A 536,503-nucleotide genomic window follows, 5' to 3' on the forward strand; every position below is an offset into this window, starting at 1 on the left:
ATCTTTATCTACTACAGCTGTTTCATCCTGGCATTGCTTGGTCAGCCATGTTCTGCAGAAGTTCAACAGCTGCCAGAGCACGGTGAGCAGTTTGACTGAATGGGCGGTTCAGTCCAAGGCAGCCTTTCGGTTCTCATTCCCTTAGGGACTGAGAGGAAATAATAAGCAGGTTTTCAGGCCAAGCTAAACTAATGGCACTCATTGGGAAACTGACTGCTCATGGTCTGGATAGGTATATTTTAAACTGGGAAAAAAAAGCAGCTGAATGGCCAAGCCCAAAGAGTGGTGGTAAATGGCATCACATCTACTTGGCAGCCAGTCAGTAGTGGTGTCCCTCAGGACTCAGTGTTAGGGACAGTGTTGTTTAATATCCTCATTGATGATCTGCACCGGGGGTCATGTAATTTTGCAAACAACACCAGTTGGGTGGGAATGTTGATCTGCTGGAGGGTGGGAAGGCTCTGCAAAGGGATCTGGGCAGGCTGGATGGATGGGCAGCGGCCAATGGTATGATGTTCAACGAGGCAAAGTGCTGGGGCCTGCACTGACTGGAAATCCGCTTGGTGGAAAAAGAGCTGGGGTGCTGATTGACAGCTGCTGAACATGAGCCAGCTTGTGCCCAGAAAGCCAAGAAAGGCAATGACATCCTAGCCTGTATCATCAATAGCCTGGCCAGTAGGCCCAGGGAAACTATTGTCCCCTTGTACTGGGCACTGGTGAGGTGACACCTCAAATCCTGTGTTCAGCTCTGGGCCCCTCAGTGCAAGATAGACCCTGAGGTGCTGGAGCGGGTTCAAGAAAAGGGAAACAAAGGTGGTGAGGGGTCTAGAGAATGAGCCTTAGGAGGAACACAGAGGAGGGTGGGCAGTGCCCTCTTCCCCCTCAGCGTGGTGGAGGGCGGAGCGGGCGTTGCGCGCCTGAGATGTAAAAGCGCTGCGCGGCGCTGCTTTGCCCGCGGCGCGCCTTCGCCTGCCCCTGAGCCCGCGGGCGCCGGGCTCTCCCGTCGGCGCGGTGAGTGAGGGGCGCGGCGCGGCTGCTCGGCGGCGGGCGGAGCGGGCCGGTGGTGGCCGGGCGGGTGGTGGCCGCAGCGGCCCCGTGCGGGGCGTCCATTTTGTGATGGATCCGGGCGGGCGCGGAGGGCTCTCGGGGCCCGGCTGTCTTCTCTCCCGCCACAGCAGCCATCACTCCATTTTATCTCCTTGGTGGCACGCTTGCTTGCGGCCGCGCTCCGCGGCGGGTCTGTCCCCGAGCGCTGCTGGAGCCATCCCTCGTCCCCCGCCTTTCCACATCCCGCGCCGGCGGGGGGACTGTTCCAGCTCCTCTGCTGAGGGTGCGATCCCTCAGGATGCTGGGGCTGCCCTGCCGGCGGGAAGGGCCTTAGCCTGGTGCGGGGATGGGACCTGCTGCCTTTGGCGCCTCAGCGCTGCCTAGCACGTCCCTTGTGGTAAGCATTGCGGCCTCCAGCCACGCTTTCCCTCTTCCAGAGCAAGCAGTAAGTGAGGGCAGGGTTGGGAGGCGCCTATGCGTGCACGTTGCTCAGCTAACCCGCTTTCTTGCTTATCTTTGCTTTGCAACGTGCGCAGTGCCGCGGAGGTGAAGGCCCAGGTGTCAAGGAGAAACCCTGGGCTGCTTCCCTGGCCGTCTTTCCATGTCCCGGATATCTCCTGGGTGGCTGCTGCGCCGTGCTGTGCGTTGCTTTCCCTTAAAGAATGCAACGGTGGTTGAGAATTTACCAAAAATGCAGGTATTGTTTGTAGCGTGGGAGTCAGCCCCACACCCTGCAAGGTGCTGTGCTCTGCTGTTCCTGAACCTGCTCTGTGATGAGGACTGGGGCTTGTTTCCATGTTGTTTGTCAGCATTTTGCAGGCAGCTGGCCTGACTAACGGATGGATTCTTCTTTTTTGCATATGTACGTGTGAATGAGGCAGACAGGGTGGGGAGCCCACTAAAAAAACAAGTGGTATTTTACATGTAGCTAAGGCTGGACAGAAGGATTGGAACTACATACAGGCTATAAACATAGCAGTTGCAGCTCTAAAAAGTTCATAGGCTGCATATGGGGCAGGAAGGCTGAGGTGATCATGGTGCTGCAGCTGTATGAGTTAACTGTCTCTTGGCTGAGTCTGTTTGCTACCTGTGTGTGGCTCCTGTGGTCATTCACAACTGTTAATGTTCATGCTTGAGCAACAGCCTCATGGTGATGCCCAGCGTCAGGTGAACCGGTGAACACTGCCTGATCTATGGGCCCTGCTAAGCCTTGGGGGCAAGTGGGGAAGATGCGGTCACACACATAGGTGTACAGGAACCTCTGCGGTGGAACAGCTCTGCCTCTTGAAGCTGTTCAATCAGCGTGGCTTGGCTGTCTGCTGTCTCCAAGTCAGAGGGAAATAAAAGGAACACTTGGAGAGAACAGGTAGGAACTTATTGGTCAGATACTCTGTGCGCTTCTGTTGCCATCAGTGCTCAACTGAAATGCCTTTTAGACAGGATTTCCATATAATACAAAAGAGGACTGCACAGGCTGCATAGCTGCAAATGCTGACCCTGACACAAAAGAGGAGCAAGCTTGTTGATTGCCACAGCTCTCAGAATTTATTTTGCTGTCAAGTATTTTAAGTATTGCGCATTTTGAGTGATCTGAAGGGGACAGGCCTTGACTGTGCTCTACCGCATGCGTGCTTTAAGTAGTCAAATTAGCTTTGAAGTAAACCCATTTCCTGAGCAGAACTATGTTTTATGCTGGTTTGCTGGGATGCGTAAAGTTTGAATCTTGCTGCTTGTAGGCTTGTGCTTATCACGGAGGGGTTGTGTTCAGAAGGCACTCCTCATTTCAGGTGGGCTGTAATGGAATCCTGAGGCTTCTCATTCAGGCAGTGAGACCTTTGCTCTGTCAAGTTCCTCAACAGGTTGATGAGACTTCAGTGGCCTTTTAGAAATGTCATTTCCAGTTACGCTGCAGCTTCCGGAGAGTAGAAAACAAAGTGGTAACTTTAGTTCTCTTTGCTCTTATCTGTGATGCTGTAAACATCAGTGTGGAGTGGGGCAGGAAGAAAAGAGGGTGACTTTGTCTGCAGATGTGCCCAGTGGATGCTGGCTTAATCCTGGTGAGGTTTATTAGCTGGGCCACTGTGGTGCTGAAGGGGAAAGAGGGATGTTGCAGAGCCCCTTAGCCTCTAGTGAAGGATGAGCTAAGAAGTCCTGCTGGCTTAACTGAGCATGTGGAGAAGCTAGTGGCACTGGCCAGCAGAACTGGGAGGCTGGGTGGCATGCAGAGCTAGTTCAGTGGTTCTGGGTAGAGCTGGTTGGTGTCCAGTCAATACTGACTCGGAGTTAGTAACCCAGGGTGGATCATTTCTGCTATGTACGTTGGTGTGTTTGGCGGTATCCTAGGATTTTTTTTTCCATTACCTGTTACATCCTCATCCTAGGATATATCCTAGGGCCAAAGTCTTTGCAAATTTCTCATTTACTGGATGGTGGTGATTCATCTCGCCAAATGCAGTCATATCCAAGGTAGCCAGCCCCTGCTCCTGTTAAGGTCAATCAGGGGAGGAGTGGAGTTCCTGGAGTGTGATTCATCTCAGCCTTCCACTGACTATAAAAGGAGGATTAGCCTGGATGTCTAAGTCTGCGCTATAAATGTTGTCAGTGTCTCAATGGACCTGTGAGCTTCTCTGATTCCCCAGTGACTTTGGGAAGTGTTGTGGCTGTCGACAGTATTGTGGGGGTTTGTTCTGGTTTGAGCACTCCCTCCTTAGTGCTGTCATTGCAGTGTCCCTGGCTACTTAAACCCACTTGAAAAAAAAAAAGAAGTGGGAGAGAAAAAGGTACAACTGAATCTGTTGGTCAGACAAAACATGGGGGCTATCACCTACCCTATGACAGGATTCCTGACAACTGCCTGTGGCTCCTGGGCAGTTTGGGGGTGTCAGGGATCAGGAGCTGGGGCTCCCACTCTCCTGCTGCAGTTTGTAGAAATCAAGGCACTCCACTCGCTCTGGCAGCACTGCCTGGAGCTGCCTTCCTTCAGTGGGTCAGCAGCAGCTGTGCTTGCCAGGGTCCCTGACTGTGCTGGAGACCACCAAGGTGGTGGCTCATAAATCCTGTGAATGGTACCTCCAACAGAAGTGCCTTATTTCAGAGTTTACAAAATAAAGTACTTTTAAGAGATGCAGTTTTGAGTTTCTGGTATTCTTTTACTGTAGTGAAAAACAGTTCAGAAAACTGTATTTCACAGAGGTGCAGGTTTTGTGTGTTCAAGAGTTGCAGTAACTGCTGTAGAAAAAAATGTGCTACTAGCTTCTGTGCCAAGCAAGATCCCTTGTGAAATTTTCCTGTTCATCTTACCTGTTCCTCAGTGCCTCCCCTATCGTGTTCTGTCCCCTTTTATGAGAAATACATGACTGCTATATTTACTAAACTACTAAATTTATTACTGTCTACATAATATTTTGCTTAATATTTTCTTACACCTCTTCCTCCTGCCTTTTTCTGAGGTAAGGAATAACTCTTAGGTTCCCTTTTACCAGCTGTCTTTCCCGAGCTGTACAGATTTCACAGTTCACTCTTGCCTCATGTTTGTTGTTTGTGTCTTTCCTTGTAGATCTCATTGACCCATCTATATTTCAAACCACAAGGATGAGGATTTTAGTTAGTATCCTGTTTCTGAGGACTTGCAATTAATAACTGTTAGGATTTACTGAGTGAATATATGCTTGAAATTTAGTGGCTGTTTGACCACTATATTGAGCCATGTCTGAAAATTTACTATAAGCCACTCTGGAGTTAAAAAAAAAACAAAACAACCCAAAAGAAATTAAACAATGAGCTTTTTATTTTAGTGGGTTTGTCCCTGGTACTGATTCAGGCAGACAGTTAAAATCCTCTGTACCGTATCATTTATTTATTCCTGGAGCCTATTCTGTCAAATGAGAAGGTGTTCTCAAAATCAACATCCATGTGTGCTGTGACCCGTATTGTTATTCCTGGCTGTGCGTAAACCTAACTGTCTTATTTTGCCAGGTCTAACCCGAGTTAGCAGCTAGGTTGCCTTTGAAGTTTCAGCTGGCAAAGTAAAATAGTATGGTGTGTCTAGAAAATACTTGCTAATGAGTTAGCAGTGTTTGAGTGAGGTCATCTGAATGCTGCACAGACAGCTTAGTGCTCTGTGCAGAGGTGATGATGCCTGGGAGGTAGAAGGTAGTCCCAAGCATTTGGGGACACTCACCTCTGCAGCCAGTGCACTTGAAACAGTCAGAAGAACAGTGTCTACACTGGTGCTGCTCTATGTGTTTAGAGTGGACCACTTCAGTTCAGTGGTTTGATTAAACCAAAGGTGAATTTGCCTTCGCTGTGGGGTATTTGTGGGATGTAGTTTAGTGCCACGTTCCATCGCAATAAAAGAAGTACCATGCAAAATCACCTTTTAATTTTATGGGTGAAGCATACTGAGATCAGGGCTTTGGAGAACTTGCATACAAGGGATCTGCTTCCCCAAACTGCTTCTGCAGTGGGGTCGGGAGGTAGTAACTCTGTGGATGGTGGATGAATAGAAGGCTCTGCTGTGAAATCTGGAGTCAGTAAACAAAACCCATTCTGCAAAATAGGAGGGAAAAAAAAGTACAAGCTGTAAACAATAAAAAATCAGACTACCGGTAATGCTAGTAGTAGTTTATTTGGGAATGCCGATGTGGGAGATTTATTTGGACATGTATGTGGCAGGAGTAAACTTACTGTACAAAAGATTACTGTGATTTAATTAGTGAACTGTTTCCTTAAGCTGAGGAAAAGCTTTACTTCATCAGGTGAGTTATTGTTAAACTAATGGAAAAACTGTGCTGCTGAGGTTGGAGAACTAGGTTATTTTGCTGAAGTGACTCTCATAAAGCAAAGTAGATGTGATGTATCTTTAGAAGATATTCCAGAGGGGATTAGTTGGCTTGGGTAACCAGAATAGTCTTTCAGCCTTAGGTTGCTGATTAAACTTCACTCAGAGTTGCATACTGCCTGCCAGCTGTTTGATGACCCATATGAGATAATCCCAAGCAAAGGATGCTGCTGCATGCTGTGCTGCTTGTTTTTATCCTTACAAAAAGATTCACAAAACAGAGTGACCTGTAGCATATGTGTTGTGAAGATACTCATTCTTTGTTTTACTTTGCTGTGGCAGTCTGTGCATCAGACTGGTTTGTGTGCTTGGAGCTTCCGAAAGCTGAGAGCACATTGTAAAGAAAATCAAAACCAAAATCAACCCCTTCTCTTTCTTATTTCACCTACAGCAGCAACAGTGACTTCTTTGCAGGCTATTTTCAAGAAGAACCATGTAGCTGTTAAGAGATACAGACAATGAATGTATAGTGGTCACTGTGGAAAAAAAAGACATGTAAGCAGTGTATTGAATAAAGGCATGTGGATGCTGAAGAGAAAGGAAAGTGTTCAAAGCAGGTATTTAAAAGTGTATTCCAATTACTAGCTGAACTTTGCTGATACAGGTTTGAAGTGAAAAGGTGCTGGTACCATTGTATATCTGTCCATGCTGAATACAGGTGCATTAGGCAGGACCTTTCTGGCTGTGCAGTCTGCTGGAAGAAAAAAAGCAAAATGTTCTGGCAAGAAGAAAGTGCAACACCCAGAATTCAAGCAGCTGAATTATAGATTAGGGTGGAAGTACCACATCTTGGAGGAAAAAAACAGTAGGCATTTGTTGAGATTTTGGAAATGAGAAGCTCTGTGATATTAGAGCAAGAATTTGGCCTCTAGCATCTTTTCATTTCAGGAAAGGTACCAACATAAGCAATAGAATGAAAAACTTAACAGTTAAGCAATGGGAGAAAAGCGGAAGCAAAATGATCATGCTTTGCTCTGAAGGTACTAGGATCAGTGCTTGGGCAGTCTTGAAATCCAAACCTTTGTTCAGAAAGTGCTCTTATTTTTGAGAAAGACAAATGTAAAGAGGCGTCATTGCTTTTGTGAGGGAAGTGGATTTCTGAGTTACTAAAGCCCCAAAGACCATTCGGAGACTTTCACACCTTTCTACTAACTGTCTTCAGAAAGGCAGGTCAGAATTCATTGAGGTGCCTTTTGCTTCTGCTGGCTCAAGGTTCAGTCTGTCCTCTGTCTTGAGGGGTGGTCTGGTGGAGTTTTCATAGATGTCTGCTGGAGCCCTGCAGTAGCAAGGGGAGGTGGATGTCTCTGGAGGGTCATTCCTCCCATCTCTCCTCTGAAGGGGTAAATTTATACCTGGAGGTGCCTGTCTTTGCTCTGTTGGTTACAGAGCGAGGTGAGATGATACCCTAAACCCAAATGTCTGCTTTGGAGTTGGCTGAAGCAATCCTACCCCTCATAACCTGATTGGCACAAGAAGAAATACAAGGATATCCCCCAAGGAAACATGTAAGTGATGAAGCCACACTGGTGTGCTTTGGCTGCTCCAGATAAACCATCATAGATGTTGGAGTGCTTTTGAACCTCCTTTTCCCTTTGAAGGAAACACCTGGAGAGCAGAACAGCATGATGCAGGACACCATCAAAAGCACAAAAGCGGCTCTTTGCTTTTCATGCCGCTGTTCAGACTCTTGGGCAGAAATGTTAATTGCAATTTGTTTCAGTTATTTTCCTTTAAAACCACTAGCACTTTTTTCCAAGTCCTACTACAGTGGAGCTAAGCAGAATATTTACAACCAGTTCGTTAACTTCCTGCTGTCACTTAAAAAGTCTAGTAGCAGCAGAGCTTACTATACTTCGAAGTTTCTTGTTCTAGGTAAATGACATGGGGAGAGAAGGTACTATACATGCTCAGATAAGTATGTTGAAATGTATAATGCAATTGCTTTCAAGTCACTCTTCCCCAGGTCTGTAGCATTGCATGGGGTTGTTGTGACCCAAATGCAGGACCTGGCACTTCGCCTTGTTGAACCTCATACCACTGGCCACAGCCCATCCATCCTGCCTGTCCACATCTCTCTGTAGAGCCTTCCTATCCTTCAGCAGATCAACACTCCCATTCAACTTGGTGTTCACTTATTTACTGAGGGTGCACTCAATCCCCTCATACAGATCATCAGTGAAGATAATAAATAACACTGGCCCTAACACTGAGCCCTGAGGGACACCACTAGTGACTGGTCGCTAACTATATGTGATGCCATTTACCACCACTCTTTGGGCTCAGTGATCCAGCCAGTTTCCAACCCAGCAAAGAATATACCTAATCCAGGCAATGAAAAGAAAATTTCCCAAGAGAATGCTGTCGGAGACAGTGTCAAGTAATTAAGGTCAATGACCACAGCCTTTGCCTCATCAACCAGGCGGGTCACCATATCATAGGAGATCAGGTTGGTCAAGCAGGACCTGCCCTACATGAGTGGGCCTGATCCCTCCGTTTTCCTGCACATGCTTTACGACCTCAGTTAGGATCATCTGCTCCATGTCCTTCCCCAGCGCTGAGCTCAGACTGACAGGCCTGTAGTTTCCAGTGTCTTGTTTCCTGCCCTTTTTTTAGAGAGGTATCACGTTGGCCAACCTCCAATCCTCTGAGACCTGCCCACTAGACCAGGATGCTGACAGATAACAGAGCGGCTTAGTGACCTCCTCTGCCAGCTCCTTCACCGCTTGGGTGGAACCCATCTGGACCCATAGACTTGTATACGTCTAAGTGGAGCAAGAGGTCGCTAACCATTGCTTCCTTAATTATGGGGACTTCAACCAGCTCCCCATCTCTGCCATCCAGCTCAGGGAACTGAGTAGCCTGAGGATGGCTGGCATGACTTAAAAGACTGAGGCAAAGGCAGCATGAAGTATCCCAGCTTTTTCCTCATCCTCAGTCACTAGGTTTCCCCTGGTATCTGGTAGAGAGTGGAGGTTCTCCTTGGCCCTCCTTTTATTGCTAATATATTTGTAAAAGTATTTGTTATGATCTTTTATCTCTCTGTTCTATCACAGTTCCATCTCTGCCTTTGTCATCCTAACTTTCTCTCTATATAACCTAACAACATCCCGGTATTTTTCATGGGGTGGTGGCTCCTTCTTCCACAGGTGATAAATTCTCTTTTTCCCTGAGTTCCAGCACTATCTCTCTGTTCAGCCAGGCTGGTCTCTTCCCTGCAGGTCTGATTGTTGACACATAGGGACTGCCTGCTCCTGCACCTTCAGAATATAATTCTTGAAGAGCATCCAGCCTTCCTGGACCCCTTTGTCCCTCAGTAATGTTTCCCAAGGAATTCTACCAACCAGCATCCTAAACAGGCCAAAGTCAGCCCTCTGGAAGTCTACGGTGGGGGTTTTGCTGACCTTCGTGACTTCTCCAAGGATTAAAAAGGCTTGCTTCTGACCAGTCAGTCTCCTGCTCAGATTTCCTTATTCGTTTGGCTGTTCCACCTCTTCCCACAGCTCTGCCACCATGCGGAGCACATCATCAACCTGCTGACATCTTGCACAGCCACCACCTAACATCGCCGACAGGCTCTGGCACAGCCAGACGCCGGGACAGCTACATGTGTATGGGGGACCTCTGTGCGTGTCGCCACGTCCCCCCTGGCCAGCAGAGAGGCCTGCGGTTGCTTCCTGCCGCGAGGCTGCTATCCCGGAGCAGCGTCCGGCTGAGCGCGGGCTGCGCTCCTCGCTGCGCTCCTCGCTGCGGGGTGCGGGGTGCCGGGCCCTGCCCCTCACCTGCCCGCGCCCGCTCCCGCGCTCCCGGGCCGCGTTTACCGCTCGGGGCGGTGCCGTCCCTGCTGCGCCGCCCGCGTGAGTGCGCTGCGGCGTCAGCGGCGCTGCTGGTTCCTGGTCAGGGCGTGGGGAGGGCTCGGGGCGCCCGTGGTGGCTCTGGGGGCTCAGGAACCAGACTCCTGGGCGTTGCGGTCTCCCCACGCTGCGGTGCTGAAGGCGCCTCTCCGGAGATACCTTGGTAAATGCAGATGTCCATTTGAATGAGAATGTCCATCCCCCCCTTGGGGGTGGAAGTACCAAAATGAGCCCTCTGGAAAGGGCTTCCCAATGGGTTTGTTATCAGTGTGGTGATCAAAAAGTTGGCATCACCACTACATGCTTTTTCAGTGAGCTGACCTATTTTTAAACTAAAAATAGAGGGCAAGACCCGTTCTGTGTTGTTTGCCAGCATACCAGCATGGCATAAGCACAAGATTTTTGTTCTGCAACCTAATAGCTCTGATGGTACAGCTGTTTGGGTGATCCGTTTGTTGAAGACTGAAAGGATGCTGAGGGAAAATGACTGTCCAGAGGACATCACCCTTGAGAAGGGTACAGATGGCAGTAGAGGTTTCAAAGTGGATATTAGCATATATGGGACAATGTTGAATGAGGATTTCTGCTCTTGCTTCCTCTGAGGTCGTGCCTGGGAGTTCATGGGGCTTGCAGCAGGGTCAGGCTTGGGTTTTCTCCTGTCCTTGTTAGAAAAAGTCCTTGTTCTGTCCTTAATTCTGCAAGAAGAAGAAGAAAATTCTCAGAAGCAGCAAGGCCTTGAAATAGGTAAGGAGTGCTTTTTCAGAAGCTGAAACAAATTGTAGTTGTTTAGGAAGTGATAGTACTGCTTATGTAAAATGGTGCCCTGTCAGCTTATTTTTACACGTGGTGTTTTATGTTTAGCAGCACAGATGTTTGTTACAGTTTACGGTTTGCTGTTAACCAGATGCAAGATTGCTTATTTTCTTACGGGATTGTTTTGGAGAATGTCCCTTTTTAGAATGTTGTTAATCGGGAAGGAAATCTATCAACCTGATATAATAGGTATGTTAACCATTAGATAAGAGGAGGAAGAATATCTTATTTTATTTGAAAATACAATGCAGTCAAGGAACAAGAATTTGGACAGGGAACAAAAGTAACAAACATAAAATGCACTTTAAATAAAAGACAAGGACCAGTAGCAGTAGGTGGAATTTAGACCCTATTGAAGTTGGTGGGAGCTTTGCCATTGACTTCAGTGGGACAGGATTTCACCCAAGGATGTGGCCCCTGCCCCAGAGTACACCCTGCTAAGTTATCTAGGTGTGTCATTGCTTCCCGCTGGTCTCAAAGCCCTCGGCTCTGACTGAAACATGAAGGTGCCTCCTCTGCTCCTGAAGGTGCCCAAAGTCTTGGAGTGAAGCCATTTCCTACCCAGGGCCTGAGCAGCCAGGGCTTGCAGTGTTTCTCATCAGAGAAACTGGAGCTAAAGCAGGGGTGAGAGCTAGGTGTGTGCAGAGCAAAGCTAGTCTGTAATTCAGATCAGTGTTTCTAGCATTCAGATCAAGTTTCCTCAGCTTGAAGGTGGTTATGTACAATATGGTAGTGTTCCTGGAATAATTTATATTGTTTTATGTGGTCAGGACTGTGTTATGCTGCAGGAATACTGATTGTACATTCAAAAAAAGGCTCATCGTTTCAAGTATGGTTGGGAGTGGGAGTGAGAGGAACCAGCCCGGAACATATTTCCTTACTTCAAAGGCAAGAACGCCTGTTTCAGAAAGTGAGGTCACAGCCGGATCCAACTTCTAAGGAGGGAAAAATAATAATCTCTGTGAAAATCACCCTTTGATACAAGTGCAAAGATAACAAATGATACCTAGCAGAGGAAAGGTTTTGGGCAGAGGTGTAATGAATGGCCCCTATACTGCATCGTACTAAACCAAAAGATTGTTCTCCTGACAAAAAATCCCACCTGTCTTTTATTGAAGGTCTCTTTGCCAAGCTATGCTGAAAATAATTGAAAGGGAAAGGTTGATTTGGTACCTGCTGTTTCAAAAGCAACAAAAACATGTGAGAGATGTTTAGGATGAAGATCAGTCACCTGTGTGATGAAGGACAGTGCTGTGTATGAGCAATGCAGAACATGGCTGCAGTGCCCTGTCTTTTATCTGCATGTTGTTAGGAGGTATTTTATTCACAACACAGATGCTCAGACCTTCTGAGGATGCTTTTTGGGCAGGACGAAGTTGCTACCTAGATCTTGAGTGTGGCTCTCAACTGCAGGGAACCTTGATCCACCTCTACCTGGAGGCACTTCCTATACAAGGATAATGTCACACTGCACAGCCTGGCCTCTGCCTTTTGCTTCTGTTTCCCACAGAGCAGGCTGTCTGTGGCACTTTGTGATATATGGGGCAGTGGGTCACTTACGCACTGCAAGCAGGTGTATCATTAGTACTATCAGGCTCTTAAGGCTAGCCCCATTCCCATTGTGTGGGCATGATAGAAACCCACACATTGATCATAGAATGGTTTGGGTTGGAAAGGACATTAAGATCATGTAGTTCCAACCCCCCTGCCACAGGCAGGAACTCCTCACCCTAGACGATGTTGCCCAAGGTTCTGTAGAGCCTGGCCTTGAACACTGACAAGGATGGAGCATTTACCACATCTTTGAGCAGCCTATTCCAGTCCTCACCACCCTCACAGTAAAGAACTTCCTTATATCTAACCTGAGCTGCCCCCTTTAATTTTGAACCAATTACCCCTTGTCCTATCACTGCAGTCCCTGATGAAGAGTCCCTCTCCAGCATCCTTGTAGGCCTCCTTCAGATACTGAGAGGCTGCTGTGAGGTCTCCATGCAGCCTCCTCTTTTCCAGGCTGAACAGCCCCAACTTTCTCAGCCTGTCTTCATACAGGAGGTGCTCCAGCCCCCTGATCATCCTTGTGTCCCTCTTCTGGACTTGTTCCAACAGCTCCGTGTCCTTATGCTGAGGACACCAGAACTGCACACAGTAGTCTAAGTGGGGTTTCACAAGAGCAGAGCAGAGGGGCAGGATCACCTCCTTTGACCTGCTGGTCACACTCCTTTTGATGCAGCTCAGGACATGGTTGGTTTCTTGGCTGCGAGCACACACTGAAGCCAGCTCACGTTGAGTTTCTCATCAGCCAACATCTCCAAGTCCTTCTCCACAGGGCTGCTCTGAATCACTTCTTCTCCCTCACCTGGATTTTCCATGTAAAAAATGCTCAGCACCTAGTAGGATGAAACCCTGTATGCTCAGCAACACTGATGTCAACTCAGATGTGCAAACCCTGAGGAGCACAAAATAATGGATAAGTCACTGTGATCTGGGGAGGTCTGGACCTTATGCATGGTGAAATGTCTTAGGAAGATCTCTTCTCTGGTCTTCTGTGGTTGGTCCAGCTCAGCCCCAGTGGTCCATCTGGGCCTACCCAGGGACTCTGTGCAAAGGGCAGGCGAGCCCTGCTGATTGCACTGCATCCCTGCAGACCTCCCTGGATCTTGCTTCTTTCTGAGCTGGGGCATCTCTCTACCTCCTTTCCATTTTCTGTCTTCATTAATAGCCTCAGCTGGGACATCACTGTATTCTGTGTTGCTTCTAACTCCTCTGTTCAGGCCATTGAATGTCTAAACCCTGCTATGAATATTGACTTAGCAAGTAGTAAACTTTTTCACCAGTCTTGTGGCATTTCTTGATGTTTCTGTAGTGCAGAATAAACCCGTGTTTGTCCTGAAATCCAGAGTTTGGTCTGAGTTAAACTGGTCTTGACTTTCACACTAACTTTGGAAAATAAATCCAGTAACACATTTCCTGTGGGTATCCTGTTCATAGTTGGCTGCAGTTTATGGCGAGGACTTCTTTGTTTTGTTTTGGAGGGCTTTTTTTTGTCTTTTCTGTAGCATTTTTTCTTGGTGCACAGCACTGGGATCCTCCCCGTTTCCTGGAGCTCCAGACTGAATGTAAACCACCACCACCACCAGGCAGTGGTGGATGAGTTAGCCCAGTTACTGTGGTCTTTGTAGGACACAGATATTAGTGGAACCTCTGCATCACTCAGGTGGGAGTTAAGCAAAGCCTAGGGCTTGTATTGTCCTAGAAAGCACTGAAATTCATAGGAGATGCTCCAGTGCACTGCTCTCCACGTCACCTTATCCCAGTTCAAAGTTTAGGACTGCCTTGTCCCTGCTTTGGGGAGGGGGCAGGTGTCCAGTGAAAGCAATCCTGGCTGACAGGATTGGGTAGAGTTGAAGAAACAGGTTTGGGTAGAGTTGGAGAAACTGCGTGAGTAAACCGACATGAATTCACGTGGGTGAAGAGGTCTGTCCGCTTACTGAAGGGAGAAGATAGTTTCCCTTCTCTGTGTGTGCTGGGAGTTCCCATGGTTCATCAAATGAGATTTTATAAGATTGGCCTGAAACCTGCCTTTCTTCATTAGTCTAAATCCATGTCTCTCAGGAGAATGTTTGAGTGCTGTTGGTGGAGGAGAAAATTCCTGACACGGTGAGACTTGTAAATCCTCAGCCTTGTTCCTGCAGTTGTAATTACTTTCTCATAGTAGGGGAGTTAGCATAAGGCCAAGAGAAAAGGACTTAAGTTAGTGCTATGATTGGTGTCTTGGAAAGGTGAAGAGGATTTTTTATTTTGCAGTTAATGCTGTGGTGACAAAGTTGAAGCATTGGATTTAAGAGCTTACTCAATTAAGTTTCTTAACATGTATTTTCCCATCTTTACACTGGGTTTCAGCCAGAGCTGATGAAGTACCAGTCTCACTTGACCATACTATAAATTGCATTTAGTAATATTTTTGCCTAAACATTATTCTCAGCATGCTATTGATGTTAGAGTGTGCTGTATACTACTGGCCCATTATTGGTATACAAGGCACTATTCATTGGAGAGTGAAAGCCTTACTCCAACATTGCATCTAAATAAAAGAACCTTTATCCGTTTCCATAATTAATGAAGAAACGTTTTAAGGCCCTGCTGCCAAAGCTGGGCTAAATGCTGCAGTGTGAATATCAGGCTGGGTCTTCTTGGAGCTACAGGATGCAATCTGAGATGGAAGATGGCATCTAGTCCTACTCAAGTAGTGATTTTGGTGTCTGAAGCCAAATCTGGTTTGTAAAAGTATGGTAGGCTGCTGTCAGCACCAGCTCTGTTACTCTGGCTTCGGTTGCCTGTCATCTTTGGTTGGAGTATGGCTCTGTAGGGACATTCAAAGCTTTTTGATGCATGTCACAAGTGTTGGGCTAGCTCCACTGGAGGCCCATTCAAGATGAAGAACATATTTTTCTGTGTATGTGAATTAGGAGTGATCCAGCAGGTCCTATGGAAACATCCTACCTGTGGAGAGCATTGTATTATCCAATTGCCCAATTCTGAGTGAGTATGATGATACTGGGATGAAGGTGGGATGGCAGAGTGTGGGCTGAGGAAAATGGCTGCAGTTAGTGGGAGCAGCACATAGGAGGGTTAGGGACAGGTAATCAGAAAGAACCGGGGCAGGATCTGGTGATCCAGCAAAGTGAAACCCCTGTCATAGGAAGTGGTGCCCATTGACTGGAGAAGAGCCAAGAGATAAGTGAGTTTACTTATGAGAGATGGGCAGATTCACTTGACAGTTTTATTTGATAAGAGGCACAGGGAAGCTGGCAGACTGTTGTGGCTTTTTCTACTTTTAGGGTTAAAAGGAAGAGTGATAGCTCTCCTTTATCTTGAGTAAAACTCTTGATGCAGTGCCACACCCCAGGTTGTTTAAGATAAGGACTGGTAGGTGGTGTGGTTTAAGCCCAGCAGTAAAACAGAACCATGCAGTCACTCTGTCACTCCCCCTCTTCCCCCTGCCCCCCTGCTCCTGGAGGGATGGGGAGGAGAATCGAAAGAATGTAACTTTCATGGGTTGAGTTAAGAACAGTCCAGTAACTAAGGTATAACACAAACCACTACTGCTACCACCAGTAATAATAATGATAAGGGAAATAAGAAGACAAGAGAATAAAACTGCTTACCACCTGCTGACTGATACCCAGCCCGACCGAGCAGTGAGCTAGCCCTTCCGGTAACTGCCCCCAGTTTATATACCGGGCATGACGTGCTCTAGTATGGAATACCTCTTGGCTAGTTTGGGTCAGGTGTCCTGTCTCTGCTTCCTTCCGGCTTCCCCTTCTCCCTGGCAGAGCATGAGACTCAGTCCTTGGTCAGAGTAAACATTACTGAGCAACAACTAAAAACATGGTGTTATCAGCACTGTTCCCAGGCTGAAAGTCAAAACCACGGCACTGCAGCAGCTACTAAGAGGGAGAAAAATGACTGCTACTGCTGAACCCAGGACAGCAGGAAACTGCATGGGGCACAAAGGATGGAGAGAGGACTTGGAGAGGAAAACAGACATCAGTAAAGGACTGGGGCCCTTACCCATTGCTCTTGGGATGCTTTTGTTGCTTCTTCTGATGGTTCCTCTTGATGCAACAAGTACAAGGGTGCTAATGGGATATACTGCTGCTCAGAGGGTGGTTCAGAGAACAGCTGCACACAGGGCAAGGGACTGTCCATGTCTTTGGGGCTTAGATCCCTTTCCTTTGTAATACGAAGTCTAATGTTGTGACTCATCTCTAAAGATACATTGGTGTAATGACCCAAGTGGGGAAAGTCCATTCTTGGCACAGGATCATGTGTGTAAACGCTGCCTAACAAAGCATTTGGCTGGAGAGTAGCAGAGTGTTGGTGGAGCTTTCCAACAGTGGAGTTAAGGCACCTGGAAATCTTGAAGGAAAGGTGTTATGTTACGCCATAGCTGCCTGTGACAACTGGGGCTAGACTTGGCAGTGTAAAAGGAAAGAACTCCTGCTGTGCTCATGGATTCAGGTGAGGAGGAGCCCTCTAGATGCTCTCTAAAGGCAAGGACAGTTCTGAAGCGCCAAACTTAATTGTTTTCAGAAAGAGTAAGACAAAGCTTCTATACCTGTGCTGTGTGCAAGGACATAAATCTTAAAGGGGCAGACTCCCTAACAGCACTGATTCCACAGATGTCCTGGAGGAGATGACCCCACTGCTGGCTGTCCTGGTTTGACTGACTGTAGCTTTTAACAGGTGCTGTTACTGTCTGCATCTACCTGTGCAGATGGTCCAGTTTGTAGGCTTGATGAGTTACATAACAAAACCTTCCCTTGGTGTAGCACTGCAAGATACGTGTCTCATGGGAAGAGAGACTCCAGAAGGATTTCTTAAGGGATCCCTCCACACAGAGGGATTTGCTTTTCCTGCTGCTAATTGCATCATAAAGTCCCAAGCAGGTGAGCTGCATATGAACTGCATGTGTGCTGATGCCGGTGCACATTGTTGCTTGGCCATGCCAGCGGGTCCGTGCACAGGAATAGTGCAGTTCCTGAAGTGGGACCCTGCAGCGGTGCTGTTCTGGGTGGGACAGGGTTGTTCAGGGAGCCCTGCTGTGCTCTCCCTTCAGTTGTTGCTTGAGCCTTTGCTTGGTGTAACAGAGTTAAAACTCGATTCTGTGTGTCTGTTTTCCTGAATGATACCTGTTTCAGCCTGCATAGTTGGAGGCCACAGCAGCCTATGCTACTGCCTGTGGCTGCAGCTTGAGGAGGGGAAATGTCCTAGCAGGTCTGTTTGACGGCAGCTGGTGTCACTGACTGCAGTATGTGGTTGTGTTGTGTTCCAGGGACAGTAGTAGCACATGTGATGCCTTATTCTGGGATGTAATACTTCGTTCACCCTGAGACTTAAAAAATGTATGTCTCTTTTTAAAAGTACATCTCTCTCTTTCTACTTCTTTATACATTCCAGTCCAAGAGAGTTGCTCTGAAATCCAGAAGATGGGATTTGTGTTCTTGGCTTGCCCACTTGTCTGTGGACTGGGTGGTAGTGGAGCAGGGTAGGAGCTGGGGTGGAGTGCTGTGTCTTTCCTGGGATCGCACAGGCTTTGCAGTGTGACAGGGAGCAGGAAGCAGAAAACACTTTGGTTTTGTCTGTTTTAATTCTCTGTGCTAAGCCTAGGTGAAAAACCAAAGAAAACATTTTGCCATGTAAAAATGTGGAACTTGGGAAGCTTCATTTGTTGAAATGGAGCAGGGCTGTAGCAGTGTACCTGTGCAGTGATGCTGTTTTGTGGTGTTCTGGTCCAGGTAATGATGGCAGCATCTTTCTTGCAGGCCCAGACACAAAGATGGAGTGTCAGAAAATCATCAATTTTGGTAACCAGCTTCTTCGCCGGAAAAACGTGGACTGCACTCGAGAAGACAGTCGGCTCTCGCGATGCCTCAACACGTTTGACTTAGTGGCTCTGGGTGTAGGCAGCACTTTGGGTGCAGGTGTCTATGTACTGGCTGGAGCCGTGGCACGGGAAAATGCGGGACCTGCCATTGTTATCTCCTTCTTGATTGCTGCCTTGGCTTCAGTGCTGGCTGGACTCTGCTATGGAGAATTTGGTGCTCGGGTTCCTAAGACGGGATCAGCTTATCTGTACAGCTACGTGACCGTGGGCGAGCTGTGGGCCTTCGTCACAGGGTGGAATTTAATCCTCTCCTATGTTATTGGTAAGTACAATGGGTGTGCTGTGAGGCCTTAGCTTTTGTCCAGGATGGCAGCATAGTTTGTAAGATCAGCCTTCTTTGGGTGCCTGTGTTACTCTTATCCTGGTGTCTGCTATGTTGGAAAAATGTCAGATTCCCTTCACTCCCTCAAGGCTGTTGGTTACAGAGTGTTCGGGATAAAGAGCTTACAGTTACATAGAACTGGCATCCAAGGAACTGGCATCTGATGTAATATGTGCAGGAGCTCATTGTTCCTGTCCTAGGACATGAAATATTAGAGCCAGGACAAAAGAAAAAAAAAAACAAAACCCAAACCCAAACAGCACTAAAGAAATAGTCTGTCTACCGTAACTTGTGGAGTTTTTCAAGATAAAATTGATGGCTCTGATGTCCCACCTCTTTAAAAGAATTCACACTGTGCACTTTGTATGAACAGAAGAGTCTGTTCTGCAGCTTGTTTTCCCACTGTTGCAAAGCTGGATTAGGGTGGAGAGTGTTCCCAGCTTTGCTGCAGGCATTGCCTACCACTACTATAGAGGCTGTAGCTGTAGCTGAGCGCAGAGACTGTCTGACGTGATTGCCTGTGCTGGAGTTGAGACCTGAGCACCTGCCCGCAGGTGAGTGTGTCAGGACAAACTGTTCTAGATATAAGGTGGCCCCTGACTGCGTCCTCTGAGGAATTGCTCTGCAAACAAAACCAAACCAACCTCTTTTTTTAACTAGGTAGTTACATACAGTAGTAATTATATCCTGCAATTAGATGCTGTTATATATAGTGTAATGTATTAGACTTCGGGAGTAACCATAGCTACTTTCACGCAGAAGAGGGAGAAGTTGGCTATTACCCAAACCTACTTATTTTACACAGTGCTGTCACTGTCTGGTGGTAGCTCTTCGTTGTTACTATTTCAGTTCTCTGAAATGACTCTTCTGGCCCAGACAATGTCCCAGTCTTGGTCATCCTGAGACCCCAGGTTCAGTCCTCACCCTTGCAAGCTGTGCGTGGTTTGGTGCTCTCAGGAACCACAGCAAACAGCAGCCCTGGAGGGGTAAGTCTAAGCAGTTGCTGCAGGCAGTTGTACTGCTTGCTGGGATCATCACCACTGTCCTGCAGTGGGCTGACTTACACTCAGCTAACCTGTAAATTACATCTTTATCCCACTTGGAAGCTCTAGCTCTGGAGGCTGGAGCAGACCTGCTGGAGTGCAGAGCTTGTAGAGCTTGAGTGTTGTGATCCACACTCTGGTGCTCCAGTGTCGTGCTTCTGGAGGCCAGCTGGCTTCTGCAAGGTCCCTCTGCCTGAGCTGCAAGGACAGGCATCTGGGGTCCTGATCCAGAGTGCCCAGGGCTGCCAGGGCCTTTTGCCAGTGTGACAGTTGAACCTCTCTAGTGACAGAAATTACCAGGCCCGGGGGAAATTCAGGGTGCTGGGGGTGTAAGGAAAAGGTCAGTCTAGGCAGTAGCAAAGGCAAAGTTGGGGTTTACTAAGAAGCCAAACTGTAAGGATTCTTTTTATCTTGTCAGCTGAGCATGAGACCCATCACCTGTGTGTTTTACCACCAAGGCAGATGCCAGGCCTGAATACAGGCTGTGGGCTGGATCTGCAGAGGAAAGGTTGCTCCCAGCAGCTAGGAAGCACATGCAAGGTTGCTTTGGGGCCCCCCATGGCAAAAAGCCTTGCGAGGTGACCCCAGTTTGGAACGTGTGCCAACCACAAAGGGGGATCTGCATCCTTTCTGTCCTCTGGCAGGAACCTCGAGTGTGGCCAGAGCCTGGAGTGCGACGTTTGATGAGATCATAGGCCAGCACATTGAAGAGTTTTGCAAAAGATACATGAAGATGGATGCTCCTGGAGTGCTGGCAGAATACCCAGACATCTTTGCCGTGGTGATAATCACCATCCTAACAGGTAAAACCTCACAGGGGTCTGTGAGTCTTTGATCTTCCTCTGTCATTTCGTTGTTTGCTTTTGGACTTCGCATAGAGTCCTCATTTATTTTGAACAACACATTGAAGACTTTTTCTTTGGTACATGTTTTGGATTGACCTATATAGTTGCTGTGGAGTTAACACAAGGCATAGCCTGTTTACAAGGTTTTTAATTAGAAGGGAGCATTCTCAATATTTTTTGAGCCACTTTTAAAACCTTCAATCAAATTTTATATAAGGAAGAAAAGAAAAGATGACTTGTTATCCTCAGTCAGGTATGGAAGTTTAATCCTTCCCTCCACAAATCCTATTACACAAGAATTCATTTAAGGAACCTTATTCCCCATTTGATAATCTGCCAATTTGCAGAGCTAGGAAAGTAGGGGGGGGGGGATGGGACTCAGTAACCATCTCATACTACTCTTTTGGTTTGGGTTCTTTTTGAAATATGTATAGGCTTCAGTTTGCAGCATTGAATGCAAGATTCTAGAGAAATAAATGTGTGACAAACACACAGGTCCCCTTTTTTCCTCTAAAATGTGCCAAGGCTTTGGTCAGAATTTGAAAGTTTTGGAAAATTTTAAAATGAAAATCCTTCTGAACTAGTACCTCTGTTCCAACTGGATCTTGCAAAGCCGAATTTAGGCAAAGTTAAGAAATTATGCTTCTCATGTACCCCCTGTGGTTTCCAGAGCACAAAAGCTGCGGTGTCACCCCCACAAGGTTATCCCAGTATTTCCCACCCTGATCAAGATGAGCATCTCACAGGTGGGCTCACAGGAACAGGCTTCATAAGCATGGGACGCTTTGACATCTGGGTTTGCATTTGGATCTAGGACTATATCAAGGACTACTGAAGTCAATAGCAGCCCTCTGTTTTCAGGGCTACATCTGAATTGGAGAGATTTTCCTCTTTGTTCATTTGTATATAGTAGGAATTGCTTTGGTCTCAAGTTAGAATCTGGTCTTTCACCTCAGATACTATTTACAAAATTTAGGACTCCTCACTTTAGCACTACCTAGGCATAAAATTATACAGATTGACAGTGGCTTTATTCCTCTGCATTGTGGAAATTCCCTGGATTTTAATAAATGCAAACCGTTCTTTTCTACAAAAGCTGCTGAATAAGCTTTAGTCCCAGTAATAAGCACTACAAGTTTATTTCTGTTTGCACTGTCCTGAACTTCAGATTTGTACAAGGTGCTTTAAAAGTTTTCCTGGGCCAGGTACACAGTTCAGTCAAACTCTTCTCTGATGTGCCTGTCTCAGCTTATTTCCTATTTGAAAAGAAGGAAAGGTGAGTGCACAGGATGCTTCCCCTTGAAGTGCCTGCTGGAGTAGCAGTAAGGACACCCTATTGTGCTTCTCTTCTCCCTCAGGCCAGTGTGATTTTTTTTTTTTTACCTTCTTCCTCAGCCACCTTCTTAGATTTGGCTTAAAAGCTTGGGTTCTCAAAAATCAGACACCTGAAGAGCAAACACAAGTTACCAGAGCTGCTTGTTGTGAGAAGCCAACCTGTGCGTCAGTGAGTTGCTGGTTATCAAAGCCTGTAAACGTGCTTTTCTTCGCATGGATGCTCTTAAGATCACAAGCTGAAATCCTGCTCTTGCTGAACTCACTGACAAAGCTCCTGCTGATTGATTGGAGTGGGAGCAAGGTTCCCAAGATGCCACCTTCTGCTGTATCTTCAGCACTAGTAGTAGCTGTCCTCATGGCTTCAGTCCCTGCCCATAGTTTCCCCTGCTTCTAGGGAAAGTGAACATTGTTCATAACTTGTGCATTTGGCCAAGACCTTAACTATAATGTTCTTTCACGAAAAACCATCTGGGTTGCTTCCACCTGGTCTCTGGGTGGAGCTGAGGCTGTGGCTAGCTGGCACAGCATGGTGCCATGAGGTGACTAGCACTGGCACTGAAAGCACTGGAAACAGCTTAGCTGTTTGCAAAGCACTTTACCAGGGGGATGTGCTACATAGGCATGGTGGGTGGGAAGGTGTGTTAATCCCACAGTAGTAATGTCAGGGCTGAAGGCCTTGTCCTGCTTCTGAGTGAGTTAATCCTGACATACCTGAACTACTTGGCTTTGTGGAGAAATGAGGTGTGGTAAGCTGGGCAGAGCACAGCAGGAACAGCTCTGAGCTATCTCTTCAAGTCCCCAGTGCCTGCTGGTAGTGAAATACCTGACTGCTTATGCCATTTTTTCCCCAGGGCTTTTAATTTTTGGCGTGAAGGAATCTGCCCTGGTGAACAAAGTGTTCACCTGCATCAACATCCTTGTTCTTGGCTTCGTCATGGTCTCAGGCTTCGTGAAAGGGTCTATTAAAAACTGGCAGCTGACTGAACAGGACATTTACAACACCAGCCATGGCACTTACGGAGACAAGTAGGTTGGATCATTTGTTCTCAGCTCTGAAATTGATAGGTTTACAAATGCAACTTTATAGGGGAGTTTGTGGAGTGATTTAGAAAACTGGTGAATGGGATGCTCCCTCCTTTGCCAAATGCCTTGGAAGCAAAGCTGGCTTCAGTGGGTATGTTTGCTGAAAGCAATCTGTGCTGATGGGCTGAAATTGGGAGATAGGCTGTGTCAATGTGGGCCCTGCTGCAGGACTGACATTTCCAGCCTCATGACAAATACAGCATCCAAATTTGAGAGAAAAAGGTTTTTAGACAACTTCTTACCCAAGGCTACACCAGGCTTTCCTGGTGCCTCAGTGAAGCCATGACTGGGTGTAGCTCTGTAGTTTCTTTGGACACTGGGGGAGTATCCTTGAGGCATTGTTAGACCTTTTGGAGACCTTGTTCCAGATGCTCCAGTAAAATCATAATATCACAGAATCAAAGAATAGTTTGTGTTGGAAGAGGCCTTCAAAGATCATCTAGGCCAACCCCCCTGCAGTGAGCAGGGACATCTTCAACTAGATCAGGCTGCCCAGAACCACATCCAGTCTGGCCTTGAATGTCTCCAGGGTTGGCACATCCACCACCTCCCTGTGCAATCTGTGCCAGTGTTTCATCATCCTCCTTGTAAGGAATTTCTTCCTCATGTACAGCCTGAAGGGCAAGTTGCAGATTATTTTAATGAGTTGCAGAAATCATATCACAAATCCAATTTAATGGTATTTTGCTACTTGGCCAAAATCCTGTCTTCTTATAAGGATCCTTCAAGGGTTGCCAGAGATACAAGGCTGTTCATTTTTTTCTTGAGACTGTACAACACAGAATGAGGGCTTTTAAATATCTCCACATACATTAACTCAGTCCTGGCTCAGTATCTAAACCCTTTATCCTGGCCTGCAAGGAAGCACAGCTTAGCAAAAACTGAAGACATTTATAAATGTTGCATTGGTCAAATTTAGCTTGTGTGCAGGCTGCTTATTGAACCTCTCTGCAAAATTCAACCTGCTGAACAGGCTTCTATAGGACAGGTCTCTCTTTCTTCTCTGCTATTCCCATGCAAGGAGCAATTAGTGCAGTAGCTTCAAAGTGTAACAGTAGCTCTTTGACCTGCAGCACTTACTATTTTTGTGAAACCTGTCTGGGGCTTACTTTACTTTATCATTATTTCTGGAGTAATCCACATTTGGGTTGTGCTGCTTCTGCAAGTAACAGGTCAGTTTACATCTAAGTCTCAGTGGAGCTTCTATGGGAGAGTTCAGATGCTTACACCTGATAAGACTTGCAGATTTGGGATTTACGTTAGTTGCCTTAATTCACTTTATGAGGGCTTTTCCCTGAAAAAGTGACATAAGTACTTGAACTGGAGGGTACGTTATACATGACTCAGCACAGGCACATGGATCTGGGGTCCTGATCCAGAGTGCGCTGGGACCAATATGTGTTTGCCTGTTGACTTTATTGAACTTTGAGGCTCAGCAAAGCATCAGGGATGTAGGCTTCTCTCTTCCCTCAGTGTCACCAGCATGTGGTACAAACTTGGCACAGGGAATTCTGAGGTTAAGAGTGGAGAATTGTGCACATTCTAGACAGTCACAATACCCTGTGTTGATCTCTGATATTTACTTACCTACGCATTGTCTGGGTCCATCCTAGGTGAAAAGGGCATGGTTTACATGTTTCTCAGTCTTTAGCTTTCAGAATTGCATGTTGTGCTTTGTCAAAAGCTTATGTTTAAATGAGTGTATTACACACATGCAATGATATTAGGAGAGGAATTTTAATATGTATGCTGTTTTCTCCTTGTCTTAGCTATTTTTACCCAGCCCCCAAAATAGGTGGTAGGAACAAACCATGAAGCATTTTTATTCCATGCATCCCCCAGGCTGTTGCAGGCCAGTCCCAAGCTCAGCCCTGTGTAGGGCTGTAGTATTTTGCATGGTATTTGTATGCAAGCATATGAAAGGGAGAGTGTGTTCTTCTTAAGCTCGGCTTTACATTTTGTTATGAGATATATGAGTAGTTTTGTTACTCCCACCTAGACAGGATGACTTCTAACTCAGTGCCATGCCTTTTAGTCAAACACAGGAGGAAAAGCTCTACGGTGTTGGAGGGTTTATGCCCTATGGATTGAAAGGAGTCCTCTCAGGGGCAGCCACATGTTTTTATGCTTTCGTGGGATTTGACTGTATTGCCACTACAGGTAAGAGGGAAGGTGTCTTCATTCCAGTTTTGAACCTGGTTGGTGGTAGGTTGGCTTTCAGTAATGTTGCACAGCACAGGTAATGAGTAATTCAGGGTATTGCTTTCATCATCCCTCTGAACCTCAGCCCAAAATAGACTTTTGGCTCAGCTGTTCCTAATAGTCAAAGAGCTGAGTGTGTCCAAGTCCCTGGGTGCCTGAGTGTTGACTTTCAGCTGCTCTGGCAGGCAGCTAGACCATGTAATACACAAAATGAGCTTTCTCCCTCCTATGCCTGCAGGCTCCAATCTCATGGGTGGTTGTCGTGGTTTAAACCCAGTCAGGTAATTCGTTCGCTCACTTCCCCCCCCCCTTTCTTGCCCTCCCCCTGCTCTCGGAGGGACGGAGAGGAGAATCGAAAAGAATGCAACTCCCACGGGTTGAGATAAGAACAGTTTAGTAACTAAGGTATAACACAGATCACTACTGCTACCACCAATGATAATAATGATAAAGGAAATAACAAGGGAAGAGAATACAACACCTCAGCACCAGCCGACCGATCACTCGCCCCCCAGCCCGACCAAGCACCGACCGATACCTCCTCCAACCCTGCAGTCTCCCAGCCCTTCCGGCTAACTCCCAGTTACATCCTGGGCATGACGTGCTGTGGTATGGAATACCTCTTTGGCTAGCTTGGGTCAGGTGTCCTGTCTCTGCTTCCTCCCGGCTTCCCCTCCTCCCTGGCAGAGCATGAGCCTCACAAAGTCCTTGGCCAAACCAAAACATCTCTATCAGTTCTGTTCCCAGGACGAAAGTCAAAACACAGCACTGCACCAGCTACCAAGAAGAAGAAACATGACTGCTACTGCTGAACCCAGGACAGTGGTCACTGGTGACACTGACCAGAAACAGAAAACATTATCAGTTAGGAAAACAGGGAAGGCTCAGGTTCACATGCCTTCTGTAACTGGTGAAGTTTGAATCTCTAACTCCAAGTGGTGCTTTAATCGACAGGTTATTCTTGAGTAGGGTTTTTCAGTGCGTTCAGGTGGAGAAGCTCTGCTGGCTTGGAGTATTTAAAGAGCCAGAGAAAGAGGGAGCCTCTGCAGAGTCATCTGCAGCCTAAAGCTGTGCCTCAAAGTTAGGAGTTTTTATGTCCAAAGGCTCTCTTTCTGAGAGAGAAGTCATCAGCATTGTCTTATTTTTCCTGGCTAAGAAGAATCTCAGTTCCCTGCAGAAAGGAAGGATTATCCTTAATTTCCCATTTGTCATGAACTGACTTGCTTCGAAGCTGGAGCAGAGAGAGGAAGAGATTATCACAAAGACAGATAAAGCGGTGCTGCCTCTTACTCCAAGGAGCTTGAGAAGTGCTGATTCCATTACTCCAGCCAGCCCTAGAGCCTCTCCTTGGAGAAGAAACACATTCATTTTGCCTTTGACTTCTAGGTGTATGGGTCTCTGCTTAGTGGTTTTTCATCCCGAAAAGCCAAACCTGAGGAGTTCTTGCTTTCAGAGAAGGGCGGCTCTGTTGAACAGGGAAGACTCAATTAACCAGTGCCTGAATTTTGATATTTTTTAAAAAACATTCATCCCAGCCTAGTTGGCAAAAAATCTTCCTTAAAAAAGTAAAGGAAGTCCTTTTTTAAGAGGGTTTTTCAAGGATCTGTGTGATTTCCAGGTGCTGTGCAAAGTCTGCCTCTCTCTTGAACTGGACACCTATAGTGTTGTGTTCCCTGTTTAGCAGTTCTGGTGGAGATGCTGACTGAAATGGTCACCCATAGATTTGCCCTACAGTAATTTCCTGTCCCATCATTTGTGATCCTTGAATACTTGGGACTGCACTATCAGTGGAATAGCAGGATTAATTGGAGGTAAAAATAATCCTTTTTGGGGAAAGGACTGTTTTTAATCCAGATTGTTTCTGGGCCTGAGTTTACAAGGTCTCCACAAATACTTGTCAGAAGGAGTGACAGGAGCAGCAGAAGTAGGAGCAAACAGGCTGGTTTGCCTAGTGGTTGGGGCAGGCCATCAGCAGTGGCACAGTCAAAACAACACCTCGTTGCCTGTGAAGCCTTGAAAGCCCTGGTCAGCATGCCTTAGGCTGGGAAAAAGTTCTTGCTCATTGTTTAGTTGATGTTTATATTTCTTTCTTCTAGGTGAGGAGGTAAAAAACCCTCAGAAGGCCATTCCTATTGGCATTGTGGCATCTCTGCTCATCTGCTTTGTGGCTTATTTTGGCGTGTCAGCTGCCCTGACGCTCATGATGCCTTACTACCAGCTGGATACCAATAGCCCTTTACCCAATGCCTTTAAATATGTGGGTTGGGATGGAGCCAATTATGCTGTGGCTGTTGGTTCTTTGTGTGCGCTATCTACGAGGTGAGACTGCTGTTTCTTTGTGCATCTATCAAGGCAAACATGTATCTCCAGCTCCTTTAAAAAATGGGGCATGTCAGGGTTTTGCCTTCACTGTGCTCTGCTGCATCAAGAGAGCCAAAACCAGGGATGAAATTCGGACCTATTGACTTCAAAAGGACCAGGATTTCACCCTGTGATTTCAGAGTTGCACGTGACCAGTATCACTTCAGAAACTCCCACCTGAGAAGCAGACCCAGCAGGTGCATCTCTGGAATATAAATATGGATAGAGTGACTAAGTCATGGAGGCAACTCCACAGTGCAATCACGGTTTGTCTGCAAGACATCCTGGCCTGCTGAGTAGAGAGCAGGCTTGTGTCAGGTAGTGAAAGGTGCATCTTCTGGAGTGTATGGAGCTCACCACATCCAGTTTGTCTGCGGGACAGCTATCTGGATGGGTGGCAGGGCGGGCTGGAGGCAGATATGTCATGTTCTGCGCTCTGGAAGCTATTGTTTCAGATAAATTTAGACATATTCAGTTAGGTAAGCAGCTCACAGAGGCTCACAGAAGTTACAGCTTTTTTGCTACCTGAAAGCCAGGCTGTTTTCATTCCCCATGGCTTGTTTAAGTATCCAGATTCTTAGAGCTGCACCTCAGTTGCTAGCTATCAGTAACAGTGCAGGGGGAGCCCTTGAAGAAGAAGCTTAAGTGAAGGAAAGCCACCTGTTCTATATCTGTACTGCCATAAACTTGCTTTCATTTGTGTGCCTGTGCTCCTCAGGAGGTGATGATATAAGTAGATCATTTCCCCTTTCTTTGTCCTTAGTCTCCTTGGCTCCATGTTTCCAATGCCTCGAATAATTTATGCTATGGCAGAAGATGGACTTCTTTTTAAATTTTTGGCTAAAGTCAATGAGAAAAGAAAAACTCCAATAATTGCAACAGTGACTTCAGGAATCATTGCAGGTAATGTCCAAAGACTTGTGCAAATGTGTGGAAAGGGCACATAAGCTCTTCACAGGAGCAGTTTAGGTCCACCTGACTCTATCCCACTTATTAGTTGGATGTATTGCACAGCATGACATCCCAGAGAGTGTCCTGGGTTTCCAGGGCATGCACTGGAGGGGCTGGGTGAGCATGAATAGCTGTCCCTCTTTCTCAGAGCTTATTGTTGCCATCCCATCTCATGCCAAGAATTGCTGTTATCTGCTCCCTGGGTGCTCTGCTGGCCTTAAAAATAATTAACCCCCTGCAACATGGCAGTCGGGGTGCCCAGCATCCTTGTGGCTGCTGGCCTGGCATGGTTGAAGACACTGCACTGCCTGTGGGTAGCAGCTCGGCAGAAGATGCCAGAGCAGCCGGAGACAGGCAGATGGTCCCAGTGGCACTGGTATTTGTTAATCAGTTAGTCTCAGCTGGCAGCCGTTCTGTTCTTCCCTCTCCCAGCCCTCAGGAATATGGGAATTAAACCTCCCAGATGGCAAGGATGAGCAGCTTACCCTCTTCTTGCAGCTTCCTTACGATGCCTGCAAATGCAGGATTAGACATTGATACAAGAACTTGCCACCTTTGGAGGGGAGTGCTGCTAGACTGCCATCGTGAGCTCTGAGCTCGTATGACTGGTGGTGTCACCTCTGTGTCTGACTGTGCTGTCTGTCCTCTGCTCACTTGTTTCTCCTTCTGAAGGCCTTTATACAAAGTTCTGTACAACCGGGGGTTGCCTGCTAAAGGTGTGTAAGCGCCGTAAGGTAATCCTTGAGGGATGGTAGTCTATGCCTTTGTCTGGAAATTCCATAATAGTCATGGTACCTCAAGATTCCCTCCTTGATGCTTGTTCCCATTGCATGTACAAGCCTAGTTTTGCCCCAGCTGAGCTGAGACACTGGAGCAAGGTGCTGCCTGTCCTCTAGCTACTTCCAGGAGATAACTGTTGCATTAGGGGTGCTGCGGCTATGCCAGGGGACTCCAGCAACAAGTCTGTGGCTTAAACACCTGCTTATTGTTGGTAGTTGGGCAATCATACACATATGAGACAAACAGGCTGGCATTTATTGTAGCAAATGGTTCCTCTGGTTCCAGCTAGTGAGGCTGTGCTGCATCCCTGCAAGTCTCAGGGTGTTCATGTGCGAAGTTGTGCCTCTCCTCAGCTCAAGCTAAGCACGGAGCAGGAGTCACATGTGTGCTGTGTTGTCATTAATGCTCCTGTGGTGCACATATTCTGCTGTGTTAACTGATTTTTCTTCCCTCTCTCACCTTCCTCTCCTCTTACAGCTGTAATGGCCTTTCTCTTTGACTTGAAAGATCTTGTGGATCTCATGTCCATTGGGACCCTCCTGGCTTACTCCTTGGTGGCAGCCTGCGTGTTGGTACTAAGGTATGGATGTAGAAATCACCTCTCTTGTACCACACAGACAGAAATCCTCACAGCGATCAGATGCCTTCATGGTTTCCATAGGCCCAGTAAAACCAAGAACATTTATAGCTTCAAGCATGTGAAGAATTTGTTTCTTTAAGCTGATGAGAGATTGTGCTATTTGGATCTGCAAGGGGGTCATCTGAATGCTTAGTCCATGCTGCTCCTGCTGTGGTCAGCCCTGAATGCCAGTGGGTGGGCGTGAGATATGGGTGGTCCTGGATGCCTTCATTGTCACCACTCCTTCCCAATGGTGATACAGCTTTAGGTTGTCTTACTTTTGGAAGAGGATTCAAGATAAAGTCTAACAGCAGCAAAAAGGATGAGTATGTGTTTGCAGGATCATTACCCTAGTGAATGGCTTTTAGAAGTGCTGAGCTCTCACAGCTTCCCTAGCCTAAGCTGAAAATTGAGTATCTTCATTGCTTGGCATCTCACAGACGACTACTCTATGTAGTACTCTACCCATGATGACTGTACTTGAAGATCACGTTACTGAAAATGCCTTTATGTGTTCCATGACTCATTCAGAGTCAGGTGGAGGCTTTTTACAAGCTCACAGCAAATGCATTGAACTAAGAACTATCTTGCAGCAGGTGAAGGGCCAACACTGTACTGTAATACGGTTGCTGTGTGCTTGTGCTGTCCTCTCTGCCCCTTGAAAATCCTTGCTGAAAATTCCTTGTCCATCTTACTTTTCCTCTGACTTCCCAGCTCCCTCTTCTCCCTAGAGCTGGAAATGGCTTCTTAATTTGCTTTTGCAAGCTGCTGTGTAGTGTAGCATTTTCCCCATTGCAGATTAGCAGAGCTAACAGGCTGTCCTGTAGTGGCCTGGGCAGCTGATTTGGCTGCCCCATTGGCTGCCTAATGAAGTAGCAGCTGAGTTGTTTCCTTTTTTTACCCTGCTGTGGCTGGACCCAAGGATTTCACTGCATTTCCCAATTTACTGTGTTTCACAAATGCCCTCGTTGCAAACACATTCCCACAGAAGTGATTTTAAGGTGTCTTTCGAAATGGCCCTTTCCTTTAGTCATGCTTGTGCAGGAGATTCACGAGAAAACCTTCTATAAAAGAGAGCTGAGGCTGGAAGAGTGGGTTTTTTCTTTATGGTTCCACGTGTTTTTTTGTCAGGGCCCTGTTGAGTGAGGTGCTGTCTATTCTTTCTTCACCTCTTCCTTCCCTACGTGGCAGCAGATAAGCTAGCAGAAGACACTGGGATGGAGAAGGACGGGACACAAGGAATGTCACCACGATCAGCAGTTGCTGGGTGTGATAATCTGCTGAGCTGTTAGTTTAGCCGCCTCCATGCCAAAACACAAGAGCTGAACTGCCACAGATAACACAACAGCCTGGTTACAGCTGTCTGCCAGTCCCTCTGCTGCTTCCTTCTCTAGTCCTCACTATTACTTGATCGTGTTTTGGCCACACAGTCAATAGGGTTTGTGGAAGAGAACACTGTCCAGTTTAAAACACTGACTACAACCAAGCTGTAGGTGATAATAGCAGACCATGTTTGCTTACGTCATGACTGCGTTATTCTGAGAATTTCCCCCCTGAAACAGAAGGGTGTAGACCTTCTGTGGGCCTATTCTGGTATTAGAGTGATTTGAGGCATAGCCATGACTATCTGTAGTACCCTGTGCCAAACCAATATGCTCTTTGTTTCATTTCCCTTTTCCTAGGTATCAGCCAGAGCAGCCTAATTTGGCATACCAGATGGCTAGGACAACAGAGGAGACAGATAACAATGAGTCTGTGAGCACCACTGAGTCTCAGGCTGGATTTCTGCCAGAGGAGGAGGAGAAGTGTTCCCTCAAAGCCATATTGTGTCCCCCAAATTCGGACCCTTCCAAATTCTCTGGCTCGGTGGTGAACATCTCAACCTTCATCATTGGTAAGCACTGGGCAGTGCAGCTTGGGGGCAGTGAGCCAGCTGATAGATCCTTGTACTCACTGTGGCAGGAAAGCTCACTTCCTTGCCCTGGTTTTGATAAGCTCTTGTAACGGCCAAAATAACTGAATATCTACAGATTAAATTTATGACTTGAAAAGAAATCCAGAGATGAGGGGGGTGGGTATATAGGGAGAAGGGCATATCTCTTACAGTTAGTCTTTTCATATGTTGCTGTTTTGTTTGCTGAGCTTTCAGACTCTGCTTTCCTCACTTGTGGTTTTGGTTTTCTTGGTTTTGGGATTGGTTGTTTGTTTGTTGTTGTTTTTCTGTTTCTAAAAAAAAGAATCTGTATGCTTTGATGTCCGTTTACAGGTTTCCTTATTGTGGGTAGCTGTATCTTGACTGCTCTTGAGCCAAGTGTTCTGATAAAGACTATATGGATTATTGCTGCCATCCTTGTTCTTTTTGTCAGCTTTGTTATATGGAAACAGCCTGAAAGCAAAACCAAGCTCTCCTTTAAGGTGAGTGTCCTGGGAGGTGTAGCTAGAGGTGGGAGGTGATGGGAGGAGGAAGTACATGTTGACCTGTTTCACAAGAGAGGTCCTGGCCAAGTGGACATGCAGAGAATATAGGCATGATGTGCAGTGCTGTCCATAGAGCTGATGGTTTGAGCTCTCCAGCTATTTTGTCTGTAATTTTTTGTAGTCTGTGCTCCTTGCAAAAAAGGATGTCTTACCAGAGCCAAGCTAAGCCTCTGAGTGTGGTTTCCTCTTGGAGTCTAACCTCAAGAGGTTAGCATAGATGCTTTGCTGCAACATGCAAGTGTAGCAGAAGTAGCATTGTGGCAAGCCTAGTACCCAGCAGTGCCCTGTGAGCAGAAGCAGATTTGGCACAGAAAGATGGACTGAAGGGGTTAGCTGGGAGGTTGGAGGAGGCAATCAGGAGGGGAAGCCTTGGGTCAGATCAGAGGTGACAATAGAGGACTTGAAAAGAAACGTAAAATGGTGCTGAAGTCCAGAACAAGCTGGGAGGGTAGAATTTGGTGCAGAGATGTGTCCAGAAGGGAAGGGCAGGACAGTGCTTTTGAAAGCAGATGGTTATAGAATATGGAAGAGACAGAGATCAGAAGAAAAAGGGATGATTTGAAGGGCCATGTCAGATCATGGATACAGAGGGAAAGAGAAACCAAGAAGAAAGTTTTGTGTGAGTATCAAAGGGGTACTTGCTAAAAGGCTGTGAGAAAGTGCACTTTCATATCCTGTTTAGTCCCCAGGGAGATTAAGGGGTGTCCATTCTTTGTTGAACACTCTTAAGTATGAGGAACTCTGTCATTTTCCTGCCTTTCCAAGCACACCATCCTTTCTGTATTAAACACTGGGAAGTTTGGGGGCTTTTTTACTATTATAATCCTGCAAGTCATATTTTGTCGTTGATTTCAGGTTATTTCCCTAATTTATTTAGTTAGTTTTGTATTCTAATGCCATCCTCCAAACTGCTCTCATTTCGACTGCTCTTCAATTACAGTTTTTCAGTTAATTCTCTGATTTTAATCATTTAATCCAGCCAGCATTGCCCAGAGTAGTGTTTGCAGCTCATTTTGTGATTATGGTCCCAGAAGTAGAAACAGAAATGTCCAGGAGCAGAAAATTTAGGAACTGTCATCTAGACTATTTTCTGAACTCACTTCTAAGGAGATCTCTTTGCCTTACGCTCCAGGTATTTTACCTCCTTCTCTTCCCCTCAGCCACTACCCTCTTGGGGTGGGGGTGGGGGGGGTGGGAGGGAATGAGACCTGTCACTTCTAAATCTGTAGTAACTGTTTCATATCTCCTTGTGGTGCTTTAGACATTTACAACCTGACTGTCAAGGGACTTTTCTCTAAAGTCTCTCTGGGAATCCAAGGCTGCCTGGTTTATTTCCCAGTTGTTTTTGTGTATTTCTTTTTAATAGGTAATTTGTCTCCCTTCTCCACTCTGTAGAGACATTACAGGTCTACCAGGAGCTCTGAGATGCCTATTAATGGTTCAGAGAGCACTTCAGCAGTCTCTGGATATATAATTTACCCACTGAGGGAAATCTCACTTGTCCCTCCTGACGTGACAAAGCCTGGTTTAGAAAAATACTCTCTGCTTTCTAATTTGTGTGCCCATCCCCTTTCTCTAATGATGTGAACAGATACTCACCGTAAATGTTTCTTGCTCTTTTGCTGGGGGCTTTTTTTGTGATGCTTAAGAAAGCTACTGCAACACTTAAACCTCTTTCTTCTTGTAAAGCTCCTTTTTCCTTAGGAGTGAAGTTTACTTTTTTTTTCAGTTTCACCATGTTCACAAAGCTTTCTGTTGTTATAATTTGACTTTATTGTTTATTCTTCTTTGATTCTCAGATCACTAAAGCATTCCTAGTATAGCTGCAATATTTGCTGGTTTTCTTCTGCTCTGGGATTATTTGCATTACATTGCTTAATTACTGTGGCACCTGCTGGATGAAGTTCCTCAGACATTCTCCTTACCTTCTTCTCCTGGTCTTAAGTGGTGCCTGTCATGATGAAGTCCTTGGTTTTCCTCTTCTTTCCTTCCCCCCACAAATATTTAGCATTGCTGCTAAAATTTCCCTCTTGCCTCCTTCCAGACCACAAAACAAGGACATTCTTACAACAGGTGAACAGCGTTGTTCACGTCCCTCTCCCACGGCAGACTGATGTCCTCTGGTTTTGTCTAACCTTGCCTTTTCTCATATCTGGCAGATGAAGAGTTGGTAACAGTAATCACTTCCTGTTTACAATGGATCCAGTATTCTTGCCTGCCTATTATTCATCCCTGTGGATGTAATACCATCCCTCTTTTCTTTTTCAGGTACCTCTTTTGCCCCTTCTTCCTGTTGTGAGTATTTTTGTGAATGTTTACCTCATGATGCAGCTAGACCTTGGCACATGGATCCGGTTTGCAGTTTGGATGCTCATAGGTGAGTTAGAGAAAAAACTCTGTGTTCAACATTACTAGATTTTGTTAATCATAAATTCCTTGTAGCATTCTAGGGAGGGATTCTGCACTCTCACCATCCTTGGGCAAACTTGATGACTCAACTGAAGGCATTTAGGCAGCGTGCCTCAAGCTTGTTTTAAATTCAAGTGTCTTGAAGCCTTTGTGAGGATAAAAGGACAACCCATGAACCATCTTATGGGTCTTACTGCCAACAAGAAACCACAGAGCGTTTATTGTTGGCTGGCCTTGTACTGCAGTCCAGGTGGTGGGCTTTGTGCTTCTGGAGCTGAAGGAGCTGAGCTGCATCCCAGGATGCTCCCAGTAGACATGTGGAGAAGGCCTGAAACACCCAGGGTATTTACTATGATGGAAAAATCAGTGCTGGTGGGATGGATGCTGTAGGTACATAAATGGAGAAAGAAAGCTCTGGGCAGAATGGACTCACTGGAAAACATAAGAGATTTTTCTAATTGGGCCCCCTTTTGGAGCTGGGATAGATGGTCTTTTAAAGACTGGTGCCTGTGTTAATGGCTTTTTTCCCAAAGGGAGATAGTGGCTGTCCACTAGAAGCCAGCCATGAGGTTGACTGAAGTTGCCCCTGGTGCAGCCTGTATTGTAGTGAGTGTGGTTCTGTTACCTTGCAGAGCTAACGGTGCCCTCTCCCCTTGGCTTCCACAGGTTTTATCATCTACTTTACTTACGGAATATGGCACAGTGTGGAAGCCACCTATGCTGCCTCAGCAGATGCGGAGAGAAACACGGATGCTGGCTCAGAGAGCTGTAAATGACTGCATGTTTGGCTATGGGCAACTGGGGAATGGCTGCAGTGAAGGAAGCTTTGCAAGTGGGGGTCCTGAACCAGGTTATGTCTGGTTAATCAGTGATGCAGGAATAAGGAAGCATAATGCGGGACTCCCCAGCCCTGTTGCTGCAGCTTGCGCAGTCTGCTTAGTAGCCCAGTTAAAAGGGATCACAAGGAAAAAAGCCACACCTCTGGCATACTCCTGGGAGCACTCTCAGCTAATCTGGGGCTATGCTTCCCTTCCTCCTTCTTCTGCGTTTTATTTTTTTCCCAGTGTGTAGAAAGAAAACTGCTTCTGTGTGCCACTTAACCTTAAATGCTGCTATGAAACCAGGCCTCACCAAGGTCTTTCTTTCAGTAGCCCCAGGAATTACCTCCCCACAGATACTCTACCTGATTTTGCAGTGCTACTGTCAGGTTTAGAGCAGATCCGTCCTTCACCTGATGTGAGCTGTACCCCACGTGTACGCACAAGAAAAGGTTCTCTCCAAACACTGGCTTTCACCTGATTAAGAAAGCACCTGCAGGACTTGCATTCTTCAGAGTATCAGATCTCATAGTTTTTGTGTATTTAACTTTTTCTTAACTGCATACTCGTATGCTTTAAGGCACATTGCTGCTGTGAATTGCTGGGAGGGTTTTCAGTTGCTGCTTGTTGGGTGAATGGTCACTTGTCAGCATGCAGGGAGTGCCAACAGATGTTTCTGCTTATATGCTCAGCAGAGGGATTGCCAGCTTTCCGTATAAAACTATGTAGTGCAAGAACTTGAATGGCTTGAAAAGAGCGGGTGTCTCCAAAGAGCTCTCTTACTTCTTCGCCTCGGAAATCACCAGCGCTGTGGCTGCAGTGGTGGGGTGGCTAGTAGAAGGGAGCCCAGCTCTGGTAACAAGCACAACCCTGTTTTCCTCTCCTTGCAGCAGTTTTATGTGCTGGCCAGGTGGCATTAGCAAAGGATTTGACGGTGAGACTTTGATTTGGCATTGGCAGGTGGAGCATGTTTCCCTCCTGAGAAGGGGAAGCATGGGAGGATCCTCGGTGGCTTGAACTTCTTCCATGAGCAATACCTGGTGTCTGCCCCCTGCCCAGGGGAGGGCTGTGAGGGTGCGCAGGGGCTCCTTGGTCCTGGTAGAGTATGCAGCCTAGAAAACACTGCTAAGCTCTAGGGTACAACTTGCTGAGAAGAGCTTTCCCTTTGTGGCTGGAGATCATCTCCAGAGCTGAGCTGTTGGGAAAGGTGGGAAATGAGAGTTCAGACCAGGGTCTGTGTTTGGTTGACAATGCCTTGGTTTTGCTGTAAGATGAAACATTTCCTTAATTTTCTGCATCATGGCTTTCCCAAGCCAGATTCAGTACCCAAAAAAAAAGTTTTGTTAAAGCGTAAGTAAGATGGGCATTGCCCCTTGTTGTATCACTGATTTAAATTCAAACGAACAGGGGAGGGAGATTAAGGTTGGATATAAGGAAGAAATTCTTTACTGTGAGAGTGATGAGGCACTGGAATAGGCTGCTCAAGAAAGTTGTGGCTGCCCCATACCTGGCATTGTTCAAGGCCAGGCTGGACAGGGTGTCCCTGCCCGTGGCAGGGGGTTGGAACTAGATGATCTTACAGACCTTTCTAGTCCAAACCAGTCTGTGACTCTCAATTCACACTTCAGCTTGTATTGAAAAACAAATCATAGAATGGTTTAGGTTGGAAGGGACCTCTGAAGACTGTCTGTTCCAGCTTCCCTTCTATGGCCAGGAACATTTTGACTAGATCAGGTGGCTCAAAGCCCCATCCAACGTAACTTCAAACACTTTCAGTGATACATCATCCCAAATCACCTCTCCTAACCTGACTGGATGCTTTCCTAGGTGTCTGTCCTCCACACTGCTGTCTCTGAACACTGGACAGTCTTTAAATCTGTTTGTCAGCATGGCTGTTGCTGACAAAAGGCCAGGCTCTTGTCCCTGTTGTTCAGTTGGAGAACTGAAGAACAGATCCCTGCATGACTTAACTTCGTACAGCAGAAAGGGGAAACAGACCATCTCCTGGGTTACACGGCTGGACCGTGGTCTCTCACAGGTCTCCAAGAGACACTTGATACCCTGTCTACACTAAGGAGTTTTAATTTTAGGTTCCTTCTAGTATACTGGGGACCTCTTATTGCCAGGGTTGGAACTGGGGTGAGTGAAGGCATTGTGTTCACTGCCTTCCAGGATGCGTTTTGAGTGCAGTTTCCTCTACAAAATGAAGTCAGGGCCAGCTTCAGTCCCTGGGTCTTGACCATCTGCCAAGCCTTTGCTCCTCCAGCAAGTACAAAGTCTTACTCAAGCAGGGAGAGAATAATACAGAAATGAAAAGCCACTTGGTTGAAGTCTGTTTTATTTAAATACAGGCAAGGTCGATACAGTCCATAGCCTTCCAAAAAGCACTGAAGATGTGGTGGGAGGGAAAGAAGATGAAAACTCGGAGGGGAGCAAAGTTTCCTGTTTTACCAAAAATGCAAGGATATTTTTCCCTACCTTGGGTACAAACTTCTGAGCAATTAAGACATTCAGAAGTGACCATATGGGGGTGAATTCTGACTGGAAGTGTTGTCTCCAAAGAAAATGATTTAAGAATATGCAGATTTCTTGCTGTATGTAAACTTTTTCTTAATATTAATATTTTGTTGTTAATATTAACTTATTTTTGTTACCTGCCTAGGGGTCTGGTTTCGTATTTATATTCCATAACTTAATTTCAGCTTTTGTGGCATATAATAGCAGTATGTAGAAGGGAAAGACCTGATGGGGTCATTTTTCATCAGTTGCCTTTTCTCTGAGAAATTTAAAGACTTCTGTGTCAGCAGATACAGTATTTAAATGTGCTATTACCTGTATCAGACCCAAAGCTAATGGAGGTGAGGAGCCTTAGTCCCATCTCCCACTGTTCCATCTTGGTGTGTTCAACCCATCAGTTCCCTTGTGGTTGGTGCTGCCGTCTCTCTGGCTCTTTGTTGCTACTCACCAGATACAAGCACATAGAGGTAGCCTGCAGCCCTGCAGAGTGACAAGGAAGCGTAGGTGTCTCCCTGGCTCTCTTGTCTACCTGCTTCCCCTGTGTCCAGCTGTACCTGGGAATATCCTGGCCTCCTCTTCACATGACTTGACGTGGGAGGTGGACCAGTGAGGAAGCGGAGAATTAGATCTGCATACCCCTGCCCCATCCCCTCCTGGCTGCATCCATCCCTTGCTTGTATGTTTCATAAGCTGAAAGGCAAATTTGACTGCCTCCTTCTAGGACAACATCAAGGACTTTCTGAATGGGTGTGGTTTTATTATTGTATTTTTTTTTACCTCTCTGCTGATGTCTGTATGTAACATAGATCAAGCCAGGTGTCTCTTGAAGACACACAACTGCTGCTATAACCTTGCTGTTGTGGACAATATGCTTTCATTCGAGATTTTCTTTGTAAATAATGCAGTTATTTTTTTATAGGAATGTTTTGTGCAGATGCGGAGCATTTTGCTGTATGAAGGGGTGGGAATAGAGAAGCAATACGTTTGCTTGCCATGAGAATAGATCTGGTTTTGCCAAAGCTGAGAGACATAGTAAAAATGGCCTGCCTGATCTTTTGGAGGAGGCTCTGGCCTGAAGGACTGACCTTGTTTCAGTGTATTTAGTTGCTCCCAGTCTGCTTGGTAGAGAGGAGCCCTCCAGGTGAGCTGTTGGAAGGTCCTGCTGATGGCCAGCTCACAATGGATTGAGGCAGGCAGCACCTAGGCTGCAACTTCCAGTCAAACAGCAAATCTGGGTGTGTAGACAGCCAGCCTTTCTCCATGAAAACTGCTGCCAAAACAGCTTTTCCCCCATCCCTCCCAAATGAATTGTTTGTGCAAAAATTGGTAGCTTTTGCTTATTTGCTTACTGCTTTCTTTGGTCACTAAAAATCATTACTGTCTGGGTTTCAGCTTCAGTTTGACCTTTTGCCATCCATCAGGGTGGAGTTTGCTCCTGGTCCGTGCTGCGAGTGCCTGTGCTGGTTGTCAGTCAGATATCTGTCAGCAGGAGGGGGTACAGGGCTGACCCCTGCCCACCAACCCCATCTGAGCATGGCAGGGACCAGGGTGTGCTGCAGGCAAACTGCTGCAGTTTGGAGCCATTCGTGCTTGGTTGCAGTAGGGTAAGGGGGCTGCAGGGGACCATACTGGTGAAAGCACTGCCACGTGTTGCTGTTTATTGCCAGGTTTTAGAAGCGTAAAGTTTTAACTGGCAGTGCTTACTGTGAACACTCACCCTTCGTCTATCCCAAATGAAAACAAACTCCTATTCATAGTGTACAGAGGGTGCCTGTCACTGCATGCTGCCCCCATTCCTACTAAGTCAGAGACCAGAAAGCAATATGGTAGGATATTATGTTTATATTTGTAAAATATGCTGCTTTGGTGATTGCATTTTATATACTAATGAATTCCAGTGGGATTTCTTAAATTCTCTCTCTCCCCACCCCCAAAAGCCATGTACACTGAACATTGCTGTCATCTGCCCAAATGAATAAACGATGATGTGCAGGTCTGGCAGGCTTGAGGGGCTTGCTTTGGAGAGGAGGAGCAGGAGTGGTGCCAATTTTCATTTAGCAGGCTCCCCTGCAGTCTCTCCCCTGCATGCAGCTCAACACCCTCCCCTTTCAAAGGAAGCCTCTTGCCTCTGGGAGAAAAGCCTCTCTCTTTTTAAACCCTTGAACAACCTTATGACATCCACTGGGCCCAACTTTACAGGCAGGTTCTGTTTCTTCCTCATTAAAAAGTTGCACTTCTTTAAGGCTAGATATCTGTGTACACAGTGCATCATGAGTTACTCCTCATAGCCACCTCGCCTTTCCGCAGGTCCATCAGCCTGATTTGGGATGCCAGCATTCCAGCATCCCAGAATTGAGCTGAAAGCAAAGCTGCCTTGTCAGTGCTGCCGGTTGCTCTGCCTGCTGCTGCTCAGCTTGTGGTGTGTCACCCATTTCCCGCTCCAGCAGCAAAGCCTGCCCCATAGACTCCCCAGACTGCCTTACGCTGTGTTACAGTTGCAGTGGGGTCCTGTGGGGTGTCTGACACCCAGCTGGAAAACAGATGATCCTGGAACGTCTCTGCCAGCAAGAGCCAGACCTCGGTTTCTCTCAGGGTTTTTCTCCTGGCTCGCGCTCCAAGACGTGGGGTTCCTCTGAGGCCAGCGAGAGACGCCTCTTCCTCTCTATGCCATGTGGGGCTTTGGCTTCAGCAGAGTGACTCGTGGACTTGAGACAGCAGTGGGAAGCAAAGGGTTGGTTCTCTTGCAGCACAGTTGTGCCTTCCAGCAGTGCTGGGCACAGGGAGCAGGAGGAGCTGCTGTCAGCCCCGAGGTAGTGTGCTGGCAAACCTAGTGTGAGTTTGGGGCACATATGTCAGCAAAGGGGTTGTTACTGACTGAAGCCATGGAAGAGTCTGTATATATTTATTTTTTAATTATTAAGCAAAATGTAAATACCTTTCTGTTGTCTGATGGTCTATTTTCCTAATGATTTCTCAGAATTTCTTATGGGCATAATAAATAGTTTTAATGCTTGTTCTGCAAACAGGTCTGTTTTTTATTTTTTTTAATCTTTGTTTGGGTTGGAGGTTTTGGGTTTGTTTTGGTTTTTACCACGTTCATGTAGCGATTAAGGCCTTAAGTTTTACAATGTGAACCTTGCCCCAGAGCACAGCGCGGGTGTGCGGCTACTTTTTATCCTGGCAACACTGTAAATAACTTCTCCCCTGAATGATGCTTTTGGAATTCGGAAGTTCACTTGTAATTCTGTGGTACAGCATTAAAACATATTTCTCAGTATCCAGATAAGTGATGTCTATTGTTTGCCCTCCTTTGTAAGCCTGCCTGTTTTGCAGCTAGTTCCAACTTCTTGCTGGCTGACCCAGTCTCTGCAGGAGGGCACTTGCTCTGGAAGCTGCTCGTGTTAACTCTGCCCTGACTCAGATTTGCTGAGGCAGGTGGGACAATACGTGGTGTGGGGGACTTGCTGCAGGCTGGGGTGGATGCTCAGAGCTGAGCAGCTTGTTGCTGCTGACACTGAGGCGAGTCTCTTCTGTCTTCTGGTACCAATTCAGGTATTAGGTGGGACTTCCCAAACCTGCAGAGTTAGCCTAAAATTTACCCAGGTGGTGTGAACTTCGTTGGCATTGCAAAGGTCAGTTGTCTCGGGAACTTGGGGCTGTGTAATGAATGAAGAGTTCTGCTCTTTTCTATGGGGTTTTCCAGGATAGGATCTGCAGGACAACACTGACAACCAGGAAGAAGTCTTGTCTGCTCCCTGCCATCACCTCATCCTTCGTTTGCATCCTGCTTGTGTGCCCTGCTGTAAATGAGTTGGTGGCTCCAGGAGCCCTGCTTTCCTTCTGCCCTCAGTCTTTGTCCTTCCTATAGCTTCCTCTGTGCCAATTGAGCCAGGGGCCTGGTGAAAGACTTTCCAGGAGGATGTTACCAGGCACATTCCCGAGGTGGGGTGTGCCCTGACTCTTTAATCCTTGTGGCAAAGCCTGAGGAACTCTGTGCTCTCAGTGGAAGGGCAGGGCAAGGGGAGGGTGTGTTGCAACAGCAGCAGACTGGCACATTATGAGAGTACGTGTTTGCTGCCGTGTCTGAGCCATGGGCGGAAATGTTCTCCTTACCACATGCTGAAGCATGACACCTTAATAAAAACACTGCAGGGAACAACCCCTGGTCACCCAGGAGCCCCAGCTGCACAGGAAGCACCCTTAGAAAAGGAATTAATGGGATTTTTGATCTAATTTATAGCCTGTTATCCATAGTTGGGTAACTCAACCAAGCCCCCCTGCTGTCAGGAGGCTTATGTGGTTTTCTAGCTTCAATCTTTACTGTACTGGGGTAACCTTCGATGGGGTTTCACTTCTAATCCAGTTTCTGTGTGCACAGACATACAGGAAATGCTACAGGACATGCTGGTTCATATGCGTCAGCCCATATGTGTGCTGGCGCATGTATTTATTATCAGGAATATATTACACTTATCTGTACATCATAACTGAAATTATACAAACTCTTCCTGTCATCATTAGCCACATAGTAAATGGGACCACAAAACTCTTGCTGCATGGGAAACTGTACAGAGGCTCCTCAGCGTGTCCATGGGACACAACCACCATCAGTGCAGAGACATAAAATACCTGATTTTGCACTTGATAGTTTTCCTCCCCCTGCCTATCACCACCACAAGCCTTTGCCGCTGGGCATCACTTAGTCCTGTCCATGCCCTCAGCTATTTGAGGTGCCATTTGAATGGGACCAAATGGCACATTCCCACAGGAGAACAGAGCTATCCCAAAGCTCTCCATGCCCCCAGCTCATGCCAGCTCTCCTGCTATCGCACGGCTGTTACCCGCTCCTGGTGCCACTCTCTGGAGCTGCTCCAGAGCAGCAGCAGGCTGTTTTATTGCAGCCTTCTGCATCAAATAAAGATTAACCAACTCAAACAGCATCTTCTAAAGACATAGGGGCAATAAAATCCTTTTCTGCTTAGTGCTGGCTGCACTCTCCTGCCAAAGGCCACGCTACTCTGCCAAACGGGAAAGCTCCCACTGTGGCTAAGGCATTCGGGAAGTCTCCAGCCCTCCAAAACCAAAAGCTTCTCCTTGCTTGCCTTTGAGCAGGGATGGCCAGGAAGCAAGGATAGAGATCTGGCCCTCACACTGCTGGGAATGGCGTGGTCACTTTGCATGGTCACAGCTCCCCGGCAAGAGCAGGAGTTCCCAGCTTGGCCATGCACTCTGGGGAGTGCTCCCCTGGGAGTGGCTGCCCCACTCCACAGCTACTCTGGCACACAGAGGCAATGGGGGACATGGCAGAGGGAGAGCAGGAAAAAGGAATAACTTTTGGGGGGGAAAAAAGTCCATGTTTCTGGGCTTGTACGAGAAGGAACCACCCTTCACATCCCTGCAGGGATGGGTGGCTGCCTCCCTTCTGGTCAAGCAAAACTTCCTGCAGCTTTACCAGTGTTTGGGCAGGCCCTTGAGGCTGTGCCAAGGAAGAATCTAGGGAGAGGCAGGATTGGGAGGCAAAAGGTAGATGGGAAAATGATTGGTAATTATACCAAATGAAGGTGGAGCTGGGATTGGTCCCAGTTTTCCCAACGTAAAGGCCCCACTCCCAATTCACTGCTGGAAGCATCTCTTGCATATGAATTTAAACCGATAAAGCACCAGAAATAGAGGGAAAGAATGAATTGGCCAATAGTATGTTCTAGTGTGTTTAGCATGGGAAAGTTTAGAGTAGCATCATGGTAACAGTTCTGGTTGTATCAGCTCACCCAACTGCATCCTGGGCTGCATCGAAAGCAGTGTGGCCATCAGGTTGGGGGAGGTGATTCTACCTCTCTACTCCACTTTATTCCACTTGGAGTGCTGGAGTCCTCAGCCCAGGAAAGATACGGACCTGTTGGAGAGGGTCCAGAGGAGGGCCACAAAAGTGGTCAAAGGGCTGGAAAATCTTTTGCATGAAGAAAGGCTGAGAGTGTTTGGGTTGTTCAGCCTGGAGAGGACTCCAGGGAGACCTTATTGTGGCCTTTCAGTACTTAAAGGGGAATTAAAAGAAAGATTGAAAGAGATTTTACCAGTGCCTGTAGTGACAGGACAAGGTGCGGTGGTTTTAAATTTAAAGAGTGTAGATGTAGATTAGACATTAGGAACAAATTCTTCCCTGTGGGGGTGGTGAGGCGCTGGCACAGGTTGTCCAGAGAAGCTGTGGCTGACCCATCCCTGGCAGTGTTAAAGTCCAGGCTGGACGGGGCTTTGTGCAGCCTGGTCTAGTGGAAGATGTCCCTGCCTGTGGAAGGGGGTTGGAACTGGATGAGCTTTAATGTCCCTCCTAACCCACATCATTCTATGATCTTATGATCTCATTGTATCAGAATTGTATTGGCAGGATGAAACATAGCAATGCAGTATTGCAGATATCTGTGCATTTAGCAGGTATAAAAGTGATTAAAATTGTACTTGGCAAGAAGGGGCTTTATGTGCATGTGTGTGCTAGGTATCTATCTTACGTTCAGGTTGTACTTGCTGGACACACTTAAAATCTAGTAACGCATTTCAACAGTATTAGTGTGGCATGAGCTATTCTAACAAGATGCTCAGTTTACTCAGTATCACAGTATCATGCAAAAGCTGCTACAAAATATAGATTTCTCTAAAAACGAGAAAAAAAACATTTTTTTTTCAACACTTTGGAACAGGCCACAGACACTGACAGTGATTGAAGCTGTATCTAAGCTGCAGTCTGTGAATCCTGAGCACTCCGCAGGAATGCTGAAGCACAGCTCCTACACCAGCGTATGGCGGCGCTGTGCAATGCCACCCTGTGAGCACTCCCACACCACGGGGATTTGCTGCAGGGACCTTCTCCCGCTTTGGCCCTGGTGCTGGGAGCAGGAATACATGCAGGCTCTTGGTCCCAGGCTGGATAGAAACGCATCTCGCAGGTCCCTTTTGTTTTAATAGCTATGCTCAGGGATGTTTTTTGCTTGCTGGCAGCGCCCATGGGGGCCTGCATCCTGTCCCACCCCAGCCTCTCACTGGCCTTGCCACCCCATCGTGTGGGGGTCACCACAAGCATTTCTTTGCTTCTAGGTAGGAAGTTAAAGGTAGAAGTTAAAGGTACTTTAGCCACTCTTTGCCATAAATGTTCAAGGTGCTCTGTAGCTTTGGCTAAGCTTTAGCAATCTGAAATAACACATATGTGTGGAAGGAAAGTAATTCTGACCTTGTCTGTGCCCATATATTCCGCTATGCTGTGTTTGGTGTTTCAGCTGGGAGGAGGCTGGAGCCCCAGCAGGTGCCCATTATCTCATCCCCGTACTGGAAACCTCTTGCCCAGCAAAGGTTAAGGATGAACAACCTGTTTTTTCCTTCTTACTTACAGGACTTGAAATAAATCAAAATGGACAGGAACCTACAGCCAGAGGTTTTGATTGTATCCAAACCAGGACAAGGTAAACCAAGATAAGATCTAACTAGGATTTAAAGACACTAAAATTGAAACACGTTAACCGGTAACCTCTATCAAATTTGCTAAAAGCCTCATGTTTCTCACCTCTAGCATATCTCCACTAACAATATCAATGCTAAGATTTAAAAAGCGGCGAATGGTATGTGTATATTGTCTGGTGTTCAATGCAAAGGTGACGGTTTCAAAGGCAGTACTGTCTCAGAATTTCAGAGTCGCTGGTGTTCATGTTACATAGAGTACCACTTGGTGGTCGTTTGGAAGGCGCTTCTACTTCTGTGTAACTTTCTTCTAGGTTGGGTATAAATATTCCTGGGAGGCTGAACAGAAATGCATTTTGTTTAGATGCAAGTCTTAGGCACGAGTTAGAAAACTGCTGACTAATGAAAATATATCAGCACTTAGTAGTATCCAATAATATAAAAAATGCAATTCAGAACATCTGCAACTACATATATATGTGTGTGCGTCTATATATAGGTATAAAGGTACAGTACGTACATATATATAAACACAGACACATATACAGAAATATTCACAACTGGAATTGTATTTGTAACTAACCTGAAATATTGCAGCAAAAGTTCGTTCTGATGAACCATTAATAAAGTATTTTCCAACTCCTGGCTCTAACCACAGTTAAAACATTAACAACTCAAACATTTTGCTATCCTAACTTTCTGCTGTCCTAGCTTTTTGCTATCTTTTCTTGCTACCCTAATCAACACATCAGAACCAAGAGCTCCTATATTGGGACTATAAGAGTACCCTGCCTAGTGTAAAGCTATGCAGCTACTAAGCGTGCTTGCAGCCATGAGCCCTGGGCGCCTGCTGATGGTGATAGTTCCTTGGATGGTAACATTTAGCAGATCAGAAATGCATAAAAGGCAGGGAACCTCCGGCGCTGAGGGCTCAGTCATCGCCGCAAGGTTCTGACTTTTGCTGGAGAGGAGTTCCCTGATGAGCACCGATAAAAAGAAGTGGGTGATGAGGGGGGCAGTTTCACGGGGCTCACAGCTTCTCCTTCCTGCAGCTTCCAGAGGAGCTCTTCATTAGTCCTGCTCAGCTTTTTCTTCTCCTCTACTTCTTTCTCAACGTACTCTTGAAGATTAGCATTCTCCTCTGACAGTTGCCTGGAGAGGGAAGCAGGACAGCATGTAAGGCACACCACTGTAAAGATGGTGGCATTGATGCAGCCAGCACTACACAAGAGGCAAGGCCCTGAGCACCTCCTTCCATCCCATCCCATCCCATCCCATCCCATCCCATCCCATCCCATCCCATCCCATCCCATCCCATCTTATCCCATCCATCATCTGCCCCTAGGGCTGCAACTGAGCTGCCCAAGTTAGACAGAGTTGCCCCATGTCTTTTCGTTGCTGGGTGAGAAAGGCATCTCCACACGTGACAGCTGCCCCCCAGTGTCTGACTCTGCCTCCAGGGGTGCCTGTGTCTTTGCTTTACACCTCTTTCAGGCACCTCAGCTAACAAAGTATATATGGGGTGAGTCCCAACCTTCCTCCATGGCCTCATGCAACTGTCAGCATCATGCGGGGCATGCAAAGGTGCCGAGGGCTTTGTGCATTGACCACGTACTCCAGATACTTTAGAAATGGCCATTTTCCCATACAAACAACAAAATAAAAATTGGAAATTCCTAGAAGAAAAATTTAGCGTATTTGTTTCATTAATTATATACTCGAAAGTAGCAAAAATGCAAGAACAGGATTGTCCACTCAAGGACAGAGGGGGTGGGGAGGGTAACTAGAAGTTTAGGCTGAGATAAGGCACTCATGTGTATGCATCCTCCCTCAGCGCTGGCCTTCCCTGGGAGAACATGTGTTTGTGAGTAGGGTGGGAGCTGAAGAGAATCCGACCTGCTCCCATAATGGGAAACCAGGAATGCAGAACACACCAGCTCCATGCCAGTCCCATGTTCACACCCAGCTTTGGCTGCTGTCAGCTGGAGAGACTTCAGAGCTGGCCTCAGATACTTACCTGGGGATGTAGGTAAGCACAGTGGTTTTAGAGGTCCTCTTCCCATCAGTATTTGCTTGTGGCTGAGGTGGTTTTACTCCTCCAGGAGCTGCCATGCAATGAAGCTGACTGGGGCATTATCTCCCCTTGTTCAGCACATGGAGGAAAGAGGTGCCCAGCATGGGCTTCTGGCCTCTTTTTGCACAACCTATTCACTGGCACAGCAGTTTCTCTCCGGCAATGTGCCCATAAACCTCTATGCAGCCAAACCCACACCTGATGGACCCGAGAGCCCTGGGTCAGCCGGCACCTGTGCTCTATGCACATGCAACCCCTTGGCCTGCACTTCTGCTCCTGCACCAAGAAGACCACAGTCTTCACAGATCAACCCAGCATGGCCTGCCCCAGCCTGCAGATAAATAGCAAAGAAGCAGCACAAAGCAGCACACTCCTTAAATACTGCTTTGCCCCGGCTTCAGTGTCTGGTTACAGACACCTTTACCCTGTGGCATTTCACAACACAGACAGCCCACTGATGCTTGTAACACTGCCCAATTTTTTTCCAGAGCAGCATAGCAGCTAGAGTAGTCCCCAGAGGGGGATGATCCAGGGGTTTAGGCCTTCTTCTGTCTCATCAAAGATGAAAATCCAAAGTCCCAACTCTGTCGGACTCTCACCCTTGTTTCTCAACCCTTCCACCAAAGCTGTGCCATGAGCAAGACAGCATCTGTGGAGTGGCAAAGCAAGAGCAAAGAGGTGAGAGGCAGCAGTTCCATCCCTGACTCTTGTAACCAGCTGCTACTGCACGCAAAAGGAAAGGACTCTGCACCCTCCATGCTCCTCATTTTAGATGATGTCCTGATGCAGGATGCAGCTCAGCTTCAAGGCCTTCCCTCCGCTCTGTCAATGTTTGTGAGGCTATGGGTCCTTTAGCAGCTCCTTCTTCCTTGGTCCCAATGAACCCTCTATTCCTGACTGCCCATGACAGAGATGTGTTGTCCCCAGAATGCCCTAACCCTGGGGAGCTGGTGCATGGAGGTGTCCTATGGGCACCACAGCCTCAGTGAGTCTGCTCTCATGTAACCAGGTGACTGGTTTTAAAAGAAATGGGGCAGGGCGGGCACAGTGTGGGACCTGATCCAGATGTGTTCTGGGCATGTGTTGGAGACATCACCATCCCAGAGGATGTGTGTGGCAACACCTTTCTTCTGCAGCCTGTTACGCTTGGGCAGGAGGCAGGTCCTGATGTGATCCGCCTGGGGCAGCTCTGGGCATGTATCTAATGTGATTTACAGGCACTTAGGATGTTACAGGAATAAAACGGGGAGGCACCTAACCTCATCCCCAGCAACTGGGTGTGGATTTTGGATGCACACGTGGAATTCTGCCCAACTCCTTCTCTGGGTATAGCCTGAAGCCCATAGCAGATGTCATGGACTGCTGGTCCACTCTCATGGTATCAGCAGTCCCTGGGTGGGGATGGGGGGTGGGGGGCATTTCTGACTTTTTTTTAAAAAGATTTATAAAGAATTTCTGCTTTTTTAGCCTTGGGTCCTACAGAAATGAAGCTGAGGTGAGCACAAATAGTCTGTTCCTTTCGCACCCCCCTGCCAGTTTTGAACCATGAAGCACTGGCTGGTAGAATCCAGGGATTAAAGGACATAAGTTGGCAGCAGTTTTCAGAAAGCTGCTTGCCTGGTAGAAGAGGAAAATCCTATTCACAGTCCCTTTGAGAACTGGCTGTGGCATGAGCTCATGGTCTAACAGGCACAACAAAGTCCACATGGGAGCTCACCCTGAAGAAAGAGCTCCATAGGAAACTGCTTGCTACACATGGAATTGCTTTTTCTTTGCAGTGTCTAACAAGACTGTCAATAAGTTATACACAAAGCCCCACTACATCCTTTTCCAGCCAGCTTTCATGGAATCATAGAACCTTGGAATCATAGAACTTTAGAATCATAGACTGGCTTAGGTTAGAAGGGACCTTAAAGATCATCCCTGCCATGGGCAGGGACACCTTCCACTAGACCATGTTTCTCAAAGCCCTGTCCAACCTGGCTTTGAACACTGCCAGGGATGGGCACCCATCACTGGCACAGGGATGGGGTGCCAATGTCTTGCCACCCTCATGCTGAAGAATTTTTTGCTAATGTCTAATCAAAATCTCCCCTCTTTCAGCTTAAAGCCGTGTCCCTTGTCCCTATCACTACAGTCACAGAGAAAATAAAAGCACATGCCTTCCCTGCCTTTGTGATGCTCTCAGTGTGTGACTGGCTGGTAAAGCTCACATGGGTATTGGGAACAGGCTTGTCACTCCAGCACAGACCTCACAGCACAGTGAATGGCTCAACTCCCTCTTCAGCTAAAGGCACTGCTTGGACAAAAGGCAAGGGCAATCCACAGCCCATCAGTGTGTATCAGCTTTCTTTACAGTGCTGCTTCATGCTGCTTGCTAGAGGTTTGGTAGGATGCAATGGTATCGGTGTCCTCTGGAGTGTCTCACACAGTAGACTTTGCAGCACCAATGAACACTGCAATTTGTTGGCAGAGGCAGGCTGCAAGTTATTCCCATGATCTGCAGCTGAGTAGGGAGACATCTGAGCAGGCAAGAGCCATGCAGCCAAATGCCAGTGAGCCCATCATGCTTCATGTGGGCACGTCCCCCAGGGAGACCGGCTCTGGCACATGGATGGAGGAAGCTTGTCACGCTGCTCATTTTAGCCTTGTGCACATCACACTGGGAATTCACACTGTGTGACCTGACGTGATGTGAGCAGGCACAGGCAGAGCCAGCTTCACGCCACTCAGAGACACAGCTTGCACAGCCAGCAGTGCCGGCATCCTCCAGCAAAGCCTCTGCCGCCAGCTCAGCCAACCTGAGTCTGCTGCTGCTGCACCATGGGGACAGACATGAGCAGATGCAGCATCGCTGCTTACATACAGATGTACAGCACCTCTTCATCATTCAGTGTAAAAGCAAATGTGTTTTCACTATGTAAGTTTGTATCTTGAGATACATGTTCCAATTTTAGACCCAACCCATCTAGGGAAACCTTCATCCTCAGCACTGCAGGCTTATGATTAGACATGTTCCTCTCCCAGCCTCCCCAAAATCTAGGCAGCTATAACAAATGACAGCCATAAAACCGCAGAGGTCTGCAGGGGCACAGCAACACGATAGTGATGCTTGAGTTGCGTGCTCAACTCACTTTTTAAAGCCTCTCCCAAAAAGCCCAGAGGTCAGTAGGTGTCTGGGTTATTCTGACAGAGACCAGACACCATCCTGGTCATCTTCATCTCTAGAGTGCTGGAAAATACCATTCCTCAAACATCCCAGCCCAAAGGACAAAAAAATTCTGGTTGATTTGGGGAGAAAATCTAAGATGTTGGGAAATCAGATGAATTATTCAAGTGCTTGGGGAAGTCCCTGCAGGTACTCTGCGGAGCTCCTGTATCCAAAGCTGGTGCATGATCTATGTACAAGGTACTTCTCCCTTCCTTTATACCTGCCCTTAGCTATGATTGGAAATCAATCAGGGGTGCTTCCCTCAAACCTCCTCATTCCTCTGGGCCACCACTTCTGTCTGTGCTGCAGACACCGGCTTTGCTCTGGCTCCCATTCCTCCTCCCACTGCTGCTGGGCTGCCTCAGCCACACAGGCACCCAAACTGCAGATCAGCAGAAATTGCTCTAATCCGCACTACTCCACAGTGAGGGCAGCTCCTGCTGCACTACAGGCAGTGCCAGTACAACAGAAATGAGCAGTCAGGGTGGCTGCTGCTGCCAGGAAAACGCATGTTTTAATAACTCTGGCTTTTAAAGCCCTGGCTAATGCTGTCCCTGTAGCTGTTCCCCAGAGCTGTACCCAAACTGTTACTGTGGAAAATCACTGTCCTCTGAACTGACTTCCCAGGCTGACCTCAAGAATTTCTCCCCAGAGGTGTTCTTCAAAACCAGTATCTACATAGTTAGAGGCAAGAAGCAAAGCACTGCAGCCAGGTGCTGGCCATGGAGGGTGCTATTCACCCAGCCAGAGACAGGCAGCTGCAATGCAGAGATGCCAAGCACTGACCCAGACACCCTGGCTGCTATTACAGGCGTGGAGAGAGACTGCCACTTCTAGACCACAACTCACTCAGCCCAAAGCATCAAACTGGTCTGGGGAATCAAGACATTTAAATCCCTGTTTTCCTTCCCCAAGCACAGCAAGCCTGCAGACACCCACCTCAGACAGTGACATGTGCGTTACAGGTATTTAAATCAGGTGAGAGGAAATATAATCCTCACCCAATCCGAATGCTACTTTAAACAGTGCTGCCTTTTTAAAACATCTACATGCGAGACAATTATTAAAGGCTGAATCATTAATAAAGAAGACACTAGAAAGAAAAAAAAACTAAAATTAAATCAGAGATGAGATGCTGAGGCTTTAAAATGTCAGCTAAAAATTAAATTGCATTTGAAGCAAATAGCATTATTTCTGGCAACAATGACAGCTACGCAGCTTGTGTGCTAGGACAAGTTCAGCTCCAGCATCAATCCCTGGTTCCCCTTCCTCCTGGCTCTTACTGTGGTCTCTTGCCTTACAGCAGACTAAAATCTGTCCAGGACAGTGACTGTCCTACCCTTCTCCTTCTATACCACCTAACACAAGGAGCCTTGTCACCTTTGTCAAGTTGTGACAAGGGTGCAAACAGTGCAGATGAAAAAACACACCAAAGGATAACTCGGCCTGGGTGACAGTGGCATCATTAGGATGTCTCTTCTGAAACTGTCCCATTTCCCATCCTCGTTACCCACTGACTAACGGGTCTCAGGGCACTGATGCTGAGATTAGAAGCCACTGGCAACTTTTCTTTCAGCATAATAATCATGGGAGTACACAGATACGTGGCCTTCCTTACACTGAAGTAAGCAAACCCCAATATGAAGGAGATTTGATAAAACAAGCAGAACAGGACACCAATGCACTTTCAGGAAGAAATAAGTTTTTTCCCTTAGGAAATAAGTGTCAGCCTTGGGCAGCTAAGATCTGGAGTCTCCTTCCAAGCTCAGACAGATTGCAAATATCAGCACAAACCTTGTTATGACAGTATTTTGCTCAATCCTGGCTCTGAGTTCTTCATTCTGCTGTTGCAGCATGGTGATTCTTTCTTCCAGTTTTAGGTTTTTTTCCGCCTACAACAAAGGGAGGTTTGTTCAGTCTGCAGAAAGCCCAACACCTGATCTGAGAGAGTCTGTTCCTTATCGTTATTTGTCCCTAAAGCAAATTCTGTATTTGAGAAAAGATGAAGGTGGTCATCTTAACCGCAGCTGAGACTTACAGATCTGAGTCACACCACATCATACTGCAGAAGTGGGGTCATCAGCAGAGCATTCAGCAGGGGCAGAGCTGAACTACCTCTTACTGCTAACTGAGGAAGAGGAAGGTCTTAGTCTTGTGCAGTGCATATAAAACCTCTTCCTCAGTGGTTCCCCCACAGTTTTTATCCCTCAGGAGCCAGAGTTACCAGATGTTGCTCTTGGACAGAGAGCTGGTGGCGCTTGGGGATCATGGGGTTGGAAATGGCACTGTGGTGCAAGTGGTCATCCAGTGATGAAGGAGGAGTGCACAGTGGTATGATGTGCATCATCCAGCTCAGGTAATCTCATCAGACATAAATGTCTGGCATCCAACCTCTAGGATTATGATTCCCTAGTTTTGGGGAGGAAAGAGTTACCTACCAACACAGATTACACCCAGCAGCAACCTTAGACTGCTGCTGCACTCACATGAGGTGGGCTGCCCTTTGGAGACACTTCTCTCCACTACTGACAGTGTCGACTTTAATGACAGGCTTAAACTAGACATTTAACATTAAGTTACAATTAAGTGAAATGAATCCTATCCCAAGTGTAGGCAGATTTTACTTGGGACGTTTCAAGGACAGAGTTTGAGGATGTCAATAGCAGTGTATTAAGATGTCAGTAAGATGTTTGTAGGCAGGTACCACAGCCTGAGATGCCCTGTTTTCCCCAAGTTTTGAATTTGACGTACTTTATCACCTTAGCTCTTAATTTTCTATCAGTTTGAATTTTGCTGAATTCAACATTTTTGCAAGAAAACAAGATAGCACAGGGTAACCTTAGCTCTGTGTGAGCTCTGTTATTGAATTTCACAACCTTTTATAAAGAACCAAAATATTGTGCACTGGAGTTAGCAATAACTCACACTTTATGTCAGAGGCATCAGTTTTATGCAGTGGTTTCCAGCCTAGGTAGGTAACCATAAAGGGTACTCCCGATTCTCAGATATTCTGGCCTATCCCAATATGTTTTGTTAAACCAGAGCAAATACCGGGCTCCGTTTTGAAATGCTCTGAGAGCCATTTTTGCTCCCTGAATAGTTTTAAGAAGTAGTAGGTATGTCAGCATGTAGCGTGGAAGAAGATGTGCATCTCCTGCCCTTTCCACTGCAACCCTCACCCTATACCATGCCTCTCCTGCCACCTTCATTTCCAGCCTCCCCTTCGCAGACAAGGAGCCAAGCCTGACCCTCTATTTGAAACACTTTCCTGCTCCCATACAAGGCATCCCATCTTTCACAGCATCTGGAGATGTCCTAAATGTTCTGATACTTATAAAGGCGGATCTCAGAGTAGTCTCATAGACCTTAGAGCGGCCTTCCAGTATCTGAAGGAGACCTACAAGGATGCTGGAGAGGGACTCTTCATCAGGGACTGTAGTGATAAGACAAGGGGTAATGGGTTCAAACTTAAACAGGGGAAGTTCAGGTTAGATATAAGGAAGAAGCTCTTTACTGTGAGGGTGATGAGGCACTGGAATGGGTTGCCCAGGGAAGCTGTGAATGCTCCATCCCTGGAAGTGTTCAAGGCCAGGTTGGACAGAGCCTTGGGTGGCATGGTTTAGTGTGAGGTGTCCCTGACCATGGCAGCAGGGTTGGAACTTGTTGATCTTAAGGTCCTTGCCAACCCAAACCATTCTGTGATTCTATCTTTATACAGAAAGCCTTTGTGCCCCAGCAGCCTCTGTGTTACAAAGGACAGGAGCAGGACTGTGTCTTGTATGTGGTTAATTAGCGAAAGCAGCTCATTACCAGGAATTATGTAGGCTGTTGTCTGGTTTGTATTTTTTTCAGTAGAACACTATACAGCACGTTTTCAGACGCTGGCTCAGCTCTAGGGGCAGCGTGTTGGAAGGAGCACAGTGAACAAGCCTCAGTTGTAAAGAGGCATTTTTCTGTACAAGCACTTAAGCATTTGTTCAGCAAAATAAGCATCAGAGTTCTCAAATTTCCCTGCAAATGGAAACAAATCTTGCTGAATGCTGTGCTGAACCAGCTGCCCTGGCTCCCCAGCTGAGGCATTACCTCACCCTGCCACCACACTGTACACTTACTGTCACTGTAGGTTATGCCTTACAAAATGAACCTTCTCTCCAACAAAAATGGTAATTGATGGTGAACTGGGGAGTTCTTCATTAGGAAACGCCACAAGCAATGAGTGAGAAAACAGTGTAGACTGCAGAAAAGCATTAGTTTAGGGATGGAGAGACCTCTCCTAGCATAAGCCTTGCTAGGGACTGCTTGCTGAATATTGCTAATTCATACTTGTGCCTTGGAGCTCCCTAAATGCCTGCACAAGCAGCAGCAAGACACATGTGGCTCAGTCTTCCTCTACTTGCCCTTTCCAGCCCTAAATGGTTACCTGGCTCCTGTGGTGCAGGTTGGGGTACAAAATGAAGCCCTGGACTAACACAAAGTTCCACTTCTTGCATTCTTCCTACACCACTTCCCTCACTGGCTATATAACAGGCTGAGGATGTGTTGCATGAAAAAGCAATACAGATCAATGGATGTGTGGGAGAAATCCAGAGTGTCATTGGTGGGTGAACGGATGGGAAAAAGTCTCAATTTCTGAGTGAAAGCCTGAGACATGGCACAGGTATGTAGGTTGACAGTGGAATCACACAATATAGATCCATTTGTGAACCCTTTTGACTGTGTCTTGCCTCAACCTCATGTGTTTCCTCACCCTTTTAAAGTTCATCTGCTGTAAACAAACTTCTAGTTTATGATCTCTCTGTTGTCTCTTCCAGAGGAAAAATGATAACTCACCTGTTTTTCTAGGTCCATAATCATCTTCTCCTGTTGGTGAATCTGGTGGTTCTTCATTTCCAGAACATGTTTTAAGCTCTTCAGATCTTTCTCTAAATGCAGATATGGAGCTCGTACAATCTAGGAAATATACCAGGTGCTTTGATGTCAGTTAGCCATAAACACATCTTCATAAGACAAAGTTTCCTCAATGCACCCAGTGGTTTAGGAGTCTCAGTGATGTGAAAACCACCTAGACCTGGGCCTCTGCAGCCCATCAGGACCCTGACATTCTCTCCTAGACCATCCCTTTGGTTGGATAACCAACAGTACCTTTCTTTTGACCACCCTGATGGCTAGAAGGATGGGAAGCCAGGTTGTTCAGAAACCTCATTCCCATTCCTAGCTTGGGAACATAGCAGTTCTTGACAACTGTGTTTTATGATTGTGCAGGGATTTTGGCTTGGAAAAAGTACAAACATGAAACTGAGGAAACTAGACAAGGGGACTGGAGTTGTAAACTCCAGTGTTCTGTCTTGCCTGCCCCACAACATCGCAGTGCCTGTTAACAAAGATCAGATATAGCGGGAAAAAGTTCTTCTTTGGCTTGAGAACTTCAGATGCAGGGGATATTAGGGTTAAACCTGTGGGAAAAGAATGTACTCTGAGTTATACTCATGAAATACTGTCTTCTGACTTAAGCTGCTCTGGATTTTTCCCAGTGTAACTCACTCCAGTGAGCTGCTTGGTGGTGCTTGGCATTAACATCAGTGTGATACAGCGGAATTTGTCCTTTCATGTAAATTAAGTACTGCAGAGGAGGTGGAAAGGGACTGATGCTGCCTGTTTCCCACGGCCAAGCCTGGTTCAGACATTTTTGCTCCTTTCTTAAGGAGTTATTGAGCCCCTTCCTCACACCACTACTTTCATCCTATTCCTTCTGTTATCTTGATACAGCTGCCCATGGGGTTGTGCTGTGCACACATTGAAATGGCCAAGGTTTTTTTCAGGGTTATTTAATTTCAGATTAATTGCAGTGTTCACTTACACACTGTAAATAAACAGCAGTGCCCCAGCAGAGAGCAGTTGAATAAATACTTCAAATGGCAGGACTGTCCCTTGCAAATCCAGGAAAAAAAGAATAAAGGAAAAGAGGGAATGCAGAAGAAGATGGTTCAGGAGGCACACGCACACGTACCACTAAAAACAAAACCCCCAAAATCCTAAGTGTGCAAAGACATAAAAGTAAAGAGAAAGAGAGGAATAAGGGAAAGAAGATAGGCAGCAGTAAGGATACACTAGATGGAGTTAATGAAATGCTTTGGAAACAGAGCTAAAAATGCTATGTGAAAGAATAAAGAAAAACAAGTAAAATCAGAAAACCATGGACCTAGACTAAAGTTTCTGACTCCTCCTCAGAGCTCAGGATTTTGGGTCTTGTCTGGGGTCTGCTCCCCCAGTGCCTGGGATAAGGATCCCAGTGTTATCCACTGAGCCGTCTAATGTGAGTCATACTTAGAAATGCCTAACTTGATGACTGTATAGTTATAGTGGCCATCTACCTTCAGTTGTTCCTCTGTGTTTTTCTTCAGAGCCTCTTCAAATCGGTCTGCTTTGGCCTTAAGAGATTGGTTCTGGAAGGTGAGGGTGTCTATCTGGTCCTGCAGGAGAGACACACCAATGAACACCCCAGCCATGTTACCACCCCTCTTACATTCATACAAGTCAATCTGCTCTGTGAAACCACCAGGGCAACGGGACAAGGCTTAGGAAGCCCTGCAAGGTAGGGTTTTTTACATAAGGTCACTTGAACACAGAGTGGGCTTTGTGATAACCCAGTGCCTCAGGGAATCCTGAAATCCCTGCAATGCTTGAGGCTGGCTGACACTGCCTCACACTAGTTCATGAAATGTCTTTGACGCTAAATCACCCCATCACTTTGGGCTGGATGAGAAGGAGCATGTCCGTCCTTAAGAGAGCTGTCATTTGCATCACAGGCATGAGGGAGATCATTTGTACAGTCCCTAGAGTCTGAATGAGGTAGTAGATATCTTCTCCCTCCTTCTTTTCTCTTTCTAGCCTTAAAACAAGGTAAAAAACAAGGATTTAGTGGTGTAAGCTTTAAATGACTGTCATTTCATCTCAGAAACTATAAATAGGAACAACATGTTATTTTAAGCAATCTCATTTCTGTTACCATCAAAGGCATTCCTGCTACCTCTCTCTATAAAACACCTGTAAAAGCCACAGTTGCTGTGAAACCGGTGTTTTTATCTTTCATATATGAAATTGCTTGGTTGTAACATTACATCAGTGCTTATTGCAAAACTGCGGACATGCCTCAAACTGTCAGAGTAGATGAGGAAGGCAGTGACAGTTGCTGCGTGCAACAGTATGTGCTAGTCAGGGGTTTTAAAAGCTGTAATTCATCTCTGCCTACAAAATCAACCACAGCCTGCATTATTTGCTGTGACATCTTTGCTTGTTCAGACAAGATCTCTGAACTCAGTGTGAATCACAGGAGCACGCTTTTGCCCTCCACTCCTTGGGATTTCTTCATCTAGAGAGTGAGAACAGCACAGAAATACAAGGATTGAAAAAGCTGAGCTTGAGCGTGGTGTTAAACAGCTGGATGTGGGAGTTGTGATGTGCAGGACTGACCCCGGCTGGCCATAGCCTGGCTGTACAGTGCGACCAACCCTGGTCCATCCCTCATCAGGAACTGCATTGCCCTCCGGCAGGAATGAAAATGTGCCAACACCGTGGGACCAGCTTCCATGCATTCAGCCAGTGGGAAAGAGTTTAAAGCATAGGCACAGGGCCAGGCAGTGTTCCTTTCCGGTCAGCGCTTCTGAGCATGCCACAGGGTACCATACAGACAAGGTGATGCTCACAGCCACCTCAGGTGCTGAAGCCCTCCCCACCATGCAAGGAAGCGCTCAACTTCATGACTCATGCCAGGCCAGCAGGGTCAAAAGGACATTTCTTTGCTTTATCCAGCTGCCTTATTGTCCCTTCAGGTTTGCCCTCTCTTTTCTTTCAGATGGTGTTGTGTTGAACCAGCCAAGAGGGAGGATAAAACCTGAAGGAGCACCTTTTCTGCTAGATCCCAGTTTGGACAGGCAGAGGACAAGACAAGCTATAGCTGGTAAGACGCAACAGCCTGGTGTGCTGGCAGCCAGCAGTGGGGCTGGGGCTGCCCCCTTGGCTGCTCCACAGCATCACTGCAGGGGTGGGAATAACAAAACAGCTAACCTGGAGTGAGAGCCGCAGTTTTTCAAAGTTCTCCTCCAGTTGTGCCTTTTCCAGTTTGTGAGCAACACTGAGTTCTGGGGAAGAAACACAGACATAACATTGCTAAGTGAAGTCCAGCAAGCCAGGCTCTGGGAACACAGACATCATTAGCCATGTGCAATTCGGGATGCAGTTTTAGGGCATGGATGCTGAGTACAAAACTAGTAGCAAAATACTCTGAAACCTTAGGTAAATTGGTTTTGGGATCAGAATTTCCTGATCCTTCACTGGATCCTCTATTTCTACATGACCAGATTCTGATTTTTCAGAACTGCTCAGAATTCCCAGCTCCAGGGAGCTCTGATCCGGACAGGGTCAGTCTGACAATGGTTCATTTACCATTCAGAGTGAATATCCCCACATCAAAGATTTTGAAATTAGATATATTTAAAAGCTGGGGTTGCAATTTATTTGAGAAGATAGAGAGGGGTTCAGAGGCTCAGATGCAAAAATGCAAATGATTGTGCTTTTCCAGGAGCTGTGGCAGATGACCTGTGAGGTTTATTCCACTAGTGAGACTGACAGACCCAAAGACAAATAAGCCCCCTCTTTCTGTTACGTAATGAAAGGTTTCAATACTAGAACAACTCACTCTGGACTTAATAATAACCAAAAGTTTAATAACCAAAGTAAAATGTAATGTAATGTCTATGCCAATGGCATGAAACTGTCATTCAGTACCGTTCTTCCTTTTTAAACCTACCTTTTTAGTATATGAACACTCTTTTTTTTTGTGTCTTTACCCTCAACTCCATGGGGTTTTCCCCTCTAACCTTTGCTCACTAGCCACAATAACAGCAGTAATAATACTGATGCTCTAATGCCCTGTACAGCGCACTAGATAGCAGCTGCTGCAATGCCTTTTCCATGCACAGGAGGGCATTTCATACCCGCACCAAAAGTAGGGAACACAAACTTGACCACAGCCAAATTTTATCATCAGAAAACACTGACAGAAATGGACAGATAAGAATATCCTTTTTTGTGTGTGTGTTTATTTATTTTCAAAATTGTATATGTTAATTTAAAAATAGTAGGTTAGATACCATCTCTGCCTAGAGGAGAGGGGAATAGACTCTTCTCAGCTCACATTATGCTCTGGGCTGTGTCTGTAATCGACACAGTGCAAAGCTAAGCAATACGAGTCTGTTTGGGGAAAGCTGTGGGAAAACCTACTTAGAGCTATTTAAAAATTAGACTCTCATGCTTATATGTAAAAAGATAAAAAAAGAAAAAGAGGATTGTACAGATACTATTACATATCAGCTAAGGCGTGTGCAAGGACATATTTAGGTACTGAACTGTTAGGGAGGACACAGCTCTGCCAGAAGCATCAAATCCCAAGGAAAACCCATAAAACAAAATTCTTTATAACAGCGCTGAGGTGCTGATTTGCATCAGCGTGTGGCTTTGGTCTGCTCAGCACGGCCACATCTTTTGCTACTGAAAATTGTGAGCATTGTTTTTAGAAGCAGTATAGGCATTTAAGCACCAAAATTCAGAGATGCTCGGTGACCTTTGGCTTCCCAAGCACCAGTGAGCTCTGGCTTCCCAAGGATTAGGCTCTTGAGAGAATTCTCCATGTGAAGTGAGGTGGAATTTTATCTCTGTGTTCAGTGACTCATGGAGAAAGCCTTGTCTTTGGCCCAAAGACCCCTAAGATAGTCTCAGGTCCAAATCAGATGCTATACACATTGTACACAGCTCTCCCTAACGCCTAGGACAAACCTGGTGGTCCCCCCCCCACAACATGAAAGCTCTAGACCCACACAAATTTTCTGTATCCCCTGTTCTGGAGGAAGAAAATCCAGGCTTACATGACCTCACTACAGTGCTAATCCCAGCTCTGGAATAACTCTGTAGCCATGGAGTTGTCTTTGTCTTACCTTGGATTTTGCAGTCATTCTCATCCTGCAGCACTGTGATGGCAACTATGTGGTTATTTTCCAGCTGTAACATTGCAGCTTCATGTACAGCTGTGATATCTTCCACCTGCTCCAACCACAATGAATGGAGACATAGAGACAAGGTTAGACGTGTTGTGGCCTGCCAAGAAGCCACTGATAGAGAGCTCCAGTGAGCTGGAAACAGGAAAGGCATCTACTGAGAGTGACGCTTCCAGTACCTGAGACAGTTTTATTCGTTACGAAACAGGCATGTTGATGCCTTGAGCGGTAGTAAATAGTCAATGCTGATAGTGGTTTTGTTCTTTTAACTTAATGGTGATAAAAGAGATACATAACAAAGAAAAGGCAAAAAAGCCCTTAAGTGAAGAAGCCATTTGCAAAATGTTCAGAAATCTCAACATTCCGTTAATCTAAATTGATGGCCTGACTCCCTTTGATGGTCAGAGAAATGTGCACAGTACTGAGCTATCCTGGCTTTTGTCTTCACGGCACTTTGCTGCAATGATTTTTATTGTAAGGTTTTGAATTAACTTCCCTGGAAAGTGCCTATGAATGATTCACAGTTCTAAAATATTTATTTCTACAGAAACATTGAAATTATTATCAGTGGGCATGAAAAAGGAATTGCAATCTGTCACACTTCCTCTTGAAAAAGAGTATCCTACAAAGTCATCAATACCCGAATTCCTATGTATGTCCTCTTGAGCCATGTATTTTGAGTCCACATCAATAAACTGATGGAAGGTTATGACAGCACCTTTTTCAGTGCAGACACACAAGTTCTCCGGTCAGTGTGGAAGTAAGCAAGACAGCAGTGAAGCCACAAATCTTCCTCCCCAATCTCATACTGAGGCCAGAAAGAGGTCCCGCTGCCTCAAGCTGTGCAGTGCACCACACACCACATAGTACAGAGCCATCATGGGAGCAGGGATACAGCTGGAAGAAAGCTGTGGGCAGACTGTGTTCCTGTGCACCCAATGGGTTGGGACTCCTTCAGTACATTGTTAACAGACTTGGGTAAAGGCAAAGCAAGCTCCCTAATGATGGTGTTTTGATATGCATCATTAAAGACAATACAGTAAGAGGTGGTGATCAAGGTGCTGTCAGTGGTCCAGAGCAGTTTTGCATCAATTTGCTTTTTTGGGTTTTGTAATCACAGGGATCTTATTCCCTCCATTTAACACATTATCTGTGATAACTAGCAATGCAGAGGATCAAACTAATTTGCTTTTACAATGAAACAGCTGTTCATTGCAAATTAATGTGACTTTAAACAGTTTTTTTGCTCACTGTTATGTTAAATAATGGCAGAAAGTTACTGCAGCTGAGCATGTCTTGAATGGAATAAATGTTATTTCGATGCACTTAACTGTCAAATGCATGTGTTAGATTACCCAAAAGAAGCAAAATTTCCACGCATATTGGGAAAACCATGCTCTTAGAATGAAAGATAGGCCTTTAACATGGAATTTAAAACTATCTAAACTAATTTTCATAATAATGTGGGTGGTGAAGAACTGTTTGCAAAAAGAACTCAGTGGTGAAGAACTGTTTGCAAAACAACGAGGATTCAGCCTGCTGATAACATTGCAGGGAAAATAAATAAAGAGCAGAGAAAGTGGGGCTAGATGACTCAGTGGACTACTAATGGGATAGGGACTATCATTTCTCTTTTCCGAGAGCACAGTCCTTGAACATGCTGTCTGTGTGCTGAAACCTCATGAGTGTTGCCATGTTCTTTACCTTGCCCTTTCTTAAGTCTTTATTCATACACTAATTGCTTCTTAGCTGAGCAGCACCCCATAGGAATGATTTGCTCAACTCCAACATCTTCAGAAGGTGAAGGATTCTCCTTTCACTGCCACCATCATTGGCAGGTTATTTATCTAGAAAAACAATTAAATAGGTTCCAGATGGTCTGCAAGGATTTTTCTGTCTTCTGCGTGTTTCATATCCACATCCCAAACAACTCTGTTAATCTTGCAGTGTAACCTCCTGTCTGCAATTTTTCATAGCAAAGAGTCTACTGGGAAGCAGCTCCCTTGGATGCTAATTCCAACTTGTCACTAACTGAATCTATAGGCTTGATTAACTCAGTTAACCCATGTCATAGTTATTTCTGGCTATAAAAATGCTCATGAGTTAAGTGCCTCTTCTGTAATTCTGGCTGGGACCAGTGCCAGCTGAGCAGTGTCAAAGCTGAGCAACTCTGGTCCCTCAAGTAGGCTCGCTCATTTTGGCATGCTCTGAGCTGGGTGCATCTCTTCCTCTGAGCAGTAGAAGGGAGAACCAGTCATCGGTTCGGTACCTGTGTCTTCATGTTGGAATGTTCCATATATTTCATTAGCTGAACACAGTACTGGCATAGTCTACTCTTCAAAGGGAACAGGCAGAAACTGACCTGGTCCTGATGCTGCAATTTGACTTGCTCCAGCTGCAGCCTGTGCTGCTCCTGCAGACTCTCCCTCTTGGTGTTGTACTCCTCCTGCAGCCGCTGCTCTAGCACCTGCAGCTCCTCCTGCTGCTGCTTGTGAAGCTGCTTCACCTCTTCCTCAAAGCGCCTCTCCAGCTCCTCCTTCTTGCTCTGTAGTTCCTTCCATCTTGCTGTGTTGAGAGCTGTAGAGACAAGACCATACAGTCAGGCTCAGAAGTCCATGGGAGCAAATTGTGGCATCAGATCTATTTGTACAGCACTGATCAGAGCAGTTCTCTCTGACTCTGAGGCTCCTGTGAATCTCCAATAAGACACCAATAAGCTCTGGCTGTTGCTTTTTTCTCTGTCCCTTTTCCTCACACACACACAAACCCATGTTTGTTTGATTGCAAAACTGGGATCAGATGAAGCATAATAATAATATTAATTAGAGGAAGCAGAGAACTCTATGGACCCGCAGGCTGACTGGATGTCCCCTCCTGGCCAGCACAGTCTTGGACACACAAATCGAGGCTTTGGGGCTTTTACTTTGCCTTGGATATAAGAAACAGCATGTGAGACAATCACTTGACACAAAGCCTTTCAACTGGGATACAAGACTTTTCTTTCAAACTGTGATCATGACTAAGTCCCCACTTCCAGCCATGCGCCAGGAAGGCAGAAGCTGCCTGGGCTCTCAAGGCACATTCTGTGCACATGTTATGCAGGGGGTGTGATTGACCATTTGACCAGGAGAAGGAAATGTAACTCATATGTCCCATTTTCCAGCTGTTAGAAGCTGCTCACCCCATAAACCTGATTTTCACAGCAGCTCCACCTCTTGAATCCATTAATGCATGCTTGCTTAACTTTTTTTTTACATTCAAAACACTATCGTGTGTGCTTCATGGACTCAACGCAAATGAAAGGCTGGTACTGAAGGCAATCAGAAAAAGTGAAATTTTTCCTCTTGTGGACTAACACAGTGACCATGTGTCTGAATTCACAGAGTTATAGAAGTGCAACTCCAACACTTCCATCAAGCTGAGGATATTCAGTCTATTTCCCATTTGGTTCCCCACCAGTATCGTTCCCTGCGTCCCTAGACAGCAGTGTCGTGAACACTGTGTCCTCAGCCTTTTGCTTTGCTGAAGAACGTTGCAATCAATCCAGATATTGAAGACCTGAGGCAAGCCAGACTACATTTGGAGAGCAAGTTTGCCGATGCAAAGATCTAAAAGGTAAAACGTGATTAAAGTCATCACGACCATAACATTAAGAACAACACTGTCTTCTCAGAGATGTGTTTTTAAAGGCACTTCTAGACCTTTGTATTGATTTAGAGCCAGAGCTGATTTAGAAAAATGATCACCTTTTGAATATATCATCTGTGATAACCACTCATCCTTCCTTTGGCATGCACGGACCTGTATGGCATTGTAAATCAGCTGACTGGAAGCAGCTGCCTGCCTGGGTAGACAATTTTTGAACGTTTCAAAACCATATTTGTCCTATGACTATATATTTGCTCAGAATGGGGCAAACCCTGCGTGTGTTTTGCTGTCTTTTTCTACTGTGGTATCAGACTCTGCTCATTTTTTTTCGGGATAGCAACAGTTAATCAAAGTTACCTACTGCTGCGACCACAGATCATGTTAGGTTGCTGTGCTTTAAGCCTTAAACCACAACATAGGTACACCTGTGCAAGGTAGCTTGGGCACTCAAGCTAACCATCCCCTTCCCCATATTTTTCACCCTGTTTAGAGCTCTGCTTCCACACTTACTGGACACCAATATCCAGACAGATATCGCTACTGGGGTCCTGTTCTGATCCTGATGTTTCCTGGATCACTAAGATGGACTCTGTCTCTTTCAAGTTCTCTGCTCCTTACAGAGAAAAAATGAGCATGAACTAGTGAGCTTAGCACTGCACCAGCAGCACATAGGAAACTTTCCTACCTGTATCATACCCAGAATGAAACAGCAGAATTTACATGGTCATTAGCTGAAATGTCTTGTCTCCTGGCAGTTTGGATTAGAGCTCTAAACCTTTTCTCTTGCTTTTTGCATTTTGATTTTCTTTGGCATACCAAGTGATCCCAGAGCTGGAGGGCAAGGGGTAGTGCTTGATGCTCTGCATTCAGTAGAATTCATACTTACTCGAGCTTTAAATTGGAGCTGTAATGAACCCTGTCTCTCTCCAGCCTCTCTAATGAGGTTACCAAGCACACAGGGAGGGCTGGCAATGAAATGACATGCTCTAACCAAAAGAAAGTCCATCTGAAAGTCTTTCTGTAACCTGAAACAAAACTATTCACAAATCAACCCTAATGCAGGTGCAAAATGGAGGGAAGAGGAAAGCAGTGAAAGAGGGGCTGCAGGGCATGTTCACCAGGCACCCAAAAATGCTATTGGAGGCAGAAAACGAAGCCATTTGCCCAGGAAGTTTTCCCTATACCAGATATACCTGAATATATTGAATATACACCTCCAACATGAAGGAGTGACCCCTACCACAGTCTCCCAGAGCCATATGAGGCCAAGGACAGAAGTGGTGAGGAAAGACTGAATTTTTTCTTAGACAGGAGATGGACCTTTGGGCCTGGACCCACTGGGACAGGAATAGCAGAAGGCAGCACCCGTGCAGCCCTGTGGCTCTGTTACGCAGCTGGGGAGCAGCACTCAGCATGGGAAAGCCTAACTGGCCACAGGCGGTGTTTAAGCAGTTTAAGTGGCTTTAGAGGATGGTTCTGGCGAACCAGGCTGAGTCGCCTCCAGTTATACAAGTGTATTACTGACCTGGAACAAGACAAACAGAACACAACTGCTATCAGCTGTTTTCCAGAAGAGTTACACATGGGTTTTTATTTCTCTGTAGGTATTTCAGTTGCTGCTTAGAGGCTGGAAATGACTGACATAACATGGCATTTCCCAGGATGACAGCACGCTGGGTTAAATGAGAGCTGCTGACATTGCTTCCCTGCTGCCTGAGCACCAAGTGGCTTTTACAGTGTTCAATAGATCAGCGAACCCCATTTCAGGGCCATGCTAGGGAGGTGATGGAAAAGGAGATGTAACTACTAGACTGATTGTACCACACAAACGGGAGCAGGCTTCCCAGGGAAGTGGTGAAATCACTGTCCCTGGAAGTGTTAAAAAACCGTGTAGTTGAGGCACTTAGTGACATGGACTAGTGGTGGACTTGACAGTGCTGGGGTAATGGTTGGACCTGATGATCTTAAGGGTCTTTTTCAATATAGTCTATGATCCTAAACCCAGTCTGAGGCACAGCTCAGCATCCCCAGCCCTGGCACTTTGTGTTTCAGGGAGCAGTTCTCATGGGAAGCTGGAGGCTGATATCATGTACCCTTGCACAGAGACCGTCTGCTTCTGACATGAAGAGTGGGCTCTTTGCCATGCAGACTCTACTCTTCCTCCTGACCCCTGGCCACAGAGCCACAGACAAATCACAGCCACCTCACTCAGGGTAAAGGTCCTGACTGGGAAGCATATCCAGGGGGAGGTGGTACACAGGCTTTGGCTTTCAGACCATGAACACAGACAAATTTTAGACTTGACATCTGATGGTCTTCCATTCATGAAGTGCTTACACATCTGCATCCCTCCTCTCAACTCACTTCACATGCCATTTTTCTGGCAGCAAAGGAGCAGGTAATTCTGACATTTAATTTCCATCAGTTTGAAGGGAAACAGCTGGTGTTCAAAGCGTCTTTATTCCAGGAATCTCGGTGTTGAATGTTGCAGCTGAAAAGTGCTTATAATTATAATTTATAAAGATGGATGTCTTGAGCATGGAACAATTGCTTGTCATGTTTTCTGAGCCTTGGCATTTCTAGCAAAATACATGAGCAAATCTTATTGCATAAAATAACAAGTCCCTCAGCATTTATAGAGGCCACATTCCTCCTCAGGGCTGGGAAGGGAGAATCACTTTCCTATTTCACTGCACGCTGATTTCAGATAAAGTGCGATACTTCACAGCAGTGCTGGAGGTAAAGGTGGATAATGTTATCCAAACCTAAATGTTTTGCCTGCCTCCAGAAGGTGCAGGTCTCCCTAGGCTATTTTACCAGGATCCATCACTGCTATTGCTTAAATCGTGGGTTTATGTACCAAAAGAGATTTCATTAAAAATATGTTCTGACTTTTCTGAACAGTGGATTGTTTCTCACAGCTTCATTGCTTTGTACAGCAGAATCCTTCAGTTTCTGCTGAAGTTAATAAAGTCTGTGTGCTTTCAAAACCAGGCACATTCAGCACCTAAATCATAATTCTGAATTAGTTATTGCCTAAACAGCTAACTGTTGGGCACATGACCTGTATCAACCCTGGCTAGTCCAGCCTTGTTTTATTGATTCATTCATTTGAATCAGTGAGTCTCACATAGTGAAATTACACATAAGAAATCAGGAATTTCAGACCAACACCCATGCTGTTTAACTGGACTGCTTGTTTTGAAATAAATGAAAGACTACTTGGCAAATGACTGAGACAAGGCAGAGCTACAACTTCGTTGCAGTCAAAACATGCTCTGTAGGTTTTCCCTACACTTCTTCATAGAGTCATCTATGGTGGCTGTTGTCAGATAAATGTTTCATTCTTTATTTGCATAAAGCTTGTCAGAAGATGTACAATACTGTACAACATACAGATTCATCAGATAGAAAGACCAAAATAACTCTCGTGTAGCACAGGTAGGCTGCAAGTCTCCCATAGCACCCAAAGTCCCAGCTTGCACTGCTTTAGAGACAGCAAACACCGCACTGATGAGAACTGCTCTTATGCACATGATACATGTCATCTCACCTTGTCCACAGATTTAAAACACTGGCTATTTCACAAAATCAAATATTACAGTTTTCATCCAATGGAAAAGAAAGAGTCCAACAATTACTTACACTAAAACCCATAAACATTCACCTTCTGTATGTATGGATACTACCGGGATTTGTACTCCTGATTGGTGTTTTCACACCCTGCTGGAGTACAGTACCTGAGTGTGTTCATTTTTTTGTCCATCCCTACCGGGCATGTTGCAGCTCAGGGCTGTATTGAGAGGTCATCTTCAACAAGCAGGACAGATCACCAGCCACCCCTGTCGCTCCTAAACAGCTTCTGCTCAGCATCTCATTGTCTGACAAGAGTGGTGGCTTGCTCAGGAAGAAGTGGCCTGTGATGGCTCCTCACCAATGCACATGCCCACAGGACCACTGAGGAAAGGACTATCTCACACCATCTTTCCACACTCTGAGAAAGAAAGCACATACACTTCTATGGCTAATCTCCCTCCTGAAGCAGTACGGCTCAGATGGGACCTCACACTGCTTTTCTGGAGTATTTCCGGTTCTTACCAAAACCATTCCCATGTACTCCATCAGTTGTCAGTTTCATGCAGAGGAGTTACCTGTTGCTGTATGCACAAGAGCAATGACAAGAGTAGACACTGCATTGATGCCCTATTACTGGAACATTCTGCTCTGTGCCTCCTTAACAGGCAGTCACTTATATACCTGACAAAGTTCTCCAGCAAAACCACTGGTGATTTGTATTCACTTCAGCAGTACAAACTGAGAAAACATAGCCTGCTAGAAAGTGGTAGGGTGTTTAATGGAGAGCTTAAGATATGCCCTGCCTAAAGAATGCACCCATGGCAACAGCTTTGTTGTGAGAGCTGTGGAGATGCAGCGGATGGATGAAGGCAGGCATCAGGGAGTAACTGAAAATGCTGTTTTGCTATTGCTGCAGTATCTTTTGGCCATGGGGACAACAAAGCTCTCTATGAAGCAATGATCAGCCAAGAAAATTCAGAAGGGCACAGCAGGGAGCACAATCTGTTGGGCATCAGTTTTTCTGCAGTGGGTTATCATAGGTAAGGTGAAGATGAAGCACAGGGAGGTCTTGCAGTTCTGCCCACCTCACAAGGGTAACTCGGTTGGCCCCCCTTTGCCAGCCAAGTTACCCTCCCATAACACGACCCAGTGTGTGATCCAGCAACTGGGCTCTCACATGCAGGCAAAGCTGAGGAGTCCCCACTGTTCACAGCTCCAGTCATCACTGGTTTCAACACCTTTTCGTACTTAGGGTGCCCCCTGCCCCAGTGGTCCTTCAGGTGCCCTTCGCCCTCTCCATTTGCCCTGTGGTTGATGAACCCAATGTCACACCTGTTCTGGGGAGATCTAAGCCCAAAAGAATTCAGCCTGTTGGCTCAAGCCAGTACAAAATCACGTATTCTTCTCTCAATGTCTTTACACCCTGCCTGTCTCTCCTGTCTAGATCAGATATCAAACAGGAAAAGTGGTGCATGCAAATACACAGGGAATACACAGACTGTATGAGACATGTTGCTTTTGCTGTCTTTGAACCAGGAAAAGACCTTAGAGATATTAGTAAGAAAGTTCTGAGCTTGGTGTCCTACAGCTTGTAGCTGAACAGCAAAATATAAGTAAATGATGCATTCCCAGTCACTGGGCACCACAATGGTCCTAGGTTCCCACTTCTCATCACAGCATGCTTTCTCCTTGGTGGTGGTGGTATGTAGTTTGAGAACAGAAGCTATGGATATATGACGAACAGTTTGTCTAGTAAAAGTGATGCACAATGAGCTCCAGTGTATGCGGTGATGGACCCATCGCTACAAAAAAAGAGGTAAAATCACAGTTCTCTGCAAAGCCACAAACCCCCTTGCCACTGGGCTTCAGAATACACTTTGTCACACGTATGCAGGTTCCCCAGGATCAGGTCACAGGGAATAACTACTTCTGTTTAAAGTGAAAAAATCACTTTGTTGTTATTTTGCTTGTACTACTTACCAACTTCATCCCTGATCTTTTCAAGCTCGACTCCTAACTCCTTTATTTTCACAAGGGCATTTTCATTCTGTTTAAGGAAAAAGAGAGAGAAATATGTAGTCCCAGGGTTTATCCCAGATAAGCACTTTCACATGTTCATGTAGTAAATACGATTAGATTGATTCCTCAGATTTCTTTTTTTTTTGGGGGGGGGTGGTGGTGAAGGGATTATAATGAACTCATTCAGTTTTTAAATCAAGCTTAGGAACCACAACTCACTGGCTACAAATACCTTGTATCTCTATGAATATGTGTACACACACTCGTGCACAGGACAGCACAGAGTACTTCTACTTTTCTTAAAAGACATTTGTGTCCAATGGCTGGACTGTGCGTATAAGTGTTTTTATTAATTCTGTTAAAACACTTTATTTATGCCCACATTTAACCATCTCTAAGCACAGTAATATGCTCCCACAGCCAAATTTGGAAATCAGATTACTGTACTTATACCATTCTAGGCTTGGTGGGCATACCCATAGACACCGCTAGTAGCCTGACATTCATGCTTGTTTCCACATTTAATTCTGGTATTTCATTGTCCGTAAAGAACAAGAGCTTCTTTCCTCTGACTGTCTCGAAAGAAATCTGAATACTTAAGGAATTAAAACAAAAGAGCAGGCCAAAGGAAAAGTAAAGCATATTTACATTAACAGTGCTAAGGTGTTATTACTAAGATGCACGGACTTTGACAGCAAATATCCCATGAGTGCTGTGCAAACTGACAAAGAAAAGCCTCAGGAAGGTTTACTGGAGTTTGATTTAGTACAATAAACTCCAACATAACGGTTCAAATATAAGGGCATTTTAGATCTGAATGTACCTGAATCACATTAGGAGAAGGCAAAGGAACACATCCTGCTGGGAAGATCACTAATGATTACGGAAAGTAGAGCAGGCTACTATAAATATGTCCCCGGTTAGAAAAGGCCAAGAATCTTTAAAGAACACTACAGGAAAAAATATATTCAAGAGAAAAGGCAGAGTAGTAGCAAATGGAATTTAAAGGAGTCCTAGAAAGTAAGTCTTTCCTTAATAAGCAAGCAAGGCTAATAAAAATCTAGGGCACAGAAAGGATTAGCTCAGCAGCAGGATACATAGCAAATAGAATGGCCAATTAGTTCTGTCTTACCAAAATGAAAGTGGAAAAAAAGAGATTTCAGAGCTTAATGTTTCTGTTTATTTTTCCTGCATCTAATTTTTAACTCTGTGAAGAGAAATCACACAGCAGCTCTATTGGAAGCTGGAATTTAAATCAATCCTTTACACATTGCCCTTTTGGGATGATTTCTATCAGATCCATGGGACACACTTTCTGGAAAGTTTTGCTGTAAACAGAGTAACTAACTGAGCTGATTCGAGAGTCTTGGGTGCCTGAGGACACCCAGGTGATGTGGGCATCTTTTGTATGCAGTTATGGGAAGAAGCCAGGCACATGAGGCTGGGCACCTCCAAACAGCCAGCTCCATACACTGCTGAGTAATGCACAGGGAACTGTGTGCCAGGACTGCAGTCCCCAGTCCTTACCAATCAATCACATTAGGCTGAGAATAAAACGGAGTGTGTTCTTTGTTTGGGGTTTTTTAATTAGTAAAAAAGCTGTGAAAAAAACAAAAAGGCCTGGATAAATACTGCATGGAATGTTAAAAAAACATAGTCCTTCACTCAGACTCTCCGGCCAGCAGTCTTGCAGGGATAAAGTTTCTTCTTTTGGAGAATATTGCTGCATCTGCCCATACCATCTGCTAAAGTCACTGGAGTCATTTTAAGAAGTGTTCTTGACAGATTGCCAGGACTGGTGCCCTTGAAGGTGTGTGTGCAGGGCTATACTGGATAAGGGACTTGCCAACGGGAAGCACCCACTCAGATTACCAGCTCCCACTATTTGAAGCAAAAGCCTTTTAAAGCTCTGTACAGATCATTGCCAGCACCTACAGATAGGCAGAACTCAGTGGGGCTATTTTATTTACGTGAAGAAAATTAAAGCAAGTAAAAAAATGACATACTTGTAAAAAATAGTTAAAATTTTGATCCCCCATAAAAAATATTACAGATGCCTTTCTTTCAGCTTTTGTTTTATCTAAGGTTTGTCCTACCCTTGAGGACACATACTTGTTGGTGAGATCCTCTCCAAAAGAGTGGAGAATTTCCATGGTGCCGGTTTAAAAACACTATCCCATAACTTAAGCTCCAGTACGGACACCACTCTACCCGGCCAGCAGACTCTTGGCTGCCTCCCACCACTCTGGAGCCATATTTTCCAGAGCAGCCTCTCAGGTTATCTGGAGGAGCCCATGTTAACACAGCTCAGGTGCCTTGGCTGTCATTTGCTTCCCTTGCCAATACTTCTTGCATTGTGTACTGTTTTGGTTAGACCATTCTGACTGCTCTTTGGTCAGATGTGCAAGGGTTACCCTCAGCGCCAGGGTCTCAAGTAGTACATCTTTATCAGAGGTTTCTTTTAGAGAGCAACAGCACATGAGTCCTTACCTTCATCTTCTGCAAGAGAGGCAAGGGGACGTTTTGACTGATCATTGTCATTAGCCTCATGGTCTCCTGGGTGTGCAGTGATGTTACAAATCCCTAACATTTTCTGCTGCTATAACCTGTGTTGTCAGCATAACATGATAGGTTTGGACCGCACGTATTCCTGCATCCAGTGTAAACGTGACATTAATACAAAATGAAAAAGCCCCTCCTTGTTATCACCAACGTGGTTCTGCAGATAATCAGCACTTCACTGTCAGTGCAGCTGGGAACAGGGAATGCTGGTGCTTCGGAGCAAAACCGATCTGATGTGAGAATATAAAGCTATCAGGCCCAGTACTGAGATTCATATAGGTCCAAGGTCAAAACACCAAAGCAATTAGAAAATTCACAAGCAGGTAAGGAAAAATCCCCCAAAACAGATGTGTAAGAAACCTAATTAATGGGCTATCCCATTGAATTAATCAATCTTCATTAGTATTTATCTCAACAAAGTATTTGAGAGAGAAGACAATGTAAGCAGGATCCTTTGCTGCCCTTCCTGTTTTGTGTCTAACATGCTCAGCATATCAAAGGAGCTTTGTAGGTGTCCTTTACCAGGCTACCAGTTGGAGCTGAGCCATTGAGGGTAACTAAGGGCTAAATCCAGCCTAGGTTTAAAAAGGCTTAACAACCATACTAGTGAAAAACAGCCATTTCCAGTGGATGAAAAGGCCAGAATCACTATAAAGAGATTGTACAAATATCCAGCATTTCAGTTTGGCAGTTCAGTGGCAAGGGAATAAAAAAAAATGCTTCTATGTTTTTTGGGAATAATTTTTTCTGGCCAGAATGTGAAACGAAAACAGTGGGTTTTATATAAATCAAAATGTTGCATTTATTTTTTAGGTACTTTTAATAAATGATGGATTTCATTATTGCTTGGAAAACTGATAAGGTTTGCCATTGGCTGTATCCCAAGAAATGACTCTAATACTGAAGTAATTTTCATAAAATAAAATAAAGTTCATGATGGAGATGAAGGAAATCTTCCTCATAGCTGTACTCCACAACACAATGGTTAAGCCTTGTGTCTGGAATACGTCCCATCTCCTCAGACAGAAAGAAAAACAGAACAGGTAGAATAATATGCTCCTTCTGTGCTTAACCTCATGCTCTGTTGAACAGAAGACACAGTAGCGGCTCTTCTTCCTGTCATCAGCTTTATAACATATAGACCTCCCAATATTTCTCCCTTGAAAGGCTCAATGCCCAACTGCATTTCAGCAAGTGAAACAGATGCAGAAAATGGCACTTATGTATTCTCCATTCAACTGAAAACTCCCTGAGGATAGACTGAGGTATGACTTATATTGGTGCAACATCCAAGCAGCTCCAGAAAAACTGGCAGGTAGACGGCAGGCAGGCAGAGAGGTGGGAAGAAAGAAGGAATTCATCCAGTTAAACAGTGGTCAAAACTGGGTGGTGTCATTCAGAAAAGACAGGCAGGATTCACATATAACTGTGTGTGAGGACCTGGAAAAATAACTTGGTAAAAGATGCCATGATACAGTTCTGAGGATGGGCAAGATACTAGTGCTGTCCAAACAGGCAAAGACGGGAAGTAGTGATGAAGGCTTAGGGAAAGAGCCTGAACAGGGCTCTGAGCAACCTGATCCAGTTGAAGATGTCCTGCTTGTTGCAGGGGGGTTGGACTAGATGACCTTTGAAGGTCCCTTCCAACCCAAAGTATTCTATGATTCTATGCAAGGCTCTGCTTCAGTTTCTTGGAGCTTCAGTCAACAGCTAGATATCCTTGAGGAGACACTGACAGGGATACAGGTCAAGATTTTACTTGCAACCAGGAATAACTGTGGGATGGGAAGGCAGAGTTGAGGTTTGTCTTAGAGGATGTCTCCTCTGGGAATTGCAAACTACCTGAGAGATACTAAATCATTAGAAATGCTGATTAATTAAACCTCTGGGTACTTTTTAGCAATAGGTAAGTAATAGTAGATCTACTGCATAAATGGGTCAAACCAGGTGAGGAACAACATAGGACTTCATAGGACCCTCATAGGAATTCAACTGCAGCTAGGAAATAAATATGAGGAGTTTGGAGTTACCTCCCCGAAACGACATGTCTCTTGTCCCTGCCAACTTACATGCTTGCTTATATTTTGAGGTCCAAATATATGTACAGTATCTCCATGAACATTTCCTAGTTCTTTACAATATGCACTGGGCACGGATGCTCTGTGGCAATTGTTATTAAAACCTCTCCTTCAGACTAGCCTTTCTGTATCCAGTGCTTTCCGACTATTAAAGTACAAAGACTGACCTGCAAGTGGTGCTTAGTCACTGTTGTGCTTTATTCAGAGTTCCCTGGGGCAAGGACTTGATGCTATCATTGGAAAGAGAAACATATACATTGGGAATTCTCCTGTGCCTATAAATATTTCAGACAATACTTCTAGAAGGAATAACTGACTCACACTGCAGCTGATGGTCAAAATGATCTACAGTGTTCATTTAAGAAAAAAGTTTTTTAAGATTGCTGTTTCAATTGAGCTGGTTATCATGTAATTCTGCCTTATAGTACTCTTTAGGTTAAAGTTTAGAAGCACCCAGATATCCCCTGTGACTGTGCTTGAACAAGTTTTCTATTAAGCCCTACATTTTTCCTTAACCTGGTTAGCATCATATTTAAAGCTGCATTTGAACATGTTACGAGGTAAATGGGAGATACAATCAGCTTTTCATTAGACAAAGTGTACGAACATTTTAAAAAGCCAAACTAACAAAATATACTGCACAAGCATGTGTTTCTGTCAAGATATTTTCTATTAGGCAAATTAAATGCATATGTTCATTCTTTCCTTCTTCTGTACGTGCTTAAAATCCAGGCAAATTTCCAGAACAGCATGAAAAGCCATGTGTTAGACATGTCCCACAACTTCTTCAACACATGCTATTCTCCTGCTACCTGTAGCTATGTACTTACCTCTGCGCTGACGTTTGTTACACGACCCATTCTGATGCCTGGGAATTTGTTTTAGATTCATCCTGACACAAGAAAATACGTAGTTTTGCCCCGTTTCACTTCTAAACTGGAGGATCAATCCTCTGTCAGAAAGGAGGATCAGTACAGAGGCAAAACCTTCGGACACCTAGAGGTTGAGTAATCTCTCTTCAAACTTTAAAACTCTGTGTAAGTTTCCTTTGTAACTTGTACTCCACGTGGTTATTAATAATGCATGAAAAGCATAGCAAACCCGCATGCCGACTGTTACTACAGAAGATGCCAGGGGTTCTTTCTCGTTTCACAAAAATCCAGCCCTTTCATTCAGACTGCAGGAGACAATTATGTAAGGCACTGCAGTGCAAGTGAAAGCGGCATTAGTCTTGTCCCTGGTGAAGCAGGGTCCAGCACACTGTAAATAAAACGCGCATCACTCCCCTTTCCGCCACCCCGGGACGCGCTCACAGCACCGACGCCAGCGAGAAGCATCAGCATCTGGGGCTCGGCTCACTAACCCTTTCCCTAGGGGATAAAAAGAGGCAAAGTACCGTCTCGTCCTTGCACCGAGCGCGGTGAAAACACTTGGAGCAGCATTTGCCCATCCCGGCAGGACCGCCACCAGCCTCGCCCGGAGCCGGAGGGTAAGCCCCGGGCGATGCCGCTGCCAAAAGGGATGTGTCCCCCCTCCGTCCCCTTGGCTTCCTGCTGCCTCCCGGGCGCCGGGGTGCCGGGGCAGGGGAAGATAGAGGGGATCCCCGTATGCTGAAGCAGCTCAGAGAGTGCGGAGCAGCAGAGCAGTCACTGGTTTCGGCCCCCGCGGCGGGCTGTCCGCTCCGCTGCGCTCCGCTCCCTCCCCTCCTCCCTCCCTGCCTGCGCACCGATGCTCCGGCCTCTCCCGAAAAAGGGGGTCCGGTCGCTCTGGCTGGCAAACGCTCTCCCAGCGCAGGGCACGTCCGGCAGCGCCATCGCAGGGACGTGTCGGGGCGAGGGACGGCCGGGAAAAGCTTCGAAACTTTGCAGCGAAACCCCCAAACGCGCTGAAATCCGAGCGGGAGTCTGAGCTCTCCGCGGGAGGCGGCTCCGGCCGGTTCTCATCTTCATGCCGCACTCACAGCTATTGACCACTCTAGACTCCGTCTTCCTCAACCACTTGGGTGGTGCTTTTAACCCGAACATTTCTTGTCTCGCTGCTCGCCCGTACAGATCCCAAATGCACCCCAGCCAGGCAATGGATATTGCGGCCCCTGTGGCCCTGGAAGGAGGCTCTGCCGCTTCGGAACCCTCCCCGGCTGCCATGCAAGGTCTGCGCTGGACACAGCCGCTCCGTGGCTCTGCGCTGTCCCGCTGTCGCATCTCGGGGGCGAGCGCACCGTTGCGCGGCCCCGCGAAGGGTAACGGGCGCTGGCGCTGGTCAGGACGCGGGGACGGGACCGCGATGCGAGCCGTCTGCTGAGGTTTGCAGGTTGGGACCCTCCAACTTAGGACACCGGCTGCCGGTTCGTTTGCAGGCTGTCAGGGGTGGCCCCCAGCCAAGCCACTCGCTCTCATCTCTCCACAGACTTTCCCGAAGTCGCCTATTTAAATCCCAAGATCATTGCCCTCTGGACCTCAGTGACTACCGGCGATTACAAAAGCGCACACCTCTTCAATGTACCTAGAGACTTCAAGACTTGGGGATTTTTTTGGCCATGTGAATATACACCATATAACCTAACCCTGATCTTAATCCTAACTCTAACCTTAACCCTAGCCATAGCCATAACCCTCATCTTAACCTGCATATACACATACATGCGGTGTGAATGTCTATTCTCTACGAGCGTGCTCACTAGGAATACATTTCCTTCATTGGACCTGAAGTATGAAGCTGCGGCAGCCTGGGCTGTTGCTTCTGGCATGGTGTATTTCCCCCTAATAACTTACATTAAAGATAGTGCTGGAAAAAAGGCAAGCCAGTTTAATTACTTACACCTAAGGTGGTATTTGTGCTGCGAATGCCTACACTGGTTAAACCTGTAAAGTGTTATTTCCTGAAAGCCAAAGCATTAAAAAACATACAGTAAAACTACATTTCCCTTAATGCTGGGCAGCTCTGCCTTCTGGCAGGAAAGATGCAATGCTCAGATCATTGCTGCTCTGAATTGGCATTTTTTATTTAATTGCATTTTCTATGGTGACTGGTGATGCACAAAGTGCATGGGAAAATAGTAGGAACCAACAGGAAGCTCCAGCAAAACTTTGTTTTAAATCACATTTAAATGCTCGAGTAATTTCCCAGTTTGTGTCAGCTTCTTATTCTCTGCTCTCCCTCAGTCCTCCCAGGACTTTAAATAAACTTTCAGAATATCACAGACAGGTAACTGAAAACCCCCCAACCAACCAACCAACCAAACATCAAAACAAATCAAAGAACAACCCCAAACTAAACCAAATTAAAAGTCTCACTCAACATACATGTGTTCTAATATGTGTGTTCAAGATCTAACTTTTCTTTACAGTGTGTGACAATTTGGTTGGCTGCTGAACAGCTGCAGAGTGGAGTTAAAAAGAGACTTCCACCAATGGTGAAATCATTTCCTTCTCACTGTAGAAATGTCTCTTTTGCCACATAACCTGAAGTCCATGATTTGAATCTTTTACAGTCCAAAACCTGACTTAATGGCCATAGAAAAATAATTATTACTATATTCCTATTTGTAGAAAAAGATTGCCACAGCCATTTCTCTGAGCTGGCCATTAGAACTACAGTATTTAGCTCAACGTGTCTGACTATCATACAAGAAAAACAAAACCCTCTCATTACTCCTTTCGTTATGATGTTAAAGCAAAACACCATCTTCTTCAGTCACTCCAATAACAATGGTAGATTTGCTGTTTGTATGTGGTGATAAATCTAAGCTAGAGACTAGTCTGCAGCACTTTAGTACCACTTAAGCACTGAATTGGAAGGTAAATTTCTTAATCGGAACTTTAATTAAGCAGAAGTCCTGTGCTGTCCTTCTGGCAAGGGTGAATTAGGCCCCCAGAAGCTGAGTCTGCGTGGGATGTGGCACTGGTAAGGGATAAGGACAGTATGGGGGAGCTGCTGGTCTCTTTGGTCAGTTTAGGTCCTTTTAGAGAAAGTGAGCCCAAACTCATCAGTTTAAATTAGGCCTCTTCTTCCACACAATGTGTGTAGCACTAAGGTGAGAAAAGAGCCAAGCTGAGAAAGCAAAAGGAAAATGGAAACTATTTTAAAGAGCAGTTCCTCTGTCAAATACACAAAAAAAAGAAGATGAAGAAAGAATTCAGGAGAGTTCTCTGTGACAGGAGCATGCTCCAGGTTGGAGGTAGGTTACTACGTGGAGGACTTCTGACACTCACCTGAAGGCACCAATACCTATTGGATTATAAATATAGAAATGGAAATAAGCGTAACTGAGACAGAGTAAAAAGCTTAGCAAAGCAGACATGTCATGGGAGAAGATAACCCTTGTACCCAAATTCTGTGAGAACTGGCACCTTAAACAGTAGGTTCAGGTCAGTTTAAATTATCAACTCTTGCTTTAAAATGCTAGAGTCAACTGCCTGATTTCAGTGGTATGTGACACTTGGATCAAATACTGAAAGGAATAGTATATTAAAACAACGGAAAGTGCCAAACACAACAAGGCATCAATGACAGGTCCACGCTGTGCGGACTGCTGCCTTTGTACACCAAAAGCGTTGATATTTTTAGATGAGGGTAATATGTAACTCCCATTTACTGGGGACCAGTTCCATCATGCCAACCACAATATGATTCATTAGGCTGGGAAAGACGGGGAGTCACTGAAGAAGTGTTAATCAGGGAGGAATCATTTGGCTGAAGATGGCAAGATGTTGCAGCAAATGGAACTACTGGGTTCAGTGGAGATAATGAATGGAGCTGTTTGAAGGTCAGTCCTCGAGACAAATTGTGTTCACTTATGACCCTGGTCAAAAATCAGGGGAGTGCAAGAGATGCTGGATGCAGTGTTCATCAAGGGGAGAGTCAAAACACCATTCTTATCAAGCTAGATATTTAGGGCTATAGTAGTGGTCATGAGAAAAAACATAAAATACTTGGAAGTCCAAGGTCACAGTCATAGAGACAAATAACAGGAATTTCAAGTAGAAATTCCACCCATCAGCTGGAAATAACAGCGAAAGAAGAGCACTGATTGTTCAATCATAGGATAACTAAGAATTATGTCTATGGTACAGCTCTGAATAAAGCAAATACAACCTTAGGCTGTAGGAAAGACTAAAAGTGAAGCTTAAAGGCTTTATGGAAAGCTCCAGAGACCTCACCTGGAGCTTCATGGTTCTGGTCAAGTGTGTTTTGGGGACATCAGTTTTGACACAGGAAATATATAGCCTATACCACTGGAGGGATGCCATGTAAGTACATACCTGCTTCTACTTATGAAATCAGTAAAGTTGAAAAATGATAGCATTCTATAAATATATCAGTGAGGAGAACACACAGAGATGGACAAGTACTTCAAAGTCAAAAATGGTATTTACAAAACATAAAAGAGTGTGAACTTGGAAATACTTTATTCTTTCAGTCACAAGAGGTTCTGAAACAGTCCTCTGGTAGAAACAGGAAAAGATAAAAACTTTTAAGCTGAATTTTGATCATTTTAGGATTTGATTGTTACCAACAGGAAGGAACTGGATACGGTGATCCAGGATGAACTTTGCTAGCCTTACATTCCTATCCATGCAATGCTGCTTGTCCAAGCACTGTCACCAGTATGTTGCTACACATCTTGCTGATGGTCCACACCAAAATGCGAGTGTGTTTCTGCCAAACTGCTTTACATGGAGCTCTATCCAGCAAATCTCATTCACATTGCCCCTCAAGGCAGAAAGGAGAGGTCTGGTAAGACAGAGACCAGGGCCTGGGAAAACCTGTGCTGTTAGCTAAAAAACACCTTACATGTAAAGTGTACCTTTGTTTCCTTGGAAACAGAAAATACAGGTAAGCCCCACAAACAGAGGTGTTCCTTGTTATGTACAGGATTAGCAGCAGAAGAAGAACAATGGCTGTTAAAATTAGCTTTTTAAACATCAGAATAGTAGCATACAACAAATGACTTAAGGGGGAATGTTTCACAAGGTATTGAATTCTCTGACATTTATTGACTTCAGTGGAAATACAATGTAGTAAGCACCTCACAGGGTAAAACTTCTGGGTAATTAGAGCCCAAGGAGAACATCTATATTTTCTTAAATGTCCATGGGGAGTTGCTTAGTCTATAAACAACCTATTCTAATGGTAAAGAGGCAACATGGGCAGTAAATTTTCCTACAGTGACAGAATCAATCCCTTCTCCCATGATAGGCATAATACAATTCCTATTTGCTGTCCAAGAAATTCCAATATTTTGCATCTATCTGAACTAAACTGGGAGAGGTAGGGTTTAATTAACCACTTTTTATCATTTACTAAGGTCCCCCAGTGGAGCATTTTTTTTTAATTCCATACTGGTCTTTATGCATCAGTCCATAGACTCTGTTATGTAGAGGGTAAACAATAAATCAGGGCTCTAAACATATATTCTAGTGTATATAAAGCAGTTTCGAATTCTTTACCATTAGTATCTGATGTTTCCCCATTTTATGGAGGTTTGCTACCCTTCCTAGGAGAGATACAGTGTTTTCCTTGGATCAGAGTGCTGGTCTGCAAAGATTTGGCAAGTGTGAAGACTGAGATCCATGGGTGAAGACAGGAAAATGAAAAACAGAGCAAAAGTCTTCGGACAGCTCTGTGAGATAATGGTAGTAACAATGTACTATGTGTGTCACTGAGCAGGAGAATCCTTAAGTGAACTGCATATTATTAATCCTTTATGAAACACTGAAAATGCTTGCTGAGACGCATAGCATGCAAAGTATGTCAACCAAATACTTAAGCTGGATAGATAACAGTCTGAGGGCAAGAGCAGCAAAAGATAGTACAGGGAACTTCAAGGGACACAAATCTGTTTGCAAGAGGACTGCCAGCTCTGGGAATAAGGTGATAGGACAGTATCAGTGTTATGGTAACAAACACAGGAAACTAGGAGAAAGCTGAAAGAGACAGTCATTAGAAGTGAGGATGAAGAAGACTGAACACCACACCATAGGGATAGGGAGAGAGATAATGGGGAGAGAAGTCTGAGGTGGGGCATACCAGATGTTGAAACACTACTTCACCTGGTAAGAAATCAAAGCATGGATTCAAAGAAGAGATGAAACAGGGGGGAAAGGAAAAATTGTTCTGAAGAAGGTGTTTCAAAGGACAAAGGGCTATGCAGTGGAGAAGACAAGGAACAGGAGACTGCAGGAATGAGGAGATCAGGAAGGACTTGACATTCGGATTCAGATGACCTGATGCATAACTGAGACATTGCAACCTCTGTGATGTCTGAGCTCTAGAGCGTGACGGACAAGTCAGGCTATCGGCAGCTGCCGCCTCCTGGCATTCTCTGCAGTCAACAGCAAGAGGTGATTGTGACATTGGCATTAAGCACCTCAAAAGGATGATGTGAGGAGAAGCCTGGTTGGTGGCATTCAGCAAGAGCCGGGGTTTTGTCTAAGGCAGTGATGAGGTGGAGTGGAAAATGCTATTCCAGTAATGCATTTTGAACAGGAGGCTCAGAGTGATAGAATGGCGTGCCATGAATTATCATTCGTGACCAAGATGGGAGAAGAATCACATCCAGCACTGCCTATGGGATTACCACAACCTATTTCTTTGCACGTACTGTTTTCAAACACTGTTAACTGTACTTTGTGTGGCAGAACGTGCAGGTGGACTTCCTCAAAATTTTGATATCTACAAGAGAGGTTGAGTATATCTACAAGGTATCTACAAGAGAGGTCAGAATTGCAGACAGCTAGGGAGACTGAACTTCTTTTTCAGTGAGACAAGCATAGGTCTCAAAGTCTGCAATCCATTGACAAAGGTATTATTGGTACTGTTGAGTTTTCAGTTCTGAAAGAAAAGTAACTTGGAAACAGACTCAACTAGTCCTAAATTCTCTTTCCAAATTTTGCTTATTGGAAGTGCTACTCATGTATTTCTGTGAGCACTTGGAACCAAAAATGAATGTGGCTGTCAAAGGAGGTGATTTCATCCTCCCCTCTCCTTGTCACTTGTTTTGCCCTTGTTTCCTTCCTTATGGTCATTATGAGTGTTTGGGCAATAAGTTAAAACTAAACCAGGGAGAAAGTGGCAAATTCAAGGAGATACAACCTCCATAGTGCAGGGCCAGCTTCCCTGGGCCAAATGCAATTGTGGCAGCCTCCACACTCTGCTGCCAGCTGGGAGGAAAGTCCTGTCATGAGCCCCTGAACCCTTGAATCCTGTCAGACAAAAATCCACAGTGGCTCAAGGAAATAAGAAAAGTAAATCCATTCACTATTATGTTTCATCTTCCTTGCTGGAGGTGCCTTAAAATTTTCCCTGATGCAGCTCTGTTCTCCGCACTGGTCTTTAGACATACACATATAATACATTACTTTCCAGGTTGGGTCTTTTAGTTTTGTTCTTACCTAACATGAAAAAAAACCAAACCAGAAAATGTAACATAGCGATTTGGGGGTTTCTGAAGACACGAACAGTCAGTGACGTGTTTTAGCTCGATGATTCAGCTGGAGCTGAAGGTCATGCCAGAATGGCAATTTCTCCTAGATTTAGAGTAAGCTTTCACATTTTGTGTGCTACTCAGTACCATGAGGTTTTAATGATCCTCAGGCAACTTCCATGGAAGCAAACCCTTTTTAACATAGTTTGTGAATTATACAATTACACTATTGTCTATCTGGATGAATAGAATGTTTACTCTAGAATTTCACAAATTAACATGGACTACATGCTCTCTGTTTCTCAAGAGAGAAAGCCCAGCCAGCTGACTCCATGTTTAATTCAGTTCTCATATAAAAAGAATGTGAGGATCTAAACAGAATTTCTTCAGACTTTTGTTATTTCTGCTAGTGTAGCCTTACATTTATTTTTATGTCAGTAGCTTGTAAGGCTTTGGATTAAAATGCACCAGAGAACAACACCTTATTACCGTGTTTTCTAGTTCTTGATGTCTGGAAAGGTACAAAGTAAGCATTTGCAGCGAATTCCAAATTAAGTAGCTCTTGCTGGCAAGGAATTTGCATTTCCCTGTAAGAAACATCATTTATGCATCAAGATCAGAAGGAACTAAAACGAATGCATGTTTTCAGTGAACTCCTCACCTGCCCTCTACCCAGGAATACATCCCCTGCAGGGCTATTCCTAAATTCCAAACCTCTGAGTAGCTGGAAGCAGATGGCCATTTTCTTAAATCAACTTTGCAGAGAAATGTTTCCTTCTTCTCCCAACAAACAGGGAATCTCCTCTCATCCACTTCTGAGCTATTCTGGCCCAAAGCCAATGACAGCTTGAAGCTGCTGTATTTTGAGGCCAAGCAGAGCAAGGGACAGGTGCTGATATCCTGCTGCAGCAATGTCAGTGGCAAAAAGTTCCAGCAGCTTCACATGGACCAAGGTTTCTCCTATTGGGAAAATTCTTAGTGCTCTGATGAGAGAAATAGCACATAATCATATTGATGAGAATCCTATCAGTTGTGGATGTGGGATGTTTTTATGCAAAGAAAATCTAATGAAGATGAATTTTAGAACTAATTTTAAAAATTCATCATTTATACTGTGCATTTAAAGCTGGCTTTAAGAAGAAATAATAATGAACAGTTTTAAATCATTATATTACCTCCCCCCCTTCTGAAATGATTTCTCTAATGTGTGAGAAATGATTGTAGGAAGCAGTATTTGAATCAGATCTCAGGGGTGGGAGCAAGGTCAGGGAATTCCAGGAGATTGCAGCTGAAACCTGTTAGAGTTCGTTTCTGGAACCAGAGAGCTCAGATGTGAAGAGGAGGTATGTGAGAGGCAGGCTGTGTTTTTGATATCCGATTTAAAAGCATAGCTACATATTTTTGGATGGCTGTGAGGACACAGAAATGATAGCGAGTGTATATACTTTCCACTTGAAAGGATAGCAAATATAAACGTCAAAGTCAATGGAACACAATAATTACCATGTATGCATGTCTTTGAGTCATGGGCCATCTAATCCAGACCCTGCATCTAGCAGTGATTATTGCCTGAAACTTCTGAAGAAGGTGCAAGAAGCCCCACATTAGAGAGTTTGATGAAAAGCTGTTCTGCATGGCAACCTCATCTTAATATCTGAAAAAGGCTTCTTACTTTAAAATAGGTGTCTGCCTATTTAAGAACTCTTTACCAGCTGTCTAACAGCTACTGCATCACCAAATGTTACACGTCCAGATATTCTTGTTCCCAACAGATCTTTGTAGAACTCAAGGATAAAGGGATAATTCAATCAAATAGCATGATTTCTATATCATAAGACATTATACTTCATGCAGTTACTTTTCTGTAACTGTATTTGATGAAAGCATTGCCTCTACAAAGGCACATTTTGGTGAACTGCAGACATCAAGATGTGGAGCTGCTTCCTGTACTCACAGAGGTTCGTTCTAATAACTGATCACCTCTGCTGCTGAAAGTCTGTGCTTCCTTCATGTGTTGAAGGTGCAAAGCTTCTATCTTCAGTCAGTAGTTTCTGCTAAAACTTCCTCCACTGGAGGAAAAAGCCTCCTGTTACACAGCAGTATCTTCTTATGGTAATTCTTTTGTTCTGGACTCAAGCCACTTTGTCCCTTTTTACAAAGAAAATCAATTGTGCTCTGCAGTCTCTCACAGCAAAGGATCTGTACAGCCCTGACAGTTGCCTTACAGTCACTCATCTCTTCCATCCTCACTATTTAATTGTTTCCTGAAGGAGTGTGGGCACCAATGATAAATGTCATATCCTAGTATCAGTCTCCACAGTCCTGACTGTGCAGGTGTTATCACCCTCGTACTTGCTACTTTTCTGCTTATTCACACACAGATCCTGACAGTTTTTCGTAACTCGTGTTCACAGTAGGAGTGCACATTGATACGCTCTGATACCAGGAACTCTAATTACTGCTGAAGTTACTCCTTTTCAGCTGACTCCCAGACCACAGCTCTCGAGGCATGACCTGTATTCTGCATTTACTTTTATTCATTAACGTCTAGTTGCATTACAACACGTTCAGTTTCAGTGGGACCAGCTCACTTCATGATCCATATCACTCCATGCTATTGCCAGGTCCAGATACCCTGAGTCAGGCTTCCCATGTGGTTAGTATCAGCTAGTTATGGGATGGTGGGGATGAAAGGATGAAGTCTTGAGCTTTGCTTTGAACAGAGGCAAATCGGGATTGTACTAAAAGACAGCTCCAGGCAGACCTGGTTTCAGCCTGGCTTTGCTGCATCACCTATCATTCATCAAAAAATGAATCAGCAGGAATGTGAGCACATTGCTTTTATGTGCTTGAAAGTGTAGCCAGCTTGCAGCCCACAAATCAAATACATGGTTACCTAGCTGCAAAAATCTGTGACCACAATCCATATGGAATGCAATGGGGGTATGAAATTGCACCTACAAAACAGAAGATCAAACCAGATCTTCCCTAATAAAGTGCTCCTTTTCTCTCAGCATCTCTGTAGGAGAGGTTTTTGCAGATGTAGCACTCAGTCTTGAAAGGCTTACAGGTGGGAACTGTAGTCATGGTCTATCTATATTTTCAAGCCTTATTTTGCACTGGAGCAACCTCATGTGTGCCAGCAATTTTCATCAAGAGGAGAAGTTGCACTATGTTGCTGCAAAATCCCTCTTGTATATCAGCTCAGAATACATCTGATGATGCATCTACACAGAAGACTTGAGATATTTACACTCTCACCTCTGGGACTGCAGCAGTAATTTTGGAGAGACAGAGAGTTATATCAGCAGAACTTTCTAGCTTAGGAATATGCAGTGGTGAGGGAACACAGTAAATAACCTTCTGAAGTCTTTCTGCAAATGACATTTAAAAATGCCTTTGGGGCAGGAGAGAGAAGACAGAGCAGTTTTTTTAATGTGCCTAAAACTCAGTAACTTCTAGTACTTCATATTAACTAATGTAAGTGAAATACTGTTTTATGTGCAACAGAAGGTATGCCAAGACTATGAGACAGAAGTTCAAACATTACACTCTATGGCACCTACACAAATACCTGGCATGTATTCAATTGTTCCATGCTTATTTCTAAATTAATCCTTGTAATGTATTCAGCCATTGCTTTATGTTATGCTCCTCTGTAATGTGTTTGCTTTTAAAAATAGGAAGTTAATGAAAGATGAAAACACAAAAATCAGGCCAAAGATCTGGAAGCTTGTGCCAAAGCTTATGCCAAAATGGAGGTGATCTCTGTTTCTTTAGTCAGAGCAGAAACTCTGAAACTTTTTTCTTTGGCAAGATCCAAGACAAGAGGAAATGGCCTAAGGTTGTATCAAGGAGGGTTTAGACTGAGTATTAGGAAAAATTTCTTCCCAGAAAGGGCTGTCAAGCACTGGAACAGGTTGCTCAGGGAAGTGGTGGAGTCACTATTCCCGGAGGTGTTTAAAAGGCATGTAGATGTGGTTCTCAGGGACATTGAGTGGTGGACTTTTCAGTGCTAGGTGGAGCAGTTGGACTTGAAGGTCTTTTCCAACCTAAGCAATTCTATGATTCTACGATTCTGTGATTCTATTCAGTCTACTATATATATATTTGTCTATAAAGGTATCTGAGCTTTCCTTTACAACACTTAGTGATAGCCTCATTAGCTTAATGGACAAGATGTTGATATTTGTATTTGTGATAAACATATACAATTTCAGTTTTATTTCAGCCTCCTCACTTTAGGGTAGCATTCAATATGTATATAATTATACAACATGCTGTTTTTTAATGTCTCTCCGAACAGAATTCTCCATGCTATATATACCAAGGTCTCTTTTCTTAGTATACTAAGCAAGAAATAAAAAAAGAAAGAAATGTAGCTTGTTTTTTCCCCACAGATGAAATCAGAGTGAGATAATAAGCATAGCTGTGCAGCTTGTTTGCCTCGCAGGCACGCATCAGCCCGGTGGTGCTGCTGAGAACACATACTGCTGCTCAGTTCTGCAGCATCCCAGAAGCACCTGTTGCACTGCAGGGAACACTGGCCAAAGTCAGGTGGGATGAACTTGTGTGGGATGTGAAATATTTATAGCACCCCCTTGGCATAAATGAACATGAACGGGGGGAATATCCTTCTCTGCAGAAGGGAAGCTACTCACTGGGCTCTCTTCTACAGCTCATACAGAACTGTCTAAGCACACAGCAGCTACACACCTCCTGATGTGTGTGGTTTTGCTTCTTGCCTGCTCTCACTATTGCTCTCAGTGATACTGGCAGGACACTGCGTTGTCCGGTCCTTATCCGGTGGTGCCTGTCACTGCTACCCTGTCAGTGATCCCAGGTCCTGCGATGCTCCAGCCCTGCCCCACATACATTCACTGGAAATTCCCATGCAATATTTGAGACAGCAGAGCAGACTCAGACGTGCTTGTGTGTGTGCAGGTGTGTGTGTCTATGTACACAAACACTTGACTATCCAGATAAATCCACAATAAACTAGACATATGGTAATCTCTAAGACTCAGTCACTTTGACTCCCCAGTTTTAATTGGGCTATTGACTATTTAGATGTTAAGCACTCCAGGACACCACATTTATACCATCTGCAGAATGTCTAGCATTCTGTTGGGACAACTGTGGAATAACAGAAGTCTTAATGTCCTAAATTCTAATGAGATAGTTACATAGAGGTCAAATATTATGTAAAAGGAATATATTAAGTCAGCCAAGTGCTTTCTGTTTTTAATAAACCTAATTCAATACAGACAACATCTTTCTGTTCCTTGTTCTGTGTAATTCAATTAAACACAATGAGCTAATGCTACTTAAACAGATTTTATTGCACTGGCAAATAAGACGATACAAATTGATTTTTCAAGTAAAGAGCTCAGGACAGACTCCCAAAGAAAGGATGGGATCCTTCTTACCCAGACAGGCCAGGGCTCATCCACCCAGCTACTAACTACAGTTGCAGATTCTTTATTGCTCCCTTTTAGTGAAAACTTTTTCCAGCTTTGTCAAATTCCTTGGAAGTTATGTATAAAATTTCACATCTTAAATATTTCTGTTCTTTGATGGAAGCAGAATAATTCTTCAGTTTCTGGTGTTTTTAACACTTGCATATATGAACCTTGCACCTATTGTTCTGCAATGAATTGCAAAGTCTTTGTTCTGCTATATTCTTACTAGAAATCTTTGTACAGAACCTGTGGAGAGCAACCAATGAACCCATCACAGAAAACAAAGAAAAATAAAGATGACTGATGTGAGGAAATTGTTTTGCTCTGTCCCCTGCACAAGCAAGGGCCGCAATACCACCAGAGCCTATTACTCATCACTGCTTTCCACACAACTCCCAGTGTGCCACCAAATCTCTCAAACCCACCAGAAGCCATATACCCCATTTGGAGGCTACCATCATCAGAAAAGCAATCCCTAACCCTTATTCTGGTTTATCCAGTATTCTTTTATTTTTTCATTATTCATTCTATGATTATTTCTATTATTCTTTTATTCTGTATTTTTCCAAATGCAGTATAAAATCAAGTCTGTCAATCAAGCCAGTTGCTTACACAGAGATCAATAATATAAACAAAAAGAGAAAATAAATTCCCCTTAACCTGGTACTTGGCACACAGCCTAAATATATTTCTCTTCAAGGTCAACATGTAAATAAAGAGATCTTTAATTTTTAATAGACATTTAAAACCTCTTCAAGGGGAACATTAGAATGCCTGGGGCTATTTCTTATTTATCTTGAAATCTGAAATATTTATGTGGAGCTAACAAAATTCTTCTGCATCCAAGGGATACAAACCTACTGTAATCAGGGGGTTGTTTCAAAACAGAACCCTGTACCAACCTCAGCACTTCCCAGGGAACCATGTCCTTCCATCCCCCAAAACCAAAATTTGCACTGTTTTTCACAGCATTGTCTGATAGAAAGCTAATGAGGAGAGCGGGGGAAGCCAAGAGGTTCCCTGCACTTTCTACCTTGTGTCTTTCAGGGACTGAAGCAGAGCAGACCATGCTGTATGGTGCAGGGTATCTGCAGAAATCTAATGTTTGCTGCTGGTTTGGCTGCAAGGTTGGTGGGAGATCCTTCTGGTCTATCCGCACCTCAGGCTGCCCCAGGACACCTGTATTCACTGATGGAAAGTCCTACCTGGTGATGGGGTAGCAGCATTTGTGTCTTACCTAAACAGACATTGTTGAGTACAAGGTGCCTGAGGGTAGTGCTGTGCAATGGATGGCATTGTGACCTGCAGGGTGAAACACTGAATGTGCAGCCAGGTGCAGAAATCAAAAGCAGTGGCATGCCTCTAGAGCTGCCTAGCATGAGTTATTGCTCCAAAAGGAGAGGTGAAGAGGTCAGGCAGGACCGCTGGTCCCACCTCTCCCAGCACGACCTTTGCCAATGATTCTGCGACACAGCCTCATTTCAGCTACAGCTTGGGGCACTCCCAAGCCTGTGCTGCCTACAAGTTGCCACTCACTTGCCTCCCTGTCCCTCCTTGCTTCCAGGGTCATTGGGTTATTTCCATCAGGCTTAGTACAGCATTACCAGGCACCTACCTCCAAAGTGCTGGCAGTGATGTGCCACAGCCAGCCATACCAGGCAAAGCCAGGCAACGCCTGCACAAATGGGTCCAGACAAGGCATGCACTGCAAAGGAAACAAGCTATGGGGAGAGGATAAAAATCTCTACTGACATCTCAGAAGCAGAGTCCCTCAGACATTCCTTTTTATCACTTTTCCACTTTGCAGTCCCCCGTGGCCAACTGCTGGGTGAAGATATTCTGTATGTATATGTGTGTGTGTGTATATATATGTTTTGGGTTTGTTTTTTTTTTTTTTTCTTGTTCTACTTTTAACTCATACTCAACTGGAAATGTACAATTAGCATGTTTGGGGCATTTCCTCTGGACACAGCAGGAATAAACATCATTTTTACTAAGCAATTAGTTCTTCACCTGCCATTTTTCTAGCTATGCTCTCACCTGAATTTACTCAAACATCAGCCTCCAGTGTTTCCCCTTAAAACTCTTTTGCAAAGCCTTTGTGCCTGCTCTGCAGCCCCAGGATTCCAGGCAGGAAGAGGAGTTTGCTGCTGCTCCCTTCCTGCCCCTCCAAATGCCCTTGCTCCTGCTGCTCACTGCCTGCTTCCCCTGCGGGTGGGTTACTCACCCCCATTCCTTGCGCCGCAGGACAGGAGCTGAGAAAACCATTGTGTTAGAGACAGGGTTAGCCCGGCAAGTTCCCTTCTCCTGTTTATTGTTTTCCCGATTCTTCTCTCTTTCTCAGGCACGTGGCCCGAGGGCACAAGCCCAGAGAACAGAAAGCTGGGAGACCAGCAGGCACAGGAGTAGGGGCTGCATCTCAGAGACAGAGGTTATCTAATTGCCACGTTTGCAGTGAGGAAGGAACTTGTGCCAGTGGAAGGACGAGTTTTCAGAGGAAATCCTGCCATGAGACCTGTGCTATCCAGGAACACACAGCTAAAATGTGTGGAGTGGGAGGAGGCTGCTATCCTCCGCACTGACATCAGCGCTGATTTTCCTCACAGGCTGTTTTGTCCGCTCACCCCGGTAACAGAGTGCATCACAAATATGAATTTTCTTCCTCCACGGCGCTCCCAAGTGGTGGCAGTTCCCTGGTGTCCCCGGCTAACCGCTGGGCACAGAGGCACGGGGAAATTACAAACACCCCTTAGATCCAGCCCTAGATGAGGGGTGGGTTTTACTGACAGACCTCAAGGGTACAGTGCTGCGAGTGCCTGGCTGTGCAGTCAGAGCAACGGAACACTGAGCACTAAGAGGTGATGCATGAGCAGGAGCTGAGTGACACACTCTGGTACAGAGACGGAGAACTTGGAGGAAATGATCTCCCTACAGGCCATGTGTAGCATACTCTGGTAACATCCAGTTACCCAGAGGATGAGGATTGGAAAGATATTCAGCTGCTTCAAGATTTCTATTCCTACAGCACCTTACCTTCTCACTGCCTGTCTTTTAGCAACCACAGCAAATAAGCAGAGGGTCTGCAGAAATGCCTTCTTCCTTCAGTTCACAAACCCTGCTTTGTTCCTTGGGCAGACTGACCATGGTGGGTGTCCTTCAGGTCCCATAGCAGCTGCATGACAGAGCTTGCATGAAAAGGAGCACTTCCCGATTCTTACTGCTCTTTTACCATAACTAGTAGCCCCCGATTACAAATCTTGTGCATTTCTACTTTAAAAGCAGTTTAGAAAGCCCTAAATGATGGTAAAGCTTCTTTCTGTTTTTTTTTCTTCCAAGTAAACAAAGTGGTTTTTTGTCTTGCAATAAAATGGTTTTGATTCATATTCCTAAACTGCCATGGTTTGATAAGTCCAAAATGGATTTTTTCCAGGATACAGAATGAAAATATTGAGTTGTTCTCACTGCTCTGAGCTCCAGCAGGAGCAAAGAAAAGACTGAACTTGCTCAAGAAAGGGAATCTAGCCAAGCTGTAATAATGATGAGGGAGGGAAGAGCGGCATCTTTCTAAAGACTATTCTTGGGCTAAATTCTAACCCATTTTGCAAATGTTGGGAAAGTAGTACCCCCAAAAGCCAGAAGGTCAGTCTTTCTGATGTTTGCTGGCTTCTTACCACCAGGCACAAACAATAGATATATTTCTCCTACACTCATTCTCAGGCAGTTGTGAAAACAAACCATTTTCATCTCAGCCTGAGATATGCACTTGTATTGTTAGCCAAAATGACTGGTTTGTAGGTGATGGTGAGAAGTGCCAAGCAACTACAGCTGTTGCAGCCAGTTTTGCCTCTAACACAAGAGGTCATTATCATTTGGACAAGGTGGTTACATGACCCTGGGTGGCATTTTGTCCATTCCCAGGACAGAAACATTACTCTGACACAAGCACACACATATCTCAGTTATTTGAATGGGGGAAAAGGTTTTCCTTGTGTATCCTGGATTTTGCAGGACATTGCTATGTGCCTTTCCTTGTCTGGAAGATGTGTTTTGTATACCCACCCAAAAGTAACCCACACTCAGATGTGGAGACAGACAGGTTACTGGTGACGTCTTTCCCAACGTTGGTAGACACAAAGTGCTGGGATGACATCAAGTTCAGCAGTGTTGTTCCAGCTCTCATTCAGGGCATCCATGTGGTACCCCCATTCCAAGCTGATCTGACTGTGCTCATGTGCTGGGACCTGTCCTGAGGTTTTCACCCCTGTGGTGAAAACCACAGTGTGGGGCAAGTCTGGAGACCCCTCCATGCTCATGCAGAGTACAGGACAGACTACTCCAGCATAACCCTTGCTAACAGGACTCCACTTTTCAGCTGTTTGGGCAGGCTGGACCGGCAGAAAGCATTAGCCCGGTTTCCAGAGCCTGGCCAGAGTTTGGACACATCAGCCCTCAGCACAAACATTTCTGTTCTGAGTGTACTGTATTAAAGAGGATTTTTTTTTTTTTTCTTCCCTATTTATGTCCAGCAGGATTTACCCTCCAGAATTTGTCACTTTGGGCTGCTATCCTTTAGATGGCACTGTTACCACTTCCAAAAGGGACTGCCGCCCGCCACTTTGCTGAGCAGGGCTGAAACTGGGTCAGGGCTATCCCTGTTGCCGGCTAACGAGCCAGAGCGTCAGGAATGACCCAAGGCAGGGGGAGCCGTTAGTGATATTTGCTCTACAGAGTCTTCGTGGTATCATCTTCATGGCACCATTCCAGCTCCTACCAGCCGGTTGTTCACTTGGGAGTATCCCTCACAGCACAAAGATTTGTATCGACATGTTGAACATCCAACATTAAGGACAAACTCGGTCCGCTCCTCTTCAGAATAAGTTTGAAGTGGTTCCCAAATCCAACAGAAATAATGAGTGTATATCTGAGAGTCTTAACTAATCCATCTGTTAATGAAATAATAATTAAAAGCCACACTGTCCACAGGCACTGCAATCATTACTTTTAATAATCAGCTAAATGCTTATGTCAGAACCACTGCTTTAATACTGTTTTGTCCACTGCCTCAGTAATCACCTGCTTTGACTGCATAGGCTTTTCCCCCGAGATAGTGAATTGGTTTAGCTGGCATTTAACGGGTCTGTAGTAAGTACTGCTTCATGTTGTATACTCCTTGATGCCTATTACATGAATCTCACTATTAAGAGCATTTTAAAGTGACAGAGATGATTCCAGGATACCATTCCATAGTGGCCTGGACAGCCTGAAAACAAATCCAACAAAACTCAAAAAAAAAAAATTGTCATGTAACCTAAAAGTTGCTACAGCAAGTGCTTAAATTTGGAAAGAACTCAAACTGCTGGTGAGGGCCAACACCCTTTGCCACATATTGACCCTCTCCTTCTTCAGCTAAGCATGTCTGCTGGATCACTTGCATTGGTGCTTTCCTCAGCTTTGGAAGGAAAACATAAGCAGTGTGAGCAAGACAAGAGAGCTATGGGCATGGGGAGACTCCTACCTCTGTGTAAAACACTGGTCCTTGGGTTGATTTTAACACAGACCAAGCCTTGCTGTTTGGGAATGCATTTTCCAACAGAATTCAGCTCTAATTCAGACAAAAATCTATGTTTTGGGCATTATTTTTGTGTGGTGTAAGTATATATACACACTAAATTAGGCTATGGATGACTATCAGCCCAAAGAGGCTCCCTATCGCCATAGTAGGATTAGGCCCTCTGCTAAGCAGAGTATAACAGCCAGTTGGACAAATCCACCCCAAACTTGTCTGGAATAAAACCCCACCTTTTTCCTGAACAAGCATTATTCCCTCGCCAAACTGCGGCACTACTCAGACCTCAACCATTTTGCCTTCAGGCTTTTCAGGAACAAACACACACAATTGTATTATTTTTATAATGGGAAAAGATTACTTTTCCATGCTGCCGTAACTCAGGGCCAGCCAATGCAATTTTGCTCAAGCTTTCAAACAGTAATGCCATCTCAGAGAATGTCTACAGAATGTGTCTGTGAATGACACTCAAAAACTCAGAAGCTTGTGTTTATGTTGCAGGAAAAAAGACTGTCCAATTACTCAATTCCTTGAGTAGTCCCAGATCATCCCACTACATGCAGGCTCTCAACTTGAGCATTGAATTTAAAAGTGTAGCAGCTTTAGGCCTCCCTGGAGGCCTCAGTCAAAACAGGCAAGTACCTCAAGTGGAAATTCAGATCTCTGGTGCTGTAAATAGGGTGATGGAAGCACTCACCTGCCTCTATTCACTAAAAATGGAGCCTACAGCAGCCATACTCCTCATGTAGATACCACATCCTCCGTTCTCAGTGGGTAACTTCTGGGCTCTCACTGATTGTGCAGCTCATCACCCAGGGAAGCCAGAAGTGTCTTCACCTGGCAGAGGTCCACGTTACACAAGTGTCTTGCACTGCACTGAATGGTGATGTGCACATATATATACACTTCAGGGCAACCAGGCCAGCCCAGAAGGGACTGACACTCAGGCTGAGCACAGGTAAGCAAGTTCAGCAGTGGATCTCAGAAAAATCTACATCTAGTCCTGCTCAAGCCTGAAACTGCTTAAATTCCACTGGTGTATTATTTTTTACCTCCAGGCACTCAAGAGGAGTATGACTGCTGGCCTGGTAGTTGATAGGAGCTGGGAACATGAGGCACAGCTATGCCCAACCAAGACTTGGAGAGGACACTATTAAATAAAGTCCCCTGAGGTGTTCAGCTTAGGAGGCATTTTCAGGTCAGATCTAATATGCACCAACAGGATGAGATTCTCGTCTGCAGCAGCTGTTCTCATTTAAAACATACCCAGAGGAGACAGAAGAGATATGCCCAAGCTTCCAAAATTCCTCCAGCAAATTGTAACAAGGCATGAGATGAAAAATCTCTCCCCAGTGGACAATGCATAGACAAAGCTGAGCAGACACTGCTTTGCCCTTTTTTGTTTTCCTCTGCTTTAACCAAGGAGAGTCCACAGTCAGCTCAAAAAAAAAAAAAAAAAAGAAAAGAAAAATGCCCATCAAGCCCAGAAATGTCAAGAGTGAAGAAAAACAGAGGGGAAAATCCCCTGGGAATGTATTTAAAATACTTAGTATGTTTTAAAAATTCCCTGTTATTTTTCAGCTCAGTGAAGCTCCCCATGGCAACATCAGCTCCTGCACAGGGAAAAGCGTGAGCTACAGTCATTTGCTCAAAGTAACCTTTGTCACTAATATAAAAAAGCCCTAAAAGCTGAATAAAGTATTTCAAAATTTGCAAAGACTGTTTGAATCTGTGTTTTGGTTTTTGTTTTTCTTTCTCCCACTTAATACTGAAAGTTTACACTTCTCTCTTCCAGAAGTAGACCAACAGGCAATCAAAAATATCATCCAAAACTTGGGTCCTTCTGGTGGTGATTGTCTGCCTGTTTTAAAAAGTAGTTGGGACACCAGCTTAACCTGGGATGGTACAGAAAGCACAGGCATCAGGTCTTGTCCTCAGAGCTCAGCTAGATCACTAAACAGCTTTTGAAACTCGCAGTGCCTACAGATCCTTCATTTTATCTCTGGTTTAGTGAATAAATAAGCTTCTGTAATTATTAACCACATTTTATTTATGTTTTTGATATCTGATGGATGGAATCTCCTAAATGCTGAGATAATGTTATTCTAACCTCTTCAGGACTGACACCTCAGTAAAAGGGACAGTGCCTGATCCATGGTGAACAGGAAGATCAAGTAAGTACTGTGAGAAAGCAAATCGTTTCTTTCATCCAACACCTTTAGTTGACTAAATGCATGGATTGTTCTTGCGTTTGTTCACAAGTACCAATGTCTCAGTTACACTTTCCATTCCAACTGTAGCAGCCAGCGAGTGGGACTTCTAAGTTTTTGCATCTGCTTCATTCCTATAAACATCCTGAAACCCCTCTGTGCTTGTGACAAATGTTTCAGTGACCATTATTCCTCTTCCAAGTTCCTGACCTTTGATTTTCAAATATATGGCATCAAATTAGAATACAGTCCTCATAACACCTGTTGCAAAGAAATTACATTTTCTTTGTTCCAATAACAAAGTTTCAATGACTGTGGAATAAATTTGGGCAACTGACTGGTATAAAGGCAAAGAACCTTTGTAAAGTAGGTAAAGTGTCCCTTGCACTTACCTGCCTGAAAAAGTGCTGTGTTGTTATAGCAAAGACATCAAAGCCACAGCTGGCTCTTCTAAGTTCGTCTCGGATAATGCTTAACTGTCGGGACTGCTCATCACACTTCTCCTTCAACCTCTGAATGAACTGCTTTTCAGCATCTCGACTCTCTCCTGGTTTGGCGGAGAATCCATTCTTTGGGGTCGTTGGCCTTTGCTTGGGATGTCCTAGAGAGTAAAAAGAAAAGACCATCAAGGTCACTTACTTCATATGTATAGACATGACCTTTATGTATTTCTGAGGCTTTTGGGCTCAACCTTATAATAGAGAAGAAAGGTCTGTAACATTCACACAGATACATAATGACTTTCCAGAAAAGCAAGAGCACAGTAAAATATATTACTCTAGGGGCCAAAGATTAAAGCTTTGCAACAGTCATCTTGCCTCAGGATCTGAGCCTGAAGGTCTGCTAGGAGTTGAGAAGAGCTCTCCTAAGTGTCTTACTGACAGCTGAGACTGTTAGAGGAAGGCTTCATCTCACCTGTGTTAGAAATCTACAAGAATAGAGTTCTGCATCTTGATGTGTGATACTGCTCTTGAATGACAGTGAGAGAAATGGGCACTTCCAGGTTGATATTCACTTTATCCTATTGTAGATATGGAAAACAATTGGATGATATTTACACTCTCTATATGATTTCTTTGGCCACCTGAATGCCAAGCTTGGTGACTTGACAGAGGTGCCAGATTTTCTTTGCCTTTGCAGATTTCCTTTTGTCTCCAAATGGGACAATGTGGAGCTGCAGCTGTCCTTCTCTGAATGCAGAAACAGCATGGGACGCTTGCTATTGGGATATAGCTATTTTTTTTTTTTTTATCAACATTAGTGTAGTCTACCTTGCCAGTTCCCCTTTCTCTCCCCTGTACAACACTTCTAAAGTTGCAGTGCAAAACAGATACATATAGAAATGCTGCCAGGGACTAGGTAAGGCTGACTGATTACCCCACTGGCTCTGCATGGCTGCTCTCTCTGCACCATAGGTCACACAAGAATTGCTATATGGTGTGCCTGCAGAAATGGGTCCAGGCAGACTTTGGCTCCTCTGACATGCTCCAAGTTAGCTTGAAGCAAGTCTGATCCTGTATAAAGATGTGAAACCACTAGTGTAGCTTGTGTTTAGGATATCAGCTCAAATACAATCTCATATTTGCATATTCGCAATAACTAAAGTTTACTCATGGTAAGCCACCTCAGAGAAGTGAGGCTTTTATCCTGTGTTAAGTTCATATCCTGCTTCAGTCAATTGTCCATTTCTCTGGATATAATCAGCTATGAGGGTGAAGCAAGAAGGGGTAATGTTCTGGTAGTGTGTGGTTGCTCAAGCCACTGCCTGGACAATCTGTTTTGTCTGCACCTTCTTAGCTTTCTGTGAACTCTCCTATGCAAGCATGGTCAGCTGGGCAACACCTTTGCACAGCTTACTGATTCCTTTTGCTACCCTCAGTTCTGTTCAGCTGATGCTGTTTAGCTCATTCCCAAGTATGAGCAAAGAATCTCTGGTTCTTTTCCTCAGCTCCTCTCACTAGTCCAGGCTTTTAGCTCAGGAACTGGAAGAAGGATAAAATAGACCCGTGTTCCCATGTGTTGATAGAGATGGTGGATATTGGTCTGGATACAAATGAAAAATGAACGTTTCTGTGTTAGCAAAAAGGGTTGGGTATGCAAAAATCTGAAAAAAAAAAAGAAAAAGGCTATTTTTTTTTTTTTTTTGGTGTCATAATATACAGGTGCTGAAAAACAGTGCAGAAAGAATGTCTCCAACCAATTCTCAGCAATGAATGTAACAGGGGACAGTCTTCTGCCGTGGATACTACCTATTCCTTTCCCCAAAAAGATAGAAGAATCCTTCCACAGAGATGGATATGACAGTATGAGTTTGAGCCAATTTGTGATGTAGAGCATTGTTCCAGTGGTAATTTTGTCAGATAGACTTTTGATACCTTAGATCTTTATGACTGTGGCATGGGTGTGCAAATGGATCCTTAGGGCAATTTTACTAGTTCAGGCAGGGAAGCAGTATGGCTTTGCCAGAGCAATACACCAGGAGCATATTCCTACTTTTTCAGATCCCAAGCTTGTGTGAAGCCACTGGGAGTATATCTTCTAATTTGCTTGACTATGTTCTGGCTCCAGGCTAAGCTCCAGCAGAGCTTATGTCTCCAGGAATCTCATACTGCAACTGCAAATAGCCACAAGTGCAAAACAGCCTGTGAAACTTTGTGACCATGACTTGGGTTTACAAAGAGGAATGTCAGCTTTTGCAAAACTAACTTCATGATGTTGCAAGACCTAAATAATACTATATGGGATATTAGAGAGGACTTTCTCATTAAGAAAGTTCAACCAGCACAGCTATTGCCTCTATCCATTCTCGGGTCAGTTAAAGCCAGTACACCTTTTTGTGAAGGAACAATAGTTTCTTACTGATTCTTTCTTTCATGTAAAGGGGCTCTTAACTGTATAGTAGGTATTACCACAGAATAAGAAATTCAGTAAAGCAAGAGCCATGAATGTCTGTCTTTCTAGTATAGAAGTCTTGGGTTGTTAAGAAAGCATGGTGAGGTTACAACAGAAAGCATAGGGAGAAGGGGGTGTAGGCTCTTGAAATAAAGTTTTAATTAAAACAGAAACCTTTCAGGTTGCTTTTTCTTATATCTTTCTAGCTTTCCTGTTCACTGGAACATTTGAAGTGTACATCTCTATGCTGTCCTTCATAGTATTATAAGCTGTCCTTGTAAATTAAACTGTTCTATTCTCCTCAGGGATAAATCTGAATTTCTTGGTTCATTTGTGTCTGAAAAGCAGCTTACTAAGCTTATTCTGCCATTGATGTCTCTCCTCTGTTGCTCTGCACAAAACAGGGTATATATTAATGATGCTGGCCCTGATCCTGAATGTCCTTTTTTGCTGATGGTGGGACCAGAGGGGCAGACCTAGCACACACTGAAATTACTGAACACCTTTGATCCTCTTCAAAACTCCCAGGTCTTTTTTATCTACCAGAGTGTTTGAACTAAAGAGGCATAACAAGTGTATACCCCTAATTAACACTGTCCATGAGGATTTGGGTGGGAATGCAATTTATTTGCCTTTTAACTGTCCAATTTCTGACATTTTGGTAGAGAAAGTGAAATTATTTTGACAGGATTGATAAGAAGCAATCTGTAGAGTGACAGATGTCACCATCCTAAAATGGAGTGGAAGGAGAGCACCTGCATCTAGGTATTCCTGCTCCTATACACAGATTTCAGGAATGGTATTGAATGAATAGATAAAATTAAGACCCTTAGAAGACTCTGTATCTCTTGCAAGTCTTCAGGAAGACTGATCCAAATTCTAAAGATCAGATTCAAGGCTAATAAAAATTTGTTTGACAGTCAAAACCCAGAGCTGATTAAAAGGAACTGCATGTGAGGAGGCAAGTCACAGAGGGAAAGCAACCTGGAAACAGCACTCAGAAATTTGAGAACCACATGTAGCTGTGGTGGAGTTACCTGTGGACACATGCTCTCCTACCACAAAGTGTAAATGCTGCATGAGTTTGTGATCCTGATGGAGGAAACCCTATGCTACTGCCCCCTGGTCCCTGCTGCACTCACTCCTTGTCTGTTTAATAACTGCTTTGATTACTTTTTGAAATATTAAATGGGTGAAAAATTGTCTGTCTTTATCGCCTTCTTATTGCTGTTGTTATTTCAAAGAATGCTAAAGGCTACTCTAAAAAAATAAATGAAGATGAGATTTATTTTCCTATTTGAGCTTTACAGAGACAAACAATTTTAGGCTGCCAGAATTTCAGACAACCAAGCTTAAGAAATCCTAAATCAATCTGAATGAGAGAGGGTACGTACTCAACCTCTCATGACAAAGAGGAAACATTTGAGGCTTCATAAATTGGATATGCCAAAAATTTAAGCCATGAAAATCGTGAAGTCACCCATGGAAACGTGTGCCTCCTTAAGACAACACAAATACACAGTACGAATATGCCCGTTTCATTTTGCTTTCTAATTCTAGTGGAAGCATATCAGCTTTGCTGTTACATGCTGTTACAGCCACAATCAGTGCTGATGGTTAAATTGGACTCCCACCATTATAAACCCCGATGAGCTGCTGGTCTGGCACTCTACACAACAAATTTTAATTTGTATATTTCTTGGTGATCTCACCACATGCAAAATAGATAGAAAATAGTAAAATTCAGAGGACAGTACTAAGTTCATCTTTTTAATCTCGTATCTACATAAGGAGAAGAATTTTAAGTCCTGTTGGTCCTTGGAAAGATTAAATTTAACCTTCCATTTTCTTGATTTTGTTGTTTGTGAAGGAGAAGAACAGGGATTGGAATTAGCAAGCATGAAGAGACTCTTGAGGCAAGTCATAGAATCTAAAGAGCTGCTCTACATGTTTTATACTTCGCCATCAAATGAAGAAATACGAACTTTTACACACCATAATCAAATACCATAGAGCTGTAGAGATGACAGTTAAATTATTTGAGTCTGAAAAACTAGGTAACAGAACAGAAGAAAACTGCAAACACAATGAAATCAATGGGACAATGCCCACTCATTTAAAAAGCGTTTAGGTCAGCCAAAAGACAGCCTTACAGAAGCCTTTAGGTACCTTATACATTTGTTAATGTACACTTTGCAGACATAAATAGAAATAAGTTCTCTTCACTTGAGTAAATAAACAAATGTATTTGGAAATGCTAAAACCTTGTGTTTGTGCTCAGTATTGAGAAGCAAGTTGACAATGCCCCAATAGCATTCTGAATGTTATTTCTATAGATAATACTCTTTCCAGTTATACATATAAATAGCTCAGGGAATTTAGTGCCTCTGCCCAATAGTAAAAGATGATTCTGAGTAATATCCTATCACTCCAGGTAATTGTCTGAGGTTTCTTTTATTTCACTGTATCTATCTGTTCTCTTTTTCTATAAGAAATTTGTAAAGATGAAAAAAATGTTCCTGTGCCCTTAAATATGTAATAGCAACAAATCTTTGTTTTGAAGGGGAGATGATTGCACAGTTGTTACAAAGAAAACAAAAGTCTATTCAGCTCATGCATTGGTATGATAAAGCCTGCTGTACTCACAGTGAGCTTAATGAAACTTGGACACAATCAATCTTCACTTAACAATAGTAGGTCTCAGAGTTTACTATGTTAACAAGAGCTGCAAAGTCAACAAGTTTAAATCTTGCCTGAAACAGTGCTTTCAGGTTCATAAATACCTGGTGAATGGAGCTTGGTGGCTGTTACTGCTGATTTCTTAGGGGATGAAACAGCTGGTCTGTTAGCATCCTGATCTTTTTGTACTTCTTTCTTCAGACCTGTTTTAGAAAAAAAAAGAAGGTAGAAAGAAATCAGTTTTATAATTCTGTTTGCAATTGTACAGAACTATGTCACTAACGTACACACCAGAATGGCAAAATATAATTATTTCACCAATACACATCCTGGGCTTCGTGCAGAATGATTCTACCCAGTACTGTGTTGTATGCCAACCTGCCACTTCTGCAATCATGACTGCATGCATGTGGCTGAGCTGACATACACAGCACAAAAGAAGATCAGAAGGCCTTACACACTCACTTGGTTCTCCAGCCATCTGCAGAGTCACAAATGCCATTAAAGCACAAAGAGTTACACAGTAGTCCATTCTATCTGTTCTGAGCTCTGTGTTCCCTTTACCTTGATGTGCATCCTCATCCTGGGCTAGAGGAGAAGCTGAGTAGGACTGCACAAAGATGACTTATACAGGATCAAAATCTTCAGGGACACTTGCTGGATGACTGGCTTTCTGTTCTCTCCAAAGCCTCAGCTAGTCACAGTTGCAGTATTAGGCTTATTTTTGATGCATCATTCACCTTCACCTTGTCTGCATGAGGACTTGCAACCAGTGATCTGAGGACACAGCATTCGCCACTCGCCATAAGCCAAGCTTCATATTCTCTAGCACTGTCTCTTAGCATTCAGAGTGACTTCCAGCTTGAAGAGTACCTCTGTGAGGAGCACATACACACACACAAGCTCTGAGCCCAACTATCTGAGGGAGGATGGCACAGGAGACCATCTAAGAACCTCTTTGATTCCCTTTGGTCCATCTCAATTTTCTCTGCTGTTTGTAAATTTGACATGTTGAGGATACAGGTCCTATTTGTGATTAATACTTTTCACAGCGATGTGACTGAGGATATAAATTTCCTGTGTCTGCCACCTACTACACTGTATTTTACTGAAAAGCAGGACATAAAATAAGTTTATGGTGGCATTTCATTACTACGGAGCAAGTGAAAGCAACCTGAGATGGGAGCTCTGAGACAAAACCAGAGCTTGTTTAAGAAGGTATAATTTATAGAGTTACAAATTCAAGCATTACTTTTTCATGGCAATGAGGCCTTATTTTTAATGTGGTTTTCAAAATAAAAATATGATGTGCAAATGCCCCATATACCAAGCTCCTCCATGAATTTTGCTGTGCAAATGTTGAACAGACAATGGTAGGGAAAGTGAGTTTTCCTTATGCTTTCAGTGGTAACAAGAGGCATATAAATACTTTTGTTTTGAGGCATTTTCAGTGAGGAATACCTGGGGAATTAGTTCAGGCTGTTAGCCTTAAGCACAAAATGAGGAACAATTCTCCAGTTAGAGGTCAGTTAAAGAAAACAGAGCAAAGAAGCAAAGAATCCAGCAATCACCACCATTCTGCAGAGGGCAAGGGGAGGTCTGCAGAGAGCAGTGAGACTTGCATGCAGGTGCAGATGGTGCCACGTGGGAGAGGTGGCTGCATGGGGACATGAGCCCTGGGAAGTGGGACATCAGCAGAACAAAGGTGCAAGGACAGGAGAGTAGGACTAATAACAAGGGCAGAAAATGAGGATAACTGCCCTTCTTCAGTTTACAGGATTAGGAGGGCTCCTGAGGTCTGGTAGGGGCATCAATGCAGCAACTGGGGAAGCGAGGAAGGGTTGTGTAGCAAGGGAAAAGCCAATGCACAGTGCAGCCCTCCTGGGAAGGGGCTGGAGAGAATTGCATGTGGAGCTAGTGGTTATTCAGCTTCTCCTTCATATGTAGAAAGGTCCTGGTGGCCTCTTTGTGGCCTTCCTTAGCAGAGAGGGATTTAGGAAGCATGCAGCAGGCAAAAGAAAAGACAGTCCACAGGAACAAACTATTATCATTCTGCTAAGCTCATCACCCACAGGGATATCTTAAGGGAAGAGCCGTCCCTGGCATCAGACCTCAAATAAGAGCTTGTTCCGAATGTTTTTCTAAAAGGTGGGTTTATTCTTCTACTCTTTTGAAACAACGACTGCTGGTTGTTTAAAAGGGAAACATTCAGAGAACATGCTGATTTCAAGGGAAGTTCCTGTAGGGAAAATTAATTTTTAAATGAGAGGAGTTTGGGCTCTGAATTTGTCATTTCGCAGAATTCTAGAATTTTAAGTTTAAAAAGATCTGTAGGGGAGCACTGGCATGATGATCAGCATAATGCTGTACCACAGGGTATGCACAGCAGGAGATTATGTAGTTCAGTCTTTTCTACCTTGAGGTGTACTAGGAGTAACTCAAAGGTTATAATGTACATACAAAGTCTGATGCTCCACTGTAACTCAGGAAACAAGACAGACATTTCAGTTGCTATTACAACTGAATGTGTCAAATAATACTTTGACTGTCATATGCATTTTGTAATATTAAAAGGTGTTGTGCATGCACTCATAAAACCACAAAAAAATGTAAAATGAGATTATGAAAGGAAATTAGGCACCACAGGTGTATATTTCTTGAACCTGCAAACTGTTTTAATTTTGTTCTAAATTTGTCTTTTAAAAGGTACATTAACTCTAACCTGGAACAAAATTTACTTCAAATTCTTAGTGTTATTGCCCACAGGCTTGAAATGTGTAATTCCAGTTAGCTCTGTGCTAAATGCCCATACATCACTTTTTATACCTGCAGGCTGTGTAATCAAAGCTCTTAGCACTGAGCCTCTCCACACAAGGCTCCTGGCAGAGCAGGAAGAACTACTAACTTCCAGGCTTCCAGAAACAGCTTGCAAGATTCTGCCAATGCCTTCCTCTATTGGAGCTCATGGAGCAAGGAGAAGCCTTTCCAGTAGCCAAGAATAAAAGCCACAAACTACTAACTTTCATATGAATTTACATTCCATCTAAGGTTACAAATCTCCCAATGTTTCCTCTCTTTTAAAAACTGTACCTGTATATAGTAATGGATATTTCAGGCCATAAGATAGCTGTGAGCATCAGTAATTGCTCTTGTTTCTACTAGTGTGGTTACAGCAATTGCTTTAGAAAATGCATTCAAATGCACAGTTCTGTAAACAACACACATAGCCTGCTTCAAACCAAACAAAAGGAGAAAAGTCAAAATCAGTAGAAATACAAGGCAAAACACTCCAGACGTGTTAAATCCATCACCTGGAGAAACAGCAGACAAACGAAACCACTTCTTCATTCCCCCATCGTTGCTGAATGTTAGCCTAAGAACCAGAGCTAAAGATGCCTTATCTGAAACATCTTCTCAAGACCTGCTGCAGAATGAGCACTTGTATTTGCCTGTACCTTTCTGAGTCTTTAAAAGGCAGGACAGTGGGGTAGGCTTCGATTTAGTTTCACACTTCAGACTGAAAACATGCTAACAAATTACGCATTGGGTATTTTCTCCAAAACAAATCCCAATATGCTGTAGACATCATTAACAATTCAGTGGGACTGGCTGCATTCAGTTGGATTCCAGCTGTTCTCAAGCGTATTTTCCAAGTTAACTAATGCAGTCTGCAAGTTTAAATAAACCCAAGGAAGTGTTTTCAATCACTCACAAAGAACCACTTTGAGCTTTCTTCTGCCTTTCCCCTTGATACTCAACTAGTTGCACACATTGTTTGAGACAAGATGAGCAAAGCTGACAATATGTATTCTGTACAGTAAGAGCAGTCTAATTCTCTCCAGAGACTCTCCACTGCCTGTGATCTGTAAGACACTGAAAGACTTTGAATAAATAAGTAGATGTAGAAGAAAGACCACGTATTTGTTGAAGTAGAAACTGCTAACTCTTGTGCTTTTCCCTTTGTGCTTGTTTTAAATTCAAAGTCAATCTGATAAGAAAAAAAGAAGGACAAGGATTATTCCATTGACTCATCTGAAAGTGATTGCTCTCTTTCTGTGTTAAAAAGGAAGGTCTCTTTATCTGGTGTTAAAAAAAAACAAAACACTAAAGGCAAAAATAAACCTGACAAAACATTCTTTGGACTGAATAAAAAATCTCAGGGCAATTCAGAACATCCAACTTTAGATGCAGAGTTAAAACAACCTCTTCATGCCATTTCACATGTATCCCATGACATTTTATTGTTGCTTCCTCACACAGTTGTGCTACACCATGTTTTAGACTGGGTCCCAGGACAGAGTAGTTCTACACATCCCTATGTTCAGTACAGCAACAACCTGAGTGTAACCCACTGCATATTCACTATTCTTTTAATGAAAAACATTTACAAAGGGTAACAAAGTGGCTGGAGGATCTCCTCCCTTCATCCCTGCAAGAGCATTGGTTCTTGCTTTTCCTGTCTTAGCTGATCTTAGCTCATCCCTCCGCCTCTGAGGTTGTGTTGTCTGGATTTTGCGGAAGCTGATTAAAACAAGTACATTTTACCTTTTAAACTTGCTAGCGAGAGCTGTAATAACACCGACTTCATTTTTCATCTTGACTGATTGCATTTAACAGCCTTCCCTGTTACTTATAATCTACTGGTACATGTAAAAGCACAAGAATTGACTGGGTTAGATTTTTTGAACAATGTTTTTGATTGTCTTTAATTTAATGAGCCAAGTAGAAATAAACTGCACAAATGAATTCCTTATTGCTATTGTCATTGCTCTCAAATTAGGAAGTTTCTAACGGGGAAAACCAGTCACTTTTATATGAGGTAAATATTAAAGAAGAATAACAACCATGCTGAGATAAGTATGCTGTAACACGCACCCCTCAAACCCCACAACACAGAAAATACAAAATCCTTTAGCTCTCTGATTTCATAGACCATTGGGTGACCAGTCTACTCTGGTGGACAGAGCTGAGGTCTGAAACAAGCAACAACCTGATGCTCAGGAATTCGGAGGAGGACTGCAGGCACAAACAAGGAAGTCTAGAGGAGCCTTAGTACGCTGAAGGTGAACCAAAGTTTCAAGACAGGAGGGTTTAGAGATACCAAGCTGAATTTTCAGTTGGTTTCTATGTTGTGAGAGAAGGATGTGGCTAAACAAAAACAGAGATGAAACCATAGAGGAAGGTGTATTACTTGAACAGAATAAAATTATGCAGAGCTGATCAGATGTAAACCACTTCTCAAATCTTTAAATACAATGATTGAACCATACTTTCTTTTCACTTCCTGAACTGCATGCAAGTTCTGTTGACTTTGTGGGAGCCATGCACTCAGCTCCCCAGCACAGACCTATCTTTTAGCTAGACATTTCTGCTCATGAGTCACTCCTCCTGAATGTGCAAAAGAGTCCAGAGCACTAGAAAACACATCTCCCTTTGCCTCCTCTGAACAAAACCAGATCTCCCAATCTCCTCTCCTGACTTGTCCTGTCATGTGCCACACTTTCTTGGCCATCTTGGCGGCCCTCTACTACTCTAATTCCAGTATGTTACACTGTTCTTGTCCTAGGATTCCCCAAAATGAACAAAGTTGTGAGTAGCCACATGTGAATAAGGATAGGACCTTTGTTGCTGCAGGCCACACTTTCACTAGTGCAGCCCAGTATGCAGCTTGTCTGTCTTGTTACAAGCACACATTGTACACTTAAGTTCAACTTGCTGTCTAGGAAGTTGTTTTTTCAGAAGTGGATCTTAGCGGCACAGTTCCCAGTGGAGACCTGCTTTCACCTTTAAACAAAATGTAAAATAATAACAGATATGGTAAATATTACTTAGGTTATTACTGTATTTCTCAGGGCAAGTAATATGATTAAGTGAAATTAAAGGACCTGACTCGCTTTTTCTAGTCAAGTATGCTCTTTTTTTATTTTTTAAATGTTGACAGGCATGTAAACATGAAAGGGGTATAATAACAAACTAAAAAGGGCTGTGCAACACACTGAAACCTGATCAAGTGTAATCTTTTCATAGACCAATTGAAAGGCTACCAGTTCATGTCTTCAAAACAATCTGCGTGGCAACGATCTTCCACTGCTATTGTCCTATGACAGAATTTTTTTATCATCTGAATTACTGCACAGCAGCAGCTATAGGAGTCCGTTTTCATTAATCAAACATGTTCTATTCCCTGTAGTCCAATTTATTTGTCAGGCACTTTCCTGTGAAATACCAGGAGTATAATCTCTCTTGAGAAGTCGTCTCTTTTTTTTTATAATGAGAATTTACAGCACAAGTGATCTTCTCAGGTAACATCTATCACATGAAAGATTTAATGTGATTTTTATTGGTTATTTTCCACTCATTAATATAGATAGATATGTTCATTTGTGAACTAATTTACTATTCAGGCATGGTTAAAATTATGTGCATCTCCGAAATGCAAATATAATTCTTACATCACCTGATAATCCACTGTTTCACAAATATTATTAATATTGAAATCACTGCCATTCTTTTTGTAAAATACTTTTTCCTCCTTTTACTGCTGTAAGATATGCTGTATACAATACACAGCGTCCATACATTTTAGCTGTAACTGTGGAGTACACTAAGCACTTTAGTAACTGCAATGTCTTGCACAGGAGCTTGGACAGATGCAGTATGTGTTTATATGCACATATGAAACATCAAGCCCTATAGCAATTACCACTAGGTGATTGCTAGGAGTATTGTACATAGAATATCTATCATATAATTCTACAAATACACAGAATATACAGAAAGAATCATTGTGGTTTCCCTGCTTTTCAAAAGCTTTATTACATGGCTGATTTAAGCTCTGCAATTGGGCCAGCCTGGCCTTCTGACTTTGACTGAATGAGACTGGTGACTTCTTCAAATGCAAAATTCACCCCTAGGTTCATGTTATTGATTCACTTTTTCTTACGGGAAAATGTGTTCCACTTTCAAGATAGTGTATGTTTGCTCTGTAAGTCCTTTCTGCACAGGGTCTTACCCCCATGCACAAGGAGGGGTACGTGGTACAAAGATACATAGCTAAAAGCTTCCATCCATGGTGGAAACCACCTCTGTCTCCTTGGTCACAGCCTTTGTGCAGTCTCCTGCCCTGGGGCAAAAAAGGAACAGGAAACTGTGGTGGTTTAGTTCCTTCCAACCATGACTCCATGGTGAGACTGGGCCGCTGCTAGTTCATCTGTGTTAAAACTGGGCTGAGATGGAGGATAAACATGTGGCACACCAACCATCCGTTTGTAGATGTTTTCCTCATGATCCAGCTGCAAATAAGAGGTAAACAACAAGCAGCCTTACCAGGCTAAAGCCACTCTTTCCAAGAAGGGACTGTAAGATGAGTTACTTCTTCCCAGGCTACCCTGGCAACCTGGAGCTGGATATCTTAATACACATTAAAAAACTGGGCTGCTAACTAGGAACACGATGAAACATGATAAGGATAAATCCCAGTCCACCTAAGACTTTCTGAGATGTATTGCTGACACTGAGTCTTCCCTTAAACATTCCTTTATCAAGCACATAAACTGAAGGACTGGGAAGGTTGTTCTCTACATCCATGCAACAAAAACTTGCATCTGGATCTCTTTTAACTACATTCCCTGTGAGAACAAAGACTACCTTCAATACAAGGGCATCCAAAATGGTCACTGGATATAAAATAATCTGTATGATTCATGGAAGAACATCTTAAGTGATTTGTCTTTTCCATTGTTCCATCTTCCTACATCATGGTTGTTCTTCTCTTGTTCGGATTGTCTGTGCAAGCAATTATCATTATGCAATAGTTTGGAAGAATATTAGACTTTTATTCATTCCACTGTTTTCAAGGCATTTCAACCCTTCGGTCCAGAGCACTGGTGAAGGTGCTGCTGTTGCAGTGATGAGGTAGGCTGCCTTCCCAAGCATGACATTCATCATCTTTGTTACATGTCAGTGTCAGTGACCCAAGGAGTGTGTGTGTGGTGGATTAGTTTTTAGCATATCTTCAAACATATTTGAAACATTGATTTTACCTCTCTCCTACCCTATGATGTCCACCAATGACAGAGTTGCCCAGTACGGACTTGTAGCCTGTGCCAGTGATTGCTCTTTCCATTTTACAATGGCATTAAACACAGTCCTTTTACAGTGTCTGCACATGCAGACTTTTAACCTTTACATCCTCTATCTGCTGCAGGACATTCTTTTGGGGACTGGCCTTTTCAGCACACCCATGAACTTTTTCTGCCATTCTGACAAAATTGTAAAGGGTTTTTGTTAGATGCTTTTGTTTGCCTGTGATCAGAAAGCCCAAACCAATATGAACACTTTGCTGTCCTTTCTCCATTTGCTTCATTTGATCTGTAGCATCTTCCTCCCAATTTAATAGAGTTCAATTTTTAAAAAGATGGGTTTGTGCTTCATCATTTAAAAGATGTGCAAAACCGTCCAAAAGATACCAAACCAGAAGATTTTTATTCTATATGGCTCCCTATCATATTAGGATATACAGACAGCATTCATATATTATTGCAAGAGAGACAGTATCAGACTTGCTAAAACCCCTTGTCTTTATCACTGCTTTGATTTATTTCCGCTTTTGCTTCCAACAGATACTGAGCATAACGAGAAACCATAATTTTAAAAAAGTCATTTGACCACAGATACATCTACTGCTACTTTGGCTCATATAAAAATTAAATCAGAGCATTGGACTAACATAGTTTCTTTTGCTTCTGTTGGTTGTACGTATCAGCAACTTCCTAAACTTGCCTGTTCAGTATCTCCTTCTGACTGTTTGCATAGCAGAGCCAGGTACCCCTACTTTATACATTTAGTTTCCTTCCAGAATAAAGTAGGCAAGTTTTAGTTCACCTTACTGAGTCTCCCTATCAAGACTAGACTATAAGCTTAGTCAGGTGGTGGAAACGGTCTTCATACACTGCTACATCCAGTCTTTGCTGGTACAAACAGAGGTGCCTTGCTGGGAGGAGGCTGGGCAGGTGACTGGAGCCCCTCAGAATGGTAGAGAGTAATTTCAACTCTTTTCCAGTTCTGATGGATCTAACATGCTCTAGCAGCATCCCTCCTGTCTCTCTGCTACTCTGGCTTGCATAAGCAAGCATGTGAGTAAATCACATCCCTGGTGTGGAAAGTCCATGGTGGGCTGCTGGATTGAAACCTGACTCCTGTTTTGCACTTGGCTGTGGCAAAGATTAGGAAACATGAGCAGAGTCAGACTAACAGCCTTGCAATGAGAAGAACAAATCTGACTGCTCTCCAGTGTAAGCCTGAACACAGCACATCCTGCATCAGGCATACCTGTGTACCCATGCACCCACAGAGACAAGGACTGAACACAGCACTCTACAGCCTAGCGGGAAGAAAATCCAATTCAGAAGCTATACCGCTTTGTCTCCAACAGGCCTATAAACTCAGACACTGCATGACATTAACTGCACATTACAGCTCCTCACCTACAAGCTCACTTTTGGCAAACTTGAAGCATGGGCAAAGAGCTTTCCTTTGTGTGCACCCACAGAAGTAGACATGGTTCCTGGAGGGTTATACAAAGACAATAACAAATGCTCTGAAGTAAACTACACTGAAACTAAGTGATGAAACAGAAAACATCTCTTGACAACCTCAGGACAATGAGCAAATTAAGGTTATTTAACAGGAAGAAAGTTGGAGAACTTCTCACAATTCTTTATGGCCTTTTATTGTTCAGCTTTGTCCCCAGAGGAGTAAAATCCAGCAAAAATTAGTCTTTTATTTAAAAAACTAAATAATTTCCTAGATTAAAATTCCAAATTAAAAGTTCACTTTAGCTTTCTGCCAGCCTCAGTAATTATTTTTCCCTTCAGTACTTATGCCCTGATGTAATGGCAAACACTTTCTGGATGCCTACTGCCTGATCAGTATTGTTTTACATCAAGTTGTGATTTCTGCTCTTCTGTGTGTGTCTGAGATTTGGAGCATGTGGAAAATCAGAGGTGACAGCCTGAACCATTTGATTAGTCTTGCCTATGATAGATCTTGTGCTCCACATTAGCATGATTGCGTATCAACCACCATGGTTCCAGCTCATTTGAGTGCTCCAAAATGGAAATCTCCACGGCAAGGACTCGTTCCTGTGAGGCTGCACAAGTAGTAAAAGACCCAGATCTTCTTGCCTGTGACAAAAGAAGCCCAGCGGCCAGAGTTGCTCCTCTGCAGAAACTTAAAATAGCCCTTTGAAGCTTATCATGCCAATGCTACTAACTGGGGGAAAAAAAGGCTTTTGCTGGAGATGTCTAGGGGCAAATTTGATACTAATCAAATAGTGCTGTAGCCTGAAATGGCATAACTTAGCTAGGGACCAGAAGAGAAAAAAGGAAGCTCAAAAGGAAAGGGAAAAAAAAAATGAAAAAGAAAGAAACAAACAAAAAAGCATCACCTTTGATCAGTATTTTCTGTTCATAGATAGGGTCTGTTTCACAGAGTGAGTACAGATGATAGAAGTAAACAGTTTTCTGACAGTAAGAGACACTCACCCCTGTCTGTGTTGGACAAAAAAACACATCCTCCTCCCCCCTTGTCTTTCACTTAGCTGTACTACATAAGGAGAACAGTGTCAGCTTCATCTTCCCTGCCAGATTCTCTAAGGCACTGATTATAGCAGTAACTGCTTTTCTGCATATGGTAAGTTAACCAGGTGTGTTTGGTTTGTGTGGCAAGGTTTAGGTAGCAGGGGCTACTGTGGTGGCTTGTGTGAGAAGCTGCTGAAAGCTTCCCCCATGTCTGAGAGAGCCAATGCCAGCCAGCTCCAAAGACAGCTGGCCAAGGTTGAGCCCATCAGTGATGCTGGTAGGACCTCTGGGATGACATACTTAAGGGGGAAAACTGCTGTGCAGCAGCAGCTGGGAGAGAGTGAGAATATGAGACAAACAACACTGTACTTATAGCAACCAGCCAGCCTTGCTGGTTTTTCTCCCCCTGTCCAGCTGATTAGTGATAGAGAAGCTTGGAGTGCACCTGGTGTCCAGCCAAGGTCATCCCACCACACCAGGTTAAACTATCTTGAAACTGGGTGTCCAGAACTAGTAATGCATAAAGTCTTTGTCTCTTATTTTGTACTATTTTTTTCCTTCCCTGTTTCATTTTCAGTGTATGTTATCAAAGCCAGTAGGACATACACAGAGATGAAACACTCTGATGAATAAGAGCCAGACTGGATAAGAATGGTGACTTATGCAAAATTCTTTATTTTGAAATCTAAATGTTAGATCTAATCTGAACTTGATGGAATTTCTGTACTCTTACTGAAGCACTCTCTTTTTTAAATCCTTACTATTCTGTACAGGCATACGCATCTCTTTACTGAAGACCATGAAGAGGCCTATCCAAACTGTCTTTATAAACAAAAAACCACTGAATCAGAAAGTCTGATTTGTCTTTCTGCATAATGTTCCCTCTAAAAAGGCAGACATGAAGCTACAGTATTTTAGGGACAGAAGTAGAAAAGCATTTAAAAATCCTAAAGGAGAATCTTAGGAGAGAGGGGACAATAGAAATGGGAAACAATGAGGCAGTGGAAAAGCAAGGAAAAATTCATGAAAGTGGAACTAGAGGTTGTTTCTATGAGAAAATATGTAAAGCCATGAAAACTGCAGGAGTGAAGAAAGATTCAGGCACATTCAGGTTCTCACAGCTCCAAGGTTCCAGCTTACTAGCAGCAATAGAAAAGCTCTCTGAAAAACATGCTGGCTTTGAATAATTACTTTGTGTCAGACCACTTGTGGAACAAATCCAGGTACTGTTTAAGTCAAATTCACATTTCACCACTGTTACGCAAACACAGTGGAGTATGTTTCACTCACTGAAATACGTTACACCTCATGCACCCCATTTTCTTAGTGATCTATGAAGTGCTTTCTAGGAATATAAATTTTGAAACCACATTATTCCTTCCCCTCCACATGGAAAGATGCAATATTGACTTTGGCAGCCACATCAAGAGTTCAATGACCAGTTCAGGCATAGGCGTCTCTCCAGTAAGCTCCTCTAATTATGTTTTTAAAAATTACTGTTGTTTTTATATTATTGCTAATGTTCCTTCCCCTTGAGGGGCTTGAAGAATCTCGTGAGGCATAAGGAAGCAGGAATGAACACGGAGGCACATAGAGACTGTAGTCTGCGAGAGCTTGCTGTGGTTACAGCATACTTCTTGGGCCCTGAAGAACTTCCATGCTTTTCATGAGGACCCTAAGGGAACTCTGAGATCTTGGCTGATGGACATCCAGGGGCCACCCCAGTGCAGAAAGATAAGCCTGGGTCCATATTAGACAGAAAGGCAATGGAACAGACAGGAGCTAGAACAGGGTAGAGAACACTGTCCACTAGTTGTAAGGAAAGTGCTTGAAGCCAGCTGGGGTGAGGACACGACATCTGCTACCAGGCAAGAGTTTATCTACAGCCATGCTTTTAAACTTCTCATTATGACCACTAATCATATTGACCTTTCTTACAAGTCGCAATGATTGAACAGCCTTAACTCATCCATTACACCCAAACTAAAGTCTTTACATTGCCAGTGCTGAGTGTGTGATAGATGTTCAGTGTCACAGGCACTCTCATCTCTCCCCACTGAATGGGCAGGCAGATGGGCCAGTGTTAGCAGCCCTCAAGGGCAGGTAACATGAACTGCTCTTTACTCTCTCTAAAATGGTGAGTCCTACCCAAGAAGATACACCCCTACATCATTGACAAGGCAAGCTTGAGTTCATATACCATGTCCAAGTGCCAGGCTATGGAAGGGGCAGCTTGAAACAAGTGTGAGCAGGAGATAGTGGAGAGATGCACAGGTATTTCAACAGAAAATCCTGCATTTGGCAGAAAACTGTAAACTTTCTTGTGTGAGATGCTATGAATTATTGCCGGCTGATCTGAGACATAGCTGGATTGAGCTGAAGGAGGGCTTTGGCAAGGAAACAATTTGGAAACAAGACCTGGAGTATATTTTTTTTCATTTATTTGTCTCCTTTTCCCTCTCTGAGTGAAAACACCACAAATAGCTTAGATTTAGGGCACAGTATTCCCATCTTTGCAAGCATACCTAGCAATGAATCATCTGCTCAATGGAATGTTTTGGTCTCTAAAGCACTGCAATGTTTTCAAAAGCTGTTTGGTGAGAACCAGTAATATATACACTAAATCTCTGGCACGTGTAGTTAGGGACACTAAATGCCTTCACCTCCAGACAGTTCACAAAATGAGATTATAGCTGTGTTGTTGAATGTGTTTGAAAGCTAACACAGCAAAGGGAGCCTAAATCAGCACATGGGCAATGTGCCCAAGAGTAACATTTAAGCGAGTAAGCAGTAAAACAACATCATAATGAGTTTTCTGCATTTCTTGGCAGGTTGTGTTTCAAGTTTGAAGCACTTACCAGCAGGTGCTGTGGCAGTTTTTGGTGCTGGAAGTAAGCTCCTGCGTGGAGTGGCTGTGTTGCTCGATACCTGTGCTGTGCTCTTGCTGCTCCCCTTGGGAACATCTTTAGAAGGTGCAGGTGCCTTAGGAGTGGTTTGCTCTTCATTTCCAAAGATGGAACCTGCAGGAAACCAAAATTGCTCTAATTATAAATTCATAAAAAATGTATGTGAACTGTGGCATGCAACTGAGCTTGTATCAGCAATTATAATCTACAAAGCCATATTCTCTTTGTGGCTTGGGCTGAGTTACATGAACTTTCTGCATGGTTATGTAGAAATAATGAGTTCCTAGCAACTTAAACATTGAGTCTTGGCAGCTGTTGGAGTCTGTCTCTAGCAGAAGCTTAATACCTGCTTTTTTGCTCTAGCTCCATAAAGGTATCTGGCTGCAAGGCTCATAAGGAAACCAAGGAATTTCAAGTATCTGGGTGGACGAGTTGTTTTGGCTTTGCAGCTGCTACAGGAGTCGCCCTACACAGTTACCCTAACACTTGGAAGTTGCCGGTTGTTAAGTAATGGGCAATAGACTGGCTCAGTGGTGCAAGGAACCAAATTCTCCTACCCAGAAGGGATTTCCCACAAACAGCCCTCAGACAACACTCAGACATTCGAATAATAAAATGAAAAACAAACAAACAAAACATCTGCCTTAACTCTCACATCCACTTTAATCATAGTCTCATAATGAACCTCAGGTTGCCAAGGTTTCCAGTTTATATTGACTTCTTTCAAAACCTCTAATGGGTTTGGTTTTCTCCTGCATTTGCTATGGGGGAATAATGACATGTAGGCTCCTTGTAGATATAAAGAAACCAATCTTTTTTTTTTAGCGTTGGAAAAAGGCAAAGATGGACTGTCTTCTTTATCTATCGAGTAGGAAGCCTAAGAGGAGCAAAAGATTATAGCGTCTGGACTTGAACATTTGCAGAAGGATGAATATTTCGTTTGAAAAAAAATGAGTGGAGATAGTGTCAAGAAATACATAGGATTTTATTTTAAAAGGCTATAATTTTTATTCCCATTATTTTAAAAAGATACAATCCAATACTATTTAGGTATTGCCTGCAGGAAAATGATAACATTATTTTAATAATTGGCTTGTCCAAGTCTTCAGTATTTTAAGAGGTAGGCTTCTTAAATGTGCGCAAGTAAAGCAGAGATTTTATTTTGCCTTTCTTACCGAAAATCCATTAGAAAAAAGTGTAAGTTGGAAAAGAAAATCCTCTTTTCTGATAAAAGAAGAATGTACCTTTTGGCTCTGACAAAACAGTTCAAGTTTTGCTGTGTATTTAAGGCTGCTTGCATATAAGTTTTAATTTAAAGAACGTATCTGCGGTATACATGGACTTCTACAAACACATTTGACCTTTGTCAAGTGACATTAAAAATTTAAACAAAAGAGTGTACTGTACTCTACACAGCAACAGGAAAACCTGAAGCATTACTCACATTTACACTGCTCTGCATGTAACAACTCCCCATTGTTTTATATCCAAAGTATACAGATTTATTTTTTTTTCACCTGTGTTACAAACATTTAAGATTATGTTCTGAATTATCTGCTGACAAAACCCTGCTGACTTCAGTAAAGTCACATCAGCAGAAAATCCAGCCCCGCCTGACCCAGTCTCCTCTGCAGTGGTACAGGACACCTCTACCAGGTGCCAGGGAGAAGTTACAGCATGTGTGTTCACCTCAGCCTGTCTTCATTGTACTCCAGAAGTTACTCCTGAAGTGGTCTCAGATACGTGTTGGTTTGGGTAGCACTGTTTGTAGAAAATTCTTTTCTTTCCTCAGCTTAGAAGTTTAAATTGCAGGCACTAATCTTGATGAGCAAATTATTCCTATTTTTCACAGTTAAATGCCATTCAAGTGCTCTTTAAAGGAAACCCTTTATTCTCTATTGTGAAATCTATTACACGGAGAACGTTTCAACTCACAAATCTGACTAAATGGAAGCAATTTCTGCGTTGAAGAACAAGGTGTCCAGGGGAGTTACATAACCTCTTATTAAAAAAAGAAGATAAAAACCTTTTCTAGGTATTGAAGATGAAGTGCTGCCAGCTACGAACACTTTTGCTGTCTGAAACACAGGATAAGAGGTCTGCTTATAGAGAAATGAGTGTGTGTGTGTGTGTGTGTGTAAAGCTGACAAACACGGCCTCATCAAGTTTCCTGAATCAGAAACGCCTGGAGAGCTGGTCATGCACCCCATGCTGCGGCTGGACAAACCCCTTCAAAAACGAAGAAAAAAGGCCATTCAGCTTTTGATCTTTCAGTAAAAAATGGACTCGAGGGGACAAGGTGCATAGCTGTATGGGTGTGCGTGGCAAGGTGTCGAGGGCTGCAGGGGAGTCCTGCATCGGGAGAAAACACTGCCTCAGGGCAGAGCTGCCCTGCAGTGAGGAGTGAGCAATGAAGTGTGAGAAGCACCCCTGCAAGCGCCAGGGTCAGAGAAAGGAGGGGGAAGGAGGTGCTCCTGCAGTCCCCAGGGAAGACTGTGGTAAAGCAGGTATTTCCCTGCAGCTTGTGGAGAGGACAACGGTGGAGCAGATATTCACACTGCAGCCCATGGAGGACACCACATGAGAGCAAGCGGACATGTCCTGAAGGAAGCTGCAGCCTGTGGAAAGCCCTCTCAGGAGCAGGCTCCTAGCAGAAGCTATGGCCTCTGGAGAGGACCCCATGAAGGACAGACTGCAGCCTGTGGTAAAGACCGGGAGCAGGGAATAGTGTGAGAAGGAAGAAAAGTGTTGAAGAGGATCTATTATGAACTGACTGCAACTGCACTTCCCCATGTCCCCTGCATTGCTCAATGGAGGAGGTGGAAGAGCTGGGAAAGAAGTGAAGTTGAACCTGGGAAGAAGGGGTGGATGGGAAGCTGGTTTAGTTGTTTGGGTTTTTCCTCTGTTTCTCACCATTCAACTCTATTTTAATTGGAAATAAATAATTTTCACCAAGTTGAGTATGTTCTGGCTGTGACAGCAGCTGGTAAAGGATTTCCTTGTTTTTCTCTCTAGCCATGAGCTTTTTCACCTCATTTTCTTCCCCATCCTGCTAAGGAAGGGTAGTAAGAGCTGCTGGGTGGGGATCTGGCAGCTATCCATAATAATATCAGTATCTCCGGGATTTGCTGAGGTAAGTTAATATTTAACGTAAAAGACAGTATCTCCCACTTTCTTCTTCACTTGGAGATGGAGTTTAGAAAGAGACAGTGGGGTACAGCAACACATAATATACCCAAACCCCCAAATGTTTGCTGCTCCCATGGATATCACTAGGACAACATCTAGTTCCCCAGAAGCAGGGCAAGGTGATCTCCACCTTGCTACACATAGTGCTGTATTCCACTTTTCAAATTGCATTCAAAGAAGAAATTAAATTAAAGATCCAGGAAAATACATATTCCTCACGACTGAAGAGGAAAATAAAGGTTTTCAGTTACTTGGAGGAATTAATTTAGATTATTCATTAAATAAGATTATTCATCAGACGGTACTTGTTATCCATTACGAGATAATGCCTTCCACTCTTATCTGCAGCAGGTGAGTCAGTATCATCTGCCCTCCTAGAATACTCCTCATTTTTCAGTAAAAGCCTGTACCAAAACACCGATGTGCAGTGTGTGAACAGTTTCCAGGTGATTGTATTGTACCTCCTCCCTCCTACTCTTCTACTTTTGCATTCTGTCTAAAGGAGAGTCCTTGCTTGCCTTTGAGGCACCTGGTGAGTCATTTGGGTAAACACCCTGTATCTTTGCAGACTGTGCTCTATGAGCAGCAGCACTGCTGACTTTGCAGTGAAGTTTTTAACAGACTATTAACAATCTGCTGGAGCTAAAGGCCTTCAGCCTCACTTTTATAATCTTCTCACTATGAGCCCCAAGGAATCCTACTCTTCTACTTGTGAAAAAAAATACAAGGAAGAAGAAAGTTGTTTGAAGACTTGCAATTACTTTGGAGAGTCCCAGCTGCACCCACTCATCCCCTATGCTGTTCTGCCAGTAAAGACATGCAGTAGTCAGGGCTGGCAATGTATTGTAGGCTATGTTTTCAAAGAAAACCATGACCAAAATCCCACTAGCTCCCAAATGGCTCAAGCCATCCTTTCTCCATATCTTCTACCCTCCTCTTTACCCTCTGTCCCTGCCCTGCAGCAGCTGACTTCATGGGCTCCTTGCTCTCAGAAAAAGAAGGCTCTCTTCTATGTGTCACTAGGAGTTTGTGCCTTTTGTATGTGTCCTTTTTCTGGAATTATTTACATGATTTATAAAAAGGCCTGGAAATATGGTATGACATTATATATTACCGTAAAACCAGCAGGAGTATGGGTAGGGCAGTTCTGCATTTGACAAGAAATTAATTAAGCCATGTTGTCTGTCAGGTCTTGATCTGAGGGGAGGCAGCAGTAGGAAGGGCTGCTTTCTGGAGCCTCACAGCCACAGATTTCCATGCCTGCACTGAAGGGCAAGAAAATCTCCTTCTGTTGGAGAACTTGCTTCATTTCTAGAAAAAACAGCTTGTCTGGCAATGCCAAGGGGTCTCTGTCTTGCTGAGAAACAGGCCCCAAAAGAATATTAAAGCATGAGTGCAGCTGCTTCTGCAGCTCCCTGTCTCGTGGGCTGCAACATGAAGCCTATCGAAACGGACTGTTTCCAGCTCTTCAGAGTAGGTCAAGCGTTCACTGTGCTGGCAACAGTCTTGGAGCAGGCAGCTGCCCACCTCAGCTGTAATCACACCTGAGACACTGGAAACATGCTGGCATCATGAGTGATCACTGAAGCATAAACATTAAGCCAGGGTAATAGCAAGCCCTTTCCATCTTAAGGATCCTTAGACACTACTTGACATCAAGTTTAATGGCAGTGAAGGCATGTCTAGTTGTTGCAGCAGAGATCCCACTTCACATTTCTAAAGCACTTTCAAGTCACAAAACCCAACAGGCTTTAGGAATAATGAAGGAGTTGAGCCGCTTTCCAAACTCACACAGCAAAAGAATAGCAGAGACAGAGAGAGAAAGCAAGCAGGAAAGTCTGATGATGAATGACACTGGAATGACTCTTTTTCACCTGCAAAATATTGGGATGTATTATTCCTCTAAGTCTGATGAGGCTGTGCTTCTGTGCCTCAGTTTTCAAGCACAAATACAAACACAAAATGAAACTTAACACGATTGACATGGGTAATGATCTGATAAAGAAAACACCTAAACTCTTGCAAATAACTAGGTGATGTTCAAAGCAAAAAACCACAAGACACACTTTTCACTGAACTGGAGCATTTGTCCATCCTTCAGTTAATGTCCACTCTTTATTTCTGATTTTTACTTATAAAGTGGTAGTTTTTCTAGATTGATTACAAGATATGCAACTGTCAGCTGAGTTTTTTATTTCACAATTTTAAGGGTTACTGTTTTAAAGTCCAACGCTATATATTTCAATGTAACATTTCACAGTGTAATCATCAAGAGACACAACTGAATGTACAGCTCTGTAGCTTTAGCTGACCATGTGGTACAATGTGATCATTAGACCTGAGGGGTTACTATGCTATTATGATGTTATGATGGTAGACAAGATTACTAGCCAGCTAATTTGTTGGGGGTTTTTTGTCTTTGCTGGGAGCCAGTACCTGTTATTCCCTGATACAACAAGCTAAATATGGTACGTATCAAGGACAAACTGATGACAGGTTTCTTTTCTGTCCAAAACAAAATGAGGTTTAAGGATTGATGATCATACAGTTCTTAAACCTAGCTTAATTACCCTATAGTATTTTTTCCTATTGCATTTTTTTTTTGGCTCAGACAAAAGTGTTTGAGCAATAGTGCCCTGTAACATATCTATTTTAAAGGAGTTTTGGACATGCCCACATGCTTTTATAGAAGCTGATTTTTCATAAGTCTTAGCATTTTAAACTGTAACCTGAACTTTGTATTTTGAGCTTAGTAACTTCTACCAAATCAGGAGCCAATCTGAAGCACCTTTTAGCACAGTAGCCAGCTCGCTGAATTTGGAAGGCTTTGGGTCACTGCACTTCAGGCAATTACCTCTGAAACAGCCCTTTCACTGCTAGGGAGGGAGTTTGGTGCCATCAGTGATGATTAATGACAGCTATGTGATCAGTCATGACTTTTGTACACTACCACTTACGTCTGTAAGAGGTTGCCACATGTCTGCCCTCCTCCTTGTGCTCTCCAAACGTAAAGCCAAGCATCCTTCTCCTGTGACACCTGCTGTCAGATGGTTTTGGTCCCTCAGATCTGGCCATGCAGACAGTTGTTGGAGTACTGGAAGGATGGGAACCCTGCAAAGTTCGGCACCACAAGAGCTGCAAAAGCACCACTGTTCAGCGGTGCTAGCAGGCTCTTTCACCTCCAGCTGCCCATTACAGCTTCTGCAGCTGTAGGCTGGGTCCTGCACTTCTAGGTAATCCAGGCAAGCAAAATACAGAGGTAGAGGGAGGCATCACCTGTTCAGGCTGTGCTTTCCTAAGTCAGCTGGCAGTTGCACTTCCAGCATTGGCAGCAGTAGGGCATTCCAGTAAGGCAGCATTGGCAACCCTATTCAAGGCAGGATGCCGTTGCAGGTATGGCTTTTAGCTTAGGCTTGGTCTGTCAGGCTGTGCCTACATTGCTAAATAAAAGCTGGACAAGTGATGTAGGCTGGTTCATCCTGACACCACTCAGGCTAACTGTAGCAGCTTTTCTTGAGAGAGTGAAAGCAGTAAACCACAGTCATGGTGTGGAGAGCAGGGTGAGGCATCAGGAGACTGGGCTTAGTCTGGCTTCCAGGCTCTCCCCAGCTCATCAGCACAACTGGTGCTCCCAGCCCATGGCAAAGGAGCCCATTCAGCTTAGCTTCACCTGCAGCAAAGTGGATGTAAAAGAGGTGAAGATGTTTTGCCTCTGCCAAGCAGAATTGAAACTCCTTCCTTTACATGTTTTGGGATTTTTGAAATCTGAATTAATTTCTGTGGCACAGACCCATCTTCATTGTCCTTCATACATAATAGATAGTAGAAATAGACCCTTCTGCTGATGCACCTACTTGTATCAATGCTAACTTACTCATTTCACCTCACCATCTAGAATACACATTTTAGGACACATCTAAACAGTTTTCTTATTTGAGTGGAGTTACATGCTGCTCCTTACTGAGGTGTTACAACCCTCATTGGTCAAGAAGAAAATATAGCACAAAGTAAAACATCTGTATGTGTTAGTGGGAGTTGCAGACAACTTGCTGACAATGCCACACTTTGGAGTGATGCAACACATTGCATTTGAGCTCTTGTGAAAGTTTACATCTCTACCATGCAAGTTGAGCGTTTCATTATGTAATAAAATCCCACCATATGTTGGTGGTGGCTTTGCCTACCACTGGTGGATTGTACAGCTGCTTGGCTAGCTGAGCTTGTTTGTATAGCTGGCTAATTAAAGCCCCATAGGGTATAGAGTGAAGACAGGGTAGTATTTTGCTGATCAATCATGTTGTCAGGAAGGATAACATATGGTTATTGGAGTCTTGCCAAAGATATCCGAACTATGCAGACATTTTGAAATGGACCCAAGACATCACTGTGTATCCGCCTTCTGAAAGGGCCACCTCCTGACACCACTTGGACCCGTATTGTCCAAAGAGCATTCATGACCAAATCTGCACAGTTTTACTTTAGGTATTCAGCATTCATACACTCTCTTATGGAGGAGATAGATAAATGCAGGTCCAAGGACCACTTCTTCCCCTTATTGCCCAGCATAGTAGTTATCTGTACTGCAACAACTCCCAGGCACTACAGAGCTGTCAAAGTAAGACCGAACGTTAATGGCATTTTTGACAAAGACATATCTAGATTCCAGTGAACTCAGCTGCCAGAACGGCCCCTGGAATCACCAGTGGTTGCCCTACAACCAGAAGGAAGATACAGATAACATCCATTTTCTAACACCACTAAAGCATTAATGACACGTATCAAGATACTTGGGGGGAATTTTCCTCGTTAGGAAGATTTAGATGTTCCTGGGTAGTACTTCAGTTACAGCATTCACATTTCTAGAAACACCAGTGCTGTAACATGGTGTGTGCTCATGACCATCTGCTCTAATGGCACCATGCCTGCTTCTGAAGTGGCATGCCAGTTTTAACAGGGCACAGGCACCCATGAAAGATAGGATTTGAAGTGGCATCTGCTCTGCAAGAAGTTCCTCCTGATGGCAAGTGCCAAATTAGATCTACATGCGTTATTATAAGAAATGACATCTGTTGACACTTACAGCATTATATCATCCACAAATGCCTCTTTCCTGGAATTGCTGCTTCTAATTTGCTTGAGCACTGGCTTGGAGTGCCATATTGGGACACTTAAAGGAAAATAATCCTTAGTAAAAGTGTTAATGACGTTCCAATGGTATTAATGAATTTCCATCAGCTTTAGCAATCCATACTGGATGCCACAGCTCACCAGACTCGGAGGGGTTAAGCAGCGCCCTAACAACTTTCAGCACTTAAGGTCTGGTAGCATTCAGTCCTGCCCCTCCCTTCCAAGACACAATAAGGTGTGTGCTACAGTTTACGTGGAATTATACTAGATCAAAGAGCTAGTAAATGCATCTGCTTCCCTCCTTGGCATAATGATGACTTCAGAGCATGCAGTATGGGCTAAGGAGATGTCATACTGAAACCTCAAGGATGGAAGAGCCCTAGAGAATCTCCAGTTAGTCACTAATTAATCGCATTTTATGAGCTCAGGCACAGATCCTCAAAGCTGTTTAGAAATTTAACTCCTATTCATTTCACATTCAAATTCGACTCACACTACTTATTCTTAACCACTATCCCAGCCCTGAAGGAGTTTTAAACCAACAGATGTCTCCATTTCAGAGTATGAAGGATGGAAGAGGCTGAGCAGAACCTGCCATGAATGCTGAGCAGTGATTTGGTTGGAGGATAAAAGTGGTGAGAGGCACCAAAGCTGCACTGTGCTTCAGAGATGGGCAGGGAGGCATCTAAGCAGTTCAGAGCACCCATTTGGTGTGCTCAGATCATGTTCATCTTCTTGGACAACATGCTGTTCAAGAAAAACATTTGCCCACCTTTTATAGAATAGCTGAGGTCAGCATGGCTGACTGGGATATACCTGAGCTTCCTTCTCCCACACCCCTGGAGTACGTCCCACCCAGGAGGTCCAACCATCTGTCCTGCTGGAGTTGAGACACTGTGCAGTAGTGGACAAAGAAAGAGGCAGGCGTGCCCTTGTTACTCATGTCCATACACAGAGTCACTCCTGCATCTTTTGGAAAACGATACATAAAACACAATGTTTGCCAATCCCCATGCCTAGAACAGCAAGAGTTTCCACAGCGGGAATGTATTCCTGCCTCTTCCCCCTGTGAGTGTATCTATCTCCTGCAATGAAAAGTGCAAACAAGAGTTTCAGGGCCATTAAAGCTTTCCAATTTTTTTGATCTCTTTGAATTTTCCTACTGGAAATTTTCCTACTGGTGGTATAGCCTTTTGAGAAATGTCACACGTATTTCTGTATGAGAACCTGCTTTTCCCAGTTAACTTTCACGAACTCCTTTGTAAGTAATCCACAATGTGCTCTGTGCCGCTCTGTGCTGGCTCCCATCTAGATTTGCGTTTTGTGGCTATTTTAGACATCCTACAGAAAAAAAAAAAAATCTATATCAAAATAAAACTCTGATAAGAATTGATGTGTAGTCCAGAGTTTCAACAGTCAGAAAATGAGGAAAGCTTTCTATTTCCACATGCATTGCATATGCTGTCTTTTAAGGCTCCAAAAATAAGCTTGACCGGTTGAATTCTGCTGATTAAATGAGGTTTTCCTCACAAAATATCTAAATAGTTTGATCAAACCAGGTTCCAGGTTTTGTTTTAGTAAATACTGTCAGTTATGAGGAGCTTGGAAATAAAACTGCAATACAAAAACACCTGCAGAGAGAAACCCACAGGCAAAACAGGTGTCTTATAAATGGCATTATCAATGAAGAGTAAATATAAATTTTCAATTATGCAACCTGCTAAAAATTTCCCTCACCTCTTGCTTTCTATAAACAGGGCCTTCAGCGAATGCTTTTGATTAAAATTCAGTTATTTTGCAATAAGCTAATTTTACAATTAGTAATATTAACTGCTGTGACCCAGTGATCCGGTTAGATAAGTTTTACAAAGTGTTTTAGCTATGGTGGTGTTCCTAGGAACTGAAATAATTGAAACCAGTTGGCCCATAGTATTTTGCAGGGAACAGGTGTTTAGTTGCATTTATTTCACATAATGAAAGCTCTTAAATGTATATAAAATCAACATCCTGTTGAAACCCACAGAGCTTAAATAGAGGAGGTAGGTTTTTAAAAAGTGACAGTGCCTTTGTAGAACAAAGATCCTCAGGACTCTATTGAAATGTCTATTGTAAATGGCATATGCCACAGAGAGAAAGAATAAATCTTCAGAAGCAGTTTGGCTTACTCAGTGAATCGTGTTTTGAACTAATGAACCTGGGGGGGTAGGGACCACAACTGCAACACCCATATATCCATAACCAACAGGGTGGATGAGTACTGAACCCAGGACAGTTTCATTTTGATATAAAGAGGAATTTTTTTTATAGTAAAAACAATCAATCACTGGAAGAACATCCCCAGAGACATGCCAGAGTCCCCATTGCCGGAGATTTTGAAGCTGTGATTGCACAGGGTGCTAGATAATCTCATCTAGGCTCCCTTCCCACAGAAGGTTGGACTAGATGATCTTTCAAGGCTCCTTCCAACCTGGGCTAGTCTGTGATTCTATGAAAGGTGAATAATAAACAAAGAACCCCAATTTTCAATGCCAGGCTTAAAATAAAGCCTATACACCACTACTTGCTCAGACAGTTGTAATATAAGTAGTATTATAATACCGTTTATAGTCTAGATATATACTTCTTGCTGGGGATGTAAATGTGAAAGATGCCAGCCTTCTGACTCAGAAGATAGAAATCTTCACTTCAGAGAGCAAACACAACATGCACAGCCTAGCATGAAATTCTTCATCCAATCGCAGGACCCCAGGGCTCTTGCCACATGCCCTGGCACTTGCCACATGCCCTGACATCAGGGACTGTTCTCTGAGCAAGTGGCTTTCATGGGCAGGAGCCATCTTACACCATGTCAGCATGTTACATCTGCTACTTTTATACAGATACTACAGTTATCTGACACAGTTTGGTTGGACTGAACCCATGTTCCTCTAAGGCTGTTCCAGTTCCATCAAGAGTTCATGCAATGCTCCTTGGAGCTGGCTGTTTTAATGTAACTTACACGTATCTGTGTTTAAACATATCTGAATACAAAAAGCGTTGAAGCTTTGCCATGATCAATACTTAGTTAGCCATAAAACCCCCAATCAATGCTTTTTAAACCAACTGGAAGTCCTCCTGTGGTTTTAAGCAACCCACAGGAGAGCTGGGAACCCTGAGGGTCCCTGACTACAGAGCCCATGGCCAATATGTGAAGGACCCAGGTAATTTCAGATTAGGCAATAAAACAGAAAGTATTGTGGTTGTTAATTGTGATTCTTCACATCTTCTGTCACAGCTAAATTCATGAGGGCCTCCTGGGACCATTCAGTGCTTGCAGGCTGAGGTCTTTTAAGGTTTTGTGTATTTGGCTGGATTTTGCACTTAGATTGAGAAAGAAAGAGGTTACTTTGTTTTGCAAAAGTCTCTTATTTATAAGATTATGTTTCTAAATCCATAACTTCTGAAAAGCAAGGTCCTGATGCTACAAAGAGGCATAATTACCTGCACCCTTGCCATAGCTCTATTTTTAATTAGGACCTTTGAAGATAAATTCCTTGCCCATCTCTGACATGTGAAAACTGAAGTGCAGGATTAACCAGAAATATCCTATTAATTTCACCTCTGTATGAATCATCCCGTAGTTAAGACTTGTAAGGGACTACTTAAACGAAAGCTTTTTAATCATACATTTAGTATATGAGTTACTGAAATAGGAGAGCTTCTCATTTTGTACTATTTTAAATCCTAGAACATTCTTTTAAGACACCTGAAATTATTAACAGGAGGAAGAAGGGAGATGTGTATGTGGGTGTATGTGGGGAGTGGAGTGGGGGGGTGAATGAATGTGAAAGGGTTGTATTATTTTAAGGAGGCATAAAGTACATCTGTAAGTATGATCTGTAACGTTTTATACCAACACAAATAATGTGCTTTTGTATTTCAGGTACATTTAATTAACAGTGTGGGTATTGTATAAGTGCAGAAATATTTAACCAGAGTTGTTGACTACTGGAAAACTGTAATTCAAGTGATTTCTATAGTACTTCAGTTGCAGGAAAATTATTCCAAAGCTCCTGTGGTCTTGAAGAGGAGTTGAATAGCTCTTAGCACTGCTAACAATGGCAGAGGCCTCAGGAGAGTTGAAGTGCCAGATCTGCCTTGGAGAGTCTCCTATATTGCTTTGCTGGCTCTGCAGAGTTTTAGTCTCCTCCACTGTGGCACAATCTGACAGGACCACCACATGCCCTTGGTGTTTCTCTTACAATCCTGGGCCCTGAAGGCAGGTGGCTATGTGAAATTCTCAACTGCTATAACTGTAAAAGAAACTTCTACTCCTTTTTTTTTCCCCCCTCCTTCTTCAGCACAGAAAGATGCTTGAGATGCATCTCCAAGATCTTCCCTTTAAAGAAATATCCTGGGGCTTTTTGCAAGTGCCTGAGCACTGATACTGCATTACATTACTGTGATAACATGCAGGTTAAAGGTGCATTTACTCTGAGAAGTACTTAAAAGGCTCCTCCTTCTCTCAGTTAAACATGATAAACATGATAAACAAAGATCTCAGGCCATCTGAGTCCTAATCCCTGACATTTAAACATGTGGGTAGTAGAACAGCTCTGGAGCACTGATATTGAAGATAAAGAAGGGGGCTTTTAGAGGAGACAGAGCAGGTTTCCTACTGCGGAAAGGTCAATATTGATTAAAACTCTGTGTATTTTCTTTGTAAACTCTTTAGGATCATGGAGACAAGAATACCCACCAAACCTGTCTGTGTCTTTATACAAAATTCCTAAGTGCCATGGTTGTAGGAGGGAGTGGAAGATATTGCTGAGGCTTTTTACAGAAAAGGTATTACTTCTTTCTACATTAAGATTAGAAAATGTATATATGAGAACTGATTTCACTAGGACCTAGACAGAATACAAGCTTTTATTTTGTTACCTTTTACTTTATGTGTTGAAATCTCAGTAGTCAGTAGAGAGTAACACAAGTGAGCACAAATGATTTACATGCTGGTGGAGAAAAAGGGGAAAGAAAGAGTTGCTGTTCTCTACCTGAATTCTCCAAACAGCCTTCAAGGAAGAATAGTCCAGCCTATCCCAGATATACACTCCATATCCCCAACTCTGCTTGCAAGTGAGGGAAGGATGCAGTGTCACAAGGAAGTGTTGTTGGAAGAGTGAACTACAACTATTGACCAAAAATAAGACAGATCCTCTCCTCATCTTTTGTCACCTTCATCATCTTTTCTTTGTGACCTAAATGACAGTAGATCGCAAATTTGACATACCTGAAGACGCTGCAAGTTTCAGCTGCTGTCTTCTATTCAGATTCTTTCCCTACAAAGGGAGCAGAGAACCTGCAGTATGACCCTGTAGTCAGTGTCCTGTGGTCACCATTACAAGATATCTTCTGCAGATTCAGACCTCAGACTATTTGCTGTCAAGATTTTTCTTCACACCAAAATATGGAATTAAGTATGTGATGTCTTAGAAAGACAGTATTTTGTCTGTGTTAGAGACAAATCCTGGGCAGTCAGCCTAGCTTCTCCAGCACCATTTTGACATCGCTATTATATTAGCAAGACAGCTACGGAGATGGATTAATTGTAAATTGCTTGAAATTAAAGGTATTAGGTAAGTATTAGATACTGTTATAAAGAAAAAAGCTGTTCTGCAGATGAGGTGAGGTTTATCTGCTTTCATTTGTGCTTCATTTGTTAAAAGTCACCCCTAACCAAGCTTCCAGTGCCTGCAGTGCAATATCACAGTAGTCATTCATTAATGAACCCCACCTTTATCTTGACAGCTTCCATTTAAAACAGTGTGGCAACCACTGCTGTTTGCCTACAGAAGGTGAGGTGTGCTAAGTAATGAGTAATTCATGGGTGTAAATAGGAAGAGAATAAATTGTGCTTTAAAATATTTATAAAATGCCACGAGGGGTCTTACGAATTTTCAGGGCAAAACAACTAGCAAGTTATATTAACACTAAAAGTGGTTTAAAAATAAATTCTATTACATATATACACACATATATAGATATAAATCATACGCACACTCCTTTATTTAAAAGAATGGGAAATTTTGAAAATTAAAATTATTTGCATAAAGGATTTAAGAAGAAATATATGACACAAACCAGGAGTTTGGTCTGGATCTGGTAGAAATACTCCTCCATATATTTACCCCTTTAATAAACAATCCTGAGCTTACTCCAGTATTCTTTTAGCAGGAAGACAGGAAGAGAGATAATGTGGGAGCCCCCACAGTAGGCTTTCGGGTGGAGTTTGAAACCTGAGGCACCTGGCAGAGCACCAATGGAAGCTGCATTTGAGTAATCCATCTAGAACCCAAGCTGTGAAATCCCTGTTTCCTGACATGTATTTCCTGTATAGCCACATGCTGTTTCCCTTAAAGTGAAGCTGTTAATGGACATCTGGCGAGTGTGTGCATTAACATTACACATTTTGCACATTACAAAAGCAGATACTCAAACACTTGACATTTGATACGGTAAGCATGAACATTCGCATGTTACAGGTCCTTGCAAAGGGCTGGGTGTGAAAGTAACCAAGAATGACCTCCTTCTGCCAAGGCTGAGTTGACTTTGGGCTAATGGGTCTACTAGTTCTGCTAATTGGAGAGTTCACTTTCTTCATTCTTCTTTAAAAGCAAGAAGTAATCTGGAGTTATATTCTCTTGGAAACCTTGCAGTCCCATAGTGTGAGAAACTATTCTTGTCCAAATATGAGGTGGGCTCACGTTATTCACTATCTGCTGTTCAGGCTGCTGTAAAAGGACAGATTTTGTTGGTGCTGGTTTCAAACTGGATTGTGCCTCAATACTTGTGTCTCACAGCGTGCACTGAGAAGCCACTGTAGCTGGCACCCTTCCCTACATACAGCCTTACTGTCTGCTGGAGTTAATGAAAAATGAAAATATAGTGGAAAAGGGAGGAAAAGAAGACACATCCTTTGGGAATACTTCTGATACTCCATGTGATGGACAGTACTGCTTTATCTGTTCATGGCTTAGTGTGCACTTCATGCACAATAATTAGCTATAGTTTGTAGCAAAGAAGATGGCTGCTGTTGACCTGGGAGAGGGAGAAGTGATCTTGATCTGTGAAAGAAGGGTCATGTCTATGGAGAGGCAGGAAATGAAGAGTGACAATATGTCCTTGGAGACTCCTGAGGAAACAAACCAGCAGGGAGCAAGACTGCCAGGGCTTGCAGATGGCAATGTTCCCAGGCTGCCAGGGGCTGGCACAGCACAGGGAGTCACCAAAACCACTTGGACCAACCATGTGGAGGCAAGGGCCCATCTGCAAGGAAGTGAACAAGGTGATGTACTGGAACTAGATGATCTTAAGGTCTTTTCCAACCCTAACTGTTCTATGATTCTATGCATCTATTCATGCTTTGTTTAAACCTCTCTCAAATGGTTTTATTCCTAGCTGTGTTCTAACAAGCCTAATTTAAGGATCCAACACCCTTCAAATGGCCCATTCTGAAAAAGCTGCGGGCAACACACTGTCAAACCAATGGCCTTGCTGGGCACTGCCAAGTCCATCAGTGTGACCTGAATTCACCAAGCACCTGCCAAACCCAAGATGAAGAGTGAGCTAGTAGAATACAATGCATGGGTCACCATACCAATCTGAGATATTCTGTGTTTAATCTAATACTGTGAGCAAGCATTTAGAGGTTCAATACCCTGTGGTCAGCAACACAAATTTAGATATTTTTAATTTTTCATGACTAGGAATTATAAAGAATTTTGTGTGAGAACAAGAAGCAGTACTAGTCCTGCAGGACACACATAGAGATATTTTATATTTTAGAACATATGTCTACTAAGTAAAGTATAGCCAAGATTAGAAATCAAGATCCATTCCACCAGAATCCTCTGTTCAAAAATATTCAGTGGCTTGTCAGTAGCTGGGAAAAAAACCCAAACAGCTTCAACTTTTATAAGTGGTAAATTTTTCTTCTGGATTTACATGACACAGTTTTGTGAACTTCCTTTGGAGTTTGTTTTGGGTCTTGTTTTCTTATTTATACAATGAAAAGACAATGGAAAGCTTGAAAAACATACTGACTTTTTCAGATTAGACAACACACCAGATGTTGCTGGTTTCTCTGGAAGATTTGTGATTTTGTTCAAATTCATAATGAAATTTTAACTGCTACATCCCAGACAGGGTTTTTATCCACTTTGTATTCTTCAGAATTGAGGAAAAGAGAAAAGTTTTAGCAAAGGGTTCCCTTAAGCTTGGAAGCATAACAGATCTGCTGAAAAATATCTAAACGAAATTTATTTTGGGGGAGAGGGTTGTTCTTTATGAGTACTTCACCTGGTTCTTGTTACCAGAATGCAGGGAATTGTAACAAATCCTAGAAGTTTTGCTTTTTCGGTGATCTGGAATATCATTTCCATTTAACAATGTCAGCATCACCACCAAATTCTACCCATCTATTTATTTTTTCAGCAAGCTGTTTCATGAATGAGATTAATGAAATCTGGTCTCCTTTGAATTTGTGTGCTGTGTGCTTTTATACATCTCCACTGCAGTGATGACAGCACACTCAAGTTATTCCCACCACAATGCTTCCAGCTCCCCATCAGATACAGCATAGGCCCCTACCACAGTACACTTAGATACTCCTCTTGTTTGGAGCTTCAGTGTTCCACTACTGAAAAGGCTTCATAAACAACACAGAGGATCTTCATTGCTCTTCCGCATCCTCTAACTACTTACACAGGCTCTGGTGCTGTGGTAGGTTTTGTTACAGCAAGCCAAACAGGAACTGCACCACTGAGATCACAAGATAGGATATTTTTTTACTGGAAAGCTCTACTTTGAATCTTCAGTCTTTAGCAACCTGCTAATTCTTATGAAACCTGTAGATTTAGGATATGGAGAGGCTCCTGCCCTCCAAACAGTTCAAAATGCAGCAGAGATGGAGAAACTGCAATTTATTAATACAGGACTAATCCCACTGGGATATACAAATTTTGTTTCCTCTGGAAAGAATGTTTTTTAAAAAAAGAGAGAGAAAACCCAACACATAATCCATTATAATAACATTTTAAAATGGAACAACTCCCGGAACAGCAAGGATGGCTTTTGGGACCCAGGGGAAGGAGGAAAAGTCCTTCGCTGTCTCTGTCAAAATGACTGAAGCCTGGGTCTGGGCTTTCCAACTGGTGAGCTGTGCTATACACAGGGATACAGCTCTGTAATGCTATACAGCTACTCCAGTTCAAGCAGGAGTACAGTCTTAAATTAAGTTTGACAATCAATTCAGCTGTCATATGTTTGCTACTAAAAAAACCTATTTTTAAGAAATACCTTATTAACTCGAACACTACATGTACCCCTCAAAAGCTGAAACTCTGACTGGATTACTGAAGTGTGAGTGCTTTCAGGCTATTCTTAATACGTGTCTTATTAATTTAAACCTCATGATTGCCTTCAATGTGATTATGATTCCAAATCAACATCCACTGTATTTGCCAAAGTTGTTGTTAGACTCCTTATGCAGTGGAACAATCACTCTGGAAAGCCTGACTGTTTTTCAGAAGGTAAATACAAGTCTCCTACTTGGGTTACTTAAGCCTGAAGGCCTGGACTCCCCAGGGGCTCACTCCACAAAACCAGGACCACCCAGCATCCCACATTACATATAAACGAACACACTCTTGCATACAAAGAGCTTGTACAGTCATGATTTTCCTTTGTTACCCAGAAGCAGAAAACAGTCAATTAAGGGATGGGAAGATCTGCTGACAGGTTCTCCTTCCTGGGTCTTTCCAAAGTGCCCAGTGGCTGAAGAGCTTTTGGGTTCCCTAGTATTGGGGAAATCACCCCTGGGTTTACAGCATGGGAAGCTAACATCTCAGCTGTCAGCAGCCCGTATAGCAGTGGGTGGGTATCTACGGCACAAAGCATTACTGGGCTGCCCCAAGGGGTGGATAACCCCATGAGAATTGCTGTCAGCTAGCAAGGGATAAAGCCACAGGCTGGGTACTGTGGAGTGCTGCTTGGCCTTGGCTTAACTAAGCAATCACAGCAGCAGACTGGTTCATGAACGCTCTCCTTCCCACAGACCAGATCAGATCAGATAGTACGTCACCTATTAATTATATGAACGAGTACTACCAGACTACATTTAACACCAAGTCAGCATCTGACAACTGCTACTAACCTTCAAGATAAAAAATTACCTTTATTTATTGCTTTCTTTCTGTAAGCATTTAATTGCTTGCACGTCAAGCACCTTTGAAAATACAGCAGTCTATATAAGTCTTTAAAGTATTTACAGCAGGTTTCCTCTGGCAGGGCTTATGTACGATTCAGGATACCTTGAAATAGTTTGGAGTCACAATATGAAACAGAGATAGAAAATAGTCACAACTAGAAAGATACTTGATATCTAGCACCAACTATGACAATAGCAACTCTTAGAAAAATGTGTGTAGGTGTGTCTATGTCATAGTTTTAAATGGGAGCACTCAAAAGTGGCAAACACCTCACTAGCAAACAAAGAACTGTGAGAGCTCTTGAGTTTCTACAGCCAGGCACAATGAAGCCTGAAACTGATTGTGTTCCTTTTTTACTGCTCCAGTATGGGTGCAGGGCAGTAATGGATAACTGAATCTTTTTAGACCATCAAGCCCCAGCTTTGGGGAGGTCACTTAAAAACAAAACACCAGCTCTACTGTCAGACAACACATCCAGCTAACCCAGTTTTCTGTTTTTACTCATGATCAGCAGCGGAGACTGAGGAAAAAGCACAGAAATAGGCAAGAATAGAGTGAAACCTCCACTCCTCCCATGGCTTTTCCGACCTCGAAAATGCAGTGGTTTGAGGGCTTCTGGGTTCAAGGTGCTTTTTGTTTGAAAAGTAACTCTTGGTGTTTTTCTCATGTATGGACTTCTCTGGTCCTTGCTTGTGCCCATGTAAGGTTTTGGTGGCAGCAGTGCCACACTTAAGCCTCTAGTTGTTGTTCTTTTTTTGCTCCATACCCATATTTTTGCATTTCTGAAGATCTTGCCATTTCAGTGTACCATCAGCATGACTCTGAGGAGGCAAACACATGTGAGAGTGTTCAACAGAAGATTGCTGCAAGTGGAAGCAGTCCGGCAGCCACTGTGCAAGCCCACCCAGGCAATTCTGCTGCTGGAGCCACCATGCTCTGCCCTGACTGTCAGCTGCACGAGCTTGGTGCTGCTTCGCCTGCCACCATTTCTGCTTCTGCCCAGCCCCAGAGCTTGCCCTTCCCAGGCCTTGCTGCCTCCCCACCTTCCTGCTCCCCACCTTTCAGCACTGGATGTATTTTACTGACACTGAAGTTGGTCCAAATGCTTCAGTTTGGAGCATGGGATGCAGCTGGTTCCTCAGAAGGTAACAAGCTACTTTTGGAAAACAAATGGTGGAGCAATATCCCAAACAAGTAGCTAAACTGCAGGTAGACATTTCCAAAGATCTCTGCTAAAGTCAGGTGCACACATGATGCAGAAGTATTTGGTTTATACAGTCAACTTCTACTCACATGATAATCTTCTTGCACTGTTTCTTCTCCAGGATGCTTGGCTCTCAGTCAGTTGGAGCAAGTTTGATATAAAGACTAAGCCTTAATGACCAAGAAACCCTTTTGATAGAAGGTGGGTGGTCTCCCCCAACTTCCATTTTTCCTTTCTCTTCTCCATCTTTCTTGGTGTGAAAGCATATATATGTTGTGGAGGGGTACTGAGTGTAAGGGATGAGTAATTCTCTCTCCATACTGAGCCCTGTTCTGTGCTTTCAGTCACAGAGAAGAAAAACAGACCTTTGCATTGGAAATGGTCTGGGAACCAACCATCCTGAGCAGAACGACACAAATCATCTGGATACATGGAGCCCATTGCAAAGAAAGGTATTTCTTGCACATCACAAGTTCCTTATTGCATTGGTGCGCATCAATGTTCATCAGCAACTGACATCAAAATTGCAAGCCTCTGCCTCCAAGAAAATCTGTTTGTAAAGGCAATTAAATTCAGTCTCGGCCTTATATTCCTTTTTAATACATTCTTCATAACATTAATTGATTTTCATTTTTCAATAATGACGCATATTACGCGTTTGCAAATCGCTTTGTTCCCTGGAGAACCCGACGCCATCCATTAGCAATTTACGCCTATTGCCACTAGAGGTCAGCCACTATCCTGACAACGTAGGGTAAAGGGTTGTAAAACCCGCACTTACCCTCCGAGATTACATCTTCCCATAAACCAAATCAAGCCTAAAAAACAGCTTGAGATCTTAGTTTACCTGAGGTGGAGCTCAGCCTAGGAGCAAACACAGGATTATTTGTTTTCCTGCAGGGTAGTCAAATCCTGCTTTCTTTTACTGCTTTCGTCTGTCTGTGTATCCACAGTTCTGTGAAATTAATTATTGATAACATTGGGAAAATATTTAGATGAAAATTCAGTCTATCCAGTCTGCTTGCCTAGATAATGGGATAAGAAAAGAATAAATATGGCAGAAATACTAAGGGTAAACTGTTCCCAGCGAAGTTGAATTCAACATTTGATGAAGAGGGAGAGTCCTGCAAGTATGATGAAAATTGTTCTTTAGTTACAAGGTACAATGTAAATTCATAATTCTGTGAAGAAAGCGGGACACATTTAATGAATGATATCATCTGTCTGTTATGAACAATAGGGTTAAAAGGAAATCCTTTCTGTAGATAAAATCTCAAAACGTTCATCTGCTCAGTCTCTCTGATCCACTCATCTGGAAAATTATCGGCCTGACTGTGCTAGTTTTGGCTGGGGTAGTTACTTTTCTTCACAGTACCTGGTATGGGGCTGTGGTTTAGGTTTGTGCTGGAAACAGTGCTGATAATTCAGAGATGTTTTAGGTACTGCTGAGCAGTGCACACAGAGCCAAGGCCTTTTCTTCTCCTCACATCACCCCACCAGTGAGTGAGCTGGGGGTGCTCAAGGAACTGGGAGGGGACACAGCCAGGATAGATGATCCCAGCTGACCAAAGGGATATCCCAGACCATACAGTGTCATGCTCAGCATGTAAACCTGGGGAAAGAAGAAGGAAGTGAGGGGGGACCAAACATGTTCAGAGTGATGCCATTTGTGTTCCCAAGTAACCACTACTGATGGAGTGTTGCTGTCCTGGGGATGGATGAACACCTGCCTGCTAATGACTAAATGAATTCCTTGCTTTGCTTTGCTTGTATGAGCAGCTTCTGCTTTACCTATTAAAGTGTCTCACAATTTTCTCACTTTTATTCTTCCAAATCTGTCTTTCATCCCAGGAGAAGGGAGTGGGGGAGCAGCTCTGTGAGGCTCAGTTGCCAGCTGGAGTAAAACCACGGCACTGACCCAGCTTTGCTGATTTCTGCAGGGCTCCTTCTTTGTGTTCCAGCATGAAATGCTCCTGTGAGAACTGACACCACAGCCCAGTGCAACACAATGGAATGAAGGAAAAAGTGTGTTGCTATGGGTCAGTGACTGGCTTTTATTTTTGGAAATCAATACTGTCAAGAAGCTACATGTTTTGTTTTGCAGCTACACAGTGATCAAAGCCTTAGACTAGAAAAACAACATGTGTAGCGACACCATAAAATACAAATGTGAGCTATAATGTAGTTGGTGGGAAGTGCAGCAGTGCCTGGAGTGAGGTTGTGATGAGCACACTGAATCTTTTCTGCCTCATAGATCTGTAGCAGCTTCATTGCTGCCCTTGTCCATGCACAGGTCAGTGGCCAGTCAACATTTCCCTCCTCTTGTCCCACATCTCAGGAGAATCTGATCAAAATACTCAGAGACCTTCTCCACTTGTCACACCTAGCATCATGTTATAACTAAAAGGAGCATTTCCCTATGACCCTGGAAGCAGGAAAGAAAAGAAGAAAAGGAGAAAAAAATAAGTGACATCCACTGATTTCTCTCTCTTCAGCCCCTACTTGAATAAGGAAGAAGTGATGACACAAAAAAATCAGCCCTGACAGGAGCCAAGAGTCAGGAGACACAGTAATGATGTTGCCTCTATAATGACATGATGGGACTCGATATTAGGGCACCGGAACAACTTTTCCAGAGAAGCTGTGGATGCTCCATCCCTGGAAGTGTTCAAGGCCAGGTTGGATGTGGCTAGTGGAAGATGTCCCTGCCCATAGTAGGGCGTGGGGAGCTAGATGATCTTTAAGTTCCTTTCCAACCCAAACCATTCTGTGATTCTGTGATAAGTGAATAACCCTAAAGATGAAGCCAACTATTAGGGTGAACTGCCTTAAACATTGAAAGTCTATGTTATGATGTAAAGGGCCTTCTGGGGACAACAGTTGTCATACAGTCGTGTAGGAGAAATCCATAACCACAAACTCAGCTTCTTCACCAACATTTTGTCATGTGGGAAAACCCATTTTGGCAACTTCACTAGATACATCAATGTTGTCTTCAGTGGGGAGGAGAGAGACACTGAAGGTTTTATTTTTTTTTCTGGTTCTGCACATCAGAAAAATGAAGTTTAATGAAGACGAAGCACATGAATGAGAACAAAATGAAGCACCAGAGCGGCAAACACCATAGAATCATAGAATCAACTAGGTTGGAAAATCATCACTTCCTTTACCCCAGGACTCCCAAGTCCACCACTAAACTGTGCCGCTAAGGGCCTCATCTACACATCTTTTGAATGCTTCCAGGGACAGTGATGCCACCAGTTCCCTGGGAAGCCTGTTTCAATGCCCGATCACTTGTGTTCATTTTTCACACTTGCCACTGACCCTTTTTTGACCACAATTAACTCCCAAATTAATGGGATTAGTTTGCTCCAAAAATATGAATTTGAACCAGTGACTCTGCAATGTCCTCATAATCAGCAGAAAAGAAGGGACATCTGCAGAGTCTCTCTTCTAGGAAAACCTGAACAGCTTTCAGAAGGTGACTATTGTCTTTGCTCATTAGAAAAGAAGCCTATGGTGAGTACTGCAGGCTGAGGAAGTCTAACTTTCAGATATCTAATTAGGGTAGATAAATCCCAAGCCTTATCTGTTTGGGCCTTTAATTTCTCATTTGCAAAATAATACAATGGGCCATAATAATAGAAACAATGATGATGCTATTAATGCAGAGATGACAAAACTGAACAGTCTATTCAACTGCAAAATGCCTTATGATCCAGCAGTGCATGAAGTATTATATTTGATTTCATTGTTCTGCTAAGCAACAAAGAAACTAAAAGGTAGTCAAGTGCCAGTGAAAAGGAATGAACACTTGCTGCTGATACAGCTGTTTGAACCTGAGTTGACTAAACATCATTTACCACCAGAAGGCCCTCTTCCAACAGAAGACAATCTTAGCTTTCTAGCATATGCTTAGACATAAATGCCCTCAAAAGTTATTGATTTAAATGGGACTTCTCAGGTACTGATGCATACAATAAGTGTTGCCTTATGTGCTCTGCTGCACTGCAACCTGAGAGTAGGCATTCAAATTACTACACTTCCATGAGAATATAGGATATGTCACAGTGGGCCAGATTTATACTCCAGGTGGATTTATGTGCAACTATAATAATGCGCAATTTCAGGGTAGGAAAAATTAGGGTAACCCATTTATTCTGGACATTTTCCGACAATTTTATCATTGTAGATCTATTTACTTTTATTCATGCATGTGTACTATGGATTCAAAGAAAATGTCACATCTCCAGAAGATATTGGTGTAACATAACTTGATAGGAGAAATTTAGAGGAACTTACTGTCTCTAAAAATCATCTGTAATTTTCTGACCAAAGTCTGCTTGTTCCATGCAAGAAAGCTTCTGAAGCAGAAGTTTTAGCAAGCTTTCTAAGTCCCTGATGTTATCAAATGTAATTAGCAAGAGTTGAGCTTTACCCTAAAGAGAAAATCTTCCCTAAATCTGGAATATTTCATGGATTAATTCTTTTAAAGCATGGAGACATTAGATGAAATCACAGCATGCAGTTTCATTTAACAAGTCTCTTCTTCTGGCAATAAAACATTAAATAAGCAACCTGAAGCTATGAAAGTCTCAAAATTGAAGATCATGAAAGTAAGCGCAATGTACAGAACAGGCCACTTGTGACTGACCAGTTTGACTGGTATCTTAACTGGGAGATATAAAGTTGTTGATCAAAAGCACTACTGGGGGGGGGGGGGGGGGGGGCAGGGGGAAAAAGAGTAGAATGTAATGACCAACCAATTATTTCTATGTTTTTCTAAAGCATAATTTACTTTCCACTCATGAGGAAGATACATTGCATGATTAGATGTAAGAGATTAAACTAAATTAATTGGATATTATGGAATTAAGAAATAAACAAAAACTATACTTTTGCAACATCTGATTGATCAAGGGCATCTAATTTTTGAAAGATGAAATAAGCGATTTCCCTTCTTACCTTCTTAGAGTAGTCTCACTGTAATGAGTATGTATTTTCTGCTCCCAGACTGAGAAATGAATAAATACTAATAAAACACAAAGCTTCTATCTTGTCAGAAGAAATATTCTATATGCAAGATGAAACTACAGTTATCACAACTGTGATTACAGTTACAATATTTGCTACTTTTGTGAGCAAAGGAGAGGATGACTTTTTTCTCTGGATCTCTGTTTCTACAAAATAATGGACAAAAGTACAAAGGTTTCTCACAGCTGGGATATTTATTAAAAACCCTACTCCATGCAGTTCCTTTGGTGCCTAACAATATGTGAGCTCATGCTTTTGTCTTTCTCTCTGTCCAAACACTTAAAAGGGTAGCTCTTCCTCTACACAGATGTTTACTTTCAGGAAATTCCTAGGGATATAATAGCTCTTAACTCCCTGTCAAATTCATAATTCAAAGGAACTAGGAGAACTGCAGATACACACAACTGCCTGAGTTACAATTTCCATAGGAAGCCAGGCCAACAGGAATGTATGTGACCTCAGGTATTCTTTCTGTCCTCAGCATCTCTACCATCTCAGGTGCATGTCCTCTTTCCGTCCACGGAAACAGCAAGTGTCTCTCCTCTCCAGTGGCATGGAGAACTCATAAAAATGAGGAAAAAAATCATTAAATGAACTATGATATGAACTAAGATAACATTAGCCACACATAAAAATGAGCCAAAAATTCAGTATTTTGCTTTATATTTCATTAAGGTTGTTATACTCTAATAAACTATGGATTTTTTTTTTTAAATAGATGTAATTCAAGCTCATCATTTCTAAGTTATATGTGTTTATGATTAAGCACCAATTAAAACTATGATATTAGAAATACAAATTGCTGGAAGGGCCAGGACATTTAGAATGACCCTTTGGGTTGGTATGAGTGCATAGACATGCTTACATTGTACTAAATGCTACATAAGCAGCTAATGTTGCAGCATGGATGGGACGTAGGAAAGAAAATGTCAGGTCACTGAAAGCTGAATTCATGAATTGCATCATATCTTCTGAAACACAGGAACCTAAACAAATCTTTAAAAACTTACAGTGAAAGGCACTGATTTTGTGGAAAGAAAAAAAAAGCTGGATTTAATAAATTGGGCCATTGAATAAACAAATGAATGCTTCCAAAAAGGGGGCATTTTTTGCAAAGTGATGAAATTAATGATGGTATTCTGACTAGCATGAATATCAGGCAGTATGTATTCAATTTAACCAAAAAAATTAGCAACTTTCCTATCTTGAGGAGTAAATACTTCACTTTTAGAGAACTGCAAAAGAAGTGAGTGTGAATTATTTTAAAATAAGTAACATTTAAGAAGCAGTGTTTAAGGCAGACAACATGTAAACCATGCTCAGTGAAAAAAACACCATATTAGGAAACCCAAGATGACTTAAAGGTTAGTTGAGGCAATCACTCTTCATGCAATCAGAAATACATTGTTCTGAAAAAATTGCCATCAAATGCATTTGTTGTGAACTAGAACTGAAGAAGTTGGGGCTGTCCAGTCTGGAGAAGAGAAGTCTGTGTGGAGACCTCATAGCAGCCTTCCAGTATCTGAAGAGGACCTATAAGGATGATGGGGAGGGACTTTTCATTAGGGACTGTAGTGATAGAACAAGGGGTAATGGGTTCAAAGTTAAACAGGGGAAGTTTAGACTGGATATAAGGAAGAAGTTCTTTACTGTAATTGTGGTGAGGCACTGGAATGGGTTGCCCAGGGAAGTTGTGAATACTTCATCCCTGGCAGCATTGAAGGCAAAGAGGGACAGAGCCTTGGGTGACATGGTTTAGTGTGAGGTGTCCCTGCCCATGGAAGGGGGTTTGGAACTAGATGACCTTAAGGTCTTTTCCAACCCTAACTATTCTGTGATTCTATGAAAGTAGAGACTGTTCCAAACTTGCAGTTCAATATTAAACTTAAAACTGCCTCTGATGGAGCTTAAGACAGACATCTTGACTCAGAAGTCAGAAAGTCCAGTAAGGCAAACAATGAAAGTCCATGTCACATCTAGTTTTAAGACCAAACTAGGACAGAATGACAGAAATAAAATGACCAGGAGACACTGTTTTGCAGTTCAGTTCTTACTACAAGGACTCTAACATACCATTTTACTTGAACCCAGTTTGCTGAGAAAATCCTATGATGGAAAATTCAACACCAACTTCTGCAGGAACAGGTATTCGCTCTGCCATAGCCTTTAGGTCCTTATAGACTTAATTACACATTTTTTACTTGTTTATATTAGCCTTGTTTGATAGCTCTGAAGTCAGCGCTATTCTCTGCCTATCTTTTTAAAAAATACCCTAGAAAAATAACTCTCCATTCCAAAGAGCTATATTTTCAAAGGATTTTACAGGTGACCTTGAAGAGTCCTCTTTGGCATTGAAAGTTTTCCTCCCAAAACCCAAGAACAATGCAAGCCATACATTTCAAAGATACTATATTCTCTTTACTGCCTATTTTACTCCCTTTCTTTTCCTCCATTGTCCCAAGGAAATCTAACAGCTAAGACTTTTGTCGTTACCTGTTTCCCACTTCTGGCACCTACAGTATCTAATTTGTTTTTGGTTTGAATAATTTACACATCTGCACAGCCAGGATCTAAGAGTGAGGTGTTTATATAGGGTTGCAGGAGAAAAGAAGATGAGACATCCTCTTTGATCCAGCCACCTTTGTGTCTAGTGGCTCATTGCCATGACTCTTTTGCTCTTGTTTGATTTCTTAAATTGCATGCATGGTTCAAAGCAGTGACAATCTTTCCAGAGCACGAAGTCAAGAGCTCAGCGGCTTCCAAACTCTGTAAATATCTGTGCAGACATCATCAATATTTAGCAACCTAAACCTCAGAACAAGCAGGTTTCAGACAAAAGCTAATGTTGTGACAACAGAGAAACAAAGGAAACAAATCTCCTCTGAAGTTACTACCAGCACTCCTGAACCTAGCACTCATTCTCTGCCACAGTAATGCAGCTTCATGCAAGCAGCAGAAGGGGAACATAAAGCTATCAACCATTTAGTTCTCAAGGAGTCTGGAAAGCTCAGAGCAAAGATACCACAAAAGTGAGACTTCCAAAATGTTCTAAGGATATAACTCATTCAAGTCACCATCTGACAGCGTGCTCTTTTGCTGACTTGGCCCTGTGGTTCCCTCAGCTGTAGGCTACGGGGCTGTATGTGCATGTGAGCAGGCAAACCCCACACATTACTGCAAAAAAGTGCTGCTTAGACAACCCCAGAAAATCCCATTCTGACCCCTGGGGCTGAAGTGCAAGGTTGCAAATTGAATGCACCCACCTTTTCCCACCATCTGGTATGCCTTGCTGAGCAATGGATGCTGGTGGCAGGAGGGTGGCTGAGGGCCCTGCTGTGATGTGCCTGTGGCATGGTGACTGGAGAACATCTGCACTGCCGCAGTGCCACCACAGACTGCCCTAAGCGCATCAAGCACATGCAGTCTGCTTCTTGCAGGGGTGTTTGTGCTCCCCAGGTACTTGCAGGGAATGAGAAGAGTGGCTATGGCAGGATCCATGCCTCCTCTGCAGGGTAGCATGCTGCTGGGTGCTCCGAATGGACTTTCAGCATTTTCCTACCTGTGTTTTCTACCTTGTCCTCTTGAGTACACCCAGGCAGCCATCTCTGTGGCAGCACTGACTGTCTCACTGCTGCTGCCCATGACTAGCAGTTCGTGTCCCTTGGCCCTGGTAAGTACCCCTGCATTTTCCCTTTTGCCCAAGAGAAGAGCTCAGCTGTGACACCTTTGCTTGCACTGAGCAGCGCTGGTGAACTCAAGGAGTGAAGAAGTGTGGGAAGCAGTGCAGGAACAAATTCATCATTTGTTGCAGGCTCTGTTCAACTGAGGCTGCTGCCTTGAACTTGTCAATAGGCTAACAGGTTGGATCAATCTTCACAGTGCAATAACACTCCAGAATGTCATAAAACCTTCAGATACTGCATTTGGTTCATACCAGCACCGTACTCCTCAGTATGTCTGCTGTACATTTTTGTAATTAAAGCATGGGTGTTATTAGGAAGGCAACCTGCCTATGAAAAAGAATTTGAAAAAAAAAAGACAATAAAAAATACACAGCCAGAAAAGTAAATTTATCTATGAGCAAAGTCTTTGGAATTAAAATGAGGATCAAGTCGTAATCCTTCATTGAGCCAAGAACCTGTCCAACACACACATGTAAGGTGTATGTTTCCAAAGTGAGGTGTATTCCTCTTGAGGATACAACATCAAAAATTTGACTGCACTCTACTCCTAAAATTAGAAGACAATGATTCATCTTCTACTGAGGAAAGTTAGTCTAAGGCTTAGAAAATGTGTATTTTGTTTGATTAGTCTAGAATGGACTAAAAAGTCATTGCTCTGATGAGTGAGTGAACCAGAGCTGACTCCAGGCTGACAGATGTCCACACCTCAAAGGTAACACTCCTCCCTTCAACAGGTTCATTTCAAACAGTATTTAAGATGAAGGCACATGCAATGCAAAAGTTCTCTGTGACAGTAGAGTACTGAGGACAGTAAACAGCCTCCAGGCCTGCACTATGACTTTTTGGAGGACCTGAGCTGGCCAGGGCAATGTTGAGCAGGGAGGAAAGGGTTTCTTGTTCCTCCTGCTCTCCAAGTCCAACAAGGCTCCTCCCTGGCTCTCTGCGTACCCTCACCCACTTCCGCTGCCTGTCTCTTCCCTGCAGCATTTAAATGACTTGATTTTAACCCCTTTGGTAAACTCTGGAAGGCCTCAGAAATTCTATTTAAATTCACACGTTTAAGCAAAAAAAGATCAAAACCCTTGCAGAGGTGGAAAGTAAAATTAAACAGAATTTCACAACATACTCACTGGACCCATATGAACCAGTTGGGTTTGTACACTTTAAAATATATTTTAACAAATAAAAAGATAAATAAAAATAAAAGATAAATAGTGAACACTGCATTGACGAAAACGTAGAATGATCTGGGTATAAGGAAGATGGAGCATTTTACAGAGTAAAATAAATTATTTGCAAAAGAATTTTCTTAAAATAGAGATTTTTTGGTGATGCTGCTGCTGTTGGACGCTCTTGTATATACCATAACAGTAACACAGCTTTAGCTAGCACCCTTAGCCAAGGGTGTGAGTGATTTCTACATTTGTATTGCTCTTGTCATAATTTAAAATAAATCTGTAGGACTGGGTAAGGTAAATTTAAAGAAAGGTGAGAATACAGCATATTACTGAAGTGAAACACTGACACTGAATTTAAATTACGTCCAAAATGTCTCATCACATCAAGTAACAGGAAATTCATCCTATCAAAATTCCGTCAACTAAAAATCTTAGTAATTAGGCAAAGGCTATTAGCACACTATAAGAGAAAGGATATTGGTTTTATAAATACCATCTTTGCTTATGCTAACAATAATGCCAGTAGCTATATTTAGTACTGCTTCTGACATGTATTTAAATTTCAGGACATGATATACAGCAAGAAGTTGGCTCATTTCAGTTAGAGGTTATCCCCAACAATAAAACTTTCCCAATTATGGGGCATTTAAGCTGTCCCCAAATAGTGTACCTAAGGCCTACTGAGATTCCATTAATTGATACTTAAGGTAATATAATGTCTTGTTTTTCAGCTATAGTTTATATCAGACCCAAAAAATGCCTCATATGTCTGAAACCTTTCTTATTTTTTTTCCAATTCTATTAGTCTAATAAAATTACCTTTGCCTGTATTTTTCCTTTTTATATCCTCATACCAGCCCAGCTACAAAAACACAGCTATGCAGATATTTCAGCTTGCAAAAACACCAAATAATTTGTTTCTAAAACAATACTCACTGAAATTTTAAGAAACACCAATGTTTTTTAACATCTACATTTACAAAACATAGAATCATGCAAGTGAGAATGATTCTACATCCACTCATATCTGGCAAAGCTTAGGGAATACATGTTTAAATTTGGGAAATTATAAAGCCTTGGTGCAGCACTACGAACTCTTCAAGTCTGGATTTGTTTTACAGTAGTCTACTTATCTGAAGCAGAATATGCAGTTCCTGGGTGACGTTAAAGATAAGAGCACTTTGCTTTCTTGCAAACAGTAGGAAAGTCTTACAGGTGACTGGACTACGATGTCTGAGACTATGCAAGCCTTTCCTTGCCTCCTCAGTGCAAGCTGTGACCTGCTACCTCTCACTCCCCTTTCAGTTTCATTCTGTGTTGATTTCATACTCTAAACATGGGACCTGAACCGTAGCCACTGGCTTGGTGACCTGCATTCTTTTGTGGGTCCTGGCACCATTCTCCCATTCAGGAGTTTTCCTTTTTATACTGATCTCATCATTGTCAGGGTTGGGCTCAGTGTATCCTGCACAGGCATAGCTGGATGAACAGGTATCACCCAGGGGGTCTTCCAAAACACTTGTGTTCTTTTGTGATTTAACTGGGAAGGCTTAGCCACAGGATATTTCCAGGGTTTTCCTTTCTTCCTTTAAATTGCATTTCTTGCCTCAGCCTGCCAGACCACTGACTGAACAGCATTTGATAGCTTTCAGGACACAATGTGAAAACTTGTCATTTTCCAAGTTTTGAGACCAGAGAAGGGGAGGGATTCCCGCAGAGCCCAAAGAATGCTGAGGGTGAAGTTCTGGAAGTTGACACCACATAGGAACATTGGTGTAAAACTAAACAATGGTGCTTGGGCAGTAAATAAATAATGTAATTTTTCTTTCTGGATTGGATCAGATTCTTACTCCATCATTTTTTCATGCTGCATTTATATCATTTTGCACAACAAGTGAAAATAGATAATGGAGAATGAAGATCGTTTTACAAAATGATGTTAGCAGGGGCATTGCAACCCATAAGCACAATAATTATTGTCATTTTGTCAAAGATAATGTTATTTCTGTCTTAGCTTTGACAGTTATTTTTTTCTCACTGTAGCACATTTCTTTCTATTTACTCTCTTTACAATCTTGTGTTAGAAGACTCCATTTACATTAGTTTTCTGTACAGCTAAATACTCCAGTCATTCTGTGGAAAGATATTGAACCTCTCTTTATGAACCACAGTGATTGAACAGATCTATCTGCTTTTCCCAGGGCACAATGGATGTGCTCAGGGGAGGTCCCCATTAGTGACTGCCTTGGGATTCTCTCAAGAATGTATAATTTTTTAAAAACATCCTTCCCATATAAGCAATGCAATTAGAAAAAAAATACACATTTAATTCTGATATTGGTGCATTGCTGAGAAAGCCACATTTAGTTTTCTGAATTTAATATAAGAGAAGAAGATACCACTGTTTAACCACAGCAGTTCCCTAGTGATGACCCTTTAATATTTAAAGAACAAATTCAGTCTTCTTAGTCTTTACCAGGCTCTGAAAGCCTTCCAGGATTAGCTGTGTTATGTGGGCATAGGTCTGGCATGCCACAGTATTATTCAGAAATCTTTTCACGTCTTTATAGGTAGGACTTTAAGGGAGTGTTTGTTACATTGCCACAATTCTTCTATGTCTCCTTTCAATGTTTTTGCAGTTTTGCTAAAAAAGACCACAAAACAACACTGTAGCATTCTGTAGATGCATACAGTAAGGTTACTTACATTCACATGCAGCATGATGAGAATCAAATTAATCTCATGGAGGTTTTGAAACCTGGGAAGCACAAGTCTTACTCAAGCCTCACATAATGCAATGCTTATTGACATAAGTACCAGTTGTCAGAGCAGCACAAGGTTTGTCCCACCAGACGGATCTGCTCTAAGATTTCAAAGCATTTACTTAATTATCAATTCCAAATGAACTGCTTCTTGCAACTAAGCATACGTGGACTAGTGAATCCAAAGCCATGAGCAAGAGAGGGAATAATTGCCTAGCTCAGATTGCCATTGATTCAGCAATTAACTTATTTTTCAGTCAAATGCAATGCTTGCAAAGTGGATGAATAACAAAGCACACTTGATTGAATAAAATTCTCTGAAATTTAAATATGCTTCAGTCCATCAGAAAACAGTATTTCATTTTTTTCAGGCTTTTGATCATTTACAGTGAAATACAATGTAAGACCCATTATACCACTATGCTTTTAAAAATATTACCTGCTTAACTAAACCAAAACAGCATGATTGTTCTGAGTCTATTTCACTAGGGCTTCCAGAAAATAAAGACAATTTATTTTTTATATAAATAAATCCTATCAGTGATGCCCATGGCTTGGCTAAACTATTCAAGATGCTTCTTTCCTAATAATCTTTTCTGAAATAATCTTTCAGCTGGTGGCTCATGATGTGATTCAGGGGACGAATGTCAGTGGTAATTTTGTAAACGTGTGATGGCAGAGCAAAAGGTAAGATTGAAAGATTACACTGTCACGCAGCACTGCTGTTACTCCGAAGTTAATAAAGCACATCTGTGACTTCACTTAATATCAGTAACAGTCAGTGGATATTACTAGAGATTTTGAGCCACTTACTGCTCAATAAATTTCATATAACCACTCTGATTTTCACAGCACAATCTGTAGCTCAGAATAGAATTTGCAGATTATATGTTGTCCTATGGATTTTTGAAAGAGAAGTCACTGGTTTTATGTTGACACACAATGTTTGCCTTAAATTAGGTTAACGTGAGAAGCAGTCAGGGAGCATTAGAAATACAGCAAACACAGATCAGGCACTCATGCACTCCCCAAGGAGGTACACAGCCGGGTTGCAAGCTGGGAGCATGAACGGAAAGCCAGTGAGGGTGTGCAAACAAGACAAGATGCCAGATGGATAGATCACAGAAATATCCCCCACTGCAGGATATGCCCAACCAGAAAAAAGTGTCAAGTGCTGCCAATGCGAATGTACACTCCTCAGCTCAGAAAGAAATAAACTGTTGCTGCAGTGATGAAAGGGAGATGTCAGGAGTCATCATGAAGCTGGCATGCCACAATATTCCTCAGAAATCTTTCCACCTCACATAGCCACTCTTGTATAGTTTCTATGTAGGACTTAGGCTGCTTGTTACATTGCCACTATTGTTCCAGTTATCTTTTCATTAGTCTCACAGTACTAGGGAATAGCGGGTTATTATGGGCTGAATTCCGTCATTCTCAACTTGGTATGTTGCAGGAGGAGTTAATTTTTTGCATATTTTCAGTGAATGTATTTCTGATGGTGACACAACCTTCCAGAGCAGTATTTAATCAAAGCCACACCTCTTAACTGTGCTCCCTTTTTCTTCGCACCCATGACTTTTTCCCTCCATGATTTTTTCTCTTTCCCATTTTTTTCTGTTAGTAAGGAAGGTGTGTATTGGTAGATGGTGAATATTTCACGGATGGGTGATATGGATATATGCATGAAACGTCTTATAAATTACAAACGGCTGATATTTAAGTCAGTCTTATCTTTGATGGATTATGACTTTTTCTTTCTTTCCTCTCTCAAGCTGAAGAGATTAAACTCATTTTTCATAAAACCCCATGGAATCTAAAATAATTACAATTTTTACTAGTCATCCTTTAAATTTAAACCAGAACTTTGTGTCTTTTCAGGTCTGATCCTTGCATGTCCAAAATGCCACAGTCATTTTGTTACTGTGACTCCAAGTGACTTGTAGATGGCTCGTGCTGCTAATATGTAAATTATTACACTGAGAAATTACCAAAAGTCACATTTCTGTATCTCTTGAGACTGTGAAAAATATTCTGTTTGGAGCTTGTGGTTGAAAAACTATAAACCTGCTTGATTTTCAAGACTTGCTGAAAACTCTAACAAATACAATATAGATCATGGGTTAAATTCTTCAGATTTTTATTGTTCACTCCCCAACAGAATACAAGTCATAATTTCCAAAGACAATATATACATCCCTGAGGGATGACATTAATTCTTATGAAGGAAAATCCATGAGTGTCCACTGAGTTATGAAAATATATTGAGTAACCAAGATATATCCCTACAAATTATCAAGGGTAAGAAGGTATAGAGGTCACTTCTGTAGTTTCTCCTTGATCATTACCCCCAGCTGTATGAAACCCTTACTCTAAATTAGATTCCCACAGTGTCCCCTATGAACTGTCCAAACACTGCAAAAGAAATGTGTTTATATAAATAATCACAATTTGAAAAATTAATGCAACTTGAAAGATGGAAATTTTAACCAGTAAACAAGGCACTGAAGTCAAAATTAAGGTTTCTATAGCAACCTGAACTACCTTTTTTTATTCTGAACCGCTGAGGGAGAGGAGTCCTTCTGGAAGAAGGATGCAGCAATGCAAAGACTGAAAGCCAAGACACCAGGAATATGAGAGCTGTGCCCCATGCTTGAGCCCCCAGCACAATGGCATAGATTACAAGCTCCATGACATATAGACATGTAAAAATTAGAAGCTTCACATAAATATTACGGCATACTAAATAATTAAAGGTGAGAGATTTAGTTTATCACAGGGGTTTTGCTTGTTCCCTTCAATTCTTTCAGTTCAGAGCAATAATTCTTCCGGTTAGAAGATTAACTGCTTCAGTAGTTTAATTAAAGACAAGACAGGTTTACAGTTTTAGCGTTATGTGAAGTCTGATAGCGAACATCTCCATATATTGTACCACTGGGTTCACTTTGCTCTCTCTGTTTAAAACAGAAAAACATATCTATTTTTTTAAAAAATGACCGCAATTATTATTTTGTTTTAATGCATCAAATTTCTGCTTCCTTCCCTCACAGTTTCTTTAAAAGGGTATCATCAATAAACTCTCATTCCCTCTGCTGTTACCAGTAAGACATATGGAGCATTCCCTGAAAAACACCAGCAAGTGTAAGTCTCACAGGCAGCAATAACAAAACCAAACCCAAACATCCAGGGAAAAACAAGCCTGAAAGAGAAGAAGAGTAACACAAGAGGCCTGTGGGCAGTGTATATATTATTCCTAGTCATTGGGATGGAGTACTGGGTTTTGTTGCCTTTGACTTTTTCTTCTGAAATGCCTTAAAGGAGACTGGTCACTACGGGAATATAACACTCTGCTGCTTTGAAAATAGTGAAAATATAGTTCACAAAAATGTGATATTCATTCTAGCTTTAGCAGTTGGTTAAAAGAATTTCTGTTTTTTCAAGTGTTTATTCTCTGTGCTCCAAAACAAAGCTAAATGAAATATATGGTATCAGGGACTAATCAATTATTTACTACATAATCTTGAACAAACCCTGTCAAAATTTTCTGAGCACAGAAATAACTCATGTGTGATAAAATCAAACTGGGGTCCCTAAGATGTACAGGAAGGGAACATATAACAAGAGAAATGACATTTCCCGAGTAGGGATTTCAAACTCATCAGGTTTTACAGTACTCACAGTCCAGGAACTACTAGGAAAAGACGTTCTTTTAATAGCTGTGTTTTTTCAGCTCTCAGATGTTTCATTATGTTCTGAAATCTCTTTTCTGTCTTTCATGGGGAGAAAAACATCCCAGTTCAACACATGGGACTCCTTGTAGTGTCTGTACTGTTCTTGCATGGCAACAGCCTGGCTTTGAAAGCCTACTTGTCCCACATGCCATATGTAAACTATACCCAGAAAGAGAACCAGGTCCCCTGTGGGCTGTCCTTCTGAACTTAAAACCAGGGAGAAAAACAGACAAAAGCAATCTGTGTTGAACCACAAAGCAAGGCTATTGCAATAATGTGTTATAGGTGGCCTGTGTTTCAAGGCAGCAGATACAGTGGGTTACAAGGCAGGCAGGCCCCTTCAATCTGTGAAATGAGAGAAGCTGTCCTGCTCAAAGGCCAGCACAATCTGGGGAGGAAAACACATTTTCTCAACAACTATTTTCTACTTAGCACTGTAGTCATTTGAAGCTCTCCAGAGGATCTGGATGCTAGCGTGCAAATCTCATGTATCTGGGATTGATGGGCACGAGGTTATGAGACACCACTGTAGCCTAATTGTGTGTGTCTAGGCATGGTTATATCCGTACCAGGGGCAATCCACCGGAGGGACAGCCATCTCCCCCTGCATCCACCCCTCAACCACACTAGAAAAGTGTATACATAAGTCAAGATGGCAGTGCTACTGAGGATGAAATCCCCATTTTCAAAAATCTATCACTTACATAAGCTTTAATAACTCAGAATGTTTTCCCACCACTTTATTAGGTTTCTTTGTCTATTTCAAGTGTTCAGTGTTTTCCTTTATCGCAGCAGTGGTGTCTCCCTTAGCCCACAGGCTGGATTATGCGCACGGAATAAATCCAGGCTGAGCACTGAGAAACAGCTCTTTGCAGCCTGTTGTTCTGTGCAGAATCCTAAGGTTTTGCTGCAGATGCTGGGAAACACTTTTCTACTGGTACTCTGCAGGATGAGAAGGTTGACCAACACTACTGGGAGTCAATATGGCAGGGCATTAAAGAATGAGAAAGAACAGCAGTTTTATGGCTGAGGCAACTCACTGCCACACTACAGAGTGACCTAGCCCTGAGGACCACATCCCTAATCCCTACAGGAGAGCAGTACATCACCCAAACCAAAATGTTTCACAGGTAGTTGCAATTTGCATGTTCCCCCTCCTCTGAGCATCTGACTCAAGACCTTCTCATGTGATTTCTGGAAGGGCTCTCAGTCTCTGTGAAGAGGTCAGTGAGAAATGTCCTTCCAGAAAGTAATGAGAAGATGAGTCATAAAATAAAGTTCTCCTGCATTTGTATTTGGAGCTGACTACAGCTATTCGTTATGTACCCATAACAGGGTTGGAGAGCAGACAGTGAATAAGGGCTGAGGCCACACTTTACACAAGGAAACTGCCATTAAATGGTGAACAACTCTTTTGTCTTTGAAGCTTAAAGTTGTTTTTACTGATGGGGGGTGCAGGTGCTGTGCACAGCTATAAGTATTCTTTATCTGTAATTTGTGTGCTGATACACAGTCACACAACTGAAGAAGCAAGCATGTAGTCTGCATAAAAAATGAAGAAAGATATGCATCTTTTAAAAATTGCCTCTACTTCAAACTGTTTTCATCTCTTGAAATGAGATTTTCATTAAGAGATGGCAGCTGGATTAAATGTTGCGCCCTCAGTTTTTCTTCTGGAGTACCAAATATGAAGCATATTTAATGTGACGAAAATTTCACATCTTTATCAATATTTTATTAGTAGTGGAATGTGTCTTCCTCAATGCCTTTTGGCAATATTAATTTACTGTACCCTTCATAGTTAAAGGAAATCACCTGCTGTTTCTTTTCAATGCAAAGAGCAAAATGGAAGTCTTCAAATATTCATTATCAGATTCACTTGATAAAGGGCATCTTGTTTGTTTGATTCGCTTATTAGATTGCACTTTTCTTTGTTAGACAGAAAAAAGCAGCCAGCAACAACAACATGTCTAGTCAATTGTGAGAAAGGCTTTCATGTATTTTTTGTATGTACAGGAACAGAAAGATCTTGTTCCTTTCAGTGTTTTTCTCATTTAAGTACATTAATATTTTCAAAGGCAACAAGTAAAACCTTGATTTAATTGATTTGAAAGTGTTATGGTTAAAATACTAGTTTAATTTGGAAGATTAAAAAAGAAGATTGAGTGGGAGCTGCAGACCTAAAGAAGCAGTTTACTAAATATGTCTGATGTTGGAGATCCTGTTAGTGTGGCAGCAGGATCAACACGTATTTTGTGACCCTGCCTTGTGACCAGTTCATGCAATTTGGTAGAGGATATCACTGTAGTAATTACATATGGGTTCCCTGCCAGTGTAGTTATCCATGGTGTTGTGGGGCTCAGAGGAGCAGTGTTTCAGTGTGATGGATTGCGAGGGAAAATTGCCCATGCTAGAAAGCAAGCAGTCTGATAAAAAGAGGCAATCATACAATTGCTTCCTTGAGCACAACCACAGCTTTAGGGATGAGGTTCACAATTACAAAACACATTTAGTAACTGGAAAATAATCTTTCACACAGAACTGTTTCACCTTCATTCTCATCAGCCACTTTGTTTTGTTCGAATGACAAGTTCCTCAGAACTGAGGGATTAAGATATAAATAAATAATGCTATTTTACAAAACTAGTCTTTCTCTTTTGAGAATATCAGACATGATCCTGGAGGTCAGCCAGTCTTTGGTACCTGCAGCAGAAATAGGGTGTTAAACATGATCTGCCTTCTACAGTCACCCCAGAACTGACTGCTTCCCATGCATGGCAAGAAAAGCTTCCTAACAATGAGGAAACAGGTAATTCCCTTCTATTTTCAGCTCATTAGAGACATGCAGCTAAACCACAATAGTAAGTGTATTTTAATTTTCTAACACCACTTTCCTTAGAAAGACAATGAGTATTCTTTCACAACAACAGACTGCATGTAGTGAGCAATATCTTTTTTTCTTAGTACTTATTTATTGTGAGCTCAGCTTCCTTCTACTTTACAAAGGGACAGCCAATTTACAGCCAAGTTGCTGAATATTAACATGAATCTATTTTTCATCAGAAATATTTTGTTGAAGATAAACAATTATTTGTTTTCCTATTCCAATAGCTTATGAATGCCATGAAAGCATTGTGGTTTAGTTCAAAATCCCATGTGGACCAAGATATATTAAAGAAAGGTTAATTCTAAATTAAAACTTTTATGCAATTTTTAACTACAAAACCAAGACTTTAGGAAAAGGAATGCATTTGCAGAAAGTAACTGCAACAGCAGAGACAACAAATTGTTTAGGTTTGCAAAATGGAGAACATCACAGAAAAGTTTGCCAAGGAAATACTAACTCTATACTCCTGTGCAAACGGATTATGGCAAAATCTTTAATTAGCCACATCCTGGTTTTCCCCTGGTCTTTTCAGATCCCAGTTTCAGCAGCATGCCGGAAACAATCCTGGAGGGGTGGTGACTGAGCAGTGAGGATGACAAGCATAAATTGCTAAAGAGATATCCTTTTATACGCTGCTCACCTAAAAGTATTGTGCCTTGCTATACCTGGGTTCTTTCTGTTCACAGAACCACCTGTAGGCCACCAGCCAAAGGACCAGGAGTGCCTGTAAAGGCTTCTGGAAGAGCCAGCCTGTTAGCTCATGCTGGCAGGCACTGATGCTGGTGAGTTCATGGTTTAATGTTTCAGCCCTTAAAGTTGAGCCTGAAGGACATATCCACAGCCGGCAGAGAAAGAAAACTGGAATGTCCAAAGCTTATGGAGAAGTCTCAGAAATTTTCTTTCAGATTTTTCTTAGCTGGATTGATCGGAAATGGGCTATATGGAATACTGTGCAGAAAGACTGCTGCACAAATGCCTGGAGTTGGAAACCCTTAATCCAGCAATTCAGAGTTAAGAAAATATACATATAGATAATGCAGATTGTGAATTTATAGGAGTGTTTGCACAAGAAGAAGGCAATATCTCATTAGGGACTGGGAAACTTCACAAGAAATACAAGGAATAGCTGGAAGGGACAAGTTTAATATGCAAGTAATTTCTTTGGGAAGTAACTAGAGTCAGTTCAACAGAAATAATTAAAATGAAGATTAATGGCAAGAATAAACAAGGAAATACCCTAAGCAGATGCCAGATAATATATCTGTGATATGAATTAAGCCAGTCAGAGCTTTCTCTAAGAGCTCTACAAGCACAGCCAATGCTTGTTCATCATGTAAGCAAGCATTTAGGAAAGTCATTAGCAGGAAACTAACAGGAAGATTTGCTAAAACTCTCAGCCAAACAGGTAATTAATAATTGAGGGACAGTTGGGTATATGTATTTGTGTGTGCATGTGGGTTGTGTCTGTATGTGTGTACCCGATATACAGCAGATGAGACGTTTATGCATATAAATAAGCACCACAATTTGAATGTTACTAGAAAACAAGTTAGAACTAAAAGCCAATATGGAAAACTACTTTGAAAAGAAGTAGTAGAGAAAAAAGAACAAATTCTTCAGCAAATAGAGGTTCACAGAACTATGAAAACTGCTGAAATCAAGGAAATTTGGAAAACAATACATCACGGCCAATTAGACGTAACATGAAAATCTTCAGCCAGTACAAGTATTCATGTGTAATGCTTTTTTGTTGAATGGATTTCATTCCTTTGTGTATTTACTTCTTTTCTATAGTTAATGAAAAATTAGACACTAGTATTGATACATTAAGATGGAACAGATCAAAATATCTTCTCTGTAAATCAGGATTACGTCTATTCAAAAGAGGTACAGCAACAGTTTCCTAACCATTCTAGAGAATTTTTACTAAAAAGTCATAAAAAACAGCTTGGGGCAGCTCAAAGCATTGTCATATGGATGTAATTTCTTTTTTTTTTTCCTTTGGGCTATTTAAGATGTCCTGGGATATCATTTCATTTGTCCATGACTCCATATAGACACACATGTGTCTTAGCAAAATCAATGTGCACATAACAGCATACAATTTAGAGTCTTTATAGCTCTTCATCAGATTCATATTTGTGATCCAAATGATGTGCCACACATTTTCAGTATTTCTTATTGTAGATATGAAAAGTCATTTGATAATAACAATCAATCACAAACACAGTGAGTGGAAGAACTATTTCTATTTTCATAAAATCATAGACTGGTTTGGGCTGGAAGGGACCTTAAGGATCATCTAGTTCCAACCCCCTTGCCACGTGCAGGCACACCTTCCACTAGACCAGGCTCCTCAAAGCCCCTGGCTTTAAATACTTCCAGAGATGGAGCAGCCACAACTTCTTTGAGCAACCTCTGTCAGTGCCTCACCACCCTCAGAGTAAAGAACTTCTTCCTAATATCTAATCTAAATCTCCCCGCTTTCAGTTTAAAGCCATTCCCCCTTGTCCTGTCACTACATGCCCTTGTAAAAAGTCCCTCTCCAGATTTCTTGTAGGCCCTCTTTAAGCACTGAAAGCTGCTCTAAGGTCTACCCGGAGCCTTCACTTCTCCAGGCTGAACAAGCCCAACTTTCTCATTCTGTTTCATAGGAGAGGCGCTCCAGCCCCCTGATCATCCTTGTGGCCTCCTCTGGACATCCTTCTTAATACTGCTGATTCCAGAGCTGAATGCAGTACTGCAGGTGGGATCTCACAAGAGCTGTCACAATGGTTGAGAACAGCTAAAGGAGCCTTCTGATAAGACTGTCTAGAAGACCATCTATTCACACTGAATTGACAAAAAGAAACCTTAGGACTTCTAAAAGAAACTATGCTTAGAGTAAAACCACTTGGGAAGCATTAGGAAGTGCAAACCTGCTTTCTCTGTTTTATACAGTGTCTTTAGTAATCAAATGGTGATGTGATGGATATGACTGGTATGGCCAGTTACCATAATTACCATAACTATGAATGAGAAAGGAAGAGGCAAATGAGGAAATGCATGCTGAGGTTGCTGGAAAGATCTCCATCTATGTAGTTTTAAAATGTACCAGAGCACAGTGAGATCTCTGGTTGCGTGCTTCATGAAGGCTTCTTGGTGTGTGCAGACAACCCATTTAAGCACAAAAAGTGCCAAGAAATGGTGGCCTTGAAGGAATAACTCACCACTCCAATATTAAACATGTGTAAATTATTTAGCTCACCCTTTACACATATTTTCAGTTGAGGAAAAAGCAATGAAAAATCACCAGCAACTGGTTGGTCACTATTAAATTATTTATAGGTAATCCTAAAACCTGAATGTAATTGAAGAAGACGTAAGGAATATTCTTTGCTTTGCCTAATACTCCGTGTGTGTTGTGTTACAAGTACTGATATCATTGTGTGTCTCTAAATATTTCCATAATAAATTTGAGAAATGTAGGTACGACTCAGGTCTAAAATGATCTTCTTAGGCCACGTCCAGATACATAACCTTATTCTAGGAAGAAACACCTACCTTTTGACCCACATTTGTACTGGAAAAAGCAAGTATAACGCAGAGTTTCCAGACACTGCCTGATAATCCTTTACCTTAAATACAGTTGTGTTATGAACACAATTTTTCTTTATCTCAATGACTCATGGTGTGGGCTGAGGTGGGTGGAGGGAGAGCCTGGAGGCCCACCACCATCCTATCACATCCTGTTGCCCAGGGTGAAGAAGGGTAAGAAGTGAGCACAGCCTGCATTAGAGACCAGGGCAAGGGCTGCCGTCAGTGTAATGGTATGTTAAGACAAATACACAGAGGAGGTAGCCAGTGGCGCTGGCAGAAGAAGAGCACAAGCCACAGGGAGGGAAATGGACAGATGTGAAGTATGATTATTACCCAAATTAACAGCTGCTTTTTTTGCTGGCCTATCTATGCTAGATCCTGTAGTGAGTTCAAAAATATCTATCAGAGGAATTGTAGCTGTTTAGTAACATAAATTCTCTAAATCTTTGTATATACCATATATATAGATATTTATCTAAAAAATTCCAGGGCTAGAAACCAAATCCCCCCATTAGTACTCTGGCTTCATGTATAAAATGTTGGATCAAACCCTACTCTTTTTTTTCTTTTTTGTAACCCAGGAAGATTTAACACATTGTAACAATCTCTTTTGACTAATAATTTCATTTCCTATACAAAGTCACTGCTTATAAAGATTTTTAATTCCTTTTCAGTTCAGCCCACTCCCTGTGTGACCAGTTTTGTTGATCTTGACTATTAGTGCTCAAGCAGTTTCAGGCTGCAATTACATCGACTTGTGTCTTTGCCTCAGAAGATACGGATGTTGAACTTTGTCAATCTCCCTCCTTAAATTGTTTCCTGTCAACCTTCTTGTGTTTGCACTTGCACTGCTTTGAATTCTTTTTACTTTTACTTTTTAAGAGAGAGAGAGAGGGGAGGACAAGAACAGCAACTACCACCAAAAAGGAGCTCAGAATTGCAGGATCTGCTTTGCATGTTGCTTCAAAGATATTGTTTTAAAAAGGGATAGCTGTTGCCCTTATTGAACTCTGTAGTGATAACTTGCTCTTCAGTTGTGGAGAAGAGCAGTCCCTTCTTTTTCAAAGCCATAACATTATCAGTTTATGCATTTTTAACATCTCTGACCTTTACTCTCTTCTCTTATCTCCCATAGCCATGAGGCTTCCCCCAAGTCAGTCCTGCCCTTCTTGGAGAGATGGAAGGCACTGGAGTATTTAGCTTCATTAAGGGTCATCCAGCCTTGCCCCCACCGGAGAAGACAGTGAGAACAGGTCAGCTGTGGGTTCAGAGGGCAGGTCTCTAGTCTGAGGATGCTGAGTCCCAGAAGCTTTCAGTGGGAACCTGAAGAGAGATATTTCAGCAGTGGACAGTGCTGACCCCTTCTTCCAGCTGCCCTGGGAGTCACCAGGAGCCCCAGGAAATGCACAGTGATCCAGTGCAGCCTGGTGGTGCCGGTGGTTTATGTACCATGGGATGAACCTGAGTTGCAAGATAAGACTGAAAAACTGAAATGCTCGGAGGAAGACATTTCCTCCTCTGCTAGGAGAATTACCCAAACAGATTTTCTTCTTTCCTTACTTGAGCTTCCTTCTTTTATTCCTTGAGAATTTTTCTCAATGTTATGTTATTTTTCTCTCCTTATTTTCCCAGCTTTCCACTTTTTATCTTCAGGTCAACCTCTTGGCTTTCAGTCACACAGTTTATTTGTTTTGCCACCATCATGCACGTATTTCTCCAGCTTGGTAGCTAATCATCTCAGCATACTCTCTTCTTGCTGCTGTGACCCACATTTTGAGGTTCACAGCTAAGGTCTCATCACTAGAAGCAGGCAACTAATTGGGCTGCTCAAAACCACATCCAGCCTGGACTTGAATGTCTCCAGATGGTGCATCTACCACCTCTTTGGGTAACCTGTGCCAGTGTTCCATCACCCTCATTGTAAAAAATGTCTTCCTTATATGCAGTCTGAAAGTACCCTGTTTTAGTTTAAAACTGTTACCCCTTGTTCTATCACAACAGGCCCTGCTGAAAAGTTTGTCCACATCTTTCTGGTAGGCCCCTTTGTGGTAAGCATTCAGTAGCTCTAGTGGCAAAGTCAGGGTTTACACAGAAGAATCTCAAAGCCATTACATGCCATGAAAGGTGACTTTACAAGGCTGGGAAAACTGAGGTATTTGTTTAATTTTTCTATTAGGAGTACCCCTTCTGGCAGCAAAGTAAAACATAGGTTAATGTCTGAAGGATAACGGCTGATCTTCCCTATACACTTTGATTCCCTGCGGTTAGGTGCAGATTATTAAATTCAAAGATAAGTTAAAATCCTTGTAAAAATAGCTTTATATTTGCAAATAGAATAAATGAAAAATGGAAATGGGAAGGACTTGGTGAAGTCATGTGGTCCGTTTCCCCACGGAAAGACAGAATCAGCTGCATCTGCATCACTCCTCAGGACCTGCCGTGGATGGCAACATTCCCACAACCTCCTGCATGACCTTCCTTGCTTACAACATCCCATATTTAAAAAGAGGTTTTGTAATGTCTCAAGTGATCTGCAATTTTCACCTATTACTACTTGCTTTATCAGCTCTGAGCACTGAGAACAGAATATTACTTTTTTCAACACCTTCTTATGATTTGAAGACTTACTGTATCTGACCAGACTTTTCCTCCTTAAGCTGAAGAACCCTGTTCTTGTCAAACTACAGGAGTATTTCACTACAAGTAACGTTCTTTTTTCCTGCCTTTCTCCTTGTCGTAGTTTAAGCCCAGCTGGTAACTCAGAGCCATGCAGCCACTTGCTCACCCTACCTTTCTCTCCTCCTCTCCATCTGGGCGGGATGGGGAGGAGAGTTGAAAGAATGCAAACCCCACAGGTTGACATAAGAAGAGTCCAAATAACTAAAGTATAATATAAAACTAATACTACTATTAATGGTAAGGAAAATAACAAGGCGAGGGAATACGAAACTAAAAAGGGAAAGGGAAAAAAAAAATAACCACAAGTGATGCACAATACGATTGCTCACTACCCACCAACTTAATATCCAGCCCAACCTGAGCAGTGATCAGTCACTTCCAGGTGACTCCCCCCAGTTTATATACTGGGCATGATGTGCTGTGGTATGGAACACCCCTTTGGCTACTTTGGGTCAGGTGTCCTGTCTCTGCTTCCTTGTGACTTCTTGTGCCTCTCCTCACTGCAGAGCATGAGACTGAAAAGTCCTTCATCAGAATAAGCACTACTGAGCAACAACTAAAACATTGATGTGTTATCAGCATTGTTCTCAGAATAAAGCCCAGACACAGAACTGCACCAGCTACCAGGACAGAGAAAAATAACTGTTACAGCCAAACCCAGGACACTCCTCCACATTTTTCTGCAGAACACAACTTCTGCTATTCAAGCCATTACAGTAACCTTGTTGGGTTTTTTTCTCCTTCTGCCTACGTCCTTTTTTCCTTTTACCTTCTCTTTCAGTGAAAATAATACTGATGAAATAAAAACAAAATGACTCAAAAAGTCAAAAACCTAGAAGGAAAAGGCTGAAAATTTCTGCGAAAATGAATTCTTTCTTTTTTTTTTTTTTGAAAATGTGAGACTAGAATTATGTTCAGATAACAGCAGCAGTATTCTGCCATTTTAACACACAAGTTGGACATATGCAACAGCATCTTAAAAAATTCTTATGAATGTGCTACTATTTATACTCAATGCAAAAATATGACAGGGAATACAGCTACAATTATCATGACACATTTGTAATTCTGAAAAGAAAATTGTGTAAGTGTAGGCAGCTTCCATTATACTTGACCAAGTTGAGATGAATGAAAGCACTGGTGAAACAATCTTGGCTATTATAATATGTGCAAAAATCAAAGCAGGAGAATCTCTGTTCACTCACTGCTGCTGAGATGTTCCTATGATGCTTAAAAATATTCCAGCCTGACTATGTGTCTTGTACCTTAATACAACAATACAGCAGAATACAGGGACTGACTGGAGAATCTGTGTACTGAAATCCCTGTCCTGATACAGCAGCAGCCGTATCACATAGTTCTGTTCACAGGCTGAGCGACTCCCATGTTGTGGGGCTTTTTTAGCTGCTTCTACATAGAAATTCTTCCTGAGTCTCTCTCCTCGTCTAATACATTTAGAAATCAGAAGGTCATTAATAGACCTTCTGATTTCTAAATGTATTAAAACTTTAGGTCTAAATTTCTTTATAGCCATACGTACGCAGATGTTTTCATGCCAACACAGGCCTTTCTTTTAAGCTGTTCTTTTTTTTCACTTATATTCCCCTATGACAATATTTACACACAAGACTCTGTAATGCTAAACAAGCCAAATCTTTGAAGTGTCATCTTATAGTCAGGCTTTTCATTGCCCTGATCACTTTAGTAGCCCTTTTTCTGCATCTCAGGGGTGAAGCACACACTCATGCTTGAAGCCAGGGAAAAGAAAAACAAGCGCAGAGAGGACTGGTGGACACTTCTGTCCAGCCACCAACTCACATGCTCAGCTGTAACTGCAATGTTCTCTTACACTGTTTGCTAACAGTCCTCACACAGATGATGGTGAGATTAAGTAGACAGATTATAATGAAGAAACCATCACTGATCACTAAGTGGCCACCTGTATATACTTATAGGCTACATCTCCTCTGGGCTTTCACTTTGCCAAACTAAATATGACCAAGAAATTTCACCTTACTTACTATAACAGACTGTATTTACTGGGATTGTTTCTGATATTTTCAGAGCCATGTGCCTTTGATTATATTAATGGTCACAGAGTAGCAAATACAACCAGATCTTCCTGTGGAGTGTTTTTTAGCTGATGACCTTTTAGCTTGTAGTAAAAATTCCTCTAATTTGTTTCTGAGTGCAGGAACTTGTACTTTTGTACTATTGAATTTCACCCCTCTTCTATAACTAGAGACTTCAAGGTCATCTGATTCTCTTTGTATGATAACCAAATCTCTTCTTCATTGATGCAGGTTTCACACTTGAGATTGCCAGCAAATTTCATTAGCATAGTCCTACCAGGGTCAGAAATTAAAACACTAAATAAGATTAGCCTCCGGATCAGTTTTGGAGTTACTCTATTTATATCTTCACCTTAGCCTGACACTTCCCTTTTCAGTAGCACCTGATCTTGTCTTTCCTCTGGCTGGTTCCTCACCAATAATGCAATTCCTGTAATAATCCCACTTTCTCCAGATAAAGGAGCACTTTCCTCAGCGATACTGTATCAGAGGTGTACTGCAGTTCACGGACTTGGCATCTCCTGTGCCTATAGACCCTGTTGTCTTACCAAAGAGCCAAATGACCCCTTTGAAAGAAAGGGCCAGGAACTAGAACTTGACCCTCCTGGACATCCAACTGCACTCCTGTCAAGCAAACCACATAGTAAAATATCACCCCATCTTAGTCAATGTAGAAGCAAGAAAAGCAACTTCTCACAGATGTCAAAGAAAACAGCGCAGTGCCCCTAGCAGATGGCTGCAACTCGTCTTGCTCCCATCACAAGTCTGTGTGCAGGGACGAAGGTGAAAGCTGATCTTTGCTTGGGAGACAGAGCCTTGAACAGGACATGGGAATATAAATCCTACCCTTGCTTGCTGTACCTAAATGACTCCCTCAGGGATGTTTCTCTACTTACCCTTGCAAGAGACCCTGATCCCTTGATTCCTCTCTTTTTCTTCTTGGCAGTAAGACAGAACACTCTGCCACAACACACGTGCTCACTCATCCTGGCTTTTTCGTCTTTAATTCATTATTTTCTTTTTTCTTCTTTTTTTTTTTTTTCTTTTCTTGGCAGAGAAGATTAATTCAAACAAGAATCATTTGGGTACCGGCTGATGATAACTTTCTTTAAACAAGGAGCCAGACTAGAGGATCACAACTGTTCCTACAAGCTAACCTAAGTTATCTTAACCTAAATGAGGCTTGCTCAGGAAGCCTGGAGTGCCTTCACCTCCTAAATTACGCAATAAAGACCATATGGAAACTCATTTAAGAGGAAGGAAGTGCACTAACCTTCTGTCGTATTGCAATGCTTCCAAAGATCATCAAAAACCAGTACAAAGCCGTCATGACAGATATATGGAGCACTGTTTTCCCTTTATTGTTACCAACTGAAAGCAGTTTTTATCAATTACACACGTATCAAGCACAGTTTACACATTGGCTACAAGTTATTGCTGTGCTTATTGTTAGTATTATTGTCAGTATTTTGCTGTGCTGGAGCTGACAATATATTTGAGCAGAAATAAATATTTAAGCAGTGAGGGATAACAACTGCAGTTAGTGCATACAAGCAATTAAGAAAATTAAGCTTGCATTATGCTCATTGATATAATTTATTTACGTTTTACTTCTTTCCGTGTGAATGATGTGCACAGACTCCAACCCTGATGACACTGTAGAGTGACTGCAGTGTGTGCCAGAAGTACAGCATGAAGGCATGAACAGTTTCCACTGTGACGGCTAATAACCAAAGAAAACTACAGATGATTATAAATCAATAAAAACCCAACCTTATTGGATATTTTTGTGGGCCACAGAAAGATATAATGTCACCGCCAAGACATTTTATTTTTTAAATAAATGCTTTTAAGGTGTCAACTTAAAGATCTTCAATAGTTGATTTACTTGAAAACAGAAAACACTCTCAAATACAGGTAACATTTTACTGATGAGAGGTGGGGGAAGAGAGAATGGCAGCAGGTCTGTGAGTGTCTTGGATCACACACTGGAAATTTTAGCATATTTTGGTTTCTACGCTGGAAGCAGCTATTACATTATTTCCTCAAGGCTGAGGTAATTTAATGGCAAAGGAGTCTAAAACAATGTCAAATTAAGCATTTTTAAACAACCCTGAGTGTTTATGCATTGCACAAGTTTGATTTATCTTTTGCTGGTACAGTAAAGATTTAGCATCAAGACCAGAATTCATCCTTTACTTCTTCAGTTTAAAATATTTAATGTTTCCTAAACCAACATGGAGATTTGGGAGACAAAAATAAATGGAGCACACTACTTGCTGCTCTATTTTTGATAGCTCACTGATTTGGGTTTTTTCTAGCAGTACTGTTTAAAACGTGTGAAGGACTTCTCAAGGATAGAAATATGCAAACTACAACTGGGTCCTTCTTTTGTTATCACTAAATTGGTCTCCAATAATCTCAGAGGTAAAGAAAATGCAAGAGAAGCATACACACCAACACGCTGCATGAAAAAAAAATGAAACACGTTATGCAAAGTAAATTGTGCATGCCTCTCGTGATTAAAAGGATGCAGGAAAACATGTGGACCCAGTGAAGCTCATCTTCCAAAAGTGGAGACAATGAAGTGACTACAGGGGAACAAAACAAAGAAAAGACAGACATGTGTGCCCAGATTTCCCTCAAAATTAACAAATGCTACTATGACAGCAATTTCAGTGACAGCAGCAGTGGCTGCCAGCTCCCCAGTGCAGGCAGACCTTTGCCAGCAGACCAGCACCTGAGAACAAAAGCTGTAGCACTAAGCATGACATTGGCTTGATGGAGGAGAGCTCATTTCAATAATACTCCAGTTAAGGTCCCATGTTCTACCTCCAGGCTCTTGTGGAGCCTGTGCTGCAGCTGGGAGATGCGCCCAATCTGCATGCTCAAGAGAGATTTAATCTAGTATTGGTGCAGACATGATGGTATCTAGCTACCTTGACCATATCAAAGTGTGACAACCACACATCCAATGGTACTGTTGCTGGAATCACAAGCTAGTAATATGCCCTCCTTGAAAGAATATCCCAGTATGCTTGACCAGCAACTGGAAGTGAATGCAAAAATAGACATGACTTTATTTACTCCACAAGAGAGAGAAGGGTGGGATTTAGCTCCAGATGAGATATCTACACATAGGTATGGCAATACAGATGTCTGTGTGAGATGGGTATGCTTCCAATATATCGACAGCCTAGACAACATAGGTGGAGGTGTTTAGTGGGCTATCCATCTGAGTCTCTGAGACACCTACAGATGATCAGCTAAGCAGATTTTTAGACTGTCCCCAGCTGCTGTGTGTACGATCTATTTTAACTGGTTAGAGGACATGTTTTTGAATGACAGTGTACCTTGATATAGAAAGGATTTACTTTTTCTGTGATCCTCTGAATGTTGTTGTCCTGCACCAGGATTTGGGAGAGCAATATCTGGAGATGGAGCTCCCCCAGGGATGGGCAGATGCTGCCCTGAGATGTTACATAGAGAGGCCATTCTGTATAAATCTGAACTGAATCACCCTCCTGACTGTGTGAGAGGCATCCCAAACTTTCTGGGTGGATGACATCTCTCTCCAAAGAAGCAAGAAGATGGAGAGTTCTAGGAGTAGTACAGAGTTGTACAGGTAGAGAAGGCAGTGGTATTTTCTTAAAGATCCTTTCACTTCACCATTGGATAGACCTGGCCTAGGGACTATACCTGGGTCCTAGGCAGTGTCTTTATACAATAAAATGAAAGAGTACCAAGGAACAAACTCAAGCACTGGGTCCCTGATTGCCCTTAATGATTAGCTGAATTTACTGTATTTTTTGCTATTCTAGTGAGTTTTCTCCAATACAGACCTGCCATGGAGGGAGCTAGTCCCCAGTAGTAAGTTGCCAGCTCACACTACTTGACTTCTGAGACAGGAATCAGTGCCTACCCCCATTTTACTTACAATTCTGTCAAACTCCCAGACCCCTACAGCTGACTAAATCTACAGCTGGAGATGCTGGCTGCCCAGTGACCAAACACCAGGGCCTTGACCACAAAAATCACATCTGAGCAGCTCTTGAACCACGTGCATTTAAGAGCTAGCTGCAAGCCATGGTGTTGTTGAATCTATGAAAGATGAAGTAATTGGTTGCTTAAGCATGTTCAAATGCTGCATCATCCTTTCATTCACTGTAGTATATTATCAGCATTTTCTTTCTCCACTGAAAAAACACATGGATTGTCACTCTGAATTGTAAATTCTCCCATGAAAAGGGAAAGAAATGCATTACATACACTGTGATATATCACCCAGGCTGCATGGATTTCTCAATTACAGAGCAGTTCTAAAGAATTGCTAAGACAAAGTAAGAATGATATATCTGTGACATTCTGAGTTAAATCATCAAGAGCATGGAGAATAATTAAGGCTGAATAAGTATTTAAAGCTTTCAAAAGCTTTTCAGACCTTTTAAAATTTTCCTATCTCACTATAGATGCACAAGCACACAACCATAAAGTCTCAGGAGACTTTATGAAGGGATATGGAAGTTTTCCTAGTTCTGCTTTTATTAGGAATACCTACTATTAGCTTATTCATTTGCACAGAATATAACAGGTGCAGACGCAAAATACACAGCAGGGGGAAAGTGACAAGACAGATGCCTAAAGTAATTAATAGAAAAGCTCTGCAAGTATGAGGACATAGTTGCCTAATGTCATCTCCAGTAGCATCTCTGAAATGAAAGAACCTCACAGAACAATCTCTGCACATTTCCACTGGCGTATACAGTTGTGTTAGTAAAAATATTCAGGATCAACAGCATCAGCTGCGTCAGGCAGATGCAAAATGGTCATCACAGACACTTGAACTTCATTTTTTGTCGGCAAGGCATCACCAGCTAACATAATCAGTACAGTTGTATTTCTTTGATCTGACTTTGAACTATGCAGCTCCAAAACTTGGGTTTTTTTTTGCTTCACACAGAAGCTAGAGCTCAAGATGGGAAAACTCAGTATTTAGAATAGTGTTTGTCTCCACCACAGCAGAAAGATCACTCAGATGTGAAAGATTTTTGTCCCTGAAGGAGCACAGCAATTATTCACAGGCAGAAGGTGGTGTAAGCAGTGAGAATAAATCCCCCCGCCAACGCCCCCCCCCCCCCCCCCCGGGAAATATTGTGAGAATAAGTAAGTGAAGAATCCTTCCATTTCTTTCTGTCTAGTCTCGGTTCAAGACCTTCTTATGAAAACACTCATGTTTTTGTGTTAAAAGCATTTTTGATAACGAAAAGATACACCACTAATTTCACTTTACAGATGACAAACTGGAGCACAGAAAGTTTGTTTTTATAAAATGAGTCACCAGGTGCCTTGACTTTCAATGTATTGCAACCCAGTGCACCTCAGTGCTCCTACTTAATCACAGGAAGTTCATCAGGTAATAACGAGTCTTTCTGCATCAGCAGGAGGAAGGCCAGGTAAATAGGTAGCTATTTGATTGCTGTTCAGATGCAAAGGGGAAATTTAAATTAGTCAATGATGATAATAATAGATGTTGACCATGAATAAGCGGGAAAATGGAAGGTTTGAACTGAAAACATAATATTTGTCCTACTTGGACATTGACACCAGACTACATTAGATACCAGGAAGAAATTCTGTACTGTGAGGGTGGTGAGGCACCAGCACAGGTTGCTCAAAGAAGCTGTGGTTGCCCCATCCCTGGCAGTGTTCAAGGCCAGGTTGGACTGGGCTTTGAGGAACCTGGTCTAGTGGAAACTGTCCACACCCGTGACAGGGGGGCTGGAACTAGATGAGCTTTATGGTCTCTTCCAATCCAAGCCAGTTTATGATTCTACATTACACCTTTTATTAACACAGAGTTATACAGGACTATAGTATTTCTTAATCATGAACCAATTCTTGTCTTTGAGACTTGAGAGTAAAAAATAATAAAAGTAATAATAATAATATAATAATAATAAAACCAGGTGTTAATTAGCCTTACCCAATGACTCTTCTACACAGGTTTCAAGTTGGACTCACTTGCACTTTATGCTAATCTGAAACTTATGAAAAGCCCTCTTCCATACATCTGTAGGCTCATTAACTAAATAAGACTTTTTTTGTCACTGTCTTATCTTTGGAATTCATGGCTGTACATTTAACAAAATACAAGAAATTATGTTACTAATTTTAATGTAACTGGGTGAAGAAGAGATAAAAATATCTCTTCACAGATGTTCTCAAATAGCAGACATAAGAATGATTCCTTCTTTCAGTTAGCTTCCACTAGCTACTGACTCTGGAAACTAATAGGAGGCTGTACACAGCGGAAACATTTTTCAAGCCCCAGCAGTATTTCATAAGGATCCTTCTCATAGTTCTTTACTGCTAAAATAAGTTTTGAATTGTCTGGCAGGAAATCAGAAATTATTGTCCAGAGTTCTAGCAAAGGAGCAAATGGTGAGAGGCTACAGTCAGTTGTGGACTTCTTAGAAGAGGAGGTAGAAGGCTTCAGTGAGGCCACTTGAAAATGTTCTGAGCCACAGACTTTCACCACCTCCTTCATAAATAGCTATATCTCAGTCTTGGATATTTTAACTATTCTGAATGTCACCTTTGTTTTTTTCCTGTAATGAATGACACCTTTATTTTTTTCTATAATGTTGCTTACATCCCTTAGAGAAGTTAGATATGTCTTTGTGCTGTCCTGACACAGTACTTGTTCTTTTTTCTCATACTGTGACCAATGACTATTGTCCTTATGTGCTTTGATTTCACATCATCCAGCTACAAACACTTAGTTTAATTATCTGATGTACCACAAATTCACCTTCTCAGTCCTACTTTTTTCTGTCTGCTCCTCTGGACTCACAACTGGTAGGGGCTGCTGTGAGAAACGGCTGGAGGAAGCATGTGCAAGGGCTGCTTTCCTCTTGTGAATGGTCTTCAGGCTGAGGCTATCACCCTCCATCTCTACCTGAGCTATATGGCAGTGGCATCACAGCTACATCCATCCCTGTTCATGGATACAGATGGTTCAGATCAGGACACTGGCCAACAGGCTAACTTAAGGATTGACCCAGACCTGCCTCATCACTATGGGCTTTGCCTCATGGTCATTTAGCTGGCCCTCTGTGTGATTGTGTTTTCCAAATCTGATCCTGACCCTGACTCACTGATGTGTGTTCCTGCCTTGTGCTCTGGTCTGCCTCACCACCATGGACTTGTCTTTGAACCTTCCTAATTATAGTCACAGCACAGTAATGAGGAATGGTTGGAAATATGGGTAAGGATTATATGTCAAAACTTTATGAATTTCTACTTAATATTTTTACCTATATGCAGGCAGAGTACACTTTAAATGTAAACTATCAGCATAGTTTCTGCATAACTAAGCTGCTCAATTTGCTCAGCTCTAACATTAAGCTAATAGTTATAGCACTCCTGTGGTTTCCTACGATCACTACAGGAAGTCTAGGAAAACTGCAACATTTGGGGGGAAATTAATCTCTTCAGAAAAAGAAGATAAATGAAAATCATTGCAGTGGACATGGCAGCTTTTCAAAAACAATGCTTTAGTTATTAATCAACTTAAATACACACAGAGTTCTTTAATGGGTGCAAACTATATCTAGGAGGAGGTGGGAAAAAAGGGTACAGCTAGGAACTTAATTTTGTTTCATGGAACATCATTATGCTTCTATTATTTCTGTATCCCAGTACACAGGAGGAGTTATTGGGAAGCTATTTCATGATAATAGTTGCTTGGAAGCTGAGAGATGCTCTGATGAGGCTGCTGAGTGGAAAGCAACAGTAGAGCTCCTCTTAGATTAACATCTGAGCAATTCAAAACCAAGATGTGCCTCAGTCTTATGATCAGAAATCCTAATATAAAGCAATACTTTCAAAGTCCAACTTTCTCAGGTACTGTGAAATTCTATCATGGAGATCCATATATGTTTCCTATTCATTTTTCAACAGCTTGATCTTACTGGCATTACAAGCATGGCTTGCTAATTGTTAAAATGTTTTCAGTTATTGTGATTCAGTTCCTGGTATGGGAACAGTTAGAAATGTTTCAGAATTAATTTAAACAAATCCTAACAGCACTAATAAACCATTCCAAAGAATACCATAATTTATCATAAACAGTCCATTAGAACTTGCTCCAGTCAGAAATGAAAAATTACTTTTAGTCTATTAAGACACCAGGAAAACATTGAAACCTTGCTGCAATCTACCCCACAAAACACTGCACAAAGAAGGCTGGGACACCAGTACCAACTCAAAAGAATTTTATAGCTTTTTTTTTTCTTTTAAAAAAGAGGCCTTCCACATTCAAGTATTACAAGCAAGCATTGATCACTAATCCCCCTTCATTTGTTATTACAGAGAGGCTATCACAGATACATTTGCTGGGTACTCTTTCTTTGGCAGGTGCAAAATGCTTAGTCTATGAGCAAAGCAGGCAGCAATATTTCAGAGTGTGATTCTTCTTTCATGATTGTCAAGACATTTTTTGCTGTTAGATCTCAGTGGTAGCCGTTTGAGCAGCTGTGAGTATGAATTATGCTGAAGTGGCATATTCCAAAGCCAGCAAGGAATAATTTGTGGCTAAATCTCAAAAATGGTCCAGTAAACAAATTTCAAGAGCTAATTTCCTCAGAGATGAACATAGAGAGGAAAATGTATTACAGTGCTCACTTGAACATGTAACAGCAAAAAAGAACCTACTAAAGAAGTGGTTGAAACCATCTTAAGTATTGGTTTCTTTATGGCTTTTGAGGAAGACCAAGCAGGGGTTGGGAGTCAGCACTTTCTCCAAATTAATCTTTCTGAGCTGTGATGTTTAAAAGATTGCTAGGGACAGGATGTTTTTTTCTGGCTGAATGCCTCACTCATGAACAACATACACCCTAAGCAGCGGGGTGATTCACTTCACTAGCTATTTATTTCTACCAGGTGAGAGAGAATTAAGAAAATACAAAAATTTATCATAAAGCAGGTTTTTCAATTCTCTCAAATTTGGATTAGAAGATCTCCTTCTGCTGTGGAACAGCTGGGGAACCACTGTTCTGACAGCTCCATCTTTAGGATGCCAAGATTACCTCCTTTTTCATTTTGGAAATCCAAAAAGTGCCTTTGATGCCTTTCACGAAGCACTGCAAATTCACCCACAGTAGAACAGGTCACACCAACAGCTTTGAAAGCCAGCACAGAGCAAAAGCACCTGTATTAATCTGCCTTTCATACGACTGGCAATTAGTCTATCTGTGCTTCTACACCTCTTCCACCAAAATGGCAAATAATTTGATTTTCTAGTTCTAAAATATAGCTTCTAAAATAACCACATACACAGAGAGAAAATGTTATCTAGCCATTGTTGGGTATCCTCAGATAGATATCAAAGTTTCCTTTGATAGCACGTAAGCTGAATATGCACTCTCTTGATATTCTTTAATCACATCACAAAAGAAACAACTAAATGCTAGGTGACAAACTACAGATAGTCTTCAAAAAGAGCAAAGATGCAAAGACACAAAGACAGTATGGTTAGTGAGAGTATCAGGGACTTTTATTAACTGGATTTTCAGCAATGCATGGATATGCCACATGATTCATTTACAGAAATAATGGTGAGGACCACAAACACTGTGGTTTTGTCCTTTTAATATTTCTATTGTGAGGTACATATAGGAAACTCTTTGTTTTGCAATACACTTTTTCTGACTCTGCACTGTAAAATACAAGCACTCACCTATGATCATAAACGGAAATAGCAGCACAATTTCTGTCAGACTACATTGTCTGCAATACACCTGTAGAGCAACATGAAGGTGTAAAGTTACTAAGCCACACATTTACTAAGTTTTACCCATGTCTATTGGGAAAGTCATCCATGGAGGAATATTAATGGAAGTTTGTAATCCTATGGGAAAATACAAGATTTTTGAAAAGGAGAAAAGAAGTGATAAGGAAGAGTAAATAGTTACATTGCCAAGTTGAACATGGAGGAGTTCTCAATATCTCTTCAACTCAACAACTTTAGTTATAATCTTGAGAAAGAAGTAGTATGCAAGGTAGTGAATTTGCTGAGGACACAGAATTATTGAAGTTAAACAAAATGACTGAGAATGAAGAGGAATTCCAGAAGGATATAATCAAAGCAGATAATTGGGCAACATGACAGTAAATAAATTTTAATGAAAGTAGGTATGAGGCAATGCTTAGTAGGTAAAACTTTCACTTCAACCTTATATACTGATCAGCCAGCATATCTTGGGGATATACATGCTCAGTGACAATCATATTGTCTACCTTCTCAGTGTGATAAGAAAAAGTCATTGAAGTAACAGTTTTTCTGTGTGAGTACAGTTTATTTTTCTCTCCTCTCAGTGTCTGCTGTCAATTTGTTCAGTGTCTATGGCTCATGTGAAGCAGTAGTTCAGCTTTTCCGGAGAAGAGCAGGGAAGAATGAAACTCCTAACAATGCAAAAATTGTAAGAGACATCCCTTTTTTATTCAGTTTTCTAAAATGTGTGGAAAGAACAAGATTGTGGAGAATAAAGCACTAGCTGGTAGCGGTTAGTTGATTCCAAACTCATGTGAAAGAGAAAACGACTTATCAGCAAGGGAACTCATGCAACCTAGTGGCTTGTCTCTTCTGGCTGGACACTCTGGCATCTAAGAGGGCTAGTGTTTTTAATAAGGTTTCTGCTGACTGGGACATTCTTCCTGACATTCTCCCATGAGGATTTCCTGCTATTAAAGTTTATAAGTCCATTTTGCCGCCTTTCCTTCAATAAGAGCATCAGTAAAATCTTGCCTCCCAGACGTGGTAAATTCTCAAAACTTGTAGCATTTTCTGTTTGATGATTCTGTGGCTTTGATAAATTTGGTTGGTTCCTGCCAACAGCAGTGCCACTGGTTTTGGCAATGGGACACACAGAGGCAAGACAAAACATACTGCATGATCAGAGTAGACCCCTCCCAGGCCTAAACAACGCTGGTTCCTCAAGACTAGTCCAGAATGTTATCCACCAAAATGTGGGTCAGACCTGTCAGCAAGAACAGCCCTTTTCTGTGGGGAAATTGGCTACAGGTGTATCCCCCGGGCTACCTGTAATGGCAAGATTGACTGATTTCTTGAAGAATGATATGCAATAATGTCACCCTTGCTGGGGCCAGACATGGGCTGCCATATGTAAGGGCATGCATGACTGCAGTAGAGTAGGCAGTTCTATAGATAGTCCTTATGACAAAGGTAATAGATACCAGAAAACCTACTGGCTCATCCTGCTTTCACTCCCCAAACCCAACAATTTATTCACTGGTATATTGATTTCAGCTGTACAAAGTCCATGCTCCTACTTCAGCTGGATATGCTTCAGTTCAGGTACAGATGAGAAATCCTCCCTTTAGGAAACTGGAAGTGGCCTTTGGATGTGCATCATTAACTGTACCACCTCTGAAGCATCAGAAGCCATGCTCTGCTGCTCCCACACTGCAGAGAACAGCAGCTACAGCAAGTGACAGCACCTGAGTGTGCACTTTGTGTAGAGGAAAGTGGAGGGTATACGATAAGACCATCAGTTACTCTATTGAGAAGTGGAAAAACGCTGCCCACAAGGAACACCCCAAGAGGTATCATCAAACGAAAGGAGGTGAGGAGGAAACTATGCTGTGGCTCTGCCTGCCCCACAAGTGCCCTTTTGCTTGATTGATTTGCCGAGCCGGATGGGGTGCGGATCTGCATTCAGCACATCTGTTATCCTTTCCTGCAGTTTCCCCTCCAAGGACAACCAACCTATTATCAGCCCTACCAACAAAGGGCCTTGCAGGGGTCCAGTGTGTTCAGTGAGACGCTCCTAAGTTTTAGAAATACAACATAAAAATGTGCATTTACTCCAGACTTCCGTGGTGATTTGTGTGGCTCTGTGGGTGTTAGCTAGGCTGAAGTTCCTGGTGTGCTGGGAAAAAAAAAGTCTTATAGCAGAAAAGAGGTATTATCAGCTATTAACTATTTGATTCAACCAGAGCCCAACTGCATATTAAAAAAAAAGGGGGGGTGTGGGGTGGGGAGGGGAGAAGAAAGAAACCAACAAAATACTCGGCACTCAAACTATGAGACCTTAATGTAAAAGTCTTGCAGTTCTTTCTCAGGTAGAGCCTCAAACCAACTTCAGCAGTGAAAATAGCCTAAGAATACTGTTTCCCTGATTTCCTCTTGCCCCAGGATATACATCTTATAGAAGCTCTGTGGACTAGGAAGCTGTGATCAGTATAATCATGTTATTATACTGAAATTGTATGAATGGGAAATGGCATGATCAGGATTCATTTTGCTTAGAGAACATGATAATTCCTCAGTAGAGTAACCTATATACCTGAAGGCATTTGTAAAGAAAGGGTTACACAAGGAGGGTAAACACAACTCCACAGGAGCCAATAGGATTTTGACAAAAAGATATTGGAGAGAAATAGTAAAGCTTTCAAAACCTATTTTGTAACAATTATTACATTACTTACATTTTCTCAGCTGAAATTTCTTGCTGCCTGTGCAAGCTTTTTCAGCCATTCATGGAAGCAAAGACACCACATGAAAGACAGCAAATATCAGAATCAGAAGGATCTCATGCATAAAGAAACCATCCCAAGGAGCAGCAGAAATCATCATTTTAGTCCCTTATTTACTGTTTCCTAACTCAAAAACACTACACTGCTATCCAGCACCTCCGAACATTCTGTTACCTTTTTTGTTCTTGTTAAACATGCAGCTAGGAAATAAACTGCTTAGCAACCAACACAAACACTGCACCCAGAGAAAAGGAAGGTTACCTGACAAGCAAATTTGGCTAGAAGCCAGCTAAAATACCCTAAGGCCCCTCAGTCAAACATCTGTGTTTTCTGAATAAACCATAAATTAATAAGAAGAACAGCAGGGACAGACTAAGTCAACAGTGATCTGGGGGACATGCAGGTAAACAATTGCCCATGCATGGTGTTACTATGGCTTATAGACAGAATAAATGAGAAATAGTTGGCTCCTCATGCAAATTTTCCACTGTGTAATTTATGTAGCTGAAACATAGCTTGGCCTCCTGGCTCCCCCAAGCCACCAGAGCACTGTCACCACTGCAGCAGTGGTAGCTGCTGAGTGCCCTTACCTAGAAGGTACCAGGTTGGCCTGGCATTGCCAGATACACGTGGCATGTGCTAAATGAGATGAATAAATTCTGGCTTTCCCACTCCCATGGGTGTGTGTATAAACAAATGTCATTGCTCTTGGGGCGTTCTGAATAAAAACAATGCAACAGAAATGAAGGACTCAGTTTAGGCATCTTTTTACAGAGCCAGATAGAGGAAAAGGAGAAGAGACTCATAGTATTGATGAAGCTTCTTGTTACTTTGAACGCATCTATGTGCCACCTCAGCATACTCTCACACTGAGCTTGCAGCCTGTGCACAGGAGGAACATGTGCAACAGCGAACAGCTGTTCTAGCCGAGCATGTACATCCATCCCACTAAAGGATGTTGTTGAGCTCAGAGAGAAATCATGGCATTATGGATGTTTTCATAGAATCACAGAATGGTTTGGGTTAGAAAGGACCTTAAGTTCATCTAGTTCCAATCTCCCCCCTGCCATCGGCAGTGATGACTCACCCTAGACCATGTTGTCCAAGGCTCTGTCCAACCTAGCCTTGAACACTGTCAAGGATGGAGCATTTACCACTTCTCTGGGCAGCCCATTCCAGTGCCTCACCAACCTCACAGTAAAGAGCTTCTTCCTTATATCTAACCTAAACTTCCCCTGTTTAAGTTTAAACCCTTTACCCCTTTCCCTATCACTATAGTGCCTGATGAAAATTCACTCTCTGGTATCACTGTAGGCCTGCTTGAGATAAAGGTTGCTATGAGGTCTCCATGCAGCCTTCAAGCTGCATGTTCAGCCTCCAGGCTGAACAGCCCCAACTTTCTCAGCCTGTCTTCATATGGGAGGTGCTCCAGTCCCCTGATGATCCTCGTGGCCCTCCTCTGGACTTGATCCAACAGCTCCATGTCCATCTTATGTTGAGGACACCAGAACTGCACACAATACTCCAAGTGAGGTCTCACGAGAGCAAAGCAGCAGGATCGCCTCCTTCAGCCTGCTGGTCATGCTCCTTTTGATGCAGCCCTGGACACCATTGGTTTCTGGGCTGCGAGTGCACACTGAAGCTGGCTCATGTTAAGCTTCTCCTCGACCAACACCCCCAAGTCCTTCTCCGCAGGGCTGTTCTGAATCTCTTCTCTGCTCAACCTGTAGATGTGCCCAGGATTGACCTGACCCATGGGCAGGACCTTGCACTTGGTTTGGTTGAAGTTTATGAGGTTGGCATTGGTTCACCTCACAAGCATGTCAAGGTCCCTCTGGACAGCATCCCTGCCCTCCAGATTGTTGACTACAGAGCATAATTCAGTGTCATCAGCAAATTGCTGAGGGCGCATTCCATCCCACTGTAAAAGTTGCCGACAAAGATGTTGAACAGGATCAGTCCCAACACCGATCCCTGAGGGACACCACTCGCTACTGGTCTCCGACTGGACATTGAACTGTTGACCACAACTCTTTGTGTGAAGCCACCCTGTCAATTGTTTATCCACCATCCACCAAATTTATGTCTCTCCAGTTTAGAGACAACGATGTCATGCAGGACAGTGTCAAACATTTTGCACAAGTCCAGGTAGGCAATGTCAACTGCTTTGCTCCTATCCATCAGTTCCATGGCCCCATCACAGAAGGCCACCAAATTGGTCAGGAATGATTTCCCACCAGATCCATGCTCAGGACCTATGAGGACTTGGTCATTTTCTGTTGCCTGTCTTCTAGGGGAGGAGGCAACGGAAGAAAACATGTAGGAACACTTCACTGCAGCAGGGAGGGCTGTGAGGAGATCTGCCAGCTACTTCTCAGGCCAGGCAGCAATAACGTACTCTCAGGCTTTTAATCACTCTATGTTGGAAGACCTAAGAGATTATGTAGCACCAATCTGGGACATAAATACATGAAAACTCTCCTGAGAAATGACAAGATTCACACCCACATTGCAAAATAGAGCTAAAACTTTAGAAGTCTGGGATACCTCTGTTTTGAAAGTAATTGTCAGTAATGCAGCATACTCAGAATGAAAAAAAACCTTTTCGGTTCCATTCTGAGAGAAGTCCAATACAATAATGACTCTAATGAGGCAGAAAAATCTAGGAATTCACTGAGATAGGCTCCGATGGATCAACAGCATGTAAGGCAGATCATATACCCTATATGAATAAAAACATGCTGTAAAGGACAAATGACTCATGAAGAATTGGTTAAGCAGGATACATTGTGTGCAGGTACAGAATTAAGGGACTCTGCAACTACAAGCAAATATCTGGGGAGAGATCACAGCCCAGTATCATCATCTGTACGTGGGGAAAAAAAGAGGACAAAAAATAGCAGAGTTCAGGGTGGCAGAATTGTGATCCAGTTTCTGAATGTGTTAAAATAGAAAATGCTGTATTCCAGGAACAATTCATATTCATGGAAATAATCTTTTGTTAATCTGCACTTAACTACAGTGACTGTTTTCATAACATGAATAGCTTCATCTGTGATGTGACAGGTAGCACAAGAAATGAAAGATTCAGCCTTTAAGCCCACCCAGCTAATAAGGATAACTTTTGGAGAGAACTACACATCATCCATGATTACGAACAGAAAGTTAACAGTGACAGAGTGGAAAGCAGCCAGATCAAAAGCAACCAATGTCCGTAGTTCGTCTTCAAAGATAAGAGGTGGCATCAGAATTTAAGATGTGAATGGATCACAGCTGACTCAATACGGAGTAACAGTTCAGTAAATATATCTGTACTAGTTGCTTTCTTTGTACAAGATAAAAGAAAAAAGGAATCAAACCCCTCCAATTATAGAGACATCTTACTGGGCAAAAATGATTTTTTTTTCTGTTCAAAGCCAGCCAGAGACCAGCACCAGCAAAGCAAGTCTTTCACACTCTCCCACTAGGAAGAAGGCACAAAAGTTATTTTGGATACACTTCATTTTTCAAATTATCCTGGCAAAGATTTCACGGTCATTGCTTAAAGCAGACATGCAAACATTGATGTGAATTAACAGTGAATCCTACCCATTGTATCATAGAGGTGGAAGACAGCACTGGGGCAGACTGACATGGCTTTCCTGGGTTTGGTGTGTGTGGACCCCTGGCAGATGTAACATGACTGTGTAGGCTGCCACACTGCCAATTCTTTGGGAATAAATACGCCTCTGTTGTTTCAGGAGAGTTAATTGCTAAGCATTATTTCATACATAATAATTTCTTCCTCCCTTCCTGGAACAGAAATAATTCATAGGTAAGAGTATTACGAGCTCATACCGGGGGTCCTAGCTAGTGCTACATAATAAAGCATTCAGAGACTGCAAGTACCCTGAAATGTAGTTTAAATCATGTTAAGACCACCTCATTGTACCTCAAAGGAAGGAAAAGCATTTACTTTCTCCTGTATTATAGAGAAGATTTACATTTAAAGAAACTATTGTTTGAGTTCTAAACTTCCAGGCAATCTGCAGTCTGTTTCTTCACCACAGTAGCTGAAATCACTAAAAGTTTCAGCACACACATTTCCCAGTAACTGTGATACATTTAAAAGATGTTTTAAGGACAGAGCTCACCACTGCAGGGTGCAGTATGCAAGGCTATATACTCACCTCAGAGCTTCTGGCTGCAGAACACCATTTGGTTAGGTCACAGGCATTGCTCATTAGCACTTGCAAAGTCCTGGGTAAGTTTATAGAGTTGAAAAATTATTTGGATTAATAAAATCCAAATCAACTCCCTCACATGGCAGAGGCAGAGCAGAACACAAGTGGGTCACTAGATCTCTAGCGTGTAGATTCTTAAGTCATTATAAGACAATGTTTAAGAGATTAAGTAGCACTATCTAAGGATCAGTACTGATTTTAAATGCTGAGGTATTTATCAGGTTAAATATATATATATCTCAATTGTTTTCAGTGATTAAACACATACAAAAGCCTTCCCTAATGTAGCTTCAGTTAATGTTTAAAATGAGATAGTCTAACAAACGCATTTAGGACAATGAAAGAAAAAAAAAACATGTGTGGAAATGGGACCAAAGGCTTTATTCAGAATCCTTTGAAGAAATGCCTCCTTTGTTTTTTAATCAGCAGTGTGCGGGTACGAGTGCTGCATGTTCATAAAGCTGTATTGGTACGGCCTTTCTTGCAATAGGGTCCCTTTGGCATTGGATAGGTTAAACAATTGCTAGTATTAAATCAGCACACTGATTTCCACTGGTAAGAAAGTTCCTGCATCTTAAATTACAGATAAACTATTCCAATAGAGTGAAGGGGAAAATGAACAAATATACCCTTACAGAAAAGAAAAAAAAAAGACCCAAACCAACAAAAAGTAAACATCTGAACAACTTCAAGGATAAGATGTATAGATCAGCTGAATAATGATTGGAATATTTTTAAATCAGAGAGGTAGGTGTGTGTTTACTCAACCTAGCCAAGCTGACTGTTTCAGCAAACAGCATACAGCTAAGGAGAAGGCTGAATATTTTAATGTACTTACTACTGCACAATAATTGAGGAGAAATATATTTGCTGCAATTGCAGCTCATGCTGAGCAACTTATTCCTGCAACCTCATTTTAGAGCTACTTGTATTTTTACTTTATTGGGTTGGTAAAGTCAGCCTGACTGGAGCAAGCAGAATATGCCAGGTCTTCTTTATTAAAATGATCTGTTTTAATTCACTAATCCATCAGTAAAAGGCAACAAGCAAACTTACTCTGACTACAGCTTAAAGAGAACTTGGATGTACATGTCCATTTATGGGAAGTTTTGAAGGTGACAGGGAAGAAGATAAAGCACACTTTAAAGTGCCATGCCCTCAACCTGCGAGAGACCAGAGTTCAGATGGGTTAAAGCCGTAGCAAGAGGAGCCAGCATATAAATACAAGAGGCATAACTACATCTCACCCTTAGCAATAAAAAAAGGTCACTTCCGGGGGGTAGTATAGATTTTTTTAGTGATGCTACGAGGTAACTTTCACTAATGAAAGTCTTGCTTATAGTGCATTTGCCAAGGGAGACCAGAGTTCACAGGAGCTGGCCAGGAAGATCTGGTCTTGGGTCCTCTTCCTGGCTCTGCTGTTTCCCTCATGGGTAGCCTTGGGCCAGTCATGTGTGCTCTGAAAGGTTTAATTTCCCTGTCTTTGCAGAGGATTGGTGACTGGCTACCTTATGAGAAGTTCTACAAAGTGGGGTTTATATCAGCTCTCTATAACTAGTCCAGGTCTGGGAAACACAGGCAAAGTAGAAGTACAAAGATGAGGAATATAAAATATCAGAGGTCTTTGAAAGTATGACCTGGGAAAAAAGCTGAAACACTTGGATTGATTCATTTCTACAGAAGGGAAATGAGACATGACAACAATCTTCAAATATGTATTAGGCAGAAACAGTTCTCTGCAGGTGTATTGGGCAGAAACTATTCTCTCTTTCCTTTGCACTTAGAAGAAGAGAAAGGTATAAACTCCTGTGAGTGAAATACAGGTTGGACATCATGAATTATTTTCAAAAAGTAAAAAAGGAATAAGTTTCCTGGGCAAGGTCAACATCTTAAACAATTTATAAGCAACAGCAGACAAAAATCTGTCCCATATCATGCAAGCATAGCTGATCGTGCTTCAGGACAAGCACATCTCACGGTGCTGCCCTGTTTTCAATGACCCTGTATGTCAGATCCCCCTGAGAAAACTTTGGGAAATGTCTTTTATATATTCATTATAATTTCTTAGTTGTCTGTTACCAAATATAGTATTTTCTGGCTGCATTCAGACTGTATAGACTCTTATTTGGGACCAGAATATAATATGTATTAAGGCCACATTTCTAATTCTATTTTTTGTGGTCCATATGAAAGTGCCTTTAATGCCTATCTTTCCTCTTCGCTGTTCCTTGATTAGCTTGTTCTAATTTCCCTGCAGTTCACATGACACAGTTCTCTCTTTTCCCTACCCAGTACTAACAGCCAGACAGCTCAGCTTCTAGCTCTGTAAAAAAGTCACCCAAGGGATTAACTGAGCTCCAAGAAACTGCTTCATAAATTTAAATACTTTGATATGATAAATGCCAAAGCCAACTTTACAGAGATGAAGGACTATAAGTACTTCACTGCTGAGGCACTTGACACAAGTTCTCCCTCAGCTCAGGAAGTGTGGAGGGGACAAAGTTGCATCACATTAAGGCACAAATGCTCCTAAAACTTTCCCCAAGGAAGCAGAGCTTTCTTCCACTGAAAATAAGAACAAGTGGTTAAATTTTGAAGCATTTTGACACCACAGTCCTGAAGCATTACTGTGCTCCCCCCATCATGGTTTAGGGGAACCATCTCTTCAAGCACATTGTTCCCAGCGCTGGTGGTCATTTTCCCTATTGCACTTCCAGGAAGCTCATCTTTGGGTCTTTCAGACAAACTATCCTGGCACAGAGCAGGTCCAGTGGGCTGGAGGCACCTGTGCTTCAAATACCCCACATAAGCCTTCCAGTATGCACATGTGAGAAATGTGTCACATTCACGCTTTTCTCAGTTCTCCTGTCCACAAGACAGTGATAGCAACACTTGCATGACTCCCAACCATGCTTCTTTTCTTCCAAAAGAAAACCAACTGATTCACACAATATTCACCAACACCTTTCAATAAAAACTTCTTTAGAAGTATTAACATGTCAATCTGTACTCACGCACAATAGTTCACTGAACAGGATTTTCCACTGATTATCAAGGTTTCTATGTCTAGCTATATTATGTGACACAGCAAGTATGAAATCTGTCACCACACGCCATCACTTGAGCCGACAATAAGGTACAGGGCAATTTCTACAGAATCATCAGAGCTGGCACTAATGACACCTTGCCAAGAAACTTTCCACATTTCAGACAACTGGAGTTCTTTAGGCAGCAGCTGTAAATACATTACCCTTCAAGTGGCTACTAATCTATGGGGAAGGCAGAGCAAAAGTGAGATATTGGCAAATGTAGGCTGTTTATTATCTGCTATTGCTGGAGTTCCCCCTTGCAATCATAGTGGAAACACCTTGTTCCCAAGCCCCCTAAATAATACAGATTCCCAGCTGGTGCTGTAGCACAGACTGCTAAAGACTTCTCCTTCTAAGGTATATGACACCGAGCAGTCCCCATGAAGCCAATTAAGGAAATTATTCATGCTAATATGAGTGCAAGTGATCCTTAAACCCTTAATTACTCCCTGTACTTTTACTGTTTAATTCCTATGCACCACTCTGAGATCTTGCAGAGTTTGCCTTGACACCCTGTCCTGCCAACCACCATGCATGATGATTAGCTTAGGACTCCTGATGTGGCGTGAGTGCCAGGGCCATCCCAAGCTAAGCCATCTTTCAGCACCTGCAGGTTGCTTTGAAACTTTTGATACCCATTTATCCATTTCCTTTAAATTAGTACCAGAAAAACTGCTTAATCACCAGCACAACACTGCAGAGATAGAATGAAAATGTAAAACCCAAAGCCCTCCAGCCCTTACCAGATGAACAGCAATTTATATAAGGGGATTTGTTACTGTATCTTTGCTAAAATCTTGTCAGACTTCAATAGTTTGAAAACTGCTAAGCAGAATTTATATTGCTGAGCAACAAAAGTCCAGTGTCAACTGTGGCTTATTTATCTCCAGGTCTGCGAGATAATGCTAAAAAGAAGTTAAATTTAAAAAACGTTATTCTAAGTGTGACCAGAAAGCTGTAAATAACATACCATTTAAAATGCAGGAATATTCATTGCATAACATGGAACATAAAACACACTAAGTGCTGTACCAGCCTAGCTTACAGGGGTTTATTTTACTGCGTTACATATCTGCATCTCAGCTCTCACTCTCGAGGCATATTTGTATTAATATTATCAGGTCCAATACCAAGCCAAGGACAGGGATAGAGAAAGTTGAAAGCACTCATTTCAGAGCTGTGCTCCTGCTTACAGTGGACCCCCCAATTTCCAAGCACTGCAGCTGCACAAGACGCAAGGTCAGAAGGTACCAGAAGCCAGTGAACATGGCTTCTTGCCCCCCCTTCCCCCCCCTCAGTGACAGGCAGAGGAAGGGCATTGGTGGCGTCAGCAGCTTGTTAGTCACGGGCAGAATATATTCACACTCAGAGACCATGGGGTTAATTTGATTGAGCACGTTATCTGCAGCAATCAGTTCATTCAGCCCTAGCTGCCAACTTGAGATGCCAGCACACCTAGCCTGGCTCCAAGGTGAATCAGGGCATTATTTCAAGCAGTGGGAGGACCTTGTGATGGAGATGGAATCTGCAAAAAGTTCAGAAGGCCAAGTCTGGAGAAAGCCCTGACTTCACAATCCACAGAGTGGAAAACATTTAAAAGCTTAAGTGAAGCTTCCTTTGCCACAAAACCTCCCTCTGGTATACCTGTACAATGAGGTAAAATTTCATGCAAGCATGCAGTTGTTTCCCAGAAGCATTATCAATGCTGATTACATATACATTTCAGTAGTTAATTACAAACTGTAAATGAGCAGGATGAAGCTTTGTAGTGGAAGCACGTTATCACAGTTCTTATTTAGTGTCCATCTCCCAAATCACATGCATCACCAGGAGCGTACATGGTGCCATACAAGTGTTGGACAACACCAATAAGACAAGGAGTCCCTTGTCTGAAGACATAAGACAGAACAGATGTCAGCAAAACAGAGATAGTTTCAGGCATTTTGGAATGAAACACTGATTCAATGACCATGTTTTTTTAAAACTGTTAAGATGATAGGGAACATGGCGAATTTTAGTAGGATGATTACTCCAAATATATTGCCATATGGGAAGAGAAGAAGACATAACAGATGACTGCAGAGATCAGAGGAGCACTGCTGATGATCACAGAGAAAAAGTGGATGGAGAGGCTCTCTGCAGACAGGTATCAGAATATGAGAAGCATTAAGAAGTGAAGCTAGTGCCTAAATCGTTCTTCTGATACAAAAATATTTCTCACATGGAAACAATAATAGTAGTTAGGAAGCCAACTATTGTGTATTGCCCAAATCAGAAGCATGTAAATACAAACAAGAGGTGTTTACCCTCTATTACCACATGGCTTCTGTCACATCAAGCTGCCAGAGACAATTGTCCTTCCATGGGCCAAGGACCTGCTGTGTTTTGTCCTCACCCATACCAAGGCTGGGCATGATCTTGCTGCTTTGTTTCACTCTGCCCAGATAGCAGCGAAGTACCCCTGGTAAAAGGCAGAAACCAGCTTCCAACAGTTTGTGAGATACCACTTGGGGAAAGGTTTGCCATCTATTCAAACCAATTAAAAGTAGAAGAAAACCAAAATGACATGGCTACAAAGCTGTGGGCTCCATGAAAAAGCCAGTCTGCTTTAAAATATACCAATCTTCGAGGTTTTAGACTACTTTTACTGCTGTTTTTTGGTTTGTTGTTTTTTTTTACACAACAGCTGGCATGCCCTGAAGTGGGGAATACAGAATTAATCCTAGCTGCAAATTGTTCAACCCAACAGTCCATAGTTGGATCTTTCGACCACAACTGGTAGCAAGCTGGTATCATTTAGCAAGCTGCTCTGGGCTTCGTTCAATTAATCTGGATTTTTTAATCTTCAGATACTTTTGATAAGCACGGCAGATATATGACAGTTCAGGAGCGCACACATTCCCCAAAGCCATCACAACTGAGCTCCATTGCAGGATTGCTGGTAAGCCGTGCACACCTCGGTACATTTTTTAGAGCAGCTATCACTTTGTCAAAAAAGTGGGACTGACTTGTGCACAGAAGAGAGAGTTTCTTCACATCAGCTTTTTTCTTCTGCATTTTCATGCATCTTACTTTCAGGTTTCAGCTTTTTTAAACTACATCTTATCCATTTTTAGAACATACTATTAATGTGCTTGGAAGGCATACAGAGACCATGACGCTACCTCTTATTCTTCTTACTTTCCCACACAGCTCGACAGTGTACAGGCCTGTTCTGTATCTAAATTTACAAGCTGTGACAAGTGATAAATATCCTAATTCTAAAAAGCTATTGTGTACCTCTGAGACAATTAAAATTCCTTAGATACCTAGATGCAGTACATACTACATTTAGTCAACATTAGAACATGTCAGAGAAGGAACGTTTTATCCCAGGACACATCCAAGCATCTAAAAATAGGCCTTCAGCTTAAATAAAAGTATTGTAATAATGTTCATTGGGAAATCCCCTTTCTTCAGATTGCAAAAATAATATTAATTCCTAGATCATGTTGCGCTGGGCAGCAAGAACTGAGCAGAAGATTTTGTAAAAAGTGCTAAATAAATTATAGATTCCTTTTTTTTAGGGAGAAAAGTACTGATGAACAGTGCTGGATTTTTAATTCTTTCATCTAGCCCAAGAGAGTCATGCCACACACTTCAGGCGATAAACGGAGTTCTGGCCAGTCCTAATCCATACAGTCTTGTAGCAGGAGAAGATAATACAAGGGTTTCCCAATTTTGATCGTAAGATGTTTTGATCAAGACACATCATTTTATTTAAAACAAATCATTCCTCACTCAATTTTGCTTAGTTTTGTATGGAAGATATATATACCTTTCCAGGAATGGCTGGCAAGAAGGCAGCATAACTGCAATGTGTGATAGAAAGGAAATTGAAAACTGAAGAAATACAAACACTAAGCTACCACGGCACCTGAAATGAACACTATTTTTCAGATGCAAAGCAGTGCTAGGATACAACTCATTCCTTTTTTTTTACTATATTCCTTCTCTGCTTTTAGTGGTGAAGTAGAAGGGTGTCTCCCAATTCTTTGTCAATTAAAAGTTATTTTCTTTCTTTCTTTGTGGTAGTTTAATTAAGGAATATCATGGAATTTGTCTTCTTTGAGAAGGTTGCTTTAAAGAAGAAAACTAAAGGAGAAGACTGATGTCCTGTTCAGCTAGAGAAAGGTTCACGACATGCAAGAACTAACTGATCTAGGCTAGTTTTATGTTACCAAGGTCCACTGTGCAGAGTTAGTGCTGCTGATAGTTGTTGCTGGCATCAGTCCACCAGCTGGCGAGCATAGTCACCCTCTCCATTGCATCCTGGTTAGCAGTATCTACCTATTGCATCCTTGTTAGCAATGTTTACCTCTGTACAGAGAAAGACACACCATGCAACCCTAACACCCCAATTCAGACAGTGTATACTAAAATAACACAGTAACCTTACGACTGCTTGCTGAATCCACACACAGTGAGAGATGTGCCCCATTCTGAGACAGACCTCATCAATGCACAATCAGATGTAGAGGTTTGTATGGGAATGCTGCCAACTATCCTGGCAAGGTCATGTTCCTATTTGTGAACCAGAGCACTTTATTTTCCCATCCTAAATGTTCTTATATCTGCATAAGTATTTCTGACTTTGTAGCCTGCTATGGACACAGCAATGGTAACTTATACTGCGTGAAAACGTATCAGCAGTCCCTGAAGCAAGACATGGCATAAATTGAAGATTTACACCATGTAGTCCAGCTTAATTGACTCTTTACCACAAGGAACAGAGAGTCGAGGAGTGTTTGCAAAACGCAATTCAACCTGAACAGCAGCAGCTTTCTCCTCCAGCCATGCAAACCCCGCAGGTGAACCCTTAGAGCTGCCACATGGGAGGCATGCTACCATTTCTTAAGCTCGTGGCTAAGGGACTGAATGCTAGCTACTGATGGTGATATCGCTGAGGTCTAGTGTTACGATACCTTATGGTTTGTGATAACCCCCACCTGAGAGAAAAATAGTGTGCAATTGTTTCCATTTCATTCAGCTTAGTGTTCTTGGTTGGAAGGTCTCAGTTTGTCATTTTTCTGACATTGCTGACTTTATTTATTCCAGAGCTCAGATAGCTTTCTTTTAGCATTTAAATTAACTTTGGAAATCCCAAATTGAAAGCCTGTGGTCTCACACCTGTCACAAGACAAAGAACCACAATATTTTGAGCTGTTTACAGCTTCATGTAATCGTGCCCAGGACTCTAGAGCCTGTCAAGCAGCAGGCTGGAAGGAAAGGCTGTTTAAGCTGCAATTTTCAAGTTCTTCGATCACAGCTAACAGACTTGTGGCAACACTGAAAGCCACAAAAGATGCGGTTTCTTCTTTTTATTACAGATATTCTCAAGAGCACCCAGAAAACTTACATAAATGACCTCAATTTTAACCTGTTTGGACTGGATTAATGTGATGGAAAAAATGTCATGGGTGAGATTCCAGCCCAACCTCTACATGGGAAAAGTTTTCCCACTATAAATAGTGCCACGCTCTTCAGGCTGTAACACTTCTCTCACTATTAAATTAGAATTCACAACTCTCCTGCAGGATTCATAATGGGATCAAAGATTAGCAACTTCTTTGAAGTTTGTCTTCCTTTTCTCCACTGTTAATACATACCTGCACTAATCCGCCGTGGTTCTCCTAAAGTAATCAGTCACTCTCCCTCCCCAAAAGGGACAAGTATACAGGCTTTTTCCAAATCCCTGTTTATTTGTGTTCATTATCCACACTTCATTTTGCGAGCGCATAACATTTTGTTAATTGATTTTTCAGGTACTGTAAATAGGCCAGCTCTGTTTTCTGAAATCTTTCAGTCTAAATGTGATTTGCTGGTAATATTTACAGTACTTATAGCTTTGGCCTTGTTTATTGCTAGTAAGGCCCACAGCGGATTGAACTGTGTGCATGACAAATTCATAATATTTCACCTTTAACAACAGCTATTAATAATATGATTGCAATGAGATCTCTCAGTCTCCCTCTTTTAATTTGGTCGTTCTTGAAAGAGATCAAAGAAACACAACTTCAAGGTTATTTGCCTCTTGTTTAGGAAAACAAGCCAACAGCCTCACCTACCTTAAGCAGAAGTTACACAAGGGAAAACATAATTTCAAAAATGCTTTCAAAATTTAAAACTGTGATATTAGTATCTTTGTCTCTCTGTGACTCAGAATTGGCTCATAACTACCATAGTAAACTTCTGATATGCTGAAATTAATGTTTATTTTTGGAAAAGGCCTATGATCACAGAGTTTGTGATGATTTTTGTCATTGACAGTAATTGGTTCAATTGGGCACCTGCTTTTTCAAGCTGAAGTCCCTCACCGTGCTCACCAGCTCCAACCTCACAGGCAATACAAAATGCAGAATTGAGCCAGAAGCAGTATGCAGTGCTTTTGGGAGACAGACCTTTATGGATTTGAACACATCATGATTTCCACAAGCTTGAATTTCAGAAAGCACAAAAACTGCTGATGAATTCAATGAAATACCCCAGTGATGAGCCCCATAGCTGGATATCCAGAATTAACACTTTCTAAATATTGATTTGCAAACTGCAATGGAATGATAAGAGGGACATGCTGAAGAGGAGATTTTCTCAAAAGTCCTGCTGGTTGTACTTAATTAGTGGAGACTATGAAGATCGAAACTGCGATTTCATTAGAAGGGAAATTAGTCCAGAAGGGAGAAAGCAGGATGAAGAAAAAAAAAATAAAAAGAATAAGAAAAAAGAGAAAGAGAAATGGAAGAGCTCTCACTTCTTCAAAGCTTTATTTCTTAATTTTTCTTTGGGCTAAATTAAGAGATTAATCCATTCTGATGAATGCCCATAGGGTTCACTTTTAAAAGAGTCTTTCCTCCTTCATCAGGTAGAAGAGGCAGATTAGAGTATGAAAAGGAGACAATTTATAGTGAATTTTCTGTTCTTCAGATGATGGGTTTTAATTCAGATGTGACAGATGATAGGTTCCAGCTGCTGCTTGCCTTTTTATTTTCAATAGGACATTTTAAGTGATACTGTTCTGAGTGCTGCGTGTCCCCAGAAAGACATGTGCTGTGCTCTGGACTGATCGTGGCTTTACCCCAGACTTTAGAAGTTTTACTTCAACAGCAGCTCTCTTCTAACTCTGCCTGCAGAGGGGACCAGCCTCATGTTCTCCTCACATCCATATCCACTAGACTAGGTTGCTCCAAGCCCCATCCAACTTAGTCTTGAACACTTCCAGGGATGGGGAATTCACAGCTTCTCTGGGCAACCTGTGCCAGCACCTCGCCATCCTCACAGTGAAGAATTTCTTCATAATATCTAACCTGAATCTCCACTTCATCAGTTTAAAGCCATTCCCTTTGTCCTATCACTACATGCCTTTGTGAAAAATCCCTTTCCAGCTTTCTTGTAGGCCCTGTTTAAAGGGAAGGCTGCTCTAAAGTCTCCCCAGACCCTTCTCTTCTCCAGGCTGAACAACCCTAACTCTCAGCCTGTCTCCATAGGAGAAATGCTCCAGCACCCTGAACATTTTTGTGGCCCTCCTCCGGACTCACTCAAGCAGGTCCATGTCTCTTTTGCACTGGGGGCCCCAGAACTGAACACAAGTGCTGATAATATAGCCCAATATAGAAGTACTTAAGCAGGCTGCCACAGTATCTACATTATGAGGCTGGACACTGAACCAACATCTGCTCAGAGAGTCAAAGGAGAGACTAGTTTGGGCGCCTGTGATGAGATTAATATAATCTTGGGGTGATGCACTACCTTGTCCAGTGAAACTGGTGTCTGGCAGCCTGGTGTGCTAGTTGTTTGAACTGCATTTTATCCTCTGCAGATCAAGCAGTAAGAGTCACAATGACTAAATTAGGCACTCGTAATCAGTCAAATAATCCTGTGTGGAAATGAGCCAGGAAAGAGGATTTGTTGCTATCTGTTTCTTCCTTATTGCCCCATTACCCAGTACCTGTGCAAACATTTGTACTCTCCCACTCCATTTTTACTGATGGGAAAGTGAGGTGGATAATTTAAGTCACTTTTAAGAAGCCAGACAGAAATAAGTGCCAAAACCTGGAAGTGGGGCTGCCAGGTCTGAGGCAGGACAATTTTAGCACACAGAGTATCTCCCAGACTGGCCTTCTTACACCTAAACCCACAAATTTTATATGGCAGTTTGCAACAATAACAAATATGATGATTAAGTACTCTGTTGAAGTTAAGCTGGCACGAAAGTTTGGCAAAACTCTTTCAACTGTTCTTTGCTCAGAAAAAGCAGGCTTTGCAGAATTGAGAGTTTCATGAGTGTTTTCAGTTTTGACAAACTTCAGCCTAGTAAATTTACAACCCCTCAAAATGTTTCAGTTTGGCGCTTTCATATAAAAGTAGTTCTGCATTTGCAAACCATCTTGATCTTCTTGCCCCTACTTGCTCATTGCAGGGAGTTATACAGACCCTCCCACTGTGGTACTGCTTCCCTCTTCTGCGTGCTCCTGTTGGCAGAGGAAGAGGTAAATTTGTAGACAGTAAAAACATTATCTAAGCTATTAAAATATTATCGCATTTAAAATACTATCACAAACATCATATCTAAACCTAATGAAAGTAATGGACAAATTATACTTCAGCATTGTTTCAATGTCTGCAAACAGAGAGAAACCACTGTGCCTACAGCTCCAAGTCATTCTTTGAATGGTGCTTTTTTCCCAGCTGTAACAACTAGACTATGAAAAGAAAATGGTAAGATTCTGGAAAGCAGCTAAACTCTCTTTTCAACCCTTGCTTTTCCTGGCAGACAGTTTTGCCCCACAAAGCTGAATATCCTAACTCAATAGTTCTATTTTAGTTCTATTCAGTGATGGCATAAAGTGATTCTTCCATCAAGATACTAATACCAGAACAAGACCAGAAGGGGAAAAAAATTGGATATGCCATGTAGAAAAATGAACAGAAAATCAGTCATAGAAACAGGATTGGAATGTATTTTCATATAGGAAAATCTTTGTGTATAAGAACTATTGGTATTTCTGTCCACCACGTGGCAGTTTTGAATGTTCTACCTTTTTTTGAAGCAATTAGCCACCTATTTAAGGCCTCTGTGCTCACTTTAATTTCCCTATTTCTCCACCCACCAGAATCTGAAACTTTGACATCTTTGTTCATTGGAGTGGAAATTCAGAATTTAGCAAAGCCAGGCAATGCAAGGTCAATAAACAGGATGAAATAGACACATTGAAGAAGGAATAGTGGAAGTTTGTATAAAACATGCAATTTCATATTTTTATAATTTTAAACAAAACAATAGTTGTCATGAGATGTACTAAACGAAGTTTTATAATATTCATTGTTGTTTTCTTGCTTAGCCTGAAAAGGAATCTCTTCACCACTCAGAGCTGTAGGAAGATACTGAATAGCACTGTCTTTTAGTCTAGCACCTTGCCAGAGAAGAATTGCCTCTAACACCAGGCTATTATTCAATTTTAAGAATCTTAAGCAATAGGGATTTTATCACTTGAGATGGAAGATTATTTAACAGACTAGTAGACCTTATGACTACAAAGTATTTCCTGATATTTTATCTACATTCTTCCATTACCTAAACTCATAGCAGTTATTATACCTCAACTCATCCTATACAATCCATTCTTCCTCCAATCCTCCACACATCGAACTGTTTCATGGTGTTTAATGAATTATTTCCCATGTGATACTTACAGCATATTAGAGTCTATTCTGAAGTACACAAAACTCCATTAGGAGAACATTTAGCTGATCACTGGAAATGCAGGTACAAGCAAGTGGGAGAAATCTAAGGCCCTTAAACTAGCAAACTACTAAACGAGAAACTACAGTATAGACATCATGTTACTGCACTGCAGAATCACCAGATAATATTGAGAACGACATCCCACAAGAGTGGGCCTTTGTTGTATGACATGAGCCTCTTAGACAAATTTTACTGGGGCAAACACAGGAGCAGCTTCAATATAATGCATTTAAAAATCCAAGGAAAAATACGCAGTTGGGTATTTAGTTATAAGTTAGCAATCTAGAAGTTTTTCTTGATGTTTACACAACTGTTTCTCTCCACTCCAAATTGCACTGGTTTCAACCTTAACATGACTTTGCTAGTTGTTTGCTTTTTCTCATACTTAGCAGAGAATCCAAGTGTCTGAATTTTTCAATTCTAGTCAATTTAGAGTGTGAACAAATTCAGCAAATTTTTTGACATACAAACCTCCTTCTGTCTAAATAAAGAAAAATGGTTTAGAATACTATTAATTTTTAAACCTCAAAAGCAGTAGGCCAGAACTGGGGGCACACTTGAACTTTTCAGGTAATCTTGAAGGAAAGTGCTACTGGAAAAAAACTATCATCTGTGACATGGAATAAATCTGGGGAGAGCTGATAACAGGACCTGGAGCTGAGCCTCAGCCTGGGGTTGCCCAGATGTCAGGCCATGTGGCTTTCCCCCAGCAGAAGACCTCACATGGGCCTTGGTGCACTGTGGCATAGAGCTGCTCTGATGTGGGAAGCTGGGGGTGAGAGGTGTGAAAGTGTCACGGAGAGCTGCAGGCTCCCCAGTGAATGGAGACGAACATTAGCAGCAACAAAGGATGGACCCCATCCACTGGTGCACTGAGCTCTCACTGCTTCCACTTCTCTGAGTTTCATTCAAACAACTGCCCTTGTTCTCCCCATGGAACAAAGAGCTCACCCTGAACCATTTTAACCATTTCATTTTGAGCACAGCAGGACAGGCAGTGGTGAGCCGTGATGAGCTCTCCTGACCCATCCTAGGAGTGGTCTTTGGCTTCTGTCATTGTATCCCACTTCTTTCAACAAGGTGGGAAGCTGCCACTATCATGAAAGAGCTTCACAGACCTTTGCTCCCCTGTGTGCCAACCACAGGTTACACATGAGCATCAAAAAATGGATTTTAAATGGCCAAAACAGACTAGTGACCTAGTTTGTGGGTCAGTTCTCTGACACAGAAGCTGGTGGGATGCTGAGCAGTTTGGTTGCCAGAGCTGTTCCTCCAGCCTCATCACACAATCAGGCAGGACCCCATAGGAGCAGACCCCCTTACAACTGATCCTGATTAGCAGCTGGTGGAATGGCTGCCCCAGATGGTGTGTTATCAGTGAACAACAGCCTGGCTTATACCCATACTCCAGGGACAGGATTCCAGGAAAGACCAGAGGACAAGCAGGCAAGTTCTGCACAGCCTGCCCCGTCCCTACCATGGGAAAAGAGCATAGTCCCACCACTGAAAATCTATTTAATTGAGTCAATCAGAACACGTAAAGCTATTGCCAGAAAGACAGCTGAGGAGCATAGCACAGGCTCCTTGCCCATCCAACCTTACTGCTTTCAGAGAGGTCACAGGAAGGGGAGAAATCTGATGAAGAAAAAAGCTGCCACATCACAGCTCCATTAACAAATTTCTCCATAACATAAACAACATGTCTCCTTACTCTAAACAAGTGCAGTTTTACTCCCTAGACAGTATTCAATCAGTATTAGCATGCCAAAATGAGACAGCAGTTGGGATTTTTGAAAAGAAATGTAATCATCAGGGGTTTGGGAAGAGCTAGCACAACACCACATCTGGCAGGGGAGAGAAAAACAGTAACAGGATCTCACTAGGACCCCATCAAGAATTCCTGTTTTCCTTAAAACACTCTGTCGCTAAAATAAATCTCTGTTTTTCTTTCACACAGCCATAGTCACCTGCTTTTTATGGAAGATACAAGATCTTGAGGTGAGCCCCTCTATTTGCAATAGTAGCAGCCCCTCTATTTATAACCTATGCACATTTCTAAGATGTTTTCAATTAATTCTGCCTCCCTGACATGCAGAGATGCTGCTTAAATAGGAAATTGTGTTATCATACGTGTTTGAAGATTTCTAAAGCTTTTTTTTTTTTTTGCATTTTCTACCCTACTGAGCTACGAAATTAACAGTAAATTTTCACTCTTCCCTCTAGGAAGTCTGATTTAGTCAAAGATACAGTCTCAGGTGGTAACTACAGAATCAGCTATTTATTTAATTTAAATAAAACTATTCTTCCAGCATAAGTGAAGGGAAGAAATAATATGTCATGCCAAGATGCGTTTCTTCTACATCCATTCTTGGGGTTACTCTGTTCACGTTGAAGTGCACTGCTGATCTGTGTTAAATAAGCTGTAGTTGAAAAAACCAATTTGTGTTTCTTGGGTGTTGGGCAACTAATTTAACACTTGCTGGCACATAGACTAGAAATAGCAAAAGAGGATACAGTTTTACACTAATAACGTTTCTATGACAGTTAATTCAACAATAAGGAAACATCTGCCTTATCAAGAGTGATGAAGAGGAGCTGTGTTGCCTTTAACCCAAAGAAAGTGGGTCATGTTACGTGTCTTATCGTGTGATGACTTACCCGAGGGCTGATGCCTTAAACACAGGGCATGCTCTCACCCACTTGGCAGCACACCTTTGTCTCTCACCCACATACAGGAGGAAGCATTATCCATTTGTAATTAAAGACGAGCAAAAGACTTCTGGGCTGGACAGCTGTGTGTGTCACAGGATCCACCTCAGAGAGATGATCCTTGGGAAGTGCTCATTCTGTTGCTCCCCCATGGAAGTGGAGGGAAACTGCTTAGATGAGATATCTAACTTGCCCACAAAAGCAGAAATTATAGGTCCTACAGACTGAGCTTGTGTCTACACGAATTTGTACAAGCAGAACTCTTCCCCTGGGTAATTTTTGTATCTGTCAGAAACATGCACAAGTTGGTCACAACATTCTAATCCCAACATTAAAGATGGTTACTATGGTCAACAAAGTCAGCTGGAACAAAATATGTGCACCAAATACTTCCACATCCATGGATTCTGCAACTAAGGAATATCGTTTCAGATTTCATAGGCTTAATGTACAAATATAATATTAAAAAAAAAACAGAATATATAAATGAAATCAACTTCTTTTAAGACAAATGAAGAGTTAGATGTAACTTTCTGGAACTGAGATTATTAATGCTTCTCCAAAGAAGTTTTTTGAATAGATATCAATTGATTCAAATTCTACAATCTGAGGTAATTTCCTGTTAAAGAATTCTCAGTTGTATGAACCTGTATATTTCCACTGTGTTCAAGGATAGTGCTGTATCTACAGGTGCTATTTTTTTTTCAAATTCACCCTTGAAATTGGTAGACAACAACACTTCTTACAGAGATGTAGTTGAGGTCTAAGCAGAAATCAGGTAATTCTGTCCCTATCAAAGGTTATAAGTAACCAAACACACAAAAAAAATACAAGGATAAAAGGAAAAACTGTGCTTAAAAAGCACAAAGCAAAATAGGCTGACTACCCTCAAAATAAATTTATTAGGAAATAAACAGAAATGAGCGATCAGTCCAACCTGAAAGCAAAAGGCAAGTGCTTGTTTGGGATGACTGGCAAAGTTAGAAGTCCCTGGACACATTAGTCTTTGGCATTTCAGTTACGCAATCTAAAATGGGAAAGAGAAAACCCTTATAGTTTTTAACTATTTTCACTTCATTTATTTTAATTCATTTCAAATGAATACAAACACTGAAAGATTTAGGAGTTTGCAGCACCTTGGCTTCTCCGTTGTTTCATATCACCTGGTTCCCACTGTCTGCACCCCTCCTGGCCTGATCCCAGTTGCTCTGATCCTGAAAGAGTTTGGGTTGAACTCAGTCCTCACAGAAAAATGGTCATGAAAAGCCCTCAATTCCCATTCCTGCTCTGGGCCCAGGACATGCACACACTTTCCAGGAACTGCACAATCCAGTGGGTATTATTTTGTACTTGGTAAAATCAGCAGTCTTCACAGAAAATAGGATTTGAAATTACATTCGAGACATGGAATTCTTCCAAGTGTGTAGAAGATACAACAGCTACAATATCAGTTCTGATCCTTTTCACATCTCTGACATTATTTGATTAATTCTCTAAACTGACTTTATTACACCGCATATTAACAGGCAGAAGAAACACAGATGTGGAAGATTATGTTGCTCATTTTAGATTATCTTTGTCCTAAAGTGTTCTTCATGGCTGCAATATACCTACCAAACACAGTTTACTGCAATTATTTGCTTCAGCTTGTAAGAAGGGATATTCTAAGTAAAAATAAAATAGAAAAATGCCTCAGATTCACTCTTAATGCGGTTTTCTCTAGAACAGGGAAACCAGCCCCTTCTACATGCAATGTACATTCAGCACCTATTCATCTATTATTAATAATATTTTTAAAAATCACTCTAGGAAGTCAAGGTAGCAAACTTACAACTCAGTGGCACAGAAAAGATTAGTGAGAGCTGCACAGATTACATTAGTCCTAAATTATACACAAACTCCGGCCTGGACCATCCTGGAGTACATCTATTTAATATCCCTCCAGAAAGAAGGACTCTTTTTGAACTTACGGTTGGTTGTCCTGCTTTGATCACTCTGAGCACTGTCATTTGACTGGTTGCTGGAGACAGAGGATACGCTTGAGCTCCTGACAAAACCAAATGTGGCCAATTTAGCTGCTGGTAACCGTGAATAACCTGGAGGACGAAGTCCAGGCTGGCAGGGCTTGGGGAGATTTGATTTTGCAGCACTTGGACATGAGCCTTTCTTAAGATCAACTGAAAGAAGGAAAAAGAAAGAAATTCTTATTAAATAAACTGAACTGGGATACACTGATCATTACCTGCACCACCCAACTACATAGTCAGTAAAAAGACTGAATTCAAGTTTCAACAGCTGCTCAAACTCCAGTGATGTCTTATTCTCACTCCACTAAAAAGAAGTTCTGTGTAAAAATTACAGGTCATAATAATTCTTAAAACACGAAATGCATCAAAGACCCATGAGGAATGACTCAAACTTCCAGCAAAGTAACATAGTTCAAGTCTGCTAAGATTTTTTTTTAATGTTATCTTCTTTTATGCTGTATCACTTTCTAATTTTACATTTGTTATATGGCAATTAAAAGAAACTCGTACACACCCTACTCATGGCCTCCAATTTTGGAAACTATTGTAGAATGCCTACAGTCCACTTCAAGGACACAGGAGTTCTTTGTATTCCATCAAAGAAAACACTTCTTTGAAGTTTTTCTTTTAAATTTCCCTAAAAGAAAATGCCTTTTTTCTTGCACCGAGCCTGGAAACAAGGACATGACTGGTAAAGTTGTACTTTTTTAATATACCAGCAGCCATTTCCACTGATGGACTTCTCGCCTATGTGAATGACATCAACCAAGTCCCAGACAACTGCCAATAGCAGGCTTATGACAGATGAAGCTAGACAACAGTAGTAGTTCAGCTACGATGTCTCTGTGGTAACTGCTAACTAGTCATCTTTCTCCAGTTTGTGTCCTAACTTGCATCCTTGCTGCTCTTGGCTAGTCGAAATTTTCTAGGCAAATCTAAACACAGGCCCATAAATGCTCCAAATTGTCTTCATGGATCAAAGGTCCATGAACACAGCAGGATTGTTTTCAAGAAATCAAAGATTAGAGTTTCCTTTTAATTGGAATGTCTGGATACCAAATGGATCTGAACCTCATGTGTACATAAAATTTCTGTCTAGGTTTGACGATGTCAGATTCCTGTTCCTCTTGGAATACCAAGAAGCAAAATCATATCTTTAAAACAAACAAACAAAGTTCTCCAAAAGCTGGTGCCAAAGCGTTTAATCAGTCATCAGGTTTGGTGGGTTAGGAAGCAAGCCTGCAATAAAATAATCAACATATTCTGCCAGAAAAAGCCACAAAGTCACCCTTTTTCCATTCTTTTTCAGTGAGCCCTATTTGTGCATTAGCGTGACATATACTTCAAAGGAAGAAGTGAACATTCATAATATAAAGCAAAACTGGGAATTAACTGCACAGTAAGAATGCAATCTTCATATTATTACAGTATTTAATTCTTTTGTAAACTATGTAGGTCACAGCCTTATTAATTTTAATGAAGCATTACACTTTGAGGAGACTTTATAGAAAACAAGACTAACTCCTTTAAGCAGAAAAATGTTATGGTGATTTTGAAAGACAGATGTGTACCTCATCACAATAATAATACTAAGTTTTGTTCAACAAAACCAAGCCTTTTTTCTTGAAATAGAAATATGTGAAACATCAGACTAAGAATTTTGTTATTCTGTAAAACACATTCCTTTAAAAGACCCCTATCCTGAATCTGCTTTTATTTGGATGATGTGCAGATGAGTTCAGAAATACCTGTAGGCTCCAGGAGCAGGTGAAGAGCAGTGCAGGCACATTAGCATGGAGAACAGGTAAGCAGTGATGTTTACCATCAGTTTACTGCTAGGCTTGGGCAGCACTGCTTTGACAGTGGTCTGTTACAGCTATTTATTTTAAGGCTATCTGCAAAGTACCACAAGCCAGACATCTTATCTACTCAATGCTGGGGACATTCACACCACAACTAGATGATCCTACGGCAAGCCACTAAAGAGCCTGATCTCAATTCTACCAGCAGAGCTTGCAATTAGTGTGAATCATGTAATTGATTTTCATGCAGGAACAAGAAAAAGTGTCCAGTGAAAGGCTTTAAGAGTCCCAAACGATAAAAACGACATGCTAGTCATCTTCTAGACAGAACCTCTGTTTGAGAGGACTATTTCTGCATTGACAAGTGCTGCATGGCAGGACTCGGACTGTCTATGCCACTTCAACAGTATTTTGGATATCTTGCTTACCCAGCTGACTGTGCAGTCACACACTTGTTTGTGGCTGTGCATGGCCAAACATCATCTTTGTCAGATAACTATTGCGTACATAAGGGCAACTGCATGTGATAAAAGGCACACAACTTAGTCACAGTATGCAAAATATTACAGGTGCTGTTTCAGTGACAGGACCAAGACCAGGTAGCCTCCAGATTTGAAGCACGGAAAAGTATCCGTGCAAAGTGGCTGCAGGAACCTGCCCAGGTCAGTGGCAGCAGGGAGAAGGTATGGGATGGTCAGTTGCAGGTTTTATAGTTTCAAAAAAAGTACCAACAGGCTTGCACTATGCAAGCTGAGAGCTGAGATTGCTTTTTCCTAATAGTCTCTGAAAACTGATGTGGAAAGAGAAATCTTTCAATTTTACAGCAAAAGCTATAAATATCACAAATTTCCTGCAGCAGAATAGGGGAAATTCCACAGGGTCAGGGGGAAGGGGAGGGGAAAAAGTGATTAGAAATGGTTTTATTTAAAAAGCACTTGAGATGTGCTTGCCCCAGGGCAGTGAGGTTCACCTGGGACTCCCATGTCTCCAGCTCAAGCACAGGGATGCCCACACCTAGTTCCCAGGCTGCCAGTTCTCTGCACTGCCATAAAACTAACCACTACAGCTGTCACTGAAGAAGAATAATTTCCTTAAAACCAGAAGGATTCAGGTGACAAATTACCCAGCCATCTCTACCTATTCTTCAAGATCATTCTCCCAGACTGGGGCAGAGGATCCAGTGTTTTTTCTCACACTTCTCTGTCTGTTTCAGTTTATGACTTCAATTCAAATTGTCCCTGAACTAACAATATTTGGTATCTTGAACTCATCATCATCCTTAAATTATTTTTCATTTCTATTCTTTGTAATCCAGCTCTTCCGTACTATGAATGTCCTGGGGGCAGGACATTATCCTCATTAAGGATGCATTCAAATCCTTAAAACTAAGTAATTTTGTGTCTTCTTTCTCATTAAAATACATGAGACATCAGCCTATTGTACATATTTTCTAAGTATCATTGAGTTTTATGATGCACGTTCTTTCTTTGTTTCTGTTTCTTAGAAGTATAGAAGCACTCCTGCAAACAAGGTCTGGGAGTTCAAAACAAAAGTTAGTTTAATGAGCACTTTTCATTTTAATAAAAATCTGCTAAAATAAGCTTTAAAAATTTGCAAAAATTCATTCCAGTTGTCTCACTGCCTGAAGCTAATTATAGAATTAAGTATTGCTGTCTGCATGGCACACAAGTAATTTTCTATGACACTTCAAGCTGTTTCCATCTAGGAACATTAAAACATTTTGAGGCAGGGACTGATTGACACAAGCCAGATGTGCCTGGGGATCCTTAAGGAAAGACTGAGCTAGACTTCTTATGCATCCCCACCACACATGAATCACTCTCCATGCACAAGTATAAGGAACTTTCATGTGACTTCTTTGTGAAATCTGAAATTGAAAGAAAAGTTTTACACAGATATGTTCTTTTGAAAAGAAGAGTAGTGGTTCAAGACTTCACTTGAGATTCAGGGATCCTTGTCAAGCCTTTGTGCTCTTGTGGTGGGTTGTTGGTTTGTTGTTTTTTGACAAGCACGTCTTTTAAAACTTTAATCATTAGGTGTCATTTTCTCTCAGAAAGCTCACTTTGTTTTATAGGATGTTCTGAACATCATTATTCTCATTTCATATTCGGGAATCTGGGGCAAAGGAGTTACCTGCAAGGTCACTGAATTAATCAGAAATAATACAAGCAGAGTTAAATTCCTGCACAGTTAATCCACCTCAGAGTTAACCCAGTCATTGATATCTTTGCAGATTAAAAACAAAAACAAGCAACCTATTCTGTTGCTACTGCCTTTGTGGTTTCCCTGTCATAGGCATAATGACTTCTGTCTGAACAAGAACTGAAGAAAGGGGCTTTAAAAACAGAGGCTTTAATGATTTACACTCAAAGAGCTATGAGCTGGTTGTGCCCAGCTGCTCTGAGGATCTCTCACCCAAATGTCAAGCCTGGGACAGTTCAATTACAAAGGAAAAACAGTTGTCCCTGCTGAACATCAATTAATTTCTGATCAGCCAGTACACCGTCTACTGTAGGAAGCGCTCATCTCCTCTTGATTCAGATTTAAAAGCCCCAAAAAGCTGCTCTGTGCCTTCCTAACTCCCAGATAATGAAAGGTTGTTCAGCAGGTTCTCAGCGCCCCAAGAATTTGTCAGTTCACTTTTGTCCATGTTTGCTCAGAATGTGTCCTTGCTCACTTTGACATGCAGAGCAGCAGCATTCCACAGAAACTTCCAGCACAGGAATTGTCAGTGCCTGATCCACCCTTACTGCATTTTCTAGTGAAAGCCCAGAGCAGCAAGAACTCTTCTCTGTGCACCAAAGCCATGGCTCATCTGCTCATCTGCTGCTAATCAGCTGCTCAGAAGGGCTGCAGGTGCCCAGCCAGCAGTGGTGCTTGGCTTTTGCCAGGGAGGAGGCAGCATATGAAGCATTTGCCTGCTGTTGCATCCAGCATTCTTATGACTGGCAATTTGGCACAACAGTTATATAGACAACCCTTGTGATATGATGCATTTTGGTTCTCTGAAGACACAGTAATTGGGGCGAACAGAGAGGTGGTATATGGCTAAGTCTTGATACAGTGGCAATGCCCTTAGCAAAACTCTCATAAAGAAGTGTGTCTCTCCCTTTGAGCACTTAATTTTTCTTTACAAAATACAGATTGTTGTCCGAAAGAAAGCAGAGAATGCCAAATGAAAACACTGCAGGATACAGAATATTTTCCCCTCTGAATTCTCCCCCTGTCACTATTTCTTTAAACAATTAAGAAGTTTGTCGGCTCAAATCCAAGTAATTGAGACTGAAAACCTATAAAATAAGCACACAGCTGGAGTAGCAGTAAGGCAGTATTTCAGGAAGTAACCTCAAAACCCCTTTTCTATTATCAAATCTCATTTACTAGTTCAAGTTATTAGGTATTCCTGAGAATAAATGTGAAAGCAAAGCTTTCCTACCAAGAGAAAGCTGTAGACATATTGTAGTATTCATGATGAAATACATTATACATATACAAAGACACAAATAAATGTATATATCTGTGTGTGCCTGTGTAATCAGGAACATAGCTGTCCTGATTTATATGTGAATTGTATCTTCAGTAAGAGCTGGCTTGCTTAGAAATTAAATGAACTGCTAGACCCTCAGGACTGGCAAATTTAATACACAAAGAGGTGATAAGGAAACATCATTTCATTAACTCACTCTTTGAGAAAAAATACCATAAATACTACTGAAAAATGGAGAATTAAGTGAAGTTTTAATTATGAAATCTCTGTAATACTTTTCAAAATCAGACATTAATTCCATCACAATAATCAGCTAATTAATGCAAATCCTAACACGCTTGCTCCAAGAAGTCTTTATAACCAAGAAAACACATTCATCATTTATATGTTATAGGCACAGTATCCTTCAATGCTTGTTTTGAATTAAAGATTTCCCATAGACGGAACCGAGCCAATTTACATAAAATAAACTTTTGCAGACGCTGTTGCACCTTTAAATACATCATGATTCAATTACTTTCTATCTTACATACAGTGTAGAATGCTGTTTCATACAGGCAGACTGCTTGCCTGACCCGTATGAGGCAAAGCATCACCTAAGAAGCAGCACTGCTCAACAAGGAACTCACAGCAAAAGCCGGCACATGTGTACTGTGTCCTACAGATGGATTGCTGCTCTGGTCACATTTTAGGCATCACACTTGGACATAAGACTTGTGAGATCATTCATTATTATTTTACTTTCTAGTTGTGTCTTCAAACTAACGAAACCCTTAATGTACTTGTATCACTTGGAGTCCATCACGGCAGTTCAGGGATTTAATTATCAATTACTTTAGAGTCAGTTTTATGAGTATTAGTATTATACACAGGCCAAACCACTCAGCTTATCAGTGCTGTTTAAGCAGACTGCTACATTATGAATGGAATGGCAAAGGGGAATAAAATCCTCATTATGAGGCACTGCTTCTGTCCTCAATACTGTGCCATGGTGATTTCAGTTTAAAAGCCTTCCTGTGATACCTCACAGTTTGTCATGGGATGGCAACTGGCTAGATCCTTCTGCTCCCATTACCCCAGGGCAGGACTGAAATCACTAGGATTAGAAACTGGATTAAAAGCTCAGAAATAAGCTGCAAGAGTTGCTGACTGCTGTCTTGAAGGCAGAACTGGTATTCTTGAGAGAAAAATACCCCCTAGACCTGAGCTGCTTTTGCTGCAGTCAGCCAAGATCTCACACCCCACAAGACCCCTGGGCAAGGGTCTTACCAGCTCCCCTGCCAGTAAGCATATGTTTATGCATTTCATTTGCTCATATTTATAAATATGATTATTAATCAAAACTGTGCTTAATCCTGTTTCTCAAATATTACATCAAAACCAATAATGCAGATTTAAGTTTAATACCACAGCTAACTGCAAGTTGAGGAAAAGTGGTTGAAAATGGTGTTGGGTACCTTAAAACAATTGGCTGATGGTGCCTGCCCTACCCCGAGCCCCTCCAGTGAGCCTCACACCAGCTCTGGCATGCCAGGTGTTGCTTTCCTATCCAGACCCCCCCAGCAATCAGGGACCCATCTCTGGTCTGTATTTGTGCACCAGCCTGGACACAGCCACAGGAACCAGTTCTCTGCTGCCCTTCCACTCCTATACTAGTCTTCTCCTGTTTGCTGTCACTCCAGTCTCTTTCATGAGCAATTTATTCTACTTAGATGGAATTATTAAAGATGAAAGGACTGGTGGGCTGACCTGTGAAGTTATATGATGCTAAGAGAAAGAATAAGTCATTTGAGGTATGCAAGGAAAAAGGCTTTGGACAAGGAAAAAGTTTATAAGCCGATCTTGAATGGATAATTGGGAAATAAAAGGCCAAAATTAAAAGAATGTAAAAAGTCTAATATAAGGTAACAGAAATGCATGAAAGACAATAAAAGAACTCAACAAAGAGCAGTGAGAAGTACTTTGCAATGGAATAAGATGTTGCAGATAAAATAAACATATCCTTCATCTCACAAAGGAATTGTAAGGTAATATGCCAGAAGTGAAAACTATGTGTCCTGGGATGGACAATGAAAAACTAGAGAAATTAACAACCTTTCCAGAACAAGTCTTGGGTAACCTAAAATCAATAAAAGCAGTCAGAGCCCAAAGACCAGATGAGACACACTTCGGGATCCTGAAAGAGATGGCAGACAGATTATTGGACTACCATGAGTTATCTTTGATAGCATAATTGAAACAGTGATGTATTAATAAAGAAACAAACAAAATAACAGTTGTAAGAAGGAAATTATGGAGATTTGTGAATTAAATTTTATCTGCAAAGCAGACAAGGTCCAAGAAATAATCAGTGACAAGATCAAAAAACCACAACTTTTGATCAATAGGAAAAGCTTTAGGAAATCAATTTTTGTGGAACAGGAATTGCTCTAACAACCACTGCAATTTCCTCATGTATACTTCTCATGCACTGACATTTTTAAAGGAAGCATTACTGGCAATAAATAGAACTGATAGGCGGATGTTTAGATTTTAGAATGTCACGTAATGTAGGAAGACAGTAAATTGATACAAGACAAGTTCCAATTTGGGTTAAAAATGGCTACAAAAAAAGTCACATGTGCAGTCCTTGGTGATGCAGGATTATATAAATAATGGATGGATGGATTATGAATAAATAAAAATCAAGGCAACATTCATTTCCAAGGATGAGAAAAGACAGTGGATTTGATAATATATCCTGTTCATATGTTCTTCTCATATCTATCTCCCAGACTGGCTCCTGTTACACAATGGCTTACCCTACCTAATGGCTTATCCTGAACTTGCAGCCTCTTGCAGTTTCATTTCAACAGAAAATCTGATCCAATTGCTCTCTGCACCTGCATTCCTGTGTTCAATGCTACTGAACTCAATTCACCGAACTGAATTGGTATTTACTACCCAGGGTGCAATCTTGGAGTGTCTCAGAAGTCACATACAGCTGAGCTTGGTCAGCATCAATATAGATAAACTCCAGATGCAGGTCAAATAGCGAAGGATAGTGTCAAGAGACACTGTGTTACAGACAAGCTTGATTTTCTAATAAACCCCAAATCCTGGCAACCTGTATTACTGACTGATGCTGTCCTCTCAGGTAAGTCAAGATGCTCTGGCCCATTTCCATTCTGATTTTCTCTAAATTTTTTCTGATGCTTAGTATGGAGAAATGGACACTGGGGAAAAAGAGTAATGGTTTTCAAATACCTACAAAGGGGAGAAGGCCCCATGTCCACTCCAGAGGAGTGTAAAGAGGAAGTAAATTGCAACAATGGGGATTAAGCAAAACAGTAGGGAAAACTTTTAAATTGAAAGCAGGCAATGCATTGGAACAGCTTGCTTTCAAAGGCTGCAGGATCTCATATTGAAGACTTTTATAAATAGAGTTTCATGAGCAGGTTAAATAAACATCAATCAGAAGGAATCCTGTGCTGGGCAAGAGGAGGGACCGTATAATCCCAAGTCATTATTTAACTTTATCCCTTATGACTCTTTTAAAAAATCTCTGCACACTTATAGTCCACAGCTGCTGTGTTTCACTTTGGCAGTGACTGATTTTCAGTTGCCTCTGAACTTGCTGCCATTTAAATGTACATTGCTAAAACCTCCAAGCTTTTCCAGGCTAACAAGGAATGCCTTGTAGAAGTAATTATCTCTGTCTTGTGGCACCATACACTTCTCCTTCTGATTCTTCTCTTGCTTTCCCCCCCCCCCCCCCCCCCAGTTCTGCCCAGGGTCATGCTGAGCTGGAGAGCAACTGGAAGGAAAAAGATATTGGAAATGCCTCCAAAGAGGTGTATACCAGGGCTTCAGAGAATCAGGATCTCTGCTGGCAATTCTGAACACTGACCAGGCTTTCAGAGCACAACATGGTGGGGAATGGCATATTCAGATGGCAGAAAAGGTCCAATTAACTTCCACAGAGCAAAACAAAGATTTTCCAGGCATTGCAAAGAGGAGGAAGATAAAAAAAGAGTACAATGAAAATTATTACTGAAATTGATTCTTCTTTGGCAATGATCTGTTAAGCAATCTTTCTGCAAGTCCCAGACTCCCTAGTCAGCCTTGCTGCAGGATAAAAAGACACACCTCAACGACTGCTGTTGGAGCTTTGTCGTATCAGGTCAAGATGTCACTTACTTTGTGATATTTCTGTCTGAAAAAAAAAACCCGTATCTTATTGGTGGCTACAGTTAAAGGAAGGAAAGAAAGTTCATACTTTACCTGAAGCATCAGGATGATAGAGGCTGGGAGCACTCGTTATTTCTCCTTGCTGATGGAGACAGCTACCTGAGGATCTCTGACTTGCAATGAGAATCCTGCTCTTTGCAGATGGTAACCTGGACACTGCACCCAGTCCTAACTGTGGCTTGAGTATCATGGCAGATCGATAAAAACTTGGTGGGACCTCATAGTGTGTATATGGTGGAGGGCAAAATTCATCTTTTGCAGGCCTTTCCCCAACCTACAGAAAAATCATTAACACAGATATTTATGCAAGAAATCAATAAATCCAGAAAATACGGAGCTGAAAGTTGCTTATAAAGGCTAATTCTCCCTCCTTGTGAATCTGGGCTTCAGAGCACTGCAGACTGATCATCACTTTCAAAAAGTGATGGTGTTACCATATGAATCACTCTCCAAAAATACATACACACACACATTAGTCTCAATACAGAACTAAACCCAAATAAAGAATTGATGTCTTCCCCAAAAGAAAACAGACAAATGGAAGATCTTGAATTAGTGAAAATAAAGTTACTGTTAAGTCCTGAAAGGTGATATTATTTATAGAGGTAGGCACATCAAGAGAGTGTGTAAGTGAAATTTTTGTTAGAAGTTACTTAAAACACTCTGAGATACAATTTTGTGGAAACTCGCTTTTAATTTAGTTAAAAATAAAGCTGAAGGTATTTTGAGTTCATTTAATGAAAGAAATGGTATTGTCAAATCGTTTGTGTGAGAAAAAAGCCCCCGCTACATGTTCTTAATTCAAAATGTTCACTGTAACCTGTGTTCCTAAAGTTCCTGAAAAGAGACCTAGTTCTGGAAGTGGGCATGTTTTACATTTGAATATTCCAAATCAGAGGTATAAAACCCAGCTGTCCGTTTGAATTGGAGAAAAAAAGCAAATTTGCAGATGTGAAATATTTTGTGTTTATCACACATAGATGCTGCCTTGCTAAAATGAGAGACAAATCTCTCAGTATACTAACAGGTGCATACTGTGAGGACAGAAGTTAAGTACCAAGCTGAAAAATATCTCCATCAAACTGGCTGTTACCAGAGGATTTGTAGTCAGGGAATGACATGGCTCCCCAGTTCAGGCCTTGCATCTTTCTATACTCAAGCTGGGCTCTGATGCCCACCTCACTGTTCTGCTTCATGATTTAGGAGAAGGGTGCACAGCAATGTCAGTATTTTCATCTCTCTCACCTGCAAAGAACTGTTTACATTTCTGGGTAGAGCCCAGCTTCATCGTTGTCTAATAAAGAGCAATACCAACATATTGCGGACAAGACCCATGGATATTTTTTCAGTGCATCTGATTTAGGCCACAGGAAAAAAAAAAAAAACAAAACCAAAACAGCTTAGGAAATGGGAAATCTGAAATAAATTTGTTTTAAAGTTAATCAAAAAGTGCCATAGGCTATCTAGGAAGACATATAACTGAAAACTAATTAATTGTGTTGTAAGTTATGAAGCATATAATATGCCAGATCAATTTCTATTTACCAATTATAAGCATTTAGAATATGTCCTTAAATACTGGCTATAAAAGCTTTGATCCTTGTTGCTTCAAGAGCTTTAATCCTAATTTAGCAAATCTTCAATATGGTAAAAGAAAGAGGATTGGTCTTAAACTATTAAATATAGAATCTTTGAGGCTTTTGCACAGGCATTAAGAGGGCAGATTGATCAAATGCTGATTATTATGTTTTCACTCTGTATTTTCCTTTTGCTTGCAGTTCTATTTCCTGCCATTAGATCTTCCTGTTTCCTCTTTTGTTGTATTTCTATGACATATTTCTACAAGTTAGGATGCATTTTTTTTACTGTATAGATGATTCTCTAGGCTTGGATTGCAGGACATACTTAGCTTTTTATTTTCAACTTCTAGATATGACACTGTTTTACTGGATAAGATTCAGTTGTCTTTTTATTTATTTTATCTTTTCTAAAGTTATCTTTTCTATTTGTATTTTTTTTTCTTTATTTCAGCCAGATTCCCCTATACACTTCGGATCATTTCACATTTAACTGGCAGTGAACACAACAATGCTAAGTACTTCAGTATAAAGAATAGGGAAAATCTTTAATAGAGAAACCATGCCTTTTTGATAAGCTGGGTCAACTTATCCAAGCCTTTAGTCACCTCACTTTTTTCCTTTATTGACAGCATGCTAGGAGTAACACAGAAGGTCAACAAACATGCACACAAAAGGAATCACTCAATCACAAGCATAAAATGTATTCTCAAGCTGGGAGAACCAAGAAGGATTTAGAATAGAATCATTTAGGTTGGAAGATCATCAAGTCCAACTGTAATTTACCTAAATATCCCTCAAGAAATAAATGCTTTTTTTAGAAAAAAATCCTGCTTTGGGGGGGACATAAACATGTTACAAAGACAATATTTTTTTCTTTTCTATTTAACAGTGAATTTATGAAGTGTAAAATTCAACTGGTCTCAATAGAGTTGGATGCATTTGTTCATTATAAGGCCATTTTAAGGCTTTTTAGAAAGATATGGATTAATATGAGACCTGTTAACATCCTGTACTAGATTTTTTTTGTGAGGAAATTTAAATAAAAGGTCTGTTGCATCCTGTCAACTAAGAAGCAGCTCAGCTCAGAGTTTTACTGTGTGTCACTGTCTGTTCATTCCTGCTTTCTCCATTTAATGAATTTGTTAGACTGCAGCAAATGCTTGGAGCATACAGGAATTTCCACAGGCTGGTTAATCCCTAGCAGAGCTGGCAGCACAGCCAACAGGTAAGGATACCCAACACTTTCCTTAATGTTACTTTGTTTAAACAGCATCAAACATTAGTGCCTTAAGCAAGAATCATCTTGTCAAGCAGCTGCTTGAGGCAACTATCTGAGGAAAGAGTTGGCAACATTGGTTCAGGCCGTTCGGATAATGAGATTTGGTGAGGAATTGCTGGTTTGACTATAAAACAATTCCCCTTATCCCCTTTTTCCCTACAGGCCTTTTGTTTCAACAGGCTTTAATCCATGCTTTCCAGTGCAGACAGATGGGCAGCAGACACAAGGAGGTGGTTGAACAGGGCAGGCACAGACCTGGGGAGGCAGGTAGAAGAGCTGGTGATCAGCAGATCTGTTGATAGACCCCCCACCAGAACCAGGGCTCTTGGCAATGGCCCTAAAGTAGTGACCAAAGTGAACCAATGGCTACCCTCTGACAAGGCATGAGCCATATCCATAAGGGTAAACTCTCACCCTGCAGCCTAGGCTATGTTCCTGTCATTTAGCTATCTGAAGGGTCTGATTGACAGCAGGTATTTACACTCCCTATCATACTTATGTAAAGAGCTATAAAATAATACTTAAAGATCTCCAAAGCCCAAACTGGATGTGTGAAATAGGGCAATTTTTTTCTCTTATAAAGACAGTAGCCATCCTTCTCCACCATCTCCCTCTTTCCAAAGCTTCCAAGTCTTCTACTCTGTCCCTTCAAAAGGGTGATTTTGATCTATGTCAATACATCCTAATTGATTATTTTTGATTACACATCAGGCACCTGCCATGAACCTGTACTGTGCACAGCTGCGTTTCTAAGCATATGACCACTTCCGTAGATCAATCATTTTCTTTTCTTTTGATCCATGCTTGAGCCACATCAGCTCCCTTTGCATTTCTGTAACTAGCAGGAGGGTAAGGTAATTGCTTTCAGGGTGGCAGCCCAAAGGAGGAAATATCACCTTATGCTATCAGCTCCTGACACCTGCGCTAATGCAAAGTCATAACACAAACTGCAGTTTGATTGAGTTTTCCTTCCCAGCCTTTTCTCCAGGCAATACAGCTTCTCTGAAGTAGCAGCTTCTTGGTTTCAAACCTTCCCTTGTTGGAATACCCACCCAAAGTCATATTTCTTAGAGAAGTGGGGGTAAAAGGAGGATTATTGAGCAGATTCTCCTATAAACCATGCTGGGGCACATGAAAAACAATGAGGTGGTTGGTGACCGACAACTTGGCTTCACTAAGGGCAAATCATAGCTGACCAATTTGGTGGCCTTCTATGATGGGGCTACAAAACTGACGGATAGGGGTAAAGTAGTTGATCTCATCTAACTAGACCTCTGCAAAGCATTTGATACTGTCCTGCACGACATCCTTGTATATAAACTGGACAGACATCAAACTTGTTTGGCGAACTACCCAGAGGATAAAGAACTGGCTGGATAAGGGTAAACTCTCACCAGCAAAAGAGTTGTGCTCAATGGCTCAATGTCTGGCTGGAGACCAGTAGCGAGTAGAATCCCTCAGGGATCGGTGTTGGGACCGATCTTGTTCAACATCTTTGTCGCTGACATGAACAGTGGGATTGAGTGCACCCTCAGCAAGTTTGCAATGACACCAAGCTGTGTGGTTCGGTTGATACACTGGAGGGAAGGAATGCCATCCAGAGGGACCTTGACACGCTTGTGAGGTGGGCTGATGCCAACCTCATGAAGTTTAACCATGGCAAGTGCAAGGTCCTACACCTGGGTCAAAGCAATTCCAGGCACAGCTACAGGTTGGGCAGAGAAGAGATTCAGAGCAGCCCCGTGGAGAAGGACTTGGGGGTGTTGATTGATGAGAAAATGAACATGAGCTGGCTGCAGTGCACACCCGCAGTCCAGAAACCAGTCTTGTCCTGAGCCACATCAGAAGAGTATGACCAGCAGTCGAAGGAGGTGATCCTGCCCCTCTACTCTGCTCTCATGAGACCTCACTTGGAGTATTGTGTGCAGTTCTGGTGTCCTCAACATAAAAAGGACATGGAACTGTTGGAACAAGTCCAGAGGAGGACCACAAGGATGATCAGGGGACTGGAGCACCTCCCGTATGAAGACAGGCTGAGGAAGTTGGGGCTGTTCAGCCTGGAGAAGAGAAGGCTGCGTGGAGACCTCATAGCAGCCTTCTAGTATCTGAAGGGGGCCTACAAGGATGCTGGGGAGGGACTCTTCATCAGGGACTGTAGCGATAGGACAAGGGGTAACGGGTTCAAAATTAAATAGAAGTTCAGGATGGATATAAGGGTATATATACTGTGAGGGTGGTGAGGCACTGGAATGGGTTGCCCAGGGAAGCTGTGAATTTTCCATCCCTGACAGTGTTCAAGGGCAGGCTGGACAGAGCCTTGGGTGAGATGGTTTAGTGTGAGGTGTCCCTGCCCATGGCAGGGAGGGCTGGAACTGGATGATCTTAAGGTCCTTTCCAACCCAAACTATACTGTGATTCTATGACTCTATGGAAATGGTTTTGGATCTTCTCCAGCCTATAAGTGCCCTCCTTCTAACCTTAGTCTAGAGTAAATCATGCTTCAGATTTGCCACAACCTGTCTCCTTCTGATTATCTGAACCCAAACTGTATGAGACGTAGATACCTATGGTCTTTAGAGGATCATGTCAAACATGGTGAAACAGCTACACATTCTGGGTTATTTTTGCTTTAATTTCCATTGCCATACATTAAAGAGTAATAACCTATCAATCTTCCCTCAGCTTAGAAGACAACTGTAAAGATATACTACTAATGGCTGGCATACACAAGTTTACGACTTGCATAATTCTAACTCCAGACACAAAATATCAGGGTTAATGCTGGAAACTGAAGTTAGAGGGGAAAGGACAGCGAGGACTGTCCTTTTGGTGTTTGCAGTGAGATGCCGCTGTATGAAACCCTATAATCCATGACCATTTCAGTAAGTTCCTGTTAACATAAGGCCAATCTACACACACACAATATTTTAATTTGGGTGTTTGCCAACTTTTGATTGTTGACTTATCAAATTTGTTATTTCAATGTTATTTCTTGGATAAATAACTGTATGTAGAATGAGGCAGGCATTAAAATACCTTCAATAACACCACGAGACACACAGCAAAAAAAACATAGTAATTCTTTTTTTAAGACTTTTTAATCTTTTCCTGCATGAACAATACGATCTAACAAGAGCTCTGATAGTCCCTGGCTTTCAATACAGGAGGGAATTAGTTTATACCTCTAGTGCTCTGTCTGCAAAAACCTGCCAACTTTCCCATTAAGGAGCAAAAGTCTCTGTGGGCAAATTACATTAATTTCCCAAAGCTATTCTATGAGGGGAGGAAGGGCATAATCCATTTATGCATAAATTCAAACAGCATGTCTTTTCTTTTCTAGACATCCCTGTTTATACTACCAGCAGGTGACCAGTTTGCTGGAAAACACTGGAGGAATGCAGTGACACCTTCCAGTCACAGATCAGATATCACAACAGCATCAGTGCCAGAAATGGCTAAGTAAATTTATTTCTAATGATCACACATTGCATTGATTTAGAATTTCTTTCTTATTTGAGATATGAGAACTAACTTCTGACAGCAACAAGTAAGGAAATTACCACCACCTGGCATACAGAAGAGGCTCTCAAAGCTGCCTCCTTACCTCCTGCAGAAACTTCTCGCTCATCGGACTGAAGTGATGGCCTGGGGGCCTAATTCCTGACACCACCAATCCAGAACTGAAAAGTCTTGGCTTCTGGAGGTCAGGTTTAAATTTATCATACAGGATGCTGGCAGACTTTGTCTCCCCTCCATTGGATGCCTTCTGCTCTGTAGAGATGGGCATGCCACACGCAGGGCTACCAAAGGGCAGTCCTGCTGGTGCAAACAAAGGGTCAAGCTGCTCTATTGAACGAGGGTTTCTCCTAATGTATGTGATGATTTTAGGTCTCACAGGTTTGGGCCTGGGTATGGCAGGTTTTATCTCAATGCTTTCTTCCAGCTTTTCACTGCAGTCACTGTCCGCATCTGTCTTATCTGCAAGGGAGCCCTTGGAGTGGACCAGGATAGGTTTTGGGATGGCGCTGCTGCAAGCAGTCTTGATAGGCACTTTAGGGGATATGCTTAACAACTGTGTACTGTCAATGGGAGGTAGGACTGAGGAGGGTGACAGTTTGTCAACATGAAGTGCATAAAGGTCCTTCAAATTACTGTTTGATGGCATGGGCTGACTATTAACATCCAGCGCTGCCACTCGGTGCACAGGAGTTGGGACACATAAAAAGGCATCATCCTTTCCTGAAACATTACAGCTCTCTGGTGCTTCCTCTGGAGGACGTTTCTGTGCATTAGCTGTCTTTTTACTTGGAACTGGAAAGTTCAATGTTTCCACGTCACTGTCATGGTTGTCAGGTTGCTGGTGTGACACTGTCTCTGCACTACGTGCTCTGCGCTGATATGAGAGATTAGAAGCAGGCAGAGCAGCATCCTCAGTGCTTTCTTTGACTAGTGACAGTTTGTTCTCATCAACTTTCGAGGCTTTGCTGTCAGGTAGATTAGTATTATGTGTAAGAGATATCTGTTCACCAACTCTTTCAGTGCAACCTGCATCAGCTTCATGTAAATTTTCATTTTTTCTAGGTGTCAATTTGCCACTGGATTTACTACTGCAGGTGAGTGAGAATATTTTTTCCACTTCTTTGTCAGGATTTTCCTCACCATCCTGACTAGTTGCCCTGTTGTCACCATCATTGCTTCCTCTCCCTTCCCCACCAATGTTGACATCACTAAACAATTTGTCGTCGGGACTTGATAATGGATCCTCTACTTTATTACAGGTCTCTTGAAAATGGGATGCTTGAAATTTTGAAGCGTAAGACCCAGAGCATTTCTCTTCCTCCACTGATGTATTTTCGCCTTTTTGACATCCCAGGAACTCTACCAGCATAATTCTCTCAATCTTTTGTTGACATGTATTTTTATATTGCAGAGATGGTGCAGTCTTAAGCTCCATCTTTTTACTTTTATCACCCTGACTTAATTGTGCTTCTGATTTACTAGTAATTTCATTGGGCTTCACATCTGAATGTTGAGAATGAGAAGTATGCAGTGTGCTTTCAACGTTAACATTTGGTACATTTTCCGGTTTACTTAGTTTCTTGTTCCCTGAGGTAGATGGTTTGGAATAAAATACGATATTCTCCTCTGAGGTATTGTCAAGTGGATGAAACACCATCCCAACAAAATGACCTGTGGATGTTTTTTGTGATTTCTCTGTATTTCCTGTCAAATGGTGTGACGTGTCGATGGAGTCCAGTGATGCAGAAAGCAGGCGTTTACTCGACACACGGCCAACACAGTCTTTTGCGAATGCTTCAGACTGAGGAGAGAATTTATTTGGTCTTCCTAAAGAAAGCCTTTTTATTCTCTCCACCTCCACAGTCCTAGACATTTTACCCTTAGAAAAGTTCTGGGTGAGGTCAACATCACCTTTGGATATAACTTCTAGGTTGGCATCATTTGTGTTACTTTTTAAATTGGACAGACTTTGTCCTCGGCTAATCCTAGTATGCCTTGCTATGTCCTTAGCTTCTCTGGTCCTAAAGTCTTTCCCCATTTCCTTGCTTGTGGTGGAGGGCAGCTTACTTTCCTGTACAGCGGTGTGACAGGTTTGAGAGTCTTTGAAGGCCAGAAGTTTATTCTGCTCTGTATTCAGATGAGTAACTTTCTCTGATCCTCCAGACTGTATATTCCCACTCTCATCCATCAAATCGCATTTTGTGACAGCTCCTTCAGGGGTTCTAACTTTTGTCACAATTTGATTGGCATTGGTATCCCCCACACTCACTATGCTTTCATTATTATTTTTCATTTCACTGCGGTTGTCCTGAAGCTGAGCATAACATGACTTGTTTGGGATTAACGGAGCACTCATTTTGAAGCTTCAAGTGACTGCTACTTTAGCAGTCCTAATCAATAAGTAAGCTTTTTTTTTTCCTTATCAGGTTAACTGTTATGCATGCTTTGGTTATACATTTAAATTATAAACTGATCAGTAGAAAACTCCTTGGCAGAAAGCTTGGAGTCTCTTGTCAGAGTCACATTTTTGTGCCGCTCAGTTGTCTTTGATGCAGCCTCTGGACCTATGATGTGCAGTAGAGAGTTCAACGAAAGCGAAATAGATCTGTCAAGTTCCCTCTGAATGGGAGCCAGTTAATCCAGCCAACCTATGAGAAAAAAACCCAATGTTACACTGATGTCAGGAATCATGCTAGCTAAATCACAGTTAAAATCAACAGCACTCCCAAGTACATCCCCAAGATAGATCATTTTCAAATACTTTAGATTCTGTTTCAATCACAGCTTTGCTCCCAGCAAAAATTGTCATTGTAGCACAGAACTCTGACTTGAGAAGTCACACAGTTAAAACTAGTAAATGGTTGCTGCTTAGAAGAGTAGTTGATACTGCTTTTAAACCACATAGATTTACAATTGGGAACAGGCATAAGTAGCTAGGGTAGGGTGGGACGCAACATTGAGTGGTGTAACTGTATAGACAAGTCCACTGTATAGACAAGACCAACTGTATAGACAAGTCATAAGCAATAAAATTCCAGCTCCATTAGGGGGTTTTTAAGGCTTTCTCTCCTTGCCTTGTACAAACCACAGCCATATTTGTGCTGACACCCCATCACCTTTGACATTTCTTTGCCAGACCTATAGATGCCAAGAAAGCAAAAACTATGGCTGGAGGCCTGCAAAGGAAAACTGTTTTTCTGAGAGAGCTGCACATGTTCAAATATAGAGGATTACACACTGGACCCAATACAGTACAGCTCCTTTTGGCTCCTTCCCACCTATGGCTCTGAAAGGCCAGATTTTGTCCTCTCTTGCTTCCAACAAAGGGAATTGTCCACCTATGCCATGCCTAAATTCACTCTCTGAGATATTTCTTGTACAATGCTCCCACCTGTGCTGGGTTTCTAATCAGGGGCTCACAGGGGCACTAATTTAAGTCCTGATTGAGTCTACTGCTCAGTCTACAGCATCTGGGTGCAAGTCTGGACCCATGTTTCTAACACCCCTTATGAGCAGGTTCTCCCATCCCTTGCATTCAGTTCAGCTCTGCTCACACCTGGCTCTCAGCTCAAACCGGTTTCTTTATATGGCACACACACATGTTGGTTGAGTCTGGATTCAGGCTCCTGGCATAGTTTTCAGCTCTTCAGCAAACAATAACTAATTAAATTAATTTATGAAACAGAACAAAGTATATAGAATTTCACTTCAACACTACAGAATTGTGCTATTATAGATAGAGTTTGCAAAGCATTATAAAACAAGACCTTTTAACTATTTCTCTATTCTGTCCTTATTGCCAGAGAAAAAAAAGAGCTGAATACTTATTAAATATATACATTAAAAAGGTTTTTGGTTCATTTCTTATTGCTCCTTTCTCTTGTGTCTTCCCCCCAAAAACAAAATATTACGAGATTTTACATAGTCAACCTGAGAGCTGAACTCTACTTTTTGCTGAATATCTAAGTGCTATGGCAATATATATAAATAAATTGATAAATGACAATGGTCATGTACATTAAACCGTAAGTACCATGTCAGGCTGATGTATTTCAAATGTACAAGTAGACCAATAGATTAATTTGCCACTTATTTTCTCCTCTACATCTCTCACCTGGGTCTAGAGCAAAGTTAATTAAGGCATTTAAGGTTATGAACATGATGCTAAGAGGTTTCTGGTTTCTCTTCTTTACACTGACTGCCCCTAATATGATTAGTAGTAATGCAAATGAGGATAGTTTTGAAGAAAAAAAAAAACATTGTGGAAATACCCGTATCCTTTGAAAGCATCTTCATACACACTGTGTTGAGACAGACCATGCTTGTATGCTTCGGGGACCAGACCACATAATTTGGTTTAATGTTGCTGGTACAAGCTGATCAACATGAGAGTCAGGAAAGATCTGTCCCCTTTCAAGAACAGGGCACTGCACAACCTCAGGACACTGCCAGTTGATATTATCCTCTTCAAGCAGCCAATGCTGGCCAGAGACATAGACTTCAAATGCGTGATTATGACAATAAAATACTATCTAGGTATCTAGGTAGAGATTATTCTCAGACAGTGTTAGCATTGCTCCTGTGCTTTCTCCAGAGTCAGTGAGAAGGGATGGTCACATTGGAGAGGTGGTTCATCTTGTGCTAACAACTTTCAGGGTGGATCCTATGCACCTGACCTTCCAAGTTCATCTCTTCCGGTGACATGGAGTCTCAGATTAAGGATCTCATGGACTTGAACAATTGGTTACATCCTTACAAATAACATTCATACAATTACCAAAAGATTTTTTTTTTTCCACAGTGTTTAACTCTGTAATCTGTTTTACAATTGTCTTTACAATAAGCACACAGAATAATGATTCCATGTTTGAAATAATACAAGACTCCATTTTGCCATAAAACAGACAGCACAGGACTCCTGCTAAATTAGTGCAAAAATAAAATCAAACATGTCTGTCAATTAATACCTTATTAACCCTCTTTTCCCTGGTAAGGAATACAAGCTTTTGGGTTTGGTTCAATCAATATGATAAAGACATACTGTAATAGGCACATTTGGGAGTAAGATGCATGGTTTTGTGTTACATTTGGTACCTTAGAAGATTTGATCAGTCTTCTATTTAAATAGCTTCTATTTAAGAAGCTTTGGCTTGGATTTTCTGCAGGAGAGTTTATTTCATGTGTCGCTGTCCAGGCTCAACTTCACTATGCTCTTTGGAGTCAGTGAGATGAAAAGACACAGCTGTGCTTGGGTTCTGCTGGCTCTTCTCTATTTTTTTATTACTCATCTCACTTACTGATGTTGGCTGACATACACACATCTAAAGTCACTCCCTGATGTGCAGGAATGCTCTGAGGTGAGAGAAGTATGAACCTCCCTAACTCTCCAGATGCCCTCTTCAGTGCAGGACCTGGGGGTAAGAGAAGACTTGATCCCAGCATTGCAACGCCTCATCACTTAGCAACAATTCACTGGAGACCCTGCAGAAGAAATATGACTGCAAGTCTTAATGATTGAACTTGGTGTATGTACCAAGTTACCTTGATGTGGGTAAATATTTCTTCATACTTTGTAGTGTAAAAGTGCTCCCTCTGAACTGCTGAGAGTGGAAAATGAGGTCATAGCTCTCCATGTCCCAGCATCTTGGCAGGATGTAATAACTGTATTCATGAAAAAACATTGTAAAGTGACATGAACATCCTAGACAGTAGAATAAAATTATATCTACCAGGCTGTGGTTAGCTATGATCCCACAGGGAGAAGAAAAGTTCAAGGAGCCAGAAACATAACTAAATACTTTTAACTTTAGTAGTATCAGTTTCTGTCTCCTAAGAGCCTTTCTCCTCAACCTGAACCCATTTAATGATGATCTAGGAAAGCAGTCTACAAGAGTTTCTTCCCATCTGCTATTGCAGTTCCTCCACTACACTCTGGTCCATCCTAAGATGCATTTGGCCAGCAGATCCTTACCTGGAGACACCAGGGAGAAGGTGAAGTTGAACTGGACGATTTCTGCTGCAAAGCACACAGCACAGACTGCATCAGCAGAGCTCAAGTTTGTAAAACATAGCTGGCTGGGAAAAGAAAGCAACAGCCTGCTTCTAAATAGTAATGGCAGCTTTTCTTGGTTAAACAAGCAGTGTAAAGTACTGCTATCTTCAGTAGTCACCAAATAAAAAAAATAGTAAAGCATTACCATGTTATTGGCTGACCTATTTGCTTTCAATTTGCTATAAAAATGGAACAGTAATAATCATGAGAAATGCAAAGGAATTATCAAAGCACATGGAAAAATAAAACTGGAAATAAAGAAATAAAATCTGAAATGTGTTGAGAAGTTTGGCTCCTGTATAAACATTTCTGAATGCAGGATGTCACAGCTGCTTACCCATCCTGGTACTGAAAGTCTAAAACCAGAATATTTACAGCAAGATATGCTAAAACTATCTGGTGGTACTGGTAACACTGTGCACAGCTTAGTCTGATTGTTCTTTCAGTACAGAGGTAAATGCTCTCGACCCAGTGGGGTAGTGGGCTGTCCTGCCCAGGGATGAGGATCACACAGACATTCAGCTCCCTGTGGGGACTTGCAGACCAGCCGCTTTGTCATGACTCAGAGAGGAGTCATGGGGTGTGATGGGGTGTTTATTCTCCCAGAAGGTAGCTACGACTGCTTGATCACAACTCAGCTGAAAACATGAAGTGAGAAGCCTCCAGTCATTTCCCTTGAAGGCTATCCTGGTCATGAGCTCCAAGTTCACAAATCCCTGCAGCATCCAGGACAACGGCTGGGCACAGGCTCCAGATCTGCTGCCCTCCACACTAGCAGCACAGATTTGAACAGGACGAACATCTTTGACTGCATTACAGCACCCACAGATAAACTCCTGCAAAAACAGACCCCTTCTCCACAGGAAGGACACTCCTAGTCTGACAAACGAAGTGATGGAGGGAGATGGATGAGCATACACGAGGAATATACTTGTTTGAGGTGGGAAACAGATGCTGGTTTTACAGTTACTACAGAAAACTGGCATGAACAGCAGCCTCCTGAGATGCACAGTTGTCCTGAGAAATGCCGCTGGGGAGAACTGGCAAACCCACCACAGCCTTGCTGAGGCCTTCTCTGGGAGACGAGATACCACTGCTTCTAACGCCAGGACTACAGGCTGCCAAGAACTGAGCCCCACTGCTGAAACACTTACAGAACTGGAAGGGAAGGAGGTAGGAATATTTTCTTGAGAAGCCCAAATAATCACAAAGAACTACCTCTACCAGTGATGGAAGTGGAAAGCCGATACTAGGGTGTTAAAAAAAGAAGCCAATAAACCTCTTGGAGTGTGTAACATACTATTGGAATTAATTAAAACTGCTGGAGAAACGCTCACCCAGGCATGTGATAATTTTGTTAATGTGATTTGGAAGACTGAGAACTAAGATTTGGACACACTCCCCGATAGCTTCTACTCATAACAAAGCAGACCCAGCTGTTTGGGGAAATTACAGCATAATCTCATAATTGGCAGATCCTATGGAATTGTTGCTGTATGGCATGAAGAGAACAGTACTTCAGATAGACAACTTTCTGCCTGATGAGCAATTAAAACATAGACAGAGAAAAGAAATGGTAGAGAAAATGCTAAATTTTTAGACACTGGAAAATGTTAGGAAGGTGTTTCTTATTTGTAAAATTGAAAAAAAATCTGAAAACATTAGAGGCTTTTGCACAGTTTGATTTAGTAGCATTTCCAGAATCTTAGAGGATCTTTACAGTCAATAAATTTCATTTTTTCTATATTTCTCTCTATTTTTTATATATATTATATAAATTTATATATATTTCTAGTTATAGCTTTCATTATTTCTATTCTTTCATTATTACCTACTTTATATCTATATATAGTTATAAAAACTAGATATAAAATAGCTAATGTTTTATTATGCCAAAGAATTTTTTCAGTTATTTTATTTTTATTCAAAACCAACAAAGGTTTTAGTTTAGCCAAATTATTAATGAATTTATTTATTAATCTAACTTATTTTATCAAAACGATTATAAACAAAATGGATTTTAAACATTTGTCATATTTAGCTTAAAAATTTTCTAAATCAAACTTTCATTTCAAAGTTCCAAATAATATTTCAGATCAAACATACTTCATGTTGCCATTTAAAGCTTTTTAAATGGCAAGTCAGGTGACACGGAAAGGTTGCTGCTTCTACTCCACTTAGCATTTAATTTTCCTAAATAACAGAGAGATAAGAAGCTCAGTCAAGGACCCTGGTTCTTGCTTTCGTTAGGCCTATAAGGAGACATTCCTTTTTCACTTTTCTCCTTGGCACAAATTTCCCCTTTACTTTCAGTTGCTATGTCACATGAAGGACATGCACACGACAAATGTGCCAGGTAAGGCCATATACCCACATGGTGCTCACCAAGCTCCTGAGCTCATGAAAACCAAGCCACTGATCAAAGAGGTAGGAATGTAGCTGCAGGAGGACTGATGAGGATTCAACCCAGGTCCTTCCCATCACCAGAATCGACCAGAAAGCACCCGAATCAGAGTACAGCCTCCTCCTCTAGGTCCCTTATGCTTGCTCTCTTCACTTTCTTTTCCCAGGGATTTGGGGGTGAAGGCTGCAGTAATTTCCTTATACAACATCCCTGAGAGATCCCTGGGAAGCATCACAATTCCCTGTTTGATGGAAATCATAGCCTCATGCATCACTCCCAAAAGGAAAGCCAAAAGTGAAGGTGCTAAAGCAAGGTTGTCCCCTGATTTTCCCAAGGAATGAGAAGTGGCAGCATCTCTCTATGACCTGAAGCAGCAGGACTGAAAAATCAGGTACCAGCATGAGACCCTCGCCCTGGAATTTGCTATAGCTCCTGGCAGTATCATGATATGTAACTGGCTTAAAAGTACAACTTTCTTTGCTGAATAAAAGGAAAAAAAGAAACCTGAAAAGATGATCCATATTAGAAGCATTTATATAAATCCTTAATTGCTACATATGGCAACTGGAGGACATCAACACAGCAGGAAGAGCAAAGGGGTTGCACTGTTTTTCCTTTGACTAAATAACCCTTTTCAGCACCACAGTGTTTTATCTCGCTGTGCTGCATCTCACAGTAGGGTCTGTGGATGAGAAACATGGCATAGGAAACAGCTATGACCATGTGGAACTGCTGTTGTCTAAAGAAACCTCTCGCCACTTGGTTTCCCTGGGGGACAGAGCCATAACTTACCCCGTGATGGCAGTGGCAATGGCAATGTAAAGAGCAGAAATCTTTGCACACCTTCTTAATTTACCTCCCGTTACACTGCGGGGATTAGTACATCTCCATGCAAACAGATGAAAAACCTTCCCAGATAATGTATATAAATGATTTCCTTTTCATAAGAAGCTTTTAAATGTCTGGGGTTTGGGGTTATTTGTTTTTTTTTGGTGAAAACTGCAGTTTGTAATACAAATCTGCAGAGCTACCCTAATAATTTATTACCTGTTGAGGGCTGAATTCCCAAAGCACATTATGTGGAAAGGATCCCGCTGAATGCCATTTCAAAGAAGTACTGGATTTGGGATTAAAGATTCTCATTATCAAAACTGACAAATTATTTTAATTATTAAGATCAATCAAGTCTCTACAAAGCAGAAGCCTTAATAGTTGTTTCTCAAGACTTCTTTTTTAACATTTCCATTTGCTTTCAAATGTTCACTGTTGGATAAGACAGCACACTTTGACATAAACAATCCTATTAATCGGATCCTGCCTCAGAAGGCAGAAGTCTCACATCGTCTTAGCAATGGCAACAAGGAAGCTGATTTGATAAACATGGCAACTTATCTTGAACAAATACCTGGTTTTATTTGAATTCCAGATAAATACACCTGGCTAAACGTATAGGAACAGCTCATACTTTCTGAGGCACAATGCTGTTTAATTCAGGACTTCAAAGCAAAACAACAGCAGAACCTCAGAGAAAGCTGCTGTGAAGAGAAATGGTGAAGAGAGCATCCTGGCTGTTTAAGTAGTAAGAGCTGGTAAATGAAGCAAGGCAAGACCTCAGCCCAGGGTTCAGTCCACACAGATCTATAATGCCACAGCAGCAAGCAAAACACAAGCAGTATGAGAAAACCTTCACTCAAAAGCCCAAAAGAGGAAAATTTATCACTGATCAGCTCAAGGCACCATAGAGCAAATGGAAATGACAAGAAAGCAAGCAGTAAAGAAGTTTTCTTGGAGGACAGTATAGTGAAGGCAAAAACTGATTCCTCCCAAACAAGTGGAAACAAACAGAAGGGAAACGATGCCTCAAACCAAGTCCATGCTGCCACAGCTCAGCCCACCTGTTCTGTATGGACACGTACTCCAGGGCTGACCCCAAACACAGAGAATGGGGACAGCCCTCTGCACTCTTCCTTTTGCCCCTGGATGCTAGCAGGAACACCATGGATGCACCACTTCACCACTTGGCACTCTTGGGCACAGAGCCATTGATGGCTTGGCTTTGCAAGCGAAGATTTGGGAAAGGCTTTACCCCCGCTTAGTACAAGCATGATGACTAAAGGCAATGCAGGATAGGCAAATCTGGTTGGAAAAGGCTGCTTGGGCATTCAGCATGTTTCCAAACAGGACTGTCATCTCCTGGGACAATCTCGAGCGACCAATGTCCTGAACTGCTTGCATGCAAGGTTGGATCTGCAGCTTCCAGAGCAACTTGTCACCCTACAGTGCCATTAATGTAAATAGGACATACCAGTGAAGGTAAGAGAGGCACCATTAGGTCCTGTTCTACTCTGTCAGAACAGAGAGAGCAGCAAAGAGATCCTGCCCATCCTTTCTGAGCTCCTCCATCCTGCAGAGCCCAGACAGCATCTTACTATGTCCCTCTCTATCCAAAAACATTTATCCAACTGCAATTTGTCATAAAATCTACAACAGCTGGACAGTGGATGTGCTGGGCCCCAAAACACTGCTTAATTTATTTCTGTACAGCACAAAGTGCTGATTGTGAAATGTTTCCAAAATGATCATTGTCTTGTTGGTGTTTGTTTTTTTTTTTTGCTAAGACTGCTAGATCTTTCCTGCCTTCCAGAAAACATCTGGGAGACAGAAAAACAAATATATTTAGTTCTAACACTCAAACATGAAAAAAAATCATAAATTTGCTTCCTATTGAGCAAAACCCGGAAACTCAGAAGCTTTGTCTACTCCAGCAAATTTAACCACTGCTGATAAAGCAGTTCCAAGTGGTGCTGAACTCAGTTTAACTTCAAGTGTAGCCAAGGGTAAACTGTCTCTTTACATAATTTTCTGAATTCTACTAAATTCAACAGCAGGTAAATGTGTCCGTTCTTAACCAGATACCTAAATAGGAACGCAAGGCCCTAATTTTAGATTGCTAGATTTGCTCATTTCAGTTTGAACTACCATCAGTTCTGTAATGCTGTCAAACTTTAAAAAACATTACTGCAGTCAAACATTTAGAAGCTTTACTGCACATACACAGAGGAAACCCATCAGAAAAACCAAGGAATTCTGACCATTTGCCTTAACTCCAGTAAAAACCATCTTCTGCAACATGATCTACATTCCTAAAATATTTTTTCTTCTGATTTGAGACCTAAGAGAGAGGGAAGACACTGTCAGTTTGTTTTAAAAAAACAGTGGCAAGATGAAAACTGTGGTAAAATCCAGACTAGGCTCTGGACTAAATGACCGTGGTTACACCAGTTACAATGACCGACTGAAGGGCATAAATCTCAGCGTGATTTTATTCACAGTTCTACTTTCCTAGCAGGCTCTGTACAGTACATGAAGCAGGATTCCAAGTGTAATTCTGGCTGTTAGGAAGGCAGCAGAACATGTACAGTTATTCCACTCAAGACACTTTTACTGAGAATGCCATGCTGACTGCCATGCACCACATGTCTGTGATGGCTGGGGACTCACCAAGGACAAACTGACAAGGAAGCTCTCATTTAAAAGCACAGAAGACAGAATGCAAAATCTTATTATACAGAAAGGTCAAGCACAACAACTAATACATTACTTGCCCGCAGCTACTGATTCTGAAAGTGTACAACAAGTACTTCACAGCAACCGCTGCTCTGTACACAGTTACATTTGTTCTGCTTAAAAAATATTTGGATATAGTGCTCAAAACATTTGCAGCAGCTGCCTGTTGAAGATTGCATCCCTATTTTCATAAATTAACAGAAATCTGGTTCAGTTTTATCACGCTATCACCTTTCTATTTACCATACATTTTATCACTACACATTCCTTGCATGTATAAAGTGAGAAATACTTTTATTGGGAACTTCAGGAGGTTTTTACCTATTGTATTTTTCAACAGCAAATTTATATACAATAAAAAGATAGGATTTAAGAGCTTTATGAGCATATATTTTTATATATATTCTTTATTAGCACCCACAATAGTGCATCAGGCATCTTCTGTATATATCAGGTACAGATCAACTGGATGAAAACTAGCAAGCATCACCCCTTCAGCCCAAAGAGAAAGGGATGTTTCTTTCAAGTTGCGTGTCCCAAATTAGAGTAGTCCCACTTGCTGCTTACCCCAGCTGTACAGTTGTCTTCCTTCCTTCTGAAGCTGGGAAGAGGTTCAGGCTTCACAGCATGGCCTGAAGACCAGTTGGGCTTTCAGGCAAAACACAGAAAGTAACTCCAAAGAATAGGGCACTGCAAAGGAAGCACCTTCAAATTCCCTTCTTTCTTTCTCCAGTTTGACAGTGTCTGTAAAATGAAGGGAAAAGGATGTAGTCTCCTAAGGGACTCCTCAAGACTTTCCAGCTTTGCTGGTGGAGCTGGTTGGAGGACAAACCCTGGTGGAGGACAAGCTGAACATGAGTCAGCAGTGTGTCCTTGGAGCAGTGAAGGCTAACCATGTACTGGGCTGCATTGGCAGGAAAGTAGCCAGCAGGTTCAGGAAGGGATGCATTCCTCTGCTTGGCATGAATGAAGCATTTGAAACTGTCTCCAGGTGTGGGGTCTTATTATTCTAACACTGGAGAGGACCCAGAGAAGGCCACCAACATGACTACAAGATCTGGAGAACACGACGTACAAATCGTAGCTGAAGGATCTGGATTAGTTCAGCCTGGAAGAGAGGAGCATGGCGGAGATCTAGTAGCTGTTCTCAACTAACTATAAAGGTGATAGAGAAGATGGAGGCAGACTCATCTCATAGGTACCCAGCCAAATGAAAAGAAACAAAAAGAATAAGTTTTCAACATAAGGCAAAAAAAAAAAAAAGAAGTCATAATGAGAGGTCTGAAGCAGTGGTACAGGTCACACAGAGGGATTATATGATCTCCACCCCTGGACACATTCAAAATCTGGCTCAAAAAGGCCCTGAGCAACCTGACCTAATGGGGAAATTGGTCCATCTGTGAGCAGGTCTTGGACTAGGTGTCCTCCAGAAAGCATTCCTCACCAAACTATTCATCAAATTAGTATGACTGCAATAGCAACAGCTTCACAGCAAAAGAAATCAAGGACAATATAATGACACAGTGCTGGAAATGCCACTGAACAAGACAGAGTGCAGGCCTGAGAGCCTGAAATTACTATTTGTATCTCCAACACGGTGCATTTTACCTAAATTAGTACCCAGAAACCATAGTAGTCATCATTTGCTCAGTACTCCAAGAATGAAGCAAGAACCACCCATAATGTAAAACTACTTTGTTAAGAGCTCTGCTCTTGGGTTAGGAGCAAGGATAATGCTGGAGCTGCCATGGACATGGCAGAGACATGGTAGCTAACATTTACCAGTGAGTTATGGTAGTTCAGGTAAAAGTGGCAGGCACATGCCCTCAGCAAAGAGAAAGATTCAATTCATGCCACAATACTTTTTTTTACTCTGTTGAGGTGTAGGCTATCTCCGTCTGTCCTGGCCAGGGCATATAACAGTGTGGCCATGGTTAGATGACATAAAGAAAGGATACAAAAGGAATGGGAATCCTCTAGGAATCTACTCAGTGCAGGTAAATTAGTGCCACACTGTTAGTGAGCCAAAACTCAGAAGATCACTCAAACACACATCTGCTGTACCTATATATTAACCTAAGTATTTATTGTAAAAGCGCTTAGGAATGGCTATCAGTCCCAGAATTCTGCTAACACCTCTGGGAAGAGAACTGAAGGTAAAAACGTCTCCTTACTCTAAACGTCAGCCTTCCAGAACCTGGTATGTGAATGCTATGCTAAGATATTTCTTCAGAGAAAGTGTCAGAGAAGCAGGGTAAGAAATTCCTTCCATTTCGCATCTGTGACATCTTTCCCTGTGTATTATTCCTGATAGAAAATTATGGTGCCCATTTCCTTCAATATGTTAAATAAATCATTCTCCTAGTGACATACAGACAAGAGTAGGCTCAATTGGTTACATTAACCTGAGCACAGCAAGTAAAATTTTAGCCAAATTATGTAAAATCTTCTTTTATTTTACCTGATTCAACAGCATATCACTTTAGTTAAACCCTAGATTCTAATTCTATTAGAATCACAAATGCCATGTTATAAGGGAAATTAGATGTTGCTGGAAGGGAAGTCATTTCTAGGAGCAAAACAAGCAGAAAATCAAAAAGAACTGAAGAAATAAATCAGACCACTTCAATCTGTAAGAAGGAGAAAAGTTAATACTCCAACCGTATCTACCACTTGCAACATGTGTTTCTTAATCTGAATAAATATGTAACAATACAGTGAATAGTAGAACAATGACTAATACAGCAAGAGTACATAGCTGGAAATGGCCAGACTTTGTTGTAACCAGCAGCAGGACCAGTTACACCGTGTCTGCCCTTTTCCCCTTCACTTACTGTAATACCACTGAAACTACAGGACTGATATTCATGACAAAGAATTTCCCAATAACACCAATATAAAATCTACTTTCATGAGGTCAATGAGACTGCACCTTTTATTTTCCCAAAATAAAGTACTCTCAATGATTCAAAGTTGCAGGTTGGTTCTTTCACCCTCATGATCCATGGTGAGCCAGTAGCCAAGTAGTCAGTAATATTCACTCATTATGACCGACTGGAAAAATACTATAGACATTTGGAAGCAGTCATAAAAGCATTTGGCACTGGAAAACAATGGACACCAATTTACCTATGTGTTCTCAGAGAACTAGAGAAGGGACATATAGTCTATTCAGTATGTTATATTAACTGTATCTTTAAATACATTTTGAGTACTATTAGTATGCATAAAAACTGGTTTGAGTGTTAGCAGATTGTAATACAACTCCTGGAAATAGAAATGTTACACTAACAGGAAAAACAAAGGTTAGTTTTGCTAGAAACTGGAAAGATCTGTACCTCACATGCAGCTCTGAGCATACCAATGTTTGGAACCTCAGTAAGAAATGAGAGGACATCAAGAAAAAAGCAAGATTAATGCTTAACAGGATAGCAGTGTCCCATAATTAACTGCTACATACCAGTAAGGTACTTAATCAAACACTGAACTTAGATTTCATAAGGAGACATGGAACTATCATTGGATGTTTTTAAGAACATTTTAGACAACCTCCTCTTCAAAATGATGTGAGTCTAGACTGTCTTGCCTTGAAGAAGAGGAATGGATAACGTGACCTCCGTCCCAGTCTTATTTTCAAAGTCATCTACGAAACTTTGGGAAAAAACAATAAAAGTAAGCAATATACACAACATAGATAAATAATGACTATGGGAACCATAAACTCCTGTCCAGCAAATACTTTCATGCATGCTGAACTTTATTATCTTCAGTCATCTTACTGATGTCAAGGGGATGACTCAGAACAGTAAAATTATGCATATGCCAAACTGTTTGCACTATGTATGCAGTAACTCTCACTTCTGTACAGCATGAGGAAAGACAACTGTTCACACTTCTATGTTGCCTGCATGAGAGCTTCCAAAGCAAAATAATTAACATCTGGAAACATCTGGCTAGTGAAGAGCTTTGTTAGTTTTCACAAGAAACACTTGTAGGGTTTTGGACATAGAAAAGGTGATTGGGCAATGAATCAGTAAGCTTTGTAATGCTTTTGTACATTCACTTGGCGTGTATGGAGATGAAATAATAAGGATGATTTAGTATCAGAAGCTCCCACCGGTGAAGTCAGGATGTCTTGACACCAGATGTTTTAGAATACTGGCCCATTCTTACCATGGGCATCACCAGCAGAGATAGATGTCGTTATCCTACTCTGTTCAGCTCTTGTCAGGCCACACCTGGAAGACTGTGCTCTGTTTTTGTCTCCACTATACAAAAAATATGTGGACAGACTGCGGAGGGCCCAGAGAAGGGCCACAGAAATTATCACAGGGCTGGGAAGCTCTCTGTATGAGGAAAGACTGAAAGAACCAGGTTTGATTAGCTTTCAGAAGAGAAGGTTCAGGGAAAACCTTATCACCAGTATATAACGGGTGGCTAGAAAGAAGATGGAGACTCCCTTTACAAGGATTCACAGGGAAAAGACAAAGGGTAATGCATGCACTCCAGGGGAGATTCTGGCTGGGCACAAGAGGATAATTTTTCACAGTGAGAACAATCAGCCGTTGGAATGATTTTCCCAGGGCAGTGGTGGATTCTCCAGCATTGGACACTTTAAAGATTCAGCTGGACATGCTGCTAAGCCATCATTTCTAGACCATTCTTTCACCAGGAAAAGTTGATGATGATGATCCCTGAGGTCCCTTTCAACCTGGTATTCTATGATCTCTAAAGAGACCTTAATGTTGTCAGTCTTGAAGTGTCCTTGTGCAATATTACAGAATACATTTACATAGTTAACAAATGGATGGGTCAATGTGATGATTTGGGGCTATAAATCCAACTGTTTACACACTTTTTTCTGGGGTTCTTTTCCAGGATGGGATCTCTGAGAACTGTTCTCTTTTTTGCCAAAGCAAAGACAGTACATGTGATGGCAGAGTGCTAGGGATCTTGCTGGAATGCTTACACAAAAGGAGAGATAAAGACTGTTATGTCAGACCTGGTTTGTCTCTACCAGACTAATATGCATTATGTCAAATAACCACTTTAATAACCTTTATGTAATTGCTTAGAGGATTGAATCTGAAAAAAGAAATAGCAGTTAAATTGGCCTGTCTAACATACAGTACTCCTAAAGTAACATTATTAGTGGTAACAAAATGAAAATGAGAAAGGGAAAATTAAAGTTAAATGAACACTTCTCCGCTGTGACTCAATTCTGCACCATGAGGATTACTAGGGGCATTTTTAGTGCCTCAAAAGACAACAGGACCAAGCCTGGTGCTTTCATCATTAAAAACTGATTAAAAGAGAGCACTGAAAAATAAGCATTTGGAAACCATTGCCTTCACACTACAGAAAGGATTAGATATGGAAAAATTAGTGGCTTGTTCATTTAGCCTCATTGTTTACTTACAGTAACTCATATGAGGCAATAAGCAAACATAAATATCCAAAAGCACAGTGAAAGAAAGAAAATATGCACTTGCCAGGAGTAACACTAAAGAAGCAAGGTGCCTCTTGGGTATTCTACATTTCTGAAAATGAGTTATCTTTTCAGAAAGTTTCCACTGGTTAACTGACAATGATGGCAGTAAATACAAAACAAAAACTGCAAGAGTGCATATTTAATAACTCTGTGATTTGTCTTCTTTTACTTGGCAAACTGTCTAAATACATTGTGGCATTATATTGAACTATCTCACAAGGACTTAATCTGATTATGTATTATTGCTGGCCTTGAAAAATCATAAAGAAGACGTATTTATAAATAGCTTCTCTGTGTTCAGTTTATTACTATTTTATTCTTCCAAGGAAGCCTGTTGCCAAAAACTATACGCCAGTATCATTTGGTAAACTTTTTGTAGTGTTATCTGATCTTCAGAGACATTAAATCTGTACTGAAAATACATATTCAACAACTTACTAGAAGGTGGAATCTGTTGTCTATTACAAAAATACGTATACAGCTGATAAGACATCCTGTAACAGCTGTTGAGGAGCTATTTTCCCATAATTCACTCAATGCAAGCAACATAAATGCAGCTGACATTTTCCTAGTGAAAAACCTTGGAAAACCTGCTAAGAGAAGTCACTGCACACAATTGTTAGCCATGCTGCTATTTTGAAATACATTTTCCTGCCTTTACCTTCATCGCACCACATCTGCATCTTACAGTAGCTATGGGCTGCGTTTTAAAATGGGACTGCTTATGTAAGAATTTTAGCATGTGAATTTCTATACACCTGGTAATTTCAGAAGTAAGGAATAGTCATGTGAAACGTTTTATTCCCTTGTTTGCACACAACGTTACGTTTAAGCGGCTAAAATACATTTTCAGGAATGACGCCCTACATGGTAAATTTCAGCCTAGAGTTATTTTTTTTAATGAAAAGACAGAGATAGACCCTTCACTGTACAATGGCTGTGGGCATTGTCATAATGCAAAACCAGAATATTACAAGCTGTGGGGACACTCCTGAAGATCTTAAATCCTTGCAAAACCTATCCAAGGCCTTCATTACTTCCTCTGTTATATGTGTATACCTAATCGTGTTTCAACTTTCATCTTGTTTCCTTCCTCTCTCATAGTCTTGACATCTAATATTCTGTTCAAAGCACAAGCAAGCAGAAAAGGAGCAAAGCATCATCCAGAGGTAACAAGTGCCTTCAGCATCTATCCTCTTTTACACTGAGAAATACCATTCAGTTTCATTTTTTTGCAGGAGTGGGTAAAAAACCAGTGGTGTGAGTGCATAAGAATCAGATGGTGTCTCTGATCCAATCCATGCTTCCTGACGAGAAGCTCATACCCTTATCATAGACATGAAAGCAAAGATCATACAACTGCTGGCAGCAATTGAAATGTAATTGAAGTTTTCTGCACTGTGGTCTTACTGTACATACCTACATTTTTAGGATGTTCTTTATGGTTATATGCTTTATCAAGAACTTTTTCTGTTAAAACACAAGGCTCAGTTTAAATCAGCTTGCAAAACCAGTGATAAACCTCAGCATACAGATTTCAGAATTGACAGGTTACACGTGTTAGGGTGTATGTGATTTAGATTCTGTGAATTGATTTTAAGGATAAAGGGAATATTAGATCACAAAGTCCATAGCATTTGATCATACAGTTGAATCTCATCTATACAAAAACATCACGTGTTGATGCCAAGAATGTGGATAACTTACAGCATTTCAGTCCCTGGGAAACCAGGCAGAGACATGTAAAATGAAGGTATAATAATGCCTGAGGTCCATGCAAAGCAGAGAGTTGATGTGCTGCCTGCACAAGCAATGCTCCTGGCAGGCAATGGTGCTCCCTGACACAGTGAAAAATGATGAATTCTTTTGTCTTTGCTAATCTGACTTTGCTAATTTCTTCCTAGTCCAAAATCTGGTCAGGATTTGGAAGCCGAGCAGCTGAACAAAGACTCACCAGCCAAGTAATTAAGAAATATGACTGTTTGTACCTCCTGTCTGTTACTTGTGTCCCGTCTCCACCAGCATTTCACCTGATTGTTCTGAGAATGCAAAAAACCCATAAACTAAAGCAAGCCTGCATTCCTCCTTACCCACTCTCCATCAGATACAAATAAAACCAGAAGTCATTTGCTAAATTGCATGTTACAGCAAAAATACCACCAGATCAATGAAGTATATTAGCAGAGGTCCTACATCGGAATCACATCAAGGGATTTTAAATTCTAAGATATTATACTCCTCTACTTGTGTACTGCTACTTGGAAATAACCAAATATCTCTGTGCTCAGAGATCACTTGGAAATTACCTAATTTTATCTTGCTTCAACTTTAAATATTGCTGTGAGGATGGTAGAAGAAGCTACATGCGAGCAGTTTTGACTTAAACACAGCAGCTATAAGCCCTGGATAAGCAAGACAGGGCTCACTTGAAGTTCAAATCCTCCTTGTTCAGACCCTGTGTACTGGAGAGAATTTAATGAGTAGCCTACTAAGGATCTGTAGCCAAAAATGCATCCAAATCAAGCACTGACATAATTTCAAGTGACAGATGAATACATACAAAGCAGAGTCTCTTAAGAAGTTTTCTGGGGAGAAAATGCTACATTTATTAACCAGATAGCTTGCGAAACATAAACTGTCCTGCTTTAGCTGTAAGACTGCACTGCATTCCTGCTGGAAGTGCATGAGATCTCTGCAATAGCTCTTAGCACAAAAAAATGGTATCTTTGGATCAGGTTTTGCATATAAAAAGAAATTATCTGTGAAAATTATCCTACGTGAACTGTGTTCCTTTGTTTACACAGAATGTCCTGTTTAACTTTTTTATAACTAATGGTATTTCAATTTCATCATGGCAGACAAAGATACAGCAATTATAACTTTCTGTTGCAATTACTGCTATTTATGCAAAAGTTTGCCACCCCTTTGTTTTAGCTCTATTGTTTTATAAGTTACATCGGCAAGAATTTTTCCAAACAACAGAAATGTCACTTGACAACTAACTTTTGATAAAATACAATTATTTGTGTTCTCACAGCACATCTCTCATGGTGAAATTACATACTTCTAATAAAAAAAGAATATTAAGTCTTAAAAAAAAAGGAAGAAGAAAGTGGCGTGGTAGCATTTCCAGCCCACACCTAGACTAACAAAATAAACATGGTTGGCAATGTTCCTGGGCAGTGGGGCCAGCTGGCCTGGAATGGCCCACTGACCCATTTTCTTCCTTCCATACATTTTCATCCCCCAGAAGAAGATGGATACTTGTAACTGCATCCCTGAAAGTTCAAATTTTGGAGATACTCTAAGGAAATGTTTGGGAGACTATTGACCCTTGCTAGCCAAAGATGCACCAGCTGCCACTCTAAGAGGTTAACCAGGTGGAGATAAAGTCTGAGTGCTCAGGAAGGCTCCCCATTTAGTTTACCCGCATAGATGTGGCTGGAGAAAATATAAGAAAATGTAGCCAATAAAATTGTAACTTCATGGAACCCTGTGAAAAAACTCACTGTATTCCTGGGCTCCTAAACCAAATGAAATAAGCCCAAAATGCTGGAATCAACCATGAATAGTAACAGCCTGATCCTGCAATCTGAAATTCTTTCTCTCTTCCAGCCTCTTCACCCTGGAAAACAGTTTATGTAAGAAACACTCCAGTACATATATTTACATGGTATTTGTGGCTTCAGCTTTTAAAAAACAGATATTGCCAGTGGAATCCCCCAAGCGCAGCTGTGCGTCTTCTGCCCCATTTGTATTGTACTAAAGCCAGAGCCAAGCCTGGAGCACCCCATTACCTTCTGCATCAAAATGCCTTTTTCTACCCAACTGCCTGGAGCACTACGCAGCATAGGCTTTCATCCTCCAGATGCACCTAAGCCTTGCAGAAGTACCTGGCAAGAAATGTTCACAGCAAAACATCTGCTGCCCGGTTTTCACTCCTGGGGGGGTACTAAAGAAGGTGAATTTTTTGGTCAGAACAATTGTATCATCCCATTAATATTCTACATATTATTTGTGGGAAAGTTTCTGGCTTTGTATTTTCTAATTATGAAGAGAAAAAGGCAACAACGACAATAATTAGTATGTTTTAAAAAGATTAAGTCTGAAAACACATTTTCATGGATAGATTAAAAATTCTAAAGATCTTTTTTGTAATTTTTTACCTAATATAGCGAATAGTTTTTGACCAGCTGTTTTTTTTTGACATTTAGGACAAAAGGGTCTGAGTCAGCTGGCATGAAGCCATACCATGACCTACAAAGAAAGTGCAAAGCCTGTATTAATTAGCCACAATGGACATGAGGACAGTATCAAGAGTGCTGAGGAGTATTTAAACAGACAGCAGAAGGAAAGCTAAGGGAAAGCAGGAAGGCAGGAAACAGTTTATCAGTCTTAATGGGTAACAAGATTATCTGTAAAAAAAAAAAAAGAAAAAAAAAGAAAAAAAGAAAGTGCCGAGAAATCAGTTATTTGCAAGGAAAAGGAAAATAAAATCAGTAGTGAAAGAAATTGGAATAGGCTGAAAACCAGAAAGACAGCAGAGAAGTGTAATCATAAAAGAGGAGGAAATTGCACCCACTTGCAAATAACAGCTATAACAGCCCTGGCCTTTCTGAGGCAGAACTGTTACTCACAGGAAACCCTTCAGATTTTGGAAAAGTTGAAAAATAATGAGAGATAAGCACAAGGTAAGCAATCAAGACTGAAGAAGTAAGCATGGAGTCAGGTTAAATAACTCCCTATTACATCTTGCTTCCTGGTGTTTTGCTAAAAAGAACACTCAGGTCTAACTATATATCCCTTTCTCCTCTGAGGTAGATCTTGAGAAATTCCTCCTTCTCTTTGTTCTCTTGCAGACTTCTCTTGCTTTAGTTTATTTCCTTTGCAATGAGGCCCAGACTGTGACTCTTGCACGTACCTGGAAACCTAAGAAAAGAGCTGCCCAGCTCAGGGAGGTCCTCCAGCAGGCTGAGGAACCTCTGCCTGCCCTTCCACATAAATAAACAACCTTGGTGGTTTGCTCCACCAGCTCCCGCCAGCCTGGTCTAGCCCTGACCTCCTTGGCAAGGGGAATATTACGGTCAGCCAAGTCCCGGCTTAGCCCAATCCTTGTTTGATCAGTGGAAGATTATGCTAAGAGCTTTCCTATCTGAAAACGGCACATGAGCATTCAGGCTGGCTTCTGCCTTCCTTTTGTAATTACTTGATAGTCATCAGCAGCACACACACCTTCCACAGACACCTTCTAAGCAAAGGGTCCAAAGCTCTCCTGTCATCAGCATTTTCCATGTGCCTGGAAAAGGGATTGCTGGGTGAGAAATTGTGGCATGAAGCCATTATCCTTATCATATACTGTGGGGTATTTTTTGAGAAACACAAATGCAAGCAAAGTGATTAGCCATGGCTGTGCCCTACAGAAATAATACTGCTTCCTTCTGATAAGCAAAGTAACTGTTTTGAATGTGACTTCACCTTATTCTGTGCTGTTACACAAATCAGGGATGTTATCTTGGAGACAAGGACAATAATAAAAATAATCTATTCCCATGACTTTCATGGTATCAATGTTATCTTGCTTAAAACCAGAAAGTTTTCCAAGAAAAGTCTGATGTCACATCTGGCACCGGTGGGATTAGGCCACGTCCAGGTCTGTCTTCATTCCAGCACTTGCTTTCGGTGGAAGTCAGTAAGCTCATATCATTTCTGTCTTGCCCTTATGGATTAACAACAGAAGTAACAGCTAAAACCTCAATGTTCATCAGATGGAAATGAATTTTCTTCAGCTAAATTATCATAAAGCAACTGTGAGTTTGGGATGTGATGCAGCCAAACAGAAGGCAACTGCAGTCTTATAGAAACATTTTCAACACAGATTCACAAATACAGGTGTTTCTGTATAAAGCATTGGTGAGATAACAAGCAACCCAGCTGGCAAGCCACATTCAATGTAATATGCAGGTAATGGCATTTAAGGTGACTGAGGGAGATGAAAACCTGTTTTGGGAAAGGAGAAAAGAGAATGTGGCTTGTTTAGTCTAGCCAAACAAAAGCTGAGACAGACTGATCTTTCTCTCCAGGGGAGCATAAGGGGGTTAATCTAAAATTATACACTGTGAGAATGGTACCTGAGAAAAGCTATGTAAATTTAGGTCACAAAAGCAAGTACAACCTAGCAGATTGCACAGATGCATCCATTTGGGACCCCACCATCTTGTACAGCTCCCTTGAACAGTTAAATAAGGCTCAGATTTGGGTTCCATATCCACAAAGAATCAATCTACAGCTAAGTAAACACAGTTTTATGATCCTTCCCATCTTTCAGAAACAATTATTTGCTGCAAGAAGTTGCTATATTTTCTTTTCTGTCCTGTTTAGACACATAATTATGCACCCACACCCCCCAAATGAAATCAAAGCAACATACTTAAACACAGCACATTTGGAAAAAAACTTCTTACTTTTGTAAGGGGTTAGACCACAAAGCCACATGGTGAAGCACCTTGTACAAATGGGACTGCTCATGAAGTAAGTATGGCTGTGTAAACCTTTCGGTATGTAACATACGGGGCTTTTAGTAAAAGAGGGAGATAACACCTTAGTGTATATTGTCTGTGGAAGGCAACTGAATAGCATGCTTGGAAATATCCAGCATTAAAAAACCTCTAACCCCATTAATCTGAAGAGACCTTGGAGATCAGCCATGACACTAGCCAACGTGAAATAGAAGAATACCATATAATACATTACAAGTATTTCATTGAGAGGTATAGTCTAGTGAGAAGGTATTATTTGAAATGTTGTAACACAAAGCTAGGGTTTGGAGACACAAGAAGAGATTTGCTTAATTTTTAATTATACTGGGCTTGCTCACTTCTTGGCTCCACCTCAGTCTTTTTAAAAGGGGTAATTTGAAGATGTGCTAAGTAATTTATAAGAACAGATCCTTATTGCTGCTGCACCTTTTAATTCATTGTTGGGATTTGACTCACACAGTACAGGTGTCTTTCACCTGCTGGACTAGCATGGACCACTAAAGTTACCCAAAAAAAAAGCTGATTGAAGCATAAAACCAAATTCATCAAAACAGTATAGATGACTACTCCACCTCTTTTCAATTCATGGTGGGTCTCCCACAGACTTTTCTCTCCTTATTGCTCCTTGTTTGACCTGTGTGTTTAGTTTGCATGCTTTTCCAAGGCTCACTTAAAGGCTATAGTCTTTGGTCAAAGACTTAATAAAACTTCTTGTATACTCCTTGTACTTAACATAGCAAGGAATTCTTCTCAGTTGGATGCTCCATGAGGTAATGTAGCAAAAATAGCAGCTGGAAAGTTAAGACAGGGCACTCAGACCCCACATCCAGCCTACTCCTCTTGTACAGACGTAGCTCCAGCACACAGGGCACTTTCACACTGTGAGAGAGCAACAGATTTAAATCATCTCTGATGCTCAGGTTTATCCTGTCTAATGCTCTGTCATTCAGCTCTTCAGTAGGAAGACATTTCAAATTACGCAACTCAGTTTTATTTCAATTTTTTCCACCCTTTCATATTGCTTAAACCAACCCAAGTTGCTGTGACAACAGGCTGGTCCTGTATTGATAAGAAAAAAGGGAATCAGGAGCAAGGGATATATGGGAGAAAGAGCCCTAGTACTGTAATACAGAGAAGAGGCAGCAGGTAGATGTTTGTGTGAGAAAAGGGGTCTCCAGAGCACTGAGCAAAATGTGAGATGATAAAAGGAACTGTTGAAAATAGGGAGAATGGGGACCTTAAATTTAAACAACCATTGCTACTAAAGCTATTTCTTACTAGTTCACGCCCTACCTGCAATAACAGGTGACAACCTGTCATTTGCTTTTTTATTGGTGAAAGCAACTAGAATCAAGATTTAGAATTTCATTCACTGGTGATTCATCACTTACAACACACAGCAGCAGACTGGGATCAAGACTGAACTATCAATTCACAATCTTCCAACTAGCCCAGTCTGTTCCCTATACCAGTGCACAGATCCAACAGAAGCTGCAGTTTGCTGTAATTTGCTGTTGTTAAAAGCTGCATTTGTATTGTAAGGGCTACAGTGAGAGGCTGGACTCACCTTTCTGCAAGTATCTACAGCTGAACTAACGTCCTCAAGTTCCTTTTACAAATAATAGAGAAAATAAGGTATTTTCAGGTCACAGTTCATCTGACTCATTCTATGGGAGAATGAAGAGCTGATAGCTGCAGGAGATGATTGGATTCAAAAACATCTAAGGAACCTGAAGGTGGAACCTGATGAGATGCTTCCACAGGTCCTGAGGGAACGGGCAGATGAAGTGGCTAAGCCACTATTTATCATGTTCAAGAAGTCACGGCAGTCTGGTGAAGTTCCCACTAACTGCAAAGTGGAAACATAATCCCCATTTTTAGAAAGAGAAAAAAGGAAGAACTTGTGAACTACAGGCATGTCAGTCTCACCTTGATGCTTGGGCAAGATCATGGAGCAGATCCTCCTGGAAACTATGCCAAGGCACATGGACAATAAGGAGATGGACATGGCTACGCTAAGGGCAAACCACGCCTGACAAATTTGATGGCCTTCTATTGATGGGGTTATGGCATTGCTGGATAAGGGAAGAGAAACTGACACCATCTACCTGAAATTGTGCAAAACATCTGACACTATCCTGCATGACATCCTTGTCTCTAAACTGGAGAGGCATGGCTTTGATGTATGGACCACTCAGTGGATAAGGAATTGGCTGGATGATTACACTCAAAGAGTTGTGGCCATCAGCTCAATATCCAGGTGAAGATAAGTGATTGGTAGTGTTCCTCAGGGATCAGTATTGGGAGTGGCACATCTGGTCAACATGCTGGAGAGAAAGGATGCCATCCAAAGGGACCTTGACAGTCTTGAGAGGTGGACCCATGTGAACTTCATGACGTTCAACAAGGTGAAGTGTGAGGTCTTGCACTTGGGTCAAGGGCAAGCCCCTGTATCAGTACTGAGAAATGAAGGGGTTGAGAGCAGCCCTGAGGAGAAGAACTTGAGGATGTTGGTTGACAAGAAGTTCAATATGACTCATAAGTGTGCATTCACAGCCCAAAAAGCCAACTGTATGCTTGGCTGAATCAAAAGACGCATGACCAGCAAGCTGAGGGAGGCGACTCTCCCACTATACACTGTTCTTGTGAGACCCCACCTTCAGTACTGAACATAGACCTGTTGGAGAGAGTTCAGAAGAGGGCCATGAAGATGGTCAGTGGGCTGGAGCACCTCAGCTATGAAGACAGGCTGAGAGAGCTGGGCTTGTTCAGCCTGAAGAAGAGAAACCTCAAGGGAGACCTTATAGTAGCCTTCCTGTACCTGAAGAGAGCCTACAAGAAATCTGAAGAGGGACTTTTTACAAGGGCAGGTAGGGATAGAACAAGGGGGAATGGCTTTAAACTGGAAAAAAGGAAGATTTAGGTTAAATATTTAGAAGAAATTCTTTACTGTGAGGGTGGTGAGACACTGGAACAGGTTGCCCTGTGTCTGCCCCATCCCTGGGAGTGTTCAAGGCCAAGCTAGATTGGGCTTTGAGCAACCTGGTCTAGTCCCTGCCAATGGAGTGGATGGGTGGAACAAGATGATATTTAAGTTCCCTTCCTACCCAAACCATTCTATGATTCTAACTAGCTCAGACTGAGATGAGATGATTTTCTCTGCTGACCTGAATATGCCTGAGGGGTGGTTCAGACATAGACACCTACAATGTAATCTCTACATTTGACCAGAGCCTCTGACTTGAAGGTCTGAACTCTGGTCTCTGGACTTTAGCCAATTCTAGTGGTGGTCAAATCACTTCATCTCTGCAGAGCAGTGTTTCTTTCCAACAAACAAACTGCCTAACAGGCAAGCACTGAATTTAGACAAGTCATACAGGTGTACTCAACCTGCTGAAAGAAAGGCATTTCTTAATGGAAATTCAAGTTAGACTTGTGGCCTGAATCATCCTGACTCTTTTATATGGTTAAAGTCAGGTAAATCTTGGCTTGGTGCTTTGCAATCGTATTTCCTATAGTCAGAGTGGTGAACCCTATGGGCAAGACTCTGGAAAAGCCTTTGAAAAACACGTCTAACTCCTTCAAGGAAAAACACCACCTGGGCTTCTGGCAGCTGAAAGTAAAGTGCAGTCATATAGCCTGTTTTGTAAAAACACTTGTCTCCATGCTCTTCAAGAGTTTGTCTTGTGCTGTCTTCTGATCAGCTTCCTTATGTTACCTGCTCCAGAGTTAAAACCGCACAGAGGAACACAGACTTACTGCAAAACACTACTGGGAGCAGGGAGTTACTGCAAAAGGAGCAGAGCTACTTCTTTGGGTCATTACTAATAGTGATTTCAGTATCACTCTGTCTTTAAGATACAGGTCCCCTTACTGGAGTATAAAGCACCTCTTCAGCTGGAGTCAGGGTTAGGCAGACACTGCATTAAGAGCAAATTCTTGAGTTATGCTGTGCTAGAACTCAAAGAGGGTCATACAGATAAGGAAAATGCTTGCCAAATGCAAAGGTAACGAAACAGAAAGGATATAGGATTTATTTGGGCATTCATAAGAAGTTTCTAGGTTGGCTGCGGTAGTCTTTGTGACAAGAAATGGAAAGTGTATCCCTGAAGCAGTTTAATAATCTAAGCCACTGAGTTGTGTCTTCTCATCCTACCTGTTCCATTTTCAATGATCACTGATTATTTTTTTTCCCCTTGAAAAGTTCATGTACTAGCTTTGGGAGTTGGGTTGGGTGATATCTCTGAGCACAGTTTGCAAAGCCCAGAGGTTTCTCCCAAGCAAGAACACCCTTCTCCCTAAAGACTGCATCCCTGCTTCATTAACAAGGTACATCTTACTTCCCCATCATAAATCTTTTCCATTTTATCTCCATTTTATCTCACAACTGCCCTTGCACAAATTCCATCAAGATCTTCTTTCCAGTCTAAAATGCCTTTTATAGTTCCACACAGCCACCCTGAAACCACTTTTTTTTTTTTTTAATATAAACTCCGCCATGCTCTATAAAGTCTTTGATTTCTTTTTTTTCTCTCTGAAGGGATAACATGATGCTTCTTCCCTCGACAAGGTTTCTCCAAAGATTTGCATTTTACCAATGAATATAGGTCAGTGAATTTAGACCATATGTGTTGCTCCACTGGGCGATTGTTCCACTATACTGTAAAAAAGGCAGGACATCTGTTTTAACAACAGAAAAACCTAGAGAAGTTTGTCAGATCAGAATGGGTTTGTACATCTTAAATGTTAAAAGACCTTAAAGCCACAGAAAGTAACACAGAAGGTCAAAGAGGAGCTATGGGCACTTTAATTTGAAATTACTCTTAGTAAGAGCTCTATAGATAAATCAATGAAAGCAACAGTTCTTTGTTAGATGTGAAATTGCATCTGATTTCTATGTTGGGAAGAAAATTATTATCAATCAGAATCCAGTAAAGCCATGAAAGCAAAATTGGCTTGAACTTATTAAAACACTTTCTATTATTTTGAAACCAGAAATACGTCTATCATTATTTTAGTATTTCTGAGGGTTACATTGACTATGTTACTATCTTTGACCAAATTATTGTCATGTCTCCCTGTGTAGCATAAATATTTTTAATATGCATAGCAAATACTGTATTTTTCATTTTTACAACATAATAAATATTATACCTTAGTTACAGTGTATAAAATGTCACTATGTCACAGTGACTTAAAAAAAACCCAACAAACAAAACCAAACATGGAGAAGTCAAACAATGCATACAACTGTTAAACTCAGTTTAAACTGCAGTGCCCGAAGCAGTTAGACTGAGAGTACATCCCACTGAGCACGCTCAGCATACTTTTAGTAAGCAGATTTTGACAAGTTTTGAGAGGAGAATTGTGTTTAAAAGTTAGATTGTTTTAATGTCTGATATTAAAAATTACTTAATCCAGGCTCTTAAATCTGAAAATGGAAATATCTCTGGAAAGATGTGAAATAAATACTATGGTATAGCCTGTGATACCCACAGATGGCAATGTTGGGGCAGAATGCCAGCATACAGAATAGAGTGTTTGGCGAATCACAGGCAAAATAATTAATGGCATTTCTAGTAGCATAACACCCTGCAAACATACACACTGTCTCATGGAGTACTTGTCAGCAATACTAATCCAGAAAATAATTAGTCCTTGTAAAGTTCTTTCACAGTCTTTTACCAGATGGCCAGGCAAGATTGTCAGCTAAAATCCTGCTGTTTCAGCACTGGAGAAAATGCCAAGGAGTTATGCTTTATGCTACCCTGTGCAACTTCTGGGCATGCTACACTGTGCGCATTGTTTCATTCTCTCAGGTATCACATATGAGTACAACATGCTTCACAAACCATATCAGATCATTTCCTGAGCATCACCGCCAAACACTTCACAGCCCAACATTTGCAAGCCACCCTGCAGAAAGTTTTGCCTTCTGCCAAAACATGGTACTTCAGCAAATGGAATGAGATCAGAATTCATATATTTAGAAGCAAAATAAACGATAAAAGTGACAGCATACTTGCTTAAAAAATAGGAATATGTTAATAATAGCTCACAATTAGAGTGGTCATCCAGTTGTGTAGCAGCTCCAGTTTCTCTTTCATCTAACTTTCACTTTACCTCACTTCACTTCATTATTAAGCAAACATTTAAGGAACTTTCCAGTCTTATATTGGCTGTTCCCACAAATAGCCAATATTGGTTTACACATGCTGTATGATCAGCTACTGATTTTAATGGAAGCCTGGTAAGACAGAAGCATACAGCTGGGGTAGGTTTATCCAGCAAAAATGCACACCCTGGCCTAGAAATAACATGCAAACACTGGAATATGAAAACATACCTTAAGTTTTGGTTGTGTTTCCTGTATCCCAGATCTAGCTCAAAGGCTCTGGAATTCAGAGAAGAACAGCCTTTTCTTAGAAACTCAAGACCTGCTCAAAGACATGGAATACTGGATACAGCATTTGACAGCGTCTGTAAGGCTCGCAAGCAGCAGCACAGGGAATTCTGGAAAGTTAACACTTCTTCTTTGAACAAGGAGCAATGAGCCTGATTTGGCTGACGATGGGAAAAAGAAAACAAAATAGGGCTCTGAACAGCACTGGTGTGGCTGTAGCTGAGGCAGAATTTCCATTTCAAAGCCTGGTTTTCCATGGCCTACTTCTCTCTTATAAATACAAGCTGCAAGTTAAAACTTGGGCCAAAGAGGTCACCTGTCACATTTAGGAATTAAAGACTGAATCAAGTTACTAAAAAAAATTGGGAAATGAAAAAAAATACTATTGTTAGTGCAAAAATATTTATGAAAACAAAAAAAAAAAACAAAAAAACTTTTATTCTGGGAGGCTGTTGTGAAAGAGAAAACCTTGTCTGCCTGGTTTCCATTGGATGTCAATAGCATGCCACAGCTGCAAATTCCTGCAGAGGTGGTGATTATAAAGCCCTAGATGGATCTTTAGATGTATATGTCTTCAGTAGAAAATCATCCTGGGCCTGAACATGAAAAAAGAACTTAGACTTTGCAAGTTCAGTTTTGATGGACACTGAGTGCCTGGTACAAGAAAAAGATAATTTTCAGCTGTGCACTGGTCCAGTCTTAGCCACAGTGAGTGGGTTGATGTGTTGCCAGAATCTGACCTGAAGGACACAGTCTGGTCAGTCACTGACTGACTGACTGATACATCCAACCCTGCTTTGGGTAACAACCAAAGGCTTTCTAGGGAAAAGTAAGTCTTCAGAGAGGATTCAGCTATCTAGCCTTCAGTACAAATACAGAAGGTGTTGATTTGCCTGGGTGTTCTCTCAGAATCCTACGCTGTCCAACACAGTACTTTGGTCACTTAGGATTAGCCTGAACTCAACACTCCACCAGGAGCTGAGAACAAAGCAGCTGGGATTTTCCGTACTACTGCCTCCAGTCTGTTTGCAGGTCAGAGGTGCAGAAGCCTTCAAGACCAAACATAACCATGCTATTTATCTGTGAAAATAGGGAAGAAAACAAAAAAGGCACATGGTGTGGGAAGAAAGCCAAGTGTTTTCCCTCCTATGCAGCTCCTTGTATTGGCTTACCCATAATAACACCCAAGCACCTTCCAATAGTCCACTAAGTGATGTGGCTAACATCTGTTACGTATGGTTCATTCACTCCTCCTGTTTGATTAATCTATCAATATGTGGCAACTTTCCCACTTTATATGTGACCATGACCTTAGTTGTCCTTTGCACATTAATCAGTACACAGTTTGCATTTTGCAATGGTACAAAGCTTTTTTCATGAATAAAAACTAGCAAAGAGCACTCCCCACCACTTCACAGTCACTACTAAAACATAGTAATCACTAGTGAGCTTTGGGGAGCACTGAGATTGGGTCATGGGAGTGATCCTTTGAAGAGCCTGCACACTGTGGCTGACATGCACAGTAACCATTAGGGAAATTCAGGGGTTTATTTTCTCTGCAAGAGCAATGAACAATTCAGGCAACAAAGCAGTCAAAGAGGAGATAATTAAAGAAGACTTACTGCATAATTTATTTTGTGAAAATGAAGCTTAGGGTTTGGAGTTTCTTATTTAAGGAAAATGTCAACACTTCAATAGAAGAAGTTGTTTTCTGAAGATACAGAGATGTGAAAAACACTAAAATATTAAGATGTGTATTAGAAAAGAGTGATTACATTTTAGGATTGATAAAAAAGTCGTGACAGCTCTGCTGTATTTTACACACATTCTGTCCGAGACAAAAATGTGTTTGTACATTAACCTGACTTGCACTGTTTTCTACAACATGCAGAAATTTTAACAGCCTAATTTTAAAATCAGAAATGATTTGTCTAAAAAACTGTAATTCAGACACTGTTGTTGTTTTCCTTCCATACGCTCAGTATTGCTCTCAGCAAAGATTTAGATTGTATATGACCATGGCTAAACTGTCAGACAACATCAAATTTTCCAATGATTAGTCACTAAGAAAGAAAAAGTAATACCCTGATGTTATTCTGCAATACTGTGATAAAGCTGTACTACACGTCAGAAACATGCACGAGAAGCAGCACACTAAGCAATTATCTGGCAGATAATAGGGCTATGATTTCCAAAGATCCCTTCAGTGCTGGCCTTGCTGTTCTACCTGAAATATGTATGTTGCAAGGGCCTTGAGCAAAGATATAGGAAGAACATTGTTAAAAACATTCCCCACCAATTCTCTTCTGGAATAGTTTCAATTGTAAAAAATAATTGAAATAATTCTACTAGGTTCTATTGCTCATGTTAAGACATGAGAATGGCCACTGGAATGAGAATCTGCCTACAGTCCACCTGTGGCCATGAGGCAGTATAAGGCACCAATGGGTGTGAGGGTCTGGAAGAGATAGCAGTCCCCAGAAAAGTGTTTCTCCTCACAGTTTAGTTCCATTGCTAGAGACAGTGGCTGCTGGAGCAGCTGACATTTAACCACTTTGCCTAAAGAAGGGATATGATTTTAAAATGCATCAGCAGAGGGATCAATCTGACCTAAATTTCCATACTACACTGTAGACACTACACCTAAACTTTTGACTTTTAGGCATTTAAGATTTGCATTTACACTTTCGTCACAGGCCATGGGCAGAAAAAATCACTGTAAAAGTCTAAAATATGTCTCATGAATCACACTTTAGAAATACCAATGTCTGTGCACCAACTGAATGGAAATATAAGCAACTGCTTCCATATGTGCCTGCAATTAAGTATGACAAATGCCAGCCAGGATGTGATGGGCTTTATTAGCTAGCCTCACTAGTAACAGATTTAATGCTTACTGGAGCTGAAGGCCAGAAGAAAAGGAGGGGACTATACACATACATCACCCCTCAATGCCTAGTCATCAAGAGCTGACATATGTGTCAGTATCAGATCTTGTATCAGCCCAGCAGAAGACCTGCAAAGTCTGACCAAGCAATTAACAGAATACCAAGCTGGTAACAACAAGCTGCTGGCTGAAATGGAGCTGTTTTGGAGATGGAAGATAGGATAAGAAATTATTAGGGTAACATCAAAATAGTCTTAGTTCCAACCCAGCAGGTAGCAAAAAGTCAGCAAAAAAAAGGCAGCAGGGAGAGAAGCAAAAAGAGAGAGGAAAAGAAAGCTTCAGCCCCACCAGACACTTTTTCTCCGATTAAAGGCAGCCTTCCCAGGCCACCAGGCAGAACAGTCTTGGCTACATGAGCTCTTAACATTCCCCATGACACTGGGTAGGCAGAAACCCTACTGTCAGTATGGTGAGATCAGGACCACAGGACATTTTCAGTCCTTCACTACTCAGTCCTTCACTACCCCTTGGTGCTTGACCAGAGGACCAAGAGAGACTAGAGCTATATATCAGTTTTCAAAATGAGATACCACACCTCTGTCGTAAAGGGAGAGAATCTTTCATAGCACAACAGATGCAGATATGAGCTTGCACTGAATGATACTTTCAATGGAGTGGGAGAAACAAAGGCCACTTCAGGATTATAAGCAGAAGATAAATACATTTTGTCCAATTAGAAACTGTTTTTTCTCCTTTATATTCATAAATATCATGTTAATAGGGAAAGAAATGTAAGGCCATGGAATAAGGCATCTTCCCATCATGTTTAATTATGCATCTCTAAAATAAGGCTCCTTAGTTTTGTTAGCTGGGAGAATTATCACATGAATTATCATTGCTTTTCACTCTGAAAATAGCAAGTTACTAATTTCAACTGCAACTGACTATTAAAATGAAAATACAATAAAACCTGTAGTTCCTGTAAGGTACACTGATTCCTTCAGCTAAAGAGGCTTTTTTTTTTGTCTGGAACATGTAGCAGCAGTATCTGCAATAATTGTGGAATAAATTCAGAAGTGAATGGCAGAAAATGAATGGAAGACGCTAGTCGCAAAACATTCAGTCACACAGTTTACTCGTTTATACACTGTTTATCTTCTAGTATATGTCACAAGAAGTAATCATTTAAATAAACAACTTCTTTAGTAGGTAATAAAATGCTGTTGAGTTTCCAGACTCACAACATGTGCTATGGCTATAAATCAGACTTATTCTAAACTTCTACTAATTTGCAGCAGTGGGAGGCACCTTCGAAATGCCACATTTGAAAGGAAGGCACTGGAGTTTTGTTTCTCTATAGTCTCTGTTTCTGCAGCAATCCTGAGAAGGGCATGGGTGTTTGGAAATGTGCCCATGCCTTTTCAGCTACATCAGCTGTTACAATATGCGATATTACCTTTCCTGATAACCTTGCCTTTTAAGTTGCCCAAGCTTTTAAATGAGTATAATCCACTTTTAGATGTCAGTTATGGTTCCTGCTAGAAGTGTTCTGCTGTAAATTACCAACCACAGTGCACTAGGACAATCTGCCAATAAATGATACAAAAATGATTTTAATCAATATTGGCATCCTAAACACAAAAGAACAAAGTAATAAAAGAAACATATCTCATTGTCCCAACTTCCACAATTCTGAGGTGCATTTGTCTTCCCAGCAACCCTCTAACTAGAGATGGTAGCCTAAAATTGGTTCTTGCACTCTCTGCTTCTGAGCTCGAGGAAGAAAAACTAGAAGCCAACCATCCCTTTTTACTAGTCTTTTTTACTAGAATCTTCTGACAAAGATGATGGAATCTGTGAGGAAGTAGGGGTGCTCATGTCCCTGAATGATTAAGCTGTCCAGTAACTCCCTTCGGAAAATCTCTGTGTCTGCAGCTCACATCCTTCACCTCACAGAGTGTCTGCTGTCCCAGGAATTTGTGGGGGACTCGATGCCCTGAGGCAGGGATTTTACAGTGCTCTAGGATGCATGAAACCTACATGACAGCTCAGTGGATGCATGAGGGTGATTAATGTTGCATACTGTCACCTGAGAACATCTGCAGGAAGCCAGGCAGATGTACCTTCTATCCCTCCCAGACAAGAATCATTTAGACAAGAAAGACGTTAGCATGTTTTGGAGGACTCCTTATGTCTGGGTGGTCTCACATGAGTTCTATAAAGACCTCTCTAGTAAAAGCTTTGCATTAAAGAATTATTTTAACTTCTCGCTGACTCCAGCTCATAGCATGTCTGAGAATCTTATGTATCAGCAAGTGATGCAAGCAAGGAGGCCATAGCTACCATAGCTATGTACCAGTTCAAAGTAAAGTTGGACAAAGCAGTTCTGCAAAAAAATTAAATTCTCAGATCTGTACTGGGTAATGGATGATGAAAATCCTGTTCATTTCCTTGGGGGTTTTTGGGGTTTGGGTTTTTTTGGGGGTTTGGGGTGGAAGATATTTGAAATAAAGCATAGCTACACAGTATTTTATGAAGTCCTATTTCTTTCTACACAAAAAAAGACTTTTAAAACTTGGTTTCAAAACCTGAAATAGCACCTGGATGTGCCCCCGTTTCTAAAGATTTCTAATTTGGGGATGGAACTGTATAATCTTCTAGTCCCACTTGAAACAAATAAGAAGTGCTACTTGGAAGCTCTTAGGACACAGTACTAAACTTGCTAGGAGCTGGGCATCTTTGACCAGTGGCTGCTGCCCTGCAAGCTTATGGTTCTACCAGAGGGCTTGGGAAGGCATGGTTTGGAGGTACCTGTGCTGAACTGTCAAATTCAAACAAATTCAGCCCAGTGTACCTGAGGTATATATTCTCTTAAAGGTTGTTGGCAGAGATTTCTCCATGAATTTCTCAAGGTAAGGCTTCATGTCATACAGTTTAGTTTTAGGTAGTTCTTCGAGGAGCAGAGAGTTGGACTTGATGGTCCTTATGGGTTCCTTCCAACTTGAGATATTCTATGATTCTATATGGAATTGTCAAGGTTTAACACACTACCTATTATTGAACCCAACCTGATGCACCAGCTTGACACTGCATGGGGAAACATTCAGTCTAGGTCAGTATTTGCCAGAGGAATCTGAACAATGTGCTGTAGAACAGCAATGACTTCTGTTTCAATTTAAGAAAGAAATTAAGTAAGTGCTCAAAGTGATTAAGAGCCAAAAATGTTTTGTTTTTTACATACTGGCCCTTGGCTGAGTTCAGCAAAGACTGGATCACAGGCCTCTTCATGCAAAATTGGGGTTGCCCTGGGAAAACAAACAACAGAAATCATGGAGCAGGAGAAAGAAACACAATTTCAGAAAGAAAGACAAATAAGTACAGGTCAAATAAGACAAATGATTGAATGACATGTGGCAGATGTTGTCAGGTAGACTGATGGTGCCAGTAGAAGGTCAAGAGCAAAAATCAAACACTAGCTCTAGTAATCCAGCTGAATCACGGAAGACCCTCCCATGAGGCCAGGAGTCTTTGGAAACTGCACACACACAGCTGGAAAGAGAAGAAACTAGACAGACAGGACTCACTATCTTGAAGACTGTGAGTACTGGTTTGGGCACCTGTAAAAGCTTTATCATAATCTGTGGGGAAATCCCTGTCTTCTTCAACACAGTTTAAATTAAAGCTTCTCCCTCTCAGACCAAGATTTTTTAGCAATGCCTTTTTATTGCTGTGTTGATGACACAGAAGCTTTGCTTTTTTTAATTCCCATTTCATGTTATAATCCTTCTTTACTATTGTATTACCTTATTACTACTTATCTATGTCATTATTATTATAATAGAGAGTGAAAAATTGCATGAAGAAAATTACAGTAATTAAACTTGTATGTGAAATGGAAGACATTTAACAATTCACTGCACTTCCATACGAAATCTGTTGACATAGTATGTATGGGCATCTAATTTTTCTGGAAATACTAGCCATAAACTGCAAGCTACTAAAAGTTTTCAGAGACCAGAAAGGGGAAGCCTGTCTTTTCTTGCACCTTAAATCCATTCAATTCTTTCAGGGACAGACTGTAACTCTTTTTTTTTTCTGGTCTAAGCAGGGTCTCATATTTCAAGCATTTATTTCATTACATTTATTTATGGAGTAATGTACTGTTTGAATGCACTGTTGGCAAGATCTGGCTCTGCGCAGATAAAGAAGTTGCCCCATACAGCTTCAAATGTCATCATCATACAAAGGAAAATGTTAGATAGATGTATTATGACCAACACCTTCACAATTTTCACTCTCTTTCTACTGATTGACTGAAGAATTGTATCCATGAAATATGATGATTTATAGACTTGTATTGCCTCTTGGCTGGAATAAGCTTTTGCCAGCCAGATGCTCCTGAAGAATGGCTGCTTGCAGCATAAATCCAATGTAATTCGATACACGGCATGGCACACAATCAAGATGAAATGATCCTTAGATGAATCTTCCATGTGCAAATCATTTCAGGAAGACAATTTTAATAATGGTATTTTCTTTTTTAAGTTCTTCACACTATTTTCTTCAGATAAAGAGCAACTGCATCCCAGAGAAGTAACTGTTGTCAGGTTAATATTTTATTAATCCTTTACCTGGGGCCAATATCCTAAGAAACCAGAGGACTTAGTTGTCACTGAAATACTCAATATTGAAGGTCTTTTCCAGACTTGACTTCCACAATGCGTCCCTGTTATCATAAATATTTATCTCTCACTTTCAGCAGTCCCAGCATGGTTATGCCAGGTTTAATTTGTTTGTCTCTCTGTTTTTCTTTCTCAGCCATGTCCTTAGATTTTTGTTTCTCTCTCAGACAACAATAGTAAAGGGAAAGTTTAGGATTGACGAGTATGATTATTAACAGATAGCACTGTGCTTGCTCAGCATTAGGGATAACCACTGTCCAGGACTGAACTGAAGAGCTGTAAGTGGGACCTAGTCCACCAAGAGCAACCACCACCTTCAGATTCTCCAGTAGTGATTAGGATGAAACAGTGCTGAGAAAATGCCTAGTCCCTTTGTTGTCAATGTACCAGGTTTCAAATGAGCATGGCTTTTTGCTTCATGCCTAGACTTTTCATCTGAAGGAAAGGCAAGTCCACTCCAGTGTTGCCAAGAGTAAAAGCTTCTGTGTAACATTCAGAAACTAGCCCCAGAAAAATTTAATTTCATCTTTTATGGCATGCTTCTGCCTAAAAGCTCTTCATGGAAGTGAGATTAGTGATTAAGAGATGTGGAGGGTGGAACACATATGCCCGTGAAAACTGGAATTAATGTGATTATGCTAAGCAGAACATATTCTGGGGATCAGTGGTCTGCAAAGATTTAATGAAATATACCCAAGGCATGGAATTTTCTCTCTGGAAAAAAAAGTATGATATTAGGAGAAGTTTGGGATAAAAGGGTATTTTACGGGCAAGTAGAGGAAAACCAACTGTCACTTTATATGAAGCACCTTCCCACTATTTTGCTCTTTTAATTTCTACCATAATCTATCAATTACAGTAAGAAACCTTTTTCCTCATGAGCAATAAAAGGAAGTAAAATACACCACACAAGCAGATAATAAACTGATCAACTAATGAAAAATATACTGGGAACAAATGTTAGCAGTTAACTGCTTCTTCTTACACTCCACTATCAGGTCTAGTTCTGTGAAGTGATTGTGCCTTGGACATAGAAATCCTAAAATATCATCCCAAGCCCATGAAATGCCATTGTTTTCATGATACATTTTGACAGGTTTTGTGAAGCATGAACTTAACCAGAAGATCAAACAGCCTGTGATGCCAATAATTCTGATTGCTTTTGGAAAACATGTATATGCAGATCTGTGTGTAACAAATCTGGTCTTTTTTATTACAGACATGACCACGAAAGAGTTTTAGGGTTTGCTTATGCTTGTTTCTCACCTTGTTCTCAACCACACCACATGTCCTGCCACCACACCTTACATCCATACACACAGCGCAGTCAATACAAGTTATAGTAGTTTAGTATTGCAGGATGACAGTACGTTGTGACACATCAGCAGAGTGAAAAGCATGACAGGTCATTTGCAATGTAATGTGGCTTTCTAGAATCCAAGCTGTTGCTACTTTCTCACTTCATAGTGCCTCTAAATGCCACAGACACCTTTCATGGCTTATGCAACTCTACTCACAGTGCTTCAAGGCGTTTCTGCATAGTGGAGAGTACTCCAAGCACAAGGCAAATGTTCAATGATTCATACCGGTATTTCTTTGGAAAACAAAACTGTATCTGTTCACCTTGGTCACAGTATGACCAAGCAAAGACCTGGGTGAACTGAATCTACTGATTTGGTTTGAGAGCCATAGTCAAAGTAACTACAAGATACAAGATATTCCCAAATGACAGAAATTTACATCTAGATAACTAACAGCAAAGAGATGCCTAGTGAGTATGTATGTGGATAGGATTACTTTTGTTGTTTTCTGCCAGTACAGAATTTATAATATTCAAAACTGTGTTCCAGATGCATTTCTTTCTGAGAAGTGCATACACACCATTTCTGTGCATAGCAGAATTTATGGAACTATTGCTCAGTTACGCATAACTTCCACAGGCTGAGTCACAGACATGTAATGCAGCAATAACCTGCACTCTGCACTGCCAAGAGGTTACCTTCAGAAAACTTACCCATGCCCAAGCACTGTGCGTAAGTATAGCAGACAGGAAAACAGCACTTCTTCCAAGCTGTCATCGTACTCATAGGACAGTAAAACCAGACTGTGTAAATATTTACATGTGAAAAGATCAAAAACTTCAATTTCTGCTCTTTTCAACTGATTATGCTCCAAGTATCCTTATTCAAGGATATTGTGGGATCTTATTTACAGGCATTTGAAGTACATAAACTGAGTAATAGTATATTTTTTCAAACAGCTCTTTTCATGAACTGAATTATTTCAAGGTACTGAACTCTTGAGCTCGGTTCTGCCCTCTGGAAACAGCCTGATAGGAGAATGTAGAAATATTTCTAAATTCTTAGCTTACTTTGTTATTTTTAATAAACTTCTGAAAAACTCCATTCCAGACTTTAGTAATCATTTGGAGTCATACTGAAGAACAAAATTAAAGGCAAAAGTGAAACATTGTCTTCAATAGCCAAAACTCTGAAAATTTTTCCCAGAATATTAAGACCTCTCTAAGTATGGAATACTCTTCTTAAGCAATCAAACCTGATAGAAGATTAGATAGATAGATAGATAGATAGATAGATAGATAGATAGATAGATAGATAGATGAATTTACTAACATAGTAAATACCTTAACCATTCCTTTCAAATTTTTATATAACTTTCAAGAATGGGAAAAGCAACTTGCCTGTATCCAGTATAAGAGCAACTGCTTGCTGTGCGCTTACTGTTTCTATTTTCCTATATCCCAAAAGACCCATAACAGTGCTCACAAAAGCTGGAGTCCCAACTTAAAGCAATGAGTGAAATACAAATATAATGACAAGGGACTGCAGTATAATAAAGTAAGGTATAGTTTTTACATGAGCTGTATAAATTCTTTGTAATTGCACCCATTTTTTCACTTCTGACCTCGGATAATGCTATATAGGTATTTGAAATCAAAGACCATGGTAATTTAATTTAATTACAAGGCTCTTGTTACAGCAATGTACTTACTAGTGACCAGTTATTGTGTTGCATATTCAGAACTCTTCCCTGACAAAAAAATGTCTTTTTTTTTACGCTGAGAATTACAAATATTGATATGATTCTATGATTCTATGATATCCACTGGAGTTGTGGTACAATAGAGAACTCACTATTTTCTTTATTTAGCAGGTAAAATTAGACAATTCGACCAGTCTACACTAGCACAACTGAAAGGCTGAGTAATTTTCATAACACAGTTGATTTCTTACCACATGGAACTATTTAAGGGATTATAACAGCTCGCCATGGTTATATTATGCAATAACATCAAACTTGATTAAAAGCCAGGGGCCCTATTGTTATCTCCGCTAAGCCAGCAAAAATCCCAACAAAATGTAATTGACACCAGCAACTCTCAATTTGCAGCAGTATAACTAAAAGGAAAGTCAAGCATAGTATCTTTGATTAAGAAGTGGCTTTTCTTTTTTGCTTGGGTAAGTTATTTTCATATCTTTGAGTGATTAACTATGATTGTTTCAAAACCCCTTTGAAGATATCAAAGAGAGCGTATTTGGTGTTTTCACTGCTACGTACACTGATACTACAAGGGAAATGTCTTTATATAAAGAAAAACACAGCAAACAGAAGTAATTTCTTACGTTAACTTCTCCGATAGCAAGAAAACCTTTAACATGCTCAGCATGCCAAGCCAGTGCCCCTCCATAAGTAAACATTTGAGGATAATGGGCTGGATTTTTCTACAGACATTGAGGTATATAAGGGTGGAATTAGCATGTGGGAAGCTTTTCAGGAGCTCCCAAGCTATGTGCCACAAAACACAACAAATATTTCAGGGCTGGATTCATCTGAACTCAGACATTTACAGTGCAGGTAAATGTGCACAAGGTAGTTGGCTAAACTTTCTGTCCACAATGGGTTAAAACAGTAACTTCAGTAACACTAAGATTCATATCATCCTAAACAAAATAGGTCATACATGAATGTAGTCCCAAAATTGCTTAATTTCTCCTTATTGACCATAGAGAATAGGGACCACAGTTCAAGGTGACCAGCTCTGATACATATGGATTGCACATTACACATATACACATATGTACACGTATTATTTGTATATACACATATATACACACACATTACACTTATTACACATATGTATTACACTTATTTTTAGTTCATAGAAATAAATCCCATGTTTTGTACTATTTGTTTCCATTTTGGCCCACTCTAACAGTGACTCTTTCTCACCGGTTCACTGCAGGGAGCACCAGTGCTGCCTTCTGTGGATGAGGAAACATCAGCTCCCGAGACTTTGGTACAAGGGAATGGCCCCAGGAGCTCTTTTATGCCATCCTAAAGGTAACCCACTGAGGTTACATCTACACAGTGGTAAATCTCATAATTTTTTATAAATTAAACACGCATGGGACCATTCTCTGGCATTGAAGCCGGCTACTCTGGAATAGCCCCTGTCCATCTTACTAAACTCTCAGCATTCAGAAGGGAAGAGGTTAGTGTTAGGTGATGCCATTCATAAGTGTTAGCAGTGATCTTTAATAAGTTTACCTTCCTCATATACACGTGCTGTGTTAATTACATCTGGATACGGTTTAGCTCCCAACATCCTCTTTCTGCTATGAGTAAAAGCTGCTGCACTGCCTGGCTGAGCAACCTACATGGGGCCAAGGATGCGTTCCCTTGGCCTTATGGCACATCTATCTACAGAGGAGCAGGAACTCCTACCAGCAATGACAGAGTTGTATTTAAGTTTGAAAACAAGAGACAGAATCAATTTAAATGTGGATGAGGTATATAAGCTGCATTGAACATGAGGCAATCTAAGCCTATTCACCTTTTATCGTGAGCTGCTGCAAAGGATCCTTGCAGCATAGATGCTCCCTGCAGAAATAATGATTGTCCAGAGAAAAGCAAGCAGCATGTCCCCACTTCTCAGCCTGTCTTCCAAATTTCCCTGCTCACCAGTAATATACCTGCCATCCTACCTTCTCCATTTTAAGCCAATTTTTTTCCTCTTTATTCTAGTTTATTTTTATGATCATTAGTGACAGGTAGATAACACATTTATCTACCTATATGAACATGCTTTTAGAACTTCAAACACTGACAGATGCTTCGGTGAGAAGACACCCTCTTGCAGAAAACTTTGTCTAAATTTAGACTCCATGAGAGCAATACAAATGTTCATATGATTTTAATTATATTTGAGTCAGGGCTTTCTCTAAACAAATAAACACAGTCCCTCAGTATTTATAATTCACACCTTGGAGAGATTTGATACCACTTGAGAGACAGTAACTGACTGTAAACAAAAGCAAAACTGATTAGCCAGTTTTCCTTCCCTGTGATGGGTTCCCAAAAGGAAAACCACCTGAACAGCAAATTCCAAATTATTAAGTTCTTGCAATGGGGAGCCCTGTGGGAAACAGCTCTTCTGTGCCAGGTAGGTTAAAGCCAGAATCATCCAAGGACTTAGCAGATCCCAGGGCCTCCCTTGGAAGCAGGGGGGTGGACAGGCTGGACTCCCTTCCCAAACAGCAGACAAGCACAACCCCAGCTTTGGTCCTCCCTTGAATACATGGCTGGCCCCTTTGACTGCTGAAGCTGAATTTCTCTGCAGCAGATGCCTCCTTCAGGCAGAATCTTTATAGGAAATATTAACTGAAACAGGTTAAGCATTTCTAGGCTTCAACCTGGGAAAAATATATACTGAGACACTTTCTATTACAAGTTTTAGTGTCCTTGTAGTGTCCAAGTTTTAGTGTCTGCAGCTTACAGTTTGACAGAGGATGGCTTGTGTCTTGCATGTAATTTTTGTCCTTCTAGGGTCAAATACAGCCAATTTATAAGCATCGATTAAAAAAAAACAAAACAAATAATAAAAAAAATACACCACAAAACCCACCAAAAAAAACAAAAAACAAAAACCCCCACAATAAAAATCACAGCTCAGTCAAGATATCAGCAGCTAAAAAAGCTATTATAGCAGCTGGAAACCATGAAGATTTAATCTTCTCTGACCATAGCTCTGTCTCTCCACAACTCCTGCTGCTGATTAGACATCACAGGCACCATCTTCAAAGAAAAACAGAAGAATTAATCCCTCAAGAGGAAATACTGCTTCTCTTGTAAAAACAGACAGAAATTTTCTCCACACCCATGGCTTCCCACTGGCTAATTGCATCTGACTAGCAAGGTGCAATAGTCATACTTTTAACTTGTTTTATGGCTCTGTCCTGGTCAAGCTGGCTCTGTACCATGCTCTGAGGGGTGGCAGTGCTGGGAATCAGGAAGCACAGACACTGTGGTGATCCTGGACTGGATGAGCCACCCCTGCCAAACTTCCAATACATGCTACGACACTAAGAAAGTAATCTCCATGCTGGCACAACCAGGAGCAAAGCTCCTCATTTTCTCAGCTGGTTTTCATTTCTCATGCCACACATCATTTAGTTCAAGCAGTGGTGCTTATGTCATGCACTGCTGTTGCTAGCATTGCACCTTACAGTCATTGTGAGGTCAGAAAAAACTGCACATTTCAACAAAACAGCAAGTGCTTTGAACACCATCTATAACCTTAAGTGAACAATTTCAGTAATGGTTTCGTCAGTCCTTCCTAGAAGCAGTCCTAATGGGCAACAAATAACAAACTGAGGTTCAGCTGGTGAAAGAAAAGCAGGGTGATACACTGAAAGAAGGGAAATGATTATCATAAAACATTTATATAGCCATGTGAATTCTGCACTGCACTGTATAGGGATCACCTCTCACTGCTGCTCTAAACTTCTTGCCATTGCTAGGGCAACAACATCAATTTAAGAGAAGCAACGCAAATTCCAGTGGTGAGACCTCCTAGGTGAATAAATTGGCTACCAGGCTTTGCTAGAAGACAGAAAGGGCAGGACAGCTGCTCTGGCTGTGGAAGACTGCTTGACAGAGACACTCAACCAACTGCAGAGGTGATGGGAATATAGTGGGAATATCTCAACATATAGCAAGGACTCCTTGTTCCCAGAAATGTCACTGTTTCTTAGCTGAGTCAGGCTCTAGGGAACATCCCTGTTAGCTCCCAGGGCCACCATCAGAAGGTCCAACAACACATCTCTTCAGGCCAACTACTCCTTCTCACTTCTGCTTGGCTTATTACAGAAGTAACACATACTGGCTAAGCCTGGAGCTACTGAGCCTTTAGGGAAATCTTCTCCCTCCAGAACTGGGCTTGAGGCCTTATCCCAGGATAAGATGAAAACAACACGTAGCAAGCATATGCAGATAAAGGAGATCACAAAGTACGTTATATTATCAACTCATGAAGTCTATGTAGGAAACACTTAGCAGAAGCAAACTCCTATGATATCAAAGTACCTACATCACAGCTCCCCCCATCAGTTTATTCTAGATGTTTCAGGCCATGTTTGTTTCTGTTCCAGAGATCTCTGTTGAACCTTTGTGGGAAAAGAAATCCAGCAGCAAATATAACTTCTAACTCCTGCAACTGGTCTGTCACAATCAGAGCTCAGTCACTCTCATTGAGATGACTGGTAGGTAGCTGGTGTGCTTTCATGCATTATAACATCTCCCTCACAATGCCAACTTACCCCTCCCTTGATTTCCTCTTATTTTATTACAGCTCCTTTAATACAGCATCAAAAACACTTGCACTAATACCAGGACTGGCCCATGACAGACATATGTCCAGTTCATGTGTTCTGGGGTTTAAGAATTTTTATTCCTCTCCCGGCTTACCTATTTCACACGACTCAAGTTAATTAAAACACATAATGGGATACTGTCAACCGCTTATTTCTCACTGAAACAGAGATAGCTATTTAAAGAATGTTGTTACACTAGCCACATTTCACCACAAAGAGCGAATACCTATAATTATCCTTGATTATATAATGTCAAACATAGGAAAAATAAGCAGCCCCACATTTTGAAGAATAAATTGTAACCTGTATTATCCACATTCAGGCTAAAAATGCTGGATCTTGTCCCAACCTCAGAAGTAAAATATACCCAGCAGTAACTGAAAAACAAATCAATCTGATTATAATCTTACTATAGCTTTTGCATTCCTCAGCTATGTAGCAAACATAGAAAAATCACATTACATGCAGCAGGAGACAAATTTTTAACTTATCTCTGCAAACATCAGTTATCTTTACACTTATATATTCCTGACCTTGCAGCTTGGGTCTTAACCATGTTACATCTGTGAAATATTTGGCTATTGGTTTATAACGTATTTTGACACTGTCAGCAGACCCACTGGTCAAAAACACTACTGGGTTTGTGGATTTGCCCTTGCATTCAGACTGTGGGCAGCAAAGAACATGAAGACAATTAGAAGATACTAGGTTACTTCGTAGCTTCTGAAGGTAGTGTCATTAAAGTTAAATTTCAAACACTGGGCCTCCAATGTTACCAGAAAAACTCATTCAGAAAGGCAAAGATTTTATTTTCACATCAATAAGGTGAAATTTATGGAGTTATTGCAGTGGGTGCATTCACGGCCAGGCAGAAGAGGAATGTCCCAGGCATTAACCAGGAGTTTTGCAGCAGGACCCTGCCTCTGCTGCAGGAATGTCTCAGGGCCACCTCCCAGACTACAGCAGTGACAGCCCCAGCATGTCATTTGTGAGGGTTCAGAAGCTCCTTCATGAGAAGCAGAACAACCTCTAATGAACACAGTGGGGATACACACCCAGAGTGAGCCAGAGCCTGGCTGGAGGCCAGTACATGATGCTGAAATTCTCTCTGACTCCTGCTCCTCAGAGCAGAGACACAAAAGCACAGGACAGGGAGCACCAGTTTATGTCAGCCATCCTATGACATTCCTGGTGCAAACACACCATGGCAGGACACGGGGCACTTCAGCCATGACTGCACATGCCAGTGGGAGGACCACAAGGCCATGGATGCTCAAACTCTCAGCCTCTCAGGCTGGGCTGTTCCCTTCCTGAGGCTGCCTCCCCTGCGCCACCACAGCTATGTGACCACAGTCAGGGGCAATGGGTGGACATGGAGCTTTGTGGCATGGGGAAGCTCCTCAGCAGCCAGTCTCTGTGCCCCAGGCACACTTACTTCATTAGCAGCACCACAGTCTGAGCTCACAGGCTAAATGGGTGTTTCACAGATGTTAGCCAACACCCAGAAACCAGAGGGGCTTGCGCTCTGGTTTTTAAAGTATAATAATAGGGGTGAACCTCAACTGATTGTTTTTCTTGAGACTGGGGGCCCTCTCTCCTCTGATGCTGCTTGCCGTTCTGGTGCTGAAGCCCCCTCCTCAGGGCTCAGGGGCCTCATTATCACAGACATCTCTCGTTATCATGGCATTTGCAATCTCCAATACTCAACCCTCACAATGCATAGAGCCTTTCTCTGGATACCTACCATTCTAAATGCAGTGTCTATAATGCCTATATATGCATCTATAATATAATCTCACCTCAGTCTCCACGGGGTTCCCTCCTGCGGCTAACAATCTGCAACCATACAGGAATAAAAGATGTTGCGACTCATTTCTCTGTGAAATATCTCTAGGACTGCTTTAAAAAACTATAAAAACAAGCGTGAAAGGCATGGGCAAGAAGCAGTATATAAAAACATAGCTGCAGTTCCATTACACACTTTGAAAAACATTTCATTTTTCTAATTGCCTTTGGCTGATAACATCTTCAAAATAGGTAGAAAGTAAAAATCCCTTCAATTTCAGTCCCAGAGTATCATCCTGAAGTATCATCTTTCTCTTCCTCAACAGCCTGCACAGTTAAACAGATATTTCCTGTTAAGCAGCTTTAGTGGATGACATCCAAAATAAGCACTAAATAAACTTTTTATAAAACAAACTTCTGTTCATCTATCACAGAAAACTGTACCTGAAATACATCCCTGAATTGACGAAGTTTCATCTGGAAAAATGACACTGTCATACATTTGATGTTCTGCCAGTATAATTCTTCTAGATGAGAGTCAATAACCAGTGTCGGTTACACAAACCAAATGAAATATTAACATGTCCTTCCCTCCTGCAAGGAGAGGGACCTTATACAAAAATCAGCCTCCACTGAAAACACCTTCAAATTTCTACTGATTCAACAGAAGTTCACACTTGTGTTCATATAAAAAGACTGATCCTGCATATTTACTATGGCCTGAAAAATATTAAGGCCAACAACTTACAAGTGACAGTCCCGTATTTTCTCCAGAGCTTGCTCTTTCTTTCTGCAGCTTGTTGGATTATGGCTATCCTTGATGAGCAGGTGTGTAATGCAGGGCATCAGAGGATCACACTACCATTTGCCCTCAACTAGAAACCAGAGGTTTTGCTTTCACTGAATGACATTCAGCTCTGTCAATCAGCTCTTCCTTTATAAGTTAGAAAGATGCCTTTATATTATTGTTTCTGCTTTGTATATAAGCCTTATAGATTTTTTCAGTACTTAAGTGCTTTAAGAAAATCAATGTTTCAGCAAATAGAGTGAAGTAGAAGCATCATGGAATCCCTTTTGCTGTTTCAGAACCAGAGATCATGGTTAAATTAAGTAACAGCTACAGGCAGGACAATGAATATAGAGAAAGATTGAAAAAGACATAGAAAATGGGTGAGTGGAGAGAAATGATATTTAAAACAAAATAGCAAAAGAGAAAATTAAGATAAATGTAGTAGCTGTGGGTAGGATTTAGCTAATTTTAACAATCTGAAACTTAGGTGTCTAGTCCAAGCTAATCACCTTAATTCTTTCCATGTAGTGAACAGAGAGCAGGAGCCACCTCCACAGGGGATTAAACCAGTCCTAAGATTTTCTAAGTCCTAAGGTTTCCTAAGACAGAACAATGCATCACACTTTCCCTTACCTATCCCAAAGTCTAGATGATGGGCTCAGAGGAAATGCATAACTTTTGTGTTTTAACAGCAATGGAGTTGATACAGGATCGTACACCAATTTGAGTGTTTTACCTATTTAATAGATGGCCTTTCAGTTCAACATTTTTAGCTTTGAAGATCAGATTCATTTGGTTTTCTTGGCAATAGCTGACATTTCTTGTGTCAGAGGAAAGATTTTCTTATAATTGCTCATCAGCAAGTCCTTGTCTGAACATTTAAATAATTTACAAGCGCAAAACCTATTTATTGTGTTTTATTAAAAATGGGCCAAACTTGCCACTAGCACAATTGCATGTAGTGCTATTCACTTCAAAGCAGCTACATATGCTTACACAGCAGGGAATTAGCCCAGATACTGTCAAAATGCTTCATTACTAGTCAGGTCAGACAATAAATCAGGTCTTCTGTTTGTGAAGTACTGTGATTTATATCTAACAAATAGAAGAACTGGTATATAAAGTAATTATCGAAACTGGAAAGCAATCATCGCCTAAATGTGCAAATCCTCGTCTATAATAAGGATTCTACAAAAAAAAAAATAATGATAGCAGGCATAAAAAAAAAATCCTGGTTTCTTGCATATATAAGCAAGCACTTCCTCCTTTCCTTTTCTGCAAAGATTCTGCCATATTTTAACTCATTTAAAGGCCCATTGTCCTAGAAATATTTACCTATTTCAGGCTGGAGGGCACAGGGACCTCCGGAAGTCTCTAGTCTAGAGTTAACACTGAATTCAGGACTGGCTTCCTCGGAGTTTTGTCCTGAAAACCTTCAAGGAAAGAGAGACTGCACAAGTTTCACTGTCCTCATGAGACAGTCCTGTTTTCCTTATGTCCAGTCTATACCTCTCTTTTTTCATCTTATGCCCTCTTACTCTTGTCTACTTATAGTGGACCACCATGAAGAGCCCAGTTCTGCCTCCTAAATGACCCTGAGATACTGGAGGCTGCTGTCAGGTCCTCCTGCAAAGCTGTCTCTGCTCCAGGCTGAACAAACTCAGTTCTGTCAATCTGCTCTCACATGATGAGGAGAGGCCACTATCTAAGGGGCCTCAGATGAACTCCCTCAAACATCAAAAATCTGTTATTTATTGTATTTGAAGGACTAGGATTGGATGAAGTATAACTAGTGTAACAGGTGCTGAGTAGAGAGGATAAATCCCTTCCCTCGATCTACTGGCTTTACTTCTCATAATAGAGTCCAAGATTCCATTGCTCAGTTTTCCTGCCAGTACACACTGCCATCTCACACCCAATTTACTGCCCTACAGACCCGATGCAGAGGTCTGTAGCACTGGAGTTTGCATTTGTCCCTGTTTAATTTTATGAAGTTCCTGTTGAGCTGTTTCTCCAGGCTGCCCAGGTCCCTGTGGATGACAGCCCTGCCTTTCAGCACATCCTCTGGTTCCCCCCAGTTTTGTGCCATCCACGGAGTTATTGAGGGGACACAATGACTCCTATCAGGTCACAGATAAAAGTAAAGAGGATATGTCCCCACACATAATTCAACTCATAACTAGCCTTCAGCTAAGAGTGTGAACCATTAATTATCAGTCTGTGGGCTCAACAAAACAGGCAGTTTTTCAAGTTTGGGATACACTCTAGATGGGTAGACAAGTGGGATACTAGGATTAGGATTATGCTGCATCAAGCTATACTAAACAGCTTTCCTGTTACAGCCCACCCTCAAACTGATCTACAGGCAGCTGACTACAGAAGATGACAGACACTGTCTGTGGTTGTTGATGTGCCAGGCATCATTTCTTTCCCTCTCTCCGTATTGGGTCATGGCTGAAAACCAGCAGCCATGCAGAAAAAGTGAGAAGACAAGATGCACCTCAGTAAACTACAACCCTTACTCCTATTAGGGAATAGGTTTCATGCCTAGCATGTTCTCACCCGCACCAAGAGCTTTGGCATATTTTATCATTGAGGACTTTGCTTTCCCATAAGAACCTGAACACTTCCAACATCTACTGACAAGTCTGAAATTCCCCAGTGACTTTGCTAACCTTTCGTACACAGCCAATTTGCCAAGTTATCACCCTTTTCACATTGCTCAGAACATGTATTGTCAATAAGACAATGAATATGATAATATATACATCTTCTAATTGATACACAAGTATTCTAAATAATTTGCATAAAATATCAGTCACAAAGTAGGACAAACCTTTACAGTTAAGTTTCAAAAAAATCTAATTAATCATTTCCCTTCTGCATTTTGGGTGACAAGTCTATTGTACTTCTCTGCAAGTGACCTATTTCCTACAAAGCATTCACAGCCCAAAGGAAGTCCCCAAAGACAGGCGAAGCAAAGCTCAAGTGGAATGCCTAGTCGGGCTCTTTCAGAGTAGAACAAAGATCCCAAACTGAGACTATGAAATCAGGTGAACTTTCACAAATTTACCTAAGTCTCTTTCCCTAACATTCCTAGAAAACCCTTATTCACCAAGATTCAGCATGTGAACTTCCAGAAAGAATAGACTTCTGTGGTGGGAGATTAGGGATGGGATTAGAAATTGCTTTATAACAGGCACCTAGTTTCAGCTTCAATATGGCTGCTTGTTTCTCATGAGATAACTAACATGAAACACGTAAAACCAGGCTGACTGCAGGGGTATAAGAAAACTTAGTTTGTACATCTGACAAAGACCAGATGGCACAGAAAGCTAGCTGTGAAATACGCATTACTGGCCCACCAATGAAGGTTAAGAAGCTGTACGTAAAACAGGTTATCACGTGCTACCTTCCAGTTACAAGTGTGTGTAATTTCTGGAAGCATCTATTAGACTTTGAGGAATCGAGCAGTTGTCTGCAAGGTCTACCTCCCACGCCTAATGTATTACTGAAGGTGTTCCTTGGGGAAGGCTCTTGCTCTCTGCTCATCAGAAGCCTTGAAAAAGGTATCAAAATGAAAAAAAAATAATAAAAATCACTCTAATAGGGAAGTTCTTTGAATTATAGAATATTTATTAAAATGCCAGTTCAGTTTTTTTCACAAAAGCACCAGTCTTGATTGCATTTGGACTACCTTTTCAAAGATTTTCTGTTCATTTCATTGCCTGAGCTGCTGCTTGCAATTCAGCACAAGCTTTGGTCCCGTGCAGTGCTACAAAAGCTGAGCACACTGTGAGCAATCTTCAAATGTGAATGCAGCACTTTTTATGGCAGGATGAAGCCCTGGGTCTTAAAATTCAAAGTCAGTAAAGTTTTCAGCTCCGAGGGTTAGTGACTCCAAAATGCTAAAGGATGCTGTTGTGGTTTAGGCCCAGCCGGCAACCCAGAATCTTTTGGATAGTCACCTATCACCAGCTGAAGTGTGCTGGAAAGTGTAAGTAATACTTTCCTATCAGAATTACTTTTATAATATATTTGTACATACTTGAGAAATTCTAGTGGCCATGGAAATTATTGTATAAACTCTCCTAGGACAATACTAAGAAAAAAAACCCAATGTTAGATTAATTACTAATAAAATATTCCGAGTACAGAAAAAAACACCCTTTACTATATATTGAGTACACTACTCTTTATTGTATGAGAAGAGATGTAAATTGACCACTTCTTCAAGAGCGTCTTCTGCAAACTTATCAAACAGAAAGTTACATTTCAGTATGCAGGTAATTTTTTTTCTCTTTTTGCGTTATCTTATTATTTGCAGTTGGATTCCTTTGCCACATAGTATTCCTGAATCTTTCTAGATAAGTATTCATACTTCAGACATGGGTGAGAAGACACAAGTGGCTGTCTCATGTCCCAGAAGAATGAGATTTTGACTGTGAAAATGAGAAATGTGTAATGTGATTAAGACTGATCTCTCACCATCCAGAAAAAAAATGCATTTATAAATCAGTTACTATATAATTTGGTTACAGGTATCCCATAGACAAATGATCCTCTTTTTCAGTTATATAGTTCCATTTATATTTTTAAAAAAATATTGATTCTGCAGAATAAGGAGGGTGTTTCATTATTCCAAGTGACACATGATAAATTAGGATTTTCTATGGATTTTCATACAGTCTCCTTCTGAAAAAAACTCTTTTCCTAGAGTACTCAGCCCTTAATCCATTCTTTTACTGGAAGAGATACTATGGCAGAAGATGAAAAAGGTGCCTGTGAGCATGTTAATCACAGAGTGATTGATACTGCAGTTACAAGGAAAGGCTAGACAATATGCTCAGCAGTTTTTACTGGTATTTACAACATGGTACCAGTCATCCAAACCTAGGACTGATCAGTGCACAGACTTTAGATTAATTCAGTATGAGTCCTCTGAACCTAATGGCAGGTCTGATTACATTCATCTACTTTCATTTTTCCTTCCTCTTTCAGCAAATGGCTGAAGTCTGAAAACATCTGAAATTCATGAGACTTTGATTGTCTGACTGCCAAAGCCAACTTCTTGCTTTGGGTCTCTGCATATCCCTTCTCATACAGGAATCAGTCCCTCCAATACTCACCTAACTAACAAAACAGAAAAGAGGTAGTAGACAAAATAGCAAATTGGAATAAAAAAAAAAAAAAAAAAGAAATTATCACTTCTATAATTCCTTGTGTGCAATAGAGTTTCACAGAATACTCGTGTCCCGCATTGCCAACATGACTTCATGTATTTTTATTGGAGAAGACTTCCAGAGAAGACTTCTGGAATGTGGGTACATTATTAAACCAAACAATACCATGGTACAAGTCTGAAAAGGCCAGCTTTTTAAAACTTCAGTAAATGCACTTGTCTTCATAAAGTATTTGAAAATAAATACAATTATTGAATTAAAGAGCAAGCTTCTACGAGCAGGGACACGTTCCAGCTGTGCAATTAATGTAAGCAGAGAGAAAAGCCAGTCTAGAAAACAAATGACCAGCTCCTTATGAAAGGTAAAATAGAAGATTTCTTCTCTACAGTGTACACTCTTCCATATATTTTCATTTCTATGTACCTTTCTTACTGCCAGTTGAAAAAAAAAAAAATCGCACCTGTATATTCAGAAACAACCCAAACCAAAAAATTGTCATTCTAATAAAATAACCTTCCGTTGTAAATCCAGGAATGCATCATTTGTTTCCTTTATGCTCATTTATTCAGTAATTAGAAGGAATCAATATTAGCTTGTCACTACTTTAATTCCTCTAAACTATTTCACTTATTTTACTAAGCACTGCTGCATTTCATGAAAGTATAACAAAACTATTTCACAGCAATGTAGATCTTACTTAAGTATACCTGGGCAGCACATGTTCCTTTCTATCTCCACTGATTTAATAAATATCAGTGTAATTGCTCTACAGTAATAACCATGGCTACCAGTGTGAGTTGCCCCCAGTTTTGGGGCCTCCTGGGCAGCTTCTCTCTCTAGGTGAGAAGAGAGAGAGAATGTCCCTAACACATCCTGCTCTCCATTTTCAACTCTGTTCCAGGGATTCCCTATTCTGTTCCTGGCACCAGAAGGTAATGCAAATCACTAGTCTTCCATTACATCACCAAAAAAATTCCTTTCACAGCTCCCAGTAGTTCCTTAAGTGAATGTATCTGGCATGAAACATCTGTAATGCTTCACCTTTCCCATCTAACAGGAGAGCTCAACTCCTTAATCCATTGAATCACAGTGCAGAGAGAATGGAAAAGATATCTCCTTAACATATTTAGTGAAAGTAATTTCCGCATTCTCCGCCAGTTAACAGGAAGCTTTCTGGGGAGAGACCTAGCTTGATTTTGCACAATAGATTGTGATGTTCTACATATAAAGTTTAAATGAAAAATGTTTAAAGGGAGGCTAAAATAAAGACACTATACACTGCTGTCTCTTCCTTTTCATATTTACTACTACACATTATCCATTAAGCTAGAAACATTACTCCACTTGTCCTATCGTTTGCAGCAGAAGGCTGTACAAATCCCTTTATCAGACAAAATATGATGGGGCCCTTCTTTAGCTTTCCAATTCTCAGTGCTCCTGCAATAAATCCCACAACATATTGCAGCCTTTAAAAACACTTCCACAATTATCTTTTCCATGCATGAGGCATAAGCATCGCATGAAGAGAAACCGAAAACATGCCTGTGTGTTAGGGCCTCCTCATCTATATGCAACAGATCAAGTTCCCACAGGTTTGTACCTAAATGTCAGTCTTAATTCATAGTTGTCACAGTCAGGTAGCCAAGATGATTTATCTTATACCATGAAGGCAAAAAAGTACTATGTTTCATTGGTAATATAGCACATTTTGACCCATTTCTTTGTATTAGCCGAAATTAAACATATATAATTATATATATAATTATACATATAACATATATAAAATATATATACTTATACATAATAATATAATTACGTATAATATGTATATGTGTGCATACACATATTATTATATATTATATAATTATATATAATTATATAATTTTACATATAATATATATATTCGGCTATTCTTTCATCTCAACAAGTTACGTATTACTGCTAGGGCCACTAGGGCTTGAAAAAAGGTTCTTTGGATATAGTCTCCTGGGAAAGCAGAACTTTTAAAACAGCAATCAATTTTTTGCCGTGAATGAGGAAATGCTTATGAATGGTTCATAAAATCTTTTTTAAATTGAGGGTTGCAAATGTTTCTTATGGGCAGTGGTGGCGGACACCTAGATCTCAAGGTTTCAATGAAAAGAGGACAAAACAAATCCACAGGATTAGTTTGATAATTCTACCACACCCCCACAAATAATGGCCTTATCAAAATGTGAAGTCAATGGAAAGAAATGCCCTTACCCTTTGTACTGACCTCCTTCCTGTGGCCAAGGGACATTAAATCACACCTCACAAAAATGTACCTCCAAGCATTAGCTCAACCAGTACCTTCAAAACCCAAATGACTATAATAAAAAAACAAAGGAATAAAAAAAAATAATCAAAAGGCTTTTCTATTGCTGTCCTGAGTTCAGCAGTAGCAGTCATTTCTCTCCTTCTTAGTAGCTGGTGCAGTGCTGTGCTTTTGACTTTCAGCCTGGGAACAGCACTGATAACACCGATGTTTTTAGCTGCTGCTCAGTAATGTTTAGTCTGACCAAGGACTTTGCGAGCCTCATGCTCTGCCAGGGAGGAGGGGAAGCCAGGAGGAAGCAGAGACAGGACACCTGACCCAAACTAGCCAAGAGGTATTCCATACCACAGCACATCATGCCCAGTACATAAACTGGGGGCAGTTACCCAGAAGGGCTAGATCACTGCTCGGTCAGCGGGTGGTGAGTGGTTGTATTCTCTTCCCTTGATGTTTCCCTTATCATTATTATCATTGGTGGTAGCAGCAGTGATTTGTGTTATACCTTAGTTACTAAACTGTTCTTATCTCAAGCCGTGGGAGTTACATTCTTTTGATTCTCCTCCCCATCCCTCCTGGAGTGGGGGGGGAGAAAGGGGGGGAGTGAGAGAGTGGTTGCATGGTTCTGATTTACGGCTGGGCTTAAACCACGACAATTGCCTACTGAAACTGAGAACAATAATGAGAGAAAGTAAGGAAAAAAACTTAAGTTCTCTTGCAATTAAAGAATTTTAGTAACATTCTCCAGCTTCACAGGAGCTGTACATAAATGCAATATTCAGCAATATGCAGCCCCAAAATGTATGTCCCAAAGCCCAAAATAATCTTTCAAGAAAGGGATCATAACTTGACTGTTAGCAAGGGGCTTTAAACCCTCCATCTCCTTCAAGAGCATGGCTCCCAGCAGGCAGGAAAACTTCCCCAAGTGAAGACAGTTTGGTTAACTTGATTAGAGGGAAAGATGCTGTGTCATCACACAAGCTTTCTAATGATGGAAAAGGTAACCAGCACCTCTCACAGCCATGACCTCCCTCTGTTCACTTCCCTTCCTAGAGCTAAAATTGTCAGGTCTAAGCCAAAGCAAAGGGACAAAGATTCCAGTAATTTTATTTTTGTGGAGCATAAGCAGTGTAACTAGAAAGGCTGTGGCCACTACCTAGACTTTGGAATAGGTCTTGGTTATAGCACTGCATCACTCACATCTTTATTTTATCTTTATAAATGCAGCTCAACTAGGAACAAAGACAGCTCCTCTGGATCCAGTCTGTAAGCTGTCCTACTTGCCTATTGCTGATCAGCCATTGTGCTTTTTACCTGAAAACTTACAAAAAACTATTGTCACAGAATTGGTCATACTTAAACAGTAGTTCAGCCATTTAAACCCATGGTAAAAGAAATCAGTGTTTCAGACTCCAAAAGGGCACCATGATTCACGTGCAAATTATGTCTATTTCCTAGGAGTGGTTAATCTGCCAATTTACGCACAAATCCATCACCAACAGTGTATTTCTCCACTATCTTTAGCTTAGATTTATAACAGAATTTTTGCAGATAAACACAAGTTAGCAAAATATTGGTCATAATGAAAAGAGTTTCACCTTCCTTTGGGGGAAGTGGATGCCAAATTGTGATAGAACTCCAGGAGGCCACAAAGACTAAATTATAAAACCCCAGATATTCTGTGGTAAATGTACTAAATAATTTTTTTCCCTTCCAGGGGGATTACAGCTGAGTTGCTGCATCTGCAAAATCTGAAGTCCTTTGCTACAGAATTATTTCCTATTTGGGTCTAAGCTTTATGGTTGTTGGCTTCCCACTCACAGAATGCTATAAATTGCTTACAAATCTTTGAGTACAAGTCTGTTATGAATACATTAACTGCTCTCTTACCTTCAGAACTCATTAGCAACAGGAACAAGTCTTCTAATGTTATTTTCTACTATATATCTATTGCATATGTTGAACCTCCTTTTTTATGAAGTCTGCTGAGACACAGGGGTTTATTGTTACAACATTGCAGGCTTGCTTCTAAAGAGATCGAAGCTTACACAGTCACATTGTATATACATTTGTCAGTCCTTCCTTAGTGATATTTGAACCTGTTGGCTAGTTTTAAGCAAATCTGATAGCTGGATATAGAGAAGATAGAGGTCTCAGAAACAGAAATCCTGGCAGGTTTTGTGAAAATTAGAGGCCAGGTACATAGAGGAGTGCTTTACTCAACCTGGGAGGCAGCAGCCTGCTGTCTGCCCCTGCACAATTAATTCAAATCAGTCCCAGACTGGGCTGACGTTTGCCCACCAGGTTGGAAATGCAGGTCAAACCCAGTGGTGCTGCAGGAGCTGAGAAGGATTAGGGGATGGAGGACACAAATCCACACAAACTTAAATTCTCCTACTGTGGCTGCTTAGTTTTTCCTATCACATTTCACAGACAACATCAGTGAGGATAAAATGTAGTGTCTTAAATTGGAATGCAAGCATGTATATATTTATGAAATATATATACTGGTAGGCTGGTTACAAGAAACCGGCGGTCTGGTCATATGGGGTTAAATGATATAAACCAAGGTCATTGCATTGAATTTACTGGAAAGAGGGCAATCTTGTGCCACAGCTTCCCTGTAATACTTCTGCTTTGTTATTAAAATGGTGGCTGTTGGTGTGCTCTGGAAAAGATCACTGTCCTCAGCCCTACAGAAATGGCAGTGGGGAGATAAGCAGCAGGTACACTTCTCCCCAGCCCCTGAGTGCTACCTGCCAGTGTCTGGGGACTTCTGCACACATCCTCACGTGTGCTGCCAAAACCCTCTCTATTTGCTGTGCATCCCATCAAATGTATGTTCTTCGGGAAGCTCAGAAAAACGGCTCCTGCAAAGGGCACCTCGGCCTCTGTGAAGGTTAATGGGAAGTTCCAGGGAAGCCAAGAAGCACAGGTGGAGAGTGGGACCAAGCTGGGATGGATGACTCCTTTTCCTGCGGATCCCAACCACATACCCCCTTGGCTTGCTTGAAAGCAAGCTGGATACCCTCCCTTTCCAGACTCAGCAGTAACACATGCAAATCCCTCATCAGAGAGGCCATCATTCGATTAAACTAGAGCAATTTAAATGAGGACTATATGGGTATTCTGAATGCTGTACTTTGTCTCTGCCTTTGTTTTGTCAAGGATTGCACAGATAAGCAAGCTTTTGTATTTAAGTAAATTATATATATATATATGCTTCTGTTCTCCCAAATGGTAAATCCTGTCCTATGTACCAAGAAAGCAGACTGCAGTGATTTGTTTTTAGCTAGTTAAGCAGTCTGAAGTGATCCAAGAAAGAGAACTCAAGGAAAATAGAACATTTCACACCCCGATCAGTGTGCTTAGTTACAAGACTCTCACCAAATACACACGTAATATCTCTACTAAAATTAGGATATTAGTTCTAATTACTGGGCACACAAAAGTCTCAAAATTCTGGAGCTGAACAGATAATGTTGCTATGGAAATAAGCTTAATTACTACAGAGCAGCTAACAAACTTAATGTTGCTACCTTTACAAGCTACCTCTGCTCCCAAAAGTTTCTGTTCTTTTACTCTCTCAACAGGGACTAAACATCTCTAGTGTTAACAGAAATTAAATTCAGATGTTCAAAAGTCCAAGGCTACTCTAAGAACAGCTTGACAGAGGATAATGCAAGGGAAGGAGCAGTGCTTCAGTGTAACCATTCCAAACAATTAAAACCACATTTTTATCAATATACCACTTCAAACACATGAGGCAATGCAAATACCCGTATTCTTCCCACACTTTTTCTCCCTCACACAGCAGGAAAATTTATGAGGAGAGCCATGCAGCAGAGGTTTTTCCTTCCCTCCCCAGACTTTGGTTACTGATTACTCCTCATGAATATGTATGTGTGCATATGAGTACATGTACATGTGAATATGCGCATACATGCACACACAAATGAATATATGTACACAAAAAAGGACCACTCATGAGGAGACTCTCTTGTTTTTGCTTTCCCACAGTGGCAACCCCCATGCATGATCATGAGCACTGAAGAACAGGCAGGTCACAGGGCAGAGGACAGGCAGCAGGGCTCATGCTCTAGCATGACGGTGGCTCCACATGCTGGATACTGTGCCGTAAGAGGTTCTGAGGAAATAAGATGGTTTTTCTGGGGATGAAGAGGACAGAGCACAGGCAGGAGGCCCTGGTTCAGTCCCGGAACCATCTGACTGCAGGGGATGAGACAGAGCTGGCACTATGGGTCTTGCATGCATTGGCATGAAGTCCTGAAGGGACTTCTATTCACTGTATATGTATATGCATCCTCCTTAAAGGATGCCAGTGCCTCAGCCAAGCTCAGATAATAGCACATGATTAACATGACCCACTGGCTACCAGCCCACAGGTAGCAAAATGCAGATGGTCCAGCGAACTCCACAAACACCCAGTGACTGCAGATACTTCATTTCCAGTATTCAGAGGCAGTCTTGAAAACTTTTCACTGACAGAAAGAGATTCAACTTTATCAGATGATTTATACACCATGAATAATTCAAGCAGTCCTAAGAAACAGCTGAAGTCAGAAAACCCACAAGGAGCACATTTTACAAGGTTCTTTGGTGGGGGACTGCGCTACAAACTTGCTTATATCCAATCTGACAAATGTCACTCTGTTGACTTCAATTTAATTACTCCTAATTCATACCAGTCTGAAAGCAAAATCATTTAATTTCCCAAAGGATAAAAATACTGTTCAGTTCAGAAACATTAGTTTTTGAATGGATTCTTCAACCAATTATTTTCCAAATATTTCCTTAAATCTATTTAAAATCACTCACACTTGCCAAACTACACACAGGAATAATTCAGAGCTAATTGATCTCAAAACAAATTTGCCAAAACAAAATAGAGTGAAGAAAAAAATTCCTCTGAACTTCTTAGACTTTGAAACTGCATTCGAGATTGTAGGAAATATTTTCAAGCTGGTTCAAACTTGCTGTTAGTTAATACATTTTTTTCCTTGATGAAACTGCAGAAGGTACATCAGTTCTTGGATTCATAGAACCGAAGCCCAGAGGAAAGAGCCAATTATCTGTTTTGACCTCTTTCTATCATGACTTATTAAATTTCATTCATTAGTCCCTTTACTGAGGCATAGAATTGGTGACTTACTTCCAGCTGGAATTTCAATGGGATCAGCTATCGACTATTATTTCCTGACAATCCTATCTTCGCTACTCCTTTACTGTCAACGTCCCCTCACAGCCAAGTTTATATATGATATCAAGTCACCTCTCTGGCTTTGAGGTGTTCAGTGCCTGTCACTGTATTTTCTTCCTTTATTTCCATGGCTCCTTCCTGCACCTTCTTCACAGTTTTTGTTGTTATTTTTAAAACCAAAATATAGATTTTAAAAAAAAAGGCAGAATGCATCTATTTTTGCTACCCTGTAGCTCATTGACCTAGAGACTGCAATTAGCTTTCGGCTATAGCCTCACCAGAGGCTTCATCTTTAAACCAGATCTTTGGGGGAAGCAAAAGTAGTGTCACACAGAATTTTTTTCTGCAGCCAGGTGGATTGCTTCAGGCTAACCAGCCTCATTAAAAGTAAACAATGCGTCTTCCTCTAGCTAGGGCTTCCTAAAGGAAACTCAGTGTCTGTCTGATGCAGACGTTCCACTGGAGCCAGTACTGAGTATCCTACACAGGCATGGGATCTGTATGATATAAAACAGCCTCTGAGTTTAACTTCCTACCACTTTTAACAGTAAAATTGTTGGCATCAGTACAAACTGCCTGCACTGATTAAGGAGTTCAATAGTGTCAGCCCCCACCTGCACCAAGGTGCTTCCCTGTAGCAAATTCCCTCACCTGGCCCAGAAAGGCAGCATGTACACCACACAAAGGGAAGAAACAAAGCAAATGTGACCTGCATTGCTTTACCTACTGCTCCTGGAGCAAGTCCTTGGGTTGCACAGAGTTCCCTGCAGCTTGCTGCCTTATGATAAATGGTCAGGGAGAAGACAACTGGTGAACCAGCACACCAAGTGTCATAGAAGACAGAAGGCAGGTTTAACACACACCAAGTGTGATGCAGAGATCCTCAGGTTAAATGGTCATAAGCTACTTCTGTAATCTCCTGAGGGGTTTAGTAACTTACTAGCTTAGTACATATTAGTGTGGTGCTCTGCTAATGCATGTCTACTACCTGTGGGACTTGCTGTGGTGGGGATGTGCCAGCATACCTGTGGCAGCAGCTAAGGAAAGGCCCAGCCCTCTCACAGGTCTCGTGGGAAACAAGTGCCCAAGTAGGCAAGTGGCAGGAAAACCTCTCCCTGAAGGAAGGATCCTCAGTTTCATTTCTAGTAACACTGCCAGCCCTTGACTGCCCAGGCAGACCTCCTGATGGCTTCTGCTCCCACAAGAGCAGCAGCTGCCCAGAGTCTGCTCTCACTCTGCAGTCCCCACCGTCACTGGGAGGTACAGCAGCTCCAACTGCTCCCTCCTCCTTAAAAACAACCAGGAGTGCCCAGCTCCTCACCATACTACTCAATAAGCAATGACACCACTCCAGGTCCATCCTAAGGATGGTCCCTGGGGGCAGCACAGATGCTTGCACACTACTCACACTAGCAGCATCTCTGCTTCCTCTGGGCACTCTCTTTTTCTAACCTAATAGTGCTTTCCCAGGAAAAAAAAAAAACAAAAAAACAACACTGCAGTGAGGCAACTGCAAAGTTGCATGAATACAGGATGGGAAGGAAATTGGGGAGGAGGGAGTAAAACTGTGTCTTTAACCTTATTCTTGACATGTACTTGGCTTTGAGTGCTCCACTATGCAACTTTAATAGAGATTCCCTGCAGTGGGGTTACACGGATCCATGCAAGCACCTGCACTGTCAGCAGGCTCCGGGTGGCTGGAGCACGCCTGCTTGGAGACTTTTCCACAAAAAGTATCTGGGACTCTAGCATCCCCACTGAGATTACGGATGCCAGTCTTCAAAGGCTCCTCTGAACTCCCTGTCTGTAGCTGAATTTATTTACTTTGAGGACATCAGTCCCCTCCAGCTGAGAGGGCACAGGAGGGCTTGCGCTGCTACAAGAAAGTCTGTTTGCCATGACCTTGCATTCCCTGAAATGCTTGGAAATCTTTCTGAGACAGCTTGGAGCACTGCACTGGATCAGGTGGCTAATTATAAAACTGACTGGCTTTGCATGCATACCTGATTCATATGGAGATGGACAGCAGTGCTCATGGGGTTTGTGCTGTGTACAAACATCAGCTGATTTTCAAACTATCATTAATATAAACTCCCCAAAATCTGCAGCACACTGAAAGCCCTGCTGCACAAGTACAATCAGTCCATCAGGTTTAACGTTTCATATGACCCCCACCTTCCCAAGGAAGCGTTTCAAAAATTACTTTAAATGCAAACATTTCCTTTTGTATATCCCTGTCTCTCAAAAGTATTGTTAAGTGGATCTGTAAAACTTTTAATAGCAAGTTGTCATCTTTGGACATAAGCCATGTTTGAGATATCTCACTCAAAAAGGCAGATGTTTCACTAAGTGCTGGCCATCAAAATCAAGGAAACCATAATGAAAAATATTTTGCAATCTTATCTACAGTTCTTGCCTCCTACATCCTCTATAATAGACATTTATAGTACACATGAATGTATAATATAGTAACCTAGATAGTAGTCAGTCAGACAAGAAAAAGAAGAACCAGAATGGCATAAATCCACAGTAGATTTTAGCTTCTGCCTTTTCCAGAGAATAGCTGGCTGACTGGCTCTGCAAGTGATGAATTACGCAAGCACGCACACCAAACAGACACCTGAGCAAAATGAGTGGTTTGATTCTCTAAGAAAATGTGGGCATCACCTTAGGCTAATTTTTCCATCTGTCTAATTACTAAAGTCAGTACTAAGCAAAATATGCAGTATTGGAAACTATTACATTTTGAATGACTGGTGTGAATGCATTTGAATCTTACCACAACCAATGCGCATGCCCCAATCCAAGGTAAATTTCACTTACTATGCAGTGAGTCCATTCCCCTGCAAAGATGCTTCCCAAATGTATTTGCACAAGGCCTTTAACACATCACTCAGAGATTCCCTGGTTGCTGCCCAGTTCAGACTCATTACAGCACTTCCATTTCTGCACAGTCAAAAAGGAGATAGTATTTGCAAATTTTAATGGTACTATGACACCCTATCTGAAGAACAACCAAATATAATATGCCATAATTCATACAACCCTGACAAGTAATAGCAGCAAAACTTACATGTCATCTAAGTGCAAAGTACTTTCTAAGATTTCCTTTTATATTGAGGTACACAGTGCAGTGGTTCAGAGTTGCAATCAGTGCTAGGATCCTTACCAGCTCAAGCAGTTCTGGGATTCTGGTAAGTGGACAGCTAAGGACTTGCCCGACAACCTGCAATAACAACACAGAGCACTGCTGCAGAGATGAAGGGCCTGACGTGGAAAGGGAAGGGACAGAGCTGAGATGGAAGCACACCTTTCCTGGCCGGGGCTCATAACCCATGGTGGCAGACGAGTTGGAGCAGGGAGAATGAGTGTTTGATCAATTTTGACTAACGGTGATACTCACAGAATCTGAATTAGTGGTTGCAGGATGAAATTAAGATCTCCACACAGCCACCCAAAATCCCCAGGATGGACGTATGGGCACCTGTGCAGCCCCTCCTGAGACCTTGGGTGGCAACAGCTTTTTGCAGACTGAGGCCGTGTAAGACCAGCTGTGAGCATTCGGTGTACCCTGAATGCCAGAGCACTAGAGGACAGTCCTGGGCAAATCAAGACACATAATGTGCCAGATGAAATACAGTACTTAGATCTCTTTGGTTCTTTATAATGTACAAGGAGGGACTCAAAGAGTAGGTTGCCACATTTTCATTAGGTTCAGCCCTAGTCTGCCTTGTTCACTTGGAAGAGACTGGAGAAGAGAAGGCTGCGTGGAGACCTCATAGCAGCCTTCCAGTATCTGAAGGGGGCCTATAGGGATGCTGGGGAGGGACTATTCATTAGGGACTGTAGTGACAGGACAGGGGGTAATGGGTTAAAACTTAAACAGGGGAAGTTTAGATTGGATATAAGGAGGAAGTTCTTTACTGTAAGGGTGGTGAGGCACTGGAATGGGTTGCCCAGGGAGGTTGTGAATGCTCCATCCCTGGCAGTGTTCAAGACCAGGTTGGACGAGGCCTTGGGTGATATGATTTAGCGTAAGGTGTCCCTGCCCACGGCAGGGGGGTTGGAACTAGATGATCTTAAGGTCCTTTCCAACCCTAACTATTCTATGATTCTATGATGAGTGGGGAACAAGGAGAATTATGGCAACCATAACAGTGACCTATTATTTGAGGAAAATAAATCATTTTGATCAAAGGTGTTAAAACTCCTTTTCAGCAATGCTAACAACTCTTTTGTATGGATACAATATAAATAGCTGGAAGAAAAGATACGCTTATTAAAGATCAAAACTATCCATGCTTTCAATTAAGGGACAGAAAAAAAAGAAACCCTAGCTAGTCACATCTATGTCCTCTGAAAAATTACAAAGAGGAGAGAAAAGACATTTCCAATATTTTTTGGAGAAAGTAATTCAGCAGAAGAAAACTCAAAATCTTTCAAGTGATCCTGAATAATCATGATGAACCAAAAAACAAGTCAATCTGTTGTCCTTCAGTTCCCCTAGTGACCACATTGCTGTGCAAGCCAGCTTTTACAGGAGCATGATGAGGACACAGAACTTCCAGCTATTCCCAAGGTTGTCCCACACAGGGTAAGGAACATATCCTCTCTTCATACGGGGGGAACCCTGTGGGTGCTTCCTCCTACTCTCCTCTATCGCTTCCCTGCTCTCTCGTGCAGCAAAGGAGGATACACTTGACCAAAAGGTCTGACTTTCACCGATGCCTGAGGTGGCCCCTCTGGTAGAGTAGCTGTTGTGTCAAGGCACTTCAGATCAAAACATAGCTCCTGCAGGAAGCCATTGCCACCACACAATGGTCACCTCAGCCAAGCAGCATATCCAGACTGACCCTTGCCACTGCTTCCCTATCCAAGAGCAGCCACGGTGCTCCTAGAAAGCAAAAGTATTTTCCTCATACCTGTAATTGAAGAAGTCACCTGGCTTACCCAAGTAAAGCTAGAAGGATTTCTATGTATGCACCTTACATATTTTATTTTGCTGCTAGAGTTGCCTCAAAGAGTTTATTTTCTATGCAGAGATCAGAAATGCAAATAAAAGAAGAAATTAAGAGGAAATCTAGAAAATGTTGTAGCAAGTCTTGTCAAAACCAGATCACAAACTGCATCACTGGATCACTGCTTTCATTACGAATTCTTCATTCCAGAAGCTCACAATCTTCAATTATTCAGTGATAAGCTGCTAGAGGAGGACTGATGCCAAAGTACATTTTATTATCTCTACAAAGTCTTTTTCAAGAAGCTGCTCTGATACAGCAGATGACAGACACCAGCACTGCAAGGACAGAGTTGTGCCACCCTTCGCCCTCTCTTCCTTGCAGGTCTCCTGAGGCAGGGGCACTTGAGTCTGTGCTTTGCTCAGACCCTCCTTCAGGAGGTCTAGCTACCACCATGGCACATTAGCGGAACAACTGCTGTCACCCCTGTCATCACTCACAGAATGAGATCTTTTACCCTTCCAGGATGCAAATTACCAACTGTCAGTGGTGCATAATGACACCAAGGTCTACATTAAGAAAAAGCACTATAGAAATGGTAATCAATTTTAATCAATACCAGGTGCTAAGTCTGAATCAAGCCACTGATGGCAAAATGGCAGCAGCAGAGCCAAGATACTCCAGCAGACACTGAGGGTACAATAGGAAAATCACTAGCCCCAACATAACCTTCACATTTATAAATGGGCTAGCAGGACTGATGCTGGGAAGCTCTGGCATCAGGGGGTACCAACCCAGCTGCAATAGAGAAAGGTTTTTGTTATCCAATACTACCCACACAATCATTTTCATTAAACTGGATCCTGTGCCAAGTTTTCCAACCTGTACCCGCAAGCACAAGACCTGTACCATCAGCACAGGTCTGCATGTGCTCTTTCTGTACCACCAGGACCCCAAACACTGTATTCCAGGACAGTATCTCCTCATGCCCGTCACACTGCCAAAAAAAAAACGGAAAAAGCAGTACTTAGGTGGGTTTGAACCCTTGAAAAACATTCATGGTTGTTTCATTTCAAGAAGGGAATAAAAAGACTGAATAAAGCCTAAAATTGAATTACAGAAGTGCATAGCCAATAAGATATGTATTTTAAAAAATTAGCTATTGCTAGCTGACAAAGTCCAAGAATTATTCAGGGAGGGAACATGCAGCAACCAGACACTTGTGATGTGCCTCAAGCAGTACACTGAGGGACAATAAACCTGTCTTAACCAATACAACAAATTGGATATGGCTCCCTGCATCCTTCAGGGACCATCAGCTGCCATCTGTATGTTTCCATATTCATCTACCATTATCACATACTTAACTATAACTGTCGGAAGCTTCAGGGGGCCACCCCTCACAGTGGTCCCAGTCTGTTCCACATGAAAATCAATGGCAAAACTGGACTCCCAAAGGACTGAGCCTTTGTTATTTCTAATTCTGGGGACAGAACTTATTTTCCCAGGAGGTTAAGCAGCAAATGAACCTGATCCTAAAATGTTCAGAAGAGGACAGTAATATCTGTAGTACCTGGAACAATAAAAGATTATTAATAGGACCAAAATATTGCTGGATTTCACCTTTTGTACTTATTTTGTACTTTAACCTCCCGAAAATTATAAATAAAACCAGATTAATTTATTTTGAAAATGCAGGGACAGCCCATTCCAGTTTCAAAATATTTTTGAACATTTCATAAAATGAAAAGTTCATTTAAACTTAATAGGTTTGAGCTTTATCCATCAGCATTTTCTGAGAAAAAAAAAGAAAAAAAATGCTAAAAATATCTTGGTCAGCTTTCTTAAGATGTGCTTTTAAAGATTCCCAACTGAATTGGCAGGAGCATGAAATATTTAATGTTTTTAAAAGGAAATAAGCTTAACTACTTTTCTGTAGTAGTAGAGAGACCCTCAATTTTTTTCCTTTCTTACCTCTAAAAAAAAAGATTTATAGACTGACAAATTGCAATCACTTGCAAGTTAACACTGAAATCCCACTAGGCAATCCAGTAGGATGCTTTAAAATCACAAATCTTTAACAAGTCAGTATTAGCTGCAAAGCATTATTAAACCTAAAATCCTGGTGATTTGTAACTTCAAACTATTAGATAGGATCAAATGTGGGGTTGTCTTGGAGGTTTTTGTTAGGTTTTGGTTTGGCTTTGTGGAGGTTTGTTGGTTTGGTTTAGGGGGGTGGAGTTGTTGGTGGGTTGGGTTTTTTTTTTCCACTCTCTGCTCTTCTTGTGCATATATGAAAGCAAATTTCTAGACCTCTAAAGGGTCCTGTGTAAAATAGTGTAGAAATTGAACACACAGAATATTACAGTAAAAAAATACCAAAGCAAAAAAGACAGAGCAGAGTCAGAGGTATACGTCTTCTGATAAACAGCGCTTTTACTTGATTGTGAATTACAAACATGAATGAATGCATATCAGTTTTCTTCTGTAAGATAGAATTTCACCCACTCCAGTGACCCGAACCACAGAATCGATTGTCAATATTTTACCCTGACACCCAGACATCCATTACAGGATCCCACCCTGACACTCTTCTCCCAAGCAAGGAGCTCAGTTTTCCTGAATCAATTAATCTGTGTTTACTTACGTGCTTCCCTATCTATAAAGGCACTGCACTGATTTAGTAAATCCCTTTGGAAATTAAATCTTGATATTAAAACCTGAACTTGAACATGTGAGCTGGCAGAATTATCAGTGACATATGGATATTCCCAGCTACCGGAAACAGGAATTTATTCAGCTCAGGATTACTACTGGAAGTGTTTCCCTAGCACACAGTCAGCTTAGCCCTGCTGAAGTATGTGGTGTGCACAGTACATACCAAAGTGTGTCAGTTCCTGGCTCTGGCAAGGAGTTACACACCTCACACAGCTCAGTGGGCCTGATCTGCTGTCTTCTGACAGAAATACTTGCAACTGACTGGAGCAAAAAGCTTAAGACATGCTCATTCAAAACCAACCTTTCCATCCTGCGGTTTGAGTGTAGAGAATATTGAACTAATGAGAAGTGGTCTAGCACAGATATGAAAGTATTTTTTGGCACAAAGTAAGGACTCAGCATTATGCTGACTTGAAGTAGGAGCTGGGAGCTCAGCAAATCCCACTGATCTGCTGAAACAAGTGAAGCTCACTAATTTTGACTGAACAAAAAGGGGATGGGCAAGACCATTTCTGCCAAAAAAAAAAATCATCCCTAAGAAGCACTAACAAATTGCTGAATTTCATGTTAGCATTTCTCCTGAAGACTTGGCATGAGATTAACTAAGAATGAAAGCTTTCACTTAAAAGAAATAAGGTTCTGTCCTCCATGCCACAGAGAAAAGCTTCCCAGAGCTTTGAAACCCTCTTGTTTCAGCATGTCACCATCCTATCAATAAAAACTGCTGATATCTCAGCCTAGTTTAAAAATTAGATTTTACTAACTTTCAATACCACACTTCGGGTCAGGATTTTTTTTTTTAACTACTCTTTGGGTGTCTGTCAATCATATTCTAGATTTCTTTGCCATGAGGACTAGACCGTTGGTTTCTGCTGTCTGTGAAAGTTGGGGCCTTGGCTGCAAATGGGACCACACTAAACCCTGAAGGACTTGCAGAAAACTGCAAGATCTGCTTGAGTTAGCACTGCCCAGGTAGAAGAAGGTAGCAGTTCTTAGCTATTCCTTGATTCAAGTGAGCTCTCAGATGGCTTTTTTCATTTATGTTAAGAAAGTGTACTATGTCAAAATCTGCAAAGGACAAGAAATTATGGACTATATCTTTAGCTCACTCAATGTATAGACCCTTCCAGAATCTGAAAGCAAATGCTAAAATCTCACTACAAGTAGAGCCAGGTTTCCCTTTACCTGGAATTTCATAGAATCATATAATAGTTAGGGTTGGGAAGGACCTCAAGATCATCCAGTTCCATCCCCCCTGCCATGGGCAAGGACACCACACACTAGATCATACCACCCAAGGCTCTGTCTAACGTGGCCTTGAACTCTGCCAGGGGTGGAGCATTTACCACTTGCTTGGACAGCCTGTTCCAGTGCCTCACCACCCTTACAGTAAAGAACTTCTTTCTTATATCCAACCTAAATCTCCCCTGTTTAAGTTTGAACCCATTACCCCCTGTTGGGACATAAGCAGTAGTAGCACACACCTGTGACTGAAAAACACTACTTCCTTTAGAGGCAGCTTTAGTAAGTTGGCAAAACCACCAAAAGAGCCATCAATGACAAAAAAATACATCTGGAGAGGTGGGAGAGGAGTGGGACACACTGAGGCACATTACTGCAGCTGCCATCGCTTGTGGCAACAAAAATGTGGCAAAACGGTTTAAAGACAGCATCAAACACATTACAGAGATTCTAGTAGCTGCTTCTGAGTATGTGACTTAGGTGGAAAATCTAAAAGCACAGTCTGAAAATGCATATGTAGATTAATGTCAATCTCTAGAATTTGATTCATGCTATCATCTTATTCAAATACACACACATCACCTTAATTTGACACTACCCAGTTAACAAACCCCACCTTCACACTGAAATAACTTATCAGTAGCACCTCAGAAAGTCAAATATATTGAGCCACTCCAACTATTTTGAATAAAGTCTTTATGGTTTATTTCGGCAAATATTCCACTCTGATTTCCACTCTGGCAAACAAGTCTGAAATATTGCAAGACATTTAACAAGCTCCTTGTAATTCTGTGGCAAAATAAAAGACATTTTAAGAGCAGTTCATTTTGCTTAGAAACCCACTATATACCCTGGAGGAGCATGTACAGACACCCAAGTACTGTGTAAGTGGAATTAGCACCACTATTCAAGTGAACCAAGAAGCCCTGACAAACCCAGGTGCAAGCAACAGCACACCACGCAACACTCAGGTTTGTGCTAACTATTTTCCTGAGTGCTCATAATCCTGTCCTTTAGAGCACCGAGGAACTGCAACATGTATGTACCTAGCTCCCACATAAGGCCAGTGGGACACAAACCTGACAGCTTCATAAGTCTTTCAGGGCTTCGTTTAAGTCCCAAGAGCTTGATTTTCTATATTTGTTCAGCCCCTAACATCCCTATCTGCGTTTAAGGTTCAGCTTTAGAATTTGCTATGAGTTTAGGGATCTCTACTGTGAGCCATCCCAGCCCTTGACTCAAGCCCCGAGATTAAACTTCTGTTTTCCAAACTAAAAATCTCCTAAACTTCAACGCAGCAGTTCAAAAAGTTAGACCATCTATGCAAAGGCATGTACACCCTAATGTTTTGAAGGGATCTGCTCTGCAGTCTGTCTGCTGTGAAGCACATGGAGGAAAGGAGCCCTGTATGCTGCCCCTCACCAAAGCATCGTCGTGTGAGGCCCATCAATACCAGCCAGGCTGCTGCTGAAAATCTACTTGCACCCCTGTGAAGTGGGACATACCAACAGGCCCCTGAAAAGTCAAACCTACACCCCATGGGCACCAAGGCCACAGGGAGTCTCTGGGAGTAGGACCCAACCCTGCTATGGCTGGGAAATAAGGACATGGGAGCAACCAAATGCACACCCTGGAAAGCAAGTTCTGCACCCAGCTTCTGCCAGAGCTGCTTCTGTTTGCTGACACCCCTCCTCCAAAACAGGTTTTTCCTACAGAAGAAATCACAGGAGCAGCCTGGGCAGGTCCAAGTTCTGCAGCAGCCTCTTCTGTCTATGGTGTTAAATAGAAACACATAATATTTAACTTTTCTTCTTCCTTTATCACAGGGAAGGTCTTTCTGTGTTAATGCATTTCAGCCACCTCTCTTCAGCACAGTCACAAAAAAAAAAAACATGATTGGATATTTCCAATTCCTCCACTTACACTTCTTTATTAATGCTCTACTCTGTGTGCAATAAACTAAAAACCACACCTGCTGAAAATCCTTCTGGCAAACAATCCAGGATCAAAGAGTAGAATAGAATTCTGTCTGACCTCTTGTTCCACAATGAATGGTGAGGCTAAACAGCAGCTTAGGTAATTATGCAAAGAGTAAGTATATATTCAAAACAACCCCCTATAAGCAGTACCTATAATACTCCATCTAACAGCCTATAACTGGGATGCAATAACCACTGTGACATCCAATTGCTTTGACATAAGCTCACCAAAAAAAATAAGATAAATCTTACCACTCTTTTCAGCCCAACACAGTAATGGAAAATAAATTTTAAGTAGCAATCATTTTAAGCTATTTATATTATAAAATATATATTTAAAAAAAAAGCCAAAAAAACCCAAACTTTAAATACATCATAGAAGGTGTGAGAAGTTTTTGCTATAGGTCTACAGGCAATTGCCAAATAATATTTGTATATTAGAACCAAACTCCTCATCACTAAGAAATAAACACAAAAACCAAACCCATCCTGCCCTTTGTTCACACAACCACAGCACTCCACTCTGGGATGTGATGCTTACCAGCTTCCAAGCAGGACTACATATCTCCTTCAACAGCCTCCACATAAAAGACTTTCTTTGGCAGCTGTGCAGGCTGGGAGAGAAAACTGAGCCATGTTTTCTTCAAGCAGCAATAGTAATAAAAGGGTGCTCAGTGCCGCCAGCAGTAACTGTCACCAATCCCACTCTGCTCAGTTGTATAACAGAACTGAAATGCAGAGTGCACATGTGTCCTGTGAAGGCAGAAATCATTCCCTTCCTAATTAGCATCAGAGCCTCCTACCTGGGGAGGCACTAAACTGCACTGATCATGAAAAATTAAACATCTCCAGCTGAAATAGAAGCTCTCAGTGTCAAGCTTTGGTACCATAACAGATGAGAGACTCAGTATCAAAGAGTGAGTGCAAGAAACAATGAAGGCAAACTAGTCGCAAACCCCAGCTTAGCAGGCAGAGTATTACAGTGGTGACAAGTCAAGGATTTTGTTCTCAGATCTATTTGTTGGAAGCAGTTTTGTGTATTCAGCAAAGAAATCGGAAGGGAATAGCAATTGCAGAGAGCTGCTGCAGCTGAGCTTTTCAGACCATCACACCAGTGCAGCCCATTTCCCAGCAGGATGCTCCTACTGGGAAAACCTGATATCTGCTTGATATTACTGTTCTTCCCAGGGCAGCTCAAGCAGTAGGATGCTTCTGAGCAAAACTGTAATGATTCAATAGAGAAATGTTCCACGCATAGAGGGACAAGACGTTACCTCACCAGAGCCAGCAGCTTCATTGGATTTATTGCATATTCTCCCACAGTGCTTATTTTTCCTCCCAGTTTTAATTTTGTAGCACACAGTGGTTCCTTGCTTCAAGAATAATTTGCATAACCAAGCAGAGACTCATTTTGAAGCACACTTACAATAGCATCCAAATGCCATGCCGTAAAGTTCAGTAGGGCTGGGAATGGCACATCAGGTTTCTGTCTTGCTATTAAATCTTACTACTTCCTGAGGGCTATGTAGTCTTAATTTTACTCCATGTTTTTTTGCCACGGCACTGCTCATACTGTCATTTCAGTACAAATCAGATGAAAACCTGCACAGAGCCATAAGATCTGTTCCTCCGTTAAAGTTTCTGAATCCTGTTTTCCCTGAAAACCTAGGTAAAGAAGAAAAGGCAAAATACAGAGAAGCAAAAGATTAAAACACATTACTGTGGGTTTGCATCGTTACAAAAAGTGAAACAGCAGGGAAGAAAATAGTATAAAATGCTTGCTGTTCTCCCAAAGGCACTGAATGATGGCTCTTGGCAACTAACCCACAAATTTCAGTTTGCTTCCTCACAGCACCTCAAAATGCACTGCCTTTGTTTCCTTTTCCTTTGTTATTTTTTAATTTCCCTATGGAAATATGGTATTAAACTCCTGTATGCTTTATCTGTACAGATGGCATTTAAAAAAAAAAAATCATTTTAAGAGGACATGCTGTCCCACATTTATCCCATCTTCTAGTGAAATGCAGGTTAACGATGCTGCTTCGCTATGTCAACCTGTAACTCCACAACAAGTTTTGTAGTCAGAAGTACCAAACAAGCACTGGATGAGGGTACTGCAGCACTTATTTAAAAACCCTGCATAACTAGGGATACAGATTCTGCATTATGTTGGCTTCTATGGTGCTTTTCATTTATCTTTGCAATCCAACCTACATGTTTTCTTGCAAATATAGCTTCTGTGATGGTGATTTTCCTTGAGCTTTTTTTTTTTTTCAATTATTCAGTTTTGGAATTAATAAACAGCTTAGAAAATGAAAATGTCACAGCTTTCTGCAGAATGCATCAATTAATGAAGCAGGATGCAGAACAATTTAAAGGTACATTTCCCAGTGGCAGCAGAGCTGATCCTCTTCCAGCAAAAATATCCCATTGACTGCAACAAGAGCCAGCAGGCTTAAAAAGATTCTCACGCTTTTACAAATGAAGACAAGCTATTTTTCATTAACAGCAACAGAACTTCGAGCTTAAGCGTCGTTTAAAAGCTATAAAGTGCTAAATGTGCTCAAAGGGATTAAATTTACTTTAAAAAAAGCAATTTGCAGATCTCAAAAACATGTTATAACAGTCTAATGCAAATATGCATGCTATCAAAACTACAAAAACTTGGTATCTCTTCCCTGCTCTCAACCTGCCCTATAATGAAATATCCTGGGGAAAGAAACAGGCCAGAGGAATTTATTTATAGATTTTTTTTAACTCTTTGAAGTACTTGGTCTGGACATAATCAGAAAAGTGGAAGGGTGCTTTGGAGATTTAAGGGTAGTTTGGGCTTTGCTTTATCAGCTGGATTGAGGAAATCACTGACATCTGATTGAAGCAAGATCCTCTTATCAATGGGCCTCTACCATATTTTCTCCCCATGTGCAAGAATGCAGTAATAATGCTTACAGAAGCATCCACAGAGTTCTGCAAAAACTAGCACAATCTCACAAATCCTGATAAGACCTTTCCATAGGTAGAGAGAAGCAAAAGAAGGTAAAAATTGCCATCATGGTCCATCAAAGCCTCTCCAGTCTGGGTGCATAGGAGGCCCTGCTTCCCCCTTGTAGTTCTCAGATCTCTTTTCTCTGTAGCTGCTTTCAGCCACCCAGTAGAGAAGAGGAATGGGGGAAGATTTCCAGAAGAGGTGCCCTGGTCCCAGTTTGGGTCCAAAATACATTTCCTTCCCAGGAACATCTGAAGCAACATACACTAACTGTGCATATTAGAAAATCGCTATGGACTACATCTAAAGTACTCCTGGCTATTAGAAAAGAATAGTTTCCTTCAAGAAATAGACCAGACATTTTAGGCCCAACTGAAAAAAACATACTATTTTGCCATCTCAGCTACTTACTATGTTTAACACCATGAGACACATCTACTTTTTTTTGTCATCCCCAAATATGCCCTCATTTTCAGTTGCTCACAGGCAGAAAGTCAAGTGCTGTAGGCTTTATGCAAATGCAGTAAGAAATAGAGACCACCTCAAAACCTTTACAATAGGATGAGATAAAACAAAGTAAGGGGAAAATCCAAAGTTGTGTGGAAGAAAGAGCAGTGAAATGCTTCATCCCAGGTCACCAGACAGATAAATAGAGTAATAGAGAAGAGCAAATGACCTCCTGATGCTCAGTTTACCAGAAATTCTTCTTTTCTTTTAAGCACACCATACTCATACTATAAAAAAAAACAAAAAAACCTCCAAACAAACAAAAAAGTATCTTATGTAGTTGAAGAGGAGCTAGGCTGTTGTCCTGGGTTCAGCAGTAGCAGTCATTTTTCTCCTCCTTGGTAGCTGGTGCGGTGCAGAGTTTTGACTTTTGGCTTGGGAACAGAGCTGATAACAATGATGTTTTGGTTTGGCCAAGGACTTTGTGAGCCTCATGCTCTGCCAGGGAGGAGGGGAAGCCAGGAGGAAGCAGAGACAGGACACTTGACCCAAGCTAGCCAAAGAGGTATTCCATACCACAGCACGTCATGCCCAGGATGTAACGGAGAGTTAGCCGGAAGGGCTGGGAGACTGCGGGGTTGGAGGAGGTATCGGTCGGTGCTTGGTCGGGTTCGGGGGGGGGGGGTGCGGCGAGTTATCGATCGGCAGGTGGTGAGGTGTTGTATTCTCTTCCCTTGTTATTTCCTTTATTATCATTGGTGGTAGCAGTAGTGATTTGTGTTATACCTTAGTTACTAAACTGTTCTCATCTCAACCCGTGGGAGTTGCATTCTTTTCGATTCTCCTCTCCACTAGGGGGGGTAGTAGGGGTAGGGCAAGAAGGGGGGGAAGTGAGTGAAATACAGCTGTCATGGTTTAAACCCAGCCAGACAGCTTGAAGTTCACTTTAAAATATCTGGAATTTCAAACACAATGATGCACTAAATGTAGTTCCCCGAGGCGCTTGTGGAAACCAATGCTCTTTGTGGCTGGGAAAGAAGGGAGAGAATGCGCACAAATAAATGTGTTAGGTATGAACAAATTTTCTGAGAATACAAAATGTACCTCATGTTTTAACTGAGAAAGCTCAGAATCAAAGCTAAAGTGGAAATTACCATAAGGTACCCTCACTCTAATCCTAATCAGGGACAGATAAATTTAACACAGAAGTGTTAATCCTTGAAGGCATATAGATATTTGTTTAGGCAAAGTGTATTGATTGGTAAAAATTAATTCCAGCATCAAAACCTGTATTGACTGTTTTCCCTCTGCTTACACAGTTTAACTAATGTGACCTCAGAGACACGTGTTTCTGTGAGGGTGGCTCTGTGTAGAGGGCTCTTCCCCTTTTCTGCTGTTTGCTCTCCATCTATTGTAATGGGATTCCATGGTGGCACCCTTCTGCTCACAACCTCTGCTACACACTGGGTTTTCTTTACACTGCATTGCTAAAAAAACAAAACAAAACAAAACAAACCAGAAAATACGCAAACAAAGCCTAGACATTCTGGAAAATGAGGAATCTGTTGTCCGCATCTTAAAACATGCCAGAAATAAATTCCACTTAGTGTACTATTTTGAAAAAAATTTAGACCTTGCAAATGGCCATCAGACTCCCCCCCAGGAGCACCAGGCAATGAGGCAAATTTGACAATTTTTTTTCCCCTTCCCTATGGCACATGCCTATTAGTCATCTAAGACTTAAACACTCATTTTTATCCAGTGATTTTAATTCTATAGCTGTCTGAGGTCTACAATCAGTGGAGAACTGCAGACACGTGCAGAGAACAATTCAACCCTTTGCTGCAGATACCTAACATAAAACAGGCTAGGACCTGTTTTGCAGAAGTGTATGTCTCTCTTCATCTTCAGCCCCCACATACCATAGTTGTCCCACCCACTTTGCTTATATTTAATTCCCTTTTTATCCCTGTTGACCACCAGCAGGAGCTGAGACTAAACACAGGGATGGGTATGAGGTGCAGAATGAGGCGAGTTGCTGCAGATAGAGGTAAATATGGCAGCTTGCTGTGGTGACAGGCTAGCCACTGCCCTTCACTGAGATCTCAGTACCAGCAGGGCTCCTAGGGCCTTTGTGCCAGGACGGAAGCAAGATTTTGGCTGCTCCCTTCACAAGTGTCTTGAATGAACAGAGCCATTTGTTGATATCTGACTCAGTCTGGCACAGTCAAGGAGTTAATCCTTTCCAGTATTAAGAGACACTGTACTACAGGCTGATAACTTGAAATTCTTCTCTTTCCTAACACTACCATTTACGTATTTTCAGATCATTTTCCACAGATTCTTCTGTTTCCATTTGTCTTATTTGAGCCTTACAGATAGGCAATTTAGTATTTCTACTTCCCCAGGTAATAACTTCTTTCTGTCCTCAGCAGAGCTTGCAATACCTCCCAGTCCAGTAGTACCTTCAAATCCAGTCGATTTTTGTCTCCACAGATCATTAGTTATAACCAGACTTAATGTGAATTTCTGTGGGAACCCAAGGAACACTGTGTCTCAATTTGAAGTACAGCCATCTATCGTTACTATTCATGCCACATACAGTATGTCTGACATCACTGGGTCCCAAGAAAATTTATTTAGTGTAGTAGGCAAGACTAGGAGGCTTTGTATATACATATATATGGATATATATACCTGTCCCTTATATTTGCAGGTATATGCATCTCCATCTGCCCCTTACTGTTGTCAGTGTAGCTGTTTATTTAGCATTTCACTTATCAGTTATCTGTGCATATCAGGGGATATCTTGTTTGGGTTTCTTCAGCATAAAAAGTGTACATGAACAAGGAGGAGTGGGAGAGTGAAATCTGCTACAGAGAAAGGGTTGAAAGGCAACATATTTTGAAGTCTTACTGCATTCATATCCTGCTACTCAGGATAAACGTGAATGACCTACATACCAAGCATATGCACAAACTTATCAGTTGGGTTAGGGAGGTTACATCTACAGTGGCCCAGCTTCAAAGCAGTTCAAGAAGAGGCCTTGCAATCGAAATCTTAGCCTTGCAATTCCATGGTAAAACAGAGCAATTTTTCTTTATAATCCAGTAGTGCTCCAGAGTTCACAATTCTCGTATCTCTTGGTATTCGCTTCAGTACTAGAGCCAATGTTTGTTATTCAAGGAAGGAAGGAAAGATCTCCACAGATATGGAATGCAAATGCCAGGCTTCACAATACTTTTTGACTATCATTTACATTTGAATGCTTTGTTAATGAGTGGTTTAATTCCAGTATGATAGCAACCCTAAAATCAGACCGTAAAGCTTTCTTCTGTCCATAAGATCAGACTCATATTTCTCCTACTGGTCTTTGATGTTACATAAAAATAAAACAGATCTGGTGCTGCCACTACACTTCCTACAAGCACATAAAACATCATGCAAAGGCTAAACATGCAGCAATGTAAATAAAGCAGAGTGCATAATTACACAGCAAGCCTGTGTAAACCTGTGAGCAGGATTTGGCCTCACGACTTGGAATAGGATTCAAACAGATGCCCACATTTCTCAAAAGGCTTAGACATGGCTTGATGTTAAAGGATAACGTCACCTACATCCATACCACCATGACTCTGTAATATATTTTGTCTAGGATGTGCAGTTGTAAAAAATACTGCTCCAGTGCCAACTCCCTTTTATTTCAAACCTGCTTTTGTTATTACCTCCACTGCTGGGATCTGGCAGGGCCATACAGAAAGAGCAGGTGTGTGTATTCCCGAACCAGAAGACACTTGGGGAATGCAGATAATAAGGAAAATGTGTATCCAGCACATAGAGGGTATCATGGTTTTTGGCATTGCCCAAAAATTCCTGAATAGATTTTCAGGATTTAAATGTCTGCTTCTGACTCAAATACAAAAGCTTTTCTCCTGGTACAGAGCACAGAGTTCTGAGGCATGGTACTGCAAGAGACCAGAAACCCAAGAATGAACAAAAGTAAGCACCTAGTTTTAAATGAGGCCTTTTAGTCCTTTACTGGATTTAGCACAGCTCTCCTAATGATCTTCCATCAAAAGTGGCTTTGAAAATAGGACATGGCTACTTTGAAAATCTTAGACATTACTGAGTTCAGGAAGACTGCTCTAAGGGACACAGTAGCTCTACAAGGAAACCACAGAAGCGCTGGCGAAAAGCACTTTAAATGGGCAGGCCTGGTTTTAGTCACCAGCGTGAGCATCCTTTTAGGGAGAACAAATAGTTTTTCTTTGCAAGAGTTGTCCCAGACAGCCCATAGCCTGCTCCAACATTGACCTTCTCATGGAGCTAAGGGCACCTTCAGGATGACTCCATCTGGCTCACAACCATCTCCTGCACTGCCAATGAAGAAGGCTCAGCTTTGATGGTCAACTGGACTAGGTAAACTCCAGCACTCCCTCCAGGCCAATGCTACGCCATGATCCTAAAAGGAGCTGGTAATAAGCTTGTGCCTTCACCTGTGGTGGCAAACAACACTGTCTTATTCACTACATGGGGAAGAAAAGGAGCTGGAGTCAAGCCTCTGCAGTACGTGCACACAAACACACATGCATTTATATATGCTCAAAACTTACACCCACAACCTGCCCCACACTGAGAGGGCAGGATGGAGGAAAGGAACACTGATCTTCGTATCAGATCCTGGGATCCATCAGATTCAAGGATGCAGAAACCTGGGCATGCTGGGTATCACACTGTTGCCAAATAATAACAGTGACTTTTTAATATGTTAAAACTTCAGCCAGAAAGGTGATAAAGGAGACTGGGGAGGGGGAGGGAGGAAAGATCAAAATAATAATAGTTTCAAAGCACTGTACTTTTTTTAGACATTTTTTCAGTATGTTTCCATAGGAACTGGAATGCAAGGGAGCACACTGCAGCAGCGTTCACAAATGTTGTGTGGTTTAGTGGCTTGTAAAGGATTGGTTAAGGCCACCATGACCACTCTGACAGTGCCAGGCACCTGCTGCCTTTGCTACACAACAGGATCATAGCTATGACATTTTGCAAAATCTAGGAAAAGAACCATTTTTCCCTTGCTTTTTCTCTAGTCCAGCTCAACAAGTAGATACTTCCCTGGCCAAGAGAGGCTACCCCACCAAAGGCACCCACTCCATAGACAGGTCTCTTGCCCCTAAAGCACCCATACAGCCACTTCTGTTTATACCTACCTAGTCATATTCATACATTGAGCTCCTCAAAGTGCCATGTGGCAATTGATTGTTTTCTCCTCTCAAAATCATCTGATGTAATGTGAGACCTAGGCTGCAGCTCACCAGAGCAGCACTTAACTGCATCAAGGGCATATTGCCTGCCTCAGAGCAAGGCATAGGCATGCAGGTGCTTTTGGTAACCCTCCTGCTGGGGCAGAACAGGAGGACTGTGTACCACATGGAGAGCCAGGCCTCATGCGATATCACCCTTAACTCCCCCAGAGTCAGCCCCCTCAGTAAGCTGTCCTCAAAACTAACATGGGTTTTGTCTCAAAGGGAAATAATTAGTTGTTTCCAAAAGACAAGTATTTGAAGCAAAGAAACTCAGCCCATCTGATCAAAGGAATCAGGACCTAGGTTGGAGCAGGCGAATTAAGCTATTTAACCACATAAACATCACACCCTCAAAGAGAACAAAGGTCATCCAGAGTATGATGAATTGTGCACCTCTCCCTTTGAGGTGGTGGGAGCCTGAATGACTAGTTCAACTTTTTAGATGGTAAAAGGGAGACAAAATTACTCCCATCTCCTGTGCTGTCATTCCTGAATACGTGCAATGATGCAATGGCAACAATCCCATTTCTAAAGGATTTTCCCACCAACTTGTGGCAAAGGGTGCATAAAAACTAATTACCTGTACTTATGGACTGAGAGAAAAATAGCACTGTGTTACTTAAAGATTTATAAAACCCTTAATATACATCGATGCTGAAACCTGCTGGACTCATCCCAAGATTTCCAACAGCAGGATAAAATACACTCTTCCTTGGACCTGCCAGTTCTGAATTTATAATCCAGTAGGAAACTAAGCCAAAAAGCTGGTAAAATGCTTCTGGACAGAAGCATCATGCAATCTAGAACCAGCAAGGCAAAGCAACCTCATCCCATGCTAGATCTGGACAGGAGCCAACTACAAATTTCCTCATACTGTGTGGAAGTGCTAAAACCTTTGTTGGGTTTGTTTTCTTTTTTAAACAAAAGTGGGGTTTTTAAACAAAAGTATTTTTTAATTCAATGGACGCCTACACCATCTACTACTCTACAGAGGGATTTTACAAACTCTTACACAAACTCTAAAGGAAACACTAATTTGGATATTTAGATCCTCCACATACAGCAATGTTTCTTGCTCATCAAAACAACTTCTACTTTGCACAAAAATCCATATGTAAATTACAGAGTCAATAAAGAAATATTAGTGTCCTCAACATAAAAAGGACATGGAACTGTTGGAACAAGTCCAGAGGAGGGCCACGAGGATGATCAGGGGACTGGAGCACCTCCCGTATGAAGACAGGCTGAGAAAGTTGGGGCTGTTCAGCCTGGAGAAGAGAAGGCTGTGTGGAGACCTCATAGCAGCCTTCCAGTATCTGAAGGGGGCCTATAGGGATGCTGGGGAGGGACTCTTCATTAGGAACTGTAGTGATAGGACAAGGGGTAATGGGTTAAAACTTAAACAGGGGAAGTTAAATTGGATATAAGGAAAAAGTTCTTTACTGTAAGGGTGGTGAGGCGCTGGAATGGGTTGCCCAAGGAAGTTGTGAATGCTCCATCCCTGGCGGTGTTCAAGACCAGGTTGGACGAGGCCCTGGGCGACATGGTTTAGTGTGAGGTGTCCCTGCCCATGTCAGGGGGGTTGGAACTTGATGATCTTAAGGTCCTTTCCAACCCTAACTATTCTATGATTCTATACAGGGTGTCTGAATCCAAATCTTACATCAAAAGTTACAATGACAGTTTCAGTCAGTTGAAAGATAGACGAAGATATCTGTGGAGACCTGAAAGCCTCATACTGAAACATAGTTTGGTTATTAAAAACCCACCCAATCAAATTCTGTCTTTAGACCCTAATTTTTTAAAAGAAAAAAAATATCTGAGTATTGCATCTCTTTTCCTACCTCTCCAACAAAGTAACTGTGGTGAAGATGCTTTGAAACTGTATCCCACTGTGTCTACAACTTGTATTTCAAGGATCAGAAGCAGTATGTTACACATATATCTATTATCTATGCTTCAGTGCCTCTGAAGTCATACACTGAAGTGGCAGAAGACGTGCCTTAATCCCAGTTTTCCAACCCAAGTGAAATTTACTGGCCCAACCCAGTGTTATTACAGACACTCAAAAGCAGGATGTAAGTTTTGTGCGTCTGAATGTGTTTGTACAACTCCAGATGCAAACACTAAGCTTCCCAGCTGGGAACAAAGTAACAAACGACAGATAGATGTGCTAAATGCAGAGATGTGCTAAACACAGAAAGCAGTCTGCTTCACAGCCCAAACTAAACAAAACAACACATACAGCAAAGAGGCAGCATGTAGTATATCGGTAGTACAAAGATGTTAGAATTTTTAATAGAAAATTCAGTGACAAGCTGGCTGCTGTGAACTCACCCAAGCACTCAGCTTTCTGTTGTAGGTCCCCTTGCAAGGAAGTCAGATCCAGGTCTTGTCTCTCGCATCCAGACTTCGGCTGTGCTTACGAGAGACCACATCCCACTCCATGAAACCATCACTTTCAAAGAGAGCACCAACGCACAGGGCAGCAAGTGAGCCCAGCAAGGGCCAAGCAGCAGGACCTCCCTAGGGGCTAAGGACAAGTGGGGATCTGCTGAACTGGCCACCTGCTCCTGAAAGCATTTCTCCAGCTTAGCTTTCCCACCATAAATTCTTGATGCAAAGAAACAATTAAAAAAGAGCAATCCAGTCATTTATTCCCCAGGCTGGAGAGAAAGATAGGAGGCTGCCACAGCAGTGCCTGTTTTGAATGCTTGGCAGATACACAGGCATAAGGGAAATGATGCTATAGATATGCACAGACAGAAATAGCTAGAAGGATGAGCTAGTTCAGGGTGGTGGTGGTGAAAGGCAGTAATCTCCCTTCTGCTGTGATTGCACCAAACCCAGCAACTGACCTGCAGACTCACCAAGCATGCTGGCAAGAGAAGGTGCCCCCAAGCTCAAAACCTCATGCTGGAAATATCCTTCTCATACAGACCTCCTTCCTCATCTCGGGTAGGTTCTTCGATGACTGCATCTTCTCAGCCTACTTCTGACTCAGAGCACAAAACCCTCTCACTGCTTGTCGTGGGTTTTGATGCTATTCCCAGAATCCTGCCAGGAAAACACTGCTTGCCAGCAGGGAAATCCAGCAATTATGGCTCAGGAAATACTGCCAAAGCACTGACCTGAAGTATCTGGGCAGCCATCTCAGCCTTCCCCATGAACAGCTGCACGCAGGTCTCCCTACTGCTCTTACCAGCCTGCAAGGAGACAAGCACAGAGCTGTCACCTGTCACTTATGCAACATAGCTGCAAAAATACAGAACAGCTAAATGCGAGTTTTGCCCAGCTACCACCATTTAGCAATTCTTTCTTTTCCCCTCCTTCTCTGTGTGGCAACAAAATCTACTTCTAAAATTAGAAAAGTCTCACCTGAATGTACCTGCACTGAGAAGCAAGGAGGATTAAAAATCCTGCTTTTTAAAGCTGCTTGAGCAGGAATGATTAGCCAGCACCTCCTCTACTCTGTGCAGTACCAGTCTGCAGAAGCCAAGGTACATGGCTGCCTGTACAATGGAACAGCCCTGAGAATACCCACGGCTTGGACAGAGCTGAGATGGGCAAAGATGCTCTAATCTCAGCTATAGTTGTCAGTACAGGAAGGGAGGCAATCCTACACACATCTGAGAAATTGAAAAAAACAGGGAGGGGGAGGAAGAGAGAGGTGGAGGGAAGCAAAGAAAGGACAGAAGCATCAGCAGCACTGCTGTGGTTTCACTGATGGGGGGAGCAAACATGGTGAGGGAATGACAAAGCATGCACCAGAGAAGAGACAGACCACAGAAGACCAGGACTGGGTCGCATACAAGTGAAATTAAACAATAAAAGAATTCATGAGAGGGGCAGGCAGCCAGGGGTATGGGAACACAACAGAAGGAGGGAACAGGCATGGGAAGAAACAGCCATGAAAAAAGGAAGGAGAATGATCTGAATTAAAAACTTGGGGCTCAGAAAAACACTGCAAAAAAATGAGGAAAAGTAAATCACAAACCAACCTCAACCCCATTTTAAACCATTTTATTAATCTTCTGAGCCTTAAAATGTCACATTCTGATATATGCTCCAACTACCTTACTGTTTGATCCCTTGCAACCATGGCAGAGCTGCTTGTGTGGAACACCACTTCCTCCACTGAGCCCTGTTCACATGCCCAGCATGGGGCGACAGATATTCCTGAGAGCAAGGGGACAATGGGCCAAGAACACAGTCGGTGTCAGGGCAGAGGAGGCATGACCTGGGGGAAGAGGCATCTACAGATTTAGGATCAAGTACTGGTATTATAGGGGAGCTGCTGTCTTGACCACCAGCTGCTAGCAGTAGTTGCTACCTCAGGTTGCTCGGAGAAATCTTAAGGGCTACATCCATAACATTAAGTTAAACATGCCCAGCTGCTTCCCAGGGACAAGGCCACCTTCTAAGACAGGACTGAATTAGATGGCTGCATGCAGTCTGCCTAATAGAGACAACTCCCGACCCTCTAACTCCCAAAACAGGCCTGGAAAGCCACCAGAAAAAGGTTGGCCGGCAGGGGCCATTTCAGGCCATGGACTGTTTCAGCATTTCCCCCATGTTGGCAGACAACCTCTCCCTAGTGCCAGACAGTGCTCTTTGCTAACAGAGACAAACCCGCAGCATACCATTATACTGTAATTGTTCAGACAAAACCTGATTTTTTTTTAATCCACTTTCATTTGTCTGTACTATTCTACAACATCAGTAAAAAGAAAAAATCATAAATCATAGAATCATTAGGGTTGGAAAGGACCTTAAGATCATCAAGTTCCAAACCCCCTGCTGTGGGCAGGGACACCTTATGCTAAATCATATCACTCAAGGCCTTCTCCAACCTGGTCTTGGACACCACCAGGGATGGAGCATTCACAACCTCCCTGGGCAACCCATTCCAGTGACTCATCACCCTTACAGTAAAGAACTTCTTCCTTGTATCCAATCTAAACTTCCCCTGTTTAAGTTTGAACCCGTTACCCCTTGTCCTATCACTACAGTCCCTAATGAAGAGTCCCTCCCCAGCATCCCTATAGGCCCCCTTCAGATACTGGAAGGCTGCTATGAGGTCTCCACACAGCTTTCTCTTCTCCAGGCTGAACAGCCCCAACTTCCTCAGCCTGTCTTCATACGGGAGGTGCTCCAGTCCCCTGATCATCCTCGTGGCCCTTCTCTGGACTTGTTCTGACAGTTCCATGTCCTTTTTATGTTGAGGACACCAGAACTGCACACAGTACTCCAAGTGAGGTCTCACAAGAGCAGAGTAGAGGGGCAGGATCACCTCCTTCGACCTGCTGGTCACACTCCTAAAAATAGCATGTTTGTCATGGTAGGAAAGCTCAAGAACCTAAATTAAATGGGTTTTGGGATAATGCTGAAAAAAACCCTTCAGTTCAGAGAGATGAAATGCACTGCAGGAAAGGGAAACTTATATTTGATGCAAACAACTGCAACAGCAATGGCTAGCATGTTTTAAAAATTGTGCTCCAGAACAGTGTTCAGGCACTTTCAGCTGCTGTTCTCCAGGAAGGAAAAAAATTACTTTTATAAAAATTACAACACATTTGTCTGATTGTTGTCCTGTTAGACAAGAACCAATGTGCCATGCCAGTGCTCCGGTGGTAGCATTACAGCAACCGATTGTAGTTTAAACTAAAGCTTTTCAAACTCATTTAAAAAGTAGATATGGATTACTAAAATTAAAAGTGCTTGAAAAATTTACAGAGTACAAACTGTCCCCTTTTTAAACATTCATATCAGCTAGGGCAACCTCCTTTCATATCAGTGGAGTAGTAAGGTTAAAAAGCAAGTAAATGTTACCAGAAGCCAGGTGGGAAATTTTCTAGAAGCTCATTGAAACAATTCTGTATAAAGCAGCCAATGTTTTCAGACCTGTATCTGTGGGTGGTTTACACCTTTTTCACAATAAGATGAAGAGTTATCACATTTTCTTTGTTAAAGGGGAGAACACAGTTGAAGTATTTTTACAATTTGATGTTTACCATTTAAATGATGGGTAAGAAAACAAGAACAGTAACAGACGGGTTTCTTTTAATTTAATTTATTATGAGCTATTTATGGTTAAAAAACACCAAAAAGCAAACACAGTATGCCCCCCTGCTACAGAATACTTCATGTGATATTTAACATCTAAATTCAGTGAAATAAAAGTGAACCAATCCAATTTTTAAGGTAGATGTTTCATACAACTTACTGAATGAGCTCTTAAGTGTAAGGTTTTACTTTATAACTCCATGAGTATGTCCTAAACAACTACAGCTTATACGCATGACTATCGTTTGAACTTCCTGACCAGTTTCAAGCTACTTCAGTGGAAGGGTTGAGTTGCCACAAGCCTTTTAAAAGTCATGACCAGGGAGAAGAGCAAGAGTCCCATAAAGAAAGGCTGAGAAAAGGGTGCAAAGTGACCTGTAACTTCATCTGGCAACAGAAAGTCTTCATGGGCAAGAGATTTTCTTAATGATGGGAAACTGCAACTGAAATAAGTATTTTATGTGACACCAAGGAATTCACGTCTTTATCAAGGTTTGTTTCCCATGGTGACTGCCTGTTGCCTAATAATGTGCAGCTGTGACTGATGTTTCCCCAGCAATTACAGTATCACTGAGGACTCGGACTGTGGCTGCTTTGAGGCATAAGGATTTAGTATAACTCAGTTAAAAAAATCAACTAATCACGAGAGACAAACTCGATAGAAACCAAGCTTCCTTAGTTCTGCTAGTTTTGTGATCACTAGCATAATTCTGAAGTCTTAAAACCCATAAAGTTGCCATTTTCTTTACTCATTTTTGCTGTACATTGCTTCATGTACATGTTACAGTTGATGAATGCTACAGTTCTAGCTGTTATATGAGAGGAATTTACTTCTCACTTGAATTAATTTGGATTTGCCAACTTCAGATTTTAGAGGATGTCCCATTGCTTTTGTGCTAGAAAGTGGGGGGAAGTGGAGTTCCCAGTGCTCATAAACAAGTTCTCTAAAATTAACTGAACACAGTGGAGGCGTTCCCAGTCAGCTCAGAAGCCGCTTATTTTTCCAGCCCTTGTTTCTGCTGATACTCTTATTTGGACATGATAGCACATGCTGTGTATGAGAAAAGCTTTATAAATACTGGTAACTATGCATAAGAGCTCTCATATTTACAGTCATGAGACTTCTTATTCTAGTTTCAGCTTTAAGGACCAATAACTCAAACATGGAGCAAGTAGGGAAAGAGAAGCACAGACATGTCCATCAACTTGTCAAAAAGTCCTGAACCACACCAATAACAGATCTCTCATGAGAACAAAAACTTCTGAACACCGAGAGGATTTAATTACTAATGTTCTTCTCCAGCTACTTTCCATTGCCTATTCTGCAGATGCTAAAAACCAAATTGTCCTTAAACAGAAACAACTTCAGTTCATTTATATTGCTCTTGAAGATTAAATTATTCCCAGCAGCACAGATTTTTCTCCTGAAGGACTGGTCTTCCCATTCTAATACTGGTATTCTATGTACATACATGACTACTTACCAAGTTACTTGTAGAGAGGGGACTATTCCAGTACCTGTATTCAACCTCGGGTCATGCTTGGCATCAATTAAATATTTCCAGCTGCCTGAGCAGTGCCAGTCTAAAAGAGTACCCAGGCAATTAATGAGTGCCATGCATTCTCTTCAGTGCTCATGAAAGTGGGTCAGCAATATTTTAAAGTGTGCACATGATCCTGCCCTGGGGAAGCGTAAATGATAACGCCTCAAGATGTTTTCCAGCATTCATCTTCTGAGCCTACAACATACACCATTGGGATAAACTGTGTTGAACACTATGTGTTTCTAACATACTATAGGCCATTTCAACTTCCTCTTTGAAACCTTCTGTTGGGTTCCTGGATTTCATTTTCTCCTTATCCCTCCAAGTTTTATTTCTGTTTATCCATCCTTTAGTCTCCTTCCAATTTTCTCACCCAATTGTTCTACTTAGTTTGTTTTCTTTGACCTCATTTTCATGCCTTCCTTTTATATTTTCGCTCAATTTTAAACCGTGCCTGCAGTCATACTGTTCCAATTGTTTCATTAAGTTACATACAAAAATTAGTGGTAAGTACCATCCTAAGACACAGTTGAAGCTGACAAGGATTCTCTTGCACAATTACATAAATTAACTATGATAGACTTGCAACTTTGCTAGTAGATTTCATTTTACTCACTACACCTACTGTGGCTTGACATCATGCCCAAAGACACTCTGACACTAGTAGTTACCATAAAGACGTTCAGTTCTCTATTTTTCAGCTTTATTGAGCCAGACACTTCTATTGTTATTTCTACACAATTCACAGCAGCCAGAGCCTGCTAACGATGTGTGTCACTGAGAGCACCCTCCTGCAATCTGCAGAGCCCAGCCACACCATCAGCTGGTCTGCTAAATGGTAAGTTGGAAATGAGAATAAAGAGTGAAGCTGTGTAAATAAGAAGCATTTATGTCATTGGAAAGGGAAGCATTAGTCACTGTGCTAACAGAATATTCTGACTACAAAAAGGCCACAGTGTGCACAGATCAAGGCTCCACTTTACACTGATATCAAATAGAAGAATTACATATAGCATGTAACCAGAGACGTTTTCATATTCACTCTTCTCCATGGCCCAAGAAATTTCCTCTGGTTTCTCAGAGGACAACACTCAAGATGGACTCTTAGAGTATAAAATAAGCAGCAGAGATGTCTGCGTTTCACTAGGTCTGTGGGAAGCCAACTTCTTATCAGAAAAGAAAAAAAAAGATCTTTTCTGAACTTTAAAAGGCATTTCATAGAGTACATATTCTTTTATTACAGTAACAACTTAAGGATGCATAAACTCTTCCTCCTTACTTTGATGAAGTGCATACACTTAATTTCTCTCACAAAAGAAAGACGGGCTTTTCCATTATTAATTGTGGGGCTGGATGAAGGAAATGGTGTCTGGAAAAAGGCTTGCAAAGCCAAACTAGCAATGGAGAGCAATCACCTTCTCTAGTGAAGAGCAACTAATCCGTTTCAGGCAATTAAAAGCAAAGAGGAACCTTTGCCTCGCTCTGTCCTTCTATATAAATGTAGTAAAGGTGACATTTTAGCTCAGAAGGATGACTTCAGTACACTTTAGGAGATGCTCAAAAATGGATCTTCCTTCTAATGTCATCAGATCATGTGTAAATGACTACACATTCTGTAGAGGGCAGCTCCAAATCCAACAGACCTTTACACCTAACAGTCTAGATTCCAGGAATATAGATTGCACTGTGTTCAGCAGAAATTTCTTCAGGATATTGTCTTATCAATGATATACAGGTGCATTTTTTCCAGAATTATTGCAATTAATTCTTCCCTTAGATCACGTGGTGATGGCAGATTTTGTAATTCCAGCAGCTAAAACCCCTCTACTCCAAAGCCATGGCATAAACCAGCTGGATTGTTACAGCAGCAGTACATTTATTTCAATGCGGTTTGCAGTACTATAAGCTAGAAACTTAACGGCAAAATCCAAACTCCTTCAACAACATTTACAAAAATGAATAAGATTTGGTGTATTATGAAATACTTCCTTGAGGTTTTTATAGTCAGGAGGGCACAGATTGTATTCTCAATATGACAAACAAGTGAAGACCCAGTAGTCTCAACCCACTGAAGTGAAATTTTAATGGAACTTGTAAACACATGAAACCTGGATTCCTAAGGAATTCACACTGACTTTTGAAGCCAATAAGAAAATGAAAGAGAGAGAGAAAAGTAATGTCTCTGAAGCAGTGACTGTAAGACCCAAGAAGCATTTCTGTTCTCAGTGATGAAGACAGGACAACACCCATTACAACACCTTGTTGAGGATTTTAAAAGGCTAGCTGTTGCAGGGTGTTCAACAACCAGCTCTAAACATGCAAAATAGATAACAAGAGCCAGAAAATCCTGTCAGATCCATAAGCGTGGTCAGATTCTTCCAAATTAATAATGAAGCCAACAAGCCTCTCAACAAGCCCCACTTCTCAGATGAATGTTATTATGCATCATTATTTTGCATTTTAAAACCCCTCTGCAGCCAGCACACATTAAATCATACCATTTTAAAATGCCAAATAAAAAAACCCTGCCCTAATAAGTCAGGCGTCCATAACTGCATACTTACAGTGTGTCTTTATAAGACATTCATGTCCCAAGTCACTTTCTTGCTTATACATGACCAATATTCTGTTGCAATATGCTTAATTGTGAAAGTCCAAAATGCTGAAGTCAATCTATATGGTTCACTTAAATTGTTCATCTTTGAAAAGAGAATAGTTGTCACCAGGAAAAACTTGTGTCAACAGGTAGAAAACTGAAATTTTAAACTTTCTTCCTGGTGATTTTCTGCAGAATTAGGAAAATATAAGATTAGAACTGACCCATAACTAGTGGTCAAGCACAAAACTTATTACACAGCAAAACTGTTTTTGCCGGTGTCCCTACCCAGCTTCATAGCTGGCAATCTTTAAAGATAAAAGCAGTGAAAGGCAACACAGACATAATCATTGAGATTGTTTGTATTTATCACTGAGAGGCACAGAGGAGTGATTTATAAGCAAGGTCAAGACTGGATAATCATCAGGTGAAGATGTGAACAGCATTCAGGGCTCAGGGTAAGCACTTTCTACTGTCAGCAGAGAAAATCAGTGCAGAGGATAGACCAGACAGTGGTGCACACAGCTGTGATGGGGAAGCATTGGCATTAGAAGTGTGACACTGAATATTTAAGGATGTTATGGGAAAAGTGATGGGATTTGAACTAGGACAATACGTAAGTAACTTTCTGCCGTGGGATTAGGTAGCGAGTATTCAACTGTGCCCTCTGTACAAAAAAAGTGTGCAGAGAAAAGAATATTTGTTTTAGCTACATGCCTGAAATACTGAGTAGAACCGGAGATGGGCTGAGGTGTAGAATATCATAGCAGAAGACCAGGCAGGTAGTCTTGGAAAGAGCTTACCTAGCAGTGGTAACTGCAACTGCAAAAGGCAGTAAAACCAGGTCAGTCCCAGTCAGGAACTGAAAACAAAACCAGGACCAACAGATGGGGAAGAGGGGATGAATTTATAAGCTGTGGCTGGGCAAAAACATCAGCACATTTCCAAATGAAATGTTTTTCATGTGAAGTGCAGTGTCAACAACAGAACCTTAAATCCAAGAACATTTAATTTTACCAAGCAAAAAAGCTGAAAAAGTTGAGAAAAAATGCAGCAGGTATGGCAAAGTTTGAAGAGACCCATCAACGGTGGTAAAGAACACCCAGCACAGGCATTTTTATGAAAACCGCTTCCTTCTTCGTCAATAGACAAGCTTTCCTTCTCTCTCCTGCCTACAAGCAGACTTTCACGGATATGATACCACTTGATGCAATTTCAGGTCAATTGAGCAACACCAAAATTTTCTCTTAACTGAACCAAAGCATGCCCATCATAGAAGAGAACAAGGACACAAGCTAACTAGAACATATCGAATTGCAGTGTATTTCTTAACCCTCACTATAGTCTTTCCTTTTGCCCAGGTGAAGGAAGTTTAGGAATCAAAAAAAACCCTAACAGATCTAGGAGATTTTTACTGATAGTAAAATAATTGAGAAGGTTAAGGGAGCCAGGCCAGGTGTTTATAGGAGAAGGTGAGGGAATGGGTAGATTAAGGGAGACCTGGAGGGACACTTGTGAAAGAAAAACCTGACTAGTGTTGCAGGTGGTGGTGACAATCAATGCCTATTTTCATTCATCACAGCAAGTTTATTCTCATTTATACATTTGAGGTAAAACATTTTTTGCAAAGAAATTCACATTTAGGGTCAAGTTTGGTACAGGAAGAGAGCTCAAGCTCCTTCATCTGCTCTCACAAAAGCTTTCTTCTACCTCTCCATCACCACTTGCAGTGTAAGCAAAGCAATCCCTTTCATACCCTTCAAAGTTTCATCTTCACTGAACACTATCAGTTATCCCCAGAGTCCTAATTTATATCCTATTACAGTGCTACATGGGAATTAACTTAACAGATGCCAAGCCAAATGCCCTGGGAATTTTAGCGAAGTAGTCTTTGAAACTTAGTAAGAGTGGAACATGTATTCACAGCAAAAATAGAATAATACAGGTTTCTTTAAAAACTGTGGCAGGCTCAAAATTTCAGCTAATCTAGAAGTAGTATAGACCCCCTAAATACATGAAATATTTATATTACACTTTTGAATGAAAACTTAGAAGAATATACATCCTAAAACCAGCTACACACCTATACTCGGGCTGCCTCTGTTCAAAAAACCCTCAAGTGACAAATACCTAACAAACACATTCTTAAGGAGGATTTAGGAGAAAATTGTAATTTTTTTTTTTAAAGGAAGGCTTTCATATATTCTTGATCTATTCTCATATGCAGAAGTGAAACAACTATTTACTTTTCTTCTACTTTTTGTGGAACCAGCATGCAGAGCATACTTTCGACTCCATAGAAACAGCATTTTAATTCAAGTCACATTAATAAACCCCTTAAATGTACAGGAACCAATTTTTAAGCAGCATCAGGCAACAGAAAAATGGTTTTACAAATCAGAAAATGGAGGACAGGCTCCAAGCTTCCTACATTTATTTTTTTAAAAGGTTTATTATATCAGCAAAGACCTCCTCTTCGTTAAGAGTTAAATTCACTTCAGCAAGAAGCAGCCTGAATCTCTCCTTCAGAGGCACCTTTATACGTGATAAATGGTTCATACCCAAAGTAATATTTCGGTGGACAAAAGGCTTAGAATAAAGTTCTGGGAAATTTTTATTTTCCAGAAATTCAAAATTAATATGAAGGCTGTATCCCAGTATTCAGTGATGTAATAAGAATGAAGATATTGCAGAAAATAATTAAAACCCTTTCCCCAGGAAAGGAAAAGGGGGATTATTGCTGATGTTTCTGGGAATCTTCCCAGCTACTATAGCAATAGGTCCCAGCAGCGGAACGTACACAAACCTGTAACTGCAGCTCAAATTTAAACAGACGAGATCTAAAAGAAATGATGTGAAGGCTAGCAAAATGTAAATGCCAGGCTACAATCCTATTTCCTTCCAGCAGAAAAAATAAATGAGCCTATACTTATTTACCTGTAAGAGTCATTAAAGCAAATAAGAGTAGAATAAATATAATACTGGAAAAGCCTACGATTAAAAAAACTGAGTCATGCCTCCAAAATCTCATCATTAAATATAAATTACAATACATTAATTTGTCAATTGTTAGTTCAGCCTCTGAAAGCAGCTGCATTGTTTCTAGCTTTTTTCCCCTGTAGCCTGTAGGGTTTAGAAAAAGCTTATACACACATGTATAAATAACACGTATGCAAATCAGGCACTTAAAAAATCATGAAATATCAGAAGACCTTCAAGAAAAATTAGCAGGACTGAGATGAATATCATTAAAATCTACTAGAAAAAAAAAAGTGAGGAAGACTATTTCAGACTTGATCCTTACAGCACACACAAGCCATAGCAAATTCTCCATGAACACAAACTAGATAAAAATGTGCAGTTTTGAGAAGAACTGAGCCCCCAGGCCTGGAAGCGTACTCCCACTACTACATCCCAACCCCATCAGAGGAACACATCTGCATGCTGTCGTACCCCCATCTTTCTCATCTGATCAAGAAACCCAGATGCAATGCAAGCAAAGAACCCCTGTAGATCCCAAAGTCCTTGAACTGGCAGAGGAAGGATCATCCCTCCATTCTCTACTACCTGCCCAGTTAAGCAGTCACAGCCACAGCAAGCAGAGAACAGGGATGAATGCAGAGAAAATCTCAAGAACATCTGGAGACACCTACAGACTTAGATGCTGGATTTTTGAATACTTGAAGTGCTACCAGCTTCCAGACCAGCAGAGAGTAAGGATGCTTTTGTCTTACTATTAGTAAATCTCTTGAGGCAACTCCAGTTCTGAATGAGATAAAGCATTGCCCCAGAAATGCACGCCCTAACACATACCGCTGAAGTTATTCATTTTCCAGAACTATCATACATATACTTTCACATCAGGCTTTGAACTTTCATCAGCAAGATCAATAATGCTGCCTTATACATCACAGCTCTCCAGCTTCACAGTTACTACTTCAGTATATACGAAATATTAGCAGGATGTAAAGGGATCAGGTTCAGCTCAACACATTAAGACACTAGAAAAAAAAAAAATCAAACAGGCACATCTTTGACTCCAAATTACTTCAGAGGTTAAGATGGAAACTGAACCAGTTACCTCCCTTAACATCACCTGAGTAGTGATGCTTTAAAGCATTAAATCATTCACCTTGTTTCTTAACAGTCAATGCCAAATTCAAACCCAGCCTGCAACAGACTTAGCACTATCACAGGTAGCAGTCACCTAGCAGAGGGCTGTAAGGTCTTGTAACTTTCTGAAGCATCTTTGTTAAGTTATTCATCAGCTGAAGATTTTTCATTGCCTAACATTGAATTGGAATTTGTACCTATTAAAATAGGTACGTTTCAAAGGGACAGGATACTGCTTTGGTAGAGACTGCCTACTTCAGCCTACCTCTTGGCTCTCTTGCTACCACAGCCTCTTCACAAAGCAGTGGCTACCAGCTCTCTATCTGAAAAGAAGCTGTATGATTTAAGACAAGGAGACTTGCTTCCAGCTAGAAAAGAAATCTAACATCAGTTTGCAGACAGCCTATGCCTTGCCTTGGGGCTGCAAGTGGAATAATTCAGAAGTCCATTCCCACTGAGAAATCATTTCCACTTTTAAAAAAAAAATTTCCTCCTCAATACACTTAACCTTATTAAAAGCGTAATTCCCACTCCAGTCTTCCAGGGATGCACACTCTAGCACTCCCAAAGAAAGGGCTGTCATTTAATTAAAGTAAGCCATTTTTAAACAGTCTAGCAATACCTCAGTGTGTCCTGGGGGACTACTGACACCAGGGACCACTCTCAGTAGCAGCATGGACAAGGCCAAATCAAGTGTGGCACCCACACACCCACCAACACAGTTTCCCATCACCAGCCCAGCAAGTTTTAGCACTCTCAACACGCCTTCTTGCTGACCCCATGTGCCCACAGCACATAACCTCAGTTTCACACTATAAAAGGTACTCTGGTCCACATCATATTCCACAACATTTGGGTAGAAAAAAATGCTCAGAATAATAATTTTGTTGCAGAGGGCACTGTGTGGGTCCCAGAAGAGGCCCTGAGCTGAGCACTGGATAGTGCTGTAAGCAGTCTAACGATCCTGCTCACATTTGCAGGTGGCAACATAATTCTGAGACTTCACAAGAAATTTGTTCAGTCAAAAATCCTTTGGAAGCCTATAGATATGACAGTAAGAACAGAACTAGGATTAGATTTAAAGTGAAACAGAAACTGCACAATTGCTGCTTACACTGGACAAGAACAGATCATATAAGTCATTTAGGCATCAATGTGAATGGCACCTATTTCTACATGCCACTTCTTGGTTTCATGGCACTGTGAAAAGACTCTTTCCCTTAGCAAGAATTCAGAAATTCTTCCCAAAAAACTAAATTCAATGGGACTCTTAAATATATTTCTCTGACTCAACAGGTATCTTAAGAAGCTCAGAGTGGTTACCTTCTAAACAGAGCCAAGGATCAACAGAAAATGAGTGTTTAACTTTTTTTGTGGCAATTGCTTTTGGACACCCTTAGGGCCCACATATGGCCCCAGTTGAGAATATCTGCTCAAATATGTAATTTTGCCAGGTAGGCATCCAGCTTCAGAAGACCTGAAGTACTGTGAGTGCTACAGTACCTATACAGGGGCAACAGACATTGCATGGATAGCATCCTGGAGTGCATAAGTAGTGCTTTTTGTGTATTTTTTCTCTTTGAGACAGTAAGTTACATAAGCAGCAGTTCTGATGATATAGGCAGGCAGCTAGAAAGAACAGTCCTCAATTGCTTGCTTTTTAAAATGTGCACTTGTAAATTAAGAAGCATTTCAAGATTAGGCATCTGTCCAATTCTTTTTATCATTTAGTGTATTATGCTAATGAGGATGCTATTTCTTTAATTATCATTTGAAATAAAAATTGCATTCAGTCCCTTGATCTTCCTTAAAACCATTTCCATGCTTGATTCCCCCACAGGTTTTTAATCAGACTGCTTCAATGTGAAGCTCTGATTTTGAGAAAAACTCTTCTCAAAACTGGTTCACTAAGAAAGTTTAAATTGTTTTCCCTCATCTGAGCTGTATCCTCTACCACTTAGCAGCTTAGGAGGAGGGCTATAAGGCTCAAACTAATAATAGATTATGCACTGAATGCAGCCTAATGCCAAAACCTATTATACTGCATATATAACAAATAGCAAATGCAGGACTTAGAATAGATGAAAGTAGAAAGACAACTGAAGTGAGCTATAAAATAATACTGTCCTGTGACACTTCACAGTAGAATTCAGTAAATTCTATTTAAAAAGCACTTAATATACACATCATGAGCTGTTAACTTCATTACACAAAATTACCCATCTATGATGTTCATGGGTATTTCTTATTAGTTAAAATAGTTCTCCATTTTGTTTCAGTGTGGCTTTCCAATTGTCCTGGCAGAGTTTCTGTAACAGAAGCCCTGGCTGGGTGGGAGCCTGAACCTTACTGGATGCACAAAGTCACCTCCACTGGCTGTGACTCTTCTGCACCTCTGAGCTCATCCCACAGCATCTTCACGTGCTTGTGTTGCGGGCACAGGCACAGCAAAGCTTGTCTGCGTGGGCCCCGTGTCTCTATCCACACATCCTGGAAACAACCCCATGGGGTGGGGGGGACACTTTCCATGGCACCACACACACACACCTTCCCCTAGGATGAGGATGGGAGGCCACACTGCCCCAAGCCACATGTGAAACAAGAGTCATCATCAACACATTTACTCTTCTTTGGAGATGCAAACATAGCTGTATAAGCTTGTCTTCTCTTCTGAAGGAAGGAAAAGCCTATCTCACGAGTTACCTCTGGAAAAGCATGGGCTTCAGCCTCCAAGGCAGGCTCAGGCCACCCCCAGCATTCAGGGAGAGGTTACTGGCACTTCTTGGCTTGAGCAGCAGCCACCTTTGAACAAGCCTTTTGATACTTGCCTCTGAAGAGCCCTGAAACTCTTGATGCTTACCAAGTTACTGTCTCATACAATCTGAGTTGCATACATATGATTACTAGAGATCCTGGAGACAAGTAGCACTCCCCAAGATCACTACAAAAGATTTTTTCTTTTATGTTTTAGGGCACACACTAAAGTAACAAAAGTTACATTTCAGTTATGGTAAATCTATTTAGAGCTTAACTGCAGTATGTATTGCATGTTGTGCTTTCATCCTTCAGTGAAAGTGAAAGAAATAGTTGATTTTGTTAAAGCTAAGACCCAAACTGCACCAACATCTTGAAGCAAAGTATTTACAGACAAATATTCTGACATCTCATTTATCTGTTTTGCCATAAAATTCGCTTATACATGATTAATTATGAAAAATAAGCACAGCATGCTTTCATGCACTTCTACTTTGAAATCAAGGTCACACTTTGTTTTGCAATTCAGAAAAAACAGTATGAATAATATAATTAACATATCAGAAGATTTTTTGCAAGTAACTTTATTTAAGCAGGCTAAACCAGCAGCTTATGAAGTTGTTACTATTCTGTCATTACAGATGGATCATTTCTTAGCCCTTGTTTATAGCCTTCATTTTATTTGACTAACCCTTTATATTGAAAGGATGCTTGAAGAAGCATCCCTCATACTAAGCTATACAACATTGAATGAAAATAGTATTCTGACATGAAAGCATTCACAAGCCAGTTCCTACTCTGTGGACTCAGTTTCAGCTGGGATACTGCTCCTTAGAAACAGTTCAGTAATGGTGTGGTTATACATATGAAACCAGTAACTTAAAGTCATAGAATCATACAATCATTTAGGTTGGAAAAGACTCTGAAGATCAAGTCCAACCATTAGCCATAATGACCAGGTCCCCAAGTGACACATGTATACATCTATTAAACACCTGCAGGAATGGTAACTGCACCACTTCTATGGGCAGCCTGTTCCAATGCTTGACAACATTTTCAGTGAATGTAAGCCTCCTCTGGTGCAACTTGAGGCCGTTTCCTCTTGTCCTATCACTTGTTACTTGGAAGAACAGACTGACACTCCCTCACTACAATCTCCTTCAGTTAGTTGTAGAGAGTGAGAAGGTCTCCCCCTTGGCCTCCTTTTCTCCAGACTAACCAACCCCAGTTCCCTCAGCTGAACTTCCTAGGACTTGTGCCCTAGACCGTTCATGAGCTTTGTTGCCCTTCTTTGGACATGCTTGAGCACCTTGATGTCTTTCTTGTCATGAGGGGTCCAAAACTGAACACAATATTTGAGGTGCAACCTCACTAGTACCAATACAGACTTCTATCACCCACCTGAATACATCTAGTAAGCCACTTCGCAAATTCTCTGCTCAACATATTTAGCTGCCAAAACAATTTTGTGCTAAGCACAGTATAATAGGGTAAGATGTGGGTCTCAGGTGTTTGGATGTAACCACTTCACGTGAACTATCATCCACCCATACAGCTTACAAACCCTCAACAAGCCTATATATGAGAGTCAGGTCTGGTGACAGAGCAAAACCACATATTGACAAGTCCTTTGTTTCAAGTAGTGAGAAATTGATTTCTAGACACATGCCATTTTCACTACTAAAAACTTACCTAGTTATCTCAGTAGCTATCAGCCATTTCTTAATACTGTACTTGATGTCTTCTCAAAGCATGAGAGAAGAGAAAAATATATCACCTTTTGACCTCAGCTACTGTTCTTTCCATCTGTTTCAGCTGCTGTGCAGAGCCAGCCACAAAGCCAACTGCAGGCTTGCAAAAGGACATATGCATTAGAAGCTGCTTACTGTAAAGGTCTAACCAACAAATAAGGGTCTCTCCATGTCAACACACATGAATAACAAGTTTCTTGACAATTTATCTCAGAGCTAGACATAGAAAGCACCACTTTCACCATATCACTGATATTTTAATAACTTCTTTTTAAAAAAGGGCAATTTGTTCCCCTGAAATCTTGTTTTACACTGGCAATGACTGGGCTCAATTTCAACAGAAATGAGAATTCCCTTTTTCAAAAGGAAGTTCAATTCTATTAAAGGTTAAGAAGAGACAAACACATGATAAAAATCAACACTCAAAAGCACTGCACTTATTGAAGAGAAATAGGATGGGCAGAAGCCATGGACACCACATGTGCAAAAAGAAATGCAAAATCTGGAATAATGGCAAATGACAAGCTGAGACAGAGGCTGAGGTCTGCTAGAAATGAGGTAAAGGAACAGAACGAAGCACTCCTCAAGCATACATCCTTGAAGTTATAAAGGATGTTGTCATATTGAATTTTAATGTAGCAGAGAATCTGAGGATTCTGTGTAAGAGCGCTGCAGCCTTACTAGTAAGGCTTCAGAAAAGCCTGAAAGTTCTAGTTCACTACACAGAGTAGTGAAATCAGCTCTAGCTGATGTTATATTGGATACCTACTGGATACAGGTGAACCATTTAACTAGAAAATAATGATTCATTACAGGCAAGGGGAAATGCTTGAGTTTCTTTTGCAATTTGAAAATATGACGTAATCTTAAACAATACCTAAATTACTTGTTTGGATATTATACAACAACAGTTTCTCAAACCCAAAAACAATCATGAGCAAAACTGAGCAGAGGATAACAGTCACACAGGAAAATACAAAAAGGATTTTCATCCCACCTGCTACAGAATGCTTTATTGCATGCCAAGAAAAGACAATCACTGTGCTACAGCAATGAAAGAAAGCTGTTTTGGTTGAAGATTCCTGGCTAAGGAGAGTGATAGCAGCAGCAGAGAAACCTGTAAAACAAACTCACAGTACATAACAGATGGAGAAAAAAAAAAGACACTGAATACAAATTAACATTGCAGAAACACTAGCAAATGATGGAAGAAAAAAAAACCAACACATCAAAAAGCTATGGCAAGACTTAGGACAATACAAGCTCCTCCCTAAATGGAACAAAAATAAGTGAATGCCAAGCAATGACTTCAATAGCCAGTCATTCTGGACAAAAATTATCAAACAATTTAGAAAAAAAGATGTATTTTAAAACTACTACTCTACATTCAGAAAGATGCTAGATGCTATATTCACATCTTGTAATGATAATGACTTACCATGCCATCAGTAACTGGAGAGAGTTTCAAATATCTCCTCAGTTAAAACCCTGTGTTCAAGGGCAGAGGACAGATGAACCTGTAAGTTTTGATTCAGTGACTACTTTTAAGAAACATGGGAACCATAGAAGTTCCTGGTGACTGGAAAGAGTTAATCTCAAAGCAGTATTTTAAAAGGTTAAGTAGGATAACCTAAGCACCTATTGAACAGTTAGACTGGCATCAGTAGCAAGCAACAACAGGGAAAGATTATCATGGGACACAATCAATAAGTCATTGAAAGACAGTAGCATAATTAACACCAATCAGCACAGCTGTACAGAAAATAAGCCTGGTCATGTAAATCTGATCATTTGTATGCAGTTACATCATCATCTGGTAGTGTGCTGACAGGACATTTCTAGTTCTAATTTCACACTACATAGCAATTTAAAGTCACGCTATACATAAAATCCTGAATTAAAAGATTCACCATACTACATCAACATCGCTCATAGTAAATGAATATCCAAAGTGGCTAACTGAATGGATATCTAAATGGAGAATCAGCATCCAGATAACAGATTCCTTGTCAGTCCAGCAAGGAAAAAAAAAAAAAAAAGAGATATACCACTTGGAAGCTGAAAAGAGCTACACTTGCTCTAAAAGCAAGGCTCATTATTTACTGAAACAGTTTACCCGTGACACAGCAGATTCATTATGACTGGTACTCTTTAAACCAAGACCATGGTCTTTCAGGAAGATACACTAAATAAAGAAAAGTTAAAGGACTACTGACGATATATCCTGCATTTCTCTGACCTGCACTGAGCAGACTGAGCAGGCAGGAAGAATAGATATTCATGTGGTCCCCTCTGGTCTTAAAGTTTATAAGCCTAGGAAACAATGACCCAGACATTATTAATCCTTCTGAAATTTAATGCAGTAAGTGAATCATGCTTAATCCATCTGATACAGCATAAAGTGTCTTGATTATTTCTGTGGGATTTCAACTGTAATCCAGTGTTAAATTACTGGATAACTGTTAAAATATTATCAAGGCACTTCATTGAATTTGATTTTTAGCTGAAAGCAGCAAAAAACTATCCCTTTTTGAAGCATCTCACTAGCTGCTTGCATAAATACCAGGGCATGGTATCAAACCCTTGATCCACAGCTTTCTATATAGACCCCTTTGACTTTTCTTGGGAAATGTTTTTTCAAAGCAATGTTATCAGAACAGTATTTGCATGGTGTGCCAGAAAGCCTCCCATCAGGTAGATCTGCAACTAACACTAACATCACATGAATCTCTCTTAAATGGGGTTATGCTCTCATATATCCATCATCTTCCCACACAGTGCTCCAAGATCAGTACAAGAGATAAAAGTCACACTATCTCTGCTTTTGGTTATTTGGTTATTTGGTTATTTGGTCCTGTCTACTTGAAACAAAACACAGGGGCTTGAAAATGTTGTTCTTGTAGACAGCTCTGGAACGGGCCAAGAAACTTCATTCTCCCAAGTCTGAAGCCAGGGCTCAAATTGCAAAATAGGCTCTTATGTTTCTTGCTCTATTCAACACCTACTTCTGGCACAATTTCCCTCTTCAGAAGCTGAAGATCTCTAACACTCATCACAGAGCAGATTCATTTCAGAGATTCCCAGAGCTCTTTTCCAGCTGATGGCCTTGGATTTCCAATCCTTCTAGCATAAGGAATCAACAACTTCAAGCTACTTCTCTCAGGTCTTTCTGTGAATACCACCACCATCAGCTCAAACAGGAAGAGAATATGTTAGTAAAAAAAGTTAATAGTGAAACAACATATCTTATGTAAGGAAATGGTTTAATGAAACCTTCTGGAGAAAACCATCAAGAAATTATCTCCTCTGCTACTTGTTTTTTATCTTCTCATTTAGATGCAATTACAGAATATTGAAACATCGTACAACTCCATTTTTAGGGGTATTGATATAGTCCTTTTTATAGCCATCATTCAAGCACTAGGGAGTCCTCCAGCAAACTTGGAAATCCGCAGGCATATATAGAAAATTAAGAATACTCAGAAGGATTCATCTGTATTTCTCACTTCAGCTTGTGCTCTTCCAGCTCTGTAGCCAAGTTCCAAATCCAGGGTCCAGCCTTTGACTTTGTCCAGTTAATGGTAGTGGGACAGCTGTACACAAGAGCACTCTGTGAGGGGCCAAGCAGCAACACTTTCCCATCTACAGGACTCATACAGCTTTAGCCTCACTGACTTACAAGACTTAGAACCCCAGTAATGAGAAGGCAGAAACAGTTACAACTGGTTTTAAACCAGAATTCATTTGGTTATATATATATAGTAATATAAAAGGCATTTTTTACATACTTTGCATCACTCAGCACTGCACTGCCCTGCAAATGTTCTCAAACAGATGATATGCATTACACTATGCTTTTCCTTCTTTCTGTGGGGCAACAGAGTGCTGGAGCATCATATGCCACCTGTAAGACCATAAACATGGGATTTCCCTCATCTGGGATTTAGCCTTGGCTGCTGCAGGCTTATAACCAGGATGAATGTGCCACCCAGGAGATAGTGACACACCAGTCCAGTCACTTGTTTCACAGCCAAAACCACATTATCTGTGACTGAGCATGACTGCCACCGGAGAAACAGCTTTTGGCTTGGGTAAGGGATGGGATGTTCCTCCCCAGGCACCTATAGGACCATACAGTTCCTGTCACACAGCACTGTCCCCAGAGCCATCTGCATATATGAAGAGTCACTTGAAAGCCAGGTATGCCATGTCTGCTTTAGCTTTCTGAGCCCTGCCAGTCCCTACTGGCTCTAAAGCTGGGGCTGGAGAAGGAAATGGACATGCTAAAGGATTGCCTACATTGAGGATTGACATGTGGGGGAATGTCCTTGCCAATGGCCTGGGTTTGTTTACTCTTTGCTCCCATCTGCTTTCTGCCCTCAGTCTGATTACCACAGAGATGTCACCCCTTGGGTGCCTCCTCACCATGTACAGTGTTGTGTGCTAGCCTCAGAACTGGTTTTATTTGGTCCATTTGAGGTTAAACCTGGCTGGGCAAAAGCTAGAGATGCACCTAGCCAGCCTGCTCAGCAGTGGGCTGGGAAGAGAGTCTGTGGCCTCCCTTACCCCTTCCAGGGTTTGGCAGTAACCCCATAGTCAGCCTCCATCCAGAGCCTACACCATCCTATCTCCATTCTCTTGGGTTATTTGAGGCTTTGGGAGCATTGCCAGCCTGTTACTGGTGGGCAGTGAAAGAGTCAACAATATCTCCAGCAGGTAGCAAATATTGCCCCACAACTTACCAGCATAGTTGTCATTTGGTTCCAGCTAAAACCTCATTGCTGACCTCCCAGAGACCTCAAACATTGTTTTGTTGAGGACAGCCTCATGTCACTTCGACACAACATTACCAGGGTCCACGTCACAGCCATCTCCTAGTTATGCCTTCCCAAGTATTAAATACTATCTTCAAATACTGTCATCTTATCTCATGTTTTCTATATATACTACCCATACCAGACAAATTAAAAAAAAACAACAAACAAACTTACAAACAAAACCCTTCACATTAGGAAAGCAAAGGTCTATTATTTTTGATAATTCCCCCAGTAAAAAAACTCACGGTCTGCTTTGAAGTCACCTTTATCTCTGTTCATGCAATTGTTAGAGGGAGATTTCTTTTCATAGGATAGACTATCACTAACACAAAAATCTAAAACAGCTTGCAAAAGAGTTATTTGATGGCAAATACATTTAAAAAAAACCTCAAATCAGACATTAATGATACAGAAGACAAGCTTACCCAGAATACTGGAAAAACAAATGTTACTTCCATTAGTTATAGTTTGCCCTAGAAGACAGTCCCAGGGTGGAAACCTTTAAAGAAACAAATAAAAGACTCATTATAATTAGGGTAGTTAACAAGGGCAGACACCATCAAATCTTCTGTAGCACAGTGCTGAAGATTAAACATCCTGCTCTTCCGGTTGTGATCCTGTCCAAGTTTCCTGGCATTAGCTCACAGATAAGCTGATCTGTGTTAAATGAAGCAAGGCACCTACTTTCAAAAGGGGAAGAGGATACAAAAGCCTTGTGAAACAAAACCTCCATATTTTCTGTTCCTCTTCCTCTGCAGTACCTTTAGAGTAAGTCAACACTCTCAAGTCAAATTTAGGTACGCAAGCTGAAAAGGAAGCATACATTAAACCTAGTCAGGTTTTAATGTATTTACAGAGATCATTGTTTTTAAGGGACTTGGTGCTATTTGACATCTTATTCCTATGCCACATTTTGATGGGATAACAGTGATGTATTGCTATTCAGGGAGATTTAGCTGAATTTGCTTATGATGAGGTTACCTAGAAAAAGTACAGAAGGAAAGAGGAAAATCAAGAAAGGGTGAGGAAGACGACCCAGAAAACACACAGAAGCAGCTTCTCCTAGAAGTCAAGAAAATATTGTAATCACAAGAAATAAACATTGTGAATCAGAGAACATGAGTTACATCAAAAGACAACAGGTCAAGGCAGAGAAGGAAAGAAATCCAGTCCTGAGATTTTATAAGAGATCATGAGATGCAGTTTTAGGTGGTAAAAGGGGCCAAATTCAACCTGCTGAGAATCAAAGACAAAACTAGAAAAGGATATCCCAAGTAGGACTGACCAGATCATAAGATGACAAAAAGTTGGAAAAGTTTTGGGGTTCAGTTGTTGGGTTGTTTAGGGATTTAGGGAGAGAGGGGGGAAAGTAGTGGGTTTTATTTGGTTGGTTTGGTTTTTTTTATATTACATCAGTGATATGTATTTATTGTATTATGATGGGAAAGAGGCAGAAGATAGAGTGAACAGTTAAAAGGTACAAGCGCAAGGAAGAGCAAGAAGATTGATGTTACTGCAGGACAAGCAGAGCAGGTGGACATCAGAAGAGACCCAAGGGTGTGACAAGGAAAAGGCAAAGTCAGAAACAATGGGGAAGAACAGCTGAGGAAAAAGGGGGAAGTCACATGACACTTTTTTTCCTTATGGTAAAGATAAAGTGGAGAAAAGTTAGATAAAAAAGAGTAGAAAATATTAGAAGATGAGAGATCTCAATGGGATTTCAAGTAAGATATTTAATTAAATGGTAGTTTTATTCACATGTAGCTGTGGTCATTGTTATAAACTTTTATCATTGTTTATGATAAATTTCACATTATCCCAAATCCAAAGTAACTGGTAGCAAAACATGCACTAATTACAACTAAATTTATATTTTAATAAAAAATCCAGGTATGTTCTGTTTCCCCCTTCTCCCCCCTCCTCCCCACCCTTTCCATTCCCCAGCAAGACAGGTTGCTTCTTTTCAAATAACTCAGTTAAATTAAGTTGTGTGTTCAGCCTCATTAGCCACCATCTCCATTCCCCTGTGGTTTTAATCAGACAGATCTCTTTGTGTGATTGTTTAGGGGGAAGGTTTGAGGTAGCTGTGCACAAGGTGCTTTTTTTATGTTATCATTCTTCAAATGCTCCTAATTACATTGGAGGCAGCCGAGGCAATAGGGGCAGACTGCTGCTCTCCCATGGAGAAGGCAAGGCAGGAGCTGCAGCCAGCAAGGCACACACACCCCTCTGGCATGGCTAAGAGGCTCTTCCACAATGTTCCTTACCCACTTTACTCAAGACAACCCATCAGCAGGACAGGCTCAAGTGAAGGGTCAGACCTTCTGCACAGATGGCAAGCCCCAAGCACACGGAGCTGATTTCTCCCAAAAGCCTCCCTCCTGCTCCACAAGCACCCATATTGGTCCACCACCTCCATACCCAGCACAGAAAAATCACAAGGCAGGAACAAGGCCCCAGCATGCCACCAAATCTGGGGGATATAGGAAGCCCCGTAAATTAAGGGCAATACCTAGCTGCAGCTTTTCCCCTGAAGTATCCACTCTACAAACCTAGCATATCCCCCTTAACATGAGGCCATGGCAGTGTCCCACAGGGCAGAAGAAAGGCTCAGGAGGACCTGCTTCAAAAGCCCTACCTAACATTTAGTCCATTTTCTGAATGAGCAGAAGTACCAAGATCATGAGATGACCTGTTTCAGGCTGGAAATGGGGTGAAGGCTGATGCTTCAGGAAAAAAAGAAAGTGGAAAAGGATCAGCTCTGCCCATAAGTAGCTAGACAGGACTTCTTAAAGCAGAATTTCTTCTTCAGCCCCTATTTGCACTCTATTAGCAAAAAGACTGCAAATCCAGCAAGCATGATTGGCAGAAACCCCCAAAGAGAAAAGAGCCCCTGTTCCACAGCTACCCTGCAGCCCCAGGGGAGAGTCTGGGGAGCACAGCACCGCTCCTGGGCTATTCCTGGCTGCCAGGGTCAACAGCAGTGCAGCAGGGATTAGAGCAAGTTGGATTTGTTACATAAGGGACATGCTGCTCGTGGCTTCTCTCAAATCCCAACAACATTGCTGTTATGCAACAGGAACAATCAAACAGGGCAGCTTTCCCTTGATTTGATTTTTTGAAAGTGCTGAGCAGCTAAAAATGAACACTGTGGATCTGTCAGACTCACCATTATGTTTTCCACTCTAATCAGTTTAACCTTAAAGCTGCTGCAGCTTACAGAGACAGTGACTCAGCTTTTACTTTGCCTGAAGCCCTGGGATACAAAAAAATTGAAATAAAGCAACCTTTGCCCACCCCCTCACCCGGTCCTCAGTGCAGGGAAACACTTGTGTCTTCCAAACCAAGCCTGCAGGCTTTCATTCCTTCAGCATCAGTATCTTGCTGGCTCTACTGACATTAACGGATTACTCATATCAATAAAGGCAGTGGATCTGACCCTGAACTTTGCTGCATGGATGGGATGGTGGCTGTGAGACACTCTGACACTTTCATGAGTAAAAAGTGTGAACTCATTTGGCAGAGTATCCAGAGATCCTTTCCTTCATAAGTTACGACTGTAAATATTTCTGATGGCAATGCACACAATTTTAAATGATATAACTATGCATATACATTATTTATATGCATACTAACAAAAAAAAATACATTGCTTCTGTAAGCCATTGTATCTGGGGCATGCTCTGGCAGGATCAAGGATAGGTAGGTGCAGATGTTTCAGGAAGTCCTAGCTGGCAGTTTGATCAAGTTGCTGTCATATTAAGATTAGCACTTCACCTAGTCTGGTTTTTAAAACCTTACTAATTTCTTTCCAGCTTAAAAACTATGCTTAAAGAAAGTTTTCCATGCGAGTCAAGTGGAATATAAAGCTTCCTTAGTTTAAGATCTGATTACCCTTTTCATGTAGATCTCCAATTTCTTACCTATTTTCCTGGCCTTTCAGCCTTTTAACACCTTGGAAAAAAGAGCCCAGTTTTAGTGCCCATGATAAATATTCGGGTTTATCTCATAGCATTAAACCCTAAACAGCACAGATTGTGACCATGGTACAGCAACCCTGTCTTACACACTTGTTCCTGATCTGTAATCTCTTGCATGCAGCCGTTTGATCTAACCAAGGCTCATGTAGCTGGTCTCCAGAGATTGTTTTACTGGTTTTTCCTATTTAAAAACCTCACTATTATATTGCACCAATAGCTAAACAACCTTTCATCATAACAGCAAGAGAAGAAATTACAATCCCAGTGGTCTGCTAGACCAGAATAAATGCATTCATCCTGTGAGCATGGCTCTGCCCAGCACACTGAAGTGCTATTTGCTTCTGAAAGTCTTATCTGTGCCCAGCATCCTGCCAGCTTTCCCTGTGCATAGCACATCATGATTCCTCCCAGCATTCTGGCATGAAAAAATTGCATCGAGCTTGAACACTTAATACAAAGCTTTGTTTTCCCCCATCACAATCCAATTCTGGTTCAGTAACACTAACATACCCTGTAGCACAGAAATACACTACCTGGGATTCATCTGATCCCTCTGAATTTTTCTGGCAGTATAAACTTGAGAATTACTATGAGGACTGCCTTGGACTGAAAAGGTCTCAGGTGGATTAAAGGGCTTTGTTTCACATGCCCCATGCAAAACCTGGCAGAGACAACACATGCCAGAGGGCAAAAGCACTACTGGAGCATCTCTGTTCTTCAGGCTACCGTTGCCTGCCAGACTGGCTCTTTGGCAGCCTTAGCATTTTGCTGTAACTTAGAGCACCCTGTGGGGATAATAAAGACAGAAGCCAACTCAATTAGAGTAAGCTATCAAATAGTTAAAATTCAAAAGACTTAATAGAGAAACTAATTAGCCCAGCATGTGTTTAGATGCTTGTTTACTTTTTAACTACAATTTTCAAGGGAAGTCATTCTCTGTAAGTGTTGGTGATTATGCCCATGAAGTGAAAGTCACAGATGTGCAAAGAACAAGTTATGCTTTTCTTCCAGCCTCACATCCTATACAATAGCTGTTTCAAAGAAGTTTATATCTGGGCAGAACAGCCCTCATGCTCATATAAGGAGCAGCAACCTGTGTTACACCATCCTCTAAATCAAGAGTCATGGTTGCAGGCTGGGAGGGGAATCCAAGGAATTTTTTCAGCTGATGCTTTTTCTAGTTTTGAGAATGGCATAAAATCACTGATTTGCAAGTGATATCACCAAAGCAAAAGCCTAGGAACTGCTGCTACACCAGATGCTTCTGAGGATTAAGTCACTTGCCGAGACTTTTAATGTGGATGCCCCTGCTGGAACAAAATGGGCTTCTCCTTCCACAGTCCCCAAATGCCCTGCAAGAGTGGGCCAGCCTACTCCTCTGACATTTTAGGGAGGAAGCTAAGGCACAGTCTCAAAACAACTTTACTGCAATTATATGGGAACACAACTTGGATTTCCTTCCCCTCCAGCCAGTGAACCCCTTGACACTACTTTCTGTGCAGCACTACATGCTGTGCCCCACCACGCCACAAAAGCGGCAATAACTTTTCCTTGAGCAGAAAACAGTTCCTGCCCTGCAATGTGAAGGTACACTATCTCTGGGGCTTGGAACCCATCTGCCTGTCTGCCAGCATTGTAGTTGCTTAATTGAAAAAGAAAATAGAATTCCTTAAAGAAGTTACCATGGTGGCTACTTAAATAAAGTCTTTCAATAGCCTTTCCTTGTCCTGGAGAGACATTTTTTCTGATGCTTTGAATCATAGAATAGTTAGGGTTGAAATGGACCTTAGGCTCATCTAGTACCAATCCCCCTGCTACGGGCAGGGATGCCTCACCATAGACCATGTTGCCTTGTCTTCAAAATACTAACCTGTATCATAACAGAGTAACATAGGACAGTATATATCACTTGGTTGTGAAGTTACAGCAATTTATAACAGCTAATCATCTCCCCTCTTGCTTCTCACCCTACAAGCACTCACTAAGTGGGACTTTCTCATGAAACCAATGACAGGGGAGAGACAGGCGGTTGCAGTGCTTAGCTGTACTCTGAAGATCTTTCTGGTGACCATGGGTGAAGTGCTGGACCATACCCTCTTCCTAGTTTCCCCACTGGAAAATCCAGAATAGCAAGATAACATATAATGGCAATGGACACAATAAACAAATAAGGTTTTCAGAGAGCAAAGCATCAACTGCCTATCCAGCAACAGAAAGTGACAGTGTTCCCAAGCTCATGAGGATGCTATTTATATTACAAGTTACATTAAAAAAAATCCATCACAATTGTTTTCCTGAAGAAAGACTGCTTCAATGGGCTTGAGTTTGCAACAACAAGCCCAGGTACAAAACAAACTGTCCTGCACACTGAAGTTCTGCTGCTTTTTGCTACTTTCTTTCCACTTTCTGCTACTTACCACTTCTGTAGCAAAACAGGCTGCAGAGTGTTCAGCAAAAGTTGCATTTAAGCAAGCCCAGTATAATTATAAATAACTTATAATAAATGCAATACTTCTGTAGGGAAAGTATTTGCTAAATCAGCTGTACCTCAGTCTTTTTAGCAAACCTCAGCACCCACCTCGGGGGTGGAGGGGAGGAGATCCTCTTGCACTGCTTGTTGCTGGTGTTTCATCAAGTATCCTTACCAATGTTGCCCACTATTATGCCTAGATCTTTTCTCCTCCAGAGCGCTCAAATATTAAACCAGTCACTGTGTATGAGTCCCTACTGTATTGTGCTTCATTTCATCTTCATTGTATGACTCTTCAGAGAGCACACTTCACTGGAGCCTACAATTCTGGCTGCAATTCCCTGTCACACACATTTCTGGTGCTTTCTGCATGAACTTAGGAATAGAGAATGCACACTGAAAGCTGAAAGTCTTGTTTCTCTTAGCTTACTATGAGGGAGGACTCCCTCACTCGAGTTACCTGCACAGCCTCTGATGCAGTTCTCCAGATGTGGAGAACTGCATTTCTGCAGTAGATGTGCTGCTAACACTCTTATCCCAACTATCTTCCTAAATGTTTCACATTGCTTACTGTACAGTAAATGCATTTTGCATAGAAATGCACACTCCAAAAATAAGACAGTTTTAAGCTGCTTTCTTGTTTGTTACAGTCACGATCACTAACACAACAGACAACAGCCTAGGAAACTTTACTATAGAAGTTTTGCTGTAAAGAAATGAATAACTACTTGTCTGACCCAAACTTATACCTGGTATTTGTAATATCAGCCATTTACCTACCTCTGTCTTTTGAGAGATAAACATGGGAAAGACGTGGTACCATATCAAAAGCTATTTCAAACAAACCTCATTGACACAGCCTTGCAAGGATCTTCTCAATTCCTCCCCTCCCCCCAGCCCATCTCAGGTGGCGATTTCCAAACGCACAGTGCTCAAAGGATCATTTAAAGAATCCCCATTTTGCACCTTAAAATAAGACTTCATTGTGCAGAAATCAAGGTGATGATAAAAACGCAGAATGGAAAGTTAAGCCTCCCTGCTTACTGCTGCCTCTCTCCTGCAGCACAGGCTGTACCACTCTCCACAACAGATTGCAGCAATAGGAGACAAGTAGTCAGGTATATTTAATTGCATTGGAAAAAGGCAGACTGGTAAGAGTTTATGTAGCAGGGGATACAGAAAAGCCCACATCCCTGCTTGAAAATGAGGATGAGAAACAATAAACTCCACAAATATTACACTAAATGTAGAACATAAAACAGTTCCTGCATGAAATTACACAAACCAAAACAAGGCATTTGTGCATCACATTACAACCAGCTCAGTTCCTGCCAAGTGCCTCCTTAATGCAGTCATCCATTGCAAAGTTAACCTGTACACAAACACTTGACATTTAATTATTTAGCCACCCATGCTTCAATATAAGTAAATATTTCTGATGCTTGACCTGCTGAGAAAAATTTACTAACTTTTTAATCTTTGCTGGTTTTAATCACAGAAAAACAGAATCAACTAGGTTAGAAAATACCTTTAAGATCATCAGTGCAATAATAAATGTCAAGGTTCCCACCATCTTCTCTTTCATATTTAGAGCTATCAGGGGTCATTGGTTCCTAGGGAGCACAGGCTGATGTGAAGACAGTCCCCTCTCCACTCTTACCTACGGGAGGCAGTGACAGGGACCAGGGAGAAAGAACCAGGGGCAAAGGCAGCAAGAGGTAAAGCCAGAAAGAGGAAAAATGTACCCAAACTCACTCAAACAGAGTTGGAAACAACTGACCTATATGAGCAGCTCTTCAAGCAGAGCCGTTTCACCTGAGAAGGGAGACCTGGACCCACTACCCTATTTTCCACGGATTTATCCCTCCCTCCGTAGCAAAACACGGCCTTATAACTCGCAGTAGCTGCTTTATCTTTCATCATTCATGAAAATAACGAGATGCTGTTTAATTCCGAAGAAGGGTCAGAGAGCAATCACAGGTTTAGATCTGCGAACCGGTGCGCTGCTGTAACTCGGCATTTGCCCTGAGCCCTGCACTCGCCCTCGCCGAGCGCTCGGTCACGGTCGGAGACGCCCAGCTCGCCCCGGGCCCCTGCTCCCCCGGCACCGTCCGGTGACGCCTCTATCGCACCGCTGGTGTAAAGCGAGAAATTGCAGTCTTTGCCAGGTGCTGCACAGACAGCAATGCCCACCTGAGCCATAGCATTTATTAGCAGCCTCAAAACTTTCGGCTAAAAAGATTTGGCAACATATATTGTCCATACCGATAAGCTGGGCTCGCTCCTCTATCTCGCCACCGAAACCTGACCCCGCAGGTAGTGCAGAGGAGCAGCCCACGGACTTGCCGCGACCCCGTCACCCTCCTTTCCCCTGCGCAGGAGCCATCCGCTGGCTCAGACCGATTTTCGCCCACGTCCCGTACCGCAGTCACGGCTCTCCGGAGGGGCGGCGACGCGGGACAGGGAGGAGACAGCCCCACGGACCCCCACCGCGCGGAGGGGAGCGAAGCCCGCGCTGGGACAGAGGATGCGCGTCGCTCACCTGCCTCTCTCCCTGCGCGCCGGTGGCGGTGCTGCCGCCTCCTCCCGCCGGCAGGACGGAGCTGCAGCGGCAGCGGGCCGCGGGCCGTGTTTATATAGCGGCGGGGAGCAGCCGCCCAGCAGCGCCCGCTGCATCGAGCCGTGCCGCGCCGAGCCGAGCCGCAGCGCCCCCTGCGGGACCGCGCCGCACCCTGCGCCGCCGCCCCGGGAGAGGCACCCCGCCCCCGCGGGACAGTCACCCCCGGGGGACCCACCGGGCAAGGCACAGGTATCGCCATAGAGGTGGCAATACAAGAGAAGAATTTTCCACAGTAGCCATTGGAATAATCCCCCCAGGAAGTGGTGGATTCCCCAACACGGACACTTCTAAGATTCAGTTGAACAGAGCGCTGAGATATCTTGTATACAACAGGCTTTTGCTAAGACAGGTTGGAACAGATGATCCTTGAGGTCCCTTCCAACCTGGTGTTCTATGATAGGTGATTCTGCCCCTCTACTCTGCTATGGTGAGACCCCACTTGGAGTACTGTGTTGGAGATGGTCCAGAGAAGGGCCACAGAAAAGACCAGTAGGATGAAGTACCTCTCACATGAGGAAAGGCTGAGAGCTGGGGATTTCCAGCCTGGAGAAGACTCTGAGAAGACCTTATTGTGGCCTTTCAGTACTTAAAAGGGGCCTATAGAAAGATGGGGAGAGACTTTAGCAGGGCCTGTTGCGCTAGGATGAGGGGTGCTGGTTTTAAACTAAAAGAGGAGAGACTCAGGTTGGATGTGAGGAAAAAATTCTCTTTTTCTTTACATGTTCCTTTACAATGAGGATGGTGAAACACTGGAATGGTTGCCCAGAGAGATGGTGGATGCACCATCCCTGAAGACATTCAAGGCCAGGCTGGATGCAGTTTTGGACAACCTGATGTAGTTGAAGACGTCCCTTTCCATTTGAAGGGGGCTTGAAATAGATGAACTTTGAAGGTCCCTTCCAACCCAAACTATTCAGTGATGCTACGATTCTATGACCCTATGGTTCTATGATACAGATAACACAGGAAGTTGCTCTGCCTGCATTTGTGGGATGCTTCTGGCTCTGCCTGGTGTTCCTGGGAATTGCTGTGTGCAAATGAACACCCTGTAAGAAAACAGATGGGTTAATGAATGGAGATTTGCCTGGGAATATAGATATGGATCAGTGTCTGCCAGGAAAGGCAGAATGGTGCCACAAATGACATCAGACTGAAAGGGCCTTGATCACGGCAAGGCTTTCTATTCCTTGCCCAGCCACTTCCCAGCTCTTCCTTGCTCCAAGCAGATTTCATATTCACTTAAAAATGAGCAAGAAAATGCACAAATAAATAAGCAGGCACACAGGCCTGCTTCCCAGCAAAACGTGTAGCTCAAACAGTCATCTCCATCACTTGCTATGCTTGAACTCTTGCTCAGAGATTCAGGAAGCAAGCTTTGTGATACAGGCAGAGGCTCTTTATTATCTACACCCACCTGCCTCTATTACAGCTCTCTCTGTGTGTATTGTTATATTCCTGACAAGCTAGCGCTCATTGTTTCAGTCAGCTGTTAAAATCAGCAGCAGGCATGAGATCAGATGGGAGTTTTATGACCTGTGTCTAATGCTGGGCAACTCAATTAATTTTTATGAAGTCCTCTAGGCAAATGCATAAAGGTCTGTTAAGGAGGGAGTGGTGAAGGGGTTCTCAGTTTGTGAGCCCAGCCAGATGCTGCACAGCATCCTCCTGCCAGGGAGACCCCACAACACCAGGAGAGGAGCCAAGAGCTCAGGACTAACACGTAGAGGCACAAGATGCAAGAGACTGGGAAGTGGGGCAACCGATGCAGAAATGTCCATGGTCTGCATCCCAGCTCCAGACTGGCCCTTTGGCTGTGGGGATCTAGTATAGCATCGTGGAAAGACTTCACTCACCTAGTGCCTGTCTGATCAGGTGGATGTTAGAGCCTTGTGTGGCAGCACAGTCACTATCACAGGTTATATCTGTATTTCCTAGGCACGCATAACTTCCTTCTTTCTGCCTGTGCTCAAACACACTGTGCTTGCATCTGTCTGCAGTTTGAAGTGCCAAGTACCATCCCTGCAGCACCACAAGTGAGTCTTTTATCCTTAAAGGACCTTCCTGTAAGGTTTGCCTTCCCTGATGAAAAATAAACTGTGCTCCACACCCCCAGCCCTACCAGGCTGACTAAATGTTATGCTTGAGTTACAAAGACAACGAACATAAAGCATCTAAGCTGGTGAAGTCAATGAGAGCATCCCTCTGGCTGACACAAAGGAGAAGGACCTGCATAAGCCAGACACTAGCCAGTTTAGCTGTGGTTGTTTATGACATGAACCTGCCTCCCAGAGTTTTCCATCCTCCAGCAGAGCAGGCAGGACAGAAGATGTGTTCTTACCTCAGTTCACAATTCTGAATGTTATTTATGTTCAAAACCTGAGGTTATCTATGATTAAAATAAGGAGGAAGTGAACAAAACCATCCAGCACCTCAGACATTCATTTTCAGAAAGTAGCAATGACATTTGTCTTGTCCAAAGGTATCACCAAGAAACCACTCCTGATGGAGACTTAAGAGGTTTTCACTGCCTTTTTTTTTTTACAATAGTACTTGAAAGGACTTACTGGCTGTATTAGAACAGGGACAATAACTGAGAAAGCCCAAATTCACACAAAATATTAATTGGCCTGCCAAGGCCTATTATATTTTAAAAAACCAAAACCCAAACATGCCAACATTGAGTTTCTTCCCCTGGTAGAACATTTTTGTTAACAATTATCACTCCCAGCACTTGACTTCTGATCACAGAGCTATTGCACTCTAAAAGATAATTCATGCTATTATCACACCTAATTAAAAGCTACTTAGCTGTGGAATGTGGGCTCCGCTTTATTTTTAGATTCTGTGCAGAAGTGAAATTATCTGCTGTAGCTAATTCACACAAACTTGCTTTTCTTCAACATTTGGAAGAGAGATCTGTATACAAGTGTACAGTGGAAGATTTCTTATGCGACTCCAACAGAAGGGATAACATGAAAATGTTACTTATGCTGTAAAGAGTAAAAGAATGTTATGAGAAACTGAAGCAGTGGGTGGCTTTTATAAATGTAGGCAGAGCAGTTCCAAGCACAGTTTTAAGCCGACAAAACCACTTTGTTGATGTATTTAGAACAAGCTGCTGCAGCTACAGAGAGGTGGCAGAATAGCCTCACACATGAACCCAGAAATAGAAAGCAGTGAGGAGCCCATGGCCCAGAGAAGGGGCAGTCTGCCTGTGAGCACACAGGGCTGGATATGGCCCTGAATAGAACTGGAGAACGAAGCAACCACACGCCTTGGTCATGGTTGACCCCGCGAGCCCCCCAAAGCTTCCCACCCTGTCATAAGGGTATGGATGGCTGGCACAGTGATGGCACCTTTTGCTGCGCATCCAGGCTTCCTCCCCTGTGTTTAAAAATGCAGACAGTCTTGGCCAATGCCACATAGCCCAGCATTGCAAGACAATGCCAGGGCACAGCCTGGGGAGCAGCACACAGGAGGGACTGTTCCCAGCAAGCAGTAGAGATGGGACTGCACTGCTTCCCATTTCCTTCATCCTACACAGTCTTACAGCTCTGTCTCAGGAGGTTCTGTACCCACAAACTTCCCTCCTGCCCCATCCCAATTCGTGCAGAACAAACCCCGTTTCATGCCATAAGACACCACTCCTGAGGGCTGCAGCGCAGCTACTACATCAGTTCAGACAGCAGAAGTTAAAAAAAAAGAGGAAGAAGATAAAAATCTCTTAGGGCTACACCAGCACCAGATGGGAGACCACGATCGAGCACTATGCAGCATGGATATAGGGATATAGCCAGTCTGTGCTGTTCAGCCTTGGGATCAGAGATCAGTTCCTAACTCTGTCTTAGTGGTAAACACAAAGCTGGTGATCCCAGAAGGCTGTACAAGGCTTATTTCTTTGCAGAAAAGGGAGGCAGAGGCACAGAGGCACAATCGGTGTTCAGCTTGGCAGATTATCTGGGAACAGTGAAAGTCAGAGGAAAAGAAGATAGCCCCCCCTCCCGCTTGTATAAAGCTGCATCTTATTAAGACTATTAGCTCCAGAAGACTTTTAGAAGGGTTTTGTACCAGGGAGGATGGAGGGTCCACAGAGCAGCTCCTGGGCTGAATTCCAGCAGCACAAGCACCGCTGAGGGCACACAGAAAGGAAAGCTGAGAGCTGCCTGACTGCCCCGTGGTAAGTCAGCAGGAAGGTGACAGCCAGAGCCCGCTGCAGGCAGGGAGAAGGGCTTGGGGCTGCTGCTGGGTCACAGACACACAGAGGCCCAGAGCTGGCAGCCTGCCTGCAGCCCAGTGCCTACTTCTGCCTGGGAAAGATACTTAAGCTACTGTCTCCAAAGGGAGATTTTCCTTAGCCTTCCAGGTCTGGCCCACACACATTTTACCAGCAAAATAATCGCAGTTGAAAATATGTTGTGGGTTTTGTTTGTTTGTTTGTTTGTTAGGTTTTGTTTGAGGGTTTTGTTGTTTCTTGTTTGTTTGATTTTAATTTAGGTAATTACTGTAGTGTTACCAGCTATTTTTATTTAAGCACCATCTTAAACTTCAGTTACATCAGCTAAAACTCAAGCGCTGGGACAAACTTGTCCCAGAATGAATCTGTCTGATACCGACTAAAGCATCTTCTGGTCTTGAATAGCTGTAACAACATAAGCCTATTGCATTAACACAAGAGGTGACTGTCACTTAGACTGTTATCAGTGTAACTAAAGTGGGACAACTCTTGTGTCTCGATAAACACCGAGGAGCTGGCTTTGACTCTGACTGCTGCTCTTCTCATCAGGGGAGAAATTGGCTTATCACAGCCCCCCCAAATAAACCTGAGCTGTAAAGAGGTAGTGGAGCTCTATTTAAGTTACAGTTAAACCAATTTATTTTCTCATCTGTGAATCTTGGCTGGTTAATTTAATGAGCAATAAAAGGATGTAGCCAGGACAAATTTATCATTAAAGCAAACAGTCTTGCCAGAATCATATCAACTTCATCTAGGAAATTGATTGCTCTTTCATTCAAAGTATGAGGACTATCTTGCATACTCAAATTACTAGTGACTGAAAATCCTGCAAAAACATATTGCATTAGGCATGCTAACAGTAATAACCAGCTCATTTTTGAGTAGAGTACAACCAGTGGTGAGGATGACTTCAAATACTCTTTTCAAATGGCTTGGATTATTTTAAGCCATAAATTCAAAGTCTTCTGGGATCACAATAGTTGCATCTCTGAGCTGTGTTACTGCTAGATAACAGCAGTGAAACACTGCAGACAGAAGATAAAGCAGTCTGATGTGAGCTCTTGTGAATGACATCATGGAAGAAATCTGTCCCATGAGACCCAAGGAATCCCAGCCATGAAGAAGAGTAATTGTCGTCAGATAAAAATGGCAGCTTGCTCAACACATCGACTTCCTATCTGAGTAAATATAATTGAACACATTTGCTTGGATGATAGGCACTTTTTGTGTGCATAATTTCTAATCAACATGAGAAAGGACTGCACAATATAAGTAATGGACAGGCAGTTATTTCATTTTTTTCCAATTTTACTGAGGGAACGTTACAGTTGAGGAAAATTCAGCTGTTGTGATAGCTTGAGCAGTGTGAGTCTGCATTTTATGAATTCTCATGGATTTATGGAGTTGTATACATGTATGTGTACACAAACATACATGCAAATGCATATACATAGCCACCGATCCGTTTGCAGGCTTGCATCTAGTGTCTTTTGAACCACAGAAAGTGAAGAGTCCTTAGATCCAGGTAATTCCTATTCAAATAGCAGTGTCTAAGACAACAGGATGGTCACATCCCAGGAGAACCATCAAGCGATCCACCTTCTCCTGAGTTAGTGTATTGAGTTGCATCAGCAACAGGACTGCAGCATACCACTGGGGATGGAGGGCAGAAGGCAAGACCCTCAGAGCCAGCAGCTGAGTGTGCTGAGGGCTGTCTCGGCATCACAGCTAGCCTTTGGAAGCGGGAGCTTATTTTTTGCCAGGTCAATAAACTGAACTGCCCCATGAAGGGGCTCAGTGAGTGCCGGCATTGATACATGGGGTGGGGAGAGCAGGAATGGGAAAGAAGGACATAGAGTGAAGAGAAGGACTTCAGCTTTTGGCAGAGACATGTAGATTCACTCAGTTTTATCAAGCAGCCCTGCTTGATAAAAGGCAGCTGGCTGCCCAGAAAACCCTCCCTACCCAATGCCCAGACCAGCCCCCCTGCCTCCCTGTGTGCACAGCCAGAGGGCTACACAAGGAATGGGAGGGGAAGGGGCAGGCAGGGAGAAGGACGGACAGTGGTAGCTCCTGCTCCACCCAACATCAGTTGTGAAACCACAGCCTGAGTGTTAGAACTCACAGCTCACACTGCAGGCTGACACAGAGAATGGAGATGTAATTCCTAATTTCAAAGGAATGATTTTAGAAAAAACAATTGCACTTCCACGAATAAGGGAGCAGAAGCAGCAGAAGGGGCTGCACTGTGGAGTGCAACAGCCCTTGTGTAAGATAACATCGCCAGCCATGTTGCCACTCTAGCTGTCTAGGAACACACAGAACAAAAGACAGAAAGGACATGTGTAGTGGAACTGTCCCGTATGATCACCAAAGAGAGAAGGGAACTATCTGTACAGAAAGCAGAGATATACCCCTGTTCAGAAACCATGGGTAGGAAGAAGGACCTGGACCTAAATTTAACTGTATGTTAAGTTAGAGAAACGCATGCACCCAGCTCTCCTCCAGCAGCCCAGCAGCACCCCTTTGTCTGTCACATCCTTATCACTTTGGAGATAGATACACCACTGATCATTCAAGCCCCTGCTTTACCAATTATCCTGACTACTGTGTTCTCCATCCTTCACATTGATTGACTCTTGATTCATCTGAGGAGGAGGGAGAGAAGGAGGAAGATGTGACTATTAAAAAGCAGCAGCAAGAATGATTGTCGTGGTTTAAAATTTACATCAAGCATTTAGTCTCACTGCAGAAGTGACTGAATTCACTGGATGGTAAAGCAGTTTTTCCCTTAGAATTAATGAAACAGAGGAGGATGTGGCAGGGACTTAAGAAATACACCTTGCATACACAAGAGCAGTGTAAAATGATGTAAAAGATGAAGAGGAAGAAGCACGGTTATCATCACGGGGGGGGGGGGGGGGGGGATGGGGGGACGGGACACAGACACAGGCAGTCCACTGTCTTGGTTGTTTTATCCATGAGAATGAAGACATCAGCTTCCTCAGATGAATTTAGGTCAGTCAAGTCAATTCAGTGTGAAGGACAGAAATGGAGGATAATGCTTGGGAGCTCAGTCTCTCAGACAAAGCAGCCAAGATCTTCCCAAACAGTGATCTGCTCATTGATCCTGATGGGAAAAGATGCTTCATATCCATTGCATGGCTAACATTCATGCTTTTCAGGAGCATGTTATTAGTGGGAAGGGGGAATATGACTGCATATGTTTTACTCACAGTAGCCAAAGTAAGGGCTGAAGGTGCTACACAGTGCTGAATGTTGCTGTGTGGTGAACAAGGAAACCCAAATGCACTCAAAAGTGGAGCTTTGTATTTGAAAGTGCTTATGCTGTTGGGCAGCCAGGACTGTTGTGGGGACTTAGGCAGGTCAGCTATGAGATGGTATTGCAGTGAGGTGTTTTCAATGTTATAGACGTTATCAGACCTGCTCAACATTCCCATTATGCAGGTTGCTAGCGACACCATGGTCAGAGTAGGTTGTAAAATCACACCTAAAGACAGCTGTTTCAGCTCCTGCTTGCCTGATTTTCACCAGGGCTTTGCAAATCAGCAGTAAGAAACTACATCCCATTCTTTCCAGCTACCACTGTTTAGACCTGGGATAAATCAGACAGAGGAGACAAACAGGGTAGGTTTTTAACAGAAAGTTGGTTTCTGCTAGAATCACTTATTTTGAGGTCTTACAGCCCAGGATGCACCATAAATGGCAGTCAGGGAATACAAAGCATGGTCAAATCCTGGCTGAGTCAAGCCCACATTGCTGGAGCAACTACAGGTATGCAAATGTCTTCCTCTGCATCTTCTCCTGGGAGAGCTTGGAACTGTCAAAATAGAATAAAAAAAATAAATAGAAAGTAGGCCCAGCTCAGCGTCTCATGGTATCATCTAGATTTCCTTGGAGTGCATATAGATAATAGCACTGAAGAAATAGCAGTTGGTTTGCAGTAGAGCTGCTGTTACCTGTGGCATTTAACTGCTGGAACAGCTGCAATGAGTAGTTTTCAGAGAAAACTCATTGCATGTAACTGTGTGAGGGTGGAAAACATAGCCACAGATGATGACCAGGAGGAAAACAACAGCTGTGTGGTCCCAGCCAGGAAAGCAAAGGGAGCTGACACTCATATGGATGCAGAATAATGAGGTTTGTGGAAATATGATTGACAGTGGAGCTTATCAGCAGCCCTAAATGTCAGGTACTGTCCTCTAGAAAATGATATTGCAAATGAAGTGGAAGAAGGAAAAATTCTAACAGTGACTTTGACAAGCTCCAAGGCAGGAGAAGATTTCAGCAAGTGCTTCAGCAGGCAAGTGAGCAGCAGTGACACATGGGATGCAGCTTCTTTCCTGAGGGAAACTCAGTCCAGCAGCCACAGAGAGAAGGAGTGCTGAGAATAGGGCTCAGCCCTGACAGAGATTTCTGCATATGGAGATGACTCAAAATCTGAGTAAAAAATACCATTTTTACATAGCACTTATATTAATACCTGTGCCATCTTATGTGCCATCCTCTTATCAATCAAGCTTCTCAAGGTTTGCCGTACCATCCAGAAACATCCCAGTGTTTAACTATCAAACTTTTGATTCTTACACTTTCCTGTACAAAGAGGTGCAGTGAGTGGGACCAGAGTCTGGGGCTGACCTCGCCATGGGGTTTGGGGAGTGTTTAAGGTCCTTTCCCCCTTTTTTTCAGACAAGGCAAGGTTTCAGTGGGCATCCCTGAACCTGAGTTCAGCTGCAGAGACATCACAGAGTTTTCTCTCACAGGAGATTTCTCTGTAGATGCTGAAGGTAACTTCTTTCCAATAGCAACTTCAGTTTAAAGGGGGATAGCTGGGAAGGACAAGGCTAGCTGAGTCCTCAGTACATCTGCCCATGCAGGGCTGATGATTTCTCAGGATTATTGCAGCTCTGGGCATCCTTAGCCTACATAGCATTTGCATGCAATAGGGAAGAGAGACAGCCAAGAAGTAAGAACCCTCTTCTGCCTTCCAAGAGCCAAGGAAAAAGGCTGCTCTGGAGCTCCCTGCAAGCATCTGTTATAAAGACCCTCCGAGGGCAGGCCAGCTAGCAGCTTCCTTCCCCATTGACATTTCCCTTCAGATACTGCCTTTTGTGCTTGACTTTGCTTTGTAAGGAGGCTACATGGACCCCAAAGCAATTGAAAATAATCCCCATTTAAAAAAAGTACGATGCATTTGCTCTACTGTGAAGAGCACATTCACAGTTATGTCTCACAGGCAGGGTTGCAGGTCTGAAACGGGATTTTATCCCTCTCCTGTTTCTTTACCTTCTTTCCTCTGCAGCACACATTTGTTTCACAAACTTTGCCACACTGACCAGAGACTGGGACACATTTTCTTTTGGGCACTTGACCTATTGTCCTGGTTATTGTATTTAACCAAATTCAGTTCTAAGCCCCTCAGAATAAGGGGATTACTCTCTCTCTCTATGAATTTTGTTAGAATGCCATAGGAAATGCCAGTTTCACAGTTTCCACAGTTTGTATTTAACAAAAAAGGATTACTGTGCCAGGCAGGGAATTACCAGCTCCTGACCCCTGCGAAGGCTGACACAGATGCAGATCTTATCCAACATCTGAGAAAAACCGGTACCAAATCTGTACCCTGCTGTCCAAACACTGCCCTTTTTGCTCTGATGTCCTCTGCTCCCCTGTCCCAGTGGAGGCTATGCCCACACAGTTACCCTTTCCCCAGGGCTTGCCCTGGGGGCACCGAAGGATGCTCCCCACACTGGAGGTGTCCCCCCTCAAAGAGAGGTCATGACATGATTGACATCCTGCTGGAATACCTTGCAGCCTGCAATACAGAGAAAACTCCTCGTTCTTCCTCCAGTGCACCCTGGTAAGACTTAATGAACAGCACAAGCCTGTTTTCCCCAGGCTTGGCACCACCTGCTTGGATTACCTGTGATAGGGTGAGGTGGCAGCTCTAAGAGCAAATCCCACAAGGGACCACCCGTGGTGGTTCTCTGATGTCTAATAATACAAGTCGACTCACCTGTGCTTCTGCTGGAGGCTGCTGCCTTCATGAAACAAGTAGGTGCTACAGATGTATGAGACTTCCATTTCCTTGTCAAACTTGGATGAAACTGGCCAAAAGAAATTATGAATCCAAGAGACTCAAAAGACAAGTAATGTCTTATTAACTTCCATCTGAAAATGTAAGCCTCAGCCAAAGTTTTCCATGTTTCCTACATTCCTCCTTAGCCAGTGCACCTAATTCTTTGCACACTGAGCTCTGCCTAATCATTACTGAGCTCTGCCTTACCATTTACATCCAAAAGTGTGGAAGAAGTGTTATCACAGCTCTTCACAGGTGTTCTCCCAACTTACCACATCTCCATTTCAGGCTGCTACCCACCCCTCTTACTATGCCCAGGTGCCTGGAAAGAGTGAGGGTGGTAATATCTGGTGGAGCTTATGGCAAGTCTTCCTGGGGAGAAAGAAGATGGAGGAGAACCAGACCAAGAGAGTGTGCTGACATAGGAGCAGCATAGGACAATATAGTATGTATGGGAAAGAAAGGGAAAAAAAAGAGAGAATCTGGGAAGAAAAGTCATGGAAAAATCCAGAAACTATGAGGAAAGCACAGGATCATAGAATCAGAGAATCATAGAATAGTTAGGGTTGGAAAGGACCTTAAGATTATCCAGATCCAATCCCCCTGCCATGAGCAGGGACACCTTGCACTAAACCATGTCACCTATGACGTACAATAAATTCAGTATTAATCTGATGCAACTTTACTTGCAACCTCCTTGCATCATTTACTTAGAGACCGCATACAGTAAAAAAGCTGTATGTATTGCTTGGAAATTCCTTCCCAAGAATTAATCACTTTCTGGGAGGAATACTGTTCATTTCCAGTAAGAAATGTATTTATATTTATAAGAAAGAATCTCAAGGGCAGGACATTAGCAGACACCTGGCAGCGGTTCTTATCCTGTAAGTGACCTCCAGGCTAGAGAACACATTCAAAGTAAACAAACAAACCTGAGCATGCTCATCTTGCTGTTCTTAAAAATGAGCAGTATGTATAGCTCCTAATTACAGTGACAACTGCTTTGTCCTTAATGAGTGACAACTGATAATGTCTCTTCCCCAAAACGCCACTGACATTATCAACATTATGAGAAGTCATTCCAATAACACATCCTGCATGTCGGTCAGGGCAATCCCAAGCACAAATGCTGGCTGGGGGATGAAGGGGTTGAGAGCAGCCCTGTGGAGGACTTGGGGGTGTTGGTTGATGAGAAACTGAACATGAGCCAGCTTCAGTGTGCGCTCACAGCCCAGAAAGCCAACCGTATCCTGGGCTGCATCAAAAGGAGCGTGACCAGCAGGTCGAAGGAGGTGATCCTGCCCCTCTACTCTGCTCTCATGAGACCTCACTTGGAGTATTGTGTGCAGTTCTGGTGTCCTCAACATCAAAAGGACATGGAGCTGTTGGAACAAGTCCACAGCAGGCCACAAGGATGATCAGGGGACTGGAGCACCTCCTGTATTAAGACAGGCTGAAAGAGTTGGTCTTGTTCAGCCTGGAGAAGACCTTAGAGCAGCTTCCAGTGCCGAAAGGGGGCCTACAAGAAATCTGGAGAGGGGGTTTTGATAGGGGCACAAAGTGACAGGACAAGAGGGAATGGCTTTAAGCTGAAAGAGGGTAGATTTAGATTAGGTATTAGGAAGAAATTCTTTACAGTGAGGGTGGTGAGACACTGACACAGGTTGCCCAGAGAAGTTGCAGCTGTACCATCCATGGCAGTGTTCAAGGCCAGGTTGGACAGGGCTTGGAGCAACCTGGTCTAGTGGAAGGTGTCCATGTCCATGGCTATGGGTTGGAACTAGGTGGTTCCAGCCTTTCAATGGTTCTATGACATATGCAGGCAATTAGTGATAATCACATTTCAAATAAAAAGTGAATCTACCACAGGAGTCAATATTCATCTAGAGAATACGAATCTTTGTGTCATATTTAGACAGGTTTCTTTAATTAAACTGACATGGAAATTTGTTCATATTTATGAAAGTACATCTCTTCCTCAGCCATCACAGGTTAAAGCAGTTCTCTGAAGCTCTCTCTCCTCTCTTCATTAAAAGCTTGTAGAATTGAACCAAGTTTGGTTTTTTTGCAGGCTTGCAGGCATCATTGTATGTGGGCTCACCCACATTTTGGGTAATAGAGAAAAAACTCATGCTTTAATAAGCTGTAGCACTGCTGAGCCTGATATGGGCAGGGACAGATGGCAGCCTTGCCCTGCATTGGCTGGCTGTTTCCTGTCAGAGTATGATGTAACATTCAGCATTGCATGCAACAGTACACATCTACAGTCAGACTTGTTTCTCCATTTGAAAATCAGATATGAAATTACATACAAAAATATGAAATCATGTATGAAGAGATAATACTGATGTTAAGATGGGTTTCTATAGCACAGAATAGAATCATAAAATCATAGAATAGTTAGGGTTGGAAAGGACCTTAAGATTATCTCGTTCCAAACCCACCTGCCATGGGCAGGGACACCTCACACTAAACCATGTCACCCAAGGCTCTGTCCAACCTGGTCTTGAACACTGCCAGGGATGGAGCATTAACAACTTCACTGGGCAACCCATTCCAGTGCTTCACCACCCTTACAGTAAAGAACTTCCTCCTTATATCTAATCTAAACTTCCCCTGTTTGAGTTTTAACCCGTTACCCCTTGTCCTGTCACTACAGTCTCTAATGAAGAGTCCCTCCCCAGCATTCCTATAGGCCCCCTTCAGATACTGGAAGGCTGCTATGAGGTGTGCACGCAGCCTTCTCTTCTCCAGGCTGAACAGCCCCAACTTTCTCAGCCTGTCTTCATACGGGAGGTGCTCCAGTCCCCGATCATCCTCGTGGCCCTTCTCTGGACTTGTTCTGACAGTTCCATGTCCTTTTTATGTTGAGGACACCAGGACTGCACACAATATTCCAAGTGAGGTCTCAAGAGAGCAGAGTAGAGGGGCAGGACATAAAAAGGAGCAACTTTTTATACAGTATATATAAAAAGGAACAACTGAAAGGGCTCGGCAGCTGCACTTGCCTTTAGTTTCCGTACAATGGTGCTTGTCATCAAGAAACTATCCCATAACCAAATAAGAGTGCAAATCCAACTGCCTAAATCTGAAAACGCAGGACTTCTCTGCACAACTTCATTAAATTGAAGGAGTGAATAGCACTATATGAGGTAATAGTTTTTTTCTGCAGGGATTTGATTTTCCTTTTTAGCGTGTCTGAGATGTAGTGCTCTAACTGAACTGATTTTACCGACTCAGCTCAGCCTGTCCTGAGCCTGGATGATTTAAAAAGGACTATAATCCCGGATGAAATTGTGAGTCAGATCTAGGGCATCTCTGCCTGCCGATTGTTACTGACTGCTGTATTGTCTACCAGCATTGTTCAGTCTCACTTTTCTTCCTGCATTCAGTCCTTGCAGATAGAGGTCTTGCACTGCCTCCAGCTTAGGCTTTACTTTTTCAATTGCAGGTCTCAAAGCTGACAACAAAAAGGAGGTAAGCGTTATTAACAAGAGTTTGCTAAAAGCTTGGTAGAGCTGTTCAAGGCAATTTTCATGTGAGAGATGTGCTTAAGATAAGAACCTGCCATGTCAAAGAGCAAGCTCGTCTTTCTGCATCTGACACATATCTCTCCATTAACATTTTAATAAATGTCATTCCTCAGTCACCTCCTGGGAAAAGATCAGAGTCCAGCTCAACTGCTTTTTTAGGGAGTGCAGGAGAGAGCACATTTTTACCAAGTAATAGAGTTTTCTTTCAGCTCTGAAGATGAGTCTGGAGTGGCTCATGACCTGAGTACATAATCATCTCTGGCTTCAAATTTCCTGCTGGATTTCTCTGTCTGCACAGGCTTGCATCTGTTTTCAAATAATTGCCATTTCCTTTTCCTGTCCTTAAAAACCAGCTCTTGTGTAAACCAATGTCAAATTCCATCCACCCTCCATACCATGTGTCATGTTGCAATTTTCTTAACCCAGCTGATGAAAGGCATTTGACACTGTTCACAGGTGACAGACCCTCTTTAAAAGCCTCCTCAATTTAATTTTACTTGCTAATCGGAATCAAAACTTTAATAAAATGTTAGCAAGGCTGAAAACGTTAATGTAGGGGGATATTGTTCTATTTGCTGGATTACTGGGGAGTTCATAACTGACCGCACAGCTAACCATAGACAGAAGAGAAGCACTCTTGACATCCCAGATCAAAAATACACCCCTGAGCTGCTCTGCAGGAACCTTCGGGATCTTCCAAACTGTCACCAGTCAGCAGAGGGCAACACAAGCACAAAAACACGGAGAAGCTTCACAGGCTCTTCACAGATGCGTAACCCAAACGCAGACGCGTAACCCAAACGCACACGTCTCTCTGCTAATCTGAGCAGGATCAGGCTTCAGCCAACGATGAAACATTTTGTATAATTAAATCCGCTTTTCTCCAAATACAGCTGATAAGCAGATGGGAAAAAAAAAGAAAATAAAAAACCCAACACCCTGGTCCCCCTGCTCCCCTCTCCAGAATAAGCAAACCAAACACAGTTGTCAAGGTCCCAGTAGAATAATTCAGAATTTCCACACAATAAACCTGTAGCAACTGACTTTGACAAAACCTATAAGCTGGTGACGTACATTTTAAATGCGAGTTCAGTACAGGAAAATGGGGTAGACTTTAAGCTGGAGAACTAAACAAATGGTAATTCTGGTGTGGCCTGGAAAAGAAAGTTGTAAGAAAGCAATTTTCACTCTTGATGGCCATGGTACAAATACTGGACCAGACCCTGCGGTGCCTAATTCGGTGCAATATGCCTTACACCTGCATGGTACCCTGGCATCCGATGTGCAGCTGGTATGGAGGGCCTTACTCCCACTCTGCATCTGTTTTCTTTCCCATAGAGGGTGGACTTTGTGTCAGATTGGGGTTCAGGTGAGAGGAGACACATCACAATGAGGGTGCTCAGTGGAGCCACAACCCAGGCAGAAACAACAAATAGGGAACATGGCAGGACAGGGCATCCACTGGGAATTTCTGGCCTTTTTTGAAAGATACTCACTGCCTGTTTGCCAAGTCTCTGAGAACATAAAAACCATAACACTTGGATCAAATGCCATTTCTGCTCTTCTGACGGTGACACAGAAGTAGATACCTAGAGAAACATTTAAGGCAGCAAAATTCCTCAAAGATACTTAGAGATACTCCTGCGCTTAGAGATACTGCCCAGAACATCCTGCCAGCCATAACAACCTGCAGGGCAGGGACACATGGGCTGTGTTTCTGCTCACCAGCACTCCACCAATTTCTCTGATGACTCTTTAAACTCATTGAGACCTTTATCACCCTCCACCTCCCTGAACAAGGAGTTCCACAGAGCCCACAGAATTTGAAGAGCCACCTTTGGTTTTGCCATGAAACCTCTTACCCATTGGTTTGTTTCACGTGCTTGCACTGGAAGAGATGGTGAAAACCATCCCCTGCTCTCCATTATCTTGGCACTCACAGGCTGCCTTCCTTTCTCCTCTGTCACCTCTTCTCCAGCTAGAATTGTACTTTTTATTTCTTGTAGAGAAGCAATTCCATTCCTTTGACAGCCTTTGAAATCCCTGACCAATTCTGAAATCCTGCTCTGAACCTTTTCCAGTCCTAATCTAGCTCTTGTGAGAGGGAGTTGAACTTTCCACTTGTGTATTGCAGGGAACAACTGTGAACTGTACTAAAATAAATTGAAGATCACCAAGTTACAACACTATTGCAGCTGCCTATCTGTCTTGGGACAATGCATCAGAGAGGTACAATAATAATTATACTCCTATAACTTAAACTTCAGTAGTCAAATGAAATCAATGAAAATCACAGGATGACAAAAAAAACATTCCTCTTCTTCATTCCCCACCCTAGGAGGAAAAGCCTCATAAATGATTATCTCATCATCTCATTCCCAACTCTGTTACACAGCAACCTGCATCTTATTCTGATGGCATCTGCTCTGATCTCATTCCCATAGTCAGAGTGGCAGTCTCAGGTTTCCAAGCCACGCACAGCTTTCTTTTCTCATGAATTGTGTCTTTTCTGCATATCATATATAATGTGGTTGCTATGGAAGTGAGTTTGCCTTTTGCTGTTAAAAGATGACAGGCTTTCAAATTTAGCAGCATGCTGCTCCATGGCCTGGGTGTGGAAGTGCTTCTAGCATCTGGCAGACCAAAGGTAGCTGCTGTTCCTCCTTCAGGTTTTTATGACCCAATTTACATTTTCTGTATGGGTTCTGACCAAACAACCACTCACTGCTTTTATTTTTTCTTGTCTTTACTCAACACAATCAGCCACTGAGGAACAGACTTTTCAATTTTTGGACTGGGAAGAAGCACACATGTAAAATCTGCAGCTTTGGTTGTTACTTGTCTGCTCACTCTGGCTGCAAGCACTTATGCAAAGCCTGTGGCAGGGTTGTGATATCCCCCTGCACACTGAGGCGCAGCAGTCTGTTCCAAACAATGCCAATTTTTTGCACTGGAGTAGGAGGGATGCATGTTGTTGCAGGTGGATAGGTATTCCACAGGTTGCTTTCTTAGATCGGTATTACCAACTAGTATTATTTTGCGCCCAGGAATGTGTGTGAACGTATTGCCACCACACGCATCATGCAAAGACATGCAGGGGCTCACAGTTTGCCAGAGCAAGTGCCGTGCTGTGAAACACAGACACATGGGTGCAGCCCCCGAGCGCCGGGAGGAAATGAAAGCCTCTCCTTCACAAGCGGAAGATGTCTATTCTTCTTGCAGATAAGGAGCAGCCCGCACAGGACCTGTAGCACAGCGGGGATGCCTGCACCACTCCCTGCGGAGCAGCGGCCGTGTCTGCGGGCAGCCACGCTGCGCTGGCCGTGGCGCTCCCTGCACGCCGGCTGGACCCTGACTGCGCGCTGCTCCACACGTACGAGGGGACCAGAGGAAGGATTTCCTCCGCTTTGCTTCCCTTCACTTGCAAGCAGCCCAAGGGCAAATCACGAGCCTACAATTGCAAGATAACAGAGGAGTGTCTCAGCTTCCTGGATGCAACCTACCTCAGCCCAAAAAGAAAGCACGGACTTACAGCTCTGCACTTTAAAACTCCATAAAAAGTATAAATTGGCTGCACATTTTCTTTTGCTGTCTCTATATGGTGGGAGAAGTGAAGGCAGAAACAGGCAGAAATTCTATAAATATGCTGGGAAAAAGTTGGAAAAAAATAGTACCAGTCAGAAATCTATTTTTTTCCAACTGTTTGGTTATTGAACCCTGTCTCTGAGATCACACTGGATAGTTTCAAAACTAATTCACCAGTTGACTGCCAGGAAAAAAACATAGCATCCCACCGGATCAAAGGAACAGGCAGCCTCATCAAAAAACAGACATAAGGGATTAACTTGTGCATGTCACTGGAAACCTACCTATGAAACCAAATGAAAAATGGAGGTTGTCAGGGGCATATGCTCAAATTTTACCATCTTCCAGAATCGAAATATCAGACTCCAACCTAAACAGTATAAAAGCACTGCAACTTTCTGCTAGAAAAGGCTGCCAGCTGATATGCAGCCACTTGACAGGAGTACACTGATTTTTGTCCTAGGACAGGTAGGAAATAGTTAAAGTAACTCTAGGTGCTTCTTTTTAAAAACTTAAATAATCTTTATCTTACAAAACAAGTTAAACCTGTTTGAGTGGTTAACAAGTAGGGAATCCAGGGTCAGGTGTTGTAATGCCTGCTCTCCTGATGCCCAGGGACTAGGTGGATTTGGGAGAGCAGAGCAGAAGCATGTCCCGTGCTGCAGCAGAACCCTGAGCCCACAGCACTGCAGGAGCCTGATACCTGGTGTAACACAGTCTCTGAAAGGCAATCTTACATTAATACTCATGAATCAACAATCTTAAACCCAGGATCTCCTTAGATATCAAAAACTGTGAGAGTTTAAGAAACTCAGCAGAACATTTTGGGATTTGCTTGTTGCAGCCTAAGTAGGTCAGATGTACTGAGGAGGTCAGTCATTTCTGTCTCTGTGAAATGTCGGAACGAGATATCTCTCAATCCATTCCATCAAACCCATACTGAAGAACAGAAATCCCTGTTCAGATGGACTCTGGCAAATGCTGGAGTCAAAAGTACATTCAGCATCTTTTCATCTCTGGGAAGATCTGTGGGGGAGGAAAAGGCTGTCCTAGGAAGGGAAGGCAAGCAATTACACATCTGTAGTTGCCACAAGAAGTTAGGCAACCTGCCAGGGAGCCAGGAAAGCCCCCAGTTCAGAAAAGCAAGTAACCCATAGTGAGCCACTGTGCTGCTACAGGGCATGGCAAGCCTTTCCAGCAACCTGCTGGTACAGGAGGGTCCTTCCTCCCACCCTTTAGTTTGCTGTCAGCCTCAAGCTTTGGTCAATGAAATGTTGACAAAGGCACATTTTAAAATGTATGTATGCATTCTTATGCTTGGAAGTATCCAAAATGCTGGCTAATTAAGGTGAAAAACATCCTGTGCATGGCCTAACAGTTTTTTGTTTGTGTGTGAAAACTGTTGTCAGCAGCGCCGTGGATGGTCCATGCCTATGCTCTCCCAGGAGACAGAGTGGTCTTTGATTAGAAAAAAATAAGGAACACCCTCCTGTTGTGTCCCTGGGAGATTTTTAATTGAGTTGTCATCTCTCCCTGAAGCCCCCACTCCACAAAGGTAGGTGGCAGTTAAAGTGAGTGCTCTGAACATCACCAACAGTGTTTAGAGTTCAGCCCAGCATAAAGACCTAGATATACCTGTGTGAACATGTAATCAACAGGGTGGGAAAAATATGTGAAAGGTACCAGCATTCACTTATTGTGTCCTGTTCCCTTCCCACTTAAGCACCAGTGGGCTTGTGCTGGCTGAAGTGTGGCCTAGTTATCAGTTTAGCAGGATACAGCAGTGGGAGGCAGTGTTGCATCACCTGCATTGAAGCCGCTCTCAGTTTTCCCTTCATAAATCAAGGGAAAGTATCACTCTTAGAGGCAATTCAGAGAAAAATCGTCTTTATTTTACCACTGGGAGCTTTCAATTATCCTACCCTACTTGAAACGTGTGCCTTAATGCTTTAAAGTCCTTTGAAAAGGAGAATGTATGTATCAAGCTTTGTAACCTGAAGAATAAAGAGAGCTTGGGAGTTGTTTTTTTGCATAGACATGATGTTATTCAGCTCACGGGGAACTGTTACTGCCAGGCATTTTCAGGGATGGAAATGTCTTTGCTCTGGATTAGACAGATCTTATTGTTCCTGCTCTTAATCACATCAGCGTTGATGAACTGAAGGCTTGCTTTACAGTTGGGAAACCAATTAATCTAACTCCAGCCCTCTAGAAAGGACTCTGCTGTAAATCAGTTGTCAGCACTCTCTTGATGATCAGTGGTGAACGCCCTGCGCTGTCAGATGTGGTTTCGCTCACCGTGGTAGCAGACCCTGTCCTGAGGCATCCACACAGCCGCTGTCAGAGCAGCACTAAAAATCTGGCATTACTCATCTGGGGAGTCTGCAGCAAAAGGAGCTGAGGTTGGCAAGCTCTCTGGAACCACTTCCTGAAAGTTTGACTAATTCCACTGATTTTTCATTTATAGCTGGTGATCCTAAATGCTGCTTTAAGGACATTAGGGTCATGCAGCTCACTGTGACACATCAGCTATATTTTGTTTTCCTGGAATTATTCAGCCTTTGTTTCTCTTGCAGTATCTGTACTGTGTATCAGGACTGACATGTCAGGTAGAGGAACCCCAGAGCCAAAGTCAGGCATGCTTGCTTTTCATTTTCTTCTTTGGGGTTTCAGAGCAGAGGAAGGAGCTACCAAGATGAGAATCCAGCCTTTGGCTCATTAAGTATGAATAATTCACAAGTTATTGGGGTTTTTCTACATTTTGGTTAATTTGTACACATCTGATTAAAAATCACACTTTGCAAAAACAAATCACTTTAGCAACTTAATGCCAGACCATGAAATAGGGTGTGTAATAATCCATCTAATCCTTTATTCAGCTGGAGGATAAAAATATCACAACAAAAAATAAAAGCGCTGCAAAATGCATTGGGTTTATGCTTCATCTGTAGCACTGTTTGCTGGGGCTTGTTTACCTGCAGGCTCTAGAGCTACAGTTTCAACTTTCTTGCTTAAATAAGCTTCACTCCCTGGGAGCAGGCAAACCCTGCTCTTCTGACCTGTGAGTGCTCCACACCGATTCTGAGCTGGGCTCTGCTCAGCGATGCTGACACAGTTATTGGGTCTTCAAAACACTTCCTTCCAGGCTCTGGCTGCCCATGTGCACTCCTCAGTGCTGTTAGGCTACAGCTGCCTATGACAGCTGAAATGACTTCCTTGAGTCAATGCTCCAGAGCCCTAAATCAGTCAGAAGGGAGAAGCTAAGGCAGCAAACGCAGACCATGAACTCCTGGATGTGCCTGCAGACAACCATTTTTGCATGTCCAGCTCTGTCACAGCTGGATAGTCAGGGTAGTGTTGACTCTAGAATGGACAGAGAGAAGAGATGACAGTAGTGTAGCCTATAACAAGGTATAGCATATGTTATAAAAGGAACAGCTCTGTTTGAACCCACAGCCAGATTATTTCTCCAGCTTTTCAAAGAATTATTTTGCACAGACATGAAATCCCTGACTCCTAAATACATCCCTTTCCCCTGTCACATGACCACAGTTGCTTTGTAACGTGGAAGCCCATCTGAATTTCATAACCAATAATTTTGTCACTTATTAGCATAATGGTTCACATAAATAGACTGCTTGAATATAAATGCAACCGTTGCCACCACCCTTCACCTTAAGTAGGCTTGATGAACACCATGTGTTTGCAGCAACCATCCAAGATTTTCTCTCAGCCTTTACAAGCCCTTTTTTCTCTGAGATAGAATCCTGCTGTAATTAGCAGCATACTGTCCCAAAGAAGTTGTCATGCCAAAAAGATCTGACCCCTGTTTTTAGACAACAGTTTAGGATAAATCAACAGCCAGGTACTTTCCCAGTACAGGTGACTGAAAATGAATGTCTGATAAGTATACCAAGAGCTATTTATACCATTCACTTTCACAACTTTAGGTAATGTCACTAGTAATGCACAGCATGAAAATTGGGATTCTTATATATTATTTCCCCTTCTGCTCCTGAGCACATATTATTCCAGCTCCAGCCTTCAAATGCGCATCTTCACAGATTTGTTGTATCAAATGTGCCTGTGTACCATTAAATTACCAGCTGTAGAACTGAAACGTGTGCTCTGTCTGCCACTGGTCTCACATCCTTTCAATATGTATATGAAGGAGGCAACAAGAATAGTGCCAGATGGCAATGGCAATGGAAATGATATGACGTACATATGTGATACAATTTTCTTTTTTTTTTCCTTGTGAATAAAGCATCTTGTGAAAAGAGGAATTAGATGCAGTATTTATAACAGTCCTTCATAAACATCCCCAAATTCAAAGCAGAAGACAAAAGGCATGAATCACATCACAGCAGGTGCTATAGCTGGGGAAGTGGCCTTTATGAAGATTGCTTCCGTAATTTGGGCTCCAGAATGAAAGAGAGCTGCTTTTAGGAGATCTGTAGGAAGTTGATAATGGCTTATTTAATTGTAGTATCACTAATAAAATCTGGGTTTTCATCAAGAACATTTCCTTAACTAAAAATGCCATGATTCTTCAAGATGTAGTTTGATCCTGTTCATTTTGTCTATAAATGACATAAAGCCAAAAAACAGATTGGGACATTATAGTTTCCTTTAAAAGGAAACTCTTAGATTGTGGCTGCAACCCACACTGTACAAGAAGATAAAACTCACAGTAAGTGCACAAAAATAAAATATTTACTCGTAAAACAGGGAAAATTATTCTCTATCGACTATAGAGGAAATTAGACTATACATCACTCTTTATGACTTGACAGCTTGTCAATTGAGAAGAATTAAAGTCATTCTCCTCTTGAATGATTCTACATCAGTTTTGGTAGCAGTTTTATGTTCTTAACCTAGAACAGCATTTGGCCCCATTGAACTTCCATTATATTCCTTGTACCAGAAAAATGTTACCACATTTGTATTATTCATAGGGAAAGCCTGAAACAGGAAGGATGTCATCTAAAGCAACCTCTTATATCTATGCTAAAAAGTATAAGACCCTTTAGATTCACATCACTGATGAACACCAACACTTCAAATCAAATGGATCTATACATACCAGTCACTTACAGATGTATATGACTTCAGATATCCACAACCCAACATGGTAGATACAAACAAAGCTTACTGCTAAAATTCAAATATAAAGTATTAACCTACCTGTTTTCCCCACTACTAAACAGCAAAAGTTTGGCAAAGATGACAGCAGATTTCAAATGATCCAGTAAGGCCAGCTCTGATTTTTACCTACATTTTTCCTTCTGAAAGCAGACAGGGGTTTTTGGGAAACAAATAATTAGGAGCATTAATGAGCAGTACATATTGCTGCATCCAGACAGCTGATTAATACGTTTCCTAGTTGTCGTGGTTTAAAACCAGCCAGGCAGCTCGTTCACTCACTCCCCCTCTTCTTGCCCTCCCCTATTCCCAGAAGGACGGAGAGTAGTATCGAAAAGAATGCAACTCCCACGGGCTGAGATAAGAACAGTTTAGTAACTAAGGTATAACACAAATCACTACTGCTACCACCAATAATAATAATGATAAAGGAAATAACAAGGGAAGAGAATACAACATCTCACCACCTGCCAACTGACAATTCACCCCCCAGCCCAACCAAGCACCAACAGATACCTCCTCCAACCTTGCAGTCTCAGCCCTTCCAGGTAACTCTCAGTTACATCCTGGGCATGATGTGCTGTGGTATGGAATACCTCTTTGGCTAGCTTGGGTCAGGTGTCCTGTCTCTGTTTCCTCCTGGCCTCCCCTCCTCCCTGTCAGAGCATGAGGCTCACAAAGTCCTTGGCCAAACCAAAACATCATTGTTATCAGCTCTGTTCCCAGGCCGAAAGTCAAAACACAACACTGCACCAGATACTAAGAAGGAGAAAAATGACTGCTACTGCTGAACACAGGACACTAGTACACCTACAACAGAAGAACAAAGGTTCCTGTAAATCACATGGAGATGCCGGGCTGTGATGGCAAACTGATACCCAATGATTCAGTGCTGACAGTACCATGATTATCACTGTACCTGTGACTGGATTTGTGCCCTGGTTTGTGTGCCCTGCATGGCATAGTTTGGAGTTTCCTTACCATCCCCACCCATGGACTGCAGCTAGATCCAGAAGATGCACAGAGAAAAGGTGTGGATCAGAAGGTGAAGAAACTCTCCTTTCTGCACACAGACGTTTTGGCACAAGCCACTTCACCTTGCTTAAGGTGCTCAGCAGCTGGGCATCACTTCGTAGCATTTACCACAGGAGAAATGCTGAAGGTCACAGACAAGCAAAGTTAGCGAGGAATCCTGCACAGTAACACAGCCTTAGCGGCTAAGCATCAGGAAAACCAGAAGGAAGAGGATACTATGAGATGCTAATGGGAATATATGGCTTCCAGCTTGCTAAGGCTGCAGTCAAGCACTGGGAAGATAAGGCTGGAGCATTTGTTTGCACTTTCCCATCAAGCCAAAGAACCACAAAATGATAGCTGACAACAGCTTGAAGGAAAATACGGATAAAAGCAAAGTTTTCTCAACCAAAGGTTCAAAGCATGAAAAGGCAGAAAAATCTCAGAGCTGTCAACTTGCAAGCAGCATCAGGCTGCCTGCAGATGACTCCAGACAATAAAAGCCACAAGGGGGTAGGCAAGATAAGGTATTATGATAGCTGCAAAATCAAATACTGCTAGCTACCACCATCCCGGTCCACTACTCACGGCATGGCTGAAACGATACCCAGCGCTGCCTAACAGCCATTTTACAGGTTGTATGACGTGGCACGGCACTCAGGTAAGTTCATCCGCATGAAAATGAGAGCAGGAGGGAGGAAGATTTACTGTGCAATCATGGCTCAAAGCTAAGTGTTGTTACTGCTTCTACGCAAATTGGAGCAAATTTGATCACATTCAACATTGTACATGTTTTCATCAGCAGGGGAAAATGAGGAAGTCAAAGTACAATCATAAAATAAAGACTGTCTGATAGTTTTTGCTACCTGAAGAAATTGTCAGTGTTCAGGAAAAGAAAAATGGCTTTGGGGAGTAATTATTACCTTGATTTCAGTTTTGTTGTGTAGCTGGTGGGACACAGCAACTGAGACAGCCTTGCTCTGATAATGCTGGCAGTGTCACAACACTCTGAGGATGACAGCTTATTTTCTCATGACTTCTTAAAATACAGAGGACTGTCTAACTGATACCATCTCACAAGAGTCAGCAATGAGGAAGCTGAAGCCATTAATATGACAATGCTGCAGCTGCATCTGTCAGATGTGTTCCCGAGGGATGGTAAAGCATCCGATACTTTTCACCTTTCTGAAGTAACTGAAACTATTTTCTACCTGCAACCTCATTATCCTGCCAAGGTATTTCTATATCATGACCATTATTGAAGGGGAATGCATAACATACGATCAAGAAGCAAACTGCCACTCATTTTGTCTTCCTAAAATCCTTTATCGCTACAGAGAACATTAGCGTATTATAACAGCTATATGCTGTTATATGTTATACATGTGTATACATATAACATAGAATCATAGAATCATAGAATAGTTAGGGTTGGAAAGGACCTTAAGATCATCTAGTTCCAACCCCCCTGCCATGGGCAGGGACAACTCCCACTAAGTCATGTCATACGCTATGTGTTATATGCATATATATGCCCTAATCTGCATCGATTTCATTTCTTCGATTATGTGCAGCAATGATACAGTTGTTGGACAGGCGGTATCACTAACAGCCCTATAATATCACAAAGTCTCTTTTTTTTTGGCATAAGACCAATAGAACTACAATTCCTACCTTGCTTGCTTTTTTTTCTATTGCAAATTCATCTTTGAAGAGAATGTTCAATGCATTTTAACACATTTTTCCCATTTGCTGTTCAAAAATAATATTGCTATTCAACAGCTTGGAGATTTTCCATCATTCAGTGGAGGACTGTTGTGGGTTTTTCTGTTGCTGCCTGGAGATGATAGGGGATAGCTGGGGTGTAGCCACTGCAGTGTCAGGAGTGGTACCCTCTCAGTACCTGATGCTCTATGCCTGCATTAACAAGGTGAGTGGGGCTGTGGTAGAAATGCTCTGATTTCTACATGGTTTTCTTTGCTTTGCTGTTATTGTATCTGCTTTATGTGGGGAGAGAAAAATTTAACTTTCACACCAAGTGGAATACTCTTGCCCCCCTAAACTGTTAGTAAGTGGCATATGTATGCTTTAAACTCCTAATTACAAATATGAAGTGGCACTCAAGTATTAATCAAAATTTATCTTCTGGCATCTTTTTTTTTCTTTTCTGAAAGAAATCTTCACATAATATTTAGGTAAATGAGGTATTTATAAACAGTTATTTTCAGCAGAGTAAATCTTTTGTGTCCCATAAAAAGGGGGAACAAATAAAATTTAAGAATAATTTCATAGCATTTCTATAAGATTTAATAAAAAGACATCATTTGAGGAGAGTTCAGAGAGGAGAGGAAAGAGAAGAGAGGAAAGAGAAGAGAGGAAAGAGGAGGGAGAAGTGGCTCTGAGTCGTGCTTTACTGGTGAGCAGCTGCTTAATAAAATTGGATTTCCTTTGCTAGATCCCTGCCAGGCAGGACTCTGCTACACAAGCAAATAAGACCCATACTTACTTACTATGTCACTGTGCGGAGATGCAGGAGCGCAGGTCTGCCTGGGACAATGGGGTTTTGCCCACCTGCATGGGGTTCCACTAGTTTAGACCCTGAAAGTGGCAAGTGGTGACACTTGGGGCTCTGCCTTTCTTCTGTTATTCCCAAGGAAGAGCAGCTTTCCAGTGTGGTTAGAGCCCACTGCAGCCTTTTAGCCTTTCACAAGAATCAACCAAATGCATGCGGGCTTTTTTTTGTGTCCCTTGGTACACCCCACCATCTCCCGGTACACAGCACTATCCCCTGGATACTGCACCAATAACTTGAACTATTGAGTTTGAAAGAAACACGAGCAGAGGAACCTCTATTTCCACGGTTTCCTCTTCAGTTTGCTGGAATTGTCTTCAGTGTTCTCACCTTCCCTGCATCCTCTTAAAACCTGCTTCTTTCAACAGATCTGGCCACTGGAATTGATATTATCAATCAAGACATTTTGCAACTTTGCCCTCCTTTGTGTGAGAATGTGATTCTTCAATTTTCATTATAAATTTCTATCATAGGATTTCACGCTACTTGTTTCTGAAATTGGGCTGAATTTGCTACAAGCGTTGGAAAAAATTTACTCTTCAAATGTTGAGAATAATATTATTCTCTCTTCATACAGTGTTCCCTGGACCCATTTCCTCAGTTGTGAAGTTAGTATAATGGGTTTCCAAGGGTCTGACGTGATTTCAGAAAAAGAGGATAAAATGTTTTATGCTGAGGTCAGCATGAATGAACTGGATTTAGGCTGAAAAATTGCCCTAGGACGGAAAATTAAATCAGTCTTTAACCAGTAATTTCAAGATGCTTACTTTGTTAAAAAAATGTATTTTGCTTCTCTCAATTGAAGTATGCTCGAGGCTATTTTAGTAGCTTTTCAAAGACAGGTGAATCCTACCAATCTTACTAGGAATGAAAACTCAAATGTAGTGCAGATTAGTTAAAATACTGGTAACAAATTTTCTTCAGAAAACACAGAAAGATAAGAAATAAAAGATGTCAGGGAAGCTGAGAGGAAGCAGGACTGCTTGCTTCAGGCCCAAACTGTGCAGGGGCCTCAAGAGTCCCCTGTAGCTCACGGAGGGAAGAAGGAGGCTGTTAACCCAGGAAGCTGGGAAATAGTTACAAAAAATAAAAACAAAAGAAGAAGGAAGAGGATAATTAAAAGTAAGGGGCTTCCTCCTAAATCTGATGTCCCCACCCAGAACCACTTTGCAGTTCTACAGGCGACTAACGAGGAAACACACTTGCACCAGGAACAACCGGCTGGTGCACTGGTAAAGAAGATTTCTATTGGTGCTGCCAGGAAAAAGCAGTGGCTCGTAGTAGTAGGGGACTCTACGTTGAAAGGCACAGAGGCACCAATCTGTCGGCCTGACCCCGTCTCAAGGGAGGTGTGCTGCCTACCGGGGGCACGGATCAGGAATGTTGCAGAGAGGCTGCCTGCTCTAGTAAGTCCCACTGACTATTATCCACTTCTGGTGATCCATGTGGGTGCTAGGGATATAGATAGCAGTAGCCCAGAGAACATAAAGAAGGACTACAGAGCCCTGGGGGAGGTGGTCAGGGGCTCTGGAGCTCAGATGTCTCTTCATCAATTCTCTAGGATAAAGGGGAGGACCTAAAAAATGTTAGGAGGATTGGCCAGGTTAATAAATGGTTAAAAGAGTGGTGCCATAGTCAGGGGTTTGGGTATTTAGGACATGGGACTCAATTTAGGAGGCCAGGTCTTCTGGGGGCTGGTGGAGCTGGTCTGACAAAGAAGGGGAAGAGTGGTTTTGGTAGGAGGCTTGCCAGGCTGGTCAAGGATGCTTTAAACTAGATGTGTTGGGGGATGGGGGCATCATTCCATCCCAACACACCCAGTCAGTCGCCAGCACCTATAATAAATGCTCAGGGCGATGCAGAGGTATTCCAGCTGCTCCAGCCAATGAGCCGGCTTCAGTTGGAGCTCAGCTTAGATGCCACTATACAAACACCTGCAGCATGGGGAACAAACAAGGAATTAGAGATGTGTGCACATCTATGGGGGTAAGATATAATAGACATCACAGAAACATGGTGGGATGGCTCCTGTGACTGGAGTGTTGGAATGGAAGGTTACAGGCTCTTTAGAAAAGACAGGCCCGGCAGACAGGGAGGGGAAGTTGCTATTTATGTTAGGGATAGGCTGGAGAGTATGGAACTCTGTCTGGGGACAGGTGAGCTGTCAACAGAGAGTTTGTGGGTCAGGGTTAAAGGGAGAACAACGATGGGAGACATTACTGTGGGGATCTGTTACAGACTGCCTGACCAAGAAGATTCTGTGGATGAAGCACTCTACAGACAGATAGGAAAAGCCTCACACTCACAGGCTCTTGTTCTCATGGGGGAATTCAACCACCCTGACATGCTGGAGGGATGGTATGGCCCGGCACAAGCAATCCAGGAGGTTCCTCGATTGTGTGGAAGACAACTTCCTTCTGCAAGTAATAGAGGAGCCGACAAGGAGAGGTGCCATGCTTGACCTCATGCTCACCAACAGGGAAGGGCTCATTGGAAATGTGATGCTTCAGGGCAGCCTTGGATGCAGCGATCACGAGATGGTCGAATCTGAGATCCTCAGGACAGTGAGAAGAGCGTGCAGCAAGCTCAGTGCCCTGGACTTCAAGAGAGCAGACTTTGGCCTCTTCAGCAACCTGCTTCGTAAGGTTCCATGGGATATAGCCCTAGAGGGCAGGGGGGCCCAAGACTGTTGGTTGATACTCGAGGATCACCTACTGCAAGCTCAGGAGTGTTGCATCCCAACCAGAAGGAAGTACAGCAGGAGGACCAGGAGACCTCCTTGGATGGATAAGGAGCTGCTGAGGAAACTTCAAAGGAAAAAAGAGGCTTATAAAAGATAGAAGCAAGGACAGGCGGCCTGGGAAGAATACAGGGATGTTGTCCAGGAAGCTAAGGATCAGGTTAGGAAAGCTAAGACCCTGTTAGAATTAAACTTGGCTGGGGATGTTAAGGGTAACAAGAAGGGATTTTATAGGTACGTAGCAAATAAAAGACAGACTAGGGACAACGTAGGCCCCCTCCAGAAGCTCTCGGGAGAACTGGCTACACAGGATTTGGAGAAGGCTGAGGTTCTGAATGACTTCTTTGCATCAGTCTTCACTGGCAAAGGCTCTGACCAAACCACCCAAGTCTTGGAAGGCAGACGCAGGGACTGTGAGAATGAAGATCTTGGGCCCACTGTAGGAGAGGATCTGGTTCGAGACCATCTTAAGGACCTGAATGTACACAAGTACAGGGACCTGACGAAATCCATCCACGGGTCCTGAAGGAGCTGGCGAATGAAGTTGCTAAGCCACTGTCCATCATATTTGAAAAATCGTGGTAATAAGGTGAAGTTCCCGACGACTGGAAAAAGGGAAATATAACCCCCATTTTCAACAAGGGGAAAATGGATGACTCGGGGAATTACAGACCAGTCAGTCTCACCTCTGGGTCTGGCAAAATCTTGGAGCAGATTCTCCTGGAAGGCATGCTAAGGCACATGAAAATCAACAAGGTGCTTGGTGACAGCCAGCATGGCTTCACTAAGGGGAAATCCTGCCTGACCAATCTGGTGGCCTTCTATGATGGGGCTACAGAACTGATGGACAGGGGTAGAGCAGTGGATGTCATCTACCTGGACTTGTGCAAAGCATTCGACACTGTCCCACATGACATCCTTGTCTCTAAATTGGAAAGGCATCAATTTGATGGATGGACCAGTCGGTTGACAAAGAACTGGCTGGATGGCCACATGCAAAGAGTTGTGGTCAATGGCTCAATATCCGGCTGGAGACCAGTAACGAGTGGTGTCCCTCAGGGATCGGTCTTGGGACTGGTCTTGTTCAACATCTTTGTTGGTGACGTGGACAGTGGGATTGAGTGCGCCCTCAGCAAGTTTGCCGATGACACCAAGCTGTGTGGTTCGGTTGATACCCTGGAGGGAAGGAATGCCATCCACAGGGACCTTGACACGCTTGTGAGGTGGGCTGATGCCAACTTCATGAAGTTTAACCATGCCAAGTGCAAGGTCCTACACCTGGGTCGGAGCAATCCCAGGCACAGCTACAGGTTGGGCAGAGAAGAGATTCAGAGCAGCCCTGCAGAGAAGGACTTGGGGGTGTTGGTTGATGACAAAATGAACATGAGCCAGCTTCAGTGTGTGCTCACAGCCCAGAAAGCCAACCGTATCCTGGGCTGCATCAAAAGGAGCATGACCAGCAGGTCGAAGGAGGTGATCCTGCCCCTCTACTCTGCTCTCGTGAGACCTCCACACCTGGAGTATTGTGTGCAGTTCTGGTGTCCTCAACAGAAAAAGGACATGGAACTGTTGGAACAAGTCCAGAGGAAGGCCACGAGGATGATCAGGGGACTGGAGCACCTCCCCTATGAAGACAGGCTGAGAAAGATGGGGCTGTTCAGCCTGCAGAAGAGAAGGCTGCGTGGAGACCTCATAGCAGCCTTCCAGTATCTGAAGGGGGCCTATAGGAATGCTGGGGAGGGACTCTTCATTAGGAACTGTAGTGATAGGACAAGGGGTAATGGATTAAAACTTAAACAGGGGAAGTTTAGATTGGATATAAGGAAGAAGTTCTTTACTGTAAGGGAGGTGAGGCCCTGGAATGGGTTGCCCAGGGAACTTGTGAATGCTCCATCCCTGGTGGTGTCTAAGGCCAGGCTGGACAGAGCTTTGGGTGACATGGTTTAGTGTGAGGTGTCCCTGCCCATGGCAGGGGGTTTGGAACGAGATGATCTTAAGGTCCTTTCCAACCCTAATTATTCTACTATTCTAAAATTAATGTACTAATTACACTTGCAAGTAATACTTTCAGTCCAATGGACATGCACTAACAAATATGACTTATACCTATCAGGTTCAAATGCCCCATTTTCCTTACTGTGCATTTGTCTGCCTGCTATGGAATGACCAATATTTGCCAGCTGCTTCTTCTGACCAGTCTTTGTGTCCCCATTAGCTTTGGGAGTTTGTGACCTGGCATCAGAATATTCTATTTCTCATAGTAAATAAAAATATTTCAAAGATTTCAGCTCGGATCTTTATTGCAATCATCATAATTAAGTCTGTACTGTTTCATCCCCAGAGCCTCTCTGTTTATGAACCTCGCTTGCAGACCACATAGGAGGATGAGGTCAATGTCACATCACCACAAGCATCCTGAAGCATAGGGAAAAGTGAGACCTGGCTCAGCTTAGCAAAACCACCAAAAAGTTGTGGGTTTAATTCACATGGGAAAGAAGTAGAGGTGCCTCTCGTTTTTTGTTCCTCACAAGCAGTGCAGAGAGAATTGTGATGGTAACAATTCATTGATATGGGCTGGACACCTGCTCCAGGTGTCCCAGTGTGGGGAAGCAGCACATTTGGGTTGGGTCGCCTTGAGCTCAGCTTCATGGCTCTGCCACTGCATCTCTGAGACATGGACTGCCAGATCATGTTACAGGACAAACTTGATCCAGATTAGCTGTAAGCATTATAGTCACATTTAAATGAAATTAAATAAAAATGGGGTTTCCTTAGGTTCACCTTTTCATACTGGTTTTACATGGTAAAGGAAGGTAGGCTGTGGCTGTCATGCAGGCAAAACATTGGAGTGGTTTTGTCAGACACTATCTGACCTGTGGTAAATCTTATCAGCGTAAAGTAGCATTAATGGTTTGGATCCAGGATAAGGGATGCTAAAATTGGATACTAACTCAAGGCTTCAGGACAATAACACCACTAATTAGAAGTGTTACTCCAGATCACAGATTAAAAAGACATAGCTGAGTGTGAAGATGAAAGATCATAAATTAATCTCCCCTTGATTGACACAGTAAATCAGTAAAGATCTTTTAAAGAATTTTATTCATTGTTGATATAACTTCTGAACACACCAATAAGTCAGGCCAAAGAAACACAAGGCCCTGTCACCCTCACACTAACCCAAGTTTACATGTGGGTTGTAGACCTTCCAAGGATTGTGCCTCCTGAACAGGGAAAGCTTTTCTGGAGCCCAAGAGGAGTGCCAGGCCCTCAAGAAACACAGAGCTGGGCACAAAGTGGGGGGCCTTCTCTCAGTTCTTATACAATCACTTGAAAACTAAACAAAAGCTGCAGTCAGGAAATATACAACTGAAAAGACAAACTTCAAGCTGTGATACTTCTGAATGTGTCTCCATTTTCCTCTTAAAGCATTTTCATTCTTTTCTGTAAAACAACAGTACTGTACCTAGTAATGTCATAGTCCAGTCCTCAGAGTTTTAAACATAAGAAGACTGGGAAAAAGGATATTTCAAGTACTCACTGTCTCATATGGCTGACTTCCTGATGTGAACATTATTCATGCTTTAATACAGTATGTGAGATTGCAAATAGATTTCATGATTCTCTTTGAATTATTGAAGACATTTAGTAATGTCTTTACAAATGTCTTCCTGTTTTAAAAATAACAGAAATGTTGAGTTTTTAAAGAGGAACTTTTCCCGTGTTTTCCTGGAGAATGAACACAAGTTCATGTTCAAAATGTCATTCTTGTAAAAGAATTTTTCTCAATGTAGAATAAACAGTTTATTTGATTTTAAAAAGAAAAAAAAAGTGTTAAAAGGTATAACCACTTCAGCACAGAGACTGGAGTGCCAACCTTGAAACATGCAAATGCAGTAGTACAGGCAAGAAGGAGAAACCTGTGAAAAGCAAAGGTAAAAGGCACTGGCTGGCTTCATGCAGAAGAGCCAGTTCTGCTAGTGACAGCTCATCTTCTTGGTTTCCTGCTCCTTTTCATGCTTCCAGGCTTCATATGCCTGATACATCTGCAAACAGCTGGAAACAATTACGGAAGTGACCCCAGATGCTTCTCTGAGGTGCCAGTGCTGAGGAATAGTATAAGGAAAAAACAGTGGGTATTCCCAGGCTGCAGGCATGCTGGGAGACAGGAGCTACCTGGGACCAACACAAGGCTTCAGCCAAAGAGAAGTGGTCAGAGTAGAAGGGTTGTAGGAAACCGAGCAGAAAATGTACCAAAGGAGGGCACAGGGTAACAAGGAGCTTTCAGTAGCAAGGAAGAAAAGCATCATGACCTAGTCAACAAGAATGAGAATCAGCAGCAGACAACAGCCAGCTGTGAAGAAAAGAAGAAAAACAGACCTTCAAGTGCCAGACAGTATTTTTTTCTGTTTACCAAATAAAATTTGCAATCAAGGCCCTAATTGCTCCACTAGAAAAGTCTTCCCCACATTAAGCAGTTTTAGCAGCCATGGGCATGTCACACAAACACACCCAGGAAGAGCAGACAGCATAGTTACAAACAAGAGGTTTCACTGTCTGTAAGGCATGCTGTCACCATCAACTGCATTTTGCAAAAAAAACTTCAGAACTGGTTTTCAGTTTCCCCACCACAAACCTCGCGTTAAAAATAGCTAGAAGGCAAGATTTGCTGCCCACAGTGAGGCAAGTTTAATGCTCAGCAACTTCTGATCTGGTTCATAAAGTCACTAACAGAGCTATCTGGAAAATACTTGTACCTTCTCATAGAAAGATACAATATACCCAGGCCCATGCAGAGAACTGAAAGTTTCTCCAGGATTCTATGGAACATATTGCATCTATACAGCTGAACAATTCAGGGCAAGGCTGTTTTTAAGTAACTGCACATGTTATAAACCAAAGTGTGTATCTTCATGCAACCACATTTGAGTGTCTTCATTAATTTGCATATCCCATGTTATGCTCCCAGTTTTTTTGAAACCTTCTCAAAATGCTACCCCTATTCTTCTATCAGCACCAAAGTCCTACTAAAATAAGCATGGCCCTATTGAGTAGACAAAACCCCATCTGGTTCAAATTCCCCTCTGAGAGTGGCAAATAACAGATGCTCGGGAAACAGGATGAAGAACAAGCAAACATGATGACTGTTCTCAGTGTACCTTCCCTGCTTCCAGGAATCAACAGTTTGGGAACTTTTTGAACCAGGAACTTCATTTGTCACGGTAAGGCTGTTGGGTTTAATAGGTCACTGAAGGACTTGTTTAAGGTGCTTAAACTGAGGCTTCATGCTTCTCATTAAATTGGATAAACTGAATGCCTCCCCCTTAAACTTGGCCCAGTTTCCAAAGGAATTGAGCTGCTTTACTGCTTACTTTCCCTGCAGGAGCAGTAAATAACATTCAGTACTATTCTAGAAAAGATTCATATATTACGATGCCTAAAGCTGTATCCAAGAGCCATATTCTTCTCAACAATATTACCCCACCTTCCTGTATAAGAAATCTTGCAAGGAACTTGTCAGGAAACAGTACATGAAAAAACTGCTTCAAGCATTATGACAATCTGAAGAACCCAGGGAATTTCCTGCTGCTGTTCAATGATATCTAGAAGACCATCAGGAAATACACTGTCCCCACAACTATTTTAAACAAAAAGATAACTGTAACTGGCATAAATACCCAGTGATGTTTATGTGTACATATACACTACAGAATCATGCTGAGGAAGGAGATATTTCGGTTAAGGAAGTAACAGGGCACAGTGAACACTAATTTGCAGATCTTTCTGAACAGATCTGGAGAGATGTTTGGAAAACGAGGAAAATGTTGTATTTTGGTATTTTCTGATTGATAGGAATAAGGGCTGATAATTGTGTCCCCAGCTGCTTTGAATGTAAGGAACAATTTTGGTGCTTCAGTGGTGAAGAAAAATGGCATTAGCACTTAAACCAAACCAAGGCAGGGTGAAATCCTGCTTCCACTGAAACCTTTCATAGGTTCTCCCTGTGATACCAGTTGGGTTTTTTCACCTAAAAATCTATAACTGGAAAGAGCACATGAGATCAGCTGTGCCCTGTCTGGGGTACAGGCATATTCCCATTCACCCTCATTCAACCTCCTTCAAGTGATGGAGCCATTGTCACCTCGCTCAGAGCTCATGCTGGGCTGCTCACCATCAATCTGTGCATCTGCCTGATGCACAGTCCCCTGAAAGAACTGCAGCAAATCTCCCACTGGCTTTTGAAGACAAGAACAACTCATCTTCTCTCACCACCAGGATGTCTTCCTGATGGTACTCACGTACATACTTGCACCCTAAATACACTGCATTCTTCTTACTGGTCTTGGTAAAGCTCCCCAAAACACAGCTGCTTTTCTTAAGTGTGATGGTAGATGAGAAGTCCTTATCTCTGAAAAAGGAATGTGGCCAGTCCACCAACTTACTAGGAGTGAAAAGCACTTTTCTTCAGCAAAATTTTAAGGACACGTAAAATTTAACAGCCTCCTGCAATAGAACAACATGTGATTCAGACGCAGCCACCCCAGCCCTGTCTCAGCTGCTTACTTTCAGTTCCTCATTTTAAGGAGTTGTTTACATAAAATAAAAACATTAGAAAAAGGAAATAATCCTAATGTTTCACATTAAAAGATTCTTCTATGCAGAGCTGCCTTTGTCTACTGCAAATGGGTGAAGTGTAATACAGACCAGAAAGACGAGCACTTTGCTGACTCATGGTAACTAGGGATATCTCCAGCCCGCTGCTAGTCATCCCCACCCAATAAGCAGCTTTGCAGGGAGAGGGCAGAGAGCAACAGGCAGGACAGCATTACCAGTAGATATGTTTCAAAGCAGCTTTGCAAAGTGAGACTAAGGTGATAAACTGGAGTTGTAAAACAGCTCAGTAGAAATTCTGTCTTAAAGCAATACAGTCAGACTCATCACCTATCAACAGTGAAAAACTATCATCATGTCTAGTACACAAATGTAAATGAAAGCAAACCAGGAAGAAAAAAACAAGAACTAAGCGGCTGATAAAATTAATTTCGAGTCGTCAAGAACCCTGAAAGCCAGCCACAGCAGGTCTAACAACTCCTGGTTGCTTTATTTTGAACTGGACAAAACTGCAACAAGCTGCCTGAATAAGCTGCACCTGAACCCAGTGTGAAGGGAGCTGTAAAATTCTCCTCCACTGAATCATCTAGGCAGAAAAGCCACAAGATGAAGGGCATTCAACAGAAATATCTAAGTCTGAGATTTAAAACAATTGGAGATGAGCAATGGGGACTTGCAAATACATGTGTATGAGAGGGAAATAACTGAAAAGAAAAAATACAGAATAAACCACACCATTTGGAAATACCTGTTGTCATGCGGCCTGCAAGAGAGGCCAGCAAGAGCATTGGTTCTGTTAAGTTTATCTAATTCAGAGAAAATAAATATATCCTGATGCCTTAACGTGTCTGAGGTCTCATACAAGCATAAATTTTCAGCACAGCACTTAACAGTAATAAGTACCACATGACATGGAGAATACAGTCAGCAATTCTGCTCATGCTGATAGTGGTTCAAAACAACACTCCATATTCAGCTACACTGGATTGGTGGTTGCCCCTGCCCATACCTTTCAAACACCTTCTTCCGTACGAGCTGAACTCAGTCACATTGTTTTAAATATTCAGGACTGCAAACCCAAAAAACGTTATTATTTATGATTATCTGTGTCTTTCAGTTACCCTGTGAAGCTAGAGAGCAAATGCTATGCAGCTTGGATGGGGCCAGCCAGAGGGCACATTGGTGAAGGTGTGAGCCTCTCTGAGTTACTTGGGCTGCAGGTCAGCCATCACTTGCTGAGGCAGGTGCCTTTAGCTGTGTACATAGTCAAAGATCAGAGATGCCATTTTAGGCCCTGAAAATCAGTGATAATCTGCAGTGAATGGAAATTAGTGATACGAACCCTGCACAGATTTCCTCTGGGTTGGATGATGGTTAACACTCTCCTTGCCTCTTTTACAAAGGAGAGGCATTTAAAACTGTGTGGTGGGATTTGTTGCACAAATTTTCCTTAATAACTTTTTCTTTCAGTCTCATACTTAAATCTTCATTACTACCGTCCGTTGTCAGGGTTTGCATCCAAGCTTCAGCAATCAACTCAGTTATAATAAAAACAAACCAAACAGTTGCATCTAAACCCAGGCATGCCCCTGAGGAATTACACAGTTTATCCCTTTTTCCCTTCCCCCACAGTACCATTTGGAGAACTTCCTTCATGTATCTCCATTCGCCATGCTCATGGGCAAGATTCTTGGGTACACAAGATTTCTGCAGAACTGCATTTTGTACAAAATCAGCTCTCTGCAGAAAGTGTGCTTCTCTCTTCCCTCTTCAGGTTTCTTTTTTCGTGTTAACCACTGTTATCAAGATAGCCTTGAAAACATGAGTTGAATATGAGTAGGTATGGCACTTCCTGATATTATGCTGTAATGCACAAATAATTTGGAGAGGGCTAAGTATTTCCATTATCTCAGTAGATTACTAACTTGGAAAATTAAAGTCATCTCAATTTTAAAAAGTACTTAACTTCTTAGCAGGCAGTTAAAATCATGGTTTACATGATAATACTATTTATTAAAGTGTTACTTTTTCAGCAAAGAGATATGAATATCCAGATCTCCAAAATGTCTCCAACTTCTTCTTCATCAAAATAATTTCCTAGAGAAAATGTTTTTAGTATTAATGATTTCCGGGGTGGTGTTTGTATTTATATACATATGTAAGAAATTTAAAATTGATTTTTTTTTCAACAACAAAGTTCTCTGAGAATGCAATAAGCAATCACTGAATGCCAATATCTTGCCACATAATACATGCATAATTCGTGGAAGTGTGGGAGGTTTTTTCTGAAGATTACTATCACTGAAGGTAATGTAATGTGATGTCTTTGCCTTTTGACCAGGGCTGGTGGGATCTCTCAAAAGCCTTCTAATGTTCCAGACTTCAAACTTCATTCTATGTCTCCTTTTCCCATGTCCTGACACATAAGCAACGTATCACCTTCAAAAACCAGTAATCTGTTTGGGTTTTAAGATTTTTTTGATTGGAAGTTTAGCAAGTGCTCACCAAAAGCTTGACCTCTACAATGAATACATTCACTTCTTCAATTCTTCACACACTGAGGATGTTAATAAATATGGCAAACTGCAAAGCTGAAGCCACCACATGCCTGTGACCTTTGTGAAGTCTGTTCACCAGCATGTAACTCAGATTTGGGACAATGTTAATATTGGTGATAGGGATAGATAGTTTGACATGTATTCTGTAACTTGGAAATGCTCTGCTTCAAAGGATAAGCATCACCCAGCTAAGTCAGATCTTAAAATTTCAGTCACATCTATTGCTTTTAGTTCCCCTTGTAGGGGCGGACTGAGAACAAGGGCCAAGTCTGTTCCAGTGCACCTGCATGGGGGGTGCATATCAGCACTCGAAGATACTCATAAGCAGGCTCCAAGCTGTTGGACAAAGATAATCAGCTGCTTAGAGGGGCCAGCTCGTGCTGCAGCTTGCCTTCAGCATTGGTAAGGCCACAGCTTTGCTGGAGCAACTTGGGTCTGCAAACCCAAGCATAAACACAGTTACTGGAGGTAGGAAGGACAGAACCAGAGGACCCCACTCCCCAGAGCACAGAGCCAGAGCTCTACTGGCACTGTGAAGGCTGTTCTGAAGCCGCTAGCAGCTAAAACAAGTTTTGCCCAGCAACCTAGGCTGTACTCAGAGGCCTGTGTTCACGAGCAATGTGCTCTTCAGAACAGCTGGATCTAGCAGGAAACCTAATGGTGTTCTGGACAATAACCCTCTGTGGAACAACAGAAAGTTCTCACAGGCTTAAAGTCCTTTCTTCACCACATCCAAATAAATGTTAACAGCTGGCTGAGTGACCTGAACTGCCCTGCTTGTCTAGCAGCCCATTTGTGTGTGCAATACTCACATGACCACTTTTGCTTTACCTTGTGACAGACAAAATATTGTCACAGGGTGAATCAGACTTTGGACCTGAATAGGTCGAGGAGGACAATACTCTACAGCTGATCTCAGGGCAGAGTGGAGCTTTTTTTTGAATCACTCTCTGTGTGTCTCTGTGAGCAGGCCTACATGCCAGACCAAACCAGCTCACCGTCTGGAGTAAATTATCAAGGCCATTTAGCTTGTACATTGGGTCAATCCTATGCTAAAAGACATACGACAGGCCAGTGTTGTCCCTAAGTTTGGGGCTGAATGTCATGTCACATGACAGTGAAAAAAATTAAAGCTTTACTAAAGATCGTATGACCCGTGTTACAGTTAACCTGGCTTCAAATCACTTTATGAAGGAACTGAATATTCATGAAGTTATTAAACTGCACTTCTTGTTTTAAGAGAAAAATAAATATCCGGGAACCTCTAAGTTTCGACGTCCTTCTAGCAAATATGATTTTTTGCAAGATTTATAATTGAAAAACAGTATTTAAGACTGAGAGGTCCTTTGGGACTCTCCAACTATGTCACCTCTCATTGTACCACACCTGCAGAGGCCAGAATCACTACTCAGTGTCTTAAGGTAACAGCGTGCCAAAGAGAGCAGGGTACTGTGAGCACCCCACCCCAAAGCAGAGAGAAACCACTATCTGTAATCCAACAAGCAGCCACCATCAGTGAGCTGACAAGGCTTCTGTAGTTTGTACGACAAAATACATCCTAAAGCTTTACAGCTCCAGTGCCAAGGTGTGCTCCCTCCATCAAGGTTGACAGATGTCATATGACTGTGGATCTGCACCAGCATGACCTTTCCTGCAGAGCCAAAGCATGCGCTTCATGAAGAAGTGCTACCATACTTCTCCCAACACACAACGTCAGGCTCAGAGAGAATGAGATGTAGTAACCAGAGTCCAGTTGGAAGCTAACAAATGTTGCTTATACACAGCCCCAAAAGAGGCGAGCATGTGAAAAGGGAGTATCTACAATAAATCCTCTAAATCATGTCAGGTGAGAGCAAGCAAACACGGTAGCATGGAGCTGACACAGCCCACAGCTTCCTCCTTAGCCAGAAGAGGGCCGCGTTGGCCCCCAGGCAGGCTGCTCCCATCCCTTGGGCTGAGTGCTCCCGTGCGCCGGGCGGCTGACCCCACCAGGCCAAGCCGAGCAGCGGGCAGCAGATGAGGCAGCACCGGTCCAGCCAGCGCGGCGTGAAATGAGGGCACAGGGCTGCAGATAAGAAGGATCCTCGTTGCGTAAGTGGCTCAAACAAACTCTGTGGAGCGGTAAACACTGCGTGGCAGCAGTGCCTGGCACGCCGCTGCTCGGGGCTGACATCACCGAACTGCTGAGCCGGCGCGACTTCCAGCAGCAGCCCCACGCCTCCTAGCACGGGTACAAACAGCCTCCTCCTCCCCTCGGGTGAGGGCTGCCCCGGGGCCGCCACCAGGCCGGGGCTTCCCTCCGCGGCCCTCCGAGGCCCGCCCGCAGCAGCGACCGGCCCGCAGGCCGCACGGGGCTAAAGGGCACCGCACCGAGATGGTGACACCCGGCTTCGTCCTCTCGGCGGCCGCGGGGGGCGGTGACAGGGCGCGGGGGACACTGGGGACACTCCTCCGCTGAGGGACGCGGCTGCCGTCCTCGTCCCGCCTCTCGGTGTCACGCACCGCCGGCACTGCGTGATCTCCGCCCGGCGCCAGTGTGGTGCGGGGCGGCGGAGGGCGGGGGGCGGGAGAGCAGTGCCGGTGCCGGTCAGGTACGCTGTGGAGGGGTCTCGTTGATGGGGTCTCCGGTCGGGTAGAGGCTGTCAGCGCAGCGTGCAGGCGGGTCGGGTGTGCTTACATGTCCTGAGAATAATTGCGTTTTGTTTTCTGATACAAAGGATTAAACATCAGGCCCAGAAATGAGGAAGGTTTTGTTTGTGGAGCCTGTCATTTTCATCTATGTGTTTGCCTCTTCCCTGACGAGCCCACTGGTGCAGCAATTCATCTACCGGCAGCTCTGGGAGGAAGAGTACAATTCCACTTTTGTAAGCAATAGCAGTATCAGCCACTGCGAGCAGAATAAAAGTAGCCCGGCTTATATCAAGCAGAAGGTAAGAGGGGGAAAATAAGTAACAATTGTAAATAAACTTACAGTCAGGACGTGCTGTCTCAGTCACCTCCTTTTATATTGCTTTACTTAGCCTTTTATATACAGAAAAGAAAGCAGTGGTTTTGTAACCCGCTGTCACTACTGTCTCATTGTTTTTGTATTGCACTGTAGGTAGCTGAGTGATTTAAAGGCAATAATTTGTCTCCAGACAGATACCGAGTTAAATCTGTAGGAGGTGAAAATCATCTGGGAGGTCTGGGCCCAAACTGGCATTGTGCTGGTATTACTGTGGGTACAGCTGAGGGGTCCACCTTCCAGTTAACACCTGTGCATGTGTTCATGATCCGTCAGTCTGTCTTTTGTGACTTCTACATTCTTTGTGACTATGTAAAGTTTAACAAATGCCCTGTAATTTTCAGGAATGAGATCTGGTTTAGAACATATTTATTTCAGATGATTTACAAGGATGAGGAAAAGGAGAGATTCAGATTTTATTTTTTTTTTTAAATGTAATTTTAAAATGTGGAAAAAATTTTAACTGATCTTTGGATAATCAAATGCAATTGGTGGTTTACCATTCAGAACGTTAGCCTGGCTTGTTGGAGTGCAAAGACATCTAGGTGACGGCACTGCATGGTCAATTACATTTTTAGCACTTTTTCATAGGGTTCAGCATGCTGGATAGCTAATAGTTGGTTGGAATCTCCTCTGTTGCACTTTCAGTACAGTTTTAATGCTATATTTCAGCAGTGCCAACTATGGACAGCCAGCAGAAGAGATGATCATATGTGACTTTTCCTTTCCCCTTTTCCACCGTTATTCCCCCCCATGTGTTGTATATTGCAGTTCTGCAGTTACTGGTTATGATTTGGATTTAACTGGGGCACTGACCCAACAGAAAGCTCATCACTTGGGTTTGGGTTTTTTTTTTTGAGTTTGTTGCCTTTTGAGCTTTGCTTTTTTTCTGAAGCAGCCACTGCTCTGACAAACTGTGTGGCCACATGGTTGCTGTTTCTAACAGGGGATGGCAGAGGAAACACATTTCCAGAAGAGGTGCAACAGAAACCATCCTTGGCAACAAGTGGCAGTCAGATTGGATTAAGTGGAACACGAAACCACTGTAGGGTCAGAAAAGTAGATGGCTCAGACTGTAAATTGCTCAGAAGATGGAGTTATGGAAACAGTCACCGTCATTCCCCTGTGCTGCTGAAAAGGTGGCACTTAAAAATTTTTGCTCACATCTCAGAATTGAATCTGGTGTGCTACATATGCACAAGACTGAGCACCTGAGCTTATCTGTCCTGTTTATAATATGTAAACAAATGTTTTTAATGACTGAAGGTGTTCAAAGAAATAATTCAGGATTTTTAACATGGAGTAGGTTCTTCCTTATGTGACAGAAGCCAGCCTTAGTGAAAGAATGTGCAAGGGAAAAAGTCAATAGAATTGTAGTCCAGCACTCTTTCCTCAGCTGACCAATCAGCCATATGCAACCCTACTGGAACTGATTCGGAGATAATAGCCATTATTGTCTGAGAAATGCTTGCACATTACTTCCAAAAAGTGTTTACTTTAGTATTGGCTCCGCTTTTGGTGTTGTCGGTGGGCATTTTGTCATGTGGAAGGAGCAGCTCTAAGAAAACCACAGGTGGTGCATACAGTTCTAATCACAGAGCCCATCAAGAAACCTACATTTCACAGACATTTCTGCACTTTGCACTTGCCAGAAACCTCCCAAATTCAACCTGATTTTCAAATTGTTACCACTTACGGTTCAGAATATAAGACTTTCATATTTCTTTTGCAAAACACTGAAGCAGAGTACTTAATTTCAGCTGAAGTTTAGGTAGCATCTCTGTGTAATATAGTAGTGAATTCACACATTGCAGGTTTTGCGGGATAAAGGTTACAAAGTATAATTAGCTTGGTATTTAACACAACACTTTCAAGACAGCAGTTGAATAATGGCCAGTAGAACCTCTTCGTTTCCCTTTCCTGCCAAATTTTGATTCCCTCTTTTTCAATGATTGCCAGCAGTGCGTGAGCCTTTGAACAAGTACACTCTTGTCTGGATGTCTTGCCTGCATTTTGATACCACACTAGTTGCATAGTATAAGAATATAAACCAGTCAAAATCCCCATTCATTTCAGTGGAACCTCATCTCTGTGCTGAATAATTACTCCTGTGTAAAAGACTCTTTGACTCCTGGGTCAAAGAGTAGATTCGGTAACTCAACCCCAACCCGTTTCCTGAGAATATATGAAGTATGTGTTCTGGATTTTCCAAGACCATCCTAACTAATTTATGTTTATGGATGTTGTAAATTTTGCTGTCAGGAGTGTTCCCAACAGGCCCTGTTTGGCATTAACATTTTGAAGAACACCTCCCTAGACGATTTAGTATAAATCCTTCCGTTCTGAGAATGGAGAAGCTTTATATGAATTTCACCTATTTCAAAGTAAAATGTAAAAGGAAAATGAAGATAAAAATCACTTGGAGCCTGCAAGAAAGTAGAATATAATTCAAAAAAGGATAGTCTTTGCAGCATTTAGATTAATTATTTCCTACAATATGAAGGAAATTAGTCATTTTGCAATAAAATGAGTTCAAAAGTAATTTGAATGCAAGTTGAAGCAGTTTAATCACTGGCTTGGATAACTATATTGGTTTTCTTTTATCAGCTGAGAAAGAGCTATGTCATTAAACATTATTTGTCATCCATCTTATTTATGATCCAATCCATGCATTTTTAATTTTGTGGGCCTGTTAATTTATCGTGTCCTGTACATTGTTCAGCCTTAGGCACTACACTTCTCTCTTAATATAATCTTTATACAAGCAAATTGCTTATTCATTTTCATACTTTACATTTTGAAATCTGTGTTTTTAAGAAATATTTCTGTTTACCATGAGTACAACTTTTTTTCAAAGAACAGTGCATTTGTAGATTAAAAATCCCTGGACATTTCTCGTCAAATTTATGTAGTTCCACTGATTATTAAATTAAATTACATGATTTTAAAGAAGCTGAAGTTTTGACCTATCATTTTCGATATTTCTTTCAATTGACTTCATAAAAAAATAAAGTAGACAATTGAGTGCCTTACACTCTAAATGGAGTTTTCCTGTACTTCTGTCTTTTAGTCTTCTTGTCAGTAGACAAATTTTTGTCAGCAAGTTTATGGTCATTCGCAGTATCTGGGTGTGTAGTCATGTTCCTTATGTTGCGCAACTACTTCCAAAATAATGAAACCCAAGTCTTTGCTGCTTTGTTCCTTCAGTTTTGCACTTCATTATGGTTTGGCAGTAATACTTGTATTGTATGGTTAAGATGATACATAAGATTTAGTTTTATTTCTAATATATTAGCATTTGTTTGACACTCATGTCTTTGAACATGATGATCCTAGTAAAGAAGCAATACCTGTAACTACATCAAGTGATCTTGTCAGCAGGGGAGCAGTTAAAAGATCAGAATAGCATTTTACATCTTGGTTTGTTCAGTCTTTATGGTTTTGACGCTTTCAGGGTGACAACAGTGCTGGCTAGCAGACGAACCTATCACAAAGTCCTAAGGTAGTCAGATACCATGAAGAGAGTAAAAGACTCCAGAATGCTGGGGATCTTGAGTGCTTTCCTTGAGGGCCCTGGTATCAATTGAATTTTTATCTTGCAATAAAACTTGTATCCTGTCAACGAAGGAAGAGGTTTAACAAGAAACTCGTGGTCTTTGCCCTTAAATTATAAATAAGAATATATAAAGCATTCAGCAGCTTTTAAAATTGCCCAAAGTACATTCCTGGAAATTCTAGGGTTTTTCCATCTTTTAAATGCTACTCAGTGAGGATTATGTTTGCTGCAGAGGAAACACCTGAAGTGTGGCATGTAGATGGCTTGAATACAGGCTGAGAATGACTTGGGAAGACTTACATTGCTGTACCTGCTGTGGACTGATGAGTGCAACTCCTGCCCATGTCAATGGGATACCTCAGAAAACTGGAGGAAAACTTTCAGAGTGACTTTACTCTCTGCATCTAAGTTTATCTTACAGAGAGTAAAGGGTTTGTGTGAATGAAGTTACTACCTTTTCCCCTGCTACTCTTCTGTCTGATCAGGTGGTTGTCTCTGAGAAGGCTGTCATGGCTCTGTCTAGCCTGAGTTCATGCATTGAAGGCAAGATCTGAATTGGCCTGCTGAGCTGGCTTCATAACAAGATAGTGTTTTTTTTTTATTATTATAATCTTTTCTTTAGTTCTTTTTTCTGCAGCCATCCCTGTTCCCTTAACTGATTGTTTTTCAGCTACATTTGATTTTTATACTTCTGTTAAAAATAATTTTTTCCCATAATGGATGTTTACAGTTTATTTTCATAGTATTAGCTGCTATTCCTTATTTGAATACCAGCTTAGCATATCTATAGAGACAACATTGATCTGGACAGTTTCTGAACCCAGAGTTTTCCAGTGTTTTAAAGAATACTTAACTTACATATCTGTGAGTCAGTATGATTTTTAATGCTGTGTTTCACATTTGTAGCTGTTGTTATTAACGTTGTACACTGGGATGTCACAGCAATTGCTGATCTGTCTACTTGCACAATGTGCTAGTCAGTGGATTGTTTCTTGTAACCTCTCTCAGTACAATTATTTTGGAGGAAAAATGATCTCCTGTGAGTAGGGAGCATGGGGTGTGTTCCCTAATCAAAATCTGTTTTACAACCAATTTCCAAGGGATTAAAATAGACACATTGCTCTTTTGCCATACCTTGTACTGAAGGAGATACTTACCGTGTAAGCACCAGCACTGTTAGTGCTCTTGTAAATGCACATTCAAAAGAATTGTTGTCTTGCCTCCATTGAAACTTCTCTGTCAAATGTATTAGTAAATCTGTATCTTAAGAAGCAAGTTCTGGCTTAAAATGTGACAAGGGATGTTTGAGGAATATTGAAGGTAAAAGTACAAAAGCAGGAGTCTTTGAATATGCAATTCCCTTGTTTTAACAATTACTGTAATATGCATTCTCATAAACATAATGTACTGTATTTTATAACAGGATAATATGTCACATAATCTTATAAAATTATATTGTACGTATTCTGTTTTATAATAACATAATTTATAATCTATAAACATGTACTATGCTATTCATTATATTCCATGCTAATCATTATGCAAGTCTAATATTATTATAGATTATATGATTTATTTTTTTTTCCAATGCATTATAGTATTTACAATGATTTTTGTTTTCTCTTTTCAGGTAGTTCAAGAAAAAGCCTCTGTTTTTAATATGCTGTTAGACTTAACTGGAGCAGTTCCGAGCCTTATAGTTGCCTTTGTCATTGTAGCTAATGGGGATCGCCAGGGACGCAAAAGGTCTTTAGTTTTACCATCAGTGGGAACTTTGGTTGCTAATATTTGTCTCGCTGTAATATCATATTTTTCCTTGTCACTCTCTATCCTATTTGCGGTTGCATTTATTAGTGGGCTGTTTGGGAGTATAGCAACTTTCCTTGGAGGAGGCTTTGCTTATATAGCAGATGTGTGTCAGGATGAGAAGCAGAAAACAACACGAATAGCTGTGGTGGATTTGATTTTTGGAATTGTGTCTGGATTGGCAGGACTGTCATCTGGTTATATTCTAAGAGGAATAGGCTTTACATGGACATTTGCGACAGCATCTCTGCTTCATGCTGTTAATATTATCTGTATTATATTTTTTCTGGAAGAAACAGTAGAGGTATCTGAATTCCAGCGTGAGGCACCAGGATCCTGTAAAGAAATTCTTAAAGAGACATTTTCTGGAGTGTACATGCTTTTTAAAACTGCCCCTTATAAGAAGAGAATTTTAATAATTGTGTTGCTTTTTACATTTATGATGTACTTGTTTACTGCGACCGGTGGGAGTTCACTTTTTACACTCTATGAACTAGATGAGCCCCTCTGCTGGGATGAAGTATACATTGGATATGGAGCAGCTGCCTCCACTTCTATCTCTCTGACCAGTTTTTTTGGTGTTTACTTATTTTCTAAATGTCTCAAAGACATTTATATTGTCTTTATCGGGATATTTTCTTACTTTGGAGGAATGGTCATGGCTGCTTTTGCCAGAACTACCCTGCTCATGTTTTTAGGTGAGTTTGGAATCAGTTATTTCATGGTCAACAGCTTACATGAAAATACTTCTGTGTTATCTGTAGTGAGTGCAAACTGGTAGATATTGGACTTACCAACTTGAAAGGTCATAGAGAGGTAAAATATACAAGGTTGGGCAGACTGATTTAGGATATAATTAAAATATTAAATGTGTGGAGAGAGAATGGAATTACTTGCTTATGATTTGGTTTAAGTTCATATGGATATATTAGATTTACTGATTTCTCTGCACTTGGATAATTGTGTCTCAGTGCACTTTCTGACTTTTCTATTGCTTTTTGCTATATGGGGAACTGAGCATTCAGAAGTATATGACATTCATTTGCAGTGTATTGGTAAAATACCATAGGTTTTTTTACTTCAGTATCTGATGACTGATTCATTGTCTTACAGTAAGAGTACCATCTTTGCTCTGCTTTATGCCTATTCCTGTTCTCCGAGCCATGCTGTCAAAAGTGGTTCTCACTGGTGAACAGGGTGAGTAGAATTCGGTTTTAAACAACATAATAATATGCTATTTCAGAACAGAGATGCACTAAGATTACCTTTAAACAAACAGATATATATTGGCATTTTAAGACTGCTTTTCTTTCAAGTTCCATATAATATGACCCTGTGTCATGATATTCATGGGTTTTGATTCTGGATTTAATATAAACAACATGTTCTTAAACTACTGCAGATTTCAACCTTCAAAGGAGATACTGCTTTAAAAATAAAGACCATGAGGAACTTGAAGCAGAGGAGTGCTCAAGATTTATACCGCTGTGATTTTACAAGTGCTTTTATATTCACAAGATTTGGCATGTGGGGGGAAGATATTTCTGTTATTCAGTCAATGTCACACTTAACAATTTAGAAAGGTAAGCAGTAGGTGGTCAACCTTCAAAGCACTTGAAAACAATTAGATTTGGATCCTGAGCTATGTACCTGGCTTCACTGGTGCCCTCACATGCCCTAAAAGATGTAACATATTACTTATCAAAGTCATTTCCTTATGAAACACAGGAAAAAAAGCATGTTAGGCCTTAAAGTGTGGCTCTAATATACCATATTTCACTTTTGAAGAGCATAAACATTCTAGAAGCATTCTCCTAATTTGTTTGGTTTTATTTTTTAAAAGACATATCTTTAAACACTAAAACAAAGATCTCTTTGTACTTAACTATGCTAACATACACCTCTGGTTTGCAGTTTCTTGGCATTCTTCAGGGATTTAGGTACTTTGAGTAGTTTGATGCAGGAATCAGGTTGCCTCTGGTCATCTTTTTCTGCTTACCTATTGTGATTTTGTTTATGGTCCCATGAATATGAATGCATCTTGGGAAAATGTGTTTTGAGAAGACACTGATGGGATAGGTTGCCACTCCAATGGTTAGTTCAGTGCAAAAAAATGTTGTTTCTTTCTTTTCAAAACTGTGGAGATGGTTATGTGCTGAACCAGCAGTCTTTGTTGCATCAGAGCCTTTTCCACATGTACGGTTTAGTATGAGGTGTCCCTGCCCATGGCAGGGGAGTTGGAACTTGATGATCTTAAGGTCCTTTCCAACCCCAACTATTCTATGAGTCTATGATTCTAAGAGTAAAGATTAGAGAAGGAAGAAACAGGAAAGCGTGAAAATTGAGAGGAGAATGGGAAAAGGTAAGGGATTAAATGTGTAGAACATGGTTAGCTGAGGTGAGCAGTTTAAACTTCATGTAATAAGCAGATTCAAAAGAGTAAGTAAGGTGACATAATAGTGGCAAAGAAAAATTGTTTTGATCAGGGAAATTGTTTTTTTTTGGTTTTGGAGTTTTTTTGTTTGCTTGGTTGGGGTTTTTATTATTCAAAAAACAAGTTTTTTTATAGGAGTCCCCACAGAAGGTAGTGAAGACATATGATACTTCAGTGCTTGATACTTGCATAGCAGCTAAAATAATGTAGCTAGATCTTTCAAAATAAGTTTTGAAACTTCAGTACTTTGAAGGGGGGTTGGCTTTATATTGTTTTGTTCGTAATTCATCCATTTGTTTTTGGCAGGTGCTGTGTTTGCTTGCATTGCCTGTTTAGAAGTTGTGGTCGGCACTATTTCACTTTCAGTTTTTAATATTCTCTATGCAGCTACTGTTGCATGGTTTTCAGGCTTTAGCTTCCTCCTGTCAGCAGGCCTTTGCCTAATTCCACTGGCTGCCCTGTGGTAAGTATGGATCAAGAGGGTGCTTCTGACTGCTTTTGACAGTAATTTCCATTTTGACATGTGTTGAAGCTCAATGATTTAGTGCAGCAGTTCTCAAACTTCAGTATTTGCTAGTGTGCTCTAGTTTCACTCTTTTTCTTTCAACACCTACACCCCTACACCTCTGCTGGAGATTCCCATCACCAGTTCCATTCTGGCCCTGATCCATCTACTATGTCGTGAACTTGCAACCTAATTCCCCCAAACAGAAATCTACCCTGAATGTACTATTAATACTATGCTGTGCCCTTGACTGCATGTTGTATGTGTCCCTTGGTTTGAGATCTTTAAATGGTCTTTCTTACAGGAAACCCTTTCATGGAGAACAAAGATAACAGATCACTTGAAAGGCATGAGTTTAATTTTGCAATCTGAGCTATTCTAGGTGTTAATGAGAGTTATAAACATCACCAATAATGCAGTGAATTTAATGGAAAGCTATCTGTCCTGATCCTTGGTTATGGGTACCTTGTGACCCAGTGCTGTTAAAATCTGTAACAAGATCTTCATTAATGTAAGGGCTCATATGAATAAACCTCTAGACATGTTTAATAAACATGCCTCTAGTTTTTGCATCTAGTCATACCTAATAACCATCTAGTAATACTGACAGTGAAATATCATTATTCATGAGTATTCACAATAATGAAGTTCACTTTAAATTATATCCACTATAAATTATGTCTTTTCAGGATGCTAGAATACAGATCTAAATGACAGGAGGATCACTTTTCATTAGATAGTTTTATACTCAGGAAAGGAAAGCTGTTTTTCTCAAGAGGGTGATACCCTTGCTTTCATCTTTTTTCGTAATGTTTAGGCTTTACCTCAATCACCTTTATCTTTACATCAGCTGCATTTTAAGTTTTAAATAGGCAATGATAATGCTGCAGATTTAGAACATTTCACATCATTTCAAGTCTGTGCCTGTCTCACTGCATTGTTTTACACAGTCTATTCAGAGAAGGTGTCAGTGTACCCATGGTGCCCAGGAAGGCCAGGAGCGCCCTGGCTTGTATCAGAAATAGTGTGGCCAGCAGGACCAGGGAAGTGACTGTACCCCTGTACTCAACACTGGTGAGGCTGTACCTTGAATCCCATGTTCAGTTTTGGGCCACTCTATTTAAAGGCCTTTTCCAACCTAAACCATTCTATGATTCTAATTTGTACTAATGGTGACTTAAGACTGAGGTAGTGATGGGTCTCAGACCCAAGGGATTCTTGTGTGTGTGGAGAATAATTTTCAGTAGAGTAATAAAAAAATGAGGATTTCAGTTATATTAACAAAGGGTTTAGTTGAGTGCTGTATGGTAGAGCAAATTAAGAAAGCACTCTCTTCTGTGCAGAATGTAACAGGTATTTACCATCAGTTAGTCCATCCTGCAATCAGGACTGCATTCATCATCACTATGAATTCTTTAAAGTTATTTTTCATTTCTTTCTGCCATTAATGTTTCAGATATTCTATGCTTTCAGTAACCTTTCTCTAAAATCTTTCTTTCAATACTGTAGTGCAATGTTACTGTTTGAGACCTGAAAGAGTAGTTGTTCCAGTCTAATATATCAGTCATTTAGTGCTTATCAAAGACAGCAGTAATGATATTGTCTAACTGGTATAATAGGGGCAAGCACTGTCATTGCTTTTGCTTACTAGGATACCTCAAAAGCTTTGTGCCACAGAAGATGGCCATAACAGAGCTATCAAGTGTGTTTGTTGGTGCTGAATCAGCATACTACCTTTAACTATCTCAGCTAAAGATATATGTCTTATCTGTGTCTTACAGCTGGCTTCTGTGCACAAGCTGGAATGAGGAGGACTTGGCTCTGCTTGTATCTGAAGAAGTTTCCAGCATAGAAAGCATTGATAGTTGAACAAAGGATTCATCTACTTGGGTTTTCTATTCTGACATGCAGTGGCAGAGACCATTATGTCATACAGAGACCACAGAGAGAACACAACAGTTGCAGATGCAATCTCAAAGTGGCCCTGCAGCAATAAGCACTAAATAGGTAGCACTCTATATCCAGTCTCGTTTTAGCACTTTAATAAAGCTAGCTCTCATACTTAACTAGGCAAATAGGCTGGCAATGGAGATTTTAATGCTGCTTTCGACTTGAATTAAAAAAAAAAATAAGGTAGGATGATACTCTTTGCACTTACTTACACTTCCTCAAGTTTGAGAATGTCAGCTGTGGATTCTGATACATCTTGTATCATTTTAAGTGGGGTGACAGAGATAAGCTTATCAACTCCCTACAACTACATGAAAGTAAGGATGGAGAGAGGAGGTGGCTGATCTCTTTTCCCAAGCAACAAGTGACGGGACAAGAGGTAACAGCCTCAAGCTGTGCCAGAGGAAGTTTAGACTGGATATTAGGAAAAATTTCTTCACTACGAAAGTGATCAGGTATGGAACAGGCTGCCCAAGAATATGGTGGAATCACTGTCCCTGGAAGTGCTCAAAAAACAGGCAGATGAGGCCCCTGGTGATACAGCAGTCCTGGGGTAAAGGTTGGACTTGATGATTTTAAAGGTCTTTTCCAAGCTGGTTGATTCTGTGGAAAACTCACAAGGTGATGGCAATTCTGCTGCAGCCACCGGAGGTCATGCCAGCTGAGGGTGCGGTCCACTGTGTACATCTTAATAGGCCTGTTTTAATGGTGAAGCCCCCAAACCTATGTAAAATGACTCAACTAAACGGCATTTGTTTTCAGAAAGCAACCCAGCTGGAGGCAGTACTTGCACATGCTGTAAGTAGACTCACTGCTCTGCAGTTAGCAGAGTGTCTGTGCAAGTTTAATGTATGATGTGGGGACCTTGCCTGTGACTTGACTTAGTTCTTAAAATGGATTTTCACACAGAGATGTCGTACTTATTTCAGCTTGCAAAGTGTGAAGTTAGGCCCATGCCTACAATTTGCAGAGGCCATATTGCACGTCTATTTTTATAGTTTTCTATTTATTAGGGTCTGGATACAGAGACCTATTTTTTTGTCCCATAGATACTTCTTGTTTTCTAGTTAATTGGCTCCACTTGGCTTAAATGTTTCTTCTAGTGAAAACGTGTAGTAGCATTTCTTTGCAGTAGGTCTTTATTATTTTTTTAACAACCCTGAAATGAGGTGACCAAATCTGAATCGTACATCTAATCATCTTGCAATGAATGCAGCATAATTTATGAGCACTTCAACAGCATTTCGTCTTCAAAGCACTTTATAAATGCTATTAAGAATCTCCTTCCACAATAGATATTATCCTCCCTGTTACAGAGAAAGAGAAATTAAGAGAGGACAAGTGACTTGCCCAGGGCCACACTGCAAACTGGTAAGGCTGCCAAACCTAGGAACTGGTTTCTGCATTGACTCTTCACCTTTTTGCTTGAGATCTTTAAGTAGAAATTATCCAGAGTATTAGCTTCTGGAACATAGAGCAGAAGTGTAAATAAAACACCATGTTAAGGACCACTGCCATGTGTTTTTTAATGTGACAGTTTGACAGCCAATACTGCTCCGATCCCTGAAAGCACAAGTGAGTTGTGTAAGACTCTCATCCCCCAAAACAGATTAGGTAGAGAAAGTCAAAATGATGTAAACTGGTTGATATTCACACAAGGAAAACTCTAGGAAAGCAACTATGATGTGTGAACTGCCTACAGATGCACAAAGTGTAGCATTAAAAATGAAGACAGACATCGCATATGCTGTATAATCAATGATCTGCTTACAGCTATTAATATCCATCATACAAACAGAGTACTTCTGCAGAACTTCTCAGTGGTACACCACCAAAAAATACCAGTACCACCTCATGATGATACTATTGTACATCCTGTTTGATTGATAGCATTTTTTTCCAAGCTATGTATTGTGATCATGGAGAAGGTCAATAAGGTAGAGGGTTTAAATGGGATGGGGGGTTGGAACTAGATGATCTTAAGGTCCTTTCCAACCCTAACTATTCTATGATTCTATGGTTCCAAATAATGCAGGAGACCACTGCCTCCCACTGATGAAAACAGTGCTGTTTATCCAGGGCAGGGGAATGAACATTTACACAGCTAACAGCTATAGCCAACTCTTACACTTTTTGAACTACCAAGGCTGATGTTGGCTATTAAAGTTTAGACATCAGCCAGTAAATAAAACTGCATATCTCTCCTCCCTTGAGCTGCCCAAGTTGCTGCCAACTTGTTGGAGAAGCGAGCTGTTTTACAATAATCAGTGGGTCCAAAATATAATGAGTGCTTGTTGAGAGATTAAGAGAACACTAGCACAAAGATTACATTGTCTTCCTTGCCTCTTCATTATGCAGTTCTGTAAGGCTTTATGAAATTTAACTATTTCTCACAAAACTGCCTGAAAAAGTAAAGCTAATGAAGTAGGGGTGTGTGCCTTCACTTCCTCTTCTGCAGTGCACACCTCTGCTAGCATTCAGGTGGCAACAAAGCACACCAGTTCTGCAGTGGCATTGTATTGGTGCAAATGAGAACAAGCATGTACACTTCAGGAATGGCTTTATTATGGTTTGATTTTGGTGTACAAAGTACTTGCTATTTGCAAAGCATTTCTGGTAGGTGCAGTATTAAGAACTAGCTGTAAGTTTAGATCAAAACACATGAAGGACATGAACTGTGTTGTTAAAGCACCTAGCACGGTGCAAGCTGAAGAAACCAGGTACTAATGCACTTCAGATTATTAAAATCTTACAAGTTTATAATAGTTGTTCTATTTGTATATAAATGCAAATTATTTTGACATTAATAATTAAATTTGTTTTTCTAACACTTCTGTTGTATTTGTAGTTCTTGCTTAGTTTTTGACAAATGGCCAATGGGATGGCTGGTGGAGGACTGTTTACATAAACAGAAGTATCAGCACCATGGTATCATCTAGGAAAATTTTCCACAACGAGAGCACTCAGACATTGGAGTAACCTCCCTGGGGAAGTGTTGGATTCCCCAGCGTTGGATGCTTTTAAGATTCAGCTGGGCAGGGTGCTGGGCCATTTAGTCTAGGTCATGCTTTGCCTAGAAAGGTTGAAGCAGATGATCGTTGAGGTCCTTTCCAGCCTGGCGTTCTAGGATGACAGCAGTGCAGGAAGATGTGCTTCTGCCTTCCTCCTGCACTTTGAAGGAAGGATACTTTCCAAAACACCAGCACCGAAAAGAGGTGGGGATGTGCAGAGCAGGGAGAGCACTGTTTGCGCAAGAAGTCAGAATGGAGACTTGCGTTGCATCTGCATGGCCAGTGGATCTGCAAATGCTTCCCTCACATGCCCTTTGCTCTTGGATGTCTCTTAGACATACCATTTGCTTTCCAGCCTTGCTTATCACTAAAATCAGCTTCTGTGCAGATATAATGGACAACATAAGCTCCTTGCTCTGAATTTGTCTTGATCTCACCCAAGATTATAACAAACAAAACTACCTAGAAATTACATCCAACCTCGTAATCTGTGAGAAACTCCAGTTAAATTATTTATCTTAATGTAGTTTTGCTCAGATACAATAGTATTCATCTTTTAACCAACACCAGGAAAGGCCAGTTAGCTGGACACACTGAAGCAGGGAGCTACAAGATACCAGTAACTGTACAACTTTGGGATGGCTCCCTGTTTTCTGTATCAGCTGTAACAATGCTGACAGCAAGGCAGACCTAAAAATCATCCTAAAATCCATGCCTGTATCTTAATTTATCCCAGAGGCAGCAAGGTAATCCCTCAGCTTTTCTGTGAGCCTATAGCAACACAAAGCCTACTGAACCTCAAGCTTGCTTTGTAAGAGTTCACTTTTGCTTTATACAAAACTGCCAAGGAACTTGTCAATTATAAAATATCATAGCCAGTAGTTCCACGCTTCTACATTCAGTTTATTGGTCCTATATTTAACCTCAATAGGGAAAAAAATACAAATGAAGTAACTTGTATTTCATAGCACAAGCCTCTAATTTCTGCAACTCTCAAGTGAAATAATTTTAGAAGCTTCACTTCTTACATGAAACAAGTCTAAATATAAAACCACTGGTAATGTGTCTCATACTGTGTCATCTCAGTGTTTTTAATTTGCTGCAATGTTTGGCAACAGATGAACATAAAAGCATTGTAAAATTTACAGGACAAAAATGAGAGGCTGGCCCACAAGGATAGGGAATTTGTGGCAGCTTTATGCACGAGATGTTCGCGATTGTGAAAAGAAGTTTATAGCAATATTTCTGCTAAAATTACCTGCAACAGAACACTAAGTGCACTTGGCAGTTTAACCAAGTCATTAAAGCCTGCTGAATAAGACAGTTCCTGTCTTTAAAATATTGTTTAAAGCTCCCCACATATGACAAGAGATGACACCTTTTGAACCAGACTTTTTTCTTTGACTCCTGATATGCCACATCACGTTAGCTGCCTCACAGGATTTATGACATATACACATGTAAGACATCAGGAAAGTGATTACAATCCCAAATATAATTACACATGACCCCCTCAAATTAAGCACACAAACCCCTTTCAGTGGCCTGCTCCTTTAAAAGCTGTATGTAAGTACAGGTCTCACTGGCTCTTACTTAAGATCCAATTTTGGTAAACCCACAAAAAAAGGTGTTTCTGTATCTGTCATCTACTACCACTGCATCTTCATTTTCTCACTGTAGCAGCTTTATCAGGTACTGTCATACTTAGGCACTGTGCTCTTCCTTAACCTCCAAATACTAAAATACCATGTCTAAGAGTGCTCTTTGGTATTACATTCCCAAATGGATTTTAAAGCACCTTCTTTAAATTCCAAGAGCGCTTGCTTCTACTTTCAGAAACCAGAACATCCTCCCTCAGGGACACAGATAAAAAAAAATTCCAGACCTTTAGCTCCCTTTTTACAGTGGTAACTTCCAGTTCCACACAAAAGCTTAATGACTCAGGCACGCAAAACTGTCAACAGGGAAGGGATAAAGTGTACATAGCAGGACTTATGATGAAATATATTTTGGAACGCAAAAGTATTTATAGCAAACTTTTATTCAATAGTTTAAAAAGTGTACGGAAATTGTCATGAACAAAGAGTTAACTTAATGGAAAACACCTCCTCCTTACGAAGTTCTTCTGCAAGAAGATCTGTTAAATGCATTTACCTATGGTAATCAGTTTTAAAATGCATGGTTATTTTTGGATTTCTTGTATGCATATATAGCATTTCCATAGTTATGAATCTATTGTCCTGAGCAGTGTATGAAAACATATTATTTAAACTACCTAATTACAGGACATTTATATAAGTGACAACAAGCACAGAACAGTTTGTAGACTTTAAACATTTAATGTGCCTTTTCATCAAGGAAGGCAAATAATAACTGTAGGACTACTTAACACTGTGAGCGTCAGTGTGTTTAGGGTACCATGTATTTAGATTTGCAGTATAGAGACACACACACAAAACATTTTGGTGGAGTACATTTTGTTACAATAAACCAAGCTTATATTCCATCATCATGTGCGGTTCTCCCATAACCTCACTCTGTGAAGGATCTGGAAAAAAAAAAAAAGTTGAAAGACTGAGGCTTTTACAAAGTTACAAAGACCAACAGTAACTATTAACATGACCTTATTTCCCCTCCACTTTAAAGCTTAGTGCAAGTTACTGATTTTTTAAGTGTTGCACAACGCAGGTCTGTAACTCACAGGCCTGTATGGAAAGCAATGATCAGATAACAATTACATCTATAGTAGAACAGTGTTTCCTAAAGACACACACACACACATTTCAAGTAAAACCAACCAGTTCTATAACAGCACAGTCTCCCATAGCCTGAATCTCAAAGTTGAGTTTAATGTGTAAGAAAATTCAAGCCTGGGTGAAGCTTTTCCCCACAGGTGTCCACATCTTTTTCCAGTGCCACTTCTCTGCACAACAGGAGCTCACATCCCTCCCTTCTATTAGTTGGGACATACTCATGGTTTCTCTTCTCCATCTAACTGCCTAGTTTCACAGAAATTCTGTCCTTAAATATCTCCAAGATTTCCTTCATTCTGTAAAATATGGTTGACATTAGCCACTGCACAGGACACAAAAGATACCAATACTGACAGTCTGAACTACGTTACCATACAAAAAAATTAAAATACTACTACTAATAATAAACCAACCCACAAACAAAACACACAAAAAATGCCACCACCAAACGAAGAGAAACCCACAATTAAAAGGCTGTGACTGCACTTTGGAAGAAATATACCTCTCCTTATGGGTGTATTGACTTGTTTTCCTTCCACACATAAAGCATATTAATGCCTCAGATTACTCCAGACACACCAAAATTACCTAATCCAGCCCCAGATATTAAATAGAACCTTATCAATACCACTTTTAACTCACTCACTCCTTAGAACTTAATATGTGACAGCTTGTGAGCAATGAATGGTAAATAACCAAATTCCTATAAATTACTCCTGACACTGCTCTATCACAATAACCTACAATTCCTTCCCTTGGCCCCTGTAAATCCATTCCAGAAAATAATCCCAGGTTTACCTCATGCCTCCAGATTCTCATTTATCACTCCGTTATTTCCAGTTTCCTATCTCCCTGGCTTTTTAACTCCCTAATCCCACCTCAGTACACCCTCTGCCTCCTTCCATGCCCTTAGCTACCAGCTCTAAGAAATAATTTTTTTAAACTATTTTTCCAGGTTTATTCTATTCCACACATACCAACCGTCAGCCAACAGGAGTCCATCCTACAACTGCCAACTGCTCAGTTCATTTCAGGGAGAATACCCCCACCACATCTCTGGTTCATTAGTTCAGGATCTCTCCTCTAGCTTTTCTTTAATTACAGAACTTATAAAAACTTTGTATCTTTGTAACCTCCACCTGTCAAAGTCTGCACAAGTAGCTCAAAAGTTTAAGGGGAAACAGGCGTATAATATTAGTGCATAATCTTCTACTCCTTTAGAAACCTAGCCTACAAGCAAATCCTGGCTTACTCACTATTTCAGACACATTTCCACAAAACTAGCAGCTGAATAACATTTATTTCTCCTTCCCCCAGTGCTTCCTCACCTTTAGGAGCTCAATTTTTTTTCCATTTTGTGTTTAATTCTCTTATTCCATAGAGGCAAAGAACTTCAAAAGTAAAATTTGGGAACTGTGAATGTTTCCGTAACATTCAAAACAATATATTTACCATTAAGGATATCTTCAAAACTGATGGATCCATCATTTCCCCTCAGAGTATCCAGTGCTAAGTTTGAGCTGTGAAGAAAGGGGAGGCGCTGGACCTGTAAAAAGAAAAGAGTTAATATTTTTTAAGCCTGAAATTGAGGGGAGTTTACATTTGGATTTCTCAGACTGAAGAGACTGAGAAAAATCAACAAAGTCACTTCTTCCTTCAAATGCAACAATGAAATAAGAGAACTATTGGCACACACAGATAGCAAAACCTAGAACACCACCATCTATCATTTTAAGAAGATCAACCTTTCACTAGATTTGTGGCTTTCACTGCCGTGTAGCTACTACAGCAAATAGCATAAAGATAAAAAAGAGGGGTTTTGTCCTCCTCTGTTACCACATAAAGCTGGGGAGGATCATTGCAACAAACACATCTACACCTTGAGGTCGGTATTGGGCAACTGACATATACTGCAGGGTTTGAAAACCACGTTCCAAGTTTCCTACATCTCTGACACAAGTCGGGAATGTCAGTGGAAAAGCTGTATGTATTTTCACATCTAAACATAATCCTCCTTGCAGTTAATCTAAACCATAATTATTTGCCCTATCCCCACCAATTTTTAAGCTTCCAGTCCACAGCCAGTTTCTTCAAACCTCTTCTATACCCTTCAGCCACAGTATTACAAAAAAAATTGAGTGGTACACATAGCATTCAGATCCTAAATATTCTGAGAATGGCATATCTGCACTTACAATTTCATTTACTACTAATAGTGATAACTTCAGTTATATCACGTACATGTATTGTTATCATAAAACTATCATGTAGCTATCTCTTAACACAAAAAATATGTTGAAGATTTCCATAGCACTACTGGTACAATTGTTAGAAGTTGAAACACACTATTCCAGTAAATATTTTATGAAAGTGAAATAAAAGCACAAGAGAACATGTTTCCTCCATTTACCCCCAAGAATACCTGAGACAAATTAGCAGGCTACCCTCGCCTGCCTCATTTTCTGACACGTGCTAACCTAAGATATGAGAAAGCACAGCTGAAATCACAGAATGTCTTCATACGTCCTGTCTGACTTTCAGATCTTCAGGACCACTAATTTCTGCCAAGTTTAATGCAGCTCACTGTGGTTCAGTAGTATCTGACCCACTGGAAGGGAGTACAGAATTGCTCTAACTCATTTGGAAAAACAACTCTTAATAGTTTGACAACCTTCAAAAAGCCAATAAAGCTAGGACTAGTGAGCTTTCTGTGTTTCCTAAGAGACAAAGTCAGCCTCCCTCTGGTTACTCTCCATCCTAGGAGATAGGAAGGAAAAGGAGACAGACACAACTTCCCAACTAAGAGTTAAAACCTTTGAACTTAACTCCCATAGACTTCCCCTGATCTACAAAAAGGCTGCAGAACAAAATAAGCACTGCTTCAGTTTTCATGTTACCTCTGTATCTACTCCCAAACCACTGCTTGTTTCAGATCTCTAAATCTCTTTTCCCTATACATGCAGAGATTCCCCCTTCCACGGACAACAGTATTAATTTTAGGAATCAATACCAATTATTCCTACTTTTCTTTGAAGCCTTACAGGAAGCTAGTCAACAGAAGAGCTAGAGCACTTCACCAAGTAAAATTTAAAACAGCAGCTGAAGATTTTCAGCATACTACCTGTTCTGGGGACTACTAATTGCCAAGTTTGCTTAGCTTGTTTTAGTAAAGTGGTACAATGAAAATAATTTCATTTGGAAACATAAGGTATTTCAACAAAGAAAGATGTCCCTCCGAAAGCATGTTGTGAGATAAACAAGGGGCTTAAGTAACACAAGTAGGATAAAAATGCCTACCTGTTTCACTGCTCTGAATTCCATCTGCAGCTTTAAAGGTGCATGGAGTCCTTGAATATTTCTCAGCGTCGCAAAGTTTGTTTTATCTTGATTTAACTGGAACTATCATAAACAACACTGATTTTAGAAAAAGTTACTTTCAAGTACAGCCATGGAAGAGATTTGTGACATCCTACTTAAATTAACATGCTCATTAAGGTTTTATGTAAAAATTCCATCATACTGTTAGGTGTCTCAAATGTATACAGTAGGCAGTAATATGGTAGTATTTGTTTTATGAAGCAAAAATGAATTTTTGCTGGATTTTATTACAAATCAATAGCGGCATTTTTTTTTATTTTAGACAAGCAGGACATATAACACCACCAAGTGGTGTAGTTTTGCACTGCTTTACTACAATATTGGCAGCTGGAAGCTAAGTCTGGTTGAAAGAAAGAACACAAACTTGAAACCCACAATTGACATTATTGTTAGCCATAGAAAACTGTACTTGAAAACACTTTTCTGATCAAGTAGGGAAACAAAGCACCACATATACTCGTGTGACTCTGAAAAGCTAAAGCAAGCTCATAATTTTTACAACTGCTCTAAAACAGATTGTAAAACAAAGAAAATCTGTTTAGCAGAGGGCTCTTTTAATGAAAAAGTGCTGGCTCATGAATCCTGAAGGACACAAAAGGAACTTATACTTAAGGTTAAACTTAAGCTTGAGTAATCCAGTCTCAAATTTGGCTTCTACAGTAGCTACTACATGGCTGAGATGCTGACAAAATAAAATACTGTAAAGGAAAACAAAACCCACAAGCTTCTTATTTTAAAACCTGTACTCAATCATCTGACAAAATCCTACTAGTACAAGTGTGTCATCTAGTTTACGTGAAGGTATCTTAAAAACAGGAAAACAGAAGTCACAGGCATAATACACATGTTCTTCGTAACATACTGAACGCTCTTCAAAAGTTACCAGAAAATACTATTTCTACATCTCATCCTAAACTTGCAATTCTGGTCACATTATTTTTTCATTTCTTTTATTTTATAAAAGTAGGGGTCTTTATCTGGATAACAAATACTTGGTTTCTACTACTGCTACATGAATAACCTACTATTTATGGCTGTTAAGAATAACCGTTTACTACCTCAAGTCAAGTCTTTTCCCATTCCGATGTATAAAAAAAATAATTTTTGGATAAATTTGCCTTACAGAAAAACAAACCAAACAGTATGTGGGAAAAGCAATTTGAGGCTCACATAGTTCCTGTGCGTTGCAATTATTTTTCATTGTTTTATCTATTTCTGTCCTTTCTTCCTCTCTAGCATGTAATCTTTTAATTATGCAGGTTTTCATATGGCAAGAACAGAGTTGAAAACTAAGTTAGAGCAGACAGCTATAAAAATCAGTTAACAAACAGCTCTGAAACATTTATAGGATTCATAAATACGCTTGTGAAGTTGGTGTCACATTAACACCACCCTTTAAGTCCAGACAACACTAGCACTGGTTAGAATTACAATATCTTAGACACTACACTGGACCTCATGAAGCAATTTGCAACATTCTATCCAAATATTGCCTTTACTTCAGGACATTTTATTCTATCAACTCTTCTGTGCTGACAAAACAGGCACCAGAGATGAGCTTCAGTTCAATCAGATTTAGACAAGACAGTCAGTCTAGTCTGCCCTTACCTTCAACCTATGGTTCACAGTCCACTCTTAAGCAGTCCACAAGTGACGACTAAGCCAGACAAGACTGCATATACTTAAGACAAACTGTGTGTGTAAAATTTCTACATGGAATCGAGTAACTTAATGAAAATATTTGTGTGTTCACAGACTGAAAGTCTGAAAATGAAGATACATGGTAAATCTACATACGAAATGGGAGGATCAGCCTTCCAGAACTGACAGGTATGCCCCCCCACCTAACTACAGAGGCTGCATACAAAACTAGCTTAGTAACGTTTAGTCATCTAAAAGTTATTACGTAAATCCCTATTTGGAAGCTCATTTACATACTTGAAGTGGAGAAAGTCACAAGTGGGAGGTCAACATTAAACACATTTGCCAGTGATGTTATTTATATAAATAAAATACTATTGTTGAACATCTTTATTTGAGTAAAAGCAAGACCCTGCTCATGATCTGTTACCACACACAGCAGTCCAGGTAATCACACTGTTAATTTAAACTTCATAATTAGTTCAGAGTAAAGATGGCTGTATTTGATACTATACTTACATTTTTTTCTATCAGTTCCAGCGGGTGGCTGGGCAGCAATTCACTTTTCACACTTGTAAAACTAGATATACAAGCAAATTAAAAAAAAAAAAATTGAACTTCAAATTAACCGGGATATAGTTTTAAGTTACACTGCAAAACTAAACTCAGATACAAACATCAACCTAGAGACACACAATTAGCACAGTTTGAACTATTAAAAAAAAAAACAAACAAAACTTAGTAGTGAAGCAGCAAATAAGACCTCAAACTACAGCATTACCAGAAGAAAAACCATTTACATTTCAGGCATCTTTTTTCCTTTATGTTTAACAAAACCAAGTGACTGACTTTTTCCTTGACCCCCTTCAGAAATATAGAAGGGCATTAATAAATGAAATCATCATAGATTTTATGGTATCTAACTTCAGAAGTCTAAGCTTTTACAGCTGAATACTGCACATACCCACATACACACTCACAGCTGTATTGCCCGCATTTTTAACTCCATGAACTTATTTTAGATTCATTATCCAAGACACGCAGTTTTGTACTAATGTAAAATGACAAAACCCAAGCCCACTGTTTTTACTATATTAACTCTACTTTTTATACAGTGCTGAAATTAAGGTACAGCACTCATATATATGTATATTAAAACTAGCATATATTTCATGATTATTAATACTTTGACATCTCTTTTCTAAAGAGCAGTATCACACAGGTAAAAGTTCAATAAAGTTACCCACTTCTTGAAGTGATGTTTCATGGAAAATTCATGCTTGAAAGACAATTTGATTAAATACATGCACTTCAGGCTATAGCTCTTCCGACGCACCTTCCAAGAACCTTCTTTAAAAAGGCAACATTTAACACATGCTTTCTCCACGTATCTAAAGCTCAATATCTGCTATCTATGATTCAGCAAGAAAAAGCAAAGCATACCCTCTACGCAGAAGATCATAACCTTCAAATGATCCTGAAGCCGAAAAGTCAATAATTGGGATAGTATCCTTCAACAGAGAAGCAGCGCCTCTGGAATCCTGGAACAAAAGAAAAAGTGAGGATTATTTTAACAGAACCAGATCCCTTTTGTTTGGGCCATCAGGCCAGGCAAATGAAACAAAGCGCTCAGACTCCTTAACTACCCATGTACAACTAACTACCCATGTACAACTACCCATGCACTTTAGAGTCTCTTTAAAACAAACAAAACACAAACCCCACCTAACAGAATTCTTTCTGAAAGTCTGATAACAGTTAAATATATTGATAACACAATTTAGGATCAGGCTGAAACAGTTAAGCTCAAAATTCCCCCTTGTTCATTCCCACCCTGCTCTGCAGGGTTAGAATGGTAAAAGGGAGGTTACGCTCAGCTGACAGGACAGAAAAGTCTGAGAATTCATTCATTCACTCACTTCACGCGGACACAATCAAGAAGGATCAAATTGATTTTAGCTATGGTTTAAGGCTGCTATAAAGAGGACAAGGCATATCCGAGTGGTCTAGTATGGCACTTAACTGAAAGGGCAAAGGAAAAACAGTGACTTGGAGAAGACGAGAAAAAAGACACCTTCACAGACTAAGCAAAGCCATCTTAACTAAGACAGCTAAGTTCATACAAATCTGCCCAATTTTACTGAAGCGATTTTAGGACTGTTCACACAAATTGCTCCACCAATAGACCACTGTGTAATGAATTCTGAAAGATGATGGCAATAACCTCTGGCAAGTGACAGTGATGAGCTGTTCAACACAGGAGTTCCCTCTAGCAGCACATACAGATCCAAGAGAAATTTCATGCTTATAGTCAAGGCCTTTTGTACTTACATCTTAACTGTTGATAACCTAACAGCTACTAGAAAAACATAAGATACCTGTTATTACATGCACATTAAGCATCAGCAAACTAATATACTTAACCCTAACCAGGCCTTTCCAAGATTGCTGTGAGAGCATGTCCTGGGTTCAGCAGTAGCAGTCATGTTTTTCCTGGTGCAGTGCTGTGTTTTGACTTCCAGCCTGAGAACAGTGTTGGTGAAGCCGATGTTTTCGGTTGTTGCTAAGTGATGTTTACCCTGACCAAGGACTCTGTGAGGCTCATGCTCTGCCAGGGAGGAGGGGAAGCTGTGAGGAAGCAGAGACGGGGCACCTGACCCGGGCTAGCCGGGGAGGTATTCCATACCACAGCACGTCATGCCTGGGGTGGGGGGTAACTGGGAGTTACCCGGAAGGACAGGGGCTTCCGGGTGGGATGCGGTTTCTTGGCCGGTGGTATCATATTCTCTTCCCTTGTTATTTTCCCTTATCATTGTTTTAGCTGATGGTAGCGGTGGTGATTTGTTGCTGGACTGTTCTTGTCTCAACCCGTAGGAGTTGCACTCTCTCGATCCTCCTCCCCATTCCTCCGGGAGCGGGGAAGGGGAGAGCCCCGGTGCGGGGGGGGGGGGGGGGGGGGGGGGAGACGGACACGGACCTCGATTGTTGTCAGCTCGGCACCACTCACTGGGAGTGAGTGAACAAGTTACCTGACTGGGTTTAAACCACGACAGAGCATTACAGCGATACAGTACCTGGAAGATGTGAAAGCCAAACTTAAGGAGAAAATCATTAAATACTCCCTAAAAGTAATGCCCTCCACTCTTGTCAGTGACTAGTTCGTGTCAGGTGGCCACGCTACTGCTGCGCACCACAGGGGATCGAGGCACGACCTCCCCGGCAGCAAGAGATGCCGCGTTGGCTGCGGCGCTAAAGCACCTGACACCTAAAGGCTGGGGATTACCAGGGCTCTCTGCCTCTCCGGTCCACCCCGCTCCCAAATAAAGGGCTTTCACCGCGGCCACGCACCCTTGGCGCCTTCCCGGCCTCATGAAGTTGCCCAGCGGAGACCGGGCGGCGCGGGCAGAGGCACCTCTTCCCCAGTGAGAGCCGCGGGCCCGGCCGGCATCACGAGAACATGCTATGGCCGCGCCGTACCCCTATGACTCAGCACGGCCCCAGCGCCCCTCGACCGACGGCCGCCGTCTCCGGGGACCCCGACGGCCGAGCAGCGAAGCGGGGACAGGCAGGGGCGCGCCGATCTGCCCGAACCCGCTGCCATCCCCCGCCCAGCACCAGCGCCACCACACCTAGCCAGCACTCACCATCTTAGCACCGCACGCTCAGCCACTTCCGCCCCTCAGCCCCTCACTTCCGTCCCGCCCCTGGCGCGTTGCGTCAGACGCAAGGCGGGAGCGGCGGGGCTCTGAGGGGGCGGGGTTCGCAGGGGTGGACGCAGGTGCTGGTGGTGCTGGTGGTGCTGGTGGTGCTGGTGGTGCTGGTGGTGCTGGTGGTGCTGGTGGTGCTGGTGGTGCTGGTGGTGCTGCTGCTGGTGCTGCTGCTGGTGCTGCTGCTGGTGCTGCTGCTGGTGCTGCTGCTGGTGCTGGTGCTCTGTCGTGAGGTGCTGTGAGGTGCGAGGGGTGTCTCCCGCTCTGTGCCCGCCTTGGCCATGGCGTGCCCGCTTCCAGCGCTGTGCCTCGTGGACTGACCGCGCTGTTCCCACATGCCGGCAGAAAACAGCTGTCTAGGTGCAACCTTGGCTGGAGCTGAATTGGCCAATGGCTTCCCACAGTGGGCTGGGGCCGTGTTGCAATGTTGGGTGAAGGGTGTGCTTCGTGGTCAAACCTGTCCTCTCCAGTGGGATACAGGCAGCGAAAGCAGAGAGCTTGGATGACCCCAGGAGTGTCACAGTGCTGACAGCCTGAGGCAGCAAAACAAGTCAGCAGTGCTTCCTGAGGTAAACATGGCCTCAGGCGCTGGGTCAACCATAGAGCTGCTCTCTGGGCAGCACTGTCTGAAGAGGAGGTGTAAGGGTGCGCTGCTTTACCAGGGACCTTGGACAGGCCTCGGGGCCCTGATTCTCTGTCAGTGACTGACAGGGATGTGCCTGCTGCAGGTTAATCTTTGGAAATGGGTTTTGAGAATGGTGGATTAAAGCTGCTGTGCTAGCGGCAGGTATTGATAGCCACAGTAAAAGTATGATAATGGAATTCATACTAGCTTGCACTTAACTTTGATTTCTCAAAAGTCACGACAAAGTTTTCCACATATTTTTATGCATAGCTCCAGATATGTGTCTGGTGTATCTGTCTGAGATATTTCTACTGAGATGTATAGCTCATTCAACCCTTTAAGATTTTGCTCAAAATTGCCCTGGTTCTACAAATTTCATATGTGGCAGTTAAACACCACATCTTGCACAAAAAGCAATATTTAAGTGGGAATTTTATGTATGTTGTAATGGCACACTCAGCTTTGGAAAACATTATTGAAAAATCAATACACTTTATACTTGGATTTCCTCTTTCTTGGGCAAAATCAGTTCACCACTTAAAAAAAAACACATTCTCAACCAAAGTTCTGGTCCTTTGTATTCAGATCTTAGGCTTAAAGCAAAGGCTTCAAAAGAATGAGAATGGAGGACTGGGGTTTTTAAATAATTTTTAGGAAAACGGGTGCCACAAAGGTTTCTCTGATCCTATAATGGGTACTCAAATATTGTGGTGCTGAATTCATTATTATAGAATAGATGTGAATACAAAAAAAACAAATCAAGTTCCTGTTTAACTGCAGCTTACAGAAAAAGCTAGGTTTGTCACTTTGTTGATCAGGATATGACTGTAGAGATGAAACATCTAACTTTCAAAGTCATTCCTGCAGGACACAGACAGGATGCAATCACTCCATGTACATTTTTGACATCACTGCAATCCACAGTCTAGGCTGCATAACATAAAAGAACATACATTGCAAAAAAAAAGATCTGGTTTTCCTTTAAAGTCTTTCACACTAGGGAAAGCTTGCAGACATAAACATAAATCACACATATTTTCTCATCAAATTACCAAGTATTTTGAATTGGAGCAAGGCTTGATTTCTTTCACAACCAGCTTTGGTTTAGTGATCTTACAGTTAGCATCTCAGTGGTGGATGATTGGAGTAGTATCTCATTCCTCTGCAGCTCCACTGCAAGGTAATAGGAGTTACACGAGTAACTGTCAGACTGACCAAACCTTTGATCAGAAATGAGAGCAAGTGGTGAGCAATGCATGCTTCAACTGCCCAGAAGCAGTAGGTAATGTCTGCCTTCTGTACTGCAGATGATTTGAAGGCTACTTCCCCCAGCACTGGGCTCACCTGAGTGCAGACAGGAGCCCACAGACACTGCACCAGGCACAGCGGCCTGAGCACACAGGGCCCTGTGCCTCCCAGGGAGTGTTGCTGGTGTGTGGGTCTGGATAGTCTGAAGGCATCTTCCAGGCTGATGGATGGTAACAGGGTAGAAAGTGAGATGCAGTGACTGTAATTGCTAAAGAGACCATTCCTGTATGTGGACTCTCTTAAAAAAGTATGTGGACATACTCCAGATTATGCTAAGTTTAGTGTGAAAATAACTACCGCTCCTCCAAAATAATTACTTCCGTAAAGTTGGGCTGATGAATTTCACATGTTGCTTTCAAAGATAACCTGCAAATTATTATTTTTTTAAGAATGACTTTTTCATCATTTTGTGTAGAGAAGGTCTGAAATGTAAGAATGTTTTAAATATTTTCTGGATGTTTCTTACCTCAGCATTTTTGGAATGTCATGTCTGGTCTTTTTGGTTTAACTAGGAGACTTCCCTGAGGTTTCAAGTGATCTTTAGATCATAGATTCTTTTATCTTTTAGAAATGAGGAAAGTGTTTAATCTTAAGACACAACCCAACAAAAAAAAACCCAACATACTGATTTAAGTGCTCTTTTAGCAGTTAAACTGGTATTAAGGTATTAACAAACCTCATTAAACAAAGTTTAAGACAGGCTGACTTAAAGAAAATTCCTATTTCATTTACTTAGCACTTTTTTTTTTTTTTCCTTTTTTTTTTTTTCCTGGATGCCAGCCTGGTATCATTTCAAAGAGGTGTGTACATTTCCCATTGAATCCTTGGGGAGAGGATTCAGTGAACTCAAAACTTGCCGTGACAGAGGGACCACATGGCTGGTGGGGCAAAAGCTGCCACATACCAGTTTCCTCTGCTCATAGAAGAGGAGCTCTACAGAAGCCAGCTCTCTTCTGGGAACTACTGCTATGTTAAAGCAGTTTGTGAGCTAATATATCCTGCCTTTCCACTAACTTAAATTGTACTTTTTGCCTTTCCTATTCCCAGAACTTTTTTGTGTATCAAGGAGGAGAGATAGAAATAGCCATTGATTTACACCATCAGCCCTACTTAATAGTAGCAGAAGGAGTATGCTGTCAAAGGAAACTTGCCTTTGTAACCACATTTTATATTATCGGTGCAACTTTGCTGCTTTTCAACATATAATTCCTTTGACATATCAGTGGGCGATCTATTCTGAGTACGTGAATCCCTACCAGAAGAAAACCTTTACCCTGTGGGACTTGGAAGCTTTTTCACTGGTTTCTGTCAACAGCCAGTTATAACCTGTTAAAGTGAAAGTACTTTTTGTTTTTAATCAAATCAAATAAACACATTTTCTTTGATCTTTAAGAAGCCCTTTCTTGTTAACTTGCTTTATACTTTCATGTTTTGGCATTCATTGTAAATCTAATTATTTTAAAAGTTATTTTGTTTTACATTATTAAACCTTTTCTGAATTTAAGATAAACAGGGCATGTTTTGTTAAAGATTAAAAATAAATTTCACACAAAACTGCAAAACGTAGCAGAGATAATAATGTGTAGGCGTCAGAGTGTTCCAAAACAAGACTCTCTAGGGGCTCTTCTGAACACACGGCTACGTTAAAACCATGTTCTGAAAAGGCTCAGGAAACCCCTGACTCTAACCCACCCTTTCCTGAAGCTGGTGAAAGTATTTAGAAAAAAAGTTACTGCTGCAGGGAGGTAAAAAAAAAAAAAAAAAATCCCACATATTGCAGAAGCAGATGATTTTTTCCTGTTTGTTTACCAGCAAACTCTGCAGCTCACAGCGTTTTCTTGAGTCTTGCCCATCCTCATTCAAATGCAGCAAGCAGTCACATAGACAATCAAAACAAGTACATTTTTATCTCTCTATGCAATGTCAAATTTTTTAACATGCTGTAGCATCCAATGGGGAACTATACAAACAATCCCTTGTTTCATTATTTGATTTATAAGTCATTAGTTTATTTTAAATTGAAAGATATTTTATCTGTAGAAGTGTCTTCTATTCCTATTTTGGTAGGTCAAATAGGGGATGCCAGTTGTTTTTTAACCCAAAATACGTACTTGAATTTAAAAGAAGTCCTTGTTCTCTTGAAACAGTGACTTATTTTGTACCTTGTCAGCCCCCCCTTAAATCTTGTCGTAATCCGTTGTTCGCGTTCTGGGAAACCGGGCTTCTCTTCCTTGTGCTGCTTTCGCGGACTCGGAAAAGCGGGAGACTGTAATGGGTAGAGCCAGTCACTAGGGGATGCTCAGTAGCCGAACACTCGAAGGATCCCCGCCTTCCTCAGCGTTTGGCAGCCGCATGTGTCCAGCCTTGCTGGGAGCTGGATGCTTGTGGCTTGTTTTGAGTACTTTTTCTCTTCACTCACAATGCTGTGAGAATCATGAAAAAACAAAAGATAAAAAGTGATGTATATGCAACAGCTGAAGCTACATAGGCAGGACCTGTGGGAATGCTGATGAGTGTATTTCCCTATTAATGGCAGAATAACTAATTTCAGTAAGCTCTATTACCTCCTTGTGATAATATTAATCTTCAGCCTGAGTCCAGTGTTTAACCTAGCCAGTGTTCACGTAGTCAGGACCTCATGGCTCTTTTTTCTTGGCACTGAAACAAAGTCCCTCATGGAAATTCACAGAAAAAAATATTTTTGCTTTTCCCCTTAGCCTGGAGTGATTTGCCTCCCAGAAACACAGCCACCCTGCACATATAGGTGAGACTAAAAGCACATTTCCTGTGAGAGTGTCTTCCTAAGGGAAACCTTGAAAATAATTAACAGTAGTCACAGCTGAAAGAATTGAATGGAACATTACTTCCCATTCCTGCTACTATGCAGGGAAAACAAAAGTCACCCAAGAGTTTGCCAAAGTTCCTAGTAGCAAAAGGGGAGTCTGAGAGTGCTCTGACTCATAACTATAGCCATTAAGCAGCAAGATAATCTGAAGCCACCTTAATTTCCTCTTACAGCTGAAGACAATAAATGAGCCCATAATCACCAAACTGAGAAGTTGGCATTTCACACAGAAAACAGACATTTTCAGCAGCAACATATGCATCACTGAAAATAATGTTTCTTTTCCCTATGAGAAACCATCAACAGAAAATTTTCTCCGTGTGTTTTTCTCTCATTTTGAAAAGCGGGTCAATGTTTCTGATCCAACCACAATGTGCTACTTAAGAATGCTGTCATCAGTCACATGCATGGCATGGTGGTGACTGGCTTAGAGAGAGTTAAGGCTCAAATCTTCAAAGGCGATTTTGAACTCCTCAGGATATGAGCCAGCCCAGGTTTATCCAACAAAATCCAAAATGGGTTTAGAGCCTCCTGAATTTTGGCCAAGCTTGGTCTTAGGTTTGGATCTGATGACTCATTTCTGACAGAAAACTGCGGTTTGCTCGTTTGTAAGTAAAGAGAAGTCACAGCTTACAGTAAGCAGCTCCTACGCAAACCCGGACACTCGCAGAGATCTTGCTTGGATTTCAGAGAGTTTCACATGGATGCAATGATCCACTGGATGGACTTCAGCAAATCAGCAACTTTGGTTTTGTATAGAAGAATTGTTACAGTGCTTTTTCAGGAAAAGCTTTTATGAAGTTCAATGCTATTATACTGTTAAAGGTGTTGGCGGCTAATTAATTGTTTCTATGGAGAAAGTAATGCATTACGAATTTTATTTTTGTTCGTTTTCTGGAAACTATGAATACACATTTTCCATGGATGATTTTATTCATACTTCCTTACTACAGGTTTTCCACACAATGGAATTAATTTTTTTGCTCTTTGTATTGCATCTCTTAATTCTGAGCTTCTACTGCTACCTGTTTCATGACATTAATTACTTTTTTGTTATATGTGTCATACTAACAGCTTAAATCATGCTTCAATGCTCAGGTTTACTGTTGAAAGATGCTGAAGGTGTGTTCCTGGGGCTATGTTTTACAATGAGATTTCTTAGTTTATATAGAAGCATTAGAAAATGCTTGTGACAGAAACTGTCAGTGAACTCAAGGAGTGGCAGCTTTATACTTACTAAGTAAGGAATGTTGCGGCAGATAGCCAGCACAAGTTTATTTGCACAGTTATTGAAGCAGGTACCATTACAGTGTTGCAGAGGGGTTTTTACTTAGTATATTTAATTAAAACTAAAGGGAAAAAAACAACCTTAAGATAATACAATCAGGAAAATTCTCTGGTTTTAGTTCCCAACGAACTTAGGAATTCCATTTTTGTAAAGGAAGATTGGGAATTGGATTCAGAGTGACCTTCCAGGTTAAAAGAAAAGGGAAAAGAAATGCAATTTTTAAAAATAATTATATTTAGGCTGGAACAAAGAAGATGCAAATTAAGTGCAAAAACTTGTGTGGTTTCTTCTTCATAAGGGCTTTTTCTTAAGTTGTAAAAGATTACAGGAAAAGAAAACCCCAAGCCATTTATTCAGAGGAGCAAACAGTCCTGAAAGGGTTTGGGAAATATATACAGTGGACATTTCAAGACAGACTGTCATATCCTCCTTTGAAAGTCAATTTGTGAGAATACCTTTGTGATGAAGGATCAGAGTGGGCAGATCAAAGTAATATATGGGCTCAAGGGACATGAAGAGGGGGCAGAGAGGTCAACATGGGATCACATTTGGATTCAAGAGCTCTTCTTGGCTTACTTCAGTCCTGTCCACTGCTGTCACAGTTGTGCTGTGTAATTGTTTTCATAACAGCTTAATAAACTTGCATATTAAGTTAACTTGATAGCATTCCTCTTCCTTCTTCACTGACTGTTCTTATTCTGGAAGGTTATGCTGGAACCTCAATGCTCTGGTCATGAAAACTTCATCTCCGGGCAGAAATCATTCAAAGGTGGTTTATACCTATTTGTTCTGGTGGCTTTTGGCTCATGTGGTTCTTCCTCTATGAAGAGGACGTAAAGTCTTCAGGCCATCTCTTCCTCTGATAATCCCAGTAACTCTTCCCAGAACATGCTCCAGTTTTACATTTCTTGAATATGAGTATTCAAACTTCTGTGGAGTGCTTCAGATGAGGTCACATCAGTGCCTAGACGGCTACAGTATTACAATTCTCCACATTCAGTTTAGGATCACATTTGCTTTTTTTTATAGTGGCATCACATTGGTGCTTCATAGGCTACTCTCAGGCTTCCTCTCCACCACAGATGTTTAACTGGCAAGCTCTTAGTATGCTGCAAAAAGTCTTGGTCTTAATCTTTAGTCAATGATCTTGGTTTATTATTATTTCTATTATTCTAATGTAATCCATGTATGATTAGTCTGATGTTCCTCTGGTTTGAGACCTTCTGACTTCCTGGGCTACCATTAACTTTAATTAGCATGTTTATACTTCTTGTGGGACTGTCAGTAATGGAAGTATTACATAACAGTCCCTGAAGAAGTCAAATATATCCTGAATTATCCCGTTTCAAGGCACTTCATTATAGTCTTCTCTCTGAGTAGTATTTTATTCAAAGTTCAATTCTACCACTAACAGGCTTCTCCATCTTAAACAATATTTTTCCTTGTGACATTGTATCAAGTACTAACTAAAATTATGCTAGATGAGAGCTGTACTTTATTGTTTGCAAAACCTCCTTTGCGCAGTCAAGGAATGATATTATATTGCTTTGATATAATCTCCTCTTAGAAAATCGATTTTTCAGTCTGTTGTTTTCCGATTACTCAATGCTTAATTATCCTCTCCTTCAAAGTTTACTGTAAAACCATGCATACTGTTATCATCAGATTATTGACTCTGCTGTTACCTGGCATACCCTTTCCCTCTCCTTCTTAAATATAACTCCTAGATGTACCACTAGCCAACAGAAAAAATATAAATTTGTAAGACTTATTGAAAATCCTTATTGTAAGATCTGTGATGGCTGTGCTGATTCTCTGAGTACTGAAAGGTGAAAGTTACCCAGATGATTAAATTCAGGCCATTCAGCTTTGAAAAATTTGTTGCTGCCTTGGAAGCAGACATTCTACAGATTTGTTCAAAATTACCGTTCAAGCTTACTACCATGTTGAACCTGTTCATTCTGCTTGAAAACTGAGGCAGAGTAATCATTTTCAGAGGCATTTCAGAGGCTAGAAATTGCATCTGCATGAGATTTCATGAATATCTACATTAAAATTATGATAATTATTTTTTCCAAATTTGATTATCCCTCTAGATTCCTACTAAATCTGACTGTAGTAAAAGCCATACCTTTTTGGCTTCTGTTTGAGAATAGCATTCTGAAATGATGAAAAAGTCCTTTGAAAAAATAGAGGAAGGAAGAGTGCCTGAAGCCTTCTCCACTGGGATTTTTCTGTCTAAAGAGTGTAAATAAGGATCATGCTCTAAAAGGTGTGCTGTAGTGTAGCTTCTCGGTGCACAAGATTTGGCTTAGGGATTCCAGAAGTTTCTTTTTATAGTCAGGAAGTGATAAGTGGATCTGCTCTGCGCTCAAGAGAACAGCTTAGTTTTCATTGTGTGTTGAGAAATAGCATTGGGATTGGGTGGTAAAATGTTTCAACTATTCTCTCCCTCAGAATGGGTGATATTTCTGAATATGCTTATATTCTTTTTTATTTCAAACCTGCTTTTATGAACACAAGACTAAAGCACCTCACATGCAGCTACCATACAGAGGCAATAACTATGCAGTACCAGTGTTGGTCACAAAATTCTTAAACCAAAATATATCCAGTGTGTTTCCAAAGCTCTGTAGAACAGCATTTTCCATTCTTTAAATAAAGAAAATATTATAACGTGTACTTTAGCGTTCTACACTTCCCATATTTAGCTATTCCTTCCATGTTTTGTTTATTATTTGAAGCAGCCCTCAGATCCAGCCTAAAACATGTGCTTCTCCGCTTTTCCTGGGTGATTCAAAGACAGGCTAAAAATTACACTCTTTGAGATATGTTCCTGGAACATATCTCTACTAAGTGGAGACTATGAATTCATTCCTTAGTGATCTCAGCCAGCTTCTTACTAGTCTGATAGTGAGAGGCAAATGCATTAACCTGCTATTCTGTTTCAGTGCCACATTTCCCCACGCTTTTTCTGACAGTTTTCCTTAAACCCTGTGAAGTTGTTCATCCTTTGTTTTGTACCCAATGTGCTATGAGCTCATAGTTTCTTTAGTCAAATGACAGATATTATGGAAAATATCTGCTGTTAGTTGATATCTTCATCTGCTCTCCTTCCAGCCACAACTCACACATGTTTTAAGGACTGATAACTTACTGAGTTTGCTATCGCTGTGGTTTCCAGAAAAGTTACCCCAGATTTCAGAAGAAGAAGAGAATTCCTCTGAATGAAGATTACAGAGATAAGGAGCATGAAATGATGTGTTTGGCCTTCATTCTAGATACACTTATCTATTATTAACCACTGTCTGGCATGTTTGAACATAATAAGAGGTGACTGTTTTAGGCAGTATGAAAGAGAAGAGTAGATTTTAGGATTATTTCTCTGTTCAAAGGATTTTACATCTGTCCTACCCCCCACTTCCTTTCCTAGTGTTTTAAAACCACGAACTACCAAGTTATGATAATACTCATAAGTATTCATAATATTGCTAAAATAATTCCATCTTTTGGAAAATGATGGAGAAAGCAGCTCGACTCAATGAATTTATTGAGAAGTTAAAAACCACAACAGGAATCATGGAAAATAACTCCTTGAGCCTATATATGTGCTTATGCACAATAAAATATTTGAGAATATAGCTGTCTTATAGCAAAGGAAGGAAGTTACATGTTTACATAGTAAAATGAAAGCCAAAAAAGATAAAAAATAACCAGTTTTCCCTTGTTTTCCTCTCACATATTTTTCTTGCTTTTTCTGAATTTTCCTGTAGCAAAATGTAACTTGCTGACTTTGCAAAATAAGTTATTCAGATTTTGGAAAACATTTCTTATTTTCTATACAAATTCCATGAAGGTAACAGTGCCAGCTTTTCCTTGAAGTTTTGAGTCCAGGGAATTGGTGTCTAAGCATGGAGTCATGGCACCTCACTGGGAAATTCCACTGCATTATCAGGTTATCTCTATAGTCTCTTACTTTCATTTTCTTTTCCTGACTCAGAGCCTTCTCTTGCAATGCATATTCTGCCTTGACTTTTATCCTTACTAACAGTGAAATCCATACTGCAGGTATACTTTGCAAGGTTTTGGTTTGTTTTTGGTTTTTTTTCATGCAAGAGAGAAGCAGAAGAGGAAAACAATAAAGACATAAAATAAAGAATTTGCTTCTTGTCGTCTAGGTGAAAATTGTACAAGGACTCATTTATAACAGGCTATGGAACCTTAATTACAAAGTTTATAGGCAAGTAATGTTTAGACCTCACACTGCAACCTCTTCCTTCCTTTCTAGATCGCTGTTCCTTGGAGCTGACAATGTGTCTGCATTTTCTTAAAAAATCAGTGCATCTTCCTCTCCAGGAAGTGGCTTGTTCTTTTATAGCAAAGCCAAACTTTGTCCTCTTTAAAAGCCATATATCCTCTGCTGTCTAGGGACAACACCCCTGAACACATCTGTCTAGACATACTAGAGCCTGCCTTCCCTTTTTCTATACCTGAATAAATGACATTTGCTTAAAACAGACTTTACAGCAAACTTCATGTGTCCGTGCAGATGAAGAACTGTGATTTTGGAGGGTATTTATCCTTACACAGAGTTGTTTTCATAATCATGACTGTAATACAAACCATAATTTTTCATAAGTAATTTTTCATGTTTGTGTCACTTCTCATTCATCCTTTCCCATGCTATAAAACAAAACAAAATTCACCATAATATTTTTTGAGTAAGCTGGATCTTAACATTTCAAAAATAAAGGATTGCGTATTAGTTCCCTGTTGATTCTTTGTGTTCCACTGGTAAGGAATGTGGGGTGCCCTATAGATGTTATTATTTGATAAAAGCTGAGGCTAGGCACCCCGTTGTTTTAAAGGATCACACTGAGACAAACTGCTGGTAGGATATGCAAGACAGCAGATTTGTTTATGCTTATTTCTCTGCTCACATCCCTGAGCACACATGGTTGCTGTTTTTGTTTTGACTATTTTTATTATTTTTTTTTTTTAATGTGAGAAAAGTAGTAAAAATGATGTAATCCCTGTCTGAAGCTGGGACGTGTGTGAAAGAGTGGAAATGCTGACAGGCTGCTGGCTGGAGCAGCATGAATATCTGTCCTTCAGGGCTGGATGCTCCCCTGCCCTCTCAGTCCAATTCACTGCATTATCCTCAGGGAGGAAGACATCAGGCAGTGGAGTAAGGAAGCCCACACACTTCATACCCACACTGGTTCACTGGGATCACCTAAGACCTTGTAGCAGCCCAGAATCTGGTGAAAAGCTAGAATGGTATATTTCTTCTTGTTATCTGCTTGAATCTAAATTATGATTTTCTAGAGATCCAATTGGGGTAAAACTAAAGTATGGGGTTTAAGCATTTTAAATACATCTGGTCATTAAGAACTGCCAGCCAGCAATGAATGACAATGAATTTTGATCATTTTGTCTCCTGGATTTTACTTATGCTTGAATGCATAGATTTTGATGGTTTCTGTAAACCAGAAGTCATTTACTTCCCATGCAGGTTTTCTCTGTCACATTAAAAAAAAAAATAATTTTTTTTTTTCTCATTGATATTAGTTAATTCTGTTAGTGTAAAATATGCAGGCATCTCAATATTGGACAAGGGTCACATTCTGCTAGGTGGTGTACATAGGGGGAATGAAAAGATAATTTTTACTGTAACAAGTTTACTGTCCAAGAAAAGTCAAGAGATTAAGTTTGCAGACCAGTCCTGCAGCCTTTAATCTTTTTGTGTCATAGCTGAGTGATGTGAGTTTTAAATGCCCTGGACATATACTAAGATGCCCTTGGGAATATAGACTTCTATTTATAAGAGTGTAAGTAATACTGTGGTAGAACGTGTACGCCATGGGTGGGAGTGTTGATCTGCTGGATGGTAGGAAGGCTGTACAAAGCTATCTGAACAGGCTGGACTGGTGATCCTTACCCTTATGTCAATGATGAAGTAGTTGGGAGAAGTGTTCCCCTCTAAGATGGACTTTTTTTTCTTTTACTGAACTCAGGCTTGTCACAGAACTTCACTTTTACTTCTTATATATTGCTTTACCTACTGCCTCACACCTGGAGAAGTAATACTTGTGTCAGGATGCATGGAAAGCACAGGCAGTCAGACCACCAGTTGTCAACACAGGATGTAGTATCTACTAAACATGGAAGAAGTCGTGTCTCATATTTGTCATGATTTTGGCCTTCAAAGAATGCAGTGGACATTGAAGAGTACAATGGGTTTGTGCTGCTTAAAAGAACTAGCAAAGATCTCTGTGTGTCTAAGTAGTCAATGTACTTGTCATAGGACAGTTCCAAAGATATTTTTCTCAACCATCATTCATATTTAACCCAAATTTAATTTGAAGCATTTGTTTCTCATCCAGAAGTTTTATTTCTTGGAAGTCACTGGGGAATCTTTATGGTTGTAATAATCTATTTTTTTTCACACATAGATTACTATGTGCTTTGGTCAATGTATTACTGGCAACAGTGCCAAAAAATAAAAAGCCTAGCCAAGGGCAATTGTTGAGAGACTAAATAAAAGAAACACCCTACTTATTCCATTCTGATTAGCACAACACCTGAATGCTTCTGGCATGAGGAAGCAGTTTTGTGTCATAGCTTTCTGGGTGAGATTCTTCTAACCAAAGGCAGATGTCTACATGATAGATGTTCACCCTGGAGCTAAACCTCCTGTCTTTGCTGTCAATGATACTCTTGTGGCGGAGTTTGTTTTACACTAAGACAGATGACTTGGAACATAAGGAGGTGCATCCTTTCCATGCCATGATTTTTCAAATATGATGAACAGTGGCTTAGCAACTTCATTCGCCAGCTCCTTCAGGACCCACGGATGGATTTCATCAGGTCCCATGGACTCGTGCACATTTCCTAGTAAGTTGTACTATGCTCCAAACTCTCACTGAATTCCTGTCCAAAATGTAAAAGATTTTCTTAAATCAACCTGTGATGAAGTGTCATGGAGTGACACATGCCCTACTGTACTCCAGTAAATTTCTACCACTATTGTTTTCGTCACTTAAGTAAAGCTCCTTCTCATCCACATGATTTGGGAAACATTTAAGGCTCTTTTAGGTTCTTAATATGTGACTTGTCTTTAAACACACATATTAATTTTTTGGTGGTGGGTTTAGTTATTGTTCATAGTCTTTTGTGGCCCCTGACTGACATTTCTTATTATTTGAACAGCTAATTAGTCTTGTTTTATTAGGTGTAAATGTTTTTCCATGCTTTGACTGGCAAACACTAATCTCTAAATTTCAGTAGCATGTAGGAATTTATTGCCTGTTAATTGTGCCCTAGGGTACAGTGACTTTTAAAAGTGAAATAACGTCATCATTCCTCCATACATATATATATTACTGCAGTGCCTGTATTGTTGCAACATATATCTAGTTGGCATTATCAGTCATTCAGAGGGCAGCCATTCAAAACTACACTGACTTTTTTTCAAGCAAGGTGGATTTTCATATATTTATACTAATATAAAATACAAACCTATCTGGTTATTACAAGTGATAAAAGTGATTGCTTTTAAATGGTTTTACTGCGGGTTTTTTTCAGTTGGTCCTAAATGTCAGCATGCGTGTCAGATTGGTTGGATGTTACCTTTGTTACTCTTTATGTATAATGATTTTAGAGCCTTTTACATTCTGCTGCTTCTGTAAGGGCTTGCTTGGCATTGTACTATATTACTTTGATATGCATTCTGTGTCAACAGATGTGCTTCTCAATGTGTGACTCATTGGTAACACAGTGAGATTTCCCTTCATGTATGTGTCAATGCATTTGCCTTTATGTCATAAATGCTGGATGTTTTTAGGATCTTATTCAGCCACCCACTCTTCCTTCTACAGGCCTTTTCTCAGAAACAATAAAATTAGTCAAGATTCCTTTTATTTGTTTTGAAATACATGCCTTAATTTCACAATGAAGTCTTGCAAGGATTCATTATCACTTTAGGGCCAATATAATATCTACTCCCTTTATTTTCTGAGCTAGTAGGCATCCTTGAAAAATGTACCAGGTGGAGAAGGGACTGGAAGAACGATACTTACTTGTAGTGCTGAATATTTTGGTCAAGGACTTCCGATGCAAGTTTCTATAGTATCAAATTAATGCATTGCTTACACATTTTGGAATCCAAACGTGATTCCCTTAGAACTCCTAAGGAAATGACTCCATAACTGTGAGTGATTAGATACAATATAGAGAGTGTGTGTGTGATTGGAAGGGGAAGCAGTGTCCTTGATTGCACAGTCTTATTCTTTTTGGGCCCCATTCCCAAGCATCTAAAAATATGCTGTGCTGATCCTTTTTATTCTGAGGCTATATCCTACCTCTTACTTCAGCCACCACTTCCTTTTGGCTTACCTTCTTTACGTTCTGACCCTGCAAGATACACTGTTTAAAATTGCTTCGACCATAGATATCTAAAACCAGACCACCAAGCGGGTAACTGTGTCCTGTTATTCCAGAGGAGGCAGAACATTTGTACCTTCCATTAACTTCATTTAACAATGTCAATTCTTAGCACCTTTAGAATTAAGGAAATGTGTTTTCATGCTAAGACAAGAACCTCAGTATGAACTTTTTAACCTGTGTCACTCTTATAACACTTTGTCACAAGATCTACAGAGTGCGCAGGCAGAAAAAAAAAACCTCTATATTAATCTCTCAATCAGACTACAAAGTAGATTGTGCTTTAATTTTTATTCAGAATTAAAAACAAACAAACAAAAGAACACAACAAAACTTTTCAATGGTAAACTTGTGTCCCAAATAACAGTATACTGATACCTACCTATTGCACTGCTGCTCTGGGAGGCTTTTGATGGATGGATTTCAATGCAAAGAAAGATTTGCTAAAGGGTTCCCAAATTGTTCACAGAAATTCCGCACAATTTTATATATATTGCAGAGCATACAGAAAGTCAGAATCGTCATAGGCAGATAGACTTTGAACAGTAAGTTACGTTATCTAGAGCAAAGGGGACTAGAGAGTAAAGTCATATAGTATAGTAAATAATACAGTAAATCTGACAGCAAAAATGGTCAGGAGATACTGCAACTCTTTAAAAATATTTCCCCAATTTTGTTTCACAAACATCCTTTTGCATGTAATGGAAATGTTTCTGCTCTCCTTTTAGATCACCAGTAGAGAAGAAAAAAATATCAAAATGAAAAAAGGTTTCAGGAGGGTTAGAGAAGTATTGTGCTTTTGTAGCCATATTACAGGAGAGAAGATCACATCTTGCCTGTCCTGAGGGATAACTGCAGATGGAGCTTGGTACAAGGAGCTTCTGCACTCAGTGGCCTGGAACATATCTCATACTGACACCAGACAAGGCTGGCAAATGTGGGGTTGGTGGCTAAGTGTGGTGAGCCAACATACAATGTACCAAACAGTTCACTAGGAAAACAAAACCCTCTAAGATCCCTTGATAAAGTGTGTGTTCCGTTTTCATTCTTATATTAATTCTTATATTATTTTGGTTTGATTTATTCTCTTAATGGTCTGAAAGTCTAAGATCAAGAATGTACTGCTTTTAGTACCATGAATGGGAAGGGCAATTCTGCAGTTACTGCATGGGCTGGGATAGAGGAGTTTTTACACTTCTCCTCAAGTTTCTTCCTCATTAGCTCTCTCCACCAGTGCCTCTGTGGTTTACAGTCTTTCCCACTATTGCAGTCTTCTGTCCTGACATTACCGTCATCTCTGGCTTCCTGACACTGCTCCTGAAGGAGTGATGAAGTAACTACTCCATTTACTGATTGTCAGAGATTATTTTGTTGCCTAATTTTGTGGGCAGCTTACATGAAAGTCTCCAGAAATCTTGGATTTCAGACCCTGTAGCTTTCTGAAAATCAGATCCACCTAATATAATTCTAGTTGGGCACTTCCAATTAGGAGTGTCCAACACCACTACTTCACTGGTGGAAATTCTGGCTGCAGTGCACATATCCATTTCCTTCCCACATTAACGCTGGGTAGCAAAGTGACACTTTTCTCTGCATCCTCACAGTGTTCAGACTGAGGTTTGGATTTGGGATCTCACCTTTTTTTTTCATGGTCCAAGTATGATTATGATACTCACTGTTATCACTGTGTTAGTGATGTTTTCTCTCTTGTGCAAGAGGCACCCCATGGTAATTTGAATCCCACCTGCTTCCTGCCTTCTTGATGTTTGAAGCATATGAAGCTTAAGAATGACATTGACCTCCCTGAGAAGGTGGGTTTGGATCCATTCTCTAACATTACTTACAATTGACAGCAAGTTTTACTGTACTTGTTTCTTTCCTGAATAAGCATTTGATATAGAACATCTTGGCCATTGCCAAGATGCTGCAAGGATACAGAAACCTGTCATGTAATGACTGATTTCTTCTCTATATTTTTTGTGCTCTGTGGAGATTCTCCCAGCTCCTCCACTGAAGTCTGTGAACCCAGAGGAAAATCCACTGGTGATCCATTATTTTAACTAACTTTTGATTTATTACAATAGTGGGAGATAATTTGGATCAAGGAAAAAAAAAACCAAGAAGCTAATGCAAACATCAGTCAGTCAGGTAATAAGAGCCAATGATATGTGCCTTTCAGTTGAGATATGCTGCCAGCAGAGCAGGAGGGGTGAGTGAGTTCATAGTTGTTTGTTATGAGTTTCTGTATTTACTGAAATCTGGATTTGACATAAATTGTTTTAGTTATAAAGCACAGGAGTTGTGTTTTGTCTTTCAAGGAAGACTGTAATTCTGGACAGTTAAATAAAATCATGTAGAATAAGAAGGCCAGGCTAGGTTAGGAAAGATGATTCAACAGCAACATGAGTCTTTGGGTATCTCCAGTCTTTTTTACTGGAAAGGGGTAAATAGCTTTTGTTCTTGACCTTTTTCTTAATATATATAGAAAAGATAAATTATTACGGGTAAGCAGATATTTAAATAAACCATGTTTGTATACATTTTGGTAATATTTTTAAATCTTCTCTTGTCCTTTGCTGGCAATACATGTTCTGCAAGGTGCGCTCACAGCATTCAGGGGTGCATTGTTGACTGCTGTGGGCTAAATGAAATTCTGTGTTTTGGAGTAGGAAAATACAACTTCTTGATTAGTTGTTTTTAGCAACTTCTAGTTGTCTGAGCAGAAGAGTGATTTGAATGTAGATTTTCCATATTTCTTCTTAAAAAATTATACTGACAAATATTTGGTTCATCTGCCTGCTATTAACCGTCAAATCACCAAACAGTTGATTTTTGTGTGACTAATTTTCAAATCTCTCCTGCTTCTACAGCATTAGTTTCTCTTTTGTTCTTTGATTCGAGTGCTCGTCTTATCTGTCTTTCCCTGTGACTAGTTAATGACTACTTCCATTTCTATAGCAATCATGTTACTATTGTTTTTATGTCTTTGAGCCCAGGGCCACTGCTGTCTGTCAACATACTTTATGTATGTTTTCTTTTTTAATTAGTATCTGGAAACACCTAGTAGAAAGCATAAAATGATGTATTGCTGTATTTTGGAGCAGTGACTGTGGCACAGCTTTGAGGAACTACACTATAAAGCTATTAAAAACACTTTAAAAGGCTTAAATATTTCAAACATTACCATTTAAAAGAGTGAAATGATTTATGACTTGGACATTTTTCTTCTGTAATTGCAGCAACTAGAAAGACAGACTGAAGAAAAGTTAAATGTGTGGTTATGATACTTTAGCCAGATGGCATGGGCTCTACTTTCTGTGCTATGACAGACTTTTTTTAATTGTATGAACAAATAATTAAATTTTTTTATTCTGTTACTTCTTTCAGAAAAAGATGGCAAATTGAGAGATCCCTTTCAGCTGATACTAATAGCTTTGAACCTTCGATAACAATTCTTGATTTCCCAGCAAGTATAACTTCAGTCTAGATAAATCAGAACAGTACAAAAGGAGAACAGATGAAAGGAAACAATGCCCCTTCTAGATAAAGAAACAGTTAAAAGTCTACATTAAATAAAAAACAAAACACTAACAAGAAGAGAGAAGAATAAATATATGGGAAATGTCACCAAAGAAGTTGTGGTCAATTGTAAAGGAGAGAAAAGTGAAATGGTCTTTGGTCTTTCAGATCAGCAGCCTTGTGAGCTTCATTCCAAGATGAGACCTTGGAAATAGTGAAAGAAAAAAAACCAACCCAACAAATAACCAAATAAAAAACCCCTAACAATGCAAAAACAAACAAATACACACAAACAAAGAAACAAAACCTCACAAAAAACAACCACAGAGATACTATAGATAAAACACACTGTAAGAGTGCCAACTGAAAATGAAACACTGTACTAGACCCTGTCACATTTCACAGCACAATAGGAGTGAAAGATGCCAAAAAAAAAACAAACCCAAAACAAAACAAACCACAAGCTAGAAAGGTGCAGGTGAGGATTAACTTATGGGGGAACACTTAAACGTCCTGATGGTTGTGATGAGGAAATATCATTAAGCCTCTGTTCTCTGAAATAAAAGGAAGTTGTAAACACAATGACAAAGGTGACCAAAGTGACTATGGCATCTGAGTGTGTGCTATACTCTGTTCAGAGGTGGACAAGCCTTCTGCAATATTATCCAAAGCAGAATAAAGGAAACAACTGCTGACAAATAAGGGAAGACTCAATTTCAAAAAGGAAGATCGGTACTTCAACCACAGTTCCTCAAGCTACTGCCTGTGGGTTAATTTTCATTCTGGAAACAGTAAACCACAGAATAATTTTAACTTCTGTATCTCAGCCAGAAGAACACACACACACACGTTCTCCACTCAAGCAGGCAAGCCAAATGAATCAGGGGGAAATAAATATAAAACCAGTTTAGCCAACTTTCCACTGAATTTAGTAAAAAGCTCTGTAACAACCTTACTAGCTACTGTCTTTAGATTTTCTTTTCACCTAAAAGGCTGGGTATTCTTTGCATTAAGAAAAAATTGACAAACACTGGAACTGTGTTAAATGGGAAAAAAAAATCAGAAGATGTACCTCATTCAGCTTATAGGTGTAAAGGCAGCATTTTGCCAACCACCATCCCAATACATTTGGGAATATCTTGGGTGTTATGGTATGCCATTGTAATGAGGTACCTCATTAAGGGTTTATATAAGATTTTATGTAAAGAAATAGAAGTCATGTCCAATTTAGATTTCAGCAAGAGTAGAAACCAATGTCAGTTACTTACTAATTCTGGTCTGAGTTCTTGCTGACTTCACTGAGACAAAAAGCAGTTGAGTACAGACCAGGCATTGCTATAAAATCTTGATTATGCTGGCAACACGGCATAATAAACTGACACAAGAAGGTTTTCAGCTCTGAAAGAAAGATAGGAGAACCAGTATCATAACAATTAAACTCATTTTCTCAGAAAGAAAAAAGGTTCAGGAAGAATTTTGGTTTTCATGCCTTCCAGGTAGAATGTTTCTAGTTGAAAATGAAGAACTGCATTCACCAAGAAGACTTGGTTGCTGAAACAGGCAACCCAAAGGCCTTCCACTGTAACTGGTTCCACCCTTGCTTAGGAGAAAATACAGGAAAAAAAAAAAAGTTATATCTCAAAAAAAGAGATACAAAAAAGCCTGGATGTTTGTCTTGTGGACACCAGGACAAGTCTGTGGAGTGGTTTGCAGTAGGGTGTCTTAGCTCAGAAATAGCTTCAACCAAACGTGATGCTACTGTTTCCAGATCCAGACTGGCTCTACTTAGTCAACTCATTCAACTCCTTAGTATTTCCAGTTAAAAAGTTAATGATACTGCCAGTATGAGTTGAGGTCTGTCTGCATCCGCTGGTGTGGTTGTGGTTGTGTACCCACTTTGGTCCCTGTGGCTTGTGTTTCCTATTGGCTCACTCTAGGCCTTCAAAGGTGTGCAGACAGCAGAAAACATCAATTACAAGGTCTTAGTCTAAATCTAGAGGATAAATGCCATTGAAAGTAAATTCCTTAGAAAATAACAGGTATTAAATTGCAACACATTTCAAAAGAATTCAGCAGTGTCTTAGCTACAAGAGAAACTGGAAATTTCTGAGACATGTTAAGAAGGAAGCCTGAGGGACAATTCACTTGTCCAAACATTGGCACCCAGTCATCATACAGGCCAGATGGAATCCCTCCTGGAAAATGGCCATCGCTCCTGAGAGGCCTGGGAGTGCTGGACCTATGCCGTCCCTGAGTGGATGGCTTGCGTGCTCCAGGTTACTAGAGGTGGGATTAGACACCTGTGTTTGGCAACCAAATCGAGTCCTGTGTGTGGGCCAAAATGAGGGGTTGCTAAAGGAACATGAAGAAGTATCTGACTAAAAGATTCCTCTCCTCAGCATGGATCGAGGGAGAAATCATAGAAGCACAGAATAGTTTGGGTTGGAAAGGACCTTAAGATCATGCAGTTCCAACCCCTTGCCACGGGCAGGGACACCTTCCACTAGACCAGGTTTCTCAAGGCCCTGTCCAACCTGGCCTTGAACACTGCCAAGGATGGAGCATCCACAACTTCCTTGGGCAACCTGTTCCAGTGCCTCACCACTCTCACAGTCAAGAACTTTTTCCTTATGTCTAACCTAAATCTCCCCTGTTAAAGTTTGAACTCATTACCCCTCATCCTATCACTACAGTCCCTGATGAAGAGTCCCTCTCCAGCATCCTTATAGGCCCGTGTCCTACAGGATGTCCTACAGTTCCATGTCCTATTTATGCTGAGGACACCAGAACTGCACACAATACTTCAAGTGAGGTCTCACAAGAGCAGAGTAGAGGGGCAGGATCACCTCCTTTGACCTGCTGGTTGCGCTCCTTTTGATGCAGCCCAGGATACAGTTGGCTTTCTGGGCTGCAGGTGCACACTGAAGCCAGCTCATGTTCAGTTTCTCATTGACCAGCACCCCTGAGTCCTTCTCCACAGGACTTCTCTCATATCATAGAGCATTTGGGCCCTATAAGAGGGAGCAATTATAGTAAACATTAATTTGATTCTGTGTCTGACATAAGTATTTATCAAGGCATAAATACGTGTAAATAGAAAGTATTTAAGCTAGAAAAGCAAAGTCACTGGGAAAATGTAAACTCAGTCTGGAAATTCGAATAAATTCTCTAAGGTAAGGAATAGGTTCTGCTACAGCTTTTCTTTAGAAAGAACTGGGACAGCAAAAAATCTAAGCAAATAGAATTGCTTTCTGAAGAAGTTACAGTTTTAAGACCAAGCTGCATGTACCTACATGGTTCCTAGCTCACCAAAAAGATTCCTTCTCTGTTTGGAATCTGTTGGCCAGTTTTAAGTAAAGCTGATAGAAAAAAATAACTTTTAAAGGTAATTATATTCCTACAGTTTTCATGGGGCTAGGTAGGGTAGAGAGAATCCGTAGGAGAACCAACTGAGGGAAAGGCTTTAGTGTGAACTCTTACCTTATTAGTCACCAGCATGTCACTGGGCTCACTAAGACATTTAAATGTCTTACGGATGCTCACTTATGGGAAAGGCATCAAGCAGAACTCAACGCTTTCTCAAACACAAAAACCTGACACTACGTAAGAAAACAGGTTTCCATAGTTCCTGTGGTCACAGCAATACATACTTGAAACTCTTGGAGAGTTTGTTCCTGGAGTTTTCTCGGAATCACTAGCACTGGAGCTTGATACGTAGTGAAAGGCATTGAACAGGGTGTCTGCCTGCAGGACTGTTTTTGGTGACTTGACTGAGAGAATGCCTTTTCTGACCCTACTACTTGTGCTGTGTGAAATTGGGCACATCATTTGATCCTTGTATGACCTCTAGGATTACAACATTTGTGCAGATTTACCCCTCATAAAGCTGATAGACTGACCCTTCAGCTGGATCATATTTTGAAGTGTTTGAATTAGATCTGTTACTAACACTGTTTGGAGGTTTTTTTAAGTCATGTTAATAATGAACAGTTATGAATTTGCCCCCATCTGGATGGATTATTTCAAACACACTGACATTTTTTCAAAGTTTGTACTGTTCTAAGAAATTACAAGTACAGGAGAGATTACCTCTTGGGTGTTTTTCTGTTTCACAATTATGAAATATTTCTGTAACAACTTCAACAATAGTTTTCATGGAACAGGAAAAACAAAGAGTTTATTTTTAGGTGCTCATTTGGTATATCCTATCCCTTAGGGCTGTGCCTATTTCCTCTCTTAATAAGCCTCATCCATCTCACCAAAATGATGGACATCTTAAGTTTGTTTCTGGCTGAATTCAGTGCAAAGCCTAAATTTACAAGTGTGCTTTGTATTTTGCCACGAGGATGTTGGAAACATACAGACATAGGTGGCGAGGAAGGGATCCCTCCTATTTCCAACCCATTCCCAACAGAGATCCAAGAAGCTTGGCTAACTTGTTTTTCCATGGCTTGGTGACAAATGTCTCCGTAAGCATTGTCTGATACCCAGTGACCAGCTGTCATCAGAAAGCCAGGAGAAACATACTTGTAACATTACAAATTGACTTATGGTGTCAAGCCTGAAAACTCTTTGAAAGCAGAAGGTGGCTGATGTGTTGAATGCACTCTTGTGCTTGGACAGCTTGTGACAGCCTTGCCTCTGTTACCACTTCTGTTTCAGAACTTGCTGTTTCTCAGTGTACTCTGCAGGCGTGATGTCTCATAAGCAGAACCTTTTCTCTTTGTGGTCCTCTCCCAGTGGACTGCTAACTCCCAACCTGGACTTGTGAGTACACCCTGGCACGGATGTTGAATAACAGCAGTAACAACAGCAGTAGTAATAATAAAGGAAACTTTATTTAGCACTTTGCCTGTGTTAGACTGTAGGTAGGTACTTACGTGATCTCTGTTATACAAATCGTGAGCAGCTTTGTAGATTATCAGTGGTATTTAGACAACTACATCCCTCATTCTGATGAGAGTTAGGCACTTCAATGCCTTTAAGGATTTGTGCCTCTGGGGCTTATTCCAGATAACAGGAGTCTGTGGCAGAGTCGGTGGGAGATAAACTTGAATTGTTCGCATCTAAGGGCTGGGGGAAGGGCAGGCAGTACCTCAGGGAGAAAGAGCGCAGCTTTTCCTGCCTGCAGTATGCCTGGCCTCCATAGAAAGCCTGGAAAGAGCCTAAAAATCTGGCATGCTGACAGCGTTAAAAACGACTGTATCTGAGGTTAGATGGGAGCTGAGGACCATGGACCAGAGTTGGGCACGGTGTTAAAAACTGCAGATCCAAACCTGTACTTCTGTGAAAGGAAACGAGGATGCGGGATAGAGCTATAGGATGAGAAGGCCACGAGTGAAACTCACCATCGTTCACAACCAGCTGTAGTCAGCAGGGAGCACCTTGCAACCTACTGAAAACGAGGGTGATCTGGTTTACTTTGGGGTTTTTGTTCTCTTTCATTTTCACAGACAGAAGACACAAACATTGGGCAAGATTTAGGACTTTTAAAAAGAATCCTGCTCTTGAACATGTAAAATCCTGTCCTGTTTTATATGGAAAAGATTCATAATCATTCTTGAAGGTTCCCCATATCCTCTTTCTTTAAAATGCCTTTAAATCAACCTATCTACAAATCTTAAGAGGAATATTAGGTTGTCTTTTTGATGGCAAGTAGGCACGTTGAAAGAAAATGGTTTGCATTTTCTCATAATGAGCCACTTTCAGTCATTAGTCGGCCAAAGTGATTCCAACCTACAGACAAGACAGCTGCCAGAAAAAACAGTCAAAGCAAGAGCCTGACCCTGCTGCTTTTGCTGGACATAGACTTCCCTTGAAAATGGGGTTTGTATCCCATTAAGAAAGGCAGGAACTCGCCTTTAATATGACCTAATAAGAAAGTTTATAAGAACTATTTTGAGAATAAGAATTGTTCTTTTAAAACCTCTTTCTAAGGAGAGATTAAATCTTTAAGAACTATTTAACAAAGGATAGCATCAGCAATATTGAATGAACCTATATTCAAGGATCCAAATACCCTCTTTTGGACTGACATCCGTCTAGAGTAGGAATAAAGTGTTTTCAGACTTTATTACTGATTTCAGGGAAAGAAAGCCATTATATTTTTAAAGCTCCCGACAGGAAAATGTATCTCCCAAACTGCTTTTGGAAACACCTCGCTTCTTCTTCAAATGTTACTTATCTTTTCCTGCTAAGAAACTGCTGGGACGTGCAGCTGGCCCTAGCACCGTGTGCCCTGGACCGCGGCCGGCCGGAGGGCACCCCGGGTTCCCACCGGGGAGCACTGGTACCGCCTTGCAGCCGTGTCCCTGGGGCTGGGGTCGGGGCCGGCATCGGGGAGCCGGGGCAGCCTCAGCACCGACGGGGGACGTATTAGCTCCCGGTGACCGAGGCTTTGTAAATCATCTGCATCAAACCGGGGGTGAGGGGACAGGAAGAGTCTCTTAATCCCTGGTGTCTTTGTTCCGCCTTGCACACATCGGAAGCGGGGCTGAAGCCGTGTGATCGCTTTTTATGGAAGAGGAAAGACATTTGAGGCACTTGGGAGCATCCTGGACTCCTGAGCTGGGCTGAAGGGACGGTTAGGGGCGCCCACGTACCGGCTGGGGCAGGCGGCTCCCCTGCTCCTACTGGTGCATCCCTCCCACCCCCAGCGCACACCCGCTTCTTTCTCCCCCAACCCCAAGATCAAAAGCTCCTTGGTTTTGCAAAAGGACTATTTTCTCAGGCGTCCTTCCCCACCACGGCTTTGTGAAAAGGACAATAGACTCCTGTGTCAGTGTTGTTGGCACCAGCCTTGCATAATACAGGAAGCAGCATTTCCTTTCGGGGGTGGAAAATTAACTTGGATCGTGCGTTTCTCTTTTTATTGCTGACCGTACACACCCCGGGAAATTCGGCTCGGCGGCTCTCGGGAAGGGAAGCGGCAGCAGCCTCCTCTCCGCATCCTCCGCGGGGCAGGGAAGACCCGAGTGCCCGGGTCCGGCCGACGAGGGGAGAGAAGGCCGGGGGTTCCCTGCGGTGCCCCCCCGGGTGCCGCCCGTCCGTCCAGGTGCAGCCGAGGGCTCAGGAGAGGGGCTTCGCGGCTCCTGCGCTGCCGGCCGTGGGCTGGCCCCGCTCTCCCTCCGTCTGCCTTGGGAGTGACGGCGGCACCGGCTGTCACAGCGTCTCCGGGATCTTTGGGAAAATAGATGCTAAAAAGGGTCTGTTTCTAGTTGGGAGAGTTAAAAAAAAAAACCAACGAATGGAGAGCCCGGTGCTACCTGTGAAGCCCAGCTACATGAAATAACTTTCAACCAGTTTCTTCTAATGACACTAGCCCCTGCTCAATGCTTGTATTAGAAGGGATTGGACCAGATGATGTCCAGAGGTCCTTTCAAACCCTAACAATTCTGTGTGTAGACATAGACCTTTGGGGCAAGTTTGGCCTCAGAAGGACCGTGTGTGTATAAAGTAGGATACATATTCCACAATCGTTCTTCAAATCATTTTGTGCTCTTCATTTCCTGGTGGTGCTCAGGCAAACGGGGTTTAGATTCAGTGACTGCAGCCCAGTCCCGGGTTCTCCATCCTCCCTCTATCTGCCCATTGCTGGGACTGAGGAGAAGTCAGGGCAAACTCTGCAGATCCCAAGTGAAGTCTGTTATTTTTGTCTTTCTCTTTTGCCAACACAGCCTAAACCTCAGCTTCAGGAGATGAGTTGGTAGCTTTGCTGGGTAAGGAAACACATAAACTGTATCAGCAGCTCCTGGTACCTGTTTAGTTTAGAGATTAGTTTATGCATAGATCATTCTCTCTCCTGAACATGTGCTGGATCCTGTCTGCTGGACCTGGTGACAAGAGAGCATTCCCAGACAGGGTTTCAAAGCACCACATAGGCAGCTCTGAGGCTTGCCGAGTCAGCAGACAATGCTTTTGTGCCCCTACATTGAGCTGATCTGCCAGTTTCATTTTTTCTGCACCGAATGAAGCAAAGATACTCACTTCAGAGCATGGAAATGATGGTGATGCATCACTAAGATAATAACTACCCACAGCACCACGAGTATCTTGTGAAACTGGAAGTGAAACAATCTTTTAACTACTGTCAGACAGTTTCATCTTTTACTGTTCGGTGGGGACGGTTAACACTTTTATGTTTTATTTTTTTACTTATTTTCAAGGAAGTGTATTGTGGAAAAGAGCTATCTTAAAACTGTTGTCTCAAAAATCTCAGTTGTGGTTGGAGAACGAAAGAAAAGATGATTCTAGTGCATTTCAGAGGAAGCTTTTTTAATCCCCTTGGACTGGTACAGCTCTTCTTAGTCTTCCTCTGTAAAACTTTATCCTTATTACTTGCAGATGGAGCTGGAGATAGCTCTGATGACGTTCTGGGCATACACTGCAGTGAGCTTTCTTTCTATCCACCTCTCTGGTAGTCTTGCATTGCCACTGATTTAGTCCCGTGTCACCTCCCTGGGCACAGAGCTCCGAATTTGCTCTTTGAATCCTCTCTCCTGAAACTGCTCTGCTTGCAGTCATGTAAGTGAACCAGCACGTGGGGCAGGGAGTACACCAACCCTACTATTTGAGGCATATCTGGTGTAACCATACACATTACTGTGGTGCTGCAGAACCTTGACAGTGCATATCCCACATTTCCCAGTACAGCTCCCAAGATACTCCTGTGAACATCATTTCTGTGGTCAGATAGCTGTTTGCTTCTGTTCACATTCTGTATATGATTTGTTCCAAAATAATCAGGACATCGGCATTCGTGCACATCCCTGAGTCACCAGCTTCGCTGTGAGCAGCAGCTGCGTGGGCTCCTGGCATGGAGGCCTGGTTTGTATTATGGTGAGGAAACACTAAGTCTTTTGGGGTTAGTGTTTGGGGTGGTAAGAGGAAAAGAGCTCTTCATTGTAAGGCTGGTTTTCTTTTCATGGTCCAATATATTTTCTTGGGTAGTTTTCCCTTTTTAACATGTTTTGGTTTGGTTTTGTGGTTCTTCTGCTGACCTTCTGGTTGCCTTTCCCAGTGAAATGTAGTGACCTTGGCCAGATTCCACAAGGAGGAGATGCAATCCATCCTTTCATGTGGTCTTGCCTCTTTCTAAACACTTATCCTGGTACATTCATGTACTGGTGGCTCCAGGAAAGGCATATATATATACACACATATATATATATATCCTCCAGGATAAAGGGAAGAAGTGATGGCTGGAGACTGGATTTCAGATGCCTGGGAGATGAAGCTGAGAGTGCTATGTCACCACCACATTAACCCAGCTATGCTGAAAGTAGATCGTTCCCATATTGATGCAGGTGTGCATGTGTGTGGGACCCAGCATACAGTAGAAATGCTTACTAGCATTCTTCTATTGTACTTGTGTTTTTAAGGGACAAAAAATTCTTGTTTCACTTCTTTTTTTTTTCCTGTTCAGTGAAATATTGCTGAATGCACATGTAAAATCAATTGTGTAGTATTTTAAAAGAAAGTGTGTATTATAATAGAGTTTGCTTTTAGTAAGGGGGGTGAAATCACTAGCATTCTGCTGCATGGTCCTGACAGGAAGAGGAGATGTGAACAGAGACCAAATCATGTGAATGTGCCAGGGACCAGTGAGGGATGGTTCATTCCCAAGTGATAGAGTGCAGTAAAAAGGCAGGTGGGAGCAGTTGCCACACCAGCAAGAAGCCAGAAGACAAAATGGCAAGTCCAGGTCAGGATCAGCTCCCAGGGCAGTGAACAGGGTCAGACACTGCCTGTGATCACCCAGCAAGGCCACAGTGGTGGTACAAGACAAGGCATGCATTTAACTGCTGGGAACCATGGTGTAGCACAAGCAGGGACCAGGGGTATGGCCTAATTTTAAAAGCAACTCCCAAGGGATTGGAGGGGCAGACACTAAAGACTAGCTTTATCCACAGCAGCTGCCACCAGCAAAAGCACTGACCCTGTACTCCAGCAGCTTAGCTCCTCAACTTAGCCACTAAAACTCCTGGAAGGCGGGTATTCTCTGGGCCTGAGTACTGCAGGAGCTTCCTAACCTCCCAGTAAAATACTAGCTACTCTGATTAATTGTTCATGCTGGTTGACTAACTGTAATAAAAAATGAGCAGGGGCAAATTGCATACTCCCATCGCTCCTACTTTCTTTCTCTGACTGGGCAGCTGCCTCCTTTGCCTGCCCTCAAAGGTGGACCTAGCTTTGATGAAGGTGGGAAAATAGGATGAAGGGATGACACAATCACTGCTTTGAACTTTCGTACCCTTCAGTGAAGGATGGACAGCAGTGCTGTGAAGTCATCCTGCAAGGACTAATTCTTTGCTGCAGCTTTTGTCTGCCATTGCTATACACACTGACCACGTACAGAGCCAAGAGTCTATATAACATAAGTTAAAGCTCTACATTGCTCAGGGTAAGTACAACCACAGCTAGAGCCTATGTCTCTGTGGACACTTACCAATGCATGTGCCTGGTGGGCAGATATAAGTAGCTGTCCCAGTAGACACTGTAGTGTGAAGAAGAGCTTTCAGCTTTTTCTTCTCACAATGCTGGAGAAAACTAAGGAACTTTACTTTGTGTTACATGCAGCTTTAGCTGTAGTGGGAAAGTCCAAATAACAGCAGCAGTTAAAATAACAATGATGATGGTAAATGGGATTTACTTGAGAGTGTGCCTCTTAAACTCTGTCCCTGACACAGGGAGATAGAACCAGAGAACATCACAATAACGGGGATTGAAAACATTTTATTGAAAAGAGAGAGGAAAATAGAGTCAGACAAAGGCCTTGAGTAGAGAAGACCCAGTCCCTCTCACCTAGGGTCTTGATCCAAGTTACAGTCTCCACAGTAACTACATCAGTATAAAAAGCTCCAGTATTCTTTTGGTTGGCACAGATCACTGTGTATCTCATTGTGTGGGTGTGCTGCAAGCTGTATCAGTGACACAACCCAGGTTATAAGTGGCCCTCCATACAAAGCAGGCAAGTTGTGTCCGGGATTATTTCACCAAACTGTTAAATGCTGAGCCCTAGAAACAGTCATGAGCCCCAGAAATGGTTATGACGCTGCAACTGACAAGGGACAAGGGACTTTGGGGATGGAGAAGGCTCCCACTGATGGATAGGGAGCAGTGGACCCTTTCCCTCTGGCTTTACAAAAATTGTCATATTTTCCCTTCTTTGCCTACATTTTCAGCCCAGGGAGCGCCCAGCCCTCTTAAAAGGAGTCAGTTGGTAGGTGCAGATTCCGCAGAAGACCTGTAGAGGGAGATCCAATCTGCTCTGCTTTGATTATCTCTCCCAACAGCTGAAGCTTGAGACCATCTCAGAGGCAGTCTAGTCTGCTCCTATGAGGTGTCTACCTCTGCTGTGAGTATAGGGATCAACAGATATCATAAGGTCCCTCAGCTGTAACTCTGGCCCATGCAGTCTTCTATGGGCAGGCACCTGCTGTGCAGGCGCTGGTGGTAGCCTTTTGTGTGATGTTCTGAACATTGAAACCAGTGCCACAGGGAGCTATTTTGAGCATCAGTGCAACTAAAAAATCACTTCATGACTGGAAAGATTCAGGTCAGGTTGGGAGGGTATCAGCTGCTGATGTGAGTGGGATTTTCCAGGCTCTTTATTTTTGCCAGGTCCACGGGAACTGTCCAAGCAATTCCTCCCATGAGACAGGATGTTCCAAGAGTCCTAATTCCAATGGGGAGTAGAATCCACAACCTCAGGATGTGTCCCAGCAACTTGACTAAGTCATATCCGGGTTGAGAGGAGTTTCCACCCCACCTAACTCTTCAAGCCAGACATACAAGAGTCATAAAGACTGACAGACAGGAGACAAGAGCAATGCCCTGTTTAAGTATTCAGCTATGAAAGGTCCTATGTGCTCAGGGAGCGTTTGTGTTTCTTTGCAGCATGGTAGTCCGCTGCTTAAGGCGGACCCAGGAGCTGAATGCCCTGATTACTCGTCTTTTCAATCAAATTTCCTATTGCTCATTTTCTGTGTTGTTCCAATGAGTCTTGTTGGCCAGGGAGGTGTAAGGGATGCTTATTGAAAAGTTGGTACATTTGCTGCCTGACAACTTGATGATCTTAGCGTGAGATGTATGAGTTGTTCAAGCACAAGCCTTGGCAGAAGCCATCTTCCCCCCAGAGCAGGGTAAAATTCAACAATACAAGGTACTGCTGGGCTGCAAAGTGAATACTTTATAGACAAGATGCTGTCTACTGTGAAGGGTGATTCTCCTGTCTCCTTTGCAGCTTCTGTAGTGCTGGAGATTGAGCAGATCATCAGCTCTGCAGCAAGGATGTTTGTCTGATACGTTTCAAAGAGGGCTTATTCTCAGCTGCTAAATTTAGCTGATTTCCTTTCTAGTATTTAGCAATAATCTTTTTAACAATACTAGAAAAAGGGTATTTCCCATATTTCAGAGCTGAAGGGAATGTAACAACAGTTACGTTTCCTTTACTCCAAGAACAAAAATATGCCATCCACAACTTAGCGCTGGAAAAAGGCCAAAGATTTTGGTATGAAGAGACTGTATTGCCTGCAGGATGGATATTTGCCAGGGACAGGTCTATGCCCAGTTCCTTAGTGTTTGTTTGGCTATAGTGTCTAAACCACTCTTGAAAATAAGTTCATACCCTGCTAGGTGTTGCCAGTTACATGGTAGTACACAAAAAAATAAGATTCAAACAGGTTCCGCACAGCACTCCCCTTCACGCAACGTTCTATCTGTCCAGATGCTTCAGCCAATGTGTTTAGAGATACCTTCGCATGGAGTTCCAGGCACAGGCTTCACAGGCTTCCCGCCATAACTTCATTCTGCTTTATGGGAGTGTCCACTGTCTCCTTCTTCCCTGTATCTCACTGCTGGGGTCTTCTCAGTCTTCATTCAGGCTCCCACAGTTCTTCTCTCCCTGGCACTAGCATATGAAGAGCAATGAGGTGTTTCTTCAGATCTTCAGGTTTGCCCTCCCTAGTCTTCAGCTCCGACATCCTTGGAGCCGTTGTCATCTGTTGAGAAGGAAGACATCTGTTGGAGAAGGAAGAAGGTATGTCTTGCCAAACTGCTGTGGTCTTTAAAGGACCATGACTGAAGGCAGCTGCAATGTAGGAGGTGTGAAGAGGGTGGGGAGGAACTGGTGTGGCATGGCTGCTGAGCTTGTGATGGGGGCTGCATCATCTCACACTCAGCACGTACTCAGCACTGCGTAGGTCAAAGACAGGGACATACAGTTCCCTTAGCTCCTTCCACAGGGAGCCCTTGCTCCTAGAGGGTCTGAGCTGTCAGGATGCCCAGTGTCCCAGTTCTAGTTGGTCTGTCCTCACTGGCTGACTGTTTTCCCAGCTGCTGTCCTCTCCACTGGAGGAGGTGATTTCTTATGAGTCACCCTCTTCTGGAAAGAAACCTCTGGGTTGTTCCCCCCATGGTGTGAGCAGATGAGGGGGAAGGTATCCGTAACTGTTTTATTTTCAAGGTCTCAGCTGGGGGCAGGAAGATTGGAAAATGCAGGCTTAAATTCTTAGCTTAGGGTGTCACTTGTGAACAGGAGTCAGACAGAAGCATTCAGGAAACATTCTCACAGACTTTAAACTTGAAAGTTAAACAGTTCTGAAGTTAAAAACAACACAAACTTCTCATTTTTTTTTCTTGCACAGGATGGTCTGGTGGGACACAGGAGACCTGAGTTCTATTTCTGGCTCTTGTCACCAGCTTCCTATGACCTTGGACTAGCTGCCTAACCTTTCTATGTGCCTCCATTTCCTTCTCTATAAAGTGGGGGTGATCACATTTACCTGCTTCATGCGGACACTTTTGCAACTTATGTCATAGTGTAAAGATATAGGAAGGGCCATACTGGGTCAAACCAAAGATCTGACTCACCCAACAGCCCTTCTCTGGCTACACAGGAGAGAAGCAGAAACATGGGGCTTGAGTTTTGCTGTCATGGGCTCTCTTCTGGTCTTTCACAAAATAAAATATATATGGAAAACATGACGTAAGTGCATAGGGAGAAGAAATATATTTCTAGTATAGCCCTGGGTGTCTCAAGGTCATTGAAGACCAGCAGAAGCACTGTCAGGCCAGAGTCCTGGAGCATCTTTAGCCCGTGCTGCCCCTTTCTGGCTTCCCTGCTCTGAGCGCCCCATGCTGCTGGCAGGGGACCAGAGCTGGTCCGGGTTAGGCCCTGCACAGGGCAGGCTCCCCATCCCCAGTGAAGTCGGGAAGAGGAGCCTCAGTCCCCGGGGCACGGACAGCGCTTTGGGTTGCTCCGAGCATCCCGCCTGGCAACGGCGGAAAGGCTGCGCGGCACCGGCGTAACCTGGGCCCCGGCCTAGGAGACGGCGGCCGGGCGCGGCGCTGCCGGGGTCTTCTTGCGGAGCGGGAGAGAAGCTCTGCGGGACGGCGATCCCCGGCGCTCAGCCTTCGGTCCGGGAACCGCAACCCCTTTGAGCTCCTTCCCCGGAGGTGCCCAGCGACGGGCAGGCGGCGAGCCCCGCTCCCCGCCCCAGCAGCGCCGTGTCCCCGGTGACTGGAAACCTCCCAGCGCCGGGCTCCGGCGGCCGGGGAAGGCACAGCCGGGGGCGGCAGGGCCGGGAGACCCGCGGGAGAGCAGCCCCGTGCCCGTCGGCGGGCGGGGGACGCGTCCGGGGAGGGCGTGCTCCAGGCGGAGGATGTGGGCCGGGGGGGCGGAAGGGTGCTCGGTGAGGGGTGGAGAAGTTATAAATCAGCGGGGCCGGGGCTGGCTGCTAACTGATGCTCGCGGGAGGTGAAGCTGGCAGGGCGGCTCGTAGTGGACACTCCCTTTCCGCGGGCGGGGAGGGCTCAGGGGCTGCTGGATGTGGATCCGCACCTCGCTGCGCCGTTATCTCCGCTACCGCAGGAGGAGCCTGGGACTGAGGAGAGCCCGCAGGAGCCCGGCCGGAGCTTCTGCCTCTGCCTCGCCGCCGTGGGCAGGGGAAGAACCCTGCGCTCCCGCGGGCAGGACCATGCCTCGCCAGCTGCTCTCAGGGACCGTGCTGCTGGGAGCAGCCCTCCTGCTCGCAGGTAAGGGTCCGCTGGGACCCGCTGCCCCATCCAGTCCCCGCTCAGCGCAGAGCTCTCCGCGACGTGCCCCAGCATCGTGCCTCCTGGGCGGCGCCTCCCGCCTAGCCCCGCCGAACCCTGCTTGGCTGGAGCTGGAGGCACCTGCTTGCCCTCCGCCCCTCTCTCTTGGGCAGAGCAGGGGGAATCGATCCCCGCTTTTCAGAGGGTCGCCAAGCACCGCATCTCAAGTGGCTCTTAGCCTTCGGATCCCTGGCGGTGTGCCCCGGGGGTACCAGCGGTGAGGGGTCGCAGTGCATCCCTTGCCCCAGGCAAGGCAGTGATGCCGGCGGCAGGCTTTTCTGGGCACAGGGATCAACCAATCTGGGAAATGTCCGAACCGGTGCATCACGGAAAGGGAGCATGTCTTGGCCGCAGGGCAAGCTTCTTTCCTCCCCACTTTGTTTCCAAGTGTCAGCCTCCCCCGTGAAGCAGAAAAGGTGCCGGTTTCCTTCTCAAAAATCCAGGTCCTACTACCTCCCGCCCGGGCGGGAGAGCGGAGCGTCGGTCGGGGCTGCCTGCGGGGGGTACCCGGCGTGCGTCTCTCTGGAGAGTGGGATGGAGCTGCTCTACGGCGCCTGCATCCCTCAGTGCTGCGTGTGCCGGGACGGATCAGTGCGGATTTACTTTTCTTAACAGAGTCTTGTTTTACTTTGAGCGAGGAGCCGGCTCTGCTGGGCCGGAGCGTCGGCGGGCAGCAGCGCGTCCCAGCGCTGCGTTGGTGGTCACCTGGGAGCTCGGGTGCGTGGGGCCGGGCAAGGGCAGGTCCGCCGTGGACTTACGGCACCGCAGGGCAGCCGACCCATGGGGCTGCCCTACGGAACAGATCGGAGCTGGTCGGCGGCTCCGCAGCCTTCGCCCACTGGGTCTCCCCTTGTGCACCCCGCGGTGCCGGCGCGCAGCATCGCCGGCGGACAGCGACAGCAAGCCCTGTCTCTGGGAGGAAGAGCCCGAGCTGCCCCCGGGCCAGGCGTCGAGGCCAGCGGCGGAGCAGCGCGGTGTTTCTGCTTAGCGGTGCTGTTTCTGCTTAGCGGTACTGCCTCCCGATCCGCCGCGCTCCCCAGCGCTGGCGGCCCGAGGCTCGGCCCGTCTCTCAAGGCTGAGTCCGCGGGAGCGGTCTCTGCGCGGAGCGGTGCTGGAGCAGCCCTAGCGTGGGCTGCCCGTGCTGCCGTCCGGCGGCAGCTACGTCCCGAGGCTGCCGGGCAGCAGAGCTGGCGGAGCCGCTCCGACGAGACGTTTTTCTGCTCGGGAAGTGCTGATTCATCAACTTTGGTGTAGCTACATGGGTATTATTATTATTTTTTTTTTCTCCCTTTCTTTTCCCCAGGAAAGTGCTAATTTCCCCACATTATTTGTCCCTGCCAAGGAGGTTCTTATGCCCAGGATGAAATAGGCACAGGCATGGGACACCCATCCTGGATACAGGAAATGGGGGTTTCAGATCCTTGCGAGGCTTCCTTCACAGCTTGAGCTTGAACTTCGGCGTCCCGCGCCCACATGGGCTCCTGCAGTGAACAGTTCTGCAAGGGGACTGGCTTCCTCTTTCCTGCCGGAAAGGTTTTCCATTGCGCAAATCATGGCAAACCCACTGCCCAGGGAGAAGATGGACCCTGGGAGCTAGGGGCCTTAAGAGTCCCTGGTTCACCTTCCTGTTCCAGGCTCTGTCAGGGATATGGGCACCCTAGACCAGTCCCAGTGGGGAAAACTTAGCTTGTTCAGGGGAAAACCTGGTCCTCTTAGTGCTCGGGGCATTCATCCTTGGGTTGGTTCAGGTGTGGTAGGCATTGCAGAGGTGCTTCTCTGTAGCTTGGCTTAGTGCCTTTACAACCATTTTGCTGGAAAGGCATATCCCCCCATTAAGTGTACAAGAGATTGTGATCCAAATTATGAATTTAGACTTTTTCCAAACTCTTAATATTTTTTTTTTCATTTTCTTTCTTTTTTTTTCATTTGCATGGAAAGTCTCAACGCTATGGATGAAATGATGGGATGTATTGTACCATGCAGCACTCCATGCATTTCTTCCCATTTCACCCTCCTTTCCTGCGTATTTACTTAAAACTATTAGTCGAGCTGTCCAGCACTTCCCATTTCAAGCGTTCTTGATGAAACTGATTCATCACCACTGTATGGCCCACTCTTCTAATTCAGTCTTTGCGGGTGTCTGCTGAGCTTCCATTTCCTGGCAAGTACTAGAGGAGATTCAGAGAAATAGGCAGTGGTTCAGGAGTTACTAGAGAGAGCTTTATAAGGAAGCAACAGAAAGAGGTCTTTTACCTTATACATATTTAATAATTTAAATTTTCCCAAAGCAATATTCAAGCTGCAAGCTGTGACAGTCCCCATTTGAAAAATAAGATTAAGGAAATTGTTTCTTTGACATGTGTGTGTTAGATGCTTCAGCTCTCTTGCATTTCTATGCACATGCGTATTTTGGCTAACATGGGAAAGAGCAATACTTTAGTCTGTGTTTTGTATATATATTTATTTCACAAACTGTATTGCATACATTTATGCCAAAGACTGCATACATAATGGTCAGCATGAAAATGTTGTTGCCATATAAAATTCAATCTCCCAGGTTGCATGGCAATTATTTTAATTGGTAGCATGTGGGAATGTGAAGCACTGGGTTTAAACCCTGAAGAGATCAGATTCTACATCAGATTGAGGGTTATGTGGCTGCATTTCCAGAAACATAAAATGATAATTTGGCTGTGTTTCCAGCTTTCCACACCAAAGCAATACCTCATAATTAGCAACTAGGAGGTAGTTACTCTATTACAGTCTTATCTGTGAACAGTGCAATATGAATCTCAGTTACTCCAGTTGGATCAGGCTCATCAAAATCCCCAGCAAATGACAAACTTTTCAATTTCATGGTCAGATGGAAAAAAAAGAAGGAAGAAATTCCAGGTCAAATCTAATCAACGCTGAGGTTAATTTCTTACAATAACTAACCGGACTTCTCTGAAAGTGCTATTCTGGTAGATGTTCACCCGTTAAGATTTCAATTGGATTTAAGTTCTTACTGAAGCAGCTGTACACATATGCAGCTACAGTGGTCTAACCTGGGATTAGGGCTGGAGATCTTACTAGAGTCCAAAAAAACTGAGTTTCCCACTTCTGGATCTTCATGGAAACTGGGCTCCCTTAAAAATTCCAGTCTGCATTCACATCAGGGAGAAGAGTTAGACCCCGCTGCATAACACGGGCTTTTAAGAAATGTATACATGGAGTTTAAGTATCAAACTTTCTGGCATTGCTAAAGAAAATCACTTTCATCACCTATGTTTTATTAGACAGGTGTTTTGCTCATATGCTGGACACAAAGCTAGATTTCATTCTCTTATAGCTGGTATAAATCTGGAGCAATTCCTTTGGGCAAGGCTAGCATCTTCTAGATTCACAGCTCCTGCTGGAGGAAATCGGGACTTGGGACTATGCCCTAGTTAAAGATCTTCATATGCAGAAGCAAACGCTGCATTTAAAACCCTAAAATTTTGCTGCTGGGAAGATTTGAAGATTTCTTCTTTTTTTTTTTTGTGGTCTTGGCTGGTTGGTTTTTTTTTACATGTGAACAATGACAAACAAGCTGAGCCTATTTTTTATCAGATGCTTCAAATACTGAAACCAGTAGCCCTTCACACTGTGTGGGTGTGTAGCACAAAAGGAAATTGTACAGATTTTCAGGACAGTTGCTGAGTCCTTTCACTTTAATGTGGTTTGGAAACTTCAAGCACAATGTTTATCAGCTTGCTAGTTTTTGTGTCCGACTGAGATTGGGAAAGGAAGAAACTCAGCAGATGAGGGTTAAGGTTCAACATTTCAGAAGTCTCTGTCCTGTGGGGCTTTATCAGCAAAATGGTTCTTTGAATACCCCAAAGTCAGGGATTGGGACTTCCTGCTGCAGCCCCAGAAGGAGAGGAAAGTGAGACTGAGGCTAGAGAAGCTTTACCATGAAGCGTGGGATGCCCCACCACAGTCACCTCTGCTCTTGGAGGCAAATCTCTCCGGTTGGTGTGAGACCTTTCAAGAAGTAAACTGCTACCTCCACAGACACCTTCATTGTTAGTTCTTTCTTCCCCCAGCAGTAGCTTTTTTTCTCTCTATCAGTATTTGTAGGAATGTAGGGAAATGTTTCTGTGCATATTTGAGCAGGGATTCCACCCATGGATAACACCAGGCTCTTCTCTCTCTGCCCTTGTGATGCATCCTTACTACACATATTCCTGCAACTGAGAAACAACCTTTCCCAAGTATTACAGCTGGGAACAGCCTGACTTGGTCACCATGTGGGGACCGCTCACCCTGAAGTTGGTCCCATGATTGTCAGGAAGGTGCCCACACAGTTTTCTCCTATCAAGATGCAGAAGTTCAGTTTCATTCCCCCAAGGTTGGAGGTCAGCATTGCATAAACCCTGCTAGTTAAAAGAAAATTATGTGCTGCAAGCAGCAGATTGAAAAGCAAAAATACAGGCATTAGTGTTCTTTCCAAAGCCAAGCATGGCACAATGTCATGCCCTTTGTGCCCAGCAGAATTAATTCATGCTGGAACTTAGCAAAGCAATAACAGATTGAGAAACACAAGGGTGTGGGGGAAAAGATTTGAAACTATATGTTTTAGAGGTACTTTTCTCTGAAACTTAAGTCTTGAGCCATAGAGATGTATGGAGAAACTTGGACCGGGAGTGTGGATGACTGTTTCTTGTGTATTAAGTTATGTTTGGTATTTGGATTTTTGTGTGGTGTGGTGTTTGGAAATGTGCCAGCCTAAAGATGAAGAGAAGGATGATTTTGCTTGTGATGCATCTGTATTAAAGACCATTATAGATGCTTGTGAAACACCTAAGTGATTTATTCATCATCTTCCCAGACTTCTTTTTGGCTTGTGTTAATAGAGAATCAAAAGGTTCATGTTCCTCATGACCTGATTTTACTATCTTGACTTTTTTTTTCATCAAATCCCACTTGATTTTCATTACCAAAATCAATTTGTCCATGATAGGGTGCATCAACCCGATTCGTTGTTGTGCTGAACCTACAATGTGAAGTCATCCCTGTAACATATTTAGATGGCAGCACTATCCAGTGTGTTGCGGTTGACGCTGAGTTCTGTTTGCGTGACTTTTCTGAATGGTGAGGCCCCTCTTCCAACATCCACTGATACGTGTCACTAAGCCCTGCTAAATGCAATCCCTTCTAAATTTTATTCCATCTTTTGGAGTTATGGCCTTGAAACAATGTGCTCTTTGCTATTAGAGCAGCTGAAGGATGGGGAAGTGGTTAGAAGGAAGCTGTTTCTAGGACTTCAGTGGGTTGAAGATGCTGTGGCAATACGGTGACATTATTTCCGTGCAGTGCCTGGAAGTGGGGGTGGAGTAGGCAGGGCATGGTGGCCCTCACAGAGCTGGAGACCTGTGAGCAGATGTCTCTATTCCTCAGAAGTTCCCTTGGGAAGCCTGTGCTCTGGGAATAGGACCCCCTGCTTAGTGCGTGGGGAGTGGGAAGGGATGACTGTGAGGGCGTTTCATGAGAGGAATTTCACAATTTCACATAGTTCACTTAAGCGTCCTTCCTGTGGGATTCTTCCTTGCCACAGAGTGAAGGAATTTGCCCCTTTTGTTCCGATTGTCATTCCTCTGTGGAAGAACCTCTCATCAGGATCACCATGGACTAGTGTTAAGAGAAGCGTGAGAGTTGCCATTCTGGATCAGACAAGGGCTCTGTTTAGCTCCAAGTCATGTCTCTGCTGGTGTCCAGCATCTGATCTTCAGGGGAGGCTCAAGGAACCTTGCAGGAAGCAGTTATCTGATAAAAATCTCCAGAGAGGAAATTTATTTGTAGAAGGATCTAAAATCCATGATTATTTAGTAGAAACTATGGGATTGAGGGTTGAGGAAACTAAAATTAACATCTGCCAAAATTTAGGTGTTGTATGTGTTTATGGCAAATAGATATAACACAGTGGGATTAAGTTGCATTATACTGTGTAATACAGAGATTTTTCTTCTGATGCGCTGGTAGCGGTTTGGGTGTAAACCCACCTTTTATCGTCTCATGAAGTGCTGTAATGAATGTTTGTCCTGATCTATTCTCTAAATATTAATAATTATACATTTTCCAAAGTAAACTGGGGCATAGGCAAGCTTGCCAGAAACTTCTACATGTATACCTACTGTAGACTTTGTGGTTATGATTATCATTTAACTTCAGAATGGGTTTAGTCTCTTGAGTTGTTGCAAGGGATTCCTCTGCAGATTGTAGGGTGGATGGAAAGTCAATTCCCAACCTTGGCCTTTTATTTTTTTTTTTGTCTTGGAACGCTACAGGACAGTTCAGCCTTAATGATGGAGCATCGGAAATAATAACCGTCAGCTTTCAGCAAAGTGGAAATCCTGAAACTTTGCTTCAAATTTTCTTTTATATAGTTCCTAATTTATCTCTCTGTGCACAGCTTGATGAATAGTGCAGCCCCAGATTAATTTGACAGGCCTGTGTCGCTGGCTGAGCTGGCATGTTACTGTCAGGTAGGCAGTTTGTATGTCTATATGAAACAGTCTTCCAGTTCCATCCTGTTATATTGCTTAATTTTTCCTGCCAGGGAATCTGTAACAAATCTAAGCATGAAGTTGGTAAAGAAATTTAATTTGGTCAAGAAAATGAACCCCCTTATTCTGTGTAGGAATTCTAAATTATTTGTGTGTCTGTTTTAATGCACAGAAATGTTTTGGTTTTATACCATATCAATACATATTTATTGCACTAGTTAGTTAATGGGATAAACTTTTCTCAGAAATATTGAACTGATGATTATGTGCTGGGATCTGTTCATGGCGGAATTAGAGCAGAGGCACAGTGATTGCTGACGTGTCAGTAAGTGATAGAGTAGATCTGATAGCTCATGGACATAATACGGGTAGAGCTACCTACTCTCCTGTAAGCAGCATGAGCTTAACCATGTGTGGAGGTGTGAAGGCATACTCCTGAGTGAATGCCAGTGGCTGATCTCATGGGATTGCTTTTGGATGGGCAGATGATGGAGTCACAACTGCAGTTCTGATACTACTCTTGCTTTTCTCAACTCACACCATCTGTATGCATTTTGCCCCTTGGTGTGGTTTGTCTCAGTGATGATCCCATAAGAGTTCATACTGGAGGTGTTAGACTATACATTTGGCTTCCCATTTTCAGTTCCATATGCTCAATGGGAAATAAAAAAGTTGTTGGTTTTATAAAAATGTTGGCAGGTTTTATTCCCACTCTGTTTTTTTTCTCTTGATATAGCTAATGAAACGAGCAACTTCTCCAGGCTATATAGTGTCAAAGGTGTTCATTTCAGATGGTAAGTTTCTAGAGTTATTAAAGCTGGACGCATAAAAGAGGTAACTAAGGTTATTTTTTTTTCTCACGGTTTTTCTGAATGTTAAATTTTGAAATTTATTTTTAATTGGCATTATGTAAAGTGCCCATGCTCATGCACAAAAGTAATCTGGTGACTTTAGCACAGACGGGACACAACCTTCTGGTGAAGGAAGTGCCTTCAGACAGGTGCTGTGTGGGCACAGGGCACTGAACTGAGTGGTCTTGGCTGTCCAGGTATGATGGGAGGTGGTAATAGTTTTAATTGGTAGTAACTTTAGCCAGATTTATTTCAAATAACCAACCGTGATTTCAGCGTCTTAAATTTCTGAATCTACTTTTTTTTAAATTAACAACCTCTCTCCTGTTCTTTAATAAAATGGCTTTACCACAGGCTCTTCTGTAGGCAACTAGGGCAAATACTGGCAAAACGTTGGACAATTATTGGGGAAATACATATTTGTTCACATCTACAGCTATAGACCATATTGGCATAATGGTGTGTACTGCTCAGAGGTGTTAAGGAAGTACTATCAGAATTGTACCTGCTACGTTTTTACCTCCTGCGTGTTTTGCTTTGCCTCCATAGCACCTAATCTTATATCAGCGTGCATACACATCTAGGGACAGCAAACACATACAGATAGTGGATAAACTCTTATCACTTGCTGTGAGATACAGAACCAAGAGAGTAAGGGCACACTAGCTCAAATAATAGACACATGCATCTTTCTGTATCTTTGGAGGCCTTTCTTGGGGAGTTGCATTTCTGTTTGTCCTGCTGACGGATTTCTAGTTCCAAGGTGCGGAGTCACAGAGTCAAGGCATTTTCAGTCTGCCCAGGACTCTTCTGATCTACTGTGATAAACCTTATGCTGTTCATTATAATGGAGTAGTATATAGCAGAGTATTATGATAGAGTAATATCATTCAGCAGCCCAATGTTCTCATCCGTTAACATATTAATTTTCTTGTCTGGCTGTTTTGTCCTGATGGTGCTTTAAACTCTTAAATTATAGTTGAGATTAATGAGATTTAATGATTTGTTCCAGAAATCACTTGTCATATGTTGCAGAACATCAGACTGGATAATTGGGATGTTTCTTCTGGAACTGAAAGGGACAAACTAATGAATTGATGATTTTTATGCATTGATGTATACTTTATAAGTGGCTTCCAACAACTTTCTTGATTTTGAAAGCAGATGAGAATGTATTTCAGTCACAACAGCAGCATGTGTGAGTAATAGATCCATTGAGGAGTGGTAGAGCTCGAGCTGCTGCTTCTGCCCTGAGCGTGTTCTGTTTGCTGGCCATGGTGCCCTTCTTTGCACAAGCGGACAAAGCTACCTTGCAGTCCAAAGACCCATGTGTCTGTTAAACTTTGCAGGTCTCTATGGCACCACAAAGTTCTGGTTTGACTGAAATGGTGGTTGGAATTTGTTGCTTCAGATCATGAGCTTGCTTATCTAGACAATTGTCAACGTCAGCTGAGACAAAGATGCTCTCTCACAGATAAGCTGTTCTGGTTTCTCTTCTGCAGATTTCAGGTGTGAAACTTGGATTTGTGTCAGAGAAGTGGTGTGAAATTAAATGTATGAAGGACTGTGAGGTCCCCTTTAGAACTGGGACCAAGATGGCATCTGAAAGACTTTGAGAAATGGCTCTGAATCTCAGGGTGGCTCATGATTTAGCACTGTAGGTGTTTTCTGGAGGCTCTTTCTAGGCAAAAGCAATGCTTTTCCCTCTGTGTGCAGGAACCAGGCTGCATTGCCTGCTTTGCCTGTGCCTGAGCACGAGAAACCCAGGTGACACAGGTGAGATGGGGACTATTGCTGCCATGGAGATAGAAGAGTGTCTTCTTCAAGTAGCAGCTCTTCCCAGCCACCAGCAATCACGGAAGTAGAAAGCTTAGAAAGCTTCAATATCCAGCGTGATCCCTTTTCCTTCTGGTCCTGTGGGAGGACCAGGCCAGACTTTCACACTTCAAGCAGGAAAAAAAGAAAATTGTTTTCCAATCACCATGCAAATTTTGAGACAACTCTGCCTAAAACTTCTCCTATCTTATTAATGCAAGTATTGATGCTGAGGAGAATCTCAATGTTCATGAAACTAGGAGGACCTGTTGGTCAACATTCCTCATTATGGTCTGATGTAAATTTTAAATGGCTCTTCAGAGTTGACCACAAGTTTTTTTCTCTTTCTCTTTCCTTTTTTTTTGAAAAAAAAAAATTTTTTTTTGAGTGATTTGTTGTAATGACGTAATTGGAATTACTATGCATAGGTACAACTGTCTGACAAAAAAAAAGGTTATACTCACTTACAGAATGGCCTGAAGTACCTAGAGGAGATGGTAATATGATAGCTCGTCAAGAAGAGCTCTGAAGTAAAGAAAATTACTGATATTCTATTTTTCCTTACAAAATGATTATGTGATTCTATGAAAACAGAGGAAAGCTGTATAGCTCATATGATGCTGGCTGATAGCCATGTTCTGGTTAAGGTGCTGCTACATAGCAGAGTCAGCTCATTTTCACTGAAGACACACTGAAGGTCAACTCACTGGATGCTACTGTGCCCCTAAGAATCTGGTCCGGATTCTGCAATTGCTTATTAGTTGCACCCATAGGTATTCCCATTCCCTTCAATGGGATGACTCCTAAGAAAGTGCTCATGATCAAGAGTAAAGTCCTGGGCTGCATTTGAACTGAATGACCCATGTTTTAAGGAGCACAGAGAGGTGAAGACCCTATTAAGCAATCTCATGCACTCTCCAGTGCAGGAGTGCCTTCTACAAAATACATTTTGGCTGAATGTGTTTGAATCAGGAGGAAATGATATTTGATGGTAAAAAACACAAAGGATTGGTTATGTTTAACAAGCCTTAAAACATGTGTAAATCCAACAGTGACTGAAACAATTACTTCATGATGGATAACTTTATTGCCCACAGATGGCACTTTAAACCCAAAAGGTCAGATTCTTTGTATACACTGAAATTGCAAAGATAAACTGATCATTCTCCTTAACCTCTCATTGTGTGGGTGAAAAAATATTAGTCAACATGTTCAGGATAACTGGAGTGGTTGGAAGACAGTCACTCAGCCTCAAATTATGAAGAAGATGTTAAAAGGCCACCAAACCTGTTAACTTGAAGGAAATTTCTGATAGCTTCTTTTTTTTTTTAACTAACCCATAAAGCCAGCTTTTGGGTTTGCTTTCTTTAGTCAAAGGTAGCAGAAATTCACAGTATATGAAAAGAAATTGGAAAGTAGAAGCTGGATAAATCAGAATGGGGATAATAATCCAGAATGTGCTCCTGCTTTTCTGTTCAGCAGATCTATCCTTTTAAAAGAAATCGAGATGTAGATGAAATGTGCATAGTTACTCATTTGTCTGTAGAACTGAACTTACACATCATATTGGAAAATACATGCATGTTCATTTATCTTTGATTACTAGTAATCAGTGGTTTTGGTTAACAGATCATTTAAATGTTTATTTCATTCAGGAAGAGGATCACCTCCTTTTTTGCAAGGCAGAAAGTAATTGAAGAAAATTTATTCTTGCCTTGCAAATTACAGATTACACCCTCTTAAAATAAAGATTAGTCTTTCCCTTTTTTTAGACAGAATGGCTAACTTTTGCAATCTAAATTAATGTTTGCTCATTAATTAAGCAACCCTGTTGACTGACTTTCATATGTATCTAATAAGACTTCTGAAGCAAATAGAATATGCTCCCAAAAATCACTCCTTTCCCTATGGCAGGAGATTCCTCAGTTATCAGGATTAATTAGTTCTCCTGTTGTCACATGAAAAGAAGTTGCACCCCCCGATGTAGGTCAGTGTGAGGGTAGACTGCTGATGGTCGCTTAGTGACAGGCACAATAAGTGAACATGTCCTGTTGAGCCATGACCCTTCAGAAAAGACTGTGTCAAATAAAATGCCCAGAGAAGGTACCTAGAAAGCATAATCTGCTTCCAAATATTGACAGTAGGAATTTTCCTGCCATTCTCCTTCCTTTCTCTTTTCTGAGAAACATGTAAAACTCTATTGGATTTGTACTCTGCGCCTGTTTTGAGGCATTAAAAAATGTAAGGAAGCTAATGACCCATGAATAGATAGGATGTCAAATAAACCTATTTTTCTTGAAGACTTAGAATCTTGCTGGTAAAAGCATTGTCTCACATACTTGTAAAAGCAACATTATTGGCTTGAAATAAGATTTACTTCAGTTTTTTTTCAGTGAAAAACTAAATGAATAAGTATGTAACAAATCTGGTATGTCATGCCAAATACACTGATGTCCGGTCTTGAATCTGAATATGATTAACTACTGGAATTAAGTGTCTAAATTTTACTTGAATTCAATGATAAAACTCTGGTTTATAGTAATGGGAACAAAGCTGGACAAACACCAAGCACTCATTGAGATCCCACCCACAATATTTACAGATATTGTGCCGTCTTTTAGATATATGTAACATGTGTAAAAGGGCAAAAGCTTGAACATGTACCCAATATATCTGGGTTTCTTTGTTGCCTACAGGATGGGTGAAAAGATCTGGGTGGGTTGTTTTGTGTTTTGTTTTTTATTTCATTTGACTTCAATAACTCTGAGGCAGATCTTCTGACATGCAGGCTTCCAGGCTGTCTTGTTTGGTATGCTGAATTTAAAACAGATCTCGAGATTTTCTTGTGGACGTCTTTGCTTATATCACTGTGAAGTTATCAAGAGTTTGTAGCATTTATAATGGTTTCTTGCCATTCACTTTTGGCAGACTTTGAAAACAACAGTAGCCTACACACTCAAACTGGTCTTCGTGTCTCAGCATGATGCTGCGTGGCTGGTTCTGCTTCTGGTCAGGGTGCTGGTGCTGAGCAAAGCCAAACACTCAGCACCAGCCACTACAGACTTGCTTTCACTGCCTGTCACTCACATAGATTTTCCACTTTTCCATTGGTTTTACACTGGAAGGAACCTACATGTTGCTGTCTAGCAACTTTGTTGAATGTTGTTAACTCCAGCAGCTGGGCTTTGATCCTAATGGAATCTGGTCTGGCAGACTATTACTGATAGCTTTTTCATACATATTGAACTGTCTGTATACACTGTTGCTTGCTTTCAGCTTTTTTAGAGCTTGAAATAAGAAGTTCAGAGAAGCTTGAGGCCAGGTTCCCCCCTGAAGTAAGGAACAGGATTCATAAAGCTGAAGATGAACACTGCGTTCTTTGGAGAGCATCTGAGCCTCCAATTCTAGGATGACAAGAGGAATACAAATGAAATGCAGGAACATGGTAGTTTTGTGAAACTGTCAGATTGTTTAGCTGGAGGGCATTGACGGACCCACTCAATCAAAGTGCTTGGGTTTTTCTTCAAGAAGCTGCCTAAGCTCTTATACCATCTTATCTCAGCTTCTCAGTGTTTAGTTTCAAGGACAGCACTTGAGTAGACTCATAGACTGTAAGCATCTATGGAAGACTCTCATAAAAGCGTGGTGTGTTCTTAGGGAGACCTGGCATTTCAGAGTTGAGATCCATAAATGGTAGGTGAGAATATGCATGTTTGCAATATATCATGTAACAAATCGTTTCTTCAGAGATCTGCTGCATCATTTTTGTCCCTTCTTAGCAGCTGGCAAAATGTGTTAATTTCTAGCTAGAAGTATGATTGTCCAGAGAAATCAGAGAGGAAATATGTGTATTTGTACAGCATCATCATTCAAATTTCTGGTAATATTTGCACTGCAGTTCAGAGAGCCTCTTTATTCTCAAGGTTTGTTATGCCCTTGCTTGAAGCCTGTTTAAGTGAGCTATAATTTAGTTTAAGTCTAAGTTTAAGTGTACCCTTTAAATCTTGTTTTGAAGAGGGATGGATGATAGTATATACAGGAAAACTACTGGAGCCACAGCTTAAGTAAGATACATGGGGCTAAAAAGAAAAATGCACATAAATGTAACTAACTTAGATGCCAAAGGTTAATTAAAAGTTAGTTAACCCCTACAGTGTACATTTCCTATATTGCTGAGGGAGAGAAACGGGTCTCTGAACACCTCTAACAAACAGATTTGCAGACCTAATTGGCTATTTGCTTCTCTTCATGGCTAGTGCTAGAAGTTCCAGAAGGTGATTTAGACCTCTTGTCTCCACTGATGTTATAGTGGAATCGCCAGGAAATGCTGACAAATGAAGCAAATCTGGCTCCTAAAAGCAAAACCTATGCCCCCAAACCAGTAGATGAGGGCAGCACCTCTTCACCTTTTGTACAAAATACTTGTGCTTTGAGCATCTCTCTCCAAAAGTGGAGACTTGGTGTCTAGGCTTTTCTCAGACTGAAGGAGTTCAAGTCTACATCTCAGAACAAAGTTTTGCTATTCAGCCTCTAATCTGAGGCAACATCTGCTGCTGGGTGAAAGCTGCTGAATTTGGAGCAGCCATTGACTTTGGAGTGTTTATGCAGCCGAAATTCAGTTGCCAACCTCAGCCGGAGTTGGTGTCCAAAAGCTCCTTCTACAGTCAGCAAAGGAGGAGACCTTTCCAGTGGGTGATACATAGCAGCCAAATAACATTTGTGTATTGCTAGTATGTTTGGTGTGTATGGCTGTTCATATTTGGCTATGATAGGGACCTCTTGAAAGAGCTTTAAATAGGTAAACTGAAACTGTACTTGACTGAGTTCTAGTGGAAAATCTGCACTACACTTGTTTACGTGATGCTCCTTTTCTTGTATGTTGACAACAGAATACTTGGAGTAAAGTGATCCAGGATGCCCTCTGCTCCTCTCTCACAACACCGAAATCTTCACAAATTGCGTTCAGATCCAGATTTAGACTTACACTGGTTTTTTACTTGAACTGTTTGAAAATATTTTCTTGTTATGTTTCTTGCTTCTGGAACACTTTGCTGTCAGTGTGAGGGCAATGGGATGGATCAAGGACTGTTTTTTTCCCCAAGGAATGCAATTCTGTCTGCTTGCCATGAAAGCTTTTGTGACTGTAGCCTATTATGGGGCAAATATATGGGGCCTTTCCAGGACTTGCTGTCTAGATGAAAGGGAAGGTCCAATGTTCCTCTAGTTTTCTGACCATGGGGCTCTTTCATGGACTCTAAACATTACCTTCACATGGCCTGTGAGAAACTGCCTGGATGTTTTCAAGTGTCCTAAGCCACCTCATGTGCTGCTGATACCCAGGGTTTCATGTATACCAGAATGTTCTGGCCATGGTTGGGGCATATTGACATGATTGCTTTCTCAATAAACTGCAAATCTGGTCTGGAAGGTGCTTGATCTTGTTCTCAAAATTTAGCGTAAAGCTGTCCGGTTACCTTTTGACACCACTTCACTGGTAGGAAGCCTGCAGCTAGTGAGGGACCGTAGGTAACAGTGCTGGGACCTTCAGTCAGGAAGGGAAGATCCTTAATCCCTTTTCACTTCTTCCAGAGCAGTTACAGCTTTCCAGCAAGTGGCTTGAGCAAGAGTTCAGTATCTTAGAGATCAATATGTGGCTCTTGCCATGGAAGTGGCTGACTTTTGCCCTTGCCATTGAAGGGGCTGTCATGGTGGTGTTTCCTAAGGAAATGCAGCCAGCGGTGCTTGAGGGCATGCTTCCCTGGTTAGATATGTGACTGCAAAGTCCTGAACTTTCCTTATGGTCTGCTCAGTGAACAATTTGAGAGCAAAGTCGCTGACTGAAACTTGCATAGCTTTCATTCCAGCTTTCTTTCCTGAGTAATTCTTGTGGAAGATTATGTGAGTCCTGAGTCAGGACAGCAGGAAGAGAGTATGTGCGGTGAGGGGGGCACCCCATTTTCTTTGCTTTTCCCTTCCATTGTAACATCATAAATGTGAGTGGACTGGACACAGAATGATTTGTCATTGTTAATGTTTGGGTTTTTTTTCTTTTCTTTGTTTTTCTAGGATCTAGTTCAGGATCAAAATTAAAAGTTCCTGAGTTGAGTATAAATGGCACACAGCACGTTGTTCAAGCAGGACAGTCTTTAGACCTCACCTGCAGGTAACCAGCTGAGTTGGGTTCTGATAATTTGGCTGAGAGTTCATACACCTGACACTTTTTTTTTTTTTTGTAACTGAAATTAGAAAAAAAAATGAAAGCTGATGTTGTGGGGAAAGGTGGAGAGTGAACTTCAATGGCAATTGTTTGATAGTTCTTTGTTGTTTCTGTTGTTGTTTTTGGAAAACAAGATAAAAGAGAACCCCAGAAATAGCCTGATATAATAAAAAGAAAGCTTGGGAACTGGAGCTATATAATTGCAGCCCAACATAATTGTTTCTGCTTCCTTATCTGTATTTGCAGGGGGGAAATGGTTCATTCATGGTCTTTGCCTGAAACTCTAAGTAAGGATAGCAAAAGGCTGAAAGTAATTAAATATGCCTGTGGAAGGAATGGGAAGCAGTCCTGCAGCAGCCTGACCTTGAGCAGAACTCAAGCAAGTGACACTGGAAACTATAGCTGCAAATACCCAACAAGTCCAGCAAAAAAGAAGAAGGAATCTACAGTTTATGTATTTATTAACGGTAAGATTGTTTTTTAACACTTCTTGGTATTTGCATTTCAGTACAGCAATATGTATAGTAAGGCAGTTCAGCTGTGGTTAAATAAAGGATTTTGAATGATGTTTTCAGCCATGCAAAATGTGTGGTAACGTATCGATCAATGTATAAAATCTGCTTTCTCAGAGCTTGCAAACACAAATGCTAATGTGTTATCTGTTAGGAAAAAAATGAAGAAAGGAAAAGACTCAGTTCACCCAGTCTGCTAGAGCAAATAGAACTCCACATGGAAGTAGACTAGAAGTGAATCTGTGAAATGGGTACCAGAGAAATCATATCTTACAGAATCAGATGATGACTGATGGAAACCATATGTCTGATACAATGTCCACTTTAACCTGTCTGTGTAAGATTATAGATTTCTAGGCACCTGAAGGATGCCAAAGGTGTTTATCTAGATTTCTGAATTATCTCATGCTGTAGAAAATTACTATTTGCGTGTTGAGTCATATTCTGTAGTCCACATTACACAGATTGTAAAAACCTAGAATAAATGGAATCAATCTAAACACAGAATTGCGTTCAGCAGACAAGTATCGTGCAATGTAGTTAGACTATTACAGAAATTACTTTCTGATCCTGTTTTGTTGTTTTTTTTTTTTGTAGAATATTAATCAGATACTTCTCAGAACAGTTGAACTCAATAGACACAATAATGAAAGAAGAAATTAGGGGTTTGTTTTAGTTTTGTATTTTAATTTTTCATGATTTTTACATAATAAAATTAATAGATTACTGTAAGATATCAGGATTCAAAGATTTAGAAAGCCCATATTACAGAGAGTGTGCAACTGGAACTTTTCCAAATGAAGTTTCTGCTGTTTCTAATGAATTTAAATCAGAGTGAATTAGCCTTTGTTTCAATTTTGTGACACAAAGTGGGACTGGGGCTGTGAAAAAGCAGAATAAAGTGGACCTCTCACTGCAGTGATAGAAAACAAGATCCTCTCATTATTGTGTGTTATTGAGAATTACTTAATAACTTATGCTGTTCATCCTGCTTTCCTTCACCTGAAATACACTGCAGAGTGTTTTTCTCACCCAACTATTTTCATGCAATTCATTGGGTATCAACTACAAATGCATCCATGGAAGCATAACCAAAGTAGGTTACTCATTTAGAGACCAACATTTCCTGCTGCCTAGGAAACTTAATAATTTCTTGCATGATGTTTGCAAGTTTCCTGTCATGGAACTCTCTTGAACCTCCCACCTTAGATGTCATCTCTAGTTAGATCTACCCACAATCCTTTCCATTCGCCACATGAAAAGAACAAGGATGGTTGTGACTCTGACTGAGAACCTAACCTCTTTGCTAAACCCACTCTACGATATAAAGAGATTTCTTTATGTTCTCTTGGTCGCTTTCCTACTTGAAGTGTTAATTTTTCCATATCCTGAATTTTTAGAAATGGAAGCTACAACCAATCTTTCTAACTCTTCACCTCTTTCCTGAGTTGTATGTAGCGTAACTTGTTTGCATCTGAAAGAGTTCCTCAATTAGGTGTATGTGAGCCAAGATTAACTCCCTAATTCACACAGTGATGGAAGAGAAACGTAATATTGTAGAAATAGTTGTGGACAGACCATTTACCCACTCCCACCCCTCCCAGATCAGTTAAGGAAGACTGCCTAAGTGTCTTGGTTTCTTGATTTTTTTCAAGGACACTCAGTCATTAGATGTTGATGTCAGTGTTGAAGATAGAATTAGATTATGTTTCTTCTTTTACCTTACTTGCCAAAAAACCCCAATAAAATGTTTAAGGGAAAACCTGTACCAAGCTTAGACCTCTTTGCCATCTTAATTTTCTGACAATTAATTCTGACAATCACTTTAATTAAAAATAAATTTTCAACACTTCAGTGTTGACTGTGTCCTAATAAACCCATATGACAGTTAGGGGAAACTACTGGTAGTCAGGGAAGCTGCAAGGTAACAGCTCATTTCATGCCTGTTGAAATTGCCTCTCTGCCCTAAGGTAGGAAAGGTATATTAGTCCTCAAAAATTTTACAGTATCAGAAGAATTGTAGAGTAAGTTGAAAAGAAACAAGATACTGAGTACCAAAAGTCACCCTTTCTGATCAGTGTAGCATTAGGAAAGAAAATACTTACGAATGTCTTAATATATGTCTTTGTTTCTGCGAACATGAGTGAAATTCAACTATCTGGCTCAAGTGAGAGTGAGAATGGGGTAACAAAATCCTGTTTGAAGACTACCTTTCCTTAGTTTAGTTGTATTTTAAACAAATTTGTGGGTGCTTAGTAAACAAACATTTGTAAAATGTGGGTCCATACTAGTTTTGTATTGTTTCCTGTGGCAGGACGTTGTGTCCGTCCATTTCCCATATTAGCTCCATGTAGATCACCAAGGTGCCTGTTTCCCATGTCTTAGCATGCTAGTTGCTATTTACAAACACTGAATCCGAATCAGGAAAGTTGATATTGTTTGTACAGGAAGCCATCACTTATTGTTTCAAAAATGTTATTCATTTCCGTAATTAGAGTGATACTGAATATGAACTGCATTAGAATAAATAATTAATTAAATAAAACCCAACAGCCCTCTCCCCTCAAAACCAGCAATAAAACAATAAACCCAGCAAGTCCTTTGGGTAAGTAATGAGTGTATGCTATGGCAGAAGATGAGCTTCTATAAGAAAAAAACCTCAAGGTGCAAGATGAGGAGACTGCAGGTCCCATGTGCCCCTGGATGACTTGAAGCCCTTATGAAGTCCGGTGTTTGGGTGATCAAGAACAAGGCAGGCTGGTGACTTCTCTTAGAGGAGCTAGTCCTGACACCACCCTTCTTTCAGCTGGAGAGGTCACTACTGAATTGCACAGGGGAATCAGTGTACAGTGTGTGCGGCAGCAACTCTTGACCACACACAGCTCAGGAATTGAGACAACAGGCAAGGGAAATGAATTCTCTTAAGAGCCTTGGACTTTGCTCCAAGGAAACTGATGGCCTGACTTCCACCACAAGCCATGGGAAAAAGCATGAAATGAAGCAAAGCTTCTTTGCCAATTTCTTCACTGTCTCAGACCCAAAACTACTCAGGTCTTTATTCTGCTACGCAACTGCAGCCTAGTAATAAGATGAAAAGATTGTAATGAACACACTTTGCATACCTTAGAGTGAGGCATGGGCTATTTTCTGCTTGAAAAGCGGTATTTATGAAATAAAGACATATAAGAAACACCAAATGATCAGCAGACTGTTTTGAATCCTTTTCAGATATCCCTAGGGCAGTGCTAAAGGCTTTTCTTTCTGCCTGTCTTTGTACTGGTATCTCCAAGATACTCTTTTACAGTCGCTGGAGCTCATTCACTTCATTAAAAAAAGTGCTGTTCCCTTCAAAAAAGTGCATCTCATTGTTTCTTGTCTTTGATCAAGGTATGACAGAGGAAAAGCATGTAAATTCAATTAAATTGATACATCAAGGTTCAATTTTTACAAGAATTTAAGCAAACTTTGGTTCAGATTGAAGTAATGTGTTGTTAACTTCCTATGGTGAAGACAGCTTTCAACTACTGATATATAATAGTAATGCCTTCATGCTGCTGCAACAAAGAATTCTTTTCTAGGTGAAGTTTACTTGGCTTTAGGGTATTATACCGTTTCTTAGTGTTCTCCCTCTCCTCTCTCCTCACGCTCCTGCTGTACGTGTCTTCTGGCTGCACGCTTTTCCTTGCAAAATGAGTCGTGTACTGGTACTTCAATCAAGCACCATTCTAAATACTGTTTTAAAATCAGACCTCTAGACTGAGTCAGTTGTCTGTTCTCTGTACTTAAATGAGGACCTTCTTCTGATATGTATTTCTCATCAATGACTTTACAAGGAATCTGGAGAACAAGCTTAGAATAGATGTCTTGCTTTGAAATGGTTTAAGTTGAGTGACACAAATCAAAGCTGGGGAATAAAAGGTACAAGTCCTAAGAGTACTTGTACTCACCAATGCCTAGAACATCAAACATATCAACTAGTTTGCGATATTTGGCTTGAGATGTGTCTCAGGTTGGACAGTCCAAAACGAAGTGCTTTAGCATTAGTGAATGGTTCAAAATTTAAGCCTTTGACATGATAAAACATCTGGGGCTTTGAGTGAGTTTTCAAACTCTAATGCTGTATTGTGCTGAGTGTATGGCATCTCCTTGGGAGGTCCGCATGTTGACAGATAGCTAGGTCCAGCCCCAGAACTGACATGGATTTAAGATTTAGCTTGATTGGATTGTCTTCTGTAACCCTAAAGGTACAATGCTGCAGAGCAAGAAAGGCATCCAAGGAGTTCCCCAAAAAGGTCTTTTAAGATCGGTTATGTCCAAGTCAAAATAATTCAACAGGTGAAATAAGCAGTAAGAAAAGCTAACAGAAAGGAAGAACTTCTTCTTTTTCCTTTTTATTCAGAAAAAAATGTACTGATAGAAGAATCTGCTGAAGCCTGGGAAACTCTTCCTACCCTGTGCCTTTCTTCTGTCTTTGTTTTTGGTACAGTTTTAACATATGAGCACTATGGTTTTGGCTTACACTGTCAGAGTTAATAATATGATAGTGCTTCTGTTATGAAAAGGAAACTAGTTGAAATTAAACTATGCTACAGCTGTATCAAGTATGTAGACACATTTTTAGTGTCTAATGAGGTTCCTGTTACAAAACAGACCCCTCTTGGACTTGCTGACGTCAATCACTTATAATTGCCATGTTTGTCATTGTGTGTACATCAACTTCACATCATAGTACTCTGTATTGAGTGGAACATCTATGGATGCCTTGGCAGCATCAAAGACCATGCACTAAGCGGTCTGAGGTCCTTCCTCAACAAGGCTTACGGCTCCTACTTTTCTGAGATGAAGCATCATAAGGGAGGGACACATCTGAAAAAATGTTCCTAATGTCCATTAGCCTTTCCAGAGACTGCTTTCTGACCATAGTTAATTGCTGTAGTGTGGATTTCCCTGCTAATGTGGGTAAGAATATATTTTCTTGAGAGTTTTAACTGTGTATCATCAGTGTATCATCACCTACGCTGATGATAGCATAGTATAATTAGCCCCAAAAGAAAACAAACAAACCCTGACTAAAAGTCACTGTACAGTTATGCCAGCAATGTTTTGTGTCTGAATGTGCTCCAGATATAAAGTATTCCCCTCCTTTTTATTTTGTTTTCCCCTGGACATCTGTGATTATTAATTTTTTATCTCAAGTCTTCCTTCACGGTTTAGGAAGCATTTGAAAAGTATAATTTTATAGGCTAAGAAGAGGCAACAATGGAAAAACTCTTCTTGCAGTTAAGCGTTGTGCTTCCAGATATACAAAATGAGATTATTTTTCTTTTCTTTTTAAGGAACATAGACTCCTACATGTGAGCAGGTTGAATAGGTGTGTTTCTTAGAGTATGATTCATCTCATCATAAAATGGGTGTCTACAGCAGACTAGATGAACCCCATGGCAGAATTCCCCTTTTTTTCCCAGTGAGAACACTACCAGTTGGCCATCCTCGTGAGAAATGTCTGTATTTTCAATACACAAGCGAAATGAGAGCCACTCAGGTGTGAAAGGTTCCCCTTGAATTAATTCTGAATAGCCTTACTAATTTAGCAGGGATAAATAAAGATGGTTAGGGTGAATTCCTACAATGGAAAAGGGAATTTGGCAATTGGCCCATTAACTTTAATGAAGTTTGCATGTCCATACTTCAGCAAAGACTGGTCCTCTCTCCACATGCATCAGGGGAAAGGGTGTTATGTGAATGTGAGGAAACCATTTTGGCTCTTTCAGCCTGAAAAAGATCTTAATGATGAGCCAAGTATAAGTAGGTATTTTGGAAGAACTTCAGAGAACAAGCTTTCAGAGATTTCAAGAAGCTCAGATTTTCCTGCAGAGACTTTCTTCTTGCAAATGTATGTGTAAGGGCTCTGTTTTACATAGCTCAGATTATTTAAAACAAAACAAACCCCAGAACAGTAGCTGAAGCTTGTGGAAATAAGAACCTCTCCATCTTTGCAGAATTTGGCATTTCAATGTTGGCTAATTTAGTTGTTTGTGCAAAACCCATAAATAGCCTAGACAGGTTACTGATACCAGACATAATATTGCTCGTGTTAAGTCTCTTATCAAGTTTGTATCTGGCTGCCAGCCAGCTTAATAAAAAGCTGTTATTTATGTTCTTTAACAATATAGCAAGTAACCTTCATGGGTTTTGTGATTTCATAAATGCTCTTTGTGTTTTCATGTTCATTGTAACTGAGAGATATTGTAAGGAACGCAGTCAAACCAGCACACAGTCAGTAATTCCAGGCACAATTTAAAAATACACCAAACTGACTTCTAAAGTAACCTTTGGCATATGCAAATATTCCGCCTGTCCATCTTTCATTTTGCTATTCCTTCAGGCAGCTCTGAAGAGATAAAAAAAACCAAAACCCCTAACTTAAAAAAAACAATATCGACCCTCTTAAATTTTCCATTCCAAACCCCAATGGACCTGAATGATGTGGTCTTCAAGATAGGTCAATACACACTGTTCTTTTTACGTCTAGAGCGCTCTGAATGTAAAAGTGAATGAAGCCGGCCCAGAAGACTTCTGGCGGGAGGTTAGATCATCCCAGATGGACTGCCAGCTGGCTGCTCAGGGAAGGATGGCATTTACTTTCCCTCAGGAAGGAATTGAGAGGAAATGTAGCAGAGACACTGGCAATAGCTAGGGCTATGATGAGGGGAAAAAAGAAGCATGGAGTGCTATTGCTTGAGGGAATGAAGGGTTCCATGTTGTTGGCATATCCTGCCAATGTGAAATAACCTGCCATCACGCTGCTGTGGGTTCACCTTTACCTGATCCAGGCTGGTAGAACCTGTACCAGATTCTGGTCTTGAGACTCTGAGAGTATCCCCTTATAGCCATTAAGACGGAAGGAGAATAAAATCAAAGGGAATCAGGAAAAGCCTCCACACTCATTATGAAAACAAAACTGTGCTAGGAAACACAGTGCGTATTTCTTTTAATCAAAAGCAGGAAGACATTTGGAGCACTCGGGGCCATCAATTGCCCTCCGGCCCATGGCGGAAGTCCCCAGTGATGTAAATGGGAGCTCTGCACGCGAATGGCGGGGGCATGGAGACGCTTTGGCGTACCTCTGCAGGGAGTGTACCAAGAAAGGCTGTGACTGAGCTTTAAAGCCTACCAAGAGCAGCTGGGGTGTTTAGTTGACTTTTATAGAGCACTTCATTGACTTCTTGAGGTGCGAACGTGCGTTTCCATTGTAGAAGGAAAAAAAAAGCCAAGCTTGGTGTTTTGTGCTCGTTTCCTGTCCCTGCCTTTGGATGGGCTGGAATCCTATGAGGCCTGAGCTGCGCAGCCCCCACTGCCTTGATACTGGCATCAGTGAGTGGTGACACTGTGTCTGCAGGCGGCACCGGCAGTCCCCAGAACAGCTCTTCCTCACACTTGTAATGATCTGGAGATTATGATACAGGAAACTACTTTGCAAAGTTTGCTGGTTTTGGGCAAGAGCTCTTGATTTTGTGACAAAGACAAACGATTCTTTAGGGAGTAGTAAATCGTTTTGTCTGGTGATGTTAAGGGCCAGATGACCTCTTCTGTGGCTGCAGCCCCTGAAACAAAAAAGGTTCTTTTCACCGTTCTACAAACAGGTTCATTCTTGGTCTTTCCTTGCATCGTACTGCAGAGGAAACGTCAGCCTAACAAGTCCTTAGGGTATTTTTTATTACATATGCATCCTCTATTACTCATAAGTTCCTTTTGCGATTTTGGTGGACATTTGACACCTATTATTATTAAATAAAGCATTGTGGTTTTCAGTTCAGAAAGTTTGCGTAACAGTTTCATTAAACATCTTTAGGAAAAATTTTTCCATGTCATGAAGTACATTTGAGATGCTGTACTTTAGGGCTTTTTCTGAGTATAAATTAGAGTTTGCTTCTCTTCGTGTTTGATGTCTCAAACAAAAATACTGTTGAATAAAACAAGATCCTAAGGGCAGAACAATTTTATGGGAAGTACAGATCAAACTTTTGAAAAAAAAAGCAAAAGTAATGTATTTGAAGAACTACTTGAGTGAACATAGGTCAACATGCAGAAGTCTGGGGCCAGAACCCTTGACTAAAGTATTACAATTTGAGGTTTTATAAAGGGTCAGGTCTTGCTAGCTTTACTCATTTCTTGTCCAAGAAAGATCTCCGTTGTTATTTGTAAGACTCTTGACTGAGCGGGAATAATAGGATTTGCCTGAAAAAACATTGGAGCTGTAGATAAGCACAGAATTAAGATCTGAATGTTCCACATTTTTAAGAATTAAACCCCAAGTCTCACATGAATTTTGAGCTGCTCTATCTGCGATGTGAGTCAACCCAAACCTTCAGATCTGAACACCTGCAAAGAAGATTTGGAGCCAGAGTCTGCGGCTTGAGCCCCTCTTTGTTAAGTGGTTCAAACAATAGCAGCAGCAGCAATGTTCCCTGTTCCCAGCGCAAGCTATTTATGACAATGCCCTTTGTTAAATGGATTGTTCAAGGGACGGTAAACTACTCTGCCAAGCTTTAGTTATTGAGTCGAAAGGAATTAATGTTTTCCTGGCATTTTCATTTACCTTGTCACTTAAAAAAGAGACATATTGGTATTTTGGTAGCGGGAAAGAGGAGAATAATTAACTCTTACTAGTCTGTATTCTCAGAGTTGAAAATATGGCTACATAATCACAGTAGAGTCTTTCTCCTGGTGGATTCACCCGAGTTTTTCCCATAAGTTTTCTCTACAGAGAGCAGGAGCGTGTACTGTATAGGGATTTTTGGATAAGTCAATTTCAGTTCATTTCCCGTATAATTACTTTTCCTAGTGATAACAAAATAGAAATGCCCTGAAATAAGAAACATGTTTCTTGGCAGTAGAGATGATGCTGCAATAGCAAAAATGTACTTCAACTATCCTGGATTTTAAAGGAGATACTAAAATGCTGCTATCGATATTGACAGACAAGAATATTTTCAAATACTTAGCTATATTTTGTTGAACTTGTTTACACAGAAGTAAACGAAAGATTGATTTGAGGACTTTGCCTAGTTTTCATTATGGACAGGGCTAACCCTGTTCTTCAAGGCTGTATGCACCATTACAATTTCCATACACTGTTTTAAAATTTCAAATGTTAACCTTTTCTTTTTCTTCTCTTGCAGATACAGGCAGCCCATTTGTAGAGATGCACAGTGATATTCCTAAAATAATACACATGACTGTGGGAAGAGAAATGATCATTCCATGCAGAGTTACAGCGCCAAACATTGCTGTTACTTTAAAAAAGGTACTTCAACCCAAGCATGCTCTGAAAGTGTTATTGTGGATGATGCTTTCTTTGTTTGCCTGTTTACAACTCTTTTAATGCTTTTGAAATATTTCAACAACTTAGTATTTCTTAAACAAGACTTTTGGGTGTCAGTGTGCTTAGAAACATTGAGTATTTCAACTCTGGAGGCTTTGTGTCACATCTCACAGAAGAGCTTCATCAAATCTCTTAACACTGGTTGGGAATTTTCTGAAGAAACTGAGCCTTTTCATACCATTTTAGTAAATCTTTACTGACAAAGGTTTCTGAAGCCCAGGAAGGAATTTCTTGTTAGGAGAAGAGATTTCCTCCCACCTCTTCCCCTGCCCTTCCTCCCCTTTCCTCTTCTGTCCTCTGGAACAGCCAGTAAGTGCAGTCCCTGGAGATTTGCTGTGGCTGTTCAAGGATCTCTGCGAGCCTTTACCCTACCTCACTCTCACCAGTGACTTTGCTGTTTCCTTTTACATATGGATGCATTTATCAGACAAGGGATGGCTTCTCTTTGCAGGGAAACTTGTGCCGAGTTTGAGTGGGCCCAGTTTTAGAAAACCTAGACTTCTTTTATGTTTAGGATAAACCCTTTCTTTCCTAGGTGTAGCAAGTGCCAACATATATATAGGTAATTGTCCTATATATGTGTAGTGAAGTACCTGGTATCAAGACAGAGAATGGTGCTTCTTTTTAATGAAGTTCTTTTGTTTGGCTTAAAAGGCAGGTAGAGGTGACAGTGATGTTTTGTTTCTATATAAAAGGAATTCTGTACCCAGTGGTTTAAGTGTTCATCATTGTTACAAGGAAATTTGTCTTTTTATAGAATAACATGTAATTGCCAAACAATACCACCATAAGATGTTTATCTACATCAATACAAGTCTTCGATTCCTCTTTGTCTGCAGAATTTTACAGCAGCCACAGATTTGATCCTGTGACTTAATTTGACCTTGCAAATTCTATCCAGTGCTGTTTTGGTAATACAGATACTGATTTGACCTCTTGGTTTCCATCTGTTAAATCACATGAAAGAAAGGAAAATACAGAGAAAAGAAAATCATTTGACCTGGGATGTTACTGCATGTGCACATGCACACACACACGGTTCTGCTGCAAGAAGTGTACCAGGGTGGATGATGCACAAGATTCTGTGGCTATAGAATCAGAAGTAAATGAGGCTTTGCTTTCCATAGGGTGGAATGTAGTAAAGTGGGACCTTATAAGGGCACTGTAGTGTTGCATCAGAAATCTCAGCACATTAAATTCCTGAGAAAATTCCTGGCAGGTTCTTATTAAGCACTATGATTTTTTTTTTTTTTTCCTCCTTATTTGGAGGAGACTGGGACATATCTGCTATCTCTTTTCATATGGACTTGCCTTTAGCTTGGGGTTGTGGTGTAAGATATTTTTACACTTTCAATACCAGATATAATAGTCTGAAAAGGAGAAAGAGGAGGTGAAGCCAAGTCTTGAAAGAAAGGATTAGTTGCTTACATGTTTTGCATTCCAGGAAAAATAAATGTGTATCCTAATTAATCCCAGAGTTTCCTGAAGCATGCAAGCTACAGTGCATTACATCATATCTTACTTTATTTATCATCTGTGACACCCAAATATGAAGATTGCAGCAAGTTTTTGCTCACAGAGCAATTAAGAGGTGTGTTAAATGAATTTCACAGCTGCAGGCTTAGTACTTCTGGAAAGCTGGCAAAAGCTATTCTGTTTTCCATTCAGTGATAAAGGAAGAAGTGGTGTCGCCATAATGCAGTCTTCTGGAGCCGGAAAGAAAACCACAGCATTAGAGTCATTAGGTGCTGCATTCTATATTGCCAGGAAGCAAGAAAACCTATAGATTGCTATGCTCAAAAAGAGTTTGATTTCCACCAGAGCAGCAAGATGATAAATCTAGTTGAAGCCCTTGAAAGTATAACTATGAGCTACTTAAACCAAAGCTTGAATATTTGTTTTACTTAGAACAGGAATGGCAACAGAGCTCTTAGATTCCAAGATATTGTTGAATGGTAGCCAGCAGGCTGTAATGTAATGGGCTTTACTTGTGTGTAATACACACTGCCCGTTATTTGCATGCTTATTATAGCATCTTATCAGCTGTTGTAAAGATAAGGAATTCTACCACAGCATTTCATGCTGTGTAATTATTGTTTGTCTGATTCATCATGCATTTCTGGTGGAGGAAGTGGCATGAGACGAGTGGAGGTGATCTCAAGTGTCGCTTTTGGCATGCATTGAGGAGGCAGCATCAAAGCTGTCCTGTTTTGGAGAGAAGCTGTACCACGCAGAAAGGTGCCAGGCAGCCATGCTTCCCCAGCATCTGGCAGCCACCCGTGCTGGCTTTGGCCAAAGGAAGGAGAGGGCTGGCCAACACATAAGTCCTCTATTCAAATAAAGTAGAAGAAACATGTGAAGGAGACTTAGTGAGACTGAGTACACAGTGAGAGATGATGGGCTGCAAGGTGCTTAGTTGACCCAGAGGTCTTTGCTTAGGGCATTAATTCACTCAAACTCTGCTCTGACATCTTTATAAACATGTTACTTTTACCACAAAAGCATGCTTTATAAACATACTCTCACATCCAGGCTTTGTATTTGTGGCTGATATCTGTGTTACCCAAATGGTGATATTTATTCCCTCAATAAAGCATAACAAAAAGCACTATGTGAAAGCAAGAGATCTTGTCTGACCTTCAAAGCCTATGTCATGATCTGCTTTTTCAGGTTGGGGTTTTTTTATATATATATCTTATGGGGCTTAAAGCTCAAAGGAACTTAATGTTGAACATGATTTGTAATGCTGACAAAGTGAGTGCTTGATTCCATGTGGCAATATTTTAGTCTGTATTACATTTCAGGTCTTCAGTTTAAAAACACCGCTGGCTATACACTAGTTACTTGTTGGCTCCTCAACTTTTTAGGGTCTTAAAGTGCCGTATTTTTAAAATGTGGTGAATACTTTTTCTGTGGAAATATGATGTATTTAGTGTTTCATGGTGTCCTTCCAAAATCTCTAGTCAATATGACTTTCCTCATTCAGTATGATCAAAAGTTCTCAATAAAAGTGCCCAAGGAAGCTTTGTGGCTTTAAAATTTGCTTTTCATGTTGTATAACTTTGAGATGCATACTCTGTGACCTGCTTTGGAACAGCCATTTATGTTCTCAGCTGTTTGGGTTTTTTTTTAAGTAGTCCAGTCCTTTAGACAACATGAATGTGAGAAGCATCAGATTGAATTCTGACAGGAATTTGCTAAAGCCACAGAATGACAGCAAATTAAGTCCATTTGTCATCTCCATTGAAAACTGTGTATTTGTGGCTCTGTGGTGAAACCAGGATGCTTAATTACAAAGGTTCACCAAGACGAGCACTTTAGCTGCCAACCGGGAGCCAACAGAATAGCAGTCCAAGCACTGAAGCTGATGATAATGTCAATCTATTGTGTCATAAATTACATCCTGTTATAACTAATGAAATCTCGGAAACAAATAACACATTCACATTCCTCAGCCAGGTTTTTCCTCTATTTTGTGATGAAAATGTGTCTTGAAAAATCTGCATAATTAAATGTCATCCTTTCTTGTCTGATTGGCATTTAGGGTGTTTTTTTCACATTCCTTTTTATTAGGCTGCTTTGATTAGAGTGTGGCATGAGGATGAGTTGTTTTTATGATATGTGTTTGACACTTCCAGATTCCAGGAGAAACCCTAATTCCTGATGGCAGGACAATAATCTGGGACAGCATGAAAGGCTTCAGAATACCTAAGGCAACCTACAAATTCATAGGGCTCTTGAGCTGTGAGACAACTGTCGGTGGACACAAGTACAGCACAAAGTACCTAACGCACCGAGAAAGTAAGTAGCCATCTCCGCACGCTACCTATCTTTTGAAAAGCACTCTGCCCTGGTGATGTTGTTTACTTTTCTTTCTCTTCATCACGTGCAGCCAACACAATTTTTGATGTTCAGTTAAGCACCCCACGTCTTGTCAAGTTGCTGAAAGGAGACAGCCTAGCAATTAACTGCACTGTCACCGCAGCCTGGAACACCAGAGTGCAGATGACATGGACTTATCCTGGAGAGGTGAGTGATGTGGTTGAAATGAAGAAAACAGGGGTTTCCTGCAGACCACGCTGTACCTAGCATACCAGGAGGAGTTTTTTCCTCAAAATGCTTGCCTTGGTTCTCATTCCATCATTTTGACCCTTGCTGACATGTCTCTTAAAGTTTCCTTTTTTCTTTCTGGTGCATAATTGGATAAGTAAACATGTTTACACAGTGTACTCTGGTTATATTGCATAATCGTGAGCAAACGCTAGAATTGTTTCATCAAGGGGCTTCTTTTCAACCTGGTGAGATGATAGAAATTTATCACTCGGTCCTGAGCAAGGACTCTCTCTTGTGACAAAAAAAAATTTCAGCAAGGCTGTCTTTCTCGACACATTCATTTCAAAGACTGGCAGACAGTCAGGCACCCGACTTGAGTGTGTTTAGAAAAGATATTTTGATTTAGCTAGCCAAAATCTCATTTGTTAAGTGTCACATGAACAACCCTCTTGTTTTGACAACTTACAGGAATGATCTTGAATGTGCTTCTCCTCCCCCATATTGGGAGCATCCTCATAAATACTTGTCGCATACAGAATAACTGCCAGGGAGTCAGTATAAACCTGATAAGAAATTTGACATTAGTTTAAGGTTTACAACTCCCATTCCTTTCATGTCAGTTTGATTTACACTTGTGATTCAAGTCAAGATCATTTATTATGTCACTCATTGTGCCTAATCTCAAACTGAAATTATGATTACATTATATGGGGAAGATAAATGCAATTGTTTTTTGCCATTTTCCCTGGCATTTTTTCTCCTTGGAAATAAACAAACTGGCAACAAGAAATGCTCCAAATACATTATGTTGATCATTGCTGCTTTACCAAGCCCTAGCTGGGCACCAAACTTGTGAAATTCTGCTTTGTTTTTATTTGGATGGTAACTGAAGAGTGCTCATTGTTTATGAGACACCAGCAATGTTCTGGGTTAAATAAACTTTGAGGCCAAAGGCTGAGGGGGAGTTGCAGGAAATAACTCCTCAGACTTACATTATCTTCAGTTCCACCCTGTTATTCCCTTGCCAAATCCAGTCCTTTTCCCATCTATAATGGTTCCAGAATCCTCCCTTCTTGTGTTAATGCCCTCTTCTTCTATATGCCTTCTGACTATGGCACTGAATCCAGGCACCAAACTATGGGCTGCTCTTTGCATCGTGGCTTCCAGGGGTTTTATGCTCAATGCTGGAAAGGGCACAATAGGGAGCTGGTGTCTTGGTGGGGCAGGCCATGCAGAAGGGATGATTTTCATCTGGAAAGAACTAGTTTGGATGCTGTTACAGCTTTGGTGAAGATAGGAATGACTTCCCATATAATGTTACTCATAATTTTGTTGCTGATCCCCTGAGAATGTTAAGGCACCTTTTCACGTCTGTGCTGTACAGAGGGATCTGGATTTTTTAAATTTATGTATGTTGGTAGCATAGTAAGATAAAAATCTTAATGAAAATTGGTCTGATTAAGCTCACTCTTGTTCATTTGCATTTATATAGGCAAGGAGGAGAGGTTCTGTAATGCAGCGCATTGACCAGAAGAATACAGAAGCCAATATTTTTTATAGCATCCTTGTTGTTGACAAAGTGCGTGATATTGATAAAGGCCAGTATACCTGCCATGTGAAGAGTGGACCTTCAATCAAAGCTGTTAACACAACAGTCATTGTTTATGGTAAGAAGTGATGCAGATTTGTAGAATACCAAATACTCATGTACCAAATTCAGTCATACAATAACTTTACGTCTGAACAGAAAGTGAAAGTGAATTTATAGCAGGTTCATCATGGCCAGAAAAAGAAGGGAGACCAGAGAGAATCTGGGCCTTTACTTCCGTGACTGTTCTGTGTTGTTGGCAGTAGACCTATTAATGTTCAGTCTGATCACTGTTGCCTGCTAAATACTGTGATGACCCTGTTCTCAGTCAGTTCTGGAGGAAGCAGTCTATCAAACTACAGTCTGGGGGAAAAAAAGTTCAAGATGAATTTAAGTAGAAGAATTTCTCTTCCTCTTCTGTGGTATTTATTCACTGATTACTATGAAAAATGAAGATAAAATAATACTCTAGCTGTGCACGGAGGACGTAGCTGCTAGGCCATTCAGAAAAATGAAACAAGCACTAGATACTACAACTCATTAAAATGGTTTTACAGTGGGAGCCTCAAACGAGTTCCCTATGGACTGCTTGGACCTCCAGTGAAATCTAGAAATTTCTGGTGTTATTTCAAATTCATATGAATTAGGAATTTTTTGCATTGGGACTCCCTTCTTTGTGGCATCCTGTTATAATTAGGACTATTCAGGATCTTTGAAGCATCACTGGTATTAAAGACCAGGGGGTTGGTGGATGTCCTCTGTGACAGATGACTTATGGTTGGAATATTGATTGGTTCCATGTTTTCAGTGGTCTATCTTTTCTCTCTTGTCTCAAAGTGTGGTCTGAACACCTCACATTGGTATTCTTAGAGAGTGTTTCAGTCCATTTTCCCTATTTAAGCCCTGGACTAAATCACTGGGAGCACAGGATGAGTCATGATATCCACTTGTACTCTTAAACAGCAACCTGAAGCAATCAGAAACTGAGTTTTAGATAAAGTCAGAGAAGCTGCAACTGTTGAAGGTGGCCTGTAATCTCTTATTCACATAAGCAAACCCATCTATGGGATACCCATGTTAGAAAGAGCCTGTGTGTGAATAATGCTTTGCAGAATCAGGGTTGTATATTTATAACTTGACTTCTGTAATTAAACTACTGATTTGTCTTGTACATGTTATTTTCAATGTACATGGCAAGCTGGATTAGGTATTGCACTTGTTTAATAGATACTCAATACCCTTATGCAGTCTATAATGTGGGTAAATGTTGCACCATAGATATTATGAAAGAGACTCTCAAACAGTTGTTCATAATTTGAATGTTTTTATTTTGCTCAAGTGCAGAAGAGACTTTTTTTAATGCATTGTGTTTTATTGCCTCTGGTAAAACCCATCAGCTTGCCAGAAAGTTTGAAATATGGGCAGTACAACTGGAAAAGGACAAATTCCAGCAGGTTGAGATTGTTCCAATGAAGTGATAAAGATTTGATTATTTGATGAAACAGCTGTTTACCAGTGATACAGAAAGTTTCTGCCTTTTCCTCTGCTGTTTCTCTGAAGGTGCCTTAAATAACCTCTGGCAGAATATGTTCTTTTGGGACATTTATTGATTCTTGGCCTTTAGGATTGGAAGGTTCATCTGACCATCTAGTTCAGCTTCCCCTGTACCACAAACCGCCTTATCTTTTGTGTCTTTTGACTGAAGCACAATGTGAATTTGGCTACAATGTGTCCTATTCTGGCAGATTCATGGCGTGGAAACTGAATCTCAGTTTCTTTTATATTCTTGGTATTCCTCTCTAAGATGTTAAGCTTTATTCTTGCTGTTGCCATGCGGGGACATCAAAACTATTAAAGATTACTTTTATCTGGATTCCTGTTCTCTTTAGTAGAACAATTCTTTTTGCAGGCTGAAAATCAGTGATAAAGTGGACTCTTTTTATTTTGTTTAAGATAAAGCATTCATTAATTTGAAACGTCGAAGAAAAACTGCACTGGAGGCTGTAGCTGGAAGAAAATCCTATCGTTTGTCAATGAAAGTGAAGGCATTTCCCTCTCCAGAGGTTATATGGTAGGACAACAATTACATTCACATATGCATGCTGGACCTTTTCTTAGATGAAAAATACTACCTTGGTAAAATATTCAAATAAGGCCCCTTGAAATTGCAACAAACTGGAGACAATGCAGTTGTAGTTTCATTGGAAGCTTCAGGGTTGCCTTGGGTTTTAACAGCTTATAAGAACTTTATCTCCATTTAGCAAGTGCAAAAAAGGAGATCTGGAAACTAAAACTCACATCCTCAAATATATTAGGTATGTCTCCTACTGAAATCAGTGGACACCATACAACTTGTATTTCTACTGAGCTTGACTGAAGTGCTGCTCCTAACTTCACTCAGACCTAGATATGAGACCTCAACTTCCTTTCCAGACAGTAAGAGAAAAAAAGATTTTCATTAAAATAAATCACTGAATTGAGTAATACAGACATGCACTATTAGAAAATACAATGGAAGTTTGGTTTATTATCTGGTGAAATGGAGGTTGTAAATCTACTTTAGTGACTGGAGCATTCACTTTGGCTCAAATATACTGTGCTAAGAAATCTTTTGAACAGTTTTTTATATTAATCCAAACCACTTTTATATGAAAACAATGTTATCTATTCATGATCTCAAGTGCTTAGAGCTTTTTTTTGTTGTTGTTTTGTTTTGTTTAAATCATTTTAAACACCAGTAGCTCTGGCTCAATTCATTGCACTTTAACAAAGGGTCTATGACAAGACTGATTAAGAAAACAAACCATAGACACATGAACAGTGAGAGTTCATGTTACTCACAGCCGGGCATTACTTTTGCTCCAAACGTTTTGTTTTACAAAACCTTTACATTTATAGATCCACATGGAAAATTTAAACAAAAGTAGAGCTGATGCTAACCATTTATACTGTATTTTCAGTTTCCTTAATGGTTGGGCTGTTGACTACACATATAGATCCAGAACTTCTGAAATAGAAAAAAAAAAATCAATTTAAACAAGAATATTTATTTATCTATTTATTTATTACAATGAGGTTGGTCAAACACTGGAATAAATAGTCCAGAGAGGCTGTGGAGTCTCCATCCTTGGAGATACTAAAAAACAGACTAAAAATGGTCTTGGCCAACCGCCTGACCTTGCTTTGAACAGCAGGTTGGACTAGGTGACCTCAAGGGCCTCTTTCAGCCTCAGCCATTCCATGGTTCTGTAAAATACAGATGCAATGAAATGCTTAAATTCATAATCCTTAGACCAAATTTTTAGTGCTCTTTTACTGACAGTAGGTTTTCTGTAAATACTTCCTAAAACCTGGGAATCTTTTAATGAAGTCCATCATCATAACGAAACACTGTTGCACGCCTCTACTAACATCATGTCAAACTTCATGCATCATGCAACCTACTGAAATGTGGTTTATGCTGTATTTTTGACTTTGAAGAAAAGTGCTGTGTTTCTTCAGCAATCTGTGTGTGAGAGACAGTATTTTCTATGCTGATTTTCTGTTATCTTTAAAAACAGTTGCTTGATAGCAGGATATCTGATTCTTTAGTGCTTATCTAATCTACTTACTCTTCCTCTTCCTAAAATCACAGCTGTGCTTAGGCTACTGTAATACTTTGTCCCAGGATGTATTCTGAGGTCATAGAGAAATGGTCAGGGCTGGATGATGCAACCTTTTTTTGTTTGAATGATTCTTAGACAAAATGGTTGTCTTCTAGACTAAATGGAGGCACGAGCATGGAAAATTGGTATCTTCAGAGATAGAGTTGCAATTTTCAGCAACTCTCAAGTAGTACAGAGCCCTGTCAGATCGTTATCAATTTTATATAGAGAATAATGTTAATTCAAATGCAGTTTGAAGAATACTAGTCTTATTTTTAAGGGAATGATAAGCCTCTGGTAAACAGAATCTCAGGCTGTACATTCAATTGTTGCCCAAAGATTGAGAAATGTGAAATGAAATAATGCAGGCAGTTTAAGCTACATTATTTTTTCAAAATTTTGATTTCTGGAATTCTTTTAAACAGGTTAAAAGATGGGCTACTTGCTGCAGAAAAGTGTGCCCGTTACATGGCTAAAGACTACTCATTAATCATAAAGGATGTTGCTGAGGAAGATGCTGGAAACTACACTATAATATTGAGCATACGGCAGTGGAATTTGTCTAAGAACCTTACAGTCACTCTTACAGTAAACGGTAAGTTTACAGCATGTTCTCGCTCTTCTCCCAAACATTGAACTAGATATTCTTTTATTTTGCACATTTAAGGTCACTGTTTTTTTGCTGACTTTCATGGACCCAAATCCAAGCCCCAAATGGAGGGTGACAGACCCATCTTGGAATCAGAAAATGGATGCTGGTTTTCATTAGAAGTGTTTCTGTCTTCCATGGTTACATACTTGTTCCTGATGACTTAAATGTGTTACTAACCACTCATCTGACTTGACTTAGGCTTGCTGTTTTTCTTTGTTTTCTTAGGGTTTTTTCTTATTACTCACCCTGCAGGAATGTAGTATTTTCATGATCATGTAATACATTGGAGATGAGCTGGTTTTAATTGCTTTCTAATTTTTATCCTTTGCAGTGAAACCCCAGATATATGAAAACGCTGTGTCATCATTCCCTGATCCCAATCTGTATTTACTGGGCAGCAAGCAAGTGCTGACATGCACCGTGTATGGTATTCCTCAGCCTAAAATTAAGTGGATGTGGTATCCCTGCAGACAAAATCATTCTAGAACAAGGTAGGGCAACTTCCTTACTTCTATTTGGCATGTTTTCCCTTACTATTACATTTAAATATTTACTTTTTCCACAAAAATAAAGCTTGCCTTGACCATTGCTTGGTTAGTAGAGTTTGTGTGCTTTTAATTAATACAGTTTTAAGTAAACATGTAGGCACAATTCATTTTTTTCTGCATCGTTATTTGAAAATGGAGGACAGAGTTGTTATTTTGTATTGCTACTTAGGTTTGTTTACAGTTCACTACCATTCATGCATGTAATGTCCAGAGGCGATAATCGCTTTCTAATTTTTGAGGGAAGCTTTGCAGACAATGTCTTGCAAAGTTCACACACTTTCTCATGAAGGAGATCTCCATGTTTTCCTCTATGCTTTCCCCCATGCACAGTGATTCCCCTGTGTGGCATCTTTTGAAATTCAGCCGAACTAATCTTAAGGACTTTTTCCATTATGAAGGTAAAATGTGTTTTCTGATACATTGACTCACAGATTCCATTCAGCAAGCCAAATGTACCCAGCATTCTCCAGATGATATTTCAACAGCGTAAAATATAAATGGTGCCATACAGGCTTAAGTGATGCTGATTTGGTGCTTAACTAATCCTCTTTTATATTTAAGCTTTCTTCTGAACTCCGTTTCTTACTATTACAAGTTTGTGTGTTGACTCATTTATCCAAAGCTCTTCCTGCATCATGAAATCTGACACAATCCTAATGATTAACACTAAACCTCCACAATGGCATTAACATTAAGCTACTATTGAAGGGTTCAAACATGGAAGGTATTTTGATCACAGCACAATGAAGATACTTAAACCTAACAGAAGTTTAGGAACCAGCATTTTCTCATTTTGAGTTGAAGATAATTACTTTACCTAGGACTTACCTTCTTTAACTCTTTCATGGAATTGGGTTTTAGTGCCAGTCCAGCCACACATTTAAGCTTACACTTAACTGCAGGGGTATAAGACACTTCATTCAATTAAATAAGACAAATATCTCATTTCAAACTAAGGATGTTTGTAAGTGCTTTGTAATCAGGAAGAGTGTGCTCAGCACTTCCTAGGAGCACACAGTTTTTTCCAATTACGTTTTGCTTTGGTATTATGCTAATGATGGCTTTCTGTGCCCTTCTCACCAAGAGGTGGCACTAGCAATCTCTCCTTTTGCTGGCATAGGTATAACCTGAAATTCTTCATTTTGAGGACAGGTGAGGGCTGCATTTCGTCTATCTGTTATATTACCTTCGAGGGGTGAGTTGCAAAATTCTGAGTATTAATTTGGCTTTGCTTATGGTTGCAAGGTGTAAGACAAAAGAAACAGCAACATCTTTTAAGTAGAGAAACCCTGTGAAATGTGTATGTGAAAATTTTCAGTCTATTAATTTCTGTCAAGTGTTTATATGTCTATGCATACTCTGGGTGGAAATCACAGTGCACCACTGTCAAACCGTGGGTCATTCTTTGGGAGATGAATGGAGATGGTGCTTGTCCGTTGTCAAAACTTCCCTTCTGTTAACAAGCACAGATCTGCAATACAGCACAGGAGTGCATGTCATCAGCAATAGAAATTAATATCCACAAGCAGGTGTTTAATAATGTGCTAAACTGTAGACTCAATTAAATGCTAATTAGAAGTGTGTTTGAGCAGGTGATCCAAGGAGAAATGTGACAACTTGAATCAGCTATTGGCTCTGTTACAAGGTTGTTTCCAGACTTGCTTCCAAATTGCCTTCATAATTGTTCTGTGACAATTCTCTTTAACCCCGTCCCCCTTCCTTCTTCTTTAAATGCTCATTGAAGAAATAGTCTGGAGAACACCATTTTTATTGCTTTGCTTAGGAGGATTGAATAATATAGTGACAATTAACTATCAAAGAAAGGCAGAAGTACCTGAACAACTGCATTTTGTCTCTGGCTCTGGGAAGGGAGCAGAGTGGACTAGCTCGCTGGCACACTTTGCTCAGGATAATATCTGTGCCACTTAAGGTGTTCCCCCTGGAGAAATTGAGAACCCTTTAATCCCTCTTATTTCACTATACTTTCCCCTTTGTGTGAGGGGAGATTCACCTGAAAAACAGATTTAAGTTGTATGTACTTTGTGCAGCAGAGGAAAAAGTGTATCTTATTCTGCCATTACAGCATTTCTTTGGATTTACCTGCTCAGCATTAAGTTTCCAAGGCTAAAATGTTACTTTATTTGTGTTTGAGTAGTGTCTATTTCTGTGCCTTGTACCTCAAGTAGATAAACCCCCACAGGTTACCGTCATTCAGTGTATGGCAGTAGGGATTCTCCTCAAGTTTGAGTCCCACGCCATGGGACATGCTGTGCACTCTGAGTGAAACAATGCTGCTGCTGCAAAGACCTTGCAGTGCACAGATCTGTTTGCTCCAAGGTTTATATGAGTGCTTAACTTCATATCACTAGAGTACTATGACACTTAGTGCAAAAATTAGATGGTTTTATTTTTAAAGGACAATTGCCTATGGGCTCCCTAATAGAAGCTATTAGATTATCTGGCTGTTTCTTTCAATTTCTGTTCCAAACAGTTTCTGTTTCAAAAATCTAAAAATGCCTCGAAATGATTCCATTGCTTTTAAATAAAATGCAGATATATTTTAATGTTTTGTGATTTATCTTCATAAATCGATCTGCATAACTCTTCTCTGTACTTCATTCAAGCCAGCAATAGAAAGCCAGCCAAATTAAACAGTTACCATAGTTTCCTGGTAGCAAATTTAAGAAAACAGACAAACAAAACAAAAACCCCCCAAACAAACAGAAAAACCCCAACCCTGTTCAATAAATGGACTTTTGAAATGTGGACAGACCAACCTCATTAAAGTTTCCTGCTCTTTATTTTCTCTTAAAATGACTTTGCTTAAACCAATGCTATTGCAATTAAATAACCTTCTGTCAGCCAACTAGCTAACTAGATGGATAAGTGGAAAGACGATCTTCTGATGTTCACCCCAACATAGAAATGTTCACCAAGGAACACAGAAGAATCAAGAAAAAACTTGGGCAAAAAGTTATGTTCAGGTGATTTTTAAACCTTTTGCAGAGCTAGTAAATTCATAGATGGCAGGCAAAAGACGGTAGAAGATGTAATAAGAGTCAAAATAAAATGCAATTTAAAAAAATGAAAGATTAACCCTTCTTAAGTGACTGAGAAACTTCTTTTCAAGTGCTGTCTTACTCCAGCTTACCCTGCTGTAGCAGACACACGCATTCCTAGGCCAGGCAGCCCCAAGTTCCTCAATGGATATAGCAGAAGACAGCCTGTGATACACTTGTCCTACACTGTCCGTCAGCCTCCTTGCCTTCTTCCCTGCCACACTTGAATGGTTTCTTCTTGCCTTATTTTGGCTCAGTCTGGGTTGTCAGTGGAGGCGTGCAAAGGGGCAGCAGCGGTAAGGCTTGCTGAAGGTCTCTGGAGACAGCCAGGCTGGGCTCCACCTAAAACTGATCAGCTCTGAGGCTGCAGAATGAGCGTCTGCACACTAGGAACGTGCTTGATGCTAATGGTTCTTGACCTGAATCTCTTCAGCAGATTTGTGTTTATCTTAAACTGGTCTGGCAGAGATTGCCAAGAAAGGCATGTGGGATACTGATATTGCTCAGTGGAAGCACTGTTTTCTTCAGCAGTTGTATGATGTCATTTGGGACCAGTTTCTTTCTGTGGACATTTCCATGTGGCCAGTTTCAGAGAGATCTTCGTCATGCTCTGCCCAAGGTTTGGCCAATCGGCCCTTCAGAAGCTGCAAACAAATGCAATACTGTCCCATCACCTCGCTGCCTCCTTGAGCTATCAATCAGGTTTGTTTAGCCCCAAACCGCATATCAAATTATTGTCTTACAACCCTCCCATCACATCACTCTGTATTTTCTGGCTTTTTTTTTTTCTTTGTGTGTGTATGTGTGCGTGAGGGAGAGGGAAACGTAACGGTATTGTGGAGATGCCTATGAAAACAAAGTCATTGGAAAAACTGGAACATGATTCTCTCCCCCCATAACATCAGGTTATGAACTCCTCTTGGTATAAACCCATCTGAACGATTGGACTGAGAATGAAAGGCTGAGTGTAGGAAACTGAGGACAGAAGCAGGCAGCAGGAACCAGGTGCTGTGCAGCAATGCCTAAGCTGATACTGCTGCCAAAGAGCTATGCTCAGGAAATCACAGTGCTCTGCTGCGTGGGTCCTCATTGAAATCACTACTGATTTAACACAGAGTGATAAGAAGGGAGTATTATCTCCCTTTGAGCTTGTCTGCAGTGTAAAGGTAAGGTCACATGAATTATTTTCAATAGAAATAGCTCTCCATCAATACAGAGGGAGGAAGAGGAACATATTGTTGATCTCCGAGAGGTGAAAACTAGAGGCTTTCCTTGAAACTTCTGCTGAGATATAGAAAGACTGAAACTACTGGAATGAAAGTGCATGGCAAGACTTCCATCAGCTTCAGTGAAAGAGAAGCCAGGCCATGTGTGCACAGCAGTCTAATTGCATTTCTACATTGTTTATGTCAGTGTATTAATAAGGGATTGAAAGGCAGAATCATTAGGATGTGCTTGGATAGATTATCAGGGGAAACCGGATTTGGAACATCAGTGAGGTATGTGAAACGAACAAGTAAAGAACAAATGTTAATTGTACTTAATTAGAAATGTACTGAACCACCCAAATTTAATTGTTGGATGTCTGCAAACATTGATGCCTATTAGTTTGTCCACAGCAACTGTTTTTGTTCCCCATGCCATCTTCCATTTTCAGGAAGGGGAAGTCTGAGTCCATAGAGCTGATAAAAGTAGGTCAGATGCCATTAATAAACAGGTAGTTCAAAAATGCTTTTGTTTAATTTGACATGTGACCAGATCCTCAGCTCTAAATTCACACTGGCTACGGATCTGGCTGGTGGCCTTCATGCCTTCCAGCACATGCCTTCCATACTCTACTATACGAAAATCTTGCACCAATCTTGCAATGGGAAGATACTTAAAATAGGTACATCAAAAAAATATATTAACTACTCCATAATTTTGTTATGGTTGGGGAAATATATTAGCATAAGTAAAAATCAGCCCTTGTGTTTTTCACGTATCTTCCAAAATATGCAGAGGATCAGTCATGAGTGTATATTGCAGCAGCGTGGACCTGCAGAGAATGTGAAGCCAAAAGAAAGTTAAATACCCTCTGATCTGCAAAGTGCTGAGACATCCCATTCTGCATTTCCACCTTCTATCCTCTGAAAACGGCTAGTAGGGCTGTGTCCTGGTCCTCAGTCAGTATTTCAGATTTTTTTGATATATATGTTTTATTATTTTACTAACAAAATGCCATACGAATCAGATGTGGCATATATGTATGGATGAATAAATCTGACAAGCACATGCTATACACTGCATGCAGTTTGCTCTGGTGTGTCCTCAGGATGATGCACTGATGAATTTATTCTGCAAGCTGTTAATGATTTGATTATTGTTTTATCTCACTCCCCTAGTTCTTTTTTCCCCCTTTCTGTCCCTCTTTTTTTTTTCCAGTTCTTTTTTTCCCCCATCTTGTTGCCTTCACAGTGTGGTCTCTTGGCTTTACTTCAGACCTTTGCTCCGGACAGCCTCACCCCCAGTCTCAAGGAAGAACACATAAGGGACATGCAGACAGTGGGAAGTTTTTGCTTGATCTTTTACTCCCTGTGGCCCAGCCCATAGAAAATAAAACATGTGACAGGCTGTACGTGGGGACTGCACGTTGTGAGAGAGGCCCTGCACGCTGGCAGTGTCCGAGCCAGTGGGACGTCCCAGCCTGCAGCCAGAAACCTCTCGGCCAAAGGAAGGCACCAGGTCAAACTCTGTGTGTGCTTAGGAGTGATTATGAATGGAGAACTATTACTGGATCAAGTACACCTTTTACAAAAATATACAAACTTTAGTTAGCATCCTTTTCCTTTTTAAGTGTACGCCTTTCAAAAAGCCTTTGCAGAAGGCTTTGAACAGACACGGCGTATGGGGTAAGATCACGCACAGAAAAATATATTCAGTTAAAAAATAGAAAACAGAGGCTAAGAGGGAACAGCCAGTTCTTGCAGCAAGGAGAGGCGACTAGTGAAGTTTTTCAGGAGCTGGTGCTGGGGTCTGTACTTGTCAACATGTTCAGAAATAGCCTAGTAAAGGTGGTAAGGGCGTGACAGAGTTTGCTGATGAAACAAAGTTATTCAGATCTGTAAGAATGAGGGCTGATTGGGAAGAAATGCAGAACTATGTGAATCTGGATATCTGAGTGATAAAGTGGCAGATGAAATTCACGGAAGATAAATGTGCATGATGCGCATAGGAATAAACAATCCTGCTTTCACATGTAAAATTGAAGGGTAAAAAGGCTGTTAGCTGATCATTACTACCACAAAGAGGGATCTGAGTGTTGTGATACATGGGCTTGTGAAAGTGATCACAGTCGTGAGCAGCTCTAAAAGCAAACTAAGTGTTAGGAATTCCCACGAAAGACATAAAGAACAAAATTAGAGAACACCGTGATAACTCCACATAAATCCATAAATTACCGACATCTTTTATACTATGAGCATTTCTGATCCTTTCATCTCAAAGGACGCAGCCAAACTGGGAGGCACACCAGGAGGGACAACAAAAAGGATCAAAGGAATTTCAAGGAATGAGAGGAATGTGTGAGGAACGAGTGAGGAGGGAGGTCAAGGCTCTCAGACTCAAAAAAGAGGTAACTTAGGGGATACATGGTAGAGATCTACAGACTTGTGAAGGGGACACATGTCTGAAGTTCAGTTGTGTATGTCTTTTCCAGTTCAAGAAGTAGGGCCTGTTAAATAAAGCTAGGAGGAATGCACTTTGGAACATAAGAAGGAGGTGGCTCTTCATGCAATGGATAGCAGATCTGTGAAACTCCTTGTCAGAGGACTTTGGGAGTTTGAAAAGTCTGCACAAAGTCTTGGAAATCCACTGAAGTGTAGGAACGGCCTCCATTGCGGGAAGTTCCTGAGCTCATAATAATTGGTGACTGGGGGAGTATTCGGAGGAAGTATCTGTAGTTAGTCCTGCTCTTACTCATCCCCAACCATCTGCTTATGGTCATTGTTGAGACAGGATATGGGGTAGATGGATCCTTCGTCTTATATCCACGTCTGTCAGTATTTTCTCTTCCTGTTTTCCCTCTAATCAATTCCCCTCTCTCCTTAAAAATGTTTCCCTCCATTCTTTTTCATCCTTTCCTTGTTTTCTGCCTGCACTTCCAGTCCCTGACTCCAGTCAGCCCAGAGCTGCTCTCAGACCTCTACTTGCAGTGAAGCTGAAAACAAGTAATTTTGAAAAATACAACCTCTATGCAGCAATAGCTCTTTCATCTCCTCTGCTGGTCACTAGAAAATGGAAAGGGTGTTACTTGTGCTTCCTGCTTGTCAACAAGACAGGGAGCATTAAGGATTGTGTAAACACATTAGTAAAGAGTTACTCCTTTTTAGATACAAAAGGCAAAAGGATCCTGTCAGGAAAGCAAGGGAAAAGAAGGAAATTTTGGCATTATGAGAAAGAAGATGTTGGGGATATCTGGATCTTGGAAGTTGAGGTGAGGTTATGTCTACAAGCCATGTAAGCTGTTAGAAGTGACTTGTGCGTGGAAAATAACTTATGCCAGAAGGGTCTGAACAATATCTTGGACTTCTTATGTAGGGAACTTTGGTTGGAAATAAATGGAGTGCAAGAGTGGACATTGTATGTAGAGTCTTCATGGTCTTTCTGTTTAGGTTTCTCACTACTCAACCAAATCAGAAAACACATCTTCTTTTCAGTACTATGGACTATTAAAACCAAGCACTTTTTTTCTCCTGAAAGAAATACTGGGTACTTGTGGAAATCTCATGCTCTGAGTGATATTTCTGTAGTTCCAGTCAACATCCAGTTCCTCTATGGAGGACATAGTTGTCATTTTCACACAGAGAAAGTGGAGGCTGAGTCACAGTGACTGCATGGGAGATGAGAGTGATGGCAGTCTAGCAAAGGAGGGAAAGGAAGCAGAAAAGAAGGAAGGAAGGATTGGCTAAAGTATATAGTATTCCGCATCCATGAAGAGTAGTAAGCAGTGTGAAGCTGGAAATTGAAGGTCAAGAAGCAAAATATAATTATCTGATAAGAAACTCAAGTTGTGAAAAAGTCAAGTCACCTCAGGATGTGCAAACACCTTAAAAATTACTTTCAAATGTTCTTATGTTCCCTAGTGGCCAGAGCTATCAAGTACTGGGAAAGATGTTGGAAGCAAAATGTGTGTTTTCATGACCGTCGGCCTCAGGCATTTGCATTTTGTTGTAAATAGCTGGTGTGCAGGTGTAGAAGTAGGCTTTTTCCCTGTAGAAATGTGAGCGTGGGATGATGAAGGGTTGAAAGGTGATTAGGTAAGACTGCTGTTGATCACACTGCTTCTTTTGAGATGCTTCAGATAAATCAACTTTCTGTAGTAGCATACTGGAATAGTTTGGGGTAGGCCATAGTGTTTGGAAAGGATGAGTGTGTAGGGGAAACACTACCCATTTATCTGGTTACTTGTAGATAACAGGAAGAAAGGCAGTGTGCAGCTTCAAACATTTCCCATAAAGCCAATGCAGTATGCAGCAAAACTATGAATGCCATATACCCTACAGTTTTCAAAGATGCTCATCAGGAGGATGGATCATTCACGACATTAGGGATCTCCTCCAGAGAATGAGCTTTCCCTCTAAGTATCCCTCTCAATGGGGACACAGAGCATCCTACAAAACAGAAGACAACTCAATCGTCATACTGGCAAGTGAGCAGTGTGCCAGGACCCCAACCCAACCTAATGCCAAGAGGCCACTGAGAAATCCTCCAGCCACCCTGAAGGTCATCAGTGAGTAACTTCTCAACATGGCTAATAGTGTCCTTGGTCATAAGCTGATCCCGCAGTGGGGACAAGGGCTAAGGAGTGGCAATGAAGAGTTGCTGCTCTCCAAGACTCATGAGAGTATCTGAAGTTAGATGGGCAGGTGCCATCTTATCTCCTCTTGGTGGGCAAGTGTTGACACTGCAGTAGGGACCAGTGCCAGTGAGAGGAGAGAGGCAAATGAGATGTGCAAAGGAGGAATCTGCACTGCTTTCACTAGGATTTCTTGTTTAGCATTCCTTGCTAAGCTCCTAAATAAATATAAATATATAAACTACAATATACAAAGTAAAATGCATTCAGCTCCTACTATTTGTAGGTATCCTCCTAGCCCTACTAACCTGCATATCAGTGAAGGTGTTTGGGATGAAATCCCAGGGGGCTGCAGCTTTTCCACTGAATGCAGTATCCCCAATATTGATTATTTTTGATCTATAGCAGGAACACTTGGACCATAGCTCCTTAGAATAGTAGAATCACATCCACAGCCAAAGCTGTGGAGCACATTGGCGGAGGGTTCGCACATGTTCTCCCTCTCCACCCCCATGAAGCATGTTTCACAACCTGTACATGTCCCTGCTACTATTTTCCCTCTCTGTTTCCTGCCTCAAATCAACTCAATATACCCCAGGACACATGGCTAAACAAGCCCCTTGCTATCAATCGCAGGGTGCTGGATGCCAAGTGGTAGAGCAGGCAAAGCCCATATCATTCTGATTCTTTTGATAACTTCCAAGTGGAAAACAGTTCCTATATATTCTTTACAATTCCAGGAATTTCCAGAGTTCCTGTCTTAAAGTTAGTGTCGTCACCATTGCCTCTTGAAAGATGTGAGTCAGCTCAACTTGAGTTTATAATAACATTGCCCTGATGCTGCTAGGAATTGACTGCTGCCCTAAAAAAAGGGTAGATGCTAAGAAAAATATTGTGCCTGCCATTAATTATGCTTTAAAATGGTCACCATCGGTGACAGGATGGCTTCCTTTTGCTCCTAGTACTGGTGTAATTGCCAAATACTACCTCAGTAAACAACAGTGTGATTGAAGTTGCCAGTGGCTTTGCCAAGAGGAATGCTTAGAGAATTGAATGGAATGTTACATGAGGGAAAGATTGCAATGGCACCTGGCGTCACATAAGAGGGTTTGGGAGGGAGGAGCTGGGAAGATGAGGAGACAGAAGATGAGTATTTTTCCAACTGATATAGGGATCAAGGGTCTTCCATTCATATTTGTCACTGTGCTACTTAAACTGCAGAATGTGTCCAGGATGGGGAAGAAGATGTGTCTGGACAAGCTGGGTCTAGGGCTTTCACTTACTCCTGTCACACTGAGGGTCAAATACATCCTGTGAATAATTAGACAAACCCCTTACCTCAGCTAGTATGTTCCACTGTAAATCACTGGGGTGACAACAAAACAGTAGTTTCATAGGCAGGAGTTTAGCTTGGAGCTGGTCTGTAGTTTAATTTCAGTGAAATGCATCAAGATGACATGAAGTACACTCTTACCCTGGAAACTTTTTCACATCTATAGTTATAAATACACCACACTATTGTGCTTGGCATGCTGTATGCTAATAGAGGTGAGGGCTCTGAAACTCATTAGGAAAGGGAGCGGGCTGCGGAGCAGAGTGAGGACAGTGTGAAGCTAAGGTTGATAACCACAGCCTTGTCCAGAATAGGCCATGGGAGTTTTCTTATCTCACTTTGGCAGGAGGTGCTGCTAGTTTCCTGTGCGAAATCAGGAGCATATGCTGCTTTCCTCTTGTTGTTTGGCTTCCTCTGCTACACAAGACGGTTCCCAGCACTATGATTATCTTTGCATCTTCAAACATGGCACACTCTGCTTCCTCAAGGGCTTGATGTATTCTTGAGAAGTGGGCTGGTTCCCCTCCCCCCAGGCCACTTCTTTAGGGCCGCTGCTGGTGCCAGCTCCTCACATCACAGACCTCTTATAAAGCTGAACTTATTCTGGTTGCATAAACCACTCCCCAGCCTTCCAAAGAAGTGTAAATTCCCAAAGCTGAGGGTGGCAAAGCAGGTCTGCTGGCGGAGCTTGCCCTGCGCTGCAGGCAGCAGGGCAGGGCAGGCAGTGCATGCTGCCAGCTTGCCCCAGTACCCGCAGAGCTGCCCTCACCCCCACTTCCGCCCTGGAAACCCACAGGAGAATTAACAGCTTCTGTTTTTACAAAGAAATACCCTGTTTCTCAGGCTCTGGACACAAAGGACGAAGCATGCCTGTGCGTGCGGGTGTGTGTGCGCGCGCACACAGGCAAGCGTGCATGCGAGCACGGATGCAGGCACATGGAAAAACTACTTGAGGGGGAGAAACCTGGTTATTCTGCTCCTCCCAGTGCTTCACTAAGACAGCAGAGCCTGATCACTTTGCTCTGCGGTTGCATAAGGCATAGAAGCACACATTTCTACATCCCCTGTCCATTATCATCTATTATATAGGGTCTCTCCACTTGCACAGTTACACCCTCGAAGTAGGGAAGTAAACGAATCTGTGGGGAAACATGTAAGAAGTGCTTAGAAATGTGCTGGCAGATTGTTTATCAACCTCTGTGCACACTGTGTGCTTTTTCATTAACCTGGCAGTAACCCTGCTGTAAGCTTTCCTGAAGATGGAAAGTAATAAGGCTCATCCCACAACAAAACATTTCAGGAATTCAGATGCTCTGGAGATACCTGGAGTAAGATTCAGTTATTCCATGGGATTTCCCTGCAAACACAGGCAGTTCTTGCTACGAATAGGGTCCTGAGGAGGTAGTTGGAGTAACTTGCAACTTCTTTACAAAGCAGAAAAATACATAGCTGATGTTATCTGAGGACACAAGCAACGAAACATCAATTGGATTAACGGGAAGATGATTTGTATTTTGGTCCCAGCCAGAGTAAATTTTTATATTTTCATTTTTCTCTCTTTCTTTCCAAGTATCTGTAGTTAACACAAACATTTGGTTTGGTGACTGCTTCTAAGTTCAGGAGAGCCTTTTTCTGTTATAAAATGCCTGTTGTTAGAAGCTGAGGTCAGGTTAGGAGATAGAACTCCTAATTAGTCCCATTTGTTCCCTCCCCACCTCTACCTGATGCTGCTGTCTTAAACAGTGGCTTCAGGTGGCACCACTGGCAGCAGCAAGAGGCAGGGTGACTGAGTACTAACCTCACAACCAGCTCAGGAGACTGGAGGTGGCTTGTATGCTTGTCCTAAGCTCTCTTAGTGTGTTTGAGGTTAAAGACAGAGCATTTGGCATCTAAGGAGAGAAAGCATCTGGTTCTGCATCTAAAGGGATGAGTCTGAGTCTTGTCCTAGGGTTTGCCAGGCAGTCGTGTTGCAACTGATCTGTAAACGTTTGCTGATCCAGCAGGCTGTGGAGTCAAAGTGGGGCATACGACTGTGCTCACATCTCCAACTGTTTACTGTGAGCTGTTGGATAATGTACTCTCAGCTTGATTGTGGCTCCTTTTTCATTAAAACCATGGACAACAGCTATTAAGGGTATTTGATTTTCTACTGTAATTGCATTAACATTGTAATTGGCAGCTTGGAGATAGTATAGTATGTGAAATCAGTAGGGTTCATGTATGTGCCTCCAGGGCTAATATTTCACTAGAGTTTTCCATGTGTTTTTCTTGTTATCATGATGTTATTGTAATTATGTTGGTGGTTTGTGTTATGGTATTAATGAGTAATCAGCATCTTATTGTGCTAAGCATCAACAAAGACATAACACTGTCCTTATCCTTAAGACATTGCAACCTAAATATATACAGTTTTGTTCAAGGAATTATGAGGACAAGCATAATAATAACTAAGCCTGCAGGCTCCAGAGCTGCAAGAAGGGAAATTGCCTGTCAGAGTTGCACAAGCAATTTCTTAATATACATTATTGAGAAAATGTCCTTCTTTCTGCCCTATACCAAAATATGTGTCTCTGTAAGGTATTTTGTAGTAAAAAACAAAATTTTTCAGCATTGTAACAAAGAAACATAAATTCATTCTGTGGGGAAAGGAAAAAAAATTAAAATTTCTTTTTTGTATGGGTGAAATGAGGTTTGGGGTTTCTGTCTTCCTGTACAGAGATTGCCCAAATATCCAGTGACAGGGATGTGCCTTTGATACTGCCTTTGTGCCTGTATGGGCATCATGAAATAAGTTCTGATATCTACTATGGCATGGAAATGTTATCAGCTTACCAACTTTATCATGTTTTCTGTGTTCTTGTCTTGCTACAGAACCAGACTTCTTAAAGAATTAAATGCGCAAAGTAAATAGCATCTACCTTTCTGACTAATTTTTAACCACTTTCTTTTACAATCTGAATGCATCAACTATCTTAACACAGATGTCTGTCATCTACCATGGCTTCAAAAATCATATCTCAGAAGCTGGATTTTAAACCAAGAGTCTGGAAGAAATGTTTGTGCAGATAGGGCTTTCTTGCCATGCTATTGCTCCCTATCCTCTTTCCATGCCTGAATGACAATGACTTGCTCCTGGTTTTGGCTTTTTCAGCTCACTGAGCCTCACAGTGCACATTAAGAAATTTGGGCAGACAATCATGTATCTGATCACTGCCCAAGTTAGTTTACATATCATAATTTCTTTAAACTGTAATGTCTGCTAAGACACTAACCAGTGTGATGCAAAGTTACGTAATTAAAAACAAGCATGTAAAGTTATTGTACCATTGATATTATAAACAACACAAAGTTTAAGCAAATTGCACAGTTAGCTGAAGGGAAATGAACCTCATTATTTGGTTGGGATTGCATCACATGCTGTTATCCAGTCACGGGGCTTTAAAGGTCATTTCTCCAAACAACTGATATACATGTCAGAACTATTTGATTACAGATACTACAGTTGTTATCTTTCAAATCCATGGAAGATCAAAGGACTGTGTCATATTTGAAAGAGCCTGACCCTGATGAAGGGTTAAGCTCTACCGCTGAAGCTGGAATTGAACAAGCAACAACTAAATTTTGGATGAAAAGCAAAACTAGATATCCTCAAACAGGAATAAGGACAGACAGCATTTAAGAAGCATTCCAATGTGTTTATTTCCATGTGTGTACCACATTAGGCTTTGAGAAACAAATTAGCTCTACAATGACCACACCTGAATGTTCTGATTACAAGCCAATTTGTTGCATAAGGCAAAAACATTTTTTTTTCCCTGAGATTTGCATTCATTAACATGATGTTGATTCCTCCCCTCCCCCAGATTGAATGAACATTTAAATATCTTTGACAATTACGTATAGTTTTGTTTAACTTTGTTTTCCTAATTTGAGGATTATAGTTATTTATACTGTGCCTTGTAATCACTGACCCTCAGTATGGATATTTTGACATTTTTGTAAACTGAAGTAAAGAAAACACACAGAAATGAGAACTTGCATCATTTTTCATGATAACAGAAACAACCTGCACATAGTGAAACAGCATCCATTATAGAATGGATCTCAAAACAAATATAACTTGTCTTGAATTTAAGGCTGAAAATAGTATGAACTCATGTTTGAAGCCACGCTTCAACAATGACAATGGCTCTGGAGCACTGGAAGTGGGATGTTGGTCTCTCACAGTCTTGTAATTAGACTCCGACTGTAAATTCTGACCTCCCAGTCCACAGTTGGTTAAATGGTGAGAGGTAATATTCAAGGAGGAGCAGTGGAAGTGGATACAATTATCAGGCTACAAACTGCAGGATTTAATGAGAAGTATACTTTTCTGGTCAACACCACACCTGTAGTTTCCCTCACTGATCACTGTTTCCAGAAGAATTGTTTTGTCTTATGTGTTGAACATTTCTCTCAATCACCAAATCAATGAAATTTCCATTTTTACTGTCTTCAGGCATGGCTTTTGCTCTCATACTGAAGGATCTTTCATCCTGAAACCTGGCAGCAATATAGGAAACAGGATCCAGAGCATCACTGAGAGGACAGCTGTAATAGAGGGCAAAAATAAGGTATGATCTTAGGAGCAGACAAACTTTCTGTGTGACAGCATGTGTTGAAAAAACACTGCAAAATGCTATTGAGGTAATAGTGAAGAAGCCAGTGTTCTTATGTTGTTTAGATTTGAAGAGCTGCATATATGCAAATAACATTCATACTTGGTATTTATCTGCTGAGATGTACTTACTCCTGCAAGCAGTCATAGTAAGGTAAGAGACATGCCAAAAGAGTGTATCAATCAGTGGCATTCACCATATCTGCTTTCTTAGAGTTGGTTTGTAGTATCTTGGGGCACCTCAGAAGCCGAGAGGCATGGTTCCAGGCCATCTTTGCTTCATTTGTGACATTGCACAATTTCCTGTTGTTTTTCCTATGAGAATTAAACAATTTACTCTCATTAGAGAGTTTATTCGCAGATGTGGTCCTAGATTATTAGATGACCAGGTCTTTTCTTGCAATAAAAAATTTAAAGGGCCAAATGAATCAGATTAGAGAAACAAAGTTTAAAAGACATCTCAGTCAGAGAGAGCAAGGTGAGATTCATTCCAGTGTTATTAACCATCTAAATGTTAACTGTCTAGTCCAAGTCAAGCATCCCTTTATGGGCCATGGGGAGATGCAGGCACTTCTGAAAGATGAGTAGGCCTGTAGTCTATTGGTGTCTAATGTGGGAGAGATTAACTTGCCAAGGCCTGTAGAGGATTGTCCATCAGTTAAAACCTTAAAATCAATATTTTTTACTAAAGAATGCACTACATCAACTGTACTTACCTGGGTGAGACATAAGACTGATTTGTTGTGGTGGTAAGCTACATAGGAGCTCAGGTGAAGATGCACAATACCATACCACTGCCACAACATCTTTTTTTCACAGGCTGGTTTGGTTTGTGGTAGTAATGGCTGGAGGGATTATGTATTTTAAAGCCTACCTTATTCAAGGCTTGTCATTTCTAAGGACACTGGAATGCTTTTTATATTTCTAAGAGCACTGGTCTCAATCCCTTACAACCTCTAGTCTCCTGCATATGAAAATGAGCATAAGCTGCAATTATTCTCATGTTAGGGCCCTTTCACACACCACAGAATAAATAGGACTTGTGTGCAGCCAAGAATCAGGCCTGGGACTGCATTTTCTCCTCCTGCTGTTGCATTATTTGGAAGGTACCACAGCTGGCCACCTCTACATGCTTAAAGATGCAGACAATGATGGGAGCAATCAGCTTCCTAGAGGAGGCTATCATAGGAAAGCACATGAAAAGTGGGACATAAGGAGGCATTTGAGGTAGGAAAGGGAAATAATTTCAGGCGCAGGAAAGTGTGTTCTGTTCCAAGGGGGGAATGATGAGCTAAATATTATAAGAACCAGTTATTTTCAAGAATGCATCTAGCCATGCTATGCGCAAAGTCCTACCTGCTCACAGGGTGCAGGAGCTCTCATTCTCCTTGTGTGCTATGCATGTTGGAGACAGCAGAAGAGGAGTGGCTGAAATGTCAAAGCAACTTGCAGTCAACAGCAAAGATGCTAATAATGGGTCCTTGCAGCAGAACTGCAAGTTTTGTTTGAAATCTTTGGCAAGCAGTCCATTTTAAAAAATGTGCCCAGAAATGAACCAAGGAATGGTCTCTGCATGTGTTACATGGAAAGTTTTGCAGTAAAACTTAGTGGTTTTCCTTGGTATTTCTTGTCTTCATGCTGTTTAGTTCAACTAAGAAAGGTCTACATTGCATTATTTTATTCCTCCTGGTCCCTACAGGGAAGGGGAGGTTAGTGAAGCAATCTCTTTGCTCAGCTGTTTCATAGCCTTTCTAAGGTTTCTTAGTTTCTGCTGCTCTTCCATAGCTTTTCAAGCACAGCTGGATTGCTATTGTAAGCAAAAAATGCTCAGGTTCCTGGCCAGGATGTGAGTTGCATGATTTGTGCACACACAGCCACTCTAGAGCATCCAGGATTTACTTTTTTTCCCATGGAAGTCTATAGGCCTTTCACTTTTTGCGGTCCAAGAGTCATTCTTGGTCTCCCAGAGCAAACTGAAAGGGACACAGTTCAGACAAAACCTTCCTCATCTGCTGGGATATTGTAAGACTGTTAATAGCACTGAGCTCATTGAATGCAGCATGTCATCACAAATGTCTGGTTCTGATGGACTGCTACTGTGAGCAGTTCTGCTGCTGCAAAAAGCTATGAACTGAGGCACTTCCACATCAATGGAGTCCTGCTATCTAAACAGAGTGTCTACCCCACTTCCACATCCGAGCATAGCAAGCATGGTAAAAACAATCTCAAAGCTCAATGGAAACAACAAAGATGTAGGAGACAAAGCAGTAGGAAATGGATGAAGAAACTCAAAAAGTTGCACATTTGGGTTAGCATGAAAGGAGAAATGAGGGTGACCACAGGATGAGATTATTGTAATCAAGGGAAGAGATGAACAAGGAATGGTCAGAAGGTTTCTTCCAGCAGTCAAGGTAGCTGTTTTCACCTTGATTAAAGATATTGTGCCAGTTTCCTGTATATGCAACATCTAAGTGCCTCCAGTTTGGCTTTTCTCTGCGTTAGGTTGATTGATTGTTTGTTTGTCTGTGATTATCAAGGTAGCTACAAGTGTATTTTTACAGTTAGAAAAATCTTAAACCCAGTTTCTGTATGGTTAAAGTAATGCAGGAAGCCTGTGCTACTTTATTCTTCTGGTGACAGAGAAACTGACAACAGTGTTTTAGTGATGTTTCTGTTGAAGCCTCTCTAAAGAGACACTGAGAAACTTGAGTGGTATAATGGAAGAACTTTGTAACATAAGCCATAATACTTAATCATAAGACAACTCTTGAAATTATTTGATTTCCCCACCCAAAGTTTTCATTCTGAGTTTGCTGGACATTTCAGTGACTTCCTACAAACTGCACTATTCTTAGACTTACCGTGTAAACAGGTCACAGACACTCTCCTGTCATTCAGCTGCTAAAACCCATCACTTCTCAGTGTTCACAGCTAAAGCTAACTGCTATGTATATAACTCAGGGCTAATACTGATGAATATTATTCTTGGCATGACCAGTGTTCATTAAAATGTTTGACTATGCAAAATAAGATGGGTCTGTCTCTCCTGCATCTTTTATGCCAGTCCCTAGACCCCTAGCTCTTTTTCAAGTCCCCTTGTTACCAATGAGACGAAGAAGCGTGCGTTATGTCTGTTCTCAGTCCCTACACATGCCAGCTGTCTGGCCAGTACATATGTGCTGATTTGCCATCTGGAACCCAAAGCAGAAGAGGAAGCTGTTGAGCTCACTACCATAACACTCATTTTGATCCTTCTCCTCTACCCAACAGATGGTTTTCATGAACGCATAAGGTCTTACGAGCTTTGAATCATCTGTCAATTTTGGTTGAAATTGGGCAATGGGTTCAAAAACTACTGAGCACGTGGGAGAGGACAGGGTAGTGGCAGACAGATAGATGGGCTGGCCGTCAGATGGACAGACAGTGTGATCTTCCTAGGAAGCCAGGCTAAAGATAGCAGTGGGAGTGTAGCTTGTCTCTCTTCAGCACATTATACTTCTCCTGGGGCCTTCATAAGTGCTACTAGAATCACTGTCAACACTTCTGAGCAGATCCCTGGGAGGTGCTCACTGGGCCAAGACCTTGGTGAGATTAAAACCAGCAGAACTTGGCATCTGCCTCTGCCGAGCTGTGACTCCTGAAAGCAATGCCCTCCTTCAGTGCAGGAATCGAGCGCTGTCTCACTCTACCAATGGCCTTGGGAGGAGGGCAGGGGATGCTATGGCATAACTGTCTGTAGCGTGATTTCCTCATGAGTCAGCAGAACCAACCCAATGGTATGCTGCCAATATTTCTGTATGGGTCTTCCTAAACATATTCCTTCAGCCAAAGAAAAATCCAAGAAGGTGAGGAGAGCAAATCTTTATTTCATTCTGGGTTGATTTTGTGGGTTTTGTTTGGGTTTTTTTGTTTGTTTGGTTGGTTTGGGTTTTTTTTGTGTTTATTTTGGATTTTGTTTGTTTAGTTTTTGTTTGGTTTGGTTTGGTTTTTTAACAAACACATCTTAAAAGCATAACTAGGAGGGACACCACAACTTTTGGCAGACTTGCGCTGACCTGCTCAACATTGAAAGGACAGTGTTTTGTTTTTTAAATGTACAGCATATTTCAAGAAGTCAGGATAGCAACCTCTGAAAGGAGCATGTTTACACCAGTGTCTGCAGAGGCCTTCAAGGAGTCAGGCAAGAATCAAGTTGTCAACCATTTTCTGAAAACTCCTCTTGCTTCTCTGGCATCAGCTGGAGCAGTGGGGATCCTCTATCTAAGCTACTTTGAGACAAGGGAAATTTAAGCAGACCCTCCAGGGAAAAGACCAGCCTACCTCCACACACCATAATCACACCCATTGCTTGCTTTGCATTGTTTTCCTCCCAGTCTTTTCCTCATACTTTTCCACCATGAAAAAATCTGTTAGTCCCTTTTCCACTTCTCATGATTTCTGCTTTATGCCTCTTTTATTTGCTGGCAGAAGCAGCAGCAGTATGGGATTTACTTCCCTAGCCCCTGGCTTTGAGATGAGCCTGTAGTGTAGTGCTTCAGCTGAGATGATGAGTGAAGAAAGGAGAAATAAAAGATCAAAACTTTGGTGGTAAATGGGTTTTGCTAACAGATGATGCTCAAGATGCCAAACATGCCAGACAGGATTTGCCCTGTTCTACTGATCATGATAACTGGATGGAGACTTTCTGTATATAATGCTCTTGCAAATCCAGGGCCAGACAATACAAGGCTGCAAGATTTTTTTTTTTTTTCCTCCTTTTTCAGCAATAGCTGTATAGAGAAATGGTGCAGCACTGACTGATCTTAAACAGCCATAACTGTTTAATATACAACAACACACCAGGCTTGGTTTTGCACACGCTGCTTCTCTGGTGGGTTTTGGATGGCATCCACAATGCAGAACACAGAGTGTACCACTGGAGGGCTCACAAACTATTTAAAGAGATGTCATCCTTATGACTAACTTATAAACTACAAGATTTACGCAGAGACATTCTGTCTGTAAAATATTCTGTTCTGTTGCAAAGCCTGTCTTGCTTTTTCCTAGACTCTATGGCTTTCTCTGCCTTAGTTAATTAAATCTACCAATGACTTCTCTCTGGCACTAAGGCCTGTGTTCATAACATTTATCTCCCTTGCCTTCCAAAGATGTTGGTTGCATGGAAGTTGCCTGTTAGAAATGATCCTTGGCTCATGCTTAAGGAGTAGTTGGGACAGTGTGAGTTGGTCAAAACCTAAACAACACTGGGAAAAAACTATGTTTAAATCACTGAATTTTAGTGCTGAGGAGTGTTCTGTAGAGCTATTTAATAACCAAAACAAAAAAGTAATAAGCTGTAAGCACTCTGGTCAGTAACTGCATTCATGCTGCTTTAGTGTAAGTAAACATGCTTGAGCTGTGGACCAATGCCAACCTCATGAAGTTCAACAATGTAAAGTGCAAGGTCCTGCTCCTGGGTCCGGCAATCCCAGGCCCAGCTACAGGTTGGGCAGAGAAGAGATTCAGGGCAGCCTTGTGGAGAAGGACTTGGAGGTGTTGGTAGATGAGAAAATGAACATGAGCCGGCTGTATCCTGGGCTGCATCAAAAGGAGCATGACCAGCAGGTCGAAGGAGGTGATCCTACCTCTCTACTCTGCTCTCATGAGACCTCACCTGGAGTATTGTGTGCAGTTCTGGTGTCCTCAACATCAAAAGGACATGGAACTGTTGGAACAAGTCCAGAGAAGGGCCACGAGGATGATCAGGGGCTGGAGCACCTCCTGTATGAAGACAGGCTGAGGAAGTTGGGGCTGTTCAGCCTGGAGAAGAGAAGGCTGCGTGGAGACCTCATAGCAGCCTTCCAGTATCCAAAGGCGGCCTATAGGGATGCTGGCGAGGGACTCTTCATCAGACACTGTAGTGATAGGGCAAAGGGCAAGGAGTTTAAACCTAAACAGGGCTGGAGCTGTAAAACTCAGACAGGATGCACAATTTTTCATTAAAAACTAATACCTGATAATGACAATTACATTTTGATACTACCAAAACCTTTTAAACCATTGGAATAATTGTGGAGGAATAATTGACTTGTATTTTTCAGTCTTAGTAATGCTCTGGTTCTGAGTATAGTAGAACAAACAGAGGTATCCTGAAGTCAGAGAGTAAGAGTTTCATTGTCCTTCACTGTGCATTTTAGGCCACTATTACTTCCTGGGCAAAGCAGCTATGAGACACAAAAAAAGGCTGATTTTGTAGTGGAAAGTCTGGGATGGCAGAAGTAGTGTTTAACCACCCACATTAGCCCTCTCGCAGATGTTTTGGGCCTTCCTTCTATTCTGAGTTAGTGTTGATAAAATGGCTGCAGGAATCTTGGTTCTGGGCCCTATGTCCACACTTTACAAAATTATGTTTAAAAACTGGAAGGAATTCAAAGGGAATGATAAAATATAGACAGGGCTGGACCCATGCTTTATAATTAAGAATTTGTAGAAGTCAACCTACTAAAGTTAGCAAAGCAGAATGATTATTTTTAAGGGCTGTAATTATCTATCTGGTATTACAGAGCCTCTTTCATCTCACAGAAGAGCCAAAAAGGCAGGCTAGGAAAATTCTAGCTAGAAATGAGATGCAGCTTGTTAGCAGAGAAGTAGCCAACCATTGAGACACCTTAACAGGGTATAGGTGCAGTTAGCATCACTTGTAGTCTTGAATTTGCCACAGGGAGGTTTTCTAAAACAAATAAGCCAAAATCAAATGTCCTGACTCCACTGTGTTTGCTCATGTAATAGGAAAAGTAATAGACTCTTTCTACTAAAGAATGTTCAGAGAAACCAGAAGATCTATATTATCTAGGGGCTCAACAAGGAGTCTGGGGACAGCCATAAAGTCTGAGTAGGAGACACAGAAGCAGTGCAAATGTTGAACCAGTGTTTATGTAGAAATGTAGATAACTGTTTCTTATTTATTACTGACTCACCCTCTTGTTCTTGTCTCTGGAATCCAGCAATCAGGCAGACTTAAAAGAATGTATCAATTGCACAAAAATGATTTTGAAGGTTTTTTAAAATACAAGTCATTCCAAACAACAGGATTCTGCGGTCACAAAGTTTCCTTTCGTCACTGTCCCAGCTCTGTCTGTAACTCCAGCCAAAGCATGTTTTACAGGAGAAGTAGAATGGAGATAGAAAGACAGAAAATTAAGCTATTGGCTTTACCTGAAAGCACATCTCACTGCTGAGCTCCACATGCATGTCCCATATCTCCACTCCATATCAGAATGACACCTCAGGTTTTTTTGCACAACTTTTTTTTTTCACTTGATGCCAAGTAATTAGACCATGATGTTCCATCACCATGAAGGTATAATTCCTATTATTACAATGGTTTTTATTTTAATAAAGGCACACCAGGTGATGTTGGTCCCTGGGCTTCCGAGGTGTTAGCTTGCAAGTCATATGGCTTTGTGAAAATATTTAGTGTGCTGAACCTCTTAAGTTGGTGATAGAATACAATGTAAAGAAAATGGACATATTATTATTTAATAATAGAAATGGTAAGTCCAAGAAGAGGAAATAGTCTGAAAAAGGATGAGTAAACATCTTTTCTGCTCCTGTCTTTTGTCACCCTACATGTATATGAGAAAATGAAAGAGAAATCAGATTGATAATGCCAAACAGAGATTCTTCTTTTCCCAGCATTTTCCAAGTGCCTGAGACATGCTTCACCTATTCCCTTTGTAGTCTGGCTCTCCTACAGTCTGTTTATCTCCTTGGGTATACCACATTTTGTCACGCTCCATGTTTTGTAGCTTATCACTGCATCAGCAACAAGAGATAAATCAATCTGAAAGACACATTCAAGGATTTTTGGTTATGATGGCTCTGATAATATAAGGGTTACCCAAGGAACTTGTTTCCTGTTATTCTTCTACAGTGTCCAAAACTGTATATGGTGACATGTCCTTTAAATAGCCCCAGTGGTGCCATCACTGAGCATATGGAGAGAGTGAATCATGGGACTGTCGAGGGTGACTTAAGAAAAAGAGAAAGGAAGATTTAACTGAATTCCTGAGCCAGTGAGAGCTAAATCTCTTCTTTCTTTCACAGACTGCTAGCACTCTCATTGTAGCTGAAACCAAATCTTCTGGAATCTACAGCTGTGTGGCATCCAATAAAGTGGGAAAATCAGAAAGAAATGTCAGCTTTATTGTAACAGGTAAGACCCAGTCCCCACTAAAGCCAAACATGTTTCCGGGTCCTGGGATTGTAACTGTTAGGCTCTTGTGGCTTTTTCATATGCCACAGTTTGAAAATTGTAATGAACACACCTGTAAATTCATATCATGCTTTTGGGTGATCCTAGAAAGGTTTGTCACAGCAGCTGGTCTGTACTCATCCCTCCATCAAGTATCCAGCATGACACATATTGCTCACAAATATAGCAACCTGTAATTCCTCCGTTTAAATCACCTAGTCTCTGCAGTCACTCTATACATGAAATTTTACTGTATTCTCATATGCCAGTAAGCCAGTATCATGTGTGACATTGATGGTGTCTACAGTCTGATACTGCTGTCAACCAGGAGGTCTCACAGTATAGTGTCCAGAGCAGCGCCAGTGTCTGCAGGCAGCCTGGTGCTAGAGGATGAGTGCCTGGGGTAACTGGGCAGCCCCTCACAGCTCCCAAGGACTATGGCAACTTGTATGTAGAAAAGTGGCAGGGTGAAAATTACAGAGTTCTGTTTCCTTTTCTGAGAAAGACAGACTTGGATGTCATTTGGGCCATGGCACTGAGAATACTTGCTTTAGCTGCACATATGAGCATGCTTCCAGCTATTTTTCCATTGCAAGATGTGTTTAGATGTTCTCAGAAACAAGTTGTTAAATGTTTGAATTCAGGAATTACTAGGAAAGAAAACCCAAAACAATGAGGTTTTGAGAATAACTACTGCATGATTTAGCAGCATAATGTCTGCACGTGCTATTACAAGGAATTTGTTTTCTGGCAGAAGATTTTATTCTGGTTTTGTTTACAAAGTGGTGGTACGTAGAGCACTTAGGATGATGAGAACTTTCATGGTAGGTCATTAAAGAAATGTGATTCATTCAGAAGTATGAGAAAAGACAAAAAGGTTAAAAAAGTGGATATTTTAATCCCAAAATCATAATCTTGAGGGTGAAATGAAGAAGTAATTTTAATGTATCCCTTTTAATTTTTGCTTTCTCATGTTTTTTGTTGTCATCTTTTGTTTATCATTCTGATGAGTGATTTTCGTCTAACTCATTCTGCTAACACTCTGAGGTCAAAATAAAGTAGACACACACTCACTAGGTACACTTAACAAAGGAAGACAACTTTATGGAAAAATGTCCTCCCTCTGGATTTTGTGGACCAAAATTTGTATTTTTGAAATATTCTGACCCTCTGTAATAGAATCATAGAACACCAGGTTGGAAGGGACCTCAGAGATCATCTGCTCCAACCTTTCTTGGCAAAAGCACAGTCTAGACAAGATGTCCCAGCACCCCGTCCAACTGTATCTTACTGTCCAATGTTGGGAAATCCACCATTTCCCTGGGGAAATTATTCCAGTGGCTGATGGTTCCCACTGGTGAGAATTTTACTCTTTATATACCAACTCTTCCTTCACTGACGGTGGGTCTTTGTTTGCATCAACCTGGAGTTTTGTCCCCAGGGCCCAACAGTGCTGGTACAGACAGAAAGTGTTGAGAACCTCTGCCTTTTCAGTATTGCTGGTGACTAATTCAGTTCTCCCATTTAACAGTGGGCCAGTATTTTCCCTCTGTTCCTGCTTTTTGTTTCCCTACCTGAAGAACCCTTTCTTGTAGTTTTTGACGTCTCTGGACAATTTCCATTCAAGCTCAGCTTTTGCTTTTCTAACTGCATCTCTGCACACCCTGACAATGCTCTTTTAGTTCTCAACTGGTATTTGTCTGCTTTTTATCTCTGGTACACGACTCAGAAGCTCACAATTAAGCCAAGGGGTGTCTCTTGCTTCGTCTGTTTCCCTTCCCTTTAAACTGGTTTTGTGCCCCAAGGAGAGCATTCTTTAAAAACTCCCAGCACTCTCTAGCTCCTTTATCCTCCGTGGAAGCTCCCCACAACATCCTTCACATCTGAGCTCTGAGCGAGTTGAAGTTTGCTCTTTTATAATCTAAAACCTTTGTCTTAGTACTAGCCTTCATGACATGACCATTGCCACTTGGGACCCTACTTCCTGAGTTCTTCAGTTTAAAGCCTACCTCATGAATTTGGACAGCCTGCTACCAAAGATTCCCTTGCTTCTTTTAGACAGGTGAATCCTATCCTTCCCTAACAAGCTATAGTCACTGAAGGATGTCCTAATGTCATAAAAGCCAAAATCCTTGTGATGACACCAGCCACAAAGCCAGAGTTGATTTACATTGCACATCTATTTCTGGCTGCACCCTTTCCTCTCACTGGTAAACAGGAAAAAGATAACTCAGGCACCAATACTTTTTGCTTGCACCCACAGGGCTTTGCAGTCTTCCTTGATTCTGCCCAGGTTCCAGCTTGTGGTTTCATTCATGCCCACATGAAAAAGTAGCAGGGGATGGTAGTCTGTGCTCTTGACAGCACTCTCTAACATCTTGGACCTTAGGTTCCAAAGGCAGCACACCTCATGTGCCTCCATGTCAGGCAGCAGATGGGTGCCTCAGTGCCCCTTAACAGAGTCACCCACTACAAGCACTAATCATTTCTTCTTGTGGTACCCACTGTGTGCTGCTTGTACAGTTTCTTCCCTGCAGACCTTGCTCATGGGTGTCTACAGCTGTTGAAGTTTCATATCATAACACACTTCCACAATTAGAAAGTGCCAATTATCTGTAAATACAGAAATTTGGTAATAAGAATGAGAAGTATAAACAGATAAGTGACACCTAGGCAGGTTGTCTGTTAAAATACAGAAATGAGAAGAATATCTGCATGTTCTATTAATGGATGTGACAGGAATTGACACCTTGAATATGACTGCTGTCCCTGCTCTCAAATCAGTTCTGCTTTCCCCCCTTATCCTTATACTGTGTCTGTTTGGACAGAAAGCTAAACAACAATGTATAATTCTCCATAAATTAACATGCTAATGGTGCTGTATTCTCATCTTTATGTGAGGACTTCACATGTAACTTTGAGCAGTCACTGCGAGTCACTTACTGAGGCTGTTGCCCTTTTAATGTGCAAGATGACAAATTTGGCCTTTTCTAGCTCTTACTCATCGGTCTCCAAAATGCTGCTGGGAAGATCCTGAAACCGAATGAAGCTGCATTTTGATAGACCCCATTCACTGCATCCAAATCTCCCTTTCAAAGTTTTGATGGTTGCTTCAGATATTTCAGAGCAGTGACATGAAGGAGTTAGTTTCCCTGCTTAGATCTCCAATTCTTAGATCTTGACCATCTTGACCATGGATAGAAGGAAACCCTTCTTCTTGATACCAAACCTTGCATGAGAACATACTGCATATTATGACTTTCCTTTGAAGACTCTTTTATTGGCTGGCGTTCAGAAAGAGAAATGGCAGCTTTATTATGGCTTGGAAATTTATAATATATTGACTGGTGGCAAATCTTCTATGTGGGGTGGTGAAATGTGTTTGTCCTTTTTGTTCCCGGAGCTGAGCGTTTCAGTTGCATTACATGGAAAGTCCTGATCATCCGCTGATGCTCAATTGCATTGATTGAAGGCAGTTTAAACAATCCTGCTGTTTTGTCCTTTCAGAAATCAAGTAAAGCTCATTCTGATTTGCACACGTAGTGCATCAGTTGGGCTCTGTAGTGTAATCATAATACTCCTCCATCAGGCTGAGACCAAACTGCTGTGACTGGATAACAGCCTGTTTTTCATGTCAATGAAACAGATTTGCTGAAAAACACACTGAGGGAATAAAAAATGGAGAGCCGTAAAAGCTGGTGGATGCAAACAGGACACTACAAAGTATTTCCTTCTGATGAGTCCAAATCCAATACTTCAGGTCTTGTGTGACAGCTTGGGGATAGTTTGTCTTATGTTGTTGTGTCTGCTGGCACCATATGAAGCAAGCCTGAACTATATAAAAGTAAGCATCTAAAAGCAAGAGACATGTATAAGCAGGAGAAGGCAATCCCTTGTAGGAAGGGGAGTTGCCAGAAAGGACTCCAAAGAGCAGATGAGACAAAGCCTGTCCTGAACAGGCATAATCTCTTTCTTTGGAGGTAATATCCTGTAGGCCTTGTCCTGGGGATGAGAAAATGCACATGCGGCTGTAGTGGTGTAAGGAGTCTCTTTTCTATAAGAAACCATTGGGAAGGTGGTAGGAAAGCAGAGGTTGTCCCAGCAACCCTATTTTGGTGGTGGCATGTTCCACCCCTTCAAGGAAGAACAGACATGCAAGAAGGTATAGCAAAGAGGACCCAGTAAGAACAAGCCCTTTCTTAAGTTACTGTAAATTTCATTATTTCTGGGCTTGAAGTGAAACTTGTATATGTGTTTCTGTATGGTTGGAGAGTGGTATGATTTTATACACTCTGCCTGAGGGTGTAGGACATTAAGTCCATGGGTTATGGAGTAGCTTTCCTTTCCTATGGCCTCTGTCAGATGAAGGGCATTTTTGAGGTATTGTCACACCGACTTATTTCTAAAAAGAAACCTTTGCTCAAGAGTACAAAAGTAGCTGTGAGCCTTATATAAAAGTGATGAAGAATGATGATTTCTGAAAGATCTCCTGCTTGCTGAAACAGAAACAGTCTCTGGAACAACACCTCTATGCCAATTTAACTGTGGTAGCCCCCTTTCCTCCAGCCTGCCCCTTTCCCTATATTTTGGGCTGTTTTGCTGGCACACAGCAGGCCTATGGGTGTGTTTGCAATTACAGAGGGTGAAACAGGAACAGCTCTGCCTTATCTCCCTGGTTTCCCAATGTCACTAAGCGCATTTTATTTTGAGATTCCTGATGGTGCTTGGCAAAGATAAACAAAATCTTCCATCAGGAAACCTGGAAGCTATTTCCACAGGAAGCTTCAAATCGCTAAAGTAAATAAAACCCTTTTACATTATTCCCAGCCATGTTATTTAGCTGGCCTGAGCCTGTAACAATTGGTGAGAGGTGTCATGTATTAGAGGGCTCATAGCCTTTAAACCGATGATTCCCTTGGAACCCTATGCATTTTGCTTTTGTCCCTGGATTTATTCAGAAAATAGTCTTTCTTCACAGAAGACACATCTCGGAAGAGCTCCAGGCCTGACAACATGGAAGTAGTTGCAACTATATTATTCTCTTGGCATACTATCCTTTTACGTTAAAAATAGTTCATTTGCCTCAGCCCCAGGAGATATTTATCTTCATCTTAAGAGTTTTGCTTGGCTCTTCCTAGCTTTTACTGAGCACTGGCATCTGTGAAAGTCAAAAATTAGAAGTATTTCAGACCCGTACTCTGGCTTTCCCAACAGATATCAGAACAATTTGAGATGATATACTGTGAGTAAGATGTACCAATTTCTTTTATCCAAATACTTCGCTGTGATCAAAACTTTGGACCTCTGATCAGTTTTGTGTCTGAATTCCATGGTTTTTGACAAAATAAAGAGTAGGATTCACTTCATCTAACTTAAACCTTAAAGATAGGTATCTAAGCCTAAGCTGGTCATGTAGGATCTCTTCACAATTATGTGTGAGGGGACTGGATCTCTGTAATTTGACTCATCTTAAGGCAACGGGTTGCATTGCCTTTTGGAGCCTGTGTCACTCCATGTCTGTAAACTTTTGCCCATACACAAAACAACTATGTAGATGTTTACATTTTGATGGCTTAGGCTAAATATGCTGTAGCCTGTATAAGGGAAGGTTTCATCTTAGTAGCACTTCCAGTGTTCTTAACTGAGATCAAAATCTGGTACCATGCACTCTTACATACCAAAACCAATATGTTGATTATTGTCACTCATAGATAAATTACTAAATGTAAAGTTTTTTTGCCAGAGAGAGGAAAAAAGAGGATCCCTATGAAATGTAAGAGGAGCAAGTCAATACACAGGTTTCAATATCCAATCTGTTAGTGTAACTGCCTCCACTAGGTTTTTTGGATTATACCCCTGAACTACAGCTGATGATAGGTGCACACTTCAATCCTACTGCAAGGGCTCGATGAGTTCTACCAACAGAAATCAGGCCTATCCCTGGAAAGCGTCTACGGTCAGAGAAAATTCCAATCCAGGACTTGCAGGAGCTCCTCTACCCTGTGCTTAACACTCAAGACTAACTGTGGAAAAGAGGATAATAAGAAGGGCAGCAACTGATGCCAGACTTTCAACAGGCAGAACTTTGTTTGGAAAGCAGCAGTGAGCAGGTCATATTCATGGTTCCCTTGGGGAGGCAAGGCAGCTCAGTTTGTATTGTGGGGATTTAGGAAGAAGCTATCTGATGGATTGGTCAGTCAATGAAAGAGATTACTGAAAGAAGATGTGAGACACTAATTACTGGAGATCTATTCTTACACATCACTCTTATGTGACATTAAACCCAAAGCAACATTGGTGAGCATGGAACTGAATGAAAGACAGTGTTGAGCTGTTCATGCTCTAAGAGGCAAGAAAAGAAGGCATGATTCTCCCTTATGAAAGACAAACCCATTCTTATGATTTTGAGTCAAGTTCACAGCCAAGTGCCATAGCTATTAGCAGTGAAAGAACAATTGAAAATGGCCAAAGTCGATATCACTTCACTGAGAAGGAAATGACCTTATCAGAATATTGGCTACAAATAAACCCAGAGAGGTTGCACTCTAGGAGTAAAAATTGGAAGTGCTTTCTCTCAGGAACTTGCTTCTGCTTTCACTGAGTCAACAGTGTAATTCTCCCTTGCTGGAGGGATGAGCCCCAGGTGGAGGTGGCTGGGAGCCAGTCCTCATTGCCATGGTGGAGGAAGCTGCAGTAACATTACAGCTAACTGCAAACGTGACTTTTTCAAGTATATCGTTGGCTATTATATTGTTGGCTAAATTACTCCTTCCTGAACTATTGGCTATGGAAAATGCTTGTGAAAACTTAAGTTGTATAGTTAGAGCTATGATCATTGATTTCTCTTAGCTGGAAATATTGTTCACCTATATTGAGTGCCGAGCAGCCTGAATAGAGTGATCTTCATCTGAATGCTGTTCACACACAGCCAGCCACTGAGGCCAGAGGCTAATGTTTCTGCTTTCCTCTTGGGTGGCTAGCACACTTTAAATGCATGAAGGGTAAATACCTCTGTTCCAAGGGAACTCTCAGGCTTGTAATCACAGATTCAGTAATTTCTCAGGATTTGAAGCATTTGTAAGAAATAAGACATAATTTGTCTGAATAGTTAGGAATAATAAGAAAACAATATAACCAAACATGATCAGCTGCAGTATTTTTCTGCTGTCCTCTTGAGATCCATTATTTCTCATGCAAGCTGGAGCTGAGATCAGAATTTTCCTCCCTTTTCATAGTCCCGCTGTGCTGTCTTTAAATAATTCTCTTCTGGTACCTTGCCCCAGTCTGTCTTAACTTGGCATAACACTTCCACAAACTCATTACTTCCAAGAACGACTTCAGTTTACACTGATGTCTGAACCCGAGTGTCTCACAGCTCCAAGACAAATTATGAGAATAGCTGGAGCCTAGCATATGAAAGGAAAGGTTAGAGACTTCAGCAGGAAGACAACAACATTGATTAGTACAAAGGCTTCCTGAAAAGGGGGAAAATATACGCCGTGTTAATTTCTGCTCATTCATTTCATACAAACTAAAAAGTGTTCTTCATTTTTGACAGATGTACCCAGTGGATTCCATATTAGTTTGGAAAAAATGCCCATTGAAGGAGAGAATTTGATATTGTCCTGTTCGGCCAACAAATTCCTGTACAAAGACATTGCTTGGATTTTACCGAGGACAGTCAACAATCAAACGAAAGCAAAAAGGTCTCTCAAAAAGGAGTACTCTGTCACCCTCACTCTGACCATCAAGAATGTTTCCCTGGCACACTCTGGCACCTACGCCTGCCGAGCAAGGAACATACACACGGGGAAAGAAGTGCTTCAAAAGAAAGATGTTACAATCAGAGGTGAGCACTGCAACAAAAAGGCTGTTTACTCTCGGATCCTCAAATATAAAAGCACAAGGAATGATTGTACAACACAAAGCAATGTAAAACATTAAAGGACTCATTAAACAGTAACAGGTGTCTCATATCATCTTGATTTTAATTACTATTGCTACCTTCCAGACCATGAGGTGGTGCACATTCCCCCATGGGTTGGATGTAGGAAGAATAGCAAAAAAATCGTAACACGTGAGCTTCCAGTTGAGTTCAGACGGGTGTTTTCTGCTTTGACAAGGCACGTGGAAGCTGGGGTTTGGAAGATCCCCTGTGCTACATTTTGCATGTTGTTATTTTTTTCTCTTGCTGTCTCCTACTGAGCAATAAGGAAAACTCTGGATCAATCTTTCCTTCCACTTTGATATCGGCCTCGTCAAAAGTGTCAAAGCTGAATAAACTGATTAACTTTAAAAACTGCTGTTTTCAGTCAACAACGGACATTTAATAAGTTAACTTGAACGTGCAGAATGAGCACAATTCAGTTTGAGATTGACTGGACTATATATTTTTTATTTTAATCTGATCTTGATGGACTTATAAATATTACCTGCTGAGCAAGTTCTAATGCTTATTTATTTGAAATTATTTTCTACACTAAAGTACATTAATCTTAAAAAGTATCTTCTAAAAGAAGTATGCAGGGAAGAAATAAAAATGTTGATATAATGCACAGACTTATCATATCATTTATAATAATGATGATTTTAAAACTGGCAAACATGAACCGTGTTTCTCTAAATAAATCCAGGTAGACTTCCAGTTGCTGTGTTGGTCAATTTTTAAAGTCAGTTCTGCACTAATGTAAAAAGCTACTGATAAAAGTGTGAGTATTGCTCCTGGCCTGAAGGTTCAGGAATTTGTAATGTTGTAATTATTTTATTAAATGAGAAATATTACACTAACACGACTGACAAGGTTGCAGCCAGCACAGTGAGTTGTTTAATATGTTTTGAAAAATACAAATTCAAAATTGAAGCCATTAAAAATATTCATTGCTTTTGGTATGCAAATAGCAATTGGATTTATTATGGGAATTAAGAACCAGACAGAATGTTGAAGGAGAATTAAGGGCATCCTAAGACTTCCTCGTGAGCTTTCCCCTTTTTATTTTCTTCATGATGATTTTGCTGTGAGGTGTTTCTGTGTATTATAAATGCTGTATAAGGAAGAAGTTACTATTTTTAATAGATCTGATAACTTTATTTTTTTACAATACATAGCTTTTATTATTTTTGGTTACACTTATGATTGATCATTTATATAGCATTTACATAAGCCATAACAAAACAAACTGTAGTGACCAAAATAGCTACAGCAAAGGAACAAAGTGGCTGTGCTTCTAAAATAGAGGGTGACAACATGACAGTTTCTTGCGCTTGGGAACTCACCAAACTATTTCCTCCTTTAGGTATGGAGACTGTGTCCCACGGCTAAACTTGTCTTTCACGTGGGAATTGCTTTTGTCAAGTGTGAAAGAGTAAACAATAGCATTTCCCCATAATGCCAGTTTCATGGAGCCTAAAATGCTTAGAAAACAATTGATAACCTGGAAGTTGTCAGAGTAAAGACAAGAATAATAGTTTATATCTTGAAATGTCACCTATAGCCTGCTTGCATACAGTAGCTCTTTTGTTCATTATTAGTGTGATGGCTTCCAGAAACAATGTTCTTGCAAAGTGATCTGGCTCTCTTTTTTTTTTCCTAAAACATGCCAAAAAAGCAAGAGAAATCATTGGGGACTGCTTAAAAATGGGGCAAGTGCGCTCTTTGGCATTTGCAAGTCTTCAGAAGGGTTACAATACAGAATCCCCTTTTTTACAAGGCTCTTTTGTGAGAAGACATTTGATGGCAAGGTGGGCGGTGATTACAGGACGTTATGAATTTTCCATGGTCTTGGGAGCCAGAGCACGGTGACTTGCAGCAGCCAGTTGCCAGGCAATAGGAGTTTGGGTCAGAAAAAAAGAAAAAGAGATGTGGCTGTTAGACTGTTCCTCTGTGAAATTGTTGTGAATTGTGATGATGTATACCACTGCTGGGTGGACGACCTGACAGCCTGGTCTTGACCATGCTCGAAGGGCCATGCTGTTCAAGGATGTTGTAACACCCAACGTGGCTGCCCATGTTGGGAGGCACAGAGAAACCTCACTGGAAACTTTTGAGGAAAGCAGTTCTTGGTGGCCAGATAAAAGCTACTGATGTCACTTCTGATGTCCTCAGATGACTGGAGAACCTCATTGGTTTGGGGAGTTTTTCTGCCTTTTGTTGTGTAATACATTATTTAGGGAGAAAGGTGTGAATTATCTTTTTTTTAAAGTGTTAAAATTAAAGCTTGTATTTATATTTTTGTACTGTTCAATAAAAATAAGTGACAAGAAAACGTAATCATAACAAAGGGCAAAAATGGACAGAATGCAAAAGTAAACCCCAAAGTGAAAAAATTGTAATGTTTTCACTCTGTGACCTCCCTGTTTCTCCCCTGGGCCGAACTCTGCCTACAATGAAGCTCCTCAGGGTAACTGAGAGTAGAGTTTGGCCTGGCAAGGCAGCATTTGTGGGCAGGTACCAGGGCTGACGATGAGCCTGGGGGGCTGCCCTGGGTGCTGAGATGTTCTTGCTGGTGGCCAGGGCCTCGGTTTGAGTGAGCAGAGAGGGGTGTTGCAAACTGCCCCCCCCTTGGCTTCACTGAAAAAATGAATGGGAGAAATGAGTGGTTTGCAAAGAGAATAATACTCAGGTTGACCAAGTCCTTGAAAAAACAGCTGATTGCAGCAGAAAAATTGTTGAAAGTATGTGAATGGTGATTCAAGTTTTAAGCAAAAAAAAGTTTTTTCTTAATATGAAAACCCATCTTTAGTGTATGGCTATAAACAAATTAAAATTAATCAGAAGTAACTCACAGAATGTGTGATTTGCCTTTGTTCTGTCATCTTGTCTGCCTTCATTTTGAATGTCTGGCTGGGGTGTCCATCAGGGGCTACTGATAAATGTGAGCTCTTCTCAGCGTGCATATGTGGACATGTATCAGATGGTACCTGTTCATAAACAGTGTTGTGAAAAATGGAACTGCACAAAAATCAGGTGGGGTATCAATGAGAAGAGGGCAGTCTTCTTGGCTGCAAGGCAAACATTGTTGACCATGTCATTGCGTAGGTATTGTGAAAAATTTACTTTACAGCCTCTCTCATGAGCATTACTCTTTGGGAAGAGAGAATAAATTGTCTACTACACTGTAAACAACAAAAATATAGCCTTGCGTGTGGAAATTACAGACTTGCAGCTCAGAAAAGCCCAAACTGGTCACAGCACAGTCCTGACTATGTTAGAATTAATTTCAAGGGGTGAAAACATAACAAACCCTACTTTAAAAGTGCTTTTAATACTATGGGGTTCATGCACATTGCATACGCTGGTGGAACATGCATAGGTACTTAATTTTTCTGGAGAGTTTTTATTTGCGGCTGGCAACAGAATGATTGTGAAGATGGAAATATCTCACAGTCAGTTTTTCTGAAAAGGTAGATAGATCTTCCAAAGACAGAATGTCAGAAATTCAGGTGTTACAGTACTTGAACTTGGTTTACCTGTATCTATTGCAGTCTTAAAGAAAATATTTGCAAAGAGTTGGTTTCTGCTTTGTTTTGTTTCGTATTTTGAACTGTGGAATCTTACTGTATTAATAATGGCTGATTCTGGAAGTGTCCTTGAAGGGAAAGATTGCAAATAATCACTTCTTGCAAGATCAGGGAAACTGGGGGAATCTGCAGAGCATCTGCATCTGTGAGACTGCTTGGGACCGTCCCGGATTCTCCATCACTGCTTTAAAGGAACCAAAGTTCCAAAATGGATAATGTGAGAGTTGCAAATGCTACAGGAAGACGTTGCCATGTAACATGAATAAATATCGCAAATATCTTGATCTTTGTCAGGACAGCCTTTGGCTCTGTACAGAATGGTGGAAGGAGTGGTAAAGGTTTGAAATGACTGAGAAAGATTGGCTGCTTTGATTCATATAGGAATAACACTAACATGATGTTTATAGAGTGTTTTTGAAATGCCCTTCTGGGAGGCCCTTGAGAAGAAGCAGAAGAGATGAGACATGCTTCCAATACTCATTGTCACTGACTGTCATGGAAATCTGCTGTATTGCATTGTGGTCATACGAATGTCAGTAAATCAAAGCAAAACAGGAGTGGTGTTGGTATGCTGTGTGGCCTGCTAACACTCAGCTTTGGGCCCTGCCGTCAGGGTTTCCAGTGCCTGTGGGATGCCAGAGGACACGGGCACATTTCTCACCAATGCAGTTTTGGCACATGGGCTGTGTGTGGTTTGGCCAAGCCTTATTACATTCAGCCAAATATGTGAAGTGCAGAAGTAGAAGAATTTATGAAGATTCTGGAACATGTACCACAATACTTCTATTCTTATGATTTATGGGTTTAGATGATATGAGTTTACTGAATATGATTTGTAACTGTACTATTTAAAGTAAGTAAATGATAAAAGTCACATTCATGGATATCGTGGTGTACAGTCGCATGGTGCTGTCGGTGTCAGAGATGCTCTGCTACAAGGGTATCCTGCTAATTGTTAAAAACTTTGGTGTCACAGTTTGTTTCTCTTGATGATGCAAAGCTCTGAGCTCTCCTAGAAACTCATTGCTTTTGATAAACAAATACGGTTGGTAATGGAACTGCAGAAATCTTTGAAATGGTGTCATCATTGGGTCTTCATAATTTGTTCATCATAACTTGCTATTGCTGAGTAATGAGAGTACTCTGTACACACCAAACATTTTAGCAAACTGAAATGGTAAATAAAATCTGTGAACAATGAACTTGGTAGAACAACCATAGCAATCTCTAACACCAGTAAAATGCTGGTAGGGAAGATAATTAAACCCCCACAGTTACAAGAATGTAAAACAGAGGTGTTGTTTTGTCTTGTAGCTCAAGAAGCACCAGCCCTGCTGCGGCATCTTACGGATCAGACAGTGAACAGCAGTAACTCTGCCATATTGGAGTGCCAGGTTCATGGCATCCCCGAGCCCCAGATATCCTGGTTTAAAAACCATGAGGAAATACAGCAAGAATCAGGTGAGAGCTCTGTGTACTCACCTACCTTTTGCAGCCTTCTTATTTACCCATCTGCTTTAGGTAGTTATTTGCAGTCATTGGCATTGGTACCTGGATGTGAGGGAGAATTGCCCAGGCATTACAGGTGGGCAGGCAGCAGCGCGGGTGCTCTTGGTTATTCCATCTCACCCCAAAACCTGAGTCAGCCTGTAGGTGTAGGCAAAATAGGTCTCTATGGAATGAGTGTAAAAATTATAGCTCTTAATTTGCATCTTAGCAGAATCATCTCCAGAGAAACATACTTCTCTCAGTTTACTACAGAGGGAGCCTAAGGATCAGGTGTCTTGGCCAGCATACAGCTAGAGAGGAGAAAACCAAGCTTGTGTGATGTGTGTAAGGGTACCAGGGGTGTCTGTGGCTGGGTATGGAAAGTCTGCTCTTGATTCACCAAACTAAATCCAAAACCAAAATGTGCCTGTTGGCAGCAGAGGAATCCAGGTCTTACGCAGCAGAAAGGAACAACTTCCCAGGTGGCATGCTGCGGCTACAGGAAGACTCTGGGATTTGTTTACTGCTGTGTCTGGAATGTGGCTTCAAAGATCCAGCACTGCTGACACCACAGGCACGGAAGTGTTCCTTGGCAATTGCAGGTGTAAATGAATGATGGGGAAAAGGCAAAACCTTTCTCATGGGAATTCATCCACATTCAGATCAGTAGCACACAATGAGCTAGTGTTACAAGCTCAGCAATAATGTTCAAGGAGGTTCAGTCTATAGGTACTTGCATCCAAAATGTAGTCTTCAATAGCAATGCTTTAGGAAGTTTGTGTTTATGGTTCTGTCCTGCATTACTGGAAATTACTATAAAGTGAATAAAGGCAACTGAGAAAAAAATCTAAGGATTTCTCCAAGTGAGTTGTAAGCCTGTACAGACTTGCAGCCCAGGCACGAAATCTAGAGCCAGATTCCATAAAGCTTCACAGTGACCACATCGTTGTAATGTGCATTATTAACACTCCCCTCTAAAATAAATGTTATGTGTTTACTTGGGTGTGATGCAACACATAAAGTTAGTAGCCAGAAAGATGTCTTTAGAGGGCAGGTCAGAAGACTTTATTTAGGCACCTGAAACAGGTGGTGGGAATACATTTTGTATGTAGTTGGTAGTTCTGATGGAGGCAAACTCACAAGTGTGTACTTGACTGCATGTTTCCTGGCTATGCAGTGCCTTAGAGGCAGTCCTGAGGCCAAATCTGCTCCCTGCCTCTTCCTCACTTGCAGGAGTACTGCCCAGGCTGGCTTCTGAGTTGGCCTAGCTGGAATAAACAAGATGTTGGAAGATTCAGGTAACTCTTGTGTGTTAGGGCACACCTCATGGGATTTCTCTTGCTAGCTGGGGTCCTTCTGTGAATGGGGCTTGTTGTTCATGCCATGTGGGCAAGTGAGATTTGGAGTGAACCTTCTGCCCAGAGAGCCAATGTGGATGCGTGGAGCTGGGTCTTGGAAACTTGAGCTGCTTCTGGGGCAGACCTACACCTGCAAGTGCAGTAATCACACCACCCGTTTTCCAAAAGCTGGAGACATGCTGAAGAACTTACCTGGATGAAAGTATAGGCACAGTGCTAATCAATACACACAGTACCAAGTGTTGCCAGATCATTCCTTTAGGCTGAGCTTTTTCAGTAACACAACTGCTTTGTAAACACCGATTTCCAAAAGATTCCCAGAACATCCAAGTATATTTGGCTTTCCTGCAGACAACATTGTGCTGTGCAGTCTGCAGCTCAGACTTCTTTTCAGAAGAACTTAGAGCAGATAATGTTACACAAGGGCCTGTTTTTGTTTATATCCTGGCTCCCTCTCATTGCAAAATATTTCATTTCACAGGAATAATTTTAGGGCCCGGAAGCCGAATGCTGTTTATTGAAAGAGTAAAAGAGGAGGATGAAGGATTTTACCAGTGTGTAGCCACCAACTTAAAAGGTTCCGTGGAGAGTGCGGCATATGTGACTGTACAAGGTAAAGCACAGCTTTAAATGGGAAGAGCAAGCTTGCCAGAGTGATGTTCTTACTCAGGCTGGAAGCATGGGGGTGTGACTTGGGGCTCATGTGGTGATCTCTGAAGCCAGCAATTTGAAGGAAGTCCTAGCAAAGGAAGAGTACCAGGTTGGAAAGGAAGCCTAGCAGGAAATGCTAACTCAGAGCATGTTTACACTGACCTAAAAAGAAGAATTGCTTCAACCCAACAAAGATCAGGTCAGGGTAGAAGACAAATGTAAATTTAGTATTGTCAAAACAAACAAAAACCAGAATAAGGAATGCTCTCCTACCCACTCATTTTCCCATTTCAGTTTAATTCCATAGAAATTAGAGACCAGGGATATTTTCATTCATTTTTTTCAATGTAAAGTAAACTGCCAAATCAGACTAGAAGATTTTAGCCTAGCAATTGTTACACATGCATTTTTCAAAGGTACTTGTTGTAAAAAGTAGGCATGATCTAGTTATTTCTGCAACCATTACTTGAATTATTTTGCTATTTATTTAAATGTCCATATTGTTCTGTCTCCTGCCAAGCTTGACTCAGGCTTGTGGCAGTGACTTCTGTCAAGAAATTTAACATTGCATAGAGATAATGTTTATTCATTGGCTTTTCAGTTTCATGGAATTCAGTTTCAAGAACCTTTTTGGTTCATATATTGTGACATAAGAGAAGCAGGTTGATATTTTCCATATAAGTCAGTACCATAAATGAACTGAATTTGACGTAACCATATCTTACTGATCCCATCTGTTAAGTAAATAGTTGTAAATGCATTTAGTTTCTTTTTACAGAAGAAAATTTGACTACACCCAGCCTCTCAGGAGGGATTATGTCTTTTTGGATATTCTCATACAACTGCTAAATGTATGAGTATTGATTTTCTGCCATGAGTGTGTCTCAGTTAATGGTGATTGCTGATGACACACTGACAGTTTTACTTTAAAAGATTTGGGATAAGTACAGACACATGTGGACTGGCCAAACTGATATTATCTAGGAGTTAAAAACACCTGTCTCTCAATGCTAAGGTTTTTATGGCTGCCGTAATAGCTAAAAGAATAACTTGTGTTAAGTGCTTATTGTCCAATGCATCCTACTAATTGATAGTCCTGGGAAATGTAATCGATTATTGTATTGATTTTTAACATTGTAGCTTGGCTATTTATTACAACCACCAGCATTCTGTCAGATGGCGTCTAGGAAGTCGTATCACCTTGTCTGTGATTCAGAGGAGAGGAAAAAAAGCAGCCAGGAAGGCTTCTTCTCTGCCTACATGTCCTTAGGAACTACTGGCAATGTTCTTGTGTGACTCCTATGGGAGCTCTTAGATAAACAAAAGATGAAGACTATCATATTTAAATTAATGTCCTTGATACTGGATGAGAACGAGAGAGTTTGTTTTATCTACTATGACCAAGGAAAATGCCTTTCCACCCTTTCTTTTCCTATTACATGAAGGGACATTGCGGCGGTTTTTTTCACTCATTCCTACATTGACCTCTAGGGTCTGTCCCTCTCCCAGGGAACAGCAGCTTTTCACCCCATCCCTGAGCCTGGAAAAGGTCAGGGTTTAAACGTGAGGCTCTCTCTAGGCTTTGCCACTTGCTTGTCCTTCTGAGAAGTTTAGACCCTGTCACCATGAGCACCAAACCTTCCCTCCATCCCAGGGGCTCTCGGAGCACGGAGCTGCAGATCAAAGGGAGTGGAGCAACACCTTGTGTTGATGGCCATGTTTAGCAGATTGGAAGAGTAGTTTGTGAATAAGTCAGGAAGGAAACGTCTGCTCTCTTTATTTCCTCTGAAAAAACATTCTTATACGCACAGATAAAACAATGTGTTATTTTTGTATCCGAGATGGATGAATGGAAGGTGGAATCAAAGGGCCGTCTTTAAATAATCACAGCCCATGTTTGGTTTGGAAGCCGTGCTGCTGGGCTGTCTGGGAAGAAGAAGGGATTTGTTTGTGGACATGTCAGAGCAAGCTGTCTGCTTGCTTTTGGCTGAGGAACTGAAGAGGCAGCAAATCTGCAAAGATAGAACCAGAATAGCAAATGACTGCCAGAGCACCCAGCAGATGGAGGGAAGCGTGTCCCTAAAGGCCATGGTACACAAGCTGCTGGGCATGGAGGGAACACAGGCTTTCTCTGGCAGCTCTTCTTCTTCAGGTCTGCTCTCTGAGTAGATGATTTGCCATGAAGTTCCTCAGCATCTCTGAGCACCCACTCCAGTGCTGCACTGCCGTGACCATGGGATCACATGGATTAAGCAGGGTAAATCACATTGGTGTAAGGATGAGGGATGCTTTGTGTGCAGCAGAGTAGAGTTGCTGTCCCAGGCATTGCTTTTTCCCTTGACAACTGAGCTGCACTTTGATGTTCAGAGCTGAAATCCTAATGACAGAGCCCATGCCAGCCCAACCATTGATCTCATACCTGGAGGGGTCAACACAGTAGTTCAGGTTCTCATCCCCACATGACTGCATGGTCCTGGTGGCTCCTGTTACTGCTGAGAGAGCCAAGATGCTGTTAGTGGCACTTCTTCACTTGCTCCCTCCTTGCCTTTCTGCAGCACCGCAGAGACACAGGATGGAGTGGGAGGATTTCGGAGGGGCTCTGGGACAGGAAGGAGGCTTCCACTTGCCGCAGCAGGTCAGGCAGATGGGACAGAATTGCACATGGGCTAAAGTCTGTGTGTAATGAGGTAGCTGGTGGGTAAAAGTCTGGGAAGGGTGTAAGGTGGAGCCAGAAATCTTGGGCTATTTGGCATATAAAGAGATTTACAGGTGTGTACAGCTTCTTCAAACTCTGTTAATCCTGACCTCTTCTGAGTGTTCCTGCCTGTTCTGCCTCAAATCAAAACTTTCCATACCCAGCTGAGAGGCACTCAATTAGCTCTGGCTGCAAGGCTTTTAACAAGACTAGGAGTCAGAGAATCACAGAATCATGGAATCATAGAACACCAGAGTGGAAGGAACCTCAAGCATTATCTGCTCCAACCTTTCTTGGTAAAAACACCGTCTAGACAAGATGTCCCAGCACCTTGTCCAGCTGAATCTTCAAAGTGTCCAGCGTTGGAGAATCCACCACTTTCCTGGGGAACTTATTCTAATGGCTGATTTTCTCACTGTGGAAATTTTTCCACTTGTGTCCAATAGGAATTTCCCCAGGAAGAGCTCATACCCACTACCCATCATCTTTTCCATGTGACTCCCTGTAAAAAGGGAGTCTCCATCTTTGTAGCCACACATTAAATACTGGAACATGGAAATAGGGTCTCCCCTAAGCCTTCTTTTCTCAAGGCTGAACAAGTCCGGTTCTCTCAGCCTTTCCTCATACAGCAGTCCTTCGATCACCTTTGTGGCTCCAATCTGGACCCTCTCCAGCCTGTTCACATGCTTTTTGTATAGCTGGGACCAAAACTGAACACAGTATTCCAGGTGTGGCTGGACAAGTAATGGGTAGAGTGGGATAATTACATCTTTATCCCTGCTGGAGATGCCTTTGTTAACGTAACCCAGCATCCGGTTGACTTTCTTTGCCACAGCAGCACACTCTTCACTCACATTGGGCTTCGTGTCCACCAGGACCCCCAGGTCCCTTTCCACAGAGCTGCTCCCCAGCTGGGTAGATTGCAGCCTGTGCTGCACTCTTAGATTGTGTTTTCCCAGGTGCAAGACCTTGCACTTGTCGTTGTTGAATTTTGTAATGTTTCTGTTGGCCCACTCATGCACCCTAGCCAAGTCATCCTGCAGGGTGGCTCTCCCTTCCAAAGTGTCCACTTCCCCTCTTAGTTTGGTATCATCAGCAAACTTCATCAGGGTACACTTGATCCCATCTTCCAGGTCACTCATGAAGATACTAAGCAATGTTGGGCCCAACCCTGATCCTTGGAGGACCCCATTAGTGACAGGTCATTAGTTGGAAAAGGAGCTATTTATCACCATCCTCTGGGTGCAGCTGATCAGCCAGTTCCCCACCCACTACATGGACCACCTGTCTTGGCCATAATACATCAGTTTCTCTAAGAGGAGGTGGTGGGAAACACCATATCTGGTGTTTGATAACCAAGCCCAAACCCAGACTGAAGAAATGCTTTCTGGTTGCTTAATTTAGCTTGGACTTTTCAAAGACAGCACATTTGCTTCTTTCAATAACTCCTCGGTAGCATAGGGTAGTGGTTAAAGAGTTGCTGTCTTCCACCCCAGGACTGGCTCTTCTGTGCTTCAAGGGTGTTCTGAGTCCTGCCATATGGAGCAGCAGCAACAAATGAACCTTCAGCCCCTCCAGGTTTTGGTGAATAGATGTCAGAAACTATTACTCACCATATGCATGGGTGCTGCTCAGGAGCAAGAGCAGGGCATCCATATGTAAAAGGAAAGGCTGATGTCAGAGGGTAGGCAAGCTGCATTAGGCTGTACCATTTCTGTCATCACTATGTCTCATACCTAAATCAAGCCTTTTAAAAAATACTTGTGAAAAATTAACACTCTTGGTATTTTGAAGAAATAGATTCTTTATGTCTCCATTTGTAGTTGCAGTCATATTTTTCTTCTGTGAGCTTTATTCTCAAAGCTCCAGAATGGACATGACAGAGGAATCTTAGACATAGGGCATGAATGCAAATCTGATTATCACCTTTAGAGAGGAAAGATATTGTGCTAGTTAAGCTGCAGCTATAGGAAGCAATTCAACCTCTGAACAAAGCTCTGTAACCTTGCTTGAAGCCAGGCAGCACATCCCTCTGGATTATGCGGTAAACCCACCAATGAGGCATCAATCATCCCTTTTTCATGTGTCAGAAGTAACACTGAGCTGCTTGAGGTCTGAAACTGCTGCAAGTGCTGTTGACAAAACTACTGTGAAATCATGTTCAAAGTTGCTCTTTCTTGTCGTCTCATTTTCTCTCTGTGGAGGGTGTATCAGAATAAGAGGCAGAGCATGAAGGGTTTTATTTTTGCATATTTTATCAATCAGATGGAAAACATATTGTGGGAAGTGTGGTATTTTGACACAATCACAGGATTTGCAAAACTGACTGCTCTGAAACCATTTTATGAGTCCCTAAACAGCAGTCTGAAATTAATTTCATTTTTACTTTTTTGCTTTTAAGATCTGTCAGTGGGCTCGAATACTCTCCGGGTTTCTAATGTTCATGCTCTCTGCTGCTCTGTTTTCAGTTGTTGTTTTTGTTTTCCATTTTCTGTGCTTAATCTGTTCCCTGGTTTGGAGAGCTCTCCCTGCTCCCTGCCAGCTGGGTTCTGATAGGTGCTGCTGGGGAAGGAGAGGGTTCCATGTTCCTTCAGAGATCCTGGCAGTGTGCTCTCCCCCATCAAGGTTTCTAGCGAGGGCTTCTGGGGCCAGAAGAGCTGGGACACAGCAGGCAGAGTGCCTGAGTAAAGCCACCAAACATCCCGAGCAGCAAAACCCAAGCAGCAGCACTGCAACGTGTCCTGGATCACACCTGGATTCACTGATGTCTACTTCAGCACAAGCCTTCCCTGGAGCTTCTCCTACACGTTAGCAGCAGCTCTCACACCACAGCATTCCCCCCAGGAAGAGCCAGCAGAGCTGTTCCCTCCTCGCATCCCCATCCCCTCCCAAGGCTGCCAGGGAGTGAGTGCTTTCAAGACCTCTGCTCCTCTGTTGGCTGTGGGCTTGGCCAAATGGGTTTTGCAGTTGTGGGTGGCGAGAAGCTTGAAACTGCGTACAGAAGCCCACACACATGCTCACAGAGAAAGTCGAGCTAAAAATACCCTGCAGCTGAATTTACAGCTCTAAAGGAAATTATTATCTGAGTGGCCATCCTCAGCCTGGATACTTCACCTCCTGCACCTGAGAGAAGAGCTGACTTTTCACGGAAAGAATTACAGCTGGATCAAATGCCGTTTTTCTGTATTCAGTGCAACAGCTTTGCTGGGGAGACCATATTTTTTCCCAGGGTCTGCAAGCCACTCCAAACAGAGATTAATATCCCATTGAAAAGAAGCTGGTCCTTCCTGGTATTTAATTTTCATGGCAAAGAAACATAAAGTGCCCTTGCTGTGCAGGTCATTTTCTAAAATGTTTGCCACTTGATTTTCCCAGGTGCATCGGAGAGGTCAAACCTGGAGCTGATAACCCTGACCTGTACCTGTGTGGCTGCAACGCTCTTTTGGCTCCTGTTGACCCTCTTCATTCGCAAGCTGAAGAGGGTAAGAATAGACAAGGAGCTCCCAGTGGCTCCTGCCTCTCCTTACCAGCCCTTTGCTCATGTTAGAAAATCCTAACCCCAGGACACTGGGATTGCTGAGTCTAATGAAAAGAATAATCTGGTTCCATCCTTGTTCCCAGTGCAATCACCAGGCTGCTGATGAGTGTTCAGGGAACTGTAACTCACAAGGCTGAGTATGAGTAAGCCATAAAGCAGAGCCTGGGTGGCGACAAGACTCTGAGTCTCATAAGCATTTGGGTGCCTGACTCCCACCAAAGGCATCCCCATTCCATTAAAAGATGTGGGGGTTTGGCATCTTAATGTCTTTGAAGATCTGAGTGAGTGGGAATGACAGATCTTCACAGAGCATGACGAGGTCTGGTTTGCACATAGTGTCTGGTATAATTACATCACTTCCAAAGTGATATTTTGCTGAAGTGGTTTTGGTGGTGCAGCTTCTAGGGATATGACCCTATATCAGAATGATAATGTTAAGTGCCCTTGCAGCTGCTCCTCCTTCTTGTCCAAAGCTGATGGTGATAGTTTAAAGCCCCTTTTTGCTGACAGCACCATGTCTGCATTGCTCAGTTGGTGTGTGCAGGTTAAAGCACAGCAGCTCTCATAAGCAGAAAATTCAGAACCTCAGTAATGCAGAAAGATCTCATAGAATTTTCCAGAGCAGATGGATTTGAGGGAAGGGAGTACTGGGGAGATGGGGTGCATTGCAGGACATAAGGAAAGGCTGCACATCCCCCTGTCCCCACTCCACACCAGAGCTGAGCCTAGCTGCCCTCCTTTACCCAGCATGAGAGGTACCACAGTGCAGTGCCGCAGGCATCAGCTCACAGCCACCACAGCTGAGCATGTTCCACCTGGCCGAGCTCCCTGCCGATTGCTAAAGGCTGACTGCAGCCTGCCAGACCATTTTATCCCAACCTGCACTAAGAGGCTGTATGTATCTTAGATTGAACACTGAGAACTTCTCTTGACTATGGGAAAACAGGACCAGACCTCCAAACCAGGGCAGTACAGCAGCAGCTATTCTGCCTGCCTTCCTATTGCCACAGACTTCCATAAGGAGAAATGCATGGGAGTTTAGGGAGAAAGAAAAATAGAGGTCAACTGAAGATATAGAGAAACTTTGTAACTATAAGAGAAATGACAAAGCAAGTTCTGACTGCATACCAGTAATGATGAAGCAATTCAAAACATGACTGCAAACCCTTGGAAAATGTAGGTTTCAAATGTAGCAAAGGGTTGCAGATATTTTATTTGTTATGACATCAAAACTTGACATTCGCTTGTTAGATTGTTAAAAGATTATTAAAATAATCATTGTTGCTGTAGAAAAAGAGACTTGATGACATGTGAAGACTTCTTTCCAGATGAGTCTCTCCAGGTAATGCTGGCCTGTGCTTATGGTCTTCTGCATGTTTATGTTACCAACCCTTGCTCTCAAGGATTTATGTCTGCAATTAGCTCTGAATTACATTACCACAATGAAAAAAGATACTTGTGTGCTTCTGAGAGAATTTTCTTAGAGTCTGTCTGTTACACATACAGGGACAAATGATTTGGTATTCAGTGCACCTCAAGAAAGAACTGTAGGAAGCTCTCAGCACCTTCCTACTCCCCTATTGCTTTTTTCTGGGATGGATTCACTTCAAAGGTTTTCTCAACTGACTAGTAGAAACAGTCTGGTACACATCTCTATCGAGAAATGCTCTTTTTGGAGCACCAAATGTGCCTTTGTTTCTATCCATATCCCACTTACCCATGTCCTGTCCCGGATCAGTGGGTGGTTTGAAGCCATGATTTATGCCAAGTGACTTTTCCCCAAGCATCAGTGCAATCCACCTTGGGACAAACTTTCTGGTTATTTGGGATGGTGAATGGCAACTAAAACAGCAGCTATTAGCTACTGTCATTTTAGTCTAGTTGTGTTTGTAACCAAAATATACACAGCTAGTAATATCCTTCTCAAAGTAATGTCTAGAAACACATGTATTAGGGGTATATTTCCAAGCTGTAGAGAAGGAAAGTTGAAAGTAGCAGGAGGCAACAAGAAAACAATATGTTGGTATATGTGTGTGGTTTTGTCTGTGCTCATGTGCTGTTTCCAGGAGTTTAGGAAAAACAACACAAAGAGGCTTAGTTCAACAGATTTTCCATTATTCCGACTAATAGCCAGGAAATTAGAACAAACATCAGACCTTTTCTATAGAAATATAAGTACTCCTGTGTCAAGAATATTCCAGTGGATTAGAATGACAGAATCAGAATCATCTAGGTTGGAAAAGACCTTTAAGATCACCAAGCCCAATCTTTGTACAAGGACTGCCAAACCCACCACTAAACCATGTCACTAAAGGCCTTATCTACATGTAAATGCAATTCTTTGAAGGTTTGAATGTTTCAAAATGAATGGACTGCAGAAAACTTTGCTACTAAATTTATTTTTCCTAACATTTCTCACGTGAAGTAGATTACCCATTTGCTCATTAGAAACTGAACTTCTGGCAAATTAATTTGAAATTATGTGTTTGAGCTTGAGTGTTCATGAATTTCCTCACACTCAAATAATTTCATGGAATTACAGAATCATAGAATGGTTTGGGTTGGAAGGGACCATGATGACCATGTAGTTCCAATCCCCCTGCCCAGGCAGGGACACCTTCCACTAGACCGTGTTGCTCAGAGCCCCATGCAACCTGGCCTTGAACACTTCCACCAACACAATAAAAAATCCTGGATATTTGTAAACCATTTCTGAAATGTATAATGTCTGGTGTCCTGATGACTGGTCTTGCACAACTTGTAACCACCTATGACCTGTCTTTGCCGGGTTTATGGAAAAAATAAACACAGGCAGTTGAGTCCCATGTGTTGCATACGGTCACTTCTTGTTTTGCACAATCATGAAGGAAAGTTATTTTTATCAGCAATGTTTAGACATTTGTTGAAAATATTTCTCTTGACTGTGCAGAAAGCCTGTATCATAACACCATATGTTGATACAGATCCACATGGATTTCATTGAAGAAACTGATATGCCACATAGGAGGAAACCTAGAGGAAGGAGTTTCTTCTACATAAAAAGTCTTGCAATTTATAAAAAAGCCAAAGGAGCTTAACCAAGCCATCTACTGAACTATGGAACACACAGCCCCATGGACAGAATTAACTGTCCAGAAGATGCTGACAGATACCCTTATCCTCTTTTTCATTTTGCAATGTTCTTTATTTTCTAGCCTTATTCCTCCAAAATGAAGACCAACCATTATCTGTCAATCATAATGGATCCTGACGAAGTTCCACTAGATGAGCAATGTGAGCGCCTGCCTTATGATGCCAGCAAGTGGGAAATTGCAAGGGAAAGGCTTAAACTAGGTAATATTGGCATACTTCACTTTGGGTTTATAGTGATTGAACAAGATGTACCTGTAACTATAGGTAAAGAGGAACTGGGTGTGTTTTAGACCTGCAGCACAATGTACTGCCAAGTTTGATGTGTGCTATTTCATATCAAGTGCCCTGGCCCATGGCTGAATTACAGCAATTAGGACTGACTGACTCTGTCTACCTGACTTTCCATATGTATATTTTGACACCAGCTGGGAAAACAAAAATAGAATCATGGAATCATTTAGGTTGGAAAAGACCTTTAAGACCACCAAATCCAATCCTTAACCTAGCACTGCCAAGTTCACCTTTAAACCATGTCCCTAAGCACCAGATCTACACATCTTCTAAGTACCTCCAGAGATGGTGACTCCACCACTTCCCTGGGCAGCCTATCCCAGTGCTTGACAACCATTTTGGTGAAGAAATTTTTCCTAACACCCAATCTAAACTGCCTGTGGAGCAACCTGAGGCCATTTCCTCTTCTTTAAGTTGATACTTTGGAGAAGAGATCAATCTCCACCTCACTACAACCTCCTTTCAGGTAGTTGTAAAGAGCAATAAGGTCCCCTCGAGCCTTCTTTTCTCCAGACTAAACAACCCCAGTTCCCTCAGCTGCTCCTCATAGGACCTGCTCTCCAGACCCTTCACCAGCTTTGTTGCCCTTTTCTGAACCTGCTTCAGCACCTCAATATCTCTCTTGTAGTAGGGGCCCAGAACTGAACACAGGATCCAAGGAGCAGCCTCACCAGTGTTCAGTACAGGGGGATGATCACTGCCCTGATCCTGCTGCCACACTATGTCTGATACAGGCCAGGATGCCATTGGCCTTTTTGGCTGCCTGGGCACAAGCTGGCTTATGTTCAGCTCTGTCGATCAGCATCTCCATGTCCTTTTCTGCCAAGCAGCTTTCCAGGAAGTCTTCCCCAAACATGGGGTTGTTGTGGACCCAGAACTTTACCTTGTTGAACCTCATACCATTAGCCTTGGCCCATCGAACCAGCCTGTCCAGATCCCTCAGCAAAGCCTTCCTACACCCCAGCAGATCAACACTCCCAGACAACTTGGTGGTGTCTGCAAACTTGCTGAAGGTGCACTTGATCTTCTCATCCAGATCATTGATAAAGACATAAAACAAAACTGGCCTCAATACTGAGCCCCGGGGAACACCGCTTGTGACTGGCCACAAGCTGGATTTAATTCCATTCACCATCACTCTTTGGGCTCAGCCATCCAGACAGTGTTTTACCCAGTGAAGAGTACACCTATCTAAGCCATGAGCAGCCAGGATATTGTGGGAAATGTTGTTAAAGGCTTTACTAAAGTCTAGGTAGATAACATCCACAGCCTTTCCCTCATCCACTAAGTGAGTCACCTTGTCATAGGAAGAGAATGTGGACAAGAATGCTGCACTCTAATTTTTGCAGATTGATTTACTTTAAACATAACATAAAACCAGGGCAACCAAAGGCTTCCAAATCAGACCGCTGACTTGGAAGCTTCTCTCTCCATATTCAGGAGCCTGACCTTTGGCATTTACTGCAATTTTCTTCCCTTGTAACCTTGTTATGTACTCATTTGGAAAATGAGCCTATGCAGAAACAAGTCCTTACAGTCCACCCTGTACCCCAGCCTGCTCCTCCTTTTCCTCCTCTCTCCAGCGCAATCCCCCTGTTTTCCGTCTGTGCTGCAGAAATATAAACATTCTTGTCAGTGCACCATAAAGTGCAAGAATGTGACACATGAGCCCACTCATAAATAAATAAATACGTATCCACAGAAACTTTGAACTTAACAGCTATCTTGCCTACAGATGCCCAGTGTAAGGCATGGGTTTGCGAGCATTCTTTACTTGCTTAGCCTAGTGTGAGGCTGCTGAGGAGGGCAGAAGGGTAGGGACCAGGTTCTGAAGTTGAGGAATCCCTCCAGAAACCACACAGATTTTGGCAAGGGGGTCAACATTAAAGTATCAGTGATAAGCTCAGCCTGTTGCTGTAGTGCTGTTTTTTCTTTCAGGCACGCATTACATTTGTCCTACAGGAAGGTCTAGAAAATCCCTGCATTTTAGCTAGGAGCTATAACAGATTCCTTCTGTCCTCCAGGGGTGAGGGACAGGTGACTGAAACATGCATACAATTGGGATCACACTTCATTTGCCTACTAGAAGTCACGAGGTGAGCAGATGGGGACAAGCACAGCTGAAGTACATTGCTAGCAATTTATAATTGTCATACACAATTCTGGGAATGCTGGAACCTTGTGCTGGAGTGTCTTCAGTCTTCAAATAGTTTTCTCACAATGATGGACCAAGAACCTGATGTGCTGACAATGTGGTCACTGTTTTATGCAATGCTTTATTTGTGTGCAAGATCCATGGAAAGAATCAAGCAGAAATGGAATGTAAACACCAAGGAAAAAAACACGTCTTGCAGCCTTAGTGGTTTTGGAATCTGAAGGTGAGGAATGGTGAGCAGAGAATGAGTTAAAAGTGGAAGAACTGGTGTAAACAAACAAAGAATGCTGACAGTGAATGAGAACCAGATTCAGAGACCTTGGGTATGTGCAGTACGCTAGATTAGCTCAGTGCAAGTCCTGCCTCCATGGCAGCTGGCTCAGTCTTTGAGTAACCTTGGCAGTCTCTGAGGATTAGTGTCTCACAAACACAAAATCCGCTTCTATGGTTTTTTAAAAATATTTTTACTTAGAAAGTCAACCCCTTCCAGCATCAGATATGTGTGGTTTTCTCTTCCCACCTACTTGTCCTCCAGGATACATATTTATTGTAAGTTTTGCAGATAGGTCTCTTTTCAGCCCACATCTCCTTTGCTATGTGTTCCTCCGACACACATACATACAGCCCACGGCTGTGATGCAATGCTTGTATAATAGGGCTCCCCCTTCATCTGTAAGAGCTACAGTAAATTTCATATGGGCACCACTGAAGTCAGGATAATTAATATTGAGTATAGATTAGTCTGACTGAGAGCAAAATGTCATCTTTTCATTAGGTAGAAAACTGCAGTGCTATAAATCACTGTCAGTGTGGTCGTCGATAACACTGCAGTCCATCACACATTTCTCACCTGACTCTTGGCCTTGACCTTCCTAATCTGTGAGAGGTCACACACTGCTGACACTGTGAGACACTTGCAAGGTCTCAAGGGAGCACTGCCACATGGCTCCAGTGCTATGTCAAACACACTGGTAGTAGACAGCTTCCTGAGCCCTGCTCCCTCCTGTGCACAGCAAGCCCCCAGCGCTGGCACTGAGCAGAGCACTTTCTATTCTCCTTTATGTCAGAGCTGTTGTACATAGCATAATGGAAAATATGAAGCCACATATGGGGAAAACACGGATGATTAAAACTGCAGCAAAGGACCTGAAAAACAAACACACCATTGGACCTCCGCCTTCACACAGACATGGAGAGAAGTGTCTGCAAGTGCTTTTTGCAGATGCCCCAGTCCAGTACCTCACGCGCTTGAAGGACTTTGCTAAAATGGGGCTGAAGGGGAAACCTCCTGATCCAAAACTCCTTGATTGAAGAGTATGCTCACCATAATGACTTCTGAGTTGCACCAGGAAACCAGAGTCAAGCACAGAAAATTTAAGTAGAGCACTTTGCTTCCTTCATCTTTTCATACATTTCATACCTGAGTGCTACCCAAAACACGGCCAGTGTTGCTGTATGAAGTCTGTGACAAGTTGACAGCTCAGATGATTGGGCAACTTAATATTCCACAGTTTAGTTGCTCCATTTAATACTTTGTTGTCCATTGCAAGAGCAATCATAGCCGCAATCATATCCACAATCTGCATACCAAACTGTGAAGTTTGATCTACACACTGCAAAGTTAAAGCAGCCTTATTCTGTGCTAACATTTATCATGGTACAAACAATAGTGGAGCAACAAAGACTGATACATCAAGTATTAATACAGTTTCCCACTAAATTGCAGCTGTTGTTTGGAGAAGGAAGTGTTGTTGCCAGTGCTTATTCTCCTTTATGAAAAGTTAGCAGCTCTGTGTAGCTCTATGAGCTAACTGGTATGTTTTCAAAGTGGCGACTAAGTAGGTTATCTTGATGTGGGAAGTAAGTTAACAGTGATGGAAACAGACTAAAGCTACAGACTAAACAAAGGTAGGATGGGTTTTATAGGAGCTCAGGCTGTAATTTCAATCTTGTAGAAATCATGAGCAGTCAATATATTAAGGCCAAAAACGTTAATTCACCAAGATAACGGAGACCTTAGTCTTAACATTGCTTCCCTTATACCTCTGCTGAATGAAGCAACTGAAAAAGGTGACTGTGGATTTTCAAAGACATATACCAATTCACCTGTACTTGTGCGTGGAACACTAAGCCCCTCACAAGCCAAGACTCAGTCAGTTGATTAAGTTCTTCATGGTTTTTATTTAGAGCAAAAAATGACACACTTCTGTACATGTAGGAGGGAAATAAATTGGGGGGGGGGGGGCTTAGCATATTTCATGTCATGTTTTGATAACATGCTTTTTGCTTCTACTGACAGACATACTGAGAATTACAGATTAGAAATGTGATACACATATAAAAGAGAATATCTATTTAATTTAGAACTGACAGAAGTTTTTCGCTGCTTGTGAGTGTCTGGATGGGATTCATCTCTCACTTAGGCATCAACACATTAGATGTTCAAGTGAAAGCTAGTCAAACAGATGTCTATCATAGGAAAAGCGAACTAACCTATGGAGATGGCTAGGTCATATGACCATGTCTGGAAAATAAATATATGGCACATGTTATCCTTTGCTTTTATATGAAAAGCTGGCCTTTATTTTCTGCTCTTCTCTACACCACAAAGCCTGCTGCTGTACTTTTGCTAGACACTTAGGTGCTTGGCTTCTGATGAAGGTAAAGCACAAATACAACCTGAAAATAATTACTAAGAAATAAAATCTACTGCCAGCTGATATCATGACTAGATCTCTCTGATCAAAACTCTGTCAGACACTTGAGAAGGGCAGAGGCAGCCAGGCCTGTCTACGTGAGCACAGTGTCAAAGGGGCAGTCAATACTCCCTGCTTCAAACACTAATAAATCATGAAGGAGGCTGTGAAGATCATAAGATTGACATAAAATGTCATGAACTCTAGAAAAGTTATGACTGTACCCTTGGAATCTTGCCTGGTTCTGAACAGAAGGATGCTCAGCTTCTACTGCTGAAGAATTTTATCCATGCCCATTGATTTCTCTCAAGGACCTCTGAGTGCTTGTCCTGGGGTCTGCTCAGTCACAGCATAATGATAATCCAGCACAGATATCTGCCCTTGGACACCTGGAAGCATCATACCCACTGTGATAAAACCCATCATTTGTCACTCCAAGTCCCCACTCACTGAATCCCCCCAGACCTCGTTTCACAAATGTAAAGGTCTCATTTGCACAGATTTACAGCTTCTCACCACTCAATAATCTCAACCTGCAAGGGTGTGCTATGGAGAGGCATCTGCAGGTTGTGCATGTACTCCAGGGGTTTCAACGCAAAGCTGTTGCTGCCTCCCTGGAATGAAAATAATTTTAAGGTGCCTTGTTTGAGATGGATGAATTTAACTTGTAAAAATTACCAAAGCCTGCAGCAAGCTGCATCTTAGTGTGTGTGTGAGTTCAGGCGGAGGCCCTGTATTACAGAGGATATAACTAGCAGCGTGCTAGCCTGCTGCATGGTGCAGTGTGCTCAGGGCAAAACCAACAAACCTTGCTCTGGCAGCTAGACTTTAAAAACTGGTTCAGAAGCCGGGGTATGTCTACCAAATGGTTGCATTCTTTTAGCATCATTTTCAAGCATATCACTTATTCCTCTGGTGACACTGGAGGGAATGGTTTGCCTGCTTACTCTTAAGAAAACTGAAACCAACCAAACAGCAACAAAATACCCAGTCCCAAAAAACCTCTATGTTGAAAATACACACGTAGGACTCCTTGTAAAGCATATTTTTCAATTAATTATTTATGAAGCCATTTGCTATCAAGGTTTCTTTTTTAACAGAATGTATCTCCAATTAATTTTCTTTACAGGAAAGTCTCTTGGACATGGAGCTTTTGGAAAGGTGGTACAAGCATCTGCTTTTGGAATTAAGAAATCACCAACGTGCAGAATAGTTGCTGTGAAAATGCTGAAAGGTATCTACTGCAAAGCTGGGCTGGAAAAAATTTTTGCTTTATATAGTATCCTACTGTTAATATGATTCTGTTGTAAGCAAGAGTGTGTGATGTTGTCCTCCCATCAATAATCCTCTGAAGCCTCCAAAATGTGCACACCAAGTTTTGGCTATCCACACGAGTGAAATGGCTAAACTATGAAATAAAAATCGCATTCACAATAAAAGAGGTAATAAATTGTCACATGATATGGGAGGATGTGTCAGGTGCAGTGAGAACCTGAGTGCCTCATGTTTTTGAAACATTCTGGTTCCCCTACCTCAAATCCCAGGAAGAGTGAAAGAGTGACTTTTGTAGGATTGGAAGGAGCAATTAGGTTTCCTTCATACCCTACACTGTACCATTACACTAGACTGACCCTAAGCTGAGCACAGTGAATAAAATTTGGCAGGAGCATAAGGTACCCACCTTGATGTGAAGACACTTGGACAGAAGCTCTCATATTTTCCTTGGTCATTTGTTCCAATGATTAATCAATGCACTATTAAAAACAGATCCTGTATGAAGACAGGCTGAGAAAGTTGGGGCTGTTCAGCCTGGAGAAGAGAAGGCTGCGTGGAGACCTCATAGCAGCCTTCCAGTATCTGAAGGGGACCTACAAGGATGCTGGGGAGGGACTCTTCATCAGGGACTGTAGTGACAGGACAAGGGGTAACGGGTTAAAACTTAAACAGGGGAAGTTTAGATTGGATATAAGGAGGAAGTTCTTTACTGTAAGGGTGGTGAGGCACTGGAATAGGTTGCCAAGTGAAGCTGTGAATGCTCCATCCCTGGCGGTGTTCAAGGCCAGGTTGGGCAGAGCCTTGGGTGACATGGTTTAGTGTGAGTTATCCTTGCCCATGGCAGGAGGGTTGGAGCTAGTGATCTTAAGGTCCTTTCCAGCCCTAATTATTCTATGATTCTATGATTCTATGCTTCTATGTCTATTTGCATGTCTGACTTTTGCATCTCATTCTAACCTTCTCCATTAGATTATATAATTATTTTTCTTCATGAAGCTAAACAGACTGAGCAATTTAAATCTTGGAGCTCTTGTACAGGTGTGTCCTCTTTGAACCATCTGCAGGCTCATCACATAGTGCTTAGGATGCTGACATCCAGCTTGTGTAATGGATTTGCCAGCACGGTTCATACACCAGTGCTCTTCCTAAGTGAAATCATCTCCCAGCTATTCACTGCCACTTTTCTCACTGGAGCAGAAAGGACAAAGACCCTCATCAGTTTGAAGAGGGCACTTGGGAAGTTAACAGCAGGATGATATTCAGTCATAGCCTGAAGCAGCCATGGTTGAGTTCCCTAGCCTAGAGTCCTGGTGGCATCCCTTCCTGTGTATTTAGCTTTCCATTGTTTATATATCTAAAGGATAATTTTGCATTGCCCTGGGATCTTATGCTGCATTACTTATCTGTCTTAATCCCCGAATCCTTTTCAGTGTCATCCTCTGCCAGGACACATCCCCTGCTCTGCTGATAAGGCTGGGATCCCTGATGCTCTCCGTTGGCTCTGTTCAGGCACAGTTTGAATACATCCCTCTTACCCAGTAGCTTCTAGCTTCACAGCTACTTACTTATCAGTTATCAGGAGATCTGTACACTTTATGTCCAGCCTTTTGGAGGGGCATGTGTGATACTCTCAGTCGCAGTCTCTCCAAAACTCAGCCTGAAAGTTCCTATTTCTTGCTGGTAATGACCTGGCAGCTGTACTCTGTGTAGGGCAAGCCATATTGTCCTTAACAGGCTTGTTCTGCAATATAACATTAAATGCTTTCAGATCATCCCCAAGGAGGGTGTTTGCAGCTGAGAGGGTTGCAAACTTTTCACTCTTGCTCCAGAAGCACAGAAATACCCTTTTGACCAATGCCAAATGAGCAACTACCCTGCAGCAAGCGTGTCTGGAAAATGGGAAGGAACTAAAGCTTTGGTCCCTGTCCAGACCTTCTGCAGCAGTGGGCCAATAGCCATCTGTGTCACTGGTTTCAAGTCTGTCACCTGGGCCATTGCCTGACCCTTGGTTAACTGAGTTTTCTTGTCAACATGCAGATGTATGTGCTGGCAGAGTGGTCTTGACAGATTCAGCACTTTATGTATGTCAGCAGTCTTCTTGTGCCAGCCAGCACCATCCAGGCAGCAAGGGCTGCTCCTGGAATAGATGGGAGCAGACAGCAGCTACAAGAAGTCTTCATGGTGAAATTCTTGTGTGCTCACACAGGGTAGATGCTTGTATTTGAGTCAGTAGTGAGAAACAGCAGCCCATCCCATCCTAAGGGAAATCTCCGTTCACCTGGGGAGCTGAGCACTTGTTTTGCTCTGCTGACAATGAAAAGAGCCTGTGATGACTAGATTCTCTATAGGCATCTTCACTATGGGCACCTAAAGTTACGGGCGATCTGCCCTATTGCTTGTGTCCTCCCTGGATTATCCAGGAACTCTGCAGTCATTTATAAGCTTCGTCCTCACAGAATTCCCATGAGGTGGAGGGAAAGTGTTGCCACCTATACAGATGAATAGTGGATCACTAGGTACTTGGCAAGTTTTGTGTGGGGCCACCAAGAAAATCTGTTTTCATTCAGATGCTGAAACCAAGCCTTTTAAAGACTTAGCTCTAGGTTCTTTCTACTGGACTGTTATTCTTACTCTTGATAAACTCCTTTTGCATTTACATGAAGCAGTGTGTTTTTTCTTGCTTTCTTACCAAAATAAAATTCTGCAGAAAAATATTTGCTTGGAGGGTATTAAAAGTTTCATTCAACACTAAATAAAATGTTTGGGTTTACTTGTGAGATTTCTTATATCATTATAGTTACTATACTATTAGTATTATTATTGATACTGATTGTAATTAATAAGGGTGAGATGCAGCCACCTTAACAAATTAAAATTAAATAACTTTAACCAATTAAAGTTTACTTCCCTCATCTATCTTAATACTCCAGTCTTCCTCTGTAATGAGCAGAACCACACAAGCATCACCCAGGGGTGGTTCCTCTCTTCCCTATATAGAAAGCTAAAACTGATGGCAGCCTCTGGAAATGCTTTTCTCTTTCCACTCATTCCTTGAGATGTTGGTTAGCTCAGGCTAGTACATAACCCTTAGACAGCTGAAGTCAGATCAGCTGAAACCTACTCTAGACAGAGTTAAATATAGTCTTGAAATCCCTTTTTATTTGTTCTTTCATTTTTTGGCTGAAACAACAAAACTATTCATGTGAAAAAAATTCTCTCAGTTCTAAATATAACTGCGTCTACTGGGAGGAAGTTGAGTGCCTAAATCTTTCTATGGGTTTTATTGCAAGTAAGAGGATGCTGAGCAGGGAGGAATTGACAAAGAACATCAATACATGAAGTACATCCAGTAATGGAGGTTCTTTCAACGGAAAGTAGCAAGAAGTGGTAAAGCTCAGCAGGGCCAGTGCCTTGCCATTTCACATTGACTATATTTTGTATTTACAGAAGGGGCCACAGCAAGTGAGTACAAAGCACTGATGACTGAGCTAAAGATCCTGATCCACATTGGTCATCATCTCAATATTGTGAATTTGTTGGGAGCCTGCACAAAAAATGGAGGTAAAAAAGTCTGCACTGCACTGAAATGGGGTTGGATCATCTCCCAGTAACAGTCAGTTCGCTGTGCTGGTTTTCATCCGGGGGTCAAGTTATTAACTTGAATTATTTGAGCTCATCCTGTGGTTGGTGAAAAAAAAAGAGGAAGAGAAAAAGAGAATTTTAGTCATTTAATGAAGTGATTAAACGTTTTCTGTACTTAAACTCTCTTTTAGTATTTAGATGAGAAGTGCAAATTTAAGAACATGCCACTTGTCCTTCACTTCACTGCTCAAGCTCAAGTTAAACATGACTTAGGCAGACTGGGAACAAGTGGTATCAGCTGCTGGCCCTCCACAATTAATCACAAGGGAACCCTTATCAAATCCTTCATGATAATCCACTAAGAAAATTAAAGGGCCAGTACAAGTGATCATTTGTTTTAGATACGTCACCTATTCTAGTTGTGTGGGCTGAGGGACTCCCATCTGAATACAGACTGCTCAAAGGGGAAATGGAGGGTCCCTCAGGACCCAGGTTAATGACCCAGCTTCTAGGCCCTTACCTGATTTCCAGAAACAGTATTGTTTTGCTGACATGTCCAGTGTCCCTTCAAGCAGCCCTCTACGTCATTAGGACATGTTGTTAGTTATTCTGGACTCAGGGTAGCGCTGCTGGCATGACTTTTCTTCTCAGAACTGACACCACCTTGCATTGCTTTACGCTGGTCAAAATGCACTTTCCTTTTGCCCAGGGCCTCTGATGGTGATTGTTGAATACTGCAAGTATGGGAATTTATCAAACTACCTGAAGAGCAAGAGGAACTTTTTCTGCCCTAACAAGGTGAGGAGACAGATGCCTCTGGGAAGGTTCATCTTACCCAATGTAAGTGTTGGTAATGTAGATGTCAGCTTCTGAGCTAGTCTCCTTAGACTCCCTTCTACCAAAGGAGAGAAACAGCTTTTGGGTGCAGTTCACCTGAGCTATCTTAATACTTGGAGTGGGGTGTATTTTGCCAAGAAAGGACTCACTTCTATCCCCTGACTGTGCAAGGAGACTGCTGTGAGTAATTCAGCAGGAGCCATCTACAGTAAGAGGAAGTGAATCCTATCCAAAGTGTCCCCACATGCTCTCGCCCCACTGCTGACAAACCCATTCCTGGTGAGCTTGGGGTCACTTCACAGGCTGGTGTCAGCGAAGCCGAAGGAAGTGGTTTTGCCCACTGATTCCAGTATCGATGGGAACACAACCAAGAGAATGCCGTTTAAAGCTCATGTACAATAGACCCTAATATTCAGAGATTTGCAAGTGATCTCATTATTGTGTGAGAAGAGCTATAGAGAAGAAAGAACATTAGAGTCTTGTCCTCACATCCCACAGCCTACTGCATGTTTCTTATTCCAAACATGAACCCAAGTATGCCAACTATAACCTGCTTGTGCACTTTCGGCAAAATCCCCCCAAAGGATTTCAAGGCCTGGACCCAGAACAGCAGTCCCCAAAACCCCTGCTCAGCTGTGCCAAAAGATCGGCAGTATCTCAGGGTTTATTCTGGGAGGGATCTGCAGGAAAGCACACTCGGGAGGATATCCCCCTCCAAAGGGCTTTGGCTCAATCTCTGTTCCCAAGGCTGTCCATGTTGGACTATGCATGAGACACAGCAGTTGCCTCCTCCAAAATGCTGTTGTTGGCGTAGGATGCTCAGCGGGGCATGGCCATGTGGGATTTACCCTGGGAGGAGCCTGCCCAGACTTGGTTCTCCAGCATCCTTGGGAAGGTAACCCGTCAGGAGTGAGGGAGGGAAGGAGCCTGGCTCTGCTCCAGTGTGCACAAGGGAGATAGACAATCACAGGACAAAAGGAAAGAGAAGCGGGGGCAAGAGCATGGCCAGGCAGCTAGGCTGCTCTCTGGGTTGCAGAGGGAAAGTATTTTCCAAACAGTGTTGCATGTTACATTAAACTGTAATTGGCCATAACATGAAAGCATTGGATAAAAGCACTGGGGAAGAGAGGCAGATGCTTCCAACATCAGCTGTATTTCAAGCACCAAATGCCCTTGCTCCCTGTTGGAGCAGCTTACAGGCCCACACCAAGCACTGCTCAGGGGAACAGAGGCAGGTGCTTTAACCAGTGTGGGACAAAAAGCTGACACTCCTTGAGAGGTCTGGGACACCTGCACTGTGGGCATATGCTTCTGAACTCATCCTTTTTAGGCCCTTTCAGATGTCTCATTTCAGGCTGAGATGACCCACAGCCCAGCAGACATGTCCACCAATGGACCCTGCAAATCATCACCACCCAGGCTGCCCCAAAATCATGTGCTGGTGCTCCCAAGCCACCATGTCTCAGTCCTGTGGGGATGGGAACCAACCCCGCCTGTGGTACTGGACACCCACACCCATGGGAGACGTGACTGCACGTGCCATGGACCAGCCTTTTCCTCTGGCAGAAAGGCGACAGAAGTCTGACTCGGTTCCTCTCCCACCCCCTCTGTCGCTCTGATGTAGCACCTCTCCTCTGTTTGTTTGAAGGACTCCTCTCTGCAAGGAGAGCCAATGAAAGAGAAAAAGGACATTGAGCCGGTGGGAGGCAAAAAACAAAGGCTGACCAGTGTTACCAGCAGCGAAAGCTTCGCGAGCTCGGGGTTCCAGGAAGATAAAAGTCTGAGTGATGCGGAGGAGGACGAGGAGGGTAGGTATTAATTCCTTCCTGTCCCTACACAGTCTGTGATATTTTTACAACATACTGTGCATCCCTGATTTTTTTTTCGTCATTTATCACCCTAATAAACATCCGTGGGAGACGCTCACAGGGTCATGTCCAGAGGGTAGAAGATTTAAAAAAAGATTACTTCCAGGGTTACTAAATCTGACAGGAAAATGTGTGATTGTTTCTTCTGACTGCTCCTTATCTTTGGGGAAAACACAGCAGTGTCCAAAGCGCGGGGTGTAAAGCAAGCTCTGTTTTTGCTTCCAGTGACAGTAAGTTGACCTTCAAATACTATTCCGTGAACACTGAATTTATGGGAGCAATAGGGTCAGGAAAAAAGGGGGGAAATAACTGCCTTGTGAGAGATCTTTGTAACAAACCGCATTTTCCACCTTTGCAGAATCTGATGAGCTCTACAAGTTGCCCCTCACTATGGAGGACCTGATCTCTTACAGCTTTCAGGTGGCCAGAGGCATGGAGTTCCTCTCCTCCAGAAAGGTGAGGATTTTTCCCTGCAGAAGGATGGGATTCAGAGGTGAAATCAGATCTACATTTTAGTGACACTTCCCTTGGGAGAGCTCCCGAAGGAAGAGCCATTTTGCTCTTGGCTTTATAAATACGACAATGTGTTTATCCAAGTGTCCATAGTCCATAAACACAGGATCATGGCTGAAGGCAGTGGATCAAGCTCATTCATTCAGGCAAGATTTTTTGGGTGTGGTGGGCTTTTATTTCTTTATTTCAACGTGTATTAGGTAGGGAGCTCCAAATGAATCAGTGCTTTCCTTGCAAATGTCAAGGGGCTTAAAACTGTATCACTTTCTGGACTTAGGAATACTGGGTTTTTTTTTAAAGAACTTTTTTTACTGTAACTTCATGTAAACTGCAGTGAACTTCCCTACAAAAATATTATTTATATTGATCTCTTAAATAATACTAATAATTTTTTAAAGGATATGGGAGACAGGAAATTTGTGGGCAGGATTAAGGAAATGCAGCTTGATTGTGAAACTGTTTTATTATAGTGCATTCATCGTGACCTGGCAGCCAGAAACATCCTTTTATCTGAGAACAATGTTGTGAAGATCTGTGATTTTGGCCTCGCAAGAGATATTTATAAGAATCCTGATTATGTGAGAAAAGGAGATGTAAGTCAAGATGCTGTTTGTTTATAATGTTTATAACATATCATTTCAAACTGTCCACCAAAATGTCCTGTAGACGTTCACATTTCCTGAACATAAGAGCTTGAAAGCTGTCGTGGTTTTTATGTGAAGATGAGCTATCCAGATGTGTTGTAGATCTGGAAAGCATTTCTACCCTCAGGCATAATGCTTGTACATTCTCACTGTTTCACAGCTCTGCCCCATTAATTCTTCATATATCTTTTAGACATGTTTCTTGGCTGGCTCAGCATTACCCCCTTATTCAGTAAACTTCCTCCAAGGAAACCAGTCCCTCCAAAACAAGGTGCGTGTCCCCTGGTGCACCCACACCAGAGCCATGGCTTGTGTTGCCCCAAGCTGCTGAGCTGGACTCGCTGCCTCCAGCACCTACCCCCTTGGGTGGTTTTTGTGCTTCTGCTGCAAACAGTAGGCAGTAAGCCCCCTGCCACCCTAGGTCAGCAACTGTACCTGTGCCCACTGATGCCATGGGAATTTGGTCAGCGAATTGGGGTCATGCAGTCTCCAGGTCTCACCCACCTGCCAGCTATTCCCTCCTCTGTAAATAGCTTTCAAGATTTACAGCATTGCATATCAGCCTGGAAACTAAGTGGACATAACTTGGGTACTGCTCAGGAGCCCCTAACAAGCTGAGCTGAGGTGGCTTTCAAGGTGGCTGGTACACTCCTACAATTCAGGCTCTGAATATTTCCCTGGGAACATCTCCAACACTATCACAGAATGATTTACACTTGGATGTAGGGTTTTCTCCCCTGTGTCTTAGATGCTGGCAAGAGGCCCCTGCTCTTGAATATGCCCACATCCCCATACAGAAAAGACCCAGTCACTCTGGTCACAGGTTCCTAATGTCTGGTGTTTCGTGCCAAACATACTTTTACAGCCCTTTACTCCTACAATTTGTTAAGAAAGTGTGTGAATGAGTGTGGGTTTATCTTGACTGCCTGTAAGGAAATCCCACAGGTTCTTACTTCAATGGTAATTATTTACATAACAATATATAGTTGATTCATCTATGATTAAATTCTTTTAGGCTTTGAAAATAATAGTCAGGTTTGTCCCTTCTACTCCAGGCTCGACTTCCGCTCAAGTGGATGGCTCCAGAATCCATATTTGATAAAATCTACAATACAAAAAGCGACGTGTGGTCCTACGGGGTCTTGCTGTGGGAGATATTTTCCTTGGGTACGTTAACACTGCCCCCCGGGAGCTGGAATCAGAGGCAGGGACTTAAGTCTGGGGAAGAACACCCATTACTTTCAATGAGGTTTTGCCACGTCTTCTGCCAAGAAAGACCTACATCAGGCAGAGATCGGGTGCGTGGGTAGAAGGACAACTGTGTGCATCACACCCCTGTGAACTGGAAATTCTGGTGCTTGTTAGGACACTGAAAGCTGGTTTCCAGGCTGAAAGCACTAATGGATAGCACAGCTATTTGATAACTTTACCATGTATTTCTTAGGGCAAAACTTAAGCTTCCTTTTTTCTCTGCAGAAAGCCTCAGTAGAGACAGGGCAGCATGGCCAGAGCAATTGCAGTGCTTTGCCTGCCTGATGGAGCAAACCAGGAAAATCAGGCCATTTTTAAAGTGTTTTTACTAAATATAAATGTTTTTACTAAATGTGGAACCCTCTGGGTTAACACAGAGCTGTGGCCCAGGGCTGGCAACCACATCGCCTCTTGTGCCACTACTCAAAGATAGCATTCGAGACACCAAGTGCCATGGGCTGGGTGCTCCCTCAAAAGCTTCTTAGCTCTCTTGTGGAAGCAAGGGAGCTGAAAACACAAGGAGTGTGTCTTTGCGCATCTCAGGCTGTGTCACCCCCATTTCCAGCCTAAGACCAGGTGTTACCCCCAGCCCAGGAGAGACACAGAGCCCCCTTCACCCCGGCCACGGGATGCAGCAGGCGAGCAAGCATCTGCACAGATGCCACAGGATGAACTAGAGCATGCAATCTGAAATTAACACCCAGTGCAGCTTTCCAACCCCCCCGCCTTCCCTTTCTTTCACGTGGAAAAGGCAGGATACAAGATGTACACTGAGTGGAAACAACAATGACCATCAGAATAGAAGAATCTTAATTGGGTTCAACATCGAGGCTGACAAAAGAGGCGAACAGCAGAGGAAACAATACTATACAATTCTCAGGACAATCAATCATTTATTAGTTTAAATACGTGTTGTTGGTCAGCCTGCCAAGTCCCGTGATTTTATGGTCAGACTCATAATACCTGCTATGTTTTTCTTAAAGCCCCAGCTCCTTGAACCTGGTGACTGACTCTGAAAGGTCTTTTTTTTTCTTTTTCCTTTCATTTTCCCTTTTCCTGATTTTATTTGTTTTTGTCTACAGAGAAAAAAAGACCAACAGCATGATCAGGATTCATCTTAAAAACACCCAAGCTAGAAATATAATGAACTGTGATCTGATTTAAAAAACATGATTTTATTATTTTCAAGGTGGTTTTGAGCATTTAGGGCTTGTTACTACTCTGCTTACTAGAATTTGAGGTGATCCAAACTGGCTTTACTTGAGGGATACTTTTCAAGTCAAATTCATGCGTATCTTATCTTTTGCATTCAGGCCAGGTAAGCACCACCAAGAGTGCTGGGTTTGATCCTGCCCTCCAAGGATCAGGGCTTGGAGCACCACCAGCAGCAGTAGTTCCCTGCCTGTGGCAGCTGCTAGGAGCCAGACCCTGAGCTCTGCAAGCAGATGCTGCATGCCACAAGTGTTTGAGTGGGATGTGTAGGACCAGGGCTAGGTCACAGGTACACAGCTCAAAGCACGTATGACCCTGTTCTTCCCACGGTTCCTTCAGGTGCCTCTCCTTACCCTGGAGTCCAAATAGATGAGGATTTCTGCAGCAGACTAAAAGAAGGCACAAGAATGCGAGCCCCGGAGCAAGCGAGCGAGGAGATGTAAGAGGCTTTTCTCTGCTTGCCTTGTGTACCGCTGCCCTCTGGGGTTGCCTTGCCCATGATGCACGAGTCTCCACAAAAAGTATCCTGTGCCAACATAAGGAAAAGCAACCTGATGTTGCCTCACACCTTGTTGTTGTCATCAGCATCTTCTTGCATTCCCCATTCCTTGGCTCCCTGGCCCTCCAGTGGGGTAGGAAAGGGACATGGAGCCAAGCCCAGGGTACCAGCTGGGCTGTGCTCTGAGGGGACCTGAGTGAGCAGCCCAGAGGAGGAAGGTCGTTCCTCCCTCTCCAGGTTTAATACTTACTGACGTGCGCACAGATAAGTGCTGGAGGAATGTGACATTTTACTAACGTCGTCTTGACTTAGGAAGTGACAAGCGGAGGCGTCCTCGCAAGCACTCCGGTGACGAGGGTCCACCCTTTCCCGGAGATGGCAGAGGAAGGTGACAGGGACCAGCAGCCTCCCAGCCCATGTCCCCTGTGGGGTTTGTTTGAGACCTTCCACTATGACATCGGCTGTCACTTCCTGGTGCCCTGCCTTAGGCAGACAGCGTTTTGGAGGCTTGGGGGGAGTCCAAGTGAGTCCCTGGGTCTGCAGTGCCTCTACCCTGGGAGTGAAATGGAGCGCTCTGCCCAGGAGGCACATGCAGCACCCCAAACACACACCTCATGGTGTGAGCATGAACACATCCAGGGTATTTTATCTCTGGAGGCAAAATCAAGTGCGTGTTATGTGCCTTTGGTGCCTATTCAAGTGCAACGTCATGACTCAAAATAGCAATGCTTACCAAAAAATAGCTCTGAAAGAAGGAGGATGCGAGCCAGCCATGACTATCTGGGAATATTACCCATTGGCTAGTTTTATTATCATAGTGACAGTAGATAAGAGCTTTTTTTTTTCTCTTTCACATACTTTATTGCAGGAAGGAAAGCTTTACAAATATGAGGAAGTGACACATTCATATAAGTCATCTTAGGATGCCTTAACCTAAACACTGCCAGTTAATAGATGTTTAATAGAAAGGTTTAATGCTTAATTAGGGGTAAAATAGAAAGTATGACTTGTTGGCCAAATCGTTCTTTTGATGTGGTTTTCCCGGTGTCTTGTGGGAAGGTTTTTGCCTTTTTTTGTGTAAAGTTTACTCTTGAGTAGGAGGCCTCATGTTAGAGAGCCTCTTTGAAAATCAGGCAGGCGCAGGAGTTAACTCTGTCAGTGTCAAGCTGTCAGGGCTGGGCTGTCTTGGGTCAAAGTGAGCTATAACTCCACCATGTGCTCACTTTGCTTTTGTCCTCACAGCTACCAGATCATGCTGGACTGCTGGCAAAGCAATCCCAACGACAGACCGCGGTTCTCCGAGCTGGTGAAAAAGCTGGGTGACCTGCTGCAAGCAAATGTCCAGCAGGTACTGACATCATGGCCATGCGCTGTCACCGAGGTGGGGGTGACTGGCCACATGGTCCCAGGAATAACGTGTTAATTTCTTGTTTCCATTTAGGATGGCAAAGACTACATACCCCTCAACACGATATTTATGAAGGAAAGTGGGTTTCCCCCTGCCTCTGATCCTCTATGCAACAAAAGTTTTCCTGTTACAAGCTCAAATTGTGGGAGCACTGAAAATGTCAGGTGAGAGAAGCAAGATGAAGAAGCCTGGGTTGGTTTGCTGGGTATTGTAGCTTGCTGCATACCCCGTTTTGGTCCTGGACAGGAGAAACAGTCTGATACTCCATGTGGCCTGAGTAACGCACCAACTAAGTCACCACCTCTGGGATCCCATTAGGCTGGGGCAGCACTTTGGCATGTCTCTGCACAGGGAAACATCAGATCTACCACTTAAGGGGCACACATGGACTCAGGCACTGTGAGAGGGGCAGCTGTGCGCATCCCAGGACTGGGAAGTGAAGTTTGGGTAGGGTCTGCTTAACCAGCCCCATTTGTGGAAACTATCTAGATGACAGTTAGGAAACTGCTTAAAGAAACAGAGGAATACCCAGCGCTTCCTGCTTGTGCACTGCACACTCTCACCAAACACTGCCCTGCTTTTCTTGTTGGACAGATACATAAACACTTTCAAAATAAAACCACCCCAGCGCATAAAGACATTTGAAGAGCTGCCCATCAAGGAAACACTTGTATTGAATGTAAGTGACTCCTGGGCCAAATGGTATGTCATTTATTTCTTTTTATTTGTGTGACAGATTCATGCAGAGAGAATCAAGATGAGGTTTACTGCCTCATCAGCTCTATTGGTTTGAGGTGTGAGATTAGCTGTGCTTGCAGCATTGTATTATCCCACTGTCCTATTAATCAGGGTCAGCAGATCCGTGCAGACCATGCCATGGGCTGCAAACACTCCTTCCCTGGTAAGAAATGGCCAGTGCCAGCAGGCCTGGAAGGTGCCACTGCCAGGGTCTCACTGGTGTGGGAGGACCTTGGATTTGTGTTTTCATCTGAATAGTAGCACACAAATGAGAATTGGGGGTCACACTTCAGAGGTCCCAGGTAGGAACAAGTCCTGTTACCAGGTGGACAAGCTGGAGAAGTGTCTACTAAAGGGGCACACATACTGTCCCAATGGGGCTGGGCATAGTGAGAGGTTGGGGGAAGCTTTCAGTGACCCAGTTGTACACATTACATGGTGGGAGGTGGGAAAGGCAGAGTGGTGCCTGCAAGGTTAAACTACCAGCTGGCCAAAACCTCGCCTTGTGTGTAGACACTTTTCTTTCACCACTCTGTATCAGCCTTAACAACATGTGTGTGCTGCATCCCAAAACAAGGACAGTTTGGAAAGGCACCATTAAATACCTGGGCACTGCAGCACCTCCAGCAGCACTGGACAACCGCCTCCTAGAGCTGTTGGAGTAGAAATGACCGAACAAAGGGTGCAAATCAGACCAAAGAGGAATTGAGGCCATTTTAAATACAACTTTCTACAGCTAACATCTCATAGCATTTGATTTCCTTTTTCCAAGGATTATCAAGCAGACAGCGGGATGGTGCTGGCTCCAGAAGAACTGAAACGCTTCACATGGACAGGCAGCAAGCAGAAACGGACGCTCTTTGGGTCTGTATTTTATGTTCCTGTCTTCATGTTTTAGAGGGCAAAGGAGGATTCAAGGTCTTTGTGCTAAATCATGCCTAACGAGGCAGCTGAAGAGTCCCCAGTTCCTGCAAGCACACTTGCTGAGCTGTCCCCTGCTTGGTTGAGTGAGCAGGCAATTACCTCCCACACCTAAGACTCCATGCGTCTTCAAGGGAAACAAATAACCCTCAACCCCTCGAAGCACATCACCAATAGCACTCTATTGATGAGCCTGATCCTCAGCTTAATACCAGGCTGGGCAAGTGAGTGCGGCAGACCAAGGTAGAGGTAGGCAACTCTAGGAAACAAGCCCTTGGCAATGGGGGAGGAGGAACATGCGGCTGTGAAGGATTTGCAGTTGTTTCTGCAAGTCCTCAAGGGCACCCCAGCTGGGACACGGCTCCCTGCGCTTGTTTTTGCTCTTCTTTTCCATGACTCAGCTAAGCACAGCCCATTTAACACCCATGGGCTCAGGATGCTAAAGTGGCAACTTTACAATAGATGGATGTGAGGGCCTCACTTCTCTTCCTGCCTTTAAGCACTTTTATATATTGGCCACCTTCCTCCACCTAATTCCTGACAGCTGCCCAAGCAGGGAACTAGGGCTGCTCTAAGAAAGGCGTTGCACTGACATGAACTTTCTGTAAACGGAAAGTATTTGTTTGCCCTATGCCAGCAGTGTCTCAGCTCCCAGCCACTGTGAAGCTGGCAGTGTCTGCGCCTGGTTTCAGCTCTCGGCCAGCCCAGGGACTGCCCAGACCCAACCCATCCTTCATCTTAGGCTGGCAGGAGGTCAAGGCCATCGTGCCTGTGGGGAAGGAGTCAGTGCCTCACAGCTGAGCAGGCTGGGAGGTGTAGTATTGTCTGGATGAACAATTGGAGCTGGCTGGAACGTGCAGGCAGGGCAGCAAGGAGCTGTCGCAGGAAAAACCACAGTGACTAAGAGGGCGTTGGTTGAAGGCATGGGAATACGTGAACAGGAGCGTGCACACTCACACAGCCAAGACACACAGTGCCCAGGGCAACCGTGCTGCTGGCAGGATGAGTGCTCAATGGAGCACTGCTCATGCGTGGCAAAGCCGAGGTGATACAAGCTGCTCCAAACAAGAGCTGGGAAACCCTTTCTCCTGCCTTGACCTTTCAGAAAACAGGCCCATAAGCAGTTTCATGGTACTTTGATTCTGTGAAGCCATACTCTGCTTTGAGAAGCCAGGTACCATGGAGCTTGGGGTGTGTGTGGATACTACAGGACTTCAAAGGGTGCGATGGTTCCTAGAAGTGATTTAACCCGTTGTTTCCATGTGTAAATGTGACTCTTCTGAAGGCTGTTGTCAGCTGCAGAGGCAACATGTCCCAAATGAAAAGTACAAAATGCCTTTGCATGGCACAGTGTACACGGTATGTACCCCAAGCACCCTTCTGGAAATGCTTTAAGGAGCATTTTCAGCTGCTGAAGGAAAAGAAATGCTTGGATGGGGCAAAAAAAATCAAACTCAACAGTGACTGCTAGAAGGTAAATCCTCAGGAAACAGCAGTTGGCTGAGAATATACAAGGTCATCTGGCCTGCAAGCTGAACAGTTGGTACTGTAGTGTTATGCCATAAACATAACACAGACCGAATCTGTGAATGCATGCAGTGACCCTTGTAGTCCGCACACATTCCTGAAAGTGGAAGCTTCTTAGCTAAGCATCCTTTATTTAGGCTGTACTTGAACTGGACCCTGGACAACATAAAGCCTGGAGGGGGCTGACATATGTAAGCTGACCTCATCAGATGCACAGTCCTTCTTTCCCCGCACCTCAAGCATCCTGCTCTGCAGTCCTGCTCTCTCGTTTGTGGTTCAGGTCACTAAATTATTGGCAGAGCTGCCTCAGGGTAGTTTCTGAGCAAACAGTAGCAGCTCACTGTCAGGGTACTGCTGCCAGGCTGAGGAAGGGGTCACCCCCCCCCCCCTTCCCCCTTCTTATCAGCAGCTTACAGTTAGACCACCATCACTGTAACACCTAACCACTCTCAGAGCACTTGCCCTCTTGTTGCCATGACAGCACTACCATCATATCTCAACACCGCAGTTTAGGACACATGCAGCAGCAGGTGAGTCCTGAGCAGAGACAGAGGGACTGCAGGGCTTTGTCCTCACTGATTCCTGCTTGGCTGCAGGCTGCGGCAGGCTGGGCTGCCTTGCCCTGGGTGCCTGCCTTGCCCTGGGCCATGGCTTTTCCCTGCTGCCCACAGCAGAACGATCGGGCTCAGCATGGTTTCTTCCTCAGCTCAAAGCATCTGAAATGGCATTTGAGTCCGCCAGGTAGGGTGATGCTTCTAGAACAGCTCATGCTGTATGCAGGCTGGACGTGTCCATTAGCAGACTCAGACTTGGCGAGGCCATGTCTACTGCATAGGGTGGAAGGAGCCAAACCCAGCACATCCCACCTGTACCCCAGAAGTGCACCCAGGGTTTGTCCCAGAGGAATATAATTGATTGACTCCAGAAGAGAGCCAGTGCACGCACAGGTGCTTACCCAGCATGACTAACCAGAAAGAGCAGAGCAGGGAGCCAACTTACCTGATAGCGCAGGGGTACCCCACTGACCCCAGTCAGCCTCCTCCCCTCTTCCTTCCACTGCTGTGGACGGAAAGGCACTGACAAGCAAAGCTCACCACCCTTGGTTTTACTTTAGGAAACTGAGCATCAGCCCAAATCCTCAGTAAGCCCCTCAGGCCCAGGTGGTGGGCAGGAGGACAACAACAGAAATGGTTGCTATGTGCCTTGGACTACTGCCATTGAGATGATACTGTAAACAGCATAGAGACAAGTCTTTCCTAATGTAAGGCCTCGGGTAACAAGATCCCAATAGAAAGGTTTAGGGGAGAGAAAAAACAAACTTCTGAGCTCTTCTCCTTTGCAAGTGGAACAGATCCCAGCTGCAACTATCTTCTAGTTTTCAGTACTGGTGAAAAATGCCTAACCCAAGTAAGCCAAAACCCCTGAGCTGGAGCAAAGCCTAAGCAAGAAAAACAGTGAGAACTCCCCACTTGTGAGCTGGAACAAGCATCTCAAGAGCTGCACCAAGCCTCTAACCTCACTCCATTCTTCAACCTATCACAGGAAAGCAGCAGCTGTTTCCTCCCCCAAATGATCCGGATTAAAACCCCCAGGAGAGCCAGTTTCTAATTTACGTTTCTAGAGTGGAAAGAAGATAGTCCACAGCTACAGAAGCCCTTACTGACTGCAAGTTCAGTCTCAAAATGAAGCCTGACTACAGATGTCCAGACCCTGTGGGCTCCCTCAAAGCTCTCTGTGGGTCTGCATGCCCAGGTACAGCTGTGTACGTAAGGTAAAGCTAATAGGTGCAGCTCCACTGGTATAAAGGTTTATTAAAGTTGAAGCCAAGTCCAGCTCACAAGAAAGTTCTCAAAATGCAAAAGCCTGGTGATGAAAGGATCAAAGCATAATGATTTTAAGGCTTGTAACTTCACATGCACACTTCACTTTTGCCAGCTCACTGCTCCCTAAGACTCACAATTACAATGTAATTCACAGAAGCATTCCTCTCTAAACCCATCACAAAAAGTACCTTGCCACATAGTTACAGAATTTATCCCAAGGCAATTGCTTCTCCATCTGCCAACAGATGCAATGTAAAAATATGGGATGCATCTGCAATCCTCATCATGAGGGCTTCCCCTCATGAATTCTGTCCATTTAGAAACAAATGTAACGGGGTGGTCTTGTGAGGACCCTCCAAGTTCCTACAGCAGGACAGATGGCACAGACCATACTCCTTGAAAAGCACACAGGCTCAGGAGCTAAAGATTCAAGAAACTGTTACTTCTCCGTTTCCTAACCCAGAATGGCCTGCACTACCGGTTCTGTATTGCACTTAAAGATCTAACACTGCAAATTAAAATGAAAAGCAAAACCCTGGGCTCCGAAAGCCTCAACAGATGTTCTGTCTGTCTTCTCTGGAATTCAAGGCTAGGGTTGCCAGCATTCCTGACCTTATAAATGGAGAGGGGTGGAGTGTCCATGAACTTATAAAAATACAGGGGAGGAAATCTAATTTTAGGCATTGCAGCCTAACATAAGTTTGCATGAGGCTTTCACATGTAATCAATGATGGTAAATGCTCTGGCTTGTCCTTTGTCTGCAGATCTTTGGTATCTAAGTTCAATGGTGTGAAAATTCTCTTTGCCTCTTTTTTCTGAATTATTGAGGGAGCTCCTTTAAGAACTGTGCTCTCTGAACATGGGTGAAAAAGAGCTGCAAGACAAACAGCACCTTTAAGAGTGGCTCAGCTGAGAAGACACTAAACCCTTCTTGTAAAAGGCATCTTATATAAAAGGCAGCATATAGGATAACAGGAAAACTCTAATTCAAACCAGCAGTTCATGTCTGCTGCCAAAAGAAGCCAAAGAGAAGAGATACCTAGACCTTGCACGCTTCCTCACAAACATCAACCATTTGTCTTAAAAATTTAAATGCTTAAAAAAACATTAGGCTTTGGGAACACCTCCACCAGTCAGTAGCTTTCTGATTTTGCTGCTAGGCTTGAGATCTTTCATTACTTCACTCCTGCTCAAAAACGCCCAGCTCCCTTAGGAAGAACATTTAAATGTGGGGACCCTATGGGCACCAAGACCCTAATACTTACAATAAACACAAAGAGTGACGTTCAGTCACAGAAGGGAAATTAAAGGGGACACAGGAGGGCTCTCTCCATCCTCAGTTCTGCTCAGCCAATGAGCAATCCCTTCTGCATCAATGCCCTTCCCATCATCTGAGAATAAACAAAGCTGCTTCTTGTGATGTGGCTTTGCTCAAGTCATTAAAACAAATGCCCTTACACATTAAATACACTAACAGGGATGCTGCTCTGTTACAGCATTAAAGGTGCCAGCAGGAGCAAGGAGTCGGTGCTTTCTGGAATAACCAAGCCAAGAAGCTTCTGCAGCTTCAGCTGCGACCATCTCAGTGACTCCAAGCGAAGACACACATATGGTAATGTTGTGCTGGAGAAAATGAGAGCAAGCCATTCTCCCCCTCCTGACTACAACTCTGTTGGCCTTTATTCTCAGCCCCCCGTATAAATACTTCTAAGCCAAGATTTAAATATGCATTTAATCCATAAAGGTTCCTCTGAAACACTGGCAGTTTAAAAACTCTGACTCAAATAATTTTATCCTACAAGTCAAAAATATATCATTGGCTTAATCTTGGCAATCTGCTTTTCTACAGACTGCAACAAGCATATACAAAATATAGCAAAATACTAATGCTTAGGCCTTGACTTTCCCAAATGGTGAACACCAAGAGCTGCCACAAAAATTGCCCCGTGCTCCTGAAAACCTGTATGGTCATTGTTACAGAGGAAACCAGTTTGTTGTTTGGTCCCTGGCAGCAGGATGGTATTTCATGCTCTAGCCAGCCAGCCCCAGCTCAGACTGCAGCAGACACTGGGGAATTTGCACCCCGCTGCTGAGACCTGTGTAGTGCTGGAAAATGAAAGATTCCTTAAGAAGAGACAAACAAGAAACAGACCACGCTCCACAGCTTTTAGTAAAAACTCTACTTTGAGAAACTTGAGGGAAGGCTAATGTTTCAGGGAAGCAGGGTTAGCTAGCTGGGGATGGGGCATCACATGGCTCTTACTGCTTCAGATGGCATTCGTGGTAGAGTCGTGCAAGACAAGAATTTCAAATTTGTGTTGCAAAACACAGCTGGCAAGGATAGGGGAGAACTAAGATCAGCGCCAGGGCTGCAACACCACAGAATACATATCGATTTGGTTTGGACAAGCCTGCTGAAATCAAGTAAATATTCTTGAAGTTTTGCACTTTGACACTATGCCAACACACACACACTGGAACCAAACCACAAGCTAGATCTTAAAGCCAAGCTCTGTCCACAAAACCCTGTGGACCTTCTAACACTGCACTGACTATATTTTATTTATGGGAATCTGCCTGAAAAGACAGGATGGCTACTAAACTGCGTATCCTTTAAATAAATCGATCACTAGAGAGTTTGAAGAGATTAGCTAGAAATGACAATTTCCCTGGAGAGTTAGGGCAGCTTTTCTATGAAGACAGCTGAATTTCTGGGTTAGTTACTAGTATATATGTACAGGAATAAAAATGTTATCATTCATTTGCAACACTTTCGTATACTATCTCAGAAAGGGCATGAGTGTTCTTTGTTTGAGAGTGTAAGGATGCACCATCCCCTTTCACCTTTGAATGCAATGTTAAAATGGGAGTTGGCCATTTAATGTCTTCCAAATCAACAGCTACTGCCCAATCTCAACTTCCTGTGGTCCACTATATTAACTCAAATGCTATGTATAATATGGCTCTGATCTCTTAAAATTCAGCTTAGGAGCTGTGAATTTAACCCACTAACTGTTTAAAGGTAAATGACCTTTTGCATATTTACAAAGAAAAATTTCCTTGGATATTCACATAAAAGAAATATGTACCACTGCTTCTAAGCTAGGTATCAATTCTACATCTTCCTGGCCAAGAGATCATCAGTTTTAAGATCTATTGCACTGTCTCTTGCTGGTGAAGAATATTTGACCTTGATCAACATAAAAAGAAAGTTTAAGGACTGTTTCTTAACTCCAATTGAGCAAAAGTAGTTGTGGGATGATGCATCTGAAAGGAATGTTTGCACAGTGTAAATATATAAATATACTTTTTGTGCACAAATATTTAAGAAAACTGGACTACAAAGATTACTTTTATATGAATCCACAAAGTTTCTTTGTATGTGAATAACTCCTGTTTTGTCTTGCATTTTCTGTCTTCATATAATGTATGACTGCAAAATTCATATAATAAAGTTTGCTTTTGAAAGGACCCACAATTCTGCCAAACTAGTCCATCCAGTGTCAAAGACTGCTGCAGCAGACGGTTTAGCACTGGGCAGCACTAAGACATCTGGCAAACAACCCAGCCTGTGGGCCAGTTTTGTGAGCAAAGGAGAATACGGAATAATTGCACAGAAGGCACAGTTCTCCACAGCAAAGCAGATAAACAGCGAGGTATGCTTGTACAGCTCACTGTGTGAATGACATACTCTAAACTCAGCATAACTAAGAAGGGCTTACTGCTGGCTAGAGGTAAAAAGTCAACTCTGCCTGCAGGAGAGTCAAAGCTTCATAGTGGGGGAAGACAAAGTAGCTCCTTGATGAGCATCCATTCAACTGCCCCCCACACCTGGTTACTTCTGCAGCTAAAAGGTCTGGTACAGATGAAAGGACTTCAAACAGAGCTAAGGTGGCCCCAGCAGAGCCTGTTCTGAACTGGTCTGTTAGACCTGTTCTGAACTGTGACATAAGCTAGCACTTTAGTCCTGGTAGGTGTTGGGACCGGTCTAACATCTTCATCGCTGACATGGACGGTGGGATTGATGCCAACCTCATGAAGTTTAACCATAACAAGTGCAAGGTCCTACACGTGGGTCGGAGGAATCCCAGGCACAGCTACAGGTTGGGCAGAGAAGAGATTCAGAGCAGCCCTGCAGAGAAGGACTTGGGGTGTTGGTTGATGAGAAAATGAACATGAGCCAGCTGAAGTGTGCGCTCGGAGCCCAGAAAGCCAACCATATCCTGGGCTGCATCAAAAGGAGCGTGACCAGCAGGTCGAAGGAGGTGATCCTGCCCCTCTACTCTGCGCGTGTGAGACCTCACCTGGAGTATTGTGTGCAGTTCTGGTGTCCTCAACATCAAAAGGACATGGAACTGTTGGAACAAGTCCAGAGAAGGGCCATGAGGATGATCAGGGGACTGGAGCACCTCCTGTATGAAGACAGGCTGAGGAAGTTGGGGCTGTTCATCCTGGAGAAGAGAAGGCTGCGTGGAGACCTCATAGCAGCCTTCCAGTATCTGAAGGGGGCCTATAGGGATGCTGGGGAGGGACTCTTCATTAGGGACTGTAGTGATGGGACAAGGGGTAACGGGTTAAAACTTAAACAGGGGAAGTTCAGATTGGATATAAGGAGGAAATTCTTTCCTGTTACGGTGGTGAGGCACTGGAATGGGTTGCCCACGGAGGTTGTGAATGCTCCATCCCTGGCAGTGTTCAAGGCCTGGTTGGACGAGGCCTTGGGTGATATGATTTAGCACAAGGTGTCCCTGCCCACGGCAGGGGGGTTGGAACTAGATGATCTTAAGGTCCTTTCCAACCCTAACTACTCTATGATTCTATGCTTTGCCTTCTTCAGAGAATCTCCACATCCCAAACCCACCCATCAGAAACTTGTGA

The 536,503-nt window shown here is 42.0% G+C and overlaps 5 protein-coding genes and 2 long non-coding RNA genes across 17 annotated transcripts; 5 read left to right on the forward strand and 2 right to left on the reverse strand.

Moving 5' to 3' along the window:
- Window positions 1-895: 895 nt before the first annotated feature.
- On the forward strand, window positions 896-58,661 carry SLC7A1 (solute carrier family 7 member 1). 5 transcript variants are annotated; one of them, XR_009744164.1, is made up of 14 exons: window positions 896-1,011; window positions 17,877-18,260; window positions 20,008-20,166; window positions 22,395-22,569; window positions 24,662-24,786; window positions 26,925-27,147; window positions 27,953-28,092; window positions 29,398-29,500; window positions 31,222-31,433; window positions 31,806-31,954; window positions 34,286-34,394; window positions 35,093-35,194; window positions 45,140-45,209; window positions 46,257-46,306. XR_009744164.1 is itself a non-coding variant. In XM_061457584.1 (13 exons), exons 2-13 carry the CDS (start codon window positions 17,891-17,893, stop codon window positions 58,560-58,562), a joined length of 2,088 nt encoding a protein of 695 aa, XP_061313568.1. In that variant the 5' UTR covers window positions 896-1,011; window positions 17,877-17,890; the 3' UTR covers window positions 58,563-58,661. The 5 variants fall into 5 exon arrangements, 4 of the variants coding, with proteins under 4 accessions (XP_061313568.1, XP_061313566.1, XP_061313567.1 ...); XM_061457584.1 differs by lacking the exons at window positions 45,140-45,209; window positions 46,257-46,306 and adding an exon at window positions 58,342-58,661; XM_061457582.1 differs by lacking the exon at window positions 46,257-46,306 and having other exon boundaries at window positions 45,140-45,465.
- On the reverse strand, window positions 45,603-326,188 carry MTUS2 (microtubule associated scaffold protein 2). 4 transcript variants are annotated; one of them, XM_061457570.1, is made up of 16 exons: window positions 326,055-326,188; window positions 317,488-317,561; window positions 212,904-215,466; window positions 206,474-206,714; window positions 196,844-197,050; window positions 115,094-115,255; window positions 101,760-101,858; window positions 96,477-96,685; window positions 69,743-69,809; window positions 62,901-63,115; window positions 60,479-60,584; window positions 58,554-58,627; window positions 56,861-56,959; window positions 55,320-55,439; window positions 52,284-52,381; window positions 45,603-46,356 (listed from the first exon to the last, which is right to left on the reverse strand). In XM_061457570.1, the coding sequence occupies exons 3-16, from the start codon at window positions 215,172-215,174 to the stop codon at window positions 46,140-46,142; spliced, it is 4,185 nt and encodes a 1,394-aa protein (XP_061313554.1). In that variant the 5' UTR covers window positions 215,175-215,466; window positions 317,488-317,561; window positions 326,055-326,188; the 3' UTR covers window positions 45,603-46,139. The 4 variants fall into 4 exon arrangements, with proteins under 4 accessions (XP_061313554.1, XP_061313555.1, XP_061313553.1 ...); XM_061457571.1 differs by lacking the exons at window positions 317,488-317,561; window positions 326,055-326,188 and adding exons at window positions 295,759-295,954; window positions 296,292-296,593; XM_061457569.1 differs by lacking the exons at window positions 317,488-317,561; window positions 326,055-326,188 and adding an exon at window positions 295,759-296,593.
- LOC133271761 (uncharacterized) lies at window positions 112,428-113,518 on the forward strand. The gene is made up of 2 exons (XR_009744242.1): window positions 112,428-112,512; window positions 112,650-113,518. It is a non-coding gene; the product is annotated as an uncharacterized LOC133271761 (long non-coding RNA).
- Window positions 326,189-366,336: 40,148 nt separating the features above from the next.
- On the forward strand, window positions 366,337-380,310 carry SLC46A3 (solute carrier family 46 member 3). Of its 3 annotated transcripts, none has more exons than XM_061457587.1 (6): window positions 366,337-366,455; window positions 366,943-367,155; window positions 372,416-373,289; window positions 373,705-373,788; window positions 375,332-375,488; window positions 377,312-380,310. In XM_061457587.1, exons 2-6 carry the CDS (start codon window positions 366,964-366,966, stop codon window positions 377,397-377,399), a joined length of 1,395 nt encoding a protein of 464 aa, XP_061313571.1. In that variant the 5' UTR covers window positions 366,337-366,455; window positions 366,943-366,963; the 3' UTR covers window positions 377,400-380,310. The 3 variants fall into 3 exon arrangements, with proteins under 3 accessions (XP_061313571.1, XP_061313572.1, XP_061313570.1); XM_061457588.1 differs by lacking the exon at window positions 366,337-366,455 and adding an exon at window positions 366,470-366,816; XM_061457586.1 differs by lacking the exon at window positions 366,337-366,455 and adding an exon at window positions 366,470-366,764.
- Window positions 373,795-375,064, forward strand: LOC133271495 (uncharacterized). The gene is made up of 2 exons (XR_009744165.1): window positions 373,795-374,792; window positions 374,893-375,064. It is a non-coding gene; the product is annotated as an uncharacterized LOC133271495 (long non-coding RNA).
- A 2,500-nt stretch (window positions 380,311-382,810) lies between the features above and the next one.
- POMP (proteasome maturation protein) lies at window positions 382,811-391,864 on the reverse strand. Its single transcript, XM_061458171.1, has 6 exons — window positions 391,741-391,864; window positions 389,707-389,821; window positions 388,783-388,843; window positions 386,542-386,643; window positions 384,697-384,790; window positions 382,811-383,039 (listed from the first exon to the last, which is right to left on the reverse strand). The coding sequence occupies exons 1-6, from the start codon at window positions 391,862-391,864 to the stop codon at window positions 382,972-382,974; spliced, it is 564 nt and encodes a 187-aa protein (XP_061314155.1). The 3' UTR covers window positions 382,811-382,971.
- Window positions 391,865-424,717: 32,853 nt separating this feature from the next.
- On the forward strand, window positions 424,718-535,094 carry FLT1 (fms related receptor tyrosine kinase 1). 2 transcript variants are annotated; one of them, XM_061457573.1, is made up of 30 exons: window positions 424,718-425,036; window positions 440,356-440,452; window positions 440,753-440,973; window positions 450,201-450,325; window positions 454,042-454,204; window positions 454,296-454,432; window positions 455,949-456,123; window positions 457,998-458,115; window positions 460,114-460,283; window positions 460,672-460,831; window positions 475,615-475,729; window positions 483,859-483,967; window positions 491,565-491,855; window positions 496,838-496,984; window positions 498,851-498,982; window positions 505,091-505,197; window positions 508,448-508,586; window positions 514,657-514,761; window positions 518,250-518,363; window positions 519,094-519,182; window positions 520,870-521,029; window positions 521,448-521,545; window positions 522,073-522,195; window positions 523,302-523,413; window positions 525,049-525,148; window positions 526,451-526,556; window positions 526,650-526,780; window positions 527,211-527,295; window positions 528,127-528,218; window positions 533,122-535,094. In XM_061457573.1, the coding sequence occupies exons 1-30, from the start codon at window positions 424,829-424,831 to the stop codon at window positions 533,324-533,326; spliced, it is 4,134 nt and encodes a 1,377-aa protein (XP_061313557.1). In that variant the 5' UTR covers window positions 424,718-424,828; the 3' UTR covers window positions 533,327-535,094. The 2 variants fall into 2 exon arrangements, 1 of the variants encoding a protein (XP_061313557.1); XR_009744163.1 differs by lacking the exons at window positions 505,091-505,197; window positions 518,250-518,363; window positions 519,094-519,182; ... (8 more) ...; window positions 528,127-528,218; window positions 533,122-535,094 and having other exon boundaries at window positions 424,732-425,036.
- Window positions 535,095-536,503: the final 1,409 nt, after the last annotated feature.

Source organism: Pezoporus flaviventris, unplaced genomic scaffold (assembly GCF_033815535.1).
Source record: "Pezoporus flaviventris isolate CSIRO_AGI_PZ_B2104156 unplaced genomic scaffold, CSIRO_AGI_Pfla_v1 ptg000025l, whole genome shotgun sequence".
NCBI lineage: Eukaryota > Metazoa > Chordata > Aves > Psittaciformes > Psittacidae > Pezoporus > Pezoporus flaviventris.

What these genes read in the sequence shown, in the direction of transcription:
- POMP (XM_061458171.1), bottom strand. Translation starts at nt 391,864, where the DNA reads ATGGCAGCGGGTTCGGGCAGATCGGCGCGCCCCTGCCTGTCCCCGCTT. An exon ending in TATGATCTTCTGCGTAGAGG is followed by an intron (nt 388,844 to 389,706) that starts GTATGCTTTGCT and finishes TTGTATATCTAG; the next exon opens with TTTTACAAGTGTGAAAAGTG. An exon ending in TTTTGAAGATATCCTTAATG is followed by an intron (nt 383,040 to 384,696) that starts GTAAATATATTG and finishes TTTTTTTTCCAG; the next exon opens with ATCCTTCACAGAGTGAGGTT.
- MTUS2 (XM_061457570.1), bottom strand. Translation starts at nt 215,174, where the DNA reads ATGAGTGCTCCGTTAATCCCAAACAAGTCATGTTATGCTCAGCTTCAG. An exon ending in TCAAAGCAGGACAACCAACC is followed by an intron (nt 115,256 to 196,843) that starts GTAAGTTCAAAA and finishes GGTTTCCTGCAG; the next exon opens with GTTCCATCTTTGGAAATGAA. An exon ending in CACAGCACTTTTTCAGGCAG is followed by an intron (nt 69,810 to 96,476) that starts GTAAGTGCAAGG and finishes TTCCTTAAACAG; the next exon opens with AATGAAAATGCCCTTGTGAA.
- FLT1 (XM_061457573.1), top strand. Translation starts at nt 424,829, where the DNA reads ATGTGGATCCGCACCTCGCTGCGCCGTTATCTCCGCTACCGCAGGAGG. An exon ending in TTGCTGTTACTTTAAAAAAG is followed by an intron (nt 450,326 to 454,041) that starts GTACTTCAACCC and finishes TGACACTTCCAG; the next exon opens with ATTCCAGGAGAAACCCTAAT. An exon ending in GGAAATACAGCAAGAATCAG is followed by an intron (nt 496,985 to 498,850) that starts GTGAGAGCTCTG and finishes TTCATTTCACAG; the next exon opens with GAATAATTTTAGGGCCCGGA.
- SLC7A1 (XM_061457584.1), top strand. Translation starts at nt 17,891, where the DNA reads ATGGAGTGTCAGAAAATCATCAATTTTGGTAACCAGCTTCTTCGCCGG. An exon ending in TGACTGTATTGCCACTACAG is followed by an intron (nt 24,787 to 26,924) that starts GTAAGAGGGAAG and finishes TCTTTCTTCTAG; the next exon opens with GTGAGGAGGTAAAAAACCCT. An exon ending in GCCTGCGTGTTGGTACTAAG is followed by an intron (nt 29,501 to 31,221) that starts GTATGGATGTAG and finishes CCCTTTTCCTAG; the next exon opens with GTATCAGCCAGAGCAGCCTA.
- SLC46A3 (XM_061457587.1), top strand. Translation starts at nt 366,964, where the DNA reads ATGAGGAAGGTTTTGTTTGTGGAGCCTGTCATTTTCATCTATGTGTTT. An exon ending in CGGCTTATATCAAGCAGAAG is followed by an intron (nt 367,156 to 372,415) that starts GTAAGAGGGGGA and finishes TTCTCTTTTCAG; the next exon opens with GTAGTTCAAGAAAAAGCCTC. An exon ending in GGTTCTCACTGGTGAACAGG is followed by an intron (nt 373,789 to 375,331) that starts GTGAGTAGAATT and finishes TGTTTTTGGCAG; the next exon opens with GTGCTGTGTTTGCTTGCATT.